Source organism: Sminthopsis crassicaudata, chromosome 4 (assembly GCF_048593235.1).
Source record: "Sminthopsis crassicaudata isolate SCR6 chromosome 4, ASM4859323v1, whole genome shotgun sequence".
In the NCBI taxonomy this organism is placed as follows: Eukaryota; Metazoa; Chordata; class Mammalia; order Dasyuromorphia; family Dasyuridae; genus Sminthopsis; species Sminthopsis crassicaudata.
In genome coordinates, this window is record NC_133620.1 from 361026611 (window position 1) to 361591246 (window position 564636).

At 34.8% G+C, this 564636-nt stretch overlaps 3 protein-coding genes and 1 long non-coding RNA gene across 13 annotated transcripts; 2 read left to right on the forward strand and 2 right to left on the reverse strand.

The window, feature by feature from the left end:
* Positions 1-135885: 135885 nt before the first annotated feature.
* Positions 135886-192243, forward strand: TOM1L1 (target of myb1 like 1 membrane trafficking protein). 5 transcript variants are annotated; one of them, XM_074261835.1, is made up of 17 exons: positions 135886-135955; positions 136449-136532; positions 141141-141225; positions 144592-144670; positions 157825-157974; positions 158948-159073; positions 161661-161768; positions 165307-165423; positions 173042-173175; positions 177148-177208; positions 177708-177831; positions 179945-180041; positions 187978-188029; positions 188670-188775; positions 189328-189403; positions 190737-190803; positions 191907-192243. In XM_074261835.1, the coding sequence occupies exons 3-16, from the start codon at positions 141188-141190 to the stop codon at positions 190798-190800; spliced, it is 1332 nt and encodes a 443-aa protein (XP_074117936.1). In that variant the 5' UTR covers positions 135886-135955; positions 136449-136532; positions 141141-141187; the 3' UTR covers positions 190801-190803; positions 191907-192243. The 5 variants fall into 5 exon arrangements, with proteins under 5 accessions (XP_074117936.1, XP_074117933.1, XP_074117931.1 ...); XM_074261832.1 differs by having other exon boundaries at positions 135906-136144; XM_074261830.1 differs by lacking the exons at positions 135886-135955; positions 136449-136532 and adding an exon at positions 137249-137648.
* Positions 192244-192317: 74 nt separating this feature from the next.
* COX11 (cytochrome c oxidase copper chaperone COX11) lies at positions 192318-201500 on the reverse strand. Its single transcript, XM_074264766.1, has 4 exons — positions 200955-201500; positions 199196-199351; positions 194259-194384; positions 192318-193625 (listed from the first exon to the last, which is right to left on the reverse strand). The coding sequence occupies exons 1-4, from the start codon at positions 201498-201500 to the stop codon at positions 193443-193445; spliced, it is 1011 nt and encodes a 336-aa protein (XP_074120867.1). The 3' UTR covers positions 192318-193442.
* On the forward strand, positions 201288-429123 carry STXBP4 (syntaxin binding protein 4). 6 transcript variants are annotated; one of them, XM_074261825.1, is made up of 18 exons: positions 201342-201418; positions 216345-216409; positions 230209-230336; positions 233177-233309; positions 246926-247032; positions 247396-247600; positions 248999-249077; positions 268760-268854; positions 279360-279456; positions 280985-281097; positions 286283-286372; positions 289855-289920; positions 328163-328339; positions 333671-333787; positions 335143-335192; positions 339510-339643; positions 395821-395878; positions 418208-429123. In XM_074261825.1, exons 3-18 carry the CDS (start codon positions 230278-230280, stop codon positions 418320-418322), a joined length of 1695 nt encoding a protein of 564 aa, XP_074117926.1. In that variant the 5' UTR covers positions 201342-201418; positions 216345-216409; positions 230209-230277; the 3' UTR covers positions 418323-429123. The 6 variants fall into 6 exon arrangements, with proteins under 6 accessions (XP_074117925.1, XP_074117926.1, XP_074117929.1 ...); XM_074261828.1 differs by lacking the exon at positions 216345-216409 and adding an exon at positions 202643-202769 and having other exon boundaries at positions 201347-201418; XM_074261824.1 differs by lacking the exon at positions 216345-216409 and having other exon boundaries at positions 201288-201418.
* On the reverse strand, positions 339883-364414 carry LOC141539284 (uncharacterized). Its single transcript, XR_012481248.1, has 3 exons — positions 364143-364414; positions 340879-340995; positions 339883-340169 (listed from the first exon to the last, which is right to left on the reverse strand). It is a non-coding gene; the product is annotated as an uncharacterized LOC141539284 (long non-coding RNA).
* Positions 429124-564636: the final 135513 nt, after the last annotated feature.

Consider the following 564636-nt stretch of genomic DNA (forward strand, 5'->3'; position numbering starts at 1 on the left):
TTCACAAAAGGCTGCTCTCCCTGGCCTCTTTCTTTCACTGGGGATAAACTGAAGCTATTACAGAAGAATCAGAGTTGCAAGTGACCCATATCTAACCAAGACCTGACCAAGAATTATTTTACAACATTGTCAAAATGATCATCTAACTTCTCTAGAATACATTCAATGAAAAAAAACCCATTACCTCCCATCCCAATCTTTTAAATATCTTTAATTTTCTAGCAGAATGTAATCTTCCAAAGGGCAAGCACTGATGTTTTGTATAGTATTGTGCCATGCATAGAGTGTATAATTAATATGTTCTTGTTGAATTTAAGTAACCAAGAAAGATTTTCATTACATAAAGCCCAAATTTTCCTCTCTACTTCAATTTTGTTCTTCCACTTCTGTCCTCTTTAATATAATGATAGGCCTTACCATATCCCCTTAAGTGTTTTCTCTATATAGCTCAATATTCCAATTTTTCAATAATAATAATAAATAACAACCCTTACACAGTGTATTTTTCAGTTTCCCCACTTCCTGATATTCTCCTGAGGCTGGGTTAAGTGACTTGCCCAGGGTCACACAGCTAGGAAGTGTTAAGTGTCTGAGACCAGATTTGAACTCAGGTCCTCCTGAATTCAAGGCTGGTGCTCTATCCACTGCGCCACCTAGCTGCCCTACCTCTTGATATTCTCTTCTAGGAATTTGTTAATTTTCAAAAAATTAAAGTTAGGAAATGATCAATTATACCTATGTTATTCCAGTTTGGGCCATTATGAAACATAATTCTCACACCTCTTAAAGTACAAGATTTACTGATATCATTCAAAGAAACATTTTGGAAAAAAAAAAAGATACAAGGAAACATTTGCTTCTGCCTTGCTATCACCTTTGGGGCTCAATTTTGGTCTAGATCTAGGAATTGAATCCACACAAATAACTGAAATCAAGGAAATTGATTCAATTCACAATACAGACCAAACCCAAGTGGCATGAAGGGAATTAAGTCTGTGAAGTTTTTAATGATGGAGTAGGTAGAGAGCTATAGTCTTTTACAAATGCATGGACCTAGGTATACCAGGCCCCAGGTGCTTTAGAATGCACCAATCATGAACATGTCAAGATAAAAATAAACATAGAAGTTGGTAAAATTCCTTTGGTACCAAGGGCTGCACTCATAGATTCATTAATCATCCAGTTGTATCTTCTCTCTAGGGGAAGAGTTCAGTCTAATGAGCCTTTATCAACCTCACACTAAAACTATTTTAAACAAAGTTTGATCTTTATTAATGATTCAGAAAATACTACAGGAGTTGTAGGACCTCAGGGTCATTATTAACATCCAATCCAACAGAATAAGAGGTCATGGTGAAGATGAAGAATAAATTTAAGAATCATAAAGCAGAGGAAAAGATAGAATGATAAAAGATTATGATCAAATAAAGGGATTATTAATACATAGCTACATTGATTTGTAAAATAAGAGGTATGGACAAAAATAACTTTAATGTCCTTTTCTCCTTCAGTAATCGGTGTTCCATTTACTTTTCTGTTCAGTTTTTAGAACTTTTCACAGCCTATTCTCTTCTTACCTGTCTGGTCTTCTAACACTTTACTGTCTTCTGCATAATGTAAAGCTTTGCAACTAGATGACAAAGCAGATAGAGCTCCTTCCTAGAGTCAGAAAGATTCATCTTCCTGAATTCAGATTTGATCTCAGGCATTTATTAACTGTGTAATCCTGAGCAAGTCACTTAACCCTATTTGCCTCAGTTTCCTCATCTGTAAAATGAGCTGGAGAAGGAAATGGCAAAACAAACTAGTAACTCTGCCAAGAAAACTCAAAATGGAGCCATGAAAAGTCAGATGTGTCTGAAATAACTGATCAACAACAACAAGCAGTTTTGATCAATTTGCAGCTGTTCAAACAGAAGACTTCATCTCCCAACTCTATGTCTTTTCTTTATGTATTCCCCCTGGCTGAATACTCATTTTCCTCATCTCTATCTCCTGGATTCCTTGGCTTCTGTCAAGACAGCTGAAATCCCACTCTCTACAGCCCCCTTCTATCCCATGACTAATGCCTTCCTTCTGAGATTGCCTTCCATTTACACCATATATATCTAGTATGAACCTGGCTATTTACTAATTATAAATCCCCATTTAAAATGTAAACTCTCTAAGGACCATGTTTTTGCCTTTCTTTGTTTTAGAAATGCTTAGAACATTATAAACATTTTATAAATGCTTGTCACCTGGTTGTATGGACATAGAAAATAATAAGAGATTCTGATGAATTTGTATCTGTTCTTCAAGAGAGCTCAGAGAACAAGTTTCCTGAATACTTGCATTAACAATATGGTTTCAGAAGGTTTAGATAGAGTGCTGGGCCTGTATTCAAGAAGATCTGAGTTCATATCCTGACTGGGACACTTCCTGGCTGAGTGACTCTAGGCAAGTTGCTTGGTCTATTTGCCTCATTATCTTCAACTGCAAAATGAGGATCATAACAGCTCAGAAAAGTATGCTTCTGTTTACCTTTTTGTCAAATTTCTAGTATAACAGTCAAATTTAAGTGGTTGGACTAGATGAATTCTGAGGTTCTTTCTAGCTTCTAAATTTGAATTCTATATTCTAATTTTATAACCCTCATCGTACAGATGAAAAAATAAAATAATAAAGGTTCTGAGACACTCACTTGAGGTCATCCAACCAGTAAATAGCAGAATAGGATGAAACCACAAGTTTTTGATTATGTTTAGTTTATTTCCCATGACACTATGCTGTCTAACTAGTTATTTGATTCTTTTACATAATAATAGAGCTGTAGTTATTTGGAGATGAATTTTTACTGAAAAGTCTGAGAACCATGGGCATGACATTTTATGGAATCAAAGGAAACAGACTGGCATTTTTTCTCCTTTTCGATAGAAAATGGTACCCTGGTAGTTAAACATGTGATTTGAGTTTTCTTGTTCTTTTTTTTTAAAGAAGGAATTGGTCAAAAGGAAATTCACCAAATATGCTGATGCTGTTTGAGTGGTCTAGATTAGTGGTTAAAAGAGAGTTGTTAAGAATCCCCTTTAAATCGGCCGCAGGTTTTAGGAATGAAAGAATTCACTCATTCCTGAATTATTAGTTGCAAAATGAAAATTTATTGTTAGATAGAAATCAGTTTACCAAGAGACTGACTTTTAGAGTGGCAGATCTATGAAAGATGGTGTTTTGCACTGAGAACGCAGTTCTCAGTGGATAGAAAATCCTAGCAGCAAAAGGGAGCTACCAAGGTCCATCTGCAAAAGACCTTTGTTGCTATTATAGTGGGTCTTAGTAGGGGCTGGGACAGCCCGAGCAAGTCAGACCCTATGGGGACTGGGACAGCCCAGATCTATTGGAATTAACACTTCAAAGGGGTGCCTTTTGACCAGGATTTCTAATTGAATCAAAGGCTCTGGCATCCTGGAAAGATAACTTATCTAGGGAGGATATGCCTTCCCCAGGAATGGTTGAGATTCTGAAAGGGATCACAGATCAATAGGAAATACTGTTTCTTAAAGGGACCACAACCCACTTCAATGCATTGCCTTTTCTTAGATTTGCATGATTTTTTTTTTTTTTACAATGAACAGAATTCACTCTTACATAAAAAATTCCAAATCGCATTCTTCTGTTGCATTGCAATCAGAATTACATTCATATAATGAGTAAGAGGAAATTCAAAGGTATTTAGGAGTAAAATTAATTGTTAATAATTAAGATTAAATACTAAGATATTCCCTGGAAGGAAGGAAGGAAGGAAGGAAGGAAGGAAGGAAGGAAGGAAGGAAGGAAGGAAGGAAGGAAGGAAGGAAGGAAGGAAGGAAGGAAGAAAGGAAGGAAGGAAGGAAGGAAGGGAGGGAAGAAGGAAGGGAGGGAAGAAAGGAAGAAAAAGAAAGAAAGAAGAACCAAAGGGTATGTTTCCTTGATATATGTTTTCATTATAGGACAATTTTTATATAAAAGTGAGGAGGGCTCACTGCCATGTCTCTTTTCCTTGAAATTCAAAATTAAACTGTTACCCTACAGAATATACACTCCTACATGATAACTGTGTGTTGCATGCAAGAGTAGTTTATAAGAATTATTAAGAAAAAAAGCAATATATAAAGTCTGATGAGAAAAGCTGTTGTCAATTAAGGGATCAAAGAAGGCTTCCTCAAGAATTTGAAATTGCTAGGAATGAGTAGGAATTCAACACAACAGGAAAAGCAAGGCAGAATAAGGGACAAAGTAAGCAAAGGCCTGGAGGTGGTAGGGCAGAGAGCAAGCATGCTCAGAAAGAAAGTATTAGTTGAAATACTTAGCATTGTGGTTGGGCAGAATATCACATTAGTCTGTCTTCTATTAAGTGTTCTACTGTACTGCTTCTCTATTTAATTATGATTATTTTTCTTTCATTTTCCTCTACATTCTTCTGATTATTTTATAACTTCAGGACTTACCCCCCCAAAAAATGTGGTGCTATGTTGTATGTGTAACTAGTAGGTATTCAGCATTGTCATGGTCCCTCATTGCCACCCACTGATGATCAATCAATCATTAAACATTTATTAAGTACCTACTGTGCTAATTGCTATGCTAAGCACTACTGATTTAAAAAAAAAAATGAGACAAAAGACTATCCCTGCCTTTATAATCTAATGGTGAAGTGTTTCTGTTCTAAAATTGAATGTCTATCCCCAGTAAGACAGGTAAGCCATCTTTATCTTCATCTCCACTCTCCAATGAATTTGCTGTTAAAAGGGGAAAGCTGATCAAGATTGAGCATTCACACACAGTAAGATCTTATGTTGTTATTCAGTCATGTTTGACTCTGTGATCTCATTTGGGGTTTTCTTAGCAAAGATATTAGAGTAGTTTGTTATTTCCTTCTTCAGCTCACTTAACAGATGAGGAAACTGAGGCAAACAGGGTTAAATGACTTGCCCAGAGTCACCCAACTAGCAAGTTAGGTCTTCCTGACTTGAAGCTTGGAACTCCATCCACACTGCCACCTAACTACACAAATAAGATCTAAAGAGATGAAGATAGCACTAGAACTTCAGAAATTCAGTGAGGGGAAGCTTGAGCATGTGTTGGGGGTAGAGGGGAAGGGTAGGAAGAGATGAAGAGGGGAGAGAATTATGCAGGGAGAATTATACATCTCTCGGAGAAGAGAAAGCCACATGGATGCAGAAATGTCAGCAGTCAAAAGCAGAAGCAAAGCATCAAGAATTCCAGGTTAAGTAGGCAACTGAGGCAGTTAAAGAGCATTTGTGGTGGAGTGTCAAGAGAACTTCCTTAACACAGAAAATGATCTTCTAGAGAGCACTTAGCTGCTAGACCAGGCTGCCTAGAGGGAAGTAGAGTTTCAAGACAATTACAAATTCCTGGACAAGTAGAGGCATTCTTGGACAAAGTAGGGAATAGAATCAAGGGACATCACCCTTAACTATCACTGAGTTACACAAATTGCAGTCAGCTCTGGTTGGAAAGTAATCAAGGTTAGTGACCCCAAGTGATTTCCCCTATAAAGGGAAGCTGGAAATATTCATAGGAGGATGGGACTCAGATGGTTCAGATTGGGGTGAGGGAAAAGCAGGCACCCACTGGAAACCTGGGTTCCCTCATTCCCTACAAACCCTGAAATTTTTCTTCTTGAAGAGAGGGCCTATAAATTTAAAGGATTGTATAGTTCTCTAGAAGACCTGAGGTTCATTAAGAGGAATTTAATATTTTTAATGTTTATGTATTATTTTCTATAGAGCAAAACAAAATCCTTTTTACATTTGATATATTGTTGGGCTGAATACTTGCAGAGGAACTAAGTCCTTTCCCTACTTCCCCAACTCCTTTTCTATAAGGATTTTAAAATTAGCAAAAATCTGTTGTTGCCGGGGAAAACTCTGGATGGGAACATGGGATCAAAGAGATATTTATGAATGATGCTCCCAAGACTGAATCATTCCATGTAAATCCAGAGCTATATGGTTCTGGGTCATGGGTGCACCAAATGCTTGTAGGGTGAATGAAAGAAGTGAGTGCATTTCAACATTGGTGAAAAAGATTTTACAAGAAATATGAACTGAAACATTCTGCTTTGAAGAAACTGATAGAAAAAAAATGAGTTAACTGTGACCTGGCACAAAATCAGAGTCCCAAGGAAATGTTATTGGGAGATAAGAATTATTTCTTTTTATGAAATAAATGCAACAAATACTGATCATTCATAAGCATTATGGATAAAAAGGGATAGAAACTTTCTCTATCTGCCAAGTGCTATATGCATGTAGTTGACCTTCTTCACCTTTCCAAAACACTATTATTTTTTTTTCCTTTCAAAACATGGTGAGGCAAGCATTTTTATGGGGGTGTGGGGTGGAGATATTATTTCTATCAACTGAATATTAAGCATACTGTGCAGGTCACTCCAAGGACAGGATTAACCACTAGCAAATTTCACTAAAGGTTTTGTCAGCAAGGACTTTTTTTAATATGCCTAGTTTTAAGATAATTTTTTACAAAAAAATTAGCTCAATTGCAGTTCCAAAGAGCTGTTTGTCAAAGGTTGAAATGAATATCCTTTTTATTCATATTCTCCTACTCTTTCTAACTAGATCCAACAAAGCCAAAAAAAATATTCATGATATACATGTGCTATAATTTAGTTAATCATTTTTGTAATTATATTCAATGTGACCAATTAATTGCTATTCATTACTAAATAAATACAAAAATATTGTCTTGAATAATACAATGTTACTGTAAAAGGAATCCTGAACAATCACTTGATTTAGCTTATTGTCTGCTAACAGACAATGTTTTAATATTAGCAAGATGTTAACATCCCATTATCCTTTTATAATATGGGAAAAATGATTACTGATGAGAGAGAGAAAGATAGATAGACAGACACAGACATAGACAGAGACATACAGAGACAAACAGAAAAAGGAGAGAGGAAGGGAAGGAAAAAAGGAAGGAGGCAGGGAGAGAGAGAGAAACAGAAAGACAGAGAGAAAAAGAGAAAGAAAGAAAGAGAGAGAGAAAGAAAGAAAGAGAAAGATAGAGAAAAAGAGAGAAAGAAAGAAAGGGAGAAAGAGAGAGAAAAAGAGAGAAAGAAAGAAAGATCTTGCTATTCACTTAAGGGAGTACTTAACTTCAAAAATTAACTTACAAATAAGACAGCATGAGGAAAGAAAGCTCTCTGAGATCTAACAATGCCAAAGGAGTAAGTACCTTCACCATGCACCTTGATAACATATATGCCCTGCCTCACAAATTATTGAACTCTACATCATTGCTGATTCTTCTCATAGATACTAAGCGTATTTTGTAATGCAATACTCCTCATTCTGGAGGATAACATTTGGAAGCCACTGTTCTTTACCATATATCATTTTGATAAATGCATTTGCTAAGAATTGTATCTATTAGCTGACTACTAATGGGAAGTATACTGGTGGGATCCAAGGTTAGAACTGCTTTAACTCTAAATTTATTAAAAACTCCAAGTAGTAAAAATGGGTACTCACAGACTAAGAGTAATCATCTCCGTCAGAGGACCCAGGCTGTAACCTATGAACCTATATGTAGCAGAGGAAGTGCTATATCACCAATACTAGGTGTCATTAAAAAATTTTAGTTTTGTTTTTTAATGATGAATTTCTAAGAAAGTATTATGTGCCAGATACATAGTAAGTTCTTAATAAATGTTTGTTGAATGTTTAAAAAAAGGAATAATGGGTAGAGCTCCAGCTTTATCACTAGCTATGTGATCCTGGATGAGTCACTGAACATCTCTCTGACTCAGTTTCCACATATGTGAAATGGGAATGATAATAACACCTACCTAGAAAGGTTGTTGTGAGGATCAAATGAGGTAATACTTACAAATCATTTAGCATAATTCCTGAAACATAGTAGGTACTTATAAATACTTCTTCTCTCCCCTTCCTTTCTTCCCCCCTTGTACCCAAACTTCCATGATACCCACTTTTATATGTATGTTTTCCTCTTTTATTAGAATATAAATTCTCTTAGAACCAAGATCCCCTACTTTTGTATTTTTATTCCTGGGGTTTAACACAATGTTTGATTCTAGGTCAAACAGAACAAAATTAATCTCTCTTCCATGTACTAAATGAAGACAGCTATCATGTCTCTCTACAGCTCTTCTCTTTTCCAGAAAAAAATATCATCAATTCTTTTAGTTAATTTTCTTATATGATGTAATCTAGAGGCCTTCCGCTACCTTAATAGTGCTCCTCTAGAGGATTTTTAGCTAATCAGTGTCTTACTTAAACTGTGGCACCAAGAATGGAAACAAGGCATCATTTATTTTACAGGAAGTCTCTCCTCTCTCTGTCATTAAATATTGTGTTCAGTTCTTTTCACCATATATTAGGAATGGCATTGATAAGCCAAAAGAATATTCAGTAGCTGAATGACCTTTGCAAAATATCAGATGAAGAAGGAAATCCCTCAGTAGAGGTTTGCAAGCAGACTAGATGACAATTCTTTAGTTATCATAGAAGAGTTTCTTTTCTTTATTTTTTTTTGGTTATACATGTACATCAATTTTTACATATTTCCATATGAATCATTTTGGGAGAGAAAAATCAAAACAAAAGACAGGAAAAAACAGTGAAAATAATAAGTATTGATCCACATTTAACCTCCATTATTTTCTTTCAAAATAATATGTATTGATCCACATTTAATCTCCATTGTTTTCTTTCTAGATATGGATGGCATTTTCCATCAAAAGTCCCAAAAAGTTGGGGATTGCCTTCGATCACTGAATTGCTAAGAAGAGTCAAGTTCTGTTGTAGCAGCTGACACACAATTTTTTTGTTGCTGTGTTTTCCTGGTTTTGCTTGCTTCACTCAGCATCAGTTCAAGTAAATCTTTCCAGGCTTTTCTAAAATCAGTCTATTCATCATTTTTATGGAACAATAATATTACATTACTTTCACATACCATAACTTATTCAGCCATTCCCCAATTTATGGGCATCTACTCATTTTCCAATTCTTTGCCACCACAAAAAGAGCTGCTACAAATTTTTTAACACATGTAAGTACTTTCCCTTCTTTTGGAATTTATTTTGGATACAGACTCAGTAGTAGCACTGCTGGATCAAAGGGCATGCACAGTTTTATGCCTTTTTGAGCATAGTTTCAAATTACTCAAGGAGTTCCTTTTCAAGGATTATATGGACGGACTCTAAGATCTTTTCAAACTCTTGAGTCCAACTCACATTTCCTGATGCCATAATGTTACTGTCTTTATCTGCTAGCACAGATTTTCTTTCATTTATATTCATGGTATTATGGTAATTCCTTTTCTCTGATAAATTACTGGAAGCTAATGTAAGCCTTGGCAGATTCTACCATTCTGGATAGACTTCAAGGAGAGGTCCAGCTCCAGACTGAAGACCTTTAGTTTGAAGATAAGTCTAAGCAAATTCAAAGAGGTTCATCATTAGAGAGTCGACTAGGAAGTAATATAAGTTTTTTTAAACATAGCTACTCATTAAACTATCTTCTAAGGGTTTAGAGGAATTGTATTTTTGCATGTAAAGAGGGAATACAATGATGAGATTATAGCATCTTGAAATATTGAATCATAAGTTATTTTTTCATCAAATACCATTTCAAAGATTGTCTTTACAATCTGAGCAATATTATTATTGCTTTTGGAATAGTGTACAATGGCCAAAATGATGTATTCTCTATATAAATATGCCTTACTGTTAAGGAAACCTAATGTAAAAACATTACATTACATTTCTACACAATTAAGGAGTTATTATTTGTGTTACAAAAGATTTCTTCAGTTTATGAAATAATTTTTCTGGGTACTTTTTTTACTTGACCCATGATTTCAATGGTATAGAGGAACTCCCATCAAGGAGACTCGATCTACCAAAGTAGAGCAGCAACTGGTCTACAAATTGCCTGAAGCCCTGAGAAGTGGTGTAACATATTTAATATCACAGACACTATATATATATATATATGTGTGTGTGTGTGTGTGTGTGTGTGTGTGTGTGTCTATCAGCTATAGGATTTGACCCCAAATTTTCCTGAAATTTAGGTTTGCTCTCTTTCTACCATGTCATAGGCCATTTTAAGGTATTTGAAATATGGTATACCTTATACACATACATGTGCATTGTGAAAAGAAGGGAATGTATCTTACAGGCAATAGTTATTCTCTGTTCATGGAAAAATATATTTTAATATGAGAAAAAGCAGCATGTTGAATGTCAAATTTAACAACAAAGACAAGTTATTCAACATTTTGGTCCCAGACTCATTACAAGGCCTTAGAATTCCTCCATCTCTTTTTCTATTTCCCCTTTTCCTCCTCTTTCTTCCTTCCCTTCACCAGAAATGAAACGGAGGATTCCCTTTCACACTTTTGTTGATGAAATTATCAATGAGACCTACTTGATAATAAACAGGGATGATCTGCCAGCAAACCCCCTAAGAGTGGAACCTAAGGAATATGGAAATCTTTGGGAATACCAATGTGTAGCAGCAAATCTGATGAAAGAGCCACCTACAAGGGCTGTCTTGTTTCATTAGCTAATATAGACAATGACTTTAATTAATACTTACAGTATACGTTGATTTATAAACACAGGTTAATATTACATGAAATAGAAACAGAGAGGAAATACAGTACCTTGGGAAAAGTCTTCATCTTATAGTCAGAAGATTCTAGAAGCTCAGATACAAACTTATTGTGTCATTTTAAATAATTAATTTAAATTTAACCTTCTAAGACTCAGTTTTTTCAGCTGTAAGTGGGAAACAATAAGTACCTGGCTCCTAAGAATGTTGTGAGGAAAGTACTTTTTAAGCCTAAAGACATTTAAAACCAAAAACTATTGTTATTTTTATAGAATAGTATATGAAATATAAAGTAGATATAAGGAAAATTTTACCTCAATTATAGACAAAACTGTGGAAAACTATCACAAACTTAACCATTTCCAATCCTATCTAATATTCTTCAACTCAACAATAAAAAACAATAAGTAAATAATATCTGGCATGTATATTGTGTTTTAACATTTATAAAGCTTTTTTCATTTCTATTATTTCATTTTATCTTCCTAGTAACTATTTCAGGAGTGAATCATAATAGCATTATCTCTGTTTTATATATAAGAAAATTGAAATTCATCCTATTATACAATGGTTCTATCCCATTTTTTTCTATCATTCCTTCACTTCCATTGTGCCCTTTAAATGAATCACTACTGTTTCCCTTCATATTTGATGGGTGAGCTCTTCCCTCCCCTGCAAAATTATTTTATCTCTATTTTGCTTTACCTAAATACTAACACATGTACCTTCAAAAGAATGAGTTTAGGTAATTTTATTTGTTCTAGAATGCTGATTAACATATTGTCCAATTATTAGAATTTTCTTCACAAAAATATTAAAGTGGTTGCTATTTCCTTCTCCAGCTCACTTTACAGAAGTTAACTGAAGCAAAGAGGGATAAGTGATTTTCCCAGTGTCACACAATTAGTTAAGTGTCTGAGACCAGTTTTGAACTAAAGTCTTTCTGATGCCAGGCCTGATAATCTATCCATTATGCCACCTAGCTGCCCACCTGGCACATAGTAGATGCTTCAGAAATGTTTGTCAGGTTGAGTTAAAATTAAAAACTAAGAGACAAAATGAATTGTATACAATCATAGAGTCGGCAAATGTCAGAAGAAGGATTTTAACTCAGATTTTTCCTGACTCTTATTGCAATATTCCTACTACAATATGCTTCATTTTGCACACACATTCATTTATTGGCACTAAAAAGAATTGGGTTTTAATCAGGCACTTTTTTTCTTGAAAGGTAGAGATTTAATTCACAACTAATCTGCCCTTTGTGCTGCAGAAAAGGGGTATAAAAGAGAAGAATTATGACTATGGGATTGGCTGGCATTTGTAAATTAGCAAGAGACTATGCTTAGAGATTCAACTTTGAACAAAATCCCTCAGTCCCTAAAAGGTAAAAATGCTTGATTAAATCCATGCTTTTGGCATTCTAATTTTTAAAATCTTCATCATTTTCCATTTTAAAGAAGGCAGGATATTTAATACTTTGGAAAAAAACAAACAAACAAAAGTGGGTGTATAGGGGAACAGGAAGTTGGAGAAGAGGGGGGAGAGAGAGAGAGACAGAGACAAAAAGAGATAGAGATAGGGAGGAGGGAGGGAGGGAGAGAAGGAGAAAGGAAGAGAGGGAGAGACAGATTGTTGGTTCCAGCAACCAATCTGCATTTAGGTGATCTAAGGCCTGCAGATGACTTCTATATAAATTAGGTAAATATATATATATATATATATATATATATATATATATATATATATATATATATATATATATATATATATATATATATATATATATATATATATTTACCTGCAATTTGGTTGACATGTAGCATCTGAGGACATGACTTCATTGCTTTCTCTCATATATCCTTTCTTTCTTTCCCAGTCCTCCCTTCAGTAGCTGACAGCTCACCAAGCAACAAGCTGCACAGGTCTCAAAGTTTTGTTTTCTCTCAGTCCAACACCAGCCCTTCAGATTATTCAGGAAGGCTGCCAAATACAGAGATTTTGCTTATTTATTTTAAAATAGGAAGCCCTAAATTACTTATGCATATATGTTGTAAATAAAAAGCTATAATAAAAAACTAGATTAAAAAAGAAAAAAAAAAGAAAATATGAAGCCCTACAGAAAAAAAAAATAGGCACATCATTGCATTGTTCATAAAGAAGCTGAAAAATTCTATAGCCATCCTGGAAAGCAATGGAAAATTATGATAACAAATTAACTAAAAAGTTTATACTCTGATCTCACTGGTAGGCATATTTACTAAGGAGGTAAAAGATGATCTCTCTCTCTCTCTCTCTCTCTCTCTCTCTCTCTCTCTCTCTCACACACACACACACACACACACACACACACACACACACATAGTCCTTTATATATCAACATATTCATAGTAACACTTTGTGGGGGAAGGGATAGCAAAGAACTAAAAACAGTCAATGCTGGTAGATTGGAAGATTATTCAAATAACAATATGGAAATATGATGGAATATTACCATACCATAACGAATAGCAAAATTGAAGGATTCAGGGAAACTTAAGAAGACTTACATGAACTGATACAGAAAAAAGTAAGCAGAAAAAGAAAACTACTTTGTTAATACTAGTTATTAATATATAATATAGAGATTAATAAAATAATAATAACTACAAAAATGTAATTTAAAAGTAGAGTTTATTAAAAATAAATATTTTAATTGGAAAGTACAAACAAACAGCATTTTTTAAAATTATCAATGGAAAGGTTATATTTGGAATGTCATTTCCCAATTACTATGACTGTACCTTTTAATTTCTATTTCCCTTTGTCAGATTCAACTATATATTTCTCTAAAGAATTCCCTAAAATGTAAATATTTAAGCCTTTTTTGTGTCACAGATTCCTTTAGTAGTACTTGGACTCCTCAAAACAATGTTTTTAGTGGGGCAGAGCCAAGATGATGCAGAGGACACATCCTTTTTTCTTAACTCTCCTACTACCTTCATACTAATTACGAAATTCATCATCTGAAATAGTGCTGGACTGGTAGATTCCATGAATATTGGAAGTGTAGCAAATTGTCAGCAGAAGAAAATTCCAAAGATCACCAGAAAAGGTCTATTTTGATTGGGCGTGGCAGGGAGGAGGCCAGGTGCAGGCAGGGAGGCAGAGCACAGAGGCCAGTGCATGCTGGGCAGACCAGAGGCAAGGTGCAGTCTGGGGGGAGGAGAATCTATAGGGAGGACTCTACCACCCTTAGCTACTCTGCCCTGGTTGCAAGACAGTAGATCAGCAGAGAAGTTATGACACATCCAACACAAAGCTCCAGAGTCTCACAGGACCTGGCCACACCCACCCAGCACAGGGAGTGAGTCAGCTAGATCCCTGAGCAGCCATCGCCACTTCTAAGTGTCTGTAGGTGAAGCTTGGAAAGCTTTCCTTGCCCTAAAAGCAGATCACAACTTAAAAAAAAAGGCTAACTATAGATAGCTTCTATAGTGAAAGAGAAGAACAGATTTCAAATCCTTAGGAGACTAAAAGCAGATTGTCTCCAGATGAAGCTCCAAACAGTGATATAACAGGTCCCCACCATCCAAGGCTCTCTTTGAAGAAATTTAAAGGATCTTAAAAGAGGACTACAAGAAAAATGGGGAAAAGAAAAGAATAGTCTGCAAGAGAGTTTGGAAAAGGCCTATAACTCATTAAAAAAAAAAAAAAAAGATTTAATAAAGGGAAAAAGAAAACAGCTCCCTGAAATGTGAAATGGAAAATGTAAAGAACTCTCAGGAAAACAGAATGTGTGAATTGGAAAAAGAAAATAACTCCTTAAAAATTTGTGAAATAGAAAAAAAATTCCATTTCAAAACTCAATTGGACAAATACAAAAAGAAGTAAAAACAGTAAATGAAGAAAATAATTCATTAAAAATCAGAATTGAACAAATGGAAATTAATAACTTGAGATATCAAGAATCAATCAAGAAAAACCAAAAAAATGGAAAAATTGAAAAAAACATTGAATACCTCCTTGGGAAAACAACAGACCTGGAAAAGAAATCTAGGAGAGATAACCTAAGGATTATTGGACTCCCTAAAAATCATAATGAAAAAAAGAGCCTAGACACTATTTTTCAGGAAATCATCCAAGAGAACTGCCCAGATGACATCGAATCAGAAGGCAAAACAGCCATTGAAAGAATTCATCAAACACCTCCTAAAAGAGACCCCAAAATTAAAAGTCCAAGGAATATTGTGGCTAAATTTCAGAACTAACCGACCAAGGTAAAAATATTACAAGCAGCCAGGAAAAGGCAATTCAAATATGGAAGAGCAACAATATGGATTACTCAGAATCTAGCAGATTCCACATTAAAGGATGGAAGGGTTTAGAGTCTCATATTCCAAAAGACAAAGGAACTTGGAATGCAGCCAAGAGTAAACTACCCAGGTAAACTGATCATTTTCTTTCAGGGAAGAAGATGGGCATTCAATGAAACAGGTGAATTCCATTTATTTCTGATGAAAAAACCAGAGCTAAATACTAGGAAAAATACTAGAAAAGTTTAGATATGATAGATCTTTGGAGAAAACAATGGACACAGAAAGGAGTATACTTTCTTCTCTGCAATTCATGGAACCTATACAAAATTTGGCCATATATTAGATCATAAAGACCTCAAAATCAAATGCAGAAAGGCAGAAATAGTGAATGCATTCTTTTCAGATCACAATGCAATAAAAACTACATTCAACAATTGTGGTATATGAATATTATGGAATAGTATTGTTCTGTAAGAAATGGCCAACAGGATGATTTCAGAAAGGCCTGGAGAGACTTACATGAACTGATGCTGAGTGAAATGAGCAGGATCAAGAGATCATTATATACTTTAACAACAATACTATATGATGATCAATTCTGATGGATGTGGCCATCTTCAACAATGAGATGAACCAAATCAATTCCAATAGAACAGTACTTAATTGAACCAGCTACACCCAGCAAAAGAACTCTGGGTGATGACTATGAACCACTACATAGAATTCCCAATTCCTCTATTTTTGTCCACCTGCATTTTTGATTTCCTTCCTAAGCTAATTGTACACTATTTCAAAGTCCGATTCTTTTTGTACAACAAAACAACTGTTTGGACATGTATACATATATTGTATTTAATTTATACTTTAACATAACATGTATTCCTGCCATCGGGGGGGGGGGGAGGAAGGGAAAAATTAGAACAAAAGGTTTGGCAATTGTCAATGCTGTAAAATTACCCATGCATATATCTGGTAAATAAAAACTATAAAAAAAATTTTTAAATACTACATTCAATAAAAAATCAGAGAAAAATAGACCAAAAAGTAATTGGAAATTAAATGATCTCATCCAAAAGAATGAATGGATGAAACAGCAAATAATAGATACAATTAATAATTTCATCAAAGAAAATGACAACAATGAGACAACATACCAAAATTTGTGGGATGCAGCCAAAGCAATAATAAGGGGAAATTTTATATCTCTAGAGGCTTACTTGCATAAAATAGAGAAAGAGAAGATCAATGAATTGAGTTTGCAACTAAAAATGTTCTAGGTTTAATTTTCTGTAGGTCTCTGGGCATCCTTCATTTCAGTTCAGTAATCACCACAAGATTAGCCAGGAAAGTAGTAAAATAAGCAAAATCAGGGAAATAATACAAAGAATAATGACAATTATATAAGTAAAAAGAACAAAATGAATATAAATTAAAATTCTAATCCAAATCACTCATTTTACCAATTAGAATCTATAGCATGATTTGTACAAAGTCATACAAGTTGCAACAAGTCATAAGGATTTCAATCTAGGTCCTTTGACTTCAAAGCCAGACCTCACTCCACTGTCCCATAGAACTGCGAGTAATTATAACAATTGTCTTTGAATTGAAAATCAAGATCATGAAACATATCTTCCTCCACTGAGTAGAGAAATGGGGGATTATGGAGGCAGAGTATTGCTTATACTAATAGACATGGCTACCATATCTGCTTGTTTTGCTTCTGTTGTTGTTGTTGTTGTTGTTGTTGTTGTTGTTGTTGTTGTTGTTCTTCTTCTTCTTCTTCTTCTTCTTCTTCTTCTTCTTCTTCTTCTTCTTCTTCTTCTTCTTCTTCTTCCTTCTTCTTCTTCCTTCTTCTGCTTCTTCTTCTTCCTTCTTCTTCTTCTTCCTTCTTCTTCTTCTTCTTCCTTCTTCTTCTTCTTCCTTCTTCTTCTTCTTCTTCCTTCTTCTTCTTCTTCTTCTTCCTTCTTCTTCTTCTTCTTCTTCTTCCTTCTTCTTCTTCTTCTTCTTCCTTCTTCTTCTTCCTCCTTCTTCCTTCTTCTTCTTCTTCTTCTTCCTTCTTCCTTCTTCTTCTTCTTCTTTCTCTTATTTTTCTTCTCCTTCTTCTTCTTCTTCCCTCTTCTTCTTCCAAAGGAGAATTGGAGTGAGGAACATTATATATAAAAACAAAAGGCATCCAAAATGTATTTTAAATGCATTAGATGATAGGAAAAGGAAATAAACAAGTCAGTCTTAAATTTATGTTTTGAATTATACCTTTTTATACTAATATTTAAGTGAGTTTGCACACTCTGAAGGTGGTCCACACACAAATATAAGCTTAGTAGCCAAGAGAAGTCAGCCTCAAGTTACAAGTTTACCTCAGATAATCCACAAAGTGTATAATCTCTCCACAGATAATCAAGAGTTGCCTATAACTCAGCAAGAACACAAGGTGGCACTTGCACAGCAGTTGCCCATATGGAGGAGAAATAGAGATGATGTGTGCCAACTACATATCCAATTAAAATTTGGAAAGGATGCTCTGTTATCACATTTGCAACCATAATTAAATTTGCTAACTCTGAATAGCTGCCAAGCTTGCCTTTTTTCTCTCTCTTTCTTCTTTTTGGAAGGTAGGACATCTGTTAGCTTTGGTATGGACACAGAACATGGGAGAAATGATACAAATAGTGATACAAATAGCCAAACTTCTTAAAAATCTGTATTGTGATATACAGTATTGTGTCAAGACTCAAAATGTTTGGCTTTTTCATGCTTCTTCTTGTTCAGTTAGGATTTTTTTTAATTACAAATGAAATTTTCCCCTAGAGTCAGACCTCATTCACAACTGGAATTGCCATGGGACTTCAGTTTCACTTTAGCTAGTTTATGATTACATGTGATAAACTATAAGAAGAAATTCTGTTATTGCACTGAGTTCTTAGTTCTCCTCAATGATTTATCAATGTCAAAATTATACAAGTCATCTGATTCATTCAGTCACTATGTAAGAAGACAGTTACATGGTAATATTCATGACAAAATAACTGTATAGTCCAATCATGTGTTACTTATAGTAGATCAGAATTTCTTAATATAGAAACTATGATTTTTTAAAAAATATTTTGATAATTATATTTCAATATAAAGGGTTTCCTCTGTAGTCCTATATATTTTATGCATTTAAAAATATTATTCATAATACTTCATTGGTTTCACCAGCCAAAGGGTCCATGATATAAGTAAAGTCAAATATTTACTAAATATCTACTATGTTCCAGCTCCAGAACTAAATACTACATACACACACACACATTAAGAATCTATATACTAAGATAACAGGAAAAGATAATGACAAATGTTGGAGGGGATGTGGGAAAACAGGGACACTACTACATTGTTGGTGGAGTTGTGAATGGATCCATTCATTCTGAAGAGCAATTTGGAACTATACTCAAAAGGTTTTCACACTGTGCCTACCCTTTGACCCAGCAGTGTTACTACTGGGCTTATATCCCAAAGAGCTCTTAAAGGAGGGAAAGGAACCCATATGTGCAAAAATGTTTGTGGCAGCCCTTTCTGTAGTGGCAAGAAACTGGAAACTGAGTGGATGCCCATCACTTGGAGAATGGCTAAATAAGTTCTGGTATATGAATTCTATGGAATACTATTGTTCTTTAAGAAATGACCAGCAGGATGATTTTAGAGAGGCCTGGAGAGAGTTACATGAACTCATACTAAGTGAAATGAGCAGAACCAGAAGATCATTACAAACGGCAACAACAAATTATATGATGATCAATTTTGATGGACATGGCTCTTCTCAACAGTGAGAAGATTCAGGCCAATTCCAATGATCTTGTGATGAAGAGAACCATCTATACCCAGAGAGAGGACTGTGGGGACTGAGTGTAGACTACAACATAGTACTTTCACTTCTTTTGTTGTTGTTAGCTTGAATTTTCTTCTTTCTCATTTTTTTCCTTTTTGATCTGATTTTTCTTTTGCAACAAAATAATTGTATAAATGCATATGCCTATATTAGATTTAGCATATTCTTACCATATTTAACATATATTGGATTACTTGCTATCTAGGGGAGAGGGTTGGGGGAAGAAGAGTAAAATTGAAGTACAAGGTTTTGCAAGGATAAATGGTAAAACATTATCCTTGCCTATGTTTTAAAAATAAAAAGCTTAAATAAAAAAGAATCCATGTACTAAATGGTCTCTAAATTCCATTACAGCTCTAATATTCTTTTATAACATGTTCTCAAAGCCTAAAAGAGGGTTGAAAAGTCTAAAGTCCAAAAATAAAACTGTTTATGTAGTTAATAGAAATTAGAAGAAACTAGAAAGCTAAAAATTTGGACCAAAAAGGAATATTCTGATAATAAGAATTGTTATAATGTATTAGGAAAAGACAATTGGAAGAATTTGAACTGATTAAAACTTCTCTATTACTAAAACAAAAAATATGAGTATAATTAAATCAGTTTTAGTCTTAACTCTACCATTAATTCTCTTTTTTGACTTGGGCAATTATTTTCTCAATAAATCCACAAGCATTAAGTCCTATGTGGCAGGCACTGGAAATAAAAACACAAAAGTGAAATAATTCCCACTATCAAAGAAAGAAGAAAATATATATAATTATATATTCACTTATATGTGTGCATGTTGATGTATTTTGATTCATGTGTAAATTGGATTTAAGTGAGGCAGAGTTGCACGAAGTCATTAGCCTCATTATCTTCCAGAGTCATCACTGTCCTGTGGCAGAACAGAGTCAAGATGACTAATAATGACTTGAGAGGCAGTGGATGGCTAACCAAGCTCTAAGCATTCCACAGCACCTGCTTCACCTGCCTTTATAGGCATTGGAATAAATTGTTCTCACCCTCCATTTCACCAGAACTCATGTATGTGTATGTGTGTGTGTGTGTGTGTGTGTGTGTGTGTGTGTACAAATAAGAAAGATATACACATATACATATATACACATATATATGACATATAAATTATGTAATTGTAATCATGGGAGGAGACAATTGTTTAAGAAATGACAAAGGTTTTCACATAGAAAGAATTATTTAAGCTTAATTTCAAAGGAAACTAAGTATTCTAAAAGATGGAAATTGAGCAAGAAGTACATTCCAGGCATAGAAAACAGCCAGTGAAAAAGGACAGAGATAGGATATAAGGTTAGTTATGCTTTGCACAAATGGTAAGAAGATGAGGTTGGCTGGAACCCTGAAGTAAGCGAAGGGAAGTAATGCATAATAAAGCTGGAGAGGTAGGCTGAAGCCAGGCTATAAAGGACTTTAAATGTCAAACAGGAATTTATATTAGATCCTAGAGTCTAAAGGGAACCACTAGACTATATTGAATGGGAGAATGACATGGTCAGACCTACACTATGGGAAAAACACTTTGACGGTTCTGTGTGAAAGATGATTTGAAAAAGAGATCTGAGGCATGGGGACCAATTAAAAAACCAGCCAGTTTCCTTCTCCGTGCCTCAGTTTCCTCATCTATAGACTAAGAAGTTTGGAAGAGAGGAACATTACCATTATTCATAGCTTTAAAGCTCCAAAATCTATGATTGATACAGATATTCTCATGAAAAATGACCTCATTTTTCACTGACTGTAGAACTTCAGTTGTGTTTGATTGACTTTTTCCCTCTTTGATGGCTATTCATACTTACCAAAATTCCTCCACACATATTTGCTTAGGAGATTGTCTTAAAATTACAAGGGTACTTCTATGCAAATAAATCTTCCCAGGAAAGCAAACAACTACATGCATGTCAAGAATACAAGTCTCAGAGCATCAGTCTAGTACTAAACATGAGAGGCAGTGAAAGAACAACTAACCAAAGAAAGTTCCAGAAAATGATACTGAATACCAATGCAAAGCAGGAATTATTAATAGGGTACACCACTGGAATACAAATGTGACTTGAAATTTAAGATAGCAGCCCTTTTCTCATCTCTTTTACCCACTTCTCTGCTTTTGATTTCCAAACCAAAGTGAATCAAGATGGGAGACAAAAAATTTTCTGCCTTTTCCTAAACCCCAGACCCAGAAAACAATAGCTTAGAAGAGAAACAAACTGTGATCAGCCTTTATTTATCACTGTAGTTAGTCAAACCCCTCTGGACAAAGACCACAAAAGCTGACTATTTTTGTCAATCCTTGTCCTTTACCCATTTTCTAGGTTTTTCCCTTGGCTCACTGATCTGAGGTTTCCTGTCTCCTCAACAAGGGGAGGGACCCAGTCCTTAACCATTTAATTAATAATAATAGTTAATTTTTAAGTGGTAAGATGTAGAAGAGTAAGTACAAACATGAGTCAGGTATAGAATAGGCAGTTTGATTCCCATGCAGAAAGGGAAAACTGAGCAATAAAGAATCATGAGATTAGGACTATCAGTTGAAAACCGAATATTAAGTCCCATTAGGATCATTGCAACAGGATTGCTCATTAGCTTCTCCTGAATAGTCAGCTCAACATCACATGGGCTCTTCTCTCCAGTTTTCTCTGTAGGATTGACTCTCAGCAAGTCTGCCATAATCTCTGTTGCTTCCATTGCTGTAGCCACAACTGTAGCTTACTATTCAGGAGTCAGGTCAAGGGGAAAGATAATGCCAAATGCCTTTTAAGTTCTTACAAGGCCCTATGCCCAAAGAAAAAAAAGATACAAAAAGAAAAAAAATCCCATTTTAGAGCCAAGCTTGCCAAAGAACTCAGAGAGGCATCCTAAAATGTACAGAACAAGAAAAAGATGCCTGAGGAGGAGGGATTACCACCTCTTTTTAGTATATCTACAGGGTTCTGATTCAGCAGTCAATTGAAAGCATTGTCATGGCCAGTAGTAAGCAGTCAGAGGATATTTATGCCTTTTTGAAGTTGGTGGCAGGGAGAAAGGATCCTTCCATAATATATGCCCAAAGGGATATATAGGGAGGAGGCAGGAACTAATCTGTGGAATTCAAGTTCCCATATGCTTACAGCCTTTCTATTTTCTTTTCTGAGTCCAGGTAAGAGACTAGAAATCTTAAAAATGGACAGTTCCAGCCTCCAGATGGAAAGGAAAGGAAAAGGAAAAGGGAAAGGGAAAGGTAAAGGAAAAGGGAAAGGGAAAGGAAAAGGGAAAGGGAAAGGGAAGGGAAAGGGAAAGGGAAAGGGAAAGGGAAAGGGAAAGGGAAAGGGAAAGGGAAAGGGAAAGGGAAAGGGAAAGGAAAGGAAAGGAAAGGAAAGGAAAGGAAGAAAAAGAAGAGATTCCAAAGGCCATTTCAGTACAACTCTCTCAAACTTTAAATTACTGTATAAATATTAGAAAGATAGTTTCGGACCATACTGTCATGGCCTTTAAAAAGATTGACAGAAGGGTTTGTATTTTATTCTAGACACAATAGAGAATTTGTAATTGGGAAGTGACATGGTCAAATTTTTACTCTGAAATAATATGAGGAGTATAACTGATTTCTTCCATCTTCTTTCAATAATACTAAAATAAGAGTAAATAGGGTAGATGATGGAAATAATCCTAGGATTATTTGAGATTAGCGGGGCTGGACTCCATAACCAAGGAATGAGTAGTAATAAGATGAAATCAAAAGGGATTTGAGATTTCTCATTTGGAAATAAGTCCTAAGAACCAGAAAAGTAGATTTAGAAATCCCTTTCTTCAACAGTGCAATAATTAGAAATTTCCTATGTCATTTTATATTTTTATTTTCCTAAGGAGAACAATATGATAATTTTTGTAAGGGAAGTAGAGATATAAGAGACCTGTGGATATGGATATCTAAAAATTAAAATTTTACAAAAGCAAAATAGAACAGGACAATGAGTTTTAGAAGGACAAGGTGAGGCTAAAATGAAATAGCAGTCTAGCATGCTGATGGAAAGTACACTGAATTAGAAGTCAAAGAATATTGGCTTAATTCCTGAATCTTCATTTTACCTTATGTGTGACATGGGGCAAATCATTGCCCCTCATCTATAAAATAAAGGATTTGGATCATATAATTTCTCCTTTTTTGGAGGCAATTGTATTTAAATGACTTGCTTAAGATCACATGGCTAGTATCTACTGCTATATTTGAACTCAGTTCCTCCTCAGAGCCAATATTCCATTCACTGTGCCAACTAGCTGACTCTTAGACCATATAATTTTTTTTATTTAGAATTTTTTCCTCAGTATATATGCATGAGTAATTTTTATAATATTATCCCTTGTATTCATTTTTCCAAATTATCCCCCCTCCCTCCACTCCCTCCCCCCCATGACAGGCAATCCCATTAATTTTACATGTGTTACAATATAACTTAGATACAATATATGTGTGTAAATACCATTTTCGTGTTGCACATTAAGTATTAGATTCCGAAGGTATAAGTAACCTGGGTAGATAGACAGTAGTGCTAACAATTTACATTCACTTCCCAGTGTTCCTTCTCTGGGTGTAGTTGTTTCTGTCCATCATTGATCAACTGGAAGTGAGTTGGATCTTCTCCATGTTGAAGATATCCACTTCCATCAGAATACATCTTCATACAGCATTGAAGTGTACAGCGATCTTCTGGTTCTATTCATTTCACTCAGCATCAGTTGATGTAAGTCTCTCCAAGCCTCTCTGTATTCCTCCTGCTAGACCATATAATTTTTAAGGACTCTTACAGCTCAAAATCTAAGATCCTATGAACTGAATAGTTCTATCAGAAGTAAGTGTGTGTGCTAACCAAAAGTGACTGGGAAAAGGAAAGGAGGAAATCACAGGCAATCCTGCACAAATCTACAGTAGCCCCTTCTTCTCATTCCCTGATCCTAACTTCCACCAATTCTCTAGAAAACCACTTAAACTTCTTGTCACTGATGGTTCTTTGAGAATTCAGTCAACATAGGGAAGTTATATATGAATTAATGCAGAGAGAAGTAAGTGGGATCATAGGATCAAATATTTAAAATTGGAGGGAACCTTGAAGGTTATGGAGTCCAACCCCCTAATCTCACAGAACAGGAAACTGAGGATGTGAGGGCTAAAAGACTTAAGTTAATAATAGCAATGATTTACATAGCTAGTAAGTATGCAAGGGAGGATTTAAATTTAGGTCTTCCAGACTCCATATTCATCATGTACCAATAATAAAAGCAAAAGTACATTACTAATAGCATTTATATAAGAACTTGAAAATTTACAAGGCATTCTACATGTCCTATTGATGAGGAGTATTATAAGGGTAGTAAACCGAGATGGGTCAGTTCCTTTTCAGGAGGTCTAATACTCTCTTTCTCCTTCCCAAAGTCCCAACAGGCGGGTCCGTTAGCAAATGAATTTCGCTACTCAAGGCTGTGTAGAAACAAAGTCTTTATTGATTAGAATAGAAACACCAGAGAGTCCCTGCGCAAAATGGCTGTAAGGTACAAGGCCAGTTTTTGCAAAGAATGGATTTTTGGGTCCCCTATTTTATACAAAACATAATGATTCAAATGCATTGATCTAAGGAAGTTCAGGAGAGTGATGTGGATAAGATAAGGATTCTCTTGTTATCTTTTGGGGACAGAAGTCTCTTCCCAAAAAGGAATTTCCTGATGCCATTTGGTCTGTTTGAGCGGATTAGAATGGGGGGGTTGTAAAACCCTGGCCATCTCAGATAGCCCAAACTAGTTTGACCAGATCTCTTCTTCCCTCTTCTTCTTCCAAAGGAGAATTGGAGTGAGGAACATTATATATAAAAACAAAAGGCATCCAAAATGTATTTTAAATGCATTAGATGATAGGAAAAGGAAATAAACAAGTCAGTCTTAAATTTATGTTTTGAATTATACCTTTTTATACTAATATTTAAGTGAGTTTGCACACTCTGAAGGTGGTCCACACACAAATATAAGCTTAGTAGCCAAGAGAAGTCAGCCTCAAGTTACAAGTTTACCTCAGATAATCCACAAAGTGTATAATCTCTCCACAGATAATCAAGAGTTGCCTATAACTCAGCAAGAACACAAGGTGGCACTTGCACAGCAGTTGCCCATATGGAGGAGAAATAGAGATGATGTGTGCCAACTACATATCCAATTAAAATTTGGAAAGGATGCTCTGTTATCACATTTGCAACCATAATTAAATTTGCTAACTCTGAATAGCTGCCAAGCTTGCCTTTTTTCTCTCTCTTTCTTCTTTTTGGAAGGTAGGACATCTGTTAGCTTTGGTATGGACACAGAACATGGGAGAAATGATACAAATAGTGATACAAATAGCCAAACTTCTTAAAAATCTGTATTGTGATATACAGTATTGTGTCAAGACTCAAAATGTTTGGCTTTTTCATGCTTCTTCTTGTTCAGTTAGGATTTTTTTTAATTACAAATGAAATTTTCCCCTAGAGTCAGACCTCATTCACAACTGGAATTGCCATGGGACTTCAGTTTCACTTTAGCTAGTTTATGATTACATGTGATAAACTATAAGAAGAAATTCTGTTATTGCACTGAGTTCTTAGTTCTCCTCAATGATTTATCAATGTCAAAATTATACAAGTCATCTGATTCATTCAGTCACTATGTAAGAAGACAGTTACATGGTAATATTCATGACAAAATAACTGTATAGTCCAATCATGTGTTACTTATAGTAGATCAGAATTTCTTAATATAGAAACTATGATTTTTTAAAAAATATTTTGATAATTATATTTCAATATAAAGGGTTTCCTCTGTAGTCCTATATATTTTATGCATTTAAAAATATTATTCATAATACTTCATTGGTTTCACCAGCCAAAGGGTCCATGATATAAGTAAAGTCAAATATTTACTAAATATCTACTATGTTCCAGCTCCAGAACTAAATACTACATACACACACACACATTAAGAATCTATATACTAAGATAACAGGAAAAGATAATGACAAATGTTGGAGGGGATGTGGGAAAACAGGGACACTACTACATTGTTGGTGGAATTGTGAATGGATCCATTCATTCTGAAGAGCAATTTGGAACTATACTCAAAAGGTTTTCACACTGTGCCTACCCTTTGACCCAGCAGTGTTACTACTGGGCTTATATCCCAAAGAGCTCTTAAAGGAGGGAAAGGAACCCATATGTGCAAAAATGTTTGTGGCAGCCCTTTCTGTAGTGGCAAGAAACTGGAAACTGAGTGGATGCCCATCACTTGGAGAATGGCTAAATAAGTTCTGGTATATGAATTCTATGGAATACTATTGTTCTTTAAGAAATGACCAGCAGGATGATTTTAGAGAGGCCTGGAGAGAGTTACTCATACTAAGTGAAATGAGCAGAACCAGAAGATCATTACAAACGGCAACAACAAATTATATGATGATCAATTTTGATGGACATGGCTCTTCTCAACAGTGAGAAGATTCAGGCCAATTCCAATGATCTTGTGATGAAGAGAACCATCTATACCCAGAGAGAGGACTGTGGGGACTGAGTGTAGACTACAACATAGTACTTTCACTTCTTTTGTTGTTGTTAGCTTGAATTTTCTTCTTTCTCATTTTTTCCTTTTTGATCTGATTTTTCTTTTGCAACAAAATAATTGTATAAATGCATATGCCTATATTAGATTTAACATATTCTTACCATATTTAACATATATTGGATTACTTGCTATCTAGGGGAGAGGGTTGGGGGAAGAAGAGTAAAATTGAAGTACAAGGTTTTGCAAGGATAAATGGTAAAACATTATCCTTGCCTATGTTTTAAAAATAAAAAGCTTAAATAAAAAAGAATCCATGTACTAAATGGTCTCTAAATTCCATTACAGCTCTAATATTCTTTTATAACATGTTCTCAAAGCCTAAAAGAGGGTTGAAAAGTCTAAAGTCCAAAAATAAAACTGTTTATGTAGTTAATAGAAATTAGAAGAAACTAGAAAGCTAAAAATTTGGACCAAAAAGGAATATTCTGATAATAAGAATTGTTATAATGTATTAGGAAAAGACAATTGGAAGAATTTGAACTGATTAAAACTTCTCTATTACTAAAACAAAAAATATGAGTATAATTAAATCAGTTTTAGTCTTAACTCTACCATTAATTCTCTTTTTTGACTTGGGCAATTATTTTCTCAATAAATCCACAAGCATTAAGTCCTATGTGGCAGGCACTGGAAATAAAAACACAAAAGTGAAATAATTCCCACTATCAAAGAAAGAAGAAAATATATATGAATATATATTCACTTATATGTGTGCATGTTGATGTATTTTGATTCATGTGTAAATTGGATTTAAGTGAGGCAGAGTTGCACGAAGTCATTAGCCTCATTATCTTCCAGAGTCATCACTGTCCTGTGGCAGAACAGAGTCAAGATGACTAATAATGACTTGAGAGGCAGTGGATGGCTAACCAAGCTCTAAGCATTCCACAGCACCTGCTTCACCTGCTTTTATAGGCATTGGAATAAATTGTTCTCACCCTCCATTTCACCAGAACTCATGTGTGTGTATGTGTGTGTGTGTGTGTGTGTGTACAAATAAGAAAGATATACACATATACATATATACACATATATATGACATAAAAATTATGTAATTGTAATCATGGGAGGAGACAATTGTTTAAGAAATGACAAAGGTTTTCACATAGAAAGAATTATTTAAGCTTAATTTCAAAGGAAACTAAGTATTCTAAAAGATGGAAATTGAGCAAGAAGTACATTCCAGGCATAGAAAACAGCCAGTGAAAAAGGACAGAGATAGGATATAAGGTTAGTTATGCTTTGCACAAATGGTAAGAAGATGAGGTTGGCTGGAACCCTGAAGTAAGCGAAGGGAAGTAATGCATAATAAAGCTGGAGAGGTAGGCTGAAGCCAGGCTATAAAGGACTTTAAATGTCAAACAGGAATTTATATTAGATCCTAGAGTCTAAAGGGAACCACTAGACTATATTGAATGGGAGAATGACATGGTCAGACCTACACTATGGGAAAAACACTTTGACGGTTCTGTGTGAAAGATGATTTGAAAAAGAGATCTGAGGCATGGGGACCAATTAAAAAACCAGCCAGTTTCCTTCTCCGTGCCTCAGTTTCCTCATCTATAGACTAAGAAGTTTGGAAGAGAGGAACATTACCATTATTCATAGCTTTAAAGCTCCAAAATCTATGATTGATACAGATATTCTCATGAAAAATGACCTCATTTTTCACTGACTGTAGAACTTCAGTTGTGTTTGATTGACTTTTTCCCTCTTTGATGGCTATTCATACTTACCAAAATTCCTCCACACATATTTGCTTAGGAGATTGTCTTAAAATTACAAGGGTACTTCTATGCAAATAAATCTTCCCAGGAAAGCAAACAACTACATGCATGTCAAGAATACAAGTCTCAGAGCATCAGTCTAGTACTAAACATGAGAGGCAGTGAAAGAACAACTAACCAAAGAAAGTTCCAGAAAATGATACTGAATACCAATGCAAAGCAGGAATTATTAATAGGGTACACCACTGGAATACAAATGTGACTTGAAATTTAAGATAGCAGCCCTTTTCTCATCTCTTTTACCCACTTCTCTGCTTTTGATTTCCAAACCAAAGTGAATCAAGATGGGAGACAAAAAATTTTCTGCCTTTTCCTAAACCCCAGACCCAGAAAACAATAGCTTAGAAGAGAAACAAACTGTGATCAGCCTTTATTTATCACTGTAGTTAGTCAAACCCCTCTGGACAAAGACCACAAAAGCTGACTATTTTTGTCAATCCTTGTCCTTTACCCATTTTCTAGGTTTTTCCCTTGGCTCACTGATCTGAGGTTTCCTGTCTCCTCAACAAGGGGAGGGACCCAGTCCTTAACCATTTAATTAATAATAATAGTTAATTTTTAAGTGGTAAGATGTAGAAGAGTAAGTACAAACATGAGTCAGGTATAGAATAGGCAGTTTGATTCCCATGCAGAAAGGGAAAACTGAGCAATAAAGAATCATGAGATTAGGACTATCAGTTGAAAACCGAATATTAAGTCCCATTAGGATCATTGCAACAGGATTGCTCATTAGCTTCTCCTGAATAGTCAGCTCAACATCACATGGGCTCTTCTCTCCAGTTTTCTCTGTAGGATTGACTCTCAGCAAGTCTGCCATAATCTCTGTTGCTTCCATTGCTGTAGCCACAACTGTAGCTTACTATTCAGGAGTCAGGTCAAGGGGAAAGATAATGCCAAATGCCTTTTAAGTTCTTACAAGGCCCTATGCCCAAAGAAAAAAAAAGATACAAAAAGAAAAAAAATCCCATTTTAGAGCCAAGCTTGCCAAAGAACTCAGAGAGGCATCCTAAAATGTACAGAACAAGAAAAAGATGCCTGAGGAGGAGGGATTACCACCTCTTTTTAGTATATCTACAGGGTTCTGATTCAGCAGTCAATTGAAAGCATTGTCATGGCCAGTAGTAAGCAGTCAGAGGATATTTATGCTTTTTTGAAGTTGGTGGCAGGGAGAAAGGATCCTTCCATAATATATGTCCAAAGGGATATATAGGGAGGAGGCAGGAACTAATCTGTGGAATTCAAGTTCCCATATGCTTACAGCCTTTCTATTTTCTTTTCTGAGTCCAGGTAAGAGACTAGAAATCTTAAAAATGGACAGTTCCAGCCTCCAGATGGAAAGGAAAGGAAAAGGAAAAGGGAAAGGGAAAGGGAAAGGGAAAGGGAAAGGGAAAGGGAAAAGGAAAGGGAAAGGAGAAAGGGGAAAGGAAAGGAGAGGAGAGGAGAGGAGAGGAGAGGAGAGGAGAGGAGAGGAGAGGAAGAAAAAGAAGAGATTCCAAAGGCCATTTCAGTACAACTCTCTCAAACTTTAAATTACTGTATAAATATTAGAAAGATAGTTTCGGACCATACTGTCATGGCCTTTAAAAAGATTGACAGAAGGGTTTGTATTTTCTAGACACAATAGAGAATTTGTAATTGGGAAATGACATGGTCAAATTTTTACTCTGAAATAATATGAGGAGTATAACTGATTTCTTCCATCTTCTTTCAATAATACTAAAATAAGAGTAAATAGGGTAGATGATGGAAATAATCCTAGGATTATTTGAGATTAGGGGGGCTGGACTCCATAACCAAGGAATGAGTAGTAATAAGATGAAATCAAAAGGGATTTGAGATTTCTCATTTGGAAATAAGTCCTAAGAACCAGAAAAGTAGATTTAGAAATCCCTTTCTTCAACAGTGCAATAATTAGAAATTTCCTATGTCATTTTATATTTTTATTTTCCTAAGGAGAACAATATGATAATTTTTGTAAGGGAAGTAGAGATATAAGAGACCTGTGGATATGGATATCTAAAAATTAAAATTTTACAAAAGCAAAATAGAACAGGACAATGAGTTTTAGAAGGACAAGGTAAGGCTAAAATGAAATAGCAGTCTAGCATGCTGATGGAAAGTACACTGAATTAGAAGTCAAAGAATATTGGCTTAATTCCTGAATCTTCATTTTACCTTATGTGTGACATGGGGCAAATCATTGCCCCTCATCTATAAAATAAAGGATTTGGATCATATAATTTCTCCTTTTTTGGAGGCAATTGTATTTAAATGACTTGCTTAAGATCACATGGCTAGTATCTACTGCTATATTTGAACTCAGTTCCTCCTCAGAGCCAATATTCCATTCACTGTGCCAACTAGCTGACTCTTAGACCATATAATTTTTTTTATTTAGAATTTTTTCCTCAGTATATATGCATGAGTAATTTTTATAATATTATCCCTTGTATTCATTTTTCCAAATTATCCCCCCTCCCTCCACTCCCTCCCCCCCATGACAGGCAATCCCATTAATTTTACATGTGTTACAATATAACTTAGATACAATATATGTGTGTAAATACCATTTTCGTGTTGCACATTAAGTATTAGATTCCGAAGGTATAAGTAACCTGGGTAGATAGACAGTAGTGCTAACAATTTACATTCACTTCCCCAGTGTTCCTTCTCTGGGTGTAGTTGTTTCTGTCCATCATTGATCAACTGGAAGTGAGTTGGATCTTCTCCATGTTGAAGATATCCACTTCCATCAGAATACATCTTCATACAGCATTGAAGTGTACAGCGATCTTCTGGTTCTATTCATTTCACTCAGCATCAGTTGATGTAAGTCTCTCCAAGCCTCTCTGTATTCCTCCCTGCTAGACCATATAATTTTTTAAGGACTCTTACAGCTCAAAATCTAAGATCCTATGAACTGAATAGTTCTATCAGAAGTAAGTGTGTGTGCTAACCAAAAGTGACTGGGAAAAGGAAAGGAGGAAATCACAGGCAATCCTGCACAAATCTACAGTAGCCCCTTCTTCTCATTCCCTGATCCTAACTTCCACCAATTCTCTAGAAAACCACTTAAACTTCTTGTCACTGATGGTTCTTTGAGAATTCAGTCAACATAGGGAAGTTATATATGAATTAATGCAGAGAGAAGTAAGTGGGATCATAGGATCAAATATTTAAAATTGGAGGGAACCTTGAAGGTTATGGAGTCCAACCCCCTAATCTCACAGAACAGGAAACTGAGGATGTGAGGGCTAAAAGACTTAAGTTAATAATAGCAATGATTTACATAGCTAGTAAGTATGCAAGGGAGGATTTAAATTTAGGTCTTCCAGACTCCATATTCATCATGTACCAATAATAAAAGCAAAAGTACATTACTAATAGCATTTATATAAGAACTTGAAAATTTACAAGGCATTCTACATGTCCTATTGATGAGGAGTATTATAAGGGTAGTAAACCGAGATGGGTCAGTTCCTTTTCAGGAGGTCTAATACTCTCTTTTCTCCTTCCCAAAGTCCCAACAGGCGGGTCCGTTAGCAAATGAATTTCGCTACTCAAGGCTGTGTAGAAACAAAGTCTTTATTGATTAGAATAGAAACACCAGAGAGTCCCTGCGCAAAATGGCTGTAAGGTACAAGGCCAGTTTTTGCAAAGAATGGATTTTTGGGTCCCCTATTTTATACAAAACATAATGATTCAAATGCATTGATCTAAGGAAGTTCAGGAGAGTGATGTGGATAAGATAAGGATTCTCTTGTTATCTTTTGGGGACAGAAGTCTCTTCCCAAAAAGGAATTTCCTGATGCCATTTGGTCTGTTTGAGCAGATTAGAATGGGGGGGTTGTAAAACCCTGGCCATCTCAGATAGCCCAAACTAGTTTGACCAGATCTTGTATCAAAGATCCAAGTCCCAAAGGAAGTTGGAGATCAAACAAGGAATATCAAGGGGCTACAGCCCCCATCACTATCAGTCAATTCTCTAAACAATATTGTGATGTAGAGGTTATTATTTTGCTTATTTTATAAATAAGGAAATTGAACCTTGGAGAGGTTAAATAAGACTTGCCCAAGATCACACAGCATCAGAGGGTGGACTTTATCTTTCTTTGTCTCCCCAGTGCTTAGCACAGGGACCTGTGCATAGTAAGAGCTTCTTAATGTTTTATTGACTTACTGTCTAACTGACCCAGATCCTTCTGAGTCTAAGGATAACAGCACTTTATATACTATGCTTCCTAGCTAGATATTTACACACTGACCACAGTAATATAAAAGAAAACAAGCATGTGAGACAGCAGAACTGAGATCAATACAGTGACTGAGATTGACTTCAGAGGACTCAATGAAATGTGCCTCTGTACTCTCAGCATTGGGGTACTGGGGTATAGGAGCAGAATTAGGCTTGACCTAGTTGATTGATTTTCTTTGCCTAATTATATTTCTTTGCCATAAAAGAAGGTGGTGGGATGTAATGGGGTCAATTGGAATTGACAGTGGAATTTAAAAAGCATTCATTTTTAAAAGGTTTAAGAAGATACAAGGGGAGCACCATGATAAAAAAAAAAATACCTAGGCTTGGACCAGGGGCTTAAGTGCTGGTAAATATTTAACAACCAGCTCTCCAGAAGAAGGAGGAGAAATAATTATTATACTTTTAAGTATAATCTATATTATTAACATTTTCATCATTATTTTCTTAGTCTAGAGCTTCAAAATAATAAATCAAGACCTAATTTGTAGTCTTTGCTGATTTCTGAGGTGTTAAAGCTAACAATGAACATTTAAGAATTAAGCTCTCCTAAGTTGGTTTAATCTTGCTTCAGCACATTCTTGGATTGAATTCTGCTATGAATATGATACCTAAGGTTATCAATATGACCTTAGACAAAACACTGTTTCTTAGATTCAATTTCTCATCAATGAGAAGATTAATTAATTGCTAAGATTCATTCTAATAGTGATCCTATGATTATAATTTAGAGAAGGGAGAAGTGACTGTCAGTCACATTACCCATAATTAAAGTCTGAACTTCCAGGATAGAGATGACTTTGGGCTTCATAAGATCATAGATATGGAGATGGCCATCTGATCTAAAACCCCTCCCCTCTGAGGAAACTCACATCTAGGGAAGTTATGTAGCTCTCTGAAGATCAATCACTTTATAAATGTCGAAGTTGTAATCCAGGTCAATATTCCCCAATTCCAAATCCCATAATCTTTACATTGTACTATACTGCCTCCTCTCCCACTTTTGCACCTTATTCTCTACATTGTATTATATTTATCAGAGCTCTAACTAGAACATTACTAAAAGCATTTATATAAGAACTTTAAAATTTACAAGGCATTCTACATGTCCTATCAGTCAATCTTCAAAACAATATTGTGATGTAGATGTTATTATTATGCTCATTTTTATACATAAGGAAATTGAACCTCAGAGAGGTTGAACAGTGCTTTGTGACAGAGAAGGGAAGTCCTTGAAGGGACTTTTTTCCTCTCTTTACATCAAAGGCCACCTCTCTTGCCCACTTTCATTCTTGTCTACATTTCATTAGCATCCCCTTCCTTTTCCCAAAGTCTTTATGACTTCCACCATCCCCACTTTCATCTCTTTTCAGGGTGGAGAAAACATCATTAGCCATGTCAAGATTGGGAGGGTACAGGCCACACTTTGAGAGAAATGGGCTAACTCTAAGTAACTAAATCCAGAGCAGGCTGTCATCTATTAGACAGACTCTCCTCAAACCTTGTTCAACAAAATTTGCTTAATTATATAGTTTATTTATATACATGTCTTATCTCCCTTTTTCCACCTCCCCCAACTAGATAGAGAGTTCTTAGAATTCAAAGACTGTCTATCTTATTCATCTTTGTCTCCTCCAGTTCCAGTTCTTAGAACAGTGCTTTACAAAAAATAGATGCTTAATAAATGTTTATTGTATTAAACTTAACTGAATCAAATGGAATCAAATGAAGTGAACATTTCAAACAGTGGGTTCAATGAACTTTCACTACTGATAAGAAAATATGCCAGGCATGAGAGAGAACAAAGTGCCTCAGGATAGATTACGGTAAGTACTTGCTAACTTGCAAAGAATTCAAGCATTCTATTGGATGGTTGTTTTCTATAACTGAATTACTAAAAATGTGACTTTACTCTGACTATATACATGTATCTTTGAATGTATATTGTATATTTACATGCATATGTATGTGTATGTTTATTGCATGTATATCTATATCCATGCATATTTATATGTATGTATGTATATATGTGTGTATGTATGTTGACCTTCTTTCTCAAAGAGGACATGACATCAAGAAGGTAGTTGTTACCACGACATGCAAGTGAATTGGATTTAACTGAGGGGTGGGCTGTGCAAGGTCACCTGTCCCGCTTTCCCCTCCAGAGCTATCTGAGTCCAATGGCCAGTTATGGGTCAGAATGACTAGAGATAGCCCTAGATGCAATGGGAGATCTTGTTCTTTTTAAGCTAAGATCTTCAACAGGTCTCAGTGTAACAGAGGCTGCACTATTCAGGGATTAAAGCTAGGTAGCGATTTATTTAGATATTTTTTGACTAGGTGAAAGAGGATATATGCATGTGTGTATAGATAAGTAGACAGATAGATAGATAGATAGACAGATAGATAGATATAGTCCCAGTTGATTATCCACAGCTTATTGTCTGAGAGGATAGGTATAAGCAAAATTATTAAGCAGCCTGTCCCTAGCTTCAGCTCTTATTGAAAATTAACTCCTCTCAGAAAAGACAGAAATTGTCGATTTTTCTCTTTGCCTTTGACAGCCAATATCACTTGACCACAGAATTTCTGATTTGCAAGAAGCCGCTAGACTGAGGGAACTAAAAATTTGGGTTCATAATCTTTCTAAATATGGAGACAGTGGTTGGTAAACAGAAAGCAAGACAGTTTTGCCTGAAAAACAAGATGGGCATTGCAGATAATTGCAGATAACTCCCCCATGCATGTCTCATCTGCATTTCAAATAAATAAACTAGGCTGTGTCCCTTTTTTCAATAGTGTGTATCAAATGTTTCTGTGGCAGTGAAAGGTTAATGCAAGTCACCAGTCTGAGGAGTTTAAGAAAACATAGCTGGAGGGAGGAAGGATTCAGTTCTCCATATTCAAGGGGGTGAATCAGGATTAGGAAAGGCAGTAGGGAAATTACCAAACCAAAGAGGTGTTTAAAGAAACCAAACACTATGTCACTTTTAAAAATGAAAGGCAAAATCTAGTGGTCAAGTAACCAATTTAACTCAAACATTCAAAAAGTATTTATTAGCTGCCTAGTCTGAGCAAATCAGTGCCAGCAAGTGGGAGAATTGGAAAGTTTAGCTAACATATGATTCCAGCTCTTTCAGAGACAAATGGGGGCAAGAAAGTATGTACAAATAATTATAAAACGAAATGATACATGAAAAGAGAATTAGAAAAAGTGCTGTGTGAGATCCAAAGCAAGAAAGGTCATTACCAACTGGAAAAGGATCAGAGAAGACTACCCGAAGAAACATAATTTAAATTATGCTTTGAAGGATGGGAAAGGATTTAATTAGGAGTGGGATAGGTAAAAGAGTATCAGAAATCTAAAACTAAAATAGGCATTAGTGGCCATCTAATGCAGTGTCCTCATTTTAAAGATGAGGAAATTGAGATCCTAGAGCATTAGTCAGTCAACTAGCATTTTTATTAAGGTTCTGCTATATTCCAGGCACTATTCTGAGACCAATAGGACAAAAATATTCCTTCAAGGAGCTCACAGTTTAATGGAGGAGACAATATACAAACAAGTATGTATGAATAATATGTAGATATAGATAGATGTTGCATAAATCGAGTGGAGTCTCAAAGTTGAAGGCAGCAACATTTAAAGGCTCAGGAAAGATTTCTTGCAGAAGGCAGGTTGTAAGATGAGGCTTGAACGATTGTCAGAGATACTAGGAGACAGAGGTGAAAGCATTCCAAATAAAGGGGACAGCTGCTAAAAATGCTAAGCCAAGGAGATGGAGTGTCATTTAACTTAAGAAAGCCTGTAACAGTGCATCACAGAGTATATGGAAGGGAGTAAGGTATAACAAGCCTAATCAAGCAGAAGAGGTTGGGGTGTGAAGGACTTTTAAAAGCCAAATAAGACTATATAATGTATTTGATCCTGAAGGAATAGGGAATCACTGGAATTGATTGAATAAGGAAGTGATGTTAGATCTATCCTTTAGAATGATCAATTTACCAAGTGAATGGAGGATTAGGGGTTCAGAATGTGAAGAGGCTATTGTAATAACCCAATTGTAAGATGATGACAGCCTATACCAGGTTGGTGGCAGTCTTAAAGGAAAAAAGATATATATATATATATATATATATATATATATATATATATATATATATATATATATATATATATATATGAGATATTAGGAAAGTAGGGATGAAAGGACTTGGATTGATTGTATACGGGAAGAAGGATAAGAGAGAATGCATGTACAATCATCTTTTTCCTATTCTATGTTATAGAAATGCTTGTTTTGTTTCTTAAGTTTGGAATAAAATAAATAACATTAAAAAAAAGAATCAAAGATAATACTTGGGTTATAAGACTGAGTGACTGATGATGATAACTTTGATATTATTAAAGAAATTAGAAAAAAAGAAAGATTGAAGGGCAGGAAAAGGGTAAAGATAATAAGTTTAGTTTTGGATATATTGAGTTTCAAATGTCCACTAGCTATCCAGTTAGAAATATCTATGAGGCAGTTGGAAGCATAAAACTGAAGGTCAAGAGATTAGGAACTGATAAACAAGTCTAAGAGTCATCTGCATAAAGATGATAATTAAAACTATGGGAGTTGATGAAATCATCAAATGAAATAGTTTATAGAGAATAGAGAAGAGGACCTAGAACAGATCTCTTTTCTTCCACCTGAATTAGTGAACTTGTCTAAAATTACAAAAAAAAAAAAAAAAAAAAAAAGTATAAATCAGAGGTTAGATTTCAGCCTTATTCCTTTGATTCCAGACCCTCTGTTCTTTCTATTATACCACAATGCCTGGTCGGCATTCTGCATATAGAGAAAAGAGGCAGGAAAATGGGAATTATGTTTGGAAAATAGAAGTCTGATTTGACTTTTTTGCATCACAGGGTATGTGAGATGAATAATGTGAGATCAGACTAAAAAGACTGGGTAGCACCAGATTATATAAAATAAATAAAAAATATTTGATTTTTGATCATCAAAAGAATTTCAATTTTTCTTGGTAAGTAATAAGAAATTATTGACTAATCTTTAGCAAAAAAAAGTGACATGATACAAGGCAGAATATTTCCTATAATTGTGAAGGATAGATTTGTGTAGAAAGCTAATGTAAACAGGGAAACCTTTTGGGAGGCTTTCACAATAGTCCAGAAAATGATAATAAGGAACTACTTTAGTATGATAGCAATGAGAATGGGCAGAAAGGAGCAAATGGGGTAGATATTTTTGGAGTTAAAAATTAATAAGATGTAGTAATTGAGTAATTGAGTGGATGTGGAGAAAAGACTTGAATAGAATACCAAGATTTCAAACATGGGTGGTATGTGTTAGTGAAGTCAGAAGGAGTTTGGGATGTGGTGAATTTAAGGTGCCATTTTGTGAAGGTCCAATAAATATTTTTAGGAAGTCAGAGGTGCAAGCTTAAAGTGTAAGGGAGGTGTTTAGCCTGGACAAGCAGATTCATTCACATAGAATCATCATTGAAGTAATGAAATTGTCAAAAATGACAGTCCCTTTGTAGAGAAAAGTTACTTATTGGGAAGTCAAGGAAGATGGTATAGAAAAAGGAAAAGAGGGCTAAGGCTAGACACATGAGCACTAGTCACATTAAGGAGCAGAGAAGAGGAATAAAGAATCCATGAAAGAAACAGAGACGGATTCATTTAAATAAGAGACCTGATACAAGCTATTGAACCAAGGCTCCTTGCCCACAGGAGCAGAATACACAAACAGAAATCATCAGAATTTAAATCCATCAAATTTTACAAATCACACCCATGGTAAGTTTGGATCATTTCATCTACTCCTTCATATTAAAACAAATGAAAGTCTCAGACTTCTAGTCAAAAAAAAAAATCATCTATTTTCTTTAAAATTATTTTTCATTTAAAAAAAAGGAATGAAAATGGATATGAAGGATCCTTTTATGTGGGGATATATATATATATATATATATATCCCTATGATAACCATCTACTATAGTCTTATTCCCCTGCTCCAGAACAGAAAAAGAAATAGGCTGCTTATAGGAAGGCAGAGAGTTGCATATGGACACCCAAGGGATCAGCTTTCTTGGAAAGACACCACTTGCATTGTGTAGTAGACAATCCCTATAGACTTCTCCACCCCTCCCACACCATCTCTAACCCTGTTTTTGCTTCTCTATTCTTCCTGTGCTAGAGCCATCTCTCACTGTCTTTCTCAGCTGCAGAACAGAATGTCCATTTCATATTGTTCAAAATCCCCATCTCATTTTTCAGTAAAGATACAGTGCCCTGCAGCTTCTCAGGCACTCACTCTTTTAAAGGCATTGGATGGGCCCCAGTTCTTTGGCTGTGGTTTTAATAAACTCTCTCTGGCACTGGTGTCTTTCAGTCTGTCAATTTAAAATCCTGACTCAAGCACCATAGATCACAGCTGAAAAAGAAATCTACTCATAAAGGGGAAGATTGCAAAAACGTCAAATATAAAAATGAGAGATTCAAAATGACAAGCTCAAAAGTTAGCATTGATCAAGATAACTCATCAACCAGTTATACTTGTTATTGCTGCTGCTATTATTGTTTTAAATTACATTAAAATGTTAAATGAGATTTATCTATTAGAAAAAGAACAATGATGTTCTCATACTTTCTAGAGTGCAAATAATTTTTAAGATGTTAAATAGCCTCACTATTAAAAAACTAACATTGAAATTCTGGTAGCTTTGAGGATGGTGAATAGTATTAAGGATATTCCATTTAAACATTCTTAATTTTGCCTCCTCTAAGGCTATATGAAATGATAATCTGTTATATCTGTATGCTTCCTTTATTCCTCTTTAGAGTTCTACTCCTATCTGGACTTTGTCTATTATGTCACAATAGCCATCTCACCCTGGAAATTCCCAGGATCAATGCCACTTATCTTGACTTTTGTCTTGCCATTAGATTTTAATGTCCCTGGACGAGAGAATAAAGATTTGGTGCAGTTTACCTTCACTTAAATCCAATTCACATGCAAGTTGAGATATCACTCTTATGATATCATTTGTCCTTTTCAAAGAAGAAAGGATGAACATTAATAACAACTCTTCCCCTGCAGTCTTTCTTTCCTGGAAGTTCTCTTCACCTTTAAAATCCCTTCCTCTCATTATGTGATTTTTTTCAAAAAGCTCCAAATTAAGGAAAGTGCCCAAACTAGCCATGCCTACATTCCTGGGCTCTATTCCTGAATCTACAGATTTTTCTTTAGTGCTTCCTCCTTTTCTCTCACTCTCAGAATCCCTTTCAACTTTCTTTTAAGAATTGTCCTCTGCCATTAGTATGTAAGCTCCTTGAGGACAAGGACTTGTCTTTCTTTTTTGCTTGAATTTGTATTCCCAGCACTTATTTGGCATATAGTAGGCATTTTAATGTTAATTAAATGTTAATGAATGTTCTGGGTTAGGAACAAGTCTCATCTGCCCAGGGAAGTTTTCCCTGACTACTCCAAACAACATTGATCTTTCCCTCCAAAATGGCTATAGTATTTGCTATCTCTTGCATATATTTTGCGTATATCATATAATAATAGTAGTGATTATAATGATGACAATAATAATTAGCATTTATAGAATTGCTTTAAGACTTGCAGAGCACTTCAAATACACTAATTCATTTGATTCTTGCAATATTCCAAATCTATCCAATATCACCTAGATGTCATAAATACAATGCATCTGCATTGCTTCATACTGTTTTCATCTTTCTGTCTTATTTCTCAATAAGCTGAAAAGATCTCTGAAGGCAAAAACCATATCTTCTGCTTTTTGTACAATCAATAGCATTGAGCAACTATGCTGACCACTTAGTAGGTATTAGTAAATACTTATTGAATTCAACTGAAAGCACTGAGGTGGAATTGGGGGAATTTGAATCCAGCTGTGAATCCGGCTGCTTGTTCTTTCTGGATTTGATAAGAATATTGTCTCTAGTCTTCCTCTGTCATTCTCAACTCATGTATTATTGATTTCGACAGGTGCCTCCTTGTTTTAAGGAGATAGGAACCGTAAGTAGCCAATGGCAACACATTATTCTAATCAGAAGCAATTGTTGTTTTATTCTAATCAGAAACCATTATACAGTAAGGATAGCTTCTATAGATGAAAATCATTTCACTATTGTTGAAGAGTGAATACTGCATATAATCTTCAAGATAGAAGCTGCCCCTAAAAGTGGCTCATTAAATTATCTCACAGAGGAATACTGGGCAGCCATTGGTAATTGGGTTTTATCTTTCTTTTTGCCTTTGGGAAAAAAAACACAAGAGATACCTGAAGCTGAATAAATAAATAGGCAATTTCATGAACAAACCAACCCAGAGTGATCTGGTAATCTTGCTATCCTCACACCTAAGAAAAATTATAATTTTAGAGCCATGATTTTCCTATAAATCTATGCTCCTGTGAATTGATAGGGTGTCTATAAAAGTGGATACTAATCACACAAAATGGGTGCCTGGTTTGATTCAGGTGTGTACCCAGTATTTGCCCAGAAATGGATGGCACAGAGATGGAACTGATTTCTTACCTCCCTCTCTTGAAAACATCAGAAACTGAAACTAAGGGCAGCACTATATATCACCTGGAACTGCAAGTTCATTCAACCAAAGATGACAAACTAAAAAAGGGACAAAAGACATCACCAAGTTCCTTTCTAGATCCAAATCTATGATCTCATGATTCTATAATATAAAAACTATGACAGAAAAAATAAACAAACTTTCATAGATATTCAAGTGCTGCAAAAATGCAGGTCTTTTTCCCCAGCAGTAATGCTCTGAACTATTTTTAGTAGGAGGAACAAAAAAAAAAATTGTAAAGTGGGATATATGACTTAACTTATCTCTAAGCCTTAATTTTCTGATCTGTGAAAAGAAGGGCACTTCACTTCAAATCCATCCTAGATGGTCTCTAAGGTCCCTTCCAGTTTAAATCTATAATTCTATCATTTGAGCTAGAATTTGTGCATTTCTATGATGTTTTCTCTAAGTTAACCATCCTCTTCCTTCTAAGAGATGAAAAGAAATCTTATTAAACTAGCCTTTTCATAACTCTCATAGTTTCTTCAAGTTTTATTAATCTTAGGCCCAAATTACAAATTCTACTTTTATAATCCATTAAAATCTCCCCCCCACTTATGTAACAATTTTTAACACTATACAGTGTGCTAGGTAGTGCTGGAAGGAACATGCATAAGGTTTGGTTCCTTTTCCTCAGAAAACTAATGGTCTAATGGAGAATATGAGATATATTAAAAAGGTGGTATTGATATGTACCATATAAGTAATACAAAAGAAAAGCCATGATAGTTCAATGAAGGGAGATTTCACATTCAATTAAAAGGATCAGAGAAAGGTACATGGAAAAAGCAGTATTTGATCTGGGCCTGAAAAAATAAATTGAGTAGTATTTCAAAGGCAGAGATATGTGAGTAACATTGAGGTGAGGGGAAAGCATAGCAAAGACAAATAAGTTGGAAGAACTGAAATGTGTTTAGTAAACAGCAAGTTTTCAGGTTTGGCTTAAGGTTAGGATTTATGCAGTAGTAGAAGATTTGCAAAGAATAAAAGTTAGGGCAGGTCACAAAGGGTCTTGAATGCAAATCTATGGACATTATTCAGTAAACAATTATAATTTTAATAATAGCTTTTTATTTTCAAAATACTTGCAAAGATAGTTTTCACTATTCACTCGTAAAATTTTGTTCCAAATTTTTCTCCCTTCTTTTCCTCCCATCCCTCCCTCCCAAATAGCAAACAATTCAACTTATGTTAAACATGTACAATTATTCTCTATATATTTCCACATTTATCATTCTGCACAAAAAAAATCAGATCAAAAAGGAAAAATGAGAAAGAAAAAAAACAAGCAAACAACAATAAAAAAAGGTAAAAATGCTATGTTGTGAACCACACTCAGTTCCCATAGTATTCTCTCTGGGTGAAGATGGCTCTCTCCATCACAAGACCATTGGAACTGGCCTGAATCACCTCATTGTTGAAAAGAGCCAAGGTCATCAGAGTGGATTCTAGAAACTTTGAAATATTAAATACAATCAGTTTTTTTTTTTTACTTATTTCAACTCTAGTGGCAAAGCCCACTCAAAATAAGTGAATAAATATATGATAAATCAGTATCCATCATAAGAAAAGTGAAAAAAGAAAATCTATGCACAAGATTTTTAAGTAAAGCTAAAGCAGATGCTAAGATTGATATAAGAAATGTATCAAAGAACATTGTATTTAGAAGGTCAAAGCCTTAGGAGAACTTGAGATGAGAATGTTTCTTTGATCTTCCAAGCCCAGATCATGGCTTGGAGGAAGGAAGATAAGAAATCATCAAATATAAACCATTTTTTTTACAAATGAAGAAGATGAGGAGCAGAGAGGTTAATTCCTTACCCAGGATAGCTAGTAAGTGTCTATTTTGCTTCCCAATTTAATAGTCCGTCTACTTTATCATGCTGTCTTCTTTGGAGTGAGATGGAGGTTTAGCAGCTTCTCCAAAGATGTCTTCCTAGATTTTGTTGCTTGCACAAGAAAAATTCTATCTCTGAGGTATGTTAGGGATATTCATTCACTTTTTAAAAACCTTCAGGGGGTCTTAAAATGTTATATAGGGAAGGTAAGTGTTATTTGATGTTGTAGTAGTGGTAATGATGATGTCATTTCAGTTTGTCCAACTCTCTATGAGCTTATTTGGGATTCTCTTGGCAAAAATATTGGAATGATTTGCCATTTCCTTCTCCAGATCATTTTACAAATGAGGAAACTGAGGCAAATATGATTAAATGATTTTCCCAAAGTTACACAGCTAGTAAGTGGCTGAGGCCAGAGTTGAACTCAAAAAGTTGAGTATTCTTGATTCCAGTCTCCTAGCCTTCATTACCTGTTACTTCTACTCTAAAATCTACATTTTTTTGTTTTTTGACATTTTAATTGTTTGAAGGTGGGGAAGCTTAGTGGAACAATGGATAGTATGTCATGTCTTGAATCATTTGGGGCAGAAGGAAGAGGGAGCAGAATGGGACAGAGTAGAAGATGGATTCTTACATTCTAAGTATGAATGTGGACTTGTTTTCATAAAAAGACAGGGTCATTCCTCATAGCCTTGGCTAGATTTCTAAGAAATTCTGACCTGCACAGATGGTCATGAGCTTATTAAAAAATTAAGATACCAGACTTTGTTCATGATCTGAATTTCTGATTTAACTGTTAACTCTCCTGAATAATGATGAGAGTAACAACTAGCATTTATGTAGCATTAAAAGGTTTGCAAAATACTATATACATGTTATATCATTGGATCCTCATACTAATCCTATGACATAAATACTGTTATTCTCATTTTACAGATAATGAAACTGAGGCTGAGAGGTTAAATTACTTGCCCAGGATCACAAAGTTAGTGACTAATTCAGAATTTTAATTAAAGCCTTCTTGAGTTCAAGACCAGGACTTTTACACACACTCTTGCCTCTGAAACAGATTTCAAGTTCTAAAATATGCTACAGGTGCAATTAACAGGTTATGATTGTTCAGTCTTCATGTGTCAGGGTGTCTTGTGTCTAAGAGATATGCTATCAGGCAATTGCCATATCACAAAACCTGGGAATTTTAAGAGAGCTAGATAATTAAGAAAAATGAAGGAAACTACAAGAAGAGCTGGCTTGTTAAGGAAGGTGAGTTCAGTGTCAGATTTTAAATGTAACAGAAGTAGAGATATCCTCTCCCTTTAATGGAAGCTTTAAATTTTTTATTTTAATTTGATTTATTTTCAATGTGGAAAAAAAATATATTTTTCCTCCCTTTCTTTGTCCCTCTTCCTTCTGAAAAACAAAAACAAAAACCTTGTAACTTATATGTATACTCAAGCAAAACAAATTTACCCATTGGCCACATCCAAAAATATGTATCTCATTCTGTGCAATAGTCTATCACCTCACTGCTATGAGGTGGGTAGCATTCTTCATCTTTTATACTTTGAAATCATAATTTATTGTTGCATTAGGCAAAGCTCTTGAGTCTTCCAAATTACTGATTTTTATAGTATTGATGAAATAGTATAAATTCTCTACTGGTTCTGTTCAAATAAATTTCCACAGGTTTTTCTGAAATCATCCACTTAGTCTTTGGTTAAAGCACAATACTATTACATTATACTAAAATACCATAAATTGTTTGGCCATTCTTTAATTAATGGGAATACCTCTGGTTTTCATGTAGATGCTTTAATCAGTGCCTTTCCATGAATGAGTTAAGTATGCTTCTTAAGGTGAGCTGAGATTAATGTTCCTGGAAGATATGTTAAAGGTGAAAGCCATTTGTGACTAGGTGGTAAAAGTGATGTTCAATACCTAATTCACCCACTTATTCTAATCCTGCTGCTCTGTTTCCTTAAATGTCATATGATATGAATACATGTTTCATCTGGCTTATTCTAGTTAAAGGGAAACTTTAATATAGCCTCATTAGCTTCAGTTTTGAATACATAATTACACCATCAATACCTTGAACTTGAATATAGCTATGAGAAGAAACACATTAAGGGAACCTTGAACAACATAATATTTTTTAATTTTATTTTATTTTTAATTTATGTAATAAAACAGTATTTCCATAACAGGGTATGATTTTTTTTTCATTTTCATTTTTTATTTTTATTTTTTTATTCATTTTTCCAAATTATCCCCTCCCTCCCTCCACTCCCTCCCCCTGATGGCAGGTAATCCCATACATTTTACATGTGTTACAGTATAACCTAGATACAATATATGTGTGTAAATACCATTTTCTTGTTGCACATTAATTATTAGCTTCCGAAGGTATAAGTAACCTGGGTAGATAGACAGTAGTGCTAACAATTTACATTCGCTTCCCAGTGTTCCTTCTCTGGGTGTAGTTATTTCTGTCCATCATTGATCAACTGGAAGTGAGTTGGATCTTCTCTATGTTGAAGATATCCACTTCCATCAGAATACATCCTCATACAGTATTGTTGTTGAAGTGTATAGTGAGTGATCTTCTGGTTCTGCTCATTTCACTCAGCAACAGTTGATTTAAGTCTCTCCAAGCCTCTCTGTATTCCTCCTGCTGGTCATTTCTTACAGAGCAATAATATTCCATAACCTTCATATACCACAATTTACCCAACCATTCTCCAATTGATGGACATCCATTCAACTTCCAGTTTCTAGCTACAACAAAAAGAGCTGCCACAAACATTTTGGCACATACAGGTTCCTTTCCGCTCTTTAGTATTTCTTTGGGATATAATCCCAATAACAGCAATGCTAGGTCAAAGGGTATGCACAGTTTGACAACTTTTTTGGCATAGTTCCAAATTGCTCTCCAGAATGGCTGGATTCTTTCACAACTCCACCAACAATGTAATCAGTGTCCCAGTTTTCCCACATCCCCTCCAACATTCATCATTATTTGTTCCTGTCATCTTAGCCAATCTGACAGGTGTGTAGTGGTATCTCAGAGTTGTCTTAATTTGCATTTCTCTGATCAGTAGTGATTTGGAACACTCATATGAGTGGAAATAGTTTCAATTTCATCATCTGAGAATTGTCTGTTCATATAACAGGGTATGATTTTTTAAAAAGACAATTGCACATGAGAAGAAAAATCTATTTTTTAAACTTTCTATTCCTTTTAAATAATATAATAAAGTTCAGTAACTTTTTCTTTTTTTTTTCTTTTATTCTTTTCTTTCTTTTTCTTCTTATATAAATACATGTATATGAGTATATGTGTAAAATTATTAACATACTTTTGTCAGTTCTTTCTCTGGATGCAGATAGCATCTTTGTTCCTATGTCCTTTATAGTTAATTCAGATATTTGTGATAGTCAAAATGACTTACTTGCTAAAAGTCATTCATAAAACAACATTTCTATTACTGTAGACAATGATCTCTTATTTTTGTTCATTTAGCTCTTCTTATTTTCTGCAAGTCTTTCCATGTTTTTCTAAGATCACTGAACTCATCATTTCTTAAAGCATAGTAGTATTCCATCATAGTCATATATCACAATTAGTTCATATCATGATTTTTAAATGTGGGGGGAGACATTTAGGTAGACATCTAATAGCTGACAGTTTGAGATTATGACTCAAAAGGAGTCTACCTTAAAATTTAAGCAATAAAAAGAGTCTAAACCTTGGGCAGAGAGTATATGTCAAAAAAGGATGAAGAGGGAAGACTTTTGACAAATCCTCATATTTAATGAGGCAAGTGAGGAGCAAGAAAAGACTGCAAAGGAGACAAAGAAGAAGTTCAAAGAAGTGCAAGGGAATTCAATGTCAAGAAAATCTAGAAGGGGAGAATAGGAGGAGGGCAGCCATCAGAGTCATATATTTCAAAAGGTAAGGAAAAATAATAATAATAGGATAAGGCCAAAGAACTAGTAATTGGATTTGACATTAAGTTAACATAAAAGAGCAAGGGTGCATTGGGACACCTCAGTCTCAGGTTTCTCATCTATAAAATGGGGATAATACTAACAACCATCTCACATGATGCTTGTCAGGATCAAATGAGATAATGTATGTAAAGCACTTTGTAAATCTTTGCTTAATAGTTATTTTATAAGCTCTCTCCCTTCTCCACCACAAAAGTTATAAGATAATATCTTACTTTTGATGTTTGAAATTCCACCATAAGCATTATTTCTTTTGAAAATGTAAATAAGACATCCTTGGTTGTGAGAATCAAATGAGATAACACATACGGTACTTTGTAAACCTTAAAACATTATATAAATATTATTATTATTATTATTATTACTGTTTAATCTTGATAGAGATATCAAGGTAGTACAGTAGATAGAGTGGTGTGCAGGTGTGGAGTGAGACATATGCATCTTCCTGAATTCAAATCTGGCCTCAGACACTTATTAGCTGTGTGACCTAGACAAGTCACTTCACCCTGTTTGCCTCAATTTCCCCTCATAGGTAAAATGAACAGGAAAAGGAAATGGCAAATCACTTCGGTATCTTTCCAAGAAAACCCTATATAGAGCCACAAAAAGTAATTCACAATTGAAAAAATGAATAAAAGTCTCTATAACCTCAGTGTTTCTGTGATGAAAGGAAAGTGATTAAAAACAAAGGGGTCAATGATGGAAGAAGCAATGTGCTAAAAAAAAAAAAAAAAAAAAAAGAAAAAAGAAAAGAAAGAGAAAAAAGAGTGTAAAGGACTCAAGACACTGCAAAAAGAACATTTCTTCCTTTTGTTCAGCCCAGTCTCTGCTACTTCCTCCAAGTACATCCTCTAAAACATTGTTGCAGAATGAATGACAACTTAGATTTTTTTTCCATTACAGTAGCATTTGACCTTGATCATGATTTCACTTTTAAAACTGGCTTCACTTTCTTTAGGATCAGACCAAAAAAGAAAGAAAGAAAAAATAATTTCTATGACCACAATAAACTCTTGTATCTAGCATAGCTGGGGAATAGCACGGCCTGTTTAATTAAATTGTCTGGTTAGTAGAGAGAGACCATATGTGACTTACCAATTTGCAAAGAATTCAAATAAAATAAATTTCTCTCTAAAAACTAGGCTGGATAAAATTAATCTTCCTTGGTTAACTCAGGGCAATTCAGATCTTGTATGGCCTCTAGCTCACCACAGTGAACTACAATTATCCATTAATTGAGATTTCAAACTAAGAAAATGATGACTAAACCAGCTTTAAGTGTCCATAGATAGGCTGAGTTAAATGGTCAAACTTTGAGGAATCATTTGATTCAATAAACATATTTTATTTAAACAAAGAGCAAATGTTGCAACCAGGAACATGGAGTTCATAGGGAATTATTCAATTTTGAAGGGTCAAAGAACTAAGAAGAACAGAGCAAATATCATGAATGAAAGAGACTGCCTCCAAAAAGATGATCAAGTATCAACTATTGACTCACCAGGAAGATTCTACAGTAGAACTCAAAGCCTGAGTCATGAAATGATTGATGGAGACAGGTAATGTCGATGACATTATTTAACACATAAAATCTGTGATGCTTCTCATTTAACAAAGACATCCTACAGAAGTCAAAATTCCCTGATAGCTTTATTCAAGGTCACAAAATCTGTCTCTAGACCTGAGCATTTTTTTCCCAAATGCAGGTCTTTGGTCATAAAGATCAAGTGAATTTGAATCATAAATCAACTCAACTTAGCTTAATTCAACCCAAAGAGCATTTATTAAACAACTATGACAGTAGAAACACGATCAATTGTTCTCAAAACCAGGAAGACCTGATTGCAAGGTTTACCACTGATTCATTCAAACTATGTGATCTTGGATAAGTCACTCAATTTCTAAGTGTCTCTCAAAGATTCAAAAGGAAGTGCTCTACACTGGTAGAAGGGGTTTTCTCAATCAAGAGTTCTCTATACCATTGAAAACAATTAGTAAATCAATGATTATTTATTTAATACCTACTATGAACTAAACACTATTCTGCAAGGGAAAAAATGAAATTGTGATCTCAAATATTTGCACATTCTACTTAAGGAAAACAGCATACACAAATAAATATAAAAATAGAACTAAAAACCAAATAAATGCAGAATAATTTCAAAAAAAGAAAGAGTATTAACAACTTGGGGGGAAGAGTCCACTTGGAGGGAATCTGAGATTCTAAGATGTGAAGGTGAGGAAGGAAAGCATTTTAGTCATAGGAAAAAAGCAGGTGCAAAAGCAGAGAGTTGGGAAATGGAACGTACAGGACAATTTGTCTGTACTGTAGAGTGTATGATGGGAAAGAATGCACAATCAAAGTAGAAATATAGATTGAAGCCAGATTGTAAAATACCTTTAATGCCTAAGATAGGAGTTGCCTAAAATCAGTAGGGAACCGTTGAAGATACTTGACTTGGGAAGTGAAATGATCACACCTGTGTTTTAGGTATATTTGGCAGCTGTGTGGAAGATGCACTGGAGAGTGAGTTTGGAGTTGGGGAGACTAGATAGGAGACTTGCAAAATTCAAGTGAGGCTGATATGTGAGTGGAAAGAAGTAATAAGAAAGGAATGGAGGAAGAATATTGTAGATGTGATAGAATCAACAAGTCTTAGCAGCTGTTTGGATATAAGAGGTGAGGGAGAATGAAAAGTCAAGGATGACTGAGATTTTACAGCTGGGTGACCAGAAGGATAGCAAGATCTCAACAGAAAGAAATCACAAAATAAAATAGATAAATTCTATTAGAACCAAAATCCAAAGTGAACATGGAAAGAATCTGATGATCGCTTGAAGAAATTCATATCCCTCAAATTTACAAGTAGCTGCTACTTCTTAAAAATGTCCAGTTTAGCTGGTCAATAACCCGTACCAGGAAAAGAATCACAATAAAGAAGTAGCCAGGAATTTTGAGATCTCATCTCAGGCCCACCTATTTGATTGCTAATGCCATGGAAACTAAGAGGGAAGAATAAAATGAAGAGAAATCTATCCCTACTCTTGCTGAAAACCCAAGGAACACAAGTTTACTAAAGGAAGGAGATAGCATCTTTCCAAAGTTCTTATAACTTGCTTCAAGGATTCATGGCTCAGTCATCAATAAATTTGGGTAGTCTCCCAGTTATGAGGATACACAAAAACCAAAGAGAAGTCAATGAGTCCCATATATCCTTTAGCATAGAGTTATGGAATTTAATACTAGTTAAGTGTTAATTAAGTTAAATTGAGCTTTTGCTCAATCTTATAGCATATGCTATTATGATATTTACTAACTTGGTGACCATAAACTAAGTAATTGATTTTTCTATGACTAATATTAATTGTTCCAACTATTGCGAACCAATTTCTGGAAAGATAATATAGAAGTATGTTTTTTAAAAAGTGACTAAGATATTCATATCCATTCCCTCCAAGGTCTCACCACTAGGTATATGCTCCAAGGACTCAAAGATTAAAAGAAAACATCATTTTAGTGACTAAGCATAATTGGAGAATGTTTAAACAAACTGACATTACTGTAAAGCAAGTGTTTGTGAACTTGGATTAGAAAAAAAATACATCTTAAATATGTTTACCTTGTAATCCAGGGTATGTTGTTTATGCACTCAAAAACATTATACTGAGAATGAGTCCATAGGCTTCACCAAACCACCTAGAGATGAATAGCATAATAAAAAGTGAAGGACCTTTGATATAAAGGAACATTATTAAGCTATCTATCTATCTATCTATCTATCTATCTATCTATCTATCTATCTATCTATCTCTATCTATATACACAAATTTAAAGGTGAAAAATTCAGAGAAACATAAAAAACATGTGAACTAAGGCAGAATGAAGTAAGAAGAACCAAGAAAATGATATATACAACCTTTCTACAGATTCTAACCTGTAAAATGAGCATAATGCTTGTATTACCCTTCCCATAAATTTGCTACAAAGATAGTGTATGATAAACCTTAATGTACTTTTTAAAGTGAGTTTTTCTTAATATATTTTTCCTATTTTTATTCCTCTATCTGTTTCATAGAATTTCAGTCCAAGATTGAATTAATCTTGGCTACATTTATCTAGTGGTCTCTGCTCCTCTTAGCCCGTTCTCACTCTCTGGCATCTTGCCTCATGGTGTTCCCACCTGAGACTATGAGTTATTATTAAACACCTATAGCCAATCACATAGAGCATGACAGAGGGGAAAAGAGCATGGCCATCTCAGAAAACAGTAATTCCCAGCACAGTGCCCACATTGCTCTTGTCCTTCATTTTTATGGCAAAATTGTGACAAGGACAGTAAATAGCACGATGTGAGCCAATTCTTAGTACTATGATTGTAATGAAGATGGGAAATGGTACAATTTAAGCATTTGACATCTGAAGCCCTGCTTGGTAAAAATCTAATCTATTTCTCATTAATACTCCCTCTCAGAAAATCCCATGGGACATATCAGAAGGCTCTGTTCTTTTGGCAATCAGATTACTGGGTCTGGGTTTCAGATATCTCTAAATGCTGTCCTGTAAACAGCAAGGCACATTCAGTCTGACACTCTTGCTATATTCCGTGGTCTTATCCATAGATAGATATACAGTCCAGAATTATGAAATGTCACAGGATCAGCATTTTTGAAGCAAAGAGATTAATTATGACATATTATATGGAGTTTAATGTAATAGGCCACACCTGAATCCTGATTTCAAAGGAATGTCATGGGGGGGGGGGAGTCAGAAAATAAATGTGGAACAAAAAGTCCTTGAACCATAACACTGCTTTAATGAACAGACATGTTTACCTCACAAAGCAGACTAGATCAAACTTTACATAATGAAACCATTCTTCTGGATGATGGAATCAGTATCATAAATAAGTAAAAAATAATTTTCTTCCATTACAGCTCTTTGTAGGAGAACATACAGAATTGCCTTCATTTTCTAACACAGTTATAACAATTTGTTTCAGGATAGACTTGCAGCAATTTCTTTTGGAAGGGATGAAGGTATAACAGTATTTCCCTAAAAATAAAATTTGGGACACCATTTAAACATCAGCTAATTGGTCAAATAGGTCTCCTAAATACATTCACCCAATATTTATTTCTTATTTTTAAAGACAACACAGAACAAATCAAGAACACTGATAATGTTTATTCCTTAGAAGTTCTGAGGGATCCTTCATCCCAATTCCTATTCTCACTACAAAGTTAGGTCCCTCTGAGGATGGCTGTTTCCATCTCTCTTCTTAGAAATACAGAGATACCCCTAGATAGGTGGAGACTAAGAAGAGATTTTCCTAAAACTATAAGCTCAAATCAAATTCCAGCATGTTGTTCCTCCAATATTAACCACCAGTTACAGTTAGTGTCTTCTTTTATATTATTGATCCCTTTAGCAATTAGTGTCCCAGTATCATTTTACAATTAAAATTAATTAACTTCTGTAAAGGATATTTACTTAGAAGATTATATAAGTTACAAAGCATTTACACACACACATACACACCTGGGGATATACTCTCATCTACCTTCTTGGACTTGAAGGAGAATAAACTCCAATTTAAAACAGGGGCTAGAAAGCATTTTCCTCACCAAGTTTATTTTCAGATGCAGCTTAGCTGATGGATGAGTCACTGTCGCAAGTCTCTAGGCTGCCTTTGATTCACTTCTAAGCTGAATTAAGCATGTCCCTCAGGACTTTATTTCTTACAAAGCTAGACTGTTTGCAAAATAAGATTTGGACTCTAGTTCCTACATCTCAGGCAGTTTAGTCTCCTGAACTTTCAAAACTCACAAAGTTGAAGTCTTGTCTAATATTCCTTCATTTAAGAACAAATGCCAAGAGGCAATGAATACAGGTCTACAGTCATAGCTACATGTTGTTCTGGGAGGAGAAGAGGGAGGAGAAGGCTTGAGGTTTCTCCCCACTCAGAGGTTTACAATATGGCATCTTCACTCAAAACAGCCAGGCAGAGAAGAAGGAACAAGCTGTTCCTGTGGAAATCTTTTGTCTGTTCTCAATTTTGATTCACCACCATGACCTAAGCAGACTGAAAACAGAATACAAGTGCTTTTTCTGAACTAAAAAGCACTTCTATTCATATCATGCCTTCTGAAAACTGTGGCCCCAGGTGTCTATGAGCTGACAGCAGACACATTGTTCTGCACACTCTCTGATGTTGGAGTTCCACACTCCAAGGAAACTATCCCTCCCCTCCACTCACCCATCCATTCAAAGGTATGTGTAATTCCCATGATTCTTTAGCCCACTACGGATGAAGCTACAACTGAAGGAGAAGCATTTCACTCCTTAGCAGTCTCTGGTGTCAAAATTTACAAGGTTGAAGTCTGATATTCCTTTACCAACAAGTTAGAAAGAATATCTGCCAAAAAGCTTTTTCCCTGTTTTTCACTACCATAATTCTACTTCCTACTGATATTCTCCAACTTCTGTAAACTTTGAGGATAGATTGCCTTAAATCTATAAAGAATTTTCTATTGGTTTCCTCCCAGGTTCTGCAGCTCAAGAAAATACATAAAGTCAATTATGGGGGAAATTTCTGCTCTACCAGGTTTGTTTTTCATTCCTATATGACTCCATATTGTTGTTGTTTTTCTATGTTTCAGTCACGTTTGGTTCCTATTTGGGGTTTTCTTGCCAAAAATACTTAAGTGGTTTGCCATTTACTTCTCCAGTTTATTTTACAGATGAGGAAACCAAGGCAAACAGGATTAAGTGACATGGCCAGGACACACAGTATATGAAACCATATTTAATTCCTGATTCCAGACCCATCATTCTATCACCTAGCTGCCTCTTGGACAGTGTTCCTCCTGCTAAATCTATCCCTGTCTTTGGGGGTGTAAAGTACACTGACATGCTTCATCTGCTTTCACCTACCATGAGGGAGCCGGGCTATGCTATTTAAATTACCCTCAGGCTCCTTCTTAACGTGGGAAGTGAAGCTTGGAGGAACCACCTGCTAACTGGAAGTTACTGTCACCAGTATCTATGACAGTAATGGAGAGGAACAACCTAGCTCAAAAATGCTTTAGGAAAGACTTGCAACAGTAACTTTTGGAGGGAATGAAGGCTACAGTGTTGTACTGAACTCTGAGCTCAACCTAGCAAAAATTCATGTCTCTTATGAAAGAGCAAGAACATTTGTTTTGTTAAGAACTATTGGGAAAAGCTCAGTGAATGTGAGTTTAGAGGCTTAGTGTCCCTAGAGTCATCAAAACTAGAACAGAGCTAAGTATAGAAGGGATTGGTGAGAGCATGGCAAGCTGGTAGGTTGTTTAAAATCGCTGAAAGCTGTGTTAAACTTGAAATATTGAGAGACAAATTCTTAAAGAAAATGCCTGATAGAAAAGTCCTACTTAAAGCTTCTGGGTGTCAACAAGACCTAGAGAAAGCTTAATCTGTCAGATGAAGGGCAGTTTCTCCCACAATCCAGAGTCCCCTTTGAAACATGGTTGGACATTCCTCAGTGATTTTCCCTTCTTACCCATGTGAACATGGAGACAGCAAGATAAATAGTTGAGGTATTGGGGAAAGAAGTTAGTGTAAAGTGAATATCTCCTTGGGAATCATTCTCAGAAATCTGGATTGATATGGATCAATTAGAAAGATTCTTTCTTTCGCAACCATACTCCCCAGCCCCCAATATTCAACTTTTAGCAATGAGCTGAATATAATGATCTGCAGTCAGGAAAACTTCTCATCCTGAGTTGTAGTACTAACTTAATATCCTCTTATTGGCTGAATGATCCTGGGCAAGTCACTTAACTGGTTTTTACATTTTCCTTATCTGGAAAATGAGAAGTAAATGCAAACCACTCCAGTATCTTTGCCAACAAAATCCCTAAAGAGGTTACAAAGAATTGAACTGACTGAATTGAAATGACTGAAAAACAACTCAACAACAAGAATACATAATAATATCATGGGAAACAAATTAAATATTATTGTTTATTTCCTTTTTATACCAATATGATGAAACCACTTTGAATCTATTTGGAAATCTTATTATAATATTATTTTAAAATGTTTTATTCTAATAAGGAGGAAATGTTTTTAAAATAAGTTCTCTTGGTAATTTTATTAATGCTAAATATGTAGACTAATTTAGGCATATCAGCATTTTTATTAAATTAGTGCAACCTAATCATAGGTGAGGATATTGCTACAATTATTTTGGTCTTTCATCATTTCTAAAAACATTGCCAAGCAATTTTATTTAAACAAGAACTCTACATACGTTGGTAAGCTCTTAGATATATTTTATGTAGTATATAATTATACTAAATGGATTTTTTTCTTTTTTTCTCACTGGTTTTTCTTGGTAAAATATAGAAATGCCAATTAATTTTTTGTGAAATTATTTTTAATCCTATTTGCTGAAGCTATTATGGATCATGAGTTCTTCATTTGTTCACAAGGGTTTTCTAAGTAAACTGCTGTATCATCTACAAATAAAAATAATTTTGCTTCCTCTAAACCAGGGTTTCTTAACCTGGTTACATGGAGGTACATAGATTTGTCATTTTAATATTTCAATAGCTATATTTAAGTGTAATTGATTTTCTTTGTAAGACCTACATATTTAATTTCTGGATTAAAATATACTGAGAAAAAGTTCACAAACTTCACTAGAAAACCAAAGGGATCTATGACACAAGAAAGGCTAGGAAACCTTGGTTTTGTTTTTGTTTTTTTAAACAATGTTTATTCCCTTAATTTCTTTTTCTTCTTTTTAAATTACTACAGCTAATCTTTCTGGTACTGAGCTAAATAATAGTGAAGAGATAAGTCATCTCTTATTTCAGTTCAATCTTATTGGACATTCTATGTTTATTGATGTACTTATGTAGATTTTTTTGTATTATCATAATGTTAATCATGAAATGTATTTTCCTAATATTGAGTCATTCTTGCAATTCTGTTATAAATATCACTTGGATGAATGACACAAAAATTATCAAAGGCATACTTTACAGAATTATATCAAGCAACAACAAATTCATGTGGAGAAATTAAAAGTCGTGCATAGGAAGAACAAAAAAATAGTTAAAACTTTATGTTATTGGGTTTTTTTTTAATTGAAAAGTACATTTAATTGAAAGTACATTTAAAAAATTAATTTGCAAAGCAAAATTTTGAAGCAAACTTGTAAAGTAAGAAAGTATTCAATAAATTCAAGAACATAGACTTTCAGAGAAGAGAATATTTTGTGAAAACAGCTAGGGAAACTGGAAATCAGTTTGAAAGAAAATAGATTCAGACCACCACCTCATATCATATACTTTTTGTTGTGGTTCATTTGTTCAGTCATGTCCAACTTTTCATAACTCCTTGAACCATAACATGTCAATGTTGTTTGTGGGGATTTCTTAGCAAAAATATCAGATTGGTTTGTCATTTTCCATCATATATTCATAATGAATGTCTAAATATATAAAATTCCAAATATAAAAATCATGTAACAAAAATAATTAAAGGAGAAAACAAGGATATATTTTGACAACTGCAAGTAAAAAAAAAAAGTTTATAATCAGATATGAATTCTAAGTATGCTGATAAATGTTTCACAAGCAAAATGTATCCATAACACACATTTAAATGTAATTTGTATTATCAACATTTTCTGCATCACTCTCTTAAGTCTAGAACAATCAACAAAACAATAAATTCAGTCCTGGTTTATTGCATTTTCTGATTTCCAAGATGAATAAATGATGAATATTTAACAATGGGTTTTTACAAGCCAATCAAGCTGGCTCCAGCACACCTTTGAATATAAGAGATTATTAAGACAAAATATATAATATTGATTACATGAAATTTAAAATGTTTTGCATGGACACAATCAATGCAGCCATTTTTAAAGATAAATTTTTTAAATATCTCTGATCAAGGTCTGATTTTCAAAATGTATAAGAAATTAAAACAAATCTGTAAGACTACAAGTCATTTCTCAATAAACAAGTAGCCTAATTAGAGGTAAGTATTATTGGACTTTACTCCTTCCTATGCATTGAGGCTTTTCCCTATCCATCATAGAGAAAGGGAACAAATAGAACCAGAAAAAAAATAGACTTAGAAAATTTGTGACTTTAACACATTATTCAGGTTATTACTTGTTCTAATTGAAAAAGCAAAAGACATTGAGAAAATCCATGTGATGAGAGTGATGAAAACACTGGTTAATCAAGAAAGTTGATGGTATTAATCAGATGTTAGGAGATATGAGAGCAACAGCTATGAAAAGCTATTTGCTATCAAGTTGATGAAAGCAATGCTAAGAAAAACCCTAGGAGAGTACTTGTTATCAGAAAAATTGATCAAAATAATGAATTAGAAAAAAATATCATATTCACATTTAGGAAAAACTGTCTTCTTAATTGCAGTTACATTGCTCTCACTAAAGTTCTTTAAGCTCCCATATGCCCTGTTTCCCAATCCATTTTTTCAGTATTCAATCTTCCCTTGAAGAAAGAACAGATAGTTTAGGCAGAAGCTTGACATTCAGTTATATTACACAATAGAGTATTTGAGTAGGCTGCTCATCATGGTTCAACAATAACAATTCACATTTATAGAGTACTTTAAGTCCTGTAATGCTCTTTCTTCAGTACAACCCCCTGAGGTGGATAGTACAAGTGTTATGATCCTCATTTTACAAACAAGGAAAATTAGCCTCTGAGAGATTAAGCTATTTGCCTACAATTACATAACTAGGAAATCTCTGAGGTGAGATCTGAATTCAGGTTTCTTGACTCCCAGGGCAATGCTCCATCTGTTACCCTATAACAACAGCAATACGAGAAGGGGATGAGCGGGTAAAAACAGTACTAGAACATAGACTACAACAACCTCTTGCATACTCACTTATGTTCATTCTACATGCCAACATACAGCTTGGGACTATAAGTTTGAGCCTTGACATATGGTAATGCTCAAGGAGCTCCAAATATGTCTACCCATATACCAATCCTCTCAAATAAATTATTTTTCTTTCAAAACTATGCTTGTTCTCTCTTCAAAACACATCAGTCTTCTCAGAAATTCTCTTTTTCACTTGAACACATTCTGATTTTATAATCAAATACAGCTCTTCTCATGGACAAATTCTACTTCTCTCAGTGCTAGATATCCTGAGGTCAGTTTTTCCCCAAAAAGTCAATTCCAACAATATAATAAAATAATAAATAATAATATAATAAAATCCTGCTATTGTTTTCCTATTGGAAAACAAAATGTGGAGGCATATATATATATATATATATATCACTATACAATAACCAGGACACAACAGTTTCTATTTTCAAATAGAACATTCTCAGATTTTAACATTAGGAATAAGACCAGAGTTTGCAAAGCCATTGTAAATAAGTCGCAAAGTGGATAGAGTTCCAGGCCTGGAGTTGGGAAAACTTCTCTTCCTGGATCTAAATCCAGCCTCAGACTCTTACTACCTATATGACAATGGGCAAGTTTCTTAATTCTGTTTGCCTCAGTTTCTCATCTGTAAAATGATCTGGAGGAGGAAATGGCTCACCATTCCAGTATCTTTGCCAAGAAAACCCTATATTAGGTTCGAAAGAGTCAGATACAATTCAATAACAACTATATCCTATTGCTTACCTAAAATCCCTGAGAGTCATTATTTCTTTCATCTGTAATTTTAGTTTTAAATAGATTAGTCACCAAAAAAATACCCTGCATGTCCCTTATTCCCCAATAAATCTTTACTCAATCGTGGACTTAGAAAATGATACCCCCCCAAAAAAAATAAAATAAAAACATTCTACCCAGATTCAAGGCACTATTTTGATCAACATCTTTTCAAAACTAATTTAATCTCATGTTACCTTTTCTTTCTCTACTAGATCAAAACAGAGTATTAAAAAATAAACTTTGTAAGGTTAAAAAGGATCTGCCAAGATAGTTCTGAAAGACTTGTAATGAAAAATGTTTACCATGTCCAGAGAAAGAACTGATAGAATTGAAATGCAGATTGAAACATACTTTTACAAATTAGAACTTAATTTATTGTTTTATTGAATGTCTAGATATAAATAATAAAGAAAATGTTAATAATATGATTAAATTCAAAAGTATGTCATGCATACTTTTTAAAAGCTAACTATTAAACAGATTAAGAGGAATTAAGTGGTACAGCAGATAAAATGCCAGTCCTGAATCTGAAAGATTCCTCTTCCTAAATTCAAATCTGGCCTCAGATACTTATTGGATAGATAACTCTAAGCAAGTCATAACTCTTATTTGTCTGTTTTCTTATTTGTAAAATGATCTAGAGAAGGAAATAACAAATTTCTCCAATTTCTTTGCCAAGAAAATCTCATATGAGGTCATGAAAAGTCAGACACGACAAAAATTACTCAACAAAATTGTCAAATATTTTTCTAGCATACCCCTGAATCCTATCCACTTGATCACATGTCAATGTCTTCACTAGAAGTCAATGTAATGGCTGTTGTAGTTTATTCTTCATTTTCAGAAAGGATCAATGACATCACTGGTGATGTCTTGATTTGTCGCTGAATTGGAGTTAAGTTAGAGTTGTCAGTCTCACTCTATTTTTTAATAAGCAAAGTCCTTTCAAGATAAAAGTAGAGATGCCAGCAATGACTCAGCATGCAGTGGATGACCTTGGGGTCTTTAATTCATGACGAAGTTTTAAGCACTCCACATCATATTTCAGCTGCCTTCATGACTATTGGAACAAATTATTCTCATCTGCCCTTTCCACCAGGAAATCTTCACCTGCTTGGGGTAGACATCGCCCTAAATTAACAATGGGTTTGAGACCTATTAGTTTCCTTCAAACTAGTTTAGCCATCTGCTGAGACAGTATGTGAATGCTACAGCTTCTTGGAGCTACACGTTAGAGATAATAATGAGTCTTTACTTTAGCCCTTCTCTGGAAATTCTCCTCTATTATCTACTTCAGTTAATACTGAGTTTAGCATTTCATGTTATCTAATAAGTTAGTTTCTTTAAGAAGTCAGAAAAAGCATGGCCCATATAGGCCATCCATCCATCCATGGATGGAAAATAGAGCTGTGCAAAGGCCTACATCACTGTCAGACAGCCTTCCTACTTTCCCCCTATCTTGTCTAATTTTCTGTGTTCTTGATACTGCTCTCTTGATATCTTCAACCTAGCTTCAGTACCTTTGATATCCATTCTTCATCACTCCTTTAGCTTGGCATTCTCAGCATTTATTCCTAGCAATATTTCACCATTGACAGTTCCTGAATTAAATAGCAGCAATATATCTAGAGTCCCTCCCTATTCCTTACTCACCTGTCAAACTTCATTGTCTGTGGCCTCAGCTAATCCTAAATTCTCCACCATCTAGTGGTAGGATATGATAATTTTCTGAATTAAGTCTAAATTCTTCTATAGAATAAAATTGTCATAATAATTCAACTAAATTCAATTCAACTCAACTAAAATTTAACTGAACATTCCCACTAAATTCCCCTTTCAGATGGCATGAAAATACTCAAACTGAGACTAAAAGATAGATCCACTATGGCAGAAAGCCCTTCTTGGTAAACTCTTCCTAGTTGTTAGAAAAAAAGGACTCTGTTCTCCAGTTGGCCATGGTCTATCCCTTGTCTCTTGCAGTACCTTGCCCATTGTAAATATTTAGGTAGTATTTGTCAAACTTTATATTTCAACCCTTAAATCCTCACCTTCCTTTTACTGAATTCAGAAAAACAAACAGATAAAAGACTTTGACTAAAGATATAAAGTAGTCTACTTTTTCCTCTCTGCTTCCTCCAAATGTGACTGTCTTCTCTGCTGGGTGGAATTTTCTCAGAGAGTATCCTGAGACCCCAGTGATTGATCTGAGTGCTTGTCATAGTTCTAAGGGATATTCAGGGAGGACTAGCACCTCTGGTGTAAGGGCTTGCAATCCCTTTCAGGGCTGTTCATCCACCTTTGATGTCCACCTGACACTCAACTCTCCTCTACGGAGAAGCAATAGCATGAACAGAGGCGATACCCTAGCAAACCATTTCAGCAGACAGGATAAACCCAAAGGTGAATTGCAGAGCTATCTACTTCAAGCATGTGTAGACTTTCATTGGTGGATTTGGAATATAAGAACAGTTTCTTCCAATGGCCATGAGGGTGTCTGAAACAGATGCTGTGGAGTGCTTGGTCATGGATCAGAGAAGCCAAGGTCATCCAGTGCATGCCAGGACATTGCCAGCTGCTCTGAGTCTTGTCTCGCCACTTGACTCTGATGACTCTGGAAGAGAGAGGGAGGCTGATGATTTTGGGAAGTTCTGCCTCACTTAAATCTAGTTCACACAGGAGTTAAGATATGAGGAAGAATAAACATCAGCAAGCAAAAGAAAAAAAAAACAGATAAATACACTGTCTTTTCTATGTAAATGTTCATGTTTGTTGGTGTTCATTAAGTTCAGAATCACAAAAAAAGAAAAACTGCAGGAAGAAAACAAGGCAAAGATGGAGAATCAAGTTTGTTACATTAGAAAACTTTAGCACAGTCTTCATAATGAATAAAATTGGAGCTGAACATTAAACTTTCAGATTTCCTAGTAAGAATGTCAGAATACTCTGTCACATTGATATGCTCCTTGCTAGTTCATTAGTATGAGACATTTCCCAGAAAATTTTTTCTCCCTTTATTTAATTAGGTTAGTGTAAGCAGCAGAGAAATACCAAGAGGGCACCTGTTATTCACAGAGAAATAAGTGAGGCATAACTAACAAACAGCTCCACTATTCTCTGGGGATATTTGTATTTGCACCCAGTGATTATATATTTCTCAGTTCACTCTGTGCATTAAGCAGAAAGAAAATGGCAAACTTTTTAACATCCTGGATACTGAGTCAAAGTTGGGAACAATTTCCTAACAAGAAGACCCATCCAAAAATGTAATGGCTACTTCTGGAGGAAATAGTTCTCCTTCTCTAGAAGTTGGCAAGCAAACTTTCATGGCCATTTGTTGGCTATATTGTATAAGGGATTCTTATTTAAGGACATGTTAGATTCAATAGCCCTTGAGGTCCCTTATAATTCAGATTCTATGAATGACATCTCCTAGGTTAATCTAGAATATTAAACTACTATGGGGCAACCATAATTCCAATTTCATTTTATTTTTCTCCCTTTTGCCGTAAGTTTTCTGTAGTAAAGACATCAGGATGGCATATTAAGAAGGGTGGTGGTAAGAAATGTGCATTCATCTAGGAGATAAAGAACTGATGGACTCGGAATACAAATCAATGTACTGTATTCTTTCTCTTGTTTCTTTTTTCCTTTTGATATGTTTCTTTCATAATTGTGACTAATATAAAAATATATTTTACATGACAAAAAATGTACAAAACATGTAAAATGTATAAAAATGCATGAAAATGTATAAAAATGTATCAAACTACCCACTATATTCGGAAAAGAAGAAGAGAAAAAGGAAGAGATGGAGAAAAATTTAGAATTCAAAATATTGTAAAAATGGATGATAAACATTTTCTTGACATGTAGATGGGGAGGGGAATAAAATATCATTTAAAAATAAATAAATAAAATTTAAAAGAAAAAAAGAAGAGTGGTGGTAAGAAAGGTATGTGTGTGTGTATGTAAAAATATGAAGATAGAGTAAAGTTTGTCCATGCCTATAAGTACTTATTTATAGGCAATTGAGAGAAGAAATTGATTAAACAGAAGTCAGACAACAATAAACATATATCTTGGTTCCTCACTAATAGGACTGTTTGTAATGGAAATTGTGCCCCAAACACCAATTCCAGGGACAAGCTAACAAACATATTTTTAAAAGCTCTCCATGTCAGTATTTATTGGGTTAACAATACCTGACATTTCCATTCCTAGCTTTCACATTTTCTAACTTCAGAATTACAAGATCTAATTGGAAGATACAGTTCCTGGGCAGAGTGTGCTACACACAGCCCTGTTGGAATTGTTCAGCTTCTGAATAAAACATGTTAAGTCACTTATCTGAAGGTGGGAAGTTCATTGACTTTGTTATTATTACTATAATTAAGGTAAAATAGAACTTGTTAGAAAGGTCTGCCCACCATTAATAAGGATTTCTTAATTGCATGACCCTTTGTGGTAGGCTAACTTTATATGAAATTCTGTGTCTTTCCCCCCTTCCCTGAATACACATAGTAAAAGTTTAATAGGGGGCAATTTGGAGTAAAATCACTGAATCTTAGTGTTAGAAAAGACCTTAAAGGTCAGGCAGTCCAACCCCCTCATTTTATAGTAAGAAAGTATTAGTCTCTTATCTTGGCAAGTCAGGAGTAGACCCTTAAATTGCTGGGATAATTCCATTTGCTCTATGATTATCCAAAAAAGAAATTTAATGCCTGAAGTCAATATATTAAACCATTTGGGGAGTGATGGGAAAGCCACCTAATCATAAGCAGGGCACTGAATTATATGTATTATGGATAAAACTCCTGTTGTCCATTTGCCCTCCTAGATTTTATTCACTGCTTAGAGCTGGAGCTGTTGCTTGGTTTATATGTTAGGAATAGCTGAAAGAGAGAACAAGACATAATTATTGACTATATGGGCTCACTTTAAAGGAAAATAGACAAAGCACCAGGTCAGTTTGGCCTTGAGGCCAAAAAGGAAGTCCACTAGGACTTTAGAGTATCCAAATACCATGCATGTCTTCCCTACATCAATAATAATAATAATAATAATAATAATAATAATAATAGTTATTATTATTACTATAACATTGACAACAGAAATAATGATAGGTAGCATATATGTAGTCCTGTATAGTTAATGTATATTTTTCTCAGGTTAATAACAAATAAAAAATAGTACCTACCTCCTAAGGTAGTTATGAAGATAAAATGAGATAATACTTGCAAAGCGCTCTGTAAACTATATTATATAAGTTCTCACTATCATTATTATTGCAGCAATAATTATTATTTAATATATAATATACATATTAACATGGTGTTATTTTATCATATATGATAAACATCTTAACATAATGTTAATAGTATTAATTATACGTAATTATTTTATTAAATAATTACATTAGTAATATAGTGTCCCTATTTTACAGATGAAGAAACTGAAATTGAAAGAGTTTCAAGGGCTTATCCAGAGTCACACAGCCAGTAATGACCTAAGCCTACCTTTGAAGTCCAGTTTCCCTGACTCCAGGTCCATTGCTCTATTTCCAGCACTATCTAGCTGCCTCTCATCACACAAAGCTACCTCTAGGTATACAGAAAGGAAACAGAAGACCTCCATGGAGATTTGTTTACTTCTAACTTCACAGGATCATGACTTTAGAGTTGAGAGGTACCTTTTGATTTTACAGATAAAAATACTGAGTTTCAGAGCAGTGAGATGATTTACCCAAAGTTTCACCTGTAGTAAGTTGCTGAATTGGAACTCAAACTCAGTTCCTATGACACCAAATTTATACTCTCTTCTGCCTTATGGTGAATCTCTTAATTACAAGGCAGAGAGACCTCCAAAATCCCAGCACAGATTAACTATACCCTACAAAGTCAACTCTTGATTTCCAAAAGTGATAGATGGTCACTCCCATTGGCTTTTTTTCTTTTGTTTATTTTGTCTTGCTCCTCCAGAAAGGTCAGGTTCATTATCTACCAGAAATGAACAGCAAACTCTTGAGTTTCAGAAATGCGCCACTTTCAAGACAAGCTCTTAAATCAAACCCAGAAAGCTCTGGCTAGAAATCATTCAGTGTTGTCGGCTACAAAGGTCACATTCTGAGCTATCAAGAGTTCATTTCATCATACTTTATGGTAGAACGCTATCTTCCAGACACAACAAACGCCTTATACTTCTATCTTCCAATATCTCCTTTGCTTTCCCACCTAGTTGCTGGGATCTTTTTTTATTTGCATAGCAAACCTATCTGGAGGTAACTGAAACAAGAAAAATATAATAAATATAAATAAGGAATTGAGGTGGGGATAGTGTCACTTGGTGGGAAAAGTCAACTTGTTCTATAAGCATTTCCCCAAGGACAGCATAATTCACCTTAAGTTTTTCCATTGATCATGGGGTAGTTTGTCAAACTTGTGGCTTAGGATGGATGGAAGAAAGTGAAATAATCTTCTTAAACCTTGGGTCTCAAAACTGAATGAGGGAGTCATGAAAAATTTGGCAACAATTTCTGAATGATCTACAACCTACAGCATCATCTTTGATCCACCAAGATTTTGTTCTTTATGTAAAAATAATAACCTCATTAGTATTCAAATTTGTTTTCATCTTTAACAAAGATAAAATTATATATATATATATATATATATATATAATATATGTGCATATATATACCAAAGAACTGTATTAAAATAAATTTCTTTGTAATTTATTATCAATAAGTATTTGACTTGTATACCTATTTTATGTACCTATATACCCCAGAGTTGCATAAAAATTTCTAAGTTTAAGAAGCCCTGATAATAATGGACACAGAATCGAGGAAACTTGGGTTCAAATACCATGGCAGATATTTAGCTACTATGAGCATACCTAATTCTTAGTTTCATCATCTGTAAAAATGAGAAGAATGAACTCATTTGGTTCCTATCAGCTCCAAACCTAGGATGCTGTGGTCTCAGCTCTCAGCATATATAGATTGGTTTCAAACATTTCCTTTCAATAATAACTCAATCACTTTAAATTGTTCAACTCCAAACTAGGGTTCAGTACCTGGAAATATCTGAATTTGACTCTGTCATTTTAAGAGCTCTCACTCAAACAATAAGGCTCATGAAATAAGAAAAAAATAAAGTGGAGATTTATTAACGTCTGTACTAAACCAGAAAAAAACAATAGGAATATTTCCCTACCCCAATGAGCTTCTTTATTTTTAGGGCAGATTGGTAATACAGTGGTAGAACACCACAACTGGAATTAGAATAAACCTGAGTTCCTATCTTGACTCAGTTACTTAGTGACTATGTGACTCTGGAAAAAATCACTTGGTCATTTGCCTCAGTTTCTTCAACTGTCATAACAGTATCTACTTCTCAGGTTTGTTGTGAAGATCAAAGGAGGTGATATTATAAACCACTTAGTGCAGTGTATGACAGATAGTGCCACATAAATGTTCATTATTATATTTTCACTAATATTCTTGATATTTTAGTGAATCAGGATTATTCCTACTTGTCAGTTATTCTTCATTTCCAAGTCTACTTCAGACAATGTATTACCTGCTTCATTTTCTCCCTTCCCACTCTCTTCCCACTGTTGCTGGTGGAGCTTCTGTTAGACTGACAATTCCCACAATTTCCAGGATCAGCTCTTCATAGACTGACTCTTGATCTTTTTTAGCAGTCTAACTCCCACTATAGCAGAGCCATGCATAGGGTGGGTCAACAGGTTTGCCCCTGGGAAGGGAATCTAAAGCACCTGTGATAGCATTTTTAAAAAGACATTATTCTTGAGGTATGGAATTCTGGGGGAACAGGACTGGTTCCCCAGTTAATGACAACAAGTATAAGCGGAGAATCTTTTTTCCAATTGTAGGATTAGCCTCACCATAGGGTTACATTATGGGATCAGCAGAAGCTCCACTGGTCGGAGACTTAACTCTGGCCCAACCTAGGAGTGGGGAATGAGGCCCAGCCTTGGCCATGTTCCATTAAGTTGGACCTCAGCCTCTATAACCATAATCCTGCATAATCTATCCCACACTTTCTGCCTGTGGAAACAGAGGCACAGTTGAGAAGGGGATGAATTGTGGACAACAGAGTAGTTCTACCTTTCTTCCAACTCACCTTCTAAATTAGGACTCCTTAAACTTTTTCCACTTAAGATTCCTTTTCACCCAAGAAATTTTTGTGACCCCAAGTGTATAGGCATATACATAGATTTACAAATCAAACATTTACTGATTGATTAAACATAATTTCATTACCCGCCTATTCAGTTGTGAGATCCCCTATGGAGTTGCAACCCACAGTTCAAGAAACTGTGAAGTACAACCAAGCCCTCTGGCTAGAGAAAGAAGAAAGGGTCAGACATTTCCAAAGCACAGAGCCCCAAGTGTGGAGGAAGAGAAGAATAAAAGCAGCTGAAAGGAGGCTCTTCAGGGCTCAAGGCAATCAGGGAGGAGGAATGACTTCTCCAATGGATACTCAACTATTCCTGGGGGAATGGAAGAGGAAGAGTTGGTATATGAGAAGAGGAGAAAATGAAGAGAACTTCAGAGAGAGCAACTGAGAAGACTAACACAGGATTATTCAACCACAGGATCATTGATTTAAAGGTAGAACGGGCCTTAGAGGCCATTGATTACATTTTACAGGCAAGTAAACTAAGGCATAGAAAAATTAAGTGGCTTTCCCAGAGTCTCACAAAGACTAGAATTTGAACACAGTTCCTTTTGTATCCAAGGAGTGCCTTTTCCACTATATTATGTTGCCTTTCTTGGAGTCCTTCTCTCTTTTTTTTTAATTATACCTTTTTATTTACAAAACATACACATGGGTAATTTTTCAACACTGACCCTTGTGAAACCTTCTGTTTCACTCCCTCCTCTAGATGACAGACAGTCCAATACATGTTAAATATATTAAAGTATATCTTAAATCCAATATATGTATACATATTTATGTAATTATCTTGCTGCACAAGAAAAATTGGATCTAGAAAGAAAAAACCTGAGAAGGAAAACAAAAATGCAAGCAAACAATAACAGAAAGAATGAAAATGCGATGTTGTGGTCCATACTCATTTCCCATAGTTCTCTCTCTGGGTGTAGATGACTCTCTTCATTACTAAATTATTGGAATTGGTTTGAATCATCTCATTGTTGAAGAGAGCCATATCCATCAGAATTGATTGTCATATAATCTTGTTGTTGCTGTGTATAATGATCTCCTGCTCTGCTCATTTCACTGAGCATAAATTCATGTAAGTCTCTCCAGGCCTCTCTGAATCATCCTGTTGATTGTTTCTTATAGAACAATAATATTCCATAAATTCATATATCATAATTCATTCAGATATTCGCTAATTGATGGGAATCCATTCAGTTTCCAGTTTCTTGCCACTACAAAAAGAACTGCCACAAACATTTTTGCACATGTGGGTCCCTTTCCCTCTTTTAAGATCTCTTTGGGATATAAGCCCAGTAGTAACACTGCTGGATCAAAGAGTATGCACAGTTTGATAACTTTCTGAGCATAGTTCCAAATTGATCTCCAGAATGGCTGGATTCATTCACAATTCCACCAACAATGTATCAGTGTCCCAGTTTTCCCACATCCCCTCCAACATTGATCATTATTTGTTCCTGTCATCTTATCCAGTCTGACAAGTGTGTAGTGGTATCTCAGAGTTGTCTTAATTTTCATTTCTCTGATCAATAGTTATTTGGAGCACCTTTTCATATGACTAGAAATGGTTTCAATTTCTTTGTCTGAAAATTGTCTGTTCATATCCTTTGACCATTTATCAGTGGCTTGATTTCTTATAAATTAGAATCAATTTTCTATATATTTTGGAAATGAAGACTTTATCAGAACCTTTGAATATAAAAATGTTTTCCCAGTTTATTGCCTCCCTTCTAATCTTGTCTGCATTAGTTTTGTTTGTACAAAAACTTTTTAACTTAATATAATCAAAATTTTCTATTTTATTATCAATGATGATCTGTAGTTCTTTGGTCACAAATTCCTTCCTCCTCCACAGGTCTGAGAGGTAAACTATCCTATGTTCTTCTAATTTATTTCTAATCCCATTCTATGTCTAGATAATGAACCCATTTTGAGGTGTAGGTCATTGCCCTAGTTTCTGCCACACTAGTTTCCAATTTTCCCAGTAGTTTTTTGTCAAATAGTGAATTCTTATCCCAAAAGCTGGGGACTTTGGGTTTGTCAAACATTAGATTGCTATAGTTATTGACTATTTTGTCTTGTGAGCCTAACCACTGACAAACTAATCTATTTCTTAGCCAATACCAAATGGTTTTGATGACCACTCCTTTACAATATAGTTTTAGATCTGGTACAGCTAGGCCACCTTCATTTGATTTTTTTTTCCTTTAGTTCTCTTTAAATTCTTGACCTTCTGTTCTTCCAGATGAATTGTGTTGTTATTTTTTTTCCTAGGTCAGTAAAATAGTTTCTTGGGAGTTTGACTGGTATAGCACTAAATAAATAGATTAGTTTAGGCCGGGAGTATTGTCATCTTTATTATATTTGCTCAATTTATCCAAGAGTACTTGATATTTTTTCAATTGTTTAGATCTGACTTTATTTGTATGGAAAGTGTTTTGTAGTTTTGCTCATATAGTTCCTGACTTTCCCTTGGCAGATAGATTCCAAATATTTTATACTATCAGCAGTTATTTTAAAAGGAATTTCTCTTTGTATCTCTTGCTGTTGGATTTTGTTAGTGATATATAAAAAATGCTGATAATTTATGCGGGTTTATTTTATATCCTGAAACTTTGCTAAAGTTGTGGATTATTTCTAATAGCTTTTTAGTTGATTCTCTGAGGTTCTCTAGGTATACCATCATATCCTCTGGAGTGATAATTTGGTTTCCTCCTTATCTATTCTATTCATTTAATCTCTTTTTCATCTCATTGCTAAAGCTAGCATTTCTAATACAATATTGAATAGTAATGATGATAGTGAGCAACCTTGTTTTACCTCTGATCTTTTGGAGAATGATTCTGATTTATTCCTATTATATATGATGCTTACTGATGGTTTTAAATAGACTGACTATTTTAAGGAAGAGTCCATTTATTCCTATACTCTCTAGTGTTTTTAATAGGAATGGGTGTTAGATTTTATCAAATGCTTTTTCTTCATCTATTGAGATAATCATATGGTTTTTGTTAATTTGGGTTATTTATATAGTCAGTTATGCTAATAGTTTTCCTAATATTGAGCCAGCTCTGCATTCCTGGTATAAATCCTACTTATTCATGGTATATTATCCTGGGGCTGATTTTCTGTAATCTCTTTGCTAATATTTTATTTTTAAGATATTCATCAATATTCATTAGGGAGATTGGTCTAAAATTTTCTTTCTCTGTTTTTGTCCTACCTGGTTTAGGTATCAGTACAATGTTTGTATCATAAAAAGGAATTTAGTAGGAGTCCTTCATTCTCTATTTTTTCAACTAATTTATATAGTATTGGAGTTAATTATTCTTTAAATGTTTGGTAGAATTCACATGCAAATCCATCTGGTCCTGGGGATTTTTTTCTTAGGGAGTTGATTAATAGCTTATAGTCTTTTTCTAAAATGAAACTATTTAAGCAATTTACTTCCTCCTCAGTTAATCTGGGCAACCTATATTTTTGTAGGTATTCCTTCATTTCACTTAGGTTATCAAATTTATTGGCATAAAGTTGGGCAAAGTAACTCCTAATTATTGCTCTAATTTCCTCTTCATTAGTGGAAAGTGCTCCCTTTTCATTTTTAAACTAACAATTTGATTTTCCTATTTCCTTTTTCTATTTTGTTTATCTATTTTGTTCTTTTTTTTTCATAAAACCAATTCTTAGTTTTATTTATTAATTCAATAGTTTTTTACTTTCGATTTTATTAATCTCTCTTTTAATTTTAGAATTTCAAGTTTTAGTATTTGATTGGGTTTTTTTAATTTGCTCTTTTCCTAGCTTTTTTAGTTGCAAGCTCAGTTCATTGATTTTCTCTTTCTCTATTTTATGAAAGTAAATATCTAGAGATATAAAATTTCCCCTTATTACTGCTTTGGCTACATCTCACAAATTTTGGTATGTTATCTCATTATTGTCATTCTCTTGGATGAAATTATTAATTGTGTCTATGACTTGCTGTTTCACCCATTCATTCTTTAGGATGAGATTACTTCGTTTCCAATTACTTGTTGGTCTATTTTCCCCTGGCTTTTTAGTGAATTTTTTATTGCATTGTGGTATGAAAAAATGTATTTATATTTCTGCCTTTCTGCATTTGATTTTGAGATCTTTATGTCCTAATATGTGGTCAATTTTTGTATAGGTTCCATGAACTCCCAAGAAGAATATATACTCCTTTCTGTCTCCATTCAATTTTCTTCAAAGATCTATCATACCTAACTTTTCTAGCATTCTATTTCCTTCTTTAACTTCTTCCTTATTTATTTTGTGGTTTGATTTATCTAGTTCTGAGAGTTCAAGGTTGAGATCTCCCACTATTATAGTTTTGCTATCTATTTATTCTTGCAGCTCTCTTAACATCTCCTTTAGGAATGCTCCATGCACCACTTGGTGCATATATGTTTAGTATTCATATTGCTTCATTATCTTTGCTACTCTTTAGCAAGATATAGTGCCCTTCCTTATCTCTTTTAATTAGATCAATTTTTTTCCTTTTGCTTGATCTGAGATCAGGATGGCTGGGGCCCTTCTCTTTCTTAGGTTTTGTCCTTCCTTACTGCATCACCAACTTTCCTGTCAGCTTAGAAGAGAAGCTTAGGTCCAGGGTACAAATGTAAGGGCTGATCATTAACATTATTATACTTTGAGGGTTTGGGAAAAAGGATTAGATTCAAATTCTCTTTCTTTGTTCTCCCCCAAACCATCAGTTTGCTGTGAAGATTACTATTCTTTCCCCCATTATGGTAATAATTCCTTAGGTACCAACTATGAAAAAACAACCAATTATCAAAAATGATCGAAATAGTGATAAAGCAGAAAGCTATCACAGAAGACACTTAGGAGGAAAGGAGTGCCCTGTACTGGCCTCCTGATTTTCCCAAGCCTTTCTCTTCTCTCCAGGGGCAGTGTCTGATGAGGTATATACCTAATGATGAGGTATAACCAAATGAGGAGGTCTATACCTCAATAAAATTAGGATTAATTGAGGTCTAGTGGCAGGTTCGGGGTATAGGGAGTCAAATGGAGCTCCCCTGCAACCCCTTTGGATTTGGCGCAAGGATACAGAGTTAAATGAGTTCTAGCGGCGGCGAGAGTCCCCTGTAAATGAATTTACAGGCCCGAAAACCTAGATTGATAAAAAGAGGTTTATTGTAGGGTTTGGAAGCAAGGTTAAAGTCTGGTTAGTAAAAGGTATTATAGGAAGAAATACACCAAAAACGGCGGGACAGAGAATCTGAGATGCAAACCATGGTGCCTGCATGTTTCAACTCTCCGCCAAGAGATGATTTCAGCTTGGCTCTTTTATTTACTTGAAGGGGCATATGGGTGGAGCCCAGGTTGATTCCCTGATAGCCGAACCCACCAGGTGGGGGTTGGGCTACCTGAGCAGAGAATGGGGGCTGAAAACCCAAGCCAGCTCAGATCCTGTCAGGGCTGGGTACAGCCCAAACTGGCTCAGATCTGGATCTTTCCCCCTGGAATACAAAAGAGTGGCTTTGACCTGATTTTGTAAATCAAAGGTCAATCCCAAAGGAAGTTGGAGATCAGAATAAGGAATCTTAAAGGAGGCTAGGAACGCATCAGTGTCCATCTCCTTCCCCAACTGAGAGTGAATGTTGTGCTTCAGTAGTGACCCACAAGCCTGATGCTATTGCTGATTAAAGCAGAATCTTTAACGTTCTACCTTTCCAAGCTGGGTCATTCACCCTACTTTAGGCAGTCTACTGGTCCCCAACTCCAGGGGCTTACCATATTGTTAACAAACTTAAGGTGAACACCTAATTGCTTTCATCCCACTTTAGCTGGAAACTCCCAAACTCAAACAATTAACCAGCATCTGACTCTCCAAGTATAAAGGATTACAGATAAGCACCCTGAGTTAAATCTTACAGATAAGTACCTTTGAGTTAGATCTAAAAGGAGTATAGACTGAGAGGAGAAACAGACAGAAACAATGCATTCAAGGTTATCTAAAAAAAAAAATGGCTTAGAGAAGAAATATTTTTTTAAATCGCCTACTATATCACACCCTATGCTAAGCACTTTTTACAAATATTATCTCATTTGAAAGAACCACCCTGAGAAGTAGCTATCATCTCCATTTTGTAGCTGAGAAAACTGAGGGAAATTGAGGTTTCTCAAGGTCACACAGATAATAAATATCAAAAGTCATATTTGAACTCAGGTGTTCATGATTCTAGATCCAGTGTTCTATTTACCAAAACACCCTCTGTTCAAGGAATAAATATGTACAAAGACATATCAGCAAAAATATTTATAATTTGTGAGGGGGTGATAGATAAGTCTGGCCAGAGTGAAGGACCAGTAGTAAGGAAAAAAAAATTTAAATTGATGATGAACAGGGGGAGTTAAGAAACAAGCATTTACCCTTCCAATCCCTAATTATCTTGATATTTTAAGAGCCTGTTCAGAAGGCAAAAAGAATAGAGCATTTCAGTAGTTCATGAGTTTATGTAATATAGAAAGTGTACTTATTATGTATAGGACCAGAGGCTAGAGCTAGAACAGGGGATATATGTCACCAAAAAAAAAAATCAATTTTGGCTCAATGTGGAGAAGTTCTTCTTAGCAGAGGAAGTGAACAAGTGTACCTTCCCTGCAAAATTACCTTATATTTATATATTCTGTATATGTTTATGTGTTATTTCTCCAAATAGAATCCCATGTGACCCCAAAGCCAACGTGACCTGTCTTTTTGAGTTGTCATATTTTTGTGGAGTTGTGACTTTTGGTTGACATCCTGAAGGCAGAATATTTTTACCTTCCTATGTTCTAACATCTGGCACAGTCCCTGGCAAATAATAGATAATTAATGAATGTAAATGATTGATTATAGAGATCATTTATTTCCTGGGTAGGAAGTTGGACTAGATGACTTCTTAAGTCTTTCAATTTTAAGATTCTTTGATTCTATAATTGTACTATTAAATAGTATCAATTAACTCACTGATTCCTAGCACGTGTTACTCTCTGACATACAATTCTAAATATAATTCTCATTAAAAGACAATATCTTTTAGTATTTAGGGAAGGGGACTTAGAGTAAAGAGGCCCTGGGTTCAAATATATTATGTATGTGTGTATGTGTGTGTATATATGTGTGTGTGTGTATGTACATATATATATATGTATATATATATATATGTACACACACACACACACACACACACTTTTACATTACATTTTGCGGTTTCAGACTTTTTTATGTCCCTTATATTCTTTAAGCCCCACAACAATCCTGTGAAAGAAGTATTCCAATTCTTATTGTATCCATTTTACATATGCAGAAACTGAGGTATGAAGAAATCAAATAACTTGTCCATGGTTATACAACTCAAAAGTGCCAGTGGCACATTTGGAATCCAGTTTTCTCCTCATTTCAAGGTTAATACTTTTTCTCTCTGGCTGCCTATCACTTTTTGGAATCACAAAGAAAGACTGAACTGAGGTTTTATGATCAATAGGAAGAATGCTGGATCTTGAGAGGGGGTGGGGGAGAGTGGGAGGGAGATAAGAGGGCAGCCCATGGGGAGGTGGAACAGTCCAGGGAGTGAAGTGAATAGCATAGCAGAGAAATGACCATTATGTGGAATCCACAGGAATCAACATATTAACAAAATGGTGCTTTCAGGAATTAACTTTAACTATAAATAGATGCAAAGTTATTGTCTCACAACCCTAAGATTCATTTCAAGTTATTACACTATGTAGGGCTTAAGTCTAGCAGTTGTTCAAAAGAGAGTCCTTAAAGAAGCATACATAATTTTTGACATGCTGAAGCGAGTATATTAAATTTTCCTCCAATGGGTGATATGAATAATTACTAATGTTCCTGCATGGTAGAATCATTACTTTCTTTCATTACAGTGCATGCTTTCAACACGTTATCTTCCCTACAAGTCACATTGTTGAAAAACAATGAAAAGATCCCTGAAGACCTCCTAGGATTCTGTTGATATAACATTCTGCAAATTTCATGAGGTTTCCAGAAGAGATATGTTTATCATAATAGTATCATTCATAAGTTCCCTCAAGGTTTCCTTTTAATCTTTTTTTAAATAGTCAGATATTAAATGGTAATTCCTTAGACTGGAAGGCTACTGTTATTTCAAGGTGAGAATCTAAAAATGGGGAAATGCCTAAGGCCCCGATATTATGGCATCATTAAACTAATCTTATAGAGATTTGACTCAATTAAGAAGCCAGATTAAGTAAGATACAGATATCATGCTGAACAGATTGTACGCTGGGTTAGGGAGCTGCAGGGAAGGAGAGGGGGACTTGTTTCTAATTCCAATATTAGTCTTCTCAATTCAATTTACCCAACATGTATGAAGTGCTTACTTTGTGCTGGTCAATAAAACAAGATCTGAGAAGAGGAAAACAAAAACAAAACAATACTTGTCCTAAAGGAGCTTATATTCTATTAGTCCCAATTGTTAATTTATTTACTCTTCCCTACATTATAACATCAAGCTCCTTGGGAAAATTTACCTCTATAATTCTTTTATCTACTATTCAGGATATCAAGCTATTCCTTTTCCACCTTCACCAGAAAAACATTAAAAGGTCAAACTGATGCCTGTCTTTCTTTCTTCCTCAAAGGAATTTTATTCCCAAAACTGAAAGTATTTGAATATACTATATGGTGAAAAGGCTTGATTTTTTTGAAGTTGTTTTTTTTTAATTTTGTTGAAATTGAATTATTAGTCCAATAAAGGTACCATTTTCCTCTAAATCTCAATGTTTTCTTTGATCTGTTGTTCACCAGAAATTGTGACACATCCTAAGTTCTATCTCAGGAACCTACAAAAAGACTATTATAAAATTCAGAGGTCATTTGCAGGCTCCCCATGAAAATATGGGGAGATGCTAGTAGTAAAAGATAGTAATAAAATGAATGTGGTATATGAATGTGCCCAGACTAGACTTCAATTTCTTTCTCTAAAGGTGATATGGAGGAATATCATACAGTAAAGATAGATCCTTTTAAATATCTATGATATTTAAGATAGTTATAGATATACCCAACTATCCCATCATGAATTTATCACCCATTAATTTATACAAACTCTTCTCAGGAAATTTTCCAAGATAAAACTGAGTAAGTGGAAAACTGAATTAATCAAAATCAATTCAGTTGCATTCAATAAACATTTCATTTGGATCTGCTTATGTGCAAGATACAAAACTTCTAAGAAACATGATGTTTTCTGTGTGTCTGACAAGAAATACGGCATTTCTGACTGCCTTACAGGGTTTTCAGATATTTGTCCAGGGTCTAGCAGTGGTCCTCAAACTTTTTAAATAGGGGCCAGTTCACTGTCCCTCAGACTGTTGGAGGCTGGACTATAGTAAAAACAAAACCTCACACTTATAGCCCATTTGCCATAAGACCGCATAAACATCCTCAACGGGCCGCATCTGGGCACTGGCCATAGTTTGAGAACCCCTGGCTCTACAGAATGGCTTTTAATGGGTATCATGGACTCCTTTTGCTGTCTAGTGAAGCCAATGGACCCTTTCTCACAATAATATTTTAATCACAGAAAATAAAATATGAAGTAATAAAAAAGAAAAATTTTATTACTATATGATTATTAACTTTTTAAAGATAACTGATTCTAAGTCTCTGAGTAGAATGAAGGAGAGAGAAATCTTGTCATTGCTACCTCTTAACAGTTCCTAGTAATAACTTTAACTATTCATATAGTCACTATCCTGATTCTGTTTCTCATTGCCTATTTTCTAGATTACTTCACTGACCTAATTAATCTCCTTTCTTGGTGTCTTTCCCCATCCAATCCATCAGCTGTTAAAGTTCACATTCTAAAATATACCTCTGACCATGTCATCTCCCTATCAATAGGATTTAGTCCCTATTACTTTTAGAATCAAATATGAAATTGCTCTTTTTAGGATTTAAATCTTCAAAACCTGGTCTCCTCCTATTTTTCCACTCTTCATCTACATTACTTCACTTCACATACTTCCGAGTTCAACCAAATTGGCTTTTCTAATGTTCTTCATACAACACACTCCATCTTCCACATCTCGGTGCCTTTGTATTGAGTGTCTAACACATGCTTGTTCACCTGACCTCTGGAAATTTGTGTTTTCTTCAGATATCAACTTAGCCCTCCCTGATTCCCCTTAACTGTCAACAGTTTCTTCCTCCCCTAAATAATTTTTCATTTATTTATTTTTAAGTGTTTTTAACCCAATTGACATTATGTGACTTGGCCAGGGTCACACAGTTAGTACAGTATCTGAAGTTGGATTTGAACTCAGATATCCCTGACTCTGAAGCCTATGTTCGATCCATTATATCACCTCCCTGCCCCCTTTTGTATTTATTTATCTACAACTATGCTGAATCTTTCAGAGAAAAATAATCTCAGCTTTTTACAGGCAGGATCATTTATCTGTGTTGTTTTGTTTTGGTTTGTTTTGGTTTTTGCTTCCCCAGTGCCTTGCACAGACAGAAATAATAAATGTTTAATACATTTTTATTGAAATGAGGACAGGTTACCTGACAGAAGATGGTCACACAATCCACACAACCCATATGTAATGACTATTTCCACTTTCTGTCTCTAATGCTGGCCCAGTGATACTTGAAATCAGGTAATCCATAAACAAGGGAACTTTCTTTATTGAAAGTTTTAGGCATTGATTTTAATCTGCTTTTGTGCAAATTTCTACCTCTGAAATGTGGGATTTCCAGACCTTTCCTCATCCTAAGAACAAAGCATCCTATGCTGCTGCTCTCTTGGGAATGATGAGGATTTCACTTTAGCAAAGCCAGAGCTTTCAGAGGGAAGGAGAGGAAAAAAGAGAGAGGGGGAAGGGGGGGGAAGAGAAAAGAGCTGGGGTTGACAATGAACAATGAGGAGAGAGGAAAAGGACAGAAAATAACAAGGTTAAATGTGGGGCTGTCAATCTCCCTGGTGCCCCTGCCAGAAAAATGATAGCATCTTCCCTTTTCAATAACCTTCCTGGCACCCAATTTGCATGAGTTGTGAGATAACCCTCAGCGCTTGCGCGCTCTCTCTCTCTCTCTCTCTCTCTCTCTCTCTCTCTCTCTCTCTCTCTCTCTCTCTCTCTCTCTCTCTCTCTCTCTCTCTCTCTCTCTCTCTCTCTCTCTCTCTCTCTCTCTCTCTCTCTCTCTCTCTCTCTCTCTCCCTCTCTCTCCCTCTCTCTCCTTCTCTCTCCCTCTCTCTCCTTCTCTCTCCTTCTCTTTCCCTCTATCTCCCTCTCATTTGCAAATCAGAAAACATAGTGGACAGGTACCAGAGCTTTTGGCAGTAAATATGAAAAGAGGAACCTGCCTGGATCTTCTCTTTCCAAAAGCAAATAAGGATGTGTTTGTCCCCTACAGATGGGGCTCCACCTGTGATTTAATGGATTTACAAATCTTCCAATCAAGGAAATTCCCTTTGCCAGTGCAGGTCAACACAACCTCAGCACATTATAGTCTTAAAGAGTGCTTGGGGAAACTGAGAAATCAATTCATTTACCCAAGGTCACAAAGCCAGTAACTGTTATAAACAAGATTTGAACAAGTCATCCATCCACTATATTATGATGATAATGGTGGTGAGGGTGAAGGAAAAGGGTGAGAGAAAAGTCCATAATATTAGAAATAAGCTCTGCTATTCAAATACTGCACCAGTCAGGAGAATAAAGTCATTAAAAGACATTGGCTATGTGCTCGACTTTCCCCTACACCTGGGTCCTGAAGTACAGGCAATCTATTTAAGAAAATGTTGAAATGTGAAATCAAGTCAATCAGTATTTATTAAGTGTCTACTTTGTGCTAGCACTGTGCTAAATGTTGATGATACCAGTTAAGGAGAGAAAGAAAACAGTTCCTGCTCTCAAGAAGGTCATAATTTGAGGGGGGAAGAGATAATACACAAACAATTATGCACAAGCAAAGTATAAGGTGTGTGGGTATGTTTGTGTGTGTGCATATGTGCATATATATATGTGTGTGTGTTTATATATAAATACATATATGTATATATGTGTTGTATGCATGTGCATATGTAGGTAGAAGGTGATGAAACCTCAGCTGAGATATGAAAGAAGCCAAGAAAGTGAGGAATATGAAGAAAGAGAGAATTCTAGGCATGAGGGATAGCCAGTGTAAATGCTAAGCCAGAAGCAGCAATATTTTGTGTGAATAACATCAAGGATGCTATTTGCCCTAGATCACAGAGAGTATGAAGGGGGGGTAAAGTGTAAAAAGACTAGAAAGGTAAGAGGGGACCAGGTGATATAGGGCTTTAAAAGCCAAACAGAATATTTTACATTTGATCCTAGAAATTATAGGGAGCCACTAGAGTTTATTGACTTGGAGGAGAGGGGAGGGAGAAATAGACGGCATGGTTAGAACTGTGGGTAAAGATAGTGAGTTCTGTTTGGAGAAAGTTGAGTTTTAGGTCTCTACAAGATATCTTGTTTAAACTGTGCCATAGGCAGTTGGAGATATGAGCCTGGACATCAAGAGAGAGGTTAGATATTTTGGATTGCTTGCTGTTTGGGGGAGGGGGAAGGAAAGAGAGAGAAAGAAAGAGAAAATTGGAATATAAGATTTTGCAAAGGTGAATATTTTTGCATATATTTGGAAAAATAAAATACTATTAATTTTTTTTAAGAATTTGGACACTATAAAAAAGAGATGTTAGAACTGGACAAATTAATCTGAAAGTTATCTGCATAGAAATGATCATTTAGATTATGGGAGTTGATGTGATTACCAAGAGAAATAGAGAAAAGAATTCAGGATAGAGTAAGTACAGTGGGATACCCATGGCTAGCCAGCATGACCTGGGTGAAGATCCAGCAAAGGAGACTGAGAAGCAGTAGTCAGAAAGGTTGGAGTAAAACCAGTAAGAAGACAGCAGTATCATGAAAATTCAGAAGAGTATATCATGGAGAAGTTGACATATACCACTAAAGGCTATAGAAAGTCAAGATGTGGATTGACAAAAGACAACTAGAGTTGGAAATTTAGAAACAAGAGTTAACTTTGGAAATTTCAGTTGAATAATGAATGATAATTTTTTAAAAAACCTTCTAATATAGGAATAAAATCTTCATTTAGGACCAAACTATGTGGTTAGCCCAAGTATGAAATGGATATTCAAGCACATCTAAGTCTGTTCACATGACCAATTAAAAAAATAGATAACTCCACGCTAAATATCTTTTTCTTGTCATTTCATAGAATCTTAGAGATTTAAAAGACTTCAGAGTTGTTGAACCACACCTGAACAGAAAGTCCTCAACAACAAACCCAGGAAGTATTTATCTAGCCTCAATCTGAAGACCTCCAGTGAGGCAGGTAAACAGTCAGAGACAGCCCATTCTACTCTTGGATAACTCATATTTTTGGCAAGTTAAAACAAGCTTAAATTTGCAACCCTTCAATTTTCATTCCCTAAGCCTGATTCTACTCATTTGGGCCAAACAGAATGAATCTGATCCCTCTTCCACATGACAGCCTTTGACCTACTTGATGGCAGCTCTCATGTGTGCCCCAAATCTAGCCCTGTAACTTGCATTTACCAGATGGGCTCTTGGGGGACAATTGGCCCATATTCAAGGTACTCAGTGAGTCAACTAAAACTAAAGTTTATCAACCTTTTTGAATTAGTTTACCTTCAATAGTAAATTGGCACAATTGACTTAAAACAAATATATTTACTAAAATAGTATAACATGAGCAGTAATAATAAAATATTTATTCTCCAAAACTGGGGTATACTCTCTCACAAATACACACAATAGCAGTGGTAATACTGAATCCATTCATAGAATATAGCCATAAAGGGGAACACACACCTAGGGGGTATATGAAGCTGAAGACATCTGACATTTTGGAATTTTAGGAACCCTTTCTCTTATGATATTCTTGTACAACTCCAATCTCACATCTACTTTTTTCAGATATCTTTTAGATTTCCAATATGTCCAAAACAAATTTATTATCTTTCCCAAAAACGCTTCTATTCTACCTATTACAATAGAAGGCAATAACATCTTCCAGTCCTCCAGGTTCAGAACTTAGTATCATCCTACTCTCCTCATCCAATCTATCACCAATGCCTGTCAATTTCCTACGTATTCCCCCTTCTCTCCTCTGCCATTGTCACCACTCTAATACAGGCCTTAATCACCTCAGAACAGTACTATTGCAATAAACTTTAGTGCCTCAAGTCTTTCCTCACTGACAATCCATTTATCATTCAGCAGACATAATGAATTTCCTAAAACATAGATCCAACCATGTTCCTTTCTTACTCAAAAAACTCCAGTGCCTTCCAATCACCTCCAGGACCAGATTTGATCCTCTATCAAAACCCTTCATAAACTACTCTTCCCCTTACTTTTCTAGTCTTCTTAGATCTTATTCCCTTCTATATACTCTGATCAAATAACATTGGCCTTCTTGTTGTTCCATGAACATGACATTCTCTCTATCAGCTTTGAACATTTTCTCTAGCTATGTCCCATGACCAGAAAGCTCTCCTTGCTTAGTTCCATTTATTGTTTTTTTCTGGCTTCTTTCAAATCTCAATTAAAATCTCACCTTCTATAAGAAGCTCTTCCCCTCTTAATTCCAGCATCTCCCTCTCTTAATTATTTCCTATTTGTCATGTATATAACATATTTGTACTTTGTACTTTGTCTCTCTCATTAAAATGTGAGTTCCTTGAGGGGAGAAATATCTTTTGTCTTGTTTTGTATTCCCAGCACTTAGCACAGTTCCTGGCAAGTAGTAAGCCTTCAGTAAATGCTTATTGTCTGACTGATTATTTATTGGGCATGACATTTGTTCCTCAGCTGTGGGTCCACCATTTCCAGACACTAGCTAAACTAGGGCACTGCTCCATATTTTAGGAATGAACCAGAATCTATACTCTAGTATCAGCAACATGCACACAGAGAACCAGTACCAAGGCTCCAACCTTTGTCAGATTCATGATATAATATTGTTTCTTTAACATTATTCTGAATGAAACATTGATTGAAGGAATGGAGTGAAGAGAAGCATGTATTAAATACCTACTATATGCCAGATACTGTGCTCAGCAGCAAGGATATAAATATAAAAATGAGGCAGTATTTCCTGTCCTCGAGAGGCTGACATTCTTAGTGTAGGTAGTGTAGTGTAGTGTAGTGTAATTTAAGCTATTAAGGTTTAAATATGCATTAATTTACATATGCAAATATAAATGTACATGTAGATGTAAAAACGTATATGTATATAGTATATTTACACACAACACACACAACTATAGTTCAGAGACTTTTCTATTATAGTTCCAAATTGTTTCTTATATACTTTCACAATACCCATTGATGAAATTCTTTTTTCTTTTTTGAAAAACATATCCTAAATACACTGTCCTCCAAGCCAACTAACAAAACTGACAGTTTAATATAGTTCCATGAAGTTCAGAGGGATTAATATGCCACTGAATTATTTAAAAAGAATTGGCAGACCTTTATTTTACATAAGCGTGTTGCTTAGTGATCTAGCTGGCTTGTAGTAGCAGTTATGATGAGTGAGCATGATTGTCAAGAAAAAATTCGACCAAATGTTCTCAAGTTAAAATTGTCATAGCATTCAGATAAAAACTTTAGCTCTATGAGACAAGAATTGATCGTTCAAATACATAGAATGTCCCAAAAGTATTAGTGCAGTTAAAAACTACACTAAGACTTTTGGGACATGTTGTCTATATTGCCACTCATTTGTATTCTTAGGAGTTATACAAAGGTACACAGATTTAAATATGGAATATGGAAAAAACCCTAAAGGTCAACCAGTTCAGCAGTCTCATTTTACAGATAAGGAAAAAGAGGCCCAAAGAAATGAAGGAACTTACCACAGATAAAACATTGCAATGGGGCAGAGCCAAGATTTTTACAGAATCTGGTACATTTATTTGATCTTCAACTTGACAATATCCATTGTCAGCAAGAAAGAGAGAGCTGTAACAATGAAAATAATGAAAGCTCAAATTCACATAGTACTTTAAGGTTTACAAAGCACTTTAACATTCACTTTCTCTGTTAATTCTCATAATAATCCTGTGAGGTAAGCATCATTTCTTCTTATTTTGCAGATGAGAAAAAAGATAGTAAAAGAGGTAGAAATTAAGTGTCCATGATACTAGGGGAATTTTTTGGTCTGGGAGCCTGTTCTCCTGAGTTCCAAATCTCAAGTCTAGGCTTTATGGTCTTATCTTTCAAACTTTGTAATTTTATAGGGACATTTCTGGGTCTTTTCTTTTTCTTTTTTTTTTTTTTTTTGACAGAAATGGATGATCATGAAAACTTTAAGCTATATAAGTTGTCATACATTACTAACTTTTGGGAAATCTTGGATATAGTTTTATTTTATTCTTGATATGATGCTGATTAAGCATTCTCTGTGAATAATAAACCCTCAAAAGGCCACTGAATAATTTAAAAGGAATTGACAGACCCTTATCTTATATAAACATGTTGTTTGATGATTTAGTTGGCTTGTAGCAGTTGTGAGGAATGAGCAGGAATTCAAATGCTTGGAACATGATTTCTTTCCCTGAACTGGCTTGTACCACCATCATTTCAAACAAGAATCGCTGTAAAAATACACATGCAGCAAAATATTCATAGCAGTGAATTCAAAACAAAGCAAATGCTCACCAAATGAAGAGGAACCAAACAAATTGGGGTGAGTGAATGTGATAAAATATCTATAAACCATAAGAAACAACGAAGATAGAGAAGTCAAAAAACTGATCCAGAGTCAAGTTAGCAGAAGCAAGAGGGGAAAAAAAGTACAACCTATTAGAAATGGATAGAGCACCAAAGATGTAGTTCACAGGCAAAAGCAAAGAACTCCCTAATTACCAAATCAATTGAATTCAGACTAAGAAATTAAGGCTCAAAGGACAGAAATAATTTGTCCAAGATTTCCTTTGCAAAAGGTCCAGATTTTCCCTGATTTCTCCCTGACCAATCAACTATTACATGTAATGATTAATGAAATGAGCTATTATTTTTTCCATTCTTATTTTGCACGCTTGTTAAAAGATAACTCTCTTGATAGGGGGGGCAGAAGGAAAATATTAAAGATTGATGAGATTTAAAAACAAAAGACGCTAATGAAATAATAGGATTTTTAAATCTATATAAGTATTTAATATATGGTGAAAGCAAATGATTAAAAGTACTAGCTAAAGAGAGAAGTTGGAGAAGAAAGTAGCATGTTACAAAAAAGAAACAGCAGTAAATTTGAATTGCCGTCCTGTCCTTCTATTCATTTCAACTTAACTACCTCTTACTAATCACTTCCTTTAGTCCAGACACTTTGCTAGGCACTTGAAATACAAAATAAACATGAAAACAGTCCCAGCATTTATAGAGCTATTCTACTAGGTAGAAATGACATGTTCCTGTTGTTTAATCATTTTGTGAATGAGTATTTATCAAATATGGGTAACCTCTGTAGCTATGGAATTATGTTATACAGTATCCATGGTTACAAAATTCAAATGTAGATACATAGAATCTAAGTTTGTTTGTTTGTTTGTTTGTTTTTTTATTTCCATTCTAAATGTTTCCTCTAAATTGCATGCCAAGCATCCTATTCTCTATCACTGACTTTTTGGGTATGACTTTCAGCTTCTCTGGACATCAGTCTATCAATCTATGAAATGGGGGGAAAAAAGATATATATATATATATATATAGTATGCCTCTCAGGAGAAGCTCAAAATATTCAAATTAATGTAGCAATAGAAGTCAAAAGTCACATTTGCAAAGTCTTAGGCTTTCCTTTTATTTTGTTTTATTGTCATTGTTGTTCTTAAATAAAACATTATTATTTGCTGAGGCAATTGGGGTTGAGTAACTTAAGGATCACACAACCAGAAAATGTTAAGTATCTGAGGGCAGACTTGAACTCAAGTACTCCTGACTTCAGGGCTGGTACTTAATCCACGGCACCACCTAGCTGCCCCTAAAACATTATTTACTTTGAAACCACCTACAATTTGCTGAGAGTTCAATAGCATGAGATGGACCCCTGTGGTCTGCAAATAAACAAATTCATACATCAGAATAAAAAAATTAAAGATAAAATGTTCAACCCAACTGAATAAGTGCCTCCTACCTTTGTAGAATCTGTAAAATTTCTGAGGATTTCTTCCTCCTCCTCACCTCTTCTATATCCTATAACTATTGCTCTTCAGTTCATCAATACAGGGATTTTCTATGACATTACTGATCTCCATCAATGTAGATATCTGATCATCAAATTTTTTGTTTATTAATCAAAGATCTAGTTTTTTTAAATGTTTATATATTAAAATGGTTGGTTATTTACAGAATCTAACTATCTCCCCCATAGTAAATGCATTGACTAGTCTACTATAAATATGGTTTTTCCCAAAGGCATTAGAAATTAGAGGATACAAAAAATATAATAGGGATTCTCAAAAGTTTGTGCCATTTTAAAAATTACAACATTTGCATTTTAGCACTACTTACACTCATCATGGAACATTGAAACAAGTGACTTTTATAACAACCAAGAATAATTAGTTGTAATGATCTGATTCCTTCCCCAAGCAGTTAATCCTATGCTCCTACTAGGCCTGATGCCCTTCTACCCCCCCACACACACCAAATAGTTCTCTACAACAGAGATCTTGAGATGTGTCAAATATTCTCCTCCCAGGGAAACAGGCAATGCTGGAGTCTTTCTACCAATATGAGGTTGGTTTTCTGGGGTGGGGGGTGGGGGGAAGGGAGAGAAGAGGGTCTTACTCAGCTGTATTGAAAGTTATCAATTACTCATGATTAAGTTATGCCAATGTAAAAAAAAATGTCAAAATGACCTAAATTAACTAAGAGATTTTAGTGCTATACCAATCAACCTAGCAAATTTATTTCATAGAATGAGAAAAATAATCACAAAATCATTCTGGAGAAACAAAAAGTCAAGTATTTCAAATGAGGTAATGAAAAATTTCAAACTATCCTACAAAACAGTTATCAAAACTATTTGTTCTGGTTAAAAAAATAGAAAAGTTGATCATTGTAATAAAAGTACACAAAACTAGAAACAATTGATCATAGTTTATAGTGTTAAATAATTCAAGAATGACAAATACTGGTATAAAGATTCACTATTCTACAAAAAATAAACAACAACAAAAAAACTATTAGGAAAATTGGAAAGCAAACAGGAAGAAATTAGATTTAGACTAATATCTCACATAAAGTATGACTACACTCCAAATGGATCCTTGACCTAAATATAAAAGAATACATCATAAACAAATTAGAGGAATGGGGAAGGAGATACACAATTAATTAATGTGAGATTTTTTGATCAAATAAAAGATAGAGATTACATGAATGAAATGATCAATTTTGGCTACATACAGTTGAAAAATATTTACACAAATAAAATCTTTCAGGTAGAAGTAGAAGAAAAGTAGTTGAGGAGGAAAGTTTTCAGATTTCCTCTGATTATCTAATATTTAAACCATATAGGAAATCAATTTAAAGTTAAGCAAGAGCCGTTTACCAATGGATTGCTAGGCAAAGGTATTTCTCAAAAAAAGGGCACATCACTAACACCATATTTTAAAAATACTTCAAAACATAATATGAGGAGTACAAATTTTAAAAATCTTTGACTCTTCCTCCTACATATCAGATTGGCAAAATTGGTAAGAAACAAAAATAACAATTTTTAATAAAATAATGCAATATTAGCGGAGTTGTGAATGGATCTAACTATTCCATTAAATAATATAGTTATATATCTTAAAAAGTCATTTAAACTGCATATATCTTTTGACCTAGTAATGCTATTTCTACAAATATACCCCAGAAAGATCAAAATAAGAAAAAAAATGATCCTATAAGCATAAAAATGTTCATAGCAGCACTTTTTAGCTGTAGAAAAATGTAAACAAAATGAATACCTATCTGTGAGGGAATTATTGCATAAATTATGGTATGTAGATATAATGGAATATTATTGTGATATAAGAAATGAAAAAAGGGCACATTCAGAAATACCTAGGAGAACTTGTATAAACTGATGCAGAGTGAAATAAGCAAAGCTAGAAAAAAATTATTCAATGACTACAATGGAACTATGAAAGATCTTTGATCAGTAATCAGGAATGATCCTAGAATCATGATATCTACATCTTGTTGAAGAGGTAACAAATTAGGGTTCAGAAGAAAATCTATATTCTTACACACTACCAATGTCTAGGTTTTCCTTGTTTGACCAGACTTATTTGTTACAAAGGAGGATCTTAGTAGGAAGAGCATAGTGGGCGCTTGGAAGGTAGGGAGGGAAAAAACACAGAATGATACAAGTTAAAAAAGAAAAAAAAAAGAACATCCATGAAATGTTTTCCTTCAAATTCATAGAAAAGATGAATGAAGGAAGCACTACTGAGGACATAGATAAGCAACATACTGTTGGAATTATTTTGTTAAGTTTAATTTATACTTTTTTTAAAAAGCTATCCATAATATTGTATTATCTTTTTAAAGAAGCAATCTTGAAAGCATCAGGCTGCTTCAGCTTTATTTCTACTTTCAGCACAAATATCTCCTTCTTCCATAGGATCTCAGCAACATGGCTTCATATGGGTTGGTCATCCAACATTAGAAGTACACAGTTTCATGGGGAATGGAGGTCTGACAACTTCTCACAGTGACCCTTCAGGTCTATGCATTTTGAAAAATGAAGTTCATCAACTTACCATAACCATACTTCCTAAACATATATTCATTTGACAAATATTTTGGGAGCAATTACTCTGTGTTTATTTCTTTTATGTGATATGGGGGATCCAAAGAGGTCCCTGTCTTCAGTCCAGTTTTACCCATGTCCAAAGGTAAAAATAAATAAACTGATAAAAAGAAATTAGAAAAACAACAATGGTCTTTCTATGACTATTTGGAAAGAGTATAAAATTGGAGATAGGGGACATAGATTTTTCGCCCTACTTCTATTATCTACTACAGTCTTGGATATATCAGTCCATGTCTTTGGACAACATTTTCTTCATCTGTAAAACAAAGAAGTTGGACTGGATGATTCCTAGAACACTTTCCATTTCTAAAACTTATAATGTTTCTAACACTTCCTAGCTATATGATCCTGGGCAAGCCACTTAACCCCAATTGCCTCAGGAAAAAAAATTAATAAGAATTTGTTCCTAAAGCTTATAATGTTTCAACAAAAAAATGGAACAATTAAACTAATCAGTGAACTAATAAATGAATGAATAAAGAAATAAAAGATATTTTCAGAAGGTTAAATGCCAATAAGTTCTGTATACACAGGAGAGACCAATTCAAACACTTGCTCTTTATATCTAGAGTCCTTTTTGCAGACAGAAACTTTTGTGCTGAGAGTGCCTCATTTTAGCTTTATCTAAATAGTCTGGGAAGTCAGAGGTCCTGGATCAAAGATCACTACTGAGAATACCCAGCAAGTCAGAAGTGAATAAAAAAAGCTCTCCCTATTCCCCCATCTGCTTCAGTGGACAACATGGATGATCAGGGACTAAAGTGCCTCCATTCTAAAAGGTACATCTTTTGATGGACTGATGAGATAAGGCAACTCAAGAACAGTTTGTAAGGAAGGCACAAAAGAGTGTTGAAAAGGGAAGCAGCAAATTCAGAGCAAGGTGAATGGTGTAAAGAGATTTGGCCCTAAAAGGATTTGGACTGAAAGATGGAAAGGACAAGGAAGGGGGAGGGGGAAATCAAAAAAAAATGATGAAACCACATTTCTTCTATTTCTTTTAGCACCAGAGCATTCAGCCAGAAACGTGCTGCTTTTAAACCACAGGCCCTGACTGAACAACAGATGAGTTATCAGAGTTATAATCTGAGCTCTGAACAGATGTCTGTACTGAGAAGTTGCAGGCAAGCCCGAATCAAAAGGCTTTCCATATTGCACCAAGATGTTTGCTGAAGTTTCTTGGAAGGTAATGTTGTTTAAGGAACTGGGCATTAAATGGTTTGGATAATCATCCTGTTGTGAATAGGATATATTGTTAGAGAAAATAAATAATGAGGGTTAAGTTTGGGGTATTTTCATAATTCAGAAGAAAAAAAATTTTTTTCTATTTTTTCTACATGACTATAGCAAATGCCTGTTGTCTCCTAAATTACCCAAGTAATTATGCCAAAGAATCAAGCTCATCACAAAAGAAAGTGAACAAAGACTAGACTCATCAAGTCAATTTGCAAAACATCTCTCAAATTCATCCCTTTTTCTTATTCACGTGGTCAACACCTTGAGTCAGATTCTCATCATCACCAGTTTAGACTCTTGCCACAGCCCTCTAATTAGTTTCCCATTTCCACTGTCTCCCCTTTAAAATCCACTCTCAATGAAGCTGCTAAAATAACCTTCCCCAAAGTACATTTTAATAAAGTAAAATCTACCTGCCTAACTCGTGAATCATCTATAGCTCTCTATGCCTTTACTTTAAAACATAAACTCCTCAGGTTGGCATATGAAAACCTTTCATAATCTGGCTCTTACCTATCTTGTCAGATTCATCTCATATTACCTAATTGATGAAGAAACTGGTCTCTTCATTGTTTGCTGAATTTAGCATTTTATCTCTTGCCGCCATACTTTTACCCAGGCTATCACTTAGCCTTGTAATGCCTATCTCTTCATTTCTGCTTCTTAAAATTCCTGGCTTTCTTCAGGCTCAGCATTATGCCATCCATTAGGGAAAGTCTTTCCTGACCTCAGCAGTTAATAGTTCTCCCCATTCCTAGCAGCAGTCATGAGATACCTTAAACAGGGCAGAAAGAATATGAGTTCACTTAGGTAGTGTTCTTATGTGAGAATTACTTCTTGGCATTAGATGGTAATTTTACAGGTTTTTTTCTGAACACTGAAATTCAAACAAAGAAGTCAGGAAAAAAAAATATGATATTCTCTTGTAGTTGTTAATCTTTAATTCCCCCATAAGAATTAAAGATTAACAACCAACATAGAGACATTATTACTTCAAAGGAATCCACTGACATCAAGTCAAAAATGAGAGCTTGAAATACTGACAGGCAGAGTTGAAGACTAAAGTTAACATTTCCGGAAACCAGGACAGGAGCAAAAGGAAAAGTAGTGGTCACTGATCTAATCTGTCAGTCTTGTTTGTGATGTTGCCATATTATAAGCATGTGTTCGTAGTCCTATCACCTCTAACAGTGTTTGATTCCTGCAAATAAAATAAAAACTAAGAAATTTATATGCATTATATAATGGATTTATACAAATTCTCTGAGTGATACTCCAAGAAATAACAAGTTTTAGAAGCAAAATGAGTCCTTAAATTGCCAATTTTGAAACAAATTTTATAATGTAGTGCTGTTAATCTTGCTAAGAGATGTGGATTTTACATTTTTTTTTGAAGACTACTTTTTCCAGTGTCTGAATGTTTGCAATAGGCTATGGTTCTTTGTGAATACTACTAACCTTAATTATTTCTTACTTATTAAATCATTATAAATATCATAATAATAAGTAAAAAATATGAAAAAGGTTGGAAATAATTTTAAAAGATAAAGAAAATTAGATTTTTGTCATTTATTTTAAATTATTGTTGCAATTATCAGTTCAAAATAACAATAAACCATTTATTACTAATTATTATGTCTTTTTTTTTACCAAAAAAAAAGGAATCTGAAACTTTTAGCATAGAAACAATTATTGATTGTTTAATATGCTCACTCATTTTTATTTATTCTTTATTTATTATTTAATTCATTTTTAAAGGTTATACATGTATATCCATTTTTTACATATTTCCATATGGGTTATGTTGGGAGAGAAAAATCAGGAAAAGAAGGGAAAAACTACATTAGTCATTATTTTTAAAAATATGTTAAGAATATGTTACAAAATAAAATACATAATAGTCAATAAACATTGATTAAGCACTGGGCATACAATTAATTTAAAAAAAAAAAAAAAGATAGTTCCTGCCCTCAATAAACCTACAATTTAAAGACAATACACAAAAAGAGGCAGAAAAGGTAGTAAATGGGAAAGTAAGAAGTATCCAGCAGGATGGAGGTAGAGGATTTCCCAAGAACCACCCAAGTCTAAACTGTCAGTATTTTAGAAGCCAGTACCCAAGATATGTTTACATATATTCTCCTTTGGTCCAACAACAACCCCACAAGATAGGTAGCACAACTAATTCTAACCCCATCAGGTCCAGGATAATTATATCTAAGGGTACTGAAAGAACTAGTAGATGTGAATGTCAAATGACTAAATGGGTGAATGAATAAATGAATATTTATTGAATACCATGTGTTGTGCTTTGTCCTGTATTTTAGGATATAGATAACAGGACAGTCCCTGCACTAAAGCAATTTACATTCTAATAGAGAAAAACTAAAATATAAAAGGCAGCACTTTCAAGGAAAGAGTATTTGGTCTTAGAAATCACAGAAATGATTAGAGAAGTAATAGGGCAAGGGGCAGCTACATGGCGCAGTGGATAAAGGACCAATCCTGAAGTCAGGAGGACCTGAGTTCAGATCTGGTCTCAAACACAACTCTTCCTAGCTGTATGATCCTGGGCAAGTCACTTAACCCCAACTGCTTCAGCCAAAAAAAGAAGAAGAAAAAGAGAGAGAGAGAGAGAGAGAGAAGTAATAGGGAAATTGGTTGTTTCCTTCTTTCCAGGGTACTTGGGACTAAGAGTAGAAATAAGGGTTGTAAAGACACATCATGGCATGAAATAAAAGTGGCAAGAGAAGAACATCTAATATTTTTCTTAGGTTAGAGATAGAGAATTCTCATTAATCAGGAGCTCAGAGATCTAGAATTGGACCTGAATTGCCACTGAATCTGAAAAGGAAGTATGACATAAAGTCTGAAGAACAGTGTTCAGGAAGGAGCTTGAATCAGACTATAAATGGAAAATCCTCCCAATCAGAAGCCCAAGAACCCAATGCATGAGTTGCAGTGCTGAATAACATTAGTGATCTTTAAGACATCATGGAGAATAGGATAGGTGTCACAAGATAGAGGAAAGGCAAAAGGCATTCTGAGATCAAGGAAATATTTGAAAATGAAGGTAATAGAAAAAAATAAATATCAATAAAATTAATATATATGGACGTGTACCAATATTTTTGAACTAAACTTTTGACCATTTTTTCTTAGTCACTCATCATTCAGAAGGTTAATATAAAAAAGTTATGATTATAGGAATATGGTGTTACTTCTCCTATTTTAAAATTCAATTCAATTTTTTCAATAAACAAAAATCTGATCTCTCTCCTCTACATTCTCCCTCCCCTCCCCTAGTCAGCTGAGAAAGCATAAAACAAAACAAAAAACAAAACAAAACAAAAAAAAAAAAAACACTGAAATTCCTGAATTGGACATATTCAGAAATACATATCTCCAAAAGAAGGTGTGTTTTACCATAAGACTGCTGAAATCATGGTTGACCATTACATTAATGAGAGTTCCTAAGTCTCTAAAAGTTGTCTTTACAATATTGCCGATGTATAATTCATTCTCCTGGTCTGCTCACCTCACTCTTCATTAATTCATACAAGTCATCAAAAATTTCTCTAAAACAATCCTCTTCATCAATTCTTACAACACAATAATAACACAAATTTTTCAGTCATTCCCTACATAATTGGTGGTTTCTAATTCTTTACCACTACCCCAAAAATAGCTATTTTTTTACATTTTTAAAAATAAATCCTTCCCTTACTTGGCCTTCTCTCTCCCTTCTCCCTAAACTAATACATTGTAAATGGAGACTATGTAGTCATGGAAATCCCCAAATGGTTTCTCTGGGAATTGGATCTGGTCATGCTCAAGTCACAGAACAACAAAGAACAGTGACTCCAAAATCACCACTCCAGGGGCAAAGAAGCTTCTTTATTTTTATGGCATTTCTGGTTCCAATAAAAATTATTTAGCTAAAGTTGCATTTGAAATATTCTGATGTTTCATAGGATTTTCAATTTCCAGTGAAAAAATAACAGAAGCAGAGTGTGCAGGCCAGGGGTCGAGAGCTACACATTTGAAAGAATTTTCAGGGAATGACTTTACCAGAGAAGAAATTGCTAGGAAATACCAAACGACATTGAGAAATCAAATCTTGCCCAGACAAAGAAAACTGAAGATTAGGAAAGGTTAACTGTTCTCTGCCCGATCTTAGTTATTTCAATTTGCTATTTGTTTTCCAGAGAATTTTGGAGTTTCCATGTTTAGAATCCTTGGTCTTTCTTAAATATTACGGATAAGGCAGGAAAACATCATTCCCTATGAACCCTTACTGTGAATATTAAGTGGTGCCAGGCTTTTTACACATTCTGTTTGTAGTGAGTTCAAAGTATACTGGCCAATGTCTCTGTTGATGTTGTACATTTTGAAATGTGTAATGCTCACAAGAAATACCTGGGGAACTTCAGAGATAAGCTTTATAGGTGGGTGTATGCTTAATAATGGCTGACATGTGTACTGCACTTTTATGTTTTACTAAAGCTCTTTATATATATAATGTCACTTGATTCTCATCACCAGCCTATATATTGCAATGGTCAGTGTTTTAAATAATTTTAGGACCAGAGTATTACATTCTGGGTTTACATAGAGCAGAACTGGGGAAGTTGTGCTAAGACGTTGTTCTCATGTTACAGATCTAGAAACTGAGACTCAAATAATTTGCCCCAGTCAAACAGCTTATTTTAGGAGTAAGATTTGAAAGCAATTCTTCTCTCTCCAATCTGAATACAGTGCTCTAAGCTCTATACCATATTGGTTCTATTGTAGTGCTTAAAACATAAATAAAATGTAATAAGTATAACAAATAAAATATAATATAGTTAACAAATATAAATTAAACCATAAAATCAGTTCCCTCATGGAGCAGAGAGAGAACTGGATCTGGAACAAGAAGTCTTGTGCTTCATATATTGTGTTTAAGATATACTTTAACATGTTTAGCATGTATGAGACTGCCTGCCATCTAGAGGAGGGGGTGGAGGGAAGGAAGGGAAAAGTTGGAACAGAAGTGATTGCAAGGGTCAGTGTTGAAAAATTATGCACGCATATGTTATGTCAATAAAAAGCTATAAAAAAAAAAGAAAAAGTATTGTGCTTGTCTTTGCTCTGTCACCTGCTACTTGTATGACCTTAAAAAGATCTCTTAAATTCTCTGAGCTTTAGTTTCAACATCTATAAAATGGAAATAATGATACTTATACCTCAGACTTCACTGGAGAGTCAAGGGGGACTAAATTTTACCGGTAATTCCCAAGGGAGGATAAAGACTTAAGACTTTTAAGTGTCTTAGAGAGTTGCCTATAGTACAGAGAGGATTTGCTCAGTTTCATACACCCAGTGTGTGTCAGAAGCAGAATCTGAATCCCATGTCTTCCTGATTTTATCCAATACATCTTGGCTGCCTTTTTGAGATTTCATAGGTATCAAGTAAAATGTTTGTCAAAGTATATTGTAGCCCATTGCTATCTACAACTTTAAAAAAAAACCGTCTCCCACAAAACGAAGGACTCTATCTTTCCTATTATGTTCATTTATCTTATTTCTGACATGATCTTGGCCAAATCAGTTGAACTCCCAGGATTTCAGTTTCCTTATCAGTAACATGAAAGGACTATGCAAGATGGCTTCCAAGATCCTTTTCATCATAAAATTTATGCTGTTCTATATAAGAATTTCAAATTGTAAAGGAGAATCTTACTGATATGTAAGGTAAAATGTAAGCTAACCCATCAGAGAGAAAAAAACATTTTGCCTCAGTAAGTCCATATTGGAAACTCCTGTTTCTCAGTACTCTATTGTTTTTCAATACAGATGGATCTCTTTTCCCTCTTCCCAGATACTTCCATCCTCCGGTAATAGAACATCCCCCTGAGAAACAAGTCTGCCTTCCTCGGTGCATGAACCTCTTTCCCTCTTCACAGATACATTTTCCTTTTCTCGTGATGGAATTTCCTCATGAAAAACAAGTCTTTCTCTAAACTTGATCACAGTCACTGTTCTCCGGGACTGCTTGTTTAGTGTATTAATTAATACTGGTTTCATATTATTCTATTATATATCATGAGCTTCTACAATGCCATCACAACTCTGTGCTTTAATGTTTAATACTAAAATAGTTATTACTGATAGAGACTCAATTTTACCCCAGGACACTTGCTCGGAGAAGAAGAGTTTTTATTGAGAATATAAGAGAGAGAAAGCTATACTAAAAAATTGACGAGATTCTACAGATTGTCCTCCAGAGACTCATAGAACAGATAGCAGAGCTGGTTTCTGTTTATTATTTGATCTGCTGAAGCTAATCTATGTTGATGTCTCCTGCCAAGACACTGACATTTGTCCATGATTTCTCACCCACTGGTACACAAGGTACAGAGCCATGAATGGGCACACTTTTATCTACCTCCAACTGACAAGACTACAAATTAATAGAAACACTCACTACTAACTGTGCAACAGGCAACGAAAATCAAGGAATAAAGGAGGCAGGAGCAAGAAAGTCCTCTTGTGACAAAGACATAAGAATTTTTTTTTTCTGTTTAGTCCCAGAGGACAAAATCAGGAGCAATAAGTAAGTATTGAAAAGCGGCCAATTTAGAGACCATATGTAGTCAAAGGTTTGTTTTTGTTTGTTTTGGTTTTTTTTTTAATGACATAAATTGAAGTTGAAAGCAATAAGTTCAAACTATCCAAAGGGTACTTCCAGTGATGATGATCTCTCCTTATTGGAGGTCTTCAAAGCAGAGGCTAATGACCACCAATCAGGCTAATTATTGTGAGGAAGCCTTTGGGAGGATGGACTGGACTAGCAGGCTCTTAAGTCCCTTCCCACTAAAAAAAATTCTGTGATTGGGAGGTGAGAATAGTGTAGGAGGATGGAAGATGGAGTCTGAAGGATTTGACCCTGAAACAACCAAACTGTGCAGGATATAGAGCATATCTGACTAAAGCAAAAAGGAGCCAGTTAAAAAATAATACTGGGTGAGAGTCGACAGTCTTCCCTGATGTGTTCTGTATTATCTGATACAACCCGAGATGGATTTGCCTCTATTGGCCCAAGCTAAGGCTAGACATGAACCCACACTAAAGAAATTATAAGTAACAAGCCATTACAGAGAAATTGTGTCTGCCACACTTGAATCTTTCAGTCCACAGGAAATCAGAAGACGGAGGGCACAGACAGATATCTTAATATCGACAGGGGGCTAGAGAATGCCAAATTGGAAAAGGACAGGGGGTATCCTTGACTGAGAACTGAAATGTTCATGACAGGAACCTCACAGCCCTGGATGCTGGTGAAGATGATTTAAAACAGGCTTTCCTAGGAGTTAAATTCAAACACATAATTTTTTTTTGGCCTCCTGACTATTCACCTAAAAGCATACATGTATTAATCTTGATCTTATGTCACATAGAATGAATAGAAGAAGCTTGAATATAACCAATAGAGTTTTTTTTCAATCCATGTTTTCATGAAATCCTTACCTTATGGTGACAGCTGAGAAAATGTAGGCTTTCAGAACCCCTTCTCTATGCCACTAAGAATGCTTTCACATACATATAGATAAAGAACTCTTAGTATAGAGTATGTGGGCATGAACAGGAATTAATTTTAAAAGTCAGGGACAGGGACAAATTTAAACAGATTAAAAATAACCATGGGTTTCTTTGGGGTTTGGCAGTCAGTCACTGCAGCCTTCTCTGAATAACAGAAAGACAAGATTGTCAGGAGCATGAATGGTATGAATCATAAAGAACAGTATGCAGTAAGATGAGTTTTTCCCTAATTTGTATGATTATCATCTATAAAGAGACTTTCAGATCCAAATATATTTATATGTATGTATGTATATAAAACATTTAGTTAACAAAGACATCAGAAGATTTTTCTAAGTCCAGACATTACAAGTGGACTTGTAGGCATACTGCAAAAGCTTAAGTACAATCCATCTAGATTTATATCATAATATAAAGTCTTAAGGAAGCTAGATGGATAGTGGATAGAATCCTGGGCCTGGAATCAGGATGATTTGAGTTAATATCCGACCTCAGACATTTACTAGATGTATGACTCTTTTGAGAGTCACTTAATCTCTATTTACCTCAGTTCCTCATCTATAAAATTGGGACACACTGGAGAAGGAAAAGGCAAACCACTCTAGTATCTTTGCCAAAAAAGAAAAAAAAATCCATGGACAAAACCCATGAGATCATGAAGAGTCAGACACAACTAAACAGTTCAGTTCTGGAGTACTAGTTCTGGAGGCAGAAGAGCTGGATTCAAATCCTGCCCCGTATGCTTGGCCCTTATGTGATCTTTGATATCATTTAACCTTCATGAAATTGGTTTCTACGCCCTATAAAATGAGGGACATGAATTAAAGGTGGTCTCTGTGGTCTCTTCCAGTACCAGTCCTATAATCCTGTGAGAGGTAGGATCACTGACATATATCACTGACATAATAATTTGGAGACACAGATGCAAAATGGCATTTAGGCTAGATGACTAGATCCACCTCCTAATGCATTTGTAAATATTGTAATGATGTACTCAGAGTTATATTTTCTTGTTCCAAAGGCCAGTGAGGATTAATGAATAGTATGACATCATCTTGTTAGATTTCCTTGCCATAGGTGTGACTATCATTAGCTACTGAGTAACAAGAGAGATAGATGCCAGGAAGGGGAATCTTCCATGAAAAAAAAAAATTTAATGCCAACAATTCTTCTAATTCTTAAGTATGAAATTTATATCACAAATTAAGATGTCCATTGTGGTAGAAAATGTGCCTTCTCCATTGTAGATTTCAGCCTATCTTTTTTTTCAAAATAATCTACAACTTTAGTCATAAGTATGCAGATAAATATAGTTGGTTAAATATTTTTAAATCATAAAGGTTAAGGAACATTCAATATCTAAGTTGAAAGAAACAACAACAAAAATTGCAAGTGTCAGTGTGGCAATGGACTATAGCTTTCTATTTAACATACAAAAGGCAAAAGGAGTAATTTAAATGGACAGAAAGCTGACCTTGAAATCAGGAATACCTGGGTTAAAATCCTGTCTCTGACGTATACTAGTTTTATGACCCCGATAGGCCACTTAACCAATGTCCTGAGCAACTCTCTACACTATAATTTGTATAAAAGAGAATGACCTGTACTTGTGGAAGGACTTTCCTTGGCAGGGTTATAACCACAGGAAATTGTCTCTATTCCTATACAAAAACAGAGAAACAACCCTAATCCATTTTAGAGTTTATAATCTAAAAGAGGGATCTAAATAATCTACTGGACAAATTGGTTCTACTAATATGGAAAGAGAACAACATGGTAGCAGGAATAGTTTTGATAGAAATAAGAGTGTTACATCTAAAAGGAGTTTGAGCAAGAGGTTCTTTATCAAAGCTTCTTAAACTGTGGATCAGGACTTCAAATAGGGTTATATAATTGCATGTGGAGGGTTGCAAAAATTTTGGAAACAATATAAGGTATCAAATATTTTAAGATTTAATTATTTATGTAAAAATAAATGAGCATATCTATTTTATTAGTATACAAATTTGCTTTCGTCTTTAAGAAGTAGTAAAATTGTATGTATACCAAAGAATTGTTTTCAAATAAATTTCTTTATGATTTACTATCAGCAAATGTTTGATTTGCATACCTATTTTATGTATTTATATACCTGGAGTCATGTGAAAAATTCTTGGGCAAAAAGGAGTTATTAGTGGAAAAAGTTTAAGAGACCTTGACTTACATTATGATGATCAGTCTCTGTTCAGGAAGCTGAAGGGTCCTCCTTTTAAAGGTAGATATATGTAGCAACTTAACAAAGTTGATTTTAGAGACTGCTTCCTATTAACTGAATCACTGAGTCTAAGGGAGATGGTATAATGTTTAAAAGTTTAAGAGATATAATTTATGAGTAATTAATAATTTTATTAATAATGCTAGCATATTACCAATAAAATGAATCAATGACACTCATGGATGCCAAAGATGAAAACGGTTGTGGACTCACAGTTTATATGCCCTTGGAAGGATGGGTGTCTCTTGGAGTGACAATAAATTATGACTGATTAATAATTAATAAGAGAGATGAATATTACAATGAAAGATGGACTTATTCTAATGAGGAGCTGGGGGATGTAACTTAGCTTAGGTAATTTACTTCAAATTTCACCAGCATCAGACAATTTAATCAATGAATTTATCCCCACTCATACCTATGTAGAGTACAATGTGCTTCCTAGATTTAGATTAAATTCATACTAAGGTTGGGTGGGGATTAAGGATTAAGTTTAAGGAGAAAGTTAATTCTTTATCATTATCAGCAATGTCCTTCAGAGAATGAACAACCTATAGGTTCTGGAAAAAATTTTGGATTCAATAATTGATTATTAATATGATGGAGAAGTAATAATTTCTCTCAATAGATTCTTATCTGAGGAATTTTGGCTTTATGAACTTTAAAACCAAAATAGGAAATAGCTCACTAATTTTTTTTCCCTCAAGTTTTTTCCCTTATACTTCCAGATTAGGACTAGCAAGGATAAGAGAGATGGGTTTTTTTGTTTGTTTGTTTGTTTTGTTTTGTTTTGTTTTCCCTTCTCTCCCAAATTCCCAGGAGCAAAAAATGGCAGCTTGGAGGAAGAAGACATAGTAAGCAACCTGTGCTTGATCAAGGATCCTGAGAGGAACTCTCTATTTTATACAATCTCTAATTTCCTCCAAAGCAAAGTTCAATATTAACTTCCTATAGAATACATCTAATATTCCCGAGTTGTTATTGCTCTCATCCTCACTCTAAACACACACTCAAAATTATTTTGTGTTTATTCTATTATATGTTATATATGTATAATATATATTATCATATATGTTATATATAATATTATACATATATATTATATATTATTTTAGTATTGTCTCTATATATGTTACTTTACATCAGTAGAATTTAAATTCTTTGGGGGCAAAGGATGTTCATTTTTGTTTCCCAGCTCCTGATTGATCTGGGGTAGTTAAATGATACACCTGGTTTTTAATTAATAAGATTTATCCTTCTGAGTCCTAATCCACCCTCAGACACTTTCTATCTCTGTGACCCTAAGCAAGCCACCTAAACCTTTTTGCCCCAATTTCTTCAACTGTAAGATGAATTGGAGAAGGAAATGACAAACTACTTTTAGTATCTCTGCCAAGAAAAATCCCAAATGGAATCATAAAGAGTTGGACAACATTATACTATTGCCTTTATATTTCCATCTCTGGATGTAGATCAAAGGGTAATGTTTCTTAAAATGTTATTTCTGAAATTATATTTTCATTGGCATCTTTTATTTTTTCTATCACCCAGATTTCTTCCTGTCTCACCATCATTTCACCTCTTCCAGAGAACAAAGGATTTTTTTTTAAAGAGGAAGAAAATTTCAGCAAAACCATCAACAAATCAAAAAATATATGACTTATATGCATTATCAACACCCACAACCCCAACATCTGCCAAGGAGCTGGGATAGATATCTTCCTATATCTCTTCTTTGTAGCTAAATTTTTGAAAATTTCACATTCATCATATTTACTGTTTCTTACACCAAAGTTAGCCCATTATATTCATGTTACACAATTTGTTTAGATATTTCCAAATGATAGGCAACTACTTTTTTATCTATTTCTTTATTACTTAAAAAAATTTCTTCTATAAATCGTTTGGTGTATGTGGGACCTTTCTTTTTATCACTGATCTCCTTAAGGTTTATGCCCAATAACTGATTCTCTACATCAAAGGATAAGGACATTTTGATCACTTTGTGTTCATGATTTCAAATTGTTTTCCTAATTGGTTATATTAATTTACAGTTTCATCTACACTGCATTCATGTGCCTGCCTTTCCACAGTCCTCTGACTATTCTCACTTTTTATCATCTTTGACAATTTATTAAGTGTAAGACAAAACCTCAAAGTAGCTTTAATTTGCATTTCTCTATTTATAATTTGGAACATCCTTTTATTATTTGTTAATAATTTGCCATTCTTTGGAAAATTGTTTGTTTTTATCCTTTGACCAAGTGCCGTCTTTCATTGCAAATCTGAAAGTTCTCAATAGATTAAAAGTTCATGAGTTTCATAGTTGAGTAAGCAGAGTCAGAAAACTCTCCAACAATGTGGAAAAGGAAGAATAACACCAAGAGAATATAACCCTACAACTGAAGGATTAAAGCTATGTTACAGCCAGCAGAGAAGACACCAAGAGATTGACAGGTGCACTGCTTTCATGAGTTGCTCAGACAATTTAGGTCTGACAGGTGAATTTTCAGCAGCAACTCAAAATGTATTAACTTACTTAAATTCAATTCACTTGCAAGTCATGGTATCACTTCTCTAATGTCATGATGTTCTTCATTATTTCATAATGTTCTAAGAGGACACACTATCAATGAGTTAAATGAACTATTTGATTGGTTTTTGTTTATGTATTTGCTTAATGGCTGCAGTAAGTCCTTTTCATTAAAGGTTTTACCATAAGCAACATTCATGTTGTATATTGGGTGCCTATGCAGGAACTGGTAATCCTGTTAACCAAAATTTGGGGAAATCCGGCATGTGAGTTTTGTTATTGTTGACTAGTTTCACTCGTTTCTGACTCCAGATGAGATTTTCTTGTCAAAAATATTGAAATGATTTGCCATTTCCTCCTACAGTTCATTTTACAGATAAGGAAAAGGAGACTCTTGCCCAGAGTCACAGGAGTTGTAAGTGTGAGATGGGATCTGAACTCAAGTACTCCTAATGGCCAACATTCTATCCACTGAACCCAGCCTTGTTATGCCACAGTCTCTTTGAACTGCTCTATCTCAGTTTTCCTGCACTAGTTTCCCTAATTGTCCTGACTGAGTTTCCCTGAATTGCTCTACCTCAGTTTCCTTAACTATTCTGCCTCAATCCCCTTAGTTGTAAAACCCCACTCTGGTTCATTAAGACTGAGGACCATTTGCTCTAAGGTTATATAAATTGTCAATGTGAGACTCAAAATGAGGGGGAGATCAGACTTCCTGGCTCCTAACTTCTTCTGCCCTCAAGAATTTGGCACTACCCCTCTAAATATTCCAAAAGATAAGACTATCCCAGATACCTCATTGACATCTTTACTTCTGTTTATTCAAACATCCTGACTCTGGCTTCTAGTAAGAATTTATAGCCTCCCCCATACTGACAGAATCAAATGGTTCTGAAAACTTCCTGCTCTTTTCTTTCTTTGTTTCAAAATACTATAAAAAGATGGAATTCTCACATTCATCACTGGATACTTTGAGACAAGAGTCCTGTCTAGTCAATCAAACTCTCCAATTAATAAAATATTAAAAACTCTCTAATCTCTACCTTGCCTCAGTTTCCCCAGCATTACAGTCTCTTGAATGAGCTATACTTAGGATACAATTGTATGGATTAATAATCCAGATGGGGCAAAGAATGAAAAAGTAAAAATAATGCTTTGAGATCAGATTTCTTATGAATCAGGACTGGTCTGTGTGAACCCAGAATCTTTAAAAGGGCATAAAAATGATCCTGAGTCATGAGTGTCATTTATTAAGTGTAAGTTAAAATTTCATAAGTAACTGGAGTACTCCACTGGTACTCCCCAATATAGAAGGAACTTTTTGTGGAAAACATACAGAAAAACATAGGAAATATTTCCATGGAATAAGAAAATATATATAGATTGTAATTCATACTAACAGAAGAAATAACTGCACCGATGAGATTACAGATTTGCTGAAATTAATGTGAGTTCAAATGATTATAAATTTGTGTTAGTGTGAATTATAAAATGAAAGTCAAAATTTAATTTAATGAATGACAGAGTTCAAGTAATACAACAGGAGAGTTTGTGGAGGTGTTTAACATACAACTAGTCAGTCTATACTTGTTTATTGTGTATCAAATTATCAATAGTTATGTTAATTATTTTAAAGATCCAAATGGACAAAATGGATAAAAGGAAGAATATTTCTGATGAAAACACTACCAATATAAAACAGAAGAAGCATTAGAACAAAAATTTTCATAGTAAGTACAATAAGACAAAATATTGGAATGCTTGAATTTATGTTGTGGAATATGTGATAGAAATGGAGCATCTCTTAGCTGTATGGATTAAAGATTGCAATCAAAAATGAATTCCTCTCAGCAGAGCAGCCATTCAGACAAAAATTTCAAGTTTATTTAAGGCAGTTAAAGAAAATGGAAATGAAAGGGAAAGAGGAAAAAACTTTTACTGCAAATGTTAACTGGTTCTTTTAGAAATCAAGTTCAATTACATGATGTTAAAATTACCTTGGAGGTAGCTAGTGCAGATGAGAATACAGTAGCTAAGTAGCCTGATGTTTTGAAGAAAATATTCATAGACAGTGGATGCATCAATCAATAAAATTTTCAGGCTTATTCTAGGAAAGGATTCCTTTTGGAACTAACATTTCTAAGAATAAAAAAATCAACCTGGATTTAAATTTTATCAGGATCACTTAACACTTTTATTGGGAGATAATGCAGAAGGGTTTTAAATTAAAATCAAAGTTTGTTTATTGGCCTTGAGGTCCACAAGCTCTGAGAGGCTATAGCCATCAATCACTTCCTGTTCTTTAGTGGTCAAATAAGAAAATATGGGTGATTTAATGCATTTTTTTGAAGACTGCTTTTCATATTCTTGTAGTCCAGCTGTTGAAAAATACTGCAAGGACAACAATATCACATTTAAAGCATTACTGATTTTTGATAATGTGATAATGCCCTAGTCATCAAACTGCATTTGATTCATCTGGTAAGAATGTGAATTTGCAAATTCACTGACATGTGGATAAAGGTATCTGAATCTACCAACATATATGAAGATTAAAAGAAGACATTTCAGAGTATAGTGTTTAAATATTTTAAATAATTATAACAACGTTTTCATTATGTTGTTAATGTCAGTTTATCTTTAGATGCAATAGCCAGTCATTTAAATTTTTTATCTTTTCATTTGTTTTTAAAAAATCAGAAATATATTTTCTTATCCTTTGCTATTATATTATATTATAGTGATAGATTAAAATTTTATTTGTAAAATTTGCCATTGCATTTTTGCATTGGGCAGGAAGCAATTATTATATTTTACATAATTACAACTTAAAATAATTCAAATTCAAATAATTCAACCTCTTGAGGGGACTCATTCATTATAATAAGGACCTATGCTTAATTGTTTTCAGTCTTGTATTATTCTTCATACATAACTCTGTTTGGGCAAAGATCCTAAGATGTTTTTCTATTTCCTTCTCCAGATGATTTTACAGATAAAGAACTGAGGCAAACAGGAGTAAATGACTTGCTCAGGGTCTCACAGGTAGGAAATGTCTGAAGTTATTTGAACTCAGCTACTATGGACTCCAAGGCTGATATTCTACGCACTGTGCCATTTACCTGTCTCTAATTAGGACCAAGTTGTACTATCTTAAAGTTGATAGAGTTTATTGAGTATAAGATTGAGATGAAAAATGTATGAGAATTTTAAAGCCAGACAAACAGAGATTGGTTTTTCTCTGCTAGCTTTTTTTTCCCTTAAGGAAATATATCTTTTTGTGATTTGTTGGTAAGAATTCTTCTAAAACTTTGTTGTTAGTTTAGGAACATAAACATGAATTTTGCATAAGTAGGTCTGCTTATAAAAATTTCACATTTGGTAAATTAAATTTTAAAATATAGTGTTTTTAGACAATAATTACAAATTTATTAATTGAATTTACTGTTTTATGTTTTTCATTTGTGTTATGAATGGAGCTCCCAGCTGCTGAACATTAAGCAATTTTGCATTCTTTGGTTTTTGTTATTATGGAAAACAGGTGGAAAAACCAAGAACAGAAGGGCTTACCATCACTGTAGTAAAATGAAGAATGTGAATTTCTTACATTTGTGTCATCCACAGAGTCAAGCAGATAGAAAACATTTATTTTCAGAAGACAAAAAAGATAGAAATATCTCTCCCCCTTTTTGCCACCCTCCAATTCATTAAGTACCTTTACTACATAGATCTTTGCCTAATTAGTCTCATTCTCTAAATTATTACTATTGACATTTTCTGCTGCTCCATTTTATCATTATAAATGTCTGCAAAGGACAATTCTGTTCCTATTGGGACCAGCATTCATATTTTAGTATGTTTTTTGATGTAGGATGAGCATTTTCAAACCTCAGTATGTTTTTCACATTGAAGAAAATGGAAGATTCCGAAATAGGTTCGTACACAAGCAAAGTTCAAGGCTATACTGCCTTCCACATGTGCTGATGGGAGATGCTTATCTATATCCCAGAACCAAATACATAAAGGTCATACATTCAAATATGTTATACATGCTGCAGCATTTAAAAGAATCTTCTCAATATATGGTCCATCCCAAGGGGGCTATTCCTTTTATGATCACACCAAATACAGAAAGCTAAGTGTCTCAAATCTGAAGTCTGGAAGATCTGAGTTCATATTCAGCTTCAGCATTAGCTTGGTGACTGGGTATGTCATTTAATTATGGTCTGCTTCAGTTTCCTCAACTATAAAATTAAATTTTAATAGCACCTGTGGAAAACTAAAATCACTACATAAACACTGGCTTTTAATATTGTATCACTAATTTTATGAATCTTATTTCCAGCATCTCCTCAATCCTTCCAAGCAGCTTAGAGGGTGTAGTAAATAGATGATAATTCTGGAGATAGGAAAACCTCAGATCAAATCCTGCTTCAAAAACTTGCTAGCCATATGACCCTGAATAAGTGACATAATCTCTTCCTGCCTCAGTTTCTTCAAATGATAAATCAAAACTAATGACAGTACCTACTTCACAGAATTGTTATGAGAAGCAAATGAGATAAAGTTATATACTTGGCATTTAGTAGATGATTAGTAAATGCCTCTTTCCTTCCCTCCATTTCCCTTTAAAGTTGTCAGAAATCACATCAATAATCAAAAAGAATCTAAAAGTAAAATTGATAACAAATTCTTCTGAGTTCTTATATAAGAATGAAATTACCCACTTAAAACAAAATACGACTTGATCTTACATTCATTTAATATTGACTAAGCCACTTGTTGTTGATACATAGGAATTGTTAAGAAAAGGACTAAATCTTGGGTTGTTTTTTTTTTCCATCAATATAGGAAACAATCAGTATCTTCTCTATGAATTTTAGTCTTAGAAAATTGCCAAGAGCTCTGAGGAAGGGTAAAATGACTTGCCCAGAGATATAGTTAGCCTGGGGAGACTCTGAGTCCAGCTCTCTCTCTCTTAGCAGGCTGCTTCTCTATTGGTATTGAATTAAACAGCCAACCCAGAGAGCATGTGGATAATAAATGGTAGAACTACTGTTCCTCTGGGGTCTTCTCACTTCTAATCCAGACCTCTAGATTTCCTTAGAGATCCTTTTGTAAAACTATCATTAGAAGTTATCTGGCAAACTAAGAGACAGTAAGATATTGCTTCATGATTCTCAAAATTTTTATTTCAAGACCCCTTCACACTCTTTATTTTATTTTTTTTTTTGCTGAGGCAATTGGGCTTAAGTGACTTGCCCAGGGTCACACAGCTAACAAGGGAAAATGTCTATGATAAAAATTTGAACTCAAGTCCTCCTGACTTCAGAGGTGGTGTTCTAGCAACTGCTCTACCTAGCTGCTCCAACTCCTTCAACACTCTTAAAAATTATTGAGGGCCGCCAAAAAGCTTTTGTTTATGTTGATCTTATCTATTAAAATTTATCATGTTAAAAAATAAAAATGATACATTTTAAAAATATTTATAAATGCATCTTAAAATAATATAAACCTAATAGATATTAGAATAACTACATTTTTTCAAAAAAAAACAAACAAAAAAATGTAGTAAGAAGAATGGTATTGTTTTAGAGAATTTTAAAAATCTCTTTAATGTCTGTCCTAATAGAAAACAATTGAATTCTAACTGCTGCTGTATTCAATCTGTGGCAACATATAATTTTGGTTAAAATTGGCTTTATATATTCACAGAGTTCGAAAATGGATGAATATTTAAATACGGATATTATGAGAATCTCCTGAAAGTGTTTTGGGAATTGCAAAGGGGATGATGATCAACACTTAGAGAGAACTTCTGGTGTAGGAGATAGTGTTCTTGGAATGGCAATTGACTACTTGACTAGCCATGAGAAAATTATTTAACCATTCTGATCCTAAGGCAACAACCTGAGATTTATCTAAGTCATACATAGATGAATATCTTATGAGAACTTTATCTTGTATTTTTAAATTTTCATACAAAAATAAAATCATTAAATATTTCTACTTCATCCAGTGCCCCTTTTCTTGTTCTTTTTCCAGCACTCTTAACACTTCTGTTAGAAGGCAGAGATTTCATTAAGGAATTATAGGAGCATCATAGGAAAAAATCAATACCTTTCTTTCAGTTTACTGGACAATGTCAATTTGTATTTTCTGTTGTCAAGACCCCGATTTCCTCTCCATTTCACCTCCCTCCCAAAAAAGGTCCTTTCACAAAATAGATTTAGTCCCATTTTTGAGGTAGATTTATTAATCCTGAGTCCATGTGAAAAAAAAAATACAATTTCAAAAAGTACCATGTTCATTCTGCATTGCTGACCCAGTAAAAGATGTTACTAAAGCAAGAGTCATGATTTCAAGGGTTAGCCTTCTGAACAGTTATTCCCAAGCCATTCTCATGGGCTCCAGAGCCTTCAGCTGATTGTGGCTCCTTCAGGCAATCTGAAGTATACTAAATGCTTCCAATAGAAGTTGAGTGAATCATCTGAATCAAGTGAATTCCTGCTGGTTATTTTATTTTTCTGGGAATTCAGAAGCTAGAGACCTGGCTTAGCCCAGAGCAAAAATAATTAACTCTTAGACTGTTTTCATCTCCTTATGTGGACTATTCCCCCAACAAGGGATCTCAGAAAATGGGGAAGCTCTTAAAAGTCTGACTCCGTTTTCTGACCATCTTCAGAGAATTTAAGAAGGACTACAGATCTCCAGCTCCAGGGTAACTGATCCAGCTTGACATATAAATCTCCATCAGGCTATATAAATTAATCTATTAATAGAGATAGAGAGAAAATGCCTAATAATTATTGGAGCAGAGTTTGCTTTGGTGATAAGACAAAAGGGAAAGAAATATGAAAAAAAGTAAATGAACTAGCTATATTCTTTCATCCTATCATCACCGTCTTCCTCCAAACAATTCTCTGGCATCCAGACAGAGAATATTCCTTAAAAAAAAAAAAAAAAAAAACTAAACTAAATCTATTGGCAGAAAAATTGGTTGAGTTTGGCAAAAGAAAGGAAACAGAGAGAGGAGGTAGGATACAATTAATCAGCTATGTTTCCAAAGAGTAACACTGTTGAATGAGCAAGGTGTGGTGGGATCAACAGAAGTGGAGTCACACTGTGGATTTCAGGGATCCTTCTCACCCCACAAGAATCAATCTTCCAGCCTACTTCAAGGTATGGAATTCTACTAGTGTAAACTCTGCCCTGAACAATACAGATTACAACTCTCAACAATATAGTTGACGCTGTTTGAGAATTATTGTGGATAATAAACTTCTTATGCTATTGGCCAAGATAGTGATGAGTCTTTCAAAATTCAGCAAGATTAAATATTTCCTAACAGATATATCATTTATGATGGGGCTCAGGGCATAAATAATTAACTCTTAGCTTATTTTTTATCTCCTTGTAGAGCTTATACCCACACACACTCCACAAGGACTGACAAGATAAAAAAAAGTTATTGAAAAATTTTCAAGCTTAGTATGATCTCCAGAAGGATATATTCTATTGGCATAGCCTTGACCAACCCTGAGTCATGATAGAGTAGCAAAGAAGGACTTTCATGGAAGATCTCAGAAAATCTTCATACTGTTGCCTGAAGCCCATTTGAGAGAAAATGAAAACCTAGAAAAGGCGTTACTCCATATATTCTCAAGTATCTTTGAGAGGGGAAAAAAAAAGAGCTTAAATTCCATACATCTGTAGCTTCAATCCATAGAAATTAAGTCTCACTGATGTACAAATTTAAAATAAATCAGAGTCAACAATTAGTTAATTAAATAGTCAATTTAAAAAAAAAAAAACAGCTCCTGTCCTTATTGGGGAGAGACTTGAAGAGGTATTAGGCAGTGATGTTAGAGCAAAAAGAGCCAGGAGTCTAAAGTCAATTTCTGTGCTGGTTTGAAGCTCAACTATGTTACTCACTGACCATTTAACCCAAGTCACTTAATTTGGTTGGATCTGAGATTATAAAAAGAAGGATCAAATGAAAATCCTATCAATTTATAATCTTCCTAGGTAACTAAGAGAAGAATTATAATAAATTTAGAGTTGCAAGAAACCTTAAAAGTCACATACTCCAATCCTCTCATTTATAAATAAGGAAACAAAGACCATAGAGAATTGTCAAAAGTAACACAGCAGTTGTATCAAAGTGACTATTGAACTCAGATTTTCTAATTCTTTTTTTTTCCCCCCTGAGGCTGGGGTTAAGTGACTTTCCCAGGGTCATACATCTAGGACGTGTTGTTAAGTGTCTGAGACCACATTTGAACTCAGGTCCTCCTGAATTCAAGGCTGGTGCTCTATCCACTGCGCCACCTAGCTTCCCCCAGATTTTCTAATTCTTTTGCACTGATAGTGTGCTGACAGATGCCATCCCCCCTCATCTATATCTCAGAGAATCATTAACTTCTGTAAAAGTATGGTCTGGCTGCTTCTTCCTGTGGGAGACCTCTCCTGAGCTCCCTAATTGCTAATGTTTTAAACACACACACACACACACACACACACACACACACACACACACACACATGCATGCTTACATGTTCACAGACTCATATTCATACACTCAGACATACACACAAATGCTTACATGCTCTCACACTCTCACATTCATTCACACATATACAGACACACATATACTGAAAGATTTTAAAATTACATGAGATTGAGCAGAAGGAAGAAATGAAGGGACACAGAAAATCAGATGCTGTTACCACCATGTTAAATTTAATAAGTACTTTAAAAAATAAACTTGAGCTATATATAATATTCAGAGTTTAATATACAAACAAACCTGGTTATTGTTTACATAGAGAAATAGTCATATTTGTTCATGTTTTCAAGTTTATTTTTAAAATACATACAAATATATGTGTATATATAAAAGAAATGAGAGAGGCAGAGTGATATAGTGGATAAAGAGTTGGCCTTGGAGTCAGGAAGAACTGGATTCGTGGTCTTCCTTTGCTGCATGTGACCTTGATCAAGTCATTTCATTTCTCAATGCCCCCCTCCAAATTCTCTGAGATTGTAGTTTCCAGGTGCTAACCTGCATAGATGCAGGAAGTTCCTCTCAAGGAGTGATCTATAGTTATACTGATGAAATTATTTGTTTGGTGTGAAAATAAAATCAGAGGAAGAAGGGAGGGAAAGAAATGGAATGGTAAGTCAGGAAGAGGAGAAAGAAAGAGAAAAGGAAGGGGAGAGAAGGAAGAGGAGAAAAAGAGGAGGGAAAGAGGGAAAAGGAAAGGGGGGAGAAGGGAAAGAGAAAGGAGGGGAGAAGAGAAAAGGGAGAAAGAGGAACAGGAAAGAAAAAGGGGAAGGGAGAGGATAAGGGAAAGGAAAGGAGAAGGGGGAAGGAGAGAGGAGTTTCAATGGAGTAGTAATAGTGACATCCTGCCAGCTTATATTTCTAAGGGTTTGGGTATTTATGTGTCTTCAGGTACTTTGGTTAAATCCTAGCAGTTAGTGTAACAGTCTGAGTAGGTGGGGAGGGGAGGGATTGAATGGCTCAGGCATCTATCTGCCTTATTCATGAAAGGACATGGGACCTAGCCACCTCTCTCCTCAAACATCTGCTCCCCAAAGCTTTGGGACTGTTGAGATCAACACCATCTGTTCCTGTCCATGACTGGTTATCTTCCAATGACCCAAATGCCACCCTGCAGTTGGACCCTGATCATTAGGTTGCCATTTGGAGAACATTTATTTTTTGCATTGGAGATTCTGCCAAGTTTGCAGGACCTGGGTGGCAAGCAAAATATCTGCTTCTTCTAAGAATCTCTCTGAATTGGGTTGATTTTTATTCCCAATGAATCAAGATAATATTGGAAACTTGCCAGATCCTCAAAAAGTCAACAAGTCTATTCTGCAAGAGCTGGTTGCTAGAAATAGGAAAGATTAGCTTCAATCATATCAGATAGTAATCTATTCTTTATTAAATTTTTTAAAATTATTTTTTGCTTCAAGAGGAGTAGCTACTCCAAACTCCTTGGTTATTTCTTCTAGAGTCTCACAATCCTGTTCATCTAAAAATTATTTTATTCATTTGCTCTAAGTTGTTTCCTGTTATAATGTAGATGTACTATTACCAGCATATTTTAGGAAACCAACATTCCACTCTCCAAAACAAAACATGCCGATGGATTAGGAAGACAGTATGGTTCAGTGAAAGATTCATGATCTTGAAGACATAGAACTTGGGTATGAATACAATCTCTTATCCTTACAATCTATTTGAACTAACACGTCACCTAATCTCTGGGCCTCAGGTTCCTGTTTTGTAAAATACGGACTTTGGACTGGATGGCTTTTTAGGTTCCCTTCTAGTTCAAACTAAATGATTTATTTTCTATTTTTATTCATTAAATTCTAGTAATTTTAGAGATATCCACAATCATGGGCTCAACTTCAAAAAAATGACATTTTCCTCTTAGTTCAATTTAAATGCACAAATTAAATACTTCTATAGACTAGACTCTAGGTTGTCATGTTACTGGTTGTGCATCTTTTTTTCAAGGAAGAACCCTTCCATGATTCATTTGTTTAAATGTCTTTAGGGCTTGAGGCACAGCACCTGCCTATTAATTTACTACAATGAACATAAAAACATCTGTCAACTTTTTTTTCATGAATTAATAGCTCTGTAATTAAAATCCAGCAGAGAGCTCAGCTAAGATCTTCTCCCCCTCCCCCACTTTAATTAGGACAGGAAAAACAAGCCAAGCAAGCCTACCTTTCTTTGCAAGGAAAACAGGTTTTGAACAAATCAAAGATGGCCCAAAGGTCAAGGTTGGCCCAAAGGTGCCTATCCATCACCACACAAAGGCAAGTACTCTTTCTCTCTCTTTGACCTCTTCTTTATTATGACAGCCATTGATTGACTGACACTGTACAAAACCAATTCTGGAGGATCCTTTCCCTTTTTCTCTCTTTGACATAAAGAGAAGCAATTCAAAGGGTAAACATTTTGCTATTTAGGTCTGACTTCCCTAGTTTAAATAGTCCCCTTTAAAGATAGCAATGCCTTTAAAGTCATTAGAAATTTAACCCATAGAAAGAGTGAAGACAATCATTAATAGTATGGAGTACTGATGGGTTTCCTTTGAATTTGGATTTAGAAGACTTGCTTTAGAATTTTAATTAAAGCATTTGTTAGTTGCTTAGACCCACAATTAGTATTGGACTTACAGTCAGATGATCTGTTTCTGACTCAGACCAGAGGCAATTTAATTTCCCTGAGACTTAATTTCCTCATCTACAAATAAAAACAATATTCCTTATACTCACTATAATTCACAAAATCATAGTAAGGAAAGAATTTGAAAAATCTTAAAACTCCATGTAAACTTGAGATATTATATGTAAGAAAAGGTTTATTTATGCCACAGTTGATGAACCATAGACCCAGTATTTAAATAGATTGTCACCTATAAATTTTCTGAAGGAAAATGGACCCACCAAGGTCCATGGCTAAGAAAAAAAGGTTTCCAACACAAAACTCTTTCCTTTGCCTCCTCTCATAAAGGAAAAAGTATATCGGTAGCTGCCTTAAAAATAGAGTCCAAGAATCACTGTTACCTCAATTAGTTGACCAGATGTTGATCCTTCTGAAGACAATGAATAAAATAGCATTAGGAGATACTCATTTTCTTGGGAAATGACTGGATAGGGAAGCTAAGTCTAATCATGGAAATGTAACCTGTGTGAGATGTTTGTTCTTGTTCAGTCATGTGCAACTTTTGTGACTCCATGGATCATGCTATTATTATCCAGGAGATTTTCTTGCAAGGATACTGAAATGGTTTGCTATTTCCTTCTCCGGGGATTAAGGAAAACAGAGTTTAACTGACTTGCTCAGGATCCACAGAAAGTATCTCAGGTCACATTTGATCTCAGGTCTTCAACCTTCTATCCCAGAGAGCCACCTAGCTGCCTCCTTGTATGAAACTGCTTTAGTATATTTTAATTTTACTCATTTTCATAATTCAGTAAGACTATATATAATTAAAACATGCTTGTTGATTTGATTCAATTTAGTCATTTTCAGTCAACAAACCAAGTCAATAAGCATTTTATTAAGGACTTACTATGACCCAGGAACTGTGCTAAGTGCTGAAAATACAAAATCAAAACCAAAAAAAGGAAAGAAAAGAAAGGCAGGTCTATCCTTAAGGAGCTTATATTCTAATGGGGGAAGATGACACATAAACAAAAGCTAAAAAGGCATAAGGAAGAGGGAGAAAGTACCAGACGGAGGGCAGGGGGTGGTCTGGAAAATGAAAGATGGCTGGTCTTGGCTCTTCCTTAAAATAAAGGTTCCAGGAGGAATCTAACAATGGGTGAAGGTGACTAAGAGTGGGTCGATTAGGATCATAAGATTCATGTTAATTGAATGGAATCACTGCTTGAAAGGAGGAGAATATAGTTTTCCTAATAGATAATGACTCAAACCAAGTATTTAACTAAATGCATCCACAAATAACAAATCCCTAAACTAATAAGATAAACACAGTCACCCACAGAAGGGGTAGTTTTCTGAGAAACAAAGAAAGCTTGACAATTCCCTCCAGCCACCCCTAATATTGAGTTGAGCTCAATTGCCTTGGTGTCCTGAGGATTTCAGGACAATTCCCTGTTTCTTACTACTGAACAGAATCAAGCTAGTGAACAACAGCATTCCTGGTGAACTGAATATGTAATCCTCTACATCTGCAAACATTTGTTCAGGAGAAACACAACATTTTAGAAGAACTGTGTCCAGAGAAGGTGGTCTAAGAGAGAAAAAGGGCTCAAAACCCTGCCAAAGACAATTCAGTTGAAATAAAGAAGGGGTATTCAATCTAGAGAATAGAAGTAGAAAATACTATACTCAAATATTTGAAAGCTTGCCATGTGCAAGAAGGCTTGTTTTGCTTGGGCTTCAGAGGCCAGTACTCAATGGATGAAAATTACAGGGGGAAAAAATGAGATTCCAGGAGGAGCCATACAATTAGAGGAAGTTGCTACAAGGGGCACAGACAGGGATGTGGTAGAGTTAGCTCTAACCACCTTGCTTTGGTGAGAGAGACTATTAAATCCACCATGTGAGCATTGAAATCTCAGAAACTGGCAAGCTGATTTATTGTTTGGTTGATTATCTAGACTTAAAAAAATGGAGAAAATGTTAATAATTTAAGTAAAACTTTAAAACATGTGCTAGAGTACATTTTCAGAGAGCTGCTTATTAAACATTTACTAGTACACCCTTGGGCAGAAGCTACTTTCAGAGGTATAATGGACTTCTAGGTTGAGTTTTTTGTGGCATGGCAGAGATAGTCTAGAAGCAGCCCCCAGTGTGAGATAGGGCTTTGCCTGGGAACCTTTTACAAATATAGGTTATAGAAGGAGTCATTCAAAACAGAGGGAATAAATATGTGAATTCCAGGGCTAAAATGAGCTTAATTTTGAGCCTCTTTTCAGCAAAAATGACAACAGAAAAAAAATTCCTATCCAAATGCAAGGTATCTTAAGATTGGCAGCCAGGGAAGAGATCTATATAACTCTCTTAGATATGACAGAAGCAGCATTAAATTCTGGTGGACATCAAGCTCTATCTGAAAAGCTCATCTCAGTCTAGGGATAAGGGGAAACAAAAGCATACTGATTAATAATGCAACCTCCCTTTCAACCTGTTCATCGGCAGCACAGAGATTTGTGCTACACTTGGGTGAGAAATATGAAAGGTTTTCATCACAGGAAAGAAACAGGCAGGGCTTTTGCCATATGGAATCCTAATGCATCACTGGACAGTTCTTCAGGGCTTCTGGGAGCTGCATATTCAAATTGTGCTCAATAGCAGCAGATACTCCAAGTAGAAATATCTGTGTATTTTTAAGAAGGAAAGCAAAGAAATTTCTCAAAACATCTTGAAGATGCTATTCAAAAATAAATATAAAGGCAATAAACAAGAGAGAAATGTCTGATTAAGGCTACTTTGGGTAATCTATGCTGATGTAAGGCATCATGTTCTGACCCTCCTTGGCTGACTGAGGAGCAGGACAAGATGCTCAGGGCTATTTGTCTGTCTTCTGGCTTCTAATTCATTTCTCTCCAGGTCATCTTCTATAGCAGTAGGGGAAAAAGGCAAAAAAGGACCACAAAAAGGATTCCTACAGACTGCATATTGAATTAGAAAATAACATATCAATATTTTTTGTGTTTTATTGTATTTTTCTTTAGTTTGTTAAATATTTCCCAATTATATTTTAATCTGGTTCAGGCTGATCTCAGCAGTGTTGTAGACAACCTAAGGATGTCGTGTGTGTGTGTGTGTGTGTGTGTGTGTGTGTGTGTGTGTGTGTGTGTGATTCCGCTACTCTGCACAGCTGACATAACACTCTTCCTTAGGCACAAGCCTGATCATGTCACTTCCCAACTAAAAAACAAAAACAAAACCTTTAGTGGATCCCTCCTCTTTCTAAGATAGATGGATAGAAATATACTCAAAACTTTTATTATCTGGCTCCGACCTCCTTTGCCAGATTTAGTTCATATTACTCCTTTTCCACATCAATAGGCTTACTAACTACTCCCAAATGCAGCAAAGCATCTCATATATCTGTATTTTCATGTAGTTTGCCCACCTCCACTCCCTCCCCCATGCTCAGAATGTATTCCCTCTTTAACTTTCCCTTTCTACTCTCATTTACCTATACCTTACAGTATATTTACCCTCCTTAAAGACATATCATAATAAAATAGTAAGAAGCATTTATGTGGAACTTTAAAGTTTGCAAAACACATATGTGTTATCTTATATGATTTTCACAATTACACAACAAGATAGGTGCCCTTGTTATTACCATTGCACAGCTAAGGAAACAAGAGAAATTCTATAGGTCCTAAAAGGATTCTTTGAACCTTTCAATAAGAAGTTATGCTTTATTTGCTGAAAGTTTGTTGGGATTCCTTGGTTTTCCAATGTCATCTCACTTTTATGTCACATTAAAGAGCCACAGCTAATTTTAATAGAAGTGATTTATTTAGACCACAATATACATCTTTAATTTGGTAGGAAAAGGTAGAATTAGTGCAGAATATTAACTTTTCAAATTATTTTTGATTTTTTATTTGCTTATCCAGCATTTAGATATACAGAAGTCTGCTATTGTTATTGCAAAAAATACAAAGATAAGCTATGATCTCTGCCTTCAATTACATCATAATCTAGCAAGTTCAATTAGACTCCATGAATTTTATTAATTATCTACAATAGGGAAGATATTCTGTTAGGTTCTAGAATTACAAAAATAAAATGGTCCCTATACTTAAGAAGCTTACATTCTGCTCCTAATCATATTAAGAGAAATGCAAATTAAAACAATGCAGAGACTTCTACTCTTGCCCAACAAATTGACAAAGATAGCAAAAGACAGGAAAATCAATGTTGGAAAGGCTGTAGGAAGACTGGCATACTGATACATTGTTAGTAGAATTGTGAATTGGTACAATCATTCTGAAAAAGCAATTTGGAATTATGCAAACAATGCAACTAAAATATCCATATATGTTCACCCAGAGATTTCACTGTTAGTGCCTATTGAATCCAAAGAAATTAGTCAATGACAGGAAGAAAGCTTCCATATACAACAAATATTTATTGCATTTTTTATGATAGCAAAGAATTGGAAATTAAGTTCATTCTCATTAATTGGTGAATAGCTAAATGTATTATGATAGATAAATATAATGGAATATTACTGTGCTGTAAAAAAAATGAGCATGGCAAATGCAGAAAAATGTGGAAAGACTTATAAGAACTGTTGCAGAACCAAAACAATTTACAGAATGATGATAGCAACATAAAGGAGAACAACAAAACAACCAAAATGGAAAGTTTTGGAATTATAATAAACAAGTTTAGCCCCCACAAAAGATACATAGTAGAAGTGGGGGTCCACAGGTATAGATCATTGTAGAGTGTCAGATTCTTTTCTATACACTGATTGGTTTTGCCATTTTTTTTTCCTTTTCTTTTCTTTTTTTTTTTTTTCTTTTTTTTGTTTGTTTGTTTGTTTTATTCTTTGTTATATGGATGGCTTTCTAGGACAGAATAGCAGGTGGTATTAGAAGTAACATAAAAACAATTTTAAAAACCAAAGATGTCAATTAAAAAAAAAACAGTTTTAAAAGAAACTTCATCTTTTAATACAGGAAAGGGGAGTAGAATGTGACACACAAATAAAGCATGGAGATACTAGATGATGCAGCAGATAAGTAAGGAAGTTTTGAGTAAGGAGTTGGAGTAAGGAAGATTTACCTTCCTGAGTTAAAAACTAACCTCAAACACTTGCTATGTGACCTTGGCTAAGTCCTTTGTCCCTATTGCCCCAATTTCCTCAACTGTGAGGAAACTGAGCTGGAGAAGGAAATGCAATCCCTCTTGTATCTTTGTCAAGAAAATCCCAAATGGTATCATGAAAAGCAAAGTGACTGAAACCACTCAACAACAAAACAACAAATAAAGCATAATGTGAAGCTCAATGCATTAACACCTGGGAAAATCAAGAAAAGTTTTATATAGGAGTTGATACCTAAGACAAGCATTGAAGGAATCAAAAGGATTTTAAGAGGAAGGGATGGGAAGGGAGTAGATTCTAAGTGGGAGCAGAGGTTGTAAAAAGGCATCAGGATTTGGGGGACAGATGCATAGTATGGATAGATAGAACTGACAGTGAGACCCCTAAACAAGCAAACTTTTGATACCCCAAGCAAATTCTAAAACTATAAACTATGGAGCAGGTGCTTCTATCTTTGGTAGAAAGTTTCATTGTCAGGCGTTCCTTATATTAATGAATTATAGGTATATTTTAATGCATGGAGGCTAGAGAAAGAATTTTGAGTTTGGGGAACAGCAAATAAGTAGGTTTTATTAAAACTTCCAATACATGAAAGGAAGAAATAAGAAATAAGTCTGAAAAAAAGTAGGTTGGAGCCAGCTCATTCAGGACTTTAAATGCTGATAAAGGAGTATGTATTTTATCCTAATGTCAATAGAGAGCCAATTTCTTTTTTATTTATTGGTTTTTTATGTATCTTTCAATAGCACTGTCTTCAAACTTGTCCTGGGGGAGAGAGCTCAACAGACAGAAGGCTTGATAAAGAGAGAGATATCACCATTCCCTACTTAAGTTGCCAAGGCAGATAGCTCAAACAAACCTAGACTTACCACATCTCAGGACATTTAGTGCAGCTAGATGGAGACAAAGCCTTGCATCTGGGCCCCAAGGAGCAATGTCTTTGTCCTTCAGGGTACTTTTCTAGCCTATCTAGGTACTTATGAGCAGCATCCTACATCCCTGCTGATGCATGATGCATGTAGTCTCTAATGAATGGGATTCTTATTGTGGAAAGTGACCTTGAAATCTTGTTTTAGGTTAAAGAGTTTTCAAAGATAGCTGAGGAAATTGACAGAAAAGAGAGTGTTTTGATACCATAAAATCTAGACTCTGAGGGGATTTGGACACCAGTGTGCTAAGGCAGCTACTAGCTGATACAAGCTATTAGCTTGCATTTCTGCATCTTGCAAGATAACAGCACTTATTCTTACCCAGAGATCTTTGAGAGAGGAATCACTTAGAATTTATTGGCCCAGTTGGGACCTACCACAAAACTAATTTGGGAAATGTCCTTATATTTCTCCTTGAATATGCACAAAGTTTCATCTGGAAGTATTACTAACATAGACTTGTTAGTGTTAAAATGAAAGGTGTTTCCCCTCCACACAAGCCAAATAATAGGGGAGGGGAGCACTGTGAAACTGGAGAGGGTTGGCCACGATGTGTTGGATAACAAGGAAAGCCTATCTAGGATGAGACATTATGCATAAGGCACAAAAAGTTTCATTTATGAATTAACAGTGAGATCCCTATTCTTCTTACTTACTCTTATTATACAATTCCTCTGTGCTTCAGTTCCTAAAATTAGACATTTTTCCCCTTGTGAACACAAGAAAGAGTAGAGAAGGTTGATTCAATGCTAAACTATCAAGGGAAGCTAATTTACAGTAGAATTAAACACTGATTGTGAGACAACTTATCCATGGCTGATCAAGAGTTAAAGATGAAGTTGAGAAGGAATCATAACCCCAAAAGAAAACAACAGTAAGCCTTTGAAACTCCTAAAGCTTCATTACTGCTCACGACTGTACTTGAGCAGCAACAGGTTGCTTTTGTAACCCCCAAGTAAATTTACTGATTCAGAAATATAGGCATGATGAACTATCCAGATGGAGTGCTGAAAGTCCCACAGTGGAAGAGATCTGAACTTTCACTAAAAACTGCACAGGAAATCAAAGAAAGAGAAACAAAGGGGCTATGAAAGCATCATATTGGCCAGTAAAAGGATTTTGTATATTTAGGTCTGGAAAGGAATTGAGAGGTTATTGTAGTATAATCCCTAGGAGAAAACTGAGGTCCCTAAAAAGAAAATGTGATATATATCCAAGGCTTTAGCTGACAGGATTACATTAAAGAATTTATAAATATATAAACTAAACAAACAAACAAAAAAAATTCCTGGAGAAGGAAGATGGAAGAATCAGGAGTCTGGAAGAAATAGCAAGGTCTAATGCATTCAGAAGATCTGGAAAATAAGACCATCTACTACTAAGTTTGTTAATAAAAGGAAGGACTCCGAAAAAAAAACAACAATAACAAGAAAAACCAAACTTAAAGACCAAATTAAGAAGCAGATTGTAGGAGGTCTAAAAGCTACTAGTTTTCACAGCAGAGTTCTGTGTTCTACATACAGAAAGATCTGAGTTCAAATTCTGCTTCAACCACTTACTATTTGTGTGACCTTGGGCAAATCATTGTCATTTAACTCCATTTGCCTCAATTTCCTCATTTGTCACATAATAGCCCCTATCTCCAAAGGTTGTTGTGAAAATTAAAAGAGGTGATATTTATAAAGTGCTTTGTGAATCTATATGAATGCTAGTTATCGTTATTACTTTAAAGTTTGAAAAGCCCTTTTTTACATACAGAATATCAACAACCCTTTAAAATAAGTTTTTCCTAATAATATTATGCTATTGGATACAGATAATAATTCTTTATGATGAGTGGTAATGGTATTGTTATCTCTCTCTTGCAGACACGAAACATTTTAGTCTCAGAAAAGTTTAAGTGACCTGTCTTGCCTATCAGTGAACATATAACTTGGTGGTACCAGAAGCAGGATTTGAACCCAGGTTTTCCTGAGCACACTGTCCACTACCATAGCCATTATACCACACTGCCTCCATATATATAGAAAATAGGTCTTCTAGATTTTGATGTTTAAAATATTAGGAGAGAATTACCCTCCCAACAACAGAGGATAATGACACACACTTATATCCCTCTTTATATATATATAATCTTATTTGATTACCCCTGTGATATCCAAGCTATGGTTTATCTGTTTTACAAATGGGGAAACTGAGGATCACAGAGAGTGACTTGCACTTGTCACCATCAATTATTTTAGAGATTTATAATATAAAGGAAATCTAGCAAGAAGCAGCCATGTATTTCCTTATATAGGCATCTGGCCAACAAGGGTAAAATATACTCTATGATATGAAGGGCTTGGGATCTTGGGACCCTCCTTAGTAAATCATTCTACCAGAATATGGCTATTGTGCTCAGCCAGTGAGGAATGATTAGTTAAGCAATACTGCCCCCTAGTGCTAATATAGTGCAGTTCTACATTTGTAAAAATGATATTCAAAAGCACAGGAAAAGAAATTCTTCCAGCTTACCACTAATAGAAAATTCTGAATTTTTTCCCGAATGCAATCTTATTGTCTTCCAAATAACATGTGTTATATATGAGAATATAAATTAATGGTAAGTAAAAATTTTAAAAATTAAAGACAAATGATGGTATGTAATAGGGGTATGCTGATAAATGTTTCACAACAAGCTTTGAACATCTACAGGGTACATATTTAAGTTTAATCTGAATTACTAACATTCTCTCCATCACTCTCTTAAGTCTAGACAATACGTCAATCCCTGGTCTTTAGTTCACTGATTTCCAAGGTTTAAAGGCCCAGACTTAAAATTTGAAAGTTATTCTCCCAAATTTATTTGAACAAGCTCTGGCACATTTCTGGTCTTTTAAGCCATATATAGTGAGTACTTGGAATGTTCCTCCTTTCCCTTCTTCCATGGAACAATAAGAGAGAACAGTTTCTCCCAAAATGCATGCATGGCTAAAGACTGACTCCCACTTTAGGCAGGTTGTTAATGAGCAAAGATCATATACAGCCTTAGATAATTTGATAATAGATAACCATTAGATAATAATTATTAAATCAGAGGACTTAGAGCTTGAAGGGATGGTCTAGTCCATTTTACAAATGAGGAAACTGAGCCCTAAGGAGAGGTGAAATAATTTGCCTAAGGTCACACACTAGAAAGGATTGGAGTGGAGATTCCAACCAAGTACTTAATAAAACTAACTATGGAATAAATGGATTACTTTCTTGGCTTCAGAAGTTGTGTGTTTTTCCTTGAGCAGAAGATACACTTGTGACAGGTAGGGGAAGGATAGGATATCAAGATGTGTACTTATTATATTTGTGTATTTAATTTATTTATTATATTTATACTATGTAATACATAACATATTTTATATATATATATATATATATATATTCATATGTAATTATATTTAAATGTGGTCTTGATAAAATTTTTTCTAAATCTGGAGAATAATGGGAGACTGCCCTGGACCATCTGTTAAACAGAACATGGGGTAGTGATTTTTTTTTTTTTTTTTTGCTGAGGTAATTGGGGCTAAGTGATTGTCCAGGGTCACACAGCTAGGAAGTGTGAAGTGTCTGAAGCTAGATTTGAGCCTAGATCCTCCTGACTTCAGGACTGGTGCTCTATCCACTGCCCCACCTAGCTGCTCCTAGGGCAATGATCTTAAGAAGGCCTTCCATGTCATCACCATCAATATAAATTACATATTTCCTCTCATTTCATCCTCACAACAACCTTGTAAGATAAGTGATACAACAAAGTGGTTACAAATTAGGCCTGGGATAGATGTGAATATAAATCCAGGCTCAGGCAGTTATCTGTTAGTATGATATTGAGCAAGTAACTTAACCTCTCTGCCTCAGTTTCCCTATCTGTGAAATGGGGATATTAATAGGGCTTATTTCCCAGAGTTGTTGTGAGAATAAAATAAAATGTGCCAAGCAGGCATTCTATAAATATTAGCTATCATAATTGTTCCCATTTTATAGATGAGGAAATGAGACAGAGAGTTCAGTGATCTCTTCCCTACTTCATGCAGTTGGTGTTTAAGTGTCTGAGGTAGGATTTGAATTCAAGTCTTCCTGACTTTATCTCTTTCTGAGTTTATCTCTCAGTCCAATTTGCCAAACTATCTCATTGCATAAAGACTTCTATGCTTTCCTTGGAGAACCATATCCACTGCCAGACAAGTTTAAGTTTTTTTACAGATTAGAAAGAATTACACCAAATAATAGGAGAAGTTATTGTCCAGAAAGAAAGTAATTTGGGATTTATTAAAGTAAAAGCAACAGAGAGACATAGAAACGATTGCCCGGAATAAGACTTAACAAATGAAAGAGAAATAGAGTCCGATTACTGGTGACACCTGCTGGTAATCATGAGGAAGTGCAGAAGGAAGTTCAACCCTCAGGAACTCTCCAAAAAGCTACAATGAAAAGAAATTGTGTATCTGCTATGGTAAATGAAAGGAAAAAATGAAATACAAAGTTTTTTGTTGAAATGTTGAAAAAAATTATCCTTGCATATATTTTGAAAAAAAAAAAAAAAAACATTTTGGATGGCTGGAGAGCCTGAGTGAACTTTTCTGACATCTCTAGGATAAAATTGTGGCTAAATCTCCCATACCAGAAACTAGAGAAGTTCATAACGTTAATAGAGGAGAGAATTTTGTTGAAATAACAAATCTGAACTTTTGGAAAATAAGCAAAAATCATTCCATGAGTAATTTTCTTCCTCTAAAGAACTAAGTCCATCTCCAGGATATTTGCCATAGCAAATACACAAATATATTGAGAACAGCAACTTTGAACAATAATATGTGGTAAATGAAGTTTGTCTGTTTCAATACTGCTTATTCTCTCGAATCCTCATCCTACTTTAGTGCATGTGGTCCCTCAGTAAAGCCTCTGATCTAAATTTATCTTCTATCCCCCACTTGGGGCAGCTTCTCAATCTGTCAGGCTGGAAATAAACCCACAGACTTGCCATAAGATTAGTATAAAATATAGCTAAGCCAGATAATTCTGAGAGCCTTTATAGATGAAATCAAAATTTTTATGAGATCTATTTACACGAATTAGATACTCAGTTTTAAACAAGATCTCAGCAGTCATACCATACTTGAATCCAAATCCAAACCATACCCAAAAGGAATCCCCATTTTATTGGAATTATTGTATTGTATTACAGACGTGGAACTGTTGTTTGAAGTTTCCCAATGTACTATATGTTAGAAAGCAACAATGATATTTAAGAAGATAAAGACGAGAAAAATATAAGGACTTTACTAAAGAAATGCAGAAACAACCCATGCTAAAGCAACAAAATATTTCAGGTACTCAGATTCATTTTCAAAGTACATCAAAGAGAGAAAGATTCCAAAAGACTTCAATATGTCACTGGTAAATTAGGAAGGAAGGGATAGTGTTAAGGGGCCCAAAGAGAGGTGCTGAGAAGATATCAACAACTACTGACCTTACCTTCTCTTCTCAATAAAAATCTTTTTTTCAGGATGTAACTGACAAAAACAAGAAGTGAGCGTAGGTAAGTTTTCATATTTTTTGCAGACTGAATGAAAAAGAAAATATTAGATACTACTTTTTTGTAAAGCATTTGACTTAATAGAACAAAATATATCCTTGAAGTCACTCTTCACTTCAAGTGTCTGTTGTATATATCAAAAATATGCAAGATTCTATGAGATGCAATTATGAGAAAACTATACACCTTGTTCAATTATCAGCTTCAATACCCACATCAAGCAAGGCATAAAACAGGGAGGCATACGCTCCCCTACAAAACAAAACAAAAACAAAAACAAAAACAAAAAACCAATGATATGGAAACTATCCTATGCTGAGTCCAAATAGAAATAAAGGAAAATCTTCCTAGGACTGAAGGCAAGGAGGACCTAGGCAGAAACAGCTACAGTGATTGGCTATGTGTGTAGCCATTGAGCACCAAAGAAGTAGTACCAAATTAGTCTCCCATGTTTATCTGGTTTACTTCTGACTGATACATTCTAAGATATATGGGTTGTTCTTAGACTAATGCATTTGTAAAGTATTTCAGCTTATATTGTTTACTTCTAAGCCACAATGTGTAGGGATCCATCAAATCTGACTGCCCTCATGGCATATTTGAGAAGTTTCTGGTTAGAAATCATGTGTTCTATAATATGTCCTTACTCAAAAGGAGACCCAAGTGGTATCACAGAGTAAGAATGAAATGCATTTCTTATAAATACAAAACAAAAATGTTGTGAGATTACCTAAATATCATGACCTTCTTCAAGTATTCCTATTTGAAGATGATATTTTATAACAGGCTGCATGGTGGAATGGAAAGAATCCTGGCTAGAAGGAGTTCATAAAGGTATCCTATTATGCTAATAAATCTACATATTCTTTAATGTTGCCATTCTGGAGATGACAATTCTAAATTCTAAAACAGTTAATTCTATTTTTTGCTTATCTTTTATGAATATTTACCTGATAGATTTTTATAACTCTGACAAGAGAATATTATAGTTTCCTGTAATTATTGTGTTGCCATGTCTTTTTGCCATTTAATTCACTTTATTTTATGAATCTAGATGCAATGCCATTTATTAATTGCATTATTAGAAAAAAACAAGAAGAATAGTAATGAGAAAAATATAATGCATGTAAATTAAACAACTTGATCAATTATTTAAACAAGTAATTAAAAAATTTAAAAAATTGGACATAGACAATAGAAATGGCATTAATACTAACTATAATAATTGTATCCAGAAACTAATTATTACAACAAGGAGACCAAAAGAGCCCAGAAAACTAGTCACCAACATCTGACTTACTTGTCACTTGGAGAGAGATTGTTGCCAAAGGCAACATCAAGATAGGATATCATTTATAAATCTTACAAAGAAAGATGATGGATGATATCATCCATCAGCAATATCTCTTAAAGCAGAGAAAAGCAGTAGGGGTAAAAACCAGTCTAAAAAAAGTTTGCCACTAAGCAAAGCAAGATGAAAAATAAGGAAATGAATGAAATAAGAATAACAGTGATATGTGTACTTTATTCAGGAAAAATATGAAAAAGATTCTTTAAATGTATCATAACAAGCTTTTGGCCATAAAGGACACTGGAAGCGTCACACTTGGACCCTAAAATCATAGTCTTAGTTGGATTTTAAGAGGAAGTAAAAATGGCCCTAAAGAGAACAAAGGTGAGAAAAACAACCCAATTTGACCAGATATATGTTTAAAGAGAGCCATCTTGGAGGTGACATAATTGTGAGGATATCAAAGTATTTGATACTTTGGAAGGATCAAAATATCTGAAGAAGGGAAAGATACCAAGGTGTGGAATGAAATGTTAAGTTTTGGTTGTGGTTTTTTTTTCATCCCTCATTTTACTTGTTTATTTAATTTTTTACACTTAAAATTATGACTATTTGGTTTATGCTTCCCTATGGCCAAATTATTCCCACAGATTCTTCTTTTCCAACTCTCATTTGCCCATCCTATATGAAGTTGTTTTAAGTTTATTTAAATTGTTAGTTCTTTTTCTTTTCTTTTATTTAGCTCCAATTTGGTATGTTTAGTAACTTTCTTTTGATGTATCTTTTCACAAGTTTTACTTTACTTTGTCCTCCTAGTTATTTATTTTCCTTTTCAGTACATTATGAATTTTATTTTCTGATTCATGGACTATATTTGTTACTTCTGTATATACTTATTGTGTCCCGAATGAGCTCAAAGTTTCTAAAGTATCAGATTTGAACTTCCTCCTATTCAATTTCTATGATCTTTGTAGATCTTTCCCCATCTTTTTTTTCTTGCAGTGCCTCACTTTTAGAAATATTAATTTTTTATGAAACAGTACTGTCATCTATTTCACTGTGTCTCAAATTGTGAGGCTTTGCCCTAACCCCTGCTCTTGCTCAGTCTATCCCCAAAAATGTGTCTTTTCATTTGTGGCTCTATGTCCTTTAGCTGTCCCCAAAAACTCAAGCAGGCCTTCTTTATAGTGAGATTCTGTCCTATGAAGGTACAACAGATAGGCAGGCCACTTCCCATCACCTAAATTCTCTCTCAGACTAAACTTACCTCCCTCTTCCACCATGGGCATATATTTCCTTCCCTCTAAAACATGATCTTCAATAGCACCCACCTTTACTTATTTCTAGGACAAAACAACCCCTCTCCCGTCTCCCAGCATTATTCTTTCCCCTCAGCAACCTCCATTCCATTCTCCTACAAGTACTATCTCTTGCCAAGAGAATATTTCTTTATTCTTAACCCATAGTCTATGATATACTTTTCTCCATCTATGATCTCCTAATTTATGCAAGTTCTTACTCCATAATTCCTTTCCATGAAATACATTAATTAGTTCACCTATAAAAAGTGAATAGACTTAAATCCTCACATGGAATATCAGTTCCACTCTTCTACCTATATTTCATCTGATAAAGTTTGACCTCATAGATAGTTTTTAACCTTTTGATGCTTGCTTATTCTTTAACTCCATATCTTTAACCTCAATCTTTCTCTATAACAACAATACCCAATAGCCTAGAAATAGGAAGAAAACTGAGGTTCTATGTGTTTTAGTTGTTTTTAATTGTTGTTAATATCTTTCATCTTGCATCACTTTCATGTACAAATATCCTTTCCTATCCAGCAAGTTATCCTTTATAACAAAGAATAAAAAAGAAAGGAAAAAAGTAATATAGAAATACTAAGAAATGAATCAACTGGAGACTAACAATATATTCTACATTCTAAACCTCATAGTCCCCTATTTCTGCAAAGGAGGAACATTTTGCTCATCTATCTCTTCTTTGCATTTTCTGGAACTATGAATACTAATCTTCACCCTGGACATTTTCCAAGCTCTTTCGTGTATATGCCAAACTTTTCCTCTCTGAGAAACAGAATCAAACCAATAGTAACAATGTCTCTAGAAAAAATAAATTTGTAGAAGAAAATATCTTTTCTTGGTTACCAGTCCCCTAATGTATTATCTCATCTATTAGAGTATAAACTCTTTATGAGTAGAAACTACTTTGATTTTGTGTTTATATCTTTAGCACCTACTAGAATACTTGGCACATCAAAAGCTCTTAATAAATGCTCTCCACTCATTTATTCTTCTCTGAGGCCAGTGCCATCACTCCCATGCAGTTATTTCCTTTTTGCTGTTGTCTGACTATGAAATATTCTGACAATCCCATAGCTTCCCTTTATATTGAGTTTAAAATACTAGTATTCTTTTCATTTGCCACCAGCTGTTTTGCTTGATTTTGACTCCACTATCATCACCATGCCCGGCTCAGAATAAATGCCTCACCAGATAAAGACATCACCAGGAAACTCATCATCATGGAGATTGCTTCAGTTTTGCTTCTTTATTCTGAATTTCATCTGTACCCTAAGTCTCTTTTGCCTCTCTGATTGAAGAGATAGGGGGAGGAGCAAAACACTGAAGAAATGAAGGGAGGAGCAAAACACTCCTCCTAATGAAATGAAAAGATACTTGGCCTTTTGAACATTTTGAACCTCTTTATAAAAGGTTCAAAAGGCCAAGTATCTCTTCCTTTGCAACCAGTTGCAGTGCTTGGTTTCAGAAGCCACTATCATCTGCCATATCCCACCTCCCACTCATCATCTGACACTCCCTTACCCCAACCACTTTTTAGCTTCCTTTTGCATATTAGATTGTAAGCTCCTTAAGAATGGAGTCTTCCCTGAATTACTATGTGCACTATTAAGAAATGTTTATAATTTTGTACTTCTTCCTATGGAGTCAGGTCTATGAGAATCTATAAGGGATTAGAAAAGACAGAGAAAAAGGAGGAAATGAAAAATATTTTCCCTTATTGGAACTAATAAGGAAACATTATAAAGAGAAATCTACAAAGAAGTTATGAGGATCTGACAAGTACAATGCATTCTGCAAAAAAAAACATTCTCAGTGATGATTGAAGAGAAAACAAAGGAAAAGGATGAATCTAGGTGATTACTTGAAAAACTGAACTTAACTTATTTTGATGAGAAATATGAAGGAGATTCTTAAACAACATATAGAGTGAACAGCAGGATGTGATTTAGTTTTGAGGGAATGAAAGCAACTGGGTGAACCACAGTGAGTCTATCTTGTGATTCCATTTTGAAACTAGTTCATTTCCCTTTTTATTCAGTTATATGGGGCTGGGAAATTGGACCATTTAGATTATGTTGATCAGTCCTAGATTATGTTGATCAGAAACTCAGTCAAGATCCAGAGAAAGATGGAAGTAGTTTTCTTACAATTATACATCTCAAGCAACTCATTTGTCTTATCTGAAAACTTGCCCTATACTGGTCAGTTAGTTATTGTTTCCTTGTTCCTTTGTTTTTTCAGTCATTTCAATGAATCCACCCCTCACAATTCACAAATGAAGAATTAACTACTTTTAATGAGAACTTGAAATGATTCTGTAAACTTTCTCATAACCAAAATATTGTAAAAAGTAATCTATGTCTTTACTTTATCATTGTTTTCATTTGTTAACAAACATACATGTATACATATATGTGTATGTATATAGCAATTTTAATATTAATTTACAATGTAGAAAAACAATTGTGATTACCATTGGGGAAAGAGATTTCTCGAGTTCATTAAATGCACATTTAATAATTTAAAATGAGTACTCAATTAACCAATTAATTTGAAAGATTACAATTTCATTAATGTGGAAGAAACTCTTCAATCATATCTTGGATTACTTTAACAATTGGGATGATAAAATTAAATATAGCAACAAATCAAATGGAAAGTTGAGGTAGGACATGCAGGTAAGTATAGTCAATCATCAATGATATCTATTATGTAAATATATACCACAAAGATACCAAACAGAAGATAAAGAAGAGATTGGTACTAGCAGCTAAGTAGAGAATCAGAAAAGACTAGATGTAGTAAGAGATAACTTGATCTCTGTCTTGAAAAACCTTAGGAATTCTTAGTGGAGGGATACAAATATATTCCATGCCTGGGAGATAACTAGTACAAAGGCACAGAGTTGAGGAACAGAGTATTGTGTAACAGGAACAATAAGAAAGACAGATTGACTGGATGGCATAGCATGTGAAGATGAGTGTATTGTTGTTCTTTATTTATTCTCAAAAAGGATCATGAATTGCAAGTAAATTGAATTTAAGTGAGGGAGAGCTATGCAACCTTACCTTCTGGGTCCAGTAGCAAATATAAATCAGGAAGATTAGCAATGGCCATATTCATGGAAAGAAAGGTTGCCTAGATAGCAAACCTGAGTATTGGAAGAGTACTAAACCTGAATTAGTGGTACTTTCAACAATAATAGGGAGGTTCAAAAGCTATATTTGAGGAGAATGATAATAAGTTCTGTTTTGGACACACTGAATTTCAGATTTCTAAAGAACATTCAGTTGGTAGGCAAATCAAAAGATCATAGGAGAAAGAAACAGATCTGGGAGTTATCAGTATAGAGATAATAATAAAGCCCATGAGAATTCATAGTCATTAAGTGAATATGTGGGAGAAAATGAGAGAAAAGAATCCAAGACATGACTTGGGATATACCCACAGTTGGTGGCATAGTATGAATGATGAAGTCAAATACATAGTAGAGAGCTAGGAAATAACAATGTCAAAAAAAAAAAAATGTATAGGGCAAGATCTACAATGAGTAGTAAGAGGGTTAGTAAGGGAGAAATTAAGGGAAAAAAGGAGGTAATAGAACAGTTGCTATGGAAAATGGGTTGGAAAATCAATTTGGGAGAAGGTCCATCTTGCTTTAGCAATCCCCATTTGAGATGTGAAAACATAAATTTGTAGTAAATCCATGCAGCATACTTTTATGACTTTCTCCAGTTCTTTTCAATATCATGGGAGAAGGAGCAGGGAAGGCAGATGGTAGGAATAATCCAAGATTGAAATTTGGCAAGGCATTGTTATGCCACAGTTCTCTTTTATTGCCCAGACTCAGTTTCTCCAATTATCCTGACCCAGTCCTGACTCAGTTTCTCTGCTTTTCAGTCCTGTAGAACCTCCCCTCCCTTTTAATCAGAAAATTTGATAAGGATAAAAGATCTTATGTCTTAGAATAACAGAATGCCTTTCTCCATCCCAAACTATCAGAATGTCAGATACCATCTTATCAAGATGCCTCCCCCTATTATGTCATCTCATCTGGATGCTCACTCCACCCTGTCAGAGTCCCATTTCCGCTCTCAGCACCCTGACTCCACCCTGCCTCAATATACCCCTTGAGTATGAGCCATGTGTATATAGGTCATTGAGAACTCACATTGTTTGCTAGATTCTTGGAAACAATAGTCTCATTCATCCTTGAGACCAAACCATGGATCCATTTGGTCCCAGTAAATCTCTCCCATTTAATAAATTATTAAATACTCTCTAATCTCTATCTTGCCTCAGTTTCTCCAGAATACAGCATGAAGAGAAATAGGATGAGGAAGTGAAGAATTGGAGAGTGGAGGTATAATATTCAGCTGGTATGCAAAAATTCATCTAATAAGCTCATATGCCTCCTCTTGCTTTTAAAAATTTTACATATTTATTGATTTTTTAAGGATGTAGGAATATTATTCCATACATGCTTAGCTACATTTGGCTATATTTTACTACACAGTCAATGTTTGAAAAACCTATCTGTTAAATACCACTATTTTCTTAGTAGTAGAGTTAGCATGGAATAAGTAGAAAGAACAATGGGTTTGGAATCAGAAAGATCTTGCCTGATATTAGTAGATATGTGATCCTAGGAAAGTCATTTAGTCATTTAATCTTTTAAGCCTCAATTTCCCCATCTGTAAAATAAAGAGGGCTGAACTCAATGACCTTTAATATTTCTTTTGGCTCTAAATTTCTAAGAACTGGTCCAAATTATAACTGATTTTAACTTTTACCAATTGTGTGACTCTAGAAAAGTCATTTAACCTCTGTGTACCTCATTTTCCTTTGTCCTCCATGATGAAATGCATGTGAAATGACCAAGCGCAGAGTTCTTTTTTTATCTTCTCAAAGTGATACTATATGACTGTGAACTTTGAAATACCAAACTTAGATGAATGAAAAGATTCCACTGAACAGTGGAAAGATAAAAGGCCAATGCATTTAGATTGTAGAATATTACTAATGCTTAAATTACTAACAAATAAAATCAACAAAATTCAATTATATTCAGTAAATCTTTATTAAGCAATTTAATTAAGCAACTTTATTAAGCCAGGTACTATGATATATACAAGAAGGGGAAAAAGGGGAAGACAAAAATGAAAATAGTCTCCATCCGAAGTTTACATTCAGTTTAACTTAATCTGATCTTATTAAAAAATCATTTATTAAGTACCTCCTGTTTTCCAGATATTGTACTGTTGGAGATATAAAGATAATATGAATCATTCCCTGCCCGGGAAAGGCTTACTCATGGGAACACAATATGTAACTTTGCTTTACCTCTGGTAGACCATTTTTTCTCTTCCTGTGAGAGGATGATGGTGATTTAAGGAGACTAAGAGGCAGTTGCTGTTCTCTGACCTCCCCACTGAGAGGCCATTGCATTATCTGACTTTCCTCTTCCTTCTGCCTCCATTTAATTTTCCCAGTCCATAAGCAACACCTGTGTCAGTAAAGGCTGCTTTGCAACTCCTTCAGATGTTCACAGCTGTGGAGGCTCTTGGAGAATGACCTGACCCTTACAATGTACTTAAGCATGGTCCTTAACAGCTTACAATGTGAGAAGGAAAGGGAAAGGAATGAAGGAGGGAAGAAACCCATATGTAGAAGAAAATTTAATGTAAAATAATTTCTAGAGACAATAAGTCTAATAAGTTATTAGCCATTAGAGGAAATAAGGATAAGTTTAGTATAGATGGTGGTGGTTGAACTGAGCTTAGATGGAAGCCAGGGAATCTTAATGAAGCAGTGATGAGACAAGGATGCATTACTAGCTAGAGGAACAAAGAAAAGAAATGAGATGGAAATTTTTTTTTTTTTTTTTTTTTTTTTTTTGCAAAAAACAGGAAGTAGGCCATTTGGCTGGAATGTAGAGGATCTAGGTAATTAGCCATAAGCCTCCAAAGGCAAACTAGAATAAGATAACATCTAGCATTTAATACTGTACTTTAAGGCTTGCAAAGCATTTTATAAACATTATCTCATTTTTATCTTCACAACAATCTGGGAAATGGATGCTATTATTATTCCTAGTTTACAGGTGAGGAAACTAAAGCAGACAGAGATAAAATGATTAGTCCAAAATCACACAGTTTGTAAGTGTCTGAGGCAAGATTGGACCTCTCGTCTTCCTAAGTCCCCTATGAAGAGCTTAAAAATAACTTTTTTAAAAAATCTAAAATAAAATTTTCATTTTATGCTAGAGGCAAGAGGAAGCCCCTAGAAGTTGTGGAATCAGGGAAGTGCCAGGGTCAAACATGTTCTTTAGGAATATCAATTTAGTTAGGGAGGCAGGAAGACTAGGAGGCCATTGCAATAATCAGGATAAGATGTATTGATGACTTGTATTAGGGTGGTGGATGAAGAAGATACATACGAAATATATGATGGAAGTAAATAGAACTGAAGAGACTTGGCAACTTATTGGATATGAGGGGGTAAAAGAATAGAGAAAATAATTCTAGATAGAATGACAGAAAGCAATGAGGTCAATCAAGTCAGGAAGCTGGGGAATCACCTAGGATGAATTCATTCCAAGTCAAGGGGCAAAGTTTTATTATGACACTTAGCAAGCAGACAGTCTACTTACAATTAACAAGGGGGAAAGTGGAACCTTTTATGAGAAAGGACCTAGAGTAAGAGGTGCTAACCATGCTAATTGTGAGCATGGTAAATCAACTGGTGGTCTATGGATAAAGTATCCTACATATACAAGATAGTCTTGGGAAGTTGGCTTCTATAGCTTAATCTCCATACTGTATAAGGTAAGAGTGGGCATCAGTACAGGATAGCTCTATCTGTATGAGATAATTCTGTCAATACAAGATAATTCTGTAGGGTCAGTTTAATCCTTACTGGGGCCCACTTAAGTACTGGATTGCTATTAGGGACATGTATGTTCTGTTTTGTTTTTCAAGGCAATTGGGGTTAAGAGACTTGCCCAAACTCACACAGCTAGGCAGTATTAAGTGTCTGAGGTTAAATTTTAACTGGGGTCCTCCAACTCCAGGGCTGGTGCTCTATCCACTGCCCCATCTAGCTGCCCCAGGGACATGAGTTCATTCATCCTATCAATATCCTGGATAGAAATAGGGATGTCAGAAATACGTAATGTTCAGATTAGCTTTCTGGAGGATCTCTGGATGGGCCTTGGTCTTAGTTGGAGAAGTGATGAAAGGAGGAGAGCCACCACGAAGATGTTTGAGTCTGGAGTCTCCTTTGTGTCAGTGTCTGAGTCTCTGAGATGGAGCTCGAGCACACAATCTCACCTCTCCAGTCCTCTCAGTCCTTAAAAGCCTCAGTATGATTACAACACTACAGCACACTTAACATGTGCCAACTGTAGAACCATTACATCATCATATCACACTAAATATATTCGAATTAGAGAACCATTATCTCATCAGTTACACTGAGTAAACACCTGCTGTAGATATCCTTGCTTCAAGTGGAACACAGGTGGTCTTGCCCTCCTTGACTTTTCAGGAAGTCCCCAAGGAAAATGGGGAGCCAAACCAAATATTGTCACCAGGTTTCCTATGGGCTAAAGGGTCTTATACCTTACCCAGAGTTCACCCACTATCTGCGGCCCTCTACAAAAAGAAGAGAGTTTTTTATTTACCTGATGTTGTTCAGTTATTTTCACTATGTCTGATTTTTTGGAACCCTGCTTGGGATTTTCTTGGCAAAAATAATGAAGTAATTTGCTATTTCCTTCTCCAGCTCATTTTATAAGTGAGGAAACAGGTAAACAGGGTTAAGTGACCTGCCCAGGATCACTCGGCTACTAAATCAGAGGCCAGATTTGAACTCAGGAAAATGAATTTTCTCAAGTCCAAGCCCAGCACTGAATCCACTTAGCCAATCTAGCTGCCATGAGAGGAAAGGGAAGGGGGTAGAAATATGAGTTCTGTCTTAGACATGTTGAGTTTGAGGTCTCTATAGACAATTAAATTGAAAATATCTAGGAGTGATGTGGGACTAGAGTTATAGGGAGAGGATAGTGCTGAATATATAGATCAGAGAGTTATTTGTCTAGAGAAGACAGCTAAAGTCATAATTGCTGATGAAATCACTAGAAGAGTGAATGTAAAGTATGGTGAGTACTAATATCATGAAGGGCAATTCAGTTTCCTCATCTGCAAAATGATCTGGAGAAGGAAATAGCAAACCACTCCTGTATCTTTGCCAAAAAAAACCCAAATGAGGTTATGAGGAGTTGGACAGGAAAGAAATAACTGGACAAAACACTGATAACACTGAGAAATATGTGACCATAGTCATGTAGCAAGAAAAAGTAGCTCATCAGTTCCATTGATACTCTCAAGAAGTTAAAAGATTAAAAGGAAATCCTCCAATGCTTTAAAATAAGGAAAAGAATTACACAAAATGAGAAGACATGGAGGGGTTGTTATTCTAATGCTGTGAATGGAGTACTACACCAATAAGATCAGAGTGATTGAATGGAAATATCAATGGATTGCCACTTATTATATGACCTGGACAAAAAAATCATATAATTCCTCTAAATCTTAGTTCCCTTATTTTTAAAACAAGTGTTTCAAAACAGATGATCTCTAAAGTACCTTCCAACTCTGGATCCATGATCCCAATCCCTTTCCCTAAGTGTATTGGAATTATGGCAAAAAACAAAAAAAACTAAACTAAACCAAAACAAAACAAAACAATAGTGAAGAAGAACCTGTACATCAGCATTTGGAAAACTATCTTGTTCATCTTCTATCTCAAAGCCAAGCTGGATCAAACTTCATTTTCCCTCCAATTTTATTTCCTCTCTATAGACAAAAAGGAAGATAAATATATTAAGAGATTTGGTTTGTAGGAAAGTAATTTCTATTACCACAGGCTACAGACTGAAATAGTGCCAGAACAGAGAGGCAGTGACATCACAAAGAATGGGTCAACAATGGAGCTAAGTAAGCAGGAGAAGCAAAGCCCCTGGGAACTTAAAAGTATGAAGGGATTTTGGGTCATTCAATTCAAGTTATATACATATAGCAACTGAGATGGTATCCCATCAGAAATTGTTCCTTATCTTGAATCTGTCTATTTTGCTTTTTCATTGTAGAATTTTAAGCTCTTTGATTCCTGCTTTATTTTTTTGTCATTTTATCTTCCCAGTATATAACTCTTAGTAGGCACTTGCAAAATACATTTTGAATGAATGAATAAAAGATGAGAAGAGACTAGAATTAACTGTAGGTCCATTCCATTACATAAAATATCATGATAATAAATACAATAAAATATTATAATCATAATAAAAATATATAATTCATATAGTTCAAGAAAAATGTATACAGTAAAATCAAAATAATAAGATAGCATATCATGAGGGGATTTGAAATACATATATATATATATATATATATATATATATATATAGAGAGAGAGAGAGAGAGAGAGAGAGAGAGAGAGAAATAATCTAAGATTCAACCATCCAATCTTATCAATACTTTATTAAACATTTTCTGTTCTTATTCTTCTCACCATTATCTCCAGGACTGAAAAAGAATTGTGGAAGAAAATAGGAAAAAGGCAAAAGGATGAAGACCCAAGACTCAAGGAGCTGTCATCTCACTTAAGGTTTATCTCACTTTCATTTGTACTACCACTACAAAGAAGTGCAATACTAATCCAAACTTCTCACTCTGGCCAGCATTTCCCAATCCATGATTAACCGGGCAGGAGGAAATGGAAATGATCTAACTTCTCCCGGAAGGTAACAATTGGAAGGTGTGTAGTCATTGCCTACCAAGTCAGCAGGTTGAACCTTCCCAGAAATTCCATTCCCTCCCAGCCTCGGGGCCCCAAGCCCAGCGGAGGAACCCATCCCTGCAAGTCCTTTTTCTTTGGGTTTCCAGACAGGAGGTGGGAAGCGGGCGGAGAGTTGGGGGAGGACTAATAATTTCCTTCCCAAGATTCACTTCTTCCTACTCACTACAATTCCTTTTTCTCAGTTTCCTACTGGCCAAGGCTAATTATTTCTTGTCTTTGCTGTTATTTAAAAGGTGATTTATAATCATAGATCAGAGGAACACAGTAAGCACGCTGTCCAGGTTAAGAGAGCGCCTCCGTCTCGGGAACTAATTTCATGCCTTTCCTCTCAGGAATAGTTTTCTCCTGAAAACACGGGTTGTGCCAGTCTAGCAGGCGCTGCCCCTATGCCCAGGAGCTGGGAACAGGTGAAACAGCGCAGCCCCTCTTCCCAAGAGCCCAGCGGACTCCAAGGCGCGGGCTACAGTCACGTCACACCCACTGGGATCCGCGCTTCCCGGCGCTCCGCTACCTCCGCCCGTCCCGACCTGCGGGCGGGGGGCGGGAAGCGAGCTGCTCCGCCTCCGGGCCACCCTAGGCTAGGCAGCCCAGCCCGGCCCAGGCTCCAGACCGCTGCGGGCGGCGGTCGGGCCGGACCGCCCTAGGGCTAGGGTGACTGAGTGTGCCACAGGTGGGCTGGGCGCCTCGGTACGCCCCGCCCAGCTAGGAGAGGGGAAGGAGGCGAAGCTAGGAGCCTGGGAACCTCGAGGACCCGAGTGTATGGCAGGATAGGAGGAGCCAGGGCGCGGAGCAGGGGAGGAGCTGGCCACTGGAGGAGGAGGGGGGGGCGTAGGCGGATTTCCTGGGCCCGGCTTGGAGGGTTCACCATGGCGTTTGGGAAGAGCCACAAAGATCCCTTCGGGACTTCAGTGGGCCACCTGATAGGTAAGGTGGCAGAGGCGGGGTGAGCACCTCAGCGGAGTGCCCTGAGCCGGGATCCTGCGCAGTCCCCTGCCAGCGGAGGACTGAGTTCATGGCACCTGCACCTTTCCAACCCTTACCTTAGCTCCTGGACCTTACACCGTGGTGCCATTCCTTTCCCCAGAGCCCTCCACTTCCTCACAGCCTACGAACCCGTGGCTGGCTCGCGTGGCTTCCAGGATTTACTTGTCTCTTTCTTGGAGCCTTGGAAGAGAAGTGAGCCAGGTGAACCTGATTGCGGGAGAACTACTGCCTCGGGAGCATCTCCCTTTGACTTTTGGAGCCTGAAGGGTAGCTGGTGGGGAGGGGGCACGATCACTTCTAGCTGAGCTCCAAACACTCCTCACCTTTGCTCAATGGGGCCTTTCTTATTAAAAAAGGAAATTGGCATCGAAAAGCCTGACCTGTGGTTTTCCTGGGTAAACAAAGAGTGAAGATTAAACCAATTGCTGGGCCTGGGAGGGAGGGGTATGAAAGCCACTGGAGGCTTGGGAAGCCAGAGTGCAGAATTTATTCCTTTTCTTCCCCCGAGACTACCTAACCCTGAAGTACAATAGAATAAAAACCAGTACTCTAGTACTTTGGTGGAACTAGCTCAGTTCTAGCTCTTGATTTTTCTCTTTCAAGGCTCTGCTCCCTGGCGAGTGTTTTGTTCCAGACATTTCCTGATTTCTCCAGTTGTCAAGAGTACTTCCTTCATCATTGTGTAAATTATCTTGTAGATATCCCGTATTTAGTTATCTGTGAACTTTTTTTCAATTGTTATAATTGGGCAGCCACTTTAAAGCTTTTGTGTCTTTCCTGCCTAGAATATAGGAATAGGAACTGTACCTGCAAATTCAATGGTATGGGGAACTTCTGCATGAGAAAATTTCCTCTCGCCATACGCTTGTATTTTCTGTGCAGTTTATAGAATTAGTTGCCTCGGTCTCTAAGAGTTTAAGTGAATTGCCCATGATCTTAGGCCAGAATGGAGATCAGCTCTCTAGCTTCCACTTTGCTTATTGTGGGGACATAATAAAAGCTTCTTGATTAATTTGTTGACTCTAGAAAGATAGTGTGATTGTCTAAAAACTCAGTGTCTCCCCTCTGACAATCATGGTTGAGATGATATTTGGTACTTAACTGTATGGTGGAGCTGGAGGCAGAAGTTTGTGTCAAGTAGCATCAATAGTAGCTGGAGGAGCCTTATCCAGTCTTGGTTAAATGTTTTGTTGTTGTTCAGGTATGCCAGTTATGTTCACTCTTTGTGAACCCCATTTGGGGTTTTCTTGGCAAAGATATTGGAGTGTTTTGCCATTTGCTTTTCCAACTTATTTTTACAGATGAGGAAACTGAGGCAAGCAGTGTTAAGTGATTTGCGCTAGTAAGTGTCTGAGGCTGAATTTGAACTCGGGTCTTCTCGACTCTAAGGCAGATTCCATTGTGCCACTTAGCTGCCCTTAGCTGAATCACCCTTCCCTGAAATCAGATCTCTCCTACAATCCCTCCCTCATCAGTGCCAGTTAGGCCAATTTAATTCTGTGATTGAGACAAATGGACATCATGGGACTCCTTTGTCATCATCCATTCTCTCTTAATCCCTTCTACTTTCCCACTTCGAAGTCCTTCCTGTAGGAGGCCAGAATCTGATAGATTTATATGTATTTGCATTTTTAAAAGATCATTTTTAAATATCAAAGCAATAATTCCAGTGGTGAATTAATGGACAAATTTAGTTTCTGCAAAACCTAAATATGGGAGGATTTTCTTTTCAAGGCAACTCTGCTAAGACCTCTCAAACCTTCCCCCCACACCATATTCCTCCATTGTGTAGACTCTAGTATGCCTGGGTAAAAAATAAAATAATAAAAGCTATCCTCTGCTTTGTTTTCTTTACCTCTTTACCCTACCATGAGTTCAGATCATACACCTGGCCAAATGCTCAACTGAAAATTTTGGGGGGAAATTATAGCTCTGGGTTGTCCTTTATTATCCCCCCCAAGGTTTTCTACTGCCATGGGAGAAGCCAAGCTTTGTGGATTTAGAGTTAGTTAAAAATCTTCTTGTCTGAAGTTTCAAGAGAGAGAATGTGAAGGCGCCTTAGCCTTGCCATTCAAGTCACTCCATTTCTAAGCAAATTAGGAAGCATTTGGCACACTGGGGATTTCTCAGCCAGCCACTCTTTTCTTGATGTCTGTCAGTGGGACCTGAACTGCCTTACTAATAGGCCAGCTAGTGAGGAGTGCCAGAGAAAGGAATAGCAGCAATTGTACTTTGGTTCTTAATGCTGATAGATTTTAAATCAGTGCTTTCTGTATGCAACTTTGGCTCTTAGAATTGTCACTTCCCTAGGTGACCCTTCTGTGCCACTCTTCTGAAGGCATTTCCAATTCAAAACCTCCTCCTTCTAAGTATTCGCCCTTATCTCCCCAAATCACTACAAAAATAGAGATAGATAGATATGTATAAATGCAGGTATGTATGTATGTATTTGAGGGGAAACTAGGGGCAAGGGATAGCAGGAATTGCTAGTACTAGCTTTTAATGTGTGTGATCTTTAAGAACTAAGCTAGACTATTCTCTAAGACCTTATGTTTTTCCTGGCTTGTGATCCTGGGCAAGTCACTTAACCCCAATTGCGATAGCAAAAAAAAAAAAAAAAAAAAAAAAAAAAAAAAACTATGTTAGGAATGAGTTGCATATTTCCATTGCTGATGATAATTCACCATAATAATGAAAATTCTGGTTCAAATAATTTTGCACTTAAGTATCCCTAAATAGTAGTGGTTAATAATAATAAGCAACATTAGGAAGATTTTTTTTTTTTTTTTTTTTTTTTTTTTTAGTTTTACAAAGCACTTTTGACTTATTTGATTCTCACAACCACCTGTGAGTTAGGTGCTGTTATTGTATGCTTTTTACTGACTAGGAAACAGGTGATATGATTTTGAAGCTGAATTTCTGACTTCCAAGTTCAGCACTTTTCTACTTGGCAACCTAGTTGTATTTCTCAGTAAAATGTAAGCACCTGGAAGGCTGATTTTGTATAATATGTATATAATTAGCCATATTTGCATTTTTAAAAAGAATGCCCTCAAACTATAAAACAACGTCTTTTATGTAGTCAAATTACTGGGCAGATCAAATTTAAATGGAACCTCTATTCCACAAGTTAAACAAAAGCACCTGCCCTCAAGGCACTTATATTCTCTTGACACCACAAATAAAGGAAAAAGTAAGCAAAATGATTCAACACTATGGTATGTGTTTATATCCCTAGCAGTTAGCACTTTCCTATGTATACAGTGAGTATTTAATAAATGCTTTTGAATGAATAAGTCCTCATTGCTTACTTTTGTTGGTTTGAAGTTAATGAGACTTTCTCGTCAAGATTTCAGACTGCTTCAGTAAGATAAAAGATTATCTTCAAGAAATTCTTGCCAAGGGTAAAAAACAGTTGCCTTTTCTTTACAGAAAAGGCTACATTTGCAGGCGTTCAGACTGAAGATTGGGGCCAGTTCATGCACATCTGTGACATGATTATCACCAACAAAGATGGGTGAGTATATTGGGGTTGGGGTTTAAGAGGAGGATTGATTTTACCTTCTTAAAGAGGGGCATCTTGGAAGAAAGAACCCAGCTCATTTTTCTGGAAACAGCCTGCCTAATTTACTTGTTCAGAAGTTGTTGCATAGTGCCCTTTCTGTGCTTTAAAGAAATGCCAGTCATGGAACAACTTCTTTCCAAATGAGGATAATTGAAGAATCCATTACAGCTCCTCCTGTTCCCTCTACCTTCTCCTTTTCCTGCTGTTTGATAAAAGGTTGCAAAAATTGGCTGACTATTCATCCACCCAGATGTAATAGCATGTCCTCTTGAAGTCACACCTGAGCTAAGATTGATGATTCTGCAGAGTCTCTTTCATGCCCTACAACTCTATCTGCCACTGTTTCTAGTTAATACATATTATGGAGAACATTAAAAAAAAAAAAAAAAAAAAAAAAAAAAAAAAAAAACAACTCATTTGCCCTGAAGTAATAGATTTCCTGTTTCTTAATTCTTAAATCTGGTTATTTGGGTCATCTGACTAATTAAGTACAGGTATAGTCAAAAATAGATTTTTTTAATCCCTATGTCAAAAATATAGGACAAACTCATTTTTTCATGACATCAGCCCAGAATCTTTATATTATACTTTTGCTTGGTATGTTCCTCTTTTTAGTTTACATAAGCATAATCTCATAGCTGAATTACCCTGAATTAGATAATCTGAAAAGAATAATCTGAATTTTGTTTAAGAAATGGTGGGGAACTTTTAAGGACTTCAGGTTTCCCCCGGAAATTAAAATGGGTTGTGAAACATGGAATGTCACAGTATTCAACAAATCAGAACTCTCCAAATTAAACTATATCCTTCATTATCCAAAGACAATTCAAAAGTATATATGGTGGGTATAAATAAGTTGTGCCACATTATCATTGACAAATTGCTTTCTAACAGCAATTGGTCTAAAAGAGATTATCATAGAGATATATGGCCTAAAATGTAGATGGGCAGGCTGGTCATGTATTGAGAGTAAAACCTAATGGGAAATATGTATAGCTCACATCCTGAACTGGTACCTGAATCATATTAAGAGAGACCTAGAAGAAGAGCCCATCACATTGACCAGTTGTAGATGATATGAGAATATGTAGACAAGCATTGCATGGGATAGGAAGTCACAAATGGATTGTAATCTATGCCTGTTGTGTCAAACTTGAGTAGAAACAGGATACATAAGAATTCCTGCAGGCTGATGTTGACTTAGAACATCATATATTAACATTATGTTTTATTGTGGTTTTATTTATTAATTATTTCCCAAGTCCATTTTAATCTGTTTCTGCAGCACTTGGGTGAGCCTTGCTGCCAATATTTGATATCTCTGTTCTATGTTGCTACAGAGAACTCTCTGAGTTCACCAGAGTCTCATTAATCAGAACTAAGAGGAAAAACTAGTCTTTTATAGATTATGTTGATGAATAGAGTTTGATTACTTTCTGGTCTATAATTCAGATAAGTAGCTATCGAATGGAAGTCTTGACTACTATAATAAAACATTTTGTAGCAGATATCCATTTTTATATGCAGATGAAGAATACTAAAGTATTTGAAAATAGTTTGCTCTTCAGTAATTTAAATATTTGCCATATAATTAATTAATTTCTTGAGTTAAACCTTTCATAGATGAAACAAGCCTCTGAGAAATGTGAATAGGTGGTATAAACTTTAGCCCCTGAATTCTAATTGGTTAATTTTTTGTCTACAAAATAAGGTTCCCCACTTTTTCAAATATGTAGATTTCTTCTCTACATCAAAAAATTTTGTCAACACTTATATGATAGTAATTTTTTTGAGTGTTTTTGATTATGAAAATACCTGATGACAAAAATCCTCGCTGGGTTCTGTAACACTTTTTTCTTGGATATTATTTATCCCAATAGCATCTACATTTGAAAAAACAGTATTTGTATAGGGAATTATATGCATAAGTTACAGAATGCATACCTGTTTATTATACTGTGTTAATGCTGCATATTTTATTAGTACTAAATATTAGAAGTAGCTGTGGTATATAGGATAGACAACTGATACTGGAGCCAGGAAGACCTCTGTGTGTCCCATAGGTAGCTCACTTAACTTCTCAACCATCCCAGGCAGTTCTCTCCCAGTATAATCAAAGGAGTTGATCTGCATTGATAGAGGTTTTCTTACAGGGAATTCTCCATATCCTTGAAATTACCAGGTAGGTTTAAAAAAAAAAATAAAAATAAAATGCCAATGTTTGGTGCATGTAAGATTTGTAGATCCCTCTTGCAATAATAACTCCTTGGGGATTGCTTAAAACAGCAGTCATATAAACTGATCAAAGTCATTCCTGTGGCAACAAATAGTGGCCAAAAAACATTCATCAATGGAGGAGGTAACAAGCAAGCCTTAGTGATTTTTGAAGGGCATTTCATTGTAAACAAGAGCTTCTTAAACTTTTTCTCCTTTTACCTCTTTTTTGCCCAAGAGATTTTTATGTGCCTCTGTTAAGGGCCAGAACTGTGAAACAAGGATTCTTAAAAGGTGCTAAATCAGTGGAATTGATAAAGACAATGGTTATCTAGTTCAGCATGGTGCTTAATAGTTCTGTAAATCCACTATGATTGATTTAATTTTAAAACAAATAATGGTTTCCTAGTGATATAATAATTGTCTTATACTCAGTGTAGAGTATATAAACTGAGACAAACTCAGCCAAAGGATGAAGAGACAGATTCCATCTTCATCAGTCTTATAGTGACTGGCCTGTCCTGCATTTTCTCCACTGAAACCAAGTCCCCTCTGAAGGCCATGAGAAAGCTAGCTGAGCTAGGTGAAGGAGACAATTAAGACTTTTGGACTTTAACACGTGGCTATTCTTGTAGTGATTACCGAACTGAAAAGAAGGCTGCCCCAGAAACCTCTAGAAAAATAACAAAGAACATTACATGCCTCAAGCATATAGGTGTACAAATCAAACATTAATAGATCATACTTAAATAAAATACATCAACCAAAATACATACAAAATCATACAATAATCATAATTTTGTGACTCTCACATTTAGTTATGCACCTTATATGGAGTCATAACCCACAGTTTAAGAAGCTAAGTATATGCCACATAATGTGATATCATGGGGAATCAATTTAGACTTGGTAGTCAAGAGATTTGGACTTTCGTCACTCTTGAACTTAGTGGTATGATTTCATCTCTGATATTCCCATGGTTCTGTAGTTTTCCTTAATCAGCATTGAAAATTGACATATGATCCCCCTTGGGGTTCTCTATCTGAACACTTTTAGAAATCAAGTAAATAAATTGATTTGTTTACTGTTTCTCTATTGTCACAGGCCAAAAGAGGCAATAAAAGCTTTGAAGAAAAGGATTTCTAAGAACTGTAATCACAAGGAGATCCAGCTTACCTTATCAGTGAGTACTTTAATATAATCACTACTAAAATTTTAAATTCCTTTGCCTCCTGAAAGATTTCTTTAAAATTCTGCAGGAGTACACACACCTTCCTACATACATATGTATATATTTGTTTATCTACCTAACTACCTATCTATTTGTCTAACTTATTTGTCTGTTTATCTATCCATCCGGTAATTTTATAGTGTGGATAATCTAATAGAGAAACTACCTGGGACACAGAGAGTTTAGTTAAGTGACTTGCCCAAGATACCTAGTCAGTTTGTTCCAGGAGCAGAATTGGCTCACTAAGTTGTCTCTATACTATGTGAGAAGCAGACATTTATAATGTTATATGACATTGTGCTTAGATAACTAGTTTCAGAAATAAGTTGTCTCTTTTAACAACTACTGACAAATGTCAGGGGCAAGTCACTTATCCTTTTAATGTACCAGGTAATGTTCCTATGAGTATAAATTATAGAGCAATAGTCATTCTGCATTGGTAGAGGGAGTTTTCTCCCTGGGAATTATGTGTGTGTATATTTATGTGTTGTGTGTATACACATATGTATATTATACATATACACACATATTGTATGCATGAATACAACACATGTGTTTGCATGGTATGTATGTTTACATATTCTATATGCATATGTGTGTGTGTATATATATATATATATATATATATATATATATATATATATATATATATATATACACATACATATATATATTATTTAGAATGAGGTAATACTTAAATCAATATTTATGGGGAGGTAAACAGTTGAGTAAAATTAGCAATTGAGGAAGTTGTACTTGTCCTGCCTATTTCATAAAGTAGTAATTTACAGTTAGTATGGATTTTGGTTACAACAGAATTCTGATAATGTCCTAATTTATTAATAAAGAGTAAATGATTTCAGACCTGCATCATGGGCCTTAATCCACTCAAGCCAATTGTGTAGGTGTTACTGAAAACAGCCCCTCTCCTGCCCAAAATACATACACATACATATCCTGACCCTTAAAAAATACTTTTTATTATTTTTATACAGTGACATATAAATGAGTTTCATCTTTTACCTTAATTATATTTTAGAGTCCTATAATATTAATTGTTTTATTTACATCAAGACAATTCTATTATTGTTTCTAGCAACAATCAGCTTTAAATTAAGGGTTTTTTCCTTATTAGTTTCATTTTCTTTATTGTTTTTCCATGATTTGGGTATAGAAGCTTATTTGTCTTGTTCCTTTTTCCCCCTTCCATCCCTTTTCCATATGACTTTCAGTAACCTTGGTGAGGGCTCTTTTTACTTACCTGCTTTCAAACTCTGCCTTTCTTCCATCTGAATACAAACTCTATTGCTTTCCCTTTTCCCTGCACGCCTCCCTGTTTGTTCTAGTACCACATCAGTTATGCATGGTTACAGTACTAATCAGGCAGAATCACACCTCACCTCTGAGCTTTGGGAGTGTTTACCAAGAGAGCTGTTGAGTAGATGCTGGAATGTCTCAGGTTTCCAATTTCAGTCATTAAAAACCATTTACTATAGCTCTGTACATGCACAGCAACCTGATAGTAATACAAGGACAGCACTAAAGAGCCCTAATGAATCAATGAAATGTCTCTCCAAGTTGAATCTCAGAGATGTTTATATCTATTCTAATTCATTCCTTTCGTATACCTTTTTTTTTTTTTTCCTTATATTCCCATTCTGGTTTGATTACAACTAATGGTCATCCCAGGTAATTTAGTCTCTTATCTCTCCAAGCCGTGGTGACAACTCACTTGTTCCACCTTAGAAAGAATTACATAGTCTTAGCTCCGTGATAATACTTAGCAATAGTAGATTCTTACATGAGTAAAAGAGAAAAATCACAAAATCTTAGAGGTGGAGGAGAAACTTTGAAATTATCTAGTTTTCCCCCCCCACCCCCATCAAAGAAATTTAGGCTTAGAGTGGTAAATTAGCTTATCCAAGTTCACCCTAGTTAGTCTGGTCCAGCCAGGATTAGGATTTACAGTCCAGTGTCCCATGCAATGCAGCAGGGACTGTATCTCCAGCCTGATTATTGCCCCAGAAATGTGTGCTCAAATAATTACTTTGTAATTTCAGTATTTATTTAAACCAAACATAATTTTGAAAGGAATTAATAATAATTATTAATAATAAGATCATATAAAAATGTTTCAAGTTTTAAGGCTCTTATATTTTCTTTTAATTTGATTTTTCTGTTTGAATAGGTGAGTGGGTAATAGCTTGTCTTGGGATCTCCCTGATGTTAATTGCATACAATAATACACTGTTTAAGTCATAGTATTCTAGAAAGCAGCCTCTCTGGGTTCTAAGAAGCTGAGCTAAATATTAATCGTACTTAAAATAATTAATAGTGATGGAAATATGTCAGATGATAATATCATTATAAGCAATTACATGGAGAGGAAAGAGGATGCTTTCTGTCATTAAGTATTTGGCACCTCCTGTTACTTATAATGGTAGCATATGCCATGAGATATTGGAAAATATATAAGGCATAGTCTCTGCTCTAAGGAAGCTGCAGACAACTTAAAAAAGATAATACAAAAGAAAAAATACAAAGTCATGATCACTGTGATTCATAAGTTCCCTAGCACCATTACAGCCCAATGGTGCCTGCTCATTTTGTGCAACCTTTGTTCATGTGCTTCCCAAAGCTACTATGCAAGAAAGTGCAGTAAGTATTAAATTGTGAAATATGCACTAAATTCTAATAGAGTACAGAGAAAATCAGTGAGGCCGGGGGTAAAGGTTACACATTATCTCTCTATATTATCACCAGTATTCAAATGTTTGAAAATGAACATATTTTTCATTTTTGTGAGTGTGAAAAAAGGTTAAATTGCAAAGAATTTTATTTTTGTTTTAAATCTGAGCCATTAGTTTGAAAGTTCCAAGTGTGGAAACTCTCTTCACAACATAGGCACTCAATACTTGGGCAATTTATCTACAACTTAAAAAATTTTAGAGTCATCACTACTCAGTTCCTAGGGCAATGAAAAATGAAGTGGTATACTCATGGTCACATAGGTCACTGATGATAGAGGCAGAGTTTCAAGTCTGGTCTGACTTCCAGGCTATTATCCTACCCACTTCTCAAGCTACAGTTAGAAAAAATGGGCAGAAGAGAAGGAAAGAAAAAAAAAAAAAAAGAAAAAAGAAAAACCATGATATCAGTGTTGATTTAGATTTTATTACCCATGATAAACTAAGAATATATGGAAAGCAAGTTGCTTTTTCTTAGATGTTAACTAATTGGAATTTCATATAAAAGTTCTGTTGCCTATTTGATGTCACACGAAGGTTATTACAAATTATTCCAGAGTCTCAGAGCTTGAAGAAATAATTAAGGACCAGTTCACGAGCTCCTTCATGTAAACAACCCTTTTTGTCTTTAGAGGATCTGAGAAAAAAGTGCTTAATTTTCAGAATATAATTTCATAGAAGCCATTTATTAGAAGAAACATGAGAGAACTTAGTTAATTCCTTTAGCTGTTAGTACTCTCTCCAACCTTAAATTATCCCATATGTACTGTTTACATATTGTTTCTTCAAAGTAGATTGTAAGCTCTTTGAGAGCAAGGACGATTTTTCTCTTTTTTGTCTTTATATTCCCCAGGGCTTTGCACATAGGTAGATAAGAAAATAAACAGTGGTTGAACTGGATTCAATCTAGATTGAAATCCCAGTTATAGGTTCCCTAAGTAAATTTTGATTTACTTTACCTTCTGTTGGGCATCTGTTTGGGACCTCTTAAGGCAGTTAGTCAGTCAAAAAGCATATAATCAGTGCTGCTAAGGGTTAATTAACCACTGTGCTAATGGGAGATACAAAGAAAGGCAAAAGATAGTTCCTGTCTTAAAGGAGCTCACGGTTTAATAAGGACAGCAACATGCAAACAACTATATACAATGTCTGTATCTATATCCATAATACAAATATATATATATATATGCAAATGTATTTGTGATAAATATAAAATAATCAAGAGGGCAAAAGTACTCGAATTCAGTACAGCATTTTCCTACAGCAAGCCTGATTTTTGGCATACATTTCTGAGATAAAATCTTAGATTATGATGATGATGCTGATAAAAATAAAATTGGCATTTAAATAATATTTTAAGGTTTACAAAATCCTTTTATAGATATCATTTCAATTCTCTTCCTAACAAGCTTGGGAGATGGGAGTCTATTATTTCCATTTTACAGATGAGGAAAATGAGGCAGATTGAGGTTAAACTTGCCCAAGATCCCACAGCTGTTAAGTTTCTGAGACTAGATTTGATTTGGGGTCTTCCAGGTTTCAGGTTCAACATACTATCCATTTGTCCATCCAGCTGCAGTAGAATTGTTGGCTATTAAGGCTTGATCCAATGAAGGGAGGAATACTTGCACTGATGGCTCATATTTTGTTTTATAATTTTGATTTTGGTTTTAGAGAAGGAGACCTGTGTTTAAATCCAGTCTTTCATGCTTTCTATGCCTTTCCACACTTTTCAGTTATGCAACATCATCAAGCCTTTTAATCTGTGTACCCCTGTCAACTCCCTAGAACCCCAAAGAAGTCATAAGTTCTCTGCCCTTAATTCAGTTAATGGGGTTCCCATGCAGAATTTATAGTCCTTCTTTGTCCTAAGCCTGGCATGTCTTTGAAACAGGCAATAGAGCCAAAACCGGGAAGCAAGAGTCTCATTTAGGATTATGACATATAGAGAAATATGAGCAGATAAACTGATTTCTTCACACACACAGACATAATCTCTGTTGAGCATCTTCTCTTTTAAATGGCAGCAATTTGAGATTAAAAAGAATTTAAGCTAGCCACTTATTTCTTTTTATTGCTTCAAGGAGGACAGGGGTTAATTTTGAGTCTCTAGTAAGCTTTAGTTAGTAGACAGTTACAGATTAAACTGAACTGAGAAACAGGAATCCCTAATTCCACTCATAAAAATGACAATATGAAATTATGCTCTATCAGCACTTTCCTAATTGTTTTAGGAACTGAAATAATTAGCAACTAGAATTTAGGCAACTTATTCTAAAGCAAATGTGGCATTCTGTCCCAAATGATAAGAAGAAATGGGTTAAGCTTTTTTTAATGGAGTACAGCTTCTTTTACAGTTATATCTTTTTCATTAAAATACAACATTCAAGCCAAAAGTCATCTGTTTATCTAATCATGTTCTTGCTATCCATTCTAATTCAACCTACTATTTTTAAAAATTCTAAATGGTTTCCCGTTTTTTCTTCTTTCTGGCTACATATTTTTAGTTGCTATTGTATCCTTGATGTTTCTGACCAGAGTGGCCAAGCCCAAATCAGTAATTAAATTATATTCTGATGACACAATCTTTCTTCTCATGGCCTTTTTACATTATAGTCTGTTCAGCATTACTGACTGCTATATCTTTTCTATAGCAAAATGTTTTTCTGACTGTCCTCCATCTCTTTTGGTGGCTTCTTCTCTTCTATTATCTAAATATAGAATAAATCCAGATTTCTTGACTCCTTTTATGTTCCACCCTTTCCCAGAGAGATGTTTAGTTTTTGTGATTCCAACTAAAGCTTCTTCATCTCTCTGAAGTCTGTCTCAGCAGCCTCAACTATTCTCCCCTGAGAGGAATTCCTGATTTTCAAGTTACCTGCTGATTATAACATATCTAAGGCAAATTTTATTTTTTTAAATTTTTTTTGTAACTATCCTTGTCTTTCCACTAACTCACTCCCCACTTCAGTACTTTGTTATTATTCTCCTGGACTTTTGGAATTTCAAATTAGTCTCCTATTATGCTTCTCTCTTCTATCTATCCCATGCAGTTAGTTCCCATAGTGATATTATTAACCACAGCTCTAGCCATGATACTGCCCTTTCAAGAAAGAATAGGGATTCCCTTTTAAGAATGAAAACCAATGGAGATTTGATGCAGCAGTGTTTCTACTGGCTTGTATCCCAAAGAGGTCTCAAAGGAGGGAAAAGGACCTGTATATGTAAGAATGTTTGTGGCAGCCCTCTTTGTAGGGGCCAGAAACTGGAAACTGAGTAGATGCTCATCAATTGGAGAATGTTTGAATAAATTGTGGTATATGAATATTATGGAATATTATTGTTCTGTAAGAAATGACCAGCAGGATGATTTCAAAACAGCCTGGAGAGACTTACATGAACTGATGCTGAGTGAAATGAGCAGGACCAGGAGATAATTACACATGGCAACAAAAAGACTGTACAATGATCAATTCTGATGGACGTGGCTCTCTTCAACAATAAGATCATTCAAACCCAATTCCAGTTGTTTAGTGATGAAGAGAGCCATCTACATCCAGAGAGAGGACTGAGGGAACTGAGGATGGATCACAACATTATATTTCCACTCTTTTTGTTGTGGTTTGCTTGAATTTTATTTTTTCCTCTCTTTTTTTTTTTAACTTTTTGATCTGATTTTTCTTATGCAGCAAGGTAATTGTATAAATAAGTATGCCTATATTGGATTTAACGTATATTTTTACCATGTTTAACATATATTGGATTATATGCCATCTTAGGGGAGGAAGTTGAGGGAAAGGGAGGAAAATTGGAACATAAGTTTTTTCAAGGTTAATGTTGAAAAATTATCCTTGCATATGTTTTGAAAATAAAAGAACTTCAATAAAACAAAACAAAACCAGAAAAAAAAAAACACCAAACACACCCAATGGGGAGAGGGAGAAGGGACAAAGCCAAAGCAACAAAGTAAGACAGGAACTTTCCTGAGCTCTCTCATATTCCTATCCCAACAACTTTAAAATAATGAACTCTGGAGAGTACAAAAGTTCAAAAGGACAGGGGTGAAATAAATTTTCAGTCCATGACAACTTAGAAGGTCACTAGGTAAAGTCTTTCTCATTGGCATGAGAGCAGAGCTCATCCACTCAGACCCTACCCAATAAGCAAGCAGCAGGCATTGGGAGTGACCAAATTGGTAACTCGGTGGCAGCTTCTTGAACTTTCAGCCCAGAGGTGGCAAAAAACAGACAACAGGAGAGAAGAAAATTATAGGCTATTCTTTGCTGATATGGGTTCAGGATGTTGTATTGCCTGTATGTGGTCCTGGTCACAGTCCCAGGGTGAGGGAGAGCATTAGTAGGAGTGGGGACCCTGGTCACAGTTCTGGGTGGGGTAGCGTTTATGGTTGTTCACAGAGCAGAGTGCCAGCCTGGAGAGTAGTTACCATAACCTTTCATTAGATCATACCATTGGAAGAACTGAAAACTTACAGAACCCCTAAAACTAGCTCTGAAAACAATAGCATGAAAAATCTGAAGCTTGGGATAGTACTCCTCTACTCAGGAGCACAGCCTAACTTTAACTTAAAGCTAAAAGTCAATAAATAGATTATAAAAATGAGCAAACTACAGAAAGTTACTATGGTGACAGGAAAGATCAAAACACAAATTCAGAAGACAATAATAAATTCAAAATATCTACATTCAAAGTCTCAAAGAAAAATAGGAATTGGTCTTAAGCCCTAAAAGAGCTCAAATAGGATTTTAAAAATCAAATAAGAGGGATAGAGAGAAAATTGAGAAAGGAAATGAGAGACATGCAACTCAATGACCTGATAAAAAGAGACACAAAAAATACTGATGAAAATAGTATCTTAAAAAAAAAAATAGGCCAAATAGTAAAAAAGCCACAAAAATCCACTAAAGAGAACTCCCTAAAAAGTGGAATTGACCAAATGGAAGATTCACTGAAGAGAACTCATTATAAAGCAGAATTGACTAAATAGAAAAAAAGTTCAAAAATTAAATGAAGAAAATTTTGTAAAAATTAGAATGGGCAAGTAGAAGTAATGACTCTGTGATACATCAAGAAACAATAACACAAGATCAAAAGAATGAAAAAAAAAGAAGAAAATGTGAACTATCTTATTGGCATAACAACTGACTTGGAATATAAGTCCAGGAAAGAAAATGTATTGGATTACTTCAATGCCTTAAGCAAAAATAGAGCATGGAAATAAATCATAGTTCAAGAAATTATTAAGGAAAACCAGTGGGTAAAATAAAGATTGAAAGAATCTACTACTCACCTCCTGAAAAAGATGCCAAAATGAAAACACCTAAGAATATTATAGCCAAATTCCAGAGCTCCTACCTAAAAGATGAAACTAGTTCAAGTAACTAGAAAGAAACAATTTAAATATCATGGAAATATAGTTAGACTAAGACAAGATTTAGCAGCTTCTACATTAAAGGATCAGAGAGTTTAGAATGTGATATTCCAGAAGGCAAAGGAGCTAACCATAATTATCTATCATAGCAAAATGAGAATAAAACTTTCAGAGAACAAAAATAGCTATTGAATGAAATAGAGGACTTTAAAGTATTTCTAATGAAAAGACTACAGTTGAATAGAAATTTAACTTTCAAATACAAGACTTAAAAGAAGCATAAAAAAGTAATAAGAAAAAAATCATAAGGAACATAATAAGGTTAAACTGTTTACATTCCTACCTAGGAAAATATACTTGTAATTCCTAAGAACTTTATCATTATTAGGACAGTTAGGAGGAGTATTCATAGATAAGGCATAGGTATGAATCGACTGTCATGGGGTTATGCAAAAAATAATAAAATTAAGGGTTGAGAAAGAGGATACACTGGAAGAAAGGAGAAAGAAGACATAGAATGGTATAAGTTATCTCACATAAAAGATACGTGAAACAATTTTTACAGTGGGAGAAAATGAGGAGCAAATAAACAACACTTGAACCTCACTCTCATCAGAATTGACTCAGATTACAATATATACACTCAGGTATAGAAATCTATTTTAACCTCCAGGGAAGGAGGAGGAGAAAAAGGATAAGGGATTGAGAGGGAACTGATAGAAGGGAGGGCAGATATGGGGAAAATGGTCAGAATACTTTTGAGAAGAGGCAGGGTGAAAGAGAGAATAGGAAAAACTAGATGAAGAGAAATACATATTAATCATAAATGTAAAAAATTACAGCAATTTTCTTTGATAAAGATCTCATGTCTCAAGTATATAGAGAATCGATTCAAATTTATATAAGTCATTTCTCAATTGATAATTGGTCAAAGCATTTGAACAGAGAGTTTTCAGATGAAAAAATCAAAACTATTTAGTCATAAGAAAAAAATACTCTAAATCATTATTGGTTTAAGAAGTATAAATTAAAACAACTATGAGATACTACATCACAACTATAAGATTTACTAATAAAACAGAAAAGGAAAATAAACAATGTGGGAAGGGATGTGGTAAAATTAAAATACTAAAGCATTATTAGGGGAGATGTGAATTAATGCAGCCATTTTGGAAAGCAAAAACCACACCTATTTGACCTAGCAAAACCACTTATTAGGTTTGCGTCCCGGAGATTTAAAAAAAGAAAAGAAAAAGGATCCACATATACAAAAAAATAGAGCTGTTTTTGTGGTGGCAAAGAATTGAAAATCTAGGGGAGGCCCATCAATTGGAAATGGCTGAATAAATTGTATTACGTGATTGTGATGGAATACTATTGTGCTAAAAGAAATGATGAGCAGGATGTTTTCAGAAAAACTTACATGAATTGAAACAAAGTGAGTAGAATCAAGAGAATGTTTACAATGGCAGCAATATTTTACAATACTTAAGTATTCTCAGCAATGCAGTGATGCAAGACAGTTCTGAAGGATATATGAAAAATGCTATCAATTTCTAGAGAAAGAATTGATAGAGTCTGAATGCAGGCAGAAGCATACTTTTTAAAAATTGCATTTTTCTTGTGTGTTTTTTTTTCTTGTTTGGGGGGTGTTTTCTTTCACAATATAACTGAAATGGAAATATGTTTTGCATGATTGCATGTATATATAAACTTTATCAAATTGTTTGCCTTCTCAAGGAGTAGGGAAGAGAAGGAGGGAGAGAATTTGGGACTCAACGTTTATTAAATGAATGTTAAAAATTGTTTTACATATAATTAGGAAAAACATATTAATTTAAAAGAAAAGAACAACTCTGTTTATCCTTTAAAAGTCTTTATGATCTGGCTCTAGCCTACCTTTCAAGACTTATTGAACCATACTCTCCTTCATATGCTTTGCATTCCAGCCAAGTTGGTCTGTTTTCTATTCTGTACAAACAGCACTTCATTTTCAGTCTTTGTGCCTAAGCTTTGTCTTGCCTGGAATATACTCCCTCCTCAGCACTGCCTTTTACAATTCCTGGTTTCTTTCAAAATTGATTTAAAGTATCACAGCCAATAGGAAACTAACTCTGGTCATCCCAAATGTTAATGCCTTTCCCCTGAAAATTATACTATTATTTGCTTTGTGCATATTTTATATTTAATTTTCTGTGTATATGTTCCTCTCCCTACCCAATGAATATAAGCTCCTGGTGGTCAAGGAACTCTCTCGTTTTTATCTTAGTATTCCCGTCTTGTAGTATAATAAGGAATGCTTTATCAAGGTAATTAATGAATTAAAGTATTGCCTGCTCTTTTCATATGTGAACAATGTGGTTGCTGAAAAGGACTGGAAAAAAATTGCCTAAGGAAGACTGATAAAACAGTCTCTCAGATAAACTGTTGAACACAGATTATTAATCTGAGGAATGTAGGAAGAGGACCTATTTGAAAATCACATGACTGAGATAATGACAGCCTTGTAACATTATAGGTTCCCATCAGCTCATTTACTTGTGATTGTTTCTAGAGTTTTGAAGTTCCTAACTGACAAACTTGTAAATCAAATAACTATTTGGGAACTATGGGAAAGTTTATATGGGTTCAGACCTGATAGAAAGCTGTATTTCTTTAGTTTTACTTCAGAAAGTGAAGTTGAGCCATTAACTACTAGTCAATTCCCATTTATAACATTAGCAACTATTAAGAAGGAATAAAGAAGAGATACTATAAAATGAAAAAGAAAGTAGGAAAAAGAAAGTAAAAGAATAAGCTTCGCACAGGAGGAATCATAAGAACTTGGTTACAAAAATGTTTGGAGGGCTTCCAGCTGGAAAAATTATTCTTCCCCTGTTTTGGTGGGAATTTGCTGATTGAGAGAGACATGGTTTTACTGATATATGAGAGCAGCCTCTGGAAGTTCATTGGGAGAGGGTTAAGTTATGCTACTGCGTACAAAACTATTGAATTTGTTATTTTCTGGTGTCATATAAAACCTGAAAGGGAGGAAACTTCTATTTCCATCTATTGTGAGCTCTATTTGAAAAGGAAAAATAAAAGGGAAATGTGACAAATCAGAATCCCTTAATATTTGCAGATATGAGGAGCTCAGCCATTATCTAATTTAAGGTCATTGTCAGCACAGTAACATAACAGTTTTTTGATGCTAAGTGTGGCCATGAGGGTAAAAGAGCATTTTACTGTTTCATTAGGAGTAGAACAAAAGAAAGTTAACTTTTTTTTCCAGGAGAATAATTGTAAAGAAGAAAAGGGGGCAGCTAGGTAGCACAGGGGATAGAGTACCAGCTCTGAAATCAGGAGGAGCTGAGTTCAAATCTGGTCTGATATTTAACACTTCCTATCTGTGTGACCCTGGGCAAGTCACTTAAGCCCAAATGAAAGCAAAAAGAAGCAGCTAACTGAAAAGTGACTTTGTGTTTTATGAATTTTTCCTCCAGGGAATAAAGACATTAGTGCCTATAATCCAGCATTGTGAGTTGCTCTGGGGACATGGGTTTTCCCATTTATCTGCCCTTTCTCTCTGCTAGTTTCCTAAATGTATTTTCATTCTTCCCAAAAACCTTCCTCATTGGGGGAAGGTTTATTTAAGGATTATAATACTTTAATTATTTTAAATTTAGGGTTAGGATTTTACCTTCTATTGAGTAAATGTTATGATTAGGCTTACTTTTTCTGCTTTATAGGTTAGTAAATATTTAAATGTAAGAATTTATTGTGCCTTAGTAATCAATTTTGTGGAAATAGAAAATATACCAATGGAGACTCAGAAAAAAAATAGTAGCAGTTATATCTCCCTACACCATTTTTATCCTGAGGATCTTATTTGTAGACTTGAGACATCTCTCTCTCTGGAAACCCCTAACCTGCCAACATAAGTGCAAGTTGTATGAGCAAGCCATTCCAAAAGGGGAATCCAGTTTCATGCCTTGGATTACAAATGAATTTTGATTATTAAAGAATTCTCAGGCCATATGTCAAGGGAAAAACTTGAACTCAGGTCTTTGGGATTCTAATGTCATCACTGTATTATGCTGTGCTATTTCTCTGTGGATCAGATTAATCCCCCCAAGAGTGCCATTTTGTGCACATTATTTCCCTACTCAGAAATCTTCAAGAGCTTCCCTTTGTTCATAAAATAAATTTATTGAACCATGAAACATCATGGCTAGAAGGAATCTTAGAAATTGTTTTGTTCAGCATTTTCATTCTTTAAGTGAGGAAACAGGCCTAGAGAAGGTAAGATACTTGTCCAGAAATCACATAACAAGTTAGCATTGTGTTCAGGGTTTAGAATCCAGGACTCTGGCCCCTCTTCTAGAGTATACTGTACTGTCTCCCTTTAGCTTGACATTCAAATCCCTCCAGGATCTGTCAGATAACTCTTTATCCCTTTAAAGTCATCTCTTAGTAATATTCTATATAGTCATGATGGCCAGATGTTACATATGAATTCTGAAGTGCCATACTCATTTTTGATCTCTTTAACTTTGCTGATGTCATTTCCTTGCCTAGATTGTGCTCATTTATTTCTGCTTGTTTAATTTTAACCTTTCCATCAATGGCTGTCTTCCTGCATGAAACCTTCCTGAACAGCCTACTCTCAGTCCCTCTCCCTTTTTCAATTCCTATGGTTCCTATTATTTGTGCTGCTAACTTGAGACTTGGCATATGCTACCTTATATTATTATTTATCTTCTTTATGCCTATGCCTCATTTATTTAGCTAGATTTATAATCCATTTAAGAATAGATACTGTACTGTGGTTTAGATTTGTAAATTTTCTCAGCCTGTCTTAATGCTTTTGTACAGTTTAAGGCACCCAGACATCTGTTGGCTGTGTTGATGATAATGTGCTCTGACCCATCAGTGCCTGGAAGGAGAGTTGGCAAATGGGTGCAATTTTTCATGTTTTCTCTTTAATATAGCTTATTGACATGTGCATGCAGAATTGTGGCCCAAGTTTCCAAGCCCTGATTGTGAAGAAGGACTTCATTAAAGATCATCTAGTTAAGCTGCTGAATCCCAGATACAACTTGCCTTTAGACATACAGAATAAGATCTTGAGCTTCATCATGGTAAGTCTGTCTTGTGTCTATGGGGATGTAATCCATGAATTGTTTACAAACTTCCAAATAATTGGAAATTCCTTGTACAGATGCTGGTTAGTGTAATAATGATCTATTTGCAGAGCTGAGATTTGAGTTAAAATCTTATTAAAACTTATTTTTATGTTACATTTAAAAAAACCATAAGTACATATAGTCAACAGCTACTCAGAAATGTCCAAATAATTTCCTTAAGAGCTCAAAGTCGTTTCCTCCTAAGTCTTTTCTTACTTCACATAACATCCTTGTGAAGTAAAGACAGCTTACTCATTTTTTTAATGGGGAAGCTGAGACCCAGAGCGGATTTCTTCAAAATCATCGACTCCAAAGTCATGATTTTATTTTCTCATTCATGCTGCCTCTCTCTTTGACAAGTTAATCTCCTATAAACACAAGTTTGTACACGTTATTCTACTGGGAAATCTTTATTAGTGCCCCTTCACTTAGCAAGGGAGTGGCAAAAACAAGACTAGAATAAAATCAACAATAAAAATAGTTAATGTTTAACTAGCACTTGCTTTAAGATTAACATTATTTCTTTTGATCCTGAGGACAAGCTAGTGAGGTAGGTCTGTTATGTATGATCCCATTTTACAAGGGAGGACACTTGGGCTCTTTGTGAGAACTTTTTGTCCACTGCTTTTTCTAACTACATGACCTATCTTGATTCTTATTGATCCATAGTATATATTCTTCAGGATATCTTATGGCAGGTTGTTTGGAATTGGGGATGTATATTACCATCTAGCAACTTAAATGTATGTATACCATATACATTGTGTATAGTAAGTCCAAAGTAAATGTTGAAGTGCAATTGGAGAGATCTCAAATAGCTGTTGTTTTCCAAGTAGACCCCCGTATTTCTCTATTGCCATTCTATATTGTTTTTTTTTTTTAATTAAAGATTTTTCTTACATTTTTGTGTCTTTCCTCTTTAATACAGACATGGTCACAGGGTTTCCCTGGAGGTGTGGATGTGAGTGAAGTCAAGGAAATATACCTAGAGCTGCTGAAGAAAGGAGTCCAATTTCCTTCTTCAGAGATAGAATTTGAAAAGGAGGAACAAGTGGTAAGTAGCCTCACTTCCAGCCAGCTATCTATCTTTACCACTTTGTACTAAGAGCTAATATTAATGAATTCCAAGAGGTCTTTTCTTTTTAAGATAATCATAAATAGAAAAAGAAAAAAAAAGATAATCATAAATGTTGGAATGAAGTCAAAAAAGAAAAAAAAAAGATAATCATAAATGTTGGAGTGAAGTCAAAAAAGAAAAAAAAAAGATAATCATAAATGTTGGAGTGAAGTCAATGTACTTTGGTCTGCATGTGTGTTCCATGTAAGAATCTACTCAGATTTAAATTCTGATCTACAATGAGAGAAATGTGGACAAGGAATTCTTGTTTTATAGGAATTGAAGAATGATTAAAATTGCTATTTGATGTAGGCATTACCTCAGCACTCAGTGGTTGGAAGCCTGGGATTAAATTTTGGCTGAAGGTGAAGGACAGAAGTACAGAAAACTAAGAGAACTAGTTATAGACATTAGAGTAAGAAACAGAAGTCACTCTAACTTATTTTGTTTTTAAGCTGAATCATAGAATATTTTAAGGAAAATGACATTTAATTGATTTTAGGCAGCTATTAAGAAATAGTAGAAATAAAAATGACCTCACACTTCATCTGATTTAATTTTCTTAGTTCAGGAATAGAGGGGAAGTGTTTGGTCCAACATCACAGACAGCAAAAATTTGATTAGAGAAATAGAGAACATAAAATTCATTTAGTATATGAATTTATTGTTGGATCCATATACATTGAAGAAATCCTTAACTTTGAATGAATAATCTTACCCTTTTTTAACACGTTAAAATTTGCAAAATATTTGGTATGTGTCATATCATTTGATTCTCTATGAAATAGGAACTACTACTATTCTCCATTTTACAAATGAAAAACTGAGAGAGGTTAAATAGGTTTTCCAGGGTCAAGTGGGTCACAATGAGTGTCTGAATTCGACTTGCCCAGGGTCACACAACCAGGAAGTGTAAGTGTCTGAGGTCATATTTGAACTCAGGTCCTCCTGATTTCAGATCTGGTCTCTATCCACTATGCTAATTAGCCACCCCAATTCAGATCTTCTTAACTCCAAGTCTGGGATACTATCCATTGTTAATCTTGTTAATGATTATTAATTAGGAAGGTGTTTTTGTTTTGCTAAACAGTAATAATAACAACTAGCATTATATAGCATTTATTTGTGCCCAGTTGAAACCAAGAGACAAGGAATATCTAGCCTGGCCTTGAGCCATCAATCCACCTTTGCTACTTTGTTTTAAGAGCTTTTATTGATTAAAAACTGGAAGATCCTTCTTTTTAAAGATGTTTGCAGATGCTGATTAGAAGTACTTAGCTCTTTGTGCTAAGTTCTTACAATTGTTTTATCATTTGATCTTCACAACTACTCTGTGAAATAAGAGCTGTTATGCCCCCATTTTACAGATCAGGAAATTGAAACAAATGAAGGTTCAGGACTTCCCCAGTTTCTCACTGTAAGGTATCTGAGGTCACATTTGAACTCAGGTCTTCCTAATTCTAAGCTTAGTGCTCTTAACTACTGTGCCACCTGGCTGTACCAGCATATGTTTGAAAAGATGCTTTATTCACTAGAATGACTAGTCCTGGAAGACTAGAAGAACAGAATCATTCAGGATTTCTTCATTTCTATGTTTGAAAGCCAAAATAATTACGTTTTGTTCAAATGTGATATATATATGTATATAAAAATAACATATTCCCTTTTTGCTGAATTTAGTTTTAATAGCTAGCATTTTATACCAATTTGAGGTTTGCTTTAAAAGTAACAATTAATAATATTTGTATAGTAAATATATATATATACATATATGCATATGAAAAAGAAAGTGTGTGAGTGTGTGTGCGTGTGTGTGTGTGTGTGTGTGTGTGTGTGTGTGTATAGGATAGTATAAGGTTTCCTACACACTTTACCTAAATTCTCATTTGATCCTCAGAAGCCTGTGGGATATATACAGTGCTATTGTTATCCTCATTATATAGATGGGGAAACTAAGAGACAAAGAAGTTAAGACAATTGTCAGTGATTATCCAATTAGTGTCTGAGGCAGAATTTGAACTCAGTCTTCCTGACTGACACTATCTACCAACAGGGCAATTGCATCTTACCTTTTGAGAGCCTCATTGCTTAAAGCTCTGCTATAACTTTAAAAAGAAGGTGAGGGAGGAGGGAGGAAGTAATGCTGTTTTTTTAAAATGAAAACGACCCAAGGTTCTGGGTTTTTGGGCCATGACATTAAACTATCCTGGACGTGGACATGGACACAGATGAGGGAACATAAACACAGCTCTCATGTAACCTCGTTTTTGCAGAATGTTAAAGTTATCATTGATATTCCTCTTACCTGAATTGTTCCTAGATGAAAAGAGAGATGAGGGGATAGGGTAAGGATATCCAGGGGTTTGGGAAAGAGATCAGAGGATGACTTCCTCTGGGACAAGTGATCTAAGAATGGCCCTAATGAGGAAGTTTAAGGGTTATTGCTGCCGTTGGTAGGGAAAGCTGGGATGCATTAGTTTGGTTTACCCCAAATAAGCAAAATCCATGGGTTGTGTTTTAATAGGTCTTGTCTCCGAGCATAATTAAGCCACCTCCATTTGTTCCATCTACATCAGTATGTTCATCTACAGCTGCTCCCAAGGCTCCAACTATTTTACTGGTTGCGGAACAGGTAAAATCAATTTGTTTAAGCTTTTATATATTTTTTAATTCAATTTTAACTTTATAATTAAAGCATAGGTAGAAAGAGGGACTGAATCTGTGGTTTCACTAATATGGGGCATACCCTAGTAAGGAAATTCTACTAATGCAGGTTGGCATCTTCTGTATAATTTCTATTCAGAGAGAAATGCCTAGATCATTGAAAGGTTAAGGGACTTGTCTAAGACCATACATCTCGCCTGTGTCAGAGGTGAGATTAGAATCCAAGTCTTCTGGCTTTGAGGGCAGTTTCCTATGCCACATGGCCTCTCATAAAAAAAAAAAAAAAAAAAAAAAAAGTTAATTTTATCTTTTACAACCTCTAAAGATCTGGAAAAGATGTATTTAAAAAGTTGTTTTTTTCCTCCTAGAAAACCCTATAGATCATTAAGGGAGATGATTAATGAGTACATGAAGAGATTCCCTTTATTTCTGTGAATTGCCATTAAATATGGCATGTCCTGAAGCCTCAGGTCTGTGACTAGCAAAAGAGCCTGGGATAACCACAAGCTGTGACTGGAATAACTTTCTGTCTTGATCTGGGGCCATATTATTTGTGGGCCCTCAACAAGGGTTAGAAGAGGGAAATGAGGAGAAGGAGAGAGCAGAAGGGAGAGAGGGGAATGGCAAGCTGTATACAAGTCATGAATGCTGCTTACTTGATTATCCCAATTAATTATTAGTTAGTGTTAGGCTAAGGAAAATGACTGCCTTTCCTATTGTGAAACTTGGCTTTTAGAAATCTCTGCTTTTCTTTTCTTTATGAATAGCCTTCCTCCTTCCCAACAACTCCTGTAGTTGTTCATGTAATAGTTCAGTACGTTCTAAACCTCCCCCTGGCCCTAGGTCAAATCCTTCCCTCCTCCCTTCTTTTCCTAGTTTATTGTTAGACTGGGAAGGAGGCAACTGCTGTAACAATTGTTTCTAGTGTTTTAATCCTGAAGGCTAACTTTTACATTTTCTAAAGCTAAAATTTCAGAGCTGTAGTTGTAGGAGCTTCTCTTGTATTATCATGACATGTTAGAGCTATAGAGGACCTTGGAGAGTATTTCTGACTGCTATATTATTGCAGTCGAATCTGTTTGTGTTTTTGTTTTTTTGTTTTTGTTTTTTTTGTTTTTTTTTTTTCATTTCTAGAAATTCCCTATTGGGAAAACATTATACTGTAGATACAGAGCAGAAGTGGTCTGCAGAGATTACCTAATCCAAGTGTTAACCTTTTTGGTGTCATAAACCCCTTTGGTAATTTGGTGAAGCCTATGGATACCTCAGAATAATGTTTTTAATTGCATAAAACAAAATATGGAGATTGGTAAAGGAAACCTAGAGAGAAGAAAATATCAAGGGAAGAAGAGGTATTGACCGTATCACAGTCTACAGAGAGGTCAAGAAGGATGAGGATCAAGAAAAGACCAGTAGATTTGGCAATTAAGAATTCACTAGTAACTTAGGAGAGAAAGTTATGGAATGGTGAGGTTGGAAACTAAGAGTATAGAGAATTAAGAAGAGAGTGAGAGGAAGGGAATAAAGCCACTTCTAATAGGTTACTTTCTCAATGAGTTTAGCTATAGAACGAAAGTGAGGAAAAAAAGGACCGATATCTGATGATAACTAACAGGGATGGAGGGATCAATTAAGGGATTTTTGAGGATGGTCAAGACATGGATATGTTTATAGGGAACCAAGCAATGGAAAAAAGGAGAGATGGAAAATTAGTGAGAGACTGGGGATGATAGGACAAAGGGAATCAGATCATTTGTGCATGCAGAAGGGTTTGCCTTGGCAAGGAGAAGGGCCAACTTAGCATGTAAGACAGGAATAAAGGAAAAGCTAATAAGACATCTAATGATGTGAAAAGAGGAACAGGGCAGAAGAAGGAGCTCTCAGTGAATGGAATAAATTTTTTTCCATTGGAATTTGAGGCTAGACTTTCAGTTGAGAGGATAAAAGAAAGAGGATTATGGAAAGTTTGAGGAGGCATAAAGAGGTTTGGAAAGCTACAGAGGTTTAGTGGTATAGTGAATCAATCAGGGAAGGTCAAAGATTGCCTTGCTACAATAAGGGACCAGGTGGGATAATGTTAACAAATTTATAGTAGACTCAGCATAATTTTGTGATTTTTTTTTTTTTCTCCAGTTCAGTTAAGCTGCATGAGAACAATTGTAGTGACATAATCCAAGATGGTGCTTGGCAGGTCAAGATCAGCAGTAGGATAAGGGAGTAGGGAAGGAAACTAGAGCAGAGTTGAACTGGTTTACCAAAAGGTCAGAATGGGGAAGGAATGAAAGTAGCCTGATGGAAATGAAGGAATAGAAGGATTAGAGTTCAACATAAAGAAAAACCGAGTTAAAGGTAGCAAGATAAATAAAATAATTTATGAATTTATGAATTTGAAAATGCAGCACTTGTGGGTTATGGTAAGATAAGGGAAATACCCTCTCTGGGTCAAGATGAAGTGAAGTGGAGCATTTATGGGAAATGAGTAAAGTTTATATTGTTTGAGGGCTGGAATTGAGAAGCAAAGAAAGATTGTAAGCCATGGACTAACTTCATTGAGGATGGAAGGAGAATGTCCTTCTCGGCTACCAGAATCTTGATTGGTTGATAAAATAGATTAAATGAACTTCAAAAGGGAAGAAGATACTAAAGGAAGAGGATAGTGGGCAAAGGAATGTCTGGAAATAGCTATGGGTAGCAAGAGAATAGCATTTATTATGAGCACTCGCCACTTTCCAGGAACTGTGCTAAACATTGGAGAGGGCAAAATAAATAATCAAAATAGTCCCTGTCCTCAAAGAGCTTACATTCTAATAAGGAAAAACAAATGTGTGTGTGTGTGTGTGTGTGTGTGTGTGTGTGTGTAGATTTTATATATGTGTAATGTTATTTCTAAGAAATGTGACTCATTTTGCTTTTTAGATTTCATTGATTTTTTTTTTTTTTTTTTTTTTAAAGGCTGGGGTTAAGTGACTTGCCCAGGGTCACACAGCTAGGACGTGTTAAGTGTCTGAGATCAAATTTGAACTCTGGTCCTCCTGAATTCAAGGCTGGTGCTCTATCCACTGCGCCACCTAGCTGCCCCTTGAACTTTTGTTTTTAACCTTCATTCCTAAATATATTCTTTTCCTCTCCCATCCCTAGTAACTGTCCTTTATAACAAAGAATAGAAAAAGAGGTAGAAAAAATAGTTTTGAATCTTACAATGTAGGTAGTACTCAATACCCAAAATCCCCCAACTCAGCAGAAAAGGGAGCTACATTTTCTTCCACTTTCTGGGGCCAGCTCAGCTTTTATAATCACCTAGAATTCGGGTTTTGCTTTTTGTTCTCTTCATTTACATTGTCACAGTCATTCAGTTTATTGTTTTCCTCATACTTCATTTTGCATCAATTCATCTAAGTCTATTGGAAGTTGTACTAAAGCAGTTCATATGAGAGCACATATCTCTAAAAGGCAGGAAACAAGGTATTCTCTAGGCATCACCCTTACTAATGTATTTCTCTCAACAGATTGGAAAGTTGCACAGTGAAGTGGATATGGTGAAAATGAATGTGAAAGTAATGTCAGCCATATTGACAGAGAATACACCTGGATCTGAAAATCGGGAAGATATGGAACTCTTGGAGGTATAATGTGGTATGGGGAGGGATTTTCTTTTGAATTTAGGGTCTAAAAATTTTCCCTAAAATCAGTCTTGGACAGGGGAGAGATGTAGGCATCTAATATGGTGCTTTCTCTTCATTTCAGTCATAGTCAGAAAAAGAATGGTTCAACAATGGTAAAGGTTGCAGAGCAATAAAAAAATGATGATTGAGAAAAGGACATAAGATTTGTTAAAGAGTTCATTGGTTTCTTTGGAAGAAGCTGCTTGAGTATTAGTGGTAAAGTCTGAAGGTAGATTGCAAGGGTTTGAGAACTGAGTGTGAAGAGAGAAAATTGAGACAATAAGAGTAGGCAGTTTTTTTCTAAGATTTTGAGCAAGAAAAGGAGTTTAGTTTAGCATAATAATTAGGAGGAAGAGAGAGACTGATGGCATTGATAAAATTTTCTTTAAGGACTGGAGAGATCTATGCATTCTTATAATCAGGAGGAAAGCAATCAGTAGATAGAAATTGAAGATTTCAGGGAGGGGGGCATTGATTTCTGAGGAATTTGCTAGAAAGGATGTTGGACTTGGTGAAGAGAAGGGCTATTCATTAGAGATTGAATTAAAGGCAGTGAGAATTAGAAATGATATCAAAGGATTTTGATAAATTGTTGTTAAGTTGTTTCAATTGTGTACTATTCTTATTGACCCCATTTGTTTTTTTTTTTGTTTGTTTGTTTTGTTTTGTTTTTTTCCGGACAACTGGATAGTAGTCATTTCCTTTTCTAGCTCATTTTACACATGGGGAAACTGAGGCAAACAGAATTAATTGACTTGCCAGGGTTACACAGTTACTGAGTGTCTGAGATTAGTCTGAGACTAGTCTGAGACTTGTCTTCCTCACTCCAGGCTCAGTAGTTTATCCATTATACCACTTAACTGTCTCAAATTTTTGATAAGTAGAAAAAGTGAAATAGAGGATTCATGACCAATGAACTTTTTCCACAGTACAGTTAGAGATAACTCTAATTTCAGAGAAGAGATAGCACAAGGGGTGAATGCAGGAGGCGCAAGAAGTTTGAAGCAATTGCTATAGGGAGGGCAGTAGAGAATCAGAGAGGAATAAAAGCATCCTTTTGCTTCATTGAAGGCTCACGTGAAATTAGGTAAACAAAACTTATGGTAGACCTACTTAGCAAAAATTGTGTAATTTTTTTTCTCTAGTTCTGTTCAGCAGCACATGAATAGGAGCAAAAGAATTTTTTAAATCCTTGTGTGGAAACTACAATTAGCAAGGAATTCAAGTAAGGGTTGTTCAGTCATGTCTGACTCTTCATGACCCCATTTAGGTTTTTTGCTTTGTTTTGTTTTGTGACACTGGAGTGCTTTGCCATTTTCTTTTCCAGTTCATTTTACAGATGAAGAAACAAAGGCAACATAAGGTTAAGTGACTTGCCCAGAGTCACACAGCTAGGAAATGTCTGAGACCAGATCTGATTCCAGACAAGTTTCTCTATCCATTGCACTACTTAGGTGCCCCCAAGTAGAAGACAACATATAAAGCTATAGTACTACAATATCAATTTAGTGAAAGAAGGAAGATGAGGTCAGAGTGGGAGTGATAGACTTGAAGAGTACAAAGGAACAGAGACTTGAGGTCATGGTTCAGGTGAAGAATAAGTTAAGGAAGAGTGAGGTATAAGATCAGTGAAAGGAATTTCAAAAATTCTTAATCATGGAAAATAGAACATTTTCAGGTAATGCATGATCAAGTCTGTAGCTGTGTGGCTGAGATTGAGTGAAAGTCAAAGTCATGCAGAAATCTTCTGGTATAAGGGCAGGGATTGGGAGGGAGAGGAATAGTGTGAGTTAGGGATTGAATTTAAGAAAGGATACAGAATGGCTTGGAAGCTGATAGATAAATTCTACTAGGATTTAGATTAGCTGATATATTTTGCCTGAATGAACTTCAAATGAATAGACATTATGAGGATCAAATGAGTTATGCTTTGCGGATCTTGAAGTAATACATAAAGTGGTGATGTTGTTTGTTATTATCACTGTTATTACTACTGAAAGAAAGTGTTGTATGAGCCTTGGAGTTGAAGACTTTAATTCAAATCCTGTTTCTGATGCATGCTAGCTGTATGAACTGAGCAAGTCATTTAGATTCAATGTTCTACGTCACTGATATCAAACTTATAGAAGCAGAGCTATGCTAGTGACTTAGAAAACAACAAATTAACATTATCTTTGTTGCATTATATCTTTATTTATTTTATTCAGTATGCCCCAATGACATTTAATCTGGTTCAAGTTCTGAGTTTGAAAACTTTGCTTTTGGCAATTTTCTATATTTATAATCTGTGAGTGGCTATCTGTATTGAAAATATTTTCCTTATCCAATAATTTGTTTCACCAGATTCAACTGGTTCAGTACAGTACAGGTCCAGTCCTTATCCTCACTTTCACTATTAATATTACTATTGTCCTGATAACCTTTTACTGAGAGTCTATCTTGTCAAATATAATCAGAAGAGAGTATAAATTGTGGTAGAAACCATACCCAATTCAGGGCTTGTGAAAGAGTGTTGCAAAATGTCTCCTTTTACCTCCAATACCATTTATTTTCTGTATCTCTTATGACCTGTTACTGCTTTAAGAAAATCTTAACTGCCACTCACAGAAATGATCTCTCCAATAGCAATTGTTTATTTTTGGCCAGAAACCCCAAGGGTCACCCCACCCCCCAGACTGATGTCTTTTTTTGAGTAGGTAAGAGACCATTTCTGCCTCATTTCTTACCTAGCTTTAATTATTAATTGGGCATTGCATCAGTCAAAGTGAGACCTGTTAAAGATCTTATCTTTAAAAGATCACTGTCTCACTGCATCGAGGGACATCTCCAATCACATCCTTTCTATATCTTGTCATTCAGCTAGTAAGAGTGTTAAGTTTCTGGGACAGTATTTGAACTCAGGTCCACCTGACTTCAAAGTGCTCTATCTACTGTGTCATCTAGCTGCCCCCTAAGATTCTATTCTTCCAAATTGTGGTGTAGGAATTCAGTAGTAGGGATGAGAGAGAAGGGAAAAACATGTTTAATCCAGGTTCTTTGAATGACCAGATTACTATGCAGTAAGATGTCAGACTAAAATTTTTTTCTTCTTTTTTTTTTTCACTTTACCTTCCTATTCAAACTTTTTAAGGGAGCAAGCCTGGCATCTTTTTTCTTATGCCTCTAAATTGTGCCCAAGAAGTTGAATGTGAGGGGGTCATGATTAAAATTATGTGTCTCTCCCAAGCTTAGTGATCTTTGAAAGAGTGAGGACCTTCTGATCATCAGAATATAATCCTCTTGATGAGTAACTTTTGTCTTTCAAACTTTTGAGCTGGTTGTTAAATTCACTGTAACCTAAAAAGCTGTCTTTATTTCAACATAGTACAAAGTGAGAGTCTTTTCAGCAGTACACTGATTGACGTACATACAAGCAGCTGTTAGTCTTCCTCCTTTTCTTTGAGAACTTGGATCAATCTCACCTCATTCCCCTTGAACTATCAAGATTGATAGATTGCCAAGCTGTGGGAAACTTTTAGACCTGCCTTTTTTGCCCACATTACTTGATCTAGTCTAGGCTCCAAGTGGTTTGGTCCTCCTTTGAGACAGACATCAATTGTGGAGATCAAAATGGGCTGGTTTTTGAAAGAGTTTTTAAAAATTTTCATTCCCAGTCTTGCTGAGTATTATAGAGGACCTTTCATATTCTATATTTGAGTAGTCTTTTGGAGAGACAGGAAAATTGAGCAACATATGGACAGAAGTCATTGATATTGGTTCCAAATTCATTTCAAATTCATGTCTACTGTTTTGTCCTAAACTTCTTAGAGCAATTGTATCCCCTTGATCTTGACACTACTGAGCGGAGTTGCCAGCACGTCAGTTAGGATTGATTTCTAGGAGTTTTTCTCTGAACAGGAACAAAGAGAAAAGTTCTCTTACACTGAAGGATTTCTTTTGGATTTCTTTGCCAGCGCTCACCCTTGATGTAAAAAACTTTAGTCTGTAGAGAATCAAAAAGCAGATTTAGGGCTGAAACCCAGAAGATTCGCTAAGCCAATAGGGAAATCTCTTTAGTCAAAGAGGTAGTAAATCACAAGACCTTAAATTTCCTCTGGAAATGGACCTTAGAAGTAACTTAGTCCAATTGCTTCATTTTTTAGCAGAGGAGAATGGGGATCAGTAAAGTGAGTTACTTAATATCACAGAAGTAGCAAGTAGAAGAATAGGTATATGAATCAGATTTCCTTCTAATTTTAGATTCAAATTTTTTCCTTCCATCTTTTTATATCAAGTTTTTTCAGGGTTCTCTAAATTCTCTCTCATATTTCTTGCAATACAATAATTCTTTAAATACCCATGCTTAGTTAATTAGCTATTTCTCAATTAGTAGATTCCTATTTTATTTCCAACATTTTACCACTACAAAAAGTTTTTTACTATAAATATTTTTGTATATTTGGGACTATTTTCCTTGCCTTTTACCTTCTTGGAGAACATGTCTGGTATTGATATCTTGGTTAACAAGTCCATACATTTTTGTGACTTTGGAGGGAGCTAATTGTTTTCCCTAATAGTTAGACCAATTCACAGCTCCACCATTATACTTCTGAGTACAATCAGTCTTCTCCCAGATTCTGCAATGTTTACCAAGTTTATCTTTGCAAATCTGATAGGTGTGAGATGTTTGTTTTTTGTTTTTTTGTTTTTTTTTTTTTTTAATGAATGATATGGAACATTCTTCCATTTGGTTGTTGATAGCATTCATTTCTTATAACATTATTGATGTTGTCTGCAAATATTTTTTCAGTTAATTGATCATTTAATATTAACTTTATTGATTTTGTTCATACAAAAACTTTCAATTTTCTTTCATTAAAATTTTGAAATTGTCCATTTTATTTACTATGCTCATTGCCTCTCCTTTATTTAATTAAGAATTCCCCTTCTTGCCATAGTGTTGTGCATTGTAAATCCTTTCAATTCTAGGTAGATAGGTAGGTAGATATATTGATAGACCTATTTATATGCATTTTCTCTTATGTGTATTCATTCTTACCTTGACCTCTAATGTTTCTATATATTCAATACTCTGCCACTAGATCATGCCATACTTTGCCTACCCTTCCTTCCTCCCTTTCTACTTACCACTTTTTATTAAACTAATTCTACATTATCCTTCACTATCAAATTCCTTGCTTCATCTGTTAAACCCCAATCCTATATTCTGTCATCTGCATCTTCTGCTTATTCACATGCTATCAAATACATTGGAAGGAAGTAGTATAGCCAACTGATCAAGTCCATTCAGTTAGCTCATCTTACCTTGTCCTTCACTTCAGCATGACAGTCTTTTTATTGTTTTCTTAGTCTTTGTTAATATGTCCCTGAAGTGACTGTTCTAAACCTCTTTTGTCCTCAAAACTCATACAACTCTCTCTCTAACCACCCTTTGATTTGAGGACCTCACTTTTCATGCTTTATTGAGAAAATAAGGCAAACATTGTGAATATCCAGCCCATCTCATCTTCATACACAGCTCACCTCCTCAATCCTCTTTTTTCTAATCTTTAGTCACTTCATATCTACTGATTCCTTCCTTGCTTCCTACAAATCTGCCATCTTTTTAAAAAAATTCTCTCAGGGCACTAAGTGGTACAGTCGATAGAGCACCAGCCCTGAAGTCAGGAGGACCTGAGTTCAAATATGACTTCAGACACTTAATATTTCCTAGCTGTGTGACCCTGGGCAAGTCACTTAATCCCAATTGCCCCAGCAAAAAATAATAAATAAATGAATGAATGAGTAAAATAATCTTTTCCAAATACCCCATCATCTACTAATCCTATATCTCCCACCCCTCAACCAAACTACTTGGGGAAAAAAAAAAAAAGGTCTGCATTGAAATTTTAAAGTCTTTCCACATAATATCTCTTATGCTGCTCCTTAGTCTTTCTCTTGAACTTAAGAGAATTGGTAAAGTCATTGAATTCACTTTTTTTAAAAAATAGCTAAATAGGGAGTAGGATAAAGTTACTTGTAATTTTAAATCCTGTATATCAAAATACTAGTCATTTTTTAATCCTTATTTTCTTCTACCTTAGCATCTGTCTATTAAGATATATTGCTATGGTGGGCATCTAATGTTTTATCTTAAATATGGCATTCAGATAGAGAAACAAATGAAGTTGAGCATTTAGCCTACAACTTTATAGTTAAAACATAAATGGAACAGGTTCCAGAAAGAGAGTTAAATTATATTGCAGTATAATATGTGATTATTATAGTATGTGTATTATTGATAAAATATCAATATGCAGTATGATGATATATAACATCAATTATCAAAATTGATAAATTATTGATAAAATACAAGTATATTGATGCCTACTCCTAATGTAAATATAAATGTCTACTTTAAGGTAAAAAAGCTACTTTGTCTTCTCACTTCTAAACCATTTGCAGTCTGACTTCTGAATTCTTCATTCAACAGAAATAGTTCTCTCTTATGTTATCAGTAATCTCTTCAGTTAAAAAAATCAATTGGCTACCCTGACCTCTTGTAGCAATCAGCTAATAAGCATTTATTAAGTCCTTATCCCTTCAGTCACTATACTAATCACCAGAGGTACAAAAGCAAAGAAGGAAATTATCCTTGCTCACAAGAAGCCAGACATAGAAACAAGTTTACTTAGAAATACATAAGAATAAATAGGAACAAATAGATAGTAATAACTCAATACAGTTGACTATCATCTCCTCCCAGATCCCTTCTCTCCTTGATCAGCAGGAGTTATTTGTTTTGTTTTGTTTTGTTTTTTGGTCATGATTTTCCCTGATCCAATGGCTCTTATACACAATTCTGACCTTTATTGTTCCTCTGTTCATGAAGCCACATTGACTTTTTTTTTTTTTTTTTAAAGGCTGGGGTTAAGTGACTTGCCCAGGGTCACACAGCTAGGAAGTGTTAAGTGTCTGAGACCAAATTTGAACTCGTGTCCTCCTTCCTGAATTCAAGGCTGGTGCTCTATCCACTGCGCCACCTAGCTGCCCCAAGCCACATAGACTTTTAATTGTCTCTAGGGTAAAATACAAAATCCTCAATCTGACATTTAAACCCCTTAACAATCTAGTTCCAGTCTTCATTTCCAGGCTTATTTCAAATTATTTCCTCTTATATAATCTATATTTCACTTAAGCTGGGCGCTTTTTAGCATTCTGTATTTTGTATGGTTTCTCTTTTATGCCTAGAATACAGTGATTAACTACCTCTGCTACTTAGCATCCTTAGGTTTTTTCAAGATTCATTTCAGGAAACCTTTCATTATTGCTTTGGTGTTAGGACTCTCCCTTTTCAAATTATCTTGCTTTAACATATGTGTATCCATGTTGTTTTACCTCCTAGAATATTTAGCTCCCTGAGGCAAGAAATGTTTTTCATTTTTATCTTTTTTTATCACCTATTGTCAAGCACAGAGCCTTGGATAGAGCTCGAACTTAATACATTGTTTCCTTAATTCACATGAATTGTATCTGGTTGTCTTACATAAACTTACTATTTATAGGACTCCTGACTTAGATTTTCTCTTTTTCTGGATAGAAATTATATAAGACTGGTCGGGACATGCAGGAAAGGATCATGGACCTGTTGGCAGTGGTGGAGAATGAAGATGTGACAGTGGAGCTTATTCAAGTGAATGATGATTTGAATCAGGTTCTCCTTGGATATGAGAGGTGTGTATGGGTTAGGTTATCTTCCTACACTCAACTTTACCTTAATGAGATGCTAGGTCTGTGCTGGGTCTTCAAGAAAGGTGTATGAAAAAAGAAGGAAATGGGTGATCCTAACTCCCAGCTTAATGGAGAAAAGCATCTCCCTTGCCTTGTAGGATCTTCCTGGCTGACTGCAGATATATAATGTACACAATGAAGGTGAAGGATGTTACAGAAATCAGTTTTGAGTGAATTTAGGTGATTTATCCACAGTTACGTAACCAGAAGCCAAAATTCAAAACCAGATTTTCTGACTCCAAGTCTAGAGTTCTTGGCAAGATTAATTACCTTTTAATTTTTTTTCAATAGTATTTTATTTTTCCAATTACATGTAAACAATTCTGCCTAAATTAACCTACTTATTTATTGCCATACCAATCAGACTGCCAAGAAATTGCTTTACAGAGCTAGAAAAAATAACAAAGTTTATCTGGAAGAACAAAAGGTCAAGAATTTCAAAGGAATTAGTGAAAAATTGCAAATGAAGGTGGCCTAGCCATACCAGATCTAAAACTTATTATAAAGCAGCGATCATCCAACCATTTGGTACTGGCTAAGAAATAGAGTAGTTGATCAATGGAATAGGTTAGATTAATAAGACATAATAGTCAATGACTATATTAATCTAGGTTTGATAAATCCAAAGATCCTAGCTTCTGGGATAAGAATTCACTATTTGACATAAATTGCTAGAGAAAATTGGAAAATAGTATGGCAGAAACTAGTCAATGACCAATATCTAATACCCTATACTAAGATAAGGTAGAAATGGGTTCATGATTTAGACTATCAACAAATTAGGAGAACAAAGGATAGTCTAGCTCTCAGATCAGTGGAGAAGGAAGGAGTGTATGGCTAAAGAAGAACTAGAATACATTATGAAAGGCAAAATGGATAATTCTGATTATATTTAAATTAAAAAGGGTTTTTTTAATAAACAAAACTAATGCAGACAAGATTAGAAAGGAAGCAGAAAACTGGGGGAAAATTTTGTATCAAATTACATATAAAGATAGTTTTCAATATTCATTTTTATAAGATTTTTAAAGTTTTTTTTTTTTTAAATTCCAAATTCCCTAACCTTCTATGATGGGCCTCTCCCTTCCCTAAGACAGCACGATTATTTTAAACAGTTTTCCATATTGGTTATGTTGTGAAATAAAATCCTAACAAAAAGGAAAAACTATGAGAAAGAAAAAGCAAAAAAAAAGGTAAAAATCATATACTTTGATCTGCATTCAGTCTCCATAGTTCTCTCTTGGGATGCCAATGTCACTTTTTATCCCAAGTCTATTGGAATTGTCTTGGATCACTACATTGCTAAGAGCTAAATCTATCATAATTAATCATCTCACAATATTGCTGTTAACGTGTACAATGTTCTCCTGGCTCTGTTTACTTCACTCAGCACCAGTTCAGGTTAAGTCTTTTCAGGCTTTTCTAAAATCAACCTGCTCATCATTTCTTATAAACAGTAGTATTCTACTTCTAGATGAATTATCTTTTCCAACCAGGTATGGAAGAGTGGACTACAGATTCTTTCCAGATCTCTTCCAGCTACAAGATTCCATTCTTCCAAATTATCATTTGCTACCTATAGGATCTTGGCAAATAATCCAATTTTTCTGGTTCACATTTAAGATAATAGTAGCACCTACTTTCCAGGGTTGTCATGAGGTTAAAATGAAATACTATGTGCCAGATACCTAATACAATGTCTGACATTTATGAAAAGACTTGGTACCTATCTTGCCTATTAAACAAAAGGGTTCAGATTCACTCTGGCATTAACAACAGAGGTTGTTAAGATGGAAATGACAGGAATAAGCATTTTTTTTAAGCCTATTATATCCCAGGCATTGTGCTATAGTTGCTCATCATAACAATCCTGGGAGGTATTATTATTCCAGTTTTATAGATGGGAAAATAAAGGCAGAGAGGATAAGTGATATGCCGGGGACCACACAGCTAGAAAGTGTCTGAGGCTGATTTTGAACTGAGGTCTTCCCGGCTCCAGGTACAGCACTCTGTCCACTGTATATATATCGATCCTCCAAATGAAGCATACTTTCCATTGCACTACAGTATAGCAAGTAAAATAGTTGGAATCCCTCCACTATCTCTTAATTTTGCCAAGTACTTAATCTGAATAATATGCATTATTAATATGGAGCATATGTAGAATCAGATCCCTTTGTGTCTCAAGATGCAAATCTTTGTTGATGCACAGGTAACCAAGAAAAACTCCATGACTTTCCACTCAGGCCTGCTGCTTCTAAGTTTTTTCTTGAAGACTTCTTTTGTATTTTGTAATAACTAACTGGAGCTTTCCTTTTAGATAGTGTTCATGAGTGTATATTCATTTTAACTTAGCTTTTAACTTTAAAGTTAGAGAGTCTGCCTCAGAATTAAGAAAAAATAGATTCAGGTCCTTTTTCTTATACATGAGTGGCCATGTGATCTTGGGCAAGTCACATAACCTCAAAGTTTTCTGGGCAACTCTGTAAAAATATTCTTGCAGAGGTGCCAACTGACTTCGTTAGTATAATGAATCATTATACTAACGAAGTCATAAGCTCAGTTCTTATCTCCCTTAACTTTGTGCTAAATGGGACCTGAAGAAACTAGGCTGTCTCCAGCATTTTGCAAGAGGATCTCAGAAAATTTTCTTATTTCCCAAGAAAAAGGGCCTTAAGCAAGGGAGTTCCATTGTGATGCTTAGGAAAGGCACACAAGTAGATTGACAAGCATGTAGTAAGCACTTAATAAATATTCATTGTCAGAAATGAAATGGTGGTCAGTAGAGGTTTCCCCAGTAGAAATTCCACCTACCCAAGAAATCAGTTTAAGTATTTCCAGCTTCCATAGCTGTTCTTTATATGAGAATGAAACCACTTTGAGAACAGGAACTGCATTTATTTTTTGCTCTGTGTCCCCAATGCCTGTCATAGTGCAATGACAGGCATAGTGCCTAGCACATAGTAGGTGTTCAACAGATGCTTATTTAATTGAATTGTTGCCAAGACTCCTCATAGAATCATTCTGGGATGACTTTCTTATTTATGAAATGAAGACCATAGACTAGACCAAAGCTTTTTAAACTTATTTCTTCTCAGGACTACTTTTCACCTGAGAAATTTTCATGTGACCTAAGAAATTAGAGGTCTAGAATAACAAAAAAAATTAATTTCAGACATTTGTTGAGCACTAGAGAGCCACTGTGGTATATGGCCAGTTGTTGAATTAGGAAGACTTGAGTTTTAAATCTTATCTACTAATTTTGGGCAAGTCCCAATTGCCTCAGGCAAGTCTCTAAAGTTATAAAATAAAGACAAAATATAGTATAATTATAATATATAATCATATATTAATATATAAAATAAAGGTAAATGTGTTACAATTCTAATATACAGTTACATATTTATATATAATATATAAAATATAATAATAAAAATATTATAAAATAAATAAATAGAACTTCAGTAGAGATAGGCTTCACACTGGGAATTTTCTACAGAGATGAAATCGCAGATCTAAATCTGTATGTCACACCCATGCCCAAAAGAAAAATAATTTAAAGTCTTAACATTTATTGAGAACCTTATCTTGTACAACAGTGCTGCTTTCAAATCTAAATGGGACCACTAATTTGTATATAAGGATTCCTGTGGGCCATATTTAAAATGTAATATTTATATTTTGTTGTATTTTTATTTATTTTGTTAAATATTTCCCAGTTATGTTGTAGCCTAGTTCATACTATACTTGGGAATGTTTTAGGTCTCATGTGACCCATGGACCATGTGTTTTATGTCTCTGCTGTAGAAGGCACATAACAATAACACTTTGCCTTTCTGTAGCTCCTTAATTTAGGCTATCAATATATAAATTCTTATTTCCTTTCGAGAATAATTGTTCTTTTTTTAAAATCAGGTTTTCTCGAAATCAGAAACGGTTCCTGGAGCAAAATAGGAACCTAGAGGAAGCCCAGAAGGTGAGTACTTAGAAATCCAAATTTCTATGATTTTTAACATTTTCAGAATGCAGTAAGTGTAATAGAAAGTATTTGGGGATTCCCAGATTTGGATTCAAACACCAGCTTTGCCTCATACTGTGTCATCCTGAGTGTCTCACATAATTTTTTTTTCCTTATGTCTCAAGATAAAAGGGAATGGAGAGGACATTAATATCCCTTCCATTACAAAATAATCTTTTGAGACTGTGATATCTAACATTCTCTCAAAGAAGTTTATTATTTCCTTAGGGTTACCTTTCTGTGCTGAAAAGAAATCCTTAGCTGTTTATAACCATCTCAGCTGGCCAAGCAAGTCCTTATTCTTGTAGATAATAAAATAGGATTAACATATAACCTCTTCAAGGGAACTCCTCAAAAAAGGACCCTTTTCCCCAACATCTTTAGGGGAAACATTTGACACTTGTTTTTGAAGTTGTTCTTTTTAACTAAACTTGAATTTTCATTTGTTTGTTTCCAGAATAACTGTGAGCCTTCTGCCCCAGCCTGTGATTTACTTGATTTAAGTCCAGTTCCAAGCTCTCTGACTTCTGGCTTGCCATTGGAAGGAGTCCATGCCATGAGTTCTCAATTTTCTGGTTTAAGTAAATGAATGTTCTGTTTTGTTCAAATCACTCAAAGAAAAGATTCTGGTTGGGTAGATAATTAAATGCCATCTGAGAAGGAATATTACTGTCTCAGAAGACTTCTTTTCTATCTTATTCAAGAGTTCTTAATCTGGGGTCTGTGAACTTGGCTTGTTTCTTTGTTTTCCTATTTTGATTACTGTATTTTTACATAATTGGTATCCTTTTCTTCTATGTATTTTATGCATTTAAGACATTGTAAGAAAGGCTCTGTTAACACAAAAGAAGTTAGGAACCCCTGCTCTAATGGATAAATTTCTGCTAGGTGATAATGACATGACTTTGGATGAAAAAGGATAGCCAAAAGTATTGAGAATTTTTTGGAAGTGGGACTGGAGAGCATTGGTGTTAGTTGAATTCAATGAATTTTTACTTGATAGTATTAGATGCCCCATGGTACCTGACAGAATTTGTCAAACTTTTGTCGGAAACTGGTCAATATTGTTTCTACTCCTATAGTTCTTTTAAACAATACCCTTTAACTTTCATACATAAAGTTTCTCTAGGGTTTCCAATCAGCTGTCTTCCAATATTTGTGTGTCTTGGCCAGTAAGTTGTTTCTTGCTGTTTTTAGCAGTATATTGCTAGCACCAGTAGTCACTCAATAAATGCTGGTTGTCAGATTTTAGCTGTACTACAATATAAAGATCAGGAATAATTGGTACAGGAAGAGGCAAGAAAGAATGCAAACATTCCAAGTTAATTAGAGAACAGGATGTGATGAACTGTCACAATTTAAGAAAGAGAAGAGAATACTAATAATAATAGTAATAATAATAACAGGATTAACAATGATAAAACTTGCATTTATATAGCACCTATTATGTGCCGGGCACTATGCTTAGCACTTTGCAAATATCTCATTTAATCTTCACATTCGCCCTAAGCACTAGGTACTATGATTGTCCTCATTTTACAGTTGAAAAAACTTGAGATAGACAAGAGATAAACTGGCTTGGTTAGAGTCACAGAGCTAGGAATTATTAGAACTAGATTTCCACTCAAATCTTCCTGACTCTAGGCTTAGTACTCTATCCACTATACCACCCAGCTCTAGATCACAAGCATAGTTTCCACCCCACTTTTTGTTGTTGTTAAGGATTTACAGGGGGAAAAATGGAGAAAATTGATAACATGTGGGACTGAAAATACTTACATGAAATCATTGTGTTTTTTCTTTTATGCCTCAAGGTCTTTCCACAGCCAAAATACTCCATATAATTGATTTGGAGTTAGAATTTTTTCTAGGAGTTAGTTTTTCTTCTAAGGATCATTGCTCAAACTGAATTGCGCTTATATTAAGCAAAAGCTATCTTGTTCCATTTGTGATATGTTATGTTCTTGCTTCTATTGATCAATGGGGCATTAGATGGATTATGAAGGAAAGAAGTCTTTTTTTGGTGTGTGAAGTTTTTAGATGAAAAAAGAAATTTCTCCCATGAGGTGTTTATCTTAGCCATGTCTCAAGAATGTTTAATAGTTTGTCAGTCAGATATATTGGAATACCATGTCATACTTTTATAGTATTCTGTTGATGCAGAGCAGACAATGTAAATTTTTTTTACCACTTCCTGCACCAGACATGTTAGAACATCATGTGCTACTAGTAAGACTTTTGTAGTATTCTGTTGAGAGCAGAAAATGTAAGTTTCTTATCCCTCCCTTTTTTTTTTTCAGTTTATTGTTTACCATTGAAATGACCCTATTTTTGTACTTAGCCACCAAAAAAAATATCCAGTAGAAAGAATACTAATTCTGGAGTTAGACAACTTGGGTTTTAATCCCAGTTCTGTTTTTTATTCTCTGTATAACCTTGGAGAAATCACTTAATTTCTTTGGATCGCATTTGTAAAATGAGAGCTTTGGTCTTCATGGCCTTTGAGATGTCTTCCACCTGTAGATATGTGAGCCTTTGATCCTAACTGTGGCATTTCAAAGAGATTTGCATAGTTTTGCACCAGGGTTAATGTTCAGATATCCATCTACAAAGTAGATATTTTACATGGTGGAAAAGCCATCCAAATGATTGGTCAAAGCAGTAGTTGTAAAATAAGTCCATTTTACCTTTCAGATGTTAGCTCTCCACTTGCCACTGATGCCAACCGTTCAAACCCTTTGCTTCGCTCACAGATGGATTTACTGGCCTCAGAGAACCCAGAAACATCCCTGTAAGTACAAAATAAGACTCTTGCAACTGTCAGAAAGCATCCATTGATGCTTTTATGGTAGGCCAGAAATTGTGAACCTCATGTATATCCTGTATGATTTCTTTCACACCCCTTTTTGGACAAGAGGACACTGTCATGGCCCACTTTTACTCCACCAGATATCTTTCCACTGACTTTTGGCTCATTTATGATTTTAATTTGAGTGTGTGAAATTCCATGATTCATGCAGCCAAAGTGGGTGAGAATAAGTGAAAACCACTATTGAAAAAGATAGACTTTAAACTTTAGCAGAGAGGAGTTTGGCATCGAAGAAAGCACTGGGTGATTTTTGGAAGGCAAGTAATCTTTTTTTTTTTTTTTTTTTGCTGAGGCAGTTAGTGGGGTTAAGTGGCTTGCCCAGAGTCACACAACTAGGAAGTATTAAGTGTCTAAGGCCAGATTTGAACTAGGTTCTTCTGACTTCAGGGCTGGTGCTCTATCCACTGTGCTACCCAGCTGTCCCTTTCATATTTTTTCTGTTGAATTCTAGGCCCAGCTCCATATTATTCATTCTTTTCCAGGCCCAGCCCAGCTTGTATAAGCTTGGGTAATGTTCACTCTTTGTTCACTTGGTTTTACCTGCTTGGTGTTCTGGATCAATTTCTTCTGAATGCCCTTAGATCTCCTTAACAAAGACCCTCTAGGGAACTACTGCATTGAACATGTATATATGTATGGGGAGGTTGTCCAATGTTCCAAATTAATGAATATAGGATTTACTTCATTGAATCCTAGTACACTAGAATCTAGCTTCTTAAACTGTGGGGCGTGATCTTATATGGGATCATGTAACTGAATGTAGAGTCATAAAATTATGATTTATTATCAATAAATGCATGTTTTGTATACCTACTTTATATACCTACATACTCAGGGTCACATAAAATTTCTCAGGCCAAAAGGGATTACAAGTGGAAAAAGTTTAAGAAGCCCTGTGCTAGAGGGTCTTTGTCAATGAAATCTAAAGCCATTCAAATTGGACTGGGAAAATTGACTTAATGCATGTATATATTTATGTGTGTGTGTATTGTGTATATATTGTATATATGTGTGTAATGTATGTATGTATATATATAGGTATAGGTATATGTGAGCAGCTAAATGGCCCAGCAGATAGAGTTAGAAGGACCTGAGTTCAAATCTAGATTCAGACATTTAGTGACTTTGTGATCTTGGGCAAGTCAAACCCTGTTTGCCTCAATTCCTTATATGTAAAATGAGCAAGAGAAAGAAATGGCAAATCACTCCATTAAATTTGCCAGGAAAACCCCAAATGAGATCACAAAGAGTTGGATATGACTAATCAACCAAAACAGCAATTAACAAAGGTATATATACCACATATACATAAATACCTACACATACCTAATTGATATATTTGCCATGATGAAAGCAAACAGCTTTGGCATATGTAACTTTTTTTTCCTATTTTATGCCTCATTTTAAATTGTTCAGCAAACCTCAAGTTATCAGTACTCTTCTCTAGTTACATTTATGAAGAAATCTTGTGTGATATTGTGTATTAATAGAAGAAATCTTTTTAGAAGAGGGCCTTTATAAGGATATATTTGTACTATCAAGTCAAATATTGGAAAATTAGTTTTGAGTTTTTAAGTAATTATCAAACAATATTTTTATATTACTATATGATTGTAAATTATAGGATTTTACATTTTTGAACTATAAGAGACTTTACAGGTTTGCTAATCCAATTTTTTTTCCATTTTGCCATTTTTTTCTATTTTATATTTGAAGAATGGAAGCTACAAGAGGTTAAATCACTTGACCAAAGTCACACATATAGTAAATAACAGGACTGGGATGTGAATTAAAATTCTCACTCCAAATCCAACATCGTGCTTTCCACTCTCCCATACTTCCTCTAATAATCATCCTCCAAATCTTAGCCTATTTGTTTCTGAGACTTTATTAAGGAGATACTAATATATGCATTGCCCATTCTCATAAAGATTTCATGAATGTGAGAAAACCAACATACAACCTAGCATCTGACGCTCTCTTTTTTGATAACTGTTTTTGGCGGGCAGTGATGCAATTTGTGCTCTTTTTCATTCTGTTCGAAAAATGTCCTTGAAAAATGCTTCAAAACAATACAAATTTCTTGTATATCTGTAGTCAGATCAATATTTTTCTGAAGTTCCTTTTCCTGATTGTTATTTCTACTTCCTTATTTAGGACAGTAGGTAATAAGAATCCAAATGTAATGGTGGCTCTGTGGTCACAAACAATGGGTCTAGATTACTATAATAGTATGAAAAGATCTGCTCCACTTCACATCTATTTGTTATCCCTTCAAATTCATCTATAAATTCTCTTTAAATATTTTGGCCTACTTGGATACTCTGCTGAATTTTCTAGATACTTCCCTTCCTTTTTTTGTGAGATACTATTTTTCTTAAGTTTTATTGATGCTACTTTTTAAAATATCATAATCCTTTCTGGATATATCTCTCTCCCTTCCTACACAATCCTAGAAGAAACCTTCCTTTTATTTTATTTTTATTTACAGAATATATGCACAGGTAATTTTTCAACATTGACCCTTGCAAAACATTCTGTTTCAAATTTTCCTCTCCTTCCCCCACCTCCCTCCCCTAGATGGCAGATACATGTCAAATATGTTAAAATATATATTAAATTCAATTATTTGTATACCTATTTATACAGTTATCTTACTGCACACAAAAAATCAGATCAGGAAGGAAAAAAAAACTGACAAAGAAAATAAAATGCAAGGAAACATCAACAAAAAGAGTGAAAATATTATGTTGTGATCCATAATCAGTTCCCACAGTCTTCTCTCTGGGTGGATATGGCTCTCTTCATCACTGAACAAGTGGCTCTGATCTCAATCATCTCGTTGTTGAAGAGTCACATCCATCAGAATGGATCATCGTATAGTCTTCTTGTTGCCATGTATAATGACCTTCTGGTTCTGCTCATTTCCCTTAGCATCAGTTCATGTAGATCTCTTCAGGCCTCTCTGAAATTATTCTGTTGGTCATTTCTTGAAGTACAATGATATTCCATAACATTCATATACCATAATTTATTCAACCATTTGCTAACTGATGGGCATCCATTCAGTTTCCAGTTTCTTGCCTCTACAAAAAGGGCTGCCACAAACATTTTTGCATATGTGGGTTTCTTTCCTTCCTTTAAGATCTTTTTGGGATATAAGCCTAGTAGGAACACTGCTGGATCAAAGTGTACACACACTTTGAGCATAGTTCCGAACTGCTCTCCAGAATGGTTGGATTCATTTACAGTTCTACCAACAATGTATCAGTGTCCCAGTTTTTCCACAATCCCCTCCAACATTAATCATTATCTTTTCCTGTCATCCTAGCCAATCTGACAGGTGTGTAGTGGTATCTTAGAGTTGTCTTAATTTGCATTTCTCTGATCAGTAATGATTTGGAACACTCTTTCATATGACTAGAAATAATTTCTTCTTCTGAAAATTGCTCATATCCTTTGACCATTTATCAATTGGAGAATGGCTTGAATTCTTATAAAATTTGAGTTAATTCTCTATATATTTTAGAATGAGGCTTTTATCAGAATCTTTGAATGTAAAAATGTTTTCCCAGTTTATTGCTTACCTTCTAATCTTATCTTCATTAGTTTTGTTCATACAAAAACTTTTTTTATAGCTTTTTATTTACAAGATATATGCATGGGTAATTTTTCAGCATTGACAATTGCAAAACCTTTTGTTCCAACTTTTCCCCTCCTTCTCCCCACCCCTTCCCCCAGATGGCAGGTAGACCAATACATATTACATATGTTAAAGTATAAGTTAAATACAATATATGTATACATGTTCATACAATTATTTTGCTGCACAAGAAGAAGCGGACTTTGATATAATGTACAATTAACCTGTGAAGAAAATCAAATATGCAGGCAGACAAAAATAGAGGGCTTGGGAATTCTATGTAGTGGTTCACACTTATTTCCCAGAGTTCTTTTGCTGGCTATAATAGCTGGTTCTATTCATTACTGCACTATTGGAACTGATTTAGTTCATCTCATTGTTGAAGAGAGCCTCGCCCATCATATAGTATTGTTGTTGAAGTGTATAATGATCTCCTGGTCCTGCTCATTTCACTCAGTATCAGTTCATATAAGTCTCTCCAGGCCTTTCTTAAATTATTCTGCTGGTTACAGAACAATAATATTCCATAACATTCATATACCACAATTTATTCAGACATTCACCAATTGATGAGCATCCACTCAGTTTCCAGTTTCTGGCCATTACAAAGAGGGCTGCCACAAACATTCTTGCACATACAGGTCCCTTTCCCTTCTTTAAGATCTCTTTGGGATATAAGCCCAGTAGAAACACTGCTGGATCATAGGGTATGCACAGTTTGATAACTTTTTAAGCATAGTTCCAAATCGCTCTCCAGAATGGAATTCCACCAACAATGTATCAATGTCCCAGTTTTCCCACATCCCTTCCAACATTCCACATTATCTTTCCCTGTCATTCTAGCCAATATGACAGGTGTGTAGTGATATCTCAGAATTGTCTTAATTTGCATTTCTCTGATTAATAATGACTTGGAGTATCTTTTCATATGGCTAGAAATAAGTTTCAATTTCTTCGTCTGAGAATTGTCTGTTCATATCCTCCATTTATCAATTGGAGAATGACTTGATTTCTTATTAGAGTCAATTCTCTATATATTTTGGAAATGAGGCCTTTATCAGAACCTTTGGCTGTAAAAATTGTACAAAAACTTTTCAAATTGATATAATCAAAATTTTCTATTTTATGATCAATAATGATCTCTAGTTCTTCTTTGGTCATAAATTCCTTCCTCCTACATAGGTCTGAGAGGCATACTATCTTATGTTCTTCCAATTTGGTTATTATATCATTCTTTATATCTAGATTATGAACTCATTTTGACCTTATCTTGGTATATGGTATTAGCCGTGGGTCAATGCCTAGTTTCTGCCATACTACTTTCCAACTTTCCCAGCAGTTTTTGTCAGTGAATTCTTACCCAAAAAGCTAAAATCTTTGTGTTTGTCAAACCCTAGATTACCATAGTCATTGACTATTTTGTCTTGTGAACCTTTTCCTATTCCGCTGATAAACTAATCTGTTTCTTAGCCAGTACCAAATGGTTTTGATGACTGCTGCTTTATAATATTGTTTTAGATCTGGTACAACTAGGCCACCTTCATTTGCTTTTTTTTTTTTTTTTTTTTTTTTTCTTCATTAATTCCCTTGAAATGCTTGACTTTTTGTTCTTCCAGATGAATTTTGTTATTATTTGTAGGTCAGTAAAATAGTTTCTTGGGAATTTGATTGGTATAGCACTAAATAAGTAGAACCCTTCCTTTTTAAATAATGAAAAAAATGTTGAGCAAAGTTAGCTAACATATTTGATATCTAATATTCCAAAACCCTAAGTCCTAGCCTCTCCAGTTAATAGAAGTACATTGTTCTTTTTTTTTCCTTGTTCTTCTCTGGAGCCAAAGTTGATCATAATAGTTACAAACTTTCAGCTTTGTTTTATTGTATATTTTTAATTGTTCTTTATCTTCTAGTCATTGTACATACAATTTTTCATATTCTGCATAATTCACCTTCCATCAGTTCATGCAACTTTTCCCATGTTACTTTGTATTTCTCCTTTTCTTTTTCTTACCAGTATAAAAATGAATTGTACCATAATTTATTTAGCCATTCCTCAGTCAGTAGGCATATATTTTATTTTTAGTTGTCTGCCAGCACAAAAATACTTATAGAAATATTTTCATATGTTTTTTTCTTTTACTTTCATGGAGTATATGCTCAGTAATGAGATTTGGGAGTAAATTGCTCATAATCTTCAGTTACTTCCTTCTGTTATGTTTTGCAAATAAGATTACTTCTCCTCCCCCCCCCCCCCCCGCCCCAAACTATTATTGTTTGTTGTTACTATATTTCTCCTCTTTCTAAGATAATCATATACTCTCTAGTGAAGATATTTTCTGGGCTCTTACAGCATCCTTGCTGTGGGAATTTGTGAGATTATAATCTTATGTCTTTCCTAGTTCTAAGACTTATTCCACAACATGCAAGCACAAGATGAGAGAACACTTGAATACAGCTAAAATGGCTCCAATATGACCTATTTTTAAAAGCTGTGTTGATTATGAAGATGATGAAGTAGATATATATAAAAACATAGTTTATCATTACTCTTGGGAAAATTAAGCTAACAATAACCTCCCATCTAGCACTTGCTATATAATCATGGACATACTATTTAGCTCCTCCAAACCTCAATTTTCTTATTTGCAAATTGATGGTGGTGATATCCATGTAACTTTCCAAACAGAGTTAAGGGAGTCAAAAAGAAGTTCATATATATAAAATGGTGTATCTTAAATCACTGCCTTAATGTTAACTGTTATTACCTTCTGACTTTACATAAATTTTTATTTTCGTTCTTACTAGTACAGTTAATAACAAAATTGTTTCTCTGATCCCATTCTTTTTTTTTCCTATCGCTTTTTCTCACTTTTAAAAATGGTGTTGAGAACCTTCCTCTTTTCGAAAAATGACATATTAATGATATATAGATGTGTGGAAGGCCTTTGGCTTCTTTTATTTTTTTTTTTTTAACACAAAACTTTTTTTGCCATCATTCCTTTAAGCCTGCCTTTGCATTGAGGCACTAAGTAGTAAAAGGGTATGTTCTATGTCGGTCAAAAAGCTCTAGCTCTCTTTATGCTTAGTTCCTTAATGATCAATGAGAGGTGGTGAGATGACCAAGTATCTGAAGAAATTATTTTTCCTGTGGCCTTTGAAATCAAATACTTTAAAGAGCTAAGACAGAATGAAAGTCAACTGGATCTGTTTCAACAAGAAGTACTATTTGCTGACTTTAGTTATTGTTAAGAATTGTTAAGGGGTTCCCTGAATGTACTTAGTTGACATTTTCCAGAGACACTGGGCCCAGAACATGCCTGAGGTCCTGAAGGTGTCTAGGACCAACCAACCGACATAATCTGTTGTTTCCACACCAAGCTGGATTCCTTATGTATCCATGAGAGGCAAGAGTGGTTCCCCAAATATGCCAGGCTGGGAAAATGGTTGTGCAGGTAGGATCCTTTGCAAATGAGCAGATTCTCCTATTTTCATGGTTTAGCAGTTCTTTAGGGAAAATAATTAAAATGCAGTTTTTGCCATTGCCTTCCTCAGGAGGACTTTTTTCCTCCCATGACATGCTTTATGTTTTCTCCTCCTCCTTGTTGTACTGTCATAAATATGCAAACTTCTGTAAAAATTGTGAACTCTGGGTTCCACATACATGCTCATTTCTCTTTGTAATAAACCTGATTTTCACATTGTCTCATGACACTGTGATTACCTATTGACATTGCCCCTACCAGGGCCAAATGTTCTTTATTTCTTTTTACAAATTGGTAGCATTTTTAGGCTTTTATAAGTAAATAGGTGGTTGAATTCAGAGATAATCCTAATGCATACGGAGAACACATACATTCATGCTGTCTCTATGGTAGACAGCCCTCTTTGATGATTGTGAAGGTGGTCTTATTTTCTCCATCACTTTTCTTAAAGCATTGATATTGATATATTTAGTCCTTTGTGCTTATTGAATAGCAATCTTGTATAATGGTGTATATCTCTTATGGACTAATCAATATTCTCTTTTGGATTGTGATTATTTATAGATGTCATCCTTCCCTAGCAAGATTACAAAGTACCATCATATTTTTTTTAGCATTCTTGTGTATTCTAGAAACCATAGGATGAGGGCCTTGCTCTCAAAGGGTTTTTTGTTAGAAAAATTAACTGTAGCTTTAACTGTGATAGTCATGCATTGTTATTCCACCTTCCTAGGTTTTCTCAAAGGACAAATCAAAACATTTCTTCAGATCATCTGTATGATAATGTAAGTACCTTGCACATAGTTAAGTGCTTAATAAAATTTTTCTACATTCTTTTAGATTTGTGGGCCTAGTGTTCAGATTCAGGTCCAAGCATTTAACACTGCCTCTTGGTCAAATGTTTGGGGAAGGGGGAAGAGGGAGAATAGACATGCATACACGCACACATATCAAGTTATTGAGAAAAAATGTTTTAGCCAACATGTGAACCTGTCCATTTCAGTTCTCTCTCTTGCAACTTTTTTCTTTTGAGAAAAAAGAGGCAAGTCTAGGAAGTTAGAAGATATGACACCTTTCACCAGAGCGCATACATATTAATTTAAGTCTCAAACTAAGAGCAATTGTTTTGATCAAAAACATTTTCCCATACTACCATGCACTCTGCTTTCTTCTTCCTTTTTTCCCCTCAAATCAGACAACTGGTCTGCTTTGAGTTGAGCATAACATACTAGAAAATAGCCATAAGTAGTGAAGATGGTTACGATCTGCAAAGAGAAGCCAATTAAAAATTACTAAACTAGTGACAGTTCATAATTATAAAAATATCTAACTTGTAATAAATTGAAAATTACATTAGAATCTTGACTCATCACATTCTATTCTTTATTAATATTTTATTTTGTCTACTTGTCCTATCTTCTTTAGGTGTTAACCCATTTAAATCCAATCACGATGCAGCCAGCAAATCTTCAGGCTGGTCATGCAGGACCTTCAAGCTATAGGCCCCCAGTTTCATCCAACAATCAGCAAGGTAATTGATACTTTAAAATTTGCATTTAAAAAGGATCATTCTGGATTGTATTAACTGAGTTTTGAGCATAGAGAACCTAAAACATTAGGAAAATATGTGATAAGGCAGCTAGGTGGCGCAGTGGATAGAGCAGCTCTAAATTTAGGACCTGAGTTCAGATTTGGTCTTAGACACAACACTTCCTCATTGTGTGACCCTGGGCAAGTCACTTCACCCAAATTGCCTTAGCCAAAAAAAAAAAAAAAAAAGGAAAATGTGACTAATAACTGTGTCTCCTTCAATTGGTAATTTTAAAATTCCACATTCTTCTTGAGCTACAAGAGACTTACTTTATAATGTATATCAAATCCCACATGACAAATTCTAATAGATTATTTTGATGTATGAAATTTGACTGTTTTGATTGCACTGCATAGGATATCTGTAATTATCAATGCCATGTTAAAATTGGTTCATATTGGTGGTTTTAAAATGTAAAAATGCTTATCCAACTCTATTATAAACAAAGTATGGTTTGTGGTTTTTTTTTTTCCCGTTTCCTAAATCTATTAGCAAGGAATGATCCTTCGCCACCCAATTACTATGAAGTAATGGAATTTGATCCTTTTGCTCCGGGTGCCACTACAGAGTAAGTTATTCTGTAAACCATTTATTGTGTGTCTCTTCCTTTTAACAACATTAGGCAAAGGCACTTAGTGATAGGTTTAACTTTGCTTAGGTCTTGGTGAAAATTGATGGCATAATTTAAAAAGACTTATCACCTCTTTTAGAAGCTATTTGTGATTTAATGTTCATGTCATTCTCAACCTTGTAACTTAATTACAATCCCTAATTTTTTTTTTTTTTAATGTAATGAAGTGAAGTGTACATTAATGGACTTATTGATACATGCCTTTAAAGAAAATCTAGGCCTTTTTGCCTGAGAAAGGGTACTTTTACAGGAGTTTATAGCAATGATAGTATGATAGCCTTAGGTAAAAGTTTAAGTAATTAAAAGATGTTTCCAAAATGGAAAAAGTACTTTGTTTTTTTAGGATCTGTTCCTTTTTCTTAATCCTAAGAGGTCATGAATATTTTAAAACTTTTAGTCTACTCACATAGTGCAAATGACTAATTCATGGAACAGCTTTAACTGTTATGACTGGAGGAAGGAACACTTATTTAATTTTCTGATTAGATGGGAGTAAACTCATAATTTCTCAACAAAAATGATTAAAATGATGTTTTTGAGATTTAAATTTTGAGCTACAAACAAATTTTGAGCTACAAACCTTTAAAAAAATATATTTCCGGGTGACCCATTACCAAACAAAGACCTTTCATATGGAAGTATGAAGTTAATTTGATGTTTTATTATAATGAGACTTGGCCATGTAATGGATGAAAGACAAATACAGAATAATTAAAAGCAGCATAGATGAAATCACTGCTAGCAGATTTACTTGATTTAAATATGTATTCAATGTAACTGATTTTTCCTTTGTAATCCTCTATATTTTGTGTATTTAAAAACATTCTTAAAGGACATCCATAGATTTCATTAGGCTGCCAAAGTGAGGAATCCCATAACAAAATAAAGTACCCCCATGAAAACATTACCATTTCAAATAGTATTTAAGTATGTAAATGTGCAAGGGAAAATGACTAAATATAAATTCCTTAAGTTGGAAAAGAAATCAACTTTATAAAAAAGGAAAAGTAGTTTTAAAATCAGGTATGTTCTACCTAGCTTAAAATTGGTAACAAGTAGATAATTAATTTTATAGCCTTTAGTATCCTATTTCAAAATCACGCAAATAAGGTAGTCAATTTAGCAGCTAATTTTAGCCTCTGAGATTTATAATTTTAAAGATTAACTCTTACATTTCATTGTGAAGATTAAAATAAATTTCCGTTTGTTAATAGTTTTCTTTTTTCAGTTAGTAAAATGAGATTGAAAAAACTTATTTTTTTTTCCCCAGAGCAATTTATGAAGAGATTGATGCTAAATTCCATAAGCCAATTCAGAATCATACAAACGGCTGAAAGGTAAATATTTCAATTTGGGATAGTGTTACCTTCCTTTAAAAGTATGAATAACTTGGACAGCTAGGTTGGTCATTGTATAGTGTGCTGGGCCTGGATTCAGAAAAGACCTAACCTCAAATCCAGCCTCAAAAATAAGTCCTGGTTGTGTGACCTTAGGCAGGTCACCTGCTACATGCCTCAGTTTCCTTATCTATAAAATGGGGATGACTTTTTAAATAAATAAATGTGTCAATAGCACACAATTAATGTTACTTTGCTTAATCTCTTGAATCAGGGACTTGAGATACTGTCATTTTAGTACCTGAAGTGAACATTTGCTACAAATCACTACTATCTAACCAGAAGTAGAGTAATATACATGTTATATTAATATATATTAACATCTGTAGGTTAATGTTATCTGGCATTAATATGCATTAATATTATTCATTAATGTTGATATGATTTTTAAAAAATAACAGTTAAGTTCTTGGTTATAAGAGGAGGTTCTCTATTAGGGGAAAGATATAAACACAAAAGTATCAATAAAAATCTTTTTTTAATGGGAAACTTATGGCATAGAAAAGCCTACCAATGTAAATGATATAATTCTTCACTATGTAGAACTTGGTAATCCTTTGACTGGCTTCTGCTGCTTCGTAATACCATAGGCCTGGTTCTTTCCTTCTTTTATGTTCAGTTGTTTTCAATCATGTTCAGCTCTTTGTGACCTCATTTGAAGTTTTCTTGACATGCATTCCTTCTACCTCTTACTTAATATCACAAAATAGAATAAAATTCTCAATAATACTTTGAGTCAACTGAAAAATAAATTTGAAAATTTTGTTGTTTTTTTTTTAATGTTTCTGTTCAGTCACCTTAGACCAATGGTCATTTCCTTATTAAAAAGCACCACAAATGTTAAACTTTCTCCTTCACAAAGTAATGAGTTTTTTTAAGTGTTTAAAAGATTGCATAAATTTATTCAATTGGTAATATGCATAATTCCTGAATGAATATCTAAAAGAATTAAGGGTTTGTGGATATATTGCATTCCCAAATTATCTTTAATAAAAGTTTTTAAAAAATAGTATAGTCATTTAGCATTTTAATTTTTTTTGCAGATCTTTTTAGAGAAATCCATCATCATACTCCTCTGATACAGTAGATGAAAACTATTTTATTACTTCTTGAATAAATCATAAAATATTTGATAAAACTGGAGTTGTAATTCAGGAAAAATATTGTTTAAGTGCCTTCACTTAATTAAAATTGAATGTAAAAATAATCTTGCACTTCTGAAAATGTTTTTGGCTTTCACATTTTGAGCTAGGGCTTTTGCCTTTAATTATTGTATTTACATTTCATGTTTGTAATTGTCATTGGAAAATGTATAAAAGTTCACTTTTTAAATGATTTTTAACCCTAAAATAAAATATATTCTTTTCTTTTACTGTAAAATGTATTATTTTTATAAAACAAAGATTTTGTTCATAATAAATACACTGAATAAAAGGAGAAGGCGGAAAAGGAAGTAATATTAAAAATAATTTAATACTTAACATAATCTCTTCACAAAAGAGCTTTTGATGCCAAGAAAAAGCACATAGTACCATACATACAGTGAGATGTTAGTATCCAAGTGTTTGGAACCCTCACTATAAAGGTAATCTGGTAGAAATATTAATACACTTTATTGTTTTCTCACCAATTACCTCAAAATTAAAATACTTAAGTATTGCAAATATAAAATAGCAATTGAATTTAAATAGGGGAAAAAACAATTTAAAAAGCTTAAAATTCAAATCTTATATTTACTCTTTGCCCTGGATTAGACTGTAACCCTTTTGCTTCTGTTCACTTATAGTGTGGTGACTATTTTTAACAATTTTGTCAGGTTAGTAGTGTACCCTCTATTCTGCCACTGAACTTGAAGCCTTAAGTTAAGAATCCAAAAAAAAAAAAAAGAAAGAAAAGAAAGAAAAATATTTCTCATTTCTCAGATGTGGCACTACTGTGGGAAAAAATATCACGGAACAACATTTTTGAACTGACTGACAAGGCTTCTTTTTGAAACAATTTGACTTGTGATTTTAAGGTTACTGACGTCAGAAGCTGATTATAAAACAAAACAGAACATAATCATGTATGTCAAGATGACCAAGATGGCAGAGTGAAAAACTTGATTTCTAACCACTAACTTAATATGCTAAGTAAATCATTTCATCTCTCAGAATTTCAACATCTTCATTTTTAATAGAAGAGACGAATGAGATGATCTATTAATATACATAAAAGCAGTTTTGGTACTTGTGATCTTAGCAGATCATCAGCTTCATATTTATTGCATACTTATGAAACTGAGTGGATTTTTCTTTTTCTAACCATCCCCCCCAAAGAGAACTTGAATGCTATTTTACAAATATGATTTTAAGTTGAAATTTGCACCTAGAGTTTTATTCAGTAGTATTTCCATTCTTATGGTCTCATAAAAACCAAAATATTAAAGTAATTTATGAGGAAAATATTGCAGGTATATAGTGATTCCAATTTTTGCCTCATTAATAATCTTTCAAAAAGAGCTGAGAACATGATTTCTCAAAAAAATTATAAAACTAAGACAAAAGAATTAGGAAAGGGCAAAGGAAAGATTTTTCATTTCAATTAAAACCTGGGACTGGCAATGTATGTCCTTCTTTTGCTTCAAAAAACGTGTAAGAGAGAGTGATCACATCAACTTTTGCCATTTTTGGATCTTCAGCAAATTCAGGATCAATGAAGAAAAATACAGGCATATCTACTTCTTCTTGAGGATTAAGCCTTTGTTCTTCAAAACAAAAGCACTAGAAATTGGAAAGAATAGTTAACTTTTCTATTTGTACAGTTATAGAATTCATGACTTACACTGAAAACAGTATTTTAGTTTACTGTCATTACTTTATCATTCTAGAATTCAGTATAGAACTGGTAAATTTTAAAATTTGGTAAGACTACTGGCCAAATTTGGTTTTAGACAGCTACAATCTGTTAAATTATTTAGTCTCAAAATACGCTTTTTCTTGCCTTTGTTGCAAGAGCTTTAAGTTGCTCTAGAGCCCAGCTTCTTAAACTGCATTGCCACCCCATATGGAGTCTTATAACTGATTGTGAGGGTCATAAAATTATGATTATCAGTGAATTTTTTATTTGTATAACTATTTTATATACTTATAAACCTGGAATCACATAATTTATTGGGTAATAAGGGGTCACAAGTGTAAGAGACACCCTGTCCTAGAGGATTAATCATTGAAAATCTTGTACAAGTAATCAAAGGGGGAAAAACCCCCAAAGCTTTGAATGAATTTATGCTTATATTTGGAGTAGTATGACTTTGAAGATTAAGTTACTTTTTTCAGTTATCCAAAATAAACTGAGATGGCAGTTATGCTATCTATACCTTAATCTTTTTTATGCAGAGTTTTTACTTAGCATACCTGTATTTTATTAAAATACTGTCCAGCTTCAAATGGCACAACATTATATGTAGATATTCCAATTACTGGTTTGTCAGTAGGATTCTTAGCTTTGTAAAATGCCAATGCAGTCTCTCCTGGTGCCACCTGTTTTGAAGAAAAAAGCATGTACTTTTATCTACATTTAACTTTTTATTTCTCAATTGCTTATCAATTGAATCACTCCCCTTACTGTATATATAAACCTAACTGAAGTCAAAGAACATGATTTAGAATTGTGAAGGCAAAAGAAAAAAATTAGTCTAATCTTTACATCTTACAGCCCTATAAATGGAAGCCTAGTTCAGTTTAACATACAATAGATGTCTTATGTGTAAAATGGTGCCTACTCTTATAAGACAAAAAATAACACAAAAAAATTTTTTTTAAAATGTTCATTTGAAAGTTAAAAAAAAAAAAAAAAAAGAAAGAAAGAAAAAGGAGTGTTTTCTAATGGTCTATGTGTCGAAGGATGATTATTGCTATTTAGGGAGGATTCCAAGATTTAACTTAAAGCTAGATTTACCTGAGCATGAACCTCTTCTACAATGATCATGACAAACAGCTATATAGCCTTTACCTAAAGAGCTCCTATACTAGAGAATTTTCTACTTTCTGAGGAAGACAATTTCAACTTTGGCCAGCTCTATCACATTAGACCAAAATAATTTACTTCTTAATTTTTCCCCACTGATCTTTAATGAATCTTTCATTTGTATATTCATTCAAGATTAAGTACATATGTCTTTAGAGCACCACACTAGGTAGTAGGAAACATAAGTTTGGATTAGACAGGGTTCAGAAGTTTATAGTACAATAGGTAAATAACTACCACAAATAACCATGACACAAATGAGGTAGACTTGCCCCCCCCCCAAAAAAAAAAAAAATGCTACATAAGATCAGATGCTGTTTTCAACCAGGAGAACTAAGGCCAATATTCTGAAGTGGGCAAGAATTCAACATGTAAAGAGATAAAATGGTGACCAAGCACAAAAGACAGGGTAGACCACTTTTACTGGAATAATTACTGACTTTTATTGCACTTAATGGTTCAAAAACTGCTTAAATGCAATAACTGGTTTTATCTTTATAACAACTGCATAAGAGAGAAACTATAAGCATTATGCCCATTTTATAAATGAGCTATCTTAATGATATTCAAAGGTTAACCCAAAGTAGGATTCACACACACACTTCCCTTGACTCTAAACTATACTGCCTCTGGAACTCAGGCTAAAATGGAAAAAAGCAATGCAGGTCTATTACCTGATGGAACAAAAGTAGACAAATTAAAATGTTAAAGCAGAGTCAAAGGCTCTGCCCAAAAGGAAGAACATATGTCTCAATGGGATATCTAAGTACAAGTATTCCTGAAGGCAGCTAGAAATATATGACTAGAACTCAGAAACAAAGCTAGGTATACAGATTTATAGGTTTTCTGTATAGAGCTGGAATGAACAAGCTTGCCAAAGGAGAGGACATAAGCAATAAGAAAGCAGGAAGTAGACAGGCTGTGAAGGAGTGGTTATACAGGAAAGAAGAGTCTCAAACCAAGGCAAGAGAAAAACTATTCAGCTAACAGGAGTAATCAATTGTGTTAGAAACAGCAGAGAGGTTAAAAAGGAAGGGGACTAGGGGGAAAAAAGCCAGTATAACTTCAGGGACTCTGAGGACATTGGTGAAGAGGGGGTAATTTCAGCAAAATGAAGACAGAAGGTGGATTTAAAAGGGCTGAGAAGATGAATAATGATAAAATGAAGGCATCTGCAGATAAAGATGGGCCAGTCAATTCTAATAGACTTGTGATGTTTGAAAGTGCCATCTACATCCAGAGAGAGAACTCTGAAGACTGAATGTGGATTAAAAAAGAGTATTTTCACTTTTTTGTTGTTTGTATTCTTGGTTGTTGTTTTTTTTTTTTTAACTCTCATGCTTTTTCTCTTTTGATTTGATTTTTTTTTTTCCTCAGCATGACAAATATGGAAATGTTTTAAAAATTTGCATACATTTAACCTATATCAGACTGCTTACTCTCTTGGAGGAGGGGGAGCAGGAAAGTGAGGAAAATTTGGAACATAAAGTTTTGTGAAGATGAATATAGAAAATCTCTGCATGTATTTTGGAAAATAAAATACAATTAGTAACTAACTAAATAAATAAACATGGACCAGTGCCTGGATAAACTAGGAGGATTTAAAACAAAAACAAAAACAAAAAACTGAGCATGTTAGATATCTGAGCAGATTTGGAAAAAAATAGAAAGGTGAAAAAAAAAGGAAAGACTGAAGATGCCCTGAAAAAAGAAAAGCTGTCTTCAGAATCAGAAGCTTGGAGGGAATAGAATCAAGAACCTATATATAAGGCTTAGTGGAAAAGTGATACCTCCATTATTCTAAGCTTTAAAAAAAAGTGATATTGAAACAATAATTGAAGAATGGAGAAGAGGAACCTGAAGAAGTTAAAGCAGGATGCTCTCAATCTCTTCAGAAAATTTAGGCTAGCTTCTATTTAACAGAAGAAGAGTTTAGGGGAGAAAAGAAAAGCTCTGAAACACACTAGGGAATGAGTGAATCACTTAAGAGTACAGAGTAATAGACTTTTAGTTGTGTGTGATATTGAGTGTATAATCACCCTTAAATTTTATCTTCTCAATATTAAATAATCTTAGTATAGCATGCTCTCCAGATCCACTAACAAACATGGCTCACATATCAGAATGTTAGAGATAAAACTTTTAAGAAGGGAAAGGAAAAAGTACAAGGAGCCCATAAATGAGAGAACTGAAAGAAGGAATAAGAGAAATATCAAGAGACTGTATTAACTTAGAAGCCAAGAGTAACAAAAGTATCCAAAAGGAAGTAGTCAATGCTGCAAGAAAGGTCACTGGGTGGGAATTTTTAAAAGGTTGTTAGTGACCTTTTGGAGAGCAATTTCATAAAGTAGGGAGGACAGGTATTGAAGAGAAAGCAGCTGATGACAAAATGGAGGCATCATTAAGTGTAAAAACTTTCTCAAGATGGCAGTCATGGGGAAGAAGAAGATGAGAGTACCTGATTAGAACAGACATGTCAAGGAAAGTTTAAAGAACTAAGACAGAGAACATCATGTTTGCAGACAAATGAAGAGGATCAAGCAGAGAGAAACAAGAAGAATGAAAGACAAGTAATGGTTTAGAGGGAAGATTAAGTGAAAATTGAAATTGAGGAAAAAATAGTTTTGACTATTTATTAAAAATATACTTTTTTTTGGAGGCTGGGGTTAAGTGACTTGCCCAGGGTCACACAGCTAGGAAGTGTTAAGTGTCTGAGACCAAATTTGAACTCGGATCCTCCTCCTGAATTCAGGGCTGGTGCTCTATCCACTGCGCCACCTAGCTGCCCCCCAAAATACACAATTTAGTAAGTTATTTTAATCAAGTTTTTATAGCAGTGATATTAAAGCTCACCATGATCATTTCATTAGAATTCAGATCCTAAAACCTTGAGACATTCAGTTCTTGGAAGAAATGGTGAAAAGAATGTATGAGGTTCTCCAATTGATAAATGGTCAAAGGATATGAACAGACAATTCTCAGATGATGAAATTGAAACTATATCCACTCATATGAAAGTGTGTTCCAAATCACTACTGATCAGAGAAATGCAAATTAAGACAACTCTGAGACACCACTACACACCTGTCAGATTGGCTAAGATGACAGGAACAAATCATGATGAATGTTGGAGGGGATGTGGGAAAACTGGGACACCGATACATTTGTTGGTGGAGTTGTGAAAGAATCCGGCCATTCTGGAGAGCAATTTGGAATAGCCAAAAAGTTATCAAACTGTGCATACCCTTTGACCCAGCAGTGCTGTTATTGGGCTTATATCCCAAAGAAATACTAAAGAGCAGAAAGGGACCTGTATATGCCAAAATGTTTGTGGCAGCTCTTTTTGTAGTAGCTAGAAACTGGAAGATGAATGGATGTCCATCAATTGGAGAATGGTTGGGTAAATTATGGTATATGAAGGTTATGGAATATTATTGCTCTGTAAGAAATGACCAGCAGGAGGAATATAGAGAGGCTTGGAGAGACTTATATCAACTGATGCCAAGTGAAATGAGCAGAACCAGAAGATCACTATACACTTCAACAACAATACTGTATGAGGATGTATTCTGATGGAAGTGGAAATCTTCAACATAGAGAAGATCCAGCTCACTTCCAGTTGATCAATGATGGACAGAAATAAGTACACCCAGAGAAGAAACACTGGGAAGTCAATGTAAATTGTTAGCACTACTGTCTATCTACCCAGGTTACTTAATACCTTCAGAATCTAATACTTAATGTGCAACAAGAAAATGGTACTTACACACATATATTGTATCTGGGTTATATTGTAACATATGGAAAATGTATGGGATTGCCTGTCATCGGGGGGAGGGAATGGAGGGAGGGGGGGGATAATTTGGAAAAATGAATACAAGGGATAATATTATACAAAAAAATATTACTCATGCATATATACTGTGGGGAAAAAAATTCTAAATAAAATTAAAAAAAAAAAAAGAATGTATGAGGGAGAGAAACTAGACAGAGATAAGAGAGAGGAAGGAAAGAGATCAAGTGGAAGTAGGGGAGGAATGAAAGAGAAAAACACATTCAAGCAATTAATACTAGTCATAATTTTAAAATATTTAGATGAGTGATTTCCTAAAGGCTTGAAATTACTTAAAAGTACCAATAAAATTTTATTTTTGAATTAAAGTTTTCGATTCTGATCGTATTTCTAATGCTATCCCCCTCCCCCCCCAATACTTCTCTCTGGGCTTTAGTTTACTCATTTGCATTATGAGGGCTTGAATTGAGATAAACTTTTAAGTTTTTTTCTGACATTTACCACAGACTATTAAATGTGTCAATCACTTACATATATTTCTGTTTGTTGAGGCCTAAAATTCCAGTGGAGACTTGCATGCACATCTGCATTGAAGGTGACTTTAACAATTCGATCTTTAACAGGTATCATAGTCTCAATCTGGTCTGAAGCATGACCAGCAACAGGTGACCCACCAAGTCCTGTAGTCTGGGGAAAAAAATCATTACACAGTATATTAAAGACAAGGCTTAGATTTTTATAGAGGTATGTCATAATCATTTAATGTCCCTTTAAAACATTATTATAGGATTAAAAGATCCCTGATCAACCTAGATTAGTGAGGATAGAGAACCAGGCCTAGGACTGGACTAGAACCAGGACTCACCTTCCTCAATTTAAATCCAACCTCAGATATTTATTAGCTGTGTGACCCCAAGCAGGTCCCTTAATCCTGTTTATCTCAATTTTCTCATCTGTAAAATGAGCTGGAGAGAGAAATGGCAAACTGTAGTATCTTTGCCAAGAAAACACCAACTGGGGTTTCAAAGAGTGGATGGAACACAGGTGAAACAAATGAACAATCACAAAGCTTTATAGCCAAAGATCTACCTCAGAAGCCAAATACTTTTTTGGAGGGGGGAAGGCAGATGGGGTTAAGTGATTACCCTAGAATCACACTGTGTGGGCTAGATTTGAACCCAGGTTCTCCAGACTGCCTGCTGCCCCTTCAAAATCAAAGATTTTTCAACCAAGTCCTGATGCTCCAAAACATGATTTCTTTCCACCAAATCTCAATGATACAGTGAACTACTATTTTAAAAAAAATAAGTCTTTAAATGCATTTAAATTACAACTGTAACAATGTTCCTAACTGCTTTAAAATTCATAAACACTATCCTACCATTTAACCACGTTTTTAAAAAAAACTTTACTAAAAACGTTATCTGATCCTAGAGAAGGAGATCTTGGGGTTCATCAAGTAGTGAGGGGACACGCTAAACCTGCACTTTAGGAAAATTACTTGGCAGCAATGGGGGGCGAGTAAGTTGGAGTAGGCAAAGCTACAAGGCAGGTTAGTTTAGAGGTTATCTTAACCTCCGACGACACCTGAGGAAGGCCGGAATGGAAAGTGGTTGGATGAGGGAAGAGTTGAAAAGACAGTTGCAGAGTTGGAATTGACAAGATCCGGCAATTACTTGAGAATGTCAGGTCCGCTAGTTCAGCAGGGCCTCCCGTCCCCGGTGATCCACACAACGCTGTGTACACAAACACCCCGGACTACGTAATCTAACCTAACCTCCCAACAACCGTACCGGTTTTCTCACACATCGCCCAGAGCCAGTCAAACTGGCCCCCTGGCTGTTCTAGAACAAGACGCTTCACCTTTCGGCCCCAAGCACTTTCTCTGGCCGTTCCTCCTGGCCCGGAATGCTCTCCCATCTTTGCTCCGACCACTGGTTCCTTCCCAAACCCCTCTTAGTTTTGGTGTCCATTCTCTTTTAATCATTTCCTAGTTATCCTGACTTGATGTGTACTTGTTCGCATTTTAATCTCTCAGTTGGACTGTAAGAGGTGGGCGCTGGGTTTTTTGGTTTTGGTTTTTTTTAATCCCCATTATTACAGATGAGGAAGCTGAGGCTCCGAGAGGCGCAATGACTGGACCGGGGTCACACAGGGGCGTGGGAAGTCGAGCTTGGGGCCGGCGTCGTTCCTCGCAAGGTCCCTCGCGGGCTGCGTGACCTAGGGCCTGCCCCTCCCGGCTCTGGGTCTGTTTCCCAGTGTGTACTCGGGCTCCCCTAGGTCCTCCTACCTGGCAGTAAAGGCGGTAGAGGGGCACGGCGGCGTAGGAGGCCCCGATCATGCCCACGGCGGCCGCGGCCACGTACGTGAGCACTGTGCGATTCCGCCGCCGCCATTCCTGCTCCTGCTCTCGGGCAAACGGATTCGTGCTCTTGAGCCTCCACCGCGGCGGCCGCGCTTGAGGGGTCGTGACCCGGCCGCCCCACCAACCCCAGCAAGCCCCGAGACGCTTCCAGTGGGGCCGCCCCAACACCGCCATGGGACCGGGGCAAAGCGCCCGAGCCCCACTTCCGGCCTCGGGTAGCGCGAGATCCAGGCCCCGGCGCGAGAGTGGCTGCCAGGACTTCGTGACGTCAGAGGACGGCGTCGGCGTCGGCGGCTTACTCCAGCCAGCTCCCGCGGCGGCTGCGACGGCTCCTTCGGTAGCCTCGGCTTCAGGGGACGTGCTACGGCGGCCGGGCGGCAAGATTGTGGGTGAGTTCGCGTTTCGTTCCCGAACTCGAGCCCCTCCCCCTCCGGCCCCCAAACACCTGAGCTTGAAGTTCCGCGCGTGCATTCCTCCTTGCTACCCACCCTCTCCGATCCGAGTCGGGGCTGGAGTACCTGCTTGATGGCAGACCCTCGGCATCATGCTCCCCTCTTCCTAGTGACCTCTCCCGACTTCCCAACTGCGGAGAAGCAAGGAGGGAGGTGAGAGGTAGAATCTGAGAACCTGAGTGTGAATTGCGCCTCTGTCTTAATGTTGCTGTGTGATCTTGGGAGCATCTCCCAACCTCTCTGATCCTCATTTTCTTCGCTGAGCAAGGGGCGACTTGGACGAGACCAAAAATTCTTTACTTTTTTGGGGGGAGGGAGGGGGAATTGACATAGACTTCCTTTAGCATCTCACTAAAACGCATTTATTAAGCGCCGTGCTAAACGGTGGAGCTAAGAGAAAAAAAAAAAAAGTCAAAAGGCAGCCCAATGGGCTCCCTGTCCATCCCACCCAAACGTTTTACAACGCATAGAAATTAGCAAGCATTTATTAAGAGCCTACTGTGTGCCCCCCCCCCCCAAAAAAAACCTACTGTGTGTCAGGTGCTGTTCTCAAAGCTTTACAGGTATCATTGGGAGGGAGGAGCTATCTTTATTCCCATTTTGCAGAGGAGGAAACTGAGGCTGAGAAAGGTTAAGAGCCTGGACGTGGGTCACAAAGCCAATATTTGTTTGAAGCTAGTATTTGAACTCAGGACTTTCTGCCTCTTAAGCCCATCCTGTCTCCTAGCTGCCAATCCAAAAACAAAAAAACAAAAAACAGTTTCTAGCCTCTTCTAATAGGGATAATAGCACAAAAGGGAGCTAGCTGAAAAGGAAACCAATTATCTTGAAATACAGTTATCATAATTCTTAACCTGGACAATAATAATAAGATTAAATTCTGTAGTTTTTGTTTTCCCCCAGTTAACAGGCTTTTATTTTTGTTCCTTGGCTAACAGACAAATAACAACAAACCCTTCCTAACAAATAGATATATTGGCCAGAATAAATGACCTTTAAAAACGTTTCAGCCTCAGTGTTCCCGCTCTATGGATTTAAGGACCTATCTTGACTCAACAGAAAAGTGCAGTAAGATTTTTGGGACCCCCTGTACCATACATCTGTATGTGTATGCTTACATCTGAATGTGTACACGCATTCATAGGATCATATTTAGAACAGGAAGGGTCCTTGAAGTCCATGAAATCCAACTCCCTTATTAGGGAGCCTCAGCAGTATAATGGAAACCCACCCAGGCTTGGGAGCCAGGGAATGAGTCCTGCAGGTCCTTGTCCTTGTGTGATCTGAGGTAAGTCCTCTCCCCCCCCCCCTCCGTTTTCTCATACGTAGAATAAAGCTAATATTTATATGATTTACCTTACAGTTGTCATGAGGAAAGTGTTTTGTGGATTTTATATAAATATGAGCTGTAATTGTTAATCATTTAGATGGATCAGGCACTCTAGGGAAGAAATTCTAGTTTCAGGCACTTCCCACCTTGAACCAAAGAGTTAAGATCCCTTCAGATCCTATGAATTCCTTTATGTTTGTTAGGTCCCTTTTATGCACATGTAATTTTTTCCCGAAGTTATTTTGTAAACATCTTAGAGTCATGATCATAGATTAGAGCTGGAACAACCCTAATGATCATTTAGTTAAGCTCCTCAATGGGGAAATGGATTCTCAGAAAAAAGTTAACTTACTTAGGAACTCTCTATAGGATCTAGAAAATAGTTTTCCCCCTCTACCTTTCCTCCAACCTGGCATGCACAGTCTTTCTCCTTCTCCCTCTCCCTTCTATCCCTCTTTCTCTCTTTACCCTTTTCTTCTCTCTCTCACCCTCTCACCCCTTTCTTCCTTCCTCTTCCCCTCTACTTTTTTTCCTCCCTTCTCTCCCTTTTCTCCCCCCTCTTTTTTTCTCTTGTTTTCCTCTTTGCTATGTAGATAACTGAATAAATGTTCTACCGCAAAAGCTCATCCTTTTTTTTTTTTTCTTTGAGGCACTTAGGGTTAAGTGACTTTCCCAGGGTCACACATACATACATACATACATACATACATACATACACACACATATACCTATATAGTCAATGATTATATTGTCACTGTTATGCAAACTTGGGGTCTAGGAAGAAACTATAGAACCTCAGTATTTTGAGATATTCAGGTATTCACATACATTCAGAGTGTAGGAAAGTGTATTTCCACCCACCAGTGCACTCCATACACAATCCTCATCTCCATCCCACAAGAAGAAAAAGTGAAAAATGATTTATAATAACCTTCCCAATTTATAATACAAGTTGCCTTTAGCCTTTACACATCTAATTGTGATCATAAATGATTGTGGTGCTCCATTATTATTATTACTAATAATAATAAATGTAAATTGATATGGTCGTCTCTGATTTGACTCTGCCTCAGGGAAAGATGCTAGGCATCTCCTTTGTAGGTTAAAAATGTTTCCTTGGACAACAAAAACTAGAAATACTGTTTATAGGAAAATAAGAAGTATCATTGTTTCAGTATTATGGTCTTAAAGATTACATCTTTAATTCTTCAAAGTTGACTGTGGATCACATATGATTTACAGAGTACAACCATTTTACAGATTACATGATGGAGCTGAATAAAGGAGTTTTTAGCCACACATTGTCTTCTCGACTAATTCTTGGATTTCTGACTACAAGAAATTCAAAAGTTGCAGAACTAGTCATATCTATATTGTTTGTGCATGTATATGTGTGTGTGTTAACAGGTTTTGTTTTGTTTTGTTTTTTAATTTAAAATTTAAGATATGGCAAATATTAAGCTATTAAGCAAATATCCCATTTCCCATTTGCTTTTTTGCGTGCCAGTCTGCACCTCTCATGGTCCATTGAAATATAATGCTAATGATATATTATTAAGAAATGATGTTTCTTATACAGTGTCATAATATGTGATTTCAATTCATTCACTTGCTATAGATGGGAGGTGGTTATCTTTCTCCATTCCTTATATCTTAGGAGGAACAATGATGCCCCTGAATCTAAGTTGGAAGACCAATCAAATCATAATTTATTTTGTGAGTGATCTGGGATGGACCTTTTTACTTCCAGGATTCTGCTGGAGGGCAGCTAGGTGATAAAGTGGATATAGTGCTGAGCCTAAAGTTAGTGAGACTGTTGTTCTTCTTGAGTTCAAATTTGGCCTCAGATAATTCCTAGCTGTGTGATCCTGGACCTAACCCTATTTGTCTCAGTCTTTATCTCAAAAATAATCTGGAGAAGGAAATGATAATCCACTCTAGTATCTTTGCCAAGAAAACCCCAAATGGGATCACAAAAAATTGGACACAACCAAAATGGCTGAATGACTAGTATAATGGCATGTATAACTAGTACTTATGGAGCCCTACAGTTTCTGAAAGCTTAGAACTTGTATACCACTCAAAGAACAATAAATTGGCACATGATAAGTTGTCAACAGGCTGCAACACATAATAAGTAAGGAAATACTAATAAATATTCTGAAGAAGGGAGGACATTAACAGAATGCATGATGGTGAAAAAAATTGGCCTGGCCATTTGGCAAATGAAAAAGAGCTGTTGGACATCTTGTATGTTCCTTGATGTCTTTACAATGTCCAGAAAAAGTACCTAACTTAAAAGAAGACATAGAGTATAGTCACGTAGGATGGCAGAAATATGAGTTCTAGAAGTAACATTCACATCCCTGAGCTCATGAATCCATTTGAATATAAGGTATTGACTGAGCCATTTAATATCATTTTTTGAATGGTAATACTTTGTAACTGGAATAGCAGCATGGTGGAAAAAACCCTAGAAATGATGCTCTTAGGATTTGAGTTCAAACTCCAGTTCTATGATATCCTATATGTGTGAGATCTTGAATGGGTCCTTTTTAGTTAATTAAATGTTATTTTGATAAATGGATTGTATCATTGAAATCAATGAACAAATGAATGTATTATACCAAGGCAAATTGAATAATCTCAGTTTCATTGTCCCTCATCAGTCAGTTTGACTGAGGGTACTTATGTCAATTTCATTCTGATGGAATTTTACCACAAAAATTAGGCAGATCAGCAGTTGCTCTGAGAGAGAAAGATGGGGGAGGGGAGAGATGGGAAATAGAGAAGAGAAAGTATGTGAGAGAAAAAGGAAAGAGAAGGAAAGAGGGAGGGAAGAAAGAAGGAATGAAGGAAAGAAACAATATCTCAGACATACGACTCTATGGAGAGTTAACAGTGCAGACCCTGACATACACAGGCGTACTATAAAGTGGTCTGCAAATTTAAAAAGAATTGAAGTCCAAAAGTTTGGGACTTGGAAAATATTTTCCCATAGAAATAGTGCTTTGATGGTCTCATTTGATCCTCCAACATCTCTTTCAGGAAGGAAGAACAAGAATCAATGTGTGTTGATAAAGTCTGTGCCAATTTGTGCCCACAAGATGATATTCCTGTCTCTTGGGAAAGGATTTTTGCTATACATGAGATAGTTTCTGAGGATTCATGTGGAGTCCATGCTGTGAAATAAAGGCAGGCAGTGGCCTTCAAAATGTACCTGAGAATACTTCTCCAATTACAATGAATTCAGTTGCACACCTACTAGCAGTATTAGGCCAGCTGGGTCGGTGCCAACCTTTAAGTGATTTATTCAAGTTGGCAAACTATTACATGATTATTATGTGAAGACAACAGTTAGTGCAGCATAGTTTCTAGAATACCAGATTTAGAAACCAGAAGTCCTGCTTCTAACACTTAGCAGCTGTGTGATCATGGACAAGTCCATTAATCTCGAAGTGCTGCCAGCCCCATTCCAGATTGCCCTGAAAAATTAAATTACCAAAGCTGTTGATCTGAATCGATGGAAGGGGCTAGAGGAAAAGGTGAAGTTTGCATACTGGAGAAAACAATGAAATAGAAGATCTGGAACACACCCACTCATCCATGCCTGTGAAGTACAATACATTTTATTTTATTTTATTTTTTTTACTGAGGCAATTGGAGTTAAGTGATTTGCCCAGGGTCACACAGCTAGGAAGTGTTAAGAGTCTGAGGTGAGATTTGAATTCAAGTCCTCCTGACTTCAGGGCTGGTGCTCTATCCACTACACCAAATACCTGCCCCTATACATTTTAAATAAAAAGCATTTCATTATTTTGGGGATTCATTTCAAACATGGATCAGACTAGATATAGATAGCCTTTGCCATCCCTTCTAACTAAAATTCTATTATTATGGGACTGCTTTGTTCTTCCTATCAATTGAAGACAGATACTGGTCCAAGGTTGTTGCTTCTCCCTCTCAACAAGAAGCTACCATGCATCTCAATCAGAAGTGGATTAAAATTCAGGTTCTGCTACCAGTATGACCAGAGATAAGTCATTTAAGCTTAGAGGATGTTGGTTTCTTCATATGTGAAAGGAGGAGACTTAAAATAAATTTATCTCTAAAGTTCCTTCATGTTTTAAATCTACTATTCTATGACTATGGATATCTGTTTTAAAGCTTTGTAAACCTTTGCTCTAGAATTCTTTTGGATTGTACTCTAGAAGAGTGGCTGTGTCTCTATTAGAGAAATGAAGGAAGAGTTAAGTATTCCCTTCCCCAATCCTACAGGAGAGAAGTGTTTCACTGATCCCATTTTCCTCATGAATTGCTCTTTAAATGAAGGACAAAAGGGGGCTGGTTGAGATCTTCCCACCAAATGATGGAACTGGGTCAAAAATAGAGGAGAGATTCCTTAACTCTTTTCAACCAGTAATACTCCTTATTAATTAAGAAGTGGAAGGGAGCCAAGGACTGGTGAAGCTCTTCAACTTAGTTCCCATCTGGGAAAAGATTAAAGGATTTAGCATCTAGTAAACCCTGATCCCTCTTCCAAGAGAGGCAGTTCCTTCCCTGAACTCTTCTTGTGGTCAAGATGGTGGTACCATAAGGAAAAGAAGGAAAACGGCTGGAATATACAATCCATTACATATATTGTTTAAATTGTTCAGTCATGGCAACCTTAGGTTTCTATTATCATGTTAAAAACAAATTCCCCTCAAATATTCATAGTGTGAGAATAGCCTCTATCAAAATCTGTTGTAGTAAATAAATCTTCAGGAGTTGTTTGAGACACATAGAGATTAAGTCTCACAGCTACTAAGTGGGAAGTGAACCCATGATTACTTGTCTTCCAGGCTCAGCAATTTATCAGATACCCCATTTTCCTTTTAAATCATTCTATCTCCAGATCAGATTTAGACCTGGAAGAGGTGGAAAAAAGCATTTATATATTCCAATCTCTCTTCATTTGAGGAAATAACTTAGATTAATTGACATGTGTTAACCTGATTAATTTGAAATTTGAGTGCATAAAAATGGCAACCAAACATTTTAGAAAAGTAGAGGCAGAGTTACATAATGAAAAGAACCACTGGATTTGAGGTTGAAAGACCTGGATTTTAATCTAAACTCTGTTATTTATCCTATGTGCCCTAGAACAATTGATAAATGCTTGTTGATAGTTTGAATCTCTGAATCTTATTATAAAATAAAAGACTTGGACTACATGATTTCTAAGATCAGATTTATAACCAGGAATTCAAGCACCCATGTGAAGGGATCTACTACATTAGGGAAACACTCTTCTGTCCTTGGAATAGACTCAGCCCAACTCCAAAGTCTCCAACTGATTAAGAGAAGTATTCCCCAGAGAAGAGATGGTCCTAAAGGCACCCTTTTTCAATAACAGAGGGACTGTACCTCTCTGATATCCCTAAGCTGCTTGAGAAATGTGCTGCCCCTTTCTTCTTGGAGCCACTACCCTAGTGGGGAAGAATAGCATTTATTCCTTGTTCAACTTCCCTGGAGGGCCATTTCAGAGGAGAAAAGATGTGCCTTTACTTCATTAAGTGGAACCCTAGTAGCTCATGGAAGTTGTTGATCTGTTTTGAACTTTCAGTAACATAAATCTAAAAGATTCAGACCCCCTTTTTATTAACAGTTACTTTTATTTTTTTACTAATTTTCAACTAGTAGAACCCGATTTCTGTAAAAGCATTTTGAAAATCTGGGATGAGACAATTATTTTCTAAATAATGTTGTTTTGCTTAATGGCATATTTTTGTAGAGCAGTTACCAATGTTAGACAGATATAACTGTATTTTGTTCCTTATACTTATCTTTTGTTCTTAAACTGCAATAAAATAGGAAATCTAGAAGCATTTAAGTCCAAACATAGGAGCCACTTTGCTAGGCACTAGATTTTGAGAAGTTTGGCCTACTTTTCATTTCACACTGAACCAAGTCATATATACATCTATATCTATATATCAGTGCTGGAGAAGGATTTGAGCTGCCTCTTGTTGAATGTGGTTGCCTATCCTCCCAGTGAAAAGGGACAGAGCAACACTGTAGAAAGTATGCTTATATTTGAAATCTGAGGACATGAGTGGAATTCTTGCCTTCCTATTTGTCTGTGCAAGAACAGGCAAGTCAGTTAAACTCCCAACCTCAATTACTCATCTGCAAACCTAAAAAATTGGGCCAGATGTCTGGCTCTGGATTTCTGATCCTCTGATTTCTGAATACTGTAGAACTGTAATGAATGGATATAAAATTCAAAGATTTTTGTAGATGTTAACCATCAAATTTAGGATTGGTTCATAATCAGATCTATGAGAAAAAAAGCAACAGAAAAATAATATTAAAAAGTGAAAATAGGATTGTTTTAGTTGGATTTCTGATATATCCAGGTTTCAAAAGAACCATCACTTTGATACTGTGTGGAAGAAGCTTTAATTTAAAATTCTAGTGATAAATTTTTACCAAGTATAGGACTTTCATGATTGTGTGTGTGTGTGTATCTTAATATATGTAATAATATTACATTTTGTCTGGATTCCTCACACAAAGGATAAGGGGCTGTCCACTTGAAGTTATTATCTGCCCCTTAAAGGAATATATTGGTAGTTAACAACTAGTAAAACTGTAAAATTTGCAGTGTTTTAAAGTGATGTTTTTTAAATGCACAGAATTTTTTTTTTTCCCATTCCAAGAGGCCACACATGTTGCTGTCTTTCTATACAATTATCCTTCAGGGGTAAAGCATTCATTATGTTGTTTGCACTATGATTCACTTTACTCTGAGAGATAACTGGTAAATTATATCACAAAGATTTTCAAAGTAGGTGAACCTGCTTCCAGTGAATAATCATTGGGGGAAATTAGAATAATGGGGACAGTCAGTTTTCTTTAATGAGCTTGGGTTTTGTTTTTGTTTTACCTGCCAAACTTTGGTTGTTCCTTATCAAATGGAGATAAAGAGAGTAGGCTGATAGGAGAGGAAATGAGCACTTTCTTTCATTTAAATTATGGGTTGGAACTGCTTTTAAATACTTGAAACTAAGAAAAATCTGAGTTTCTCTGATGTGTACTACCAAATAAGGTTCTGGTATTTGGGGGGAGGGGAATCCTTTTACTCTTCTTTTTTTCCTCTCTTTATATTGATTTTAATATTTATTTATTTGACCAAATTGGGAGGGGTTCTGATTATTTCATTTTCCATCATTTTACATGTTTTCTCATGCTAAGCTGACTTCATATAATTTTTTTTAAATAAAGGTTTTACTGGTAATTTTTATATCATCATTTTAGTAGTGAAGTTTGAATGGATGTATTAGTCACGGCATAAAGTGCTTTATATCCCTTCATCATTTCATCAGTGTAGTTAACACCCCTTTATGACATGGTATAGAGATGGTCAGAGTTAGTCTCTGCCAAAAGCACATCATTCTGTACTAACTTGATGATAAACCTCTCAGCTTAGAGTGAGATTGTCCCATGGCTAGCTGATATCCAATCTATCCCCTAGGCCTATGCACTGAAATGTTCATCTCAGACATTTTACTGCGTAGCCTTAAAATCCAAAGTTATCACTACTCCACAATGTAATGTCATTTTGAAAACATTGAATAGAATGTGCGTTTTCCATATTGTTCATGAGATCATTGATTAAAGCTCAGAGGATTCTTAAAAATCATTTAGTTTAACTGCCGTATTTTAGATAAGGAATGAGCCCTGGAGAGGTCCAATGACTTTCTTTTCAGATTCCCCATAATTTCAGTGCCTTTTCTTTTAATATCCATTTTATCATGTATGTAACTTATTTGTACATTGTTGTTTCTTGTCTTCCCCATTAGACTGAACTCCTTCAAACCAGAAATTGTCTCTTGCTTTGTATCCTCGGTGCCTAGAATTATACTTTACACATAGTAGAGGCTTTTAAAATGTTTGTAGACCATCCAAAATCACATATGTGATAAGTAGCAGAACCAGGATTCAAATTAAGATCTTTGCTCCAGATCTAAGAAAGATGCTTTTCATTTCACCACTTTTTGGTGCTTGAGAAAGATTTGTTGAATTGAGTTAGGTAGTTTTGTCTAGAGATCTGGGTTTTTCTTTCACCTCTGACACTAATGAATAACTTCATTTAACCTCTAAGCCTCATTTTTTTTTTTTTTTTTTTTTTTTTTTTTTTTTTTGTCTTCAAAATGAGAGTGATGAAACTGGTACTTGGCTTATAGTTTATTATGAAGTTTAATTGACAAAGTGTATATAAAGTGCTTTGCTTTATGTGAGAATTATGTAAATGTCAGTATTAAATAGTTCTCAGAATGGTAAGAGAAAAGATTTGTCTAGTGAATTTCTTTTGACTTATTTTAGTTTTTTTCCACAGCATGCCCAGGACATGTTCAATTAATGAAAGAAAAGGATAGGCAAGCATTGGCTTTCATAGCAACAGCTATCCCAATCATGCTCCACCATGTTGCCATCTTTCAGCTTCTCTAATTGAAAAAGTGACTTTGTAGTAGTTTTATTTCTTTTTTTGCTTATCTATTTCCCAGGGAGAAGTAACTTCTCCATCTTTTAAACTCTCTTAACACTGTTTCTTATACTTACTAAAATGATGACTTGACAAATGAGACCAAGTTAATGATAGATGGCAGGCCCCAAGGGTAGGACACATAAACCTAAGGAATAAAAAGGACTAAAGTTTTAGAAAGTTTCTTGGGTTCCACACAACTTCCTGCAGGTCAGCTTCCTTCATTGGGGACTAAGATCAATCAGCAATCATTTAAAGTACCTATTATGTGCTCACCACTGTATTAAGTTATAGTTATACAAAGAATCGAATAGCCTTGACTATTAAGGGACTTTATCAGAGGAGATACATGTATGTTCTGAAGTATATGTAAATCATATGCAAAATAAATATAAGGTAATTACATGGAGAAGAACACTAGCTCTTGAGCTAGTAGCATTTGAGCTCAGTTTTGAAGAAAACCAGAGAGTCTAATAAATGGAGGTGAAGAGATAGGTCATTCTAGGTACAAGGAACAAAGACATGGCAGCAGGAGATGGAATACTAGGTTTGAGGAAGAACAAAGTCTAGTTTGACTAGGTTGTGAAATCCTGAGTACTGTAAAAATAGGCTGTTTTTTAAAATAAGGTTAAAAAATAGATTGTCAACATTAGTGATTTGTATTTCATCCTATAGAGAATATGTAGTTCCTGAAGGTTTTCAAGTATGAGGAACAAAGAATACGTGAAAGGGGATAATTGTAATGAAACTGGAAAGGTAGCTTGGAGCCAGTTTGTGAAGTGCTTTAAATGTCAGACATTTAAATATGAAATGCTTTAAATGTTTTTGTTAATACAGAACCACTAAAATTTATGGAGCAAAGAGTTAAAATTAGTGAATGTCTTTGGTCACAAGGAAAGAGGCTAGATAAGCATAAATTATTAAAGTATATTACATATTATAAGATAATATATAACACATATATGTGTAATGTTATAAACTATTAGCATTCTGGATAAATCAGACCCAAATAACTAAAGCTTATTAATTATTCAGCCAACCTTTAAAAATTTTTTCTGGAATTTATTACTACATAGGTTTATATGAGCATTCCTTATGTTCTATTAGATTTCTGGAATCAGGGTATCCACTAGATGGCATGCTTGATCATTTATTGTTAGAGCTGGATATAGAGTTCAGCTCTCCAATTCAACAAACTCTTAACAAGCAAGTATTCTTTGTAAGTCATTGGGTATATAAAAACGAACAACAGTGCTTTCTCTTAAGGAATGTACAGTATAATTGGAGTGATTTGACTTGTGCACAAATAAGAGCTTGGCCTGAATTACCTCATTGTTGAAAAGAGCCAAATCCATCAGAATTGATCCATAATCTTATTATTACTTAGTTCTACTTCACTTAGCATCAGTTCATGTAAGTCTCTTCAGGCCTTTTTGAAATCATCCTGTTGATCGTTTCTTAAAGAACAATAATATTCCATACCTTCCTATACCATAATTTATTCAGCCATTCTCCAACTATTGGGCATCCATGCAGTTTCCAGTTCCTTAACCACTACAAAAAGGGCTACTACCTTTTTGCAAATGTGGGTCCTTTTCCCTTTTTTATGATCTGTTTGGGATACAAGTTCAGTAGAAACACTGCTAGATCAAAGGGTATGCACAGTTTAATAGCCCTTTGGGCATAGTTCCAAATTGTTCTCCAGAATGGTTGAATCAGTTTACAACTCCACCAACAATGAATTAGTGCCCAGTTTTCCCATATCTCCTCCAATATTTGTCATTATCTTTTCCCATCTTAGCCAATCTGAGAGGTGTGTAGTGGTAACCTCAGAGTTGTCTTAATTTGCATTTCTCTAATCAGTAGTGTTTTAGAGCATTTTTTCTTATGACTAGAAATGTCTTTAATTTCTTCAAATGAAAATTGTGTATTCATATCTTTTGACTATCTATTGGAGAATGACTTGTATCCTTATAAATTTGAGTCAATTCTCTATATATTTTAGAAATGATACCTTAACAGACCCCTTAGATGTAAAAAATTTTTCCCTGTTTACTGCCTTCCTTCTAATCTTAGCAGCACTGGTTTTGCTTATACAGAAACTTTTTCATTTAATATAATCAAAATTATCCATTTTGCATTTCATAATTTTCCAGTTCTTCTTTGGTTATAAATTCCTTCCTTTTCCACAAACTGAGAGGTAGACTGTCCTGTGTTCTCTTAATTTACTTATAGTATCACCCTTTATGTCTAAATTATGAACCATTTTTCTCTTATCTTGGTCTACGATATTAGGTGGTGGTCAATAGTATTAGGTGTTGGTCAATGCCTAGTTTCTGCCATACTATTTTCCAATTTTCTCAGTTTTAATTTTTGTCAAATAGTGAGTTCTTATCTCAGTAGTTGAGAAATCTTTGGGTTTATCAAACACTAGATCACTTTACTCATTAACTATTGTGTTTTGTGAAACTATTGTACTGATCAACTACTCTATTTCTTAACCAGTAAAAATTGGTTTTGATGACCACTGCTTTATAATATAGTTTTATGTCTGGTACAATCATGTCACCTTCATTTGCAATTTTTCATTAATTCCCTTGAAATTCTTAAATTCTAGTTCTTCCAGATGAATTTTGTTATTATTTTTTATAGCTCTATAAAGCAATTTCTTGACAGTTTGTTTTGGCACTGAATAAGTACATTAATTTAGTCAGAATTGTCATTTTGCAGTATATTAACTTGGCCTACCCATGAGCAATTGATATTCTTCCAGGTATTTAAGTCTAACTTTGCTTGTATGAAAAGTATTTTGTAATTATACTCATATTGTTCCTGGCTTTGTTTTGGCAAGTAGATCCTCAGTATATTATCTACAATTATTTTAAATGGAATTTCTCTTTCTTATCTCTTGCTGCTGGATTTTGTTGGTAACATATAGAAATGCTGATGATTTGTGTGGATTTATTTTGTATTCTGTAACTTTGCTAAAGTTATGAATTGTTTCTAATAGTTTTTTAGTTGATTCTTTAGGATTCTCTTAGTATACTGTCATATCAATGTGCATAGACTGATAATTTAGTTTCCTCATTACCTATTCTAATTTCTTTTTAAAAAAATAATTATAACTTTTTATTGACAGTACATATGCATGGGTAATTTTTTATAACATTATCCATTGCACTCACTTCTGTTCTGACTTTTCCCTTCCCTCCCTCCACCCTCTCCCCTAAATGGCAAGCAGTCTTATACATGTTAAATATGTTATAGAATATCCTAGATACAATATATGTGTGCAGAACCCAATAGTTCTCTTGTTGCACAGGAAGAATTGGATTCAGAAGGTAAAAATAACCTGAGGAAAAAAAAATAAAAATGCAAACAGTTTACACTCATTTCCCAGTGTTCCTTTTCTGGTTGTATCTGCTTCTTGATGAATTGGAACTGAATTAGATCTTCTCTTTGTTGAAGATACCATTTCCATCAGAATACATCCTCATATAGTATTGTTGTTGAAGTATATAGTGATTTCCTGGTTCTGCTCATTTCATTCAACATCAGTTCATGTGAGTCTCTCCAAGCTTCCCTGTATTCATCCTGCTGGTCATTTCTTATAGAACAATAATATTCCATAACATTCATATACTACAATTTACCCAACCATTCTCCAGTTGATGGGCATCCATCCATTCATTTTCCAGTTTCTAGCCATACAAAAAGGGCTGCCACAAACATTTTGGTACATACAGGTCCCTTTCCCTTCTTTAGTATTTCTTTGGGATATAAACCCAGTACCTACTCTAGTTTCTTAAATTTATTTTTCTTCTTATAGCTAGAACTAATATTTCTAATACAATATTGAATAATAATGGTGATAGTTGTCAACCTTGTTTCATCCTTGATGTTATTGGGAATGGTTCTGGCTTATCCCCATATGATGCTTGCTGATGGTTTTAATAGATACTACTGATCAATTTAAGGAAAATTCCATTTATTCCTATGTTCTTTATTATTTTTTGATAGGAATGGGTTTTGGATTTTGTCAAATGCTTTTTCTGCATCTATTGATAATCATATGATTTGGTTATTGATATAGTTAATTATGCTAATAGTTTTCCTAATATTGCCTTGTTTTCAATGAAGGCATTTTCAATCAGAAAGAATAGTTTCATGGAGAAACTGCCACTGAGTTAAAACTTGAAGGAAAAGGGTTTCAACAAGAGAAAGGAAAAATGAACTCTCTATGAGGTTCTAGAGGAACTAAGTAGAGTTCTGGAGTTAGAGAACAAAGCAATTACTGAATGGACCGAGATCTTACATCTTTTAGAGGGCACTGCCAAATAAATGAGATCATAGAGCCATTTCAGTAATCCCTATTTGATAGATGAGGACAATGGAGAGAAATGAAATTATTTGCCTATGATTGACTACATGGCTCATTTGGTGTCAGAATTGGGATTTGAACTTCAGCTGTCAGTTGTTTGGCTGATAACTTCCAAAGCTGGATCCTTTTACTAAGTCTTTGGATATGTGACTTGATTTTTAAAGAAACAGACTAGAAAACATGCATCTAAGTGAATATTGCTTTCCAAAGTATATGTTGTGGGAAAATATTTGTTCCAAGGAAGTTGCCTAGGTATAATATGGGAGATAACATAATATTGGATTTGGAGTTAGACCTAAATTCAAATTCTGGTTCAACCACATAATAGCAAAGTAACCTTGAGTTAGTTACTTAGTTTCCCTTGGCTTCAGTGTCCTCACCTTTAAAATAAGCTTCTTAAAACTAGTTCTTTTTGTTCCTTCTAATTTCCAAATCTGTGATCTAATTTATGGAATTCTTATTTAGGAATTGCCTTTTAGTCTATTTATGAGCCACATAAAATTAGTCTCTACTTTATGATGGTGGCTCATTTGTAATTTTTGTTGTGCAGTAAAATGCTTCTACCTGTGTACATTATAAAAGCTCTTGGTTTCTCTAAGACTTTTTTTTTTTTCATTTTCAGGCTCACTTTTCTATTCTGGGTGATGGAGGCTACTAGAAATTTGACTCTGGATGCAGAAATGTTATGTAATTATTAAATATTTTTATTAAACACATAAATATTTTAAAAGCTCATGATAACAGAATGGACCCAGTTGAATTAATATTATCATTATCAGTTGCTAAAATAACAATTTTTTGCTTATTTGATAGTTATCTAAGGAGTCTTCCTTTTTTCTTTAAAAAGAATTTTTTACAGGCATTTATTCTCTCCCCAGCTTCTCACCCCCCTAATTAAATGTACATACAAATAAAAGCCATTTTTAGTACATATGCACCTTCAGTTAAAGCAAATTCCCTCATTGTCTGTGTTGAAAAATATGTATTATCCTTCTTTTTGAGTCCATCACTACTTATGGAGGAAGTAGTAGGTAGCATTCACCATCTTTGGTCCTTTGAAATCATGCTTTATCATTGCACTAATCAAAGTTCTGAAGTCTTTCAAAGTTATTTTTCTTTGTAATGTTGTTCTACTTGCATAGAATGCCCTTTTGAATTCTTGAGGCTTTCTCTGTTTTCTTTGGAACAATTGGTTTTGTCATTTCTTATGCTACAATAACTTTGCATTGTATTCACTAATATTCAGGTGCTTCTTTAATAACAACAGAAGTTATTCCATGAAACTGTTATCACCAAAGACTTAATTTGTTCTCCTTCTTGAACAAAGAAAAGAGGTCGTTAACCATCGTAGAGCCAGCTATGTTACTAAGTAGTGGTATGACATTGGGTATTTCTTTCATGGCTTCAGTTTACTCATCTGAAAAATGAAAGAGTTATAATAAATACAGGGGCAATATCCCTTTTTCTCACCATTATCTGATAGAGTTCTAGAAATGTTAATGATCTCAATATGTCAAGAAGAAAACATTAAAAGCAAACCTTTGCAAATATGAAATGGATTATATTCACATATCATTAGGAAGAAAGGAAGGAAAGAAAGATCTAGGCCTTATTATTATCAGTTTTTTTTGTTTGTTTTGTTTTTTTTTTGAGGAAGCAGAGACAAACAAGGGTTAAGTAATTTGCTCAGAAGTCACATAGCAAGTAAGTGTCTTAAGTCATTTAAGTCATATTTGAGTTCATGTCTTCCTGACTCTGGCCCTGCACTCTATCCACATATCATCTAGCTGCCTCTAAAAACATCCAGGAATGAATTGCTATGGTAGCTTCAGTTATGTAGCAGAATACAAAGTAAATCTCAAATCATCACATTTTTATTACGTTATATACATTACCTAAATAGAAAAGGTCATGTCATTGAAATAAAATTGGGGGAAAATGGAAGGCAATAACTTTTGCAACTATTAATTGGGGGAGAATTTTTAATCAAGCAAGAGATAATGGTGACATAAAAAATAGAAAGGATAATTTATTTGGGTAGAATTGACAATAAAATGTACTTGTAAGACAAAAGGGAATACTGTTGACTAGAAAGAAAACCTTTTAATCAAATATAAGATAATGGTCTGATAGTCAAGATATACAAAAAATTAATACATACATATATTATGCAAAGGGCTATTCCTCAATAGGATATGAAGAGAGCATTTCAAAAGAAGTTCAAACTATTAACAGTCCAAATATTAGCTATTAACAATAAGATTATTCCAGATAATGACAAACACAAATTAAAACAATGCCAATAGTTTACCTCTTTGCCAGAAAATTGGCAAAAATGACAATCATGGTAGCTTCCAGAAGGCAAGTGTACTCAACATTTCAGCCAAAGTGTCCTTTTTTGGGGGGGGAGGAGGGGGACTGTACCACACTCAGGATACTTCATCTCTCATCTCAGTGCCATTACACTACTTTGTTTCCCATGCTTGGGATGCACACCTATGAGATATTTACTTCAAAGCTAAATTCAATGGCCACTTTTTACATGAAGACCCTTTCTGGTTTTTCTAGTACTAGTATCTCTCCATAAAGAAAGTCAGACTGTCTAATCTGTATATGTGTACATGTTTCAAGCAATAGAATGCAGACTATTTGTAGGGAAAGCATGTGTCATTTTTCTTATATGGCAGATACTTTGTATAATACCTATTATATATAGTAGAGAGATTAGACTGGAAGTCATCTACCTAATATAAGCCCTTTGAAAGCTGATAAGATCATTGAGAAGGTATAGAGTTAGAAGAAAAGAGCTTTGGAGTTTCTCACAGGGGCTGTCTATGGGATCATAAATCTAGAGACGTCAAAGGCAATCTGCTCAACCATCTCATTGTAAGGTAACTGAGATCCATGGGTTACCCAGAGTCATGGCACATGTTACAAGCAGCATGGGTAGGAGTGGTCCTGTGATTCTGGAATCATTGTACTTTCCACTGTACTCCACTGCCTCTGAGAAGTGGTCAGATATTCAAACAGGTCTCTTTGAGTGGAAGTGAGGCAGAACTTCATGGTGGATTTCACTTGCATCTCACTTATGATTTAGAACATTCTCTCTGGAGGTTGAAGTGGTTTTCCACTTTTGCAGAGAGTTTTCTAGATCCCAATACCAGTTATCATTAAATAGTTTAATGCCTTATAGTATTTAGATCTCCTCTTTATCAGTTAATATGAATGGCTTTTCTCAATTCTTATAATGTCACTTTTTATAGCATAATAATATCCCACTTTATGAATACTCCATAATCTGTTCAGCCATTCCCCTAATTAATTGACAACTGTTTTGTTTCTAGTCTATTGCTACCCTAAAGATTCCTGCTATATATGAGGGAAGAAGGAACTTTTCTTTCAGTCTTCAACCTTTTTGGAATATATGCTCCAATAGGATATCAGGGAATCTCATTGAGTATAAGAAGTTAGTGATTTTTCTCACAATTTTAGGTTGTGTTCCAGAATGGTTGGACCAATTCAGAATTCTGCCAGCCATTATTTATTGTTTCTTTGGGCAGCTTCTTCAACATTGACTATTTTCTTCCTTTATCATCTTTGCCACTCTGAGAGGGAAGGTGGGTTGTAGAATCCTGGAGTTGTTTTAAAGTGAAATGCAAATTAAAATAATTCCAAGTTTCTACTTCACCTTCCCTCTCAGATTGGCAAAGATAATATTTTTATTCTGCTGGCATAGACTTTTTTTTTTTTGTTTTGTTTTTCCCCTGAGGCTGGGGTTAAGTGACTTGCCCAGGGTCACACAGCTAGGAAGTGTTGAGTGTCTGAGACTGGATTTGATCTCGGGTCCTCCTGAATTCAGGACTGGTGCTCTATCCACTGCGCCACCTAGCTGCCCCTGGCATAGACTTTTAAAACCTAAAAAACTGGATACCATGATAAGATATTATGTTAATCAGTGACTTATTGGCATTTCACTTATGATTAGTGATTTAGAACAGTCATGTTGATGTGGGTTAAGATTCCTTTCTAATTCCCAACCCCCATGAATTCCAATGGGAGATATTTGGGCTCTCCCAGCCCCCATTGGATCTGAGCCAACTTGGGCTGTCCCAGCCCCCATTCTAATGATCTGCTCAGGTTTCCCAACCCCCACCCCAAGCACAAACAACAGTTCCTTATCTAAAAGCCCATTGAATTCTATTCAAATTTTAACCCTGGCTGAAACCCAGCCAGGAGCCAACCTGGGACATCACCCATGAGCCCCTTCAAAATGACCAAAAGTGCCCTCCCCCCCATTATAAAAGAGGGAAACTGGAATCCACTCTTGGCAGAAGTCCCAAACACAGCATCCTTGCGCCTGCCATGTCAGGGGTTTCTGCCCACTGGTGCCAGCCCTGCCTCTGGTGTTTTTCTACCTTTTGACCTTACTTCCAAACCCCACAATAAACCTCTTTTATTAATCTAGGTTTTCGGGTCTGTAAATTCCTTTTCAGGGAACTCTTGTACCATTACTAGACCTCATTTAACTCTGTATCCTTGCGCTGAATCCAAAGGGGTTGTAGAGGAGCTCTGTTTGATTCCCTGCACCCTGAACCTGCCACTAGACCTCAATTAACCCTAATTTCATTTAGATACTACTTATCTAATTCTCATCATTTGGTTCCCTTACCTAGAACCCTGAAAACTAGACAGAATTTGCCTACCAAAGGGAACCTTAACCTTTTCAGGGCTCTCAGAACCAATCTGGGTTTTTAGCTGTTTGCACAGTATTCTTCTGGGAAGAATATCTACGTTCCTTCTTCCGTTTCACCCTATCTCTAAAACATAGTGGGCACCCAGACTGGGTCTGGGCTGCGAGCAAAATTCTCCCATAGAGATTACTTGCATTTCAGGCAAAAAGTCCTCTTTTTGTCGCACTCTATTTTTAGGGATAGCAGGACCAGGAAATCCGGAACTCTGGATGAGAAAATTGCTTCCAGAGACAAAAGACCTTCTTTTCCAAGGCATTTGTAATCCCTTTTTCTCTAACCAGAAAGACGGCCCTCAGGCACATGGGAAGAAGTGTCTCTTCTTCACCCCTGCCCACTCCCCAAACCAAGGAGACACATGGCCGATGCCATCCCTCTCAGGAATCCCAGAACAACACTCTTTGATCTGTTCTGGGGAGATACCTGGAGGAATTTAAGCGAATCTGTGTGTTTGAGCCCCTCTCCCACTCGACTGTAATGGTCAGGCTGTAGCCACGAGGAGAAAGGTCACTGGATTGGGGTGAGCTTGGAGATATGTCTCTACCCAGCTGCTACTCCCTGGACAAAGGTATGAGCTACCCTGCCCTGAAGTTCTGGTATGAGCCCTCGACATCCGGGAATCACTGGGTAAAATAACATCTCTTTCTCCCCCCCCCATTCTCTCTCTTCTTTCAGACCTCTCCCATGTGGCTTGGCAACCTGCCATTTAAATGCTCCCATCCTGAACCCTTATGGGTTACTGTACAGTGGGGAAATTGGGGACTCAAATCTTAATCTTCTCAAATCTCCAAAAAGGTTTCCCATCAACTCTTAAAATGGCCGGCAAGCTGGAGAAGTGGGCCACGCCTCTCCCAGACCTTTTATCTGGCTCTTAAAGGAGCCTAGACTTTCAGCTCTCTCAGAAAACAAGCTTGCTCCATACATTTTAAAACAGGACTGGGGTTTCCCTGATTTGGTCATCCTGCATTAGAACAGAGCCTCCTGTCACAGCTTTTCACTGTAGCAGCCTTAAAATTATGCTTTTCCATGCTCAGGAGGCTGTTTACAAAGACAGAGAACTTCAAATCACTCACTTCGTTTCTTAGCCTCAGGGCACTTACTGAAACTTTTCTTTACCTGCTCCTGGAGAGAAAGCCTAGATATCTGCTACATCTCTCTCTGTCTCACTTTCCTACCTAACCTTACAAGTGAGAAAAATAACTCCTGAATTTTCTCTGTCCAGGACTTTTTGCTCTTAGCACACTCTTCTATTTTTCTGGATTGGCATTCTATACCCCCTGCCAACAATTAAGATTTCTTTCCTAAGCTCCAACCCTGGCCAGGTTGCAGCTTCAAGAAAGACCTATGGAAAGATGGCTGGGGAATAAAATTTTGAATCAAGGCAAATTAAATTAATTGTTAAGAGAGTAAATATGACTTCTTTCTCCCTCTTATTCCCTAAACTGCAGCAGTGAATGAGTTGGGAAGATAGAAGCTATTTGAAAACTCCTTAACTACTTTCAATTTGGCAAAAGAGCCTTTTCTGTTACCTTTTCTTTAGTTTGCAGAATTCCCTGTGGTCTCTCTCACTCTTTAGGCCTTTTCTCTGTTCTGTAGCTGGTCCCTGACAAATTTCCCCTTGTTTTGTTATGCCACAGTTCTCCTTTACTGCCTCAATTTCCCTAAACTGATCTCTTATCTTGCCTCAGTTTCTCTGGCATTGCAGTTCAAGGAGTTCAGGGGCTATAGAATATGAATAGATTCTCATTTTAAGGTGTCTCTTAATGCAGAGACAAACACTTGGCTTGAGAAAAACAGCTTAATCTCAACACCTGAACTCCCAATAGAATTCCAATCTCTTTCTCTCTACTCATCCAACCCCCAACTTTCTTTCCAGGAGTCACCTATCTCCAATTAGGGTCTGACTTTTCTAAATGCCCTGACTGTCTAACGCCCCTATACTCAACCCACTAAAGGTTGGGTGGGGCAGAATCTTTTGTCTTTCAACTGACCTACAGCTGTTTGCTAAGAACCTAGTTAGCCTGGGGCTTAAGGCTAGCTGCCTCCCCTTCCCCCTTGCCTCTTGGAAAATCGAGTGGGGAGGATAAGGGGGCCAAGTGGAATTCCTCCACACCCACCTTCCACCAAGGCTTGGGTTTGGCAAAAGATTCCAAGATAGACCCACCTTTAAGTTAATTGATCTATTTTTAAGACTTGTTAAAACAGTTTAACTATTGCTGTATCAGAGAAACTTTAACTATTGCTGTATGGTTGAGGGATTTTAGGAAATTTCCTAGTCTGTGATGTATGATCTGATAATTTCTGTACAAAGGGTGAGGAAGGAAACTGATTAAAGCTGGTCAGGAAATTTGGAAAAACTGATGTATTTTTCTTAGGCATTTCTGCCCTACTTCCCATTTCATTAAGTTCAGACTGAATTGGAAATTATTTTACTCTTTGCTTAAAATTTACTGGACTATGATTTGCTGGGTTATGTTTTAACTTTGAAATCCCTTATTCTTATTCTTAAAGAAAAGCAGCACAGTTAAAAGATTTCCAACACCTTAAAGTGCATTCTTATCTTTAATAGATATTAAGGCCTCTTGCTTCCTCTGACTTCTGAGTCCACACCCTCTAATCCCCATCCTGGGAGAAATTAGCTTTGGCTATAATCTTTTGTTCTCAGCATTTTCTCCTCCCCTTTAAGAGTTAGATGGGCTATCAGCATTCTATAAGCAGCCCACAGAGGGGACCTGATGCATTTCCCCCTTCCTGAATGTCACTATTTCCACCCTGGAGGACACCCCACTTTTAATCTGTTCCCGAGATCTATTTTCTCTAGGCTTCAAACTTTGGATTCTCAGCTGCCCTTCAGCCTGGAGAACGTTGACCGGACAACTGACTGGGACACCCCCTAGATGCCCTGCTGCCATCCCCCACACACCTCCTGGCATAAAATCCCAAATCTCTGTAGTCCTTATCAGCTTGAAGCAGTTAAGAGGAAATCATCACCCCTTTTCTCACATGTATCTGAAGGTGACTGTTTAAAGGGGAAAAATGAAGAGGGGACCCTGCTACTCTGAAGACCCTGCCTCAAATGAAGGACACTGCCCCAAATCTTTTTTTTAAATGAAGTTTTAACTGTTTGAGGGGGAATTATGTGGGTTAAGATTCCTTTCTAATTCCCAGCCCCCATGAATTCTAGTGGGAGATATCCAGGCTCTCCTAGCCCCCATCAGATCTGAGCTAACTTGGGCTGTTCCATCCCCCATTCTAATGATCTGTTCAGCTTCCCAACCCCCACCTCAAGAACAAATACTTCCTTATCTAAAAACCCATTGAATTCTATTCAAAATCTAACCCAGGCTCTAACCCTGGCTGAAACCCAGCCAGGAGCCAACCTGGGACAACACTCAGGAGCCCTTTCAAAATTACCAAAAGGGCCCCCCCCACCCATTATAAAAGAGTGAAACTGGAATCCACTCTTGGCAGAAGTGACAAACACGGCATCCTTGCACCTGCCATGTCAAGGGTTTCTGCCCACTGGTGCCAGCCCTGCCTCTGGTGTTTTTCTACCTTTTGACCTTACTTCCAAACCCCACAATAAACCTCTTTTATTAATCTAGGTTTTCGGGTCTGTAAATTCCTTTTCAGGGAACTCTTGTACCACTACTTGACCTCATTTAACTGTATCCTTGCGCTGAATCCAAAGGGGTTGTAGAGGAGCTCTGTTTGACTCCCTGCACCCCGAACCTGCCACTAGACCTCAATTAACTCTTAATTTCATTTAGATACTCCTTATCTAATTCTCATCAATGTGATTGTGATACTTTTCATTTTTCCTAGGAAAATGTGCTTTTATATTCTTTGACCATTTGTCCCCTGGACAAATCAATGTATTTTCTTTTACCAACTGAAATCCAAGATTCATTGGTAGCCTGTAAGAGTCCTTTTATTTGTATCTATTCATTACAGACTCTTATATTTTTTTAGTAGCAGAGGATCTGAAATTTCCTCAGTTTTATTATTCCCTTCCCTGATATTATTTACTATCCCCTGCTGTCTCCTGTCCAGTCTGGTGATATCTGACTCAGTTAGGTGGTTCTCAGTTGACATTTGGTCTGTTGCTGGAACTTTAATAAATAATCTTCCCAGTTCTGTAAGATATGTTGTTGTTTTTTTTTTGTTTGTTTGTTTGTTTGTTTTTATTCCACTGGCATAGCCTTTGAAAATCCAGAAAACTGGATACCATGATAAGATGTTCTGCAGGAACCTTAAAGAAAAGTGCCAATCAGTGACTTCTTTGAAATGAGTATGATTCCAGACAGGATTCTCAAGTGACAGCCACATGTTTTATTGTCTTTTATTTAGGAATCTCATTATGGAAGCTGCCAGTAAAGATTAATCTATTTTTAATAGTTATCACTAGTTTGTGAATGTTTGCATTCAAAATTAAGCTATATGTTTTTAATCTTCTACTTAAAATGAATATGTTATCTCTTCTTCCAATTGTGTAATCACACAGGTAAGGGCAGTGAGAATACAATAGAAATTTATATACATATTGGTGATAAGGAAATGCTCCCTTAATAAATTATAGGTATAGAATTTTAGTTTTTCTCTAGCCATCCCTCCCATTCATACTGATAAGGAAACTAAACACAATAATTATAGATTGCTTTGCTTATTGCACCCAGTTAATAGGAATAGAATATATCCATTGTGTGTTGCTTCATGTTAAATAACTGCTAAATAACTAGACTATAGATATTTTTAAATATATAAATGTATAAACTAGCCAAAAAATGCAACATGTTTATTATAAGGAAGTTTTTCAGGGTAAGATTTTATATTTATAAAGGGAAGTTTGATTTGCTATGGATCAAAAAGTAAGTCTAAAGGTAGAAGTGATGGCCTATTATTAAAATCTGAATGAAAATAAATATCGTGTTTTTGTTATTGTAGTTGTTGTTTATACATCACTAGACACTATTTGAAAATATCCAGATATTGTATATTTCATCTGTATTTTCTCTCTTTGTGTCTGTATGTTTCTGTGTGTGTCTCTTTCTGTTAGTCTCTGCATATCTGTCTTTTTGTATCTTTATTTCTTTCTCAGATCTTTTAGAGTTTTATTATTATTCGACAATTCTACATATGTCGCCATGAAAAACCACTCTACATTTTTCTATATTAGCTGACCTTTAAAGACTTTTGATTTATATTTTTCTCTGAATGTGTATTTTTTTTAAACTTAAAACTAATATACAAATATTTTTGCCTAAATTGCACATGACAATTAATACTTTGAGATTCTTTCTTGCCTGCTGCTTCATTAAATAGGCAGATACTTTGTTCTCAAAGGATTAAGAAAATGAAGGATTAGTCAGGAGTTCAAATCCAACCTCTCAGACACTTCATTCTTCCTAGCTTTGTGACCCTGGGCAAGTCACTTAGCCTCAGCAACAACAACAAAAAAGAAAAGAAAATGAAGGATTGAAATTGATGTGAACTGTAATATTCCACCAGTCACTTGTCTGTACATAGCTGAACATTCTTATTTGCAAATTACATCATTAAAGCTTTCATTTTAAGTTTTTTTTTTTTCCTTCTGCCTCTCCCCGCTTAACATTTCTTATTAGACATTTCTCTAGAAGAAATGTCTGCCTAAAATAATTTCTGCCTAAAAATAATTTTTTTTTCTGGAATGCAAAAAATATTTGATGAAGCAAAATCTGGTACTTCCAATATTAGACATTTGTTTTAGCTTGAGACTGTGAGAAATGACACTTAATTAATCTTCCTTTTTTTTTTTTTTTCAAAGAGCTTTGTTTTTCCTTTCAGATAGAATGTGTCCTATTTAATTCTAAAGATATGTTTTGCATCCTAAAATATTTGCAAATGAATTCTACAAAAATGACATTATCAAATTAAAGTTTCTGGCATATCTGTTAAGACAGTAAATTCATACTAGCTTTACCACTTTGTTATTCACAGAATTGTGATATGTAATGTGATAACCCAGGATCAAGAGATCCAAGTTATAGCCCAGATTCTGTCAGTAACATGTTTAATAATATAGAGCAAATCATTTACCTCCCTTGACTTCAGTTTCCTCGATTAAGAACAAAATTGATTTTTATTGGTGTCTTTTTTATTTTTATATTACCTACATTTCTCTGAGTATTCTACTTTCTATCCCTCCCTAAACATCCATTATTACAAAGAATTTGTAAAAGGAAAAAAAAAATTTAAATCAGCAAAACCAATCAGTAGAATGAAACAATTTGACATTAGAGTAACTAACATTCCATACCCACGGACTCCTATAACTGCCAAGGAGGCCAGATTGATATCTTTTTACATTTTTTTGGAATCAAGCTTGGTTTTTGTAATTTCTGAACATGCAGTTTTATTTGTTGTGTGTGTGTGATCATTCTTTCCATTTACATGCTGGTGGTCATGGTATTTATTGTTTATCTGACTCTACTTAGTTCAAAGCCATTCTGTGAGTCTCTGTATATGTCATGTTTGTCATTTCTTACTGCATATTAAGATTCCATTACAGTCAGAATTATGCCTTTGTAGATCCTAGGAGGAATCCCCTTCCAAACAATGAAGCCAAGGACTCCTGGATCTTGCCATTAGCCCTGCAATTGAATTCTTCCTTATGTATTGTCTCCTCTCTTATAATATATGTCCCTTATGGGGAAAACTGGCTTCCCTTTCTATTTGTATTCCTGTCATTTAGGGAATTGGTTAACACATGGTAAGAACTTAATAAATGCTGTTCTATTCCATTCTATCCCATGCAAATCTAGCAGGAACTAGGACTAAATATTAGTTACCATTTCCCTTTCCTGACTGAAATATCTTTATCTCTCTTGCCTATAGTCCTACGTCCAGATGCTGGATAAAGCCCCAAATGTTGCTTGGTTTATAAGGACTGTTAGGTATATATCATAGCCCTTTCAAGAACATCATGGTTTAAACTTCACTTATGGAAATCCCAGTGTTATGAAAAGCAATTTTTTTCTGTCCTCCCCTCAATGTCCCATCAGACCTTCAGTGACCTCAAGCCTGCAAGGATCAAATGCTTGCCATCTTTGCTTTTCACATACAGATTTGTCTACTTTAATGGAAAAACCTTGTAATGAGTCAGCAGAGCTGGATTCTCACCTCGCACTTTGCCCCTGACTAGCTAGATTCCCTTCAGTGATTTCTTGGATCTGTCTGGATTTCAATGTTTTCCATAAAATGAAATTATTTTTATTATTTTTAAATTGAAGTTTTTTTTTTTTTTTTTATTTATAAAACATATGCATGAGTAATTTTTTAACTCTGAATCCTTGCAAAGCATTCTGTTCCAAATTTTCCCCTCTTCCCCACTCCCTCCCCTAGGTGGCAGGTAGTCCAATACATGTTAAATATTTTAAAATATATGTTAAATCCAATATATGTATACATATTTTTACAGTTATTTTGCTGCACAAGAAAAATAGGATCAAGAAAGGAAAAAAAAACTGAAAAAGAAAACAAAATGCAAGCAAACAACAAAGAGTGAGAATGCTATGTTGTGATCCATACTCAATTCCCATGGGTGTAAATGGCTCTCTTCATCACTGAACAATTGGTACTGATTTGAATCATGTCATTGTTGAAGAGAGCCATGTCCATGAGAATTGATCATTTTATAGTCTTCTTCTTGTGTATAATGATCTGGTTAGCATCAGTTCATGTGAGATAATTTTCTATGACCTAGGTTAAATTAGGTTTTTCGTAATGTTATTGTACTCCTTCTATTTATCAGAGTTTATTTAGCATCTGAATCTTTGGTTAACCTCAAGGGAAGATTTTTTTTGAGACATCTTGAATACTACATGTGGAAGACATTGCTATTGGAAGTGGAAGTGCTATTACAGTTCCAGCAGATTTAGGTGGAGCACAAAGAAAGGAGTATACTAGAAAACAAGTGTTTTTGCAAATAGTACAACCCCGGGCACCTTGTCTAGAGAGGAGACTACCATTTCTAATGTCTGTTTAATCCCTTTACCTCCTTCCTCATCCTCTCTGTCACTTTCCCTTCAAACCCTTATGGAATAAGGGATTTCAGATATCTTTGAAGTATGAAGAAACAGTGAACTCTGAACTCCTGCTCTAGGGAAGAAAAAAACCCCATATTCTCCACAGAAAAAATGTGTCCATGTTGGTGCCTGGGACAAAGCATCCTTAATCTTAGTTCTAAAGATTATTGATTGCTTTTTCACTTTAAAAAAAAAAAAAGGAAGAAGGACTTATGAAATAACAGCTTGTGTTTAAGGATACAGCCCTTATATCCATATAAACACAAACACACATACACACAATTTCTGAGTGTTGACTTGCTAAGTCTTAGGGGTTCTACTGAGCTGAGATGGGTCTGCCTCTCAATTTGAATTTTTAACAGACTATGTTCTCTATTTGGAAAGTTGCGAAGTATATCTGACACCCTAGCAGATCCTGATGCATACTGAAGAAGTATCTGACATTTAAGTTCACCATACCTGCACTTAGTAATGGGGCCGGTTTCTGCAAATAATAGGGAATCTTAGAAATGTTAAATTACAGTGAGAAAACAAAAGGATGGAAAGGATAAATTGAAACTTATGTAAGTAAGCCTGTGGATTTATAGTAGTCATTCTCCTTTTTGTTTCTTGGAAAGTAATCCTATCTCATGGGACATTGGGTATCAGTTAACTAACAAGTGAGCTATATACTTTAGGGAAACAACTAAAGAAATCCTTTTGTAAAAGAAAGCATCATACTGTCTTTAGTAAAATTAGATAATAACCGAGGGCTACAATCTATTCTAAAAACCTCTCTAGAGAAGCATTTTATAATATTAGAATAGATTTAACTATGTGATATATTGTTCTATATTTAAGAAGAAAGGTTGATGTTTTTATGGATAATTACCTATTGTGTTGTGATAAAATAAAAAACATATTAAATATACAGAGATACAATTTTAATTCTTATATCATTCTGGGGTAAAATTACAAAGCAGGTGCAAATGCATGAGTGATCAGTACAGGATGTGAAAGAAGTTTTTCTATGCAGTCTATACTAGTCGTATCAAACGCAGATAGAAGTGGAATCCTGTAGCCACATATTGACTTAACCCCAAATTAATGCCTTTATGAACCCCAAATTAATGCCTTTATTGTATTGTATTTTTATTTCTAATAGTTCAGCATTTCTCAATTATACATTTTCATTTGCTTTGGTCTATACTTTTGATTATGTGGCCAGTGGGCATGGAATTTGACAGCTCTGCTCTATACCAATGAGTCAGAATTGGGCATTTTTCTGTTTTCCAGCAGTGAAATGTACAAAAATTCTGTGGGTATCCTGACAACTGACTTGTGTGAGGACCAACTCTTTCCCTAAAACTGACTTTAAAGACTTGTAAGTGTGATACCAGTGAAAACTGGAATAGCTAGCCTAGGTTGATTTGCATCTTTCCATCCTGGGGATTTGTACAGAAAGAGATTTTGTTCACACTTCCCAAATGTTAAAGGCACTCACTGAAATGCCAGAGCCCAAAATACATCAAGCATATATACCATCCATCCGTCCACAAGCATATACACATATACGTGTGTGTGTATTTGTACCACATGTACCTAGTGACTTTATGCAAAGGCAAAATCTAATTTGGGAAATCGATTTGAATCACTTTGGTGTCTAATGGTTTGCTTTCCAATTTTTCTCTTTTAGGAAAAACTTGAGATAATCTCATCAGGATCATCAGCGAGGTCCTTATAGACATTAAATTCAAAGGATACCATGATGACAGGAATGAATGGAAATAGCTCTGAAACAACAGCATTCAATCAAGTGGCAATGTAATTTTTGCATTAAAATTTGCTGTCTTTCTTAAACTAACATAGCTTAAAATAATGGCAATTGAATTAAATGAACATTTTTGTTTTTCCCTCTAGTCACTCCAGGCATAATTTAGTAAATGTCTCTAAGTGTGTGCCAGTCCTACATCCTTTTCAAGCCATTTGTTTGAATACATGTGACATACTGGGTGTGTGGCCCTGGGTAAATCTCTTAGCATTTCAGGTTTTAGGTATTCCTCTAATAGTGTAAATTGCTGAGAACATATTGATCTGCATTGTTAGAGGGAATTTCCTCATCTGGGAGTTCTTACACTATTGAAATCACAAATCTAAACCCTGTTCCTATTCCTTTCCATATTTCAATAAGAATTATAATTCAATGAATGCTGCAATTTCTATTTAGACAAACGTTTCATAAAAGAGAGATGGTATATGTGAATAGTAAAGCCATCCTACTGCTATTATTGATAACAATTATTTTTAACAGCTACTAACAGTTAACTAATTAACAGTTACTTTTATTTAAGCTAATATAATTTGTTAACAATTATAAAATAGTAAAACACTCCACTGATATTGATAAGTTATCATTAATGATCACCAAAATTAGTTAATTATATTTAATTCATCAGCTATTATTATTAGGTGCTAGAATTTGTTAATAATTGCAAAATAAGAAGGTATGCTATTATTGGTAACAGTTATTATTAACTAATTAACAGTTATATTAGGTACTAGTATTAGCACTATAATTTATTAACAGTAAAATAGCAAAGCACTTTACTGCCATTATTGAAAACAATTATTGAGTTATTAACAACTCAATAAGTTGTTATTAGTTACTATTATTACCTATTGTAATTTGCTAATAATAGTACTAATTAATTATTGTTATTGATGCTAGTAATAACTACTTAAATTTTTACAGCATTTTACAATTCACGTTTTTCATGTTATTTTGTCACCAAATCATTATCATAATGTATATACACATATATGTGTATATACACATATGTATATATGTATATACACATATAATATAACATATATCTAACAATCAACTTAAAAATCCTTTACTAAAGCTATAAAGTGTATGAGAACATTCTGATGTATGTCCTTCATTCTACCACAAGGGTGCAGTCACATTTTAATAAGAAGCTCCAATGTTCTTTCCTCTGTACATAGGGACTCTGGATTTGGGGTCAGGAAACTTGAATTTGAATACCATCTCTGCTATTTAAACTTCTGTGACTCTGTGAATTAGGAAGTTCATTAGGCTCCTAAGGTCTTTTCTGACTTTATAAACTCTTGCTATACCAAAGCAGAACCTGAGATATAAACCAGTTCTGCTGAACTCCCTTCATCTTTCACTTTCCTCTTCCTCCATTCCCACCCCCAATTAGGCAGTCTTTTTTAAAAGGCCATTCCATTTCTTGCATATTTAGTATATAGTTTAAAAACACATAAGTTTCATGTATTTGTTTTGTTTGGTTTTAGAGCAGTGAAAATATATCTAACTACTTGTCTCAGAGTCAGAACAGTACTCTACAGATGTCACAACTTCTAAATCCTACCTTCCTCATTTATAAAATAAGAGCCATACCTTCTGACAAGTAAAGACCACTTGTAAACTTTATATTAGTGATATGATCTGACATTAGAAATTAGGCTTAACAAAAAGAGAAAGAAAACTTTCATTATCCATAATTCTGTGATCCAAAATAGATTTGATTTTCCATAGCAAATTGAAACTATCTGCTGATTTATTTGAAGATAATTGTGAAAGTCCAGTTGATTGGAGCTTTGCACTTTGATATAAACTAAAATATTTCTTATTAAGTGTCCTTATTCAACCTAGTTCTATTCCATTTTTGCACTTCTGTGGGGGCAGGTAGCCTTGAATCTTTCATCTGGCTTTATTCAAATTTTTTTTCCCATAGCTTTGAGCCTCTTATGAATTATTTTGGGAGTGAGCATATGTCCAGCTTCATAATTTTATAAAATAAAGTTAGTTCTTTGAAGGCTCATTTTCCCCCCCCATTTTTTTTGACACTGAGTGGAGACTGTCTTATCCAAGATAGAAATGCAGCAACTGCTTATGGGCTTTAACCCCATTACTGATCAAACACTGACGTTTTGTCCTGGATCATTTTGCTTTCTCTTTAGGCACTTGCTCAGTCCTGGGGGTTTTGCCATATTGGTGTCTGAAATATTGTGGACATCTAATCTACTTTATCCTACTCTAGCTTTTAATTCCCAAACTCAAGTGATCTACTAGTCTCAGCCTGTTTTAGGGATTACAGGCATGTACCACCTAGCACCAACTTTCTATAATGAAATACTATTTATCCTCTTTTTTGTGAAGTACTCTTAAAATTAGTATTTTGAACCTTCAAAGTCCTTATATTTTGGGGCATTTTTTGCATGTTATACCAATTTTAAGTAAAAATGTTTTTTTTTTATTTTGTCTAAAGTCTCAGACAGTCTACTTTTTAAAGGTATTACCTGATGACATTTAAATATTTCTTTTTAGGTCCTAAATTCAATTAAAGCCACTTCTTCCAATTAGTTCTTAGTAAACCTATATAAATCACAATTTGTTAAAATTTGATTTAATCCTAAATTTCTGACATTTTAATTTTAAAGAGAAATTTAGAGTATAACTATGAAAATCTATAGATTCTAAAATATGACCACATTGAAACTAAGAACAAGTATGTCCTATTGGCTCTATGATTGACTGAATACAAGAATGTGAATTAACAATTCTGAAATAACTGAAAGTTCTACTGTATTGGTCTCTATGCTGATGTACAAGTATTATTTTATTTTTTTCCTAGGGACCCTGCATTTCAGATGATAACAGTTATCAAGGAACTAGGTTTAGGCCTGAATATTGTGGGAGGAATTAACCGGAATGAAGGGCCTTTGGTATATATTCAGGAAATAATTGCTGGAGGAGACTGCCATAAGGTAAAAATATAATGAAAAAAATAATAATCTATGTTGATTTTATTTTCATCTATTAGTAGTATCAACTGAGTATCTTCTGTGTTTAGAGGTCTATATTCAGTGCTATTAGAGATATAAGGTAATTAAAACCTTGCCCTAATGTTGTTTTTAGTCTAATGTATGAAGCAAAATGGCTTTGAAAAGTTTATAAATTCTATGTTCTTGTGGAGTTCTGCAGAATGAGAAAGTGACTTCTTAACAATACATCAACATTTTATCTACCATTATTTCTATCACCATATCATATTCTGGTTTATCAGTTTGCGTTCAAAATTAGACTGAAATGAGACACTTGTAGAATCTTTAGCACTTACTGATAGAAAAATTTGCCCAATTGTGAAAGATAAAACAGGGACTGTAGTTCTTAATTTGGCTAACCTTTTCACACACACCCCTCAATCTTCTGCCTTCATCCCCAAAACACACATGGTCACCTATACAGGGTGTGTTAAGTTGTTGGCCATGGGATGTCTATCAGGTGTGAAAGATACTAACTTCACATGGCCTGTATTCTTTTTCATCTGTAGGCTACTAGATCAGGGCTTGAACCTTACATGCAATTCTTCCCCCTCTTCCCCTCTCTTCTGCCAGTCTTCCTTGCCTAGTGGATATTTGTTCTTACTAATACCAGGATTTTCTAAAAGATGGGTAGTGTTTGCATTAGTTGATTTTGAATAATGCTTTTAAGATACAACATTTGTTTATCCAACACTTTATTGTTTTATCAGCTCTGTGTTTCTTAGGAGAAAGAAAAATCTTACCATTCCGTTTTCAAAAGAATAGCCATAATTGCTATTATTTTGCAGCTGCCTAATTTTCCAATCACCTTTGAATTATTCCCACATTATGTCCAAAGCAAAAAGTAGCATCTATTATGGTGTAGCAGAATGAGCTTGGGGAGTCAGGGAAGCCTCTGTGAATCCCCAAAATTAGCCACTAACCAGCCATATGAATTTCATTAAGCCACAAAACTTTTCTGTACCAGAAAAAATTATACCAGAGCAATCTTGAGACCTATTCCAGGTCTTAGATTTATGAAGCAACATTTGGCTAACATTTGTAGTAGAAATTGTGTGTTTATCTGCTTTTGCTCCTTTAGATTGTTAATCTGGTGATATTTTACTTTACACACACACACACACACACACACACACACACACACACACACACGCACACAGAGTTTGTAACTGAATAGAATACCAAAAATAACTTACTGTTATTAACAGATGGCGTTCTCATAGTGAAGTCTGTCATCTGGGGAGTAGAGTATGTGTACCCTCTTTAATTTCAAGCTGATATAAATTTTTTTGAGTTTTCACAGTAGATAAAAATCAATCTTTGAATATATTTGATAAAATTATAATGATCAAACCAAAGAAATGGATAACTGATTACATTTTACTGCTAAAAAAAAAAAAAAAGCATGTTAGGTTGCATATTCCTTTAGATAACACTAAAATAATCTTTCAGATAGAATAGTAAATTTCTGGTTGTGGTGATATGTGCCTTCTTTGCTTTGCCTGATTGCAATATATCTTCAGTATGATTGATTAGGTGTGCTATTAACACCTTTTCAAATATGTCAATTTTGGCCCCAAACAATAAATGGATACCAGACAACTTGTAAAAAAAAATTACATATCTCCAGTTGTTCTATGTAGTTTGACCTTGGGGGCAAATAACAAATATGAAGCCAGGAGTAATGAGTGTCCCAGCAAGTAGATTTGCATTTTTTTCCCATTGACTTTATTTTAAAATGTCTTTCCCAACCCTTTTACTACCACCTCATTTTAGCAGAATCAATTAAAATAGTTCAAGAACAGTATTGGGATAATTCATTTGTCCAGTGTTGTATAGTTTAAGCATTATGAATTTTAAAAAACAACTTTTTTCTCTATTACTTTTCCATTTCTTCAAACTGTCTAAAAGATGCATAATGATTTCCTAAGAGTTCATTCAAAGTAAATGTTATCAAATTTCCTTAATTTCTGCTGGGCTTTTGTTTTTTCTTCTAATTTTTTTTTTTTTTCATTAGAGTAGTTACAACCCTATATCAGGGTGAGGAAACATTATTATTATATAAGATAGGCTATTATTATTATTACATATTTTCTATGATTTCTTTCTTCAGGCTTCATAATTTGGTGAGGGGGAGGGAGAAAATTATAGCATTTACCACTAGAGAGCAGCAAAAAGTTATTAATGTTGCTTGTTGCAGGCCTGGCCAGACAGAAGAAAATTGCAAAACTAGGTTGGGGAGAGATGGGAGGTAAATGAGTGGAGAAGAAACACAGTGCATTATTAAGAAGAGCAAATCTGAATCACTGATTCTCACTGTTGGCAAATATAAGGGCACTTTTTTAATATAAAAAAATTTCTCAAGTGCCACTAAATAATAATAGTTATAGTTAGTACTCTTCGATTGCAAAAAAATCATTGAAGGCCATCTAATCCAATCCACACCTGAACAAGAATCCTCTCTATAACTTTATGTGCAAGTGGTCATTCAGTCTTTGATTACATATTCCAGAAAGCTACCAGGTATTTAGTAACAACTCTTGATAAATTTTATGTATTTGCTATATTTTTTGTTGAATCTAAACAAAGGCCAAAATGGCAATGTTTGATGTGCATATGAGCTTTTGGTTCTTTTGCAGTAACTCTTCAAGGCATCCCAAGAGGATCTTTGGCCTTCAGTTTGGAAACCATTATTTATTATATTGACAGCATTACAAAGTTGTTTACTATTATATGAGTCAGCACTTTCTTGTTTATTTAGAGCTTCAGCATTATTGCAGGTGATCAGTAAGCATTTGATGAACTTAATTGAATGGTTTTAACACTAAATATCTTAGGGAACTGATGAAATCACTTAAAGAAAAGTATATAAGAAGAGAGTGCAGGACAGAGCCTTGGACTATGATACAAATGATGAATTAGCAAAGCAAAGTGAAGAATTTTTTATAAAGTAGAAGAGTATAGGGTCTTAAAATTCTAGAAAAGGGGGATTCCAGGAAGAGAGAGTTATTACCACATCCAGATGCTGCAGAGATGTCTAGTTGGATGATGACTGTGGAAAAAGTGATACAATTTGACACTCCTGTCCCGAAAAAAAATTTTTTTGATATGACCAGGATATTGCAAAGATGTCTAGTATCATCACTATTTCAAATAGTATTGTAAAAATACAACAATAAAAAAATAAAAAGAAATTGGGGTATAAGTACAGGCAAAAAGGAAATAAAACGCTTACTATTTGCAGATGTTGTGGTTTACTGAGAGAACCCTAGAAAAACAACTAAAAACTTAATTAAAACAATAATTTCAGCAAAGTTTCAGATTATAAAATAATTTCACATCAGTTATCAGCACTTTTGTATATTACCAACAAAACCCTCCAGGAAGAGGTAGAAAAAGCAATTCCATTTAAAATAACTACTGAGTACATTGAGAATCTACCTGTCAAATCATATACAGGACCTGTATGAATATACCTAAAAGATATTCTATAGAAATAAAGATAAATCTAAATAATTGAAAAGATATTAATTTCTTGTGGATAGGCTGGCCAATTCAATAAAAAATAACAACTATACCTAAATTAATTTATTCAGTGCTATGTGAACTAAAGGATTATTTTATAGAACTGGAAAAAATAATAATGAAATTCATCTAGAGAAACAAATGTCCAGCATCTCAAGGAAACTAATGAATAAAACTGGAAAGGAAGGAAACCCAGCAGAAAGATCTCAACCTATACTACAAAGAAGTAATCATCAAAAATATTTTTGTTGTATATTGTATTTAATTTATACTTTAACATATTTAACATGTATTGGTTAACCTGCCATGGGGGGGGAGGGGAAAATTAGAATAAAAGGTTTGGCAATTGTCAATGCTGTAAAATTACCCATGCATATATTTGGTAAGTAAAAACTATAAAAAAAAATTTTTGTTGGCCAAGAAATAGTGTTTGATTAGTGGAATAGATGAGTTACAAAATATGGAGATGCAAATAAGTACAGTAGTTTAGGGTTGGTAAAAGACTCCAGCAATGGGGATAAAAATTTAACGACTCATTAAAAACTACTAGGAAGTTTAGAAAGCAGTCTGATAGAAACTAGATATACCAAATGGAAATGGATAGCAGAAGTGGACCAAAAACCAGAATCCTACAATATGTTGTTTATGAAAAAGAAGCAGACACACAGACATAAAGTAAAAGTAAGGGGCTTGAGTAGGATCTATTATGCTTTGGGTGAAATAAAAAAATGCAAGGGTAACAATCCTCATCTCAGACCAAGTAAAAATCAAAATAGACTTAATTGATAGAGAGAAATGAAACTACATCTTGCTAAAAGGTACCATAAATAATGAAGCAAAATATCAATACCAAACATGTTTACACCAATTGATATATAGCATCCAGATTCCTAAAGGAGAAAGGGATGTCTCTTCTCAAAACCTGATTAAATTCAACCAAAAATAAACAAGAAAGAAACTAAGGAGATAAATAGATTATTAGATCCCATAAGCAAATTAGAAAAGCAAGAAATAACCTACCTGTCAGATCTTTGGAAAAGGGGAAAATTCATGACTAAACGAGATACAGAAGATTAAAATGCAAAAATAAACAATTTTGATTATATTAAATTAAAAATCTTTTGTATAAACAAAACCAATGCAACCAAGATTACAAAGAAAGCAGAAAGCTAGGAAGCAATCTGTATAATAGATATCTTTGATAAAGGCCACATTTCTCAAATATATATAAAAAGGATTCAAATTTCTAAGAATTCAAGCCATTCCCTAATTAATAAATGGTCAAAGCAAATGAACAGGTAGTTTTCAGTTAAAGAAATCAAATTTATCTAGGCATATGAAGAATGTGATCTAAATCACTTTTGATTAGAGAAATGCAAATTAAAACAACTCTGAGGTACCACCTTACACCTATATCAGATTAGTCAATTTGACAAAAAAGGAAATTGATAAGTGTTGGAGAAGATATGGGGAAATCGGGACATTAATGCACTCTTGATGGGACTGTGAATTGATCCAGCTGTCCTTGGAGAAAAATTTGGAACTGTGTCCAAAGGGCAACCAAACTATGAAGGCTCTTTAATCCAGCAATATCACTACTAGGTCTGTATCCCAAAGACATCATAAAAAGGGGGAAAACACCTACATGTGCAAAAATATTTACAGAACCTTTATTTATGGTAGAAAAATAATGGAAACTGAGGGGATGTCCATCAATTTGGGAATGGCAAACAGTGATATATAACCACCTGTTATACTACAATGGAATACTACTATGCAATAAGAAATGAAGAACATGTAGGCAAAAATATCTAGAAAGACTTGTATGAATTGATGCTAAATGAAATGATCAAAACCAGGAAAGCATTGTACACAGTACAATTGGCATTGTGTAATGATCAGCTCGAATTTCTCAGCTCTTCTCAGCAACACAATGATCCAAGACAAGGACAAAGGACTCATGAAGGAAAATGCTATCTATAATCAGAAAAAAAAATTGATGGACTCTGAATATGTATTGAAGTTTTTTTTTTCCTTATTTAAAAAAAGAAAGAAACTAAAATTTCATATCTTGTAACAATATATATTGTGCACATGACTTAAATATAAAGGGTGACATCATAAATGGATTAGAGAAGCAAGGAAGAAATTGTCATTCAGATTTAGAGATAGAACAGTATGGATCAAACAGGGGATAGAGATAATCATAGAAGATAAACAATTATGATGATGCAAACATTTTTTTTAACATTTCTTATATAAACAAAATCAGTTCAGCTACAGTAAGGAAATGATGAATTTGGGCAGGGGGTCTTTGCAACAGATTTCTATAGAAAAAGTCTTATTTCTAAGATGACGGGAACTAGTTCAAATTTATAAGAATTAAGTGCCATCCCACAATTGATAAATAGTTAAATGTGATATAAACAGGTAGTTTTCAAAGGAAAAAAATTCAAACCATCAATAGCCATATGAAAGTTAACTAATTGACAAAACAAATGTCAAATCATTTAAATCTTCTTGGGACTTTCCTATTTCACTATTTTTTTTTCACTTGTCATATGAGAGATTACTACTAGTTTTCCCCTGGAATAATTTTCAGTTCTAAGATTCTATGAGGAAAATGCATCCAAGTTTTCTTAAATTTATTCAGGTGACACTTTTGGGCTATTACTGTATTTCAGGGGCATTATTTTGAAATCAGTTGTCATGGTACAGTTGTTGTGTAGGAGAGCTAGTTAACATTGCTTGCTGCAAGTCCCCTGCATTTTTCAAAAACTATCCTTATGTGTTTTCATGCACAAATCACAAGCATGTACATGTCATTGCAGAAATTCATTATGTAAATGGGTCCATGTTGTTGATCTTAACTAAGAAAATTCTAACTAGAACCAAATCCATTCCAAAGTACAGAAGTTAAAAATCAATGTTAATTTGGGACTTTACAACATTATAATTAGTATTTGTTACCTTTAAAATTATAATCAATATATTAATTGGCTTTAATGAGCTTGATTTAATTAAAAGTTTTAAAGCACTTTTATTGAGTTAAAAATTGAGAAACTATTAAAATTTTTCATAAAGACACTTATTAAATTAGCTCATAGTGACTTTAAAAACAGTGCCCAAAAAACCCCCAGTACAATAGATTTTTAAATACTGTTTAAATAAGTCTATGATTATTGCTATGTAATAATTTTGATCAGATAGGTCATTTCTTAATCCATCCCTGATGAAACATGATCTTTTCAGCTTCTACTTTTGTTAGCTGTACTTTGTTTGAATCTTCTGTTTTCAGTTATGCTTGTGTAGGTATATTATATATGCTTTCCTATAAGTTGTAAGGTAGAAATTTTATTCTTTTTTGTCTTGGTACCCTCAGGCATCCAACCTAAAGGATTTTTCCTGGTAGGTATTTAATAAGAAAGATTTGCTGAATTTGCTGGATGGATATTCAAATAGGCTTCATTAGAATACTCTGCCTCATTTTTAAAGAATCATAAGGTAAAATATATTTGTTACAATCTGTATTCAGAGACCTTATTGTAGATGTATACAAATCTAAATGGACCAGTAATGGTAACTATTCTCTCCTAGTTTTTTTCCTTCCTAACTTTCCTTCTTTGTCTCCTTTGCTGTATCCTTATCCAGAGCCCTCCTTGTAACCATGGGTTTCCCTAAGGGTTCTGTCCTGGGTCCTCTTCTTTTTTCCCTGTGATCTTTGGAATACATAGGTGTTCAGTGAGAACTATAACCTCTGGTGTAAGGGCTTGCTGAATCCTTTTCAGGGCTGCTCATTCTACCTCTCACCTAACTCTTAGCTGTGTAACATGTGTAAATTGTCTAGGATGTGTAGCATCCTTGTAAATTGTCTTGGCAGATGGTTTTTAAAAATCCGATTGAATTTAGGATTACTTGTCATCTAGGGAAGGGGGTGGAGGGAAGAGGGGAAAATTTTGGAACACAAAGTTTTGCAAGGATCAATGTTGAAAAATTATCCATATATCTGTTTTGAAAATGAAAAGGTCAGGGGCAGCTAGGTGGCGCAGTGGATGGAGCACCAGCCTTGAATTCAGGAGGACCCAAGTTCAAATCTGGTCTCAGACACTTAACACTTCCTAGCTTTGTGACCCTGGGCAAGTCACTTAACCCCAGCCTCAAAAAAAAAAAAAAAAAAAAAAAAAAAAAAAAAGTTCAAATAAATAAATTAGCAAACAAATAAATAAACAAATGAATGAATGAATATTTTAAAAATAAAATAATAAATTTTTTTAAAAGTCAGATTGAGAGTAACTGACAGACCCCAGCCCTATTGGTAAGTGAGGAACGTGTCCACTTAAAGTATGTGAAGACTTCCTTTAGTGGAATGGGTAGCGGAGAACAATATGTTCCAGTGCCAACCAAGGCAGTGTTGTGAAACTCCTGGGGAACACCAAGATCATCTGCTGCATCCTAGGCCATCACCTGCCATCTTTTTTTTTTTTTTTTTTTTTTTTTTTTGTATTGTCATTAGATTTTAGTGAGACCGACTACTTTGTGTAACTCTACTTCTCTTAAATTCATTTCATGCATGACTTAGGACATCACCCTGTAATGTCATTGATCCTCTTTGCAAAAAAAGAACAAATGGCAACTTAGTGATGCCATCTGCTCCCGTGGATTTAGTCATCATTTCCATGCTGATGATTCTCAAATATACCTATTCTGCTCCAATCTTTCTGCTCACCTTTTAAGTTATGTTTCCAGTTGTTTTTCAAACATCTTAAATTGAATATTCAATAAAGACCTTGGCCTAACCATGTACAAGACAAAATGTATTATCTTCCCCCCGAAATCCTTTCTGTCACCCTCTTCACTCCCTCCCCATCCTACCCTCTCTGTTACTGACAAGGGCCACGTCAGCCTCCTGATGCCTCGGGATCACAATTTACAGCATCATTCCTTACTCTTCCTCACCTCTTTAGGATAATGAGACCCTCATTACCTCCCCCCCTGGACTATTGAAATAACTTGCTGGTGATCACCCTGCCTCAAGCCTTTACCTACTGCAGTCAGTGACAGCAAACAGTGTATAAGAGTCCTGGGCTTGGAGTTAGGCTAGATCTGATTTCAAATCTTGCCTCAAACACTTACTAGTAGTAAACTCTGGTGACTTCCTATAACTCCAAGAGCAAATACAAAATGCTTTATTTGACATCTAAAGTTTTTCATTACCTAGCTCCCTCCTACATTTCTACCCTTCTTACATCTTATTCTCTAATGCATATTCTTTGATCCAGTAACACAGGCCTCCTTGCAGTTCCCCAAAGAAGATGCTTTAAAGACCTTTTTTTTTTTTCTAATCCCTCTTAATTCTAGTGGCTTTCTTCTAAATTATTTCCTTTTTATCCTGTATACTGCTTGCTTTGTATTTATTTATGTATATTTAATATATAATATTTATTTATGTTGTCTTCCCCATTAGGCAATATGTTCCTTGAAGACAGGCACATTTGCTTTTGCTTCTTTTTTGTGTCTTTAGTAGAGACTTAGTACATATTGATTGATTGATCAATTGAGATAAAGATTAGCAAGTTATAGGCATATTCTAGAATAAGTTCAATTTATACTGTTTTTATTTGTCTGCTTTAATCTGGACCTATGATTTCCTTGGTTTGAATATTTCCTTGTGAAGACACACCTTCTTTCATCCAGTGTTCTTAAAATGTTGCCTGGGTCACTGAGAGATGAAGTAACAGGTAGATCAGGGGCAGCTATATGGCACAACAGCCCTAAAATCAGGAGGACATGAGTTCAAATCTGGCCTCAGACACTTAACGCTTTCTAGCTGTGTGACCCTGGGCAAGTCACTTAACCCCAGTTGCCTCAGCAAAACAAACAAACAAAAAACAAAACATAGGCAGGGCACAGAGGTCTTACTGACCCTAAGATTGGCTTTCTCTCTACTATGCCCTATTACTAATTTCCTTTAGATACTCATGAATATACCTGTGTATTCACATGCATGCACTTATCCCCAGTACCAATGTAGATGCAGAAATTGAGTTGCAATTCATAGTTTTAGAGAGTACCTAGAACACAGAGATTAAATGATTTTTCCAGACTCACACAACCATTATGTGTCATAATCAAGACTTGAGCCAAGGAAGGTCTTCTCTGAATCTTAAGCCAAATAGCTATCCACTATACCACAGGTGCTGCACTGGATAGAGAGCTGTGGCCTAGATTCAGGAAGTCTTGAGTTCCAATCCAGCCTCAGATATTTACTAGCTGTGTGACCCTGAGCAAGTCACGTAACTCTGTTCACCTCAGTTTCCCTTATATGTCAAAAGAGCTAGAGAAGGAAATGATAAACCACTCTTGTATCTTTTCCAAAACAAAACTCCAAAGTATTGAGGACATCTGAAACAACTCAACAATATAAACATAACACAGCTCCTCTCATGTGTCGCTATATTTGTATTACTCATTTAAAAATAAATCCTCCTCTCCCTCTCTCTCTCTCTCTCTCTCTCCATATATATATATATATATATATATATATATATATATATTTTTTTTTTTTTTTTTTCCCCTGAGGCATTTGGGGTTAAGTGACTTGCCAAGAGTCACACAGCTAGGAAGTGTTAAGTGTCTGAGATCAAATTTGAAATCAGGGCTGGTGCTCTATCCACTACGCCACGTAGGTGCTCCAATTAAATTAATTAATAATGAATTAATAATGAAATTAATAATTAAAATATGTTTTTAAATCAATTCATTTTAGTTCCCATGGGAATTCTCTTTCCAGACTTGCTTTCACATTTGTCTATTCATCTCACTCATATGATTGTTGTTAGTGTGTACTCCACCCTTCTAATTTGCTTTTTTGTTTTGAATTAAGCATTTGACATCTATTTTATACTATTCTTGTGGAAAAGAGAGTCCCATGGATTAAAACACAACAGTTTAGATTCAAGTAGTAATCATGGTTCATTGTCAACTGGGCAGGAAGTATCCAATAGAATTCTCTGGATCCATGCTTAGTCTTACACTGTTTAACCATTTTTTTCTGAGACTTCAATAAAGTAATTAGAATGCAAATTTATCTAGTTTGTCAATGACACAAAATAGGGAAAGGGGGAATAACTAACACACTGGTCAGCAGAGTCAAGAGCTAAAAAGAACTTGACGGCTAGTGTGCTGGGTTCTAATTGGATGAAATTTCATGGGGATAAATATAAAGTCTTAAATTTGGATCCCCAGAATCACTTTCACAAGCTCAGTATAAGAAAGAGGCTTTGTTAGACAGCTAAAAAGAAATAGGGATTTTGATGAATTGCAAGCTCAATAACAGCAGCATGAGGCAATAACCTACAAAAGCTAAGACAATTTTGAACTAAGAAAAGCAGGTAGGTGGCACAGTGGATAGAATGCTGGACCTGGAGTCAAGAAGACCTGAGTTCCAGTCCAGCCTAAGAAAGTAGCTTATGACTCTGGACAAGTCACTTATACTTATTTGCCTCAGTTTCTTCATCTGTAAAATAATCTGAAAGAAATGGCAAATCACTCTTCAGGAAAACTGTGAATGGGGTCCCAAAATGGCAGACATAGCTGAAATAATGGCAAGAAAAACAATTAATAAGGCATAGTTTTTAGGAATTGGAAAATGATAGTCCTTAGACTATGTTCAGTTCATTGTGTCAAAGTTAAATAGGAACATTGATATTCTTGGATTGTCCAAAGAATGATACCAAATTGATGAAGATTATTAAGCCCCTTATATGAAAATGGATCAAAGTAGATTCTTAATCTAATTTGTGAATTTGGGACCTTTTTGACAGCATAGTGAAGACTGTGAACCCCTTCTCAGAGTAATATTTTTTAAACAAAATGCATTGGTTTACAAAGGTAACTGACTATACTGAGTTATATTACATTGAAATACATTTCCAAAATAGTAAGAAAAGTGAAGTTTATACATTCCTGATTTAAAAGTCCCTCTGGTAGTAGGAATTATGAATGTTTAACCTGGAGAAGAGGATAGTTAGGAGAGAGATGGTATTTGTGTTTGTGTCTGGGAGAAGTAATATGTAGGTGAAGGATTAGATTTACTCTTTTTGGCCTCAGAAAGGAATAGGAGCAAGTATATAGAAGTTTCAAAAAAGGGCAAATTTGGAAATGTCTTCTAAAAATTAGAGCTATCCAAAATTAGAATGAACTGATAGCTTCCCCATTATTTTTAGTCTTCAAGCAGAGTTTGGGTTGCTACTTAGGTTGGTGGAGATAGTAGACTATATTCATTTCTGGCTAATGAATTATGCTATCTGGCCATGGTGATTCTGTGACCCTTCTATTAGCTTCCAATCCTTTTCTGTCCATCCTTTTTATGTGGTTCTGGAGTGAACAAAATGGTGCTTCTGAGTCCTTTCTGATTTCTTTATTAATCTTTCTGGAGCAATTTTCTCAGTTTTCTGGAATATCTTTTGAAAAACTTGACTTCTCTCTGATCTTTCATTTTGCCAGCTCTTCTGAAATTTTCTGAAGCCTCTTAAAAATACAATGATATCCTTAATCTTTGTGGGATAAGCTATTGGTATTACAATTGATTGATCAGATCACAAATCCATCAAAGTACCTAGTTATCTGTCCATTTTTGACAGTAGTAACAGGAGTCCACTGCTTGTTTTGTTGGACAGCAAAATATCCATGGATTTCCCAGCATATGCTTTATACTTTAAAGGCCTATGAATTTATCAATGTGGTCACTCTTTCCACTGACCATATTGAAACCCCTCTAAATCTTAGGGGTGGGCAGGGGGAAAATGTATCATATTTTCATCAATCTGGAAATTCACCTTTGACTGGTCCTTCAATAACTGATATCTCACCAAGCTCAAATTTAAAGCCCTTTTTCCCTTTATAGGTTCTGCCAGGGCTTACTTTCCATTCCCCCAGCCTTTCAGAACCCACAGTCAACTCCATGCCAGAATGAGGTATCAAAAGAGAGCTTAGTGGAGATTATTAGCTTTTCTTTGTACATAATTTCATTTTCACTAAATTTAAATATACAGGGTGTTCCCAAAGTCTTAGCACGTTTTAAGCTTTTTAAAGTTATCGTCATGGTCATCACCATCATTATTATTTAATAGCTATTAAATTCTTAAAGCTTAAAACCACTCTAAGACTTTGAGGATACCCCATATTATACAAGTTGAGTTACTTTTCATATACAATTAAATAAAAATATGGGGTTAGGGGAGGAGACAGTATGGTAGATAGATTTGAAATCTCATCTCCTGCACTAGCTGTGACCATATGCATGCTTATCTTTCTTGAACCTTAGGCAATACTGAGAGTATGAGGCATATGAGTGCAATCTGCATGATTGGAGGGAATCCACTAAAAGTCCCTATATTTTGAAAATCACCAGGTCATTACTATATTGACATGGTAAAAAAAATAATAATAATAATAAAATAAACACCTGCAGGATATTTTTGACCCTGCAGAATGTAGGGGGATTTTTTTTTGTTTTGTTTTCTTTAGGGTTTTTTAAAATGTCATTTTAAAAACTCCACTTCAAAACTTATAGTTACTACCCCAATTAGAATCATTGACCCAAGTAGAAAGGTGAATTTTCTTTGCTTAGAAATAAATTGAAATGCAACTGAAAACTTCTTTAAAAAAATTCTTCCTGAATAAGAACTAAACTTAAAACATTATTTTAGAGGGGAAAAAATTAAGAGAATGTGATTTAGAACTTGAGTTATTTTTTAATAGAAAGACTAGTATTAAAAAATATATATAGACATAGTTCTACATATATATTGTCAGTGATCTAGTCTAAGAAAAATCATTTAAAATTTATAAAGAAAAGTGAAACATCTCACATAAGAAACTAAACTTTAACTTTATAAATTAACTCTTTGTACAACATGCTGTTATTACTATCACTACTGTTATTATTTGCTTTTAGTAATGTTGGTTCTTTTAAATTTTCTTAATAAAAAAGGTGGGTTTTTTTTGTTTTTGTTTTTTTATTTATTTACTAGGATGGGAGGTTGAAGCCAGGGGATCAGCTCGTCTACATAAATAAAGAGTCATTGATTGGTGTTTCATTTGAAGAAGCCAAAAGCATAATTACAAGAGCAAAATTAAGGTAACTATCTTAACCCTAAAAGATAATATGTGTTACTTAGTTACAGCAATAGCTGTAAAAGTTTTTGTCAAATACTTCACACTTTAAGATCTCTAATATGTATAACAGTGATGTCAAAATTAGACATAAGTAGGACCACTAAATTGTACATTGGGCTACATATTTACTTCAAAAACCATATTAACATTATCTGTATTCTTTTTTATCTTTATTGTTGTTGTTAAATATTTTCCAAATACATTTTAATCCACTTCAGGCCATGAACGACATATTTGACATCTCTGTAGTAGACTACATTGCTTTCTATTTCAAATAGCTAAAAAGTCTTGTTATATTTATAAAATGATTTCTTTCTAATTCTAGATCAGAATCTGCTTGGGAAATAGGGTTCATAAGACAGAAGCTTAGCTCAAATCAACAAGAAACTACACAACGTTCATCTCTCTTGCCATCTACAGAAGGATGTGAGACTCAGGTTTCAACATCTTGTCATGAAAACTTTGATCAAAAGATATCATCCACTCCCATTACTGTAGATACCACCTTAATGTCTTTAAAAAAAAATCAGGTAAGAGTTTTCATTTGTAAATTTACAAATGTAATTCACAAATTTTTTCTATGTTTCTGTTTGTATTTCACTCCCAAGATTCTGCTTTATTAAGTTAAGCCAATAAACATTTATTAAGAGATTACCATGTAACCAGACATCATTCTAAGTGCAAGGACTACAAAAAATAGGAAAAAAAAAAAAAGAAAAAATGCAGTCCCTTCTCTCATGGAGCTTATGTCCTAATGACTGATAACATGCAGACAACTATGCAGATACAGCAAAAATAGGAAGTAGTCTTAAAGGAAAGACATTGACAATTTGGGAATGATAGGAAAGGTATTCCAGGGAAGACCTTTTGCAAATTTTTCCATTGGTGTTCTCAAAATATAAAAAGATCTTGAGGAACCCCTTCAGTATTTTGGGTGAGTCATCTTTGGAAGATCCAAAGAAATCCATGTACAAAAACGAATGAAAGAACACAAATGGGTTGATATTTGTATTGTTAGAGGGAATAACCACAGTGGTGAGGTCATCAGTCCATTGCATTGTCAATATACCATGGACTGAGCCCCTGTGATTTTTGAGACAGCATCGGGATGACCCAATGGCAACACATATCAACACATGGTCAAAAGATCACATTGAGTTTCTGACAACTCTAATGGTGAATCAATTTATCATCCTCTCTTTTGATGCCTTAGATGACTTTAGACAAGCCTCTCTTTTGATTTTTTAGCTTCTTTTCTATATACCAAAGCTGTTCTTTAGTGTCTGTCTGGTCATTGCTCTCTCCTATATAGACCCTATTTCCTTGAATATGGTTCTGCAAAATTAGATTCGGGCAGAATGATAGAATTTCAGATCAAACCCACATATCAAGAGTTCCCTACCACAGAGCTCTGACAGCTGAAAGGAACAAAAAGAAGTATTTGTACTTGAAACCTGTGTTCACTACAAAGATTTAAAAAAAAAAAAAAAAAAGAAAGAAAGAAAGAAAGAAATACAGGTAGGCTTTTAGATAACGGAATGAGAATTTTCAAAGATAAAGCTAGCCATAGGTCCATGCTGTTCAGACATAGCACATGAAATTTTCTAGCTTCTTTAGCCCCTGGCATTTTTTTTTTAAATATTTGGTTCTGTTACTCTTTGAAAGCAACAGCATAAAGCCTTATATTTTATTGGCCTTGGACACAGTAGGATTCAAAGTAATTGTTACCTTTAATTCTGAATTTCTTTTACTTTATAGTTATCTATCTGAAGATGAACATATCCAAATGTTAGGGGTTTGGCTCATATTTTTCAGTATTACTTCAATGTCTTTAACTATATATTTTTTAAATGTTAACAGGTCCTCCTAACTTGGTCTTTGACCTACTTTAGAAAATGTCATTTCATGTTTCTCATTTTCTTTCATAGATAAAAACCGGATTCAAGAAAAGAGAACCATCTCCAATTACTTCTCCAAACAACAGCCCCACAGATGTATCTAATCCAAGTAAATGCCCACTTAATTCTTTTTTCCTGTTATTGTTTTTCAATTCTACTTCTATGGGGAGGGGTATGTAGACTATCCAGAAAAGTGCAGTATACTTTTAAAAAAATTTACTTTTATTGAATAAATGACCAAAATGAATGGGCTGTTTGGTAGTCCCTGTCAAATTATGACTTACATTAGAAATATCCCTGGAGAGGTAGTTTTAAATATGTATGACCATAATCTTTTCTGTGTGCTGTAATAATCGATGAACTTGGTTGAAAACCAGATAATGAAAATTCTCCTATAAATAAAGATCTGGTTGCTGTGGTAACAACAGTACTTGTCACTTTTGTGAGGTATGTTAGATTTACCTTTTAAAAACTATTTTTATAATGGCATTTGGCTTCAGGAAAGAAATACCTTCATGAAAATAGGCACTTAAAATAAAAAAATAAGAAAAATCCTTATCTAGACTTTCTTATCTACTGCAAAATTATTTACCTCTAGCTGAATAATGACTTATTTACATAATATTCAATTATTACAGTTTATAAAGTATTCATGGCTAAATTTTTTTTTAAATGTTGATGGACTATAATTATCACCAAAATGTCTTCTAATTGCATCCTGAAAGAAAATTTTGTGAAGTATTTTGCCTAAGTTTTTGGGTTAGGTAGGTGTTCCTGTGCATAGAGCACTGGGCAAAGTAAGGAAAACCTGAGTTCAAATCTAGCTTCGGTTACTTATTAGCTATGTGATCCTGAGGAAATAATTTAATCACTGTTTCAGTTTCCTTAATTGTAAAATGGGATAATGATAGCATCTCTTTCCCAAAACTGTTTTGAGACTCAAATGTAATAATAATCATAAACTGGTTAGTACAGTGCCTGGTATATAGTAAATACTATACAAATGTTTATTATAATTATTATGTTGATTTCTAAAGATGCTTATAACTTTTCATCAGTGGCCATTTGTCTTTAAACATTTGTAGGTAGGGTTGAATTCCAAAATAATGAAAGATGAATTTAAACTTTATACTTGTTCAACTTAAGAAGGGATTTTTCTCATTTACATTAAGGCCATGGTAGTTTCCATTAATTGGGAGAAAAATTCACCATTGGGTTAGAAATTTTTCATTCCTTGTATTTGTCTCTAAAATTATAATGTAGACATTGTCACTTGGGAATTACCTCATTCTGTGATTACTTCTGGTCTTTAGATAAATCATTCTTATTTCATATTAAGACCTTAGTAAGAAAAGAAGTAGAGCTCAAAGTTCCATTCAGCAGTTGTGGGATGAAATGGAAGATAAATGAAGTACTTTTCTAAAAATACTAAGAACCCAACCTACTATGGCTTTTTTTTTTTAACTTCAATTTCATAAGATGATAATGACAACACTATCACATATTTTACTTTTTAATTTTTTATTTTGGAAATCATTCAATACTTCCATGGCTCTATATGATTCATCTCTTTACTCAATACATCTTTATCTAGTGCTTTTTTATGTAATGAGGGTAAGGAAGAAAGAGAGAGAATAAGAAAGAAAAAAGAAAGAGAAGAAAAGGAGGAACAAAAAAAAGGGAAAGAGTTTTCCCCTTGAGGACACTTATTCATTGCTACTTGTGGATTTTTACTTTATTTTATTTTAATAGTACAAGACAGAAAAAGAAGTATATACCTGGGAATTCTGACTTAATTGCATCTGCCCAGTGGGGGATATCCCATGTCAATAATTAAGAAAAAGAAGCATGACTTCTAAAGGGTTTTTGGTGGTGAAAGTCTCAGTGTTCTACAAAGCCAAAAGGATGTGAATGGCTACTCCAGAAAATCTTTCCTCTTCCTTCCTTTCTTTTTTTTCCTTCTTTCCATCCATCTTGGTACAGGATGGGTTATTTATCTACATGTATCTCTCTCTCTCTCTCTCTCTCTCTCTCTCTCTCTCTCTCTCTCTCTCTCTCTCTCTCTCTCTCTCTCTCTCTCTCTCTCTCTCTCTCTCTCTCTCCCCTCTTCCCCTCATTACAGATCTTCCTGACTCCAAATAAATATTTCTTTTCTCTGTACTTTTTATATCGTTTCTCATTGTGTAATGACGTTGCATTACATTCCTGTGCCGTAATTTGTTCAGCCACTTCCTACTGAATAGAAAACTCATCTTTTTAACTCTCATATTCTTTTGAAGATGCCATATCATGGAATACTACACATCTTCAAAGAGCTTCAAAGAAAAGTACTTCAAAGAGCAAAGTTTTAGATAATCTAATAGGCAAACGATAAGTATGTGGTAGATATAAGTATACTGTAGTGTATAAACCCATGAATAGTAGATCCCAGGAAGATGCCGAAAAATATATCATTTAAACACAGTGGTGTCAAATATAAATAGAAATGAGGGGCCTCTAAAACCAAACATAACGATCCCTGTGGTCCACATATTGAATTAGGAAAACTGTGTATTAAAAATTATCTGTATTTTATTGCATTTTTATTTATTTTGTTAAATAATTCCAATTACATACTAATCTGGTTTCAGCCATACTCTGGAGTGTTACATATTTGATTTTTTGCATGTCTAATTTAAGCTAGATGGCACAGTGTATGGAGTGCCAGCCCCTGGTTCAAAATCAGTCCTCAGACACTTATCACTTACTGGCTGTATGATCATGAAGTCACTTAACCCCAATTGTCTCTCAAAAGAAGAAAAAGAATTCTATGAATATAAAAGGTGAGAGCAAGCTTAAGTGTTTTAATCCTATTTTTATTGATATCTTTTGGTTTTTATGTCCCCTTCATTTTCAAATATGTCTTTTCTCCTCTACTCATTGAACTCTCTTAACATTTTTTAAAAATTTCTGAATTTAAACAACAGCAAGAGTTAAAAAATTGAAACAAACAAATATAGTCAAACAAAACAAATCCAGACAGCAGATCTGTCCAGAAAAGGTTCTTGTTTCCATCACTTCCGTCAGGAGCTAAGTAATAGCATTCATTGTAGGCCTCTGAAGACACAATTGTTAATTATATTGGTTAGTATTCAGTATTGATAATCTTATTTAAATTTCTTTCAACTTTCTGGACCATAGTTTCCTTTTGTATGATGAAAGGCTGGACTAGATAATTTTTTGAGATCCCTGTCATTTACAGTGATTTAAATGAGTTAATATATGTATATTTTAACATATTTAACATGTATTGGACTATTTGTCATCTAGAGGAGAAGGTGAGAGGAGGAAGGGGAAAATTTGGAACAGAAGGTTTTGCAAGGGTCAATGTTAAAAAATTACCCATGCATATATTTTGTAAATAAAAAGCTTTAATAAATTTTTTTAAAGAGAGATAATATATGTAAAAACACCTCGTGAACGGTCTGTGTAAAAATAAAATGTTATTTTGTCCTTCTAGATCACCTACCCCTAAAATTGAGTTGGTATATACTCTAAGAATAAAAAGATTTTAATATTAAGCTAAGAAAACCCAATTAGCAAGATTTCAGGAGGTCTGTGAAATTGGATGGTAAAAATAATTATTTTCACTGATCTCTAACTGAAATTTATCATTTCTTCAATTTTGAATTAAAAAACTCCAACATGATTCTAAGGAGTCCATATCCTTTCCCTGGATGTGCCACAGGGGTTCATGAGACCAAAAAGGTCAGGAACCTCTGTTCAATAGTGTGAACAGTTTGCTTAAGAAAAGAATTGATAGCTACTGAACATGATAAGTACATATGAACATTTATTAGTCCATAAAAAATTAGTAAACATTTAATAAGCTTCTACTATTTGCCAGGCTTTTTGCTAAGCACTGAATATGCAAAGAAAGATGGAAAACAGTATCTACTTCTAAGGAGCTCACAGTTTAATGGGGGAGATGTCATATAAACAATAATGTACAAACCAGTGATATATAGCATAAATTATGGGAAATAATCAACAGATGGAAGGCACTAGAATTAAGAAAGACTAGGAAAGACTTCCTGTAATAAATAGTATTTTGTTGATAGATTAGAAAAAAACTTCTTATTGATGTTCTTCCTGAGTTGTTTTCTTTATACATTCAAACTATCAGTTTATCAGAACTAAGATCAGAATTCATTTAGAGAAAAAATGTCACAATTGAGTAACTTGATCCAGAACTGTTTAAACAAGTAGTTGAAAATCAAAAATGGAAAGTGGACAAGAGAAATTAAGCTGATAGTGACTAATGATTTTATCCACACATTTAACCAATGCCAAATTGCCACATCAAGAAGTCAAAAGAGTCTAGATTATAACTTAGCAAACATCTGGCAACTTACATAAAGAGAGATGCTGCCAAAGGCAACTAAATGATGATTATGAACAGTATCATCTTTTAAAGCAGAAAAAGAAGCGTTGTTTAGTTTTATTAGTGTCTTAATTCTTTGTGACCCCTTTTGGGGTTTTCTTGGCAAAGATCCTCAAATGGTTTCTTTTGTTCATTTCACAGATGAGGAAATAAGGAAAAAAAAAAATTGAGTGACTCATCCAAGATCACACAGCTGTTATATATCTGAAACTGGATTGGAACTCAGGTCTTTCTGACTCCAAGCCCAGCACTGTATTCATTGAACCATCTATCTGCTCCTAAATAGATGGTAATACTAGTTCAAAGAAATGTTGATTAGAAATGTAACCAAACAATGTTATTCCAAGTACCTTCTGGACGCAAATAGAACTACTACAATAATGAGAAAAATGGAAATGATTTGCAAAACACTTGAACTTTAGCATTAGAGTCCTGAATACTCTGCAGATGTAGAAATTTAAAGAGAACAAAGATAAAAATCAGTCTCATTGGACTAAATTAAAGGAGACAGAAATCCAAAATGGGGTCACAATAAGTTGTACAGAAGTGGCAAAGATCCCACACTTGTGATGGGAGTAATATACAAAGTGGCTAACGGAGAGGAAAATACCAAAACATAAACAAAAACAATCCTTTCAGAGTTTATTAATACCAAAGAAAAAGTCAATTAAAAGAACATCAATAACCACTGAACTTTATGCTTACTCTCCCACCTATAAAAAAAAAACCTTTATGAGAGTCACTTCTGAGTGAATCAAGAACATCCTTGTTGTAGATATTTGGAAATAAAAACAGACTTTCATAAACAAAATTCAACAATGATCTTCATTTTTTACAATTTTATAATTAACTGAAAGAGTTAGAGAATGTAAGATCTCATTTTGCTTGTTTGTTAAGTATGGAAAAGAATCAAGTTTGGAAGAAGCAATCCTTGTCATTGATTCTCAGTTAATGAACATCAGGGATGGTATACTATTCAAAAGTATCCACTTCTCTTCTAGAGGAGATCCAGTACCAAGAATCCAAGCTGAAGACTAATTCAGATAAGGGGATCAAAAAACATTGTTCAGTTTACATAATTCCACAGAACCTCTTGGGAAGATACCCGTAATCACTCAAAGGATTTTGACTTGTTCATCCACAATGAAAAGACTAATTGGATGGATTGTTAGCTTCCCAAATTTCAACTTGTGTTTATATGGACAGCCAGAAGTCTCTATCTGGAATAGGCCTAGATTATTCCAGACCTAGTATTGCTCTAGAAAGGAGAATAGACTAAATTCTTAAGAAATTTCAAAAGCCTCTTATTGCTTCCAAGTTCTCCATGAATGCAAAAGAATATCTTTTTAATACTGACATTTTGCTGATATTGCCGTATAATAAATACATTTGTTTCTGAAGAATTAAAAATTAAAAAATTATTTTCACCCAAGAAACAGTGAAGAAGCCTGAACCTGCTATGACATTTAATCAGTGAGATTCCACATAGGAACAGAAGTAAAAGATGTTATCAAGAAATTATATCAATAACAAGAAAAAATTGGTTAGTGACATGGCAGTACTGAGAGATGACAGTGGACAGCCAGAGTGCTTTCCCGATATCAGTGTCAGAAGACCCCTTATACAGAATTTTGGGGCACACATGAATAAGGGTCTTACAGGATTAGTAGCTATGATAGGCTGCAACCTATATCACTGAAGGGAAGTCTAAAGAGATCACAGATCCATTTAGAGAATATTTCCTTTGGGAATAGATAAATATACCTCTGAGACCCAACATGAGGTAATCCAATAAAGAGGTATATTTAGCATATTAAAATTGAAAGAAATATCTTATAGTCTAGCCTTCTCATTTTTTCCCTTCTACAAGGAAAGGTCCTTAAAGACTAGGACTCTCTTATTTTTTTTTTTTTATTTGTATTCCTGCTTTTAGCATAATGCTAGACAGATAACAAGGATGTTTTTTATTCATTCATTTATTCATTGAGAAAACTGACATCCAGGGAAGAGAAATGCCCTGGTTAGGGTCACACAGAGAAGGGGTGGTAGAGTCATGGCTACACCCCAGGTCTGAGCTGTCTCCAATACCAAGTTGATGAGCCTGTTGTTGCAATTGTCAAAATTTCTATTATTGCAGTATTTTAGTGGTCTATAGTCTATCATTGTGGGATTTCTTCCATTTATAAGTATCACAACCTGTTAATACTTGTCTGTCCTTGTGTGAATTTTATTCATGTCATCTTTATATAAGCTTGCCAGAGGGAATCCATCCAGAGTGGCAACTCTGGATATCACAAGGTTACCAGTAAGGGCACATGGGTTGGCCATAAATTATCCCTTGCTCTTACTATATGATTGATCCCACTTCTCCCACATAATTCCTTAATTGTAGTCTTTTACATCTTACTTATGCCCATCTTAAATTTCTCCATTTTCATTTCTTCAGAAATCCCACACGTGAGGAGATCATGTGGTGGTACATGACTCATAGCTATTCATCATAAATGGAAGAATATTTCTTTTTATAAAGATAAGCTTTTGTTTCAGAGAGAAAGTTTTTCTTTTATGGTTTAGTCCATTTTCGTTCAGTCTAAATCTTTGTGACCCCATTTTGGATTTTATTGGCAAAGACATAGGAGTAGTTTGGCTTTTGCTTCTCCAACTCATTTTACAAATGAGAAACTGAAGCAAACAGAATTAAATGACTTGATTAAGGTCACATATCCAGAGGCTGGATTTGAATTTCGGTCCTCCTGGCTCCAAACCTGGTATTTTATTTACTGAATCTCCTAGGTATCTGGACAAAAGCTTGGATGTGATTAAAAGATCTTGGAAATTTTCCAAAGACAACCTAACTTTCTATCTTTTCTATCTATCTTCACTTTTCAGCATAGGTACAAAACTCACTGTTCATTTGTAGTATTTTTTCCAAGTTTATATTGATGGATATGTTTTCTTAGATTATGTATCAAAAATGCATCTGATATCTTGGACAAAAGACATTCTTCATCCATTTAGTTTTTTCCTATGTGGATAGTTGGTTTTAAATTGTTCAGTCATGGCAACCTTAGGTTTTCTATTATCATGTTAAAAAACAAATTCCCCTCAGTTGATGGAGTTTTGATTACACGTATATTTTTTGCCTTAGTAAACCAAAATATTGTTGTGATCTTAACACCTATATCTTGCCTTCAGAATTCTGCATAGTTGTGTCAAAGGTTTTCAAGAAGACCAATTATTTTCATTTCTGCTTTTTATGTTCTTGAGAAATAAAAGAGAATGCAAATCAGGTTGTTTTTGAAGACAGATGCTCTGTGAAAGAAAAAACTCAAAGAAAAAGCTGCATAAAGATGTGGACAGTTTTCAGAAAAGAATTTCTGCTATTCTCTTATTTTCCATGAAGAAGTAGCAAAAATTGCACTCAGAATCTTATTTAGCAGTGATAAAATTAGAAAGTAAAGATTGAGCTGAGTTACAGAATGGATTACTTCAATTTGGCAGTTTAAAAGAATTAATTCTCCAAGTCACCAATCCCTTTTTTGCATCACATTCTACTTTGTTCATTTTTTCAGGGATGAGTTGTTTTTAAGTTGTTATTTAAGGACTAACGAATAGCCAGGAACTATGGCTCTATTTTCTTTCTAGAGCATTTTTTACCAAATACATTTTTATAAGCATATATTAATTGCCTATTATGTTTCAAGGCATTATAGCTATAAAGATAAAAGTTAGGCAGTCCCAGTCTTCATGAAATTTCCATTCCATTTAGTTAATGGTGGAAGAAGAAGGGATTGAGAACAGAATGAGGATGCAATAAGTCCCACAAAGAAGAAATTATATATATATATATATATATACACACACATATATATATTATATATAATCTTTTCTTTATTAAAGCATTTTATTTTTCAAAATATAATCATGGATAATTCTTCAACATTAACCCTTGCAAAACCTTGTATTCCAATTTTCCCTTCCCTTCCCCCACCCTCTCCCCTAGATGGCAAATAGTCCATTTATATAATCATTTCAAGAGTGAAGGGAGACAAAGCAATTCCAAAAGACTAAGGATGGAAAATGCTACCCACATTCAGAGGGAGAACTATGGAGACTGAATGTAGATTGAAGGATAGTATTTTTACCTTTTTGTTGTTTCTTGTGGTTTTTTCCCTTTTGAGCTGATTTTTTTTTTTTTTTTTTTTTTTATGAGGTAATTGGGGTTAAGCTCAGGACCACACAAGTAAGAAATGTTAAGTGTCTGAGACTGGATTTAAACTCAGGTCTCTGGATGTCAGGGCTGGTGCTCCATTCATTGTGCCATCTAGCAGCCCCTGTGTCTGATTTTTCTGGCATAACATGATAAATATGGAAATGTATTTAAAAGAATTTTATATATTTAACCTAAATCACATTGCTTTTGTCTTGAGGAGGGAAGAACTAAGGGCAGGAGAAAGAAAAATCTGGATCACAAAGTCTTACAAAAATGAATGTTTAAAACTACCTTTATATGTATGTGGAAAAATAAAATACTACTGGAAAAAAAAGAGAGAGTGCAGGAAGAGAGGTCTCAAAACTGGCAAGATTAAGAAAGGCCTGTATAGGAAATGGCACTTGAATGAAGCCTTAAAGAAGTAAATCAGGAGAGCGTTCCAGGAATGAAAGACAACTATTCAATGACACGGAGATAGGAAATAGAATATTTTGTGTGGGGAAGAGCAAGTTTGCCAGGTTGGCTTGTATAAAGTACATAGAGTGAGAGGGTAAAACAAAATAAGTCTAGAAAATAGGTTAACTGGAGCCAAATTGTGATTTATTAAGCATCTACTATGTTATTCTAAGTCCTGTAGATAAAAAGAAAGGCAAAAGACAGTCATTGTGACACAGACACAGAGCTTATGGTCCTATAAGGTAACCTACATGCAAGCAGCTATGTAAAAACATGATATATAAGGATGAGCAGGAAGTAATCATCAGAAAAATGTCACTAGAATTAAGAGGAATTGGGAAAGGCTTCCTTTAGAAGGTGGGATTTTAACTGGTACTTGAGGGAGACCTGAGAAATCAGGAGGGAGAAATAGGAAGAAAGAACATTCCAGGCATGTGTAACTCACACCTTTTTCTGTTCAAAAGTTCATTTTCTTGGGAAAGAAGAAGAGAAAGGGAAAGTATTTTTTTACAAATATACTTCTATGTTCATCCAAATCCTTCAAAGAACCAAGAATGATATCTCCTATGATTGCCCTTTTTTTTTTTTAAACGTCATAGATGAACTATGTGAGTGATCCATAATCAATTGCCTATGTTTTATCTTGAACATGTTTCCCATGTGAATGATTCATACTTGGTTTTTCATTTGACCAGGTATCATTGTTTTTATACTACTCACTTTTCTTTTTTCTTTGTGTTCACCAAATTTCTCCAAATGTGAATTCCCTTTGAGATGAGGTCTTTTCATCAGCTGATAACATTTTCATATTTCTACTGAGCTATAACAGACAATAAGATATTAACTTACTTTAGAAGACAAGTCACTCTAATTTTAGATTTAGTACTTTAACAGACTTTTAACAGACTTTTCATACTGTCCATTTTAGGAGTCTAATGTTCTTTTTTTTTTTTTTTAACTTTTAAAAAGTTTTATTTTTATTTTGAACTCAAATACCCAATAAAATGAGTATTTCTATAACTTAGTATAATATAGCAGAATATATACATATATATATATATATATATATATATATATATATAATTTTTTTTGTTGTTGAGGCAATTGTGGTGAAGTAACTTGCCACAAGGTTATACAGCTTAGGAAGTATTAAATGCCCCAGGCCGGATTTGAAATCAAGTTCTCAACTTCAGGGCTGGTGCTGTAGCCACTATGCCATCTAGCTGCCCCAAAATAATATTTTCCTTAAGTTAAATTTGCTAACAAAACAAATTGATTTATCCAAATTGTTGAATAAATGGATGAGAATGAATGAATAGGACTAAGCACAATCCAGGTATATGAAAATCCATCCAGAGAATCTAAAGGTATTTCTTAGAACTTTTTCTATCCTGTAAGGAAAGGTTAGTGATTTTTATGTAGTATACAATATGCCATTTAAGCATTTCTTTGGTATGCATAAAATATGGGATTAACAAACACTCCGGAAGAGGAGAGTAGTGGTGTCTTTTTGTGCAGTCTTTGCTATCTAGTAAAATAATCTTGAACAAAATCAAGATTAGGTAGAGATAAGAAAAACAAGTCACATTCTACCTAAATGACAAAAATCTCAGCCTTTGATTTTCTTGGATGTGGATGAAACTCTGTCTAATATCTGAGGACTCTCGCGCTTATTATTTGGTTTACCCTTATTATATGGTTTACAAGAAATTGAGAAGAGAACAAAGGTTTGGATATTAGCCTAGGTTTGCATACCGAATAAATATCTGTATCTGTATTTGAACTCAGACCTTCCTGACTCCATGCCCAACCCTGCTTATCTTTCTGGCAAAGCAGGTCCATTTTTTTTTTTAAGCCACAAAGGTAAAGCATTAGTCAATATATGTATTTTACCAGTTTTTGAACTCTTTTAGCACTTTGGATTAAATGTTATTTTGTTTGGAGGTATAATTATATGTAACTAACATGAACAAAGTTATTTGCCATAACATTAGGGAGATTGGTCTGTAATTTTCTTTCTCTGTTTTCGTCCTACCTAGTTTAGGTATCAGTACTATGTCTGTATCATAAAAGGAATTTGGTAGGACTCCTTTAATTCCTATTTTTTCAAATAGTTTATAAAATGTTTGGTAGAATTCACATGTAAATCCATCTGGTCCTGGGGATTTTTTTTTAGGGAGTTGATTAATAGCTTGTTCTCTTTCTTTTTCTAAAATGGGACTGTTTAACCAATTTGCTTCTCCCTCTGTTAATCTGGGCAAACTATATTTTTGAAGGTCTTCATTTCATTTATCAAATTTATTGGCATAAAGTTGGACAGATTAACTCCTAATTATTTCTCTAATTTCCTCTTCATTAGTGGGAAGTTCTCCCTTTTCATTTTTAAGACTAACAATTTGATTTTCCTCTTTCCTTTTTCTAATCAAATTTACCAAGGATTTATCTATTTTGTTGGTTTTTTCATAGAATCAACTATTAATTTATTAATTTTATTAATGTTTGACTGGGGGTATGTAATTTTCTCTTTTTCTAGCTTTTTTAGTTGCAAGCCTAATTCATTAATTTTCTTTTTCTTTATTTTATACAAGTAGGCCTCTAGAGATATAAAATTTCCCCTTATTACGTCTTTGGCTGCATCCCACACTCTTTGGTATGACGTCTCATTATTGTCATTATCTTGGGTGAAATTATTAATTTTGTCTATGATTTGCTGTTTCATCCAGTCATTCTTTAGGATGAGATTAGTTTCTAATTACTTTTTGGTCTATTTTCCCCTGGCTTTTTATTGAGTGTAATTTTTATCACATCGTGATCTGAAAAGGATGCATTTACTATTTCTGCCTTTCTGCATTTGAATTTGAGGTCTTTATGTCCTAATATATGGTCAGTTTTTGTATAGATTCCATGAACTGCCAAAAAGAAAGTGACTCCCGACTCCATTTAGTTTTCTCCAAAGATTTATCATACCTAACTTTTCTAGTGTTCTATTTACCTCTTTATCTTCTTTCTTATTTATTTTATGATTTGATTTATCTATTTCTGAGACTGCAAAATCTCCTACTATTATAGTTTTGCTGTCTATTTCTTCTTGTAACTCTCTTAACTTCTCCTTTAAGAATTTAGATGCTACACTACTTGGGTGCATCTATGTTTAATATTGATATTGCTTCATTATCTATGCTACCCTTTAGCAAGATATAGTGCCCTGCCTTATCTCTTTTGATTAGATCAATTTTTGCTTTTGCTTGATCTAAGATCAGGATTTACCATAACATTAATAATGAAGAGATGAGAAATTTGATTATTTAAAAGACTTTTATATTTATATTTTTTTATGTTTATAACTCATAGCACTACCCTGACTTCCTATTTAATCCTTCCTATGAAAATGGAGTAACTGTTTGCTTTTCTATGGGAAGTACCTAATATTATGTAACAATGATACATTATATTCTGTATATAGTTTTCTTTCAGATCTATAATGTGAAATTATTTAAAGATCAGACCTATACATTCCTTGACTTATCTTTATTTTCCCCAACTTTCTAGATGAACCTTCCTATATGAAATGGGAGTGACATAGTTTGTTATTTGTTGTTTTCTCTTTTTTATTACAGTTATGTTCAACCCTTTGTGACATTTTGGGGGGTTTTCTGTGCAACAATGCTAGAGTAGTTTGCCATTTCCTTTTCAAAACAGCTCATTTTACAAATGAGGAAACTGAGTCAAATAGGTTTAAGTGACTTCTTCAGAGTCACACAGCCATTGTGTCTGAGGCTGGATTTGAACTCAAGATGAGTCTTCCTACCTCCAGAATCAAGGTTCAGTTTACCTCTGTATATAAAGCCATTACCACATAATGGTGTGAGCTGTTGTCACTTGACCAATGCGTCTATAGACTTAGTATTAACTTTCACTGGAGTGATTTCTCTGCCATTAATACCTGCAACAAAGGAAGAAAGTTTATCTTGATCATGGTTTTATATTCCAAGAAGTCAAGTTTTCAGTTTGGCAAAGTTAACTGAAGTAACTTACTTTTTCCAAAGTTATCTTTTAAAATAAAATCAAAACTTTATTAAAACAACTGAACATAAACATTTTTTAAAAATAGTCTGAAAAAGCAAATTTTGAAAGAAAACAACCTCACAAGCATAATTCTCTTTCTCAGTAATTAAAAATTTTCCCTTTTCCTCTAACCTTTAACCCTATTCGTAGACCTTGATAGACTAGTTCTTTTGCAGCTCATTTTCCCTTTGGTGATGTGATTAGATTGAGGGCTTCCTTCTGCAGCTTGATTGGTTATCAAAGCCATATAAGGCTTTATTCTGTTGGCAGTAGCTTAAATTCTAAAGCTTTAGTAAAAGAAGATTCTTCCCAACTAATCAGTTGAATAAGGCCTTCCAACTTCCCAATTCTCAGCTTTTATTTCCTTACATGTAGCTGAAGAAAGAAAAAAAGAAAGAAAGAAAGAAAGTTAGATATAATGCTACTGGTCTGCTTGAAATCCTATGATCTGTTTTTTTTACAGTCAAAACATTTCTCAGTGAATTTACTAATTCACTTCTAGCATCTCACTTTTTTTTTTTTTTTTTTTTTTTACAAATCTACATGTTAACAGGCAAATGTAAACTGAAATTGTAATGCAATTATGCTGTTGGCAATCCAAACTTTATAACATACAGAATCTTGAATTAGAAAAATCTCACTTTTTGTCACCAACTTTTCTTTAAAAAAAAAAAAAAAAAGGTTCATTTTCTAGGTTGTATCATTTTAAAGTTACATATAAACAAAAAATTTGACAAGGTTTTAAAATTCAGTGTAAACATTGTTTAATTGAAGACTAATAATATGCAGAAATGTTGACTTGGATGCCTACATATATATACCTTTGTACCAACAGCCTACTACTTCTTCTACATAGCAGCACTATCAAAAAATCTATGAGGAATTCTTTGGTAAAGTGAAGAATACATCCCTTTTTGTGGGTCCAGTAGGGAAAGAATCTATAATTTGTCTTTTTGCTTTTTCAAAATATTTAAAGTGCAACTATTTTTGGAAATGGATTAAACGTATTGGGCAGTTAAAAATTAAAAATTGTATTAAGATTGTTTCATATTCAGCAATGTGGTTATATAATAGAAAGGTTGAATTTTCTTTTTAACCCTTAGCTTATGGAAGTGATATGGTATTTGAGAAAGAACACTGTACCCTATAGGATACATGTCTTCTGCCCTAATTAGTTGTGTGACTTTGGACAAATCATTTCACTTTAACTCTTGGGTTTCATCTCTCTTAGGTATGGTTTAAATCTCTAGGGTCCTTTGACATACTTCATGTGTCATCAATTTTATAACTAAAATTTGATTTGCATTTGGCTTTTTCTTAATATATCTAAAATAGTCCTACTCCGAATACTGCCAATTACCAAAGAAAGTGATATGCTGGTGATTAGACTCACCAATTTGACTTTGTTCAGAAATTTTTAGTCTACCACAGAAGGATTTATCAAGTACTTAATTCCTTCTATTGGTAAAATCCTACCCATAAAAAAAAAAAAAAATAGTAATTCCCCTACAAGAACAACAACAAAAAAGAATATATCACTTAGTTCCCTAATAAGGAATTCCAGAATTCCTTTCTAGTGATCAAGAAACATATATTCCCTTCTAAAATTCCAAATTGTGAAACAATACTTCCATTTAACAGTGTGAATAATGCTTCCTGTGCAGTTAGAGGCTTTGATCACTAAATTAGATACATATTCTTAGCAATGAAGAACACAAAATAGGAAATAGATTGGTTGATTAATTTTATGTTCCTTGTATGGAGATATGGGAAACATATGGATAAACACTATATTTTGGAGAGTTTTTATCTAAACTAGCTTTCTAACTAATTTGGTTTCCATAATCCCTATTTTTGACATAGGTCATGTCAACTTCTCCCCTTCTACTTCCCTTAACAGCGAGGGCCTATTCATTTTTAAGAGGCATCTGATTTATTACTAAAATTGGAGCAATACTAACCATCTTTCTGTCCTTCCTATTGTCCCATCAAGCTTGTTTATATAGCACATTTCACAGACATTATCAGTTGTAGTATAACATAAATAATGGCAATTAGGCCAGCGTATTATTTTTGTGGTTGTTTAGTCATTTTTTGTTATGTCTGACTTTTAAGTGACCCCATTTGGGGTTTTCTTGGCAAAAATACTAAAGTGGTTTGCCATTTCCTCATTCAGCTTATTTCATAGGTGAGGAAAATGAAGTAAACCGTGTTTGATTAAGTGATTTGACCAGGATCACATAACTAGTCTATGAAGATTTGGCCTCAGTTTTCCTGATTCCAGATCTAGTAATGTATCCATTACACCATCTAACTGCCCCAAATCAAGTCAATTCCATAGTGCTGGTGGGAAACTAATTCATAATATTAAAATAAATGTTTAACAGCAGGTCTTCCCACCCGTGTTCAGATGATCATGCTTTCCTAAGTGGAAACACTCTCTATAATACAAAGAAAACTCTGGTCCACCTGATATTATTTTACCTATTCCCTGGGAAATTCTTGAATTTTAATAAATCTTTTCTTCTCACTACCCATATAAACCCAGGAAATAGTATGTTTACCATATTTCACATGTCAGTTTCTTCTTGATTTTAGGACCCTTTCTTGTTTCTCTGTAAAAATGAAATTGCATTGCCACCTGCCAGACCTTGGGGTTTTATTGTCAGGGACCTCTCCTTGTGGAATGGCTGGGGTTCAGTTGGTTTGCTGGTTCTTGTATGTAAGATGTTTTTCTAACAACTAATACTGTTTAGTTTAACTGTTCTTTAAGTTGTAAGCAGTATCTGATGTGGACCTTTCTACCTCAGCAAAAGGGTTAGTTTTTTGGGGGATACTATTGTGTATACCAGATCCTCTGTATTCAACTGATGGCAAGAATTTTATTTTGAGTTCTGTTGGGAATGCTGTCTGGACCTGCGGAAGAGAAACCTTTATATTTTGCATTAGTTTGGTGTAGCCCATTATCACATTGGGATGAGATGAGTAATATTCAAATCATGGGTTGCTAGCAGGGTGAACAAAAATTTCATGTACTGACCTGTTTTGATTTCATAAGGGCTAAATCTGTCTTTCCTGGCCAAAATTGGCTTTTATTAACATAAAGCTTGGAATTAAGGTAATTATCCAAAACTAGGCCTGTATTTTCATAGTACTTGGCAAGTTTCTAGGTATCACATTCCTTCTTTCTACTCTCCCTGCATTTTTGAAGATAGTAAGGGTAATGGAGATATTGTTTCATACCAGAAATTTTTAGGAAATATTGCATTATCTTTTTGATGAGATGTGTAACCTGATCACTCAAGAGAGATTCTGAAATAACTCCATGGGAAGCAGGTGAGTGAAGATTCTTTGCTATCTTCTTAGAGCAACTATTTTTTAATTATATGGAAAGATGTAAAATCATCCAGAAATCAAGATATATTTACATTCACATTTTATCATATGAGTGAAATTTCCAAGGAATGTGCCTATGAGTAGGGGCCTATTCTGGCTCTGTCTTTACAGCTTTGCCCATACTGTGAAATTTAAGTATAGAATAAATTATGTAATAGGACTCTGCAATTGACACAAATTTTAGAGTATACCATTCATTCTGTATATTCCTTGACAATATATGCTTGACAAGATCATGGAACATGGTGTTTAATTGATGAAACAAACCCTGCAGGTCAACCAAACAGCCATCTGAATGGCATCACAGTGTACTACCCACGTATAAGGTGCTTTCTGAAAAACATTGGTTTTTGTTATTTTTCTGTTTAGGCTTCTTTGGTGAGTCCAATTTTATGACTAATGCTTTTGAGTACTTGGATCTGTACAAAAAGAGTATTTAAATGAGCATCCCAACAGAACTCAAAGGTCTAGTTGTTGATTTGTTTGATTAGTCAGTCAAGTAGTTCCTTTTATCAGTTTCATAAATATGGGAAGCAGTGGGGATCTAAAGAACATCCTTATTCTCAAGAAGCCAACATTCCAGTTGGCAAGATAAAATGCAAACTATGTACAAAGTATAAAAAATCCATCGGAAATAATCTCAAAGGAAGGAACTAAAAGAAGACCGGGAAAAGTTTCTGTCTGGAGGTGGAACTTTATTTGAGATACGAAGGAAACCAGGGATTCGAATGGCAGAGATAAAAAGAGTTCCAGACATGGAAGACAGTCAGTGAAAATGCCCAAAAGGCAGAATTGAGGGGGAACCAAGTCATTTATTATACCAGATCTCTAACAGGTATCAGTAGAAATGTTGATAAATTAATTGTTCAGTTGGCGTTGGATGAAAATTGTTAGTTCTTCTACTTGGGGAGAGTTGACATGAAGGAAAGGATTCACCTCAGCAATTCATATAACCTCAGATACTAACATGCCTGATCTAAGGACCCATTCTTGTTCTCCCCCATCCTTCCATTCTGCCTGCAGCTTCTTTCCTCTGGACTTTTGAGGTGTTGTATTTGTAGGTATATACATTTTGTCTCATTTCCTTTTTGAGTTTACCATTTGTGTACAATGGATGGCAACCTCAACAATTAATCTGTGTCTTCTGCTTTCCAGCTTACCTTCTTCTTTTGGAGGTGACACTAGAAAGTTTCAGTCTTAGACCTATATCTTTTTCTTTGGATTTTTCCTTACCTGAATATTGGTGTCCATGAAGTATGCTTCCTTTCAGTAGCAGGAGTTCCTTGTTTGTTTCCTTCTTATGAAAAGCTTCCACAACTCCTTCAGTGAATTTACCATATAATCTCTTTATTTTGTAATCATAAGGATTTTGGATATCAAAGATTATCTCAGTAATTAGCTAGGCCATGATGGTAAAAAGTGTTTGTAATTGGGCTTTTCTGTCTAAGTAGCTATATCATATATCTCCAGATGGGCTATAAACCTGTGTCACCAAGATGAATTCTTCCTGGAATATGAGTCTTCATTAATTTTAGAGAATTCTTCCATAATTGTTGTGTTACTCTGTAATGAGATGTGAAACTGGATAGGTCTATCAGGAAATAAATATTATGAAATCCTACTAAATACTACATCCTTTCCAGTTCTCTCTTTTAGGAATATTGATAGTAGTTTTTAATTTTGGAATTTTAGACTTTATTTGTATTTTTTTTTTTTTTTTTTTTTTTTTTTTACTGTTTTTGTCAGAAATCCTTGGTCTCAGCTCTATCCATTTCTATCCCTTTGCAGAGAGAGAAAATCTTATCAGTACTTAACAACCTGGAAACAATTCCCTAGTCTAAAGATGTCCAGGTGCATTCATTTTGAAGGCTAAACAAATTTCTGAAGGCAGAGAGGCCTGATCAGCTTTGGAATAAGACCTCCTTGAAACTGATTAAGGTTATGATTAGACTAAGAACCCCTTTAATTTATTTTTAAAAAGCATCACCTGAGACCACCCTTAATCAGGTTGAAAGGAAAATCTATAAAGAAAGCAGCTAAAAATGTTTTTAGGAAAATAATTCTTTAGAGTGAATGAAAAATAATTTATTATTCTGTTTAATGAATCAAAAAACTATTCATTAAACTTTGATTGAATCTTGATTATGAAATTGTGTCTTTTATTTATTTATTCTTTAACCCTAAAAATTGTGATTTAGAAATTATTTTGGTAGAGAGATTTTCAAGGTAAGATGGATCCCTCCCTTTGGATTTTCTTAATTAAAACATTTTTCCATGGCAGAGTACTGAAATTTTTTCCACAACATCCTTTATTTCCTCTAATTCATTCTCTAATCTATTTGTAGTTTCTTTATTAAGACCAACCACAACTTTAACCACCTGCTTCCATTTTACTATTTGATAGGCCTCAAAATTTACTTCTACTTAAGTTTCTTAGCCACTTATATCTCTTTTTGTGAGCCATACATGTTCTTTATAAATTACAACACTCACTTTTGATTATCTTGTGGTGATTACTATTACATTGTTGTACTCATTATTTTCCTAATTATCCTTACTTTGCATCAATTCATATATCTTTACATGCATCTCTCGATCATCACATTGATCATTTCTTAATAAGAATTCTTAAAATATACTAACCATGTACCAAAGTTATTTAATCATTCCTTAGTCAATGGCTATCAACTTTTATTTCCAGTTCTTCACTACCACAAAAAGAGATAGTGAAAATATTTTTGTACAAATGGAAACTTTCTTGTTATCAATTACCTCCTTGGAATATAAGCCTTCTTGTGGAATCTCAGAGTCAAAAAGTATGGATGTTTTAGTTATTTTATTTGAATAATAGCAAGTTGCTTTTCAAAACTTCTGGCAGGCATTTATCTAAAGAAGCTTCTTCTTCAAGATGGTTTCTGCAAAATAAAGCCAATTTATTTTTCTCATCCAAATTAGTAGATTTAATGTTGTTGGGGGTTTTTTAAAATAATTTTTGAATGTATTTTGAGAAAGTATAACTTCCAAAATTTCCTTCAAAATACCATTTAGTGCTTAAGTGAAAATATTTTATTTGATATATTTTAAATTTGTAAGAAAATGCTTATTATTTAGACACAAGTTAATTCTGCCAACTGATTTATCTAAATTATTTTTGAGCAGTAGGATCCCAGAATGCATTTTATCAAAAGAAGATGTTAAGTTAAATTTCCAATTAACATGCATCCTCTTGTTTCTTTAGATATTAACCCCAACTGTCCTAATGATACTGGACTACAAGGAGAGAATATTTCCTTAGATCCCTCAGTTCGCCTAAAGATTGAGAAGCTAGAGATGGTAAATATTTCTGAGTTCCTTTTTTATTTCAAAATAAAGAATGTTATCTCCTTAAAAGTTTATTTATTTGTAAAAACTGAATGCTAGTTTATTTGTCATTATTATCATCATTATTATTGTGTGTGATGATGCTTTTCTGTAATGATTTACAATTTACAAATAATTTACCTATTTTTTTCACTTGATATTTAAACAGCCTTTTAAGAGAGGTAGGACACATAGAACATCCATTTTAATAGTAGGCTTCAGCCCTGAGGTCATTGAAGCTACTGTTACATTCAAATTCACAGGACATCATTGTGTAAAGTAACAGCAATATTGTAATGATGGTCAGTTGTGAAAGACTTAGCTACACTACTGAGCTTATATCCCAAAGAGATACTAAAGAAGGGAAAGGGGGGACCTGTATGTGCCAAAATGTTTGTGGCAACCCTTTTTGTAGTGGCTAGAAACTAGAAATGAAAATATGCCCATCATTTGGAGAATGGTTGGGTAAATTATGAATATTATGGAATATGTTCTTTAAGAAAGGACCAGCAGAATGAATACAAAGAGTCTTGGAGAGACTTACATGAACGGATGCTGAGTGAAATGAGCAGAACCAGAAGATCACTATACACTTCAACAACAATACTGTATGAGGATGTATTCTGATGGAAGTAGATATCTTCAACAAAAAGAAGATCTAATTCAGTTCCAAATGATCAATGATGGACAGAATCAGATACACCCAGAGAAGGAACACTGGGAAATGAATATAAACTGCATTTTTGCTTTTCCTCGCAGGTTATTTTTTACTTCTGAATTCAATTCTTCCGGTAAAACAAGAAATTCGTTTCTGCTTACATATATTGTATCTAGGAATATACTATAACATATTTAACTTGTATGGGACTGCCTGCCATCTAGGGGAGTGGGTGGAGGGAAGGAGGGAAAATTTGGAACAGAAGTGAGTGCAAGGGATACTGTTGTAAAAAATTACCCATGCATATGTACTGTCAAAAAAAAAGTTATAATTATAAAATTAATTTTTAAAAAAGTAAAAAAAAAAATAAAGAAGGAAGGAAGGAAGGAAGATAGGAAGATCTCATCAATATAATGATCCAAGACAATACTCAGGATGAAAAATGATGTTCACTTTCAGAAAGAACTAATGAACCCAGAGAGCAGACTTGTCATATGATCACAAAGTCTGAGGGAAATTGTGAAGCATGGAATAACATAAAAAAGGTACAAAGTCATCCTGAGAAGGAGAAATCTACTAAGAAGAAATTTGAGATCACAGGGAAAATGAAAGGCAGGAAAAAAAACCCTTAAATCTGTTAAATGGGGAAGTAAGCTTCTGATAGAGAACAGACAAGGAAAATACCCTATTCATTGTTGTCTTTAATAAAATGGCCAGTGTCCACTTGCTGCCTTTGCCAACTCTTAGGAGCCAATGTTTTCTTTTTATTTAGTCCAAGAGAGAAGGCAAATGCATAATTGGAATAGAATATTCATAGTGCTCATTTCTGTCTTCATACTTAGCTCCTCATACCTAGCATGTCTTTCTCTATACCTATCCAAATCCTTCCTTTCTTTTTCTTCAGGGTCTTTTTGTTCTGAACTCTTATGTACTTAGCCTGCTCAACTTAGAACTGGACTATATACTGTTTTGTATTCTCTATTGCATAATGAAGTTTGTCTTGCTAATTGGATTAAAAATTCCAAAGTCAGGCCTAAGGATTGAGCCTGGAACTAAGATTCCAAGAAATGAAACCCCCTCACCCAATGCAGATCAGCACATTTTCTGCAATTTATAATTTTAGATTTTCCCAGACCACATTAGCAGCCATGTGCCTAGGATCATCCAACCGGTAAGTGTCTGAGGCAATACTTGAATTGAACATTAGATATAAAATTGAGTTCTCTCGTTGCTATGTCAAACTGCTTCTGCCCATTATAGATAAACTAGTACAGCAACATGAAAATCTCTAAATTTCCAAGATGTGTAACAGATAAAAATATATGACCTATTTGGTTGTTTGTCAGACAAACAATGAAATGATTTAAAAAAAAATTTTTAGGTAAATAAATTTTAATCTAAATAAGCCAAATTGATAATAAGTAAAAATAAATGGACATATAAGTAATGCTCTCCAAATCTTAGACAGTCTGTGGATATGAATCAGCCATAAAGAAATATTTCTTTGCTTTATTCAGTGGATTGGTCGATTTTACCATTTAATAAAGCTGTTTCCCATTTATGTAACCTACTCTGTCCTATGCCAATGACTCTCTCCCTTTTAAGAGGCCATTATGTTATAAATTCCAAGTAATGGCTTATTATACATATTATACATAATCAACAAAACATAACTATAGATTTAGAAAAGTGTCACTGATATTTCTAAAAACTAAGAATCTTAGATTTTAATAGTGATAATTTAATGCAATGTTTCTTTTAATGAAAAACTGGCACTGATTCTGGTTATTGGTAACATGGTCCAGCTAATATTGTCATAATACAAAATGTCTACATCAACTCTAATATCTGTCTCATTTGGAAGTTTCTGAGTATGTGACTCAGTTTTAAAATGAAGGCTCTTACCCTTTACTTCCATCTGATTGATCTTCATAAAAATATTATTTTGTATCTAAATTAGATTAAACTTAAGTAAAAATATGTATGCGTACATATATACATATGAATGCATGCATACATAATTATATTTTATTTATAATCATAGAATATGAATTCAATATTCCATCATTTGTTTTGAACATGTTCCTTCTTTTTTTACAAAATTTTTTTGGTGAGAAGATGAAGTGGAGCATATTTCTTTTTTTTTTTAATTGTTGTAGTGAAAAGATAAAGTAGAATTTCTGCATTTCTGTTGGTTTTCTGTACCATGCATTTATCCCCACTAGGTTTTTTTACTCAGTGAATGCTAAAAGAGTATGTCACCTAAATTCTTCACTAAAATTTAATTTTTCTTCTCTGTGGATTCTTAGAGCAGACAATGTAATGATGTCAGTCAATAAATATTTTTAAAGCATTTAGTACATGCCAGATACTGTGCTAAGCACTGATATCAATATCTTTTGACTTTTCATGAGGGCTTTTTTACTTCATTTGTTACCTGTTAATAAATCAGATTTTATTACCCACTCTGCAAATACTTTGCAGATAAGATAAGCCTCATAAATTATCTGCTCTTCACTTTGTTGTACAGGCAATATAAAAATCTCTAAATTTCCAAGATGTGTAACAGATAAAAATATATGTCCTACTTGGTTGTCTGTCAGACAAACGATTCATGATTAAAAAAAAAAAAAACTTTAGGTAAATAAATTTTAATCTAAATAAGCCAAAGTGGTAATAAATTTTTGCAAGTAAGAAAGTCATTGGCTAGCTTTGTGGCTGCTAAGTAATTTGGCTAGCCAATACCAGAGATTTTTAAGGAAATCAGAGAGACTAGAATTTGAGCAAAGGAAATTAAATTACCTGTCAAGGCAACATTTTATACATTAGTGTAGTATACTGTCATGGCCTGTGTAGAGAAAAGAGAATCCAGATGTATTGAAAAATTATTTTCCACATTTGTTCTGATATTTAGCAAGTTATTTGTTATTTCCTGAACTGCAAAATGACAGTACTATTGCCTCTTCAAATTCAGAGAATTATTTCATATCTATTCAAGCTCAAAAGTGACATCACCATTCTTTTTATGTGAAATAGAGATGATTTCAAATATGGCCCACTGGCCTATTTGATCCTTATACAAGCCTGTGATATATGAAGAATAAAGCATATATAATAAAGGATTCTTAGAAATTGGTCTTTGCAAAGAGGAAAGGGATATTCATACCTCTGGTCTACCTATGTTATTATACAGGAGAAGTATCCACTGGTTCCCAAATACTATTTCCCAGATATTTACTCTACTTCTGGTTTTTTTTTTTTTTTTTTCACATTTGTTGAGCAATACTATACCCAATTTCTGATCACAGTTGATATTGCTGATAGCCTCCTTTGTGATTTAGGATAGATGGTTTTCAGTAGTATGTCAATAAAGTGATATTTTCTTAGTCATTCATTTGGGCTTAGAGAAACATTAAAGCCACTCAACCATTAGAAAATTTCATTTCTTCCTCTTAAATCTAGAATAATAATTCATCATTGCAGCTTTTATTTTAAGTCTGCTTGTTTTGTCAAATCTAAGATTGAGTCATTTATTTTTTAGTTTTATTGTATTACTGTTCTCTACCTTGAATGATAATATATTCACTTCACCTATTACAAAATATATTTCTTTAGGGTCTGTGACCTTCTGTATATCTATTATGTTAAGTTCATACCTAGTTTAATTTGTACTTTAGTTGATCAAATTGTGGAGTTTCATTCTCGTCTCACACACACACACACAAACATACAAACATATCGAGCATATATGTCATGGCCAGACATAATATATGGCATAAAGTCTATAAGCAAGCAAACTTTGTTTGTTTTTAAATAACCTATATCTACGAATTTTAAGTATTTCTATCTTTCTATGAAAAGCATGCTCAACAATTTGGAACTATGCCCAAAAAGTTATCAAACTGTGCATACTCTTTGACCCAGCAGTACTACTACTGGGCTTATACCCCAAAGAAATACTAAAGAGCGGAAAGAGACCTATATGTGCCAAAATGTTTGTGGCAGCTCTTTTTGTTGTAGCTAGAAACTGGAAGATAAATGGATGTCCATCAGTTGGAGAATGGTTGGGTAAATTATGGTATATGAAGGTTATGGAATATTATTGCTCGGTAAGAAATGACCAGCAGGAGGAATATAGAGAGGCCTGGAGAGACTTACATCAAATGATGCTGAGTGAAATGAGCAGAACCAGAAGATCACTGCACACTTCAACAACAACACTGTATGAGGATGTATTCTGATGGAAGTGGAAATCTTCAACATAAAGAAGAGCCAACTCACTTCCAGTTGATCAATGATGGACAGAAATAACTATACCCAGAGAAGGAACACTGGGAAGCGAATGTAAATTGTTAACACTAATATCTGTCTGCCCAGGTTACATGTACCTTCAGAATCTAATGCTTATTGTGCAACAAGAAAATGGTATTTACACACATGTATTGTATCTAGGTTATATTGTAACACATGTAAAATGTATGGGATTGCCTGTCATCGGGGGGAGGAAGTAGAGGGAGGGGGGGGATAATTTGGAAAAATGAATACAAGGGATAATATTATAAAAATATATATATAATAAATAAAAAAAGAACTTATGGATACACATATATATTGTATCTAGAATATATTGTAATATATTTAACATGTATAAGACTGCCTGCCATCTGGGGGAGGGGGTTGGGGGAGGAAGGGAAAAAATCTGAACAGAAGTAAGTGCAAGGGATAATGTTATAAAAAAATTACCCATGCATATGTACTGTCAAAAAAAAAGTTATAATTATAAAATAAAATAAAAATTAAATTAAATTAAAAAAAAAAAAAAAAAGAACTTATGGAGAACCAAGCCAAAAAAAAAAAAAAAAAGAAAAAAAGAAAAGCATGCTCAAATTATGTAAGTGTGGGTGAATTATATACACATTAAAGACCCAGCCTTTATTTGCATAGAATGGCATGTCAGCATAACTTAGTCTTATATTTGAACAAATGACTTTGTGTATGTGTGTGTGTGCACGCATTTTACTAAGCAGAATCTTTAATGAATTTTCTAAGTTTCTTTTTTTTTGTTTTGTTTTAGTTCAGATGATAGCCCAAGTTTAATAAAACATATATAATGGATTAGCATTAAAATTCAACCTGAAGTTTAATCTCTTCCTTCTCTTGTTTTGAAATTATTGATTTTAGCCAGTTATCCTGTAATAGTTTCTCATATTACACTATCATAAAATGTAAGTGATTAAACTTTTATAAAAAGCTGACAGTTATATAATACTTTAAGGTTTACAAAATGCTTTACATACATTATCTCAGTCAGTCCTCACAATAATCTTGTGCATGAAATGTTTCTATTCTTCCCATTTCACAGATAAGGAAGTTGAGGATTAGAGAGAATTTTTTTTTTAAATAATAACTTCTTACTTTCAAAATATATGCAAAGATAGTTTTCAACATTTATCCTTGAAAAACCTTATGTTTCAGATTTTTCTCCCTCCCTTCTCCCCACTCCTTCCCCTAGACATCAAGTAACCCAACATTGTTAAACATGTACAATTTTTCTATACGTTTTTCCACATTTATCTTGCTGCACAATAAAAATCAGATCAAAAAGGGAAAAAAATGCAAGCAAGCAACAACAAAAAAAGATGAAAATGCTATGTTGTGGTCCACATTCAGTCTCCACAGTCCTCACTCTGGTGCAGATGACTCTATTCATCATGAGACCATTAAAATTGGCCTAAATCATCCCATTGTTGAAAAAGAGCCACAACCATTAGAATTGATCTTCATGTAGTTTTGTTGTTGATGTGTATAATGATCTCCTGGTTCTGCTCACTTCACTCAGCATTAGTTCATATAAGTCTCTCTAGGCCTCTCTGAAACCATCCTGCTAATTGTTTCTTATAGAACAATAATATTCCATAACATTCATATACCATAATTTATTTAGCCATTTTCCAGCTGATAGACATCCATTCATCTTCCAATTCTTTTCCACCACAAAAAGGACTGCCACAAACATTTTCGCACATATGGGTCTTTTCCTTCTTTTATGATCTCTTTGGGATATAGACTTAGTAGCGACACTCCTGCATCAAAGGACATGAACAATTATATAGCCCTTTGGACATAGTTCCAGATTGTTCTCCAGAATGGTTGGATCAGTATACACTCCCCCAGTTTTCCCATATCCCCTCCAACTTCACCACTATCTTTTCCTGTTATCTTAGCCAATCTAAGAGATGTGTGGTGATACCTTAGAGTTGTCTTAATTTGTATTTCTCTGATCAATAGTGGTTTAAGCATTTTTTCATGGCTTTAATTTCTTTATCTGAAAATTGTCTGTTCATATCCTTTGACAGTTTAACAATTAGAGAATTCTTATAGATTTAAGTCAATTCCCAATATATTTTAGAAATGAGGTCTTTATCAGAACCCTCGAGTATACATTTTTTCCCCCAGTTTTCTGCTTCCCTTCTTACTTGGCTGCTTTGGCTTTGTTTGTACAATTTTTTTTTTAATTTAATATAATCAAAATTAATCATTTTGCATTTCATAATGTACTGTACTCCTTTGGCCATGAATTTCTTCCTTCTCCACAGATCTGAGAGGTAGATTATTCTTTGTTCTTCTGATTTGCTTATAGTATTATCCTTTATATCTAAATTATGAACCCATTTCAACCTTGATGTAGGGTGTTAGATGTGGATCAATGCCTAGTTTTTGCAATATAGGGTTAGAAAGTTTTAAGAATCTTGTCAGTAGTTCCTTGGTTATATAGCTAGCTATTAACAAGATACTTTTGAATCCAGGACTCTCATGATTGTTAGCAGCAATCTTTCTATTTTATCATATTGCCATTCATCACACTAAATATACTGGAATGTTAAATAACTTATACATAAGGTACAAATATATTTATTATCAAGTACTCCCTATGTGCCAGGCATTGTGTTCATTGCTTGATAGACAAAAACAAAAATAAAAGCCCCTACCTCGAAGCACCTTACATTATAGAGCAGGGTTGATAAGCTATAGGACTGTATTGTTGTTCTTATAACAAGTTGCACATAATAGAATTGCAACTTCATGTGTAATCTTTTTTATTATACTATATTGTGGAAATGCTTGTTTTTTTCCCACAGATTAAAAATAAAATAATAAAAATTTAATTAATTGCTTCTTTTTAGTAATTTTAATGTTTATTCTTTTTAATTGATATTAAAGACTTGGTTAGAGAATTAGCCTTTTCCCTTAGGGTATAGTTCATTTACATTGCTACACAAATGACTTTATCTGATTAACTAGCTGTGTTTATTCCTGCTAATGATAATAATTTTGCAAGCATTTATTAAGAGCTTTGTGTATGAGCACTAGATACAGAATATATAAAGACCAAAAAATAAACAATCTAGCATTCTACAGGGGGCTGGAGGGAGAATACAAATTATATAAAGATAACTAAATGTAAGTTAAATTAAAGGAAGGGGAAAGGGAAAGCATTAAGGAAAGGAGGGACCGGAAGGAAAGACAGGGGTCTTTATAGAAAGTATAGAAAGACCTGAGTTCAGATCTGGCTTCAGAGACTTAATACTTCCTAACTGTGTGACCCTGGGCATGTCACTTAGTCTCAGTTATCTCAGCCAAAAAAAAAAAAAAAAAAAGAAAGAAAAAGAAAGAAAAGAAAAGGTCTTCTTACTCCATAAATCTATCTATTGGTCAAACAATCAAACAATTACAAAGAAATAGATTTGTGATGAAATACTGTACAAACACTAAAAATGTGGCTAAAATATGATTTAACGGGATGAACAATATGAGAAATATTTGTGGGAACCCATATGCTAATTGCTAATGATGTTACTTATATGTTAAATGAAATGACCTCACATTAAAGAATTAAACATGAATTCCAAAGATTGGCTCTGGTTCTCCAGAGCTTTTTCTCACTGAGTTGAGATTGAAGGAGGACTAAGCTTTTGAGAGGAATTGATTGGAGAAGGGGGATACATTCTTTTACAAATATACTTTGAATGTCTTTTACAGATTCAGAGGTAGCAAATGGAATGTCTAATTTAGAGGTAGTTACAGATCCAATTAGTCTAGAACATAAAATGTAAATGAAAGAATTATGAGATACTTAAATAGAAGGATAAATTAGAGCCAAATTCAGTGCCAGTAGAGATTTTTTATTTTATTCTGGATATAAAAGAGAGCTTACAGGGGTAGCTAGATGGTGCAATGGACAGAGACCTGATCTCGAAGACAGAAGGATCTGAGTTCAAATGTGACCTCAGACAGTTAATATTTACTAACTGCAGTACCTTTGGAATTGTCATTGACTCTTCTCTTCTACCTGTATAGCTATAATAGCTTCTTTATTGGTATTCCTACTTTCAATCTGATAATAACAGAAATAGGAAAGTTTGGAGGAAGGGCAGCTTTAGAGGGGGAAATTATGAACTCTGTTTTGAACACATTTAGTATAAGCTGATATACCATCCAAATGGAGAGGTCCATTGGGAAATTAGTGAAATGGGATTAATGCTCTTTAGGGATGAATATGGTAATATGGAGTACAACCCAGGCTATATATTGTCACTTTATTTAACATATTCAGAGTACATCATGCAAAAATGATAAAAGGCATCAACAATTTCAGATGTATTGGCGATACATTCTGATGGCAGAAAGTGAAGAGGAATAAAAACACCTCTTGGTGAAGGGTAGAAAAGGAGAATGTCTTAACATAAAAAAACTAAGATCATTGCAATTGTTCCTATCACTTCTGGGCGGGTAAAAGGAGAAGAAATGAAAACAATGTCAGGTATTTTATTCTTGGGCTCAAAGATCACTACAGACGGCAAATGCAGCTATGAAATTAAGGCATTTGCTCGTTGGGAAGGAATACAATGGCAAATCTGGACAGCTTACTAAAAAGCAGAGATATAACCATGCAGATAAAGGTCTATATAGCCAAAGCTATGGTTTTCCCACTATCAATGTATGGCTATAAGAGTTAAGACTATAAGCAGTTCTGAATGCTACATAATCTGCCCTTTTGAGTTGTGGTGCTGGACATGGCTTTGAGAGTCCCTTGGATAGCAAAAGATCATATTATGACATCCTTAAAAAAAGTAATTCAGATCATTCACTGAAAGATCAAGTACTGAAGTTGAAGCTTATACTCTTTGGCTGCATGATGAGAAGATGGGACTTACTGGGAAATACTCTGATATTGGAAAAGATTGAACACAGAAGGAAAAGAGTATGACAGAATGAGGATAGTGCCATGGAAGCAATAGGAGAAAAGAAAGGCCTGATATGTGTCATGAAGAGTCAGAGATAACAATACAACTGAACAACAACAATAATCTTGTACTTTGTACAATACAATGTATCTTGTATTGGATCATGCAGAGTAATTTAATCAACATTCTGGGATAGTCTTGTAGACACTGGTGTGTTTGTGTTTTCTTAACTTATTTTGGGAACCTTTTCTTGCTGCCCTTCATTTATCTGCATATAAAATGAAGGAGTCATTTTTCCTTAGGGCAGGTGTTGTGCCTATAAATTTTGCTTTGGCCAGAAAGTGCTGGTTTATAAAAAGGAAAATTGTTTGGAAACTTGGAAAGTAAATATTTGATGGACCATTAATCCACAAGGGGCAAGTCGAGTTGATTCATCCATTTGCCTTATTCATCACTCTGGTCATGGCACTTCCTATTGATTTCTGTATTGGCTAATAAAATGAAGCTGTAATAGATATGGCTTCATTTCTTGGCCGTCAAGATGTGAAAATTCTCCTCTTTTTTTTTTTTTCCAGGCCCTAAATTATCTTGGTATTCAGCCCACTGAGGAGGAGCACAAAGTCCTAAGGCAACAAGTGCAAATAGACTCCAAGGGAACTGTGTCTTTTGGAGGTAATCTCTGGCTTATAACTCTGAATCACAATATGGAAACTATTCTAGGAGCATTTGCATTGAAATATCTTGCCCTTCCTCCATTTAAAGTTATGTTTGTCTCCTCAATCAATAATATAATAATACAATTTTAGCTTAATTGTAAGGCAGGTATTATTTTAGGACCAAGAAGCTGCTGTAATTGGCCATAAAGTGCACCATGTCTTATTTTTCTCATTCAGCCCAAAAAATGAAAAATATTTATCAAATGTTTTCATATTTTGCTAGAAGCACCATGACATGTTGGTTCGAGTGTAGAACTTGGGACTAAAAAGATCCGGGTTCAAATGTCACATATATCATTTGCTGTAAATTTCAGTGAAAGTCACTTAATCTTATATGCTTCATGCATCCTAAATCTTACCAATTAAAAAACAGAAGAGTTATAATCTATGGAAGTTGGCACATTAGAAGCCTCCTTTGGTGATGAAATCATGGATTTTGATACACATATCTATATCTTTTTGATACTTATAAGGAGATGAAAAGAATACAAATATATACATGCATCTGTGTAATAAGCATATTTTATATATGTGTGTATATATATTTTGTATATATATATATATATATATATATATATACACACACACACACACACAGACACATATATATTATATATGTTCTACCTATCCCTGGTATGTATGCATATATATGTACAAAATATATAGTGTTTGGGTAATATACATGTATTTGAAGTTTTATATAGATTTACATGTACATGTGTATAAAGATATATATGTATATACATACACACATATTTGTAAGGGGAAAAATTCCCAAGAGACCTTTTCTTCATTTTTGCACAGAGATCTAATACTTAGTAATTCATTAACAAATATGTTATTAATCATTTATAGTGTGTAAAACACAATACTAAGTCATGATAAGGCTATAAAGACATGGTCCCTATTTTTAGGTATCTCAGCTGTTGGGAGCCCAATGTTCCAACCAGCAGCCTCATAAATCATATCACTCCACTTGATTTTAGGAAGAGCTCCTTTATAATAGAGTTCACAGATTTAAATGTATCACTTTGGGTTTTGTTTTTATGTGTGAATTCATATGAAAGCAACAGTACAACATATCACATTGTTCAATGTTTCTGATTTCTTTGTAATTTTTTTACACATTTAAAATAATTATATTTCATGCATGTCTTGAGAGTTCACTTCTTTGTAGATTGTATGCCAAAGAAGTAGTAGAATTTGAAAATATATATTAAATAACTTGTGAGTTTGACCAAAATTAAATTGAGTCTAGAGGCTAAATCCATGTTTTAAGTTATTAATTTGGTTTTATTTGTTTTGCTAATTTTTGAATGAAAAGTATGTTTAGTTTGTCTTTTCTCAGTGCCTTTCTCAAGTTCTAATTTTGTTAAACATATTAAAAGACCTAATTAAAATATAATACCATGTAATATTAATGATAATGTTAGGGAAAGTATATTAAATTCAGCTTTGTTAACAGTAGCTCTGTACCATTTTAGATTTTGTCCAGGTTTCCAGAGAACTATTCCGTTTACAGCTGAATGAAGTAGCCATTGGGCAAAAATCCACAATGCTTAGCGCCCGTGGGATTTCCCATTTATTAGAATCACAGGTAGAGTATATATTCTATATAACTTTCTAATCTATGGCTAATTGATTAAGTAAATCATTATCGTTATGAGTGTTGTAATTACAGTAAAAATTTTAATGCAATTAAAACTATGCAAAATTATTCAGTATCTGATTTCTTTCTAGTTCTTTAAGTTTATGTATTTTAAATACAATTTATTTCATGGTTGTAGTGAAAGCTGTTTTCAGGAAGGGTATCAGAAGTAGGAAAACTTGAGAACATTGATATTATATACTATTGAAAATCTATAGATTTTAATGATGATAATTATAATCATAACTTGAGAACATTGCCATTATTCTATTGAAACTATAATCTTAATAATGATCATCATCATAGCTAATAGTTATATAGAGTTTAAAGTTAGCATGTACATTATAAATATTATTTCATTTGATCCTCAGGCTGGGTAATAGGAATTATTATCATCATCATTATTTTGCAAATGAGGAAACTGAGGCAGGTAGAGGTTAAGTGACCTGTTCCGGATCAGTAATCTGAATTCAAGTCTCTCTAACTTCAAGATCCTGTACCACCTAGGTGTCTCCTTTATATTTGAGCCCGGTGTGAAAGGAAAGGGGAGAGGAGGTACAAATTTGAAATTGAAAATCTTTGGTGAATTGATAATCAGCCACATTAAATAAAATAGGTTTTGACCTATGATAATAATAACACCAATTGTCTATTTTCAAAATTCACTAACTCTTTGAAATCGGATTGTAATCCTTAACAAATTGTTTATTTTAATACAGTGAATTATTAGTCTGGTCTCAGACATTTAACATTTCCTAGCTGTATCATCCTGGACAAGTCACTTAATCCCAATTGCTTCAGCAAAAAAAAAAAAATAAAGGGGGGGACGGGGGCATCAAGTACTTCCCACATTAGGATACCCCATCAGCACTCAAATTCTCCTGTCATTAAATAGAGAGAAGTCAAGCTTTAGGAACCTAGTTTTTCTACTGTTAAGACTTTTTTCATGCCTTCAAATTCAGATATTCAACAACAACAAATTCTAAGTATTGAAAAGCCTTTTTCACCACTGACTAACACATCTGGCTACCATGGTACCCAGTTTTTTGTGAGGATAGACAAAGGTGTTTGAGGTACTGGCCAAATGCCAGATGAGCAGGATGCTCACTGGAGTTTGACCTGTAAATATAGCATTTTCTTTGTGATTTCACAGCACCAGTGATATTGCAAAGAAAGAGCATAGAATTTGCATCTAGGGTTTTAGGTCAGGCAAGGATATGTTCAGTCTCCCGTACTTTGAAAGCAAAAATGAAGTGCTAATGATAATTATTCAAAAAAATTTTTATATGCAAGTGATTTCCTGCTTCTGATAAAAATGATGCACAAGAGTTGTTAGATTGTTTTATTAAGATCTTGCTTCATCTTAGCCTGACAACCATCACCAAAAGACGGAGGATGTTCTCCAATTGTTCTTCTAGAATAATTATTCATAGCACCTCTTCCTGTTAATGAATCACCTCATGAAAATGGCAAATATCCTACCCTAGCCTTTTTGTTCTGAGGTGCTGCTCTGTTTCTTACCTGTAGACTAACAATCCAGTAAGGTTGACAGTATTTTGAAGAGAACATTGGAAAAGAACTATATCACTGCTTGCTGTAGTTTAAGAAGCAAAAAAGGAAAGATAATCCAAAAGCTTATTTATTCATTAAGCAAATATTAACTAAATATATAGCATGTTAGGCACTGTGCTGGGTGCCAAGATGACTAAAGATGGATAAGCTCTGGTCCTACTCTCATATACATGACATCTGAGATAGACTTTAAAGGATTTAAGATAGGTCTGTTGGATTTCACCAGACAGAATTAGGAAGGAAATGTGGTAGAGAAGGATTAGCAAAAATGTACAAGTAGAAGGTTATATATAAAAGATGATGACAATTCAGTTTAGTTGGGAGGATAGGGTAGGTTATAGGTAGTAGAAAAGATAAGGTTTGGGGGATGTTGGGGTTAAGGGTCAATGTACTTTCATTATAGTCCCCACAAAAAGGTATGTTGCCCAAATCATTTAATTTATTTTGTATCTTATTTTCTCTGAAAAATTTAGAGATTGGGCCATGATTTATAAGTCTCCTTCCAATTGTAAAATGCTAAATTCTTGATCTTGCTCCCTCTTACCTATTTCCTGTGGTTTATGATTTTATCCAGCGGGCATGGAATTTTAAGCATGAGCGTATAAGAGAGCATTGCTGTAGGAGATTTGTTTGGTTGTCAATGTAATGTCCTAGACTTGAGAGGGGATAATTTGGAGAAAGAGGGCCAAATTAGCAAGCAATTTCAGTGGTCTAAATTAGAGTTAACAAGTACCTGAATTAGAGTGCTTACACTGAAAAGAGGAAGAGATGAATAGATTTGAGACATACTGCCAACAAGGAATTGAAATTTCTTGGAGCAGAGCCAAGATGGTAAACATAGCAAACCATCTGAACTCCCCCAACATTCTCTTCTAAACAACTTTCAAATAACATGTTAAATCAAGAGTGGCATAGACAACCAGAGGTCAAGATAAGACATTTTCCCAACTCAAGACAACTTTGAAGGTCAGCAGGAAAGGTCTGTGACACTGGGGTGGGGGCTAACTTGAAGTGCACACAATGGCAGCATCCTTGTAGGCAGCAGCAGTTTTAACAGCAACTTTGGGAGCTCTTACCCCAGAGTTGTTAAAAAGGTTAGAAAACTTTTCAGAAAGGGACCACAGGGGACCTTTTGCTGGCATTGGGTTCAGGACCTGGTACAGTTAAGCAACTTCATTGCCCATATACAGTTTTAGGTTATAATTTTAGGGCAGAGAAGAGCACTTGTAGTCAGTCTCAAGGAGCAAGGGCCCTGGTCACAGTTCTAAGAGACTAATGCTTATTCCCAGGGTTCTTTCTGGCTAAAGACCAAAGCATGACCCCTCCTTTCCCAATTAAAACTACCTTCAAAGCACTGAAAATTTACAAAATTTACAAAAACCCAGATCTAAATCTTAAAACAGCAGCAAAAAAAAAAAAAAAAAAAAAAAAAAAAATGGAACAATGCCTCCTCATCCCCTAGGAAGCAGAACCCAACTTTAAAATGAAGTTCAAAGAAATAGACTAGAAAAGTGAACAATCAGAAAAGAAACCAAACTTAAGGAGCTATTATAGTAGCAGGGAAGATAAAGACGCAATTTCAAAAGATAATGTGAAAAGAGGTTTAAGCAAAACCTCAAAAATGCAAATTAGATAAAGCCCAACAAGAATTCTAGAAGAACTAAAGAAAGATAAGAGTGGTAGAGGAAAAATTGGGAGAAGAAATGAAAGTGATGGAAGAAAATTATGAAAAGAGAATTAATCATTTTGGCAAAAGAAGGTACAAAAAAATGAAGAAAATAACTATAAAAACCAAAATTAGTGAAAGAAGCAAAAAAAAAAAAAAAAATCACTGAAGAAAAGAACTCTTTAACCCAATTAGTGCAAATGGAAACAAGTACAAAAAGAGATGACTTAACAAAAGATCGGATATAGAGAACAGGAAATAAGGATATTGCTTGAGTACCTGATTGACTAAGAAAAATGGTAATACCATTAAGAGGAATTCAAAGTCCAGAGGAAAAACAGAATGGAAGTTGTAAATAATAGTAATTCATATTTATATAGTACTTTAAGGTTTACAGAGTGATTTCTTCACCACAGTACTGTGTATAAGTAGTACAAATATTATTATACTGATTTTAGAGATGAGGAAATTGAAACCCATAGTAATTAATACACACGATTTGCATAGCTAAGCTATTGAATGGCAAAATCATGATCCAGAAAGATCTCAACAAGCTAAATATGGGGATTAATCTTATAAGTTGAAATATAATAGGGATTAAATAAAAATAAAGTTTCATACTCTAGTTCAGAATTTTTTTTTTTTTTCCACATGTGAGATGGGGAAGACAAAGCTAGTTTTCTGAAAAAATACCTTGAAGTTTTGAAGGACTCTCCAGCTCAACATGAATTGATAGTTATGATTTGGAATCACTAAAGTCAAGTTATAAAGAATTTATTACATGTTTAATATTTCTGGGTCCGAGTTTCCTTAACTAGATTTAAATTAGATTTATGGTAATAGTTATAATTTAATAATTGATTATTTTATTTTACTTATAGATATGTTATTTAATAATAGTCATATAAGAATTATGGACTGGCCCACCTTTGAAGTTCCGTGATCCTATAATTTGATTCATAGATAAAGATAGCTTCCTTTTTAGCATAACATATTCTTTCAATTTACCACATTTGGGTATTTCTATCTTCCATATCACAAAGCTACTTTTTTTATGTTCAAGTGGTTTTTTTTGTTTTGTTTTGTTTTGCTTGTTATTAACAGATCCAGGAATTAGTTTTTGTTTTTGTGTCTTTTTTTTTTAAGTCCATGTTTGCCCTTTTTAAGAGATTGGGGTATCCAGACCTGATTTCACTTAATACAGGGAACCCCCAATGTTGAAACACCTTCCACTTATAAAGTTTAGCTACTTTCCTTTAATTCATTGTCTTAGCAATTTGCCCAGCTCATTGAAAGGTTATCAGAGCACCCCAAGTCCTTCCCCAACTCCATTATGTTTCCATTAAAGGCTAAACTACATAGAACATTCCAAGTTGTTCTGTGATCAGATCGTGTTCTGGATTTTATTCTATCTTTTTTCTTTATGATGACCAATATTTTATCAATCCTGAGAACAGCGGTACATTATGCTAAGGTCTTCAGGGAATGGTTTGGACAGCAAGCTGTAGATTTTTCATTCCATTTCTGGGTTAAAAGCTCTGTCTTGGAATATGGTTGAATCTTTCAGGGAAATTGTATACCTTCTTGCCAAATTAAAATGTTAGCCTTAGCTTAATGCAGAGTAATATGGATGTTTTATAGTGAAATAAAAGCAGTTGGAAGCACTTAAAAATTAAAATTAAATGTAAGTTAATGATATTGCCCCAAATTACTTTTGCATCCTCTTTTAATTAACCAAGTAATTTTTTTAAAAAATAAACTTGTGGAATTTTTAATAAAACATAATACTAGTATGCAGAAGCACCACTTTGACAATAGGTAGACAAATATTTCATATTAACCTGTAATCATGAGTACTCAACATGTTATTTTCCTTTTCCAATTCAATGTGAATAGCTTCTTCCCCATGATTCTTCAGAAATGGATGAAGTAGAAAAGCTTAAACATCAAAGAAATGATGCTTTAAGAGAACTCAGCAAACTCAAGGTAATCTGTCTTTTTTTTTTTTTTTTTTTTTTTGCCAAATAAAATCTTTTCTTCTGACAAATTTGACTACTAGTGGTGGGATATATCTTTTATCCTTACTAAAACAATATGAATTAACTAAAATATAACCAGTGCTTACAGCCTTTATAAAACTTAGGGGACTACATTCTTTTTTGTCTATTATTTAAGCTAAATAATATCAATGGAAGTTAAGGGGGTACCACTTTAGTTCTGTGTGGATGAAGAACATCTAACAGCCTTAGGAAGAGAAGAGGTGGCAATACTATCATAGAGGAATCATCATATGGAGAATCTGAGGGTCTCAGTTCTTAACACAGCTCTCCCTTTTGCTTACTTAATTTGATATCACTGGCAAGTTATTTTGATTCTCTGGATTCCAGGTTCTTAACTATAAGATGAGAGAGTTGGACTCAAATATCCCAGATCCATAATTCCATATTTCCATTATTTTAATCAAGGTATTTACTCCCTCTTACCATGTTGATTTCCCTTTCACTTATTTTATTCCTTTTTTCTGGCTCCAAGTGATCAAGAGTGGGCAATATAAGCCTTCTTACTGCTTACAAAATGATAGCTAACATTTATATAGCACTTAAAATTTGCAAAGCACTTTACATACAGTTACCTCAGTCAATTCTCACAATAACCCTATGATGTAAATGCCATCATAGCCCCATTTTAGAGATGAGGAAACTCAGTTGAGAGTGATTAAGTGAATTGCCTAGGGTCACACAGCTAAGTATCTGAGATGGTCTCTGAACTCAGGTTTGCCTAACTACAAGTGCAGTACTCTGCCCACTTTACCACCTAGCTGTCTCTCTGTTGCTTTGGATGAAGACATTTCAGTGTAGTGGAAAGTAATCAATCAACCAGCACTTATTAAACACTTAATGTGTACCAGGAACATTGTTAAATTCTGGGGAAACAAAGAAAGGCCAAAACAGAAAACATTACTTGTTTCCAAATATGCTGGATTTAGTCAGGAAGACCTAAGTTCAAATTCCACTCAAGAAACTTACTGGCTATATTGTAATCCTTTGACCTCTCAACCATACTTTCCTTATCAGTAAAATAGGGGTAATTAGTTTACCTATCTCACTACCTTATTGTGAAGATCAAATGAGATAACATATGTAAAGCAATTTGTAAATCTTATATAAATGGTTTATAATATATATTATTATATATTATATACAATATTTTGTATTGTATATAATATACAATGTTATATATACAGTAAATTTATTATTATTGCACAGATGAATCCTGAATCTTTGGGAAAAGGACCTGTATCTTAAAAGCAGGACCATCATTCTTTTCTAGAGAAGCATCGGGAATTAAGGTAATTTGATTTTTTTAAATCCCCATGAACTTGGAAGAGGTGCTGTTCTATTTTATAACACTTTTCTTAACTTCATTCTGCACCACTATACTTGGAGCAAGACCCAGTTTCATATAAAAGCTCACCTTAATTGTATATAACACCATTATAGTATGTTGTAAATCTATTTTAATAAAAGTCAATATGGCCTTATTTCTTTCCTACTCAAAGAAAGTCTTGGAGTGATATGTCTTTCAGCATTGAAATGGCTTTATTTTCCATATCTTTTGGAATAACAGTTAAAAGCCCTGGAGAAAGTCTGAAAGGGTTATAGAAATAAATTATGGATGGTAGATTTCTAATTTCCCTTTTAAAAATTTGTTGCAAAATTGGTCACCTTAGTTGCATAGCATTTCTTTTTTCTAAATTACTATCCATGGTATTTTCCCCCCATCAATAATTTAATTTGTATGATTACTAGGAATCCTGGGGTAATTCTCTAATCCCTCCCATTCATTTATTCCATGAATAGTACATCTGTGCTAATCCAGTTATTTGGTCAAGTTTTTTGACTCAGTACTCCTAAATTTCTAGTTTTAAAAGCTGCTCGTGTTCCATCCATGTAAAACTGGCATGTAACAAACACACTTATAAAAGTACAGCCCAGCTAAGAACCCATTAAATAAATTTTGAAGGACGGCACTACCTTGTAAAAACAGCTTTCATGTTTTGTGATCAAAACTGGCACATTGTAATGTCTAATCCTTTCTCTCTCTCTCTCTCTCTCTCTCTCTCTCTCTCTCTCTCTCTCGCTCTCTCTCTTTCTCTGTTTCTGTATCTCTCTATGTCTCTGTCTCTTTTTTTTTTAGAATATATATCAATCAAAACAACAAGAATCTTATATTATTATAGTATTCAAAGCACTGTAACTTTTTCTATTCATTTTTCCCAATAATTTACAGTTCACACTTAATTGAGTTCTATGGCACATCTCCATCTACAGGCCAGTTGATGGACTTTAATCTTTTCCCACTCTCTTCCCTTCCTTACTGACATGTTCTTCATCCATGAAACTCCCATTGCTTTATGGTAGGGATGAAAATTAAGCCAGTGAGATTTAGAAGAACTTATTAAATAGTTTTTCACTACTGAGTAGTTATTAATTCAGAGGATGATTCTTTTTTAAAGCACTGGTATATCCCCATAAATCTTTTTTTAAAAGGACTCAGCTGAGCCTAACACCTGTTTGGCAAAGGTGAGTGAAAACAGACATATTTCTCTTGTACCAAAACTAGTACACAAAAGAGAATAAATGGCAACAGAGCCCAGATTCATGGCTTTTGTTCTGAACAGCTTTGTGACAATCATTTCACACTCCTTTATTTTGTCTCCGAAATCAAATCAATTATTCTTGGCATTCCAATGTTGATAAAAAAATTTTTCCTATTCAGTTTAATTTCTGAATCATTGCTGTCCAAGCTATTGGTAGAATTTGGTCTTCTGTGACTGGTAGTAATTCCATTTAATTTGCTAAATAAAAAGGGACATATTGATAATGGTTTTCTTAAAACCATGCTTCCAGGACTTTGGAAGTAAATACTTAACTTTGCTATAAGTGCTATGATGATATTTCATTTGCATGTGAATTTGCTTGAACATCAATGACTTTTGGAGCTTCAACAGCTGTTTCCTTTGTGTTAAATAGTGATGACTTGTTCTTGGTTATTCTTCCAAGAAGACACTTAAATTTTGTTAAGAAACATATAGCCAGCCTTACCCTGTGACCTACTCCCTTCATCAAATATTTAAAATCCCTGAATCTTTGTTTCCAAAAATAGTGCTTTTAAACTTTGTATCTCTTGTCTTAGCTAATATTTAAGTGTACCCTCTCCTCCCTTTGAGTCTTCTAGTAACCTTGGGGAAATAATGCAATTTGAGTTTTTTTTCTTCAAGCTGGCTCTTTGAGGTTATAAGACTTATTATAGGAAGGGGCAAGGGGAAATCTCTATTCTCATTTGATAATAGATCTTAGAATTTAGCATTATGTGGTTTAGAAACAAGTTTAGAAAGAGAAGACTAAATTTAACATTTTTTTATTAAAACTACACTGAAAACTATTAATTGTGTTTTCTTATTATAGGATAAGCTACTAGAATCAGAAAAGCAAAGGAAACAGTTAACTGAAGAGCTCCAGAACGTGAAACAAGTAAGTTGAGCTTTCTCTATCCAAGATATAGGCATGACCAATGAATTTAATGCAATGAGAATTAAAGGGAAAATAATCTTCTCAGAAAATCTCTGTGGCAAATTTCTCTGATTAAAGTCTAAAATCCAAAATATATTGTAAATTGATGAAAAATATACAAGAATAAGAGCTATTCCATAATAGAAAAAATGGCCATAGGACATGACCTGGCAGTTCACAATGGAAAAAATATAAACTATTGACATCTAAATGGGGGGAAAAACGTTCCCATCACTAATAATAAGAGAAATGTAAATTAAAATAACTCTGAGGTACTGTCTCACATGCACCAGATTGGCAAAGATAAGGAAAAGTGGCAATTGTTAAAGAGGCTATGGGAAAACGGCCACATTAATACCTATTGAAGGGATCCAGCAGCATTTTGAAACTCGTATGCAAAGAGTGTGCAATACTGCTTTGACATACAGAGGTGTACCAGAGCCACCTTGAAATAGCTCCCAAGAGCTATTTGTTAAATGTTCACTGTGAACATTGACAACTTGAAAATTGACAAAAGCTATAAATCAAGATTTGAGATGTTATTTTGCTGATTCTTTAGGCTTAAGAAAGTGATGGAGAAAATATTAATAATGTTGATTAAACTCATAAGTATGTTGTATTGTTTTGTTTTTTGGAGAGCTGGTTGTTAAACATTTACCAACACAAGGGATTTTTTTTTTAATGCTTAAAGAAAAAGGGCAAACATTAATATGCATAAAATATTTATAATACCTCTTTTTGTCATGGCAAAGAAATGGAAGTAAATAGGTAACTATTAACTGAGGAATAGCTGAGCAAAGTCCAGGATGTGACTATAATGAAATATTATTTTACCATAAGATGATGGAAGAGCCTAATTCAGAGAAATTTGTGAAGTCTTATATGAAAGGATGCAGAAGAAAGTGAGCAGAATCAGAAGAGCAATTTATATAATGACTATTATATAGTGTTATGAAAAATCTGTGAAAAAACATTTAAGGACTTTGGCCAATGCTGTGACTGATGTTAAACTCCAGAAAACTGATGATAATTCATGCTTCCTACCCCTTGGCAGAATGATGAAGATGAGGTACAAAATGAGAGATAAATTTTCAGACTAGATAAAAATGTGGATTTGTTTAGTTTGACCATATTTATTTGTTAAAAAGGAAGAAAATTTTCGATGGGGACATGGAGAATGTAGTGATATTTATGCCAAAAAATAAGGGGGGTGGAGAGAGAAAGAATAAATCATTGAAACCTTTAAAAATAGAAAAGCATAGGAAGAAATTCAGAAAGGGGCAGGGATGAGCAGAATAGTGTTGGAAATACCATATTAATTTTAATCTGTATTTGAAAAACAATTTAATATATGTAATATGTATATGATAATGCCATGTTGAATTTAATATATTTTTTTAAAACTGGGTAATATTCACAGTGCCATAGACAGTTATCTTTTTCTCTTTAAAGGGAAGTACTTATATTTGTCAAGTTTATAATAATAAAGAAAATATTTTTTTTAAGATACATAAAACAATAAGGCTTATTGGTTACTAAACTTAAGTACTAAGAGTTAAGTACTCCTGTATAGTGAGAAGCATGCTGGATTTGGCTTCAAAGAATCTGTATTCACATCCTCATTCTGCCACTTGATACCCCTGTAACCTTGAGCAAGGTGCTTAATTTATCTGGACCCTCTTTATTTCTTTATTTGTAAAATGAGTTTCCTTTCACAAGAAGTAATTATTCTTATTCTAAGAATGTATATAGAAGTCGTATTTGGAATTTAGTTCTCGTTCTCTCTCTCCCTCTCACCTCTCTCTCTGTCTGTCTCTCTCAAAGTTTCAATAGCTCTGTATCTCACTGGATAAATTGGGCCTGGAGTTGAGAAATTGTTTCTGTTCAGTCGTTCCAGTTGTATCTCCATTTGGGGTTTTTTTTTTGGCAAAGATATTGGAATAGTTTGGGATTCTTTTTGTGGTTGTTTTTTGGGGTTTTTTGCCATTTCCTTTTCTGGCTCATTTTATAGATGAAGAAGCTGAGCAAATAAGGTTATGTGATTTGCCTTGTTAGTCACACAGCTAGAAAGTATCTGAGGCCAGATTAGAATTCAAGGGATTAATCAGGATCCAGGAGTTCAAATATCATTTCAAATACTTGCTAACTATGTGGCCTTGGACTATTCAGTTAACGTCTGTTTGCCTCAGTTTTTTTAATTGTAAAATGGAGATAATAATAGTAACTATCTCAAAGGGTTGATTCAAAAATCAAGAGATTACATGTATATATGTATAAAGCTGTTAGCACAGTGTCTGGAACATAACAGACATTTAATAACTCAGTCCTCCTTCCTTCCTTTCTTCCTTCCTTTTTTCTTTCTTTCCTTTCTTTCCTCCCTTTTTCCTTCCTTCCTTCCTTCCTTCTTTCCTTCCCCTTAATATGTGTATCTTTCTGTATTGTCCACTCTGTACAATTCTTCATTAAAATGTTAGGCCCTTGAGGGCAGAGATAACCTAAATTTTGATCTTGGTATCTCTAACACCTCAATAAACTACCATTAACATCATTGGTGCTTAAGAATTGTTAATTGAATTGATTTACTTTCAGAACCTATTTATTTGCAAGCCACATAGCCTTGTTATTGTATAGCCATGCCTCATTTTCTAATTTTTTAAAATAAAACTTGCACTACTCTACTTGGTCATGCATTTTATTTACCACAACACTAGGCTTTGAATAGCTTTGGGGCTTTTTCCAAAAGTTAGATCCATCTGTTCAGAATGAAACTTTGCCACCACCAAAGATATTCAGCATCCGTTTCTCCAGCAACACTGACTGAGCACCCACTATGTAGTGGAAAGAGAATTGCTCTTAAAACACCTGAGGTTTAGTCCTGGCTCTGATATCTACTAGCTATCTGACCCTATGCAAATTCATTTAACTGATCTGTGGTTGGGTTGTGTAAAATAGGAACAATAGTAACCTGCCTACTTTTTGGATTTTGTTATAAGGAAACCTTAGAAATTGCAAAACATTGCATAAATGTGATTTATTATTATAAGGTGCTCTCCAAAGAGTGTGCTGGGGAACTTTGAGGCAGTTGCTTCAGAGTAATTCTCATATATTGTGAACTGCGCTTCTAATACAGGATGCACTGGCAGGGAACTCAATAGCTAAAGTTGGGACACAAGATAGGGGAGAGCAGGGGACAATCATAAAGACTAAGGCTTAAAAGAGATCTAGAATGAATACAAATGACTCAAACTGGAAAGCAGCCTTTATGGAGATACTCCATCCTATTTTGAGATAATCAGATCTTGAATACATGTTTAGACCCTGATCATATTTGTCCTTTCCACTTTTTTTAATCCTGACACGCTCCAGTTACTACCTTTAGTGCTAGACCATGGACCCACCTTTTTCCTGGGTCCAGGACATCTTAATACCTATTGATAATATTTTCTGCTTACTTTGGCCCCACCCATAAGATTTCTAGTCATCATCTTTACCTTCCCTGCACTCCAACTTTAGGGCTTCTGGCAAAAGTAAAACCTGTCTTGCCTTTGGCCCCACCTAGGTGGGGCCAGTATAGAAACACTACAGATAACATCACTAGAATAAATGCAATCTTTCAAAGTATCTGCTTGGAAAGGGATAGGAGTTTGCTTACATGCATTATTTCTGGCACATTTGTTTAAAAAAAAATCCCATTATCTGTAACATTATAGAAGTCACTTTTAGCTTTTGAGTGTAGTTTTACCCCTGTAAAATGAGAAATTTGGATTGCAGGAGTTATGAAGGCCATTCCATGTTTAAATACGAGAATCACACCATGCGTTTGGCAATTAGTATAGTGGTTGTTGAGTTTTAATAGCATAGTTTTTATGCCTCATTTCAACCAGTTATGAAATAGAAAGATATCAACACCTGCTGCACGTGTAGTACTACCAAAAAATTATGTTCTCTCTTCCATATTATGGTTTAAAGCCACATTGGAATCTCCAGGGAACAGAAATGATTGTGTTGTGTATTAGATAATATAAAGGCTTCTAGAAATCAGGAGTAAAGGAGAAAATAAGGTGAAGATTTGAATAATTAAAATGGTATGTGTGGTGGATTTAGACTTAAAAAATACTTGATTTGAAGGTAATTGTTTTAGGAAAACTGAGGAAAACTTATATGAACTGATGCAAAATGATGGGAGCAGGACCAAAAGAACAATGTATGCCACTGACAGCAATATTGTAACAATTGTGAAAGATTTAGCTGTTGTGATTAGTGATCCTTGACAATTTCAGAGAACAAAGATGAAAAATGCTATCCCTTCCAAATAGAGAACTAATAGATTCTGAGTATAAATTGAAATTTTTTTTCTCTTTATTTTTCTTATTTTTTTCACTGCAAGATTCTGTAGAATGTTTTGCATAATTTTATATAGAGAGATATGGATGGATGGATAGATAGATAGATAGATAGATATTATGGGCATTATATTTGTTGCCTTCTCATTTTTTGGGTAGAAGAAGAGGCAGAGGAAGGAAAAGAATTAGTAAGTGAAAATTAATATTTGGCGGGAAAACTCTTAAAGGCCTATTTTAAGTTCTTGTTAAGTCTCACTAGAACTCTAGTGTTCTTATCTGTAAACTTGAAATAATAATATCTTTATTATATGCCTCTCAAGGTGGTTTTAAGTAAAATATTTTACAAACTATAAAGATCCTTATAAATATGAAGTAGCATTTCTTCTTCTATAATGATCTTTATTCTGTATATCATTTATAAATGGTACTTATATAGAAACATTTATAACAATTATAAATATGCTTATATTTTAATTTTTTTATATTTGTGTTTATAAATATACATGTATACATTACATATATACAGGTATATGTTTATATACACACACACACATATATATATATATATATATATATATATATATATTTTGAGTAAAAAAAAAAAAAATCCAAGAGACAACATAATAGTGGAAAGAGCATTGTAGTTGGACTCTGGAGGCCTAAGTTGTTATCACAAATCTACTTACTGTCTTTATGATCTAAAACAAGTTACTTAGCTTTCAAAGTTTTCATTTTCCCTTAAGTAAAATGAAAAAGAGTTGGACTATATCTCAAGGTCCTAATCTAGGTCTATAAGCTCCTAGTTGAAAGAGGAATAAAATACATCTTTATTTTAGTGATAATTGGCTTCCATATATTTTATATTATGCATTTAAAAATTTTATTTTGAATAGGAGAGGAAGCAAGATAACCAAATGGATTGAGAAAAGAGACAGGAAAAGCCAAGTTCAAATCCAGTTTTTGATACCTTGTGACTCTGGCCAAATCACTTAATCTCTGTATGCCTCAGTTTTCTCAATTTTAAATGAAAAAATATTGACACCTACCTTCCAAGGTTGTTATATACAGCAAATGAAATTATATTTATAAAATACTAAGCATAGTGTTTGAAATATAATAAGCACTTAATTCCTTCCTTCTCTTCCTTTCCTTTATTCCCTTCTTTCTTTCCCTTTCTTTTATTTCTTCCTTATTTTCTTCCTTTTTTTCTTTCTTCTTTCCTTCCTTCCTTTCTTCCTTCCCTTATTCACTCCTTTCTCCAGCCACCTAAAAAGTCCATGAAACAAAGAAGTTTAAAGGTCCAGATGATCTTTGTAGTTTGTTCCAACTTTTGAGTCCTACAATTTCAAGTTCACAATCATTTATCCTTCTCCTATCTCTTTTTGCTTATCCCTTACTCCATCCCTTTTTTCATGAGCATCTTATGATTTTATTTTAATCAAAAAGGAAGAATGAGAATTTATAACATCCTTAAAATCTATTCATTTCCAGTTAAAATGAAGATTCATGCTGATTTAACATATTCCAAAGACTGTATATAAAAAAAAAAGTATGTTCTTTTCTCTGGAATAACCACAACCTAATATTTTAGAATGTAAATAATGTCTTATTTGACAAAATAATTAAATTATGACTGAGAAAAATAAAGCAAAGCAGTTTTTTCATAGTAATATCCATTTCTTCCATGGGAGGGCCTCCTGTGTTTAATTCTCTCTCTGGGTCAGTATTGTTGCTATGGAAGCTAAGCTTTTCATTAAAGAGTTAAGTCTAGAACCTCAAAAAGTGCCATATTGTTGATTCCCAGAAGAATTTTAGCAATAGCTCCTATAAAACCATAAAGCAAAATGTTAATCATCAAATCCTGGACTATTTTCTATGGCTTTCTTCTTGAAAGTTTGGTTTCAAAAATTTCTATCAGACTTTGATTCACAGGAGAAAATCATTTATCCTTTTTGTTATCAGTAAGAATAAACCAAAATATATATTTCTGGAATATATGTCAGCACAAATCACTGACACCTACATTTTACAAACACCAAGCTGTATATGAAAATCTGAGTCTACCCAAAGTCTGCAAAAGGGTCAGCATAATGTAATGGAAGTTACCTTGGATTGCAGAGATCTAGAGATTCTTGGATTCTTCAACTTGCAACTGGCAAACTTTGTGACTTTTGATAAGTCATTTAACATATTTTCTCTTCTATACAATGAAAGTATTCTTCCACATTTGATGTATTCATGTTCTTTGACTAAATCTGCCAACATTATCTGTATCCCCTGTCTTAGGGCAAAAAAGAAAATCTTTTTTTGAAAATAGATTTTCTGATCTTTTTATGTGTTTGTAGTTTTAAAAAAAAATGTATTTTTCATCCAGAGCTTTTCTTTCCTTTATCCATAAATTCAATTTTTAAGTATACTAATGACTTGACCAGAAGTTGAAAGTGATAAATATAGCTGGATGAATATATAAGTATGAATTGTATTGGCAAAATTTTCTTTGCCTACTTTTTCTGACAACATTTCTTGAGTTCAGACCTCTCCTGAAAAAAATCCAAGATCTTTAAATTCATAGCAGAAATAATAATTAGATCACATTTTTCCATGGAATACATAAGCTAGCTTATTAAATCCTTGATAGGTTGATTTTTTGTTCTTCTTGTAATATGTTGACTCCTTGACTGGTCATTTGTCAAGGATTTTTAAATTAGATTGCCATTAGTTAAAATGATGCTTATTGGACATCTAAAAATAGAATTTTATTGGTCTGTTACTTAATATAGAATCAGCAAGGTTTGACATACTACTGAGTCATTTTACATTTTGCTTTGTTCCATAAGTAGCAAGGTCAAAAAATACATTATGTTATGACCAATGTAATGAACTCTATGTTTTAGTTTTCCTTCTTGTTATCACTTCCATGTGATTTTTTTTTACAAAGATTTTGATTCATTATTTTATATTATGATAGAGCAAGTCATTATTAAGCACTTATATGCAAAAAATCACGCTAAATACTAGCAATACAAATACAAGCAAATGTCATTAGTCCTCCTTGGAAACAAAGGACAAATAAACAAGATGGAACAGTAGATGAGGCTTTGTATCTGGAGTCAGGAAGGCTTGAATTCACATGTAGGCTCAGATATTCATTAACTATTTGACTCTGCTTTCTGTTTACCTCAGTTTTCTCTTGTGTAAAATGAGAATAAAAATAACATTTACCTCCCAGGGTGGTCATAGGTAGTAAAGGAGGTCATATATTTAAAATTACTTAGCATAGTGCCTGATATATAGTAAACCCTATATAAATATTAGCTGTTAACATTATTATCATTATTATTATTATTATTATTATTATTATTATTATTATTATTATGTGCTCCTTTCTTTTCTTTCCTTTCCCCTCTTAGTTCCAATCAGAACATTTTTGAACTACCATTATCATCATCATCATCATCATCATCATCATCATCATATCATTAATGTTTCTTTTCCTTACTAGTCTATTCAGAAAGCTGCTAATTATTATCACTACTATTATTATTCTATTTTGTTCTTACATACTCTTTACTTTTATGTGATGAATATTATTTCATTTAGCTTTTGTGGTCTTTTTCTTCTTAATGAGACTTTTAACAAGTAACTTATCCAATGGGAGTTTCTTTTAATAGAAAATATGAGATCTTGATCTTTATTAGTTTTTTGCCAATAACTCATGTGGCTTATGATGTGGTTTTGATGCGGGCGTAGCCCCCTTTAAGATTCCTTGTCTGATTTCCAACTTCCTTTGGGACTGATCTTTGATTTACAAGATCTGGTCACAACCTCAAGGGGAGAGATCAGTATCTGAGCCAGTTTGGGCTTGTACCCAGCCCCCACCGGATCTGAGCTGGCTTGGGTTTTCAGCCCCCATTCTAATGATCTGCTCAGATAACCCAACCCCCAACTATCTGCTCAGGTTTTCCCAAAACAGTTTCTTCCTTATCTGAAAAGCCCACCAAGAATTTGCCTACTTCCCTAGGCTCCTTGAAGTAGATAAAAACAGCCTAGGTGGAGTCGTCCCTTGTCAGAGAGTTGAAACATGCAAGCTATATGCTTTACTTCAGAGACTCTCTGTCCTCGCCACTACTTTCAGTGTGTATCTTCCTTTGTCTAATGCCTTTTACTAACCAGATTTTAACCTTGCTTCCAAACCTTGCAATAAACCTTGTTTTTACCAATCTAGGTTTTCGTGTCTGTAAATTCATTTACAGGGGACTCTCACCGCCACTAAACCTGATTTAACTTTGTTTCCTGGCGCGGAATCCTAAGGGGTTGCAGGGGACCTCCATATGACTCCCTGTATCCCAATCTTGCCATTAGACCTTAATCCTAATCCTATTGAGGTATATACCTCATCATTAGGTATTTACCTCATCATTTGCCCTGTTACCTCATCAGTTTGAGGGCAAACATGATGTAGGTTATATAGACACCAGGTAATGGCAAAACTTGAGATTCAGTCATGTGAAGAATTCCTAATGGCCATACTCTTTGGCAAAAAGGTAGATTTATTTAGGGACGAGGTTACAGACAAAATGAAGGGATACAAATAGATACCAGGAATGGTAAATAAGAAATAGTGTTGGGAAAGCATGGAAAGGGGTTTTAATAATTAATGATGGAAAGGAACTTGCCTGAGCAAAGGAAACACCCAATGAGGTTGGGGTATGCTTATAGTCCTGAAAGCACCCCTAATAGAATTAGTTAGCTATAAGGAGAAGTGGGGTTGGGAAGCATAGTGAAGTTAGGAGAGATAATGTGTCATGGGAAAGGAGAAAAATATCATAAGACAGTGTTGTCAGGCAAGTTGACCCAAAGGAAGGCAGCAGTTATGGTATAGCCCATGAGTGGATTTTATAGGGAAAATTTAACCTCATAGATACGATTAGGATTTCTGACAGGCCATGACAAGGTGACTTTTTGGAGACCTCTACAGAGATGGATCTCAAGGATTTGACATAATTTAGATTTCAGAGAGGAGGACATCCCCAAAGGGTTTTGTTCCTCTACTAACCATGCCTAACATCAATAACTGTTGGTTTATAATATAATATGACACCTAGTAATTCTGGGCCCATTTCATTCCTACTTTTTTTATTATTTCCATTGAAATTTTCAAAAATATTATTTCTAGTTTTATTAATTATACATATTCTAAACCATCATGTTGTATAAAAATTATATTGTAAGGTTATAAATTATATAAAATAATAAAACCTCATTTTATTATTTTATCAGTATCTAGTTCTATTAAAAAATTCCTTCCTAATTTGATTTGGCTCCAAATCAATAATTTAAATTAGAAAGTATTATTACAGGGGTACAATAAAACCAAAACAATGGCAGTCTCACCAGTGTTAGTGTTTCTTTCTCTCCTTCTTGTAGGCATATTTATAAAGGTTAAAGGGAATTCACTGATAAAATAAATGACCTCTACTTTGCTTCAAGTACTTTTTTCAACCTACTTAATGTTAGTGCAATGAGACAAACTCAGAATCCCTCTAAAGGAAAACTTGCTAATTTTTTTCTCACATTTAGGTTCAAACCCATGGCATCTTTCTTCAGGGAAGGATTACTAAAATACTTACCCATTGTGTGACAAATAATTGTTTGTATTTCCCTCTAAAAACAAAATTCATTATGATGTGTGTTGAGATCCTACTTCCCTCTTTCAATATAGAAGAACAATTTCCCATGGCACCCGTTTTGTTGTTGTTTTTTCTTTCAGGTTACAACAACTTAAAACAGGCACAGGCCCCTTTTTCAGCCACTGCCTTTGTTCATCAGTATTCCAGCCCTCCTCTTGTACTTTATTGTTTTTAAATCTTCTTTCAGCACAGGATAATGACCCAAGGCTGTGGTGAAGTAGTGAACAGTCCAAAACCAAAATATGTTAACTTGTCTGAACCAGTCTTTGCCTTGAAAAAGCAAAGGGGAATTGTTCATCTGGCAAATTTGAGGCTCAGATAATCCCCAGTGGCCTCACCCACACAGAGGTTGGGCAGAATGCAAGAAGAGGGTGTGAAAGCCTAAGGCAAAGCTATGTAAAATCAACTGAGCATGTAGTCCTTGGGTGGACAGAGGCTGAGTGGATTTAATTTAAAGCATCTGGCATCAGTACTACCTTAGCCTTTGGGAGAAGATGGTGTTTGGAGTAGAAGGGTGGTAAACTTAAAGAAGAAATTACAATTATTACATCTCTAAAATAGAACAGTGGTCATGAAATGTTGTCTTCCCATAACCCAAATCAAAGTTCCTTGAAGTACTTTTTTTTTCTTTTTTTTTTCTTTCTTTCTTTTTTTTTTTTTTTTTTAAGTTTACATTTGTTTATTATCAGAACATTTAGTTTGAGCATCAAACATTGCACCAAAATGTGAGCTTTTTATCCCATGGTAATACAGTCTCTTTATCAAACCCAAATTATCCTACTGATGCTCAGATTCATTTTAGACAACTTAAAAAAATAAAAACTCATTAGTGTTTTTGCTATCTGGTAATCAAATACATCATCATAATCTCAACTTAATCAAAAGCACTGAAAAGTCCTCACTTTTTATGTCTCTTGAAGCACTTTTTCAATTAAAACTTAGTTGATTTCTAAAGTAATGAGCATTAATTTTCTCTTGCTTCCCCTTCCAAAAGAAAGAAAAAAAGAAAAAGAAACCCTTTTAATAAAGAAGTTTAATCAACATGTTAACTACATTGGTCATCTACAGAAGCATATATGTCTCATTCTGAATATCTATCCCTCAGCTCTCTCTCCATAAAGAGACTGGTAACATACTTCATCAGTCTTCCAGAAGAATCACTATTTATCATAGTATGAATCAGAATTTGTAAGCCTTTCAGATTTGTTCATTCATACAATATTGATGTTATAGTATAAATTGTTCTCTTGATTCTGCTTGCTTTGTCTTGTATTGTCACATAAATCTTCCCAATTTTCTTTGAAACTATCTCTGTCTCTTACAAAACAGTAATATTTATTTATATTGCCATAATGTATTCCAGTCATTCCCCAAGTGATACATATCTTCTTGAGATCATTTAAAAAAAAAAAAAAAAAAAAGCTTTTCACCTTGAGAACAAAATGGCTTCTTGATTGCTTTTTGTTTTTTGCTAATAAAAAAAAAAATGTTAATTCTGTAATTGTACACAGGAGATGTTTTAGAATGCTATAGAAATGGGGGAAAAGACAGTTATATTGGACTTTGCCAGCATTTTCATCTCATGACGTGCGATAAAAGAATAATAATAAAAGAGTGGACCTTTTGGTCCTCTATGTGTTAGTTACATTTGCATGAATTTAGCCAATAAGAAGTGTCTCAAGAAAGTGTCAAACAAATATGGCTTTCATGTTTTTGGAAATAGGAGAGTTTATAATGCCATTTAAGGACAACTTCATTTCTACCAGAAATTGCCAAAGGATCATTATCCTTAGGTAGTTTTTTATTTCATTATCAATGTAGATTATACAAGGAAACAGTGAAAACTATGTATCACATCACAAGTAGTTACAAAATTTTAGCTCTCTGAAAGATAGGTCTCATTAGCTACAGTTATACATTATAAACTCACTGTCTGTCATGGGTTGTCAGATGACGAGTCCCATACTACAGATACAGACCTCAAAATAGAGCACTCAACCAATAAATCTTACTTCAACCAAGATTATTACAAATTATCGCCTACTTTTGCCTGGGCATTACATTGATTCATAAAGACTTAAAAACATTTTTCATAGATGTCACCATTCCAAGTCCTCAAAATCTTCAAGCTATGTAGAATAAAAAGATTTTAAGATATAGAGACTTAATAAAGTAGATCAAAATTATGTAGGAACAAAATGAGATACCTATCATTCCTATTGTCTTGCCTGCCATTAGAATGGTACCAAGGATGTGTTCAGTGAACCTACATTCTACTGTTCTATTCAATTATAAAAAGTACACTCTTTTCCTCATGCGCAATAATAGCCTATAGAATATTATATATAAAAGAATAATCATAGAATGACAACTTGTCCTTCGACTGTTTCTATCTGGTATTTCAAAACATATATGAACTCTAGATTACAATGATAACTGACACTTCTGTGCAACTTTTAAGCTTTGCAAAGTGCTTTATATCATTGTCCCATTTAATCCAAACAACTCTTTGAGCTAAGTGCTACACTTATTCTCATTTTATATGCGAGGAACTGAGGTTGAGATAGATTAATAGATTTGTATAGAGTTATATGATTACTGTCTCTCCTGTAGAATTTGAATCTAGGTTTCCTGATGCTAAGTCCAGCAGTGCATTGACCATACCTCCTAGAATGGGGACTTAAAAGAAATGGCTTCTAGAAATATCAATAAAGAAGGCTTAGCAAGACATAGAAAATTGACTCATTATAGATGGCAACATATGTCTAAAGGACAGAGGAAGCACCTCTGTCTCAATATTTCATTTTTCTTTCCTCTTTTTGAAAATGATTCTTTGAAAGAGAGAGATTTTAAAAGGATTAAGACCTTCATCATGCTAAAAATCTTTTCAGTGTGCTCTCCTGGAATTGTTTTTCAAAATTAATTTTTCTCTTTTACATTTCTTTTATTTATTTATCTTTTATACATTTTAAGTTCTGAAGTATCTTTCTTTCTTCTTTCCCAATGCAATAGAGAAGGCCATGATTTGACATAGTTACATATAATGTAATATATATTTATATGTATATATGCACACATATTTACACGTATGTGCATGTATACACATATACACATGTAAAACCATACTCTGCATATTTATCAGTTATTTCTCTGGAGGTGAATAGCATCTTCCTTCATAGATCCTTTGGAGTTGATTTGAATATTTCTAATAGAATATCTTAGTCATTGTTATATTTTGAAGAATATTGTTATTACCATCTATATTCCATTGATTCTGCTCATTTTACTCTTCATCATTTCATGAAAGTCTTTCCATATTTTTCTAAAATCAATCTGCTCATCATTTCTTATAGTACCTTGGTATTCCATCACAATCATATATCACAACTTTTTAGCCATTCCCCAATTGATGGGCAATTCTAGTTCTTTGCCTCCACAAAGATAACTGCTGTAAATATTTTAAATCTTATAGATTCTTTTCCTTTTCTCTTCAATCAGAGATTGAATTGTGATATTACTTCTTCAGAGAATATATAGGCAGTATTATAATTCTTTGGGCATAATTCTAGATTATTCTCCAAAGTGGTTGGGCCAGTTCACAGTTCGAATAGTATATTAGTTCCCAGTTTTTCTACATCCCTTCCAACATTTGTCATTTTTCCCTCTTATCTTTCTTTACAATTCTCAGGTTCACTTACTGTGAATATTTCATCCTTATACTATACATAAAATAACCTAAGACAAGACAGACAAAGCATGCAAGGAGATAACTTGGAACAACTCATACTATTAGCCTACTTGTCTGCATAGACTCCAGCCATACTTTTAAAATGCTGAAATCTAACAGAGCAGGAGCTGTTAGTGCCTTGAAAAACAAGGTAGAAATTCTCTAACTTTTAAAATTTCCATTTCTATTTTTTTAATGCAAAAAGAGATCCCTTTAAAAGAGGAATCGTTTAGTGTGTGTGTGTGTGAGAGAAAGAGAGAGAAGAGAGAGAGGGCGCAGAAAAGTCTGATTAAACTTTTGGAGCTCTTTTCAGAAGAATACATGTGGTCTTAGAGTCATAATTGAAGGAAAAGCTAAATTTCAGTCAGAGGTTAGTGAAAATAAATATGATTTTTTCATCCATTAAAAGTGATAGACTCAGGGGGCAGCTAGGCGGCGCAGTGGATAGAGCACCAGCCCTGAATTCAGGAGGACCTGAGTTCAAATGTGGTCTCAGACACTTAAGACTTCCTAGCTGTGTGACCCTGGGCAAGTCACTTAACTCCAGCCTCAGGGGGGGGGGAGTGATAGACTCCCTGAAATCTAATCATTTACCCTTTGGGGATCTGTGAACCCCAGGTTCTTTGTTTTAAAAGTTATTTCAGAATTTACCATTTAATCAATAAGAGGATACTGGTCTATGGTATGCCAGATCCATTTTTCAAAAGTTTTAATAATTCCTGTTAAATTAATTTAGACACATAGGAATTTAGAGCTGGAATGATCTTTATCTTCTTTGGAAAACATCCATCATATTTTTTAAAAATTCAAAACTATCTGCATTATGTGTGTGGGTGTGTATGTATGTATATATAAAAATATATTGGGGGGTGTATATATATATATATATATATATATAGATATATATATATCTATATATATATATATATGTGGTGTTAGGTTGACTGATTCTGATGATGATTGTCTACCACTAAATATGTTAAAGTCATTGTTTAATCTTGTATGAGCCATTTAACTTTGTTCTGTCCCATGGACAGACAAAGTGCCTTTATCCCTAAACTAGTTATCTCATAAATACTCTGGGTTACATGAGAGATCTGGCAAGAAAGAGCTGGATGAATCGATAACAACTAGAAAAACAACTCCACATACATTTTCTACTGATGATGAATCAGGATATGCATTCTTAAAGGCAATGGATGATTTTTAATAGTACTTTTTTCTTTTCCTTACTACTTAAAAAAATCCCTTTAAAATTACAGGTTTAGAATTTAGAGCAGTAAGGAATCCTTGAGATCATCTAATCCAGTCCCCTCATTTTATAGATTAGAAAAGAAACCTGCCTAAGAGTTGCACCATTAATAAATTAGGAAGGCCCACAATTTGAACCCCAGCCATTAAACTCCTTATCCAAGCCTCCTTCTATTAGATTATGCAATTGCATGTATGTCCCATTTTAGTCTGTGTATGCCTCATGGAATAGACTTTTGTTTCCTAGCCAATCTAATGAGATCAAATGTCAGGTTATATTTTAGTGAAGATCTTTGTTTTTAGGAAGCCCAAGTGTTGAATCTGATTTTATTCCTAGCAAATTAGAGTGGTATGTAAGTTAATTTTGTGTCAGACTGGTGATTTTCACTGAAAGAAGAATTGAAGATAACAAAGGCCACTCTGTGATCTAAAATTTTTTCATCTTGGCAACTCACCACACTAGAAACTCCATATTTTCTCTTATTTCAATAAGGAACCCATTCCCTTTTATCAAAAGACTTATACACAAGCTCATTAGTTTCAGAGCTAAAACAACACTCCTATGGCAATGCTTCCCTTCTCAAATGAATCACTGACTTAGGAAAATACTGCACTTTGTTCTACTGGCATCCATGTGGACAGTTTATAAGCTGTCTTTTGGTCCCAATTTTTATTTTAAAGCATCACTGCCACCATGATTGTATTTGTTGAGGGCAGTCAATTTCCTGAGAGATTACAGCTAAGGACATCAGGTATCATGTATTCCAATGCTCTTATATTACAGAGGAAGAAATGGAGTTCCAAAAAGGTAAGATGATTTTTCTGAAGTAATACCATTAGTAAGTTGCAAAGAGAAGAGACCCAATTCCTCTGACTCCAGATCCAATGTTTTTTCTACTACTCTGCCCTGCAACATATAGTTAACTACTCCAATTACTCCCCACTATTTGTTTGTTATTGTTACTCATTTGTTTTAGTCCTATCTGACTCTTTATGACCTCATTTGGGGTTTTCTTGGCAAAGTTACCCGAGTGATTTACCATTTCTTTCTATAGCTCATATTACAGACAAGAAAACCAAGACAAACAAAGTGAAGTGACATGCCCAAGGTCACACAGCTAGTGCCTGAAGCCATAATTGAACTAGAATTTTGCTGACTCCAGATCTAGCACTTTATTCATTGTGCTGTTGTTTATAAAATTGTAACTTTTCCCTTTCTTTATTTTTTCTTTTCTTTTTTTTTTTTTTTTACTTTAAAGAATGCTTTATTCTTTTTCTTTCAATACAAATCAGCAACCATTTAATAAGCACTTGTATTACAAGCACTGTATTAATTTTCTGGGAATACTGATGGAAATTGAAAGAAAAACTGGCTCTCAACGAGCTTATATTCTAATAGGAAAAAACATAATGCATATAAGGAAGCTGAAAAGGCAGTGAAGCAATGAAGTGGGCATGGTAGGGAGTCAGGAGTGCAGTCTGGAGAGAGAAGAAAGTAACTTGGACATTGTCCATAAAGTAGAAGTTCTTAGAGCAACCAGAGGGAGTAGACCCAAAAGGTACTTCCAATATAAGAAGTGTCTAGAGATGGAATGAACTGTCAGGCTAAAGAGATTTCTATAACATGGTAGAGAAGGACCAGAGATTTAGGAGTGTTGCGCTCTCTCTCTCTCTCTCTCTCTCTCTCTCTCTCTCTCTCTCTCTCTCTCTCTCTCTCTCTCTCTCGTTTCTTCTCTCCTTTGTCTCTTAATCTCCCAATTATCATCCCTCTCTCCCTTTGCTTTAAGAGTATTTTGCCCTATGTTGTATGCACATTTCTTTATACCCATTTAGCTGACTGCGTTACACAAAATTTCTCAACAAGATACCCATATAATCTATAGCAAGGCTATGTCAAAGTAACATCATCATTATCTAAATCAATATTTTCCAGTCTGCTCTGCAGTTACTTAATTTTCCATCTGATGAGACTCAGAATTCTATGAAAAAAACAAAGGCAGTATCAGTCATGTTTTCTTCACGAACATATCAAATGTGAAATTAAATATGTGTATTGGTATTAAATATTACATGTGGAACTTGTTGAGTGTTTTGTTTTTATAATGAAAAAAATTTCTTTTGCTACTAAATTGACCCAAACTACCCTGGGAATAAGCTATGCCCACAGATTCCCCTAATCAGAATTTGTGAGTTCCTTTAATTCATCAACAAGCCACAAAGCATTCCATGGTTGAATTGGGTTAGGAAATGTTGACCTAGATAGATGCAGATCTGAACTTGCCATTTCCCTATTCAAAAATGTTCATAGCCTCCCTTCTAGGTAAAATATGAAATGCTTGTCTTGATGCTAAATGGTCTTCAACATCCAGTTCTCGCTTACCTTTAAAAAAAAAATTAATTGGTAAGGAACATAAAGTATGTATGCCTATTCATGCAATGCTTAGCATAATTTATTAACCAAATTCCAGAAATGTAAATTATTCCAAGTGACCATTTCATTTCACTTCTGAAATACTTATGATCAATTCTACTTCATGATATGCATCTCAGTTTATTTAACTACATGGATTTGTTTTCATATCTAGTGGGAAAAAAAATTGTCATGCAGGAAAGATACTTTAAAAAGGTTTGCCAATCTCCCATGAAGTCAAGTGATAGCCACCTCATGCCCAAATTTTGAGTATTTTAATTTTGTTATAGAGGACTTTTTTTTTTTTTTGCCTTGGTTATCTTTTTATGTTACTAAAATTTGTAGTCTATGTGCTTTGAGAAAATAGTTGAAAGAGTTTGTTTTCTTCTTTCTTTCCTTCTCAAAATAATAGTAGTAATGATACACTTTTATTTGATTTTAAGAGCAAGTCAGGCTTAGTAAGTAGAGTGGAGACAGGGGGGGACTAAGCAGATTTAAATCTCACCTCTGACATTTCCTAGATCTGTTCACACTGGACAAATCACTATCTTTTCTGTCAAGCCCCTGTGACTTATCTGCTGTTATATTCTGCTTAAGGTTGTATTGTTTCCTAATCTTGAAACACCTTTTAAATGTGGCTTAAGCTTTGCAGGTTTTCCTGAGTTATGCAGGGATGATTCTCCATAGGGAAAATGAAATACAGTATGTCATTAAGACAGAATATAGTGTAAATAATTGGCTCAGCCTTTCTAGTCTTAAATTTTAGATATGTGCTATGTATTTCTTCCTTTGAATAATTTTGAATATCACTGTTAAGCAAATAATTCATTTTTGCAGAAAAAAGAAATATAATTATATTCTTTTTTCAACCACATGCAGTTTTTTACATCTGATAAGTATTAGACTTAGATTTACACAAATTTGGGTTTGAATTTCATTTCTGATGCTTAACAACTGTATGACTACAGGCAAAGTCACAGTCTGAGTCTGTTTTTTCATCTGTAAAATGGGGATAATAATGTCTGAAATACTAGCTTCTTAGTGTTAAACTCAGATGAGGTCATCTGCATCATCATTTTCAAATTTTGAAGTACTATATTGTAACGAGCTGTCGTCTCCAGAAGCTGCCGGATCACTCTCTGGGAAGAGATCTGCTGTGTCTACTCAAATCTCTCATACAGATTCTTCTTCCTGTAGCGAACCGTTGTCTCTAGGCAGTTGCTGTTAACTCTTGTCCTTAGAAGTGACTTCCCTTCCTGCAGAGAGCCCCGTCAAGCCTGATGCAATTCAGAGTCTTCTTCTTTCTCTGAGAGTCCTCTCTTTTATTCTCCCAGAGAATGGGAGTGGGATAATGCAAGGGCTTCTGGGAAGAACCACCCCAGCCAATGAGCTTGCCCCCTCTATCAAGTCAACCTGAGTTCTCACCTTGTAATTGTCCAGAAAACCTCAGTTCTCACTTAGTAATCCTAACATCTCCCCCTTTCTTTTGATTTAGAACATAGGACAGTCATGACCTTGAAACATAAATCCATCAATATGGGAAGTATTACAGATAATTACATAAATTACATAAGCACATAGTAACATAGTAACATAACACATGCTAGAAGTATATAACATAATCATAAATTGAAAATTTATAAATGTCCATAAGTCCATTGTCCATTAGTCTCATCTTGTGTGAGGAAGTCCAATGATTCCTGCTGGTTTTTAAAGTTCTTTAACAGTCTTCTTATTATCCATGCTCTTTCAGTGTCAGATGTTTCTTAGATCTTCTCCTTTATTTTGAGGCCTTTCTCTTTTTCTGTCTCTCTCTGATGGACAAGGCGAATATGACTCGTTGGCACCCATCTGATTCCTTCTCCTGCTGAAGAAATACAAGCAAACCCTCTCCCCCAGGCAGTTAACCTATCTAATTTCCTTCTATTTACCACTTTCTAAATCTCTTCTCATCATCTGACAATTACATTGGAGTTGTTTGCACTGGGCACAGCCCTGTTGGTTTAAAAGGCCTGTATTCTCCCCAAGTGTAATCCATTTTTGCAATCTGATTGCCTTTTGACTGACTTATCAGGTAATCCCTTTCTGCCATGTGATTGCTTCTCTGCTGATTGATTAAATCAGAGTCCTGGCCTTCTAAAGGCTCTATGGGTGTAACATCAGCTGCCATCATGCCCCAAGTCTTTTTTGCCTGGGGCCCTGGAGCTGGGCCCCTCATCCTATTTCCCTGAATTATTTACACTCTGATGCCCAATGGAGTCCTCTGTTGCATTTTGGACATGGGGTTTTAGGTCTTCTCTCACCCTGTCTTCTCACTGTATCTCCATACCTACACTGAGCTCTTAGATGCCCAATTTTTCCACATTGAAAACATCGCCGAGTTTCTCTAGAAGTCCCTTGCCAGGAGGGACCCTGTCTTTCCACATTCATCATTGTCCGGGTGTAAAAAGCATTTGTTCCCACTGTAGCACAGCGTCTTATGATCTCCTCTAAAGGAGCATCTTTGTCTAATCCCCATATAATTCTTTTGCAAATCTCGTTGGCATTTTCCTTAGCCAGATGTCTGGTCATTATTTCTGTAGCTGCATTTTCTCCAATAGTTCTTTTGACAGCAGTTTGCAAACGTCCCACAAAATCTGCAAAAGGTTCATTGGGACCTTGCTGTATTTTAGTGAAAGCCTCTCCACGATCTTTCTGTCCAGGAAGGACACCCCAAGCTTTTATTGCAGCCTTAGCAATTTGTTCATATATTGTCATGGTATAATCAGTCTGTTCTGAATTCTCTCCATACCGACCTTCACCAGCCAAGTGCTCAAAAGTGAATTGTGTGTTAACTCCTATTTCCAAATTGCATCTGACTTGAATTTTACATAATTCATGAAATTCCGCAAGCCATAATAAATTTTCTCCAGGTTCCAGGCATATCCTTGCTATGGATTTCCAATCATTTGGGGTTAGGACTTCATAAGACAAACCATCTAGTAACATTTTGACATAAGCTGATGTAGCCCCATAAAGGGTACAACCTTTTTTCAAATCCTTAATTTTATTCAAATCTAAAGGTGCATATCTTCTCCTTTTTTTACCTACAGAGTCAGTATTTTCAATCACAGGATATGCATGTATAAAATCACTTATATCCTGTCCTTCTCTCTTAGCTTTAACCAATGCTTTTTCTAATCTTGTCATAAGCTTAGGCTTCTTCACAGGCAATTCTGTTTGTGTTTCTGCCTCTTCCCCTCTTTCTTCCTCCATCTCTGAAGGTGGGGTTGATGTGGGCCTGTCAATAATCTGTTCTCTAGGCAGGGTTGAAGCTTCTTCAAGAGAATCATACCATAATTCCTCATTTAAATCCTCTTGCTCTAGGGAAAGATCTTGATCTTTCCTTTTTTCCTCACACTTCCTCCTCTGTTCATTTTTAGAACTTTTCCTTCTCCTACAACTTGCTTGATAGTTTAAGGCTAATTGAACTATGTTGTAGATATAAAATACTTCTGCAGAAATTGAACGAGGCCCATTTTTTGCTTGAAATTCTTTCATTTCATATCCCACTAGCTTCCATTTATCTACATCTATCTTTTCTTCCTCTAAGAACCAAGGGGATGTGCATCTTAATGCAGCCAAGAGTTTAGCAATCTGTACCCAGGTTACAAGTAAACTCTGCTCCTCAATTATCTTGATTATACTCTCTATAGTACCACTCCTGAATGGGGGTGGAGCTGAGGTTGCTTCTGGGGCTGGGGATGAGTCGGCTGAGGTCCAGGGATTGAATATAGCTAACATCTGTCCCATTTCAGCTATAAGAGATTCCTGGTTTAGCCCTTAACAAGTTCCTTATTTATCTATTAGCACGCTCACTTAATCTTTAACAAAGTTTCCTCGTTACTCACGGTTCTGGGTCAGAGAGACTGCGATCTAGATCGGAAGCTTTTCCACTGGAATCAGGACCGTGTCTGTCCCTGTTCGGGCGCCAAATTGCGAAGGTCTGGTCTAGCTCCTCTTGTCAGGATAAGCAAAAGTCCTTGCCCCACGTTGGGCGCAAATTGTAGCGAGCTGTCGTCTCCAGAAGCTGCCGGATCACTCTCTGGGAAGAGATCTGCTGTGTCTACTCAAATCTCTCATACAGATTCTTCTTCCTGTAGCGAACCGTTGTCTCTAGGCAGTTGCTGTTAACTCTTGTCCTTAGAAGTGACTTCCCTTCCTGCAGAGAGCCCCGTCAAGCCTGATGCAATTCAGAGTCTTCTTCTTTCTCTGAGAGTCCTCTCTTTTATTCTCCCAGAGAATGGGAGTGGGATAATGCAAGGGCTTCTGGGAAGAACCACCCCAGCCAATGAGCTTGCCCCCTCTATCAAGTCAACCTGAGTTCTCACCTTGTAATTGTCCAGAAAACCTCAGTTCTCACTTAGTAATCCTAACACTATATAAACATCAGCTGTTCCTGTTATTTTGAAGCCAGAATTTTATTATTAATTAATATTTTATTGATTGATTGATTTTAATATTAAATCCCAAATTGAAAGTTGAATTAATTCACATTGATCCTGCCTAGCTAATAATGTCTGAATCTGCACTAATATTCAGTAAAAGGTGTTTAAGCCAAAGGAAAGAAAGGAAATGGTCAGTGCTTAACATCAATATTCTAACTCCTAAGTGATAGATGCTCTTATAACCCAGTTTGGGGAAAGACATTTCTTAAAAATAATCAACTTTTGGGGCAGCTAGGTGGCGCAGTGGATAGAGCACCAGCCTGAAGTCAGGAGGACCTGAGTTCAAATGTGACCTCAGACACAACACTTCCTTGCTGTGTGATCCTGGGCAAGTCACTTAACCCAATTACGTCAGCTATTAATAATAATAATAACAACAACAATCAACTTTTACCAAACTCATGAATATATTTTAAGGGATGAGCCATGTACAAAAATTTGGCCTTGCTGATCAGTATTTATATGAGAAACCCTCATTCATCCTGGGAAAGTCTCCTGTAGAAATGCATGATCTAGATGCACTCAATTATGTGGCTGTCCTTGATTGCTGTCTTCTGGTTGTCGCAATGAGATAGAAAATGGTTTCTCAGATTTTCTTTGATGTTCAAAGGCAGAAATATATTTTGCACCTTTTGGAGCCTCATGCAGCTGTGGGTGAAGAAGTTGACAGCTCGTGGGAGAGCTAATTAGAGCCAATTATAATTTGATTGACCTGCTTTGGCTCTAGAATACATATCTAAGATTTCTTTTGCAAGATGGGGATTTAATTTCTTCATAGAAATCAAAGTAAAACTTTTGGTTCCTTGAATTTATGTATGTATATTGATGTATAATATGATAAAGAAAATTTGCCTCTGAGGAAGACCTACACAATGCATTTAAATCTATGATATATTTTCAAACAAATGTTATGAGTTCACATTACTTTATAGAGTTTAGAATGCTTTTTTTCTTTTCTTTTTTGAGGAACATTCATTTTTAATGAACAAGTTACACATAGTAGAGAATCACTAGTTCATTATTTTTTTTATTCTTAAAATTTTATAAGATTTTTGAATTCCACTTTTTCCCTCCCTCCCTCTCCAAGACAGAAAGCAATCTGATAGAGGTTACACATGTATAATCATATTAAACATATTTCTGCGTTAGGTTGTGAAAGAAGAAGAATCAGAACAAAAGGAAAAACCATAAGAAAGAGGGGGAAAAAGGAAGTAAAAACAGCTATGTCATTCAGATTCTTTAGTTCATTTTCTGAATGTGGATAGGATTTCCCATCATGAGTTTTTTGGTGTTGCCTTGGATCATTGTGTTGCTGAGAAGAGCTAAGTCTCTCAAATTTGATAATCATATACAATGACTGTTGCTTTGTACAATGTTTCCTCGTTTCTGCTCATTTCACTCAGCATCAGTTTGTGTAAATCTTTCAGGTTTTTCTGAAATGTATCTGCTCATCCTTTCTTATAGAACAATAGTATTCCATTACATTCCTTTGTAACAATTTGTCACAGTTTGCTGAACCATTCTGGAATTAATGGGCGCCCCCTCAATTTCCAATTCTTTGCCACCACAGAAAGAGTTGCTGTTGTAAATATTTTTGTACATGTGTACATTTTTTAATGATTTCTTTAGCTAGAGACCTAGTAGTAGTATTCCTATAGAATGTTGCATTTTTTGTTTTGTTTTTGGAGTGGTTTGTAGCAAAACACTTGAGGAGAGGGATAGAGTAAAAGGAGAGAGAAAAGAGAGAATAGAATAAATGGGGGCAAATACAATTAGCAATAGTAATTGTAAAAAGAAATTTGAAGCAAGTTTCTTGGATAAGGCTTCATTTCTCAAACATAGAAAAAAATCATTCAAATTTATTTTTAAAAATAAGTCATGCCTTAGTTAATAAATGATGAAAAGATATGATCTATGCATGAAGGCCAATATATTCATGCATCTCCTTTGATCCAACTATTCTACTATTAAGCACAAATCCCAAAAGAGATTTTTTTTTAAAAAGGGAAAAGGAGCTGTATGTATAAAAATATTTATAACAGCTCTCTTCTCAGGGCAAATATTTGAAATTAGCGAGATGGCAATCTAATAGGGAATGGCTGAATAAATAATGGTATGTGATTATGATAGAATGTTACTGTTCTATGGGAAATGATGAGCAGGATGCTTTCAGAAAAAAACTGGAAAATTCTCCATGAACTCAAACAAAATAAAATGCACTGTATACAAATAATAGCAATGTTCTGGGATAATCAGCTGTAAATGACTTTGCTATTCTCAGCTATACAGTGATCTACAACTACTCTGAAGTACTTAATAATGAAAAATCCTATCCATATCCAGAGAAGGAACTGATTGTATCTGAATACAGATTAAAACATATTCATATTCTCTCTCTCTCTCTCTCTCTCTCTCTCTCTCTCTCTCTCTCTCTCTCTCTCTCTCTCTCTCTCTCTCTCTCTCTCTCTCTCTCTCTCTTTCTCTTTCTCTTTCTCTTTCTCTCTCCAAAAACCAAAGGAGAGGAAAAACTCAAGGCCAGTCACTAGTTCCTTTGATGGCAGCTCGTTTTAGTCAAGGTGTATATTTGTTAGTCTAAACATACTTATATAATTTTATTGTTTTAAGTTATTTTCTATAAGCAAATTTCTATCGTTATAGATGGGCAGTTATTGCTTGCTTGAGAGTGACATTGAGTAGAGAGAGTTAGAGAAAACTCTGACTCTAGAGGAGGCATGTCCAAAGTCACACAACTATTACATTCAATTCACAGTCATAATTCATAGATGATAGAGGAAAGAAACCTAAGATAAACCATTACATTCAATTCACAGTCATAATTCATAGATGATAGAGGAAAGAAATCTAAGATTTAATTTAGTCCAACCTTTCATACTTTTTACTATACATGAATTTTTTTATGGCAAATAAACCATAGAATTTGTGAAGATCAAATAACCAACATTTATATAGTTCTTTAAAGTTTACAATATGCTTGACATTAGACTATATCATTTTAACCTCCTTAAAACAACCTTGTGGAGGTAGGTCTTATTATTACGTCCATTTTACAGATGAGAAAACTGAGTGTCAAAACTGTTGCATCAAAAAATGGTACAGTGTTTATTTCTTCTTTGAATTTTCTACATTTTTTCATAACTTCAAATATTGGCTTAATTCTATTAATTGTCCTAAGGTGAGAGTTCACATTTATATCATCAAGTCAAGAAGCATTTACTATGTGGCAGACAGTGTGCTAATACTGTCATTTATGGTTATACCAAATACCATGGAAGGTACTTTTTACTTCTGAATTAATTTTGATTATTTTCTAATAAAGCCTAACATAGTAAACTCTTAATAAATGTTTGTTGATCAACTTCTTAATAAGTTTTCTGTCATTTGGGATGTTCTATAAAGAAATATTCATTTGCCAGTCATTCAGATAAAATGAAGGCCTAATGCAATTCATATAACATTAGATCGTAACAAAGAGATTTTTCCCAAGAGTGTTTATTGCTGAATGGATAGCTTACAGTCTTGAATATTTATATAGATATATGTAGATAGAGATAGAGATGTAGATATAAAATTACCCACTACCATTTGATTTTCAAAAAGAAATCAGTTATCCACTCCTTTTTTAAAACCAAATATTAATGACTAAACATCCTATTGAAATTTGACGAAGACCTTTCCTCTAAACAACATGTGAAGTAGGTAGTTTGTGTTATTATTTGCTGCTGCTTTGTCATGTAAAAATCCTGAAATCATAATTCTAGAATTACATATTGATTAGACTTGAAGGAACCTTGGAGATTATCACCTCTAATCCACTCTTGTGACAAAAGTAGAAATTGAGATCTATAGGATAGAGAAGATGTGCTCTAAAGGTCACATAGCAAATGTATTAGTGGTATAGACAGTCCAGATTGTAGATATAAAAATACAAATAATAATACAAGGTAACATATACTCCTGTTACATCCTTCCTGGAGAAGTCCTGTTATCTCAAGCTCAGTATATCATGAACTTTTGAAAGGACTATCCTTTTTTTTTTCTTCCATTTTTTAAAAATTTTATTGTTAACCAGCACATTGCTGGCCATTATCCTGGCCAGGTGGAAGAATATAGTGGCAGTTTTTCAGAAAGGAAGATTGATATAAATTATGTTTTAAGAGCCTCTTGCCTCCTTAACAACTTCAGTTACTGAAGACTCAGAAAAGAAAGATCTTGTCACTAAAGTTCTTGATACCATCCAGTGATTCAGTGTCAGAAATGTAGTTTTATCAGCAGAAATGATACTGAATGACTAATATGGAAATGTTTTATATGATTTTATATACACACATATTCATACATTTAAGATGTTAATTATTAACAAATGCACATATAGTATACATGTTTTGGAATAAAATTTCTTACATATAGAGAGGGAGGGAAAGAGGAAGAAAATTTGGAGATCAAAAATTTTTTAAGTGAATGGAAGAAGATAAAATATTATTTTAAAGAAAAAAAGAAAGAAATAATATTAAAAAAATATCTGCTTTGCCACTTCCATCTAAGAAACACTGAACCTTCACTCTGGATTATAGCTGAAATCTCCTATTTAGAATGTCTCTCCTATTAGAATGTGAGCTTCTAAACTACAGGTACTATCTTACTTTTTATATTACTTTCTCCAAGACTTAGCAGAGTATTTTTGTACATAATTAAGTGCTAAATAAATACTTTTAAAATTCATTCATTCATTAAGAGAAAAGCACTATAGTCAAGACATCTGTGTTCAAGGCCTAATTCTGCCACTGAGTGACCTAGGAAAATCACTTCTCTCTACATGTTCCATCATCTCTAAAATAAAGGGCTTATTCCTGGGATTCTGTCTACTTGTGACATTTAGTAAAACTAAAAAGTGGTGCAAAGCCCAATTGCACCTTGAGAAGCAGGCTCTTTGGCTGAATATAGTTTTAGGATAAATAATTTGATAGCCTGTTGCAAAATACCTTTTATTTAAAGGGTGGGAGGAAAAAACTTAGAAATATAAAGATCAGCTAGGAGATTATTTATTTGTCTAATCATAAAAGGGATTATAATAGATATGGAAATGGAGGAATTAATTTGTAAAGTATGAATAATAAGCTGGCCTTGGTACTTGTGTGGATGCCAGAGGGAAAGGAGAGGAAAAAAATTAACATTTTGTGAATTTATGGTGGTTGGGTTGATTTTTTTTTCCCCCCCAAATCCAACTAGATTCAAGAGACTTATTAACAAAAGCCTTGTAATACTCCCTTGAATAGTACGTTATGCTTAGAGGCAACATCAATAAATCAAATCCCCCAACTTAAGGAAATAGTATAGAACTTGCTTTCAAACCTCTTCCTGTACACATCATTCCCCACCAGTTTCTACCACTAATCCCCCTTTACAAATACTGATGTGGCTAAGACATTTAAGGGTTGTTCATTGAATGGATGTAGGAAACTGATAAGAAAACTGTGTTTTGGAGTTTGGTAGCATATGCTGAACTATACGGAGACATGAGTATCTTCTTTTTAATCAACTTTCTTTGGTCTAAAATGAACATTTTGAAGGATTTACTGATGAAAACCACTAATGTTTGTGGTACAAATGTGCAGGACTAATTACAAATGTGTAACTGCAAAATTCACGCTTTTTCCTTCTCCTTCAGGGAACTGTTATGCCTCAGAAGTTGAGAACAATGGGCACTGTGCACATCTGGTTCCTACTGTGGACGAGGCTGGTGTGTCCATTATCTTGACAAGCAGTATCCCTCAAGTTGTTTTGTTTTGTTTGTTTTAATATTTACAGACTCAGAGTTTTCAGGCAAAAAGAAACCTTAAAAATAATGTAGGCTAATGCTGTCATTTTACTAATAAGGATTCTTTTTACTTGTGTGGAGTGCCTTTTCTTTGGCTTCAGACGTTTCAACACTCTGAGCTTTAGTTATTCTTTTGTAAAGGAGCTCCACGAAAGCTATGTTCCTCTATACCCAAAGGGCTATAAAATTACATATTCTTTGATCCGGCAGTTTCATTACTGGATCTGTATCTCAAACAGGTGATAAGAAAGGAGAAAATAAGCAAAAGTATTTGCAACAGCTTTTTTTTTTTTTTTTTTTTTTTTTGTAGTGTCAACAACTGGAAACTGAATTGATGCCCATCAATTAGTGATTGACTGAATAAATTACAGTTTATGAATCTTATGGAATATTATTGTTCTATAAGAACTGATGAGCAGGCTAATTTCAGAAAAGCCTGAAAGACCTGCATTAACTTATGCTGAATGAAGTGAGCAGAACCAGGAGAACATTGTACACAGTAACAAGAAGATTATTTGATGATCAACTGTGATGGTCTTAGCTCTTCACAACAATATGGTGATTCAAAGCTAGTCCAATAGACTTGGGATGGAAAAGCATATGCTATCTGCATCAAGAGAGGGAACTATGGAGACTAGATGTTGATTGAAGTATAATATTTTTACCTTCTGTTTTTTTTTTTTCTTTCTCATTTTTTCCTCTTTTTGGTATTATTTTTCTTGCACATTACAAATTTGGAAATATATTTTTTAAAATAGCACATATTTAACCTATATCAGATTTCTTGCTATCTTGGGGAGAAGGTGAGAGAGGGAAGGAGGAAAAAAATTTGGAATACAGAGTTTTACAAAAATGAATATTGAAAACTATCTCTGTATGTATTTGGAAAAATAAAATACTATTGAGAAAGAAAACAAAAAGATCTGTGTTCCTTCCCAGCTCTAAATCTATGATCCTACTATAACACTCACATTTCATATGCAATGTTTCCTAGATTAAACTAGGTTAGGTGAGTTTAATTCCTCTGATCTATTTATCCAGCCCTAATCTCTCTCTTTGGCTCTGGTCTCACATCACCAATTATTTATTGGATATCTCAGATTAGATGTCCTTACACATTTTGAACTGTACGTGTCCAAGACCAAGTTCATTATCTTTTCCCTTCACCCCTCTCCTCTTCTGAACTTTCCTTTTTCTGTCAAGGGGAACATCATCCTCCCAGTCACTCAGGATTGCAATCTGGATGTCATCCTCATGTCTTCATTCACTCCTACAGATCCATTCTCTTGCTAAGTCCTGTCATTTCTATCTTTACAACATCTTTTGCATACATCCCCTTTTCTCTACTCACACAGCTGTCACTCTGATGCAAGCTCTATCCTATCATGCTCAGATTATTGCAGTATTGCAGTATTCTGTGGGTTGGTCGTCCTGCCTCAACTATCTCCTTACTCCAATCCATCTTCCACTCAGTTGCTTGAAGTGATCTAATGAGCCATGTCACTTATCTACCCAGTAAAGTCTACTCACTCCCTAATATCTCTAAGATCATTTTAATTTTAATTGTCTACCATTTAAAGCTCTTTATAGCCTATCCCCATCCTACTTTTCCAGTCCTCTTAGTCTTTAAATCTCCACATAACTTGTGATCCAGGGACATTGATATTCTTCCCATACAACATTCCCATCACCCATACTTAGAATCTTCTTTTCCACCTTCCTGGCTTCCCCATTATACTTCAAAACTTAAATTAAATCCCATCTTCTATAAATAACCTGGTCTCTCCCTGTGTTCCAGTGCCTTCTCTCTGAGATTCCTTCTTCCCCGCCCAAATACCCTTTGTATATCTTATTTACACATAGCTGATTGCATGTTGTCCCTCCATTAGAATATAAGCTTTGTGAAGGCAGGGACTATGTTTTTGTCTTTCTCTGTATCCCTGATATTTGCTAGAGAAAGAATTTAATAAATGCTTACTGACTCCCCTAGTACATTTTTCCCCTTTTAAATAGTATTTTATTTTTTCCAATTATATGTAAAGACAATTTTTAATATTTAATTTTTTATAAAATTTTAAGTTCTAAATTTTCTTTTCTTCCCGAAGACAGCAAGCAATTTGGCATAAAATATATGCAGTCATATAAAATATTTCCATACTTGATAAAATAATAAAGAAGTTGCTAAATTGCATTGGTAGAAGTTTCCTTATTCAAAATAAATACCAGTTCAAGTTTAAAAATAAACAAACAAACAGCTCTTTGTTTAATTTTAAGGGAAATAGGAGCCTCTGATGCTTTTTGAGCAAAGCAACATACTGAGAACTATAGTTTAGGAAGATTATTTTGGCTGCGTTAGGCAAGGCTGCTATTTTAGCACATGGGAACAGTGATACACTAAGAGGTTTAAATGATTTGACCAAGAGCACTCACTGTTGTTGTTTAGTCATATCTGACTCTCCATGACCCCATTTAGAATGTTCTTCACACACTGGAGTGGTTAGCCATTCATTACCTTCTCCAGCTCATTTTATATATGAGGAAACTGAGGCAAACAAGATTAAATGATTTTAAGGATCACACAGCTAGTATGTCTCTGAGTCAGATTTAATTCAGATATTTCTGACTTCCAAGTCTTGAATTCTATCCACTGTGCTGCCTATCTACCCAGTGAATTTAAGAGTCAAAATATGAAATCTAGTTTTTGCTCCCACATTCTGGCCATTTTTGACTCTATCATGTTGTTTTTTCATAAATATGTAGCCAGTGTACACCGCTTCACATCATAAAACCATATTACACAGAAGTTATCAGCCTAAAATTTTTGTTGGTCTAAATCATTTTTTCCTCATTATTAACTCAGCTTTTCCATAATCTTGTCTTTGAAATAAGCAAAGTAGCAAGCTTTCGTTTTACAAAAAGAGAAAACTGAGTCATGGAATGATTGATGTATTGTGACTTCACAGGAGATCAGCAAAATTATAATAAATTCAAGGTCTATAGTATCGTTTTAACTAGTAGACTTTTCTACTTAGTGCTTTTTAAAAGTAGGGTTCATATTGATTTTTTTTTTGCTCTATATCTTTTCATTCAGAGTAGGTAAGTGGTGCAATAAACTGAAAATATGACCTGCATCAGAAAGACCCAAGTTCAAGTTTATCCTCAGCCACTTACTATGTGACCCTGGAATAGTCATTTAACTCCTGCCTGCCTCCATTTCCCCAACTTTAAATTGGGGAACATATTAGCACCCCCCTCTCAGGAATTCCTCAGGAGTATTGTGAGAATCAAATGAGATAGTTTGTAAAGCATCTTGCAAAATATCAAGTGCCATGTAAATGAATTAAACTGTACTTTAATATAGAAAAAGAAGTGTGGTGTTAGTGAACTGACAATATGTGTTCCTTGGTGGGAATTCAGGTTGATGGTAAATACTGGTAAACTTCTGAATGTCGTTATATAGTTAAATTACTTTACAATTATTTATTAGGAACAAGCTAGGTTGCACAGTGGATAGTGTACTAACCTTGAAATCAGGAAAACTCATCTTGATTTCAAATCCAGCCTCAGACACTTCTGAGCTGTGTGACCTTGGACAAATCACTTAACCCTCTTTGCCACAGTTTCTTCATCTGTAAAATGAGCTGGAAAAGGAAATGACAAATCTCTGTAGTATCTCTGCCAAGAAAACCTTAAATAGGGTCATAAAGAGTCAAAAATGATTAAAATAACTGCACAACAAAACCTGAAGAAAAAAGGATAGAGAGGACACAGTGAATCTATATTATACTGCTTTTCTAAATCAAACACATACTGTCATCTTTTATTCATGATCTCTTCCCAGAGTCATTATTTCCATGTAGCAATTTTTTAATTGGCCATTTGGTGGGAATTGGACTAGAACTTTGCTAAGGGGTTACATTTGCCAAGCTGACATTTATGCATCTACCAATAGTATCAATTTATTCTGCTTGAAAAACTGATTTTTTTTTCTCTCCAACTACTTTTTACAGGATATTAAACTTCTAGCTACATTTAATCTATAACTAATATTCTTTAAGGAAACATAAAAATTTCTTTTTAAAAAGGAAATGAGAGTTATATAGCATTATTTTGTCTTTGTTGTTTTCAGTTTTATCATTTTCTCTTTTTTATACTTCAGTTATTTTCTGATGTTCACCCCCTCCCAGAACCCACTCTTGTAACAGAAAAATAGTAAAACTAAGCTAGCTTACAAAATTACTGTGTCATACAGCAGCATTATGCTCATGTAAGCTCAAATATATGCAAAAATAAGACAGTATTTTTCCTCACCTCTTATCATCCAGGATAAGACTGGCTGTGGCGGAGTTCAGCTGCATTGTAGTGTTATTCATGTTTACATTATTGTAGTCGTCATGTTTTTTATTTCTTCTGGTTCTACTTCACTATGCATCAGTTTGTTAAATCTTCCCATATCTTTCCTAATCTCTCCTGTTTACCATCTCTTAGTGCACAACTGTATTCCATTATATTTATATACCACAATTTGCTTAGCCATTGCTTACTTAATGGATACCCATCTTGTTTCTAATGTTTTTGAATTCAAAAATTGTTACTGGCAACAAATAAGATATATATGCCTTTGATAATATTTTTCAATATCACCAAATGGGATAATATTTGTGAAGTACTTAGCACGATGTCTGGTACATAAGAGACGCTTAAAAAATATTTTTTCCTTCCCCCTTTGAAATCTGTTGGGTATAAACCCAATAGTAAATTTGCCTGATAAGAAAAGTTTAATAATTTCTCATATAATTCCAAATTATTTTTCACAGTGGTTGTATCAGTTTTCTCTTTTACTAACAGTGTAATAGTGTGCATAGATCCTCCACCATTAAATTTATATTATCAAATATTATCACTTTTACAATAGTGTTATTAATATGAGACAAACTTATTATTTTCATTTGTATTTCTCATTATTAGTGATTGGGAGTTTATTTTTCATGTATTTTACATTTTACATTTGTTAATGGTTTACATTTCTTGTTTTGAAAATTATTTCTTGCATGACATTAGTTTGAAGGAAAATATCAATTTAGTAGCCATTTTAATAATATAATATTCCATATTCTTTCCCCCTTCAAATTCTGTAAGTATTTGCAGTCCAGTTATATAGAAACTAGGAGTAGGTATACCATAGGATTAGAACACCATTAAAAGATATTGAATATATTACATTATCTAGTCCTAAATTCTAACATGCATAAACAGAACAGAACAAGACTGATATTATCATCTAGAAACATTTGTTTAATATTTACTGCCTTAGGAGTTAATACATTATTGCTTCTTGCTAGCTTATCTTATCCTACCCAACTGACCACTGCCAGATGAACCTTTTCCAAATACTATTGTGCATTAATCATTATTCCCCAAATCCAGCAATGGGTAGAAGTTTGTCTTCATATACACAATAAAGCCCCCTCATTCTAGTACTCAAAATTCTTCACAGCCTGACTTCACCCATTTCTCCAACCTTATCTCCCAACATTTCTATATGTGAACTGCCCAATTTGGTCTGCAATGCTCTGTTCAACATTCCCATATTCATTAATTGACTTCTGCCTTCCTAATTTTGTACAGACTCTTTCTCCTGCTTGGAATTCTCCATGCCTTCCCCTTCATTTATCTAAGCCTCTCCTTTCTTTAAAGATAATCTCAAATCGGGGGCAGCTGGGTGGTGCAGTGAATAGAGCACCAGCCCTGAAGTCAGGAGGACCTGAGTTCAAATCTGGCCTCAGACACTTAACACTTCCTAGCTGTATGACCCTGGGCAAGTCACTTAACCTCCTTCCCTTATCCAAAAAAAAAAAAAAAAAAAAAGATTATCTCAGATCTTTCCTCTTTCATGAAATCTTTCTCATTTCCCTAGTCTTTGGTGAACTCTTCCTACCATGAATCCTAGAGTACTTATTGCATATACTACTTTCTTTGGCATTTAATATTTGCTGGCTTGTTTTATGATTTATATCTTTGTCTTATTTCCTCAGCTAAATTACAACCTCCTTAAAGATAGAGATCATGTCATACCTCCTTATGTCCCTAGAATCTAGCATGGTTTCCTAGCTATACTCAGAACCTGATAAATATTCATGGATGATAATGTAATTCTATTGGAAACTAATTTATAAGGATTTGTTTATCAGTGCTTCTTTAATTCCTTGTTGCTTTTGTTTTATGCTGGAAAATGTGTGGTATCTTATTTGGAATTACAAGTTGCTATTATTCAATCATTTCAATTATGGGCAACTCTTTGTGATCCCATTTGCAATTTTCTTGGCAAAGAAAGGAGCAATTTGCCATTCCCTTATCCACCTCATTTTACTGGGGGGGAAAAAAAAAAAAAAAAAACTGAGGGAAACAGTTAAATGACTTATCCAGAGTCACTCTATCCAATGTGCCACCTAGTTACCCTTTGCTGTTATAAAATTTGGTGTCAAATTCTAGCTCCTCTACATAATGTCTATGGGATCCTATGGGATCCTGGACATCACCTTATTTCTCTTGATTTCAATGTCCTGGTGTATAAAATTAAAGTTTGAAATAAGTGAATCCAAAAGATCCATCTAACACTGTTATCTTATGATATAATTCTCAAAAAAATAAAGATAGGTAGAAAAGACTTATATTAAAAATGTAAATCTAGATATACAGCCCTCATGTGTACTTTATCCCACCTTCTCCAGTTGAATCCCCACTTATCACATCAGTCTCTAATTTTTACTTTTTCCCTATCTCCCATTTTCTTCCTTACCACATTCAAAAATGACCAAATCTCTTCCTTTCCTTAAGAGAAAAAAAAAAACAACAACTTCATTAAACCCTACCATTCCTTTAAGATATTGTTCTCTCTCTTTCCTCTCTTTCTCAACCAAATTGCTAGGAGGGAAAGCTGTATAAAGTCAACAAATCTATAAAAGTTTATTAAGTACTTACTCTGTGTTAGGAATTATGCTAAGCACTAGAGATAAGGAACTCACAGTCTAATGGGGAAGATAGCATGCAAACAACAATGTACAAATGAGATATGAATAGGATAAATTGAAAATGATCAACAGATATACTAGCTTTAAGAGGGATCTGAAAAGTCCTCATTTTTCTTTTTCAATATTTTTATTTTTCCCAGTTATATGGAAAACAATTGTTTTACATTTGTTTTTAAAACTTCGAGTGCCAGATTGTCTTCCTTCCTCCCCATTATTGAGAAGGCATATGTGAAGTTATATAAAACATTTTCATTAAAAGCCATGTTATGAAAGAAAACATAGATTTCTACCCCCCCCCCAAAAAAAAACCCTTAAGAAAAAAATTTTAAAAAGAGGGTTTGCTTCAATCTGTATTCAGACACAATCAGTTCTTTGTCTAGGTATGGATATTATTTTTCATCATAAATCCTTCAGAGTAGTCTCTGATCATTATATTTCTGAGAATAGCAAAGTCATTCACAACAAATCATCCCACAACATTGCTTTTACTTTATACACAGTACATTTTACTTTACTTGAGTTTATGGAGGTTTTTCCGGGTTTTTCTGAGACCATCCTGCTCATCATTTCCCTTAGAGCAGTAATATTCCCTCATAATCACATACCACAATTTATTCAGCCATTCCCCAATTGATGGGCATCCCGTCAATTTCCAAATCTTTGCCCTGAGAAAAGAACAGTTATAACTATTCTTGAAAAGTCCTCTTGTAGAAGATGGGAATTTAACTAAGACCTGAAGAAAGTTAGGAAAGCCTCAAGGTAAAGAGAATTCCAGTTTTGAAGGACTGCCCATGAAGATTCCCAAAGTCAGGAGATGGAATGTCTTGTGTGAGGAAGGACATTCATTGTTTCTACTTTCTGTCCTCTTACAAGTAACCATTGTAATCTGGTTTCTGACCTCTTTATTGAAATTGCTATCTCCAAAATTATTAAGCTCTTTTATTTGCCAAATTTGATGATCTTTTCTCACCTTGACACTGTTGAGTATTATCTTCTCTATACTCTCTTCTCTGAGTTCTATATGACCTTTTTTGTTGCAATATCATCATCAGACATATCCCATCTAACCGGGAGTGTGTCCTCAGATACTCTTTTTTATCTCTATTTTATTTTGCTAACTTCATCAGGTCTTATAGTCTTATCATGTCTATTCAGATGACTCCAGATATGCATCTTCAGCCAGAACCTTTTTGCATTAGTCCTGCATCTTCTGTGGAATATTTCAAAGTGAATGTCCCAGACTTCTCACACTCAACATGTATAAAATAGAACTTGTTAGCCTTTTCTTCAAACTTCCTCTATATTAGACTTCCCTATTTCTGTTGAAAGTACCACCATTCTTCCAGTCTCCAAGTTGATAACTTTGCTAATGTCTTCTTACTTATCACTTTCCATCATCCCATATAACCCATTAGTTGCTAAATTTTCTATGTATAAATAAGTTAATAATGTTTCTCATACATGTGCTCTTATCACTATTCACAGTCATGATCTTCTTATTTTAGGTCTTTATTAACTCTTTCCTCAATTCTTGTATGGCCTCCTAATTGGTTTCCCTGCTTCTCCAACCCTTCCTTCAGACAACTACCAAAGTATTTATTTTATTTCTTTATAGTTGTATGCCCACATCTAGCATAGTATCTGCCATGTACTAGGAGCTTAATAATTTTTTTTAATTTTTAAAATTTTGTCTTTATGACCCCAGAATCTACCATAATACCTTAATTGATGCTTAATAAATGTCTTGGGAATAGAGTTTAAAAGCAGATAATTCGGTTCTATAAAGAAGAGTATGTTCTTACATCAAATAGGGAAAAAAATATGAAGAATGTGAAATTATTGACTGTGAAAAATAATCCTTTCAGCCCTGGATGCTTTCTTTGACAGAACCACTTATAAGTTTTTTGTGGAACGCTATGATATTCATCTTCCCTAACATTCCCAGAAAGGGTTAAACATCCTTGAATACCCTACATTATTTTTGGTATAATTTATGATTTAATGTAACTTTAAATGTTTGAATTTTTTTATTCTCACGTCGTCGTATTCTGTAGAAGATCCAGAGTCTACTATTGGAGTCCACTTTTTTGTTCATCCCCTTTCCCAAAAATTTTTTTAAGTTCAAAGACAGCCAATCTCTAAGAAAACACTGACCCAAAATAGTGAATCAACAACCTTAAGCTCTTGCTACAAGCCAGATACTGTGCTAAAAATTGGAGATATAAAGAAAGACACAATCCCAGCTCCCAACATGTACATATTCTAATGGAGAAAACAATATACAACTATATATAAACAAAATATAGACAAGATAAATTGAAGATAATATCAGAAGAAGTGCACCAAAGTGAAGGAGGAATGGGAAAGACTTCTTGGCAAAGGTGGGATTTTAGCTAGGACTTGAGAAAAGCCAGGGAATCCTGTAAAAGATAAGGAAAGAAAAAAAATTGGGGTGTCAGAAACAGTCATTGAAAATGCCCAGAGTCAAGAGTTGATGTGTATGAGGTATATGAGAAACAGCAGCCAGTATCATTAGATTGGGCAGAAAGGACATGAATTAAATTGAAAGAAAATTTGGAAAAGTACGAAGAGTCCAGGTTAAGAAGGACTTTGAATGCCAGTCAAAGCCTTTTTTTTCCCCTTGGGTAGTGATAGGGAAACACTAGAAGTTACTGAATAGGGGTAGGATATGGTCAAACTTGTGTTTTAGGCAGAGCAATTTGACAACTGAGAAGACAGAGTACAGTTGGAAGACCAACCATATTGTTCCAAGAGATAAAGAAGCCTCAGGATCCACCAGGGACCAAAATCCACCCCCCTTTACCTTGCATCTCTTTTTACTATTACCTGCTTTTCTCTCCTCCAAACTATCTGTTACCTATATGTGTTTCCCTTTTCTGTTCTCTTCTTCGTATTTTCTGAAAATCAATGTTGGCTACATACAGCAACATGCTTCAGATCTATAATTTGATTTGATGACTATGAAATTCCTGGCATGGAAACTCCTTCTACCATTACAGATTAGCACCTCCTCTATAATTATCTTAGAAGATTGTTGGGGCACTGACAGTTCAGTAATTCTCCGAAGTTCACACTTCTCTACTATGTCAAAGGCTAGAGTTGATTTTGGTTCTTCCTGATTCCACAGCCACCAACAATATGCTTTCTCTAATAAGTCTATATATGCTCCAAGTTTATGGTATTCTCCCTAAGGAAGAAAAATGTCATGTGGCATCCAACATCATTCATCACAGTCATTATTGATGTGCTAGTAATTATGATCATCCTGCATGTTCACATTGGGAGCTACAGAATAAAATTGTGGGTAATCTCATTCTTCCCCGAAACCTGAAAGGAAGGAAGATATCTTGTTGGAATCATTGAACCGTTATTCTGTTTTAAATGGAATTTTATTTTGTGGTTTATAGGAAGCTAAAGCCGTTGTGGAAGAAACAAGAACCCTGAGAAGCAGGCTTCATCTTGCTGAAGCAGCACAGAGGCAGGCCCATGGCATGGAAATGGACTATGAGGAAGTGATTCGCCTCTTAGAGGCTGAAATAAAGGAGCTAAAGGCTCAGCTGGCTGATCACTCTGGCCAGAGCAAAGTAAGCAGACCAGCGCAAGAGCATGCTCGCACTCTGTCTTTGTGGCTCTCTATCTCTCCTCTTTTGTCCTCTCTGTCTCTCTACTTCCTTCTCCCCTCTAGTCTCTCTCTCTTTCTCTCTCTACTTCCTTCTCCTCTCTCTTTATCTTTCCTTCTCTCTCTTTCCTTCTCTGTCTCTGTCTCTCTCTCTTCTCATTTCTCTTTCTCTCTCTCTCCATCTCTTCATCTCTCCTCTTTCTTCCTCTCTGTCTCTCCCTACTTGCTTCTCTCCTTTCTCTCTCCTTTTTATTCCTCTCACTCTACTTCCTTCTCTCTCCTCTCTGTCTCTCTGTCTCTCTCTCTCTCTCTCTCTCTCTCTCTCTCTCTCTCTCTCTCTCTCTCTCTCTCTTTCTCTTTCTCTCTGTGTGTGTGTCTCTCTCTCTGTTTCTCCCCCCTCCTTTTCTCTCTCCCTGTCCCTCTCCCCCTCCTTTCCTCTCTCCTTCCTTCTCATAGTTACCATGGTTTCCTTTCTGTTGTCATATATCCTGTTTTCATTTTCTTTTTATCAGCTCTTCTAAAGTAGGTCAGTGTTTGTCTTCTACTTTTTTTTTTCAATAAGGAGAATGATGTGTTATAAAAGGAGTAATAAGAAGGTCGTGAGTCTTCCTCTCTCCAGAGGTCTTTGGGTTAAAAAGAGCAGGAGTTCCAAATTTATTTGGGTCATTGGTCAATGTGACAGAGGTCATACTCTCACTTCTAAAAGTGAATTAACACTGAAATGCAAATAGGGGTGGGTTGTTTCTGTTTCTAAGAATCCTTGTTTACTCTTCTTTGATTAAATTTTAAAAAAGATAATTTTTGAAGGCAGTAGATTCAAGCAATGAAAGACTAAGGTTCTCTCTCATCCTTCTGTCCCTAAGTAATGTTTGTTTTGAAATTAATCATCCCCATCATCTCACCCTAAATTTAAAGCATGCCATGTTATGTTATTTCCAAGTTTCTTTTTGATAATAAACCAAAATGATATGTGTTTCAGGGAACAGAATTTGAACAAATTATCATTTTTTATGTGATAGGAAAGCAGTGTGGTGCAGTAAAAAGTGTGATGAATTTGGAGACAGGACCTGAGTTCAAATCCAAGTCCTGCTACTTAGTTACTATATGACCTTGGACAAGGTCACTTACCCTTTCCATACCTCAGTTTTCTTATCTGTAAATTGAGGGTCTTATACTAATATTAAAATCCCTGCCAGATTCAAAGACAAGATCCTCTCACTTTGTAACCCAGGTTCAAATCTCACATCCTGTTACTACCTATATGAATGAGCTTGGGCAAATCACAACCTTTTTGGGTTTGTTTCCTCATCTGTAAAAATAAGGAGATTGGATTAAATGACCTTCAGCATTCCCTCCAGCTCTAAATCTCCCACTCATAATTTGAAGATGAAATCAACATACATGTTTTGTTATAGAGTAAAGCATCTTAAGACTATTTTAATGAAAATAAATGTTTTAAACTTTATGGCACTGTTTACCTTCAAAGTGGGTATTTTTTACTCCAGGTTTCTTAACTTCCTAAGACCGCATCAATTCTGATCATTTATTGAATATTTACTTTAAATTTCACATATTTAAAATATACCCAAAGAGGTCATAAAACCTGGATTCCCCAAAACCCAAGCCAGCATTTATGTAACTAGTTTTCTTTTTTTTTAATTAATAGTATTTTATTTTTCCATATACATGCAAAGATATTTTTCAGCATTCACCTTTGAAAAACCATGTGTTCCAAATTTTTCTCCCTATCTTCTCTACCCCCTCCTCAAGATAGTAAGCAATCCAATATAGGTTAAACGTATGCAATTCTTTTAAACATGTTTCTATATTCGTCATGCTGTGTAAGGAAAATCAGATCAAGAGGGGGAAAAAACATGAGAAAGAAAAAGAAAAACAAGCAAACAAACAACCACCATCAAAAAAAGGTGAAAATACTATGCTTTGGTCCACATTTGGTCTCAATAGTTCTCTCTCTGGTTGCAGATGGCTCTTTCTATTCCACCTCTATTGAAATTGATTTGACTCACCTCCTTGTTGAAAAGAGTCAAGCCCATCACAGTTGATCATCACATAATCTTGCTGTTACTATGTACAATGTTCTCTTGGGTTCTGCTCACCTCACTTAGTGTCAGTTCATGTAAGTCCAGATTTTCTGAAATCAGTCTACATAGCTAGTTTTCTTGAAAGATATTATATTAGTTGTCCATTTAGTACTGTAAATATATTCAAAGAATATATTCTGCATTTTCAAAAAGCCTATAGCTAAGGAAGGAAATCTATAGTAATTATATATTTAATATCTGATAAAATATAATAATAAATCTGAGATTAAGCAGACAACAACTATCTTCTAGAAATAGTATACCTACTTGAAATCAATCATTTTTAATCACCTGTTCAAATTTTTACTGTAAAGTCCAGTCTAGCTCCCTAAAGAACTCAGAATCAGCCAAAATCAGGATAAGCAAAAGTCTTTGCCCCACGTTGGGCTCCAAAATATAATGTTCTGTTGTTTCTAGATTGTAATCATTCTCTGGGAGATCTTTTGGGGAACTTCTGGAGCCAACCTTAGTTTCAGTTCCTGTTCAATAATCCCAAAATGCATCCAGGAGTTAAAGTCCAGATCCTATATTGTGTCCTTTAAAGTCTTGAATCTTTTCCTGTCAAAATGTCTCCAGCCAGCTTCAGGCTCTAGCTCCCTCTGAATCCAAAGCCTCCAGCCAGCAGGAAGGTAGACATGGGAATGAAATTTTGACTCTGAATGTCCTAGAGTGTGGGAATCAGATTTCGCCTCTGAGAGTGTGGTATTGTGGGCTTCCCAGAATTCAAACCTAGATGTAAATCTCCTGGAAATCCATGAGCAGGCTTTTCCTTTAGACTTGTAAATCTGCTGGACTTGCAAATCCACGGGAAGTCTTCTCCTTGACCCAATCCAGACTCCTTCCAGACTGACTCTCCCCACTGAGTTTTGGCTCTTTTTATCCTCCCAGAGCATGGGCTTGTGGGTACTCCATGGGCTTGTGGGAACTCCTTAAGGAACCAATGAGTGAACTCCTTTAAATATATGAACTCTGAACTAGAGAATTGTTAAGTACTGACTTAGCACCTTGTAAGGATCCTAACATTTTACTGTAATTAACAGTAGAATTTATTAAACAAAACTATTAACATTATTTGTATCTTCCTTTTTTTCTTTACTTTTCCAAAGAAAATGTTTATTTTATTTTTCTAGTACCTATAGGTCTAAGAACTGGACCAGTGATTTCATTAATACATATAAATTCCTTCTACCTTCTGGTTGACACTGTCTCTACCCCTGCCTGGGCTAGGTGGAGTAATTTGTCCAGTGCCCATGGAAGCATCATGTATGAGAGTCACTGTGTCACTGAGGCACTGTTGCAAGACCAGCTCACTGCCCATCTCACCACAGCATTTCTCTTTAGTAATCATGCTTTATTTTAATAAAAATAGAAAGTTTTATTTTTTTTTGTTTTTATATCAATCTTTACCCTTTTTCAAGAACAATAACTTTTCAGAAAGTGTTGATTCAAAACCCAAAAATGTTTTATTTCAAGGTTTGTGTCCTTTGAGATATTCCTTAGCCTTTCTCCTTAGTAATATAAATTCTCCTTTTGCATTTCATAGTAATCATCATTTCATTAGTTAAGATACCTGCCTTGGGACATCAAATTTGCCAATATTTGCCTTCTATTTTTTTCAATAAGGAGAATGATGTTTTGTAAAAGGAGTAATGAGAAGGTTGTGAGTCTTCCTCTCTCCAGAGGTCTTTGGGTTAAAAAGAGCAGGAGCTCCAAATTTATTTGGGTCATCGGTCAATGTGGCAGAGGTCATACTCTCACTTCTAGGAGTGAATTAACACTGAAATGATAACATTAGTTTTAACAACTTAAAATCTGAGAAGTGAGAAGTTGCCAATAGTAGTACATTGAGTCATTTTCACTCATGCATAACTCTCCAGGATTTTTTCAGGGTTTTCTTGGCAAAGATACTAGAATAATTTGCCCTTTCCTTCTCTAAGTTGTTTTACAGATGAGGAAACTGAGGCAAACAAGGTTAAGGGATTTGCCCAGGGTCACATAGGTAGTAAATATACTTTGAACTTGGAAAGATGAGTCTTCCTGACTCCAGGTCTGATGATCTATCTGCCATATGATCTAACACCTCTCCCCTCGTATGTAAATGTTTATTGACAGACTTGTAACTGAAACTTCCCATACATGTTGACTTCCTCCATTAGAATTGGAGGAAGAGAAGGGACTGTTTTCTATTTATATTCTCAGCACTTAGCACAGTGCTTAGCACATAGGAAGCATTCAGAAAATGCTTCATTCATTCATTCAGCAAGGTGCTCAAAGCTGGAAAGTTCAAGTGCTATCTCTGAGGCTTGCTGGCTCTCTGACCCCAATGAGCAACTAGCTTAAATTTCTTGGTGGCTAAGATTCTCTAAGTTGCAGAAAAGCAGAAAAATTGGTGACCTCCATTGGCAGAGGGATTTTCCTCCTCTGGTATTCCCTATACTGGTTAAGTCACAGGTTTATCCCTATCTCCATTCCTTTTGTATTTATTTTATGTGTACTTGTATACATTTTTCTTGTCTCTCCAAATGGAATGTACATTTCTTGAGAGTAGGGATTTTTTTCCTCCAATATTTGTGTGCACAAAGTGAACACAATGCCTGGCACTTAGTAGGTGCTTAATTAAAAATGCCTGTTGATTGATAAAGCCATAGATTTAGAGCTAGAAGGGACCTTTTGAGTTCATGTAGTTTAAACCCCATTTTTGTAGATGAGAAAATTGAGGCCCATAAAAGAATGACTAGCTTAAGGTCATATAAGTAGTAAGCACAAAAAGTAGAAATTTAGGCCAGTCCTTCCTTACTGGATAGGGGACTTGAGAAGACTCATCTTCCTGAGTTCAAATCTGGCTCCCGACATTTATTAGCAAGTCACTTAATCCTGTTTGTCTCAGTTTCCTCATCTGTAAAATAATTTGGAGAACGAAAATCATTCCAGTATCTTTGCAAAGAAAGCCTAAAGTGAGGTCATAGAGAGTGAGAGACAATGAAAAATGAACATCCTTAACCCCAGTGCAATGTTCATTCTCCAATACCACACTGCCTCTTATTGGATGAGTGTTCCACTAAGACACAGAAAAGGGAATTCTATGGAGGTTTTTGCCATTAGTTATAACAACTAAAAATCTGAGAAGTAAGAAGTTGCCAAAAGTAAGTCTTGGAAAAATGCTTGAGCTCCTTCTTTCTGGGCCTCCTTGCCAGGAAAGTTTTCAAGACTTAAGAAAGAGAATCACAGTGTTGGACTGCCAACTGCGCAAGTCAGAAACAGCTCGGAAAACCTTTGAACTCACAACTGAGAAATTGTTGAACTTTGTCGAGGTAAGTTTGCCTGTTTGCATTATTCCCTGGCTGGATGTGCATCATAGGTGTGGCTAGAGCACATCCATCAATATATACTCAATGCATGACTGTGATATATCTTCCATAGAGAAGGGAACACTCCTATATCAAGTTGGAGGGAAATGTATGTATGTGTGTATGTATGTACCATGCACATGTGTGTGCATCATGTGTGTGTTGTGTGCATACACATATGTATTATGTGAAACTATGTGTGCATTGTGTTGTGTATATTACATGTATCTATGTGTGTTATATGTATATACATGGATGTGTTATGTGTATGTATTCATTGTGCACGTTATATTTATGCTTGCATTTGGGTATATGTATATTTGTACGTATTGTGCTGTGTCCATGTACGCTTGTGTGTGTACTGTACATGTGTGTGCACACATGTGTACATGCAGGCCGATTTGTCTTGTGTGTATACATGTGTGTTATGTGTGGTGCGTTGTGTGTGCACATCGTGTGCATTTCCATAAATATATCATTAATAACATTAAGTCTTTTGACGAAAGCTTCACATTTGAAGGCTAAGTGAAATATTATTACTGCTCATAACTACAGTGCTGACTTTAGAAAACAAGACTGAAAGATTTAAAAATATCAGGTAAAGGAGCAGACAAGCTATCATGACCCAGACACTTGAAGAGAAATAGCTGGGAAAGGGTGACAAAAATACATTAGTTTTTGAGGAATATTTTTGTCAAACCTTCAGGGAAAGTGATACCCAAGAACCCTTGTGAAGAGAGAGAGAGAGGCTTCTAAATCAGTTTGCATTTCTGAGAAGTATCTGAAAGTAGAAGTGATTTTTCCTCCCACAAAACAGAAACATGTCTAGAATCTAGAGTCCCTAGCTCAGATTTCGAAGGTTAGAAAATAATAAAATAATAATCAGTGTTAGCTAATAAGAGATGAGTTCTCTTCTTTTTAAAGCCTTACTTAAGGGGCAGCTAGGTGGCGCAGTGGAAAGACCACTAGCCCTGAATTCAGGAGGACCTGAGTTCAAATCTGGTCTTACACACTTAACACTTCCTAGCTGTGTGACCCTGGGCAAGTCACTTAACCCCAGCCTCAAGGTGGGGGGCGGGGGGGGAAAGCCTTACCTAGTTCCAATGGCCTCTTCCCTCCCCTCCCCACAGGTAGCCTCTCTTCCTCCCCAAATGACCTTAGAGTGCCTTGTTCAGATTCCTATTGCATCCCCAAGGAGACTCAGGCAGGTCTGTTTTTTTTCTATGGATTCCCCTTTAGACAATGTTGCTTGAATTGAAAATATTTTAAAATAAGGCATCAAATTCACATGTGTTCTTCATTGTTTTGTTTATCTATAGACAATCCAAGAAGTTCTTTCTGATCATTCTTCTTCCTTGTCAAATTTAAGGTAATATTAAATTTAGATAAGAAATTACAAGTCTCCTCCATTAGATTGGATCCCTTTGAGAGCAGGGACTGTGTGTCATTTACCTTTCTTTGTATCCCCAACACTTAGCATAGTGCCTGGCACATAGTTGGTTCTTAATAAGTGCTTATTGACTACATGATTTAACCTTTTTTTGTATCTTAGCATTCATTATAGTGCCTGGCACTTAGTTGATGCTTAATAAATGCTTATTGACAACATGATTGTTTTTACCTTTCTTTGCATCTCCAGCATTTATCACATAGTGCTTGATAAATGTCTGTTGACTATTTTTTAATATCATCTCATCTTATTCCAAAGCCAGTTCCCAATGTTTTTACAGATCTGTTATTTCATTATGTGGAAAACTTCTGGTATGGAAAACCCCTCTACTCATGCAGATTAGCATTTCATCGATAATCTGTCTTAGAATGTTGACTGCAAACTTAAGAGATTGAGTAATTTTCCTAAAGTCACATAGCCAGCATAACAACAGCAGAAATAACAAGAAGAAGACATATGTTACGGTTTTTAACAAAGTTTGCAAAGCATTTCACATATATTATCTCAGTAATTCTCACAACAATCCTGTGAGGTAGGTGCTATTATTACCCCCCTTTTACAGAGAAAACTGAGGTTCAGAGCATTTAAGGGCTCTTCCCAGGATCACATAACTAGTAAGCGTCTGAGTCAGTTTTGCCTGACTTTAAAGCTGATGCTCTATCTACTGTACCACTTAGTTGCCCCACCCTGCCATGCTAGTTCCCTTTAAATTATTTAAATAAATAAAAAGTACTACACAAAAGCTTGGTCCCATTAACCGATTTTAATCCAGTTACTAAATTTTTATAATTAGCCAAATTTTTTTTTTAATTGTGCACTCTTTTTGTCATTTTCATCAACTAATAAGAAGGAAAATCTCCTTCTTGGTGGTCCTCTTTGGCCATCTCTTGTCTACAGTATTGTTACAGTCTTGATAGAAAAGTGACCCACTTTAAATTTCCCAATAAGAGCAATGAGAGCGCTAATAATATTTGTTTATTCTGCAGCTCTTATCTAAGGTCACTTTGATGCACCTGTCAAATCTCTTTATTTTTTGCCTTGTGCAGAGAAGGGATTCCACTTCATGCATTTTCCAGGTGATGTGGCATGGGTTTATAGCATTTGTCATTCTTCACAGGGACATCATCTCCTTCCAGCTGGGTCCTTTTTGCTAAAATGCACAAAATAATCCCTGGTGCCCTTTGTTATCCAACAGTAGCCATTCAATGAATGAGGATGACTCATTCTGATTCAAGATGCTCTGTGTGTGTCCCCGTTCCCACTCTTACATTGAATGTCAAAAAAAATACCTGCAATTGTCAACTTTTGTCCACATTCTAACATAATGCCCTGTTCTTTGGGATGAATGAATCTGGCAGACCTCCAGGGCCATTCATGCAAGCTCTTATGTGATTCCTAGATTCAGTGAGGGATTATAGCTTATTGCCCTTGGAGAGTCCCATTTCACCAACAAATGAAGCCCCATTTCTCTGGCTCATTCAAACTGATCAGTCAAAAGTCTTCAAAGAAACACTGAGGACTTGCTTTGGAACCAGGAAAATCTAGTTAGAACTCCTGTCTCTGACTTGTATTAACTGTGTCATTATGGCAATATCAATTAACTTTTCAATTATTCATTCAGCTTTCAAAGATAATTTTAACATGAATTACTTGCCTGTACCAGTGAATAGAGCCTACATATTGGAAGTTCCAAATATGGAAGAAACCACAAGTCTGGAACAAAAATATATATTTATATATTGGAATTGTTTTAGATTCTGTTTCTTGACCTACCTCAAGCCATAATGTGAACAAGTTTGAGTACTCATTTTTTCATTCAAGTCATAGAGTCATAAATAATCTTAGGTTTAGAGCCAGAAGGCCATTCTCCCTAGTGCCCTCATTTTGTACGAAAACCAAGCCAGAAAGAGGCTATTTTACTTACCCATAGCCACAGCTAATTAGTGGATTAGCTGTGAATTAGTTCAAATGGAAAATTTGAACTTAAGTCCTCTTGACTCCAAGCCTAGTAGACTTTCTTTTGTAGAAAGCCCATTCAATAATGAAAGAAATTCCATAAGGGAAACAAAGATCTTCATCTTCTATTGTACTTGATTTAGCATACTGGCATTTCATTTTTTGTAGTTTGCTGTTAATAATCATAATTTGCTTTTATATAATGCATTATAGTTACAAAGCACCCATCATTCAAATTTTGAATTCTGCTGTAAAATCTGTGGTACAAGAAGAATCTGGATTTTTATATTCAAGAAAATTTAAACCCTGAGAGTTTGCAACTTAGCTATGGACCCATAGTTCATAGTGTCAGGAGTGGGACTCAATATCCCCCGACCTTCTGGTATCTGGTTCCATATCTGTTCCTCTGCATCCTCCTGTCTGCTCTGATAACTGCTCAGTGCATATCTAGATGACACATATATACACAATCACCATTTTATCCACAATTCAACATTGTGTCCTTTCCTCAACATTTTGATTAACCTTTTTTTTTTTCCCCACTTAAGTCTTTGTCCTTTTTTAAGTGTATCAGATTGCATTCAAGTCATACAGTACTTCATTTTTTAAAAGTAAATACTTTAAAGATTAGTTTTAAATTTGGCTGACAATTTGGACCCTTTCAGAGCCTATTTTTATGAACAACAAGCCACTCTATGTCTATGCAATGCCTATACAATTTGGTAAGATTTGAATTTTTATAAATAAAATAATGCCATAGGATGTTCATAAATCTAGTACTCAAAAGAACTTCAGAGGCCGTGGAATCCTACATCCTCATTTTATAGATAAGCAGACTGAGGCAAAAGAAGGTTAAGTGTTTTGCTAAAGATTATTCCAGTGAAATAATGTTAGTATCCTTTATAATTTCATTGACTTTATAAAATAAGGGACAGTAGATGGTACAATAGAGTGCCAGGTACTCTGGAGTCAGGAAGACCCAAGTTCAAATCTTCCCCTTAGACACTTAATAGCTCTGTGATCCTGAGCAAGTCATTTTATCTTCATTGCATCCCCCTCACACCAAAAAAAACAAACAAACAAAAAAAACGAAACAAAAAAACCTTCACAAAATGAATGACTTATGAAGTAGTGTGTTATGATAGATTTTCATGCTTAAAGCCAAGAAAACAGGGTATAAGTTATGTCTGTGTGTCTCTTCCTGGCTGTGTAATTTTGAGTAAGTCAAAACTCAGTGTTCCAGGAAATTCTTAATTTGCAGAGCAGTAACTTATCTGTATCAATAGAGAAAGTTTCCTTCCTGAGTTTCCAATGGACTTCCAAGTCTGGTTAAAAAAAAAAAAATAAAGTAAAAATGAATGATTTAAATGCTATCTGCTTTAACAACAACTTTATGCATATGAAGATGGTATATGTATAAACAGTAATTGTTTTATCATCAAATAAAATCAAATGTCCTATTCTAAATCATAGCATAATTATTCTTCTTCCCCTGACCGCTGACCCCTCTTTGTAAAATCGTGCACTCAAGTGAATCAGGCTACATTCATTACATCATTCTTCTTTCACTTACTTATTGCCATTATTAGTAGTAAGAGTATCCTTCTTAAACTTATGTTAACAGAAATTTTTTTTGTAACTGAAAGTAGAATATGCTTCTCTACCTTAAAGAACTACATAAAAATGGCTTTTATGATTAAATTATAATATAATTAAAGGCAGTGTAGTATAGAGGATAGAGAGCTTGCTTCATGGATTCTAACCTTGCTTCTGACATATGCTGGCAGTGTGACCCCGGGCAAGTTAACCTTTTTCTGTCTCAGTTTTCTTTACTGTAAAATAGGAATGATAATTCCATCTACCTCCTAGGGTTGTTGTGACAATCAAATGAAATAATAATTGTCAAATACTTAGCAAAGACATTGGACTGGGGACATTGTAAATGATAAATACCTTTTATTAATCTTTATCATTGTCTTCATTATCATTATTATTATTATTATCTAGATTAAGATTTTTTTTCTCCACTACTCCACTGAAATCACAGATCTCGTTAAGAATTACAAATGATGGTATCCCAGCATTCTCAGAATCTTTCAATATAATACCAAGAATGGATTTTTTTTCCTTTGCACAAACTTCTCATCAACCAAGAGTCCTGTTTTTTTAAAACATCCTAATCACTGTCCCTTTTTAATAAAAGGAATATCACTTCCCATGATGTAAAAACTAATTCTACTTTATTTTCTATCCCTTACTCCTCCTCCCCATGCCCTTTAGTGACCGAAGATCAATATTAGGTTCTCAAACACTATTCCCACAGCTTGGAAGGAATGGACGCAATGTCACAGCAAATCTGGTCCAGGAATCTAGGGACCTTGCTAAATCTGTCCGTGCCCTTCTGGATGTGGACCGTGAGTTATTTGCATTTATTATTTCATTCATTTTGACTTGTTTGCTGTTTTCAAGTGATAAATCAATTTAAGAAATATCTTTGTTATTCAAATGACTAATTTTGGGGATCAGGTTTTTCTAACAAAAGATACCTATATAAAGAAGGCCAATGAATATAAGTTCAGAAAGGCAATTTCCAGCATTTAATATGAATTAAAAATTTCCCAATGCTTAGAGGCTGTCCAAAAGTTTCAGAAGAAAGCTGCTATTATCACCATCACATCATTCATCATACAGAGAGACTGGATGGTTGTAGGATAATAGTTTTAGAGCTAGCTGGGGCATTATAGGACATTATGTTCAGCTCCCTCTTATTAAATAGATAAACGAAACTCAGACCCTGCAAAGTTATTTGTCTGACGTGGCATTTGTGTTCCAATATTCCTGATTCCAAGTCTTCCAGGCTGATTCTCATAACTTTAGGAGAACATGACTTTTTGAGCCTTTCATCTGCCTGATGACACTTGCGGACTCCTCAGAACATTTCTGAATGCAAAAAATAAAGTACAGAGGATTACAATTAGATTGAAATCTAGTTGTCAAAACATAAGAAAATTTTTAAAATTCACAGGTGAAGAACTCCTTATCCCAGTACTCCAGGGATGATTTGGTAAGTAATTAGGTAATAGTTTTGTCAGGAGCTAGTGAGTAGCTTGTTTAATTTGTTAATTTATTACGACTAAATTCTACTTGAATAATTAACTAAAATCTGCTATTGTTGTCAATCCTCCTTTAAAAAACCTTTCCTGCTGCATTATAACATGGCCCTGGCTTCTCAAAGAATGTCAGTAGAACACAAATGTTTGCCTTTTAATATGACCCAAGGCGGGTCTTGTCAAAGTTCCAGCCTAGCTAAGTTCATAGAAGATCATGACCAGAAAGCTGTCCATCAAAAAAAACAAACTTTTGTGGGTTTTTTCATTTTGTTTTGTTTTTAATTTTTGCCTCTGTAATTCATAAAACAATCTGTTAAGGCTTTGGGGAATGGGTGAGGGGCAGTTTACAGTTCGCCCCATGCTGCCAAAATTATGGCTTTGGTAAAAGATTGTCATTGATTTGCATGAACATTCTGAGGTTTTGATTCTAAAAAAGTTCGGACTGCTCCCCAAGCAGAGTAAAACAGAAGATTGAGGTTTGCCTACTGAAGTCATGCCTGATTTATCTGGAATCAGAAGTTTTGATTGATTTTACTCACCAGTCTTCAGCTATTAGCATTTCATAATCACAGTGATCACATGGCCTTTTGACTCCAAGGAATTGTGGTCATTTGCGTGGTTCATGGCCAACTGGAAGTGATCCCAGCACAGAATCTCTGCACAGTAGTAAAGAGATCACTCATTAATTATGGCTACATGATGGTTCTGTTCTTTTTCAGTCCCTAACAAATGCACATTTTTATTCTGTAGATGAATAAAAATGATTCAGATATAATAAACTCCCATTTTTCTAACATTAGAGAATTTAAATTCTTCTTTGCTGCTTTTAATCTTTATTCTCTGAAAAGCAAGATAACTAGATCTGTTAGAACAATATGTTAAATAAGAGTCAATACAATAATTTTTAGAGTCCCAGGAATACAATGTATGTCTTTGATTCAGGAATTGTGTGATATCTATTTTACATGGCGAGGCACTGTATTTATTGACTTCTCTTTCACTTCCCCTTTTACATTGTAGTTTTTAGTTGCCAGAAGTTTGATCTCTATATGAGTAATGAATGGTATTATATTGTTTTATTTCAGTTTATAAAATGAATGTTTTTGAATATGTGTATATAAATTTCATTTTTAAAAAATCAAACCTTATTTTAAATAGGAATTCATAAAGAAATCTGGGGATTTTTTTAATTTTTGAAATAATAATCAATGTGATTTGTATGGTTTCTAAGTCCAGATTTTTATAAATTAGGGATTTTTGTTTTTGTTTTTTTTTTCTTTTTTGGGAGATAGGGAATGGGTCACAGCTATACTGATAATGTCCCAAATAACTTAGTCATTAGTTAATTAACTTAGCAGTGTTGTTAGCTAAGTTATTATCATTAACCTATAGGATGACTGAAAATGATTATTCAAAGAAAATATTTAAATATCTTAAATATAAAATTCCACAAAAGGTATTTTCCTTTTGAAGAAAAGCAGAATTAAATTACACCTGCCTTTGTTATAATTTTTGACTGATATAAAATTCTATCTACATTTTTGTTTTAAACTAGAAGTCTTGTATAGTATCTATATCCCTCTTGTCATGACTGAATATGATGATAATCTGTATATGATAAAAAGTAACTTTATTGTTGAGTTTTCTTTCTATTGGGGTCATTCAGGTAAATCACATTTACCTTTTTTTTACTTTATACAAATAATAATAATTTTTTTCCATTTCATAATTATGTTCTAAATCAGTGGTCTTCAGACTTCTATTGCACAGCCTTAACAGAAAAATACTTTTGCACATTTATCCAATATATTTATTTTTATGTATGCAAATAAAGCTTAGCCTAACCCCTATACAACCCTATCTTTAAGAACCCTAATCCTAATAGTTTTTTTTAAAAAGTCTATTTTATCTATATATAAAACACGTAGTTTAGATGGATGACTAGATATTATAGAATAGTGGATAGAAAATCAACCTTTGAGATAAGATGTTCTGGGTTCAGATCTTGAATCTGGCACATGTTGGCTGTGTGACTCTGGGCTAAATCTCTTATTGCCTAAGAGAACTGTGTAAAATTATGTGCTACAAGGAGGTACAACCCTTTATTGGTAGAGACAGTTTTGTTTTGTTTTGTTTTGTTCTGTTTTGTTTTTACTGGGGAGATCCCCATGTGAATGAAATCACATTTATTTTCTATCCTCATCCTATAAATTATATGCATAGTCTACTTATACATAAGAAGTATTTCCCTTACCCCCAATGGTGCTACCCCGAGTTAAAGCAATATTATATCTCTACCAACAAGATTGCTACCTCCACCACTACATCCAAGTGACTGTCTTAGTTAATCCTTGCATTTCCTTTAGTGCTAAGCACAGTGTTCTGCACACAGTAGACATTTAATAAATGTTGATTTAAGTTAAAGTTGTTGAAAGTAGAAACTTGTAAGTATTATTATTATTTTTTTTTATTTATTGAAGAGGAAACTGAGGCTGAGATGTTAAGTAATTTACTCAGAAACATTTACTTGATAAAACTGAATTTTGGGTGCAGATCTTCTGATTCTAAATCCAGGGGTATCATCTTTGCAGCATCTTTGTCTACATGCAGCGTGAATAATTGAAACAATTATTCAAGTTCTGGCTCAGCCTCCTCCCCTCTCCCCATCACTTTGGCCATGCTTATTGAGTTGTTTCAAAGGATTTTTGTAAAACTTAAATCATCTGGATAATTGCGCTGTTATCCACTTGATTATGTACATATTATTCAGTGATTCTAGTTACACAATGGAGAAATAAAGAATAGGCTTTCCTGATCTGGAAGAAGCAAAAAGACATTTATGTTCCTCTTCCTACTTAAAACCAGACTATACCTAGAATGTAGAATTATTCAAAGAATATACAATTAGAAGTTGTTTAGGTCAGTAGCCCATAGAGTACAAAAATCCCTTCTTCAGTGTTCCTGTCAGGTGGGCAGTCAAACTTTGTTTGACCACTCCCAGTAATTGAGTCTTTAACCACCCACAATAATCAAAAGGTGTGTCTAAAATCCTTGGTTATTTCTCATTCATTGAAAAGTCATTGTTTTCCTTTTTGATTTCAGATTATTACATAATTACTATCTGAAACTATTCTTTAAAGCAAAAAAAGAGAAAAATATGGTAGGCCAGATATTTTCTTAATGTAGAACTGTTGACCTCCATCTTGAATTTTGAATTTGAACATACTCATCACAGAAAATACTTGTCTATATAGAGGTAAATAAGAAGCCAGTAATGTTTTCTTCCTTGGTAAGGTTTTCCGTGCACGTGCATGCGCACGCACACACACAAACACACACACTTTTATATACATAGCTGTGTACACACATGCATTATATGTATATTTAGCTACTGAGGAATTTGGTTTCACATTGAATTAGTTTGGAAACAAAATAAGGCATTTTCTTTTATATTTTTCACCACTGTTGGCAATATACAGGTAGCATGTTCACACCCACCATGCTCTCCTCTTCATTGGGCAACCCTTAATTTAAATTCTTCTTAAAATTTGTTATTCTGTTATTCCATATGACTGGAAGAACATTGATGTTTAATAAAAAAAAAAAAAAAAAAGATATGAGGTCTTTGTTTTAAGGAGAGTTGTGGGATCATTAAAAATAATCAGTCTATAAGTACTTAGTAGGTGCTTATCCTGTTCCAGAAAAAGAAAACAAAGCACTAACATTTCCCAAAGATAATCTAGTCCACTCTTTTCCTCTCATTCAACTTGGGGCCTCATTGTCCATTTATAGTGTCATTCACAATTATACCTATGGACTAGTTCTATGGGTTGCTTATCCAGCTATGTAATAGTTTGGACATGAATTGCACAAGAAAATCAATTACCACAAAACAAAAAATGGCTTGGATACATGGCAAGAGTAAGAAATAAACAATAGATAATTCTCAAGCTGCATTGGTTGCCATACAGTGCTGGTGTTTTTATTTTTTCCTTTTATGTTTTCCTTTTGGGAATATTGACTAGTTGGAAATCTCCAGCTCTAAAAATTTGTAGTGTTATTATAAAGGAAGGCACTCGGCACTTTGGACCATTCTCCCTCTCCCACAATCCAGCCAAATTGTATTTCTGTTTCTTACTCATGATGCTCTCTTTTGTCTCCATACCTTTACACTGTCTGACCTCCATGTTTGACTAGCATTCCCTCCTTACTTCTACTTTAGAGTTCATAGAGCACCTCTTTGTCTTGGAATATATTCATATTCCATATTCTACATGAACTTTTCCTAATCTTTCCTCCTCACCTCACAACTGCCAATGCATTATGAAACTACTTGTACTTTACTACTTTGTATGTTCGTATATTTATATGTGTATATTAACTTTATAGTGTATATATATTTGTGGTCTCCCTCATTCAAATACAAAATTATAGCAAGTTGGGACAATTTAATTCTTTATACTTATATCTCCAATGACTAGGACAGTAGCTGTTTTAGTAAATATTTGTTAGTTGATTGATGAATCAAGAGATGATTTAAAGGTGGGCATGGTCAGATGCCCCAAAGGTTGGACAAGCTTAAATGATTTGTAATCCAACTTCTTGGAAGAACTTAGAAGGATACCTCAATGAGAATACAAAAGCACTGAAATTAAAAAAACAAAACAAAACAAAAACAGTTTTGTTTTGTTTTGTTTTGTTTTTGTTTTTTTCCCTAGAGATGTTAGTGTGATTCTTTCCATGTATGTTCAGTGATTATTGTATGATGTGTGCTGCATAGAGAGCATAAGGACTGGATTTGGGGGCCTGTCTCCCAAGTGTACTTACTTTATGAACCTGAACAAGATACTTATGTCTCCAGTGCCCTAAGCTTAAGTTGCAGAGATGGGGCTGGTCTACAGTCGAACAGGATGTTCTTTGGAATGCTCTGAACCAGGGGTAGAGAACTTTTTTTTTTTTTTTTTTTTTTTTTTTTTTTTTTTTTTTTTTTTTTTTTGCCAAGTGTCTTTTGAATATTTATAACATTCACAGGCCATACAAAATTATCAGCTTATAGAACTCAAGGAATGGGAGGTTGTTATACCTAACTTTCAAATCATCATCATCTGCAAATGCCTTAGCAAATGATTTCATGGGCCTTATACAGACTGTGGCCAGACATTCCCCATCTCTGCTCTAAACCAGTGAAATCACAGTTCTCTAGGAAAATTGTTAAAAAGCCATTATGTTATCTTATTAGAGTATTGGTTTGGTTTTGAGCTTTAATTTTTATTTTTGACTGACACATGTTCCACACAAATTGATCTGTGATTCCATCAGTATCAGTTTTCCCTCAGCAATGCAAATTACAGCTCTCTTATCTGATCCCTCCCATGAGTTCAGTGCAGAGGTTCTTCTATAGAGGTTTGATCCAATATGATGAGATCTTCTATACCTTGTCCTGATATCACAAAAAATACGAATGGAAAACCTAGGCTAAAGATAAAAATTTTGCACAATGGATATTGTGCCAAAATCTGAGGGAGTTACTTCTCCCAAAGCAAATTATTAATAGCCATATTTTTATTTAAAGCCAGACAAGGAAATGAAGAAAAAATACTACTTGGTTAGGTGCCCTTTTGGGCAACTTAAAAAAAAGAAAAGAATTTTTAACAAAAGAAAATGGTACATATTCTTTATATCCTTTTTCCAAATAAATAGTTCACCCTTTCCAATCTTACCTAAATCATAGCAATAAAACAATTAATAGGTTACATTTTGCAAATTATCACTCTCCTACAATCTGTCTGCCCAGGTTGCATGTACCTTCGGATTCTAATGTTTATTGTGCAACAAGAAAAATGATATTCACACACATGTATTGTACTTAGACTATATTGTAACAAATGTAAAATGTATGGTATTGCCTGTCGTCGGGGGGAGGGAATAGAGGGAGGGGGGGTAATTTGGAAAAATGAATACAAGGGATAATATTATAAAATATATATATATATATAATAAAAAAAATATAAAAAAAATAAATAAATAAAAAAAAAATTATCACTCTCACTGTTTACTTCACAGAAGGATGCCAAAAATCTATTAAGACAGGCTGTATTTATATGATAACAAAATAGCTGATTGATTCAGTCAAAAAAATACCCAAACAAACAAAAAGCTATTCAAAATGAGTGTTTGGCATCTGTTTTGTGTAGCTCTTGTCTACCAAGTCTTATAGGTTCAGAATCTTAGCATGCCTACTATTGAACAGTTCTTGGGAAACTAACTCTCAGAAAAATCACACAAAATAGAGCTGTAAATTCCAAATAAAAGTGAATGCAATTCAATCCAATAAACATTTATTGAGGGCTTCTGGGGTATTTATAAAGTGCCAAGCCTACAGTAATATCCACTTGTAAAAATCTTCAGTGAAATTCTGAATTATTTTGTTGTAATGGAATTTTATTAATATGTTTCTAGATAATAAAATTCTCATCTGAAAGACCTTAAGAATGAAACTCAACTTGACATCCATCATGTCTGAACTAATTTTAATTAGCAAAAGAAACCAATCAGCTGCACATCATTCCCATTCCTTCCTCTCCCATCCTGCCCCTCATATCCTAAGTCTTTTCTGTGTTTCATTTTAGGTAATTTAAAAATTTAGGTGCTGTCTTGGTTAGCTCACTGGGGTATTGTATAGAGTTTGTTGTACTTTTATCAGTGATCATGATAAAACTATCACTCTTTGCATACATTATCTCATTTGATACATACAACTACTTTTTAATTGGGATATCATTATCCCTCTTTTCCAACGTGGAACCTGAGAGGTGATGTGACTTACCTGTGGTCCATCTAAAAAATATGTGAACCCAAGGCTCCATGTACTCTGAAATTTCATTTTTCTGAAATTGGAGTAATTTACTAGTATGTTAGACTCAATTCTTCTTTCCATTCTCTTGGTTAAATGGTCATCTCTCTCTGTGAACCTGTTTACTTATCTACAAAATAAGATGATAATTATAAATTGCTTCTAGATCCCTTCTGAATCTAAATCTATAATCCTACTATTTGCTAGTAGGTCTCAAAGCCATTTGCTATTCATTTGTCTCCTCCATCATTGTTGTAAGGGAAAAGAATGAGGCACTCCCTCTCCTGCTCTCATCGTCCAACAAATATTTATTGCTCATAATTACCCTTTAAGTGGCTCTACTCAGAAAACAAAAATAATAATTAGAAAATTACTTTGAAGATCATTTGTCTCAAGAATAATCAGGCTTTCCACATCTGAGTCGATGATAGGTTTCTAGAAATTAGTTTTTCCCCAAAATCCCTTTTATTTATCTCCATTTCTGTCTCTTCATCTATCCAATGAGTTGCCAAATCTTACAATATTACCTCTACAATAGTTCTGGCATCCATCCCCTTCTCTCTACTCATGGTGCCCTAAGTTAAGGTCTCATTACTTGTTATCTGGATCTCTCATTGTAATAGACTTCTAATTTGTATCCCCATTTGCAAACTCTCCTTCATTCCAATTTCAATACAGGTATAAAATTTTTCACAAGTCATATTGTGTCATTCCCTTACTTAAAAATCTTCAGGGTATCCACTACCTCAATAAGCATTTATTAAGTACTTACTATGTGCTAGGCACTGTGCTAAGTGATGGTAATATAAAGAAAGGCAAAAACAACTCCTTCCTTCACAAAGCTCATATTCTAAAGGGAAACAATCCAAATAATATTTAGAGGTAAGTTTGATTATTTCAAGAGAAAAGAGTTAGATTTGGACTAAATCTTGAAATACAAATGTCTATACCATTTAAGGCTCCTCACAATCTTACTGCAACCTACCATTTCAGCTTCCTTTTACCCTACTCCCCTACCATACTCTATCCTAAAACTTAACCTGTTAACCATTCACTAAACTCATTACATCATCTTCTATTACCATATATTTGCACAGTAACTACCCCACATTTGGTGTGTACTCCCTCCTTATCTCTGCCCATTCAAAATTGTTGTCTTCCTTCAAAAACTCAGTTCAGATAGTTATAGGGTGTTCAGGAGAACTATCAATTTTGTTATGAGGGCTTGCTGAGCCCTTTACTCCAGTAAAACTGCCTTGGCAGATAGGCTATAGCACCCTGAGGGTGAACAACAGGCAGCCCCATACCCATGAATTAGGGGAATGTCTTCTCCAAGCATCTGAAGAATGGGTGCATGAGAACAATCTGTTCCAAGGACCATAAAAGTGGCTGAAGCAGGCATTGTGGAGTGCTTAGAGCTTGGTCAGACATGGAGAACACTAAGTTCATCTGTTGCATCCCAGATCATTACCAGTTATCATGGCTATTGTCCTACCACTGCATTTGGACAACTGAAAAACAGAGTGAGACTGACAACTTGGCACAACCCTTAAATCCAGTTCAAGCACAAGTCAAGACATCACCTGTCATGTCATTGATCCTCTTCAAAAACAAACAGATGTTACCTCTTCTAATAATTGTTTTCTGGGCCTTAACAATCCGTTGTCATTATTATACATTTAATTCATTTTGTTTGTCTTGTCTCTCCACCTAGGATATAAGCTTCTTGGTAGGACTTAATTTTTATTGCCTCATAATTCTCCATGAAACCCAGCACAGTACAAAGCTAGAACTTCTTTTCCCAATCCCAGTCTTGCCAACTTCTTTCTGTCTCAGGTAATATGTGTCTTTGAAAGCTGTGTCTTTATATGTAAAGGGAACCTGCATCTGGGAGCAGAACAGAGCCATAGAAGGCAAAATGGAGAAAATACAATAATTGGGTAGAATGGATAGTAATATTTCTCATATCCCATCAGGGAAGCACTTGTGTGTCTATGTATAAGGACTTAAGTAGCACCAAAATTTTAAAAAATTATATACCTAGGTATATTAAGAGGTCAGGAAGATCCAAGTGACCTTGGAATTCCTTTAACCTTCTCCTGTCTCAAAAAACTCCCCAAGATTTATCTATTAAATAACTATCAGCTCACTTTATCAGTGGAATGAGCTCCCAAATCCAGAATTCCTGATGCTGACAAAATCATAAATCATTTCCTTCATATATATGTAACTAGTTCTTTGTTTTGTACCTTCAGATATTGTTCATTTTTAAAATTTTATGTATTTATTTATTTAATTGTAAAAAGTTGTAGTCACAGAATTAATCCTTTAAGTTTGAGTTTAGAGCCGGAAGAGACCTTAATAGTAATCTAGTTGAATCCATCACTTTACAGAAGTGGAAACAGTCTCAGAGAGAAGCTCTGACTTGTTCTGATTCACACAGATTAGTAAGTGACAGAGTCACTTGTTTCCGATCCAGTGCTCTGCATATCACACCATACTCCCTCTTGAAAACCCATTATGAACAAAACCAATCTCAGCCCTGCTTAGTAATAACCTTCTGATGACTTGTTTCTTACCAAAAAAGCTAAGAAGCAACCGTTGAGATGGACTTAGCTGAAATTACCATGATGATTTACAGTCACAAAATAATATACTTTATATTTATTGTTCTTATCCTTATGTTCTAAGGCTAATCACAAGTCACTCAGATGATTGGGTAGGAGGAAAATGGGAACATTCTGTGTTATAACATTTCAAGTTCTTCAGTGGGATTTTCTTTACCTTGATTTCTAAAATCATTTTTACACAAGGGATCTCAAACCTGAAACTTTTGTTCTCTCATGGACATTTCCTGCTTCTACCAGCTGTCTACTGGCCTACACTAATGTTTTTTTCTTAAGCTACCCACAAGAAAATTCCTGTTCAGGAAAAAGAAGTGAGCCACAGTATTAAGACTAGGCAGTGTGGCCTTGATTCCCTATCAGGAACATATCAATGACCTACCTGTTCTTTTTGCTAGTATTGGGGCAGGAATATAAAGTGTCAGGAAGTAGTTTATCCCACATCTTTTCCCAAGCCAGTTAAGGGAAATAATTGCCCTCATTTATGTAAGGCCAATATGTTCTTTTTTGACATATTTATTTGAGGTCATATCTTAACCACTATGAAAGTGTTCCTAGGATTTGTCATTCAAAGAAAAAGAAAAACTAGTAGAAACTTCATCTTATCCTAGTGTAAATATTTGTAAATTGAAACTAGTTCTCTAACAGATAAATCAGTAATATTTCATTAAGAAAATGCATCATGTTTATCCTTGGATTATTTCTAGAAAAGTAAAAAAAGTCTTGCATTTGTATCTCTAGAATCTAGTACTATGACAAGTGATTTATATGTTTTTTTATTAATTAAATAGTATTTATTAAGAACAAGTATTGTGCTAGGCACTAGAGATAGAAAGGAAGTAAGAAGGGAGGGAAAGAGGAAGGAGAAGGAGAAAACAAAAAAGAGGAAGAGAGGAAGGAAGGAAGAAAAGAAAGAAGGGAGGGAGGAAAGGAGGGAGAAAGCCTTCCAACTGACCAATTCTAGTTTGTGGGCCAGTTTTACTCACAGAGGTTGTTTGTGCTTCGTTCTCGAAAAGAAGGACCATTACATCAGGGAGGTGTTGCCAAAGAATCTAGAATATATTCCATTAGGAGAGACTGTGTGTGTGTGTGTGTGTGTGTGTGTGTGTGTGTGTGTGTGTGTGTGTGTGTGTGTATAATATGTATATATAAATATATATAATATATTACATAGATTATAAATATATGTAAATAAATTTATATAAATAGCATTATGTATAATGAACAGTTTCACATAATGCAGACATTTGTATACACATAATAATACAATTTGTAGTTATATCATGATTATTATATAGAGAAATATATAAAAGGTATATATAGAAAGATATATGTAAAGTAATTAAATACAAAATAGGTTGGGATGAAGGGAAATAATAATTGAAGTGGGAGGGTCAGGAAAGGGTTCATGCCACAGAAGGTGGTTAAGATGCATTTTAAAGGTAAAGATCTCCAAGATAAGAAAGTACTTTCTAGGCAGGTGAAATAACCAATGCAAAGACATGAAGAAAAAAGTGTGTGTCTGTGTGAGAAACAGAAAGAAGGCTGTATTGAAGGGTAAGGGAGAAGAAATAATATTCAATGAGACTGGAGGGATAGGTCAAGGACAAGTTATATATGTCTTTAAAAGGTAAACTCTGAGTACTGTACATTTTACCCCAGAGAGTTGGGAAATCACATGGTCATATCTCTATATGTTAAAAAATTGTTTTGCTAACAGTGATTAGGATGGACTGCCATGATGGGAAACTTGAGATAGGTTGACCAATGAAGAGGCTATTGCAATATTCTAGGTGAAGGATAATAAGATGGCTACATGAGTGGAGAGAAGGGGTCAGACACAATAGCTGTTATGATATCAGAAATAAGATTTGGTAAGGTAAGTGATAATATAGAAAGATAAAGATAGAAAGAGAAGACTATTGAGACTGGAAGAATGTTTGTATTTTTGACATAAATGGAGAATTTTGGAAGAGGAAATGGTTTGGCTAGAAAGATAATGAGTTCAGTTTTAGACAGATTAAATATAAGGTGTCTCTGGGACATTTAGTATGAAATGTCTAATAGGCAGTTGTTAATGCTCACGGGGGGGACTGGACTTGGTATTTTAGATCTAAAAATTAAGTGCATAGAAATTGTAGCTAAACAAATGGAAGCCCATGAGGTTGCCAACAGAGACAATGTGGACAGGAGAGGAGGGGACCCACAGCCAGACACAATTTCCTGCCAAATACAATAATCTTAGGAAGGTATAGCCTTCAAGAAGTTGGGGTCCCAAACACACCAGGATGGGGCATCCTTAAATTGGATTACATCATCTGAAAAATATACTGTGCAGCTAGAATCAACAAAACTTGGCAAATAATTGAATGTGGCAGGGGAGAGAAAGGAGCTAAGGATGACACAAGGTCATGAACCTGGGTGACTAAAAGGATGTACATGCCCTCAAAAAGAAATACAAAAGTTGGAAGTGAGTGGCACATGTTCAAGATATTGCTAGACATATGGCTGGGAGCAGCTCGTAATGCAAGACTACAGTTCAAGGAAAACAATTGGTGGTGAATATTTAGATCTGGAAGCTATCTGCATAGGGATACTCATTGAACCCATGGAAGCTTGCAAGATTGTCCAGAAATTGTCTGTAGGTAGAGAAAAAAGGGATGAAGGCCTGGAATTGGTTTTTTTGTCCTTTGTTCTCAAAAAGGCCCAGACATCATGATATCATAGCAAGCAAGTTAATTAGATTGATGTGAGGGAGGGCAGTGCAAAGTCACTCCTCCAGAGCCATCTGGGTCCAATGACCAGATGAAGATCAGGATGACTGGAGATGGCCCTGGATGCTATGGGAGACTTTGGCCTGTTTAAGCTAAGGTCTTCAATAAGTTTCAGTTTGACTGAGGTTACACCCATGCAGTGATTGAGGTTGAGTAACAAATGAGGCAAAGAATCTCCCTCTTTTACCTAAGTCTTAAAAAAAAAAAAATCTGAAGGAATGAATGAATGTGGAAAACCCTCAGAGTTTCTGACCAAAGCAGAAATGACTGCTGTTTACATTCAATCTGAGTCAATCAGGATCCAAACAATGACCAAATGGAGCTTGGCCTAGGATCTCTTGGTGGCCAATGAGAATCATATTGATTTGGTTTAAGTTATGATCCTTAAGAAAACAATCTAGTTAGTAAATCACAATATATCTTGTAATAATTTAGGGATGCAAAAGAGGGAAAAATGCTTTTGAAAATATCTGTAGGTAACACCTGTCAGATTGGCTAAGATGACAGGAACAAATAATGACAAATGTTGGAGGGGATGTGGGGAAATTGGGACACTAATACATTGCTGGTGGAGTTGTGAAAGAATCCAGCCATTCTGGAGAGCAATCTGGAATTATGCCCAAAAAGTTATCAAACTGTGCATACCCTTTGACCCAGCAGCGCTACTACTGGGATTATATCCCAAAGAAATACTAAAGAGCGGAAAGAAACATATATGTGCCAAAATGTTTGTGGCAGCTCTTTTTGTTGTAGCTAGAAACTGGAAGATGAATGGATGTCCATCAGTTGGAGAATGGTTGGGTAAATTGTGGTATATGAAGGTTATGGAATATTATTGCTCGGTAAGAAATGACCAGCAGGAGGAATATAGAGAGGCCTGGAGAGACTTAAATCAACTGATGCTGAGTGAAATGAGCAGAACCAGAAGATCACTGTACACTTCAACAACAATACTGTATGAGGATGTATTCTGATGGAAGTGGAAATCTTCAACATAAAGAAGATCCAACTCACTTCCAGTTGATCAATGATGGACAGAGGTAGCTACACCCAGAGAAGAAACAATGGGAGGGGAATGTAAATTGTTAGCACTAATATCTGTCTGCCCAGGTTGCATGTACCTTCGGATTCTAATGTTTATTGTGCAACAAGAAAATGGTATTTACACACATGTATTGTACCTAGACTATATTGTAACACATGTAAAATGTATGGTATTGCCTGTCGTCGGGGGGAGGGAATAGAGGGAGGGGGGGTAATTTGGAAAAATGAATACAAGGGATAATATTATAAAATATATATATATATATAATAAAAAAAATATATCTGTAGGTAAAGGTATGGTACTCTATGTGGTAGGAAGGAAGACAGGGAGAGAGGAAGGAACAAAGAAAGGAAGGAAAGAATGAGGAGAGAGAGAAAGGAAAAAGAAAAGAAGGAAGGAAGGAAAGGAGGGAAGGAGGAAAGAAAGAAGGAAGGAAATTTTCCAACTGACCAATTCCAGCTTTACTCACAGAGGTTGTTGTTTGTCCTTCATTCTTGAAGAGGAGGACCATGACATCAGGGAGGTGATGTATGACATGAAAGTGAAGTTCTATTGACTATATACATGTAGCGCTTGGGACTTGGATGATAATCCTGCAAAGGAATTGAAGGAGCTGCCAGAAATATAGAAAACCAGGAGAGAGTAGGGTCAAGAAAACCCAGGGAGGAGAGGTCTGCAAGAAGGGGAGAGTCAACTATAAAATGCTACATGTTCCAGTGTTCAACAACTTCTTACCTAAATATCTGGTATGAAAAACTCCCCAAGCTTCCACATGGTCTATGTTTCCAAAATGTCAACATTCCCAGAGAAGTATTACAGCTAGAATATAGTTTAATCACATGCACTTCCAGCAGCCATAAGGTTATAGAGGCATGACCAATGAAGCAAAACTTAATCTCTTTTTCAAGGGAAGAACATAGTTGTCAGAGAAACCGAGAGACACGGTATCTTAAGTTTTTAATCAATTGAGACCTTCATGTACCCTATTACTAAAATGGTGAGCAGATGATCAGGAGAACTATCTTGAATATAAAAAACAGAAAATGCAAGAAATGGTTTCCAAAGCATTAAAGGAATAGGAGAATGCTGCTGCTTTTAAACTTCAATGTCTTTCACAGATGGATGCTATTTGTAATAATAGCAGAGCTAAAGGGTATCTTTTTTTCTCCTCATAGTATGGAAGCATTATGTAAATGATGCCAGGAAAAAGTATTTCCCCCCAAGGGTTTGAAATTCTTTCATCCAAATTTAATTACTGCACCCACTGAATCTATTCTACTGGAATCAAGAGAATAGTTGCCCTTTGAATGTGGTGAAATATTGAAAATTAATTTCATTAAAAGCAATAGCATTTATTTACATATATGTGTGTGTGTGTGTGTGTGTGTGTGTGTGTGTGTGTGTGTGTGTATACTGCCATCTTAGCCATATTATTTGGTATTATAAATAGGTCTCAGGACAGACCTGTAAAGCCATTCCATGTAATATCAAAATGTTTGTGACAGTACACTGTACATGCCTCTTGAGAACTTCCATGAAAAAATCATTGTACCAGAAAAAGGGATAATTAACAATTTATGTAACTCCCCAAGGACAAGACTTAGAGCTTGTTTATCTAGCAATTCTGATTGCAGTATATATAAACTGGCCAGTAACAATGACCATAGGTTTAGTTTGTTGTTGTTGTTGTTGTTGTTGTTGTTGTTGTTGTTGTTGTTGTTGTTGTTGTTGTTGTTATAATGGCCCAAGTTATATATATTGGTTAAAAATGTTAAAAGTGCCATGGCTTGAATATACAATATCAATAAGAAATATTCATCTCAACAACAAACTATTGTAGAGTGTTTAGTGCTATGAAGTCTTTTCTAGTATAATGAGTTTCATTCCATCAGTAAATGTTTATTGAGTGTGAAGTACATATAAGGCATTGTGTTCAATGCTGTGGGGATACATACAATAATAAAATATTGATCTTCACGGAGTTATAGTACAGTGTAGGAGATTAGACACATAAACTATTAATAAGAGATAAAGTCAATAAAAATATTGAGTATGCCTACTATGTTCCAGTTACTTATATTCTGTGCAATAGGGGATACATAGAATAATAAAATATTGGTCTTCATATAGTTTTATTTTAGTATAATAGATTAGTAGTAGCACATTAGAACAAGTAATAAGAATCAGTGTCAATAAAATATTTGTTAACTGTAGCTGCTGTGTGTCAAGCACTGTGCTAATTATCATATCAGTTTGTGAGCATTTATTAAGCTCTTATTATGTGCCAGATTGAGATACAAAGAAAGACAAAAACATTCCGTCTTCAAGGAGCTTAATTCTAAGGGATGAAGCAATCTGTAAATAAATAGGTAATTAGTTGTATACTGATTTATACAGCGTTAATGAAAAGTAATCTTCGAAGGAAATGAGCTAGCAGCTGAGATACTAAGGATCGGGGCCAACCTTAGCCCAGAATCAAGAAATGTAAAAATATAAAGATCAATAATGTGTCTGAATGCTAAAGTATATGCAGGGAAAGAAAATTAAAAGATGTTCACTTGTGTTCTATTCTTTGTGACCCCATTTGAGGTTTTCTAGACAAAGCTATTGAAATGGTTTGCCATTTCCTTCTCCAGCACATTTCACAAATGAGTAAACTGAGGTGAACAAGATTAAGTGATTTGCCCAAGGTCACACAACTACTGTCCAAAGTTGAATTTGAACTCAGGTTTTCTGTCTGGCTGCAGGCCTGGCTCTCTCTGCACCAGAATTAGGAGTATTAACTAATTGGGATGAATTAAGGAAAAACTTAATGGAGGGGTAATTGCCTAAACTAGGCTTTGAACGATAATAGAAATTAAACATCAGAGCTAGAGAAAAGGGCCTTCTGCATTGAAGAATTAGAATGACCAAAATAAATGGAGGTAGTAAACCACAGGATGTGTTCAGGATAGTCCTGTTTGTCCAAAGAATCTGGATAGTCATGGAAGAGACCTTTGAAAGCATTTAATCCAAATTTATTTTACCATTAATGAAAGAGGGGCCCAGAAAAATTAAATAACTTCCCCGTGGATACACAGCTAGTTTTTGGCAGAACTTGGACAAAAAACAAAGCTAGCACAACAAAAGCTGCAATAATAAGATACTTTGCATTCATATTGAATTATTTTTCTTTCTACTTTTAGAACATTCTCCCCATGTATCTTATTTTATTCTCATGACAACCAGTTTGGGAAGCTGAATTTTGATTAGACAGTTTGGCTTTGTCCTCTGCTATTACCTCCCTGAGTAAGGGAAAGCTCATGTTTTATAAACAAAATTCCAATGACATCCTGAGAAAATGATCAAATCCATTGAAATTCATATCTTAGTCAGTAATCAATGTTTTAAAGACAAAAAATTATGCCAAAATATCCTAAAGTGTACCTCTTAGCCATTCATGAATGTTTGTGTTTATTAATTAGTTGTAATATGTCCAAAATACATCCAGTTATTGGTGTATGCCTTAAGCATTATGGACATAAAATGAATTAATCATGACAGTTTCATGGCCTAATCATGGATTAGAGATCAGAAATACCATGGTTTTAATGCAGGTCTCTCTTGAACTAGCTGAATAACATGAAGCAAGAAATTTTATACCATGATTTGTATCCTATAATTGGAGCCAATAATCACAACCCCCCTTCCTTCCTCCAAAGAACATATGGAAGAATTAACATTGCATAGATGAACTCTTCTGAAGTACTGCAAAGAATACTTCTAGGCAAATGCAACCTTCATGATATGCAGTCCAAGCATCATAACCATAGGCTCATCATGAATAGGTGCATTTTAGTCTTGTTATCCCAGCCAGGTGCCAGTTCATAAAGCCATACTACAGGAGTTCACAGTTTAAAAGGGTATAAAGTTCTAGTTTTAACTCTGGTTTGAATAAAGTATATTTTATTTCATAATACCTATCATTTAGAAACCTCATTTCACTCTCAAAAGGTACTTTAAAAATGAAGCATACTATGTAAATGGTAGTTAATAATTGTCTATTGAGTGCCAGTTGATTGATAGTTCAATTTTAAGTATGCCTGACATTGTCCGTTATTAGCCATCAGATTTGCCATGGAGTTTTTATAGTTAAATAACAAATCTTATTTAGCTTCTGTATATTGAACCAACCTTGCTTCATTGTTAACTCAACGCCTATATTTATTGCTCTACATATCCATTGTAAACTGTCTCTTCTCTAGGTTGTTGTGAACCATTGGTAGAAATGACAAGCTTGTATAATTGCTTCTTATTGGATATCTTCAAATATTTTTTCTCTTAGAGGAAATTTGTTATAAAAGAGGAAGGGACAGTCATTTGGGAAGCTCTGGAAGATAGGGATGATGTGTTGAAAACAGGTACCATTATTGATTATTTCAGAGAGTATAATGTGGCAGATTTTACTACCCTCCAATTATTTGATCACAAACACCTTGGGAGGCATGCTATACTCTCCATTATGAAGCCTGCTCTTCTGGAACGTGACTTAATATAACAAGTTGATAGGAAGTATTTTATAGGGAGGACTCTTATAGGAAGACTCTTTCTATCCAGAGATTTGCTGATCTGATTAAGTAACCTTTAAGCTGACCATGAAAAGAGATTTTGGAAAAATAGCCAAATTAAAATTATAAAACTTAATGCCAGAAAAAGCAATTAACTATGACATTCAGAAAGAAGGGCAATAGTGGAGAGGTAAAAGGAAAAAATCTAGAAAGATGATTGGAAATATCACTTATGTCTTCAGATATCTTTATGCTGGTGCTAAAAATTAATGAGTAAGAAACAAAATGAATTTGGCATTTGAATACAAGGTGGTAAATATGATCTCACAGATTTCACCAAAACTTGGTGGTATGGCCTTAGAATGGACTATGTTAGTGGAAGGAGATGTTATTTGAAACTTCTGGTAGAAAAGTCAGAAAAATAATAGCTGAATGAACATCCTCAAATAAAGGTGATAACATAGTAGAAAGTCTTCAAATGAAGATAAATGGAGGGAGAAATAAAAGTCATATAAATGTAGGAGTATACTACAAACTTCTAAATGGAGGATAATGCTCTCTTGATAAATATATTTCATACAATTAACATGAGAAAAGGTACAACTGCAGTAAGAAACTTTCTGGAAACCTGCACTAGACCTTATTCTGCCAAAGGCCTTTTTTGTATTATGATATTTTAAGTTCATATTTTCAATTTACCAGTAATGTATGAGTATGCCTTTTTAAACATCACACCAGCATTTACATACTCACTTTTAGTTTTTTTGTCAATTTCATGTATGTGAAATAATCTCAGTTTTTTAATTTCTATTTCTCTGATTTTAGTGAGTTAAGTGAGATAACTTTTTCAAGAGATTATTTACTTTTATGAATTATCTGTTTGTAGCCTTTGACCATTATCCACTGATGACTGGATGCTGCCTTTAGATATTTATATTAATTGTTTATCAATTTTATATCCTTTATTTTTATCTGCTTCACTTGCTACAGAAGCTTTTTCCATACTCATATTTTTTCATGTTTATATCATTTCTTTGTTGTTCAGACTTTTTTTATTGTTACGTAATCAAATCCATTGACCTTATCCCCTATAATTTCTTTTATTTGTTGAAAGTTAAAAACATATTCTCAAGCTCAGATTTTAGAAGGACATTTACAAAAGAGAGAAGAACAGAACTATAATTAATGATACATACAAAAGAGTAGCAGATGATCATAAAAATACAGTAAAAGAGGCTGAAGCCTAGAGCGAACTTAAGCTTACAAAAATGTCTGAGACAACAAAAACAGCTTTTTAAACAATGCTAAAGCAAACAAAAAAAAAAAGAAAGAAAGAAAGGATAAAAGGAACAGTACATCTATTACTTAAGAGAAATCGTCTGTATGCTTCCTACTCTGAGTGCCACACTTCAGGAATGATATCTCCTTGAGAGGTGGGCATGGCTCCCATTTGTGTGTATCCCAATGCCTGGTACATAGTAAGTTGTTAATAAATTGTGTAGATTGATAATAGATCAGAGAGAATGCACAGCTGCTTATCTCTCTTAATTTTTTAATGAATAAATAAATCTCTCTTTTTCAGTTAAAAGGATGATTTCAAGCCTGAAAGTTAAAAATAAAGCATATGACAAGGGAATCAGAGCTCAAGATAGGTAAGGAGATAGGAAGAAGGCACTAAAAATAAGTTCAAATGACCTAGCCTACATGAATTACATCCTACTCTATACCAAAAGAATTTTCAAATGTCATCTCAGAACTACTGGTGGTAACTTTTAAGAAATCATGAAGATTGAGAAAGATGCCAGAAAAACAAAACAACAAAAATGGTAATTCACCTTCATTTTAAAGTTTATACAACATAATACAGAATAAATCCATGAAGATCATAATGCAAATATTGTCTCCATTTTACAGATGAAGAAATTGAGTTTCGGAGAAGATGAGTAGTTCCCCAATGGGCATACATATCAGAACTGGACTTCAAATATAGATCTCCTAACTTATATTTCTGGGCTTTAACAAAACCATGTTGTTTCTGGAAATTGGCAGATGTCCTAATTTTCAATAAAGGCAAAAAGAACACTAGCTAGAAAAAGCATTGGGTTGACACTTAACTGTAGGTCTTCACAATACTTTGTTTCTTAATTCTTTTTTTTTTTTTTTGATTAATTTTTTTTTCACTTTGTAACTTTTTAATTCTGAGTTCCAAATTCTCTCCCTCCCTCTAAGTCACTCCCTTACCTGTGGAAAAGGCAAGTAATATGATACTCATTGTTACAGAAACATGCAAAACACATTTCCATTGTAACCATGTTACAAGAGGGAATAAAGGTTAAAAAAAAAAAAAGCATATCTTGAAATTAGAGTTCATCAGTTCTTGCTCTGAAGACGGATAGCATTTTTTATCGAGAGTCCTTTGCAATTGTTGTAGATCATCGTCTCGATCAGAGTAGCTAAGTCTTTCTCAGTTGATCATTTTACTATTGCAGTTATTGTGAACAGTGCTCTCCTGCATTTTGCATCAGTCCATATTAGTCTTCCCTGGTTTTTCTGAATTCATCCACCTTATCATTTCTTATAGCACAATAATGTTGCATTATAATCATGTACCACAGCTTATTTGGCTTTTCTCCAATTTTTCGGCATCCCCTATATTTCTAATCCCTTGCCACCACAAAAAGAACTGCAATAAATATTTTGCCCATATAGTTTCTTTCCCTTTTTCTTTGATTTCTTTGTGATACAGACCTACTAGTAGTCATAAAAAGAGCTACTATAAATATTTTTGCACATATAGTTCCTTTGTCTTCTTTTTTTGATACATTTGGGATATAAATCCAGTAGTAGTATTATTGGGTCAAAGGTTATGTACATTTTTTTTGTTTCAGTTAAACAGATTCCTCTGATTGTTACCAGTCCTACAACTAACAAATTCTAGACTAGTTTACTAAAGAATGCTACAATTACAGTGTTTTACTTTTTAACAAAATATTTAGCAAAATTGCCATGATTGATATTCATACATATTTGATATTGAAATGATAATACTGTTAAAGGAGTTCATAACTGCTTCAACAGTAATACCCAAGAATACTAATTAAGCATTCTGTGGCTGTGTGAAAGGGAGGTTTCTAGTGAAGTACTTCAGGACCCTTTCATATTTTTATCAATATTTTGACCCAAAATGTAAAAGACATGTTTAACACATTTGCAGATTACAAATGAGATTGACTCTTGAGTGTTGCAGATTTAAAGCTCTATATAAATGTCACTGAGGAAAGGGAAGGAGGCAGCATGACATAGTGGCTGGAAAGATGACCTAAGTCACCAAAAGGATTTGACTTTTTATCATACCTGTGACACAGTCTTTAGCTGTTTGTATCTAGACAAGTCACCTAACATCTCTATTGCAGAGAAGGTGCCAATATGCATTTGGAAGAGATGGTGTTTTCTCATTTATGAATTGCCTATATCAATGAAATCACCAGTCCAACCCCTATGCCCATTATTTTTACACGGAAGGGCAGCTAATGTCATTAATAAATCATGATTCAAAGTTATTTTAACTTATCCATATATCTGTGCGGTATTCTTTGGCCATCAGCATTTTCCTATCCCAGGAAATGTGTACCCTGCACTTCCCAGGAAATGTATGCCCTACACTTCCAGAGTTGCCTTCATAACTCTCCTGCATTACTGCCTTCTTCCTCATTCCTCCAAGTTCTCAGACACTTTTTCCCCTGTTGAATTTGCCTTAGATCCAATCATGGCCAGTTTTGACTGTACTTTGAAAAACCAGGAGGGGAGTCTTTAAAGTCAGTATATCAATGCACATTTTAACAGCTTCCTTCTTTTCCTATCCTTCCAGTTAGGAGTCAGTAGTTGTATTTGTAGAAAGGAAACTTATTCTTCCCTCCATGAAGAATTCTGGCAGGGTTCCTTAGATTCAATCTCTTTACTTTATTCTTTCTTTTAGCTCTTCTATGAATTCATTGATTCTGCTGTTTTCTTTCTTCTATTCCAGCTGTGCAAGTAGACAAATTCATGTTGAAACACAAGGTTACTACAATCTAAGTTACTAGCAGTGAAAACTTTGCCCACATTGCCTTGTTGATTAGTCTCTCCTTTAATCTATCAGAAAGAAAAAAAGTTGGACTCCAGAGTTCATTCAGATTTTGGCCTTTTTGTCAGGACTGGTATCCAAGAAGCAATAATGGTATCCTCTGAGAATAATTAGTGTATGACAGATGGAGCCAAATGAATGGACTTGGAGTAGTAAGCGGAGGGACAGTTTAGAAATGGATTAATTGCCTCTTTTAAACTTAAAAACAAAGTCAATGTACTTTGAATCTTGGCCAATTCACTTTCCCCCCTTTTATTTCTTCTGGGTTAAATAGTCTTATTTGCTTTTTTTATAGAAAAGACTCAAGTTTGATGAATGCTGAAAGCTTAATTGACTGACATAGACTCATACTAACATAAAGGACTTATTTGCTATTGTCTTCATTTTCTATCTTCAAGTCGCAGAAGCAGACAAATCTTTTATAACCCAGCCATCATTGAAATACTTTTATGTTTTATTCATTTGAATTTCAGGCTTTTTCTTTGTGGGCCCCTAGTGGAAGCATAATTTGGGCATTATTCATTCCCATTTGGTATACTCAATGCCAGGGACAATATACTATATTACTAGCAATTTGTGAATTCTTGATAAATAATTTCTGTAATTCATTCCCAATTGCTCTGTTGGACATCACAGATGATACAATACTCAAATGTCTCAGTTTCATTTATATAATTCATAACTAGAAAATTAACCCAATCATATGTTCTTCACCTCTTTTTTTTTTGTCAATCTCAGAAATCTAGCATAATGATGTAGTGTAAATTAATGCAAATAGAAAAATATTTCAACACATAACTGTGCTTTTGTCAAGTAGGAAATTAAGAACGTGTTGGCTTGCAGCCCTCATTTTAAAATAAGAATATTTCAGTCATTTTTTTTTCAGTTGTGTCGTACTCTTCAGGACCCCAGTTGAAGTCTTGGTAAACATACTGGAGTGGTTTGCCATTTCATTCTCCAGGTTTTTTTAGAGATGAGGAAACTGAGGCAAATAAGGTTAGCTTATTTGCCCAAGGTCACACAGCTAATAAGTATTTGAGACCCCAACTCGGGAATTTGAACTCGGGAAGATGAGTCTTTCTGACTCTAGGCCCAGGTGCTCTATCTACTGTACCACCTACCTGCATATTAACAGATTTTTTTGTTGTTGTTGATATTCTCTTTTATAAAATGTTACAAGTTTGGAAGAGTTATTTTAAAAATAAAGTCCCATTTTTTCAGAATGTCCAGGCAATGAAACATACAACTAATAGACTTGGTGACTTGAGAATTGCTGCTTATATTATATATAGACTACCAAATGTCAAAGAATTAGGATTTATTTAAATACACTTTGCAGTTACACTATTATAAAATGGAAGTATAATCACTCATGGGATGTTTAGAAGATATTTCAGGGTCTTTCAGTATATCGTGGTGATCATAATTTTTACTAATATTGTTGGAGGATACAGAGTACAAAATAGTGAGTTAAGGCTATAGTAAAACGATCATCTTGAAACCTGCTTTTAAAAAATACATTATCATTTATTGGTGTGGTAGGAGCATCTCTTCCTAAAACTGAGAAACGCATGTAATATAATCTAGGATGGTTTTCCACTTAAAAATCAATGAAACCATTCTTGAGATTTCATTGATCTACAGTACTAAGACTTCACTAACATACTTTCCTATCTGACTAATGAATAAAAAACCTAGCTAGGTGGATAGAGATTTAGGTCAGAAAAAAAACAGACTCAAAATTAGTCTAGACACTTATTAGCTATGTGATGATAGCAAGTCACCAACCTCTCTCTGCCTGTTTCCTCATTTATAAAATGAAAATAATAGAACCTACCTCTCAGAGTTGTTCTAAGGATCAAATTGATTATTATAATATGCTTAGCTCCTTGGGATGATGATGATGATGATGATTTTGTAGTCAGCCCTCCTAAGACTTGATGGATTCTCTGCTGCTACGCAAGTCTTTCTGACTAAGACAATGTAGAGGTAAGAATAACTCCATCAGCTTGGCCCAATGCTATAGTTTTCCCATGTCATTGTTAAGTAAATTTTCTTTGGTAAAATGTTATGTGGTCTGTAAATACTTTATCTTCTGTTTTAATCCCAAGCATGATCCAACTAAAATTGAATCAAGCCTAGTATAGAACATTTGGCTGAGCAAGAGTGGGTCATTTTGACTTCTTAGCTGACCTTGTGGTTACAGTAGAGAAAGGGCAATGCAGAAGGAGGAGGAGAACCCCAAGTATTTCATTGGCTGACTGGCTAGAATTCTCTGTATCTATGTACATGATATGTTGTGAAGGTTATGCCCATTTTGTGGGTTGTGGAACATATTTTCATTATCTTTAATGATTTCAGGCCGTATAATATTTGCTTTTTTGTTCCCCTTTTTGATTTATTGGTTGTAACCATGATTTATTTGATGCTGAATCCTTGGTCAGGAACATAACCCCTAACTATAATATTGTTCTGATACAAAAATAGCCTCTGCTTTAGAGTGATTCACTTTTTAGTTTAGTTTGTTCCCTTCTGCCTTGTAGAATTCTTAGTTTCCTTTAAGACCCAGCTCTTGTGCTGCGCACTGTGAGAAAAAGCCTTACAATCTAATTAATTGCTAGTGTTCTCTCCTTTCTTTCTCTAGATTACCTTGTATTTACCATATTTTTTATATTCTGTAAAGTCTAGGAGAACCTTGAAGGCAGGGGATTTGTCTTAATACCCCAATATCTATCATTCCACCTTGCATATACTAAAAACTTAACAAATACTTATTGAGTTAAATTGAAGTGAATTTATAGGAATGCATTGCAGCAAAAAACAGAAATTGTTTTTAATCATCCTTAATTATCATTGTCCATTTCTCATTAATGCATAATAGATTAAATTATTTAAGCTTCATAGTGAGTTGTATTAGTTAGAGGAAAATAGTTGGTATAGTAGATAGAGGGCCAGTCAGAAAATCAAAAAGACCTAATTCAAATCCAGTCTGAGATACTGATAAGCCAAGCTATGTGTTTCTGGGCAAGTTAGTACCTATCTCCCATAGTTGGTAAGGATCAAATGAGGTATAATTGTAAAACCTATTGCCTGGCACATTAAATACTTCAAAAATGCTAGCCATTATCATCATCATTATTAAAGTTATCATTATTATTATATTCTAGATAATTGGGAGTTTATAATAATATAGCACAATACATAATGTGTTATTCGTTCTTATATTGAATTCTTTTTGTGAAAAAATGCATCCATTTATTGCTAATTATTTTAGGATTGTCGTTTAAAATTCAGTTTCAAAAAAAAGTACTACTTACAAAACTGAAATTTGTATTTTAATTATTATGCCATAAAAAGCTATATCGATTTTCAATAATGTTCTGGGGCATGTAAAGAAATCCACCAAAATTATTTTAGATTCACATCAAAATAATGGGAAAACAATCCAAATTCAGAAGTTGCCTGTTTTTTGGCTAATGTTGAAATCAAGTAAATTATAATTATAGGAGATAGTAACTTGCAAGATCTTCTATTTTTATACTTTTTTTTAAAGTAACATTTTTATAGGTCTCAAATTCAAAAGGATAATGTTCCTTGATTCAGTTATAATAACTTCTCACTAAGTCATACTTGAGCTGATCCAGCATACATACTTCAATACTAACTCATATGACCTAATCAGTTGTTTAAAATGTGACTCTTGAATGAAAATACAAAAGTTTTAAACTGGAAATTTTTTAGTCCTTGTTGAAGCTACTTAAATGCTTCTTCTTAGACCCATCTTTTTTAATAGCAAGCTAAGAATTTGAGTCAGCATGCAAAAAGCAGGAATTTCTTCTGATCAAAGAACATAATGAATGGTGCTTATACCTAGATATTTGATGGTTCTTAAATAAAAGATTAAACTAAGCTTCTCACTTTGCAAGACTTCATATACAATATATTAAATATCTTCAAAGTTGATTTTAAAAAGAGCTTAGATATAGCTTCAATATCAGTCAATAGCTATAGTATAAGGAAGGCCACCAAGGAAATTTACTTTATATCTTAAAGTAATATTCACAGAATGTCTCATTGTACCTATGCTCAGTCACCATTTTGTTAACGAATTATAACAGATCAATTAGAGCGATGAAAGCACCCCCCCTAAACAGGAAGGAGCAGAATTTACAACTAAATTTAGACATCAGGTAAATATATAATAAGAAATTCAACATGGCGCCATTTTAATACTCTTTGGTTATTGGCCAGTATAATTTAATACCAAATCAAACAGCTAGTTTCAAGGATTATATTACCATGGATATATCCCTTTGTTTCTATACTTCTCCATTTCATTTATTAATTAGAGGGAGTTGGACTAAGAGACTTCTAAATTTTCTTGCAGTTCAGATCTATGATATTAGGATCTTAAGAGGCCATTCCAAGGTTCATTCTATGATAGGTGAGTGTCTTTGTTTATCAGCACCTATTTTGCCCAAATCCAAATTAGACTTATGCAAAATCCAGGTTTTACTTAATAGTATTGTAATGAGATGTCATTACTGATTTCCCATAAGTTAAAATTATAACTTAAGTCATGTAAAATTATAACTTAAGTCATGTGGTATAGTACAAATTAACTAAAAATAGTTTAGTCCTTCTCAGTCCAAAAATTCCTGAAATTTCTTATAGAAATTTTTTAATCCTGATGCCTCCTCCTTTCTACCTGATCCTTTCCTTATCATTCTCTAGATCTAGAATCTTTATTTCTCCACTAGAAATTTCCATTTCCTAGGTGAGTGATGTCTCCTTGCCCTTGATCTCAGAGAAAGAAAACCAATCAGATCCCCTTAAGCCTGACTTCACTAACTTCCTATAAAATACATAAGCTACCCTGATTCTGGAAATGCCCTGACCCCTAAACTTCTTGCATTGTTCTAAAGCATGGACCTAACAATCCCAAGGGAAGCTTGATAGAACCATATGCCAAATCCTGAAAGGAGCCACCTTTGAGTTTTTATGAGACCATGATGAACTTTCCCATCGCCTGGAAACCATAGTGCTTAAGTCTCTTTGGCAAGAATTTTAATTGTACCCTTTTGGAAGGGACATTCTAAGCCCCAAAGTGAGAACTGTCATTTAGCTACTATACTCTTCTTTAAGTCTCCTGCTCTCTTGGGTGTCTTCAGTTAAACTAAATAGCTCTCTTTTGGAGGGATCTTTCTTTAAAAAAAAAAAAAAAATGAACTCTTAACCTTCTTCTTAGGCTGGTGAAACTTATGGATCTCTCTTTTCAGAAGAATGTTTTTCATTGCATAAACTAAATTACATAGAATTATAAAAGGAACCAAGTATATTGAAATGAGTTATCAAAATACTTTTTTTAAAAAAACTTCACAGACTCCAGGTTAAGAAACCACTTTTTAAATGCCCCCAAATAAAAGAGTTTATTGCTTTTAACATTAAATGACATATCTGATTCTTCTAGGAAGTCCTTCTAGTCCCCACCAAAGACCCCAACAATAGGCTTTACTTGGTGAGACTACTGCTTCATATCTATCAGGCTAATGGCACCAAGGAATGTAGCACTCAATCCTGTCCCTAACTCCCTAGATTGTCTTAGCTTTTGACAAGCAATGAATTACAATGCAAAGAAGCCTACATGTGGAACAAGAAAACCTGGCTTTGAGTGCCTTCTGGTTGTGACACTGACAAGCTTTATAATTGTGACACAATCATTTAAAAAGTCTCTTAGCCTCAGTTTTCTCATCACTGCAAAATGAGTAACAGTATTGGTGCTGTTCCATTACTGGATTTGTATCCCAAGGAAATCTTAAGGAAGGAAAAAGGACTCACAGGTGCAAAAATCTTGGTAGCCCTTTTTGTGGTAGCAAAGAATTGGAAATGAGAAGATGCCCATCAGTTGGGGAATGGCTAAACAAGTTATGGTTTATGAAAATAATAGAATATTATTGTCCTATAAAAAATGATGAACAAGCTGACTTTAGAAAGGTTTACATGAACTGATACTGAGCGAAAAAGCAGAACCAGAAATATATTGTGTACGATAATAGTAAGAATGTGCTATGATCAGCTATGATGGTGGTTTAGTGATCCAATACAATCCCAATAGACTTTGAACAGAAAATGCCATCTGCATCCAGAAAGAGAACTAAGGAGACTGAATGTAAATCAGTGTACACTATGTTCACTTCTTTTTTCTTCTCCTTTTTTTTTTCCTTCCTCCCATGGTTTTTCCCTTTTGCTCTGATTTTTCTCTCCCAACATGATTCATAAAATAATATGTATTAAAAATAAATAAATTTAGGGGGGCAGCTAGGTGGCGCAGTGGATAGAACACCAGCCCTGAATTCAGGAGGACCCGAGTTTAAATGTGGTCTCAGACACTTAACACTTCCTAATTGTGTGACCCTGGGCAAATCACTTAACCCCAGCCTCAATAAATAAATAAATAAATAAATAAATAAATAAATAAATAAATAAATAAATACATAAATACATAAATACATAAATAAATACATAAATAAACAAACAAACAAACAAACAAATAAATAAATTTGCCAGGAAAAAAACCTTCACAGAATGGTTGTAAGAAAATCTCTTTGTAAATTATAAAGTACTAACTGTGTTATTACTAGTAGGCCATTAAGAATCTGTTCATTTATTTAAATCCTGGACTTTGGATGTGAAGCCAAGATGACAGAGTGGAGAAAGCGCTCATCTGAGTTCTTCCAGCTTTCCTCCAAACAACTTTAAAATAATGCCTAAAATTGAATTTGGAGTGGCAGAGCCTAGAGAAACTCAAAATGAGACATTCTTTCAACCCAACGCAACAGAAGAGGTTAGAAAACGAGATCTGTGATGTGGAGAAGAAAGCTGACCCAGAGCCTAAATGGATGAATTACTAATGGCAGGTTTAGGTGATGGAGACTGTCAGCAGCAGCTTCCGGAGCTCTTGAGCCTAAGCTAGTAAGAGACCTTGTAACTAGTCAGAAAGATTACGGGAAATATTGTGCTAGTTCTGAATGAAGGACAAGACACTGTTGGCAACTCCATTGCATATATCCACTTCTGAATCATAGTTCAAGGGTAAAGCAAAGCACAGGGACCCATAGGGACAAATGTTTGACAACTCCATTGCCTGTATCCATTTCTGGGTCACATTTCAAGGGTAGAGAAGTATACTTTTGGTCAAAAAAAGAGTGAAAGTTGTGAGGTATATTATCACTCCTGGAACCAAGGAATCAGAGACTTTGAGGAGCAATATAATCTTGTGATGGAATGTTATTGTGCTATAAGAAATGATGAAGGGAGCCACTTCATCAAAACCTGACACATATGAACTGATGCAAAGTTAAGTAAGCAGAAACAGAAGAATATTGCACATAGCAACAGCAATATTGTTAAAACGAACAATTGTGAAAGATTTTGCTACTCTGTTTAAGATAATGCCAAAGGACACATGATGAAAAATACTATCTACCTCCAGAGAGAACTCTGAATGGAGATTGAAGAATACTTGCTTTTTACTATTTTTATTGTTTTATTTCTGTTTTGCAGTGTGCTTAATTTGAAAATGTTTTGCATGACCTTACATGTATAACCAAAATGAGATTTGGAACTCAAAATTTTTAAAAATGATTATTAAGAAAGTTTTACAAAAAAATTTAAAAAGAAAAATTTACATATAATTGAGAAGTATCTAATGAAATAAAAATATATCTTTTTTTAAACAAACTTCTTTAACTCCTTACAATCTTCTGAAGATCAAATCAATAGATAGATATGTAAATATAAGCAATTAATATTATTGTTACTTTACAATGTAAAATAAATCAAATTGTTTAAGCAGTAACTGAAATTGTTACTTCAGATGGAATCTTGAGTAATCAGTAGGTGACGTGATGAAACTCAGAGTTTAACATTCACCCATCTTTAAACATCCTAAATGTTACATTTTAATGTTTACCTCAAAGCAGAAGTCAAATACAGCCATGGCCTGTTCTGAAACGAATGATGATAGACTAATAAAGCATTTGGTGTTTCAATCAGAGTTATTATCCTGAAAAACCATTAACCGTACGATGATAATCAAGTGACTAGATGGGCTATTAACGTTCATATGCCCCTCAGGGTAACGCATCACAACTGTTCAGACAGAGGAAAGGCAGATGTGACAGAAATGTGGCTAAGACTAAAAATTGATTTTTAAAAATCTCTTTTGAAATAACAGGACATCTACAAGAAACCATGCAAATCAGAATTCCCTTAATTTGCTACAAGGAAATTAAATTTAATTTTTTAATGTCTTTTTAATAGTATCTATGAAATTTAAAGAGGAGAAAAGTTAAAAATTCTAATTCACAAATCTAATCAAGATTTAAATATGTCAGTGACATCATAATTCTAAAATGGAAAAAAATTAAGATTTGGAATGGGATACTCAGAATCTGCTAACATTGTGCCTCTAAAAATATTTAGTCCATCTTCCTAGTGTACTAAACAGATTTATGGATTTAAGACTGAAAGAGACTGGAAGACCTTCAAGGTCAACTATTCAACCCCATTATTTTACAGTGGATTAAACTCAAGCCTAGAAAGGGAAAGTGAAGGGTGGATTAGAATTCAGTCCTCTGCCTCCAAATTCAACGCTTTTTCAGCCAAAGGACTCAATTTTATTTTACCTTAAGATTAGATACTATGAAACAGCAAAATGGCTCAATATCATACTTTGGTTTCTATAGCTATTTTTCTTTAAGATCATTTAGAACATCCTCATAAGAACATAGAGCAACTACTTGCTGTCTTAAAGGTTTTTGTTTTTGTTGTTTTTATATGTAAGGTTGATTTCAGCACTTAAAACAACAAAAAACTCAAAAATTGTCCATTTTGAGATAGAAGTGAGTTTTTTGTTTTGTTTTCAAAGATTGAGTCTCCCCATTTTACATAGGCTCTGAGGTTTAGGAGCATTGGGTCCAATCTTCACCAGGGCCAATTGACTCCTCCTTAGGCAAAATAATCTTCCTTTACCCTAGGACTTTACCATATTAATATCAAATGAGCTGACCTACTTACTATAGCTGAGCTCAAGAGATCTACCAGTCTCAGTCTCCTAGATAGCTCTATCACACCCTATGACAATGAAGTATATTAAACTCCATGGCTATATTTGAAACCTTTTTATTCTCCCCTCATAACAATATTAGTCCATCAGAATTTCAGTTTCTTTTGCTAATCACATTCCTGTGAATTTCATCAAAATCTTGTGCTGATCCAATCCAACAAGTATTAATTAAACATATATGCAGGGCATTTCTATATTGCTCTATTCGCACCATAACAACAACTAAAACTCAAGCCCTGCCCTCAAGAAGCTTTTATTCTGTTGGGAGAATATAACACAAGGAATGTACGGAAATGAATTTTTAAAAATCTGTAAATGAATGCCTAAATTTGGGAAAGCAGGCTAATAGAATTTCCTGAGTATACTAGAGTAACTTGCAAATAATCTTTGAGGAAAATCATTGTTTCTTTCCTTTCTTTTTCTTTTTCTTTCTTTTTTTTCTTTTCTTTTTTTTTTTTTTTAACAACCTGAAGTATAGGCTATTGAAAGCCTTTCTTAAATCAAGAAGCTGTTTTTTATCATTCAAAGTTGAAAAAAAATATACAGCTCTATAAGATAGCCCCTTATTGATTAAAAAAAAAACTGCTTCTTCCTATTCTCTCTGAGTTGCCTGTTTTACATCTATTCAGGTGTTTTCATTTAAGAGGTGTCAGTGATTGTAAGGTACAGTGTCATCATACATCTCAGCCTGTCGAAGTTCTTTTATTTAAAAAAAAAATGATTAATGAGGTACTGCCACCTAAAAATAAGTACAGGTTTCATTAAACTATCTCTGAAACTTTCTTTACATCTTCCCCTCATTTTATTCTTTAGAGGAGAAACCATAGTCTTTTGTTTGAAAAACTATGATGGTACCATCATTGCAAAGCTAGCTGCCTAATGGCATTACTAATCCCCCTTAGCACTGCTAGTAAGGCAGACAATCTTGGGGGTATTTCTGGGATTCTGAAAAAGGCATTTAGAAAGAAGTGGAGATTCAAAGAACATTGGATCTGACAATGTAGAATTCTCTTTGTCCCCCAACATCATATCTTTCTCCACTCCCAATTTGCAGTCATAAAAGCAAATCTGTACTGAATTGGGATAATTGCTTTAAAAAAAAAAAAGGATCAGAATGCTTGAATTCAATTTTAACATAGTAAAAGAATGAGACTCTCTTGTTTGGTTCATTGCTGAGGTGTCAATAAGGTTTGAGCTTCCATTAGTTTGCCTACCAGAGCAGGGTAACTCAGAAGTGGTGAAAAAAGGCATATTTCCTAGGTACCATATCTTAAATGTCATATGTACATTTAAGTAGTAAAATGACTCCATATAAATGCTCATTTTTATATGCTAGGCTAATTGTTTTCATGTTTTAATTTAACATCACAATATGTTATTGTGATATTGTATATTTTTCTATAACCTTCTCTGACCTAAATCAGAACTCACCATTATCAGTGTACATGTTGTTTGACCCCAGTGGTATGTAAACCCCTTTGAGAACAGAGATTGGTTTCATTTTTGTATTTATACCTGATTTGTATTGCTTAATAAATGTGTATTATATTGGATTAGGGTACTTGAATCATCTTCTTTAGGGAGCCATGGTGGAAACAGAGTCCAAAGATAAGCAGAAGCTTGTAACAGGCTTTCTCCCTCAACTACTGACTCACACTGTGTGAAAGAGGAAATATATTGAAATCAAGTGACTTACCAAGTCCTCCATCTATAAGATTAACTCTACTGCCTCATATTATTTCTGCAAAACTTAATTTATATTTTAAAGAGCCTTGAAGCTCTTATAAAAGATAGCTTCTAAAAGATAATGAATTTCACAAAAACACTTTTTTTTTTTATTTGCTAGCATATGGTGGGTCTTTTTAGTACATACTGGATATAAGTATCATTAGATACAAGAAATGTCAGCAAAGGATACAGAGAACAATTATGTTATGATAATTATCATCTTAGTAAACCTATTATAATTGTGAACGAGGTAATAGCAACCATGTTTAAACATACCATTATTATTTTATTGGAATTTTTAAAGGGGATCTTTTAAGCTCTTTTATTGTGGGAGTGTTCTATGGCCTAGTTTTCAAATCTCTGTAGTATTTCCTGTAGAAAACCAATTTATTCCCTCACTATTCACCTACCATTAATGATGAAAGATGAGTCAGCAGCAGAGAGCACTGACTGTACTATCTTTAATCACAACCTTTTATTAATGAAAAAACATGTATACTGTACTCTGATAATACTAATGACCTAATAAGTTAAATATAATTAAGCATGTTTCTGTGATTCCTGGAGGCATTTTTTTTCAAGCATTTTTTTTTCAAGCAACTACATGGCATAATGAAGAAAATGCAGGGCTCAGAGTTCAAATTCAGCCCCTGAACACAGCCCAGCTGTATAACCCTGACCAAGTCAGTTAACTCTGTTTGCCTCAGTTTTTTCATCTGTAAAATGGGGATGATAGCATCTACCTCCCAGTGTTGTTGTGAGAGTCAACTGAATCAGCATCTACAAAGCTATAGGCAAATCATAAAGCAATAAATTCTAGCTAATACTATTATTATCATTAACATCATCAGTTAAAGAAACATACTTTTTTGTTTGTTTGTTTGCTTTTTTAAAATGGATATATAGTTTTGTAAGTCTTTTATCCCATAAATATCTGTTGTTTCTAAATGACTGTGAGTCAGTTCAATTCAGATTTATTAAACATACTGTGGTGTTGTAGTTGTGGAAAGCAGAGAACACTCTTTGAAATAAGGCATTTACAGTAGACCATTTAAACTTAGCACTTCAGGTAATTCCATAATACTACAGCTTGTAATCTGTGTAAGAGGAGAGTATATACAATTTCCCAAAGCCAATGGGAGTTTCCCACAGCCAGTGAAATCTCACGTCCAAGATCCCCCCCAGAATTATTCAAGGCAGTTGCCAAGTGTGGAGAATTAGGAATTCCTATCTTCAATGCCACTTTTAAGCTTGATATAATATTTTCCCACATAGCATCATAAGGCTAAGTAAATATTTTTTGTCTATTGACTCTTAAAAAAAATCTTTCTGACTTTTGTAGTTGCATGCATGAAATTCTCCTTTCTTTATCTATTTAGTCTTATTTGTTTATGTTAAATTTATTATATGTTATATTATAAAATTATTATACAATATAATGCATTATATTTATTTAAATGACTGTCCATGTGGAGTAAACAGCAGACCAGCTAGACAAACAAGGAGGGCAAATTGTCTCTCATGGAACATCCTATCTTCATTGTTCAGTCCTCAAAAGGACCATTGCAGAATTGTCAAATCTGCAATGTGTTTCAACTTTGGAAACATTATTAGGGAGCCTTCTCAGTCATGCCAAAATGACAAGGGAGTATTAACAAGTGGGCCAAATTCAAATTCATTTCACTAATTACCTATCACGTTGTAAAGGGCTGCAATCACTCTGACCCTGACTGAATTGAAATAATTGGCCTTCCAGTAAAAGCCCAGAATCTAAATGACAGATCACCCAATTAGCAGTTATATGTCTTAAAGAAACACCAGTGTGATGTTTGTTTTGAATGGCAAGAAAATAAAAAGACTAATTACAGATGCAACTATATAATCTCAAACATCTGGATGAAAAGTGAAATAATTGATCAGTCATCCATGCCTAGTATTGAATGGACCACACCTGTCCAGGGAATGTATTGAATGTTTCATCTAACATCTAAATAATAGCTATACTCCTACATTTTTGCTCTAAAAATGTACTCTTCGTTACATGCTCCTGTCCCCATCTCCTCAAATCACCTTTTTAAAGTTAGCGCCTAATCTGTTTCTTTAGAAGTACAGAAAATGTTTATAAAATGTGGTGAAAGTTATTCTTTCTTGTCCATCTGTTTACTGTTTAGCCAAGGAAAATTTCATTATAAAAAGCTCACCATTTGAGACTACCTTGGGCGCTGGGAGAAGTACAAATTAATAAAATCTGTGAGTTACAGATTTTTTAATATATAAGTTTTATTGTTTTTAAATGCATATTTTCTAACTTAGTTAAGGGCACTTGATTTTATATAATATATAAATTTAGAGTCTGCTCCTTTTTGAATAAAATCAATGTACTAAGTTATTTTTAAATAGTTTTTTCTCCTGGAAAACATTTTAGAACAATGCTCCCCATTTTTGAACTATGCATACTCTTTGACCCAGCAGTATCACTATTCAGCTTTTAATTTAAACAAATCAAAGAAGAAAAAGACCCCTTTGTATAAAAATATTTCTAGCAAATATTAATGGTGCAATGGACTTAAGACTAAGCAATAACTTAACAAATTATGGTTTATGAATGTCTTGAATATTATTATTCAATAATAAAGGATGACAAGGACAGTTTCAGAGAAACCTTAAAAGACATGTAAGAACTGATACAGAATAAATTGAACAAAACCAGAAGAAATTATCCAATAATAAAATAAAGTATAAAGATAAACAACCTTGAAAGACTTATCAACTCCACCATAATTTCACACTTAAGAAATATATGCTACCCCTCTCCTGACACATGAGTAATAGGCTCAGGATACAAAAAGAAACAGATTTTTGAACATGGCCAACATAGAAATTTGTTTTCCCTGACCCTGCCTAATTGACACAAAAGTTTAATTTTTCTTTACATTATTCATTTGTTCAGAAACTATTTTAGGCAAGTTGTACAGAAATGGTATAAATTTACCCCACCCTTTGACAATCTCAGTGCATTATTAGAGTCTGAATTCATAAGATTTTACAATACAAGGTATCCCAACAGTCTTGATAAAGTTTTAAGCTTAATAGTATCTCAGTACCTCACATTAAGAAGCACTTGTCTCACAGAATTTTAGTTAGACAAGTTGTCATATTTATATATCTAGCTATTGTTTTGTTATAATTTAATTGGATTGACAACCTCCTGAAACACTGTTGACATTGTTTACCAGATCCAAAGCAAATTCTCAATGTGATAGATCTTTTATCTTAAGGTTTTAAAATTATCCCACTTATTTGCTAAAGAATGCTACTCAGTTTTCAAAGGATTCTGTTGTACAAATGCTCTATACTTTTTTGACTGGTGTTCCAAAATCCCCAAAAAAATTAATCTGAGGTTTTCCTCAAATTTTAGAGAGCATATAAAAGTAGGACTGTTTTAACAGAAGGAAAGTGTTTTTGTTTAAATATGATTGCTTTTAAATATCAGTTGATTTCTGCCATATGTTAATTTTATTGTAGTCATTGTTCAATAGTTTTCAATTAAGTGTCACTCTTTGTCACCTTACTTGGGGTTTTCTTGTCAGAAATATCTTAGTAGATTTTCATTTCCTTCTCCAGCTTATTTTACTATGAGGAAGCTGAAACAAATAGGGTTAAATGACTTGCTTAGTTTCCCACAGCCAGGAAGTGTCTCAGGCCAGATTTGAACTTGGGAAGATAAGTTTTCCTGAGTCAGGCTAGGACTGTATCCACTTTGCCACCTAATGCTAACTAATTTGCTCCATACTAATTTTAGGCCTGATCATTTGATTTTTTTTTGTTTGTTTGTTTATCAATAATGTTTTTAAATCATAAGTATAATCTAGATTTAAGTCACATGTGGCACAAAGCAGTGTGGGATAGCAATGATAGAAATGGGTAAAAAGTATAATAGAGCAAAACAGGCTAAGTTGATCCAGTAATATGAAAGTGAATTCAAGGCTTACAAAGATTAAGGCATCATAAATTATAAACAAAATATCAATTTGATTTGTAAACATATGTGTACAGAAGTATTTGAAGGCATAGTTTTGGGAAGGTTTTTGTGGTTTTGAGGATTTTTTTGTTTTTTGGGTTTTGCTCTATTATACCTGTTATTTTATCAATGGAGAAAGGTCTTCATAAAGAATAGGGAGAAGCAAACAGACAATTTTATTTTTAGAGAGTTGCCAGGGCACTGAGAAGTTAAGTGGCTTGTATGACTGACTGTACAATCTAGTGTAAATCAGGCCACACTTAAATGCAGTTCTTTGAATTCAGAAGCTAGGCCTCTGACCATTATGCTGTGCCGCCCTGCCCTCCCCACTGTGTGTGTGTGGCGGGGGAGAAGCTCTGTCTCTCTTTCTCTTTCTCTGTTTCTGTCTCTTTTTCTTACACACACATACACACACACACACAATTTACAATGCAATTCATCATTATACCTTTGCATCTTCCTTAATCTGGTATATTGTAATACATAGATGACCATTGCTTTTAACACAGTGAATAAAATATTAAACTAGGAGTCAGGAAGAACTTATTCAAATTCTGCATAAAACACCTCATATCTGTGTGCCTTTGAATAAGATCACAGTCTTTAACCTAAATTTTCACATTGTTTTTTTAAAATGGAAGTAATAATTATATAAATTATATAATAATTATTAAAGGATTAATGTGATATGAAGGTCAAAGGAAATAAATATAATACATACAAAATTCTTTACAAATTTTAAGTATTATTATTGTTGTTGTTGTTGTTTGCTCCAAGACTGGTCACAAGGAGATGATATAAAACTCTATATTTGGAATGACCTGAGGAGAAGGAAATTTTAAAAATATTTATTCCTGAAAACATTATCAAGGAAAAATGTAACTGGCAGGAGAAATAATATGAAATATAAGATTAAAACAAATCTCCTATCCTGCTGTGATAAGAAGTACAATGATAGAATTATAGAATATTAGATCTTGAAGGAACATTCAAATATCATCTAGCCTAATCTCTTTTTTTCCCAAGAAGGAAATAGGCCCAAAGAAGAGGGGTGTCTGGCCTAAGATCATATAGCTAGCAAACAGCAGAACCAACATTTGAATTCAAGTTCCTTAAGCCAAAATCCCACTCTCTTCACTATCTATACCTTTGGCTTCTTTGTCTAAAACAAATGAAATACATAGTCAGTGCTAATGACTGGTAGTGTTTTAATCCCAAATGTCACAGCTTTGTGGAATTGAGTAGTAAGCACTCTATTAAGTGAGTTTCAGTGTATTGTACATGTAAAAATAAATGTATCAGTATTTGTGATTTAATTTTGAACCATGTGAATTGCTCATTATAAGGTGACTTTTGTGTCCCTCACTTCATTTGATCAAATGGAACAGATAATTGTCTGATCTCTTGACTTTGTGCTGTGTTACTACATCTTGTCTGAGACATTGATGGACAGATGGATAGATGGGATAACTAGAGGACAGTAGAATCTAGGACTGAAAAATGGAATGGGATTGACTAAGTACAGATTTGATTAGAGCAAATGGGGAAAAAAAGATCGCAAAAATAGAGGAAAGAAAAAAAAAAACAAAGATGTTGAAATCCTAATGAAAAGCAAATGCTTAAGGGATTCTTTTTTCTAATTTAATAACAACCAAAATACACTTCAGTTCCTGGTACATCTTAATATTTATATACCTGCTCGATGATGAGACAAAATTGGTTCAGAACAGTAATTACTATCTTACCTTAAAATATACATACGCAAAAGAAATATATTTTTAAAAATATAATGACTACCAAGTTGGTAACTCTGATTTGTAATAAAATACATTTACTCTATGGCATTTGATGTGGATTATTTGTCAGCTAAGTTGATTAAGCAATTAACAGAACTCTCTTTCCTCTTGGACTTTGCTGACCACATCCTCCTGGAAGCTATCTCCCTAGGTTTTCATGTTCTCATTTAGTTCTTCTACCATTCTGAGGACTCTCCTTAGGTAAATCTTGTACAAGGAATGGCACATCCACTAACTGTAAGTCTACCCCAAAGCTTTGCTCTAGGCCTTTTTCTCTTTATATTCTCCCATTTGTTAGTCTCATCAGGTCCCATAGATTCATTTATCATCTCTAAGCAAATAACTACCAAAATCATGTTTAAAAATCATTTCTCATTCTGGATTTTAAGTTCATCACCTCTTTGGCAGGAGGTAGGTAGCTTGCTTCCTCTCTGTTCCTCTGAATTTGTGGTTTATCACTTCATTAATCAGTGTTCTAAAATCTTTGAAACTTTTCCTGTATAATGTTGTTGTTTATACAGTGATAGTTCAATAAATTGTACTCCTGGTTTCTCTTACTTCACTCTTTATCAGTTCATAGAGATCTTTTCACAATCTTCTAAAATTGTCCCTTTAACATTTCTTATGGTACAATAATATTGTATTATGCTATATTTATATACTATAATCTTATTTTGTCAGTTCTCTATAGGTAGATACTTCTTTATTTTCCAATTTTTGGCTACCATGAAAAGAGCTTCTAAATTTTTTTTTAACATATGGATCATTTCTTTGATTTCTTTGGGCTATATGCCTAGTAGTATTTAGCTGAGTCAAGAATATGCAGTTTTGTAACTTTCTGATCTTAGTTCCAAATTCCTTTCCAGAATGACTGGAACCATTTGTAACTTCACTATCAGTGTACTGGTATGTCTTATTTTCTCACAGCATCTCCAATATTTGTCATTTTCATCTTTTCTCATCTTTGTCCATCTAATGGATATAAAAAGAACCTTAAAATTGCTTTGCTTTATATTTCTCAATTAATGATTTAGACTTTTTTCATATTACTGTTGATAATTGAGATGATTCAAACCAGTTCCATTTGTGCAGTGATGAAGAGAGCCATCTACACCCAGAGAGAGAACCATGGGAACAGAGTGAGGACCACAACATAGCATTCTCACTCTCTCTGTTGTTGTTTCCTTGCATTTTGTTTTCTTTCTCAGTTTTTCTTTTTCTTTCTTGATCTGATTTTTCTTGTGCAAAAAGATAACTGTATATTGGATCTAATATGTGTTTCAACATATTTAACATGTATTGGACTATCTGCCAGCTAGGGGAGGGAGTGGGAGGAAGGAAGGGAAAATTTACAACAAAAGGTTATATAAGAGTCAGTGTTGGAAAAATAACCCATATGCTTTCTAAATAAAAAGTTTTATAAAAAAAAATTTTTTAAACCATATTACTGTTGATAGATGGAATATTGTCTGTTGGTATCTTTTGACCATTTTATCTATTGGGCAATGTCTTATCATCTTACATATTTGAATTAGTAATACACACATATGTATGCATGCATACTTATATGTTTATATTTATATATTTATATTTGAAGTGAAACCTTTATCAGAGAAACTTGCTATAAAAATATTTTTCTATTACCTATTTTATTAATGTCATTTTTCTAAAGATTTTATAGAGATGTGAAAGTAGGTATATGAGTGAGTAGTTACTTGATGTCCTTTTGATTTCCCTATTTGGGAAACTTTTTTCTGGTCACTTGACATCCTTTCTTGTTAATGTCTTGAAAATTGATTCTTCAGGATTTTCAAAATTGTGTCAGTTCAAGCATTAATTTCTCCTTTATCTGCTGTATCCAGATGTTCTCATCTTCAATTTCTTTAGTACTGTTTGTATTATGTCTCTGGCACATCAGGGACTAAGTTGTTAAAATCCAAATATGATAGTTCTGTTGTCATATGTGAATAAAAAGTAATTTGCTATAAAAATACTAACAGATCTGTTCCATTTCTCATCTCTTTGTTTTCCTTCCTCTAATTTAATTCACAAATGTCTTCATATGATCTAGCTTAGTTAGATCTCATACCCTGGTTCCTTCAGACTATTTGTCCTATCTACTGCCCTTCATTGTTTTGTTTTGTGAGATGAAATTTCCTATAATCCTCCACCATCCTCTTCTTTGAAATTTTACGGTGAGTTAATTTTCTAAATCAGTGCTGTCTTTGACTGCCCTATCTCTCTTTTTGGCAAAGAGATTACAAGTGCTTGGTGGCTAAAGTATTTTCTGAGCTCTTTTGGGAAGCCTTGTTGTGGCAGTTACTCTTAGCTGGCTAAATTTCTGTTAGAAGTATGATAGACTTTGTTGGTATGTTTTCCTTTATCCATCTTTTTTTTTTTTTTTTTTTTGCTTTTGTAGTTTGTTTGACCAGGTAAAGTTAGAGCTATTATAATTGTTCTCAATATCATTTCCTAATCTTTACTATTTCTTCTAATTTATTGTATGTCTTGAATTTTATCATAGCTAATCACTGTACTAACTGAACACAGCTGATTATTAGTGGATATAATTTTATATATTATAGTATTAGCCTCTCTACATATAATACTTATATAGTAGTATAAATGTATCTTATTTGTAGAGTTTCATACAAGTTTATATATGAGAAGAACACACAGAATTATAAAATGTTAGAGCTGAAGGGACTTTCAAGAACACCAAGTCCAAGGTCATCATTTACAGGTAAAGAAAACTGAGGCTTATTAAAGTGAATCAATCTATATGTATTTATTGAATGCTTACAGTATGGCAGGTGCTCTGATGAATACTGATGATACAAAACTAAAAGTGAAAAAGTTCCCTTAAGGAACTTAAAGTTTAATTGAAAGAAATGACATACATTCCTATATACAGTGAATACAAAGCTAATTATAAGATGCAGAATTGAGAGGAAAGTATCTCCAGCCTGTGAAAGGCACTGAAATAAGAGATTGGGAGTATTATATGCAAGGAATAGCTAGATGGATGGTTTGCCCGGATCATATAGTGTGTGAAGAGGTCTAGAATAATGTGTAATAAGCCTGGAAAATTAGATTGGAGCCAGATTGTGAGGGCCTTAAAATGCCTCGCCAGAGTTACTATTTTATGCTAGGTTGGTAAAAGGGACCCTAACAGAGCTTTTGGAGCAGGAAAATAGTGTAGAGAAACCTGGACTATAAGAAGATCATTCTGGCAGCTGTGTGGAAAATGGATCGGAGAAAGGGAGACATTTGAAACAAGAATACTAATTAAGAGAAACTGCAGGAACTTCTGGCCTCAGCAGGGTCTATGTCTCTTCCAATTCAAAGCTAAAATCAGGTCCAACAGGCTCATTTAGTCTTGGCACCCTATTGGCAACAATCTAAAGGAGATGTCAAAGGTACATCTCTATGAAAAGTTAAAAAAAATAAAGGCAAGAAAAAATGTGTCCTAAAATATAATTTTAAATTTTTTTGAGTAAAATCTGAACCAACAGTTTAGTTTTCCATACTCTTCCCACTGAGATAAAATTACAACCCCAAATTTTGGCATTCAATTATATAGAGAAAAAAATACTTCTCTCAATTATTTGAGCCTATCACTTATTGATGTTTTTTTCCTAGAATATGTACTTGTGGGCACTATAGAACATATTAATGGATTTAAGACTAGGCAGCATGGCATAGTTGGATAGATGTCTGAACTTGGAGACAAATAAGAGATGGGGATACAAAAACAAAAGGCAGAACATCCTTGCCCTCAAGGAGTTTACATTCCCTTGGGGGCAGGACTGAGGGAGGAAATCCCACACTTTCACAAATAAGTAAATGCAAGGTATATGCAAAATTAATACAAAGTTTTTTCAGAAGGGGCGGGGCTAACTACTGAGAAAAATAGGGAAGGCCTTTTGAGAGAGATGGTACAATTCATTATTAAATACACCCAATTAATAAAAATTTGGCTTTAAAAAAGAAGGAAAAGAAGATGATCTTTAGCCAACCCTTGAAGGAAATTAGCTAAGGTTTTCAAGGTTCCTAGGTAAGGAAGGAAAGCATTCCATGCATGTTGAGCAGCCAGTACAGAGGTACCAATGGATATATGAGATGGAATGTTGTTTACAAGGAACTGCAAGCTGGCCAATTTGGCTGTAATGTAGAGTTCATGAAGGGGAATAATGTGAATTGGAAAGATAGGTTCAAGCCAGATTGGAAAGACTTCCAAATACTAAACAGAAGAGTATGTATTTTATCCTGGAGGCAATGGGGAGCCACTGAATTCATCAGTCAGCAGATATTTACTTTGCATTTCTGATCTTAATGGTCATTTCTATGGGAGCTTGTCACCCTGTTGAAAAGGGTACAGTAAATTTATTCTAGTATTGATAACCATACACTCGTGATTTGCTTAAAGATATTAGATCCCCAAAGAATGAGCTGTGTGAATTTGTGGGTGGGGTTGATAATCTTGACTAGAACAAGGGTGTATGTGTAACAAGAAATAAGGTTAGTTGGAGAGTTTAGCCTTGATAGGGGCCAGTTTGGAAACATTTGTGAGTATAATGGACTTACTGCCCCAGTGAAACCTAGAAAGTTAAAAGTTAGCAAAGACAGACTTGGGAAAGGGAAAAGCTTTCTGATACAAAATAGACATTCTCCACCATAGAAAGGATGGGAGGTGTGAGTATCTTAATAATTATGAAAAAGCCAGATAGAACAGGAATATTCTTCTAGGCTTAAAATTCATTCACACCTTTTGTTCCTAATCACTCATCTGCAGAAGTCTCCCTTAGGAGTAGGGGAAGTGAAAAATGAATGAACTAAAAGTAATAACCCTAAGGCAATATAGAGTGGCTCTTGGAGAGAAGGGATTTTTGAACCAGCAAAAGAAGCAAACTTTCTCTCCTCTTAATAGCCCTAAGGCTCTGTGGTAGTGAAAGGGAAGAACCTTGTGCTAATCCTAGGTTAAGGATGTTTGCTCAAAAGCTGAAAAAATTCGATAACTCTGTATCTGAGGGGAGCACTAAAGTTCCCCAGCTCAGCCAGTGGCTGGAGGTAGAAAAAAGACCACAGCTGATCATCTAAGACCCGTCTAGGAGACTAGGAAATAAACCTGTCCAACAGAGCTTCCACACTCTGACAAGGCACTAGTCACCAAGGGACCTACTTGTTCTAGTCCACCAACCAGAGAGGCACCAGCCAAGAGTATCCTGCTTGACCCAGCCCAGAGCAGGTTGTCCCAGAGTGTGTACAAAGCACCACTCCTTTGAAGAGCCAAGCCAGTTGAACATCAAAATAATGTAATAAAGTTCATGAGAATGTTCCGAAGAGAAAATGAACATCTCAAAGCCTTTTTGTTCTGGAGTTGTTAGTTGCTGTGGTCATATATGTTCTTTGTATATGTGCCTATTATTATACCATAAGACTGCAATTTTTCCTCCTTCTTAGACTCCAAGTCTGTGAAAGAGTATGCCCCCAGATGTTTAATGAAAAAGCTTTGTAACCATTGTCCTTGCTGTTTCCTTTGAGAAAATGCATTTGCCTAGAAAACCAAATCTACTGGCTCATTAAGAGAAAGTATACTGGTAGGGGCTCCTATATGAGTATTCAAGAGAATAAATACCCATAGATTTATGTAGCGTCCTGGAAGTAAAAACAGTCACCACTCTTAGGGACTCAACTCACTAGTGATGGTATAACTGGGTTGAGTGAGCTCTGAGAAAGTAGTACACAGGTTTTATAATAGAAAAGTGACACATTTCAGTCAATCAATCGGTAGCCACTTATTAAGTACCTATCATGCATCAGACACTGTACTAAATACTGTTTCAGTGCAGCTTACCAAAAATTTCTAAATCCTAGGCATTATGCTAAGTACTAAGAATTCAGGGCCAAAAGTGAAAATATCTGACCTTGAGAGTTTATTCCCACAGGAGGAAATTTCGGAATATTTACTCAGATAGGTTTATGTAAAGCAACTGTAGGGAGTGGGAATAATATTACACAGTTAGTAACATTTAACCTGAGCCTTGAAGGAAGCTAGTTATTCCAAAAGAAAGAAGTAGAAAATAGAGAGCCTTCTATCTTGGGGGGAAAGGCAGCCTGAATAAAGATATGGAGGTAGAAGATGAAAGGTCATATATGGAGAACAGCAGGCAGGACAGTTTGACTGTTACATAGACACTAATGTGGAGGAGTAGAGTTAGAAGAGTTAGAAGAATGAGTTATATCCAGGAATGACCAAAGAGGTGGCTTCTAAGTGTAATTACCCTCATTTTATAAGTGAAAAATCTCAGACTCTGACAGGTTACATGGCTTGCCTGTGACCACACAGTTGATAATTAAAAGACTGGATTTAAATCTAAATATTCCAACTACAAATACTGTTCATTTTCACAGAATCATAAATTTTGAGAATTGTCTCCTATGCAAAAAGAACTCTTATACAAAAGAAACTTCTTCCCAAGACATAACACTAAACTAGTAATCAACAAGTGGTCATCTAGCCTCCACTTGAAGAACTGAAGGAGAGGGAAATTTTCATCTTTAGAAGAAAGCTATTTCACTTTTAAACAGCTCTCATCATATGGAAGTTGTTCCTGCATCAAGATTAAATTGGGGGGAGGGGGGGCTGAATTCAGGAGGACCTGAGTTCAAATCTGGTCTCAGACACTTAACACTTCCTAGCTGTGTGATCCTGGGCAAGTCACTTAACCCCAGCCTCAGGGGGGAAAAAAAGAGATTAAATTGGGCTCTTCCACTTCCACTCATTATCATTCCTGTTTCTTCCTTCATTGATCATATACAGCAATTTGAATTTTTACTCTTCTACTTGATGGCCCTTCAAATAACTTGAAGGCAACCATCTTGTTCTCTCACTGCCACCCAAATCTTCTCATCTCCAGGTTTAACATGTCTATTCCTTGAGCCAATTCTTATTAGTCATGGATCCAGGGCCTTTCACCATGATCTACCAGGTACATTGAGCCAGACAAATTATTATTGAGCCAGTCTGCTCTAGATAGCATCTCAGTCTCAGTTACAGGCCTCTTTTGGCTTGTCTTGACACTCAGAATTAGAGTCTGCAGAGTGACAAGAAAACTGGATGTCTAGAGACTTGAGTCCCATATTTGACTCTGTCACTAGTTGCATAGCCTTAGGCAACTTAGATATATATAAAATGATCTCTAAATCTCTCCCAGCTCAGACATTCTAAAGAGTCTATCCACCTGTAATCCAGTTTCCCTTCCCCCCTGTTTTCTTCCCCAAATGTTAACTTTTCCCCTTGAAGAGAGGACTTTTTTCTTTCTTGCTCTGTCATCCTGGCTTAAATCCCAGGTTTTCTTCTTTGAATAAGGCTTACAGAGGCCTTTGCCCTCCTCTGGACACTTTCAGCTTCTCAGTGTCCTTCTTAAACTATAGTACCCTGAAATGAACTCAGTACTCCAGGTGAGACTTAGCAAGAGCAGAGTATCATGATGCTATCATCTCCATATTCAAAAAAGTTGTGTACATCTTAATGTAGCCCAAGATTCCATTGTTTTTTGGTCTCTAGTGTCATATTGTTGATTCATTGAGACTGGCCCACTAAAACCCATAGGTTATTTTCAGAATAACTGGTCTCCTATCTCATACTAGTGAAAGTTATTTGAGATACCCAAATATAAGGATTTTTAATCTATCTCTATTGAATTTAATCGTATTAGATTCAGCTTAAAGCTTTAGCTCACCAGGATCCTTTTGTATCTTAACTCTAACATCCACTTTATCAGCTCTCTTTTCCAGCTTTGTATCATCTGAAAATTTAAATAACTTACCACATAAACCTTTATTCAGTCCATTCCTAAAAATGTTAAACAACACAGGGCCAATTTCTATTTGTCTAATTTGTCTAACATTTGTCTAATAGTTTAATTTTAAGTGTATTTTTCTGGCCTGTTTCTCCAGAAAATATATCAAGTTGGTTTTGGTTAGGTTCATTCGTCTTTTACTTGCAGAGATACATTGATATTTATGTACTAGGAGACATGATCAATAATCCCTCTATTATTAACTAAATAAATAAAGTCCTTCTTATTGGTAGCCACCTCATAACCTCAGCATTAAATAGAGAAAGAAACTCCTGGTAGGAGGAAGCAGGGTAAAGAATGCAGTTCTTTCTTCCATTTCAGTATTGTTCATTTTCACAGAAATGGCTTCAGGTGCATAAAACAAGAATTCCCTCAGCACTTGCTTGTTAGTGTAGTAAAATCATCAGAGTTTTTAAGATATATTGTGTTCTCATGATGAAAAATGAATGGAATGCTCCTTCATTTTGCTAATGCAGTCTGAAAGGACATACCCACTCATGGGAAAATAATTCAGATATCTAAGTGCATGCTTGTGCTGCTCAGCTTTTCGACAAGACCCTTATTTACTTCTGAAGAACTCTCCTCCCAGGGTACAAATTGGAGAGCAATTACTACTTACAGCACCATAAATCCATGCACAGAGAGGGAGCTAATTTTTAAAAGATAAAATGCAACTTTTTTTTTTTTTTTTTGAGAGGGGATGGTCTGAACTTGTGATTTTATTAGTCATAAGGAATTTCTAATATGGAAAACCTAGCTACCTATGCAGAAATAGAATTAGTTCTGCTATGCTAGTTTAGAGCTACTTTGTTGAGTATTTTAACTTAATATATTTCGGAATACAATATATATAAAAGAAAATTGGGATTTCAGTCATCTGTAATGCTAAAAATTTTGCCTCAATTTTCTACTTCTCTTGGTACAATTGGGCCTATCAGCTAACATCAGCCCCTTTGAAAGATTGCAGTCAGTATTCAGGGTTGCCACATAAAGGAAGCATAATCTTGCTGATACACTCAACCAGTCAAATGGTAAAAACCTGGATAGCAAGTCAACCTCAGTTCCAGGTTTCTTTTTGGCTTGTCTTGAATTAGATAAGAATTAGAGCCTTCATAATAGCAGAAGGACTGGGTGTCTGGGGGCTTGAGTCCTATATTTGATTCTGTCACTAATTACTTGCCTTAAGCAACTTATTTATCTGTAAAATGAATGGATGATCCCTAAACCTTTCCTCTTTCAAACATTCTATGAATCTGTGAATCTGTAATCGTTTCCCTTCCCCCAATTTTTTCTTCTCCAAATGATTATTTTTCCCCTTGAAGTGATAACTTCTTTCTTTCTTCCTCTGCCACACTGGCTTAAACCCTAAGTTTTTGGCTTTGACCAAGACATATGATGTCCTACAAGTATGGAATTACAATATAACCTAAAATCTATATGTTAGTTTTTAATTCCTATAGTTACCCAAATCTCAGATGTACACGTGGCACCAATTTTTATTGTCAGCTCCCTCCAGAAAAGCAATTTAATAAGTCACTGTTTCTTAAAGTGTGATCCGGGGCCTCTGGGTGTCCCCAAGACCCTTTCAGGAAGGAGGTCTACTCGGTCAAAACTATTTTCATCATAGTGCTAAGATATTTTAATTTCTAATATGGTAAATATTGAGAAATATAACCCACATAACAAAAGCTCTTTGGGGGTTCCTGAATAATTTTTAAGAATCTAAAGTGGTCTTGAGACTTTCAAAACGTTTGAGAATTGCTGATATAGATAATTAAAGCTCTGTATAAATTCCAGCTCCTCCTCCTGGGTCCTACTAATTTGCCAAAGAGTTTCAGTCTGACAGTGAAGTGAAACACCCAGGCTAATAAAAATTATGGATCATTAAGTATTATACAGTCTTTATGAAATCTGGCTTGCAAAGAAAACATGTGGCCATTAAGAAATCAAATGCTTTTTTTTCTTTAGAAATCCCCACCCCCAGATATGATTTTTTAAATACAGCATTATTTGGCTATCTATTGATTCACCATCATCACCCAGCATAATAAACTTCTCTTTCATGAAGAAATTAGGCATTAGTTCCTTTTAAATTGGTGCTGCAGTTCAGACCTACAAATTAACATGTACAATTCTAAATCTAACTTTATATATCTCTATTTTATGTGCAAGCCTTAAAATGATCTTGGCTCCTTTTATAAGAAAATTATTCTAGTTACTGGTGCTGAAACTGAAGAGTCGGGCCATTTTATTTCTATTTTTCTCTTCAAAAAAGTAAGCAGTATTAGGAGACAGATAATTTCTAAAACTATCATTTTAAAATTTGCCAAAAGGAGATAGGAAAACAAAGAGTTGAACAGCTTAGGGTAGAGGTAAAAATTCCAAGCTGAGGGTCTGGAAACCTGGGTTTTAGACAAGGGTCTATCTGTATTAGTTATATCCTATTCTTTTAGACCTAAGTTCCTCCTCCTCCTTCTTTTTTTTTTTTTTAGACCTAAGTTTCTTTACCTTTAAAACACTGGCTGTCAGAACACATAATATAGAATATAGCAGCAAAAACATTACAAATGAGCTGGATACTCTTTAATTGGGGAGTAGTTTTAAAAAATGGTTGTAATGAATATTATGGAATAAGATTGATACAAGAAATTGCAATGACAAGAATTCAAAGAAATATGGGAAGATTTAAATAAACTGATTATGATCAAAGTAAGCAGAACCAAGAAGACAGTATACATGACTAGAGTCATATAAAACAGGGCTTCTAAATTTTTTTCCACTTGCAACCCCTTTTTGCTGGAGAAATTTTTATGTGACCCCAGGGATATAGATATATGAAATAAATATACAAATCAAACATTTATTGATAATAAATCATAATTTCACAATCCCCACATTCAGTTAAGTTTTGATATAAATGAACCCAATGCAAATTGATCAGTATGAGAACCACAAATCAGATGATGGAACAAATATTTCTTTTCTTGGTAGAGAACTGTGGATACAGACTATTGCATCTGCTGTCTAAACATTATTGGGTTGTTGTTGGTGGTGGGTTTTTTTTTGGGGGGGTTGGTTGTTTTTTTTTCTCTGAGGCCAGATTTGAACTCTGGTCCTCCTGACTTCAGGGTTGGTGCTCTATCCACTGGACCACCTAGCTTCCCCCATTATTGTTTTGTTGGATTTTCCTTAATTGTTTTTTTTTTTTTCATCATTGTTAAAAAGAGAGTTCAGTGAGAAATTAAAGGAAGATATATTGGAAAATGATTATGGTGCAAGAAACAAATGCCAATAAAAGTTTAAAAAAAATAAAAGAAAATGAGGAGCTTGGACCAGATGATATCTAAGGCTCCTTTCAGATAAAAAACATTTATGAGTCTGTGAACTGTATTCATCATTGGAACAAGGATCCTAGCATAATGCTTTTATAATCCCAGGACCCCTGACTTAACTATATTTTTGATATACTAGTGCTCTGTGCAGTGAGTTGCACACAAAAACACTTAATAAATCATTGCCATTTTGAATGAATAAATGGATTAAAAAGTAATTATTAAAGCTTATTGTATACGAAGAATTATACTTAAAAAGAGAAAAATTCCTACCTTTAAAGTGCTTACATTCTACTTGAATATAACAAATAAGAGAATTGAAGTCTCTATTCCAACCAAACTCAACCAATATTTTCTGTGTTTTTGACACTTCTTTTCTTATTCCTTTTACTTTGATTTTATACACACACACACACACACACACACACACACACACACACACACACACACACACAAATTCTCTCTATCCTTTAAAGCTGTTCTCTGACATTATCTCTTCTATGAAACTTTCCCAGATTCTTCATATGAAAGTTTTCAGCTTTAAGTCAAAAGGAAAGATCCTTTGTTCCTTAGGGTACAGGATATTAATATTAATAATTCTTCTTTAATATCATTTCCACTAATTAAATCATATCAAATGCCTATCGAAAAAAAATTATAAACTAAGTTGAATAAATTCATAGGGGCCAGATTTTGAAGAACATTGAAAACCATTGTTTTGGAATCAGTAGTTTCCTTGCATTCATTAGGGCACTATGAGAAGAGTGAAATATGTAGGTTTTCCTTTGGGGCCTTTTTCTTAGACCTCATTGGTGTTCCGATCCCTCAGACTCCCTCTCGAATCTGAGAAAGATTTGAAGTGAGAGACAAGTTAAGTCAAAGTGGATGCCAAAATTTCGAGCCTGAGCGATTAGGGGAATAGTGATACCATTGGCACAAAGAAAGAGGGGGAAAGCTGTTGGGATGTGGGGAGAGATGATGAGTTCAATTTGGAATATCTTGAATTTAAGGGGAAAATGAGTCATAATTAGCAGGAGGTAATCATTTAAAACTAATTAAATGGGTGAGCTTTTCAAATGAGAAAGTATAAAATAAGTTTCAACAAACATTTCCAATGGAAAATATTCCTGGTAACTATATTCATCCAAACAGCTTTAAAGCATATGTTAGAAGGAAAAGGGAAAAGAGAGGCAATGTGTATTCAAGAAGGAGGATGTGATTTGTGTATGTGTGTGTGTGTGTGTGTGTGTGTGTGTGTGTGTGTGTGTGTGTGTGTGTGCATGAGCACATGCATTTATTTCAATGTCTTTGAACAATAATAACTGGAAAAATAAAAAAAAGAATAATCTAAAGTGTCAATTTCCTCTAAATCAGAGGTGGCAAACTTTGGCTCTCACCATAGTTTGCTGACTCCTGCCCTAAATCATGTAACATCACAAATTATATATAAAACATACAGTATGTATAGATTCTCATATATGGGGATTAAAATGGACCTTAAAATATTAATTGCATTTTATTTTTAGGTTGTAGTAATAAGGATAGATAGCATTTATATAGTACTTTTCAATTTTGAAAAATGCTTTGCACGTAATATCTCATTTAATCTTCACAAAAGCTCTGTGAAATAGAAACAATTATTATTCCCATTTTAGAAATGATGAAACTGAGATTGAGAGAAGTAAGTTTCTGAGGCAAAAAGATTTCCTGATTCTCAATCCAACATGCCTCTTAGATGCCTTTTCCACTACCTAATTTCTGGCATAAAGTTGACCTTAGGTCTTTGAAGACTTGGTCAACAGAAGACAAGCTCCATAAGGTAGTTCTTGCCAAGTTAGAAGGCCTCGTAGCCAATTCTTTGTCTGTTATCTTAGTACCAACCCCAAATCAGAAGCATATTTCATAAAGATCCCAGAATGAAGAATTTTTCAACCATAGACATTCTTGAAAGGTTTTATGTGAACTAATAGCAGTTATAATATGCATCAATGAAAAAAATAATATGCATCAGTAGAGAGAATACCCACATAGATAAATACATCCTTGAGGTATTGAAATTTGGACAATGAATGAATACAAAAAGCACTTACTAAGCACTTATTTTGTGCCAGCTATTCTACTAGGCATTAAAATACATATACAACCAATTAAGACAGCCCCTGCCTTTAAGGAGCTTACATTCCAGTGGAGGAAAATGATGCATTAAGAACAACTAGGAAACAAGAGGAAGCCTGTATACACAAATGGCAGCCTAAAGTAGAGATTTGGTTCTAGATAAAATAAGATGATAGCTATTTTTTCAGAGTCCAGGTTTAAAGAACAGAATCTGAGCCTCTTAGGAGAATGGGATAAGAGGGTGACCCAGATAGAGGCAATTTGTGTTTCTATCTTGAACTATCACTAAGAGATTAATTGATTTGGTTTATGACCCCCATTTACACAGAGAAATAATTCATACTTTAAAAATTAAATTATTGGAATAAAATGAGACTTTAAAAGAATGTTCTAAGTTTTTAAGTAAAAAAAAAAAAGAGCAATGTTTACCTTTCAACAGCTATATATTTATTTGTTTAAACCTAGGTCTATGGTTTCCATTATATATGGAAACTCTCACTACCATGTTAGCTCATCTGAAATTTATAGTTTAGAGAGTTGCCTATGGCACTAAAGCATTCAGCAACTTGACTATGGTCAAAAACCCAGCCTGTGCCAGCAGCAGATCATGAATCTTCTCTCTGATTATGCTGTGCTGCCTTCTAGTAAAAATATGACCAGATAAATAGAAAGGTATATATTTATGACTATGGTTAAAGACTAGAAGGACTTTTTAATAACAACAAATATTCTTAATATTATGTCTTTAGAATGGGTTCATTGTAAACATTGAATGCTTTGTTTCAATCATGTTTGTGTGAAATAATAAGTAGAATTTTAACTCTGGTGAATATCTCATCCATCTTGATGTTCAAATGGACTTTTCCTTTTCTTTTCATTAAGAACCTTTATGTAAGAACTTAGGAATACAAATGAGTAATTAACTGAGCATAGAAAGTCCCTTAGTATATATAAAACTATTTTAGAAAGCCTGGAAAGTCCTTCAAACCCTTAGTTTTTATGTCTTATTGACCTATAGTCCCAATTTTGTGGAATATTTCTGAGGTGAAGGCAAATTTCTGTATAGAATTATTGAATTCTTCCCTGCTGGTGAAGTGCTTGCCAGTAATGATTAAAGTGGTCTGTGACAAAGACTTATAAATGTGTGAAAAGGCAGTAACAAATATGCTTGATCTGGAGAGAGGTAGCAATATGGCTTGTGATATCTGCCTGAGCCTTTACTGGCAAAAAGAAAAACTAAAAGGAAATATGCATAATGTCAGTTAGGAAGCCTTTGAAAAAACATGGGTTTATTCATGCTGACTTCAAATGGGATTTTCTCAAAGCTTATTTTCTACTTTTGAGGAGTTAATTAAGAAAAATGGGGGAGGGGGGCGAGAAATCATCCAGTATTTTATGTGAGCTTAAGTTCAGAATTTCTGTTCTGACATACATGCTGTCCATATTGTTGTTGAAAAAGAAATTGGAGATTCATTTTAAAAGACCACTCTTCATTAATCATGAACTGAACACCAGTTGCTGCTAGCAGCTTCAGTTGGTGCTGAGAGGAAGTGGATAGTGTCGAGTTTTATTCATTAATCTAGTTGCTTTCCTAGGCTCTTGCAGCTTGGGTGGAGGAGTTATTCACTAATGTAGGACTCTCTACCTGCTGTTCCATTGCACTGAGGCATGCTTTAGAGCCCCAGAAGGAATTTTCAGTTGTCAAAAATGTGGTGTGATCTCCTGCCAGTTTGGTGTATGCATGTCAGATTGCCTTGAGAGGTTACATGAAAGAATATGAAAAGAGTGATCATAGAAACACAAAGTGGCTTCCCATACCCTGTAGGTTAAAATACAAAATACTCAGCCTGCCATTCAAATTCTTCTACAATCTGACTCCTACCTATTTTTCATGCCCCCTTCAGTCTATTCAAATTGACCCACAAGCTATTTATTCTCCATACTCATTATTAAACAACTAACATTTATTGTGTCCCTACTATGTGACAAGAAGAACTTAGCTAGGTGTTGGTGAGAGCAAGAAGAAAACAAGTGAAAAACTAATGAGACAGTCCTTGGGCTCCTATTTTCACAAACCATACTCCTTTCACAACTCTAATTCATGAAATCCTTAGCTCACTTCAAATCCTTGCTCAAGTGTCACATCCTATCTGAGGCCTTTCCTGATCCCTTTAGTTGCTAGCACTTACTTTTAAAATATGTTTAAATGTAATAATAATAATAGATTTTTGGGGTAGTTTTTTTTATCTCCTCATTTTTTATGTAAAATTCCTTCCCTCTTCTCCAAGAGACAGTGATAGCATAAAACAAAACAGCAAAATGTATCCCTATATAAAAAAAAATGTTTTAAATATATGCTATGTTACACATCTGGGAACCTTCTCCCTCTGCAAAGGAATAGGATTGGGTATCTTTTCATATTTCTTCCTTGGGGTAATACTTGCTTCTTTATGATGCTGCAACATTCATTTTCAATTATTTTTTGGTTGTTTTTTCCATTCACATTATTGTAGTCATTGCATATATTTACTTGGCTCTGTTTGCTTCAGTATGAATCAATTCATGTGAGTCTTCCCATTCTTTTCTATATTCATTATGTTCAACATTTCTTATTGAACAATAATATTCTATTACATACATTCCACCATTTGTTTAAATGTTCCCTAAGTAATGAGTAATCTGCTTTGTTTTCAGCTCTTTATTACTACAAAAAAATAGTACTATAGATCTTTTGGTGTATGAGGGAACTTTCTTCTATAGCAATGACCTCCTTAGGATAGAGGTTTAATATTCAAATCTCTAGATCAAAGGCATTGTCTCTCTCTTAAAATTATTATTTTTATGTTTTATATTTTTTGTCTATGCATACATAGTATCTTTCCAAGTCCTTGAACTCAGAGTCACTTTTTACTTTTGCATCCTCCACACTAAACATAGTGCCTTACAGATCATGTGCCTTATAAATTTGTTGTTGAATTAAATTCAATTGATCTAGAAAGGACATTAAGGAATCATCTTTACTTACACCACAACCCTATCTCAAAAAATAGTTTTGCTTGAATCTTACTGCCAGAAATGTTTTTCAAGTACAAATAACAAACCACAACCTAAGTGATTTTTTTTTTATTTATTGTGGTATTGAAAGTCAAAGTAGTGGGAACAAGTCTCAAATTTCTTAATTTTGTTTTCTAGGGAGATTAATTTATTCCATAAATGTGTTTCTGCAATACCTAACTTAGAATCCTGGTGTGATGCTGGTCAAATTACTTAATAGAGGTCTGCCTCAGTTTGCTCATTTTAAAAACAGGGATAATAATAGCACCAACCTCCCAAGGTTACTGTGAAGAGCAAACAAGATATCATCTATAAAGGGCTTCACAAAATTTTAAGTAATGTAAATTATTGTTATTATTGTTGTTGTTATTATAACAATGTTAGAATGATGCTCATCTATGAAGTCAAATTGCTTTACTAAGTATATGGTATAAAGTTATTTTATTAAAAGTATATTCTGATCTCTTTTCATTTTAGGTCTACCTTATGGATGGGAGGAAGCTTACACAGCAGATGGAATCAAATACTTTATCAAGTAAGTCCAAGTATCCCAACCAAGTCAGCACTTTTTTTCCACATCTGGAGCAAACCTGGCAGTGGCAGACAATCAGCAAAACTAAAACATCCTCCCAAGCCCTCTAAGAGGTTACAAAAATTAGTAACAAGAAGTGAAGTCTCACCAGTTTTATATTCTGCATGATTTATGTGCTGATACTGAAGAACTAATGCAGGGAAAGGTCTAGGAAGAGTTCCAGGGAAAAGCACACACACACACACACACACACACACACACACACACACACACACACACACACACACAGAAAGTGAAATTACCAACCCCACCTAGTGTTAACCACCTAAACTCAAGAGGTAAGATGATCAATATCTTTTTAAAATACATTATCTATTGATGTATTTTGGTTTTTACATCACCAGAATTTCTCCCAGTATCCCTTCTCCTTTCTCCTCCTAGAGAGCTACTCTATAGAACAAAACAAAAAATTTTAATTGAAAAGAGGAAGAAAAACTTTTTTAAAATAGAAAAACTGATCAATACATTAAAAAATAAATCTGAAAATATATGCTGTATTCTACATACATGGACTTAGCTCTTCAAAGGAATGGTACAGGGTTCAATCACTCTCCTTTTTGATATTCTCTTTTTTCTAATTTCCCGTGATACTATTACTATCTGATTCTCCTTGTACAAATTGTACTAATTAGAGTGTTCCTTCTCAGTCTTCTTTGATGGATTTTTATATAGATCTTACACACTAGTGGTGCCTATACTCCAGGACTCTATCCCGGGCCCTCTTTTCTTCTCCTTTACAATTTTCATTAGTCATCTCATCATCTCCCATAGATTGAATTATCATCTCTATGCTGATGAATCTCAAATCTACTTATTGATTCCTAGCTTCTCTGCTTACCTCCAGACTCTGTTCTCCAATTATCTATTGGATATCTTGAACTGGATTTCCTGTCTTAAACTCAACATCTCCATAACTGAACTCATTATCTTCCCACTCCAAAAACCTTCCCTCTTTAATTCTCCTATCACTCTGGAGGTACCACCATCAGTCACCTAAACTTGAAATCTAGCTGTCATCAACCCTGATTGCCTTACTGAAAATAAATAAATAAATAAATGGCTGGATGGATAGATAGATGGATGGATAAATAAATAAACAAGCAAACAAACAAATAAATGAATGAATGAATGAATAAATAAATAAAATAGGGGGGAAAACCCTGCTGTATTAGGGGAGTAAAAACAACTGTATACAAATAAGAGTTGTATATAGATATAAACAAAGCCTTTCCTTGTATCTCCAGTACACCTAGCGTATGACAAATGTTTAATAAATGCTTATTGGTTATATTCTCATATCTCTTCTTCTAAGTCATGTTTGTTTTTTATAATTTTACAAAATTCATGTATTGTTTTGAGGTCCTTTATGTTGCTGTAATCATGTATATTATTTTCTTTACTTGGTTTACTTTACTTTGCATCAGTTTTTGTAAGTCTATCCACGGTTCTCAATATTCTTTATGTTTACCATTTTTTGCCACATACCAATATTCCATTCTATTCACATACTACCGTTTGCCCAAATTATCGGCATCTACTTTGCTCCTGAATTTTTACCATTACAAAAAGTGCTCCTGTCAATATGTTGATATATGCTGGGGTTGAGTGACTTGCCCAGGGTCACACAGCTAGAAGTGTTAAATGTCTGAGACCAAATTTGAACTCGGGTCCTCCTGAATTCAGGGCTGGTGCTCTATCCACTGCACCACCTAGCTGCCCCAACTTTCTTTTTAGAGAATTAATATCTAAAAGAAAAGTGATGTTATCTTAAATGCCTCCAATGCATTAATATAGAAGCAGTTGACTATTAGGATACTCATAAAAGTAAGGTCTAGTGCTTGCTGATTTCCATAGTCAGGCCTTTCCTAACCCTTTGAGTAAGTATTTACTAAGCACCTACTATATGCTAATAAGCAAATATTATCTCATTAAGATAATGAATTTGGGATCAATGTAGTGGGCATATCTTGATCTTTGGAAGCATAAATATTTCTTCAAACTCCTCATTGCAAAAGTCTCTTTGCTTTTCTTCATCCTTTTTATGAAATTGTCCTCATTAGGATTTTTAATTTTTTGCTTATAGTGGTAAACTAAAAACATTAATTCTGCTGTTTTCTGAGGAGCTTCTTTCCTGTGTTGGTCCATGTTTGAAGAGTTTGAAAGTGAACTCTCGTAAAATACTTGTTATATTAGATAGATATTCCATGTCTTCTTTTTGGAAAATTTCATTTGCCAGACTTAGTTAGGGGCAATATAAAAATATATATTTGATGGGGCAAAAAAAAGGTCTGATCTGTGAGTCAAGAAAATCTCAATTCAAGTCTTGCCTCAGACTTATCTAGCTGGCTTTATGACATAGCGAGTCTGTGACATGGACTTGCCACTTACATTTTCAAATTTCTTGCTGAGACTTTAAAGAACAGAAAATGTAGTAGGTTTCCACACTGAGTTCTTAATGGTCCAAACCAAAAATTTATATGCAAATTCTCATGATTAGCAGGATAGTAATGAATTCTTTTAGGCATGGAAACTTCTAAAACCATATGTCTAAAGCATGAAATTAAATTGGCATCAGGATAGGGAGTGCCCACAACAATGAGACCACAGTGATTTAAAGGATGCATAGATAATTATATCCCACTAAAGTCCAGCTCTGAAGCTTCATTGTGGCTTAGAAGTAACCCTTAATTCTCAAAGTCTATGCTAGTGGAGTGTAAGCTCTAAAAGGTTGCAATAATCTCTAAAAAAGCTTTGAGTAGAGGTTCAGCCTTAAACTATGCCTTTTGTATAAGGACCAGCCTGACTGAGTAAAAGAAAAACATCACTGGTTTTGCCATAGGGTGATGAAGCTTTTAGCCATAACTTACTTCCTTCCTTTTTTCCTCCCTTCTTTCTTCCCTCCCTCCCTCCTTTTCCTTCTTCTTTCTTCCTTCCCTCCCTCCCTCTCTTTTTGTTTCTTCTTTCCTTCCTTCCTTCTCTATCTTTCTCCTCCTTCCCTCTTTTCATTCTTCTTTTTTCCTTCCTCTTCCTCCCTCCCTTCCTTCCTGTCTTTCCTTCCTTTCTTTTCCTTCTTCTTTGTTTCCTTCCCCCTTCCTCCTTCCTTCCTTTCTTGCTTCCTTCTTCTCTTCCTTCTTTCCTTTTTTTATCTTCTCTCCTTCCTTTTTTCTTTCCTTCCTATACTCCTTTCTTTTCTTGAATTTTAATTAATTTTTCCAGTTAATGAACATTTCTCTTTTTTCCTGAATCCTTTCCCTATTCTGAAAAAAGAAAAATGGAATCTTTGTAACAAATATGCACAGACCAAAAGGAAAATGAATTCCCTCATTGCCCATATGCAGAAATGTACATTTCAATTTTATTCAAAATATTTATTTCATCTCTTTCCTGCCAGGAGACAGGGAACATGTTTTATCATCAGTCAGCTGGAGCCATGGTTCATTGTTGCATTGGTCAGAGTTTTTAGTCTTTGAAACTTATTCATTTTTATAATGTTATTATACATTCCCCCCCTCCCTAGTTCTATTAACTTCCCTCTGCATGCAGGTCTTCCCAAGTTTTTTACTTCCCAAGTATTCCATCTTATAAAGGATTTGTAGTCTGCATCAGTGATAGACATTCCCAAGTGACCAAAATTAACAACATAGAAACGGGCAATCATACATATATTGAAAATGAGGAGGCAGCACTATATCAAGAGTCCTGGGGTTTGGAGTCAGGAAAACTTGAGTTCATATTTGGCTTCAGAAACGTCCTAGCTGTGTGTACCTGAGCAAGTCACTGTTTACCTCAGTCACTTTAACTATAAATGGGGTTATAACAGCACCTGTCTCATGGCTGTTTTGAGAAGCAAATAAGATATTGTTAAAAAAAAATAATAATAATAATAATAATTTTGTTTAGTTCAGTACCTGGCATATAATAGGCTCTATATAAATGTTTATCCCTTCCTTTCTCCTAACTACAAGCTCCAGATAACATGTTCAGATGGATTCATGACCCCAAATGTTTGGGTTTGCAAGTGATAATCCATCTCTTCCTGACTACATCCAATGCAAATCCTGTGTTTGTCTTCCCAGAGGTAGACCATCTAACATGTTAAAGAAGGTTCCTGTTTTCTTATGGCATTTTGAGGATATTTGTGGTGCATTCGCCTTGTCCACCTGTTATCCCTCCCTCTTCCCCGTGACTCTCTCATCTTATTTTTCACTCATTCATTTTCCTGATGCCATCCCTCACTACAGTTTCTCTTCACAATTCCTCTTTTGTTACAGTCTGTAATCAACCAGTCAATACATATTTATTTAGCACCCACTATGTACTAAGTACTGAGTATACAAATAAAGGCAGAAACATGGCCCCTGTCCTCAAAGAGCTCATTTTAATAAGAGAGGCAACATGCAAGCAATTCTGTATGAATAAGCTGTATTTGTTATAGATTACATGTACTTATTATCCCTCCTGTATCCCATCTCCATGGTGTTCATTTCCAGTTCTCCAGAAACTGTTGTGTTCATGGCTTGCAACCGTGCAAGAAAACGCACTTTACAAACAGCATGGTGTCAGATATCAGAATTAAAGGCATGGTGGAAAGATTGACAGTAATGTGCCTTTAGTTGACAGTTATTTAAGGAAAGACTAAGAGCAAAGCATTACTGGGCTGGGGTGGGGGTGAGGGGACTGCCAAAATGTTTTGCTTTTTCCTTCTCCCGCCCACAAAACCTTCCAAGAGGTTTAGAAAAAGGTTACTAAGTAGGGTCACACCATATGCATTATGTAGAGAAGGACACTTTTTGAGCTTAAGGACCAGCAGTATAATTAGTACCATATGCAATTCTTAACAGCCTCTTAGACATCCTTACATCTTCCTGCCTCTTCAGTGAATGATAGCTGTAAAGCTAATATGAGCTAGCATTGGAAAAGCACTTTTAAATTTGGAGTGCTCTTTACAGATGTTTTCTCATTTTTTTTCTCTCATAATAACCTTATGAGGTAGGTGCTATTCAGTATCCCTGTTTCATAGATGGGGAAAGTAAGGCAAACAGAATTTGAATGACATGTGCATACAAAGTTCATGCAGCTATTAAGTATCTGAGGCAGAATTTAAAATCAGTATTCTATTCATTACATTACCTGGCTGTTTCATATTCTTAAGCATTATTCAGGCTTCAGCCTAATGAACATATGTTTCACTTTGGAAATGGCAGAAGAAAAATGCATTCAAATGTTTTTATTAAGCCTTGTGTTTTCTAAGAACATTGGAGGCATTTTTAGTATTTGTTCATAGCTAAGACAGAGCAAGCTCCTTCTGGACAGGAACAGCATTGGGTTTTTTTTTTTTTTTATTCTTCCATCACTTTGCATATTGCAGGCCCTTGATAAATATCTATGATATTGAATTGAATTCAAAGATTTGTTCATGCTTCCATGTACATGTGTGCATCCTGACACATAAGCAGTTCTTAATAAATGCTTAATGATTGAATTTTTTAGAAATTTAGAAATATTTAGAAATTCAATCATTAAGCATTTATTAAGTATCACTAGTGTGCCAAGTGCTTTGACACAAAGATAAGGGCAACTTGCCTTATACTTAATATCAACATGAAAATTTTATTCTGAGACTAGGCAGTCATTTCCTAGATCTGAAAAATAAAATAGCCAAAGTGAGAAAATCTTAGCATACAGTGATATCTCAGTTGACCAGCATCATTAGAAAATGAAGCTTTCCATATATGTGAATATTACAAAGATTTCTTAGTAATATGTGCTTTCTCAACAATGTAATTAATATAATTTGTTCTTAATGAAAGTATGCAAATTCTTGAACATCCATTATTATGCTACACATAGTAATGCCTTTAAGGACTATTGAAATATTAGAAGCTGTTTGCCCCTGTGCTGAATGTGTAGGGAAGGAAACTAATAGTGTGTCTATCTCTAAAAGTCATTTCAACCATTCATTCAACGAGTATTTTTAAAGTACCTGTTGAATACAATGATACACTTTGCAGCTCACCAAGGGGAACATAAAGTTGAGCTGAGACATATTTTTTTAAAAAAGCAACCATATAACTAAATTTACTAATATTGTTTATAAAATAAGAAAAGATAGGTTTAGTATAGTACTTGAGCTTTAGTTTGTAAAAATTTATGACATCTATATTATTGAAACAGGACCTTCTTTGCTTTCTTCTTAACTTTTAATTATGATCCCCAGTAATTTTAATAGTGTAAAGAGGTCCTGAAACCAAAAAGTTTGAGAACTACTAAACTAGATTATATTCCAACTCAAGATTCTATGATTTCAAGTGAAATGTTAATATGTGAAAATTCTCCTATCTTACATATTCAGAAAAAAAATAATTGACTAGTATGAGATGTCAAGGGGATAGGAGAAGTTTAGATTGGCAAGGAATATGAATAATTGGGCTCTTTCATTATGGGCATGGAGTTTTGGGGGCAAAGAATAGTAAACAATAAACTCCTTAGGTCAGTATTTCTCCAACCTCTAATTAAAAAGGAAAGATGCCTGAAATTATACTACTCAAACACTGAGCAAGATAATGGGCTGCATCCATATAGTCCCTTTGCTGAAAGTGGCATCTGTCACTGTCTTTGCAGAAATTGAATTGTTATTTCTAATGGAAGACAGGCCTCAGGCAATGGGATGAGCCTTGCAGTCACTGCTGTCCCCAGAATGTCCAGAATCATGTATTCCTCATTAAATGCTCTCATCAAGCCACATTTCCATTACACATCTATTAATACTGTATAGATGAACCAGCTTGCTTTGACTTCCAAGGCAAGCAGGGGAAACACTTTACAGTTTTGATGATAATATTTACAACGTAGAAACTCCTGTTATATATCATTAATGAAGGTACGTGGCTATTTTTGCCCATCCTCCCTAGAATTTTTTTTTAAATTTTTTCTAGAGAGGAGTTGCTGTTCTCTTTAGTTTAATGAAAAATGTAGGCTAGCCCAAAGATACTGTAATGAAATTATCTGATTTATCTGACTTTCCCATACCTGACTTCTTATCTCCCCTGTGAAAAACCTTAAATCTGCAGACTGCTGCACATTTAAAATAGCCTACTGGTATCATTCGTTTCACCTTAGTTAAAAGTTTGTGTACTCTACCTTTGAGTTATAAAATGTGACTAAATTGTTTTCAAAATAATATTCATTTATGAAAAAAAAATTGAAATCTGCCAAATGTAAGTAGTGATACACTTAAGATGCCCGTCTGATGAAAGATTTTGATATTCATGAATTTGGGCCACTGCCACAAGCGATTCCTAACCATTTCACAGTGCCAAAGTACTTGATATCTTAGATAATTACTTCTAAAATTAAATTAAGTACACTACTGATTTTTCAATAATCACTTATAGAGCCCTGGGCTGCATATGGAGAGGAAGGCAAAGTTTATTTAAAACAGACTTTGCCCTCATGGAGCTTTCATTCAAGCAAGAGGTTTTGGAACATACACAGATACTATATGATTCATTCTTTAAGAAAATACAAGTTCAAATATCTGAAGGGGAAAGGCATTACCAATATAGGGAGAAGTAGGGCTTTATAGAAGAGATGTCTTTTGTATAGGCTTATAAAAAATGAGTAAGCATAGAGGGAAAGGAAGTATATATTAGCTGGAGACACAGAAAATATGATGAGCAAATAAAGGGAAGTGAGGGAGCATAAGATGTGTGTGAAGAACAGAAAATTCTCAATTATCTGGACATTAAAATGTGTAGAGAGGAAAAACATGAAATAAGCCTGGGAAAATGGGGCAGTATCAGATTGCAAAGTACTTAAATGGCAAACAAAGGAATTTGAACTTTTCTCAGTGGGAAGAAGGAACAACTAGTCTTTTTTGACAAAAAATGTGACATGACCAGGTATTTACTTAAAGATTAAACTGGCAAAGGTATAGAGAATGGATTGGAATAAGGAAAGAGGCTCCTTCTTTGGAGTAGTAGTACGAGATGATGCTTATTAGGCCTTGTACCAGCAAGCATAGTGGCAATGGACATAGAGGAGGGGAAATGTGTTAAAGGGGTAGGATGGGCAACACTTGGCAAAAAAAGTTCAAGATTAAGAACATGAGAGTGAGGATATGGCAGCCAAAAGTGGTTAAGTTAGGAGGAAAAAAGAAGAAACACAATTCTATTTTGAGATGTATTGACTTTGAAACACTGCTGGATAGCCACATAGAGATGGTCTATGGGCAATTTGGCATGCATCCCTGGAGCTCAAAAGACATATAAAGGCTAGAGACAAAGATTTGGAAGTCTCTTCAACTATGTATAAATTACAGTCAAAGCTTTCAGATTGGAAGAGATTATCAAGAGACAAAGAATAGGGGACCAAAGATAGAAAATTGGAGAACATTCTTCTTATGAGATCAGGAAGAGAAGCAAAGAGCTAGCAAAGGAAAGAGGAAGAAGAATTAAAGAGGTAGGAGGAGAACCAGATTTCTGAAGCCAATAATCATAGGATTTTAGATCTACAGCTAGAAGACAGAAGTCATCTAATTCAACTCCCTGATTTTCCAGATGAGGAAACTGAGGCTCAGAGAAGTTAAATTTCTTATGATTTAATAAGTAAATATCAAAAGGAGAATTTAAACCTTGTTCTTCCAGAGAATATAGAATCCAGTAGGAAGGGTGGTCTTTAGTATTGAATGCCCTAGAGAATTAGAAAGCCATTGGATTTGGTGATTAGACAGTCACTGATGAGGACAAGAAGGCAGATGGCAAGAAGGGGGGAGAGTGGGTAGTGAAGATATAAAAGCTCTAAGTGTAGGCAACTCTTTCAGGATATTTCGCTGTGAGAGGAGAAAGATAGTCTGGAAGGGTCAGTAGAAGGCCTTTTTAGTATTAAAGAGATCTGAACATATCTATAGCCTAATTGAAAAAAAAAAAGTTATTGAAAAGGGAACAATTGAACATTCATAGAAGAGAGGGAATGATTGTTGAAGCTAGGTCCTGGAGGAGGTAAGAGGGAATCAAGTCAATAGAGAAGAAAATGGATTCATCTTTATGAAGAATAGAAATATGTCTTCTGTGACAGAGAAAAAAAGACAGGGTGACTACTGGGGGAAGTAAGAGAGAATAATTAAAAGACTACAGTGGGAATATTTAATACACTAAATTAGAATGATATATAGGTCTCTTTAATCTCTCCAAGCTCATTTTCTTCCTCTGTAAATAAAGGGTATTGAGTTAAATAATACCAAAGATGCCTTTCAGTTTTAAGAATTATGAACTTGAAATCAAATAAAATTATAGTTCTGTCTGCTTGTACTTTGTTAAAAAAAAAAAAAAAAAGAAAGAAAGAAAAGAAAAGAAATTTAAGTGCTAAAATTTCTTATGTTCTTGCTATTGCTGCCTCTCCTTCCAAACCAGAAAGCTGTTTGTGGATAGGAAGTAACTAATCTACCTTTTCCTTTTCTTGAAGTTTCAGCAGTTTTGTTGCCTTTTAATAGAGCATGTCAAGAGCTCTGCTTTGAAGGCCTTATTTATTCTGCAGTCTTGATTCAATTTTGATTAGCTAGGAAATGTCCACTGTCAAACTAATAAAGTTTAAGGGAACTCTCATGGGATATCAGCAAAGCCAGTCATCCTCACTAAACAACCATGCAGATGTTTGCCCACTCTGGATCATCTGTTGTATTACTCTAAAAATTCCAGAGAAGTAAACTTTATAATTAAAAAAAGAGATGGGACTCCATTTCCATTTAAGAATTTAAAAGGAAGGGACTAAAAGAAAAAAGAAGAGACTAGGGGGAGAGGATAACTATTAAGATATCCTGAATGTGATCAGAGCATAAATCTCCATCCAGGTGTTCAAATCTCTCATTTGGATTTCAGAGGTGAAATCTATTCTGAGGTTGAAGTTAATTTGATATTTTTTTTTCTCAATGGTACATGGAACCTTACACAAAAATTGATCATGTATCAGGGCATAAAAACCTCAAAATCAAATGCAGAAAGGCAGAACTAGTAAATGCACCCTTTCCAGATCATGATGCAATAAAAATTACATGTAATAAAAGGTTGGGAAAAAAAACAAACCAAAAATTAATTGGAAACTAAATAATCTAATCCTGAAAAATGAGTGGGTGAAATAACAAACTATAGAAACAATCGATAGTTTCATCCAAGAAATTGGATGACAATAATGAAACAACATACCAAAATCCAAAATCTATGGGATGCAGCCAAAGTAATTCTTTTTCTTTTTCTTTTTTTTTTATTAATTTTTATAATTATAACATTTTTTTGGCAGTACATATGCATAGGTAAATTTTTTTTTTTACAACATTATCCCTTGTACTCCCTTCTGTTCCGAATTTTTCCCCTCCTTCCCTCCACCCCCTCCCCTAGATGGCAGGCATTCCCATACATATTAAATATCTTATAGTATATCCTAGGTACAATATATATGTGCAGAACTGAATTATTTTGTTGTTGTTGCAAAGGAAGAATTGTATTCGGAAGGTAAAAATAATCTGGGAAGAAAAACAAAAAAACAAACAAAAAAAAATGCTCACAGTTTAAACTCATTTCCCAGTGTTCCTTTTCTGGATGTAGCTGATTCTGTCCATCATTGATCAATTGGAATTGGATTAGCAAAGCAATTCTTAGAGGAAATTTTATATCTGTGAAGTTAATTCAAAGTCACATAGATATTAGTCCTTTTTATTTGTTTGTTTGTTTGTTTGTTTGTTTGGAGAGCAAATTTTCCAATCTCTCTCAAACTGAAAATGCTACCTTTAGATCTCAATATAGGAGCTTTGACCTGATCTATTTACAACTGGGGCAAGTGGTCCTTCCTTAGACAGTCTGGGGCATCATCCTCTCCCTTCACTCCCAGAGGATTACCTTATTGATCCTGATCTTAACTGTGGACACCAACTCACCTTTGGCCCCTCTGCAGCTCAGAACTCTTAAGGTTAAGTGACCCACCAGCCCCTACTTCTCTGATATCTGGGATTTCAGATATGTATCACTATTTCCTCTCATTGATTTTAGTCCTTTTAAAACATGAATTACAGTATTGCCATGGGCTGATCTGATGTTGATGGGAACATTTCTACAAATATTGTCAGAAGTGTAAGTTAAAATCAGTGGCCAGAATCAGCAACCAACCCTGAGCCTCCAGATCAGTAAAGGGCTCACTAATGCCAACACATGAGCAGAGAGTCTGTGCATAGCCTCTTGAGCCTGAGACAGCTTGCTCTGAATTTTCTATAAATATCTATGAAGGGGTGGAAGAATATGAAGTACTGCCTGAGAAATCATCATTTAAAAGAAGCAAGCCAGCTGGCTTGGGTTCCATGTGATATAGCGAAGCCCACTTAAATGAATAAAACATCCATATCCAAAAATCTCTTCTCTGACAGGTAGAACTTAAGCATGGCACATATTTCTTTGCACTTTGCACAGAAGGAAAGGCAGTATTGGGTGAAATATTTTGGAACCTCGTTGTCTTCTTGGAGTTATATTTTTATTTCACTAGACATTTAGAGCTCGTTTGCCTCCCTAGCACCTTACCTGCTCGCTGCATCTATCAAGATGTATTTTCTAGTACTCCATGCCATCATCCTCACACCTCCCTAGCCTCTTTCAAGAATCCATCCTGCTGCTGCACAGGGACATTGACTCTTTTTTCCTCTCTTCTTAAATAAGCCCTCATCCAAGTCTCTTCATCACTAGTCTTTTCTAATATCAGAAGAAATGAGAAAATCAGCTCCAGAGCCTCTCTCTGCATCCCTCAAGGGGAATTTATTGCTTCCTAGGTATATCACTTAGATTGGATTTGGTGATTTCATGTTTCTTAAATAATGGCTTAAAACTGTTCACAGTTCAAGAAAAATCATCTCATCCTTGGGGATTGTATGCCTTTCTCTAAAACCCAATTCTATAAGAAGACATTATGATATTATAAAAATGGCTTTGCCCTCACGCATACTTTTCTATAGTAGTTATTTAAAATAGCCATGTACACAATATGCAAGGCACCTGTGATACTGAACATTAAGACCCAGCCTTGGAGCTAAAAAAAACTAAGTTCAAGTTTTCTTCTGTCACATTGCTAGCTCTGTGATCCCAGACAAGTCACAACCTCTTGATGCTTTGGGCAGTAATCTGATGCTACAAGTTGTACAAAAAATGCTGACCTATATTGGTTAGAGGTCATTTCCTCATAGTATTTCGCTATTATGAAGAAATCATAGTCCATACCTGTTAATCTATCTTTACATATATATGTATATATCATATCTGCATATATATATATATATAAAATAAGTATATATGCATTGTGTATTTATGCACGATCACATTTTAATAGTATCCATATGTACACTCTGTACAATTAATTGTGATATACAGCTTTAAGCTTTGCAATGCACTCTAAAAAATAGTATCTCATTTGATCCTAGAGATAGGTGATATTTTTATCCCTATTTTGTAAATATGGCAACCAAGGCAGGCAAATATGGTTAAATAACTTGCCTAAGAGGTCACAGAACTAGTTACTGAGGATTATAGTTGAACTCAAGCCTCCCTGACAGCAGGTTCAGCATTCTATTTACCACTCCTATTAGTTACCTCAAAATAATTTACTCTTATCAGCAGACCATCACATGCCTGTTCCATCTTCCCTACCCATACAGCCTTAGATAGGAATTCCTTACTGTGAAGCCTCAAGTCCTCCCTGTAAAAAAAAAAAAGGGGGGGGGGGTTGATCTAAATGAAGGGTTCTTAACTTGGGAGTCTGTGAACTTGTTTAAATGTATATATATATATATATATATATATATATATATATATATATATATATATATATATATATATAAAATGTATTTTTGAATTTTTTATTTTGATAAAATTGCCTCTTTTGTATTTCTAAGTGTCTTTTTCATTTAAAAACATTCTGAGAAGGGATCCTTACACATCACCAGTCTCCCAAAGGAATGCATGACATAAAAAAAAAAAAAGGTTAAGAATCTGTACTCTAAATGTTCTTTAAAGTCCTTTTTCATCTCTAAATCTTCCAGTCCTGTGATCCTGTATGTCAGTGAATTAGATTCTAAAACCTACGTGTTTTTTTTAACTTAAAAAAAAAGCTATCAAAATCTTTTTTTTTTTTTTTGGCAAATCATAGATCACATTCCAATATGTTCATTTATTCTGGTAAAAGACACATGTTACATGATACATATTAAAGATAAAAGTTGACCAGAAAACCTTCAGATTTTGTTAATGTCATACAAATTACCTTTTAGAATTTTGCTAAATTTTTAGCTACCCAGATCCTACATTATGAACCATTCATTCTATCATGTTGATGATTGCTGATAATTTGTATATAAGTTGTTCCATTGAATCTTCATGAGCAACCTCAAGGTGGAGATGCTTCAGATATTGCTATATCCATTTTTCAAATAAGGAAACTAAAGCTCAGATTAAATAACTTGCCCTTGGTCATATATATATACATATATATATAGCATTTTTATCAAAATAGGAATCAGTATTTAGAATCCTCCAGATTCTAAGCCCAGGACTGTTCCAATACATGGATTTTTATTAGCTTCTGAATCCAACCTTTCTTAAGTTTCTTCCTAATATTAGGAAGGTCATAAGACAATGTATTCAGCAGTGGAAATAAAAAGATCAAAAAGTAGAATAATGACTACCATTGAGAAGGTTACATTTTATTGAGGGTGAAAAAAGGGAATACAATATGCTTAAACATAAATAAATTCAATTTATTTATTGTTTGGGCATTTCCAGCCCAGCTCTTCATTACCGCATTTGGTGCTTTCTTGTCAGAGGAAGCAGAGTGGTTGGTCATTTCCTTCTCTAGTTCATTCATTTGACAGATAAGGAAACACGGTTAAATGACTTTCTCAGGATTATACTTGCCTGAGTTGCAGTCAGGAAGATGAATCAGACTCAGCACACTAACTACTGTGCCACCTAGTCACCTGGGGCAGCTAGATGGGTACCATGAATAGAGCACTGGGATTAGAATCAGGAAAACTCAGCTTCCTGAGTATAGATCTGGCCTCAGACACGTACTAGCTGTGAGTCTGGGCAAGTCACTTAGCTCTGTGTACCTCAGTTTCTCAGTCTCTAAAATCAAGAGGAGATGACAGATCACTCTAGTACTCTTGCCAAGAAAGCTCTAAATCATGTCACAATGATGTGCTTTGAGAAGAGAGAGACTACTCAGCTTTCAAGGGAGTTGGTATGGAAGCGGAGTGGGATATAATGTAGAAAACTGAAGAAAATAATTATTTTGATTTTCAGTTATGTTTCCAAATTAGAAATGTGCTGGAGTAAACTCCTCCAGTGTATTTGAAATGGAATACCTGTTATTTTCATTTCCTTTCACTTCCCTTATAAGTCTGTTTGGTGATGGAAGCTTAATATTCCTTACCTGCAGTGATCAATACCTTCAGAGCTCCTGATGAGATGTGTAAAGCTTTATCATCATTGTGAGTCTGCCTTATTATATTTGCTGAAACTTCATCTCTGTTATGAAAGCTTGATGTTCTTGACGCCAGAGGACTTGTGGCTCACAAGAGCATTGCCCATCTCAGTGGCTCAATGAATAACAGCCTTGGAGCTGTTGACAGGAAGAAATGGGTTCAAACACTGAACAGTCCTATGACCCTTGGAAAAGGCATTTAACCCCCACCTCAATTTCCTCAAATTTCAAAGGAGGATGATAATAGCATCTGCCAGTCAAGGTTTGGTGAGGGGGTGTCAGGCAGTTAGATGGCACAGGGAGTGGAGTCAGGAAAACCTGAATTCAAATATAATCTCAGACATTAGCTATGTGATCCTAGACAAGTTACTCAACCCTGTTGGCCTCAGTTTCCCCATCTGTAAAATGAACTGGAGAAGGAAATGGCAAACTGCTTCAGTATCTTGGCCAAGAAAATCCCAAATGGGGTCATAAAGAGTTGGACAGGACTAAAACAACTGAACAATCCAAGATTGCTATAAAGATCAAATCATATATTTGTCAAACAAACACTTCGTATAGTACTTACCACATAGTAGGCTCTATATAAATGCTAACTGCTCCCACTACTATTACTACTACTACTACTACTACTACTACTACCACCACTACCACCAGCATTATTACTACTACCATCACTACTACTACTAGTCCTACAACTATTACCACTGCTATTATTAAAGTTATTACTACTACCACAAGGCAGTCATTTTCCCCATTTATAACTTATCCCTTAGGAAGCGCATTCTTGAGCCTGGATAAGTCCACCCCCCCCAAAAAAAAAAAGAAATGTTGACATTGAGTTTATTCTTTGGTTGATAAAAGAAAGAATTCACAAGAATATAGGTTCATCCATTCATTTATTAATTTATTAAGGACCTACAAATATTCTATGACAGACACATTGTGCTGGAAATTAGGAGAATACTGGATTTGAACTTGGAAGCTCCTTGACAGCATGGACTGTTATGCCTTCTTTATATCCCTAGCATTTAATACAGTATCAGGCCCGAAACAGGTACTTAATAAGTACTTGTTGATTTGTTAATTAATTGCTCACTAGCAGGGTGACTCTGGGCAAGTCATTTAAAATATCTTGAGGACTTCAGTTTCCTGATGTGTAAAAAGAGCAGATTAAATAAAATCAATCAATTAATAAACATTTATTAAGTACCTGCTATGAAACCAGAACTTGTTAAACTTTGAAAATACAAAAACAAAAAACAATCCCTGGTCTTAAGAAGTTCACAGTCTTCTATAAGGAGCAGAGGGGAGACAATGTGCTAATATCTGGGTATTAACAAAATGTGTGTGTGTGTGTGTGTGTGTGTGTGTGTGTGTGTGTGTGTGTGTGGACTAGATGACTTTTAAAGTCTCTTTTAGCTTTAAATCAATGATCTTGTGAAATGAAAAGATTCTGAAGTTTTCCATTAAAGATGATATGTGTGTGTGTGTGTGTGTGTGTGTGTATGTGTATATATATATATATATATATATATATATAGAGAGAGAGAGAGAGAGAGAGAGAGAGAGAGTGTTATATAAATTAAAGGCATCCCCAATGAGAAAATATATATGTATACACACACACACACACACACACACACACACACACACACACACACACACACATATATATATATATATATATATATATATATATATATATATATATATATATATAAAGAGCCTCATTTGTAGTTGAAAGAGACTGTGTGAATAAGCTTCTGCAAAACCAGAACATTATTTGTCATTTATAACCCCTTTTTTGGTCTCTTTAACAGAGGTTGTCCTAAATTTTGATTTTGAAAGAAAGCATTTTGCATGCTGGGAAGTACAAACCATAAGGAGAGTAATTATAATGGTATTTAAATAATTCACTTGCACTTCTTTGCCAATAAAATAAAATGTGCTCTCCTCCTGTGTTTGTATAAGCTATAAAATTTGTCTTACAATTTACTAATATTATAAAGGGGAAAAAAAAAAAAAACACTGACATCTTTACAGATCAAGTGTCATTGACAGCTGACTTGGCAATCATTCAGAGAAAGGAAGTTTAAAGCTTTGTAGGTTTTCAGATACATCTCTGAACCACAGTTGATTACTCCTGAAATGAGGTCAGATGGATCTCTCCACACAAGAACAATGGAGGGAAGGGGGGAGGGGGGGAGGGGAGAGGGGAGTGTATGTTCAACTCAGAGACTTTCATATTTTATAAGATGCCTCGTTTCTTTTTAGGGCTCTAAATTTTTTACACTAAGTGGTAACATCTTGCTTTATGAACCATGGAGGCTTTATTAATTAAGCAGGGTCAAAGGGACTGACTTGAACTCTATTTTCTCAGCTGACCTACCAAACATACAAATCAAAGAGGATATATTTCTAATACTAGAATGTTCTCTAGACCAGTAAATCTGGGATTATCTCATCACATTGATTATGTCAAAGCTCTTTAGCTACAATACTTTTGTAGAACTGAAATGTGATGGCAGAATACTATACAATAGAAGCTGGTTTGACCATCCATCCACTCACCCAAATAATCAGTGCTTTCAATGTACATAACCATCTGGTAAGTGAAGAACTTTTGTGCATAAATTTCAAACTCTTTCTTGGATTTCTCTTCATACTTTCCCTGTACTTCTCTATTTATTTCTCTATTGTGTATCAGTAATCTTTGTACAGATCTCTCCAGTTAGATTGTAAATTCCTTAAGAATAAGAAATGCTCATATCCTACTCATATCTGTAGCCCCAGGGCCTAGCAAAATAAGTCCTAAAAATGCCTCCAAGAGACCTTCGGATATAGTGGGAAAAATCCTGAATTTGAAGTCAGAAAACTTGGATTAGAATCCAGATTCAACCTATCAACTAGCCCTGTAATCTTTGACAAATGACTTCTCTGGATAGCTTTTTTTCTCATCTGTAGTGTAAGGTTGGATTAAAAGCTCTCTAAATTTCCTTCTACCACTAAATACCTGATTTCTATGATCCTCACGCTTTCAAAGCAAATCATCCCATTCCCTCCATTGATTGGTCAATGCTATCTTTACAGATTATGCACTGCTAACCTGAAAAGTGAGTCCATAATGTACATCTTAATCTCCGTGTACCTTAAGCTTTATTTTGCCAATAAATTACCACCATAATTGCTGCAATAGCCAAAGCAAGTTGGAGTTCTAAGAGTTGGTTATGTTTTTAATTTTGATTTTGTCTTGGGTTGGGAGGGTTAATTAGTGCAAGGAATTGTATTAGAAGAATAAGCAGATAAAACTTTTTTCTTTTGGACATTTCATTTGAATATTTGAAAGAACTGAGGAGGATTATCACTAGGATAAAAAGATCCTGTTAGTCTAATATCCAAATGGAATTTTCACTAATCATTGTTCAGATTCTTAGGAATCCTTCATTTCATCCATGCACCTTTTCTCCTTAGTAGAGAATTTGTGATTGGGATTTTGAAAAATAATAAATTTAAGTGAACAGAAAATTGAAGATTATTACATTTCAGTCATAAAGAATTTACATTTGCAAACAGACAACTTCATTCACCCCTCACTAAAGTAGCTTTTTCTTCTTCATCTTCTTTGTTGTCCAGGATTTTAATTCATTCTTTAAATCTCCTTTAAATTAATCAGGGAACATTGTGGGGAGAGAGTTGTGGAGTAAAGGAATGAATCTAAATCGAATTACAAGTATACTTTTGGAATACTTGTCTTTAAATCTATTAATAAAGATTAAAATATATAAAACAAAAAATTTAAATAAGATAAGCTGTGCCATCATGTGTTTATTTTATAATATAAATGCTTACCTTGAATAAGACATATCTCTTCTTTTTACACTATGATCTCTAGTATTATATAAAGATAGTACAATATCTCATCTAGATTTGGAGTCAGGAAGACCTGAGTTCAAATCCCACCTCAGATACTATGACTCTGAGCAAATCAATTATCTTCTCTCAGTCTCAATTTTCTTTTCTCTAAAATAAGGGTAATAATAGCACTAATCTCACAGAGTTGCTATGAAACTTAAATGAGATAACCTATATTTAGTGTTTGCAAACCTTAAAAGGATGATATAAATGCTAGCTACAATCAAATGAACTGATATATGTAGAAAACTTTAAGAACCTATATTTGTGCTATATGTCATACTTGTCAACATTTTTTTAAAGGCAGCCTTCCTGTTTCTAATGATAAGAAAAGTTAATCTGTATAGACCTTGAGTGCTAAAGTACCATTACTTTTCATTAAAAATTACTTCTTATTAAAACAGTTTGAAAAGACATCAGCAATATGGATAGCAGTCAATAGAATTATAATTCACTGTGTCACAATAAGAAAGGTGTTAGAATTTCTCACTATTAAAGGTATCTTACTTATTCAAATTGTCCCTTGAAACCTAGGCAGCTTTAACTAGATCACTCACTATGAAAGTCTTTATGGCATTCTTCCCCACAAGTTCATCTGCCATTCTTTCCTTAAAAATCGAGGGGTAAAGTATAAATTCAGAAAAAAATATCCTCTTAGCTCTCCTATTGAAGACCAGCACATAGTAAATAATTTGGGATATGGCTTCAAAAGGTAAATTTTCTACATCAGTTTTAAAACTGGTTAAAAGAGCTTGATTTTATTCAACCTGGGATTCTTAATTCTTAGGCTTAAAATTTTCATTGAGTGGCAACTTTTTTAAATTAAATCTTTGAGTAGAATTGTATTTTTAGAACCTTATATGACAAATTGCAGGAGGCACCTCCAAATAGTTTGCTGGTCACTACTGCTATTTTCACTACTGGTCACATCTGCTATTTCAAGGATTTATTAGGATTTTAGGCTGTCACTTTGGGAATCCATTCCCACATCCTTATTTCTCTCATGAATCATGTTCTGAAGCATATCCAGCCAACTCTTTAAAATGGGGTTAAAATAGTATAGTATGGAAAATCTAAATATGATGTAGTAGAAGTAGACATCATCATTATCATGGAGTGATAGCATTTAAATGAGCTCAAATCCAATCACTATACCAGAATTCATCTTCGTAAATGTTTCCACCTCCTTACACATAGCATATTAGGGCCTGAGATAGGAGTCAAAGACAGATAAATAGAATACTGGACCTGAAGTTAGAAAGACTTCAAATTCAACCTCAGACACTAACTAGCTGTATGAATGGACAACTCATTTAACTTCTGTCAGCTTCAATTTCCTCATCTATAAAAATGAGATATTACTTAAGTCCCAGGGTTATTATAAGATTCAAAAAAAATAACATTTATTAAACCTGCTGTAACCACTATTGTTGTTGTTGTTGTTCTCCTCTTCCTCTTTCTCTTTTTCCTTCCTTCTCCTCCTTTTCTTTCTCCTCTCTTCCCCTCTTTCTCTTATTTTTTTTCTCTTCCTCCTTTTCGGCTTCCTCTACCTCCTTCTTCTCTTTTTCTGTCCTACACAGGGGTTTATCACAGGTTTTCTCTGTACTTGTTTTCCCTTCCTCTGATTTTCTATTTTGGGAGGTAGTAACTATACAAAATTTTCTACCATCATCATCTGAAATGTCTAAGTATTACTTGCATTCACTTGGTGTTGCCCTTGGTTGCCGTGTTTTACTCTTAGCAATATCAGGTATTTGCTGGCTGAGTTGGTTTCTGTGCCCTTTTGTTCTTCTTGTCGTAGCAACTGCTTTACTGATTAAACTTCTTTAGAAAATTATAAGTGTCTATCTAGCACCTTCCAACTTACTTTTTTGAAGTACTTTTTTGAGTATTTCTGACATGTATGCATAAAGTTTCCTATTCATCCTCAAATTTTGAGACTCTAATTTTTACAAAATCACATAATTTCCAACATGTTTCTTCCCATCTTCAGGATAAAGTACTAAATGTCAGGCAAATGTTGACTTTGAAAGATCCCATCAAATTTTTCATATAATTTTTCCACTTTAGCAAATGCTAGGTCTTAATTGGCAGTTATTTTCTTTTTATTTATGCTTATTGTTAGCACTCTACAATGAGATATTCCATTACAGATCTTGAGTTGGAAAAAGCTTCAAAGACCATCTAGTTCAACCTTCTCATTTAATAGATGAGGAAATCAGGGCCAGGGAACTTAAGTCACTTGATTAAGATCACACAGTGGGGCCCAAAAGAGTTAAAATTGGAATCTGTATATTCCAGTTTCAATAAGTGTTCTTCCCTCCTAGTCCCCTTCCATGCTACATCCCAATTCCATTAAATATAAGTCAACAAGTTCTTATTAAGCACCAAGTAAAATTATCCCATGTGCAAATTCTCTTTATTCTCAGAAATCTCATTGAGATCTATAAATTGATAATTTACCTGTTATTGCCTGCCTTCAAGAGCTTTTTTAAGGAAAATCTTAAAGCAACATAGAAATATCATTACTACAAAATGGCATGAGGTATCCCACTTATATGACCTTGCTCTCTGAGATGGCACAAAGAACAAGGAAAAAAACGTAAATTTTCCTACAGATTTTAAAATATCAAATTTACTGGAAAAACAAAATCTTTGCATTGAAAAGGAATGGCTTTGATAAATGTAAGAAGCACTAGATAAACTGATGTCTAGCAAAGAAATGGTGTTAGGACAAAGTTTTTCTCTGCTATTTGATATCTTTTTTTTTCCTTGTAATTATCTAATTGATGTTTTGTTTTTTTGTTTTGTTTTTTTTTAATGTCACAGTGATTTCCCACAAATTCTCTCCTAACCTCCTTATCCAACTTCTCTTTGTTAATTAAAGATTTGGAGCATTCTTTTAATGTGTAGTTGCTATAGCTTTCATTTCTTCATCTGAGAATTGCCTGTTTGTATCTACTGACAATATATCAATTAAGGACTATTTTGGCTCTTATGTTTCTATCAATTCTATATATCTTTTATGTAAGAGCTTTTTCAGAGATAATTGCTGCAAATATTTTTCCTCCATTAATATATCTTTCTTCTAATTTCAACTGAATTGTTTATATTTGTACAAAAGCTTTTTAATTTTATGTCGTTCAAGTAGTACATTATATCTTCTAAGATCACCTCTATACCTCATTTATTTAGGAATTCTTCCCCTACTCATAGTTGTATAAGGAACCACTTTCTATTCTCCTATAATTTATTTATTATTTACATATTTATTATAATAAATTTATTTGAATCTAATATATGTTTTATTGTATACATTATTATAATATGACTTTTTATCTTTAGATCACATATCAATTAGGAGCTTTATTATAGTTTCTGCATGAGATGTGCTCATTTCTGCCAAAGTACTTTACACTTTTCCCAGAAGCTTTTGTCAGCTTTATCCCTAACAACTGGTATCTTTGGTTTTTTAAAAAAAATGATAATCAATGATATAAAATTGTTTCCTTAGTCTATTTATCTTGTAAATAACTTTTTTATTTGCTAACCAATACCAAAACCTTTTTCTAGTTATTACTTCCACGCATAATATGAGGTCTAGCAGTGTGGTCCACTTCATTCTGACTTAAAAAATTATTCCATTTGACATTTTCAGCCTTTAATTCCACCAGATGAATTTTATCATTTTTGTTTTCTCTGATACATTTCCAAGTAAGGAATGTCACTTGGCAATCCTTTCAAAGGGAGACCGCAATGGAGAATCAGTTTCACTTTTAACAGTATCTCTATGAATGGTTAAGACAATTACCTGGAAAATTCTTAAGTCTTTTCTCTGTTTTTCCACAGTCATGTAACACAGACTACATCATGGATTCACCCTGTGACAAGTGCTCTGAACTTGTCCTGTTTGGAGGAGAATGAAGAAGATTGCCCCAGAGACCGTCCCAACCAAAAGAGCTGATGGTGTCTTATAGAGAATAGAGCCACAAGATAGAGCAGCATTATTTTCAGAATAGCTTCAACTGACATCCAGTATGCAATGGGGACAAACTGTATGCCATTTGCAGAAGTTGTGAAGTAGGGGACAATGAAATTTATCCTGTTTGTTTAAACCAAACATCCCATGTAAGTGTTTCCCATGTACATTTCCTGTTCAGTTCATTTCAACACTTTCCTATAGGATAATCCACTGGTAATATGCTAATTAAAAAAAAAAAATAACCTATTCAGATTTTTCTAAATGGCAAGGAATTCAGTCTTTGCAAAATTTATTTGAGCAATTATTTTTTTCCTTTGGAAATTAGCTGTGATAACTTTGAAAATGATTTATATTTAAATCTTCTATTGAAAAAATGTTGAATGTTTTCACATTTTCATTGGAATACTATTTGATAATACATTAATTCTTTAAATTTATTTTTCATCATAATTTTCAGTGCAAGTTGTTTTGTTTGCTCTCCAAAAGAGAGGAATAATTTAAAATGCCCATTTAAAAATACTGAGGAGTTCACAAAACAATATTCCATAAAGGAATGCTATTTATAGCAGCTAGTTTCATATTTATTCCATTATGGCTTCACATAGTAGTGGGTATATATGAGTCATCCATGCTCTCTACATAATTCTACTCCTTTCTTGAAGCATCTTTTTCATTCATTCATTCATTCAGCAAGTATCTGTAGGGTGCCTGCTGTTTTCCCCTTTCTTCTACCAGACAGAGGAAAATTTCATAAAATTTTTTCTAGCACCTGAGGGCAAGGCTTCAAACTAAAATGGAATATTGAGTCAGGAAAGTCCCTAATGTGGAAGTGGCCTTTCTTCAGTTTGGGAGTGGGGGGCAAGTAGAAAGGCAATTTGTCAGCCAAACAATTATGACCTCATTGCCTACACAAGACTCAGTATTGGTCTTCTGGGTTTCTACCATTCACTTGTGCTTGAAAAGCAGCAAGGAATGGTGGCTAAAAAGTGGGCTCTTAGTCTGAAAGACCTCAGCTTATGTCCTACCTTTAACCTTACTCTGTGATTCTTAACCTCCCAATGCCCCTCAAACAACTTTCTTAAGACTTGAAGCTACAGAGAAATTGCCCTTTGTTTTAGGAGAATAAGTTCCTTACCAGAAGTTTGTTTCACTGATGAAATCATAGTTCTGGGGGGGGATTTTAAGTGCCTAATACTTACAACTACTCATTAGACTTTTATTTTATATAACAATGACTCCTAGAATAACTCTAAAAGTAATGGGCTGCTGACTCTATGCTTCAAACCATTCCTTCCACATACACTGGGATAAAAGGGGAAAACATGCACACACACACAAGGCCAAATGAAAAAGGCAATGAATACTTAGATGCTTTAACGTGCTTTGTTTTAAAACCAGCTTCATTGTGATATGGAACTCTTAATCCATGAGGTTTAAAAGGAATTTAGGCATATAATGCCATAAAGCCTAGTTTCTAGACTGCCTTCCATCAGCCAGAAATCTCTTTTAAATTTGCACTGCAGTAAGATGATAATTGGTGATCATAATTAAGTCTCTGAAGTGCTGCAAGATTCCAAGTGTAGTCCCCATCAGGACAGTCAGCAAGTATTTATTAGCACCTACTGCATTCTAGGTAACTGTCCTATGCCCTGAGAATACCCCCCCAAAAAAATAAATAAATAAAAAGCAAAAATAAACAATCAAAACAATAGTCCCTGCTTTCAAGGAGTTCATAGTCTTATCTAATGAGAAAGTTAACATATGAGTAACTACATACAAATATTGCAAATTCAGCAAACATTTATTAAATGCCTAGTTAAGAAAACAAAATATATCCCTTGCTCATAACGAAGACACAGTCTGATGAGGGAGACAACAGGTAAACAATTATGTACAAATAGTTTAATAAAAATTTATTAGGTGCCTATTATGTGCCCAGCACTTTCAAAGTACTTGGGATGTAGATAAGAAAGACACTTCTTACTTTCAAGGAGCTTATAGTGGGGAGATAACATATAAGCAACTATATACATATAAGATATATGCAGTATAAATTAGAGATAATCTATAGCGGGAAGAAATGGTTAAGTCATGAGAGATAGTAGTAAGCAGTAAACAAAGAAACATTCAATATGTTTTAATTATTAGGAACGTTTTAGTTTCTAATTCTTTGAAAATTGTGATACTACTCTTATGTATAAACAGTATTTACCAGAACAATTGGAGTAGATTTTCTTAACAAAAATATTGAAGTAGTTTTCCATTTCCTTCTCCAGCTCATTTTACAGATGAGGAAACTGAGGCAAAGATGGTTACATATCTTGCTCAGGGTCACACAGCTAGTAAGTGTTGAAGCTGGATTTGAAACAATATATATGTGTATATTATATATGTAGTTATGGATATAAAGATAAACTTAAATGTAGATATAAACATAGATATGGATTATTCACCCACTAACCTGTTGGTAATAATCAGATGCCATAAATTGCTGGGACCATACTTAAGGTCTTTCTAATTTGGTAGAAATTATGGGAACTTTTACTTAGTCAGCATGGCTTTTAAGAAACCAGTAGTAGGGGAGCGAGGAGCCATGATGGCAAAGAGAAGCCAGGAACTTGCTCGAACTCACTCTCTTGAAAACAACATTAAATCAATCCTCCAAAAGTATTCTATAGTGACAGAATGCATGAAAAGACAGAGTAAAACAAATTTCCAGCCCAAGATAACTTAAAAGGACTTCAGGAAAGGTCTGTCTCACTTGGTAAAAAAGGAGCAGAGCCCAGTGCAGATAGTGTCTGGACAAGCCAGTGGGAAGCTCTTAGTCACAGCACGGATCAGCAACCAAGGTCCCACAGTCCTAGCTCAGCAAACCAGCTGTGAGGCCTCCAGCCCCAGAGCAGCAGGCAAACTCCAAGACCCAGAGCAATCCAGTGGATAGTGAGCCAGCAACCAGCCCTAGAGGCTCCAGTGCAGACTGCCAGTGACCAGACCTCTGACTCCCAGGGCAAGAAGCTTAGTTTCCTGTCTACCCCAGGAGCAGAACTTATCTTTTAAAAAATGAGCAAAAAAAAAAAAAAAAAAAAAAAAGGCCCTGAACATAAAAAGTCACTGTGGTTATAAATAAAATCAAAACACAAACTCAGGAAGAGAACAATACCAAAATGCCTACATTCAAACCCTCATAGGGAAATGTTAACTTGGTCTTAAGCCCAAAGAGTCCTCTAGGAAGAGCTCAAAAAGGATTTTAAAAATCAAATGAGGCAGAAGAAAAAGTGAGAAAAGAAATGAGAGTTGTAAAAGAGAATTATGGGAGGGAGGCAGTAGCTTGGAAAAGGAAGCACTAAAATTGACTAAAGAAAACAACTCCTTAAAAAATATAGAATTGGTCAAATGGTGGAGAGGGGGGAAAATCCACTGAAGAAGACAACTCCTTTACAAATAGAATTTGACATTGGAAAAGGAGTTACAAAAGCTAACTTAAGAAAATATATGTTAAAAATTAAAATTGAGCAAGTGGAAGCTAATGACTCTGAGACATCAATCAAATAAAATCAAAACAGTAAAAAATAGAAGAAAATGTAAAATCCTTCATTTAAAAAAACAACTGACCTGGAAAATAGATTCAGAAGAAATAATTCAAGAACTATTGGAGGACTTGAAAAGCATGATCAAAAAAAGAACCTGCACAGTATCTTTCAAGAAATTTTCAATTAAAACTGCCCTAATATTTTAGAACCAGAAGGTAAAATAGTCATTGAAAGAATTCATTGATCATCCCCTGAAAGAGATCCAAGGAATATTATAATTTAATTCCAAAACTGTTAGGTCTAAAAGAAAACCTAGCAAGCAGCCAGAAAGAAACAATTTAGCTTCAATATTAAAAAATTGAAGGGCATGGAATATTATATTCTAGAAGTCAAAGAAGATTAGAATGCAACCAAGAACCAAATACCTACCAAAATTGTGTATAATCTTTTAGGAGAAAAGATGGATATTCAATAAAATAGAGGACTTTTAATCTTTCTTCATGAAAAGACCAGAGCTGAATGGAAAATTTGAACTTCAAATACAACATTCAAGTGAAACATAAAGGCAAACAGAAAAGAAAAAAAAATTACAATAATATTCAATAAGGTTACATTGTTTATATCCCTACATGGAATAATACTTGTAACTCTTAAAAACATTATTACATTGTTTATATTCCTACATGGAATAATGCTTGAAACTCTTAAGAACTGCTCTATTAGAGCAGATAGAAGGAGTATACTTAGATAGAGGATGTCAACATAAGTTGACCAGGAGGTGATGTCAAAAAATAATGATAATAAAGGGTTAAAAAAAAAAAAAAGAAGTGTACTGGAAGAAGAAGAGAGGAAGTGACAGAATGGGGTAATTTATACCATGTGAAAGACCTATTAGAGTAGAGGGAAAGGGAGGGTTAGCACTGCTTGATTCCCATCAAATTGGCCTTAAAAGGGAGAATAACTTATATATTTGTTTGGGTAAAGAAATCTGTCTTCCTCAGTAAGAAAATAGGAAGGGAAGAGGGAAAGAAAAAGGGAAAGCTGATAGAAGGGAGAACAGATTGAGGGACATAGCAGTCAGATGCAAAAAACTGACGAGGAGGGAGAGGGTGAAAGGAGAGAGACAACAATAAACAAGGAAAATGGGATGGAGAGACATACACAATATTCATAAGTGTGAATGTGAATGGGATGAACTGTTCTATAAAAGTGAAGTGGATTGCAAAGTAGATTAAAAACAATCCTACTAAATATGTTGTTTACAAGACACACATTTGAAGCAAAGAGATACATACAAAGGCTAAAGGCTAGATCAGAGTATACTATGCTTCAGCTGAGTTTTTTAAAATGCTATTTTAATCTCACAAAAAAGCAAAAATACACCTAATTACAGAGACAAGAAAGGAAACTACATCTTGTTAAAAGATTCCACAGACAATGAAATAGTATCATTACTAAACATATGCACCAAGTGGTATAGCATCCAAACTCTTAGAAAAGAAATTAAGAAGAAATGGACAGCAAAACCAAACTAACAGGGGACCTCAAGCTCTCCTCTCAGAACTAGAGAATAGAACCACAAAACTGGAGAATAGAACCACAAAATAAAAAAGTTAAGAAGGTGAATAGAATTTTAGAAAAGCTAGATATGATAGACCTCTGGAGAAAACTGAATGAAGATAGAAAGGAATATATCTTTTTCTCAGTGGTACATGGCACCTCTACAAAAATTGACTATGTATTAGAGCATAAGAATATCACAAAAAGAAATATTAAATTCATCCCTTTTCAGATCACAATGCAGTAAAAATTACATGTAATAAAGAACCATGGGAAAATAGGCCAAAAATTAATTGGAAATTAAATAATCTAAAGAATAAATGAGTCAAACAACAAATCATAAGAAATAGAAAATGACAATGAGAAAATTTATGGGATGTTGTCAAAGCAGTATTTATGGCAAAGTATGTACTCTAAATTCTTACATGAATAAAATAGAGAAAGACCAAATCAATGAATTGGACATGCAATTTAAAAAGCTAGGAGGGAAAAAAAATCCCCAATTGAACACTAAATTAGAAATTCTGAAAAATCAAAGGAAAATGAATACAATTCAAAGTAAGAAAACTATTGAATTAATAAATAAAATTTAGAGATGGCTTTATGGGGGAAGAGGACAATAAAACAGACAAGTCTTGGATTAACTCAATTTTTTTAAAAAAGAAAACCAAATTACTAGTAGATTTACCACCAATTAAGAGAAAATTAAACCAATAATTAGATGCCATTTTTTCTAATCTAACAACCTAAGTGAATTGAATTTATATTTACAAAAATGTAAATTGCTCAAATTACCGGAAGAGGAAATCTAATGCTTAAATAACTCCATTTAGAAAAAGAAGTTGAATAAGCTATCAATATAATAAGCTTCCCTAAGAAAAACTCTCCAGGGCCAGTTGGATTTACAAGTAAATTCTATCAAACCTTTAAAGAACAATTCCAATGCCATATAAACAATTTGGGAAAATAGATGGAGTCCTACCAGATTCCTTTTATGATACAAATATGGTATTGATAGCTAAACTGGGAAGAACCAAAACAGAAATAGAGACCAATTTCTCTAATGAATATTGATGCAGATATTTTAAATAAAATATAGCAAAGAGATTACAGCAATTCATCATCCTCGGGATACTATGACCAGGTGAGATTTATGTCATGAAAGCAGGGTTGGTTTAATATTAGGAAAGCAATTAGCATAATTGATCATATCAATAACAAAACCAACAGAAATCTTTATTATTTTAATAGATGCAGAAAAAGCTTGTGACAAAATATATTTTGTCTTTTTTATTAAAAAAAAAACCTAGAGAATATAGAAATAATGCTTTCTTTAAAATAAGTAGTATCAGGGGTAGCTCAGCTTTGAAGTCAGGAGGACCTGAGTTCAAATATGGCTTCAGACACTTAACACTTTCTAGATGTGTGACCCTGGGCAAGTCACTTAACCCCAATTGCCTCAGCAAATAAATAAATAAGTAGTATCTATCAAAACCATCAGCAAGCATTTTCTGTAATGGGGCTAAAGTAGAAAACTTTCCAATTGAAGCAAGAATGTTCATTTCACTATTATTCGATATTGTACTAGAAATGTTAATTTTAGCAATAAGAGAAAAGAAATTGAAAGAATTTGAGTAGACAATGAAGAAACAAAACTATTATTCTTTGCATAAGATATGATGGTATATTTAGGGAACCCTAGAAAATCAACCAAAAAAACTATTTGAAATAATTAATAACTTTAGTAAAGTTGCAGGATATAAAATAAACCTACATAAATCATTGAGCTTCACATATATATATATATTATCAACAAAGTTAGATAGAATGAGAAATTCCATTTAAAATAATTATTGACAATATAAAATATTTGGGCATCTACTTGCCAAGATAAACTCAGGAACTATACGAATACAACTACAAAATACTTTTCATGCAAAGTCAGATCTAAACAATTAGGAACATATCAATTGCTCATGGATAGTCTGGGCTAATATTTTAAAAAAATGACAGAGCTACTAATTTACTTATTCAATGCCATACCCATCAAACTACCAACATATTATTTTAGAAAACTAGAAAAAAGATTTTAAATCATCTGGAAAAACAGAAGGAAATAATGAACAAAAGTACCAAGGAAGGTAGCCTGCTGGTCTCAAACCAAAAATTATATTATAAAGGAGCAATCATCAAAATTATTTGGTGCTGGTTAAGAAATAGAATAGGATATCACTGGAATAGATTAGGTACATAAGAAATAGTAGTAAACGATTAATAATATAGCATTTGAAAAACCCAAAGATGCTAATGTCTACTAGAAGAAACTCACTCTTTAACGAGAACTTTTAGGGAAATTAGAAAATAATATGGTAGAAACTAGGTATAGATGAATACATCACACCATATAGTTAGATATGGGCACATGATTTAAACATATGCTGATAATTATAAGCCAATTAGGAAAGGAAAAATAGTTTTACTTGTAATATCTATAAAAAGGGAATAATTTGTGATAAAATACGAGTTGGGAGGCATTAAGGAATGCAAAATGGATAATTTTGATTATATTAAATTAAAACGGTTTTCAAACAAACAAAACTAATATTAGAAGGGAAGTAGAAATCTGGACATCAATCTTTATAGCAAGTGTTCCTGATAAAGGCCTCATTTCTCAAATACACAGAGAATTGAGTTAAATTTATAAGACTACAACTCCTTTTCCCAATTGATAAATGGTCAAAGGATATAAATAAGCAGTTTTCAGATGAAGAAATTAAAGCTATCTGTAGCCATATGAAAAAATACTCTATATCATTATTGATTAGAGAAACGCCTCTGAGGTACTACGTCACACATATTAGATTAGCTAATATGACAGAAACAGAAAATGATATATGTTGGAGAAGATGTGGGAAAACTGGGACACTAATGCATTGTTGGTGGAGTCATGAACTGATCCAACCATTCTGGACAGCAGTTTGGAACTATGTCCCAAAGGGTAATCAAACTGAGGATACTTTTGATCCAGTAATTACACTAGTAGGGCTTTATCCCAAAGAGATTGTAGAGAAGGAAAAAAAGACCTACATGTGCAAAAATATATCTGCTCTTTTTGTGATGGCAAAAATATGGAAATTGATGGAATGCCCATCAGTTTGGGAATGACTGAAATTGTGGTCTATGACTATAATGGATACTATTGTGCTGTAAGAAATGGTGAGCAGCAGATTTCAGGAAAAGTTAGAAAAATATATGAACTGATACTGAGTAAAATGAGCAGAACCAGGAGATCATTGTAAACTGTAACAGCAACATTGTGCAGTGATTAACTATGATTCACTCAGACTTCTCAGAGATCCACTTATCCAAGACAATTCTAAAAGATTCATGACAAAATGCCAAGCACATACAGAGAAAGAACCAAAGAGCCTGAATTCAGATTGAAGAATACTGCTTTCATTTGTTTTTTTGTGGCTTTTCCCTTTTCTGTTTCTTTTTTCACAGCATGCCTAATTTGAAAATATGATTTCAAGGTTGCCTATATATCCTATTTCAGATTACTTGCCATTTTGGTGAAGGAGAATAAGGAGGGCAGAGGAAAAAATTAGAATTCAAAATCATATTTTAAAAATGAATGTTGAAAACTATCTTTACATGTAAGTAAAATACTATTTACAAAAGTAAAAAAACAATATTCACTCCAAACCATAATTCAACATTATCTATGAAGAAGGTACAAATCTTTAGAATGATAGAGATGAAAAAGATCTTTAAAACAAAGGCAGCTAAATGGCATAGTGGATAGAGCACTGCTGGAGTCAGGGTAGAGCTGAATTAAAATCTACTTGGACACTTAGTAGCTGGATGACTGGATAAGTCATCTGACTCCTACCTATCTCCATTTTCTCAACAGTAAAGTGTAGACAATAATAGCACTTCCCTTCCAGAGTTTTTTGTGAAGATGTTTCTTCCCTTCCTTCCTTTAAGAGATTATCTGATTTCTCAATCTTAAGTGACTTGTCCAAAGTCATACAATTAGTTAGCAATAAAACTAGGAATAGAATCTAGGCCTACTGATTTATAATCCAATTATTTTTCCTACTATATCATATTGCCTTCCAGATGTGTAGAAATCCAATGTGAGGATGTACGTAGATATAATCACATGAGTACAATAAAAACTGCAACTCTCTTCTCTTGGTTATCACACAGAATTCACAGTGGAGAAATAGAAAGGTTATTGTGTTTGTTGTTTTGTTTTGTTTTGTTTTGTTTTTAATCAAATTTGTTTAACAAGCATCTTCAGCTTTACATTTGACCAAAGATAGCCACTGCCATTAGGAAGGCCCATTTCAAGTATTCCATTTTTTTACTGGCTGTTTACTTTGTGTAGGGAAAAGTGACTGGTACTTTCAAATCCATGCTGATAAGTATGATAATGCTTTTCCATTCCCATAATTGACCTGATTTAGGATGATCACTCCAAGAATATGTTTTGTTTTAGGGTTTTCTCTATCAAGTTCAGGAAACTTAATTTTTTATAAAGATATCAAGTAAATTTTATTTGATTTAAGCAGTATTGACAGGAATTAATAAAGAGGGGTATCTGAATCACTTTAAACTACAACAGTGACACAAGTCCTTCGTGCCTCCGTTTTCTCACTATGTGATGAGGTTAATAAGAAATCTGTCTCAATGTAAGTTTTTTCAGTGGATTGCTTTTTCAGAACTTATATTTCCTTTTTCACTCTTCTTCTCAAAGAGCCATCCTTTATAACAAATAACATTTAAAAAAAGGGAGAAGAAAAAATATTCAGCAAAACCAATCAATAAATTGAAAAAATTCAGACTTTACAATCAATATTTCATACCTAAGGATCTGTATCTATGAAAAGCCTCATGAGAATTAGGACTTTCATGTATCTCTTATTTGGGACCAATCTTATTCTTTATAAATTCTCTATGTTCAGATTCTATTATTTTGTGTTTCTTTACCTTTCTGTTGGTTTAGTCATTATTTGCATTGTTTTTTTCCTACCAACATTTGTGATGTAATGGGCCAGTGTGTAAAACAATGCAGAAATGGAATCAGAGAGTCACTTAGAAAAATTCTCAGTAGATCTTTATCATTAAACTATATTCTTGTATCATCCTATCCTTAGAGAGGAAACAAAATGAAACACACCCTAACAAGGAGTCCTTCTAATAATGTTTACAGTTTTGGAATAACAGCTGTCAAAACCAAAAAAAAGGTATTGTCAAGTTTTTAGAAAGTTTTAAATGTTTTTAGTAAAGTTTTTATAATGTTCCCTTGAGGAAACTATCTTATTTCTCACAGAAAGAACATTTCTTTTTTCTCTACAAAATGAAATGCCAGTGTTTTAAATGTAAACATGCAAATCATTATGACATCCTCTCTGCAGGTATGGGATACAGAGAGCCAAGCAAAAATTTAACAATAGGAAGATGGTATTGTCTAATGTCTTTTGCAAGGTTGAACTGAATTTAAGAGAAGAAATTCTATGGAGCTTAAGTTCAGGCAATAACCTATACCATTTCGACCTGAAAAGCTACAAGTAATGAATAGCAAGTGATGATTTTGTCCAATTCATATTTTCACCATTTGTAGTTCTATAAATGTAAACTGCCAATAATTCTTATATTAAAAATAAAATAAAGTTTCATGTTATCTATATGTCACTGAGTCTTTGGGGGGGAATTCTATTTAATTCTAAGTTTTCTTAGATTTGTACAATATAAGTTGAAACAGAACATGTTATGTCACTAGAAATATTTTCCTTTAGGTCACTATGAACTGATTTTCCCCATCCCTCAAACTATGTTCTGCCTGTGAGGACTCTGTTAGGACTATTTTAAATTAGAATATTGGAAGAAAATTATTCATTTTTATCAGAGTGAAAAGATCATCTGGGATTGAGAACGGTGATAGTGGCAAAAAGGACTCAAGACATTTAACTTTTATCTAGAGGACTCCAGGTCCCTAGGAAAGTATAACCCAGTGGATGAGTGTTATCTTGACTCTGTCAAATTGGCTTCAAGTTTCTTTTATGCTCTTTTACAGTATTATTGTTTAGTTTTGAAAAGATAAAAAAGATACATTCAGGCAAAAATATTCAGAAATTTTTTATTATGCATCTACTACATAAAGAGACAAAAAATGAATAGACTTTACTTTCAAGGAGCTTGGAGCTAGGAGTTGGGGTAAAGAGAGGGATTTGGAAAGTATAGGCTACAACATGTAACAAAGTTATTTCAAGAGGGAGAAAATGTTAATCAATGGGCCAATCCGGAAAGACCGATATGAGTCATCTGTCTTTATCTGCAAGGGGAGAAAAATTGCTCAATGATCATGTAGATGGAGATGGATGTATTTTAATTGTGTATATCTTATCCAGCCCTGGCACAGAGTAAGTGCTCAATAAATGTTTGTTGACCCACTTGTCTACATTAGCCTTTAATGATGGAATAGCTTTTTCCTCAAATGTGTGTGTAGGTTTGCCTATAAACACTGCAAGGGTTGTGTAATGGGGTGGCATAGACCAAGTCGTTTCTGGTTTACCTAAAACTTGAATGAAATTATAATGAGAATAAGAAACACAGGTCAAACAGTGAATGTCAGAAGTGGGATTTGAAATCAGGCTCTAGAGCCTATGCTCTTCAAATTCAGCACAATAATCATTTATGAAGCACCTTTGACATGCAAGGGAAATGTTAGTCCCTGGGAAAGCAAAAATAGTCCTTATCCTCAAGGAGTTTACGTTCTGCTAGAGGGGGAAACTATAAACACAGATAATTAGAAACAAAATGTGTATAAAGGATGTAATTCCTTTGTATAGGGGATTTCAAGTAAGGAGTTTCTTCTACCAATGTAAGAAGAAAAGAAACAAGCATTTATTAAGTACCTACTATGTGGCAACTAATGTGCTTTTGACCCTCACAATAGCCCTATGAGGTAGTTGCTACTATTATTTTATAGTTGAGGAAATAGAGGCAAGTAGCTGTTTAAAAAACTTGCCTAAGTCACAGAGCTAATAAGTATCTGAGACAGTATTTGAACTGATTCACAGCCCAGCATGGGCCACCTATCTGCCTCAATGCAGGCGCTTCTCTGAAGCTAATAATAATAATAATAATAATAATAATATTAAATGCTTAAATGACTGACCAGGGTCACAACCATTATGTGAAAGATACATGACTCTAAGTAAGCAAGGTCTTCCTGCCTACAAGACTGGTTCTCTATCCATCTATAGATGCAGACCCTTTTTCAGTGGGAGAGGGAGGCATAATAATGAACATCTAGAAGGGATCAGGAAAGTTTTTTGCTGGAGGGGAGATATGGATTCCAAAAAGCCAGGACATGAAGGACACAAAAGTGGAAGATGGAATGGCTTTTGTAGAGAACAGCAAATAAGCCATCATGCCTAGAAAGTAGAACACTCAAGGAAGCAATATTAAATTGAGCAGAAAGGTAGATTGGAATTGGATTGTGAATTAAACATCAAACCAAGGAGTCTGCATTTTATACTAGAAGCTAGAGAGAGCCACTGAATCTTCTTGAGTAGTTGAATGACACTGCCAGACCTGCACTTCAGGAATGTAAATTTGGCAGCTGTATGGAGAGAGACCAATTAAGAAGCTATAGCTATCAACCAGGCCAGATATGAGTAGATAATAAAATCCAAAAGATGAATTGCCACAAAATCCGGAGCATGTGCTCAAGGCAAGAGAAAGCATGGAAGCTAAGGATAATTAATCATGTGCCACTGTAGAATTGATTTGGTACAAGGGAACAGTATCTTGCTACAGTGTTCTAAAGGTGCAAAAATTTTCTCTGCTATAACAAAACCCACTGGAATTATTTGAATGTTCTTTTTCATTGGGAAGAAATTAATCTTTCATCAGCAAAATGTCAGGTTGAGAGAAGGAAGGAATGGCAAAAAAAAAAAATGATAGATAAGAAAGTGAACTAAAGATAAATATATCACAATTCAGGCATTCCTATGACAGAATCTTGGAATAAATAGAATATAAATACCTATTTTTGTGAGCTTTACCAATTCCATGGGGGGAGGGGAAAGGGAATGATCATTTATTTTGTAGTTGTTCAGTCATTTTTCAGTGCCATCTGACTTTTCATGATTCCATTTTGGGTTTTCTTGACCAAGACACTGGAATGGTTTGCCTTTTCCTTCTCCATCTCAATTTACATATGAGTAAACAAAGGCAAACAGAGTAAAGTCACTTGTCCAGGGTCTTACAGCAAATGTTGTAAGTGCTTTTATTAAGTGCCTACTATGTGCCAGCCACTGTGATAGGTATGCCCTTTACAAATATCTCACATGTAAATCAGGTGCTATTTATTATTACCATCTTACAATTAAGGAAAATAAGACTCAAAGAGGTGATGTGATTTACCTAAAATGTCTGAGGCTGGATTTGAAATCAAATTTTCCTAACTCTAGATCTAGAGTTCTATGCGCCTCACCATATAGTTGTCACCTGCCCTTAGACAGTTTCCTCATTTCTATACATTTAGTCTGATGACAGCTTTTTCTGTGAGTCACTAGATCAGCTACTTTGAAGAAAGTCAACAAGCATTTATTAAACATTTAATATGTGCCATCACTGTGCTAAACACTGGAGATACAAACAAAACAAAACAAAAACTTCTGACCTCAGGGAGCTCACAATCCAATGGTATATAGTAAAGACTTTAAGAGATGGTGCAATATATAGTTTGATAATATGTTGGACCTGTAGTTAAGGACAGGCCAGTTCACATCTTACCTTTGATATTTACTGACTGAGCCTGTTTCCTTACCTATAAAGTGAGGGGAATAATACCTTTTATAACACTTTTCTCCCAGGGCTAGTGTGAGAGTCAAATGAAGAAACACTTGTTAAGTGCACTGAACACTTTAAAATGTGATATGTGCCCATGAGGGCAGCTGGGTGATGCCATAGTTACAGCAAGCTTGCCTGGAATCAAGAATCTCATCTTCCTGAGTTCAAATCCAGCTTCAGCTATGTCACCTTGGGCAGTCACTTAATGTGGTTTGCTTTAGTTTCCTCATCTGTAAGATAAAATGGAGAAATGGAAAATCATTCTACTCCCTTTGCCAAGAAAATCTCAAATGGGGTCATGAAGAGTTGGGCACAACTGAAAAACTGAACAACAATAAATGTGTCCATTATTATTTTATCTGGACCAAACCTGTGCTTTCACTGGTGTGGAGAACTTTCAGTAAGAGAATTCCTTCTATCCCTGAAGAATTCCTTAATGCATCAATAGATTAAGTATCTGGCCCAAATACATATTAGAAGCAGGATTTGAACCTAGACTTCCCTTCCTCTAAGGCTGACTTTATACCTCCATGTTGACTTTCTAGTGATTATTATTAAGGAATAGATAGATCGATATAAATATAAAGATAGATAGATAAGCAAACAGATAGATATGTGTGAATACATGTTTAATGGGGTAAATTCTAAAGAGTTTCAAGAGAATGAGCATGCTTTGGTGAATTCATCATTCCCTGACAATATGTCTTTGGGGACTTATTAAGAATCATAGCCAAGATCAGGAGAGATCATGTGGTCTAGTTCCTGCCTTCAGGCAGATCAATTTCTGAACTATCCAAGTGGGATAGGTATATATTTGCTTCTTGACAGTCTCTAAGGATATAATAATAATAGCTCACATGCCTTTAATCATTAGGTACCAAAAATAGCTAACATTTATAAGGTATTCTAGATTTACAAAGCACTTTCCTCTCAAACTCCATAAGATTATAAGACTATAGGTCTAGAACTAGAAGAGTCATCTAGTCCAAGCTTTTATTTAGCAGTTGAGGAAACTGAGTCCCACAGAGAGTTTGCCACCTGCTCAGTCACTTCCCAAAAATGGCAGAGCCAGGTAAAGCCAGGAACACTGACTACAAATCTATCACTCTTTCCCCTATATTACATTGCCTCCCATGTGTCATCTTCACTTTCCAGATAAGGCATCTGAGATTGAAGGAAGTATCACCAATGTCATACAAGCAGCTATCAATGGGATTTGAACCTATTTGAATGCAGGGTTCCTGATTTCAGGTCTAGCATATGTAATTTTCAAAAACATCAAACTGTCTGTGCATTTTAGAATTCCATCAAAAAAAATCACTCTTTGTGATCTATTCCAGAGTTTGGGGGGGGAGGGGAGAGGAGGAGAGAGAAGGAGGAAGGAAGGGAAAGAAGGAAAGGAGAGAAGGAGGGAGGGGAAAGACCCAAGCAAAAATGTACTCATTTTTAAGTTCAATCAATAAATATATATTAGATGCCTTCTATTTACAGACATATACTAGGAACAGGGGGGAATACAAAGCCCCTGGAATGAAACACTTCCCAGCCTCAAAGAGTTTATATCCTATTAGGAAAAATAGCATATATAACTGTAAATAAATACAAAATACATTCAGAATAATTATAAGGTTGTAGTGAGGAAAGGGAGGAATACTAGTCACAGCGGGAGGGGGAAGGGAGAGTGAGGAGACAGGGCAAGGACAAGAAAGACTTCATGTAGGAGATAGCCCATGAGCTGATCTTTATAGAAAAGTGGGGGTCATAGAAGTGAGAAAGGAGAGCATTTAGGCATGGCACAGCTAGACAAAGATCTAGAGGTAGGATGTACCCTGAAAAGTGACAAGTCTTCAAATCTCCCCAAGGAATATTAATGAACTCTTTAAGAAATCCTGAAGCTAAAGATGTCTCTAATTCAAATGCATTTGCCCTTTTGTCCTTCAGTTCCCCAGTAGAGGTTTCCTCTTGCTATGTATCCACTTGGGAAATTCTTGGTGGAATCTCAACGTTTCCCCTCCACCATCTCTGGAGTGGAGAGACACAATATTTTTGGATCAATGCATAGCAGTGAATGAAGCCTGACCTACATTCTCAGTAATTAAATCTCTCCCTCTGTAAGAACAGGTTTACATTTAATATCTGTCTCTGTGGCTCACCAGAGTCAGGTTCGTCTCCCTTTGGGGGCAGGTTTATTAGTTGCTGCTTATTCAGGATTTTTCTTGCCAGAAATGTGAAACTTGTCACAGACATAAATGCTTCCCTTTTGGTCTCACGCTGACCAGATCTCATTACAGAACAAAAACACAAAAGCAGCTATTGAGATTGGGGACATCATTAATGGATAGGTGAGCAGTTCAATATGATCTTTGCTCCTTCGGTATTCCCAACCATAATGAATGTTAAGGTCCTGGCCCTTCACAAATGTGAAAAATAGCAAAAAATAAAATGAATTGTAATAGTATAGAAAATTCCTGGTCAGAAGCTTCCTCTAGCAATATAGGTTAATTCCTTTCCTGCAATTTCATACTCTTTAGTTTCTTAGAACACTAACAGTATGCATGATTTGGCCAAGGTCATACAACCAACATGTGTCGGAGGCCAGACTTAAATCTCATAAGGTTATAGATCCAAAGTTAGAAAGGAGTCAGAGATCTCTCATTTTGTAGTTGGGAAATTGAGGTCCAAAGAGGCTTACCCAAGGCTTCTAGGTGGAGAAAGAAAAACTCAGAGTTAGAATTTGAATCCAGGTCCTTTACCCAAGGAACCTTTCTACTAACTCACTGTTACTTTCTAGCTACAAAGCCAACGTTCTCATCTCCTATATCATATTCTCTATCCTCTCTTATCTACCCTTTCAAGAGGGTAAAAGCCACACCCATGATTTCTGGGTGACAAAACCCCCTCTGCTTAAAACAGGTCAAATTTCTCTGCAATTTTATAATTTTGGAGAGTTGTGGACTCTTGATACCTGAAAAAACTACTGAGGTTAATCCAAACCAGATTAAAATGTAATTGGGAAATAATTGACAAAATAAAGATACAACATAACATTAAAAGATGATTTTCTATAAATAAAAGCAGAATACAATATGGGTAATGTTAATAAATGGTTTTCAAGACATTTTTCCCCCTGAGGCAGTTGGGGTTAAGTGACTTGCCCAGAGTCACACAGCCAGGAAGTGTTAAGTGTCTGAGAGCACATTTGAACTCTGGTCCTCCAGTCTTCATCTTCAGGGCTGGTGCTCTATCCACTGCGCCACCTAGCTGCCCCAATAGATGGTTTTCTAAGTCAATATGCACCCCTATAGATCCTTATGTATGGTTGAGTGACCACGATTCTAATTGAGTTTAACACAATTGACCCGAGTTCAAATCTGGTCTCAGACACTTAATACTTCCTAGCTGTGTGACCCTGGGCAAGTCACTTAACCCCAGCCTAAGAAAGGAAGGAAGGAAGGAAGGAAGGAAGGAAGGAAGGAAGGAAGGAAGGAAGGAAGGAAGGAAGGAAGGAAGGAAGGAAGAAGAGTGAGTTTAACACAATTGACCTAAAACACTGATAAAGTGATGAGATCGCACATAGCCAGAAAGTGTCAGGACTTCAATGCAGGTCTTTCTGCTTCCAATGCTGTACCTGCTTCTCAGGAAGGAAAGAACCTAATATCCTTTTGTGATGAGAATTGAGACTGCAATTGTCTTGTGAATGAAGAATTCTCAGACATAAGCAAAAGAGTATTTATTATAGGAAATTTAGGCCACTTTAAAAAATTAATTCAATTTATTCTAAAAGCATTTTAAAGACCTACTTTGTGCTAGCCACAGGGGATACAGAAACACAAGAAAAAAATAGAGCAATCCTTCTTCTTAAACTTTCTTTCCACTGGGGATCAAAAAAAATTGTATGCAAATAAAGAAATGCAAAATTTATACAAAGCACTTTCCCTTGTCCCTCCTTTGGAAAGCTACAGCATATTGTGATGATTATAATGATCAGTGTGCAGAAAGTTTTGTTAAAAGACATCAGTGACAGGTAGGTGAGTCAGCTAGGTGGCTCAGTGGATAGAGCTGGGCCTGGATTCAGAAAGTTCAAATCCAGTCTCAGACACTTACTAGTTATATGACTCTAGGCAAGTCACATAACCAACCCTGTTTGCCTCAGTTTCCTTATCTACAAAATGAATGGAGAAGGAAATGGTGAACTACTCCAGTAACTTTGCCAAGAAAACTCCAGATAGGTCTACCCAGGTTACTTATACCTTCAGAATCTAATACTTAATGTGCAACAAGAAAATTGTATTTACACATTAATATATTGTATCTAGGTTATATTGTAACACATGTAAAATGTATGGGATTGCCTGTCATCGGGGGGAGGGAGTGGAGGGAGGGGGAGGATAATTTGGAAAAATGAATACAAGGGATAATATTATAAAAAAAATTACTCATGCATATATACTGTGGAAAAAAAATTCTAAATAAAAAAAAGAAAGAAAGAAAAAAAAAAGAAAATAAGAAAACTCCAGATAGGATTACAAAGAGTCAGAAATGACTAAAACATAGCCAGGAAAGAAACTGGACTTGAGTAAAACAACAGAATGAGAACAAGAAGAAATGAGAAAATGTATTGCAACATGTAAGTGGAGGGTTGTAGGCTATGAGAGGCTGTGTAGCTAAAATGCTGGACTCAAAGACCAGAAGAGCTGGGTCAAGATCTATCTACCTCTGGCTAAGTGACTGAACAAATCCCTTACTCTCTGAGTTCTCCAGATAGTTTGACTCCCAGATGCAAAAAAGATACTGACCTGTGCTGGTAGAGAGTTTCTTTACCCAGGAACTCTTTTATATCAATAGAATTAGGTCCAACCCCTCCCAATACCTTTACCATCATGTGAGTGGGGGTAAGGGGACAAATTGCAATAGGTAACACATGTTAAATCAATATAAGTTAGCAATTAAATTAATAGAGGAAGGGGGAATGAAAGAATGAATGAGAAAGGAGTCAAGAATGATTCCAACCTGGGTTACTGGAAGAATGGTAGTATTCTAGAAAGAAATTAGAAAGTTTGGAGTGAGAGTGAATTTAGATGAATTCCACTTTAGATATAGGGAGTTTGAAATGCTGATGGATCAGGTGGGCCAGTCTCTATAAGTAGTGTGGGACTAGACCTAAGAAGAGATATTGATTAGGAATGAACCAATAAATCTGGGAGTCACCTGTGTAGAAGTGATAAATGAAATGCATGAGAGTTTATGAGATAACCTAGGGAAAGAGCATGGAATAAAAGGAAGACCTGGAATACAGAGTTGAATAGCAACACTTTATGCTCAGAGATCTTTTTGCACCCTTTCAGGGATTAGGATATGAAGATGATGGATCAGTGAAGGAGACTGAGAGGAAAAGCATTCAGATCCGTAAAAGGGGAAAGCAAGTGTCCTAGAAGCTAAAGAGAGCATCCACTGAAGGACTGGTCAACAGTGTTAAAAGCTGCACAAAGGTCAAGAAGGATAAATACCAAGAAAACCATTGAATTGAACATTCTTATTGAAGAAGAGAAAAAAGAAGGTGAAGAAAAGAAGGAGAGGAGGAGGAGAGAAAGAAAAAGGAGAGAAGGAGGAAAAAGAAAGAAGTGGGGGCTGTAGTAATAGTGGTTAGAGTAGCAGCAGTAGCAGCAGCTTATATTTAGATAGCATTTTAAAGGTTTGCAAAGAGTTTTACATATTTTATATTATTTGATCCTGACAACAACGCAGCGATATTTGCTATTTTAATCTCATTTACAGATAAGGAAACTGAAATAAGGAAAAGTTAAATGACTTTCCTAGAATCAAAGGCTAGTTAGCAGAATTTAAACTCAGACTTTCCTAAATCCAGAACTCTATCCACTTCACCATCTAGCTGTTTCTATAAATCCTCAGGGTTTCCAACTGTCTAAGCAATTAAAATATCATTTGATAACCCTGGAAAGAGCAGCTTCAGAAAAGTCTTGACATCAGAAGCCTAATTTTAAGAGATCTGAGAACTGCATGAATTGTAACTAAGCAAAGACATTTAGAGAAGAAAACTCTTTCCAAGAGACAGGCTATAAGAAAAAGGAGAGCTCTATAGGATGATAGCTTGAGGGGATAAAAGGGTCAGCTGAAGATTTTTCAAGAATGGTAGATGTTTCTAGACAGTAGCCAAAGAGCTATCAAAAAAAACCAGAAATAAAGGGTGAGGGGCAAAGGGAGGGAATAATTGTTGATATGGCACATTCATGAGGATGGGAGTTAGAGAGTTCTCTTGCCTGTCAAAAGGCACATGAACTGAATCTGCTTGGAAGCAGATGATTGCTTTGATTTGAAAATACCATCTGATGTTTCTGGAGGAAAGGCATAAACTGAAGCAGGCTGTGGAAATCAAATTGTAAATGCTACTGAATGCCTTGTCCACATGTTTCTTGAAGGTCTTAGCATTACGAATTTGGCAGCAATGGACAAATGAAAACATTTCCAAACCTCAATTATATACTATATATATATGTATATATATATATATACATATATACATATATATGTATGTATATATATACACACATATACATATACATATATATGTATGTATATATACATGAGAAATATGCTTTATAAAATAAACAAAAAAAGAAATGTGCTTTGTAAACCTTAAAGTATTCTATTAATATGAACTGTTATTATATAATAGGAACTCAACAAGCATGTAAGTATTTATTATGTGCCAGACACACATTGGGATTCAAGAAAGACCAAAACCAGTCCCTTCCCTCAAGAAACTCATATTCTAATGGGGCAAACAAATAAAGAACTTGGTACATGCAAGATATATACACTGTTAATGGAAGGTAATTTCAGAGGAAAGCCATTATTACAGGAGGGGTTTCAGGGAGAGGCTTTTGGTAGAAGGTAGTATTTGAGCTGAGTCTTAAAGGTTTCTAGATGGTATAGTAGATAAAGCTCCTGGCCTCAAGCCAAATTCAAATCTGGTTTTAGACATTTGCTAGATTATGGGGCCATGTTCAAGGCATTTTAACCTCAGTTTCCTTATCTGTAAAATGAGGGCAATAATAGAACTTATATCTCTAGGGTTGTCATGAGAACCAAATGAGATAATAATTTTAAAGTGTATAATACAATATCTGATACATCATTAATACAATATAAATATTGTTATTGTTTAATCATTTTCAGTCATATCCAATTCTTTGTGACCCTATTTGGGGTTTTCTTGGTTTGGAGTGATTTGTCATTTCCCTCTCCAGCTCATTTTACAAATGAGGAAACTGAGTCAAATAGATTAAATCACTTGCCTAGAGTCATACAGCTGGTAAATGTCCAAAGGCAGGAAAATAAGTCTGTCTGATTTCAGGCCCAATACTCTATCCACTGCATCACCTAGCTGCCCCAATATTAAATAAAGGCAAAGGTAGCCAAAGGGAGGAGGAAAAACAATCTATGAATAAGGTGGTCTAACCAGTAAAAAAGGTATCATGTTCAGGGAACCACAAGTAGGCCAATGTCACTGGATTGCAGAGTGCATGGAAGGAACTCAAATGTAAGAAGATGAAAGGAGGTAGACTGTATAACTATAGAAAAATCATTGTTATATGTCTATAAAAATGCTTCTGACTTCCTCATTATAAAAGTAGATGACAAAATTTATCAGAGAAAAAAATAGTTGAATGGAGGTAAATATCAAACACCTTTTGGGAATCAAAATACTTTCTGATGACCTTTATAACAATTTGATTCCCTGATGTAAAGTAATCTACAGTTGTCTAATAACTATCTAAATGAGAACTCTGCTGTTTCCAGGAGGGCCACCCTCCTCCCCATTGGTTACACCAAGTTTGAAATGTCATCACAATCATATTTTTTCCCAGTGTGATACCAAAGAAGGTAGGAATTTAATGACAGCTCTCTTGGAAACAAAGGAATGACCACATTCAGGTGCCTTCAAGATATAATCCTTGGGGGAGGAGGGCTCCATACATTTCACAAAACTCAGAAGTTTCTTCATCATATAACACCACAGGGAAAGTTGACTTCAATAAAATTCTAATTAAACCAAAATGATAAATTACTTATCTCCTCCTTCCATAGTCCACATTTTTTGAATATGCTACAAATTTAATTTATGGAAAGAGTTCTAAAGAGAAGAATCTTTGCCACCTTACTCCTACCCCCTTAAACTATAGAAAGGAAGAAATAAAAACCAAGCAGTGAGTACAGAGTTCTACAATGATCCTTAAAGAACTGGGAAAAGCCTAATTAGAAGCTTCTTGCCAGGACTCTGGTAGAGATGTTGTGAGCAAGGAAAAAACAACATCTTGTACTATTGGTGTTAATAAGTCAAGGGACCTGTGATGTCTGTCACTGATGAGATAAAGCCTTCCACAGATGGTGGATCACAGTCTTTCTCTCACTTCTAATCTTAGAAAGTTGCCTAAGACTCACAGAGATTAAGAGGCTTATTCATGGTCATACAGTTAGTATGTTTCAATGGTAGGATATGAACCAATTCCAAGTCCAACACTCTAGATGATATACTTCTCATCCTTCTCAATAAAATAACAGCATACTACATAAAAAAGGCATCATGAAATGGTGGAAAGAACCTTAGATTTGAAGTCAGAAAACCTGGGTTCAAATTTCAAGCCCTCCTTCTGGAGAACAGAAACTGTCTTTTTTATTAAATTATATCCCCCATTTAGGTAGTGCAGTGGATAGAGCACTGGGTCAGAAGTCAGAAAGATTTAGTCATTTAACCCTGTTTACCTCAGTTTCCTCAACTGTAAAATGACCTGGAGAAGAAAATGGCAAGTATCTCTGCCAAGAAAACCCCAAATGGGGTCAAAAATAATTGGGCGTGACAAACAATTCAACATCTTCCAGTGCTCTTAGCACAGTCTGGTGGTCATAGTTACTAAATAGATATTTATTAGATTGTTTGTCTTTATTTCTCTATATGTCTGTCTGTCTCTTTCTATCTCCCTTGTGTACACATGCCAGTTCCTATGCAGCTTCCACAGGAAGTCATGTTTACTAACAGCCACAGATGGCATTAACTGAATTGGTAAAGAGGGATGGGTTTCTTTCTCCTGCTCCTTTTAGGTTCTGTGGCCTCAAAAAACAGACTCAAAGTCTTTGTTTTCTTTTCTTTGTATTTCTCAGTTTCTGGATACAAAGGGTAATACCCACTGAACCTGGAATTGAGCCATGGTGACTTGGAGCCAGCATTCCAGTTGGGTTGTTGGCAGCCTACCAATCAAACATGGAAGCCCCAAGAAGCCAACATTCCTGGGAGTCAACCCCAGCTTGGGCTTTGGACTTAGAAATTGGGACTGTTATCTATAGGAAGGGAGCTAAACTGTGAACCTAATCCTTTTTGTTAAACCCGGTATGAGGTGGTAGTGATAGTTGAAGAAATTCTGTAGAATTCTGAAGAATTTTGTAATGCCCCATATGTTGAAGAATACTTTTGTATTTGTGAATCTGATAACTATTAACACCAGTGGTGTTCTCAACAGAAGTAAAGAGATCTCCAATAGCTCTGAAATTTAATAACAATAATAATAGCTGCTGCTGATAATGATGATTGACAGGGAACATTTAATCTTTATTCAGTATTTAGTATAACTATATATTGGGAAGTATTTAGTATAACTATAGTTGAAACCATTTCACAAATGAGTAAACTGAGGCTCAGAGACCCAGAGCTACCTAGTTAATACATGGAAAAGCCAGAACCCAGATGCACTAATTCTATACCCTTTTCAATCCATCACACTATCCCTATCTAATTCTTACGAATCCATTGTGACCCTCATTAAGAAGTATGAAGTTCCTGTTTTATTCACCTGTAGTCTCCAAATACCTAAAAAATTAGTTCACCTGTAGCACCAATGGTTTGGCAGAAAAGAATTGAGTAGAGCTTGGTATTATATGGCTATGAAAAAATTTTAAAGCTATTATATTGCTATAGCTTTGGTAGGGAGTGAATGGGGTTAAAGGGAGAGATGGCTGCTCTGCTCATGAGGAGGAAGCCACTTTCTCGCATTGGTCCCTGCCCTCATGTACTCTTAAATCAAGACATAATACTCACGATGGGCAAAAGACTAACAAAAACAACACATGATACCATTTTTTCCCCAGTTACTTTCTCAACTTAATCACATCATTTTCTCTCTAATCACTCCCTTAACTCTGCCCTTCTGGAGCAATTCTTTTCCTTTCAAACCTATCTAGAGAAACAATGGGAACGGGACCTTGATCCTCACACCAGTCAAAGCCTCCCATCACCACCACCACCATAACTGCTGACTCATTGACTAGAAAAATTTTCCCTGGTCCAAAATTTTCCCCTCCCTGGTCTCCTGGATAGCTGCTTCCTTTTCTGCTGGAATTCGGTTCTACTCTCAGTTTCTCCTTTCTCTTATTGTCCTTATGCTCCCAATTCTTTATAGCTCAACTCATTAAGTCTTGAACTGAACTGGGAAGACTTCTTCATTTGCGGCTACTGTTCAGCTCTTTAGGAACCCATTTCTTCCTCTCAATCTGTCTTGAAGACTGTGCGTGTATCTTTTTAAAGACCCAAGCTGTGACTTGTCTGCCTTCTGGCTTATTGATCCCAACATTCCCAAATCCCTCTCCAGAATGAATAAGGAATGCTTCCCTCTCAGAACTATAAATTCTAATATTCTATTCAATTTCCCAATTCCTATTACACATGCCCTAAACTTCCTTAAGATTTGATTGGTCCAGAGGACTAAGCCTTGAAACATAACTTAATATCCCCAATGTCTGAGGCACAAAAGCCCAGAATGCCAGTAGTCATTCCTTCTTGAACTTTAGATTCTGCACGGCTGTGAAGGTCAACAATCCTTTCTAATTGAGCAAATTCTCATGGGGAATTAATTGGGGTGGATGGAAAAGCTAGGGAAGGAGCTTTGTCTATCTGAACCACCACCTTTTTCCTACTGAGCATCCTTCCCATACTATTGTTAAATAAACAGTTATAGAGCCTATGAATCTTATTTCATTTCAATCTCAAGCCTGAATATTTCAATCAACTTATGGTGGGCCTGGCTCTAAAGATGGTGATTTCTTATTGTCATAGACACATGCTCAGTCTTGCTATAGAAATTCAAAGAGAATCTACCCTCTTTCCCCATCAGTTCATATGTCTGTCTTTATCTCCTAACCAGAAGCAACTTCTCCCTCTCTTTTTTTCTACTTCCCAGGGGTTGGACCCTTAATGAGGCAACTCACATTATCCTCTCTGGGGAGAGCTAAGGATGTATTCAAAGACCCTCAAACCTCAGACAATTTACTTAATTCATTTCTCAAGTTATCCTGTTAAATTGTATTTCAGCATCACCAAGATATTTATCTACTCGGAGGTTATAACCAAAGAGGATTATCACAGGAACAGAAATCACATTTAAAATTATTTTCCCTTTCCTACTACAGACACAGAATCTTGGGCATGGCCTCCAGTCTTTTATTGTCTCAGATCCACGTTCTGTCTAGCCCTGAAGGGCAAACCTTTTGCTTGAGCAGTGTTCTAAGTAATTCTTTATCTCCCTGCACAATTTGACCCACCAAAACACAGAGCAAATCCATTTTACCTCTAGCTTTTCTTTAAAAATGGAACAGAGAATGGTAAAATATTAAAGAGAAAATAAGCATACATGAGTTCAGAGGGAAAGGCTAGAATCTAAGCATCCAAATGGATGCTGAGGCCAGGACTTAATGTTTAAAAAGTAGGGGAAGAAAAATAAAAAATTTCACAGATAGCATCAGAATTTAGAGTAATTAGTTAAGATGATAGTTAATTAAATTCACAGGCAAATAAAAATACTTTCCTTACTCAAGGCCAGAAATATCACCATACTAATTATGTCTCTTTTTCCTTTGTGATTTTTGAATATTGGTAATTAATTTTTATAGTTGAATCACAATGGTTTTTTCCATCATGGTTATGGTGAAAAGCTTTGTGAAAATTATTCATTTTTTACATACTAATTTTTTTTGTTATTTTGCTTTGGTTTCAGAAACTTTCTCAATCTTTGAAGGTCTCAGCAAATAGCCCAAATAAAGCAAAAATCCCAAATTCTACAATCACTTTTCATGAGAATCTTAAATACAATTAAAATTTTTTTTTAGTTAAGCAAAATCCTAAGTAGACAAAAGAGGGAGAAGAAATGCTGAGCCTATACATTAAGCTACTACAAATTCAAGATGGTATATGCCATGAGACCAGCCTCAGGATGATTTGAGTTCAAATTCCATTTAGATATTCATTGGCAGTGTGACTCTGGACAATATACTTTTCAGTGTCTCAGATAAGTCTTTTTTGTTGATCCTCCCTTCTTGAAGAGGGTCATGACATCAGGGGGGAGATGCTGTGACATGAAAGTGATTTGGATTTAAGTGAGAAAGACCTGTCTAAGGTCACCTGCCTTACTTTCTCCTCCAGAGTCATCTTGGCCAGTGACCAGCTATAAATCAAAACAACTAGAGACGGGTCTGGGTTTAGTGGGAGATCTTGGCTTTTTTAAACTAAAGTCTTCAAAAGGTCTCAGTTTGACTGAGGCTGCACCCATTCAGTGATTAAGGCTAGGTAAGAAAGAGAAATGAGGCAAGGAATGGTCTCTTTACCTAGTCAAAAACAAATATATCAATCTGGCATAGACCATAGATAGTTGAAGAAGACATTTACACTGAAAGGAAAGTAATAGAGCTAAAAGAGAAGAAATACATACAGACAGTCAAAAAGCCAAAAAAAAAAATGTTATTTACATGCACTCTGAGCTAATCAGGGCCCAAAGACAGAATGGGACTTGGTCTGGTACCGATTTTTGGTCAACCCATGAGAGAGTAATTTGGGTTTAAGGCATGGTCCTTAAAAAATAAAGCTAGCCTATATAATGAGAGACACAGAGAGACAGAGTCAGAGACAGACAGAGAGACAGAGACAGACAGAGAGACAGAGACAGAGAGAGAGACAGACACACAGAGAGAGACACAGAGAGACACAGAGATAGACACAGAGAGAGAGAAGAAAGGGAAGAGGAGGAGGAGAGAGGGAGAAAGGGAGGGAGAGAAGAAGGGAAGAAGGAAGGAAGGGAGGGAAGGAAGGAGGGAGAGAGGGAGGTTGTTCACTTGCATTAGTAAAGAGAGTTTCTTCACAGAAAGTTCCCTGCACAGATGAGATCACAGGTACAAATCAATCCCACTTGCCCTTCAAAAATATTGCGCCAACATTGTGCTAAATCTTGGGCACTAGAGATTCAGTGTTCAAAACAAATAAATAAAGGGCCATACTTTTAAGGAGCTTATTAGAAGGTAGAACATTTAGGAAAAGTAGGTAGCACAGAGAATAGTGTCCGACCTGGAATCATGGAGACCCGAGTTTGATTATTACCTCAGACACTTAATAACTTCAACACTGAACAAGTTTCTCAATCTCTGCCTTCATCAGTGTCTTCATCGGTAGAAATCCTTTTTGGGCAGCTAGATGGTGCAGTGGATAGCGTGACATCGAGAAGAGCTGAGTTCAAATGTGGCTTCACATACTTACTAGTTGGGTGACCCTGACTCACTTAACTCAGTTTGCCTCACTTTCCTCATCAGTAAAATGAGCTGGAGAAGAAAATAGCAAACCACTTCAGAATATTGACCAATAAAATTCACAAAGAGTCAGAAATATTACTCTGATCAGTGTGGTTGTAAGGATTAAATAAGACATATCATACTACAAAAAGGTTAGCTATTATTATGTATAAGTAAGTAAACCAAAGTATTTACAAAGTAATTGAGGGTGGTAATATTGGGGGAAAAAGGAAGAGGGAAGCAAAAATATAAGAGATGGCACTTTACCTAAACTTTGAAGGCAAGTAGGTATTCTAAGAGCTGAAAGTGACTGAGGAGGGATTTGATTGAAGCCATGGAAAACAGTCCTTGAAAAGCCACTGGGGTGTTGTATATAAGGAATAGTTAAGTAGGTTGATAGGGTATAGAATGCAGAAGCTCTGAACTCCCCAAAACACTTGGAGATTACAGGAGTCTCCCTATATAGACCTCCAAATGTTGGGGAGCAGAGATGAACCTCCAAAATATATTGGGGTTTGGGGCCAGTGTTGTGATATATCTCCAAAGAATTTATAGACTTAGACTATCTCCAAATCAAGAGGCAAATTATCACACCATTGATTGTGGACTAAGTTCCGAAAAAGCAATTAGTGATTAACAAGAGATCAAAGGGAAAGACAAATAGGCTAACTTTTCTAGCAGAATTCTCCATTAGCAAGGGACAAAGATATAAGGCAGGTAGCAGGAGAATTATACCATTGACTGGCAAGCTAACTTATCAAAATGGAGTTAACCATTGTAATGCTTAGTAAGGGGCTAACCCTAAAAGGAATTGGCAGAGAAGTGGCCTAGCATAAATTATTTTATAATAGAAAATAGCCTCAGAGGTTGACATCATAACTTGCTCTTCTTATTGGATAATTTTGTCAATTCCAGGAATTGGACAAGGAATTCCACAAAGGTCTACTGCAATAAAGGTCCATTAAGGATAACAAAAGGAGAGAGATAATCCTGTAGACTCCATTCAAGAAGCAGATTGATTTCCTGACCGAGTACAGTAATCAAGCCCTCTCTTGTTAATTCCTTTTCCTATGACTTAGCCAACTACCCAAGCACCTGGGATCTTTTTTATGATCTTATTCACCCCATCAAGATCACTTTAGCTAGGTTATAGATTGTGTGAATGGGAGCAATGTGTTAATGAAGTAAATATAAAGGTAGACTTTTGTATTAATAAACGGATATTTATAAATGGAATTTTTATTTAATCCTAGAGGCAATAGAAACCTACTGGAATTTTTTTAAGAGCAGGAAAGGAATGTAGGAGTATGTTAATACCAGGTTATAATAATTTTCAAGAGCTAATTACATTTTCATCATGAACATGAAATCAATACAAATCACAGTTTGAGTTGTTTGTTAATTGTCTAGATTTAATAATGTGATACAGAAAATGTTAGTAATACAGATTAAATTTAAAAGTGTTGTGTGTACATTATTTTTCTGGAGAGATGATTGTTAAACATTTACTAGAATATAACTGGAAAACTAGAATCATATCTGTGCTTTAGTAATATCACTTTGGCAGCTGTGTGAAGAATGGATTCGAGATGGGTGGAAATGGAGGGAGAGAGACTAATTAGAAAGTTGTTGCATTAGTTCAAGCAAAAGGTGAAAGAACCTGAATCACAATGGTAGCTTCTGATGTGAGTGCAGAAAAGGTTATGGATCTATGATTTATGATAGAAGTAGAATGGACAAGACTTGGCAATTGAATAAATATATGTATGTAACAGAGAGAGAGAGAAAGGGAGAGAGGGAGGAAAGGAAGGAAGGAGGAAAGGAGAGAGGAAGAGAAGAAGGGAAGGAGAAGGAGAGGAAGAGAGGGACAGGGAGAGGGAGGAGAGGAAAGAGAGACAGGGAGAGGGAGGAGAGAAAAGAGAGGGAAAGGGAGAGAAAGCCAGAGACAGAAAGAGAGCAAGAGACACAGACAGAGACAGAGACAGATATAGAGGAAGGGATAAAGGAAGAAAGGAAGAGAGGGAAAGAGGAAGAAGGAGAGAGAAAGATAAGATGGGGAGAGAGAGAGAGAAAGAGAGAGAGAGAGAATCACAAATAAAAATGTTTAATGAATCTCTCTTGGCCTCAGTTAATTCATTACTAAAAACAGTTGGATTATATCTTTTAAGAGACCTTAAAAGGTCTTTTAACCTAAAAGATCTTTTAAGGTCTCTTCTAACTCTAAAACTATGCTCCCATATCCCATGTACCATTAATTCACAGAATCACAAAATTTCATTTGGACAGGAATCTCCTCCAAATCATATGTAGAAGAAATCCCCATTATAATATGCATCCATTATTTTTTTAATTGTCAAATGTCTACTGTATTAATAATACCATGCCATACACTGGAAAAGATAATAAGTCCAACATATATGTCTCTTCCCTCGATATTTCTACAAACTAGTTGGAGAATATTGACAATCTATTAATTGGAATATTCACCAAGAATAGACTGAACCATAATAATAATGCTGAATAATAATAAGAGTACTGAAATTAATTCCAAATATATATACAAATATAGTGGGGGGGAATTAGAAAAATTGTCTAAGATGATAGCAGGATTTTTCTGAAGACCATATTGTTTTATTCCCTTTTAAAGGGCTAATTTCTGCCTGATTGAACATGGACCATACTTTTACACTCTTCAAACAGCATGAAGACATAGAATGAAGTAAGGATTCCCTAAACTAAACCTAAAATCCTTAAATAAAAATAATTCACAGGAGCCACCTCTATCAAAATATCCCCCTTTTCATCTTCAATTCCCAGAGTAAATTAGTCCTATCTTTTAAAAACAACTAGGTGCTCTATAAAGACCTTTCAGAGTGTTGATTTGTCCACTTAAAAAAGAAACACATTAGTAAGCACAAATAAAGTAGGAAGAGAGATGATAGAATAGCTTGGGTGGGAAAGGACATGTCAATAATACTTGGGTATTCTCCAGTTGGGAAATTTATACTGAAAACTAAAAGCAGAGTTGGAAGGGAATTTTTTGGTTGGCTTTGGCTTTTTAACAGGTTAGGTTTTTTTCCATGATCTTTCTTTTTATGCCTCTTGTTTGAGGAAGGACAATTTTATGTTGTTGTTATTGTTTTTCTTTCAGCTTGGAGAGGAGCTCAGGGGGCAGTTTCAGCCTCTCACTTTTTCCATTCTCTTTCTCCTCCTCTGTCCTCTCTTTCTCTCTCTCTTTGGGCCAAGAGACTGTTTTGCTTTTTTTTTTTTCCTACTTAAACAAAAGTTCCAATATCTCTCAGCAATGAGACCTAGGAAAAAGTTTCTTTATTACTCTGACCTTTGGAGTCTCTTCAAATTCTAATTCCCTGAGTCTATCATTCTTCCCAGACGTGCTTTCCTTGAAAGTTGCAAACCTTACTTCTTTCCCTACCTTTGGGACTGTTTTATATGTATGTCTACTCCTTTAGCCCTATTGCTCTCCTTTCAGTGTAAATGTCTTCTTGAACTGACTGTGGTTTATACCGGATTGATATATTTGTTTTTGACAAAGTAAAAGAGAGATTCTTTGCCTCATTTCTTTTCTCACCTAGTTTTAATCATTGATTGGGTGACTGCCTCGGTCAAATTGATACATGCTAAAGACCTTTGCTTAAAAAGGCCAAGATCTCCCATTGCATCCAGGACCATCTCCAATCCTCCTGAACTACACTTGGCCACTGGATCCAGATGGTTCTGGAAGGGAAAGTGAGGCAGGTGACTTTGCACTTTTTCACTTAAAATCAATTCATTTGCATCATCTCCCTGATGTCTTAGTCTTCTTTGAGAATGAAGGATAAACAACAAAAATAACCTTTCTCTGACTGTAGTATATGCCATTTATTCTTAGAAATTATTCAAACTAAGCTCCCAACACAAACTAGTTATTGGATCAAGTTCATTCTCATTTAAGTGGACAATAATTTGTGCATTTGTCTGTGAGTCAAAATTTCCTCCAATAAAATCAACATGTATTTTAATTCTGTAGGCTTACTGCATTTAAACTTCTACTCTTTTTATATTATAATTATAACTTTTTTTGACAGTACATATGCATGGGTAATTTTTTACAACATTATCCCTTGCACTCATTTCTGTTCTGATTTTTCCCTTCCTTCCCTCCACCCCTTCCCCTAGATGGCAGGCATTCTTATACATGTTAAATATATTATAGTATATCCTAGATGCAATATATGTATGCAGAATCGAATTTCTTATCGCACAGGAAGAATTGGATTCAGAAGGTAAAAATAATCTGGGAAGGAAAACAAAAATGCAAACAGTTTACATTCAATTCCCCGTGTTCCTTCTCTGGGTATATTGATTCTGCCCATCATTGATCAATTGGAATTAAATTAGCTCTTCTCTTTGTCGAAGATATCCACTTTCATCAGATACATCCTCATACAGTATTGTTGTTGAAGTGTATAATGGTCTCCTGGTTCTGCTCATTTCACTCAGCATCAGTCTCTCCAGGCCTCTCTGTATTCATCTTGCGGGTCATTTCTTACAGAACAATAATATTCCATAACCTTCATATGCCACAATTTACCCAACCATTCTCCAATTAATGGGCATCCATTCATTTTCCAGTTTCTGGCCACTACAAAAAGGGCTGCCACAAACATTTTGGCACATACAGGTCCCTTTCCCTTTTTTAGTATCTCTTTGGGATATAAGCCCAGTAGTAACACTGCTAGGTCAAAGTGTATGCACAGTTTGATAACTTTTTGGGCATAATTCCAGATTGCTCTCCAGAATGGTTGGATTCATTCACAACTCCACCAACAATGCATCCTTCAACCCCTCCAACATTGATCATTATTTGTTCCTGTCATCTTAACCAATCTGACAGGTGTGTAGTGGTATCTCAGAGTTATCTTAATTTGCATTTCTCTGATCAGTAGTGATTTGGAACACTCTTTCATATAAGTGGAAATAGTTTCAATTTTATCATCTGAAAATTGCTCATATCCTTTGACAATTTATGAATTGAAAAATGGCTTAATTTCTTATAGAGTCAGTTCTCTGTATATTTTGGAGATGAGGCCTTTATCAAAACCTTTAACTGTATAAATGTTTTCCCAGTTTGTTGCTTCCCTTCTAATCTTATTTGCATTAGTTTTGTTTGTACGAAAGCTTTTTAATTTGATGAAATCAAAATTTTCTATTTTGTGATTAATAATAATCTCTAGTTCTGCTTTGGTCACAAATTCCTTTCTCCAACACAGGTCTGAGAGGTAAAGTATCCTCTGTTCCTCTAATTTATTTATGATCTCGTTCTTTATGCCTAAATCATGGACCGATTTTGATCTTATCTTGGTATATGGTGTTGTGTGCATCCATATCTAATTTCTGCCATACAAATTTCCAGTTTTCCCAGTAGTTTTTGTCAAATAATGAATTCTTATCCCAAAAGTTGGGATCTTTGGGTTTGTCAAACACTAGATTGCTATTTTTATTCACTATCTTGCCCTGTGAACCTAACCTATTTCAAATGTGACCTGAGACACTTAACACTTCCTGGCCGTGTGACCCTGGGAAAGTCACTTAACCCCAATTGTCTCAGCAAAAAAAAAAAAGAAAAAAGAAAAAGAAATCAATACCTAAGAGGCAGCTAAATGGCTAAAAAGCAGTATCTCTACAATAATAATACAAAGATCATTCAGACTTTGAAGACTTCCAAAGAGGAGAAAGCAATTGCCTTCAGAAGCAAGTCATTCAGGAGGGCTCTGGTAAATGTTTTATAACCAGATGTCTGAAATTACAGACAAACAACAATAACATCAGCATTTGTCTAGCATCTACTGTATACTAGGCACTATCCTAAATATAACCCTGGAAGGTAAGTACAACTATTATCCCCATTTTACAGTTGAGAAAATTGAAAAATGAGGTTAAATGACATACCCAGGATCACATAGCTAGCAATTGTTTGAGGTGGAATTTAAACTCAGGTCTTCTTGAGTCCAGACCCAACACTCTATTATATTAGGACACATTTTTTAATTTAATTTACATTTTCTCCATTACTTTCTTAAGTCTAGACAATCAACAAAACATAAAGCAAGCTCTGATTTTAGCTTTTGAAAATTTCCAAGGTAAAAATGCTCTCGGTGAAAATTGAACAATTTGCCTCTAGAATGTCCTTGAAACCATCCCACCATAGATAACTCTAATTGTTAGCTTTTAATTTCTGCAAAATATTGTCCCATTAAGATGCTGCCCTTTCATATAAAGTTTAATGCTGAAAAGAATAGAAAAAATGCTTTAAAAAAACTTAACTGGTAAAACTTGTAAGATATTGCCTCATGTATAGATGAGTGTTTAAATGACAGAAAGGAATAGGAAAAATAACCTTAATTTTAAAAATGCTCAAATATGTATTGAAGAAATATAATTTCCAGATGAAATGTATGCAGCTTGATAGAAAAAAATGATCTCTGTTGTAAATTTTAAGAAATACTTAAATTACTTTGTAAAGAAGGTAGGTGATCATTTGAATATGAATGTTTGATTATCTAACACCAAAGAACTTATATTTATCAAAGGTAGAAAACATGGAAGTATGAAGAAACACAGTTTCAAGGACATAGACTCTATTGAGGACTATTTTGAAAACTTACAGCTTCAGGGCATTATGATCCCTCAATGAATTTTCATATAATTATTTTAAAATTAAGAAGGGGAGAAGGGCAAAATCAAGCTAGAAAAGAAAATTCAGGGATTCACCTAATCTTTCCTAAATTGCCATTCAAATAATTTTAAATAATGTCCTCAAAACAAATTCTGTAGCAACAGAACCCAAAAAATGACAGGGTGAAACAATTTTCTAAGACAAATTAGAAAGTTGGCAGGAAAGTTCTATCACACCAGGGTAAGAGTGATACACAGGTTATGCCAGTGTGGACAGTGCCATAACAAGTCAGGAGTAGACTCTGGGAGTGACTCAATCAACAATGTCAGCAATATTGCTGCTTCCAGCATTCTCAGTTTACAGATAGAATAGAAAACAGTTTTTGTAGTTGCTCATAGACCAGAGCACAGACAGGTAGAGTAGTAAATACTTCTCTCCTTATATCATTGAAAAAACTTAGAAAAACTGAAAATATATGGACCCCCTGAAGTAGCTCTGAAAACAGTTGCACAAAAAGCCCAAAGTTAGCGACAATACCCCCTCCAACTGGGGAACCGAATCCAACTTTAATATAAAGTCAAAAGTCAAGAAATAGATGAGGAAAATGAGCAAATAACAAAAAAGAACTTGACCAAAGAAAGTTACCATAATGGCAGGGAAGATCAAAACACAAATTCTGAAGACAGCAAAGTAAAAACGGCTACATCCAAAGCCTGAGAGAAAAATGTGAATTTGTCTCAGGTCATAGAAGAACTTGTAAAGGATTTTAAAAATAAAATTAAAGAGGTAAAGGAAAAAAATGAGAAAAGAAACAAAAGTTAAAATCATGAAAAAAAGAGTCAACAGCTTAGTAAAGGAGGCACAAAATATAGTGAAGAAACTAACAACCTAAAAACAAGAATAGGCCAAATAGTAAAGGGGGCACAAAAAATTTACTAAAGAGAAGATCTCCTTAAAAGGCAGAATTGGCCAAATGGAAAAATTCATTGAAGAAAAGAATTCCTTAAAAAAGCAGAATTGGCCAAATCGAAAAGGGGATACAAAAGTTCAATGAAAAAAATAATTCCTTAAAAATTAGAATTGGACAAGTAAAAACTAATGACTCCATGAGACATCAAGAAGAAATAAAATAAAATAAAAACAATGAGAAAAATAGAAGAAAATAGGAAATATTTCATTGGAAAAACAACTGACCTGAAAAATAGATCCAGGTATAATTTAAGAATTATTGGATTAGGAGCAGTGAAGTGGCACAGGGGATAAAACAACAGCCCTTAAGTCAGGAGGACCAGAGTTCAAATCTGGCCTCAGACACTTAATCTTTCTTATTAGCTATGTGACCCTGGGATCACCTGAGCTTTCCTAAATTGCCATCCAACTAATTTAATAAGTCACTTAATCCCAAATGCCTCAGGGGAAAAAAAAGAATTATTAGATTACCTGAAAGTCATGATCAAAAAAAAGAGCCTACACATTGTCTTTTAAGAAAAAAAAAAAATTACAACCTTTGAGAGTGATGTGGAAAAATTGAAGACACTAATGGATTGTTGGTATGAACTGATTCAGTTATTCTGGAGAGTAATTTGGAACTATGCCCAAAGGGCTAAAAAAACACTCATACCTTTTGATACAACAGTAATATTACAAGGTTTTTATCCCAAAGAGATAAAAAACAAAAAGGAGAGGGATCTATATATGCAATAATATTTATAACAGTTCCTTTCTGGAAATTAAACAGATGACTTTCAATTGAGGCATAAATGAATAATAATGACATTATTATTATTATATTATATGAAATATATGAATCATGAAAATATGAAATATATGAATGATATATGATGATTATTACATAATAATAAATGAAAAGTTGTGATAAAGGATTGTGATGAAATAATATATGTGTCAGAAATGATGAGAAGATTGTTTTCAGAAAAACCTGAAAAGATTTACATAATGCAAAGCAAAGTGAGCAAAAAGAAGAGAACATTGTATAACAGCAAGATTGTATGATTATTAAATATGAATGACTTAGCTATTCTCAGCAAAACAATGATCCAATGATCCAAGATAATCCTGAAGGACTTATATTTAAAAATGTTATCCAGCTGCAATGAAAGTACCAAAAAGAGTATGAATGCAGATTGAAGATGCTTTTTTAAACTTTATTTTTCTTGGGGGTTTTTTGTATAAGTTTTTTTCATAATATGATTAATGTGAAACATGTTTTATGTAATTGTACATATATAACCTATATCAAATTGCTTGCCTTCTCAAGGAGGGGGAAGGGGCTCAAGGGCAGGACAAAATTTGTAGCTCAAAGCTTTTTTTTTTTTAAAGGATATTAAATTTGTTTATATGTAATTGGAGAAAAACAAAATATTAAATGAATATAGCAGAAAAAAAGACTTAAGAAGATAAGAGGGTCTGTTTAACTTCTGATAGGCTACTAATTGTAAGATATTTTAAAAAGACAGTGTTAGAGTGTGCTTCTTCAAAAAAAACAAAACTATAATAAAATCTATATTACTTTTTAAGAAGATAGAGAAAGAAATCAGGTAACTACTTGGAGATTGAGGGGATGCTTAAACAAAAGCATATAGTTACCAATTGTGAGAAATCCTGAGCAATGAGATTTTCTACTCATGTGTTTCCCTGCCAGGTTTCCTGTAAATGATGCCCTCTCCCCAACAGATACTGAAGGCATTGATGGAAGAATGTGACCCGAGTTAAATGTAGATTGTGATGTATTTATTATTATTATTCCATTTGCTTTAATCCATGACAGCAGTCTGTATCTTTAAAACTTCTACTCAAATTGGAAGTCTTTTATAGCACCATTGCTCCTTCTATTATACATGTTGGCTGTCGCATTCTTCTTTTTAGAGATTTTGAGCAGACTTTAAAGCACTATACAAAGGTTAGTTATTATGTTAAAAATCTGACACAATAAGATTGGAATGTTTATCTTACTTGTCTTTGCTACCAAAGACTCTTCTATTTGAATCAAGATAATTATTATCTATGAAGTTATATATTTGGCAAAACTGAGAAAGAACTTGATAGATTAGGGATGTGAAACAAAAATAGTTTCGAGAGGAAAATTTTATAGGGAAACAGAAAAATAAACAATTGATATGAATTCAAGTATCTTAACGAATTTCTTTTTATCCCTAAATTATTCCATCAGCGGCTTTATAACTTTCCCTGAACACACTTTCTAGTAAGTAATGTCAATTCATATCCATTTGCCAAGGTAGTATTTGCAGCTACAATTTTAATCTTGGGATTTGTGGTTCAAAGACACAAACCTTTTCCCTTCAAGTGACTTTGGTTCTTGTGATATTTAAGCCAGAAGGCAGATGTGAATCATACATGGGAGTTCTTAAAGACGTATAGACATAAGAGGGAATGAAACCCTAAATAAATGAGCAGAAGCAGCAGCAATGGGGTCATCCTCCCCAGCCCTACTAAGGACCTAATGAGCTGAGTCGAAAAGAATTGACTACACTAGGGCAGTAAGACAAAGCAGAAACCAAAAGGAGTGCTAAGCTGCAGCAAAGGAGGGAAGAAGTCAAGGACTGAGGGAAGTTCCAAGAAATATATACTCTTTTTCTTTTACTTTTATCAATTTGTCTTTTCCTACCATTAACAAAAACTGCAGCATATTCTTGTTTCTTTATTCTAATATTTCAGGCAACCTGAATGCTTACTTTGCTCATGAGGAGGCCAAGGGTTAAATAGAAATAAACACAAGCTTAAATTAGGACAGAAAGACAAACTTTTACTTAAATGTTGGGAATTTTCCTAAATGGTTCTGAGCCATTGTAATTGTACTAATTTTGCTTTTAATATTTTTATCTATAAACTTAATATTTTAAATGTTTAATTTTAGTATAAACTTAATATTTTCTTTTAATATAAACATTTAATACCAACAATACATAAAACAAATAGATGATATATTTATGTCACATATTTGATCAAATATCATATAATCATATTCATAATATAAATTATAAATATATTGCATATAGCATGATCATATATTATGATTATGTGAATTATAGAAGTATAATTGTATAATTATACAATTTTAATAAATTATGTAATTTATATAAACATAAATATCTTATGTTGTAAGATTTTATATTATATATAATATATAAGTATATAATACATAAACATTAAATACAAACTTTTATTATAAATATAGAGCAGCTGAGGAGATAATTACAGAGGCCTAAAGGGTCATTATATTATCCCTAGAGTAGAAAATGAGCTAATAATTTTAACAGGATGTGACTGATTAACATTCTGAGAAGGAGAAAATGGTGACCAAGGTCTTCCAGTCAACTGCCCCCAATCTACTCTTACACTCACAATCGCCGGTTTTATACTCAGTTACCCATGAAATTCAGTGAAGCACTTTCCCCTTTCCCACCAGCATTTCATGTGGAATTTAGTTAATTAAGGTTAGCAATTAGCATTTTCACAATAGCTTGATTATATGATCCTCCCAGATAATTTTCAACATTGTACAACTATATTCATTTGTGATGTCCAAAATCAATACCACAAGTATCATTGGATAATACATATATTCTAGTTTGAGTTTCATTAAGGATGATTTCAGGACGAAAATTATACGAAGACAAACTGCCAGGCCTATTTTAAAGTTGATATAGAGAAGGAAAAAGGAATTAGGAGTTTCATTATATGTGAATTCTTTGGGAACTAATCAAATTAGCAGAAAGTAGGTTAGTTTTGTTGAGCACATTAAATCATGAAACATTTTTTAAAAAGTGAAAGGCACATAAGGAAATGTGCACCCACTGAAACCAAAATAGGTAAAATAACCAGGTACATTGTAAATTCAAGGAGATATGCTATTTATATCAAAAGGAAGCAAAAAAAAAAAAAAGTTTCTACTGGACTGATTGAGAATAAGTGTCTTGAAAGGTCAAATAGAGTTATAAGAAAAAGTAGGTCAATTCCAGGAATAAATCTATCAAGTGGCAGAAGTTCACTATTTCCATTGTTCCCCAAAAAGCTACTTTCTAGTTTTCAGAGATAATTAACCTGAGGAGTAAGAAGAGAATCTCCAAAGTTCAAACGTACAAGTCAAAAGTAATCATTCAAAAAATATATATAAAAAACTCCAAACCCTGCAGCATCAGGAAGCAAGACACTGGGAAAGAATGTTGGCAGGAGGGGACAGATTTGGTTGAAAACTGGGACTTTTTCACAAGCTAGCCCTGGCTAAGTAAGACTTTGGAGGCTTTTCTTTACCTCTACAGCTTTTGTCATATAAAAGAAATATATTAACATCCTTAATGAAAATTGATGGAGTTTCATTTTGAGCAGTCTGGTAGCAGGAGCAATTCTTCCACCAATTCTTTGGGAAATCAAAGTGTGTAAGGCAGGTCAGAGGCAGGACTTCCATGAATTCACATAAATGCTGCTCCTAGATGATTGGTTCCATTAGCGATGATGACACCTCACAAAGAACAGAGAATGGAGTCATTATGCCATTGGAAATAAGTGCTTCCAGGTATGTCTGAATTAAACTCCTTTCTCTCTTGATTTTTGCCCCAAAGGCTGATTTTTCAATTTTCCAGTACTCTAAGGAACCCATTCTTAGATTGCCAAAAAGCCTAACAAGACCCAGGTTTTATGGGCCAACCTATAACTAGTCATGCTCAGAGAGGTGGATGATATACTGCCTCTGAACCTGGCTGTAACCCCAGATTCTTCTCCTCTTAATGGATTAAAAAAATCAGTTGGCTCACCAAATGGTCTGAAGAATCTGTCTCCCAAGGTTATCAGAATGTAATTAGCATAACCCAAATTTCCTCCAGGGTAGTCAGTCTGCCAAGAGCCAAGGGAGGTGGGGATGGAATGTCTAGAGAGTGGGATCACTTAGTGAGAGATAAGCAATGGCAATCATGAAAATGATGGGAAAAGTATTCTGTATGAAAAAATCTTCTATGCACCATCTTTTCTGTGAGCTGCTTTCAGAATGAGAAGAATGAGTATTGTTGGGCTTTCATGATTCAATCTAAGTCAACTGTCATTTATTAAATGTATACTACGTATGTAAACTATGGGAGTAGTTAGATGTCACAGTGGGTACAGTGCTGGCCCCAGAGAGGAAAATTCATTGTTCTGAGTTCAAAGAAAAAGAAAGAAGGATTTGCTATACTACTCCCTCCCTCACTTCACATACAATATCTCCATTAATTAGTATAATGAACCTTCAGCTGTTCAATCATTTTCAGTCATGTCTGACTTTTCAATATGCCATTTTGGGGTTTTCTTAGCAGATACTAGAGTGGTTTGCCATTTCCTTCTCCAGCTCATAGATGAAGAAACTGAAACAAATAAGATTAAGTGACTTACCCAAGGTCTCTCAGCTAGTATCTGAGGCCAGATTTGAACATTTGTTTAACACTTTTTAACAAATGATCTCATGTGACCAAACCTTGTGAATTATTATCCCCATTTTATAGTTGAGGAAACTGAAGTAGACAGGGGTTTAGTTATTTTGGATAAGGTCACACAGTTAGTTAAGTATCTGAGACTAGATTTGAACTCAGGTCTTTATGACTTCAGGCTCAGCATTCTCCAGTACCACCCCAAATGCTTCTAAGCTACTTTGTGTGAAGTAAAAGTATGCAGTAAAGTGGGAAAAAATGGAATTGAAAGCAGGAAATGTTGCCTGTTAGCTAGCTGCCTAAGTGGATGGAGTGGAAAGTTTTATATTAGGAAGACCACACTGAGTCTGTGAATGAGTTTTTCCCAGCAGACAGCCTTCATAGAAATGGCAAATAGGTTTGTTTTAAAAAGTTAGCTTCACTGTCCACAAACTCTGGACAAGAGTAAAAGGACATCTAGTTCTAACTCTGTTTGATCCCTTTAAGCTATCTGAGAACCCCTTTCATTCTTGAGAAAAGACAAGATGAATAACAATTACACTGAAAAAGAGACTGATGTTACCAAGAAGTAGCTTTAAAAAAATCATAGCTTGAAATCCCAGAGACATCAGTGAACTGAAGATGATTCTACTTTGTTTAAATCAAGAGCACTCTATCTGCTCAGGGCTTTCAGTTCCCCAAAGGATTGTTTCTTCTTACAGTGATGATGTTTGTCTAGCAATCAAAATGCATGGTCATTCTCGTATATACACACACACAAAAGTAATTAGATATAAAAGATAAAATGCCTTTTGCCAAGCTATTTGGGGAAGAGCTATGAGCCAAAATTCCCTCAGGAGCACCTTTGGCTTCTAAGATACCAAATATTTCAGTCTTAAGAGCTTTCTCCAGTTGTTCTGATCTATATCTGGCCATCGAACCCATTGGCTCTGGAGGAAAAAGTGAGGCAGTCCTCTCTCACTTACATGTCATGGCAACAGTTCCCTTATGTCATGGAGAACAAAGGACAAACATCAATAATAATTTCAGTCTTAATGAAATAAAGAGATATTGTAGAATGCATGAGCATAGCATCCCTTCTTACCTTGCCTCTCCATTTTTCATCCACAGTTCAAATCTTCAGATAGGAATCCAAAGGCAAGAACCCTTAAGGAGTTATGATTCAGAGCTCAGGGAACTGGGGGTCAATGTGCACACAAAGAAGCTAATGCAAAATGTAATTTCCAGGAGGTTGTGAGTACTAAAAACTAGGAGAAAAAATGAAAGGTTCTATAGGATGAAACCCTAAAATGGGCCTTGAAAAGGAGCTTGAAAAAGAGATGGGAAAAAAGAATATTCTTGGCATGGGAGACAGTCTGTTTAAAAAAAAAAAAGCCCATTAAAAAAACAAAAACATGGAGGTGGTAGATGGAACATTGTAAATGAAGGAAAGCAAGTTACAGATTGCCTAGAAAAAAATTAATAAAATGGTAATCTTAAATGTATCTTGAAAGCTAAGGAAGGATGAAACTTTGTAAAAAAGGTTTAAAAATCAAACAACTTATATTTTTTCCTAGAGACAATAGAGAACCACAGAAGCTTCTCAAGCAGAGAAATGGTCTGGTCAGACCCACTCTTTAGCTAGGTGCAGGCATATGGGAGAGAGCAGAGGAAGAGAAATAAATCATTGTTGAAGACCTGAACTAGGATGGCAGCCATGTGTGTGGAGAGAATGGAACAGATGCCAAATATGTTGTGGAGATAGATTTAGGAACACTTGGCAACTGAATGGATATGCTAGGGTGAGAGAGAAGGAAGAGACACACAAGCACAATGAATCAATTGAAGAAACCCAAATCCACACAAATGAAATACTTGTTTAAAACAATAAATTAAAATTATTTCTGAGGAAGGGTATTAGTTATCATTCTAAGAATGATTAGGAAAGGATGATCAACAGACAGAATTCTGTTGATGGTCACATTTGCTCTTTGCTCTCAGAAAATGCAGATTTGTACAGGGCCTATACAAATAGAAGCCCAAAACAGCTCCCTTTCTCCTGCCAGAAGACTAGATTTTGGAGATCTACATGTTACTGAAAGGCTAAGTGTGAGAAAACCCAATGCTAAATTCTATAAGAGAATAACGAATCATACAACCTGACTATTTAATGGGCATTTCTATAACACTCCTGGCACAGTCCTCCTGGTCATGGAGGAAAACAAAAGGAAAGCATAAGATATAGCCAAATGATACACCCCAATAGGTAAAGGAATGTCTTCTAGGGAAATGTTGGGGTTTGGGGGAGGTAGCCAGCCTCTTAGAAAAAGTCTAACTCAGAAATGACAAATCTGAAAATCATTTGTTTTTAAACAGCAGCCTGGTTTGATGATTTTATTCTGGATCTAGGAGGGGAGCCTTACTAAGACACATGAGGGAGAGGAGAAAAGCAAGAGAACTCAAAGGTCAAATGAAGCTCTCCTGGAGTAAAGAAGAAAGGACAAATTTCCAGCTAAGAGGAGATGACTTGGCAAAAGAAAATACACTGGCAAAAGAAGCAGCAGAGACAGGGATCCTTCTAAATGACAGAAATCAAGCAGCACTTTGGGTTTTTTGGGGGTATCCCTCTCTTTAGAAAAGAATGCCCATTGAGTAGATCAAACTGCATTTGAGTGGCAAGGATGCGGTAGTATTGGGGGAAGCAATAAGTTGGCACGTTTGCTCTAGAGAGATGTGAGTGCCTGTGGTACCAGCTGGTATTGTTAGCAACTTGAGGCATTAATGTAATACAGTGATGCCCTCTGAAAATAGAGCTGATAAAGAATTAACGTGTTCAAAAATAAATTTAATCATCTTCTGACTTTTTTGCATCTCCTTTGTGCACAGTATGTTTTCTCTAAGCTAGAAAAAAAGAATAAAGGAATTAAGGCAAACAGATATGGGCACACTAGATACATATATATGTATATCTATATATATAAATATGGTGGTATACAAATATATATGTATGCATATATGTTTACATAATATATAATAGGATTGATGATTCTTCCTATTCTCAGGTAGTAAGTGCCTGGAGAATTCTTTGATACTTGGATAGATCCATCATTTGTATGATTGGTAGTTTCTCCATTAATGTAGATTTCAACTCTATATAGCAGATAGACTTCGTGAGTTTCTGTGGAAATAATAATTCATTGCCTAATGGTCAACTCTTTGGTAATAAGTGTTTCTAGATTTCACTAAATTGGTTCTCTAAAACAGGTTTTTTAACCTGGGATCCATGAACTTGTTTTTTTTTTTTTAATCTTAATAACTTTTTAATATAATTCATTTCCTTTGTAATCCTATGTATTTTATTTTGTTCATTTTCTGAGAAGGTGTCACCAGATTGCCAAAGAGACAAAATAGAGATAATAAAAGCACCTATTTCCCAGGACTGTTGTAAGGATCCAGAGAAATAATATTTGTAAACCAATTTAGTATAGTACCTGGCATATAGTAAGTGCCATATGAAATATTATCCATTATTGTTAATTTTATTATTCCAACTAGAGAAGATCTAGTAGAGTTTATAATGTGCTGAGGTAGCCTTTAAGAACCCAAGGGTCATTGCCATGCCAACAAATGGAGGGATTAGAACATACCACAAATGAACCTCAAAGATAAAAGAGATTTTCCTCTGATAAGAAACCTGATTCATTTTTTCCTGTTTTTTCAACCAACTTTGTGGTTCCTTAAGATTCTTTCCCAACCAATATAGGCTTCGCTCTACAATGAATGAGACTGTACAGAGCAGGACATGAGGAAGACCTTGTTGCATTTTAAAGTTTCTATCTTAACCCCTTGGCAATCCCATTGTTGTCACAAGTAGGCAGGCTGAGCAGATCAGTTTTGAGGCAGGAAGGTAGCAGCTGCTGCCAACATGTCTGACAAAAGGCAGTAGTCTCTCTCCCACTCAGAGGCTGCTAGGAGGCAGCTCAAAGAACAGAGATTCTTAACCCAAAGTCTGTGCACTTAAAAACATTTTTTCAATAACTGTATTTCCATAGAACTTGTTTCTCTTGAATCCTGTATATTTTATTTCATGCATTTAAAAACATAACGCTAAGCAAGGGTCTATAGGTTTCGCCAGAATGCCAAATTAGACCCTGACACAACAAAAGTTATGAGCCAAGAAAGTCTCCAGCCTGCAAAGCTCCCCTTCCCATCTCTTCCTACTGACTCTTCTGCCTTTCCTTAACTCTCAACTAAAACCCCATATTCTACAGGAAAATTTCGATTCTTTTTCATTCAAGTGCTTCCCTCTCTTATTATTTTCTATATTCTACATATAACATTATATGGTAGCTTGTTTATTGTCTGCTCCTTTTGATTGTGAACTCCTTAAAGACAGGGACTGTCTTTTATCTGTCGAGCACTTAGCTCAGTGCCAGGCACATAATAAACTTTATAAATGTTTATTAATTTACCTTAGTTCTATCTGCAGTGAGATTTTCCATTATTGATTTCATAAGAAATTAACCAATTCTATTTATTTGTTTGTTTCATTAGAAATTTTGGTATGTAAATGTTTAGAGTAGTGGATGAATATGTACACATGTACTTTTTTGGTGTATATGTTCTTTGTAACATATTCTATGCAGTTATTTTGAATTTATTACAATTTGGTTGAAACATCTAGAGCGCATAATTTGCCTATATGTTGAAATACAAAAGAATTAAGACCTAAGGCATTCTCTAAGAAGTAAAATTAAATATGTGAAATAATTGTTTAATGCAAAGGATTTATTGATATTAAATTTTTCTCTACCAATTCAAGACATAATCCATTAATGGATGGCTTCTTCTATGGGATTTGTGTCCATGTCTCCATAAGTCACAGAGGATTCTCATCCAACATGCTGAATAATTTCTTTAAATACTTCATGGCTTTGACTGCAACACTCAAACCATCCATCTGTTCTTATGCCTCATTCTCCCTGCATGAGCTCTCACCTCCTTTTCTGGTCTTGTTCATCCTGGGTGATGTTTTTATGACATTTGTCCCCTCACAAATCATCATTGTTAATATGCTGCAATCTACTAACATTCATCATAAGTCCCTTTATTGTCCTTAACTTATCTGCAATTCCTAATCATTTGGGATCATGAATTTTTTAACTTGTCACCAAAATTTACCACCTAAAAGAATAATGGTAGCAAAAAGGAAGGTTTTGTGGCTGAAGATCACTGAAAAGTATAGTTTTCCAAATCCAATTCTGTCTTATTTTCTTCAACTTTGCAATTTTAGTCCTATTGCCCATTTAGAGAACTCGTCTGAGATTTGTGTATTGATGGACCAAGACAATAACTTATCTAATACTACTACATGGAATAATCTGAGGGATATTCATTTTTCATTTATTTGATTTTTCCTGCATGGATAACTAAGTCATTCAATTTGGAATGATAGTAAACCTCACTGTGTAGATTCTAGTAGTATTCTGGGAAACAATGCAATCGCCAAATATAAGTTAGGAACATCAGTATCTAGTGTACCTCTGTTATAGAGAGTCCCATAGAAATCTTATGTATACTTTCTGTAGTAATTCCTCTTATGACATTAAGCTGATATCTCTTTGGCATTTCACTTGAAGATTATCATAGGAGCATTGACTCTGTGACTATGTGATCATAATATGAATGGGAAACTCTTTTAGAAATGCAGTTTGCTCTGCCAAATCAAATGTTTTGGGAGCTTCAACAAAAATTAGATTTAGTGGGATCATATATTCTCTATACCTCTCCAAAAATTAAATGACCATGAAGATGTGGCAGAATCACCCACAAAAGCCCTGCTTTTTTTCTAATATTTTCAATAAGAGTTCCTAAATTTATAAAGATGATGAGAGAGGAGACAGAAATGAAAAAGTAGATAGGCAGGTGAAGTTGAGACAAAGGAAGGAATGAGTAAACATTTATGTGGTGCCTACTAGATGCTATACATGGTGCTAAATACTTTACAAATATTATCTCATTTGGAAGGAAGAAAACAAACATTTATATAGTGCTTATTATGTGCTGGGCACTGTACCAAACACTTTACAAATATAATCTCCTTTGATCTTCACAACAAGGGAAGGGAGGTAGGTGCTACTCTTATCCCCTTTTTTCAGTTGAGGTTACCAAGGCAAACAGATTAAACGAATTGCCCAGATTAGAACTAGTTTGCTCACATAGTTAAGAAGTGTTAGAGGCCACATATGAATTAAAATCTTCTGATTCCAAGTCTGGAAGGACCTCCAAGTCCTCTATGGTTCCCACCTGCCTCACAATTAGTAGTCCTCTATGGTTCCCACCTGCTTCACAATTAGTAGTAAGTCACTCATGCTCCATTGTAAGCATCAGGAAGATAAAACATTATTATCTTCATTGCTTCATTAAAAATGTAAAATTAAATCAAAGAGAAAATTAATCTGAAGCTACCAGTATAAAATGATATATGTAGGATCATATTCAGTTACTAAATCAGTTTGTTTTGTTTAAATGTCCTTTTCTGGTAAGGGAAAGTTCTACTGAAGGGACTAGCTTTTGGAAGCAGTAGGGTGGTTTGGGGTTTTTTTAAGGATCAATAAAATATTTTAAAAGAAAATAAAATGAATCTCAGTACATAAACCAAGTTAGTCAAATTAACCAATGAATGATTGATTACAAACGGATATAAGAAAATAACAATTAAACATGAAATTGAACAGATCTGTCAAGAAAGGAAATATACACAGAGAGATAGACAGACAGACAATGAGAGAGAGAGAGAAAGAGAGGGAGAAGGAAAAGAAGAAAAGGGAGGAGAGAGGGAGAGAGAGAAGAAGAGAGAGACTATTAATACAATAGTTTAAAAAGAGGAGAGCCTGGATGGACAAGTAAGAAAAAGTATAAAGAAAATAGCACTCTAGTGGGCTTTGATAGGATTTGCCCAGCTAGAGAAAAAGAAAAAAAGCATTCTAATCATAAAGCAGAGCATGAATCATGGAATTTTAGAATTATATTTAAAGTTGTATATAAAGCTATAAAATATAGTTATATATACATATATATATAATTTAAAAATTATAAAAAAAAACTTTAGTTATATATAATATCTATAGAATTTTAGTTATATATAAAAGAATATATATGTATATATTCAGAAGAAAGGAATCTGACCAACAGTCACATTGAGTGACTTTAAAGATACCTTTTAGATTATTTTGTACAGTCCCTACCTTTACAAATGAAGGAAATGAAGATACAAAGGGTTTCTTTGGTGGTAGGGGGTTGTTGGGTTTTTTTTTTAAGGTCCCAAGATTGGAATGAGCATTTCTCTCATTGCTAATGAGAACAGGTCACCATAGAAAAGATGACAGATCTGTTCAACTTCACACAAACTTGTTTTGCTCCTGTTTTCATAACCATTAACTACTCATGAGACTACGTGCATGATTTGGTATGTATTGGAACCCTCCATTAAAATCCTGCTTCAAGTGACATTTAATTTTTTAAAATCTTGCCAGGGAAGTGCAATATCTGGGAGGACTTATCAAGCTAGAAGGGTTAATGGCTTATATTTGGCATTTTTTTGTTGGTGGTCCTTTGTTTTTGAAGAGTCTTGGCTTGCAAATGAATTGGACTTAAAAAGAGAAAGAGCTGCACAAAGTTGTCAGCCTCATTCTCTGCCATCAAAATCCAGTGGCAAGACAAAAATCAGGATGATTTGGCAATAGGCTACATTGGTCATCCGAGAGTCAGCTTAGCAAAACTCAGAATCTCATAGTCAAGAGCTTGTTCCAATGATGAAGTTTTTTATTATTATTATTATTGTTTTTAATTTATTTTATTTATCTCCTGATGAAACTCCTGAAAAATATTATGCTACCTGCATTGGCAGAGGAAATTGCCATCAATAAAATCACAGCTATTTTGAGGTATTTTGAAAGTATTTTTTGGTATTTTTATCATAAAGGTATTTTTATCTTTTAAAGTATTAATGAAGTTAGGACAATGAAAGGGAATTCTCATTACAGTAAAAGACTATTAGATTCAAAAGATGGAATGAAGATCAAAGCTAGTTCTGAAAACTTGACAGAGGAGTTTGTGATAGGCATTAGGGAGAATTATGTCAGATTCTTGAGTAAGATAAAGTAATGATTAAAGGAATATTTTGAAAAGCCTAATTTGGTAAGAATACACAGAAGCAATTGAATGGAGGAGAGTCTAGAACCAGGAAGAACAGGTAGAAAACTTGAAATAACCAAGAGTAAGGAAATAAGCACTTAAAACAAAGTATTGACAGGTGGAACTGAGAGCAAATAGTGACTGACAATCTTCAAGAGGGAGAAACAAGAATTGGTAATAATTTAAATTAAAAGGAGAAGGAGAAGTAGCAGTCAAAATTGAGCCCATTTTTGAGCCTGACAGACTAGAATAATATAACCACAGAAATGGACTTATGCAAAATTGTGAAATAGAAATGTGTCTTCAATATCTACTAATTTTCTCTCCCTTTCTCCTTTCCCCTCTCCCTTTCCTCTCCTTATTCTAACTCACCAACTTCTTTCCCTCCCAGGTAGCCACATAGTGTCTTCCCTTTTTCCTAAAACAAACAATCTGCTCTATGAAAGGAATCTGACAGTCACATTGAGATGGAAATTACTTATAAAATTAATTTTTCTTCCTATGCTATTTACTTGTTCACATGGGACAATAATAATAATAACTAAAAATTTTAATACTTCATCCTCACTATAATCTTATGAAGTAAATACAGGTATTATTAACTCTGTTTTACAGAAGAAAACACTAAACAAAGTTGGGGGAAAACATGAAACTATGTTGATTGGGTTAATTGGGCCTCACTGAAATAAGGCATTTTTTTTAGACCTCCCTAGTAGATGATATAATAATATCAACATTTTAAGAATAATAACATTTTCATTTCTTCTCAAGCCTTCTATGGCATATCTAACTTTGCCTCCCACCCTTTTCCTAATCATATTTTTCTGAGAAATTTAAGACATTCAACTCTTCTTTCCTCCTCATCTCATGATACTCAGATGCCATTTATTACACTATGCCCATCACCCCTATTATTCATGAAAAACTAGCAACTTCTTGTCAAAGTAAATCCCTCAGCAAGTATCCATGATCCCATTCCCTCTTCTTCACCAGCAGATTGTCCCTACCTCCATCCTCATTCTTTCTCTTAACTTCAATTTCTCCTTACATACTGCTTCCTTCTCTGCTCCCTACAAAACACTGATAGTTTCCCTATCTTAATAAAATAGCAATCCTTTTTATCATCCCATATCCCTTCAGCTCTTTTCAGCTAAATTATTTGAGAATGTATGTTGCTTCTGCCTTCTCTCCTCTCAGTTTTAAATTCTCTGCAGTCTGGCTTCTAACTTCAATATTCAACTGGAACTGATGGCTACAAAATGACCAATGATTTCTAAATTACAAAATAAAATAGCCATTTCTCATTTCTCATTCCTTTGTACTTCTCTACAACTTTTGATATTGTTGCTCAGCCTTTTCTCTGAGACAATCTCTCCTCACTAGGTTTTTATTATTGTTATTCTGTCCTGGTTCTCCTTCTGTTTATCTGACTGCTCCTTCTAAGTCTCCTTTGCTGGATCTTCGTTCAGATCATCATACTAACCTGGACCTTCTTCTCTTCTCCCTCCATGCTATCTACCTGGTGATCTCATCAACTGTCCTGGGTTGATATCAACTGGGAGCAATGATCCTTTTAGATCAATATATCCAGTTTTTATTTATAAGAAAATCTTACCCCAGAAAAAAACAATTACACAGGCAAGTGCATACTTCTATTATCATAATCCTGTTGGTAGAAATAATCCATTTTAAAAGGAAAACTATGAGGAGAGGGAAGGGAAGAAGAGAGGAGAAGGTAAGAAATTGCATAATTTTATTTAAAAATAGTTCTGTTGTATTTAAATGTATTTTTAAATGTTTGGGGGAAATAGGAAAGCCTTCTAAAGAAATAAATATGAAACTCTAGATACTGGGTTTTAAAAATAATTTTTATTGATATCTTAGGGTTTTTTTTTTAACACCACCAGAATTTCCTTCTATTCCTTTCCCTTCCCCCTCTCAGAGAGCTATTCCACACAACAGATAAGATTTCTAAAGAGAAAAAAGAAGAAAAAAATCAGCAAAACTGATTAATACCGCAAAAAATTCTGAAAATATGTGCAGTATACCATACTCATGGACATGCCTTCTCTGCAAAGAGTGAGGTGGGGATGCTTTTCCATATAGAGATTAGCTTTTCTATAACTCTTTCCAAGATTAGATAGACATTGGTAAGGTAGAAAGGGTAGATAATAAAGGCTGTATCTTGGTTACTAAGGGAACTGACTTCAAATTGGAAAAAAAGAGAGTCGTGGGATTTTCTCTCTCTCTCTCTCTGTCTCTCTGTCTATTTCTCTCTCTCCCTTTTTCTTTGTCTCTCATTTTCTCTCTTATTCTTTTTCTTTTCCTTCAATTCTTCCCATTCTTTCTTTCCTCTCTTTTGCTCTTATCCTAGGTTTTTCCTTCTCTCCTTCCTTCCTCTCTTCTGACTCCCCCAACTCTCTTTCTTCCTCTCCCTTTAACTCTCCCATCTCTTTCTCTCTCTTCCTTTCTCTCCTTTGTCAGGAAGAAAAGAGCAAGCCAAATTAAAGCTGAGGAAGCAGCATGCAGCAGAAGGGAGTAGATTAACAAGATGCAGGCACAGATACATTCTCAGCTAAAGTAATCAGAAAAAGCCAGAATTAAAGCCTTGTGGGGTCTGAAGTGAGGCAACAAGTCAAGCCAGCAAGCTTGCACACTGCTACTCAAAAGCCCCAAAGCAGAACTGCTAAAAACAGGTGTAATCAGAAAGTTTCTGATCCCAGGAAGGGAGTCAGCATGATTTTTACTTCAGGACTGGGTTATCAACCTAAAATTACATTATTCAGTGGTTTATCTAATTAAATTTAATTCCAAATGTATTAAGAACCTATTGTGTTCAGAACTGTGCTCAAGCACTGGGAGAAAATACAAAATTTAGCTGCCTTCAAGGACCTTATTGCTGAGCAGGGGAATAATGCAAAAATGCATATGTCTATAATATTCACCATTACACAATCAGTATGTTAGTGAGCCTAAACAAAGTTCCAAGTGAAATGGGGAGGGAGGGGACTCATTACTGACTAGAGGAAGCAGGGACAGCTTCCTGGAGTAGATGATGCTGAAGTTGCGTCTTAAATTGGTTAGAAATTCAATAGGCAAAAAAGAAGAGGGAGGTCATTCTAGACTCAAGCAACAGCATGAATAAAAGCATATGTAAGTAAGCATTCAAGAATTAAAGAGTAACCTAGTTTGATGGAACATAGAATGCTTGGGAGAAAAAAATAAGAGATACAGCTCAAAAAGTAGATGGCATGAAACAAAAATTATGGAAGCCTTGAATACCAAGCAACAGATTGAATTTTATTCAGTAGGTTACAGAGACCAGTGAAGATTTTTAAGCAGAAAGACATAATCTAATCTAACTCATACCACTGTCTAACATTGAAGATCTATCCAGCACTTATCAGGAAATAGCTATTCCACATGGAAACTATCAATGCCTTGTACCTGTGTTACATTTGGATCAAGTTATATAGGAAGAGTCAATGATTATGTTCTGTTGTCATTGGTAGTACTGGGCCATGGGGTCCTTGAGCAGTCTATATTGTGGGAATTTGGATATTAACCTCTCAGAATGGCTCACTCTATCTCAGAAAAGAACAGGGTTTTCACCTTTGAGGGAAGCAGGATGAAGACTATGACTGGATATTCATTTCTTCACTCTCCTATATCAAAGAAGAGTATCTATTTATCTATCTGTTACTCCATCTATCTATCTGTCTGTCTGTCGGTCTGTCCATCTGTTCATAAATCCATCTATTGATCTATCTATCTATCTATCTATCTATCTATCTATCTATCCATCTGTTCAACTATCTATCTCTACATCTATCACACTTTAGATATTTAAGGACCAGGGGCATGTTTCTCTTTGGTGGGGAGGTCAACATAAAAGCTATTTTCCCTTGTTGTTTCATAGAAAAGGGAGCAATTAGTTTGCTCTCTGCTAGCTTAGCTCCCTCCCATCAATGGATTATTACATGAAAGACAATCATGGATAATAAGAAAATCTATTAATCAAAACAAGTAGTAAAATAATTATTGGGAGAAGAATATAGGTTGATAAAACGCACAAGAATTAGCAGTATGTGTGAATGATATTGCCAAGAGAAAAGAGGACACACAGAGAAAAGAAGAGCCATCTATATAGATCTTATGAACACTTACATTAAGGGTTTGGGAAGAGTTTGAAAAATTAATGAAGACAGAGAAGGAAGGGTTAAATAGGTAGGATAATCAAGAATATATATTGAAAACAATGGAGAAGATAATAATCAGTAGAAGAAGATGGTTCTCATTGTATAAAGCTTCAGACATGGAGAATTGGGATTGATAAAAGGACACTGGATTGGGTGATTAGGCTTATTCATCAGCTTTAAGAAAATAGTTTCTGTAGAGTGGTAGGAGCAAACGCCAGATTCCAAGAGTTTGAGAAGAGCATCTGTGAGGAAGGAAAGATGTCAGGTATAGGATTGTGTAAACATTTATTATTTTTTCTCAATTATATGTAAAAACAATTTTAATATTCTCTTTTTTTTGAGTTCCAAATTCCTTCCTTCTATCCTTTCTCTCCCTCTTGTCTCCTGCTTAAGAAAGAAAGTAATTTGATATATATTATATGTATTCAGTCATGGAAAACATATTTCCATATTATAGGCCCCCTTTTGTTAAGACTAAAGCAATGAAAGGGAGGGAATGGGAAATGCCTAGAGAAGCACAATCAAAGGAATAATGTCTATGATTAAGGAAACCTGAGAATATTGTGGGTAGATAGGAAGGAAGCAGGAGAGAAGGAGAAATTGAAGATGCATAAGAGAAGAGATCTAACTGCTAAAGCAAGATCTTGGAGGTGATGAGAGAGAATTGGCTCAAGGGTATAAGGGAAGGTAGAGGGACATATTAAAAAAAATAAAAAAATTATAAAAACAGAAGCCAGCAATAAAACTTTTTTACACAGAATTTTTAAAAAAGACCAATCAATGAGGGGTAAGAATTCCTTTTCATCTCTTACCAGAGGTAAGAAAAAGAAAGTGAGTCATTGAGTCATAGGATTGCAGATTTAGAGTCTGTTGAGTCTAACTCATCATTTTATAGACGAGGAAAATTAAACCCCAAAGGTTAAGTACTGAGTTATTTTCTGTGGGTCACATAGCTACCCAGTACCTGGGGCAGCATTCAAATTCAGGTCCTCCTGACTCCAAGTCTAGTACATCTAGATTCCTAGGTAACAATTAATCATGAGAATGACTTTTGACAAATCTGAAATTTTGATGAATGACTTCAGTATTCTGACATGAAAGCAGGTACTTTGGAGTGTTTAGAGTTTGGTCATACATAGAAGATGCCAGGGTCATATACTATATCTCAGGCTATCACTAGTTTTCCTGATCCTTATCTTGAACTTGGATTTTGGGGATTCTGGAAGATAGAGGCTGATGATTTTATGCAACTCTGTCTCACTTAAATCCTAATCACTTGCAAGTCATCCTTTTAATAAATGAAGGATCAACAACAACAACAACAATCTTCTGAAATATGAGACATGTCATCTGCATTGTGTGGGAAGTAGGATCATAAATATCTAGTGGAAGAAATTACTCAATACACACATGAGCATTTGCATATATAATTTTATTACTTTCCAGTACTTATTGAATCCACTACTTGTTTAATAATCAACTTAATTTATAATTTTAATGAGTACCTCTGCTAGTATCTAAAAGTGAGTATACAACTGGATCATAAATTCTTGTTTTTATTCCATTTATCTATGCTAGGGGTAAGTCTTACACAGCTCTTATCAGGTACCAGAGCTAAGTGACAGTAAGTACAAAGTAAGCATTGTACCTAAGAGGGATTAACCAGATCCTTGAAGAGGGTGGCTGGGTGGCTCAGTGAATAGAACACCAGCTCTGAAGTCAGGAGATCCTGAGTTCAAATCTGATCTCAAACACTTAACACTTCTTACCTGTGTGACCCTGGGCAAGTCACTTAACCCCAATTGCCTCAGCCAAAAAAAAAAAGAAAAAATAAAAGAAAAGAAAAAGAAAGTTACTATAGGAATAGAAACACTAGGGTTGATCTTCAGAAGATGATATTAAATTAAAAAAAAAAAGCTTCTCATCCCAAAGAGCAACATTAAATGTAATGTTACTGTCCAAAAAAGAATTCATAAAACTCAAAAAAAAAGACTTTGAAAAAAATATATATATATATTTGAAAAAAAAATATATATATTGTATATGTAAGATGATTTACTTAATGATGAACCTCATAAGAAAGACAATGATAAGTTTCAGTTTGGAATATATGATTTTCAACAAGGAACACATACTACCATTCTAATTGTGGGAAATTTTTCTAGTACATCAAATAGTAATTGATTCAGATATTTGGATCATTATGAACTAGATGAACCACAAAGATGAATTAATAGAATGTAAACTTCTTGAGGGTGGGAATACTTTCATTTGGTTTGGTATTCCTTGTACAGAAACTTGAACATAGTAGGTACATATTCCAGTTATCCCTTCTATATTACAGGGATTAGGGAAAGGGGGATGAGGGACACAAAATATTTACAGTCTAGAAATTTCATGTACAATTTTTGGCCCTCCCTTCACATACATATATTTGTGCATTTCTAAGTTTCTGTTTTTTTCTTTGTTTTCTGTTGCCCTTCATCATGTTGTCTGTGACTTCTACAAAACTCCCCCAAAATTCCCATTTAATTTCTTAAGCTAATCCATGATAAATCAAAACTATGATGGAGAAAGTCTCAATGTGGAAGGGATAACTGTACATGTTTGTTGAATGGAATAGAAACTCCATCTCCAAGTCATGGAATTTTTTCTCATGCAATTATCTGTTATAGAAAAATTTAAAGCAACTCTATCTGAAAGTGGAAATTCCTTTAAAAAGAGGTTCTTAATTTATTGTTTGTGAACTTAAAAAAAAAAGATTTTGGCAAGTATTTCAATATAATTGTTTTCCTTTATAATAGTATATATTTTATTGTATGCATTCTAAAATATTTCAAGGAGTCCATAGCTTCCACAGGGGTCTACAGAACAAAACAAAGTTAAGAATCCCTGCTATAAAGATTTGTGTCATGCTTATGATAAATGACATATATGCCTTCCAGCACTTATATCCATTAAGCCAATCCATTTTTTTAATGCTGAAAAAATAAATAAAGGCACATTCATTAGGTTGATGGTTTTTTGCAATGATGCACCAGAGTCACCAATATAAAGATGACAGGCAGGGCTAGTGAAGTTTCTGTAGGAATTCCCCATTTGCCAATGTGAGTGGCTATAGAAGAATGGGGCTCCCTTTACAAATAAAGTGACCAAAAGAAGATTTTGTTGGTGGTATTCTATAGTGTGACTTTGTATTACTCTCAGTGAGAACCAGTCTCAATGATGCTCTTATGAGGCCTTTAGAAAATGCTACCCTCAAAGTAGGAATGACAATCTGTGAGGAACAAGGTCCATTGGGTTTTGAAATACTTAGTTCTTTAGTTTTACATAAACTAATTACTCCAAATTCACATTTTGCTGCATTTTGAAGATGCCTTAAGATATTTTCTCTTTGGGGGTAGAATAATTTGAGAGTCTTCATACATGTGGACAGATTTTTTAAGTTATCTGGGAGAAAAAAATAATTACCTATGATGGCTCATTCCTAAGCACAAACAATAAACTAAATTAAAAAGCAAATGCTAAAAAAAGACAGCTAATCTTAGACATCATCTGTATTGATGAAATTTTGCTATGGGATTGTTAATATCCAAAAAGCACTCATTCCTAAATAAAACTAGAGAATATTCTTTGGAGAAAAATGGAAAGTAAAATTCCATGTAGGACATAAGCTACTAGTAGGCAGTGTTCTGATATTTATGCCAACATCTGTTAAGCGTTTTCAACAGGAAAACAAATATTTCCCATCTCACTCCAACAATTTACTCTGAACACTGTTAGACATATGATAGATTTTGCTTTGACCTAGACTGTGGCTGGGTAATGCTTTAATCTGGCCTGTGATTTGTGGAGCTCTTTTTCAGTGACCAAAATTAATTTACATAAATATTTAATTAAAATAATTCAAGAAACAGCACCCTTTTGGATACATATGCATTTAAAAATGGGTGCCAAACTCCTAACATTATATCCAAGCCAATGGGCATCTGCCATGCTATTTATTCTACATCTGCTGCTGGTTAGCAAAAATTCCATTCACAGCTGTCCAGATGAACCAAATATCCAATTACCATTTTTTTCTCAGGAACAGAACTCTGCTTAGGACAAAATTTTTAAATGATAATAACATAAGCATAAGGGAAGTTTTATTCTTCTTATAACTTAAATCATTACCCTAGGAATACTTTAATGTTTCTGTCCAAATTAGAATCATGTACATATTTTACAATATGCTTGTCCTAAAACACTTTAGTTCAAAGAATTCCAGTTAATTATGTACATTTATTTTCTTGATGAAAGCTCTTTTACTCTTCTTTAGTTCCTTTAGACCATCACTGCCACAAACTTACTTACCATTGATAGAAGTTGGAGAGATTCATATCCTTTCAACAAAGAAAGCTTCCATTTTCAATTTGATGTCCTGAGATTGCAGGAATAAAAAAAGCAGCACAAAATCTCAGAACCAAAAGAGCCCACAGAAGCTATTTAATCCAAACTTTAATGGAATAAGAATTCTAATTACACCATTCCTAGTAAGTGGTCATCCAGCTTTTGCCTGAATATCTCAAATCCCTGCTGCTTAACCCTGCCTTCCTGCTTAAATTTCTGCCATCCATCTGAACCTCCCTGTCTGGGAAGTCTGAACTGAAGACACTCAATTTTCCCAGTGAAAACTAATCTCCCTTGCTTTCTTTTCATTAATATCTATCACCTCTATTGTCCTATCCCCCAGCTAATAAAGATCCATATTTCTTATCTTTCCAACTCAATCTTAAAAAACTAGAAGGTATGGACCATATCATATATTTACCAACAATCCCTACAATGATTAGCACAGACCTATATTAGAGTAAATATTCAACAAATATCTGTTGAATGAAGATACACAGCAAGCTTCACATTTCCCCTATTCTTACCTTTTCCATCAGACTTTATATGCCTATGGAGGTAAGATGGTTCAGTGGAGAAGTTTAAATGGATACCACATTAAATGAATTACCTGAAATAAACTGGTCAAATAACTTGATCTCTGCTATATTTCTGCATCTATAAAGTAGAACAAGTATTGTCAATATAACCCAACTCAGGAAGCAAAGGGAAAGAAAAAAAATTAGTCAAATAGTTATTATTTCTATAAATTTCATGTTATTTATAGATATTTTTAAAATTATGATCAGATTAGAAGGGAAACAATAAACTGGGAAAACACTTTTACAGTCAAAGGTTCTGATAAAGGCCTCACTTCCAAAATATATAGAGAATTGACTCTAATTTATGAGGAATCAAGCCATTCTCCAATTGATAAATGGTCAAAGGATATGAACAGACAATTCCCAGACTAAGAAACTGAAACTATTTCTAGCTATATGAAAAGATGCTCCAAGTCATTATTAATCAGAGAAATGCAAAATAAGACAACTCTGAGATACCACTACACACCTGTCAGATTGGCTAGAATGACAGGGAAAGATAATGTGGAATGCTGGAGGGAATGTAGGAAAAGAGGGACACTGATACATTATTGGTGGAATTGTGAATACATCTAGCCATTCTGTAGAGCAATTTGGAACTATGCTCAAAAAGTTATCAAACTGTGCATACCTTTTAATCCAGCAGTGTTACTACTGGGCTTATATCCCAAAGAGATCTTAAAGAAGGGAAAGGGACCCACATGTGCAAAATGTTTGTGGCAGCCCTCTTTGTAGTGTAGAATTATGGCCTGGAGAGACTTACATGAACTGATGCTGAGTGAAATGAGTAGGACCAGGAGATCGTTATATACTTCAACAATAATACTATATGATGATCAATTCTGATGGATGTGGCCATTTATGAAATCATCCTGTTGGTCATTTCTTACAGAACAATAATATTCCATAATATTCATATACCACAGTTTATTCAGCCATTCTTCAATTGATGGGCATCCACTCAGTTTCCAGTTTATATCAATCAATTTTATTGATCAGAATTGATCTTCATATAGTTTTGTTGTGGAAGTATATAATGATCTCCTGGTCCTGCTCATTTCACTCAGCATCAGTTCATGTAAGTCTCTCCAGGCCTTTCTGAAATCATCCCGTTGGTCATTTCTTACAGAACAATAATATTCCATAATATTCATATACCATAATTTATTCAGCCATTCTCCAACTGATGGTCATCCACTCAGTTTCCATTTTCTGGCCACTACAAAAAGGGCTGCCAAAAACATCACATGTGGGTCTTTTCCCTTTTTTATGATTTCTTTGGGAAATAGGCCTAGTACAGACACTACTGGATCAAAGTGCACAGTTTGATAGCCCTTTGGGCAGAGTGTGGACTTATATTTTGAAGTTATTATCACTTTTGTTAGTTTTTAGTTGACTTTCTAAGTAGACCATTGTATCATATAAGAAAATAATACTTTTGTTTCTTCTGCTTATTCTTATTCCATCAATATATTTTCCTTGTAATAGTACTACAGGTAGCAGAATTTTTATAACCCTCAACCAGGAGTAGTGATCAAACATATTCTAGCATTACCCCTGATCTTATTATAAAGTTCTATAACATTTCTCCATTACATACAAGGTTGGATCTTGTATTTAGGGAGAAATTATTGACCACAGGTCTATGCTTTTTAATGTTTTTAACAGAAGCCATTTATTATATTTGGTCAAAATTTATTTCTAAAGTTATTCATATAATGTTTGCTATTGTATATTTATAGTTTTCCAAACATCATGCCAACCCTGGATTTCTGATATAAATCCATTTTGATCAGAGTGTAAAATCTTTATGAAATGCTACTGTAGCCACTTTGTTTATATTTTATGATTGATAGTCATTAAGAATATAAGTTGCCAGTTTTCTTTCTCTGTTTTGTCAGTCCATCAAAATTACAGTTGCATCATAGAAAAAATTTGGTAAAACTTCTTCTTTTTCGGATTTTGCAAATAGTTTGTGTAATATTAAAATTAATTATTTGAATGCTTTTAAAATTTATTTGTGTTTTTTAGTCTTGAGGGTTTTGTAGTAGTTTATTTATATCTAATTATCCAATTATATCTAATATAAATATATTTATATTGTTAAATTAAATAATTTAATAAATGTAATTTATTATATATAATAAAAATAAAAATAATAAAATTAAATATATCTAATAGAAATAGAAATCAATTATATCTAATAAAATAGATATTAACTGTATTTTTTCCAAAATGTCACCTCTTAGTTTTATTTATTGATTCAATAGAGGTATTTTGTTTTTGCTTTCAATTATACTTTCTCTCCTGTGCTTTAAGATATCATATGTTAGCATTTAATGGGGGGGTTATTTATTGCTTTTCTAATTTTTTAAAGTTACATTCCTATTTCATTTATATGTCCTATCCCCTCTCTTTTGATCTTAGAAGAGGTTTTTTATTTTTATTTTTCAAAGCATATGCATGGACAATTCTTCAACATTAGCCCTTGCAAAACCTTATGGTCCAATGTTTCCCCCCCTTCCCCCATGCCTTCCCCTAGATGGCAAGTAGTCCAATACATGTTAAACATGGTAGAAATATATGCTAAATCCAATATATGTATATATATTTATATAATTATCGTGGTGCACAAGAAAAGTCCAATTAAACCAGTTAAAAAAAAAAAAGAAGCAAAATAAAATACAAGCAAACAACAACAAAAAGAGTGAGAATGTTATGTTGTAAATCACATTCAGTTCCCAGAGTCCTCTCTCTGAGTGTATATGGCTCTCTTCATGACTGAACAATTGGAACTGGTTTGAATCATCTCATTGTTGAAGAGAGCCATGTCCATCAGAATTAATCATTGCATAATCTTGTTGCCATGTATAATGAATGATCTCCTGGTTCTGCTCATTTCACTTAGCATCAGTGCATATAAGTCTCTCTAAGCCTCTTTGGAACCATCTTGCTAGTTGTTTCTTATAGAACAATGATATTATATGACATTCATATACCATATACATAATATTCTATACCATAACTTATTCAGCCATTCTCCAATTGATGGACATCCACCCAGGTTCCAGTTTCTTGCCACTACAAAAAGGGCTGCCACAAACATTTGATCTTAAAACTGTTTACAAAAATTCTCTTCAGGACTACTTTGATTACATCCTCAAAGTTTAGAGATTATTGTCATTTACTTGATGAAATTTTCTATTCTTTGTTCTTTTTTTTATGCAATCAGTCCTTTTGGATTATTATTTAGGATCAAATGAAATTAACTATAATTCATATTACATTGTTCTTATTAAAGGATAAGTTCAACATTTATGTTTTTCTTCACTTATTTACAAATTTTATGCTTGGTCAATTTTTATAAAAGTAGTTGACAAATACTCCTTTCCATTTCCATTCAGTAATCAGAAAGCTATAGTTTCTAGCCTTTCCAAAATTCTATTAAAATCCTCTATTTCTTTCTTGTTTATTTTTTTTGTTAGTTTTGTCTAAGTTTGAAGTGGACATACTGAGATCCTTAATAGTCTGTCTTTCCTTATAAATTGATTAACTTTTAAGTATTTAGATCCTGTATCATTTGGACTGTGTGTGTGTGTGTGTATGTAATGTGTACATGTGTACATGTAAAATCTATTTTGTATATATATATCTTTCTAACTACATATTGCATAGTCTATGAAGTCTTTAAGTAAAATGTAGTTTCCCAATTTATCTCTTTTAAATCACACCTATCTGGCCTAACTGAACCAGATCCAAAGCTACATTATAAAGCATCAGTCATCAAAACCATTGAATCTATAAGTTAGGTTCACAGGACAAAACAATGAATGACTATAGTAATCTAGTATTTGACGAATCTAAAGACCCCAGCTTTTGGGATAAGAATTCACTATTTGATAAAAAACTGCTGGAAAAATTGGAAACTAGTTTGGCAGATACTAGGCATTGACCCATACCTAACACCGTATACTAAGATAAGGTTGAAATGGGTTCATGATCTAAACATAAAGAATGATATTATAAACAAATTAGAAGAACATAGGATAGTTTACCTCTTAGATCTGTGGAGAAGGAAGGAATTTGTGACCAAAGAACTAGAGACCATTACTGATCACAAAATAGAAAATTTTGATTATATTAAGTTTAAAAGTTTTTGTACAAACAAAGCTAATGCAGACAAGATTAGAAGGGAAACAATAAACTGGGAAACATCTTTACATTCAAAGGTTCTGATAAAGGCCTCATTTCTAAGCCATATAATTAACTCAAATTTATAAGAATTCAAGCTATTCTCCAATTAACAAATGTTCAAAGGATATGAACAGACAATTTTCAGGTGAAGAAATTGAAACTATTTCTAGTCATATGAGAAGGTGTTCCAAATCACTATTGATCAGAGAAATGCAAAGTAAGACAACTCTGATACCACTACACACCTGTCAGATTGGCTAAAATGACAGGAAAAGATAATGATGAATGTTGGAGGGGATGTGGGAAAACTGGTACATTGATACATTGTTGGTGGAGTTGTGAAAGAATCCAACCATTCTGGAGAGCAATTTGGAATTATGCTTAAAAAATTATCAAACTGACCCAGCAGTATTTCTACTGGGATTATATCCCAAAGAGATCTTCAAGGAGGGAAAAGGACCCACATGTGCAAAAATATTTGTGGAAGCCCTTTTTGTAGTGGTTAGAAACTGGAAACTTAGTGGATGCCCATCAATTGGAGAATGGCTGAATAAATTATGAAATGTTATTGTTCTATAGAAACAATCAGCAGAATGATTTCAGAGAGGCCTGAAGAGACTTGCATGAACTTATGCTAAGTGAAAGGAGCATAACCAGGAGATCATTATACATGGCAACAATAAGACTATACGATGATCAATTCTGATGGACATGGCTCTCTTCAACAATAGATGATTCAAACCAATTCCAATTGTTCAATGATGAAGAGAGACATATACACCCAGAGAGAGACCTGTGGGAACTGAGTGTGGACCACAACATAGCATTTTCACACTTTCTGTTGATGTTCTGCTTCTGAGATTTTTTTTCTTTCTAGATCCAATTTTTCTTGTGCAGCAAGATAACTTTATAAATATGTATACATGTATTGGGTTTAACATATGTTTTAACATATTTAACATGTATGGGACTAACTGCCATCTAGGGGAAGGGGTAGGAGGAAAGAGGGAAAAATTTGGAACAGAAAGTTTTGCAAGGGTCATTGTTGAAAAATTACTCATGCATATGTTTTGTAAATAAAAAGCTTTAATAAAAAAAAAAGGAAAAAAATAAATCACACCTATTTTTTCTTGAGACCATGATGGTTACACCTGCTTTTTTTGAATTTGTTTAAAACAAGGGTTTTTAACTTGATATTCTCAGCACCTTCAGTGGTCTATAGGTAGACTTCGATGGCTTGTTAAACTTGGATTGGAAAAAAAAAATTATATCTCAATTTTCATTGACCTCCAACTGAAATTTGTCATTTATTTTTATAATTTGACATTATTTTGAGAAGGTTCTATAGATTTCTCGAGACTGCCAAAGGGGTCTATGACAAAATCAAGATTAAGAATACTTGACTTAGAATATAATAAATGTTTTCCCTACCCGCTTATTTTAATTTTGTATGAATCCTTTGTATCAGGTGTATTTCTTGTTAATGACATGTTGATTTTGTTTTCTAATCCATTCTTGTCTCCTCCTGCATTTTAAAATGAATTCTTTCCACTCTTAGTCATTATTAAGATTAATTCTGTACTTTCCTTCATCCTACAATCTTATCTTCATTCCTCTTTTTGTCTTCCCCATTTTTATAAAGAGGAGAGTCAGAGAAAAGTGCATTCAACATTTATGATATATAAATAATTCCACTGCCTCTCTTCTTACTTAGTACCTAATCACAATTTCTAATTCTTTCTTTCCTTTTAAGCTACTCCCCCTTTATAATCTATTCTCAAAAGTTTTAATTTTGCTTATAACTAATATTTTTCTTACTATCCAACCTCCTAATTGCTCCCCTTTATTGTCCTCCTTGTTATCATTGTTTTTTCTCTAAAAAGTTTGGAACATTTCTACATCAAACTAGGGGTAGCTAGGTGGCCCAGAGGATAAAGGGTCAGTCTTGCAATCAAGATGACATCTTCCTGAATTCCAAGCTGGCCTCAGACACTTACTAATTGCATGGCCCTGGACAAGTCACTTAATCTAGTTTGCCTTAGTTTCTTCACCTATAAAATGAGATGGAGAAAGAAATGGCAACCATTCCAGTATCTTTGCCAAGGAAACCCCAAATGGGGTCACAAAGAGTTGGACATAACTCAAAATGACTAAAAACCAAAAATACCATTCAACCCTCCCTTGGTCAGTTCAACTGAAAGTAGGATTTACACCATAAATACTCATTCTATCTCTTCTTTCAGGTTTGTATTGTTTTCTTAGTTAAGTTTTTTTATGAACCTTGAAGACATTATGCCTTTGAGAGAATATTTATTTCTTTTCCCTCTATTATGATATAAGCAATTCTTTATATTACATTAACACAATTACTTTTCTATATTTCTTCTGACTCGTGTTTGCATTTTAAAGATTTGACTCAGCTCTGGTCATTGTATTAGGAATGCTTAGAAGTCCTCTATTTTATTTACAATTCAATTTCCCCTGTAGGAAATAATAAATGGTTGTACTAGATATGTTATTTTTGGTTGTAAGCCCTTATTTCTAGCCTTTGAAAATATCACATCCAAGATCTCTTCTCTTAATGGTAGTGGTCAAGCTTTGTGTGATACATTTTGATCCTTGGTATTTGAACTCTTTATTTTCTTACTAATCACAGCATTTTTTAACCTCGAAGCTTTGTATTTTACTTATAGCTTACTTAAACAAGTAAGTATCATTTACTTATAACTGCTAGTATTCAATTTGAGGTTTCTTTAGGAGCCAATTGGTAAATGATTTCTACTTCTTCTCTGTTCAATGAGTCTAATAAGTCTTGGCAATTTTTAGTCATGAATTCTTGAAATATGGCATCGGGATATTTTTTACTTCAGTTTTCAGGTAGCCCAGCGATTTTTATATTATGTCTCTTTAAAATATTTCTTAGATCAGTTTTTAATAGCAAATAATGTATATTTTCTCCTATTTTTTCAGATTTTAATTTTTTCTATTCATTTTCCATTATTTTCTATTTTATCCATTTTCAATTAGTCTTCATTTAGGTAAGGTTATGTGCTTCCTATTCTAAGCTATACATTCTCTTTGCAATTCTTTCCTTTAAAGATCTAATTCCATTTATAATAAAATGCTTGTTTCATTTTTCTCCCAGAAATTCTAGTAGTCCTTGTTATTGAGCTCTATTTTTGTTGGAAAATTGCTTTTAGAAAATAGCAGTATTTTCTTCTTAAGGGTTCTTTATCATGTATCTTATTTATTGATTATTCTTAACTATATTCCTTGAATCAGGACTTGTGACAAGACTAAGCTTTGCATACTTCTGGGAAAAAATGGTGAGTCGTTGTTTGGTTTGTTTGGCAATTTTTTCATTGTTTCCTCTGGAAAAGAGTTCCATGTTCTTAAGAAGATATCAGGGACATATCTTCCAACCCTCAGAGCCCTGTTGCGTGGTATGATCCAAGGCTCTGTCTCATCTAGGGTATAGGCTGATGTCCTTCTCGTCTGAGCTTTCCAGGCTCTGTCTACTGTGGTTTGTAGCCAAAGTAACACAGCTACAGACTCCAAGTATCCTGGCTTTTCCCCACCCCTTAGTCCATAACTGTAGGTGCCAGATTTCCCTGGCTCCCCCCTGGTCTACATGCTAAGAGATTTCCATGGGCTGTACTCCCAGGCTTGGATCCTTTCCCTAGAGCCCTAGGTTTCTGGCTTTCTTTTTCTTGGATCTGGACTAGGAGAATGCACTTTGTATCTTTTTTTCCTTAGATTTCTTGATCATTCCTTAGTTTGGTGGTCTTTTTTCATCCTTGTTGGAGTATTTATGTGAGAGCTCAACTATTCTGCTGCCACTTATTCCCTTTCCAAAATTCTTTAAATTAAATATTTGGAAAAATGTACATCTTTCATTTGAGAGTCACGAAATTTAGGAGTTAAATTCACGTTTTTTGTTTTTAAGGAAATAAAAAAATGGAAACAGAGAAAAACTATCAGTTCACAAAAGCATTGGATCCTAACTTCAGGTTTAAAACAGCCTTGGATTTAAAACTTACCTTGGATTGCCTTTTGCAGTAATATTTGTACTGTATTTTAGACTTGTATAATCAAGAGCACTAATGTAACATCTACAAAATAAACAAAATTTCATATTTCATGGTAGGATATCCGATAAAATGTAAGATTGTTGAGGACAGGCAGTAGTTTATTTTTGTTCTTGTAACCCCAATACCTATGAGGATATCTAGTGCATAATAAACACTTAATACATATTTATTGATGAAAATATCCCCAGAAATTCCCAATTTCTGGTAATTTTTTCATGTGGTAGCACTTCTAGTGACAATCTTGTCCCATTCCCTAATAAATCTTTTCTTCTCAACAATCTATGGGAACAAGTATTCATTAAGCACCTATGATATATACTAGCTACCCAAAGACAAAAAGTGATCTTTGCTATCATAGAACTTACCTTTTCTGAAAGTGGAAGAACAATATGTATATATATCATAGGAATACACACACACATATATCAAAACAATGAGCTGTGGCATGTTTAATCTATATTGGATTTCTTACTATCTAGGGGGAGAAGTGCTAGAGGGAGAAAATATGGAACACAAAGTTTTACAAGGGTAAATGTGAAAACTATCTTTGTATGTATTTTGAAAAAGAAAAAGCTATTATAAAAAAAGAACAAGCTGTAGGAAATAGTATTTGAACTGAGCCTAGGAGGAAAGTTGCCATTATACAAGATGGAATTGAAGAGGGAATACATTCCAGGTATGGGGGATAAAGTGGGCAAAGGCTTGGAGGTATCAATTCAAACACAAAACCATCCCTCACAGTCTCACACACACACACACACACACACACACACACACACACACACACACACACACACATTCAAATGGTGATGAAATAAACAGAAGCATCTCTTAATGAGGATAGTTTGTTTCAGTTTTCAATTTATACTGAAACTTAGAAAGAGGGAAGTGTTCCTCTCTCATCCATCTTTCTACCTTGTTTCTAGTTCTAAAGGCATTATCCCCCTTTCCCCTCCCTGCTACTGCCTTTACTTTTCTCATTGAAAATGCCTTAATGGTTGAAACAACATCCTACTCACCGGAATTTCTCTTTGCTAAAGTTGACTTTTCTGACAATCTCCATTCCATGCACAGCTCAGATATCATCACATTAGTTCTATCTCCAGGAACTAGCCTCTATAATCTTTGCCTCTATAAATCCCATTGATTTGGGGGAAGGGGAGGAATGTACTCTGTGCTTTTAGGCACAAGCCTGCTAAAAAGAATTTTCATCCATTTAGATTATTAAGCATTTTTCAGTTTATAGGGAGAAATATCCACACTGGAAGAGTGTCCTTATGGCCCCAGAAAAATTTCTAATACCAGTCATCTTAGAATAACAATTTATAGTTCTCTTAATTAATAGATACAATTCCATAATAATACAGGCCATAATTGCTGAGCCCAAATAAAAGTTCAGTTAACATTTTGTTTGATTAATCATACTAGTTACTTAAATTAATTAGAGATTCATTTTTTTAAAACTATTCAGTCCCTCTTCAACTATTCTTTCCAAGGATTCACCTTTCCAACTGGCCAAAAGTGAACTCACAAGATACTTCTTTGTAATTAATCAGAGTTCTTCCTTCTCTTATGGGCAAATAGATGGTACAATGGAGAGACCTGTTGTCAGGAAAACCTGAGTTCAAATCTGGCTTCAGATACTTACTAGCGATGTGACCCTGGCAAGTCACTAAACCCTGCTTGCCTCAGTTTCACAATCTGTAAAATGAGCTATAACTGGCAAATCACTCCAGCATCTTTGCCAATAAAAACCAAAATGGGATCATGAATAGTAGAGGTGACTAATGAACTATATAACAATCAAATCTTCCTTTTCATTCTTCCTTTTCCTTGACTTCAGGGAGTTCTTCCAGGGCTGACCAAAAGAAAAGGGCTTAAGGTTGAGTCAATCAAGCAATGTTTGTTTAGTGCCAACTATGTGTCAGGAACTGAGCTAAGAACTAGGGATTAAACAAAGACAAAGTCCTTGCCCTCAAGGACCTTACAATCTAAGGATGAAACAACATGCAAAGAAATGTACACAAAACAAGACATATCTAAGATAAATAGGAAATAATTGATAGCGAGAAGGCATTAGAATTAAGAATGGATGAGGAATTTCTAAGTCAGTTAGGTCATTAGGCAAAATGGAGGGGGGTAGAGCATCTCAGTCATTAGAATTAGTCAGGGAAAATGCTAGAATTTGAAACATGAATAATTTGTTCATGGAATAGCCAGGAGGCAAGTGTCACTGGTTCAGAAAATATGGAAAGGAAGGAAGTGCCTAAGTTATGGAGAGTTTTTCATTAAATTAATTTAATTTAATTAAAAACAGCATTTTGTATTTGATCTAGGAGGCAAAAGGAAGTCATCTGAATTTCCTGAGTGGGGATAGAGATATATGATGGTACCTGTACTTTAGAAAAATCACTTTAGTGGCTAAATGGAGGATGGATTGGAGTAGGGAGAGACTTAAGGTAGGCAAACACATCAATGAACTATTGTAATAGTCCAGATAAAGACTTTTACTAGAATTGCAGCAATGCCAGAGGAGATTTCTATAATTGGTGTTGTTTTCAATAATAATAGAGAAGGGTAGAGGGGAAAAAGATAATAAATTCTGTTCTATACATGTTGACTTTAAGATGTCTATTTTGTGTTGTGGCAGCCTTTTTTGTAGTGGCTAGAAACTGGAAAATGAATGGATGCCCATCAATTGGAGAATGATTGGATAACTATGTTATATGAATGTTATGGAATATTATTGTTCTGTAAGAAATGACCAGCACAATGATTTCAGAAAGGCTTGGAGAGACTTACATGAACTGATGCTGAGTGAAATGAGCAGAACCAGGAGATCATTATACACTTCAACAACAATACTATATGAGGATGTATTCTGATGGAAGTGGATATCTTCGACAAAGAGAAGAAATACTTCAGATCCAATTGATCAATGATGGACAGAATCAGCTACACCCCGAGAAAGAACACTGGAAAATGAGTGTAAATTGTTTGTATTTTTGTTTTTCTTCCCAGGTTATTTTTACCTTCCAAATCCAATTCTTCCTGTGCAACAACAACAAAAAAATTCAGTTCTGCACACATATATTGTGTCTAGGATATACTATAACATATTTAACATGTATGAGAATGCCTGCCATCTAGGGGAGGGGATGGAGGGAAGGAGGGGAAAATTTGGAACAGAAGGGAGTGCAAGGGATAATGTTGCAAAAAATTACCCATGCATATGTACTGTCAAAAAAATGTTATAATTATAAAAGTAATTAAAAATGTCTATTTTGGACATACAATTCGAAATGTCTGAAAGTCAGATAGGTGAAATGGAGGTTAACAAAGAATTTGGAGAGGATAGGTAAATTTGAGAATCATTAGCAGAAACTGTAATTAAATTTATGGAAATGGATGAGATCAACAAAAGTGAAGTGTTATTGAGAGAGAAAAAAGAGAACTTAGGACAGAATCCTGAAGCCCCGTTAGGGTTAGACAGAATGATTTGTCTGAGGGTCCAGCAAATGGGGACAGAGAAGAAGTAAGATCCTTAGGAACTTTGGAGAAGGTAGTTTTGGTGAAATAATAAGGTCCGAAGCCTTATTATAAAGAGTAAGAAGAGGAAAGGAAGAGAGAAAACAGAAGTACCTATTGTAGGCTGAAATAGTTGGAAACTGGTTAGAACCTTACGGGGAGAATGTAAGAATGATCTGTTGTTTCAGTCTTCTCAACATCTTTTATATGCATTCCTTTCTCTACTCTGACACTGTTTCCATGATGGTGTAAGTCTTCATCACTTTACTCCTAGACTATTTAAGCAACCTTCCAGTCAATATTCCTATCACAGTTCTCTCCCCACTTCCCACTTACATGTCCTCTATTCACTCATCTGCCAAAATCTTTATCAGTCAATCAATAATCATCTTTTAAGTGTTTTATTATGTATTAGGCACTGTGTTAATCCCTGTGGATACAGAGAAAGGCAAAAACATAATACCCTGCTCTCTATCTCATATTCTAATGAGGAAGACAATGTACTAAAAACTATGTACAGACAAAAAATAGGGAGAGTAAATTAGAGACAATCACAGAAATCTTACTATCTGATCATATTATTTCACTTACTCACTAAATTCCAGTGGCTCCCTATTACCTTTAGGATCAAATGTAATATCCTTTGTTCAATTGTTTTTATAATAGCAGCTTTTTATTTCTCAAAATACATTTCAACATTAACTTTTGCAAAACCTTGTTTCCAAATTTTTCTCCCTCCTTCCCTTTTTCTCCCTCCCCTAGATAGCAAGTAATCCAATGTAGATTAAACATGGCCAATTCTTCTAAACATATTTCCACATTTATCATGTTGCATAAGAAAAATCAGATCAAAATGGAAAAAATGAAAAAAGAAAAAAAACAAGCGAGCAAACAACAACAAAAGATGAAAATATTATGTTGTGACCCATATTTAGTCCCCATAGTCTTCTCTCTGGGTTCAGATGGCTCTCTCCATCATAAGAGAATTGGAATTGGCTTGAATCACCTCATTGTTGAAAAGAGCCAGGTCCATCAGTAATGATCCATAATCTTATTGTTGCCATATACAATGTTCTCTTAATTCTACTCACTTCACTTAGCATCAGTACATAAGTCTCTCCAGGCCTCTGATATTATCCTATTGATCATTTCTTACAGAACAATAATATTCCATAGCATTCACATACCATGACTTCAGCCATTTCCCAACTGATGGGCATCTACTCAGTTTCAATTCCTTGACACTGTTCAAAAAAGGTTGCTACAAACATTCCTTTATTCAACTTTTAAAGCCTTTTCTAACCAGTCTCTTTCTTAACCATGTGTCCTGTGACCCAGTGATGCTTATGATTCATTTCCTTCTTCCAAGCATTATTTCTCCCCTTTGCCTGAAATGCTCTCCCTCCTCATCTCCACCTTCTGGCTTCTCTGGTTTAATTTCAAATCTCAGCTCAAACTCTGTCTTCTGTCAAAAGCTTTTCACATTTCCCTTAAATGAAAGTATCTTTCCTACTATGTTGCCTCCAATTCACCTTGGCACTCATTGTTAATTGTTTCCAGAAGGCACAAGGAGTGGAATTTTTCCCTTAAGGAGTACATCTCCAATCCACAACCTAACCATCCCTCCCCACCCAATTCCTCAAAGGGGTAAGTGGGACGTCCAGCTGTGGAGAAACAAGCCATCTCACCCCAGCCCTGCCAGGCTCTTCCCTTCTTGACCAAACTCATTTTCTGAGAGGAACCTCCACCTTTATACTCTTCCTCCACCCAAGCTGTCCAAGCTTCCTGGGAAGGATGGAGAGGGGGGAAGTTGGCCTGGAGATGGAATTGGAAGCTATGATCCTACATCTTTCACTGCCCAGAACTCTGGGCACTGCTTAGAGCTTGGTGCTTCCAGGAGTTCTGGGTCCTGTAGCACTACAGCAGCCACCACTTTTTATGCTACCAGCACTGTTCCTGCTCCAGCTGTTTCTCCTCCTACTGAGCATGCCAACACTTGGCCCTTTCCAATAGTACTGGAGCCAGGAGACTATACACTGCAGCCACATCATTCTGCAGGAATTACCCCACAACCTGTGTACCAACACGCACAGTCTCAGTATGGTAGACTCCAACCTGACAATCCTGCTCACCACCACCTTCATTGTGAGGGAGCTGCCCTATAAAGGCCAAAAGCAATGGTGGCTGGGTCTGGGCAGGATGCCTGGCCAACCTAGCATCCAGGCTGCGTAACCAACTGGGATCACCGCTGAGCAAGTATCAAGTGATGAAGCATTTTTTTTCTTCTTGAAATGCGTCAAATACCAAATTTGACCAGTTAAATGCAAATGTATCACTAGATTTTATTTGTAAATAATTGTTAGCATTTTGTTTCTCTGAATACAATGTCAACTCCTTAAGGACAGAAACTATGTTTTTTATCCACACTGTTTAACAAAGTATCTGGCACACAGACAGCGAGCAATCTAATATAGATTAAACATCTGCAATTCTAAACACATTTCCACATTCATCATGTTACATGAGAAAAATCATATCAAAAGGGGAAAAAAACACAAGAAAGAAAAAATAACAAGCAAAAAAAAAAAAATTAACAACCTCCCCAAAAGGTGAAAATACTATACTTAAAATTTTAAATTAAATTTGTGCACTTAATAAATGATTGTTGACTGACTTATGTGAAAAGACTTTAATGCAGGACATTGCATAGAAAGTTAAAGACTGATAAGGTTTTTCATTTAGAAGAGTCCAAAGGCTTTCTCAATACTTCTAAAAGAGGGACGAGGTGGGAGGCTTTCAGTGTGCTCCCACAGCTCTTAAATGGGCAAAAAAAAATTTAAACTACTGTGCTGGCTCTAAGGGTCTAAAGATATTAACTAAAGTAAATTTTAAGATCCAATTTCCTTTTTGATAATAGAAGTGCTTTGTGATTATAGAAATTCTCATTTCTATAGTCCCTCAACTTACTTTCCATTCTTCTTAGCCATCCTTAGGGGGTTGGAAAGTATTCTAGAGAAGACTAAACTTAATCTACAAATGGCCTGTTAGAGACATAAGGAAGGTTAATTTTCAGGGGAAGAACTAAAAAAACAAAAACAAAACAAGGGGTGCCAGTAGACCCCTATGTTCTCATTTTGATTCACTGACAATGTTTCTTCTAATTATTATTTTGTTCTGTTTTGTAAGAAGGCACAACAATGCTACATGAACTACAGATTCTGAAACAGATTATGAACTGATAATCTAGTGTAATAACTGAATGAAACTAAGAACAAATTTTATTTGAAATGAAAATGTATATTAATTTTTGTTATGCTGTATTGTCACATAAATAATTGTAATTAATTTATTTTTATACTATTAACATGAAGTTTTAGATTTTCTCTGTATTGTGTTATCCAAGACTACTCCTCCAGCTCACAATACTGGATCACCCAAGAGGTTCTTGTCTCAAATTCAAAGTATTCTGTGGGTCTATATTCCCTAAAATGTACTTCTTTCTATGCCCAAAGGGCAATAAAACTATGCATACCCTTTGACCCAGCAGTGTCTCTACTGAGCCTGTATCCCAAAGAGATCTTAAAGGAGGGAAAGGGACCCATATGTGCAAAAAATGTTTGTAACAGCCCTTTTTGTAGTGGCAAGGAACTGGAAATTGGCATATGAATGTAATGGAAAATTATTGTTCTATAAGAAATGATCAGTAGAATGATTTCAAAAAAGGCCCAGAGGGACTTATATGAACTGATACTAAATGAATAAATCTCGAATCTTGAGTACTTGAGTATTCAGTCTTGAGTAGGACCAAAAGAATATCATGCATAGCTAAAACAAGATTGTGTGATGATCAAGTGTGATGGGCTTGACTCTTCTCAACAATGCAGTGATTCAAAATAATTGCAATAGACTTGTGATGGAAAGAAACATCTGCACTCAGAGAGAGAACTATGGGGACTGAATATGGATCAAAGTATAGTATTTTCACCTTTTGGGAGGGTTTTTTTTTTTTTTTTGCTTTTTTTTTTTATTTTTTTCCTGTGGGTTTTTTTTCCTTCTGATATGATTTTTCTTGTGTAACATGACGAATATAGAAACATGTTTAGAAGAATTGCATATGTCTAACCTATGTTGGATTGCTTGCTATCTATGAGAGGGGGTTGGAGGGAGGGAAGGAGAAAAATTTGGAGCACAAGGTTTTGAAAAGGTGTTAAAAAACTATTTTTGCATATATTTGGAAAAAATAAAAGCTATATTAAAATGATTATTAAATGTTGTTCTTTGGCTCCCATGGGCATATTCAAAGAAAAGCAAACTCACATTCAGCATCCAGAAAGAAACAATTCAAATATACTGAAAGTACTGTCAGAGTAACACAAAATTTAGCAGCTTCTACATTAAAAGATCAGAGGATTTGGGATATGTTATTCCAGAGAGCAATGGTATTAGGATTACAACTAAGAATCACCCAACAAAATTAAATATAATCCTTCAGGGAAAAAGTGGATATTCAAATAGATAGAGGCCTTTCAAGCATTCATGATGAAAAGACCAGAGCTGAATAGAGGGCACAGGTGTAAGTGGAATATGAAGGGGTAATATAAAAAAAAAACAACAGAAGTGTGAGAGAGGAATGTACTGGGAGAAAGGAAAAAGGAAAAGTAGAAGAGGGTAAATTAGCTGCCATAAAAGAGACAAGAAAAAGCTTTTATAGTGGAAGAGAGGAGGGTGAAGAATAAGTGAGTGAGTGGACCTTACTTTCATCAGAATTAGCTCAAACAGCTTTACATGTGTTATGGCATCTTGTTATATCTATGAAGAAGGATTTCTGATGCCATTAGCATGGGAAACATTGAAAGTACCAGTTCCAACTAAGGCCTATTAATGTTTATTATTGTGCATAGGTACTATAAGTGAATCAGATAGGATCAGTTATAGTCCCTAAGAAACCTAATGTGTTAAGAAGAAAATAATAATGACCACAGAAATGTTAAAGCTATTAAACAATTGTCAAAATTACAGCAATAAATGATATTTTTAAATAAGGTTAAAAAAAGAATTAGCTTAAAGAGGAAATAACATACACACTTAATATGGGTTTAAAAATCTATCTTAACCTGCAAGAAAGTAGGAAGGGAAAGGATATGAGGAGAGGGTGATAAAAGAAAGGGCATATTGAGAGAAGAGGTAGTCAGAAGCAAAACACTTTTGTGAAAGGACAGAATGAAAGTAGAGAGAGAATAGAATAAACAGGGGAAGGGATTTAGTTAATATTAGCAATTGTGAAAAGAATTTTGAAGAAAGTTTCTCTAATGAAGGTCTCTTTTCTCAAATGTTAGGGGAATTAAGTAAAATTTATAAAAAAATAAGAGCTAATTGATAAATGATCAAAAGGTATTGATCTATACCTAAGGGGCTACAAATTTATGTCTATCCTTTGATTTATCAATACCACCATTAGCCATGAATCCTCAAACTGATTTTTTTTTTAAAAAGGAAAAGGATCTATATGTACAAAAATATTTTTAGCAGCTCTTTTCTCACAGCAAAGAATTGGAAATTGAAGGCATGCCCATCAGGTGGGGAATGAGTGAATAAATTGTGATATGTGATTATGAGAGAATATTATTGTTCTATTAAAAAATGATGAGCAAGGTGCTCTCAGAAAAATCTAGAAAGTCTTCCATGAACTGAAGAAAAGTGAAGTGTACTGTGTACAAAGTGATAGCAATATTGTGTAATGATCAGCTGTGAATGACTGCTATTCTCAGCAATGCAATCCAAGACTACTCTGAAGAACTTATGAAAAATGCTGTCCATCCCTAGAGAAAGAACTAATTGTGTCTGAATACATTTTTTTACTGGGTGGTTGAGGAGGTGGAAATCTATGTTTTCTTTTTGCAACTATTTTGGAACTATTTTGCATTTCAGAACTCACATTCCTAAGAACTGTCTCTTTTGACTCACTACTTAGAGTGAAGCTGGTGGGCAGTGTTTAGAACACCGGATCTAGTTAGGAAGACCTGAGTTCAAATGCTAAGGTTTAGGAAGAGAGATGTTTTGTTATTATTAGTCTTTGCTTCTCCAACTTAGCAAATGCCTTTGTTTAGACATTTAATTGTGGAAAAGTGAGTCACTTAATCTCTATCTACTTGTGTTTTCTCATTTGTAAAATGGCGGTTATAATAGCACCTACCTCCCAGGGATATTATAAGGATTTAAAGAAATAATAGTTATAAAGCACTTAACACAGTGCCTGTCACATAGTATGAGCCATAAATTTGTTAGTTAGTATTGCTAGAGAAATTCATTTTAAAGTATCACCAGGTCTTGGCTGGTTCTTAAGCCAATCAATTACAGATATCCTGTAATTTCATCCAATTTGATTGAAGAACTTCACAACTTGTGAAGGAGAAATAAAGAGTAACCTGGTCTTTACACTCTACTTAAATTCTTTAAATGTATTTGTCTCTCTCACTTATCCCTCATATTTTATAATTTCAGCAATTGTCTAGGGCTCCACTCTATGTATATTTCCCTTTTTATTTTTTATATTATTTATTTTTGCTGAGACAATTGGGTTTAAGTGACTTGCCCAGTTCACACAGCTAGGAAGTGTTAAGTGTCTGAGACCAGATTTGAACTCAGGTCCTCCTGAATTCAGGGCTGGTGCTCTTATCCACTGTGCTATTTAGCTGCCCCTCTTCCTCTTTTTATTAATTCTCCAATATAAAGATCAAGAGTAAAACAAACTGTTATAATGTATACTTTAAATTTAGGATCATAGAACTGAGAACTTGATGGGTCCATATAGATCACCTTGTTCATACTATTTCAGATCTTGTTTCTGGCACTACAAACAGGAAATATGGTGTAAACAAAACAAAACAAAACAAAAAAAAAAAAAACAACAAGAATCTAGAAGGGTTAACATATATTGGATTACATGCCATCTAGGGGAGGGACTGGATAGAAGGTGGAGAAATTGGAACACAAGGTTTTTCAAGGGTCAGTGTTGAAAAAAAAATTTCCTTGCATATATTTTTAAAATTTAAAAAGTTCAATAAAATTTAAAAAAAGAATCTGGATAATAAAATATCAAGCTCAAATAGTTTGAAACCACACTAAGACTTTTGGGATAACCCATATTGTTCTTTCTAGCACTGTGACTCTCAGTGCTACATTATCAGGGAAGTTAATCAAATAGTGAGTCAAAAAACATTTATTACACACTTGCCATAGAGACCTCATGATGGATGGGAAGAGGAAGGTATATAGGGCAGAATGGCCCTAGGCCAGACTGGAGCTCTTTGGGTATACTCATCTAGGTGAGGGAAGCTCAACATCTGGCAGTTTCCTGATTTAGCTGGTCAGTCTCATTTAGTAGGTGCTAAGCTCAAGTATTTCTACCAGCAAAAATAAATATTATACAGGTGTAGTTTGATCCCCCAGATTTCGTTGTCTTTGGCCATCACCCAAAGAGAAGCAGTGTAAAATTGTTTCATGGTAAGGTGGGGGACAGGCGTGGGTAGTTTTAGAAAAGTAGTAAAAATTCCCCACTACGATTCAAGCAGGCGAGGGGCATCATATCCTACCTTATCTAGGTGGTAGAAAGATATTCTCCCGTGGCACAATGAGCTTATTTCTAAATTTCCTATATTATTTCTATTTATATTGCAAAGTTTCTCAAAACAAAGCATCACCTGGACAAATTGGCCTTGTGAGCAGAAATATCATTACATTACATGTTCTGAGAAGTTTATTCTCCAAACACCTCTTTTATTCAACTCTGCTAGAGGGAAAATCCTTTATATTTCTGAGATTGGACTTGTCTTTTAAGCTGTGTGATTCTATGTTTCATAAAAAAAGGCAAGGAATCATCATAGAAGTTTTGTATTCTCGATTGAAGATGTTTCCTTTTTAGCTTTCAAGTCTTTTTTTTAAAATAACTTTTTCATATAAAAATTTCTCCCAGTGTTTTTCCTCTTACCTGTCCCAGAGCCACACCATGTAAGAAACAACATGTTTTTAAAGACATAAAAAAGAAAGAAAATAATCCAGCATAACCAATCAATACTTTGAAACAGTCTGAAAATATTTATGATATGCAACATTTGTGGACTTCCCACCTCTTCAAAGAGGTCAGGTGGTAGGTCGTAACTTCTCAGGTCTGTTCTTCCACATCATGTTTGTTCTTTATAATTTTGCCACAGTAACTTTTGATTTTTACCGATAGTTGTTCTTTCCATTTACATTGTTGTAGTCACTGTTCATATTATTTCCTTCACATTTAACTTTTCATTAGTCTATCTAAATCTTTTCGTGCTGCTTTCCTTTACATTCATGTATCACAATTTTGTTTAGCCATTTCACAATCCATGGATGCCTATTTTGTTTTCAGTTTCTCACTGTCACAGAAAGTGCTGAGATGCTATATATATTTTGGCATATATGGATACTTTCTTTTTTGTCAATAGTCTCCTAAGGGGATAAGACTAATAATGGAATTTCTGGATCAAAGGATATAGAAATTTTAGTCATTTTATTTGCATAATTCCAATTCCTCTCCAAAATGGTTGTACCAATTCATAACTCTACTAGTGTGCTTACCTTCCCACAATTCCTCCTATTCTCATTTTTTCTCATCTTTGCTAATTTGTAGGGTATGAGGTAAAATTTCACAATTGTTTTGATTTACATTCTCTTAGTAGTAATGCTCTGGAACATTCTTTCTTATGGCTGTTAGTAGTTTAGTATTCTTTTGAGAACTGTCTGCATTTTTGTCCATTTCCCTATTGTGAAATAGCTTTTGGTCTCAATCTCATGTTTATATATCTATCTTAGTTACCAAATTATCAGAGAAACTTGAAGCAATTTTTCCTCTATTTGGCTTCATGCCTTCTTCTCCTAGGTGCATTAATTTCATTTGTGCAGAAGCCTTTCAGCATCACATAATGAAGCTTTCTAATTTATCTTTTATAATTGCCTCTATCCCTTCTTTAGTTAAAAACACATCTCATCACTGTGAAAGTACACGATATGCTTCTCTTCTAATGTTTTTATACTATGACCTTTAACATTAAGGTTTCATATGTATTTAGAATATATATTATAGAATATGATGTAAGGTATTGTTCTAAATCTATTTTCTGCTAGACTCTTTACTACTTTCCCAAGAGTTTTTTTTGTTAGAAAATTTTTTCCCAAGTAATTTATATTTTAATCTTTACTGAATGCTGAAATATTAAATTTCATTAATTTTGATTTCCTAATATACTAGTATATTCCTTTGACCAACCTCTCCATTTTTTTAACCAATACCTGATGGTTTAGTGACTTTTATTTTATAATTTGATGTCTGAAAGTGTTATCCCCACTTTGTTCCTACCTCTTTCATTATTTCCCTAGATTTTCTAGATTTTTTTTCAAATAAATTTTGTTATTGTTTTATTGAGTATTATAATCCTTTTCATAATTTGATTGATATAGCATTAAAATCATGAGTTAATTTTGGTATGATTATTATTTTTATTATATTGGCAAGACCCAAACATGAGCATTAAACATTCTTCTAGCTTTTAAAGTTACTCTTTATTTCATTAAGAAGCAATTTGTAATTAAATATTTATAATTATTTTATGTGTTTTGGTGTGTTGTTATATTGATTTCCAGATATTTTATACATTTTGAAGTTACTTGGGGTGGGATTTTCCTCTTTATTACTGCCTCTTATATTTTGTTCTTATATAGAAATGCCATTGATTTTTTAAATTAATTTTATAATTATACATTTTTGACAGTATACATGCATGAGTAATTTTTTATAATATTATCCCTTGTATTCATTTTTCCAGATTTTCCCCTCCCTCCCTCTACTCCCTACTCTAGATGACAGGCAATTTCATACATTTTACATGTGTTACAGTATAACCTAGATACAATATATGTGTGTAAATCCAATTTTCTTGTTGCACATTAAGTATTGGATTCCGAAGGTATAAGTAACCTGGGTAGATAGACAATAGTGCTAATATTTTACATTCAATTCCCAGTGTTCCTTCTCTGGATGTAGTTGTTTCTGTCCATCATTGAACAGCTGGAAGTGAGTTGGATCTTCTTTATGTTGAAGATATCCACTTCCATCAGAATACATCTTCATACAGTATTGTTGAAGTGTTTAGTGATCTTCTGGTTCTGCTCATTTCACTCAGCATCAGTTGATATAAGTCTCTCCAAGCCTTTCTGAATTTATCCTGCTGGTCATTTCTTACAGAGCAATAATATTCCATAACCTTCATATACCATAATTTACCCAACCATTCTCCAATTGATGGACATCCATTCAATCTTCCAGTTTCTAGCCACTACGAACATTTTGGCACACACAGGTCCCTTTTCCCTCTTTAGTATTTCTTTGGGATATAAGCCCAGTAGTAGCACTGCTAGATCAAAGGGTATGCACAGTTTGATAACTTTTTGGGCATAGTTCCAGATTGCTCTCCAAAATGGCCAGATTCTTTCACAACTCCACCAACAATGTATTAGTGTCCCAGTTTTCCCACATCCCCTCCAACATTCATCATTATTTGTTCCTGTCATTTTAGCCAATCTGACAGGTGTGTAGTGATATCTCAGAGTTGTCTTAATTTGCATTACTCTGATCAGTAGTGATTTGGAACACTCTTTCATATGAGTGGCAATAGTTTCAATTTCATCATCTGAAAATTGTCTGTTCATATCCTTTGACCACTTATCAATTGGAGAATGGTTTGATTTCTTATAAATTAGGATCAATTCTCTATATATTTTGGAAATGAGACCTTTATCAGAACCTTTAACTGTAAAAATATTTTCCCAATTTGTTACTTCCCTTCTAATCTTGTTTGAATTAGTATTGTTTGTACAGAAACTTTTTAGTTTGATGTAACCAAAATCTTCTATTTTGTGATCAATAATGATCTCCAGTTCTTCTCAAGCTATAAATTCCTTCCTCCTCCACAGGTCTGAGAGGTAGACTACCCTCTGTTCCTCTAATCTATTTATTATCTCATTCTTTATGCCTAAATCATGGACCCATTTTGATCTTATCTTGGTATATGGTGTTAAGTATGGATCCATATCTAATTTCTAAATGCCATTGATTTTTGAAGGCTTACTTAGTAACCTACAATTTCGCTGAAGATAGTCTCACCTGGGATCTGTGGTGATTCTCTAGAGATATTTGAGTAAACCATTATGTTATCAACAAATGGAATAATTTTATCTATTTATGCATCATTGCATTTTTAATTTTTTTCTCTCATCTTATTACTATTGTAGTGTTTCCAGAAGCATATCAAAACAATAGTACTTTAACTCTGGCATTTATGGGGAAAGGTCTACTGTATTCCCATTGAATATGATGCTTTTTTTATCTTAGATAAACACTTGTTTATAATTTTATGCTAATTCTTTCTATTCAGAAATACATTGTACTTCATCAAAGACTGTTTCCTCATTTATTTAGCTAATCATATGATTTGAGATGTTTTCACTTTTAACTAAATATGTTGATTGTTTTTTATAATGTTGAACTACCTTTGCACCCCCAGTATAAATTCAATCTGGTTATGATAAATAATGTCTTGGAGGAAATGCTGTGGTCTGACAGGATTTATTTTAAAATTTTAATTGATATTCATTAATATCAGTATACATTTCTTCTCTGCTTTATCCTTCCCCTAGTTTAGGCATTAGGTCCATATTTGCCTCACAAAGAAAATCCAATAGTGTGTTTTCCTTCTCAATTTTCAAAAATAACTTTGTATTATTGATATTAATTATTCTTTTAAAAATCTGATAGAATACTTCTGTTTAAATATTAGGATAAGGATTTTTTTCTTTATTTCCTTAGTGGTCTGTTCTGTTATTTTTCCTGAGTTTGGGTTGATTTCTAATCTTCTGGTATTTGGGGTATTTTATATTTCTGAGGTTATTACTTCTATTCTATTTCTATATTTCTTTTATGTTCAAATTTTTAAAGCATTTTGCTGTCTATAGTAGATTCTTATAATTTTATATATTTCCTCTCATTTTGTTGTAATTTCATCGTTTGCTATTTTGTTAATTTGATTTTTTCTCTGTCCTTTTAAACAGGTTAAAGAACTAACTTTTAATTTTATTTAACATTTCTAGAGTTTTCTTTGATTTCCAATTTTTCTTTTTCTCTTTTAATTTTTTAATATATCTTTTGGATTTATTTTATGTATGTTTATTTGTTAGCTAACTTTTTAAAAATGCATACTCAGTTCAAAAGTCATCTCTTTTTTGTTACTGTATTTTTGTAAGGCTATTTTTTTTTCTTTTTACCTAACAACTAGTTTAGCTGCATTCTATAAATTTCTGGTATATTGTTTCATCATTATCATTGACCCATAAATTATTTAAAGTTTCATTTAAGTCTGCATTTGTCCCTTTTGTTTGTGGTACATGAACTAATTTAGCACTTTTTATTGTATGATAATATATAAAGGATATGTTGACTACTTTAGCCTTTTTACATGTTTGCAATATCATTTGTACTTTAATACATGGTCAGTTTCTGTAAAAATTTCATGTGGCACTGAGAAATATATATTTAAAAGATCCATTTAGAAGTTAGCACAGTTTTTTGGCTTTCATTTCTATGGCAATTTTTTCAATTCTATATTTTTTTCCTTTTTATAATCTATTATATTTATATAAAAATGAAAAAAAAACACTATAGTTTGTCTCTTTATGTTATCAGTGTTTGCTTTTGCTTTTTTTTTTTTTTTTAAGGAATCTAAATCAGGTGAATACCTGATGTATAACAAATTTTGTTCCAAATCCATATACGACTTTGTTTTTAGGTGTATTTCTCCTAAGCAACAGGTTATGGAGTTTTGTTTCCTGACTCAATTTGTCATTCTTTTTCATTTTTTCGATTTAATCTAGTCACATAAAATTATGAGAGATTGACATTTTCCTCCATTTTTCTCCAATACCTATTTTCCAAATTAGAATATTTTCTTTTTAACTCTGTAAACATAGTGCCATGTTTATTTGACTTCTCCTTTCACCCTCAGCACCATTTGTAATTTTAGAAAAAAATCTTAATCCCTGTTAATCTGTTAATGTATTCTTGTCTGTGATATTTGTTTATCTTTCCTGTAATATTGTCATCTAGGGTGCTGACAAAACAAATAATTTGCTTAATTCCACTTTTCTTTCTAGTGGTGCTTAGAATGCCTCTTTTTTATTAAGTATACATTTTTTATTTCTTTGTGGTTTACAAGACATATCATTTGGGGTTTTATCTCAAGTTCCTTTGCTCTTCAAATACATTATTCTATTTCCTCCTGTGACTTCACATTTTGTAGGGGAGAATATAAAATAGCTGAATGTTATTTAAATTTCCTTTCCTTTATATTTAAAAGCTTTCCCCCAGTGGCTTGCAGGATTTGTTGTTAGTAGAATTATTAAATTTAACCTCTATATGTAAGTTTTTAGTTTGTTTTCTGGAAATAATTTATGGATTCTTTTAATTGGCACATTTTTGTTTTCTGTTCAAAACTTCTGGGCTATTTTCGTGTATTATTTCTTGCATTATTATGTTCAGGTTTTTCTGATTTGTTTTGTTCTTCTGGGAGACCTATAATCTTTAACTTGTATTTATATATCCTGACTTCTGTGTTTTGCCTATAAGAAGCTTATGTTTCCTTTTAAATTTATTGCTTTTTCCTTCTCTTCTTTCCTATTGTACTTTATTTCAGAATATTGCATTCTCAATCAATTAATTCTCTTCTTTCTGAAACTTGCCAAAATGGATTCAAGTTTATTCTGCCAATTATCTTTGCTATTCAGTCTATAAATATTCTCACAATTCTTATTTCTCTTTTAAACAATTCATTAATATACTCACTTGGGTATCCACAGCGTATTGTGCCTCACCAGGCATTGATTTATATTCCCTTGTCTTGCAGTATTTATTTATATCCTGCCGATCTGGATGCCATATTCCTTTCTGTTGTTATTGTCTTTTCTGTTGGCTTATGTCTGCTTATACTCAAAATATTTAATCGAATTTTCTTTCTCCTAAGACCTTTTGTAGATCTTCTTTTATAGCCCCATGATGCTCACTTTCTGACTCCTTCCCCTTTGATTGCAGTTTCACTGAGGACTGGACCTAGGTGTTTTTTCAGCATCCTCTTTGTTGTTTCTCAACTTGTTGTGTAGTTGTGTTTGACTCTTCATGACCACATTTGGAGTTTTCCTGGCTTAAATACTGAGATGGTTTGCTGTTTTCTTCACTAGCTCATTTTACAGATGAGAAAACTGAGGTCCAGGTTCACACTGCCAGTAAGTATATGAGATGAATCTTCCTGACTTCAGGTGGGTCATTTTATCCACTGTACTACCTATCTGCTCCCAGCCTTCTCTAATACTCAGCAATTCATGTTCCACCAGCCTTTTCCTTACACCAAATGACATCTGGGAGACAAAACTGGCCCTGACAGGACTAGTGGATTCTTGTATATTATATATATATAATCCCAACCCAGGTCCCTTTATTTTTTAGTTCTTTAGCAGAGCAGTGCTTCAATATTCCCAATCACAGCAAATTTTTGCCTTTGGCTTTCTTTGGCACTTGGGATGAGGGTGGGGAAAGTAGAATTGAGTTCCTTTATAAATTGGTGTGTTGGCTGGTACTGCCCTGCCAGAGCATAGTGAGGCTGGAGGCTGAGTATGTTAAATGTTAAAAATTATACTTTTCCTTTTTTAGTTTATTGAGTATTTTTACCTCCTTATGGTTCTTGGTGTTCTAGACCACAAAGATAGCTGAAATTGCAAACTGAATTACAAGAAATCACTTGCACATAATTCCAATTTTGGAGATGTTTGAGAAATCATGAGGATTAGATACAATGTTTAGTCTTTCATCTTATTGATTCCATGATACAGAAGACACATTTCCTTTTTTTAATTAATTTTATTTAATTAGTATTTCCCAGTTATATTCAAAACTTTTTTATATTTGTTTTTAAGGTTTTTTAGTTCTAGGTTTTCTCCCTTATTTCCATTCACAATTAAGAAACCACATGTGGGGACAGCTAGGTAGTGCAGTGGATAGAACACCATGCCTGAAGTCAGGGGGACCTGAGTTCAAATCTGGCCTCAAACACGAACACTTCCTAGCTGTGTGACCCTGGGCAAGCCACTTAATCCCAATTGCCTCAGCAAAATAAATAAATAAATAAATGGGAGGGGGGGAAACCACATGTGAAGTAATGTAAAACATTTCCATAAAGATCAAATTATAAAACATAGATGTCTCATCCTAATGAAAATAAAATCCCTCAAGAAAAATTAAGTTAAAAAGAGAATATTTCAATATGTATCAGACATAATCAGTTCCTTCTCTGGATATGGATAGCATTTTTTGTCATAAGTCCTTCAGAATAGTTTTGGATGATTATACTACTGAGAATAGCAAAATCATTTGAAGCTGGTCATCCTAGAGCATTATTACTTTGTATATAGTGCATTTCACTTTGCTCATGGAGGACTTTACAGATTGTGGTTTTTTGTTTTATTTGAGAGCCTCCTGCTCATTATTTCCCAAAGAATGATAATATTCCATCACAAACACATACCATAGTTTATTGAGCCATTTAACAATTGATGGGCATCCCCTCAATTCCAAGTTTTTTACCCTGAAAAATGAGCTGCTATAAATATTTTTGTACATATATATCACTTTCCTTTTTTGTGCTTTTTCAAATTTCTTTTGGTATTCATGCCTAGTAGTTGTGTTATTAGGTCAAAGGATATGCATAAATTTATAGCTCTTTTGGCAAAAAAGTAACAAAATAAAAATTTAAAAACTAACAAATAAGTTGAAAGGGAGTAGAGAAAGAGGGACTTGACTTTGACTACCTGAGAGGAAAAAGGGGAGGGGTAGATTAAATGACTAGATACAATTAAAAAATAAAAGGGAACTAATAAGCAAAATTCAAAAACTAGAGAAAGAAGAATAAATAGGAGATTGGGGAAGGCTGTTATGGGCAAAGGGAAAAGAGTTTGTGGGAATAGAATATCCTATACCCCTCGCATTTTCCTGTGGGATAATATAGATTTCTATACCCCTATTGAGGATGCATGTTATTTCCTATTTGAGCCAATTCTGATGAAAGTAAGGTAAGGTTCACTCATTTACCCTCTCCTTCTCTTCTTCCCCTCCATTATAATAGCTTTTTCTTGCCTCTTTTTTTAATGGCAAAAAATTTGTACCATTCCACTTCTCCCTTTCCCTTTCTCCCAATACTTTCCTCTCTCACCTCTTAATTTCATCATTTTTTAGGAAAGATAATATCCCTTCATATTCAACTCACACTTGTACCCTCTATCTATATATACTACTTCTAACTGCCATAATAATGAGAAAGTTATAAATATCATCCTTCCATGTTAGAATGCGAATAGATAAATCTTATTAAGTCCCTTGTGATATATCACTTTCCTGATTATCTCCTTATGCTTTGCCAGAGTCCTGTATTTGAAAATCAAATTTTCCATTCAGCTCTGATCTTTTCATAATAAATGCTTGAAAATCTTCTATTTCATTGAATGACCACCTTTTCCTCTGAAGGACGGTACTCAATTTTGCTGGGTTAATGTTCTTGATTATACTCCCACCTCCACTGCTCTCTGGAATGTCATATTCCAAGCCCCCCAGCAGCTTTAAAGCTGCTAAATCTTGTGTTATCCTGACTTTGGCTCCAGTACACTTGAATTGCTTCTTTTCTGCATGCTTGCAATATTTTCTCCTTGATCTGGGAATTCTGGAGCTTGGCTATAATATTATTGGGAGTTTTTATTTTGGAATCTCTTTCAGGAAATGATTGGTGGATTCTTTCAATTTCTATTTTTCCCATTAGTTCTAGAATATCAAGACAATTTTCCTTGATAATTTCTTGAAATATGATGTGTAGACTCTTTTTTCATCATTATTTTCAGCTAGACTAATAATTTTTATTGGATTTATTTTCCAGATCAACTGTTTTTCTGATGAGGTAGTTCACATTTTTTCTATTTTTCTATTTTTGGAGGGTTTTGCTTTATTGTATCTTTATCTTTTAAAGTCATTAGCTTCCATTTGCTCAATTTTATTTTTTAAGGAATTATTTTCCTTAGTGAGTTTTTATACTTCCTTTACCAATTGCTAATTTTGCTTTTTAAGGCATTTCTTTCCTCATTAGCTTTTTGTATTTCCTTTTTACACTACTTTCAATTCTTTTCCTAATTTTCCCTCTATCTCTCTTAACTTGATTTTCAAAGTCTTTTTTGAGCTTTTCCATGGCCTGAGCCCAATTCTTATTTTTCTTGGAGGCTTTGGATGTAGGAGCTTCGACTGTCATCATTTTCTGAGTGTGTGTTTTGATCTTCCTTGTCATCATAATAACTTTTTTTTGTCATCTGCTCATTTCCCTAGCTCATTTCTCAGTTTTTAACTCTTTGTTAAAGTAGGCTCTGTTTCCAGGGTGGAGGATGCACTTTTCCAAGCTTCTGGGGTTTTGTGCAGTTATTTTCAGAGATCCTTCTAGAAATCTGACCACTAGCACTCTTTTTGGCCCTGGAGTTGTTATGAATATCCCCACCCCACTGTAGCTGTAAGATTTAATGTGCTCTTAAAGCAACACTGCTGGAGTCTGAGCCAGGACTGGGGGTGGAAGGAGGGGAGGAGTAGGGCTGGATTGGGGATTGGACCTATGCTGGGTGGTCTATGCCCTGATGGTGCATTGGGCTCCCACCCTGGTTCCCCTGGCCGTTTTTGCTGATCTTCCAGGTTTTTGGTGTCTCTGGGCTGAGAGAACTTTAAGGTGCCAGTGCAACTATTGATTCAAAGGTTGGGCTGGGGCTGGGTTTGACGCTGTGCTGGTACAGCCTGCACTGGGATTGCATGCTGGACTCCCACCTTTTCTGCTGGTCTTCTAAGTTGTTTTAAGCTGGAAAATGTTCTACTCCAACTTTTGAGGTGTTCTGATGCTCTAAATTTTCTAAAGAAATTTGAAGCAGTTTGGGGGAGAGGTTGGGCAAGTTCCTGCCTTTACTCCATCATCTTGGCTCTGCCTTTCCAAAAGACAAATTTTCAAAGTAAAATATGGGGCAAATGTGGGTGTTTATGTCAAGAGATAAAATGAACAAGGTAAAATGTATTGATATTCGTTAGCTAAGGTCCAATGCTCTCCCCTTCCACAATAGAATATTCAATGGACTCTAGTAGAAGGAATGCTGGATCTGGAGTCAAAAGATTCATTCCTATATTGCATAGACACTGATAGTTTTCTGACTCACAGAAAGTCGCTTGATCTCTCTGAGCCTTGTCTTCATCCATAAAATAGGGATAATAATGATAGCAATGCCAAAGGATTGTTTTAAAGTTAAAATGAAATAGTGTACTTAAAGTGCTTTACAAACATTAAAAGACCATACAAATATGAATTATAATTATTCCTAAATGTTTCAGGAGAAACTTAAATGCTGAAATAATCATTAAAAATCTAAAATTTTTAATAAATCTTTATACTATTAAATTTTAATAGAGAAAAATTTGATTCTATGAGTTACTTATTAAGCCTGTGCTTAGCTCTATTTTTCCTTTTATAAAGAAATTGAAATATAGCTTCTGCACAGTAAAAGAGAAACAGTGTTTTTTCCCTATTATGACACTTTTTTTGCTTTGTTTATTGTTAATTAGACCCAAATTAGGTCTCAAAAGGAAAAATCTTGCTAACATTCTGATTAGTGATATTGGCAAGTTGCCAGCTGAAAAGCTCCTATTTCTTCCTTTAATAAAGACTGAAAGAGTAATAACAAATGGAAAAAATAAAATTATGGCTTCCCTCCCTGTGCCAGTCAAAATCATGTATTTCCCAGATTGCAAAATTACAACATTTGAAAGTTAGGGAAGAAAAGGACTGATTCTTGTTGAGTTAGGGAAATATTTTGGTTATCACTTTAATAAGCTTTCAACCCAAAATATCAAATACATACTGAAAAGCTATATGAACACTAAATGTAGAAATAATTTCAAACTGCCAAAACTATTTTAAAGTGCTTGATTATTTAAGAAAAGGCACATTTTAATATTTTAAAGCATTTTTCTACATAAGAAGAGACTCTTCAGGGACTAAGTGAATTTGAGAAATAGAGATGATAGAGCATTTATTAACCATTTATTATGTAGGAACTGGTTTCACTACTGAGAATACTAATAAAAAGTCAGAGGCTTTTTATTAACATATTATTATTATTATTATTATTATTATTATTATTATTATTCAGATTAAGAAGCTTACATTCTAATGGGGGAAGACAACAAATAAAAGGAAGCTGGAAAGAGTGGGGAGAAGATAATCCTACCTGCAAGATACAAAAGTTCTGAGGGTCAGGAGTGAATGTCAGAGACCAAAAAATTAACATTTCCCAGACACTTTTTGAAATGAAAGTCCAAGATCAGTCAGTGGGGAGGATTGTAGGCAGATGTGGGAGTATTTCAAAGGTAAGAAAGCTGCTGATAAAGATGTGGAGAAAGTTCAGAGAATCAAGAGTGGACCTGGGAAAGAAGAAGATCAACCTTATTAATTTTATTGACTTTATTCATACAGACAGACAGGTAGACATTACAGTTGGAATGAGTATCAGTAGTTATTTTCTAGGTGATATAAGAATATGTTCATTCAGTTGATCAATAAACATTTTTAAAGCCCCTACTATGCGCCAGAAACTGTACTAAGCACTGGGGATACAAAAAGAAGCCAAAGACAGTCCCTGATCTCCAGGAGCTTCAGTCTAGTGGAGCTCTCCCAAGTTCTGGGCTAATGTAGAAAAAGTTCCAGCTCGGGGACACTCACCCAAAAAGCCTTGTAAGACAGTATAGAGCAACACCCCGACATTCAGATGAATCCTTTGCTTTCCTAGAGAGTTTAACACAGTCCCCACAGTACCATAATACCACTCTATTGGTTGAACTTCCTACCTCCTCCACCAGTAGTCAAACATACTTTAGTGCACTGTTTAAATAATGTAGTGTGTTAGGGAAGAGCAAAGCCCTTCTGCTATGGCTTTCAGACCTTCACCACTCTTCTTCATGTGGAGAGTTGTGAAAGAGACCCTTCTCACCAAGAGCAAACTACTTTCTCCCTCTAAAAGAACAGATCCATGCATTTCCACACTTAATAAAAGTTTAAGCATTTTTATTCTTCCACTAAAACAAAGAGACAACCAAATATGTAAAGAAATGGGTCTGGAGCACCCTAGAATGAGGTAGGATCATTTCAGGTGATTTAGAAATTGTTCAGTAGGTATTCCAGGGGTATCCTGCTCCCATTCCAAACCCTGTCTAAATTGTCATGAAAGGGCCAATTAATTTGACAATACCTTCAACATATTTGACAATTTTGCTCTCCCTTACTATATAGCTATTATTAAAACCAAAGAGATGATCCATTGCATGTCTAACTAAAGTGTGTTATTGGTGTGATCAGGGCTAGTTGAAGACATCTGGTTACATTTTTAGTTTCAGAGTATTCCATACATAACCTTTATACAAGGAGAGGTGGATAAGGAAGACACTGATTTTATCCCTCAGACTTCTACCTATTGAATAGTGAATTTTAAATTCACAACAACAACAACAACAACAAAATCCTTAAACTTCAAAACAGAAATGACTTAAGAAGTATCAGGAAAGAAAGCCAAGAAATTCAAGGTTTCATGCAAACTCTAATATTACTCAATTGAAGATGCACTACCTTATTAATCAATTGGAGATAGAAGTGTCCATTAAAATTCTGCAGTTTTCAAAAAAGGGGAGAGTGGAATATTAATACCTTAAAAAAAATCTAAAAGGGAATGCTAAGTCTGGCAGGAGCCACCAGCATTGTAGCAATGGGAAAATCATTTAGATATGATTTATATATATATACATACATGTATATATATATATATACATATATATATATATATGTATACATATATATATATACATATATATATATATGTATACATATATATATATACATGTATGTATTTCCAAACTATAGTATTTGAAAGAATATCCTTAAATGTAACAAAATATACTATTATGCTACCAAAAAAATGAAGATAGAGAAATAATATTACAAAAACAAATATTCTGAAAGACTTAAGAACTCTGATCAACTTTGATCAACCAAGGCTCCAAAAGACTTATGCTCAACTTCTGAGCAGGAGTAATAGATTAATACACAGAATGAGACACATCTGTCTGTATATGGTCAACATGGGGATTTGTTTTGCCTGACTACATACTTATTAAACTATCTTTGTCTTTTTTCCTCCAGTTAAGAGGAGAGAGTAAATGATTAATAATTGAGAAAAAAATTGGTTATAAAAAGAATGTTAATATATAATAAGGTGCATTCAAGATTTTTATTGTTGATGCTGAAGAAGTGTTCACGATGAAAATTCATATTAAAACGATTTTTAATAAACATCAGCTAAGTTAGGTCCACTTAAGTCGGTGTTTCAAAAAATGACTGTGATTTCTTAAATATGGACACTTTTTCCCTGACATGAATCACTACTAACCCCTCTAGACTTTGGTTAAATGTTGGCCATGAATTGCTTTGGCCAAAAAAAAAAAAAAAAAAAAAAAAAATCATCATCTGGTAGTCAACCTTCTGTTCACAAACTGGAATTTAAGTGAGACTGACTCTTACATGACAGGAACATTGTCCATCGCCTGCTAAAAGGCTGTGTCCTACTGACATGATCTTAGAGAATGACTGGTTACCTTACATCCATAAAGAGTCAATGGAAAGGACGGCTAGGTGGTACAGTGAATAGAGCACCAGCTCTGAAGTCAAGAGGACCTGAGTTCAAATTTGACCTTAGACACTTAATACTTCCTAGCTGTGTGACCCCCGGCAAGTCACTTAATCCCAATTGCCTCAGCAAAAAAATAAAAATTTAAAAAGTCAGTGGACTAGATTCTGAGTAGAGGAAATTAGATATTCACAGATAATAATTTAAAAGATATGCAAAATATGATTTTCATTTTTCTGTTATTCTCAGAGTTAAAAAGAAGGGTAAAAATACTACTTTTTTGGTTGAGAGGTATCTTTTAAAAATTCACTTCAAATATGCATTTGTGATGTCTTAGAAGATGGGGGGGGAACACCTTTAGGATTTCAACTTGTGTTGTAGTCCTCCTTCTGTAAAGCTCTTTTAAATGTGATAAAAAATCACTAGCATGCTGGAGGGAATGCTAGGCCATCCAAACAGCACAGACCGAGGCATATTTAAAGGGTAAGTTAATTTACATTTTTTTAAAATACCATCTCAAACTGTAGGCAGATTTTTACAGCTCTGACTAGTCTTGAAACATTTTGCATTTATAATTCAGAGGAACCAACCACTGCTCCTCATGCCATTACATGGAAGAGACCTTAGAGGATATCCAATCTAACACCTTGACCAGCTAGTTGGTTCAATGGATAGAGTGCTGGGTCTGAAATCAAGCAGACTAGGTTTCCTGAATTCCAATCCAGCCTCAGACATTTACTATCTGTGTGACCCTGGGTAAGTTATTTAACCCTCTCTACCTCGGTTTTCTCATCTTTGACATGAGCTGGAGAAGGAAATGGCAAACCTCTCCAGGATCTTTGCCAAAAAAACCCCAAAAGGGGTCATGAAGAGTGAGGCGTGACTGAACAACAATAAAAAATCTGTTTGCTTTTCAGATGAAGAAAACTGAAGGGACATGAAGTGATTTTCCAAGATCATATAGTTGTCTAGAAATGTTAGGGATTCAATCCCAGGCTCTCTGATTGCAAAGCCAGTAATTAAGATAATGGACTGGGACTTAGAGGGTCTTGACCCTTAGCTATTCATTAAGTATTGGGGAATCATTTCTTGTCCTTCTCGGCCTCATATTTAGAAATGTCGTATCCTCCCAAGACTCTCCTAACTCTAAGATTCTATAATTCTCTCAGTTTTTACCTAAAATAACATAACATATTGAGGCAGGGGAGAAACACCTGGATTTTGGAGTCAGAGGGCCTATGTTTGGATAAGTTCTGCCACTTAACACCTGTAGGATCTCAGTCAAGTCAATTAACTTGTTTGGGTCTCAGTTTCCTACTTTGTAATAACAGTAATTCTATATTTATACGTGTGGTATATGTGCATATAAGTATACATGCACACCCATATGTGTAGGCCCTAGAACCATTTTCATTGGCATCAGAGCTTTGATCTGTTCCATTCATGATCTGGGCTAGTCCATCCCCCTTTTAAACAAACTGGTCCCAGGAGCTCATCATATTATATCACGTTTAGTTCAGACACTGAGTTAGTTTAGCTCTCTGTAGCTCAAAAAAAGCCAAGCTCAAAAGATCCATCAGACCTATTCAGATGGTAGCTGGGATTACAGATATTATGTAATGTATACATCATATCATTAGATTCTCACAATAACTCATGAGGTAGTTATTACAGAGTTATTGTCATACGCATTTTGCAAATGAGAATGTAGAGGATATGAGAAGGTCTTTGTCCAGGGTCTTTAAGGTAATAAGATAAAATTTAATAAGATTTGAAACCAAGCCTTGATGACTCAAATGCCAGTGGCTATGAAATGGGGAGAATTTGTCTTAGATAACTTTGAAGGGCACTTCTAGCTCCAAATCTAGGCTTTTCTTTCTCAAATATCCTGCTACTTTGAAATATACCCCATTGATTTTTAGTGAACAAGCACTATGAAGTTGGGAAAAAATGGGCTAGAAGTCATTCAGATATCCACAACTTTGTATACCAGCATTTTAGTATAGAAATATTTTGATTTGTGTCAATATTATATTTCAATTCATTCATTCTGGTCCCAGAAAAGATTAAAGTTTTCAAAATATCTTAACCTTGGGAAGCAAATGATCACTTCTGATATAACTTCTTTCAAGTTCATGAATGCTTATTAGAAGGACCCCAAATAGTTCTTTTTAACTGCCAAGGAAAACCAGAATAGGAGATCTGAGTTTCAATTATATCAATAAGTATTCAAGGGTAGAGACTGGAAAGAATTTTTTTTGACAACCATAGGAGAATTTGTATTCCTAAACAGTTTTAAATTAAGAATAGGTAGCGTACCTCTTAGGTGCTCTCTCATTTTTGGAGATACAACCTCAATTCAATTACTTCTCAAGGATCCTTCCAGACCCAAGACTCTAGGGCTAAATGGCAAAAAGTCCATCATCCTAACCAGAGCCAAAATTAGGAATATTTTCATGTGAAATAAATAATATTCTTGAGTGTTATCACACAAAACAAGTCCCACAAGGCTTATAGCTGTGCTAGAAAAGGAGGTAGTCCAACCCTTGCCCTTGGTAAGGGTAGAAGAAAAGTTGGGCAGCTTTGTAAAGGGTACCATGAATACAGGATCTGAAAGGGTATGGCCCAGAAAAAGTACTTGGGACACATGGAAATATGGGTATGAAAGGATTGAAGGTCAAGGCAGGAAAAAACCATAGTCACTGTGAGGATGTCAGCACCTTGGGACAAAGCCCTATTTGTCCAGCCCTAGTGGGAACTCTGACCCTACATGTTCTTCAAACTTACAAGCAATTCTCAGTGTCTGGAAGGCAGGTCTTAGTTATCTCTAACTTTGGAATCCTTCTATTCCTTCAAGATTTACCTCAAAATCTATCTCCATGAATTTTTGTTTTGTTTTGTTGGTTTTTAATCAATTGGGGTTAAGTGACTGGCAGGATCACACAGTGTCTGAGGGCAGATCTAAACTCAGGTTTTCCTGACCCCAGGGCAAGAGCTCTATTCACTGCATCACTTCATTGCCCATGAAGCTTTTTTTTTTCTTTTAACATTACAGGCAGCTTAATTTGAATTATGAGGTCACAATTGTTCATTATAATGGAGTTTTTCTTTAAGAGTCCCATCTCCAAGTCACAGTGGATAGGACATTGTTAGCTGACTTCCTAATTATATTTTAGTAGCTTATGGTGAAATGTCAAACAGGTCAGCAGGAAGAAATCAGCACTTTACTGTTGGACTCAGGGATATGAGGAGAGAAAAAGCTAGATAAGTTTAGCTACCTTCCATTGGACTTGGGACAATTTCTGCACACAGCACTGGGTGAGACTGGGGAGTGGGCAAAGATGATGTCTAGTCATCTAGTCATGGGAACAAGGGGACATTTCACAGTGTACATGTTACCCCTCCCTGTGTCCGTTCTCAACCTACCTCCCTACAACCACAAATCTGATCCATCCACTGGGTAGGGTTTCCTGTGTCACCCCTCCCTCCCAACATCCCTCTCCTCCCAGTGCCTAAGCCAGAGACAGCCACCTGTTCAACAAAACTGGCCACAGTAATGTCCCTCTCAAATAAATGCTCACTTGGGATATAGCTTCTTGCAGATGGCATCTCTGGCTCATTCCAGCTCACGACCACAGGTTCGGTAGCAGGCTGGTCTCCTCAGCACTCAGATTATGTACTTGTCCTGCAATGTCAGGGATGAGTGCTGGAGAGAAGCCCAAAGGATTGTAGCAGAGATAGGAGAGAGTTAGACCCCACCCCCACCCCACCCCTGTACTCTGCTCTCCAATCAATTTGAAAGTATGCTCAAATATTCCTAAGTATACTTTCTTTGCCTCCCATTACACTCTACCCAAGAAATACAATATTACTTTCTTAGTATTCAAGAATTATATATATATATATGTAACAACTCCTTAAGGTCAAACACCATGTTTATCTATGTATCCTCAGGACCTAGAACAATATCTTTAACATAGTAGGTATTTAATAAATTAAATCAAATATTCTCTGCTGTGTCCCTAGCATTATTCCTGCCTTTTTTTACTTGGTCAAGCATGTCACTTAACCTCTTTAGGGCTTCAGTTTCCTCACCTGTAAAATGAGATGGCTTCCTAGATCCTTTCCAATTCTACTTTGTATGATCCCGTGATAGGATATATCCCCTTTAAAAAAAAAAAAAAAAAAAAAAAAAAAAAAAAAAAAAGGTTGCCTTCAGTATGTTAGTTGGTTTACTAAACCTGAAGACCTCTAAATAGTGATTTTCTTTTGAAATCTTGTCCACAGAACATGTACTTGTGTTATTACTGTGTCAAGGGCAACTAGACACCTTGACAAAACAACAATTCATTTTTCTAACCCCGAGGCAACTTTGCCAATGTCAGTTTTCCAAGTATCCACCCTAGATTACTCAAGTCTTGTTCAGCTGCCATTCCCCACCTCCAAAGCCATTTCATTAGAACACCCCTCCTGCCCTCAGGAAATTGATGCTGACAACCATAGGGAGGTGGCCTTCCTTGAACATCCTTTTCCTTTTGATAAACTTTTTCAGGTGGCTCAGTTAAATTCCACATTTAAAAAAAAAAAAAAAACATAATTTTCAAAAACATCATTTCCAGAAAGGTGATAGGACTCCGAGTTATTGACCCAAAAGTTATTTTGTTGTTCAGTTGTTCAATCACGTAGCATGCCAGACCCAAAGCCTATCCAAGCTCATGTTTGTTGCTTCCGTGACACTGTCTCTTCCTCTGCTATCCCTTTCTCCTTTTGCCTTCAATCTTTCCCAGCAGCAGGATTTTTCCCATAGAGTCCTATCTTTTCATTATGTGGCCAAAGCATTTAAGCTTCAACTTCAGTATTTGTTCTTCCAGTATTTGTTCTATCTGAATTAATTTATTTAAATATTGACTGATTGGATCTCCTTGCTTTCCAAAACACTCTCAAAAGTCTTCTCCAACACTGAAATCCAAAGTATGGGTTCTATGGCACAGAGCTTTCCTTACATTCCAACTCTTACAATCATACATTGCTACTAGAAAAACCATAGCTTTGCCTATATGGGCCTTTGTTCATAATGTGACGTCTCTGATTTTTGATATACTGTTGGTTCTGTTATAGCTTTTCTTTCAAGGAGTAACATTTAATTTCATGGCTTTAATCAGTATCTGCAGTGATCTTTGAGTCCAAGAATATAATATGTGACACTAGTTCCATTTATGAAGTGATGGGACCTTTTTTTTTTTTAATGTTGAGCTTCAAGTTAACTTTTACACTCTCTTTCACCCTCATCAAGAGGCTTCTTAATTCTTCACTTTCTGCTATCAGAGTGGTATTGTTTATATATCTAGGATTGTTCATTCTCCCAGCAACCTAGATTGACTTTTTGATCTGTTCAGCCTGTCATTTAACATGATGTATTCTGCATATAAGTTAAATAAGGTGATAATATGCAACTTGTCATATTCTTTTCCCAATCTTAAACCAATCAGATGTTCCATGTTCAGTGTTAACTTTTGCTTCTTCACCTGATATTTGCTTTACATCAATCTTCCCATCTTCCTTTAATAGATTATAATGCATTCAAGTGGATTTTAGGATGGAGAACTGGAATGGAGAAAAATTAAAGTAGCAAGAACAGAGCTAGGGCTCATGCCCAAGTTCATTAACTCCAAATGCAATGATCTTTCTATTATAGTATGATGCTTCCAAAGTCAAGAGAACTAATCTTCTCTCAGTATGATATGCTTAAATTTAGTGGCGTCAGACTCAACTAGAACCAAGAACCATTATTAATCCATATGTAAGAAGCCTTTGCAGACCAAATACTGAAATAATTTTAAAACATTATTTTTATTGTATTTTAATTTTGTTAAATATTTCCTAATTACTTTTTGATCTGGTTCATCTTTGTAAGATATGAGACCTTGTGTTTTCACAGAAAAATGAAATATTTTCATAGCTATTTCTTGGATTTATTGTTAAAGCCAAACTAAATTGAGAGTCATGAAGACAGGAAAGTAGGATAAAGTTTGCAGCTTAGCTGTAGAACATATGCTTAATTACTTTATGAATATTAACTTCTCCTCCCCAGAAGATGCTTAGGCCCATTTTAATGATAGATAGTGATTTATGTGGTAGGAGGTGGAACATCTCTAGAGGTAAGTATGTAGGAAACAGAGCAGGAAGTTGTACCTCCTGGAGTACCCAGCAAATGGGGAAATGGAGAAATGGGGGAATGGGGAGTGACCTTTTAGCCAGGAATAGGAATATAATATTGGATCCTTCTCTCTCTCTCCTACAGTGTGCCTATTTTATAATAAGACACATCCACTTCTGCATATGTGTAATAAAACAGACTTTTAATTTCACTCCTTTCTGAGTCCAAGAGGTTTATTTCTCACAGCTTACTTAATGCTGCTAGAAAGCTACATGTGGTGGGTCATCAATTTATGATTGACCATTAGTAAATGTTTGATTTGTATACCTGTTTTATATATGCCTATATACCTGGGATCGAGTGAAAATCTTGGGCAAAAAGGGTTGGTAAAAGGAAAAAGTTTAAGAAGTCCTGCTCTAAATCACTTATTGGAGCAAGTGATATGGATTAAACACATATTTCTTATACCTGAGCCTCACCACTATTATACTCTAAGTTTAAAGCTACTTCTCCCATGGATACTCTCTATAATTGTGGGAAGGAGTAAACTAGGTTTTTAGATGGTTTTATATTAACTGTATTTGCCAAGATAGTATTCCTCCCCCTCTTTTCTTTCTTCCTTCTTCCTCCTCCTTCTCCTCCTTCCCCTCCTTCACTCCTCCTTCTTTCTCTCCTCCCATCCTTCTTCCCTTCATCCCCTGTTAGGATTACTAAGTGAGAACTTAGTAATCCTAACAATCCCCTCTTCCTACTTTTCCTACCTGGCCACTTTGCCCACCTCTGCCTCACTCAAATCCAACTCAGAATCAGATCAAAATATTAGGCTAATCATATCATTGGTCCTCTTTGAGAACAAATTACATCATTAGAGAATTGTAGATTAAAGCAACTCTGATATTCCAATTCATATTTGTCAGACTAGCAAAAATTACAAAAGAGGGAAATAATAAATCTTGGGTTATGGGAAAATAAGTATAAGAGTGTCCTGAGAGTGGAGCTGTATCCAATGTCCAGGCATTCTGTCAAGTAGTCTGGATCTACACTCAGAATTTCCAAACTATACATATCTTTTGACCTAGCTTTACTACCACTAGGCCTATGTCCCAAATTAAAAGAAGAAAGTAATCTATATGTGCAAAAAATATATATATTTATAGCAATTCTTTCCGTGATGGCTAAAAAAAAAAAATCAAGGAACTGTCTTCCTGTTGGGGATAGTTAAACAAATTTTATAATGGGAATATAATCTAAGAAATGAAATGGATCATTTATAGGAAACTGGGAAGACCTTGAACTAATGCAAGAAGTGTAATTAGAATAATTTTTACACTGATAACATTAAGGAGGGAAAAAATTTTGAAAGATTTAAGAATCAAGGCAAGAGTCAACTATGAGTACTAAAGTATAACTCACCGCTCATCTGATATACAAGTGATCAACTTAAAATGCAGAAAAAAAAACATACATTTTTTGAAATGACTTATGTGGGAATTTGATTTGCTGACACATACATCTATGTATTGAGAGATTTGACTTTTGGGTTTTTTTGTTGTTGTTGTTTTAAATTTGCTTATTGGGGGAGGTAGTGGGAAAGATATTAATTTTTTTAAATTGCTACTTGAAAAATAATTTTTAAAAAAGAATGGATGAAAGGGGAAGGAAAGTTGGAACAGAAGGTTTTGCAAGGATCAATGCTGAAAAATCACTCATGCATGTCTTGTAAATAAAAAACTATAATAAAAAAAAAGAATGGATGACAAAGAAAGTTTATGTTTTGTATCATTACAAAGGGGTCCTCTTCATTCAACCTTGGGCTATCTTTTCAGTTAGCCACAGACTCTTTACAAATTTTGCCTTACAATACATTTGCTTCTCTATTGAAGTCATCTCCAAAGGTGATATATATATATATACACACACACACACACACACACACACACACACACACACACATATATATATATATATATATATATATATATATATATATATATATATATATAAACATAATAAAAGGAAGGGACAATAAATCACATAACATATTCCTCCCTTACCTCCAATACAAACATGCTACCCACTATCTTCCAAATCTTCCCTTTTATAGAGGACATTAATTATTCCCTTGGGGCAGTTATAATATAATCATACCTTGGGCCCCCACTGTAACGGCTGCTCTCTTCCAGTCAGAAAATCCCCTCCATTCACCCATCTCAGTTTACTCCCAGATTACCTCATGGCCATGGCAAGAACTCCCTTGGAGGATGTACTTTGAACTTCAGGGAGCAAGTCTCCCCACCTTCCATTTTTTGGGGGTAGAACAGACTGAAGTTAGCCAGGATGAACAAGCATAAGTGAGTTATATGAGTTCTGAGTTATATGAATTGTTTTATCTTTTGCTAAAAACCTACCCTGTTCCCAAATTTATTTGTTCTATTGAGGGAACTTGCATTCTTCCAGTAAGCTAGACTCATAACCTCATAGGTATCCTTGATGACTCACTTTGACTCAATCACTTGTCAAATCTTGTCATATATCTCTCACATCTGTCTCTTTTCTGTACTCACAGCCAACATCCCAATTCAGGTCATAATCACCTCTGACATACATGAATACAATTGCCTTCTAATTGGTTTTCTGTTCCTCAGATTTCACTAATCTGCTTCAAATTCACTCTACACATACCTTCCAAAATGATTTTTTCTAAAAACACAGGAATGACTACATGATCTCCCCATTAAATAAGCACCAGCAGTTCCCTGTTACCTCTATCAAATAAAAGCCCTTCTGTTTGCCATTTAAAGCCCTTCACACAATATTTTGTTACTGTTTGGCCCTTCATTTGTGTCACATTCAAATAATCCCATGGACTGTACCATGCCAGGCCCTTCGGGGCTCTGCTCTCTCCCAAAGTCTGTCCAAGCTCAAGTTTGTTGCTTCTATGACATTATCCATCTCATCCTCTGCCCTGGCCTTCTTTTTTTGTCTCCAATCTTTCCCAACAATAGGATTTTGTAAGACCCATCTTCTCAATGTATGGCCAAAATATTTCGGCTTAAGCTTCAGTAGTTCAGTAAATAACCTGAATTATTTTAAGTATGATTGATTTGATCTCTTTGCTATTAAAGGGAGTCCAAAAAAGTCTCCTCTAGCATCACAATTCAAAAGCATTGGTTCTGTGGATTTGATCTTTTCTTATAATTCAACTCTCACAGCCATATATTACATATATTACTAGAGCTTTGGCTATATGGACCTTTGTTGGCAAGGCGATGTCTCTGCTTTTAAGTATGCTGTCCAGATTTGCCATAGCTTTTCTTCCAAAGGACAAGTCTTGTAATTTCGTATGTCTTTGAGCCCAAGAATATAACCTGACATATATTCATTTCTCCTTCCTCTATTTGCCAGGAGGTGATGGAACTGATTGCCGAGATCTTAGCTTTGGGATGTTAAATCTTCAAGCCAGCTCTCACACTCTCCTCTTTTACCCTCAAGAAGAGATTTTTAAATTCCTCTTCACTTTCTGCTATTAGAGTGGTATTGTTTACATATCTGAGTTTGTTGATATTTCTCCCAGCAACCTTAATTCCAACTTTTTTATTCATCCAGGCTAGAATTTTCATGATGTACTCTGAACATAAAGTAAATAAGGTGACAATATATAGCCTCATCATACTTCTTATCCAATCTTAAACCATTTGTTTTTTATGTGATTCTAACTGTTGCTTATTGACCCATGTTCCTCGGGAGACAATGATCTGGTCACATTTTGTCATCATTCACAAATCAAAGGTTTTAGTATAGCTAATAAAGCAGAAATATATATTTTTTGGGGAATTCCCTTTTCTCCATAATACTGTGAATATTGGCAATTTGGTCTCTAGTTCCTCTGCCTCTTTGAAAACCAGCCTGCTTTTCTGGTACTGCTTAGTTCACACATTGCTGAAGTCTAGCTTGCATTATCTTAAACATAATTTTGCTGACATATGAAATGAGCATAATTGTTTAGTAATTTGAACATTACTTGGCATTGGCTTCTTTAGAACTGAGATATAAACTGATCTTTTCCAACCCAGTGGCCAGAGTTGTTTTTCCCACATTTGCTGGCATATTGAGTGTAGTATCATCTTTTAAGAGTTTTAAAATAGCTCAGCTGGAATTTTATCATCTCCACTAGCCTTATTGTAAATGACTTCATTCTCCAGAATGTCTAGCTTTAAGTTCAGTAATTATATCATTATTGTTATCAAAGATATTAAAGGCTTTCTTGTATAGTTTTTTGTATATTCTTGCCATTTCTTCTTAATCTCTTCTGCTTCTGTTAAATTCCTGCCATTTTTTTTGTCTTTTATCCTTTCTCATTTCTACATCAAACTTTTCCTTGATCTCTCTGATTTTCTTGAAGAGAAAATGTCTTTCCCATTCTGTTGTTTTTTTCTATTTCTTTGCATTCTAATCCCAGTCTACTGTGTCTTTCTAAATTTGTTATACCTACTTCCTTTTCTACACATTCAACAGGAAGGAAGCAAGCATTTTTAAATGACTATGATGTATCAGGCTCTATGCCAAGCACTTTACAAATATTACATTTGAGTCTCATAATTACCATGGGAGGTAGGTGCTATTATTACCCTCATTTTACAACTGTAGAAATTGAATCAGAGTTAAGTGACTTGCTCAATGTCACATATTAGTATCTGAGCAGGATTTGAACTCAGGTCTTCCTTATCTACTATATCACCTAGCTGTTCTATCAAGCCAAACTGGTCTTCTTACTGTTCTTCACATTCATATAAAGACACAAACAAAAACATTCAAATGTGAATAGGAAAATAAAGTATGGTACCAATGAGTTAGCAGAACTATATAAAAAACAAAGAATGAATTTACATTTGAAATTTTGTGATCAATTAAAATTTTCCTATTGTTTTTGCATTGGGTTTGATGAATACCTACGTGCAAAGAAACATGACTCCTACTGAGCAGTTATGACCTAATATCTTGTTGTTGTGTTGTGTATGTCTCAATACAAAATACATGTTAAAAAAATGCCTGTAATGGAAGCACTGGCCCATGGAAATTATTGTTTGAAGCATGCTCAGATAATTTCCCTTTTGTTTTCAATCCAAGAGATCATGTGGAAACTTTAGGGAGCCATTTCAGTCAGGATGACTCAGGATTTAGTACTGTGATGAGGAAAAGTCTTATAACTGGCTGAGGAGCCAGAAAAATTGATGACTCAAGAGGAGCTGATTTAGAACCAAATGAGCACATAAAATGTATAACTTGCCCATCTTTTTTGTTGTTGTCTTTGGCAAGTGAGCCAAGAACTGCTTTGAGTTTCTGGACAAGAGAGTGATAGTTAGCCATATTTCCCTATCTGATCATCATGGGTCCATCAGTAAATGGTACTCTGTTTCTTTTATTTTTTTAAAATTTGGGGTGAATGTATATTCCAAGAGATGACTAAGTGACCTTGCAAATATGGTAAATACAGAGGTAATTATATATCTAGGGATTTGATTTTTTTAAACAAAAACTCCACCAGAGACAGTAGCAGTTACTGCTAGATAGGGACAGTAAGAGAAGGTACATGTCTTACTTAAGAATAGTAGCAGCTTCAGGAAGTATGACCCTTGAAGAGAGCTAATTATGGACTCTTGAGTGCTCAGAGCTCAGTGAAAAACTACACAAAGAAAAAAAAGGCATCCAAGTTTTTGTTCATTCTTCCCCAAAGAATTTTGTGTTTTTAAGGGGAGAGTGTGTTTCCAGTTTGACAGGACTGTTCTATACTAAGCATTCTTGCCATACTTTCTCGGTAAATTCTGCTTCTATAAGATAACAGAACAAAACCCATCCAGCCAAAATTAGTAGCAGAAAACTGGGGGAAAAATTTTACATCCAAGGACTCCTATAAAGGTCTCATTTCTAAAGTAGAGAATTAACTCAAATTTAAAAGGATACAAGCCATTTGCAAAAAATATGAACAGACAATTTTTAGATAAAGAAATTGAAACCATTTTTAATAATAAGAAAAAATCATTATTGATCAGAGAAATGCAAATTAAGACAACTCTGAGACCACTACACACCTGTCAGATTGGCTAAGATGACAGGAAAAGATAATGAGTAATGTTGGGTGTGGGGAGGAGATGTGGGAAAACTGGAACACTAATACATTATTGCTGGAGTTGTGAACTGATCCAACCATTCTTGAGAGCAATTTGGAACTCTGCCTCAAAAGGCTATCAGACCCTTTGATCCAGCAGTGTCTTTACTGGGCTTATATCCCAAAGAGATCATAAAGGATGGAAAGGAATCCACATGTGCAAAAATGTTTGAGGCAACCCTTTTTATAGTGGCAAGAAACTGGAAACTGAATGGATGCCCATCAGTTGGAGAATGTCTGAAAAAATTTATGATATATGAATGTTATGGCATATTATTGTTCTGTAAGAAATGATCAGCAGGATGATTTCCAGAGAAGCCTGGAAAGACTTTCATGAACTGATGCTAAGTGAAATGAGCAGAACCAGGAGATCATTATACATGGCAATAACAAGACTATATGAGGATCAATTCTTGGATCCTTTCAACAATGAGCTGATTAAAAACAAAACAAAACAAACAAAAAAAAAAAACAATGAGGTGATTCAGACAAATTCCAATAGACTTGTGATGAAGAGAGCCATCTGTATCCAGAAAGAGAGGACTATGGGAACTGAATGTGGATCACAAAGTATTTTCACCTTTTTTGTTTGCTCATATTTTTTTCCTTTTTGATCTGATTTTTCTCATGCAGCATGATAAATGTGGCAATGTGTTTAGAAGGCTTACACATGCTTAATCTATATTATACTACTTGTTGTCTAGGGAAGGAAGGATGGGGAAAAGAGGAAGAAAAATTTGAAACACAAGGTTTTGCAAAGGTGAATAAAGAAAACTATTCATATATTTTGAAAAAAAATTTAAAAAGTTAACAGTCATGTGGTTGATTGATAATGAACACATCAGTGAGGGTTCAAAAGTTATAGTATTAAAAATCCCAACTTCTGATTATCCTCAGAATTGTAAGGGAAGTGGTAGTCCACTTACCTCTGGGGACTGAGTCTACCAAAGTGGTTGGGAGTGGGGGAGTGAACTTTCAGAAGGTGCTAGGTAACAACAACAAAAAAAAGTATGTACCTGCTTGATGAGCTACATTGATCAAAACAACTGAATATTATTAATAATTATTTCAAATCTCTTAAACCTCAGGATTATGAATCTCCTAAAACAACAAAGCATATTCAATTCTACTTCTCTCAAGAGCAAAAACGAATTATATTATGTACATATATATTTACAAATACATAAAATCTATGGGATATCTAGCAAAATAAATATTACAGATAGTTGTAAAATGATCAAAACAGTTGGAAGACTTTTGCTTTAGAAAATGAGTAGCAGATGAATCCATCCCTGGGTGCTAGGAAGTTAGTAATATATTCTGAATATTCTTAATGCATGGCCCTTTCATCAAAGGTGGCCACAAACTCCTAACCAAAGTAAAAGCTACTAATTTGTGTGTTACTTTCAATATTAATCATGTGCTAAGGCAGCATGGTGTAGTGAGAAAAGCATTAGAATTGGCATAAAGAATCTTGGGTTGAAGTCCCAGTTCGTTAGCTAACCTCAGGCAAGTCATATTACATGTATAATATTTTGCAACCATAAAGTGCTATCTAAATGACAGTTGTGATTTTTATCATTTCACAAGTGTCAAAATGTATCTACATTTCACCATTTCCTTTATTTTCAGTAGTTCCTAGCTACAAGGAATGTTGTAGCATGGGAAATATCTTTTGAGTATTTCCCCAAAACATATCAATGACCTGTGTTTGAATCTCAAACCAATTTCTCTTGATGAAAGATAGAGGTGCCAAACAAACATTTAAATAAATACTAGCTCTTCCAAACCTGTTCTACACTCCTTCAGTCCCCAAACTCTTCCTCTTATCCCTTCCTTAATATATATTGAATAGATGATCTAGCCAGGTCTGATAATGTCAGCTTCCTTCTCCAGCAGTGGTTATTACCTCCAGGGTTAAACTATCTGTTGGAATTTTGAAGTCCTTTAAAACTGGCCTTTTCTATAGTTCTAGTCTTCTTTTATTCTCCTTTATATGCCCCTACAATCCAATGTCACTGTCACTGTTATTCTTTGCACAAGATACTCATTAATATATGCATGCATAGTATGATGACATAAATTTCCACATGGGTCAAGCTTGAACATATCTCTTTCTGCTTTTTAAATTCTTTATCATTTTATTAAATTATATATATATAGTTACATATATATTATGTATTATATTATATTAAATTCATTATATTATTATTCATTGGTTTGTCACTATGGCGTATGCTGATATTGATCAGCATTACAAAGTTATTCAAAATTATTTTTCTCTATAATGTTATCACTATAGAAAATGGTATCCTAGTTCTCACGTCACTGCATCAATTCATGAAGTTCTTCCCAGTTTCCTCTTGAATCCTCTTTATCTATTTCACAATTTCTTATGGGACAATAATATTACATTATTTTCATATATCACAATTTGGCAATTGTCAAATGAGAGAACATTTTTAAATTTCCATTTTGGGGCTATCATTAAAAGAGCTATTATCAATATTTTTGTTCATGTATGTCCTTTTCCTCTTCAATTTCTTTGCAGTATAATCCTACTAATGTGATATAACTGCATCTAAGAGTATACAAATAATTTTCTTTGCATAGGTTCAAATTCTTTTTCAAAATGATTGAATCAACTCACAGTTCCATCAATACCATACTAGTGACTGTTTTCCCATAACCCTGGCAAGATTTGTAATTTTCCTCAATTATTTTTGACTTTGTTCTAATATTTCTTGTTGCCTGGTGAAAGCATTAAGTTCTGTTTGCTATATTTCTATTTTTCAGGATGTCTTCAGCTTAAATATAAATTTTCAACTTTTGTTCTAAACCATTTTTCTTCAATTTTATTCTTTAAAGTCATGTGTTATTTCTAATTTTCACTTTTTATCCCTTGCATCATTTCTTCTGGTTACTCTTGTTACTCTATCAGGCCAGTCTTTTCTTTGAGGTTCTACTTGCATGCATTGTAGAATTACTCTTTTTCTTTTGGATTAACTCCTTGGGCTTCTCTTAACATACTATTTCCTCATCGTGTTAGCTATTTTGTTTCCCAATTTCTGCTTTTAGATTGTCTTCTCACAAATTCTAGATGAGATAGATAGTCAGGTCCTGCTTGGTCCAGTAAGGATGTTGCAATTCTAAATGGAATAACTGGGATCAACTAGGCCCCACCCTCTGCTATAATCCATGGATTCTCCTTCTAGGCGGGTGACCCAATGTGGTTGTTGATCTCAGCACATTTCTTAGCAAGGAAGACCTTGCCCAATCCCCAAATGGGAGTTGGTTCCACACCCTACTGTGATTCTGATAAGATCCATTTATATATGGAAGATTACTTTGAACGCCTTCAAATCCCAAAACTTGTATCTGGTTGTTGAGCTGACCTGGACTTCTGTTGTGGACTTTAGTGCCCTCACGAATGCTCGGCCCTGCCCTTCGTACAGGCGTAGTAACCTTTGGAAGATAGCTCTGTCCTTGATTGACACATTTCAGAGCTGAGATCTTGCGGGTTTCAACCCCAAGAAGTTCGCTCTGGTTTTTGCATCTCTTAAAACATTACTGCTCAAGAGTACTTTTTTTTTTTTTTTTTTTAAATTTAATCCAAAAATAATTTATTTATATAAATATTTATTTATATAAATATGTTTACATATCTATAAAGTATAAGGCATGCAAGGCAAGGAATTCAACAAAGGTTAATGAATTCCACCAAGGGAACTATTAATGAGGGAAAGGAAAGGGGGAAGCCCAATTCTCCGCACATAGATAATCCCAAGAGGCGCAGTGTCCCCTGTAAAATGAATTTACAGGCCCGAAAACCTAGATTGATAAATAAAAGGTTTATTATAGAAATTTGGCAGTAAAGTTTAGTTAGAAAGATGCCAGGGCCAGAGGTGGCTGCTGGTGGGCAGGGACCCTTACATGGCTGGAAGGATACCATGTGTTGGCTGGGAGGGCTCCTGCAATGAGGGTGTTCCAGCTCGTTTCTTTTATACCTAGAAGATGATGGGTGGTACCAGTTCTGGTGGGCTTTTCAGTTAGCCCAGATCAAGTGAGGGCTGGGGGAAGCTGAGCTGAGAGTGGGGGCTGGGCCCAGATATTCAAAGAGTGCCTTTGACCAGGATTTGTGAATCAAGGTCAGTCATGGGATGGGCAATTAGAAAGGAATTTTAAAGGGACCCCAACCCTCATCACTATTGCCATAATACATATACATATATATATTTATATATACATATATGTATGTATGTATGTATATCAGGATGATATTACTGGTCTGCAAACTCCTTGAAGGCAAGGATAATGCCATCCATATTCATTTTTGGTTGTTCCTTGGCTCCTACCATTTTTTAAAAAAAAAATTTATTAAAGCTTTTTATTTTTCAAAACACATGCATGGATAATTTCAAGAGTACTATGCGTTTCAAGTCCTATGAAATCAGTTTAAAGAAAGGCTTCAGGCTGTTTATTGGAGCTTGTGTTGATTTTTTTCTTTCCTGGCCCAATCCCACTCCCAGAGTGGTCTTCTACAGTGCTGGGCTGTATGGAGGAGCTTACTGAAGTTTCTCTTTGTTATTTCTTGATAATCTTGATAATTTCCTGATAATCCAATTATTATACCAAAGATTAGATCTTTGCTACAGCATAAATAAATTAAATGAGATCTTCTTTGACTTTCTATCTCACTGACTTAATTGGAAATCACAATAAATCCTTTTTTGGATTAAATTCAATTAAAATCCCATAATGGTAGGATACCAGGCTGTGTTTCTTGGATTTTGATTATCTTCTTCCCTCTCTTCCAGAAAAGTATTTTTTTTAAATGCAAGATACTCAACAGCCTGCATGGAAAATGGCAAATTTACTTCTGGCGGAATCACATCTTGAGTATGAATGAGTATAAAGGTAAATAAAAAGAGACCCTTTAACCTCCTTCTGAGAATTCTGAAGTCAATTTGTTCCATTTTATTTTCCATTTGTCTCAGGACAGTATTTCTTTTCCTCTATAACTGTCTTTTTCCTTAAAAAATAAAAACAACAACCAAAAAAATACCAACCAACCCACCAGCCCTTCCATCCCATCCTTCCAGACCCACTGGGTTTCTTTCCCTTCTCCAGGGTGGTTGCCTAGCAACAAGGATTCCATGCTGGGTGGCAGTTGGTCCTCTGAGGCTCTACCTCCTCAGAAGTCCTTGTGGCAGTTGGCCAATGAGCCAGTCTCTTGCGGTGTTTCAGGATGAAGAAAAGTCCAAATAACCCCCAAGTGACTCTGGGCTTATACAGCAGCTCTCAAAGATTCAAAATACTTTTAAGAGATTATCTGAGATACTTCTTTGAGGTCTTCAAAAAAATTTTTTACAATAGCTACCATACCCCTGTAGGATTAGTAGAAGTCTTGATAAATAAAAGTGAGCATTTATATAAATAATGCTTTACATATATTATCATGTGAGAGTCTAACAGCTCTGTAAAGCAGGCATTAATATTATCAGTATTATTTGAGGCTTAGAGATTTTTTTTTTAATTTAACTTTCTCATGATCATTTGACTAATATATCAAAGAGTCAGAGTTTAAATGCTATTCTTGATAACAAGCCCAACAAGGACTACAACAATAAACACATATTAAATACCCACTATCTGCTATTCTCCTACTACATGATAGCTACACAAAGAAAAGCCAAAAAAAAAAAAAAAAAGTCCCTGATCTAAGAGTGGAGGAGACAACATTGTAGATACAAGACCATAGGCAAGGTAAATGGGAGGTCATCTAGGAGAAAGTGTTAAATAATAAGTTTGTATATAGTGCCTACTGTGTGCCAATCACTATACTAAGCCTGTTGTAGATGGTAAGATTTGAGCAGAGACTTGAAGAGAGGAAAGCCAGAAGATTTAGCTAAGAAGGGAGAGCATTTCAGACTTGGTCAAAAGCCATTTGAAGGGCACAGAGAGTTAGGAAATAGAATAGAGCGTACAAGGAAAAGCAAGAAGACCAGGACTGCTATATCATAGAATCCATGGTGGGGAATAAATTATAAGGATAGAAAGATAGGAAGAAGCCAAGTAATAAAAGACTTATTAAAAGCCAGAGGATTATTTATTTTGTTCTAGAGGTAACAGGGAACCATTGGAATTTATTCAGGAGAGTAATTTGAGTACTCAATTATTTGAGTAATCAAAAAAAAAAAAAAAAAAAAGAGTAACATGGTCAAACTTATAGTTTAGAAAACTCAACAAAACAGCTTCTAGACCAAGAGTTCTTAACTTAGACCAGGAGTTCTACCAAGAGTTTGTGACTTTTCTGTATATATCATGGATACCATTGGCAGTCTGATGATGCTTGTGAACCCCTTCTCAGAGGAATATTTTTTATTGTAATTGAAGGAAAAACTATCCTTTAGTTGAAGATCAGTGAAAATAATTTTTTTCCTATCTAAGGTCATAGACACTCTGAAATCTAACCCACAGTCTGAAGACTTCTGGCTAAGAACTCTTAATCTAGAATGGGACGAACATTTAGTAATCACCTCTTCCAACATTCTGGGTCCAATGTCAGGAAGTTCTGAGGTCAGATCCAGCTTCAGAAACAAGTTGTTTGAGCCTGGCCAAGTCACTTTTGTTTGTTTCAGTTTCCATCTGTAAAATGGGGATAACAATGACATCTACCTCCTAGAACTATCTAATCTTCACAAAGAGGAATTAAATGACACAATAATTGTAAAGTTCTTGGTATATAGAAAGTAATATATTAATATTAGCTATTTTTAAATAGAGGAGGAAACTAAGATGCAATAAGAAAATGTCACCAAAGTTGTTCTCCTTGTTGATGACAGAATTGGGGCTAGAATGTAGGCTTCTTGATTTCTACTGTTGTCCCTTTTCTACTATATCATGATTACTGGTAAGGGAAAATGGAGGCAAAAGAGGTTAAAGACAAAGCACAATTCTAAGAAATACAATTGCTAACAGGATCCTTCTTTGTATATTATCTTCAATTGACAAATCCCTTCTCTGTGTATGGATAGTATGAAAATTATTGTGTCACACATCATCAGCCTACCAGTCATACCTGCTTTCATTGATAGTGATCACTCTTTTCGGTATCACTTTCAAATCTGAACCAAGACAAGATGCAATTTCAGTTTTCTGCATGGGGCTAGATTTTTTAATCACAGATTTATCTTTCTCTTGACACCTAGCATCCTGCTGGGCTGCTTCTTATATTAGTCAGTATATACTATGGGAAAAAATATTAGAGGCAAAATACAAGTAGGAAGATATATAGTAAATCCACTGGGAGTAGAAGTGAAGAAAATAAATGTCAAAGTCAAATATACCATAACTGGAGAATTTTCTCTCTTCCACTAGTATAGATAATAATTATCTGTATTCATTGTAAGATCCTTAAAAATTTGGTTTGGGGGATAGGAATAATAATCTAGAAATGGTATGTTAGGCTAATGCATTATAGAATTACAAATGGCAAAGTTAGAAGAGACTTCAAAGGTCATCTAGTTCAAACTTTATTCATGAGTATGAATCTCATTTTTTATAAACTTACTGGTTATCCAGACTCTACTTTAAAAATGACCATTTACAAGAAACTCACAGACTCCATGGAAATCTCTTTAATTTTTGACAAGTCTTAAGAGGTTTATTTTTTATGTTAAGGAATCAGTCAATAAGCATTTATTAAGCTCCTATGATGTTCCTAACACTGTGCTAAACCCTGCAGATTTGAAGAAATGACAATCCCTACTTTCAAGGAGTTTACAATCTTTTTTTTTTCTCAATATTGTGTTCCAAATTTTCCTCTCTTCACTTACCTTCACATTCCCCAAGAGAGCAAACAATCTGATATAGGTTAAATATGTGTGATCCTTTAAACATATTTCCATATTTGTCATGTTGTGTAAGAAAAATCATGAGAAAGAAGAAAACAACAACAAAGATGAAAATACTATGCTTCTATCCACATCCAGTCTCCATAGTTCTCTCTCTGGATATGGAAGACATTTTTCATCCCAAATCTATTGTAACTGCCTTGAATCACTGCATTGTTGAGAATATAAGTCCATTAGAGTTAATTATTATGTAATCTTGTTACTGTGTACAACATTCTCTTGTTCTGCCAACATCAATTCATGTAAGTCTTTCCAGGGTTTTCTGAAATCAATCTGTTCATTTCTTACAGAATGATAATATTCCATTACCTTCATATACCATAACTTATTCATCCATTCCCCAACTGAATGGCATCCACTCAATTTCTAGTTCCTTTGCCACTACAAAAAGAACTGCTACAAACATTTTTGCATATGTGGGTCCCTTTCCCTCTTTGAGGATTTGGCATACAGACCTAGTAGACATTGCTAGATCAAAGGGTATGAACAGTTCTATAACTCTTTGGACATAGTTCCAAATTGTTCTCCAGAATAGTTAAATCATTTCATAACACACCAACAATGCATTAGTGTTTCAATTTTCCCACATCCCTTCCAAAATTTATCATCCTTTCCTGTCATCTTAGCCAATTTGAGAGGTATATGTAATTTTTCAAGAGTTGTCTTAATTTGTATTTCTCTAATAAATAGTGATTCAAAGCATTTTTTCACATGACTAAAAATGGCTTTAATTTCATCTGAAAATTATTCATATTCTTTGATCATTTATCAATTGGGGAATGAGTTGTATTCTTATGAATTTGAATCAATTCTCTATTTTAGAAATGAGACCTTTATCAGAAACACTGATTATAAAAATTGTTTCCCAGCTTTCTGCTTCCCTTCTAATGTTGACTGCATTGGTTTTGTTTGTGTAAAACCTTTTTAATTTAATGTAATCAAAATGATCTTATTTTGCATTTCATAATGTTCTCTGGTTTTTCTTTTACCATAAATGCTTTCCTTCTCCATATTCAAAGGGAGATTATCCCTTGTTTTTCTAATTTACTTATTGCTTTATATCTAAAGTCATGAACCCATTTTGACCTTATCTTGGTATAGAATGTTAGATGGAGCTTACAGTCTAATAAGGGAAGCAGCATACAATTAAGAAGGATTGGGAAATGCTGGAATGTATGATTGCCTCTCTATAGTGATTTCAACAAATTGATTTTTAATTCTGCTTTCTAGTGCCAAGCAAAACAAGTACAATTCTCTCTTCTGCATTCAGTCATTCTAGGACAATTCTTTTATTTACTCTAAAATCAATCAACTCTATCTGACAGTTTGTGCAATATTCGGTAGGATTCTAGATACTTTAGTCCAGAAGTCAGTCAAGTACCATTTATTAAGTAACTAGTTAAATGTATGCTCAAGGAATGCTCAAGGAGGACTAGCAACTGTGGTGAGAGCTTGTTGAGCCCTTTACAGGACTGTTCATCCACCTGTGATGTATACTTGCATTCAACCATTATCTATGGCAAATTCTCTTGGCAGATAGGCTAAACCAGTTTGAGGGTAATCAATGTGCTTCAAACCAGTGGATGAATTAGGGGATGTCACCCCAAGCAAGCATTAGCAACAGTACCTTAAAGTGATCTTCACTGACTGGCTCCCCCATCCTGTTTGTTTTTAACATGAGGGCAAGCAATGAAAAGAGAAAAGAAGCTGCAGATTCCCTTCTTTCCCTTAGGGATTGACAACTCTTTTCTCCTGATAATTAACTTGATGTAATTTCAATTCAGTTCAAACCTGAGGTCTGGCTGATCAGCAATGAACCTCTACATCCTAATCACTTTTTCAGAACTAAGGATGTGGAGGAATCGTTGATTTCTCCACTCCCTCTCCACCCCCATCCACATCACAATATGTCAAAGGTAATGAGTTTTCCTTTAATGATGGAAGTAAGTAAAGAACAGACCAGGGGGATTCTAATTTGTTGCAGTTTGAAAAATAAACATTTTGCTTGGGTAAGGAAGTAGAGGATAAAGTAATGTCATTGAAAATCAGTTGGAGGGTACACCAGAGGTCATTTAGATCACTTCTTTTCTTGAATAGAAATCCTCTATCCAGAATACCAAGTAATGACATCCACTCTGAAGACCTCATTTAAGTCCACTAATCTTTTGACATCGAGGGGTCAAAGCAATCAATCCATCATCCACATCATTCTTCATTACTGTGGACTTAGAGGGCTCATGTTTTGTTTGCAAGTTTCAGCTTCACAATTCAACAGATGTACACCAATCAATAAGTATTTATTATGCATTGATTACTGTATGTCCCAGGTACCATTGTAGGAGCTGATGAGAAAAGATAAAACCAAAACAGACAAAAACCCTCCAGTAGCTAACATTCAATTTGCCTTTGCAAGAGGTACATATAGTTGTTGAGTCTCTGGAGGTATGATTTTTAAATGCTGTATATGTGAAGAAGAGTAATAATGAGTTGTGTTTTAATAGAATTTTCATCTGCATATATTTCTATCAATATAAAGAATATATCAATATAGAGAAAAAGGAACAATAAACTTCTTACATTTATCTTCTCCTCCAATCTGTTAACTTTCTTATGTTGCTAAAGAACTTAGTAATGGAAATAATTGACAGGATATTGTTCTGAAGATCAGCATTTCCCTCAAGTTTCCTGAAATTATCCCCAGCAATACTATAAGGAGAGAACCCAACAGATATGTAGTGAATAATGACAAAAATAATATAAAGCCTTCCTTCCCCCTTTACAGAGGTGAAATATAAACAATGTGGAATATTACATATATTGTCATCATTGGTTTTGCCAAACTACTTTTTTCCCCTTCCTCTTTTTTCAAACTTTTATTATAAGGGATGATTTGCTGAGTCGAGGAAGAGAGATATGTTTAAAAATGAATATATTAAAAACAAGATATTTATAAAAACAAAATAATTTAAAATGAAATGATCTATCTGTGAAACTGCATCAAAGACACTCTTCCTCAAATACTAACTAGCTGTATGATTCTGGGTAAGTCATTTAATAAGCTCTCTGCCTCAGTTTCCCCATTTGTAAAATTAGGAATAATGCCATACAAAATTGTTGTGAGGATCAAATAAGATAATGTATATAAAGTATTTTGCAAATCTTAAAAGTATCACACAAGTGTTAGCTAGGATGATGATGATAACATGATGACAGATGAGTGATTAGGTATAGAATATAATACATGATCTTGATCCTACATTGCCCAAAAGTTGAATTAATGGATGAAGAAATGAATGAGTGAATGAATGGATGAGTAAATGAGTGGATGAATGAATTAAAAAGCATTTATTGAAGTAGAAACGTAATAGGATGAAAATATTTTTAAAGAGCATTTATTAAGTGCTCACTGTGTGCCAAACACTTTGTTCAAAAACAAACACCTTAAAGTGGCATTCAAGGCCCTCCATAATCTAGCCCAAATTTATCTATTCAAGTTTCCTCTTGCTCCCCAATGCCAACCCTCTTGAAATGGGTAGTCTGACAGCCTCCAGAATGCACTGTGATTACTCCTGGCTTCATGCCTTTGCTCATTTAGATGCCTTCTCATATCAGCCTCTCCTTTCTTCACTACATAAATTTTGCTTATCTTTTGGCATCCTGGCTGTTCTTTTTTTGGGTGGTCTCCAATCTTTGCTATATTGTGTTGTTTAGAACTCAGTACTATGTTCCAGATGTGTTCGCACTGCGGAAGCTTACAGGGAAACCATTACCTCCTTGTTCTTGAAGCTTCTACTTATTGTAATGTAGTCCAAGATCAAATTAGCCTTGGGCTGCCACATCATACTGCTATCTCATGATGAACTTGTATCAAGTCACAACCCCCCCCCCCCATCCTTTTCAAGTAAACTGTTGTCTAACCATTCTGTTCTTCTGAAGTTGAACTCAAGAATTAAGACTTTATTCTATCCCAATTACATTTCATCCTGTTTGATTCAGTCCAACACAATGACCTGTGAAAATGTTTCGGGATCTTGGATGTCTTCTAGTTGTTAGCTACTTCTTCCAAGCCAAGCAAACTAGCTTTTATTAAGCTTCAATTATGTGATGATCACTGTGCTAAGAGATCATGATTCAAAGAAAGTTGAAAGACAGCCTCTGTTCTCAAGGAGGCCAAAGTCTATCAGGGGAAGACATGCAAACAGCATGTACAAACAAGATATGGATACGTATCATAAAATGAAAGTAATCAACAGAAGCCACTGACAAAGGCTCAAGGCAAGACTTGAAGGAAGCCAGAGACATCAGGAAACAGATTTTTCTATCATATGCAAATTTGATAAAGATGCATTGTAATATTTTATTCAAATCATTAATAAAATAATCAAGATCTTATGTCTTTAAACCCAAATCAATGTCACATTCATATATTAAAATTATGTTAATAGTTTTCAAAACAATTTATAACACAAACAGCATTAGTAATTACTGGTCTACCAGCATCATAGAATAGGTCTTAATTTTTTTCCAGTGGCAGTGAGGTAGTCATAATGCACAGGAAGACTTGTTTTCTGAGTTCAAATCTGGCCTCCGACACTAGCTGTAAGTCACATAACCCTGTTTTCCTCAGTTTCTTGTAAAATGAGCTGGAAAAGGAAATGGCAAACCATTCCAGCATCTTTTTCAAGAAAACAAGTACAAGTGAACAACAACAAATTAATTTTTTCCAATAGTGGAAATGGATTTATTCTGCTAGATTTGTATTCTTATTGATATAGGACATTTTAAGAAACATAAGACATGACAATTAGGTGGCACAATGCATAGAATGCAGGACTCGAGATCTGGAACATCTGAGTTTAAATCCTGCCTTGGAAGCACAAGCTGTTAACGTTTCTATACCTCACTTTCCTTCTCTGTAAAATGAGAAGATTGAACTTAGTGGTCTAGAAGGTATCTCTAACCCTCCCCTCCGGCATCCACCTCCTTTTCCACTCCTACAAGTCTTTCTGGGATTCGGAAGAGGACTCGAGATTTAGCCTCGGTGTGGATAAGAGATTTAGAGCCAGTCCCGCAATATTTTTCTCACCCAGGCTCGGTTCAGAGACTTTCCAGGAAGGAATTTCTCCACTAGTGCGGACCGGTCTCTTCCCAACATAGAGAAGGGCGTAAAACTTAAGAGATTAAGTGACTAGACCAGGGTCCCATGGCCAGTGTGTGTCAGAGACAGTACCAGAAGTCAGGAATCCCTGATTTAAAAAATAGTTCTCAATCTTCAGCCGCAGTTGACTAAGCGTGTGTTCTGTAAGGGCAAGTCCCGACCTCTGCGGGCTAGAGAACTCTGATCCTAAGTTGCGGAGAAGGTTCCAGCTTGTATTGGGAGGGCGAGTTTCCTCACCATGGAGTCCCCCGTACCAATGAAATCCCAGGTTCAGTTTCTGCTACTATCTATATGTGCACAGAAACCGCATTATGTACTTAATGTTAATTGCCTTACTAAGCTCCTGGAAGGCCGGGACTGTTACAACATTTTGGTCTTTGTAATCCCCGTCCGCAGCGTAGCGCCCGGCATATAAATATGCTCAGTGAGCGCTGGCGGACTCGCTGAACGCCCTCGTTTTCCAGGTGATGGAATTTAAGGCTCAAATGGGGGAGGGAGACTTGGCTGAAGTCGTAGCGGTAATAAGTAGGAGCTAATACAGTTACAAGTCTAACGCAGAGATTAACAACTGTGCTGAAAGAAGAAGCGATGATGTCTTTTACTCCTTCGGGTAAAAATACATCATTGTTGAGAATGTAGCAAGAAGCTTGGGAAGCAAGGGCAGAACCGGGAAAAATGTGGCAGAGATTGTAACAAGTCCCGCACCTCGCCGTAGTTTTGGAGCGATCGAGGATTTGCAAAGCCCTGAGGGGCGTGCTGTGAACAGCTGGCAAAGGCTTGTACCTTAGGAAGTGGAGATGTGGCCCAGGCAATTCTGTTATCAGGTATAACACAGAACACAGTCCCTCCAGCTGCGCCTAAAGACACCAAGCGTAAAGCTACCCCGGCCCGAAGAGAGAAGGGGGTGGGGAAAAGGGCACATGTATTTCCATGTGAATCTCCCGGGCAAGGGGCGGAGAGAACTACTGAGGTGGCCCTTTGCGCATGCGCCAGCTGCTGGGGGGGGGGGGAGGAAAGTAGGTCAGACTCCTACTCTCACGTGACCCCTCTCCCCTCAGCTACCCCCGTCTTCTCCCTCTGGAAGGCCCCCGCAGCCGGGATGCGCTCTGCAGCCAACGTGACCGGGGAAGGGAGGAGGCGGGGCCAGCTAGGAGCGCGCCTCTGTTGCTGGAATGGTTTCTCTGGTTCTTAGCCTACTGGAGCAGCGCGGGAAGAGGCTCGGGCGGGCGAAAGGGAGCGCGAGGGAGTCTAACTCCCTAGACTCGATCGCGGCTGAGGATTGGGGAAGGGGAGGAAGAGGAGAGACTTAGAGTACCCACCGCTATGTCAGAAATTAGATCGTGAGCAGTCTAGCCTGGCTTTGTGCTCCGGGGAACTCAGAGAATCTGGAGGAAGGCTGCAAACCTCATGGCAGGTGTCCCCAAACACGTGCTGAGTCCTATCGAGTGAGGGCTTGTTGGGAGTGCAGCGCTGCAACCTTCGCGCAAATGGTTTTCTGCAGGCTGCGCTTACAGCAACACTTATCGTCTCCTGCATTCCTGAAACCTTCCCCTGACCCCTCAGAGAGAATTAGAACTGCCCCAAACTGCTCTTCGCTTAATAATAAACAACTGCCTCCGGATTTAAAACAGTTGGAAGGTGGTAGTTTTACAGATGAGGAAACCGAGGTACAAAAACGTCATTTAACCTTAGGTTAACTTGTTACAACCTTGGGGTAACTTGTTACAACCTTGGGCTAACTTGTTACAACCTTGGGCTAACTTGTTACATACAACCTTAGGCTAACTTGTTACAACCTTGGGCTAACTTGTTACATACAACCTTAGGCTAACTTGTTACATACAACCTTAGGTTAACTTGTTACAACCTTGGGCTAACTTGTTACATACAACCTTAGGCTAACTTGTTACATACAACCTTAGGCTAACTTGTTACAACCTTGGGCTAACTTGTTACATATAACCTTAGGCTAACTTGTTACATACAACCTTAGGCTAACTTGTTACATACAACCTTAGGCTAACTTGTTACAACCTTGGGCTAACTTGTTACATATAACCTTAGGCTACCTTGTTACAACCTTGGGCTAACTTGTTACATACAACCTTAGGCTAACTTGTTACATACAACCTTAGGCTAACTTGTTACAACCTTGGGCTAACTTGTTACATATAACCTTAGGCTACTTTGATATAACCTTGGGCTAACTTGTTACATACAACCTTAGGCTACCTTGTTACAACCTTGGGCTAACTTGTTACATACAACCTTAGGCTAACTTGTTACAACCTTAGGCTAACTTGTTACATACAACCTTAGGCTAACTTGTTACATACAACCTTAGGCTAACTTGTTACAACCTTGGGCTAACTTGTTACATATAACCTTAGGCTACCTTGTTACAACCTTGGGCTAACTTGTTACATACAACCTTAGGCTAACTTGTTACATACAACCTTAGGCTAACTTGTTACAACCTTGGGCTAACTTGTTACATATAACCTTAGGCTACTTTGATATAACCTTGGGCTAACTTGTTACATACAACCTTAGGCTACCTTGTTACAACCTTGGGCTAACTTGTTACATACAACCTTAGGCTAACTTGTTACATACAACCTTAGGCTAACTTGTTGCAACCTTAGGCTAACTTGTTACATACAACCTTAGGCTAACTTGTTACATACAACCTTAGGCTAACTTGTTACAACCTTGGGCTAACTTGTTACATATAACCTTAGGCTACCTTGTTACAACCTTGGGCTAACTTGTTACATACAACCTTAGGCTAACTTGTTACATACAACCTTAGGCTAACTTGTTACAACCTTGGGCTAACTTGTTACATATAACCTTAGGCTACTTTGATATAACCTTGGGCTAACTTGTTACATACAACCTTAGGCTACCTTGTTACAACCTTGGGCTAACTTGTTACATACAACCTTAGGCTAACTTGTTACATACAACCTTAGGCTAACTTGTTACAACCTTAGGCTAACTTGTTACATACAACCTTAGGCTAACTTGTTACATACAACCTTAGGCTAACTTGTTACAACCTTGGGCTAACTTGTTACATATAACCTTAGGCTACCTTGTTACAACCTTGGGCTAACTTGTTACATACAACCTTAGGCTAACTTGTTACATACAACCTTAGGCTAACTTGTTACAACCTTGGGTTAACTTGTTACATACAACCTTAGGCTAACTTGTTACAACTTTGGGCTAACTTATTACATACAACCTTAGGCTAACTTGTTACATACAACCTTAGGTTAACTTATTATAACCTTGGACTAACTTGTTACATATAACCTTAGGCTAACTTGTTACATACAATCTTAGGCTAACTTGTTACATACAACCTTAGGCTAACTTGTTACAACCTTAAGTCTTCTGCAATTTCTTCCTTTGTATAACAGGAATGATCAAAACAATGCTTCCTACGGTTATTGGGAGGGTAAGAGCCGGTAGCTGTAAGTGCTTTGCTTTTGCAAACAGGAAAGAATGAATGACTTACTATGACCACGCTCATACAGCCAGTGTCAGAACTAGGAGTAGGATGAATTTCTTCTTGAATCCCTGTCCAACATCCTTACTACCCACCCTGCCGCAGCGAATACCCCAAGTCCATGCTGCTTCTCTGGTTTAAAACTTGGCATTTAATAACATCAGCCATTTATATCTTTGAAATGTTTAAAACACACACTTTTCTGGGCCATTGGAGCATCTCTGAATGTTGTGACTTCCACAATTCATGCAAAGAGAGGACTTTGAATGTGGGACCTTCAACAATTATCCACTAGCCCATACATATTCTAATGACAAGATATTCAACCTGGGGTCTATGAACTTTTCTTTTTTAAATTTGAGGATAGTGGTATTTCAATATGATCGATTTCCTTTGTAACTGAATATGTTTGATGCATTTAAGATTCATCAGACTGCAAGAGTGGTCCTTAAAAAGGTTCAGTATCCCCACTCTAAAGCCTAGATTATTTTTTTTTTCTTTTTTATTAAAGTTTTTTTTTTTTATTTTCAAAACATATGCATGGATACTTTTTCAACATTGACTCTTACAAAACCTTGTGCTCCAAATTTTCCCCTCCTCCTCCCACCCCCTCCTCTAGGTGGAAAGTAATCCAATATGTGTTATACAATTAAAATATATGTTAAATTCAATATGTATAAACATATTTATACAATTATCTTGCTGCACAAGAAAAATCAGATCAAAAAGGAAAAAATGAGAAAGAAAACAAAAGGCAAGTGAACAACAATAAAAAGAGTGAAAATGCTATGTTGTGATTCATACTCAGTTCTCATAGGCCTTTCTCTGGGTGTGGCTGGCTTCTTTTCATCACAAGATCATTGTAACTGGCATCAATCATCTCATTGTTGAAGAGAACCACATCCATCAGAATTGATCATCACATAATCTTCTTCTTGTCATGTATAATGATCTCCTGGTCCTGCTCATTTCATTCAGCATCAGTTCATGTAAGTCTTTCCAGGACTCTCTGAAATCATCTTCTTGGTCATTTCTTACAGAACAATACTATTCCATAACATTTATATGCCACAATTTATTCAGCCATTCTCCAATTGATGGGCATCCTCTCTGTTTCCAGTTTCTAGACACTACAAAAAGGGTTACCACAAACATTTATGGGTTCTTTTCCCTTTTTTATCATCTCTTTGGAATATAAGCCCTGTAAAGGCCTAGAACTGAGCAAATGCACTTGGATAATGGAGCACGTGAGACTAATTGCCAATTGGACAATTCTCTAATAACATGTTTGAAGGATGACCCTCCCCAACAATTCTGTGCTGGCTCGATTGGTGGGACAAAGAAGGGGAAGTGACTTGTATGGGTAAAGTAGGAGGAGGAAATTGAGGCATTCTGCTGGAGGTGAAGAGAGTGGAAGGTGGTGTGGAGATTACTAGATCTAATCCCCTGACAGTGACCTCAAAAGACCAAGAATAAAGACTCTGGCTGATTTCTGGGAAGACAGAGTTCCAGCAAGCCCAGTAGAGGCACTGCTGGATCAAAGGGTATGCAGAGTTTGATAACTTTTTGAGCATGGTTCCAAATTGCTCTCCAGAATGGGTGCATCCATTCACAATTCCACCAACAATGTATAAGTGTCCCTGTTTTCCCACATTCCTCCTACACTTTTCATTATCTTTTCCTGAGAGGTGTATAGTGATATCTCAGAGTTGTTTTAATTTTCATTTCTCTGATCAATAGTTATTTAGAGAATCTTTTCATATGACTAGAAATGGTTTTAATTTCTTCATCTAAAAATTGTCTGTTCATATCCTTTGACCATTTATCATCTGGAGAATGGTAAAGTCCAGCTTCTTAAACTGTGTTCTGAGATCTCAAAACTGAATGTGGAAAGTCAAGAAATTATGATTTATTATCAGTAAATGTTTGCCTTGTATATCTGTTTTACATACCTACACACCGAAAGTCACAAAAATTTCTCCAGTGAAAAGGGGTCACTACATGAAAAAGTTTCAAGAACCCTGCTTTAAAAAATTTGAGATCTTGTTGATTGAAGTACTCCTTAAGATGGTGCAGATCATGGCTCATCCATGCCCACTTATCCTGCAGAACTTTTGTTTATGTTTTCCTATGCATCTATCACAGAGGAGTCCTCCATTTTTTAGAAACTTTCTTATATACTCTTGATGTTCTGTGGATGGATGACATTGAAAAATATGGGATTTCAGTTGCTTAGTCCTTTCTCTTCTTATGTGACCATACTATTTTTTCTGGTGATCCTAATGTGAAAGAACCACTTTGATAAAATGGACCTTTATTTCAGAAAGAAGCTTGGAATCAGTAAATGGGGAGTTTTCACGGACAAACCCATGAAACTTAACCACGAGTTTCAAATCATACAAAAGGCCTTTCAAGATCTCGATAATAATTCTTGGCGTCCCCACCCAGAGAATGTTGTGACCTAAAAGTGATGCTTTCATAATGTGGTATCATCAATCATAAACACACACACTTCTGGTTTTCTTTTCTGGATGTTAAAGTTCTACTTGCATCCAACTTTGCCAGATAAAGGACATTAGATCTATTATGTCCATACAATATGTGTTAAGAAGTTGTAGTTTAGGGAAAACATTCTGGCTCTGAAGTCAGAGGACTTTGGGGTTTGAATCCTCCTGCACTTACTATCTTTATGATTATAGATAAATTCCTTCCAGTCTGTAGGCCTTCTCTTTCTTTTTAATGAGATTATACTCCTTTATCTGTTGTAAATCTAAATCTTGGATCCTCTGCAGGTAAAGTTCTGAGTAAAATTGTACTTATCTGCTTACTATAGTAGTTTAGATATATGCCTGATACTCTAATTCTTCCTTTTAAAATGGTCATAGTTTCATGGATTTAGAGATGAAAAAGTATTTAGGTGCCATGGAAGATGAGTCTTCCTGAGTTCAAATCTTACTTCAACAACTATCTGTGTGACCCTGGACAAGTTACTTAACTGTATTTGTCTCAGTTTCCTCATCTGTAATATGAGCTGGAGAAGGAAATGGCAGTCATTCCAGTGTCTTTGCAAGAGAAACCCAAAATAAGGTCATGAAGAATTAGACAAGACAATCTAGTCCCTTTCCCCATTTTACCTGCGAGAAGAGGAGATTGAGATGCAGAAGGTGTATTGGGTTGCCCCAGTCATCTAGGCAGTAAGAGTGACAAATACAGGATTTGGACCTAAATCCTTTGCTAGCACTCTAGCCACATGTCTTCATTGTTGGCCTTAAAGAGTCATTACGGATATGATTAACTCCCAGATAAGAGAGGAGATCTGTTCCTTGTGCTCCTCATCCCTGTCTCCAGAGGTTTGTGTTTGGAGAAGCGTGTTGGTATGTGTGTATGTGTGTGTGTTTGCGTGGGAAAAGTGGCACACATCTCAGAATTGAGATTCCACCTTACTGAAGTGTAGCTAAGTGTGCCTTATAAATAACCACTCATCCAGGACAAGCAGTGTTTTTGCCAAGCAAGTAGGAAAAAAAAAAAAAAAGTGTTTAATTTTTTTTATTTTGTGAGTTTCCAAGAAAGAAAGCAAATTGGTGAGGGAAAAAAATCTAGGTTGTTCAAATTTTTGAACAAAGATGTCTTAGATTATTTTATAGTTTCACTAGATGTAGGTCCTCTTCCCAGCTGGCAACCTATCTAAGCAGTTCTTCATTCTCATACTTCCAGAAAGGACCCACCTTTATGTTGAAGGCTTTCTTCTGTTTTCTTTGTCTTTTTTTGTAGTAGTCTTTATTGTGTCCCAAGTAGTATTTGGATGTCCACTTGTGCCTAATCCAAACAACAGTGTTTGGGGGATGAAGCTGGAGCCTGGGTAGGGAAGGGCCCTCCCCTTCCCCCACCCCGAGTTAGTGGACTGGAGATTTGACTTAGGATGGGTATAGTGTGTGTGTGTGGGGGGAAAATGTTGGATTTGGAGATAGAAGACTTGGATTCCAATTCAGGTTATGCTTCTGTATGCTCTTGGGCAAATTGCTATATCTCTCTGGGCTACAATTCCACCATCTATAAAATCGTGGTAGGGTTGTACTAAATAGCTCTAAAGTCCCTTTTAGCTCTGGTTCTGTGTTCCTATGTGAGCAGGTGAAATCAGTGTAAATTACTATCAGTCTTCAGGGCACTTGAAATACAAGGGATTTTGATGATTGCTTATTTTAAAAATGGCTTATCAAAGCCATTGAGAAAGGAGACATTTCAGAATTTGGAATAAGCATGAATTTCCTACAAATTCCCCCTTTGGCAGGAGGAGGACTTCTGGAGCTTTAGAGGATTAAGAGGATTTTGGACTTCCCATCTTCCTACCTGTGTCCTCAAAGTATCTTCAGATCAGTTGATGGCAGTCTGCATTGGGAGTCAAGGACAAGGTGCTCAGCACTGAAACTACCCCATACTTAAGAGTAACTGCTTGAGCATCCCATCAGTGGGCAAAAGTGAGTCCCACAACAGGGAACCCCTTTGCCAAATGTGTGCTGCAAGTTTGAGCCCACTTTTCCCCAAAAACTCTATAGATGGTTGTGGAAACCATTTTTAAAGGTGCTTGAGGGAACTCTTTGATACCATCTTTACTAACTGTATATATCACCTTAATAATATACCTTTCTAGAAGCCATTCTAGGCTGACTACTGAAATTGGCTTTCAACTGCTAATCATGGTAGAAAGAACCCTCTTGAGTACTCAGCCAATGACAACAGGGAGGATCACCCTCTGCCTCTCTCCGTGGTACCCACAGAATCCTAAGTGTTCTTTCAGTACCTCTCAGAAAGGTACTCTGGCTCTGCAACCTGGGATACATCTATAAGGGTAGAAGTTGGGATAAGGATCCTTAGAGCAATGCAGGCTGCATAGGGGCAACTGTTGTAGGACAGAGATTTGGGCCAAGAAGGAAGCAAACCTACAGGAAGTATACTATTTGTCTAGTTCAATCTGGCTTCCCTGAAGTTTTGGTTCTTTTATGGCAGTTGCTGATAGTTTCTTAGGACAGGTAGTTGATGGATAAAGTGCTTCCTGACTTGGTGTCAGTAAGACCTGAGTTTAAATAGTGTTAAATTACTAGCTGAGTGACCTTCAGCAAATCCCATGGCACTCTGGATCTTGGTTTCCTCATCCACAAAATAAGGAAACATTTCTAAAGTGCCTCCCAGTTATAAATCTTTGAACCTATGATCTACTCCCTCCATACCAGCGAGTATGGCTGTGGTATGAAGAGCTAAGTGGGAAGGGGGGATTCAAAGTTAAAGTATCATAGCTCTAGAAGTGGAACTTAGAAGCCTTCTATTTCAGCCTCCATATATTGCAATTGAAACTGAGGCTCAGGAAGAATAAGCAATTTTTTAATTTTTAAAAATAATTTATTTTATTTTTGTTACATTTGGGTTCTAAAGTGTTTCATTTCCTCCTTCTCAATCCCAAATTAAAGAAGGCTATTTTTTTTTTCTGAGGCAATTGGGGTTGTGATTTGCCCAGGGTCACACAACTAGGCCAAATTTGAATTCAGGTCCTCCTGACTTCAGGGCTAGAGCTCTATCTACTGCACCACCTAGTGCCCCAAGAAAACTACCATTTAACACAGATGTATAGATATAGACATAGACATGCATATTATATATAAATATATATAATAATAAATATATAAATGTAACCATGCCATGTATGTTCCCATTTATTAGTTCTTCCTCTGAAAGTGGATAACATCTTCCTTCATAGGTATTTTTTAGTTGATTTGAATATTCATATAATTCAGAATAGTTTAGTCATTCCCATTTGCTCTTCAAAAAACATTGCTATTACTGTATAGGATGCTGTCTTAGTTGTGCTTGTTTTACTCTTCATTATTTTATGCAAATTTTTTTTGATTTTCCTAAAATTAACCTGCTCATTTTTTACATCACAATAGTATTTCATCACAATTAAAAACCATAACTTGTTCAGCCATTCCCTAATTAATGGGTATTCCTTCTATCTCTGCTACCACAAAGAGAGCTGCTATAAATATTTTATAATATATAGGTCCTTTTCTTTTTTCCCTGGACCATCTTGGTAATCAGGCTTAATATTGGCATTGCTAGGTAGAAAGATATACAATTTTATAACTCTTTTGGCCTAGGGTTAAACAAGTTTCCCTGACTCAGATAATGTGAAGATTTGATCCTATGTAGAAAAACATGAAACTACTTTCCCTTGTTAATGGATTGATTGACTCTAAATCGGATGATTTGATTTACTCTTCTTCCTTAGCATGTGCCCAAGAAGTACCCATAGATCATGGCTTCTTATTCTGGGGGATGTGAAATTGTTTTTATAAATATTTTGTGAATTATGTCTTGCTGTTATTGGCTTCTTTTGTAATATAGCATTATCTCACATATTTAAAAACATAATTCTGAAGAGTCCACAGGCTTCCCTGACTACTAAAAGAGTCTAAGATATAAAAACATTAAAGAATGCCCAGGGCTTTACCTGCCACCCCTTGTGTTTTTCATCCTTCTTTTTTTATTTCACTATGAAAAGTTAGACTAATATCATTTACATTGTTGAGGAACAGCACCAGGAAGCAAAACTTACAGACTTTGAATATAATCATGTAGCTGCAAGAAGATAAGATGGTTCTATGCTCAGCAAATGTTCTAATCTAAAAAGGGGAAATTCAGTTTACATTCATAAGAGAATAAGAAATCTGATTTCTTCAAATTGAGGGTGCATGTCAGACTTTGCCCAGCTTTCCTCTCTGTCACAAAACCAATGTTCTCATAATTTTCACCCATTTCTTTCCTGGAATCAGATCCAGTATAGAATATCTTCTTGATTCATTTACCTTTGAAAGGATTAAGTTATTAAGATGAGTCAAGAATCTGTTAGCTTTTCTGCTTTTGGCAGAGAGTGCCAGCAGATATTTGGATAACTGAAGTTTTCCTTCACTACTGCGTATGCTGGGCTTGTGTCCCTCAGAGAAGGATTTACAAAGAGGTAGATTCAGTCCATGTGGATGGAGAACTTTCTCCCACCAGAAGCAATCACTGATCTGTATTTATTCCAAACTCCCTTCACTATTTTCATTGCATTTTAATGGGATACACTGTGTATATTGCTCCCCTAGGAACCAATGGGAGACAGACCCAAGACTTCATCAGGAATTCACTCCAGACAACTATTCACATATTTACCTGAAGCTCAGATGATCCCAATATCCTGAATTTTTAAATGTTTGATGCACATGCCTGTGGTTTCTTCAGTGTAATTAGTTTCTCATTTGGGTTGGGGATGGAATGATTAGAGGAAACTTTTTCTGTGTATTTGAAATCAGAATTAAGTAAAGAGCACAGTATCAGTAGTTGTTCCATAGCAGCCTATCAGGCTAGCTAGATACCACAGTGAATAGAGTGCTGAGCCTGCAATCAGAAAAAATTGAATTCAATTTAGAACTCAAACATTTCCTCCTAGCTTTGTAAGTCTGGGCTAATCACTTAACCTTTGTTGGACCCAACTTCCTAAAGTGTAAAATGAGGATAATAATATCATTTTCTTCCGAGGGTGGTTGTGAGGATCAAATGAAATAATATTCGAAAAGCACTTTGCACAGTACCTAACAGATAGTAAAATATTTCCTTCTTTCCTTCCTCTTCTCCTTCCTTTTTCTTTCCTTTCTTGTTTTTTTTCTTCCCTTCTTCCTCTCTCTTCTCTGTCTCTCTTTGTCTCTGTCTCTCTGTCTCTCTCTCCCATTCCCTCCCTCTCTTCTTCCCTTCCTCTCTCCTTTCCTTCTATTTCTTCCTCCTTCTTCCCTTATTATCTTTCTTCTCTTTTTCCCTCACAAAGCAATTTAGAGCAGAAAGGGAACTTATTAATTATAATTGTGATCCCCTCAATTTACAGATGAAGAAACTGAGGTCCAGAGATTGTGTAGCTCATCAAAGTTGTACTGTAAAGCAACACCAAAATCTGTACTAGAACTCAGGCCTCCTAATTTGATCCTGACCCTCTTTTGAGATCCATCACGTTGCTAATGATGTCTTCTGAAGAATGATATATATATATATATCTTGATAAGTTGCCTCAGAGACATGCCATCATGAAACATTTATATCCTTCTCCTAACGTATATGTTAGAAATTGTTAATTAGTAATGGTATTAGTAACGGTAGGTCTAAACCAAAAGAAAAACAAACCTTACCCAGTTTTACATTAATTGATGTTGTTAACCTATCCAAAATTTGGTTTAGTGTTGTTCAAGAGGGCCCAATAGCATGATAACAATATCACTTTTTTCTGTTCAATCATTGAAGCACATTCTGGAATTACAGGACAAAAATCACAAGAGGCTTAATTCCTATATCCTGGGGATGGTTTATCTAACAAAATTTGTTTGCTGAGCTTGAAGTTAAACAGCCTTAGTCCTCTAGTCTTTTTAGATCTGGCCCTCCATTGTCATTCATGGGATTAATTTTCCTTCTTACAATGGACTGAAGATATTAAGGGCAGCAGGATCTGACAAGATGACATACAAGCAGAGAAACCAATAATTAATGAGATTTTCTCTTCCTTCTCCCCTCAAAAAAAAAATCATTTTTCTCAAACAGCAACAGTCAACAATTTACAAATATACTTTAGCCCAAATCTCCTGTAATGGTGTGACCAGGAATGACCTGCTTGAAATCAGTCACTTTAAAAGATAAGGCCTTTGTTTGTAGCATTTGCCATTAGATGTTAAGGGATGTTAACACTCAAATTTTTCCTCTCTTTCCCATTTTACATTAACAGGAACATGGTAAAAGATACACACACACACACACACACACACACACACACACACACACACACACACACACACATACGCATATCCCAGGTGAGACTTCAATAAGAACTAGATCATATTTGGGCAAGGCTAATCTACCTATTTGCAAAGAAGCAAGCTAGTTCATAAATACTTAATTCTGAGTTAACAGATCAGAAAAAATGTAACTTCTAAGAAAATCATGAAAGCTTAAGATGATAGTGGATGTTGGAGAGGATGTGGGAAAATGGACACTAACACAGTGTTGGTGGAGTTGTGAACTGATCCAACCATTCTGGAGAGTAATTTGGAACTACATTCAAAGAATTATCAAGCTGTGTATACCCTTTGATCCAGCAGTGTCTCTACTGAGCTTATATCCCAAAGAGATCTTTAAAGGAGGGAAAGGGACCTGTATGTGCAAAAATGTAACAGTCCTTTTCATAACTACAAGAAACTGGAAACTGAGTGGGTGCCCATCAGTTGGAGAATGCCTGAATAAATTGTGGCATATGAATATTATGGAACATTATTGTTTTATAAGAAATGACTAACAGGATGACTTCAGAGAGGCCTGGAGAGACTTACATGAACTGATGCTGAGTGAAATGAGTAGCACCAGGAGATCATTGTACATAGCAACAACAAGATTATACAGTGATCAATTCTGATGGATGTGGCTCTCTTCAACAGATGATTGAGGTCAGTTTCAATGGTCTTGTAATGAGAGCCATCTACACCAGATTGTGTGGATCACAACATAGTATTTTTACTCTTTTCATCATTGTTTGCTTACATTTTGTTTTCTTTCTCATTTTTGTCCTTTTTGATCTGATTTTTCTTGTGCAGCAAGACAAGTGTATAAATATGTATGCATATGTTGGATTTAACATATATTTTATCATGTTTAACATATATTGGATTACTTGCCATCTAGGGGAAGGGATGGGGGAAAAGGGGAAATTGGAATACAAGGTTTCACAAAGGTCACTGCTGAAAAATTATCCATGCATATGTTTTGAAAATAAAAAGCTTTAATATAAAAAGATGACATTGGATTTCATATTTGTTATCAATTGATACTTTTATTGTGAGGTTTAAGTGCCAATATATGGGTTGCATCCTGTTTGAGCTCTTAAAGTTACAGTAAGTTATCTCTTCAAAGCAGCAAGGCTGAGGGAACCACCATCATGACCACTCTCTCCCCTCAGACTGATGGAAACAACTCAGGAACCTGAGCCAAGAGCCTTGGGCATAACAGTGTTCCCTAATTTCCAAACTTGCTTCCATCCATCACTGAAGGAGAAATCCTTGTAGAGATGGGCCCACCCCCTTCATCACCATCAGAAGTAATGGCAATATAAATACTACCATTAGGCAGATAGCACTGGAGCCCTGGGAATGGCTGTGCACATGGGGCACCAGCTTTCACAGTGGAGAGGGGTCAGCCATCTCTGCCAGACACCGTACACAGGGCAGACAAGCCAGGCTGGCCGAAGCAGGGTGTACCCTGAGGCAGAGACAGGAGGCTGCGTGTATCAGGCAAGTCAGACAGTTCCTCCCTTCAGATCCTGATGGAAACAGACAAGGATTCTGAGCCCAGGAGCCTTGGGAGAAGTACTGCTTCTCCTCAGCCATCACCAATGGAGGCTACCACTGTGGGGATGCATCCTGGCAACTGTTCCTGTAAGGGCTGCAACTGTAGTTGCTCAAGGCTCAAAAAGAAAGCTCTGGCCACCAAAGTCATTGTCAAATGGTTCAGGCTTAGAAACTTGGTATGATTTTATCAGTAGAAATAACTTAGAGAAGTGGCAATATATATTGTCTCTCAATTAAAATGTGAGCAACCTTGAGAGCAGGATTGCCTTACTTTTCTGTATATGTCAGCTATTATTACTTTTTGTAATGTTCATATTTAGTGAGATATCAAATTCCCTTGAATTTAGAAGCAATTTTCTGAAAATATTAAGTGAGGATAGGATTCAGATGGAAGCTTTCTGGATCTAAGAGGACTTCAAATTCAATAACCATCCTTTGAAATTACAGGGAAGAGAGACCACTGGTTGTTAAGAAAGAAGGATATATACATATATATATACATACATACATATATATATATATTTTTTTTTTAAATTGTCAATATCTTTTATTTGCTGTTTCTCATATAATACCCATCTCCCAGTCCTAGGCATTCTCATTGTCTGTCTCTCATGCCTGGAATTCTCTTTCTCCTCTTTTGCATGCTTTGGCTTCCTCTAAGCCACAACTAAAATCTTACTTCTTGCAATGAGCTTTTTTCCAATTCCCCTGAAGTCTAATCCCTTCCCTCTTTCAATTATATTCAACTTACATCTATCTGTCTTCTTATACAAACTGCATGTAGTTTTCTCCATTATACTGTGAGATCCATGGGAGCAGAAACTGTCTTTTGGCTTTTCTTTGTATGGTTAGCACTTGGCATAGTGAACCATGTAGTAGATTCTTAAGAATTGTTTATCACTTGACTGATTTATGTTTACCCTATAGCTCTTCCTTTTCCCACTCTAAGAGCCAATTTTTGTAGCAGTTTTTTAAAGAAGAGAAAAAACAAATACAGAAAAAGTAATCAATGCATTGAAAAAAATGTTATATTCAAGACAAAGTGTTATTTCTTACATACAAGAAGGTATTTAGAAAACAGTAGTAACAATTTTAAAGCCATAGGAGGGTGAGGTAACCATCCTAAGATAGCAACTTGAGTGTTGAGATGCCCCAATTGTCCTTAGGAAAACCAATGCCTTCCCTTCGGATCTATCCTGTATGGGAAAAAAAGCTCTTTAATTTACCCCTAAATTACTGAGAAAGGAGCAAACATCCCTAGCAGTGCAAAGGCAGAGGTTCTAAAGTGAATTCTGGTTTTGTTGCAGACTCTGGGCAATGTCCTCAGATGGGATGGGTCTCATCAGTAGAACTGAGTGTCTTTGTCCTCCAATACATAATCATTTAATCCCACTCCTGTTGCTTCCCAGAACACCACCAACCACCACTAGCACTGCATTTTATATTGTTGGACTATTTCTACTTCCCTAATCTTAACTCCCCACATAGTAGCTAATGACGTCAATTCTGGAATGAGCTAAAGATGTTAAAACTCATGCTGGAAGTGGTCAAGGCAACAAGCAGCAAAGGAAACAAGATTTATAATGTGTTCTGCATAGTGTCTGTATGTGGTAGTCCCTTCTCCTGATAGATCTAAGTATTGACTTCTGGATATATTTAAGAACCTGGAATCTATATTTCAATTCCTGAGTTCTTGTTAAATAGTCTTATTACCATCTATCTGGTTAACCGCTTAATGAATTGATTAGTATTTCAATTGATCTCTAGGACTGAAATCCAGACTATTAGGAAAAGCTGTCAGAGAAGACTCTAATAGATTGACCCCTTTGTGCCAAGTTCTAATTGTAGAAGATTTTAAATTAATCTATCCTATCTCAGTTGAGGCAGCTAATGGGCACAATGAACCTGAGTTCAAATTCTATCTCTGACATTTACTAGCTCCAGGAGCCACAGAAGTTACTGAAACCTCCATTTCCACAACTATAAAATGGGAATAATAATAGCAAGATCAAATGAGTCAATATTTGTGAGAGTCAAATGAAATATTTGTAAAGATCTTAGTATATTGGTTGGCTCATAGTAGGTATTTCATAAATGCTTACTTCAAGAATAGCCAATGAGGAAGATGATATGGAGCATCATCAAAGCTCATCAGGAAGAGAAAGAAAAAGTCCACTTAAAATAACTGTAAACAATATAAAATACTGTGAACAATGATAGTTTCAGAAAAACCTGGGAAGACTTCTATGAATTGATGTAAATTGTGCAAAGCCAAATCATTGTTCACAGAAAGCAGCCCAGCAGTATCACATTTAAAATTATATTGCAAAGTGGTAATCATCAAAACAATTTCATACCGGCTAAGAAATCAAGTGGTTGGTCAATGGAATATGATATGCAGTAAGAAATGACTATAGTAATCTAATATTTAATAGACTCAAAGATCCAAGCTCTGGGGGAAAGAATTCCCTGACAAAAATTCCGGGAAAAACTGGAAAGCAGTTTGGTAGAAACTATGTATTCATATTATATACTAAAATAAGGTCAAAATGGGTATATCATTTATACACAAAGCATAATATTATGGTCAAGTTAGGAGAGCATGGGAAATTTTACTTGTTCTAACTATGAATAAGAGAAAAGTTTATAACCAAATAAGAGAGAATTTATGGGGAAGAGTGGATAATTTTGATTGCATGAAATTAAATTTTTTAAAGAAATAAAATCAATATAGCCAGGATTAGAAAGAAAGCAGAACAGCAAATTTATAAAAGTAAAAGCCATTCTCCAATTGATAAATGGTCAGAAGGTATGAACAGACAATTTTGGAAGTGATCAAAGTTATCTCTAGTTATAAGGAAAAAAGTGATCTGAATCACTCTTGGTTAGAGAGGTGGACACTACCATTATACTATTGGTGGAACTGTAAACTGGTCTAACCATTCTAGAGAAAAATTTGGAACTATGTCCAAGGGGCTTTAAATCTATCCATATGCTTTGATACAGCAACACCATTATTAAGCTTGTATCCCAAAGAGATTGAAGAAGAAAGAAGAGGGTCTATTTGTATAAAAATATTTATAGCAATTCTTTTTATGGTGACAAAGAATTGGAATTGAGAGAATGCCTACTCACTAGGGAATAGCTGAATAAGTTGTGATATATATTTTGATGCAATACTATTGTGCTAGAGGAAAAGATGATCAGAATGGTTTCAGAAAAACCTGGGAAGACCTGTATAAATTGATGTAATTGTGCAGAACCAAATCATTGTTCACAATTGTAACAGTGATTGACTGTGAAAGTCTTAGATATTCTGATGAAGTCTGATGAAGACAATGATCTAACACAATTCTAAAAGACTCATGTTGAAAAATGCTATCTACCTTAAGATTAAGAACTAATGAACTTAGAGTGCAAATTGAAGCATGGTTTTGTTTTTGTTTTTGTTTTTCATTTTATTTTCCTTGCTTTTTTTTTTTTTTTTTTTTTTTTTTTTTTTTTTTTTTTTTTTGCAACCTGGATAATATGGAAATATGTTTTGCATGATTTCACATGTATAATTGATATATTGTTTGTCTTCTCCATAGGTGGGGGAGGGGCTGGAAGGAGGAAGAAAATTTGGAACTCAGATTTTATAAAAGTTAAATTTGTAGAAAAATGTTCTTCTTTCCTTCTTCCCTTCCTCCTTCCCACCCTTCTTCCTACCCTTTCTCAATTCCTTCCTTTTTCCTTCCTTCCTTCCTTCTTTATTTTTGTTTTTGTTTTTTTGATAGCTCCAGATAGAAATAATATCTTCTTCCTACTACATGTCTTTGTTTGACTTCTCCTGTATACTTACCATGTTCTATTTTATATAATAGTTATTAGTACACGTCTTATCTTTTGAATAAGCACCAATTTCTGGGAGCATGAACAAGTGACCTACCTAGGTATTGAATAAGCCTGATTTTTGGAAGTGTGTAATGTCGAATGAATGGACCAAGCTTTCCACTTCCAAGCATGTAGAGGTATTTATTATATGATTCTTCCCTGTCTATTTGCTATGTGGTGAAAAAAAGCATTTTCAGTGGCTGCTGAGCTAGGACTTAGTGTGTATATTCACATGGTAGTAGCTGGCTCTTTCCTTCTGAAATCAGGTCTCCATGTGTGTCCAGTGTGCTCAGAAGTCAGTCACTCAGAAATCCCACAGTCCATGGTAGGTTTGTAATAATTGTTGGTTGAAATGATTCAGTCTTAGATTTTCAAGGAAAGAGATCTGCAGCTTCCTTCTATGAACCACTTACCTGCCTGATGACCCTAATATTATTATTATGTTAACATAAATCTTGAGTAGGAAACTGAATACTTGTAATTTTAAGAGGGTGATCTCACGAGGACAGCATTATCTGTTTCAAAGGTGCTTCTAGCTGTTTTTCACATTAAAAGTGTCACCATTCCCCTTTTCCAGTCGCTGGAATGACTCAGACAGAAAACAGAGTAACAACTAGTAATTTTGGCACCTAGGGCAGGTACCATCAAATACGCTTAGGGTGAATAGCATGAAAGTCACACTTAAATCAGCTTCTAAAAACAAATTTATTTGGGGGCTGGGATTATAACTAAATAGAGTCACCCAAACCTACAGCTTGAAAGGCTGACTCAAGGAGTAAGGGAAGGAGATATGATAGCTTCTAATTAATCATTCTTGAAAATAGGTGCTAAGCTTACTTTTTTTTTTTTTCCTCACCTGTTGAAGGGACAGTACTTATATACTCTCTCTAAGTTGTGTCCGGAGACAAATCCCACATCCTCCTACCCTAGTTACAGCTTTGTTAGAAATGCTCTGTGCATGTGGCATTCATTCACAAACAGTCAGCAAGCTGAAATTTGCTTATCTCTACATCCAACCACCTTGATGTCCTTTTGGGACAACTGCCATTCTCTTCCCAGAGGCTGCTCTGGAAATAAAATTTATTTCAATTTCATCCTGCATAAGAATCTTGTAACTCAGTATAATTTATCCTGGGTAAAATCCTTGCAGTTTTATGTTGAGGTTTTGAGGAAGATACACAAGACCAAAAGATGTGGCTGAGCAGAAGGCAGTGAATGAGAATGCAAAAGGGAGAGAAGAGCATTATTAAAGGGAGCCCTCCCCTTTCCTAGGGTGCTGGTAGGAGTTGTAATTGATAGCTAAAGGATTAAAGGCCCAGGAAATGGATCTAAAGTATAGTGCTATAAGGCTCCTGGGGACAAGGTAGATTACCTCTATGAAACTAAGAAGACTGTATTTTGGGGCAAAGAACAGGTATTATTAGTATAAAAAAGAGGTTTGAAACAGGATGGGGAAGGTAGCTAACTCACAGGAACAAAATGAAGAATCTTATCTCAGCAAAGAAGATGTATTGATAAGATAGATAGTTAAGGCAAGAAGGGGATAGAATTAATGGAGGAATGAAAGGAGTCACTTTTAAAAGTTTTATGTAAAACAAAGTGAATGAATTCAAACAAGAAGGAAAGATAGGAAGTCAAGTCACTAGTATTTGATTTTTTAGAAACTACCACTTTTTTAGTAGATCCATGGAGAAGGAAGGGGCTATACATAATTGAGTCTGAAGATAAATTCAAGGTAAATTAGAGGAAAATAGACTGTTTGGAACTGGTATTATTCTTTCTATCCACTAGACTGTCAGGGAAACATACCCATATCACAGACCAATAATTCAACTCACAAGCATTAATTGCTTATTCTGTATTAGTCACTGTGCTATGTACTATGATTACAAAGAAGAGGCAAAAACAGGACCCTCTGTTCAAGGATCTCACATTCTGATGGGGGAGGCAACAAAATATGTCTCTCTCTGTGTGTGCATGTATAAATATACATATGCATGTAAAATATACATATATATATACACTATACCATGTAAAATATACATATATATACATATATATATGTATATATACATTATACTTATTCATTGCCTTCATGTATAGCTCCACTCTATACAAAGCTCCTCTATAGCTGCTCCAATAATGATCTCCAAAGAAAACCATAATGAATAATGATTGTGAAACCAAAGGGGAAACTACAATGGCTCATTTTTATAGCCAACAACCACAAATTTAACCTATTGGCAAGTGACCAAAGCAGGAACTATGTAATAGGTTGAGTGGGCTCATGGACTCAATATCTAGAGCTTTGAGCTAGGCCAGTAGTAATAGGATGTTAAAAAGTGATTGAGGACTGAGCCCCTAGCCAAAATCAAAAGCAAGGTGGCTTGGCTCTCAGAGAGACTGAAAAGGTATACCTAGGGACCAGAGACCCAAGCTAGGCTAGGAGCATGAGGATGTCTAGAGTTGATCTTAGACTCAGCTTCCAGCCCAGACCAACAAAAAAGGGGTCTCCTAGAAAGATCAAGGGTGTGGAATTGGTACCTAGAACTCCTAGTATCAAGAATCCCAAGGCTGACGTCACTCAAAGCATACTGTAGAAACAGCAACCCTCCTTTCCCCTCCTCCCAACCACCTCACAGATTTCCCAGAAGAGCTGGAATTGCACACTGTCCCCAGAACTTCCAGTTAGGCCAGTGATGTCAGTTTGATCAGAACAAATCTCTAGCAAAATTACTAAATAATAATAAAATGTTAAGAATCTAGAGATGCAGAAGATATACACCCAGAAGAAAAGGACTCCAAAATATCTACAAGTAAAGACTCAGAAAAACACAACTTGGGCACAAATCCAATTAGAATCCCTAAAAGAAATGATATAAGAGTTTTTAAATGTTTTCAAAAATTAAAGTTTCACCAAACTAAATTTAATTATTATTAGTAATTTTGATAAAATTAAAAGTTTAAAATATGTTTTGAATGAGTGATAAAGAAAAGAATTGGAAAATAAAACCTCCAAAAAGAGCATTGGAGAAGAGACTTGGAAAGAGAATTAGCAACTCAACACAAGAAGTACAAAACCTTACTCAAATAACATCTACTAAAAATTAGAATGGATTTTATCAAAGTTGATGACTCCATGAGACAACAAGAAATACTGAAGCAAAGTCAAAAGATTGGGAGAAATACTGTTTTAAATGTCTCAAATAAAGAACTGACCTGGAAAAACAGATAAAAGAGAGATAATTTTAAAATTACTAGACTATTAAAAAAAAACCCAACCCCTCCCAAAAAAGTCTAGAAATCATATTTGAAGAAATCATGAAAGAAACCTGTCTATATCTCTTAGAAATAGAGGACAAGATTACAGAGGTCACATCCTGAAAAGTAGCCCTGAAATTAGAACTCCCAGAAATATCATAACCAAAACCCAGAGCTTCTTTATTAAAGGGGAAAAAAATACTGCAAGTAGCTAGAAAGAAAGAGTCCAGGTACTAAGAAGCTACAGTCAAAATCTCACAAAATTTAAACAACACTATTATAAAGGAGAAAGGAGCATGGAATATGATGCTCCAAAAGGCAAAAGTTAAAGGCCTACAACCAAGAATAAGCAGAAAATCTGAATGGAATCCTATAAGGAAAAAAATTAAATTTTAGTGAAATAGAAGACTTCCAAGCATTTTTGATAAATGGGATAGAGCTTTTTAAGGGTGAAGTGTGAATTCTAGTAGAGGGAGGGGTGATATTAGAATCCCATAAGAACTATGATATTATTATGTTTTATCAGCATGGGAGCATGTTTTGTTATATTGTGATGATATTAAAAGAAAAAAGGAAAGGGAGGGAAGTACCCCTAGGGAAAAAAGTGGAAAAATGAGGGGGTCTTCTTAATTCAAATTAGCATAGGGCACAAGTAGAAGTTTATGAAAACAAGGGAAGTAGTGGGGGAAGTGAGCATCATTCGAATTTTACTTTGAACTGATGCAGGGTGAAGTGAGAAGAATCAGGAAAACAGTTTGTACAATTTTATAAAAGAAACAATTTTGAATGGCTTAAGAACTCTGATCAATGCAGTATTCAATCACTATTCCAGAGGCCCAATAATGAAGAATGGTATCTGCCTCCTGACAGAGAAATGATGGACTATATAAACAAAATGAGACACATTTTTCACTCATGGTCAAAATGAGGATTTGTTTTTCCTGACCATGCATATTAGTTGTGATAGTTTTTTCTTCCCTTTTTTTTTTTTTTCCAGTGGGAGAGGAAAGATGGGCAGGAGAGAGGAGAAATGCTTGTTAATTTTAAAACAATATAATTTTTTAAAATTATGGAATAAATTAAAGGTGGTACCAGAGAGAAAGACAGGAGATTTTAGGGGGAATAGGGATCCTTCAATGCCTTTAGTGTGTTTACTAAAATATTATGTTAGTATTCTCTGGGATCAGTCCCTGGGAAGTTTAGGAGGAAGGGAGGTCAGATTTAACTTTTTTGAAATGTTTAGAGTGCCATCAGTAACTCAACACCTTAATAGAACTGGAGCTTCTGAAAAAGCACATCCAAGAAAAGGTGAGAATACTGCAGTCTTTAAGGACTGAGGTAGCCAATATTTCAAGCTTTTAAAAACAATGGAAACACTGTATGTTCTCTGCTATCTACCCTGAAAAGAGTACGGGGCTATTAAGCAATTGTACACATACCTTAGTGTATAAGATAACCAAATTGCTAGTTACAGGAGATTTTCAATTACGGAAGTACTGACTGGACGGCTATACCTAGAGGGATAAGGTTGGCAATATGGTAGTAGAACATGTGGGAATTCTTTCCAATTCAGTAGGTATAGAAGCTAATAAGGAAAAGAATAGCCCTAGTGAGGGTTTTAAGTCACAGCAGGTAAACAGAAATCTAAGATGGGGAGGTAATGGAGAATCTGGGAAGCATTGATAACAAACACTGCTAACATTCAGATTGGTATAAAAACCGACAGGCAAAGGAGGAAGGACAAAGCCACTGGACTCTGTAATTGATATTTTTCATTCACCAAAAGACCATCATATATAAACAAATGAAACATGATAAGCAAGAGGAAAATAATGGGCATCTAGGTCTGCTAATATCTTTAGGTGACCTTGATGAATATATGCAAAGGAAGGGAAACCTGGGATTATAAGGAAGAATTAGATTTTCTAGTGTTTCAGAACAGTCTAGTACATTGGCATCCAAGTTTATTTGATTGGATTAATGAAGGAGGTCAAGGGAGATTTTTGGGCTCAGTTCCCAAATGGGACAATTAGCTTTGCTCTGTTCCATGACCACACATTGTGCTCCTGACCTTGACCACTCATCCCACAAGGTCACAGAGTGCATCCCAGCTACTGGAAAGTGATCTCACATGGGTGACAGAACAATGCTTTTAATCCAACTTAATACAGCTTCCAAAAAGTCTGTCATAGGCCAATATCTTTGCTCCACATAAAGTGCTCAAATTGTGAGCACAAAACTTTGTCAGATTCATTTGTAAGTTTCTTTGTATTTAGTTTGCAGATATTTATGACAGATATAGAGGCTAGACCCATAATTTTAGTGGCATCTTCTCTGCTACTTAGTCTTAGAAAGTTGTCTAGATCACTGACTAGATAATTTAAATGATTTGATCAGGGTCCCATAACCAGTAGTCAGAAGCCTTCTTTATAACAAATTAGTACAACCAATCAAAGCAAATCAGTACCCAGTCCATGTCTAAAAAAACAAAAAACAAAAATAACTTCAGAAGGGAAACATACATGTTAATTTTGTCATTCTCTTTAAATTTATTAAAAATAATAATTAAAAAAAAACTAATGGTGCTTCAGCATCTATATGTTCCACACTACTTCTCTATTTATTATAGATTTGTAGATAATTACAAAACTTTAATTTATTTGGCCAATGTCATTTCAGGAAATCATGAGGAGTAAAATAGGTGAAATTGGCACATCATGTATATTAAGTATAATGTATTATCACTAAATCACAATGAATGTTGATTTTTAAGGCTATTTTTAAAAAATTTCCATGGGTTTTAAACTTTTCTGTGTTTTCAAACTGGAAGACAGTGGTAAATATTTGTTCATTCTGAAATGTGAGAGGGGCTATAGAAGGGAATGCCTACTCAAAAAAATTGATCTCTAAATTCTTTGAGTTATATAGTTGTGCTTTTTCATAATGGGACATTTTTCTGCAAAAGAGCCAAGAGCAAGATACATAATTCATACATATACATTTATGTATATATGCATACATATAGATTTGTGTGTATATATGTGTGCATATATATGTACACACACATATATGTGTATGATTGAATAAAGAATTTATTACATTCTTACTGTGTGCAAAGCATAAAGAATAGGTATTCACACACACACAAAAATCCTTCTTCTCAAGGACCTTATGTTTTTTTTCCCCAGATATTTAAACTGTCCTTTATTTATTTATTTTTAATAGTTTTTATTTACCAGATACATGCATAGATAATTTTTCAACATTGACAACTGCCAAACCTTTTGTTCTAATTTTTCCCCCTCCTTCCTTCCCCCGTCCCCCTCCCCCCCTGCCATGGCAGGTTGACCAGCTAAATATGTTAGAGTATAAATTAAATACAATATATGTATACATAGGACCTTACATTTTAATGAGGGGAAGATTTCAGCTTTGAATCAGATGAAAAAGTCTGGTCTTTAGGGTACAGGGATAAAGATGACAATGACCTCCTCTTTAGTGTATTCCACTGATAAAAGCAATAGCCTTTTCTCGTGTTGAGTCCTTTGATGGAACCAAGGACTTTGGTAGAAAGAACTTTCCTGTCTGGATCTTCAGCAGCTATGGCCTCTGACCCCTGCAGGAGCACTTACCAAGCTGAATGTACCAGGATGATATCTAAGGGCAATGGGCTAGAAGCATTGTTACTCCTAAGGCTCCTGGGTTAAGGGTTCTGGGCTATCTCTGGAGAAGATGGAAGATGAAGGAGAAGGGAGATCTGTTCATGATAGTCTGGCTTTCCTGACACTTGCTGAACCATTCATCGTAGTTCACATGCTTTATTCTCCTTATACATATAGTCCTTTGGGTCAATTTAAATTGTTATTCTCTGGAGTTTTTCACAGTTTTCTGCGATGTGTACCACGTAACATTATTGAGACAGTAAGGACTAAGGAGAGGAACAAACTTTTGTGGAGCAATCTGCTAATGAGGGAAAGCACTTTCTTAGCATGTTCCAGATCATGCCCATATTAAAGCTAGGCAATCCCTCCCCTGGTACAGATTGAAACTACTCCATACCATCATGTCTTATTTCATTTGTCTTTTTTTTCCCTCCCTGTAAATCTTTCACTGAAGAACTAGGCAATTCAATGGATGTAACCTAATATAGTGAACAGAAGTCTGCATTTGGGAGTCAGGAAGCCCTAGATTCATATCCTCAGATAATCCTTAGTTGAACCTGGGCAAGTCACTTAACTTTAATTAGCCTCAGTCTCAGTTTCTTCATCTGTTAACTGTGGGTAATAATGGCATTTATTTCAGTGATTTATGAGGATCAATCAGTTAGCAAGCAAATGAGATAACTGTCTCAAGTCTTTGGTAGATTTTAAAAAACTGTAGAAATGTAGCTATTATTATTTAGAGGCCTTTCTCTGGTTCTTATAGCTACTAGTGTGCTTCTTGGGCCCATTATTTGGTAAATACTAAAGCCTGCTTGATCCTTCCAAGGATCATTATGTTGATTTTTGGGTCATCTCTGAACATGTTAGTTTTGTTTTGTTTTTTTGTTTTTTTCCCCTAAGGTCTGCATTCGTTAGGAGCTCAGCAGGAAACATGTTGGATTTAAAAGATGGCTCTTTGTCACAGAGATCTGTGAAAACACTGCTAAATAGTACCAAGTCTGTTCTCCTAGTGGTTCATCTGGGCTCATCTGCAACAAGTAGAAGGAGAAAGAGGATAGAGATGAGAAAGTATAGTAAAAAGAAGAAAATTATTGAGGATTTGCATTTCGTTTTCACTTTGCACCAAAGAGATGGAATCAAAGGTTGGAGGACTTTAAAGAGGTATACATCTCCAGCTGGCAAACTGGTGGATTGTATAAGATTGAGCCATGAATATCAGCCTGAAGTTGGAGAAGAAAGGAAACACTACTACTGATACCCCACCCCCTTATAAGTCAGGGAGTCACAGGCCCCAACAAGAGCTGTGGGGCAGGGCTTTATGAGAACAGCCCTCATCATCATGGGTGGAAACCACTGAAGGGATTTACATACTCATTTAGAGTTAAGGAATACTTCACCAAGAATATCTATTTTGTTTGAATAAAACTTTGTAATATTGTGAATTGTTACTGTTTTTCAATTATTTTAGTTATGACCAACTCTTTGCGACCCCATTTGGGATTTTCTTGACAGAGATACTGGAGTAGTTTAATATTTCCTTCTCCAACTCATTTTGCAGATGAAGAAACTCATAAGTGAGTTGCTCAGGGTCATCTGAGGCTGGATTTAAACTAACGAAGATAGCTGTTCCTGACTCCAGCCCTAGCCCTCTATCCACTTTCTACCTAGCTGTTCTGATATTGTGAATCATATACCTGAAAATTGGGAAGAAAACTGAGAATTTTTTGGTAGAGAATTTAGGGGGTTAAGAGGGTAACATGCTAAATAAGTACTCTAACAGGATAAGAAAATCATCTAAAGTGGGTCCTTCCCATCATGAAAGTCTCTGACACAAGGGTTAAAAACATAAGGAAAAATTTAAATCACTATTATGGATTTCTGTAATATTTTAAAGCTATACAAAGTCTTGTCAAGTTAATAATTATTAATTAGGTTCCTACTATATGCCTTATCTTCATAAGCACAGGGGATTGCAATGCTCATGGATCACCTTAGTGTTTACATATAGGAAGTTCTTATTGGTTTAGTTAAGATTCTAGGGTAGGGCTGGGGTTGATGACCATGATTTATGTATCATGGTCTTCATTGACAGTTCCTTAAAGCTGATCCTCGCCTTCTCCAAATGATATTTTAAATACATAATAGCAAACACATAAAATTATAAAATTACAAATTATATTGAAATAGTTATCAAAATTTGTTGAAGTGCCTGCTTTACCTTTTTTTATTTGGTGTCATGAATACATAGGCAAGTAAAGATGCTTGAATGCTGATAGCTATAATTAACATCACCACACCTTGGATCTACCCACATCCCAAAAAAAAGCAGCCTCAACGTCTCAGGTACAAAAACCCAAACCAGAAACTTCTACAAAAAGAGTCCTTGTCAAAGAGTTTAAAAAGTCTTTCATTCATTCTGTGAGTTGAGAATCGAACTCCAATAGAAGTAGATCTCTTTGGGGCACATACTGATTAAGAAAAATTGCAAATCAACATATAGGTTCATTTTTTATTTGTTAAACATTTCTGAATCATATAAGTAGGCTGACTTGTGGGGGCTCTGGCAGTCAGTGGGATGCAGTTAGACACTTCAGCTCTAAGAAGTCATTGATAGATTTGGGGGATCTGTGAACTCAAATGGGGGAAAACTCATCTTTATTTCAATATAATTATCTGGTCCAGACTCTTGGCAAATGAATATTTTTCATCCTGATGGTCTCCAAAGGGTCTCCAGAAATAATTTTCTTATCCAAATAAAAGGATGGATAGAAAGACAGATGGATAGATAAGAACATGTTTAAGCACTTATCATGCCAGGCCTTATCCTAAATGCTGGGGATAGAAATACAATCAACCAAAATAATCCTTCCCCTCAAGAAACTTGTGGTCTAGGGATGGAAGATACATAAAGGGATCTTGAAAAGAGGTTGGGAAGGAGGAAGGGGAAGAGGGGGAATAAGCACTAATATTGTGTCTGCTGTGTGCCACGAACTGTGCTAAGTTTTTTAAAAAGGCAAAACAAATATTCTCTCAACAACCTTGGGACCCAGTGTTATCATGATCTTCATTTTATAATTGAGGAAATTTAGGCTGAGGTTACTGACCTGTTGCTCAGAGTCACAAAGCTAATAAGTGTCTGAGGCCAGATTTGCACCTCTAGGAGATTATCCAAGGCCTGGTGAGGTACCCAGGAAGGTAAAGCAAAAATTTCACCTCTGAGGGAGAGAAGCCCAAAATTCTATTGTACAATCCCAAAATTCTATTGGGGTGTGTTGGAGATATGGTTGGAGACCATGCAGTCTCATAGGAATTTAGAGACTGAAGGGAAGTTAGAAATCGCCTAATATTAATAATAAATTTACAGAGGAAAGTAATAGAAGCCCATTGAAGTGACTTCCAAAGTCATACAGCTAAGAAGATGCAGAGACAGAATTAGTCATATTCCTTCCAATACACCAACAATAACTCCAAGAAAGCTTTACAAGCATGATGAAAGACTATCCCAAAAACGGCTTTTAGCAAGAAGATGAGAGAAAATCTGCTTATATTATCCCAGTTTCTCATGACCAGTATTGAAGCATTAGTTCCTGGACCTGCTGCAGTTGCTGATTGATAGCTAATGGATAGATGGGCAATCTGTCTGACAGACCTCAAGGCTGCCATCATTATTGTTGGAAGATGGATGCCTTCCATTCTAGGTTCTTAAGGTGATATGATGAAGAGAAGGTAGCCACCTACATTGGTGGGAGGAGTTTCCCGTACCAATAAAATTATAGGACTAGTTAGTCCCTTTTTCTGAACCAACTCTCCTTGGGTCTTTTTTTTTTTTTTTTTTTTTTTGGATATGATAATACCCCCCCCAAAAAATGGATAGGTTTTTTTTTTTTTTTTTTATCAGTTGCAATGGCATTAAAGAGACATTACCACCTGCTTTCTCCCTGCACCCTAAGGACCATGAAACCTTTCCATCCGAGTTGATGCTGAAGCCTTCCTTCTGTGCAGTGTCCCCCATTAGAATGAGAGCTCCTTTGAGAGCAGGGACTGTCTTGCTATACAATTTGTATCTCCAGACTTTACTTAGCACAGTACTTTGCACATAGTAAAAGCTTAAGAGATGCTTGTTTGCTTCATTCATTCATTCCTTCTTAGCCCAGACCTTTATTCCTCGGGGCATACGATTCAAGCTCAACACACAAAATCCTTAAGGCACCAGCCCTGGAAACGACTCCCTCCCGCCCAGCTCCCACCTCCACGCCACGCTCCACCTTTCCCTCCTCTTCCAAACTAATTTTAAAGAGATTTTCCAGGGGAAAGGATGGGAGGTAGGGCTGCCAAAGTGGGCGGGACCAGGCTCCACTTCCCTCAATTCTCGCAGTCCACCGCCCTTCCCCGCACCCCCTATCAATGCCTCGCTAGGAAACCTCTTGGGGTCCCACCCACCCCGCGTCCGAGATCCTAG

Bases quoted from the DNA above. Each gene is read 5' to 3' on its own strand.
- TOM1L1 (XM_074261830.1), top strand. From the start codon at position 137,591: ATGGCGTTTGGGAAGAGCCACAAAGATCCCTTCGGGACTTCAGTGGGC. The intron at 137,649-141,140 runs GTAAGGTGGCAG...TTTTCTTTACAG, and splicing joins TTCAGTGGGCCACCTGATAG to AAAAGGCTACATTTGCAGGC. The intron at 141,226-144,591 runs GTGAGTATATTG...CTATTGTCACAG, and splicing joins ATTATCACCAACAAAGATGG to GCCAAAAGAGGCAATAAAAG.
- COX11 (XM_074264766.1), bottom strand. From the start codon at position 201,500: ATGCACGCGCGGAACTTCAAGCTCAGGTGTTTGGGGGCCGGAGGGGGA. The intron at 194,385-199,195 runs GTAAGTGATTGA...TCTTCAAAACAG, and splicing joins CTCAACAAACAGAAATATAT to GTGGCACCAGGAGAGACTGC. The intron at 193,626-194,258 runs GTATGCTAAGTA...TCCAATTTCTAG, and splicing joins AGTATTTTAATAAAATACAG to TGCTTTTGTTTTGAAGAACA.
- STXBP4 (XM_074261824.1), top strand. From the start codon at position 230,278: ATGATGACAGGAATGAATGGAAATAGCTCTGAAACAACAGCATTCAAT. The intron at 233,310-246,925 runs GTAAAAATATAA...TTTATTTACTAG, and splicing joins CTGGAGGAGACTGCCATAAG to GATGGGAGGTTGAAGCCAGG. The intron at 279,457-280,984 runs GTAATCTCTGGC...GTACCATTTTAG, and splicing joins GGGAACTGTGTCTTTTGGAG to ATTTTGTCCAGGTTTCCAGA.